This window comes from Phlebotomus papatasi, chromosome 1, assembly GCF_024763615.1.
Source record: "Phlebotomus papatasi isolate M1 chromosome 1, Ppap_2.1, whole genome shotgun sequence".
Classification (NCBI taxonomy): domain Eukaryota; kingdom Metazoa; phylum Arthropoda; class Insecta; order Diptera; family Psychodidae; genus Phlebotomus; species Phlebotomus papatasi.
Genome location: NC_077222.1, coordinates 85,823,081 through 86,355,173, shown reverse-complemented (window position 1 = coordinate 86,355,173; position 532,093 = coordinate 85,823,081). Strand labels below are relative to the sequence as shown.

The 532,093-nt window shown below is 33.7% G+C and overlaps 23 protein-coding genes and 1 non-coding gene across 32 annotated transcripts; 12 read left to right on the top strand and 12 right to left on the bottom strand.

Moving 5' to 3' along the window:
- The first annotated feature begins 43,339 nt into the window (after positions 1 to 43,339).
- Positions 43,340 to 55,767, top strand: LOC129797929 (cuticle protein 19.8-like). Its single transcript, XM_055840812.1, has 2 exons — positions 43,340 to 43,999; positions 55,191 to 55,767. Exons 1-2 carry the CDS (start codon positions 43,617 to 43,619, stop codon positions 55,660 to 55,662), a joined length of 855 nt encoding a protein of 284 aa, XP_055696787.1. The 5' UTR covers positions 43,340 to 43,616; the 3' UTR covers positions 55,663 to 55,767.
- Positions 55,737 to 56,741, bottom strand: LOC129797933 (nuclear receptor-binding factor 2-like). The gene is made up of 2 exons (XM_055840816.1): positions 56,634 to 56,741; positions 55,737 to 56,561 (listed from the first exon to the last, which is right to left on the bottom strand). Exons 1-2 carry the CDS (start codon positions 56,655 to 56,657, stop codon positions 55,842 to 55,844), a joined length of 744 nt encoding a protein of 247 aa, XP_055696791.1. The 5' UTR covers positions 56,658 to 56,741; the 3' UTR covers positions 55,737 to 55,841.
- Positions 56,742 to 60,242: 3,501 nt separating this feature from the next.
- Positions 60,243 to 61,139, bottom strand: LOC129797939 (uncharacterized). Its single transcript, XM_055840826.1, has one exon. The coding sequence runs from the start codon at positions 61,000 to 61,002 to the stop codon at positions 60,541 to 60,543; it is 462 nt and encodes a 153-aa protein (XP_055696801.1). The 5' UTR covers positions 61,003 to 61,139; the 3' UTR covers positions 60,243 to 60,540.
- A 98-nt stretch (positions 61,140 to 61,237) lies between these two features.
- LOC129797938 (zinc finger BED domain-containing protein 3-like) lies at positions 61,238 to 61,988 on the bottom strand. Its single transcript, XM_055840825.1, has 2 exons — positions 61,682 to 61,988; positions 61,238 to 61,618 (listed from the first exon to the last, which is right to left on the bottom strand). The coding sequence occupies exons 1-2, from the start codon at positions 61,899 to 61,901 to the stop codon at positions 61,302 to 61,304; spliced, it is 537 nt and encodes a 178-aa protein (XP_055696800.1). The 5' UTR covers positions 61,902 to 61,988; the 3' UTR covers positions 61,238 to 61,301.
- Positions 61,989 to 66,739: 4,751 nt separating this feature from the next.
- On the bottom strand, positions 66,740 to 77,205 carry LOC129797910 (uncharacterized). 2 transcript variants are annotated; one of them, XM_055840788.1, is made up of 5 exons: positions 76,929 to 77,205; positions 75,619 to 76,862; positions 70,630 to 71,781; positions 67,311 to 67,807; positions 66,740 to 67,244 (listed from the first exon to the last, which is right to left on the bottom strand). In XM_055840788.1, exons 1-5 carry the CDS (start codon positions 77,044 to 77,046, stop codon positions 67,172 to 67,174), a joined length of 3,084 nt encoding a protein of 1,027 aa, XP_055696763.1. In that variant the 5' UTR covers positions 77,047 to 77,205; the 3' UTR covers positions 66,740 to 67,171. The 2 variants fall into 2 exon arrangements, with proteins under 2 accessions (XP_055696763.1, XP_055696764.1); XM_055840789.1 differs by lacking the exons at positions 66,740 to 67,244; positions 67,311 to 67,807 and adding an exon at positions 70,174 to 70,560.
- A 4,616-nt stretch (positions 77,206 to 81,821) lies between these two features.
- Positions 81,822 to 94,082, top strand: LOC129797934 (DCN1-like protein 4). 4 transcript variants are annotated; one of them, XM_055840818.1, is made up of 5 exons: positions 81,822 to 82,096; positions 82,323 to 82,476; positions 87,282 to 87,636; positions 92,676 to 92,883; positions 92,951 to 94,082. In XM_055840818.1, the coding sequence occupies exons 2-5, from the start codon at positions 82,379 to 82,381 to the stop codon at positions 93,016 to 93,018; spliced, it is 729 nt and encodes a 242-aa protein (XP_055696793.1). In that variant the 5' UTR covers positions 81,822 to 82,096; positions 82,323 to 82,378; the 3' UTR covers positions 93,019 to 94,082. The 4 variants fall into 4 exon arrangements, with proteins under 4 accessions (XP_055696793.1, XP_055696792.1, XP_055696794.1 ...); XM_055840817.1 differs by having other exon boundaries at positions 87,279 to 87,636; XM_055840819.1 differs by lacking the exons at positions 81,822 to 82,096; positions 82,323 to 82,476 and adding an exon at positions 86,579 to 87,019 and having other exon boundaries at positions 87,279 to 87,636.
- LOC129797930 (protein FRG1 homolog) lies at positions 94,023 to 99,558 on the bottom strand. Its single transcript, XM_055840813.1, has 3 exons — positions 99,425 to 99,558; positions 98,775 to 99,359; positions 94,023 to 94,265 (listed from the first exon to the last, which is right to left on the bottom strand). The coding sequence occupies exons 1-3, from the start codon at positions 99,481 to 99,483 to the stop codon at positions 94,118 to 94,120; spliced, it is 792 nt and encodes a 263-aa protein (XP_055696788.1). The 5' UTR covers positions 99,484 to 99,558; the 3' UTR covers positions 94,023 to 94,117.
- LOC129800118 (U5 spliceosomal RNA) lies at positions 98,517 to 98,638 on the bottom strand. The gene has a single exon (XR_008751593.1). It is a non-coding gene; the product is annotated as a U5 spliceosomal RNA (small nuclear RNA).
- Positions 99,559 to 121,727: 22,169 nt separating the features above from the next.
- Positions 121,728 to 391,398, top strand: LOC129797908 (uncharacterized). Of its 2 annotated transcripts, XM_055840785.1 has the most exons (12): positions 121,728 to 123,307; positions 197,269 to 197,358; positions 281,009 to 281,248; positions 323,066 to 323,772; positions 328,088 to 328,442; positions 363,910 to 364,040; positions 375,672 to 376,161; positions 381,641 to 381,784; positions 381,861 to 382,167; positions 386,584 to 386,977; positions 387,122 to 387,595; positions 388,026 to 388,124. In XM_055840785.1, the coding sequence occupies exons 3-12, from the start codon at positions 281,161 to 281,163 to the stop codon at positions 388,056 to 388,058; spliced, it is 3,123 nt and encodes a 1,040-aa protein (XP_055696760.1). In that variant the 5' UTR covers positions 121,728 to 123,307; positions 197,269 to 197,358; positions 281,009 to 281,160; the 3' UTR covers positions 388,059 to 388,124. The 2 variants fall into 2 exon arrangements, with proteins under 2 accessions (XP_055696760.1, XP_055696759.1); XM_055840784.1 differs by having other exon boundaries at positions 387,122 to 391,398.
- On the top strand, positions 219,858 to 221,483 carry LOC129808066 (putative uncharacterized protein DDB_G0286901). The gene is made up of 2 exons (XM_055857789.1): positions 219,858 to 219,908; positions 220,752 to 221,483. Exons 1-2 carry the CDS (start codon positions 219,858 to 219,860, stop codon positions 221,481 to 221,483), a joined length of 783 nt encoding a protein of 260 aa, XP_055713764.1.
- On the top strand, positions 369,710 to 371,602 carry LOC129797914 (cilia- and flagella-associated protein 157). The gene has a single exon (XM_055840794.1). It carries the CDS (start codon positions 369,846 to 369,848, stop codon positions 371,481 to 371,483), a length of 1,638 nt encoding a protein of 545 aa, XP_055696769.1. The 5' UTR covers positions 369,710 to 369,845; the 3' UTR covers positions 371,484 to 371,602.
- Positions 391,399 to 394,272: 2,874 nt separating the features above from the next.
- Positions 394,273 to 402,377, top strand: LOC129797906 (probable DNA mismatch repair protein Msh6). Its single transcript, XM_055840783.1, has 3 exons — positions 394,273 to 394,528; positions 394,590 to 397,720; positions 402,138 to 402,377. The coding sequence occupies exons 1-3, from the start codon at positions 394,366 to 394,368 to the stop codon at positions 402,252 to 402,254; spliced, it is 3,411 nt and encodes a 1,136-aa protein (XP_055696758.1). The 5' UTR covers positions 394,273 to 394,365; the 3' UTR covers positions 402,255 to 402,377.
- Positions 402,360 to 420,602, bottom strand: LOC129797919 (glycoprotein 3-alpha-L-fucosyltransferase A). 2 transcript variants are annotated; one of them, XM_055840801.1, is made up of 6 exons: positions 419,990 to 420,602; positions 414,323 to 414,452; positions 413,615 to 414,253; positions 409,157 to 409,340; positions 408,873 to 409,070; positions 402,360 to 403,495 (listed from the first exon to the last, which is right to left on the bottom strand). In XM_055840801.1, exons 2-6 carry the CDS (start codon positions 414,433 to 414,435, stop codon positions 403,184 to 403,186), a joined length of 1,446 nt encoding a protein of 481 aa, XP_055696776.1. In that variant the 5' UTR covers positions 414,436 to 414,452; positions 419,990 to 420,602; the 3' UTR covers positions 402,360 to 403,183. The 2 variants fall into 2 exon arrangements, with proteins under 2 accessions (XP_055696776.1, XP_055696775.1); XM_055840800.1 differs by having other exon boundaries at positions 419,994 to 420,602.
- Positions 420,603 to 424,961: 4,359 nt separating this feature from the next.
- On the bottom strand, positions 424,962 to 436,187 carry LOC129797924 (peroxisomal biogenesis factor 3). The gene is made up of 3 exons (XM_055840807.1): positions 436,085 to 436,187; positions 430,330 to 431,061; positions 424,962 to 425,791 (listed from the first exon to the last, which is right to left on the bottom strand). Exons 2-3 carry the CDS (start codon positions 431,007 to 431,009, stop codon positions 425,353 to 425,355), a joined length of 1,119 nt encoding a protein of 372 aa, XP_055696782.1. The 5' UTR covers positions 431,010 to 431,061; positions 436,085 to 436,187; the 3' UTR covers positions 424,962 to 425,352.
- A 224-nt stretch (positions 436,188 to 436,411) lies between these two features.
- On the top strand, positions 436,412 to 445,041 carry LOC129797928 (alpha-soluble NSF attachment protein). Its single transcript, XM_055840810.1, has 4 exons — positions 436,412 to 436,500; positions 436,785 to 437,103; positions 439,968 to 440,288; positions 443,299 to 445,041. The coding sequence occupies exons 1-4, from the start codon at positions 436,412 to 436,414 to the stop codon at positions 443,446 to 443,448; spliced, it is 879 nt and encodes a 292-aa protein (XP_055696785.1). The 3' UTR covers positions 443,449 to 445,041.
- A 4,424-nt stretch (positions 445,042 to 449,465) lies between these two features.
- Positions 449,466 to 461,271, top strand: LOC129797915 (serine protease inhibitor 77Ba). The gene is made up of 8 exons (XM_055840795.1): positions 449,466 to 450,369; positions 457,547 to 457,881; positions 459,636 to 459,779; positions 459,842 to 460,032; positions 460,093 to 460,369; positions 460,429 to 460,791; positions 460,854 to 460,992; positions 461,063 to 461,271. The coding sequence occupies exons 1-8, from the start codon at positions 450,354 to 450,356 to the stop codon at positions 461,197 to 461,199; spliced, it is 1,602 nt and encodes a 533-aa protein (XP_055696770.1). The 5' UTR covers positions 449,466 to 450,353; the 3' UTR covers positions 461,200 to 461,271.
- Positions 461,272 to 463,902: 2,631 nt separating this feature from the next.
- LOC129797927 (GPN-loop GTPase 2) lies at positions 463,903 to 464,920 on the top strand. The gene has a single exon (XM_055840809.1). It carries the CDS (start codon positions 463,990 to 463,992, stop codon positions 464,896 to 464,898), a length of 909 nt encoding a protein of 302 aa, XP_055696784.1. The 5' UTR covers positions 463,903 to 463,989; the 3' UTR covers positions 464,899 to 464,920.
- Positions 464,921 to 467,372: 2,452 nt separating this feature from the next.
- LOC129797940 (general odorant-binding protein 69a-like) lies at positions 467,373 to 468,010 on the top strand. Its single transcript, XM_055840827.1, has 2 exons — positions 467,373 to 467,744; positions 467,806 to 468,010. Exons 1-2 carry the CDS (start codon positions 467,402 to 467,404, stop codon positions 467,886 to 467,888), a joined length of 426 nt encoding a protein of 141 aa, XP_055696802.1. The 5' UTR covers positions 467,373 to 467,401; the 3' UTR covers positions 467,889 to 468,010.
- Positions 468,011 to 470,285: 2,275 nt separating this feature from the next.
- LOC129797913 (actin-interacting protein 1) lies at positions 470,286 to 482,948 on the top strand. Its single transcript, XM_055840793.1, has 6 exons — positions 470,286 to 470,451; positions 470,901 to 471,022; positions 471,127 to 471,217; positions 477,113 to 478,431; positions 481,954 to 482,104; positions 482,169 to 482,948. Exons 1-6 carry the CDS (start codon positions 470,436 to 470,438, stop codon positions 482,276 to 482,278), a joined length of 1,809 nt encoding a protein of 602 aa, XP_055696768.1. The 5' UTR covers positions 470,286 to 470,435; the 3' UTR covers positions 482,279 to 482,948.
- Positions 482,949 to 486,788: 3,840 nt separating this feature from the next.
- On the bottom strand, positions 486,789 to 498,019 carry LOC129797917 (uncharacterized). 2 transcript variants are annotated; one of them, XM_055840796.1, is made up of 5 exons: positions 497,216 to 498,019; positions 496,271 to 496,357; positions 495,847 to 496,164; positions 491,664 to 492,418; positions 486,789 to 487,372 (listed from the first exon to the last, which is right to left on the bottom strand). In XM_055840796.1, exons 2-5 carry the CDS (start codon positions 496,331 to 496,333, stop codon positions 487,006 to 487,008), a joined length of 1,503 nt encoding a protein of 500 aa, XP_055696771.1. In that variant the 5' UTR covers positions 496,334 to 496,357; positions 497,216 to 498,019; the 3' UTR covers positions 486,789 to 487,005. The 2 variants fall into 2 exon arrangements, with proteins under 2 accessions (XP_055696771.1, XP_055696772.1); XM_055840797.1 differs by lacking the exon at positions 497,216 to 498,019 and adding an exon at positions 496,487 to 496,820.
- Positions 498,020 to 504,397: 6,378 nt separating this feature from the next.
- On the bottom strand, positions 504,398 to 516,499 carry LOC129797912 (serine/threonine-protein kinase dst2-like). Of its 2 annotated transcripts, none has more exons than XM_055840791.1 (4): positions 516,121 to 516,499; positions 515,913 to 516,056; positions 507,950 to 509,009; positions 504,398 to 505,198 (listed from the first exon to the last, which is right to left on the bottom strand). In XM_055840791.1, the coding sequence occupies exons 1-4, from the start codon at positions 516,409 to 516,411 to the stop codon at positions 504,582 to 504,584; spliced, it is 2,112 nt and encodes a 703-aa protein (XP_055696766.1). In that variant the 5' UTR covers positions 516,412 to 516,499; the 3' UTR covers positions 504,398 to 504,581. The 2 variants fall into 2 exon arrangements, with proteins under 2 accessions (XP_055696766.1, XP_055696767.1); XM_055840792.1 differs by having other exon boundaries at positions 504,398 to 505,141; positions 516,121 to 516,474.
- Positions 516,500 to 522,851: 6,352 nt separating this feature from the next.
- On the bottom strand, positions 522,852 to 524,098 carry LOC129797936 (uncharacterized). Its single transcript, XM_055840821.1, has 2 exons — positions 523,696 to 524,098; positions 522,852 to 523,629 (listed from the first exon to the last, which is right to left on the bottom strand). Exons 1-2 carry the CDS (start codon positions 523,909 to 523,911, stop codon positions 523,249 to 523,251), a joined length of 597 nt encoding a protein of 198 aa, XP_055696796.1. The 5' UTR covers positions 523,912 to 524,098; the 3' UTR covers positions 522,852 to 523,248.
- Positions 524,099 to 527,647: 3,549 nt separating this feature from the next.
- Positions 527,648 to 528,279, bottom strand: LOC129797941 (uncharacterized). Its single transcript, XM_055840828.1, has 2 exons — positions 527,996 to 528,279; positions 527,648 to 527,932 (listed from the first exon to the last, which is right to left on the bottom strand). The coding sequence occupies exons 1-2, from the start codon at positions 528,170 to 528,172 to the stop codon at positions 527,795 to 527,797; spliced, it is 315 nt and encodes a 104-aa protein (XP_055696803.1). The 5' UTR covers positions 528,173 to 528,279; the 3' UTR covers positions 527,648 to 527,794.
- A 283-nt stretch (positions 528,280 to 528,562) lies between these two features.
- Positions 528,563 to 530,240, top strand: LOC129797926 (WD repeat-containing protein 5). Its single transcript, XM_055840808.1, has 4 exons — positions 528,563 to 528,961; positions 529,045 to 529,141; positions 529,210 to 529,835; positions 529,902 to 530,240. Exons 1-4 carry the CDS (start codon positions 528,815 to 528,817, stop codon positions 530,088 to 530,090), a joined length of 1,059 nt encoding a protein of 352 aa, XP_055696783.1. The 5' UTR covers positions 528,563 to 528,814; the 3' UTR covers positions 530,091 to 530,240.
- The last annotated feature ends 1,853 nt before the right edge of the window (positions 530,241 to 532,093 follow it).

Genomic DNA, 532,093 nt, shown 5'->3' with positions numbered 1-532,093 from the left:
ATAAATTCAACTTAAAGTTGTAATTTCTAGCTCAGATTCTGACAAATAATTTTTTGATATCAAAAATAGTTTTTTCCACAACTTTTAACGAAAATAAATCTGACTAATGTCGTGAAATTTTGTCGAAGACACAAATCATGTAGATTTCGAAATTTCTAATTCTGGAACCAATATTTGCAGTTTTCAAGACGTCATATGTCTTGTTTTCTTCAAAAAATCCAAGCACTTGGAATTTTTATCATACTAACAATTTGAATAGTTTCAAATGAAAATCGCTCTTGATGAGGAATACTTCTATAAAAAAGGGTTATAAGAGAGAGAAATAGTACGAAAATTATTGCGTTTGATCTTGTAATTTAATCCAAATGATACGTATATTTGTAAACGTACAGTACTAAAGTACAAAATTCTGAGAATGCTTGTACAAGAATCACACCTTACGCAACAATTTCAGGGTTTATCACGGGTCACAAGTTCTTGTTTGTACTTTTTGTATTTACGATTGTGACTTATCAATTTAATACGACCTATGATTTATTTCCCTAATTTATAACGCAAATTTCCAAGAAATTCAACAGGAAGTGAAGACATTTACCAGAAGTGACGTTTCGTTAAGTGTGAAAAATCTTAATAACTAAGACATTTTAAAGGTTCCACAAATGTATCTGAACAGAATATGAAATCTTCATCTTGGAAATATTTAACAGCTTAAAATTTTGATCTTGATCTTGGTTTAAGAATTGAAGCCATTTATTTCATATCATATAAAGAGAATCGAATTTCGCTTTTCATTAAAATGATCATAAATTGTTAAAACCGATAAAACACTTACAAACTGTCCTAGTGTTCATGATTATCTAACAAAAGTCGCGACTGATATCGAGAAACGAATCGATAGACTTATCCGATTTTCCAGATTTCATACCTGGTTTAAGTTTTATAGTTTCTTAAAATGCAAAATTCTTTAAATAATTTTTATTTAAGATGACATATTTAAGGCAATTGATCTATAAGATTTTAAAAATTTCTACTAGTGTTTCTAGTTCCGAAATTTGACATTTTCGGGAACTAAAGATGGTTTCATACTCTTCACAATATTTTATTTACAAAAATAAAATTTACAATTATAAGTAATAATATTAGAAAAATCTTCTTTAAAATATGAAATGAAATTCTTAAAAATACGTAAAATATCTGTTTTCAATCTAAAAAAGCAATCTCTAAAAGCAAAAACGGGTTAAGTGGAATTAAAAATTTCGGTGTCATCTAAGCTATCCCAGTGGTCAATACACAACTGTCTTTGTCATGCCAGACAAATTGTAAGGCGTAGTCCACACTAATATGTAATGCATTTGTAAGGTATACAAGTAATGGATGACATTTGGACTGACTAGTCGGCGGTCTAGTCGGGTGTGACATTAACATTTTAACATCCCCATGTGTTGTGGGAGTTTAAAATGTATATCAATATTTCCTTTATTTATTTATAACCTTTCATGAATGCATTTCTGAGGGCGAACAAGTGTAAGGTTTATGTATAAATTTCCCATAAGAGATAGTGATATACTGTAATGTATGGATTGACCACTGGAATGGATTATTCAAGATTTATAAAATTCAAAACAAAAATATGAAATGAATGCAGCTAAAAAAATTTGATGAAAATTATTTCTGGTTTATTAAGCTTCCCAAGAATTAATTCCTGACATTCTGCTGATGCATGCTTCAAGCATAAATAAATAATAAAAATCTCTGTATGATAAAATATAACTAATAGTTGAATATCTCGTTCATTTCACTAAATGAGACAAAAGTTTGATATTATAAGGAATTTTCCCAGCATTCCCTTTGAACCACAAAAATTCTTCATCAGAGTTTTGGACTTTCTCATTTAAATCTATAGAGCAAATGCTTGACATTATTTGTTTGCAATGAACATTTTGTATATATTTTCCATTCTCGATCTTGTGGGAAATATAATATATAGACACTTTCTATAATTAGTTTAGAAGAAAAATAAAGGCGACTTGTTGCAAGCAGACGGCACTATACTTATGCAAGAATGGAATCTTGTCAGACAACTCACAGATGCGATATTCTAAAAGTCGTAAGATGAAACCAAGCTCCATCAATTGGAAGTGACAAGGCTTGAATGGGAATGATCGACAACATGTGAGACTGAGAGGTAAGTTTATGTAACAGTTTTTTTTTAAATTTTCCGAAGGCACCCAGCAAGCACCAAATGCTAATCGATTTCAATTCAACTGAAAAACGTAGAGTGTCCGCTCTCTAATCCGGATCATCGCAATCCGGACGATTTATCGACGGTTACATTTAAAACCTTTGAAATTGGGATTTTTTACCAATTTTTAAATAAAATTGAGCCTTATCGTGATATAATTTAGCTACACAAACAGATTGAGAAGCTAAATCACACTATGATATAGGTTACTTCTACTTAAACATAGGTGAAAAATCCCAATTTCAAAGGTGCCCCACTTCCCCCTATCATTTTAAGTTTTCAGAATCGACAGTTGATGCTATCGAAAATAAGTTATCATGTCACCTCAGCTTTCTTTTGGTGAAATTCTTGTTAAAAAATATTGATTTTTGACTGAGTAATTACAAAAAGATAGAGATCATGCACAAATTAAAAGTTGACAATAATCTCAAAAATCCAAATGCAAGTTATGCTGAAATCCCGAAATTGACCGGGAAATGCCGCTCTACGGTCCGGAAGATTATTATTCGGTTCAAAGATCTCAAGACTGTTGCTCAGAAGCCACGAGGAAGTGACCAAAAGCCTGGAATTCAGAACAAGAGGAGAAAAAAGAAAGTGCTTGAGCTTTTCGAGAAGCAACTCAAATCTTTTCGTGCGTGATGTTGGCAAAAAGATGGGAATACATTGCAGCTTGGTCCATAAAATCAAGAAGAGGAATGATTTGATAACCTACAAAGCTCAGGCTGCTTCCCATCGGACCAACAAACATCGTCAAAATGCTAAAACAAGGTCGCGGACACTCAACGATCATTTTTTCAAAGGATTCGAAGCATTCCAAGGCTATATTTAACCCGTCATGCACTCTGGAAGATTGAAAAATTCTGGGCAATTTTGAAGGCAAATCTCAGGAAGAATAGTCAGACAGCCAAAAACTTTCCGGATTTCTAGAGAAAGTGGAAGAAAACCCTTCCGATATCGCGGAGATGGGTTTGTCAAGTTCCTAATGAAGGGAATTAATAAGAAGGTGGTGCAAGAATTCGGCGAGAAGCCATTGGAGTGGAAAAAATCAAAATCATAGAAAAATCTCAATAAAATTGTCTTTCAGAAAATACATTTTTTTATTAAATAAATTAATAGCTTTATATTTTAATAGCTGTCCTAAGTCACATATTTCTTGAAAAAAAAAACAGGTTAAGGCCTTGACAGACCTGAGGATTATCCGAGAGACGGCTTAGCGTAATAGAAATAATGGCTAAACTATTTCCATCATTTTCCACTAAGTCGCCTCTCAGCTTAAGGGCAGAAACACATTGACAGTAAAATGCTTACCGTATTTCGTTAATTTACGCAATTTCATTAAAATTCTTACGCAAATTTTCCATTACCGTATTACCTTATCACATACTCGGTGACACTAGGTATAAATAATATTTATAAGAAAAATGAAGAAATAAAACGAAACTACGATAAACGGTGAGCAAAAAAACTGTACGAAAAATTAATCGTACAGTTTTTTTGCTCACCGTTTATCGTATTTTCGTTTTATTACTTCAATTTTCTTATACTATTTTCACCTAGTACTACAGAGTATGAGATAAGGTAATACGGTAATCGAGAATTTGGGCAAGAATTGCAATGAAAATGCGTCAATTAACAAAATACGGTGAAGCTTTGATGGTGACGGTGAGAATTTTACTGTCAGTGTGATTCTGCTCTAAATCGTAAATGTATCTAGGGTATTAGATTCATTAAGAGAACCTAAAGAGTATATGCGAAGCCTCAAAGCTTTCGCCTATGTTGCATTTTTGGAGTAAAAAATCGCGTCGAATTGTAACCACAAGCTCAACCATAAGCTTATCTGTGCTTATCACTGATGAAACGCAGAAAATTTAAAAAAAAAACACATGAAATTGACATGTTGAAATTCTTTAAATAATTTAAATTTTGTTGTGATTATTAAAATTTTTTAAGCTTCTTTTATCTCATAATTGGTGAATCAAATTGCAATAGAATAGTTTGGTTTGGTATTGATTTTTTTTAATTAACATTTCAAACACTGATTAAACACACCATTCCTAGAAATCATATTAAAATATTTCACAAATTTTGAACCTCAAATTACGTGATATTTGATCCTCTTTGCTAGATAATTAGACAAAATTGAGGCCGCAGAAATTCATTTCATACCCAATATGTTCCTAATTAAATTTTGCACTGAAAATAGCTTGACAATTAAATAGAGAATAAATGACTTTTGTCGAACTACCATATATCACTGGTTAATATGGAAAATTTTGAAATTCGCACCATTTGAAATGTGAAAAATGATATTTGCTTTACAATTTACACAGCACATTATTTTAATTAGTTATAAATATTCAAATTGAATAATTGGCCTTATCTAAAAATTAAAATAAATCACTGGATTTATTCAAAATATTAGTGGACTTCATGTATTTAGCTAATGGGTAAGCAAAATACGAATTGTTGCCCTTCAATAAATTATCATTGTGACATTTTGGTGAAATTAGTTAAACACTAACAATAAGCCATTGCAAAATGCGGTAAAACTGTGGTAGAACATTGGATGGTGAGAAAGTTGAAAGTTCATTAGTTCTCTATATAATTTAAAGAGTAACATCAAACCATGTTTGATCGAGGTATAATTATTTTAACACCAATTACCCTCCAATTGAATCTACCAATTGCAGGAAATTCAAATAAGTTTCACTTTGTCGGTAATGATCATTTGCGGAAAGTCTTTTTAGTGCAAAAGTGCTTAAAAGTTTATGACTCACTTCGTGCAATTTCAGCATTTGCCTTCTTCATGTTCTTCATCGTAAAGAAACTTTCTTTTTTAGTTCTCGGTTACTGTTTTTTCTTTCTCTTGAATAAACAGGAATTAACGTATAGAAAAGTCTAATTTTTCCTAAGGACCTGCTAAATACTAATTACTTCCTTTTCCTCAATCCTAATAATTACATAGTAAGTTGAGTAAACTTTAACATGACTTAATACCATAAAAATGTCCAATTAATTTTTATGAGAGTAATCCGACACGAAGGATATACCTGCACCCGCAGAAAATGGGCTTAGGAAATTGATTGTGGGGAAAGAAAATGCAAAGACTTTCACCTTTTTCGGCAAGTGAAACACAAATGTATATATATAAGACTAAAAAAGAGCTCAAGAAAGTGAGTTCTTTAGCCTTTCAAACTTCAATTTGGTTCAATGTAGACTTTTCGATATAGGGTTACGCTCCTACGATAGTTTACTCTTCGCCTCCATCACTTTGCAATATTATCAAGGAGGGGTTATAAAGGCGTCTGAATCCATGTGACTCTGGTCTTTTCCCATGCTTTTGCAAAAATCAATACGATTTTACGATTCTGAAATACCGGATTTAACTTACACGCGACAACATACCACATTCCCAATATTCAGTCTCACTTATGTACACCCGCATACTCATATAAGACCACAAGTAGCATCGAGTGTTTAATCAAAATAAGGATTGTATGGAATTTCCAAACATCTGCATTATATAGACAATCGCGTAAATTGGTATAATCGAAATATAAGGAAGTTCAGACGAAAAAAAAACTTATGAAAACGCAAACTGAGCATTTTTATCACAGAATCTGGACTAGCAATCTCAAAAGACAACTATTTCTACCTGATGTGAATATTCATAGGTAGAAAATCACGTAAAGAATTAATGATGAGGATTACAATGAGCTTTTTGATGGTATATACACCCCAAAAATGTGACCTGTTTAATGGCACTTTTTGCCCATTATCCTTCACAGTTTAGTCAATGAGATTGTCATCATTTTTGTCCCCTTATTATTTCCGTTAAAGTTACACTTTTATTAAATCCCCATGACCTTCTTCCATGCAATATTAAATTTCTGAGTTTCTAACGAACTTTCTGTATTGTTGAGTTTTAGACGAAAGAAACACACATACAAATTTTAAAACACAAGGCGAAATATGTTTGCCAAACATTACACGAAAACACCTTTACCTGAAACTCAATTGTCGAACAAATTTTAATTATGTTGAGTCTAACAAATTCAAAAAACAAAAAATAAAATCTATAGAACTTTCAGAGCAGAATAATTTTACAGAAAGAGCAGGTCCTCAAAGAATTATGTGTTGAAATAACTCTGCACGGTATATGATTTTTATTTGGCAGAATTTATATGAAAAATATCTAATAGATATGTGCTTGAAAATATTTTGTGAAAACGTGAACACCATATTCAAAGACCTCATAATTAAGCAGCTCGAACTTAAAGAATATAAATAAGAAAAAATACAGGATATTAAAGATAATAAAAAAATAAGTTGAATAAAAAATAAAAACAAAAAATATGGTAACTGAAGCATGTATCGACCATGAAGGTTGGATCGTCACCCCCACCGCCCCCACCCAAAATTAAATGATTTTTGAAAATTATTCGTCACTTGTAACGAATTATGTTTTCCAACATATATGTTCCGGACATTTTCAAAAAAGTAATTAGTAAAAAGCAACGAATAATTTACTTTTAAAAATCATTTTATTTGGAACGACGATCCAACCCTTAATTTATTTCTCCTTTTGATGTAAATTTATGTAAATTAGAAAATAATTGTAATATATAATCAGGAAACCGACGTAAAATTAACTTTTGAACACAGTTCTGACGGAGCCCAAACCCAGATTTTTTTTGCAGGTTTTAAAGTTTGAATTTCCTATTCAGTGCTAATTAAATAATAAACAAGGATGTAGCAAACGTAGGGCAAGAAGGGACCTTTAACTGCCTTTTAGTTTTGGGGGCAGCCAAAATCCCGAAAGCCAAAACCCCGAATGGGTCAAAATCCCGAAAGCCAAAATCCCGAATGTTTAAAATCCTAAAAGGGATGAAATTTTATGGAGGATAATGTGTAGAATAATTTCCCAAGACACAGAAAATTTCCCTTTGCCTCTAGCAAGTGCGGGTGCAATCGTAGGAGCAGCTATGACATTTTTAAGAATTCCAGGATTTTGCCTTTCGGGATTTCGGCCCATTCGAGATTTTGGCCCATTCGGGATTTTAGCTTTCGGGATTTTGGCGTTCGGGATTTTGGCTTTCGGGATATTAGCTTTCGGAATTTTTACCAAGACCCCTCCTGCATATCTGTTAGATCAGAAAAGTGTCATGAACTTAATTTATTCTCTTTAAATTTCGCAATTCGGGCAATATCAAGATGTTTTCGTACAAAAAATTTATTCCTATCGGATGAGGTCGGGTAGTACTTCGAACCATAAATAGTGTGATTATAAGGATACCATATAATTGAAATAGCACTGACGTAAGACTTGTCTTGAGAATCAAGGAGATAAACTCCCTCCGGGTGCGTCAGGGGTGGTTATCCTTTCAGGACAGGAAAACACGAATATTTTTGCCAAAGCTTTCGACGCTACAACGCGCCTTCATCAGTGGTGAAAATCGTGAAATGTCTCTGAAACTTGTCTCTCTCAATTGCTCTACTCCTAATGAGGATGCACCGGGGAAACTTGGGATTTTGCTGGTGGAACACTTCTCTGGACATCGGATTGAGGCCAACTGATTCCCATGTCCAGAGAAGTGTTCCACCAGCAAAATCCCAAGTTTCCCCGGTGCATCCTCATTATGAGTACAGCAATTGAGAGAGACAACTTTCAGAGACATTTCACGATTTTCACCACTGATGAAGGCGCGTTGTAGCGTCGAAATCTTTGGCAGAAATATTCGTGTTTTCCTGTCCTGAAAAGATAACCACCCCTGACGCACCCGGAGGCAGTTTATCTCCTTGATTATCAAAATACCATATAAATCTCAGCAAAAAAGACTTAAAATACTACTGTGAAAAATACTTTTAAAATATGCTCATGGGGATGTTTTAATAATTAAAACAACTTTAAATTTTAATACAACTATCATAAGACCAAGATGACTTATACATTAATACAACAAAATCTCGGCTAACTCATTACTGATTCATAACAAATGAAATATTGTAATTGAATTTCTGTGTTTGATGCTGGTGAAAATTGAAATTGTCCCCTTTGGAAAATTTAAATTTCCCAGACAAATAATAATGGCACAAACATAAAAGCCACTTTGGAAGGAAGATCTAAGGGAAACGCCAAAGGAGTTTTACACACAACATTTATATAGTGCAATTGACAAAATTTTGAAATTGTGCCAATTAGTGAAAATTGCTGGAAGACTTGCAAAATACACAATTCCTAATCTTCCCACAACTTAACAGTTGCGAATTGCTATTACTTGCCTCAAGGATTTCATCATAACTAAATAATTCATGAGTCTTCTATTGGAAGTAAATTTGATTAAATAAAGAAAATTGATGTTGAGATATTTGAAAGTCATTCTTGTGTAATTTCATTATAATACTTAAAAACAAAATACTTTTTCACCAAATTGATTACCAAATCAATAGTGGTTCCAATTTTACTTTATCATTTCTTTTTTCGTGAAATGGGGGATGATTGCTCTCTTCAATAGAATACATATTGAATATTGATGAGGGAGTTTTTGGTGAAATTTGAATTCACAAGAATTTTTAGTGATGATTTCTCAACTTGGGGGAGAAATATTGAGATCTTCCGTTTCTTTACTTACAGACTTTTCAAACGACAATTCAATATGAAAAGCTATTCAAATGAACATTAGAGTCATGAAAGTCAAGTGAAAACATAATTGTGAGATGAAAGGCTAACAGTGAAAATCTGGGAAAGTTTTTTGGTTCATTTCAGGGATTTGTTGGCAAATCAAATAATATTTTTGGTAAGTATACGCGAGAATAAACTTTAAGAGTTTTACATATTTTTCTGCGAATCTCAACAGATTGATGTCGTAAATATTGATCCATAGCCGATATGAATTTCAATGTATAACATGCCTGACACCCGTACAAATTGCTCCTCTTCTCACCCATGAGATGTTATTGTTGGCAAAAGATTTCTCGGCCTTGGGGCTTCTAACTTTCACTTTGGATACTTTCCCAATAAAATTACCAAACACCATAAGGAATCGTCTGCCTGTGCAATATTTTCCATTTCACACCAATATACGTTTTTCTGACGCCTTCTGCATACATATTCCAAGAAGAATATATTTAATCGATTGAGTTAGTTAGGGAAGACTGGGTTCTATCACTAACCCTACAGCGTGAAAAAAATTGAAGGATTCGGACAATTTAGTCGCAACAGAAACTTTATCCAAAATTCTTGATGATTGATAACAAGTTTTTGTTCCTTGTCTAAACTCTTTATCATTTCTCAAAATCACAAGGATTTTGACCTAGTAATAGACATTGTCGATTGGATCAAAAATTGTCGTAAATTGCTCGGTCCCTAAAACAGTAATTCTCGTAATGTAAGGAGTCACGTAGGTCAAGAAGACTGAAAAAAAAATATTTTCTCAGACTGCATTTTTAAAAATTTTGAAAAGAAAACGGCAAAAAAATAGTTTAAAAGTGTACTGCTTTATGCCTAAGAGCTTGAATTATTTTTTTTATTATATTGAAAAAAGAAATAGAGAAAAATATGCTGTTTTTGTCTTTTTGACCAACGTAACCACTTAACAGAGAAATACACAGCTTAAATGAGCTGCTGATTTAGATGACGAGGAAGTTACGACAATTGTTGATGTAAGCGTCGATATAGTAAACTGTCAAAAATGTATACTTCAGAAAACTTTAACGAATCTGAATTTTGAAAAAAACTATACATTTTATATTCAGTTTTCCAGTCTTACCGTAGTATCACACTAGAGAATTTCACATTAAAATTTTAATGTGATTCAGATTAATTGTTGCTGATATGTGTCCTAATGTGCAATTTTCGTCAAGAGCTTTTAAAAATCGATTCATTTAGTGATAAAAAAAGTGGACTCGAGTCACAAAAATTGGTTCAAATAGATTAAAATAGCATAAACACGATTGATAATTAATGAGCAAATTAATGAGAAGTGAGCAAATTTATGAGCAAAATTTGCTAATTAAATTTTCATCAGGTACTACTTTATTGCAATCATTCGGGTAGTTTCTGCGCCACAATTTTCTCACCAGTTTATTCGTGATTAAATTGTGATAAAAAGTAGTGCTAATACATTAGCACTACTTTTTATCGCGCACGAGATGGAAAAAGGACAAAAGACATTGAAAAAGATCGGTGTAGTGTAGAGGATATGTAAGAAAAAAGCTAAACAAAAAAGTGTTCGATCTACATTTTATATTCCTTCATAAACTTCTAGGATTTCGTGATCAAATGATGATGGCCGAGTTAATTGAGGCTGTGCATTAGGAAAGCGTCATTTGGGACTACAACCTGCCGGGAATACAAAAATAGAGGCAACCGATCTGATGGTTTTCAGGCCGTTTGCGACAAATTGAGTCACCAATCGCCGGAACTCACACCTCAGTCGGGATTTAGGTGATATTGGCTCCCTCATTTTCGTAGTCTTCTTTTGAAAATAAAGCCCTACGATTTGAAGCAGATCTTTAAATTGCTCCGGAGTCGTCCAGAAAAAATTATTATGTCCAAAAAAATCGCCCCAGAGAATTTCAACGACACCATGTGAAGGTTGCGTTAGAAGCCAATCTCTCGCCCACAACCTCGTTCTCCTCGCTTAGCGGGTCCTTTTGCATGACATAAAAGTAGTGTACAGGAGGAAAACTTCCTCTTCTTCACTAAAATCGCGCATTTTCGCTAAAAGGACTGAAACGCTTCAAAAACAAAAACACTCGTCTGGCAACCCGTGTTCTATCGTGACATTAAGCAATTCTAGCAATGTGTCCTGACTAAATCAGCGATTTCAAGTGGTTCTAGAAGTTTTAATGAGCAACTTTTCACTTTAGCTTTAATGTGAAATTTTCTAGTGTGATAACTCAGTTAGAAGTGAAACGGAGAGAGATAGAAACCTAGGATTTTCGATAACCCTCCCTTATGGCCTCTACACACTGTAGAAATGTATGTACATATTGAAATTTTACCCACACAAGCGTAGGGAATTTGCTTCAATATGGACATAAATTTCTCTAGCGTGTAGAGGCCATTGGAGAACTTTCTTGCCAAAAATTACATTAGGAAAATAACTTAAAAAGTACATTCACATCTTGAAAAAACTCTCTTCTCGTCACATTCGTCATCATTCAACACGCATTTTCATTCATTCGCAAGAAATCATACATTATCTTGACCACCAGAAAATTTACAATTCAATTTTATTTAAAATTTTGTTAACCCAGTGATTATTTAAAAGTGAAATAAAATATTTGGACGGAGAAACCTAAAAATCGGTCTTTTTCGTCGAATATTAATTCACTATAACTCTGTCACAGGTTTGTCCCAGGACTTCCATTGGTATTATCACAGACACTCATCGCAGAAACATATCATTCATTATCACAAGTTTGCATACACATTCCATCATCAGAGCATATCACAGATTCATTTACCACATCCCTCACTATCACACGTAACATTCTTTACCAATCACGACCCGCTAATTATTTAATTTTCAAATTAATGACTTGCCACAGCACTTAATTCACTCAAATTACTTTTTAATTAATAATTTTATTTTGTATGAGACGTAACGTAAATAATTCTAATTTATTGGTTTATTATTTTACCAGAATAAATTAAATGTATTAAATCGGTTAGATAATAAACAAAAAAAACACGTAGCAGAACGAAGTGCTAGAGGAGCTTGTCAATCGAAAACTTTCTTGATTTTTTTTTGTTTAATACTTCCCGACAGCACAAGGATTGATGTCGTCTTCATGAGTTTTATAGAGCATAAACAAAACAATGTTAGAAGATTCACGTACTACATATTCGGTTTTGTAAGCTTTTCAGTTCCGATGAAGAGGACATCAATCCAATACGTCGTAAAGAATAAATAGAAAAAAAACAGAAGCTGTATTATTCCACTCTTTTCCTAGTATATTTCATCACCCCGAAATCCTTCCAATAAAAAACATTGTAATTCGCAAGAATCTGGGATCAAGAGCACAGTTTTCAAGGATAAAAAATATGTAATCTTAAACATTTTAAAATTTTTATCATTCAGAAAAGTTTTCTTGAAATTTTCTGGATTAAAGATTAAGATAAATTATATCACACTTGACTCATAACAATATTTTTATTAACAGTTGGTTTGTTTCAAGTTTCAAATATCTCTTTTCCTGAACGATGGGTATTGTAATTACGAAAATTTCTCAATATAAATAGATTTATAGGAAATATTCTTTACCACTACCCATCTCTGAAATAACTCAGCCTTTCCCTATGAGAAAGGAATATATAATATTTTGACAATATTTTCGACACGATGGCAAACATTGACCTAAAAAATTGAACCCCAAAAGATGTTAAAAGGGAAAGTTGACTTTTTTTTAAAGCATATTCTTAAGTTTGAAATAAGAATTGGTATTTAGACCCTTTTATGCCTACACGATTTTCTAAAAAGAATTATTGTTTCTGGTGAATGCTCAGTCTTTCTAAGCTTTTAAAAGCCTTTGAAAATGATGAAAAGTTTCAGTTTCCTGGAAAATCGGTAAGAATCTATAGAAAAAAAAATGATATGGACCATTTGGGAGGAGTAATGCTCTTTTGAAGATAGCAAATAGTATAGTCAATCAAAGTTAAAAGGTACAAAATGTTTCCAGATTTTCTTATGGGTGAAATCTGTAATGGCAAAAGATGTTCCACAATTACTTTTGCTCACAAAGATCTGCTGGTAGCAAATTGTTTTTGTGTAATGATCCAAATATTTCAGTCGACAATCTCCCTTTAAATCGCCATCAGAGAGAGAGAATCTATCAACTGACTCTTAATGGAAACTAAATCGTTAATTGGTTAGAAATCGTTAGGGAATGAGATAGTCAATTGATAACGAAGTCTAAATAGGTGTTTTGGCGGTTTCTTTGTGTTGAACAAAAGCATGAGAACCAATTTGCGGTGGCTCTCCGGTTAGTCCTGATTATAGGTATGTTCTATGATGGATTACGGTGTCAATTGATGAAGTCAGAAGGGAATACTTGTGGCCAAAGGTGTCGTTTCTCATCGAAATTACTCCACATTTCTCATGCATTGCTATAATTCTGATATAAATGCATTAAAATTGTAATTCATTCCAGACCAAAATTCGAAGCGGCATATGCACAACTTTCGCCGCATTTCCGCACTTTAATGCATATAATAACACAGTACTGTGGTTGTCGCAACAATCCAATATTGGTCTAGCGGTGTTTATTCTGGGGCAAAATACGATAAAGGGCGGAAAATTTTATCGTATATCACTTTTAATTTCATTTCAATGTTTGTTATTCACCACTCTAGTTTTTTTTTCACAAAACCACAATGTAATATAAATCTTTTTTTTAGTTTTTGTGAGTGCAACTTTAGTCATTCATGAGGTATTCTATTTAAGTAGTATTAGTATCATTTTTGACTAGTTCTCCATCTCTAAAGAAGCAGATCGTATAAAGATGTATCAAACATCATAATACTTTGCTAGAACAATATTATGAAGCATTATTTAAGATAGCAATTTTCTGTCAATTTATACTGAACATCGAACAGGGGAGAGTGGGGCAGTTTTGGATATTACCTGACTTTTAAATGTGTGTTTTGTTTTGTTTTTTTTTGCACTGTATATATGTATTCTCTAGAGTGAAAAAAAATAAAAATTCAAGGAATTTTGAGGAACAAAGGAAATGGCCGAAATTTCAAACGCAAACTGGCCGATATATGATTCAGTTCCCTCATATTCTTCGATAATTCTAAGAAAAAATATTTTCGAAGGTCTTGTGAGTCTAAACCGCCCTACTCTCTTCTATCCTGTGGGCTACAATTGTGCTCATAATTAATTAAAATTAATAAAAATAGATCAATAGGAGAAAACTTTTAGGTTACGCACACACTCGGGCTTCCAATACTTCACATTTTTTTTCATTTTACTGCTCGAACTCTACGGAGAGAGCAGTATATATAATCTCTCGATTTTTTCACTCCCCAAAATTCCCACCTTCCACCCCCCGGAGACTACTTTTGTCAACAAATCTTCACGTTTCAGACGATTTCTGAGAAATGTCGTTACGCTGTTTGCCCGTCCGGCTGTCGCCAGCTCTAGAGGCCAAACGGTTAGAGATAGAGACTTGGAACCTTCGGGGGACCCCTCTATAAGTCGACCCAAGGACCGTGAACATGCCCCTCATTTTCCCCTCACCCCTACCCTTCTCCACCAAAACTATATTTTTTTGGAATTGCTCGAAAACGCGTCGTGCAATTTTTTTCATTTTTGGATATATTTTAGAAATTATCCAGGCGGACATCTCGTCCATATACGAAAATCCCTTTGAATCACTCCTAATAACGATTTTTCAAGGTCCCAAGTTAAAAATACACTAGGGAGTGCATTTATCAAGCGAATGGGGTCATGTTTGGGGTTGTTGGAAAGGTCTTGGAATTTCCGACAAAACTAAACCAGTTCCAATCGGTTTTGAACCGGTATTCAACAGGTTCATAACCGATAACTAATTTTCATGCGAAAATTATTTCTATTACTTTTAAAACTGTTTTGGGGGATCTTTTGAGTGATTTAGGAATCAGTTCAAATCGGTTGAGAACCGGTAAACGGTAAATAATGCGAAAGTACTTTTGCGATATAGCAACTAAGTCACGAGTTCGAGAATTTCGCAAAGCCTGGGACGCTTTGCCACCCTTTTGGACATGTTTTAAAGATTATCCAGGTGGACATTTCGTCTGTATACAAAAAACCATTGCATCATTCCTAATGGCTCCGGCACACCTATCAGGAAAATTTCATGAAGTCGAAATTCCAATCCTTTTCTTTTTCACATGCTTTGCATATGACTATCTCATTCCCTCACACTCTTCTTCTTCTTTTACACATCACTCCAAATTTAATTTAGCTCAATCGAATTTGGTATGCGAAAGAATGAGATAGTCATATGCAAAATACGTGAGAATGAAAGGGATTTGAATTTCGACTTCATGAAATTTTCCTGATCTAAAAAGTGTGCCAAAGCCATAATAACAGGTTTTCAAGGTCAAAATTTAAAAAGGCGATAAAAAGTGCGTTTCTCAATCGAACCGGTAATGTATCGTTTATAAACCGATAAGTAATTTTTGTCCGAAATTCAATTATATTAATCCTAAGTTTTGGGCAATGTTTTGAATGATTAATGAACTTGTAAATCGGTTGAGAGCCGGTCAACGGTAAATGATGCGAAAGTACTTTTAAAGTATAGTATCTAAGTCACGAGTTCGAGCACTTCGCAAAGCCTGGGACGCTTTGCCACTCCTTTTATTCTTACTTGTCATATATTGCTGGACTTTAATCATTTCAAATGCAAATAAAAGGTCTTTTGTAATGCTAAAGCTCATTTAAATATTAAGAGATTATAAAATGTCTCTGTAACTTTTTTTCATTATTCAATATTGATTTATCCAATCTTTTTAAAATATAAAATATTCAAAACTAAGAAGAAAACACAAATTTTTGAGCTTCAATTACTCTAGAAAATAACTTTGGTGAGAGTGAGTTTATTTAGGTAGACATTTTTACTTTATTTAACCTTAGGGCACTTCTATCTGATTTAGGTATTCCTTTGTGTGTTAACTTTCACAATTACCTGCTTATGATTCGCAAAATAAATGTCTTTTCCAGGAAAATGGAAAAGCTGTAAAGTAGTACTTTGACTTTAGTAATACGTTTCCAGAGTAGGTTGAGAGAAAAATGAGTAATTCGAGATATAAAAAATATCACATTAAATTATAATTTTACGGCATTTTATTTAAATGATTAAACTTTCAGTGTAATTCTTTTTATCACTATTCCGTCAATAAAGTCTAGGTGTAAAGAATTAAAGAGAACTTGTTGCGTGTGCAACATTTTCTCGGAGTGTATTGGTGGTGATTTTATGACGAGGCGACGAGGTCGCCCAAAGCGGAGAGAATTGGAGGACTTGCGGAGTGCTAAGAGAAAAATTTGCCCAGCTCCATCTCTTCCACCACGGACCTTCGAGGAGAAAACATCTCCGTCCGTGGGCTACTCCACCGCCAGCACCACAGCCACCCATTTGAGCCACCCAGGGGTCTCCGGATACACCAGAGCTGCCTGGATCATCCTTCAAACTTGGAAGCCTCCCCCAATCCCATGCACCCAACCACCGATGGAGTGCCCTCACCGGAGGGCACAGGGGAGCGTGGGACATAGTCCCTGCCCCCGACGGAAGGACCATGGAAGGAAGGAAGGATTGGGAATAGGGAGAGGAATTGATATGAGGAATGTTTAGGATTTAGAAGGAAGATGTGGAAAATAAAAATGATTTTCGTATCAAACTACACTCTTGACAAACAGCGTGCACGAGATCTTATTCGATTTGATTTTAGGACCAAACGTTCTGAGGCTCTAAGAATCAGGAAAACAGCTAAAAATGTTATTCATCTAAACATCGAATGCTTACCTAATTTCCAGGATATTGAAGTTAAGTCACCAAAGTCCGTACAAAATATTTTGCATTTCATTTCATTTACCTATTTTCATTTTTACTGACTATTTTTATCTAAATACTAAAATACAGTCCGATATGCTGCACCTTTTCAAATATTTTCAGTTCGAATAATTAAAATTTTGTATGTGCAAAGTTTATCAAAACAAAAAAGAGATCTACTATTATATCCATTATATCCTTTTTTAATTATTCGTATGTTTGAATACGTTTATTCAACTTTTCATTAAAACTAGGTAAACGTGAAAACAAAAACCGCTGCGATTTTATATAAATACCCAAAAAATAAAAGTTTGTTGAAATCTCACAAAAGAGTCTAACAGTAGCAAATTTGATTTTTTGCTAGCTTAGGAAGGATCAAGAGTAAGGTATGAGGGTATTAATTTTAAAGCTTTCAGCAAATAGAAAAGTATTAGTGTAATCAATACTTTGTTAAAATTTTATCTACCATTCGCAACAGCTATAATATGCAGGTATTGATAGCTGCATTTGCAAGACAGAAAAGCGATCACAAACTCTATTCCTTACCCCAACACAGCCCCTAGTGTTGAAGCGTGAAAAATGATTCCCCCATCCCGAATTGCTATTTCAACCACACGAAAATGAATGTGGAAACCCTCTTATGCGGTTTCCAACATCCTCCAGTGTGACTTCGCACAGTAACACACCCATCAAACATGGATTCCTTCCCTCACATCCTCTCCTCTCACCAACATATGAAAAGCAATCCTTCTTGGGGGCTTTTTCATCTCATGCCAATATAAAAGACGAAGTCATCCATAAGATAATGCATATTAAGAATCGATTTCCGTTTTCGTAGAACGTTCCCAGGGAAGTAGCACACAAAGAACACTTATCATAGATATAAACGTTTGGATATGATATCTCGCCTCAAGACGTTCCAAAACGTGCCATTAAATTTTGAAAATAAACGCTCTATGTCACAATGAAAAAACCTATTTTTTCACAAAATTAATACCCATATCACATCTATCCCACCATCCCATTTGGTGTAAAAGAGAGAACGAAGTGAAAGATGCTTCCAATTTACCATTAACCATATTCAACTCTGTTAACCCATCATCGTAATGCCTGGCATAAAGTACAAAATAAGCCTCTCTATGGTGACAGAGAATAAATAAAGTTTCAATTTCATATCGCCCATCGTCATCGTATCTACTTAATGGCTAAGCTATCAATTTCGTACGTTAAGCCTCCACTTTTCACTGTCCAGTAGCTGAGAATGCAGAGAATCAGGGAAAACTCTTATCCAAAGTCGTTGGGGATGCTAGAATATCGTGAAAATCCGTGCTTAAAGTCTCATTAAATATTTGGTTGTACTGAAGAAAATGTCCCAAAATTTTGTCCTAAAAAGATAATTTATAGCACAGATTCTGGTGAACAGAAACATAAAAAATACACTCTTAAAACATTTGGCACGAGTTCATCCCCTTTTTGAACTGTTTACATAATTGATACAGATGAATGTTGTGTTAAAATCTTCTCCAAGATGGTCTGGTAAAAGCATCATAAAGATATCATTTTCGAACTGAAAACAACTTTGTAAATGATATAAGTAAAAAGTGACTTTGAGAAAGTGATTAAGGGTGACATTTGAATTTGAACATCTCTACTTTTATTTTAATTATTCTATGCGATTTTGCCCGATTTTTCCAAAGATAAAAATTAATAAAGACCTATCCTATACCTCTGCTTGTGTATTCAGGAATTACCAGAATTTTGAAGGCTTAAAAAAACTAAACTTTCATTATAACTTTTCGACTAGATTTTTTTTAATTTCTAAATCGAGATTTTGGGATATGGGTTTTGGAGACCCCTATGAAAAAATCATTATTTCAAAACTCATGAAATATATTTAAAAGAAAAACATTAAAAAAACCAAATATTTTCTATTAGCTGATTTGGATGATTCAGCATTAACAGGCAAAATATTGAAAAATTCTAAATATGAATTTTTTGGCAGATTTCAAATATATTACAAAAATATAAATTTTTAGAAAAGGACACCGAGAAAAATTTGGATGGTATTTTCTACAAATCGTGTCTTTAAATTCTACTGCCTCAAAAGATAGTAGAAAATGCCATCCTCCATAGAAACTTTCCTTTAGAATCTACCATCTTGACATTTTAAAATTTACTATCCTATGGATAGTAAATTCTAACAGCCGGATGGTAAAATCTATCCTCATTTAGATTTTACCTTGACCTCTCTTAGATTCTAATATCCGGGAAGTAAATTTTACTAGCCGCATATTAGAAGTTAGAATTTAACTGGAAGATAGTAAAATTTAACGGAGGATAGTAATTCGGATTGAAATTACTATCCAAGCCAGTAAAATTTACCATCCTGCTGTTAGAATGTCATTTTGGAATATCGTGGGTGCCGATGCAACGGTTCCCGATATGCTTTGAATACATTATAGGAGTTCGTGGCGCAGGTGGAAGATGCTGGACTGTCATCACAAAGGTCGCGTGGTCAAATCTCGGCTCAGTCGTCAATGTTGGAAAAAGATTTTCACGCATCAAAATGGCTTGAAATACAGAGAATGTCATCCAGGAAGGGCCCCAAGCCCTCAAACAATGGCCAAAAATTAATGAAAATAAGGAAAAATAATATTTTCCGACATTTTTCATTCTAATATCCGGCTAGTAAAATTTACTATCCTGCCAGTAAAATTTACCATCCGGCTAGTAAAATCTAATATCCAGGATATTAGAATTTACCATCCGGCTATTAGAATTTAATATCCATGCAATAGATTCTACAATTTTTGACAGTCCAATTTAATATCGCGTTTGCTGGGTGACTTTTCTACTATCCGGCCATTAGAATTTTGTATGGAGGACGGTAAATTTTACCATCCACATTTTTCTCGGTGGAATTTAAGTGTTCACACTTCTGTCCGGATTAGACGCACCTATTTACAATAATTTCCAAAGCCTCTATCTCTTATAAATCCCAGAATAAATAAACTCTTTAGAAACTCAGAACTTGGGTTTAGAAGTCTATGTAAGCAAGACCCCGAAAACTATTATAGTCTAGTGTTGAAATAGAAATTACATAATGTATGTAATAACTATATCAAACTTTGTTCACCGCAACTTTTCTAAGAATTTTCTGGTTACGACAAAAGTTTGGGACATTTTAATCGCACCAACCTACTTTTACACACCTTTAGAATTTTATCGACTCACAAGGGATGGTGAAAAACGTCAAGTTCTTTTATCATCGTTAGAGCCCTCTCTGAATACTATATTAAGTGTATAATCTTCATCTTGAGATTCAAGCGCAAAAGTGTGAGTCCATTGGCATTTAAGTAAGTTCGGCGTAAAACCTTGATCTTGTAGAAAAGCGTTGGTGGATTGACATTTTTCCTCTTCTTTTTTAAATCCACTCAGCATCAACCCGTTCTAAATCCCCCAAAAAAGGGGTAATCATAAGGAAATACAAAAGGAGCTAGGGTAAAGTGATATTATTTGGAATCAGTGTTACAAGTTGGACAATTCGCCGGTACAAGTTGGACATGGCTTTTTTATTGATAAATACAGTACAAAATTTGTTTTTAAGCACAAGCAACCAAATTATAAAACTAAAGCATTAAAAATATACAAAAAAAATGAAGTACTAAATTTATCAAGACAAAAAGCCATGTCCAAATTGTACCATTGTCCAACTTGTACCACTGTCCAACTTGTACCACTTTACCCTATTTGTTAATGATAAAAAAGAATATTTTTGTATAAAACATAATTTCAAAATAAATTATAAAGCACGAACTTACTTCTGCCACATGTTTCTTATTCATGATATCAGTACATAATTTCAACCCTGAATACGGAATAAAATCGCAGTCATAGATTTGGTTACAATCCTACGATTTTAGCATGAGAAAAGTTGTTGGCCTTATGGCCTCTACACATTGGGAGAAATTTTTGTCAAAAATTGCCTTTTGAAGGAAATTCCCTACAGCATTGTAGGGGGAAACGTCAAATTTCTGTCAAAAACGCAATTTTTGACGAAAATTGCTCCCAATGTGTAGACGCCTTTAAACGAAATATACTTTTTTTTTTCATTTGGACGGAAGGAATATGAACAAGCCACTGGATACTGCCAACAATTGCCCCATCAAGAAAACCTCTACAAGAAATCTATCATCCGCTTATGGCCGGTGCTTTTGGCGTGTTATATTTATCTAAGAAATTGGTCATTTCAGCCGTTGATTGGCTTAACAAATGTCTAACAGACCGCACTCTATATTACGAGTAAATATCAGGTCAAGTAAAAAGTGGGAACTCAATGGGTCAAGTGATAAAGCATTCGCTCTCCAATGCAAGTGTCCCGGGTTCGAACCCCTTTAGGTGACCAGGGTAGGAATTCTGTAACTCTGTGAACGTTTCACTAGTGAACGATTCACTAGTGAAAGGTTCACGAGCATCCCTTCACGACTGCTAGAAAAGTTATTCTGTAACTTTACGTGAAGCAGAGAGGGAAAGTGTTTTGAAATTTTCATTAAATTTAAGATTTTCATGAGTATTTGAACTAAATAACTCTGAAAAATACTAGATTTGGGTATTAAAAATGATGTAGTGTTGTTTTTCAAGCTGAGTATGGAAAAAAATTTCACTGACTTCACCGAGTGACAACATTACTTTACCGAAAAATTGACAAGTGAGACACATAACCTCAAAGTGACCCTTTTACGTGAAGCTATCGTAAGCTATAGAATCTCTTTTGCTATCACTTTAGTGAAGTGTTCGCCAATTTTGACAGATGATCACTTCACAGAGTTACAGAATTCCCCCCCCAGGATTTTTTCTGACGTTAAAAGTTTTCGAATTGCATCCAGTAAGCTTCACTGTACTTAATTTCACAGGGCATAGGACTGACAAGCCCCATCCCTGTATAAAAAAATAATAATAATGGATGTTCCTAAATCCCCTTGCGGAAAGGTCTAAGTTCCTCTATGGAACGTTGTGCCACCATTATTATTATTATTATCTCTGATAGAAAAGAGATGGCAAAGCGTCCCAGCTTTGCAGTATGCTCGAACACGAGAAAGTCCTCTCCGTTATTTTTTGTATGCACATTTGTACATAGTTCTACTGCCGTGCCAATTTAATCTTGTTTATGAACAATGTGAAAGCCATTAAAAAAAATCATTTAAAAAAACCGAAAAAATGGTTTTGAAGGGTCTGGTAGAAAGTGGAAAAAAGAAAAAAAGACCATCCGAGATAATGTCCACTTATGAGGGCATCATCGAAGACAGGAAGTCAATATCTCTTACCGTTTGACCTCTAGCTCGGGAACAAGTTTAAAGTAAAAAAAATAATTTGCGAAAAAAAAATTATTCAAAAATCGGTACTTAGCCGATTCATTACCGATGAAGACCGATGCAGCCGGATTTGAAATTTCAATACCTTTCCAAAAAAGTCCAAATTAACCAAATCGGTTGAAAAATTTTCCCTCCAAAGTGGTTGACCTTTTATCTTTAATAATTCAAAATGGAAAATTTTCAGATCATAGATATGTTTGGACGAAATGTTCGCCTGGACTATGTCTAAAACATATCCGGAAATCATTGAAATAGCTTGGGCCAATTTTGAGAAAACCAAAAAGACATGGTTTTGGAGGGGATGGAGGAGGGATGCGGGAAAAATAAAAGCTTCTGAAGATATTGTTTTTTATTGGGGGTCACTGAAGACTGCAACTTGATATCTTTTGCCGTTTAAGCTCCAGGAAGGTGACAAGTTCAAAAAAAAGACGATTATATAACTGCAGTCTCTTTAAGTTCGAGCAGTAAAATATTCATTTTCCCCGATTATGTTCGTTTCATGACTTTACAGACCTCAAGCCACTTTTTTTAAAATGTATTTTAATTAAATAGGTTAATCACACTTACGATGTTACACTTTTGGTCATAAAAATGTCTTGAATTTGTTGTTTTACTTTAGGTGGCCACAAGTGCTTACTTTACCATAAGGGTATTCATCATCATCATTATTATCATTTTCAACCGCTTATCCCTATTGGGGTCACGGATATTCTCCACCCTAAATAAAAAATTTAATAAAATAAAAATTTAATTTTACATAGTGTACCGTATGAAGGCATCATGATTTTTTGTACAAAAGTAAAAGTGCCATAATAGATGAAACATGTTAATGAACGTGAATGGAATTTATTAAATGTAGTTTTTTACACGGATACACATTTTCCAAATGACAATCCCCTTCCTAAATATCTGTGAGTGTTCTCACCTAAGAAAAATCTCCTGACACACGGATGCTGACAACATTTCTCTGTGATATTTCTAATTTTGACCGTGCATGCTGAAAAATTACAATAGCTCACGACATATTTATTAAATTTATCTAGATTAATCCAAAAATACACATAATTTGAATTTTCTGCCTGAATGCGTCATACCCAATGAAAATTTATGTACATGTGATTTTTATATTCAGTGGAAAACACCTTTTATGCGAATTATTAGATAATCTAAATATGATATTTATGGAAATTCAATATAATATAATCATTTTTTTTAATATTTTATATTTTCTGGCATAGAGCCAGACATAAGTATCTACTATTGGGGATTATTTTCAGTCTAATGGCAGTTCCAATCTAGTCCAGCCGAGTTTAATAGCTCCAAGAGGCCTTATTGAGATCTTGTCTATTTCAGAGTTTATTGGTTCACTTTTTTTTGGAAAATGTGAGTGTGGTATTTTGTCGTATATAAAGTGGAATTTAACAAACAGGCGATATTTGATATTGCAGCTAGTGCTTTAAAATACTTTCTTCAGGAGCAACACATGCGTCTCACCTGTCGACTTTTCGTCCTTTTCACATTTATTGAGACACCTTTATGCCATAGAGAATACAGTAAGGAGGGAAAATGCCTAAGCAATTTATCAAGAGAGGTTGTAATATGAATAAGAGGAAGTAATGTACTAAAGTCGATATAGTGGAGAAATGAGGACAGGAAGGACAAGTCCTTTTATAACATTTTGAGCCTCATGATCACCCATTTACTCATGCCATCAAAAGGCAAAATTGATGCTACAATAAGTCCATAGAGAATATCACAACTGATTCAACCTCAATTGTCTCTGTGGTACCATACGCGTTCAGTGGCAAACTTGGCAATTATATGGGGCTACACGTTTGGTGCTAATTAATAATTCGCCACCCACAGCATCAGTCGGCACATACTCTAACAATATTACCACGCTTAATACACTGCTTCTCTTTTTCCACTGATTCCGTCATTTATTGCCTCATTTTTCTCTATGCTTTTTGCCCATCTCACTCTTTCCACCGAACACCGAAATTTTCAGAAGAGACTCTTTTGTACCGGGCGTGAGAATTGTCGAGTCACAGAGCATGTAATAAAAGTCTACAAGTAACAGGTTGATAGTAAATTTATTAATTTTCAATAACATCTATTGTTTTCGTGAATGCCACTCTTTACATTCGACTGAATTAACACAAAAATTGGATTATTTCAACAGAAAGTGATTCCAAAATATTTCAAAACCATGAGAATTTTTCCAACCATCAATAATATTAAGAAAAGGCAAAAAATACGATGAATCTTCTGATATTTTTGGATGGAAAATAAATATTTCCCAGAAAAGCAATTCAGCAGTTTCTTATATTTTGAAGCATATTGATTTGCTGGAAAAAAAACTCCATAAATGCTCTAAATTCACAATATATTGCAGTTTTTCTTATCTGATTCCAATTTCCGCTGTGAGGGATTCCTGTTGTTTCTGTAAAAATATTTTTAACCCTTATTTCTACCTTTCAGAAGAATCTTTGCCGCTAGCGTGTTATACTTAAATAAATTATCATTCGAATGAAGGAAATTTATTTAATGCGAGAGCTTAGCGATTTAATTTCAATGAATTTATTTAAATTAAATTAAAAGCCTGAGAATAGCAAAATGAAAACAGATGGCAGCGCCACTCGCGGGAGATAACAGTGCCCTCAAGCGGAAAAAATAGTTTTTTGTTAATTTTTTTTTATTTGTTTTATATTCAAAGTAACAGTATTTTTTTCCATGGAAATAAGAGTATTTAGCTCTCACGAAGTGAAAATGGCCAAAATTTATTGAACGTTTAGGGATAAAGGAAAAACTAAGGCACAACCGAAAACACGGGGCAGTACCGAACACTGAGATTTTTTAATCAGATATTAGACTATTAGACCTATAAGAATTAATAAGCACTATATGGATTTTTGTCCACTGAAGAATTGTTAGAGATAGTCCAAGTAGTTTGTAAATAAAAATTAATGTTCCTTGCTCCTAATGTTCAGTGGTGCCCCAGTTTTGCCTAAAATTGTATTCATTTTTCTCAAATTACTTTGCAGAGCAAAAGGAAAGTTTTCAGTAATTGAAAGAGAAAATTGAATTTTAGGATTTTTTTTTCGAAATTAGAAATAGAAATAAAGCTTATGAGATATCCCGGAGACAGGAAGCATGAGCGTTGGACGGCGGAACGAATTCTGGGAACATTAAGGTTAGTTGTCTCTTCAAGAGCAGCTAAAAAGAGAATTTGCTTGCACTGTGGGTTCTCAGAATCCGTGGAAGATTATTATACAGGATTGGTAACTAAAGCATCTCCTAAACAATTCACTCCTTGGGATAGGTTGGGTCGTCTTGAGACCTAAACGAGTCTCCTGACTCCCTCTCATACTCAAGTATCCACTTCTCCCAAAAACACTTTCAGAATTTTAACAGTGTAAAGATATGAAAGAGGGAGTATTGAGAAGTATAGCTCTTTCGCGAAACCCATGCCACAGTGAGTCGCTTCTTTTTTTTTGGAGAATGGTGCGAAGACCACATTTCTGTGCGCAGGGGACAGGTGCAAGGGTATTTGCATATATGCCTCTCCAGTATGGCAGCGCATATTGCAATTTGGACTCTTTGCAAGAAAAATACATGGCTTTCAATATATTATGTGGACATAGCCTGGCAATTCGATGAGTCCGGCATATCCAGGATAGGAGGAAGCTTGCAAATCTCTCTTTTTGTACTTTCCATGACAACATCTCGTATATATTACATTCTCAGGCAAGTGTATCTAAAAAACAAAAAGTATTGGGATGCAAGGGATATGCAGGTGCCTAAACAACAGGCACTGGTGCATGAGATAGAGTTACTAATCATATTTTCACGAACAAGATTATCGGATTTATGTGACAGAAAGCGAACAGCTCTGGATTTTTTCTTTAAATTTTGTAAAGTTTTAGTTTTTGTGATTACTTTGCAATGCGTGAAGAAATAAAGGATCTGAAGATGCATTGCAGAAAGCCTTAAAAGAGTTCCGGAAAAGCACCGGGAATGCGTGAATCCGCGCGTACTTGGAGTACCGTAGTCAACTCATTTTAATAAATGATATTGAAAGTTTCCCTGCTCCTAGTGACAATGTACAGTTCCTTTTCATATACAGGAAGAAGATTTGGTAAGATAGGCTCTTGAAATGGAGAACAAAGAGCATCCTATTGAGGAGAATTAGCTGTCCAAAATTACAAACAGTGTCCGAAATTACAAGCAAGGTGTCCAAAATTACAATCAAATTCCTCTCTATATATTTATTCATTTTTAATCGTATTAAGATAAATTTCCGAAAGAATAGTGTTCCGGAAAACACTTCTGAAAAGGGAGCATAAAAAACTTTCAATTTCTTTGAAAATTATTACATGCACTTTCGGTTAAATTCAAATTAATATTGAGAACAGTCGAAAAAGTATTTATTGGTCAGTCGGGATCGCGGGCATTCTGTGTTTGTGTTTGTATCTGTGTGTGTGGTGCACTGGATATCGCCGAAGGCGATATAATCGGTTACCTTCCGTTGGAAGGGGCAGTCGGGGTTGGTTCACGAAAGAGGGTGCATCATACTATAAGATTAATTTACTCCTTAGGAGAAGTGGTGTAGTGGAGTGTTAGTGGAGGAGTCGGGAAGAAGCCCTAGGACTCGGAGGGACACCCGTTGGCCCGTAGCCATGGAGCTCAGTTTCCCACGGAGGGAATTGATGTATCAGCCAGGTGGATGGACGGAGAGAGACGATGGGCAACTTCAGGAGGACACCTCGGATAACTTCGGAAACGCCCCTGAGATTTATCAGAATATCGGAGAGTGGCTCTTGGAGGTTATGACCCTTGACCTCGTTTTCCGGATCATTTGGAGGTTCCCTGACACTCTCTGGAAAAGCTCTACACTTATGCAGAGGATTTGCATCTCTTTGTCGGGGTTTCTCTATCCTCTGGCAACTTAGATGGAGGAACCGTGTCATCGGAGGCATGCATCGATCTACAGCATGTCTGCAAAGATTCCCGGGACTCAATCATGAACCACTAAAACCATAAGTACCACTGTTATATGTTTGTCTTACAGATCTGTAGTTTAAAGATAATATAGAAGTGATCTTATATGGGCCCTACGCGATAGCTTTTCCTCAATTGGGGTTAGGTTAATTGTCTTGGGGTAGTCTCTGGGCGACATGAGACAGGAGAAGAAATAAATGGAATTATCTGCAATATGGAATGATGTCTCTTGTGTGAATCGGGAGGTGAGAAATGGTGAGAATTCGGAAGGATAGGAGAAGGTAAGGATCGGGTGGTCGGGAAGGAGAAAAGATCTTCGGATTTCGGAAAAGTTCTTTAATTTTTTTACCGGTCGGGAAACCCAACCATTATATTTGGCGCCCAACTCGCGGCTTTATAACCCTATTTACAGTAACTTAATCTATTTATTTGCAGTCTCATTCTCTATTTTCTTTCCCACGGATAAAGTCTTTTTTCTTTTTCATCATTTTCTTTTTTTTTTGTAAGTGGGAAGAGGGTTGGTATCATGATAATCATCCTCAAATTTTCAGGTTTAAGTCTAATATTTGCATTTATCAGAACTTTTCTTTGGGACGAATGAGAGGAGCTAATGGTTAATTTCGGATTGATCATTTCCTTTCCCCAAAGACGTTCTTTTAGGGTATTTCATCCGTATAAATTTGGTTTCATCGGGAATCGTCTCTGGGACGAATGAGGAGGGTTAATGTCTAGTTAGTACGTGGGCATTCCTTCTCCCCAAAGACTTCCGGCAGTAATTTAATTAATTTTTCTTTAACCGTATAAACCCAACATAGCTTTGAAATAAATCCGTGATTTTCATTGAGCCTCAACCAGACTGAGTTTGTTCAATAATTTTTACTCTAGTTTTGTCCGGCCCATATGATACTTTTATGCTATTTTAGATTGCCTTAGTTTATCTAATCATCCACAAAGGGAATTGGGGTGGTAATTGAAATGCACTCAATGCAATAATTTTAATTCTTTGGAGCAATCTTCGCTATCCGGGCATTGGGGTGGTAAATTTTAGAATATTTCGGATATTTTAGAGGGATTAGGGCAAATCTATATGTGAGTGTTGTGTACTCTTTATGTTATTTCCGTGATTTAATGTCCTGGTGATGAGTGATCTTTAAAAAGGGCTGTATTAAAAATAATTTTAAAAAATTGTTCACAATTTATTCGATAAATTGGTACATTGGGCATGTGTCTCGGATTGACTTGGATTATTTCAGTGGGGTACAGTTAGGATAATCCGATTATCCAATAGGCCATTTCTTTTTGTCTTCGCATTATCCGAGAGTATGGAATATAAAATTTCTATACCTATTATTTAAAAAAAAAAACAGCTACTGATAATTGTCGGATTAAATTTGATTTTTGTGCCTTTTTACATTTTACTTGAAAGTGTGCCCTGAACAAAGACTCTTTTTGCCACGTTTAGCAGTACTTTGTTTTATTGTCGACTTTTGGTGAACTTTGAATATCCATGCGATCCCAACTTTTTTCTCGAATTTTTTTTAGATTTTGATTGTCCCATAACCCATGGTATTTGGCTGTGAATTTTATATTGGCTATTTTCCATCATCGGGAAATTATACATGGGGTGGGGGCAATATGATCTTATGAACCCAACCGATGCGTATGCTCTCCTAATATTGATGAAAGGGTGCTTCGGGTCAAGAAGCCTAATGGGAGTTTGATGCATGGGATCATCGTCTTTATGAGGAAGCTTTGGGATTGTGGGGATCCAGATATGAAACCAAATTTGTTTCGTGTTGAAGGATATAGTATAACCGTCTATGATTCGGAAAGCCCAAAAATCTACCCTTGAGATAGCTTCGGTCTTCGGAAATAAGCTGAGCTATACAATATTTTGTCGGACATATTGAAATCTAAAATGAATCTTTCGGCTAAAAACCCATCCTCTGGAAGATGCCCTTACGTTTGGCACGGTTATTCGCCGCAGGGATATTATACCAGATTTTTCTTTTTCTATTCTATTTCGGTCCTATTTTTTCGGTTCAGAATTCGGACTCCGTTCCGGCCCCTAATTATATCTTTCCTTTGCGTTCTTCCTTCCGCATCTTGGACAGCTTCTTTAGAAAGCGTAGGCGTTCGCCTTTCAAGATGCCCCAGTTTATTATCCCTTTGCTTCGGTTTTTAAAAGCTTCATTGGGAAGTATTGACGTCGGCCTTTCTTGGGGCTAAAAATCGGTTTCGGTTTTTCGGGTTTTTGGCTCCTTGGACAGCTTCCTGTCGAAGCATTGGCGTCTGCCTTTCAGGGTGCCTAAAGCCATTTTCTTTCGGTCTGACTACTCCTTGGACGGCCTCTTTCGGAGGTTCGGCGTATGCCATTCAGGGATACTGTCGGAGTCGTTGATATCAATGGATATCTCCTGTTCGGAAAACCATCCAATGTGGTTTGTGGCCACGACTACTTGGATGTCTTCGGTTAACTTTCGGAATATTCGGTCGGTGCCGGTCATGATTGCCCTAAAGTTGCAAATCCTTCTCTGGAGCCATTATCTATTCCGCAAGGGAAGTGCTCTAGTGAGGATTGTAGCTCAGGCTTTTGCGTTCGGTAAATTATTGACAAGGGATGTTTCGGATAGTCCTGATATTTACTTTTCGTTTTTCGGTTCACCCATTCATTCGGTTTTCTATTTAATCTTTTTCAGTACTTTCAACGATACACGGTGTAAGTCTCAAAAATGGATATTTTTATTTCCACATTCTTATGATAGTTTAATTCAAGTTCCTTGCCGTTGACCTAGGCATTCTGAAATGCAAACATGCCGGTCGGATATCAGAATTTGCCGATATTTGAGGTTGTGAAGAGCTTTCCGTGCCTTCCGAGTGGCGAACGTTGAATTGGTTCTGAGAACTGCATATAGTACCCCGGGAAATCGGTGTCCATTCCGGTATACGAGGGGGTCAATGTAGCTCCAATAATAAAGCCAAATTTAGGTTATTCCACTTTTCGCACTCCAGTCTGAAATTCGGGGACGGAAGATCCGACCGCTAGGCATTCCGGTCATTGCCTTTTTCAAGGCAACCTTCACAGAAAGTAGCACCAACCCTTCCCAAGACATCCACCCAAGCAAACACATGGAGAACACCTAAAACCTATGTCAAAGAGGAATAAATCACCGCTCAAAGAAACGTCAAATCTATGAGGACGTCTGAATAAGGCCTCATAGTAGCTCATGCGGTAGAATTGCTAACACAGCAGCTCCACACACATATACAATGGAGGTGGTTCCCGGGATGTCTTGAAGCTCGGAGAAATCGGCTAGTTGATATGGCGGTTCCGATATTGGTGCAAAGTCGTAATGATCTCCAACAGCGACAAAACCGTTCCTGTGTCCTGTATTTCAGCCATAGACCAAAAAGTAATCAACCGGAATGGTCTAAGAATTTACCGGATTCCTGAAATAATTGCAGCTGATCATGCCGAGTGAGCAAGCCAAAAGCTCAAAGGTTATATTGATTCGGACCGGATGGCTGACTAGTTAAGGAGACATGCCGAAGACAACAACGGCGCAGTCAGGACAGAAGGTGCCGTGGTTGGGTGCATCGAGGCGAGGGGGTGCTGTCCCTTGAATGGATCCTGGAAGCGAGTAGTGGATTAGCAGTCCCAATAACGCTTCCCCTGTTTGCCTTGCGAATTGATTCCCTTCTCTACCGGTGTGCATCCTTTGTCGGAGGACTTATGGGAGTTGAGTAGGGATTCAGTGGGGGTCCGAGTGGAAGGTTTGGGAACTCATAAATTCAATACATATATCTAATTATGGCAAGGTTCTTGTAATTTGTGCTGTCTGATTTTCTTCGTTCGTATTCACCTGGGCTACGGAATGTCCAGAGGGGTGATGAGGGGGGAAATCTAAGATGAGTGTAGAGAACTCATGGAATTGTGGTTGAGTTTCGACTTAGGAACTTTGAGCATCCGGTGTATTGTTGAGTGCGCTCAATTTTGAGGTTGGGTCCGTGGATTCGGTGAGAGGCTTTCCTTACCCCTTTTTCTAACCTATTTGAGGATTCTCTCAGAGAGACTTGTAAGTTTTTCATCGAATGGGTGAAGGAGTGGGGGGAATACTTCTGGATATTTCACTTCTCCATGCAATTTTTTTTCTTTGTCCTCTTAATTTTTATTCTCTATTTCCTAAACATTTCTCGGAAATATCTTCTGGTGTTCCTGCGGTGGATGATCGTTGCGTTAGTCGGAGCATTGACAGATTGTTATCCTACCTTTTCTTATACGAATTGTTTTTTTTTAATAATTTTAATTCAGTTTAATAGCTTAAATATTTTTATTTAATTTCTTTTCTTATCTTCGACTGTTTCTTTCCTCATAGTAAGTTAGAGCATTTTTTTCTTTTTCTTTTTTTCTTTTTTTCTTAAGAAAGAGGAGATATTACATGCACTTTCGGTTAAATTCAAATTAATATTGAGAACAGTCGAAAAAGTATTTATTGGTCAGTCGGGATCGCGGGCATTCTGTGTTTGTGTTTGTATCTGTGTGTGTGGTGCACTGGATATCGCCGAAGGCGATATAATCGGTTACCTTCCGTTGGAAGGGGCAGTCGGGGTTGGTTCACGAAAGAGGGTGCATCATACTATAAGATTAATTTACTCCTTAGGAGAAGTGGTGTAGTGGAGTGTTAGTGGAGGAGTCGGGAAGAAGCCCTAGGACTCGGAGGGACACCCGTTGGCCCGTAGCCATGGAGCTCAGTTTCCCACGGAGGGAATTGATGTATCAGCCAGGTGGATGGACGGAGAGAGACGATGGGCAACTTCAGGAGGACACCTCGGATAACTTCGGAAACGCCCCTGAGATTTATCAGAATATCGGAGAGTGGCTCTTGGAGGTTATGACCCTTGACCTCGTTTTCCGGATCATTTGGAGGTTCCCTGACACTCTCTGGAAAAGCTCTACACTTATGCAGAGGATTTGCATCTCTTTGTCGGGGTTTCTCTATCCTCTGGCAACTTAGATGGAGGAACCGTGTCATCGGAGGCATGCATCGATCTACAGCATGTCTGCAAAGATTCCCGGGACTCAATCATGAACCACTAAAACCATAAGTACCACTGTTATATGTTTGTCTTACAGATCTGTAGTTTAAAGATAATATAGAAGTGATCTTATATGGGCCCTACGCGATAGCTTTTCCTCAATTGGGGTTAGGTTAATTGTCTTGGGGTAGTCTCTGGGCGACATGAGACAGGAGAAGAAATAAATGGAATTATCTGCAATATGGAATGATGTCTCTTGTGTGAATCGGGAGGTGAGAAATGGTGAGAATTCGGAAGGATAGGAGAAGGTAAGGATCGGGTGGTCGGGAAGGAGAAAAGATCTTCGGATTTCGGAAAAGTTCTTTAATTTTTTTACCGGTCGGGAAACCCAACCATTATAAAATATTGTACTTCATTGATGCTTATAAGCACCCTGTACCAAATTATGAGCACTTCCCCTATTCTTATTCCCATTATTTGCTTTGAAGTTGGAAGTAATTATAGGAAAAAAGAGAATTTTTACGAAACAGAGTCCATAAGGGTTATTTGAGCAGCAAACACAAAAACATTGTGTTTCTTTTTCGGACATTTATCAAATCAAACAATTTCCATGAAAATGGGATTATATTTGTCAAAAGAAAAACATGCATCATTTCAATTTTCTCCTGTCTCTGTGCATCTAACTGTGACAAAAATTGTTATTGATTTATTTTGGTATTTTGTACTTTAAAAAGAAGTTAAATTTCTGACTCGGAAAATCGAAAATCTACGGTGACCTCTCGTCTGATTTATTTACATTCACCACACATTGCCCCATGCGTTGTCCCTTCCAATGGGACAGAATAATGAAATAACAAATATATCCTTCGGGCAGGATATCTCAACACAAAGTATTAGCTGCAAAAAAAGCATTTATCAACACTCAATAGGTGTGGTAATTTTATTACAAGCTCACAAAATTAAACAACAACCATTTAAAATTTGTCTGCTATGGGTGTCCGTCGAGACGCTTGTAAAGGTATAAGATTTATTTTCATCTCTCCAAAATTTACCTTTATGGAATTTCAAGTATTTTTAATATTCATTTTCTCCAGCATATCTGAACACCTTAATACACGGTGTAAAATTTTTCGCTGAGGAAAAAAGTTTAATTACAACGCTCGTGCGTTCAACTTTTCCACTTACACCCACCAATTGAAATTATATCTCGTGGAATAATAATGATGAGGTTGAAAAAAAAGGACCGCTTTTAATGAAGAGCTTCTATTTCTCCAGAATTTCTGACTCTATTTTATGGCTCCATCAAGAATGTCGATTGTTTAAGCTTTTTAGAACTTTCACGTGGGAAAATTGTTATTTCTTTTTTATTGGAACTGAATCACTCGTAAATTTCTTTGTATATTACGAGAAACAAAAAGCATTAAATTTGTATTTGGTCATATTTAAAAAAAAAATTAAAGTCGCGAATTTCAAAGCATCACTGAGAGAAATCCGAAGAAGTCAAAATGACATTCCGGAAATGTTAATTTTACCATGCAGTATTGATCCGAAATCGGTGTAAATATTATCCTTTTCAAGTGTATTAGGGGTTAAAATTACCCTTTTTCATGTTAATTTTACCCTAAAAAAGGTGTAAAATTAACATTAAAAATGTTGATATATTTTTACACTTAAAAGTGTTAAAGTTATAAGGAAAAAAAGTTAATCGCACCCTCTTTTTTTTTCTCAGTGATAGGGGAGATTGGGACAACAATTAAAAGATTTTTCATGGTATTTCTTTCATACAAAATATTCTATATAAAATTGGATTATCTTTTTTTTTCAAATCAATGGAAACTGAATTGAAAAAATATTTTTGAAATAGAGAATCAAATTTAATTTTATTCCGATGCACACAAAACATTTTTATGAATGATTCTGAAATGAAGCGTAAATTAATTTTCAAACTTTTAAAATTGATTTTGTGTTGGATGAATCAGTAATGCAAAATCCAATATCCCATGTTTATTTCCAGGAAAACAGTCAAATACAGAATTCTAAATTTTTAAAACGACATTTTTATCATACATAGCAATTCTAAACTAAAATTCATATTCACAAGTTTAAAATGAAATTATTTGAGTATTTTGGAGTAGTACATTGTGCTGCAATCAGAGGTTTTTTCCATCATTTATGCGCTTTTTTTTAAATTCACTCACTTTAAAACGAAGTAGTTTTTCAGTTTTTATGTTATATTTGCATTTCAATGATTTTTCAGAAATACTACACCAGTGCAACCATAAAACAAGTCACAAGCCTTAATAAGCTTTTAGAAGCTATGATTCATTTGAGGCAAAACATTGGAATGCATTTGAGCTATATATTCCAAATAACTATTATTTTGTAAATAACTCCTGGACATCATGGAATTCCTACTGGCCAGCAAACACTATTCCTCAATCATCTTTTCATTAGGTGCCTTTCTCGTGAATTGTTGAAAGTAAATATACAACTTGACCAACAAACAACTAATAACTGTCCACAATTCCGACGAATCTGAAATCCAAATGAAATACAAATCGAATGCGGTTTGTGAATCAGAAGTGTTTCATGATAGCTTTTGGAAGACGTTCAAAAGCAAAAAGCCTATATTGAGCTCTTTGAACCATTCTGATGGAGATTTCCTTGTGAATAGTACTAGTTATTAACTGGGGCCTAGTTAGTCTACTTCATCTTCAAATAAGAATGACGAAACGTATTGCAATTCGACATGGGATTTTCTAATAAAGTTTTCGACAAACACACTGAGAGAAATCCGAGAAACTTAAAATAACATTCCGGAAATGTTAATTTTACCCTGTAGTATTGATCCAAAATCGGAGTAATTATAATGCTTTTTAGGTGCATTAAGGGTCAAAGTTACCCTTTTTCATGGTAATTTTACCCTTAAAAAGGTGTAAAATTAACATTAAAAAGTGTTGATATATTTTTACACCTGAAAAATGTTAAAGTTCTGAGAAAAAAATGTTAATCGCACACTCTTTTTTCTCACTGCAGTGATTTGATTTGATCTGAGAATTTTTTTTCGCGAACATACAAAAATTATGAATTTTAAAATTTTCAAAGAAAAGATCTTGCAAAATAAAAAATATAAAAAGTTAAATTTCTTTTTTTACGCGTCAAAAAATGTATTTCCTAGGAGAATTTATTATGAATAAATAATAAACAATATTCTGTTAAATTTTGAATCTCAATTAACCTAAAATCAACATAAACCTTAAACAAAATTTCGAAAAAATTATTAGGTTTAAGGACAATTTTGTTGTTTTGCTTTCCTTACAACAAATAAAAATATTGATTTCTTCATTAATACATTTCATAAAACCGGTTAAATGGTAAATGATGCGAAAGTAGTTATGAGTTATAACTTATAACTCATAACTACTTTCGCATCATTTATCATTTAACCGGTTTACAACCGATTTGAATCAATTTGAAAATCATTCAGAAGATTGATTAATATAGCAGGAGTAAAACAACTGATTTCGGATAAAATGCTTATCGGTTTATAACCGGCTAATTACCGGTAATTAACCTTTACATTTTTCTGTAAACATTAATTTTTTGAAATTGCCCTTCTTGCTCTGTACCTCAAATGATTGATATACTTGTCTCTTTGTATCAAATTGAAATTGTAATCCGTGAAATCCTGCAGATGTTCTGTGGCCAGCCTAATTAATGAATTGTGCTTCAACACATACGGAACAAAACCTAACTCATAAAAAGATAGCAAAAAAAAAGTATTTTTATACAAATTCCTACTCCATAATGATTGACTCACTAATTTACCCGTTTTTTTCTCTTTTATAAGAAAACCTGGTTCTAAATGAATTTTTGAGCAAGAAAATTTTGATACTGAAATTGACATCCATCCAATAAGTTTAAAATTTGAATTAGCGTGAAAATTAATAAGGGAAAGTGAGCACCATAAGAATAGAATTTTTCATTTTACGATTTTTAGAAAAATTAAAAAAGAATCATTTATTATTCTCTAATAGTATAAAATCGTTTAAATGAAATTCCATAATAATAAAAGAAATGCAGATTATTATCAGGATTTAAATAAAATGTTGCACAATAATTACAATAAAATAATAATATAATAAAAAGCAATAAAAAATATTATTCTCACCAACTTTATTTAAAAAATATTATTGTTTTGACTCAAATCAAAGAAATCTGAATGATCAAAATGACCTTTCTTTAAAGAAGCATCGTAATTCAAAAAAACAAAACAATAAAAATTCAAAAAATCAGACATCTAATAAATTCAATTTTAAAGTCTGAAAACCGAATATAGTATACGATTCCGATAGTCAATCCCTAAAAATTTTATTAATCACTGTGAAAAAAAAATGTAAAATTCCAAGTTTAATATCAAATTTCTAAACTACTTTTTGTTATGTAAAAACCTGACACAATTTTTAACAAGAAAAATAGTAACTACAACAAATAATAACTTAGTTAGATATTACAGATATATAGGGAAAAGTGCCCATGCTTGATACCATTGGCAGCTTCGGAATGACTAAATTTTTCCCATGTTTCTTAATAAACATGACTCCGCAATATATTTTAAAAACTGGCCATTTTCCCAAAGCACTTTCCCACGAAGCTTCCAATGGTATCAAGCATGGGCACTTTCCCCTAAGAATCAAATGCATAGATTTTATTGGAGTCGTACTGTATATCAATTAGAAAAAAATACCTGTACGCGATTGAGAATATTAGAACTCTTGTAGAAGTTCAAGAGAAATTTCGCTTCCGCTTAGCAAGCAAAAATCAAGCAAAATCGTTAAAAAGAATCAATTGTAATGGTTTTTAAAAAACTTTTTGAATGTCTTTTTGAATTGAAGGTTAATTGGTCAAAAACTATCTTAAGTTTGAGCCCGGTCATCTTGCGGCATCCGTAACGGGAATTATCTCGTGAAATTATGTCTCTATCCAAGAAGTTGGAGATTTCATCTTAAATTACACAAGCTGTGATTGTAAAGTATCTCACAGCTAACTCAAGTGAAAGCTATGGAAATATCCTGAAAAAGTGCTGCATGCGATTCAAAGCATGATACAAAGGGAGCCTTAAGCATTCTGTCTTTAGTCCAGAAATTGAAATTCATGCGCTTTTCATTGAAACAACAATTCGACGGATGGATATTTTTCCAGCAGTAATTTACAATTTCTGCAGATTGCTTTTACAGGCTTGTTCTATAGTATTTTTTTGAGAGTTCTAAGATAAATTTAGAGAGGAAAAGCGCAATGGTTTTCTGTCTTCTAGCGTTCTCCAACAAAATTTTAATCAATAAGTCTGAGGGCATAAATCCACAGGGAATTAAGTGTATAAACTTTTCCTCTTTAATTTCCTTGAAACATTGTTCATGAAATTACAGCATCGTTCCGAAAATTCCATTCCAAAATTATGTTCTCATTTAAATCATTTTTCAAGCTTATAATTTATTTTATTAAATGGACTGTATTAAATTTAATATTTTTTTAAACTTTTATGAAAATTTTAGAGAATTTTAAATCATTTAAATAATTTTTCAAGCTCACAATTTATTTTATTAAATGAACTGTATTAAATTTAATTTTTTTTTTAAACTTTTATGAAAACTTTAGAGAATTTTTTTGAATAAATCAGGAATAATATAATCAATGTAACTCAATAATAATAAATAATAAATAGGTAATAATTCAGCCTAGCATGTTTTAAACTTTAAACCTTTTTCAGAGAACTTTTCGCAAGTGGGAAATCTAGACATTTGGCTCCTTTACATCAAAATTAAAGAACTGATAAAGAAAATGAACCCGATTGAGTAAAATTCTTATAAATGCGAAAATTTGAAAAAAGGCAATTAAGTATAAAACGAAAAAAACGGAAAAATTTAAAGAACAATGTGATTATTCCATAAAATATACCTAAAGTCGGAGGCAGCCAAAATCCTGAATGTTTAAAATTCTGAAATGAATGAAATTGTATGGAGGATAATGTGTAGAATAATTTCCCAAGAGACAGAAAATCCCGGAAGCGCAGGTGCAATAGTGGGAGTAGCTATGACAGTTTTAAGAATTCGGGATTTTGACTTTCGGGATTTTGGCTTTCGGGATTTTGACTTTCGGGATTTTGGCTTTCGGGATTTTGGACCATTCGTGATTTTGGCTTTCCGGATTTTGACTAGGACCCACCTAAAGTCCTTGTATTCCACCCTTCTGGAAAAGTTTAGGGATTAAGAAATGATATCTAGGGAGTCTTTTGCTATTGGTAAAAATCTTAAATACATGCATCCATGAGTCCTTTACATATTAAGCATTTACCTTGAAAGGATCCTCATTATTAATGATTTTAACCGAAGGAAACAACTTTTTCACAATAAAAAATTTTCTCAAACGTACAACTTTTCTTCAGAACGGAGAGAGTACCGTCAAATCATACAACTTTGTGCCAACGGGTGCAACTTTGTTTATATAAAATAGGTGTCACTCTATTTTTAGACATGAAACCCTCTCTAGCGGAATTAGTAATTGCGGGAGAACTCTCCAAAAATTCTGCAAGATAGCTCTAATATACACAAAGTGATTATAAGTATTCCTTTTTATATGCTTGTTACCCAAAGGTTAGTAAAAATTCCATCATTATCTATGCTGTTTCTTCATATTTCCAAATTTGCAGAAAAGTGTACTCTAGAAAACACCTTTCAGAAAGTTTCTAATTTATTCCGTGTGTCTTGTTGGATTCCTTAACTATTGAGGATAAAATAGCTGAATCGGCGATTTCATAGGTTGTTCTCCCTTCTTGTAGTGACGTGTTAACTTCAAAATGGGGAAAAGGCAGTACAACTTTGTGCCATTAGTTTTCTCGATAATTTGACCCCTATGTAACGGATATAGTTTAAATTTCAGTGTTAAGTAATATCTGGGATTCAGATCTTTCGAACAAGGAAAAATTGACCCCCTCCAACCTCCTTGACCAGAGATATTGGTCATAAAAGAGTAAATTTTGCGACTTCTTATAATAGCCGTTCTAGTTGTCAGAATTTGATCATTTAGGGTAAGTGTGCCAAATTTCGGCATAGTTGCATGCAAGCGTCAAAGTGTCAAGTTTGAAATGTAATATTTTAAATACAAATTGATTTTTTTTATTCTTTCTTTTGTAAGAGTGTTGCTTGGAAACTTGTAAAGAGTTTACCGTCTTTATTTACTCTAAAATCAGTCTTAATACATTTTAAAATGAATAAGAATATAGACATAACTTTGGTGCCCTATTTCGGCCACCTTCATTCTCATAGTTCCTTGCTCTTCAGGAATTCTTTTAATATCTTTTTCACGTCATTCGTTTGTCGAAGCTACATTTTTTGTTATTCTTTTGCATTGTATAATCTGTAGAGTACGTAAAATCTAAAAGTTCATGGAAATTCGAGGAACAAAAGGTGGCCGAAATTGCAAGCTGGCCGGAATTTGGCACACTTACCCTATGGTGTAAATTAAAGATCTTATGAAAATACACAATTCCTGGGAGCATTACAACTTCAGGCGACCACCACCGGGGGCGCTATAATCGAAAAATTGGTTTTCGTAATTTCGATATCGAATATTTCGAAATCCACGTTTCCAATTTCGACGAAAATTTAGTATGTTGTAGCCAAAGGCTGAGACCTTTCAAACGATGGGTCGTACTAGCCTCTCGATGTTAGTTAAAGCGACTTATAAAAAATAAACAATAAATTAATTGAATAAAATTCAAGGAAAATGAAAATAAAACTTGTTTTATGTATTGTTTAATTGTAAATATATATAGTGATGATTTGAAGCCAAAATTGTGAGTAAGGTGGCACAAAGTTGCAGAGCTTTCGCTTACAACTTTGTGCACATACAAGAAATTTTCCTCCTTGTCCAAAGATGCCTGTAATATTTTCTACCATGGGGCTATATTCTAGAGATGTGTAGTTATGTTGAATAAAAATATCATTCAAATATCTCAACTAATTTGGAAAATATTCAAGAAAAACTTGAAAAAGTGGCACAAAGTTGTATGATTTGCCGATATGTCTAAAGCAATTATTCTTCCGCTATACTATTTGTATCACTAAACTGTCCTTTACCACAAAATGCTATGAATTTAAGGAAATTTCTAAAAGCTTTTCACAATATTGCGAACTTCAATTTTACTTGTGAAGCAAAATAGAATTTATTGAAGTCATTCTAAACCGCATATTTGTCAAAGCCCGTTTATTTGCGGGTGGAGACGTCTGTGACTAATCCTCTGGTCCAAAAAAGATCTCTTTTGTGTGAAAATTTCACTTTCGAGCGCCTTGGAATATCTTAAACTTGACATTTAAACTCTGTGGATGGACAAATCCCAAATATAACACAAGAATGCTCCTCAGTGGCCACTATATACCAAATTTCCTCCCATGCCCAAAATGACCATAAAATGAAAAACAAAACTAAATAATTGCTTTGTGAGACTTTACGTATTCTTGTATTTGATATTTTGCGATTGTCTCACCACATTGTAACAATACATCGATGATCGTTTGAGTGAGAAATGGGAGATTTTTGAGATTCTCATATTTTTTCTTCTTTATTTATTTCCAAAATTCCTATGTATGCAAATTACGGCTGATTTGCTCCACATATAAAAGTATGATGCTGAGAATTTTCAAGATCAGTTTTTTGCTAATTCTTCAGGAGATCACATTGTGTGTTTTTTGTGGTATAGCAGCACCAAAAAAAACAGTGAACATTTGAGGAAATAAGGGAACTTTAATTATAAAATCAATTATTAATTCCACCTGGCAGTTTATTGCAATTTTTTGACAAAAGGAGGAAAAATAAACAAAAAAAATTAACATGAAAGTGGTAAGCTTTTTCCATAAAAATAACAATCATTCCACAAATTACAACAAAAAAAATCTTAAAATTCAATAGATGACACATAAAAGGCCATAAAATGTGTTTTACCCTTTTGCAGTTATTATGCCCGCATTCATTAATAAACATATTTTCAATAAAAGTGAAGTTGCAAAAAAATTCGGTGAAAAAAATGAGAGGAATTTTCACAAAAAAAATTATCAAACAAGCTCATTTGTTGCTGATTGCTGATCTAGTGAATAATTTAAAAAAAAAATGTTTCATAACTGAATCTCATTAGTACGAAATTAATTCATTATTATGCTGATTGACTTTTTTTGTCACCGACAAATTAAATTTCAAGCAATAATGTAAGAGTTTCAATAATTAATTTCAATAATGAATAATTTCAGCAATACTAAGTAACTTTTAATAATTAACAAGTGCAATTGAACAATCAATTTTAAGAAGATAATTTTTTAGAGCTTAAAAATTGTTATTAAAGAAATTTTTTTCATAAATTCGAGTCTATGTTTTACATTAAAAATAGCAACATTTTATTCAACTCTTTAATAAATTGCAATCTGAGGACAGATGGTGATTTTTTTTTAATAGAACAGCCTGCATTTTGGAGACCTTGAAAATAATGATTTTTGAATTCCAAATTAGTGATGTTACACAAAAATGTTATTTTGAATACAGTGAATTATTATGCTAATTCGTGGACTAACATACGGAAAAAAGTGAAATAAATTATAAATAAACCTATTGAAAATTCGGAAAAGGCCGCTTAATCCATTCATGTTTGAAGTTTGTACGGAGGCGTAAGACAATTTGTTGGCAATTTATCACATAAATTCTTTAAAATTAACTGGAACTATATTTTTTTCTTGCTAAGTTATAGATGCTATTGAGAGTATTTTTTTAGTTGTATTGTGGAATAAGAAAAACCGATAAATTTTCCTAATATTTTAAAACCAGTTTTAATATGAAAGATGAAATTTTTTAATACTGAATTAAGAGGTAATCTTATTTCCTGGATGTGTGTTGTACAAGTATCGATGGCTCCATTTTACGCTATTAACGAGATTCAATGAACATGAATTTTGGCTTTCGGCATTAGTTCTTTTTCATTTCATAATTTTTGCGTTTACCAGTTTCAAACCGATTAAAATTAAATTATAGAATATTCAATCGTGTAGAATTAATTTCAGTAACTTATTCTGTTATAGGTTATTTTAAGTGGTATTTAAACTGAATTTAGCCTAGTTCCTGAAGATCATTTCTATGCAATAAACAAGTGTTTTTTTATTTTAATAATTTTACATTTTAATTGCTCTTTATTCGATATAATCTTAGATGGGAATTTTCATAAGAATTTTGCGGTTAATGATGTTAAAAGAATTAGGGAAAAGTGTCCTACCATCGGACGACTCAAGCTTCGGACAACTTATTTTTTTCTATGCTTCTTTATGGATTGGATCCATGGCTCTTTGCAGAAAATTTGAAGCTTTGATCTAGCTTAAAAAATTAAAAAGAAATAGTTGTTCAAAGCTTGAGTCGTCCGAAGGTAGCGTGCTCTCACCTAAGCCATATGGTTAAACCTCAGATCTAAAAACTAGTATTTCTCTTATTAATTTATTCCCTATTAAAATAAAACTAAAAGTCATAAATTTGTCAAATATTCTGAACCATTATAATAGTTCTAATCAAAAAGAATAAAGTATTTTGCAATTATTGGCTTGTCAGTTCCTTTGAAGTTTTCAAAGGTTTCACTTGGGATTTTCATACGGATTATTATAAATATTATATTTCTCAAGCATTTTTATTGACAATTTTAAAGTTCCATAATTTTTGTTGAAAAATTACGCAAAATTAAATTGTAAGAAAAGTTACTTTTCACATTCACAGAAGGTATCTTAAGCAGGTTACTCAGTATCTGTTAAACCAATCACCGGTACACAAAGTCCTTCAGGAAGTGTAGAATGAAGAACCCTTAAACTCTTCCTTATCTTAAGGAGCAATTCAAGCTTTAACAGTGAACATTTTCAGATTGAGTTACAAATTAGCTTTGCGTTGAGTTTCAAAAATTGGAAGACATTAATTTTAACATTATTTTTTTTTTACAAAAACCGTAAGGGTTTTCCTAATTTAAATTTCCTTTACAAATTAAAAATCTCAATTTATTTATTTCGATATTAGTCTTTAATTGAAGATTACTTAAGTTATTATTATTAAAGTCTTCAATGAGACGAATTCTTATACTAAATTTCATTAATTATTCCAGACCTCTGTTTCTAATATTCCTTTTCTGTGTCCTTAAAGACCGTCCTTTAGCAAATATTATTGTGATTTTCCCATAAATTCCTACCAAACGCACATTATGGATACTTGAGATGGTACACTGGAAGTAACTGAAGTAAAGTCATCTCCTGCTCGTGAAATTTCCGCATAGCCATCATAAATCATCTTGAGTGGATACATAATGTGTTACTTTGGCGGTCAATAACTCTTTTTATTGGTGTAATATTTCCCGTATAATGCCTTTAACCACTACTGAGGAAATAAAATCAAATTATCCTTTTTATGAAACAAAAATAAAATACCCGTATAGAAAGTTTAAAGTTATGGATGATGCTTTGCAGGTAATTGCAATTCTGTTGTTGGCACTTTGCTCTGTTGCATTTGCTGAAGATGCCAAGGAGGAGAAAGTTCGTGACTCTCGCGATGTTCGCCATGTTCTTAGGAGTCCATTCACAAGCAACTACTACCACCCTTTCCAATACCGTCATCCCAGCGCTTATTCAACACCAAATTATAACTACAATCCCACTCTGAACTATGCCTACAGAACGGCTGAAGCCTCGGCTCCCATTCTCAAGATGAACACCGAATCCCATCCGGATGGCAGTTACAATTACGAGTGAGTAGATAAGGGCTTCCTTTTCAAATTCAATGAAATATAATTTCCATCTTTATGGGAAACCTCTATTCCGAGGCGTAATTCGCGTAACGATAGCCAAAAAGGGGCACCTAAATAAATCCGGGAAAATTATTATATTTTATGTGCCTTTTTTCGGACTATAAATTTTTTATTCCTGAACAAATACTAAGAGTTAAAGAAAAACTTTTTTAATTTAGTTTTTCTAAATGTTATCATTTGATGTTTGCTACGTTGACTAACATTTAAAATAATTTTACCTGAATTTTCTAACTGTGTGTGTATTCTCAAGAGAATTTCAATATGAAAACAGTTTTAACTTTCATTATTTTAAACAATTCAAAAAAGTTATTTTTGAAAATAGTTTTATTTTTCTGAAAAGATATAATTTTGTAGTATTATTTCACTATATTCTAGTGATACAAGAAGAGAACTTGATGAAGACTACAGGGTTTATTTGTTTTATTGAATTTTAAATTATTTTCATTCAAGTTTTCTTGATAAAATATCCAAATGAAGACTTTGTGGATAATTTTTATATCAAACCTTACATTATCTGGATTTTCCGGAATTTCTGACAATTTTATGCGCAAGTAGCAACATTTTACTATATTGTATATGTTAGGTCATGATAACGTCGTTCGCACGTCATTGAAATGACTCACGTAACCTGGACCTCTAGCCATGCTCTTATCTCAATATTACTACTCTAGATAATTAAATTAGAACTGATCAAAAGAATAACGACAGCCTTTCGAAAATTGTGTTCCAAGTATATGTACTTAGGGTGATTCAAAGAGAAAAAAATTCTTTTGGCACTAATCTCAGGATGTTCTACACGATGAGACAAGAAAATTTTTCTTCGACGACCATATGATCAGACGCTGTTCAGAGGTGGTTCAACGACCCTCTACGTAGAACAAAAGATTACGAAATTGAAATTAAAAAAACTGAGATTAATGCCAAAAGCAGGGGCCTATCAAGCCTAATCAAAAGTGAAGCTGTTTTTCACTTTTCCTTGTAAAAACTTTTCAGATATTGCACCGCGACTTAAACAAATTTGCGTGTAGTTCTTGTATTATTTCGGCGAACGATATGAAATATATATTTTTAGATAGCTTTTAATGCACGATTTCGAAATATATCAGACTGATAAGTCAATTTTCTTTAGAAAAAAACTTGCCAATAATCTTCAGTACCTCTGCTCAAAAACGTATGGAAAAATGAAATGTCGAGAGGCCCCTGGCCAAAAGAGTTTTTTCACTTTGAGTCACCCTAAGTACATTTTTTTTCGAGGTAAGACTTACGTTACTAAAACGTAAGTTTTCGCATTTTGCGATTTTCACACTATTTGTTTCTAGCTAGAATGCAAATTCTACCTAGAACAAATTGGATAAAGGAGCCCGGGACAGAATTAGCCAGCAAATGAAATTTTTCAGTGAGTAATATTTGTAAAAAGAAACTATAACAGGTTGATAAATATTTCGATGAAGTAGAAGGGAAATATTTACTTCGAATAAACAGTCTTTTCCTTAATATTCCTTCCAAAGCAAGCTATTACATTTAATCATAAACACTATCCTAATTCTATCCGTTACTAATTCTGCCTAGGTCTCCTCTGCTTAGAAAATTTTCACGCGTGAGTTCGAAACCTGACAATGCCATTCGAGCTTTTTTTGTCATATCATATCAGTTCGAAAATGCAATTCATTGAACTTTTAATGAAATCCCTTTACTTGATGATTTTATGAAAATACAGTACGTCTTGATTAATTTGTTCAACAAAATTGATTGCCATTGAATTTCCAGAAATCTCAAATATGTAACTTCTGACAATGCCACGTGAGCTGAAATGGCAATGTCACGGCTACAGAATCGCATTTTCGAAAAAGCTCTCCTAAGAATCGAACACAATTTGTCATATGGCATTGCCAGAGCGTTACAGAATTTCCCTCCTGGAATGAAATGATAATGTCACCGATTAAAAGCCGAAATATTGATATTCAAAATTGCAAAAAGTGGCGTTTTACTGACGGAAGCCTTACCTCGAAAAAATCACCTCAGTAAATTCCTTGTGTACGAATTTCATAGTTAAAAAAAGATGTCATTTAGTATTTTATCATCTTCATATGAGATCAGGGATATTTTGTAAAAAATTAAATATTAAAGGAGATTGGGGCAAAAAGTCACGAAACGAATATTTGATTTTTTTACAAGCTACCTGAACGCCCCAGAAATTTCTAATTAGCGCAGTTTTATGCAAAATTTACCGCTCTACAACTTTGTGAAAATCATTTTCCTTTATTTTGTAAAGAAATATATTTATAGAACCGCTTTCTTAAAAGTAATTTTGTAACCATTCTCAAAAATGCTGGGGCAAATACTACCAATAATGGTATATTATTATTATTATATTCATTGCGGGCTTTCGAAAATTAAAAAAAAATACCTAGATGACATATTTTCATAGGAAATTATTCCTCTACACCTTTGTAAAACACAACTTTCTTTATATAAACGAGAAAAGCGCTTTTCAAACTATTTAAAAAGACACACACAAGAGACTGTAAATCGTTTGACCAATGCAAACAACAAGCGGAGACACATGGCAATGACGTTTCTTTTCGCCGTGAGACATCACAAATTGCTTCGGTTTTCGTTACTTATTGCTCCATACCTTTTGTTACTTTTTACCCCAAGTGGTCGTTTTTGGCAAATTTGTTTGAATCGAGGTAAAAAACCAAGTTGCTTTGACCATTTAATATGAATAATAATATACTGATATCATTTTGCTACTTGGGTATTTGTGGTACTGAAATTTGAAATATTTAGTATCATAAAAAATTTGAGCCGCATCGCATTATAGCCAATCAGAGAATCTGATGCGAATAAAATTTTGATTATTATGATACTTTATTGTTAAAAAAAAGTTTTTTTTAGAAAAAAGTTATAAGATGATGTATGACCTATTTTTAAGTCTTGCACGTGAATTACTCAATTCGCGGAATTACTAAGCTATATTGAAAGACTATGATCTTCAAGAAAATTTCAGAATAGGTATTCAAAAGTAAAATCATTACTATATGCCATTAACCAATGCAGCCTTTATTGCAAATCGTTGCTCTACCTACCCTCCTCTAAATCCTTATTTTTGACAAAATATTTCTACAAAACCTATTCACATTTTTCAAAATATTTTTGGTTAAGCTTTTAGCGAACCATATAACTAAAGTTTTCCTTCAGTGTAGCTGCGGCCTTGGCTCAATTTTCCAAGTGTCTCGAAAATTTCCCAAAAAAAAAAATCAGATGAAAATCCTAACATCATACTCATGTTACTTCTATCCTGAACAGAATTTTGAGCAATACTCTACTTGAAATTTCCACTTGACATAATTCAGTGGGGGAATCTTTGTCTCTTATTCCCTCCACGGAGGCCAACGTGCACAAAAAAGGGGTTAGAAATTCCAAAATAAGAGGAAGTTCTGGGATGGCATGTTGAGTCTGAAGAAGACAAGGCTCAAAGAAACTCCTTCACTGGCTCTCTTAACAATTTAATTCCATGATGTCAATTTTTTCCCACTCGTCTCTCATAACATGTCTTCACACAAACCAAAAAGAACTCTCTTCCATCCCAAAATACCCCCATTTTCTCCATTCCTATTCCTCAGACAACAGTCTCTCTCACTCTGGTATGAATTTTCCACCAACTAGGGAGATTAACTTGTAGCGACTTTAGGGAATTTTTGGTCCAAGCAACTATGCAAAAGAATTCAATGTTCATTTTAATTAAATTTTCCCACACTCTGTCAAATTGGGAAGGACTCCAATGAAAAGGTTCTCTAAAACTACAATGTTCTCAAGTGAGGAAATTGATTGTCTGCTTGCCTGGGAATTACCCAAAATTTAATGAGAAGGAAAATTTAAAAATTGTATTTTGAACATTCCAAAAACTTATCCTTCACCATTTCTGCCAATAAATTGAAATTGTTTAAAATAAATTCTGCTGATAAAGGTATTTCAATTTTCGCATTTTCCGTTTGTCCTTTCCATTCTGGAAATTGATAGAGAAACACCAAAACCCATAAACTTGAAAAAAAAAATTTAAACTGACATGGGGAGAGAAAAGCATAAAATCGACAGAAAATTTTATGGCCAATCACACTTTCAGAAAAATGACCACAAATAAAAAATGTTGCAAATCGGCTAAAGTTTGTGGCTATATAACAGAATATTGCATAACGTTTTGCTTCGTGTAATTGGAAAAATCCATTTTAAAAACCTAAATTATGCCAATTGCGGAAGTTTTCTGTTTTTTTTTACTGTTATGTAAATGTGAAATATGTGTAAAATGTTAGTAATAGAGTTATAGGCTCAGCACGGATATATGTTTAACACAAAAATCCTGTATTTCACATACACTCTTGTAGTTTGCAGAGAGCATTTTCACCATTATCCAAATGTAATCAAATAAATTAATCCCAAAAAAATATTTGAGTTCCGTCACGCTCAGTGATTGGCTAGGTTGGCTAGAGTTAAAAGCTTTCAAAGCTTTGAATGCTTCAGCCAATTAGAGGACGCATTGAGACTACAATATTTTGTAGGCTGAAATATTTAACTCCTTGTGTATCATTCTTATTTTAAAAAATATAATCCGACTGTGAGAATTTAGATAGATCTAAATCTAGTCTAGACCAATCTTTTGTAAGTTTTGAAATTTTCCTTAACTTTTCCACGCATAAATCCTTATAGGGGAAAGTACCCTCCCTTTAAACGTTCATGCCTTCGAATAGTGTGAATTTTCTTTTATTTTTCCTAAGAGACTTACGCATTTCTATTTAATATTAGCTTTATTATCAATTATTGATAATTATGTGTAGAGGTCTTAGGAAAAATAAAGGAAAAGTTACATTATTCGAAAGCATGAACGTTCGAAGGAAGAGTACTTTCCCCTATAGCAATCATTTTATTTTATTTTTGTTAAACTTCCAATAAAATGCCTCGTGTTTGCGATTATTGCCGACTTACAAATAATTGGCCCCCTCAAGAAAAATCATAAGAAGCATAAGAACGTTTGAGTTTAACGTTTTTGAATTTTCAGTTATTTCAAGAATTTCCTAAATTTAAAAATTTGGAATAAATATCGCATTTTTTTTAATTTGTCAGTTTTCCCTCCTTTGAAACTTAGAAGTTAAACATTTATACACTTTCAATCTTCGATGACCTCCATATAATCCATATTCGATAAAATATAGCCTGTCCTGAAATTAAGCTCATTAGAATTAGTAGTGTAACACGATTAATATCACACAATTAAACATTTTTGCCTACCAATGATAGCTAATTTGTTTAAAAAAGAAACATTTTTAAAATACTCTTTCGATCATAGATACACCGAGAAAAATTTGGATGGTATTTTCTACAAATCGTGTCTTTAAATTCTACTGCCTCAAAAGATAGTAGAAAATACCATCCTCCATAGATACTTTCCTTTAGAATCTACCATCTTGACATTTTAAATTTTACTATCCTATGAATAGTAAATTCTAACAGCCGGATGGTAAAATCTACTATCCTCCTTTGGATTTTACATTGACCTCTCTTAGATTCTAATATCCGGGAAGTAAATTTTACTGGCCGCATATTTGATGTTAAAATTTAACTGCAAGACAGTAAATTTTAACGGAGGATAGTAATTTGGATTGGAATTACTATCCAAGCCAATAAAATTTGCCATCCTGCTGTTAGAATGTCATTTTGGAATATCGTGGGTGCTGATGCAACGGTTCCCGATATGCTTTGAATACATTATAGCAATTCGTGGCGCAGCTGGAAGATGCTGGACTGTCATCACAAAGGTCGCGTGTTCAAATCTCGGCTGAGTCGTCAATGTTGGAAAAAGATTTTCACGCATCAAAATGGCTTGAAATACAGAGAATGTCATCCAGGAAGGGCCCCAAGCCCTCAAACAATGGCCAAAAATCAATGAAAATAAGGAAAAATAAATTTTTCCGACATTTTTCATTCTAATATCCGGCTAGTAAAATTTACTATCCTGCCAGTAAAATTTACCATCCGGATAGTAAAATCTAATATCCGGGGATATTAGAATTTACCATCCGGCTATTAGAATTTACTATCCATGCAATAGATTCTACAATTTTTGACAGTCCAATTTAATATCGCGTTTGCTGGGTGACTTTTTTACTATCCGGCCATTAGAATTTTGTATGGAGGATGGTAAATTTTACCATCCACATTTTTCTCGGTGTATGTATGGGCGAAATATTTGCCTAGGCTACCTCTAAAACGGGTCCCGGTCAAAATCCCGAACGCCAAAATCCCGAAAGCCAAAATCCCGAACGCCAAAATCCCGAAAGTCAAAATCCCGAATGGGCCAAAATCCCGAAAGCCAAAATCTCGAATTCTTAAAAGTGTCACAGCTACTCCCACGATTGTATCCACGCTTGCTGAAGGCAAAGGAAAATCTTCTGAGTCTTAGGAAATTATTCTAAACATTTTCCTCCATATAATTTCATCAATTTCAGGATTTTTAAAATTAGGGATTTTGGCATTCGGGATTTTGGCTTTCGGGATTTTGGCCTTTTCGGGATTTTGGCGTTCGGGATTTTGGCTTTCGGGATTTTGACTTTCGGGATTTTGGCTGCCACCGCTCTAAAACATATCCGAAAATAAAAGAAATCGATAGAGCCGTTTTCGATATAAACCAAAAAACCTAGTTTTGAAGGGAATGGAAGAGGATGAGGTGAAAAATGAAAAAACGTCTGAAGATAATGTTGTTTAATGGGGGGTCACCGAAGACCGGAACTTGATATCTTGTACCGTTTAAACTCCAGAGCGGTAACAAGTTGGAAAAGAAGCTGATTATATACTATAACTGCTCTCTCTTTGAATTAGGCAGTGAAAAACATTTTAAAACATTCCTTTTGATGTGTTTTTTTATATTTTAAAAATTTATTGATGAATTTCAGAGCAAAATACGTCAATGTCGGGAAAGCGGAAAATATCTTCACAAATGTCATTTTTTCTGGCATTTTCACTGGGAAATTCAATGTCAAAAATGTGATTTTTTTAATGGAATTTTGTCAATTTTATGAATCAAAATGAACATAGTATGAAATTTTCGTATCAGACACGAGCATTGCTTAAACCCTTTCACTCAACGTACTTATAAATACTTGAAATAGAATCTTGAATAGAATTATCATATTTTGGAACTAGTTCCTTACAAATTAATATAATAGATGATTATATTAATTATAATAATTTGCTTAATTTTGAATCAGTATTTACTAGAAAAGTAAATCAAACTAAAAACAGAGCCACATCATCTCAAAACCTATACAAAATAATATTGTTTCAACGTATAACTCCCTAACTAAAGTTTTGAAAAGCATTTGCCACTTCAATGAGAGTTTTTCTATGGCTATTAAAATGGGTTGTCTTTAAGAAGTTTAAGGACATCATCCAGAAAAAATATCCTACAATTATCTTTAAATACAAGGAAAAATTCCTAAAATTCACTGAAGACATTGCACTAAGAAATAAAGATAATCAAAAGCATTTTCTTCATAGTAAAACTTCTTTTCGCTTAACTGAAAGATTGAATAGGATTTTTCTCACTTACCTCGGGCCTGGTTGATCATCTGCCATTACCACTGGAGTCTGTAAGAAAGAAAAAGAGCATTAAGTTTCCCTTCCAAAATGATCAAAGGAATTCTCCAAGAGAGCACAATTATTTTTCAGGGATAAACAGAATTTCGTGGGACTTACCAGGCCTTCAGGAGATCCTCGCTGGAGATTCTGGGGAATTCCCACCAACAGCTCCCAGTGTTCCTGGTTCTGCTCTTCAAATACACTTTTTATGCACTTTACGCTACACTTATTTAAATCCCCTCTCGCCTTTAAGACACTTGGCTTCCGGAGACCACAGAATATTACTCTGGAGCCTTTAACTGGCAAATGGAGGTCTACTCTAGAGGATATCTCTTTTACTTCCTTCGCGCCGAGCTTCCCTATCCTCACTTTGATTTTTCACTCCCGGAAAGCCCGCAAAGGTGCTTGCTTTTCTTTTTTGGGAACAGTTAACGGTACTTGGGATGGTTTTGTAACCACGGATACACTACACTTTTCCCTGTGCTCCCCACAAACCCATCCATTACAGAATTTCCCGGGAAAAACTGCAATTTATTCACAGAAACACTTTTCACTCTTTTCACTGAAATACTTTACTTCTTGCTATTTTTCACCACTTCCCCTGGAGAAAACACTAAACCCCCACATCAATGAAATGTCCAAGGATCCCCACTCTAAAATGTCACTGAAAAAATTAGGAAAATCTCGTGGAAAAATACCAAAAAGTGGGAAAATGCAAGATCCTCGAAAAAGCTGCCAAGCTTCCCACGTAGCGGAACTGCAGTGAAAATATGAAGATTATTGGGAAAAATCTTTTATTCCTCCAATTATTCCCTCCGTTCCTTCCTTCCTTCAGTTCCCACGTTCGGGGCAAGGACTATGTCCCACACTCCCCTGTGTTCTCCGGTGAGAACACTCCCACGGAGGTTGAGATGGGAATTTGTGAGAGGTGGATGTAGCAGAGGTTACTCCGGAAAGCTCAGCACTGGGCTTGGTGTTCTTGGGGGCTCCCGGTGGCTTCAGTAGCTTCAATGCTTGGTGGTGATGATGGTGTTGCTGCTGGGGATTGGGCTGGTGGAGATGGGCGAGGTGATTGATGTTGCCTCCTCGGCGGTCAGTGGTGAAAGAGACCGATTGGCGCTCTTTTTCTTATCAGCTGCTACTGATTTTTCTACCTCCTCTCCTCGTCGCTAGCGCCCTCGTCGCCTCAGCAGGGCAACACACTCCACAGTTTTAAATTTAAATATGTTGCGCTCGCAACAAGATGGCGCATCGGAAGGGAAAGAGCACCGTTACCATTGTGCTTCCTCGATCTTGAAACCGTTCAAATCCAACTTGCGGTCACTTTCAAAAATGAATAACAAAAATTTCATAAAAATTTTATTTCTACACGGGATAAATCGATTTCATATTGCGATTTACATATTCACAAGCCTTTTGAGTGCATTTTCGCGGAACACAAAAGCAAAAAAATCTATGAAACTTGTAAAATATTTGAGAACGACATTTATAAGGTTTTAAGTAACTTCCACCCTTGAGAAAAGGAGTCTGCAAGGGCAGAAATATCTACTGAATTTCCTACTCCAGAAGAAATTGTAATAAATTAAGGTAAAGTGCCCTCACTCGACCGGGTTCCTCGACTCGACCGGTGGGTCAATTTTTGATTGTTTGATCGGTTTAATTGTCAATATCTATGAAATTGTAAAATATAAATAAATTGAATAAATAACTCTACCGGTCAAGACGAGGAACTGATCGAGCGAGGGCACTTTACCTTACAAAAACAAGTAGAAATAACTCGGAATGCGGGAGAATTTGCTTGTGAATTGAATTTTATGTGTAAAAAATCGCGTTGAGCCAATTTTATTCATTTCGGCCGCCAAGAACAGTTTGCTCGACGCGATGCTTTACCCCCAAAATTCAATTCACAATCGAATTTCCACGTATTCCGAGTTATAGGAGAAACTGAGGCACCACCGCATCAACTGATGCACCGGGGTAGAATCGAACACTATTTGGATTTCAGAGGACAATACCTGTATTAATTCATAGGGATACTTGTCCACTGAAAAAATGGTCGACATAAGTTCGAATAGTTTAGAAATAAAAATCAGTATTCGGTGCTGCCTCGTGTTTTGTAGTGCCCAGTTTCTCCTAAGCACTTCGATGTCGCCTGTAGAAAATTTTCAGCTACCATAAGCTTATCTAGGTTTATCAGTGGCTATTTTCTATTTTAAATAGTTTGAGTACAGAAGGCCAACGAAAGAAAAATAAGTTCATTGAAATCTGTTAATAATGGCTCCGGCACACCTTTTAGATCAGGAAAATTTCATGAAGTCGAAATTGCAAACCCTTTCTTTCTCACATTTTTGCATTTGACTATCTCATTCTTTCACATACCAAATTCGATTGAGCTAAATTGAATTTGGAGTGATGTTTAATAGAAGAAGAAGAGTGCGAGAGAATGAGATAGACATATGCAAAACATGTGAGAAAGAAATGGATCCGAAATTCGACTTCATGAAATTTTCTTGATCTAAATGGTGTGCCGGAGAAATAAATATTAAAGATAAAGTCCGGTCAATTTCGGTCAAAAGCCCTAGACACACTTACGACGTAGGCAGAGAGGCCGCATAACGTAATTAAATCAAACTAATGATCAGATTACATTTCCATCAGTTTTTGGCTAATCTGTCTTTTGGATTAAACCGAGAAGCGGTTTAGTATAGTTGGTAAACTGATAGGAATTTAGTCAAATCATTATTTAATTACTTAATTATTAATTATAAATACGTTAAGCAGTCTCGCGGCTTAAGTCGTAAGTGCGTCTGGGGCATAAACGTGTGGTCGGGGACGGGTACAGTGGGGTGGAGTACGGACGAATGCGAATTATGATCAGAAACATCTCGATCTTAGATGCAAAATTCTAAAATTTTATCGATTATTATTATTAATCGTATCGAGATATATTCATTACAAAGATATTTTTACAATGTCCATATCCCGTGTTAGAAGAATCTGCTAATCCGTTTGTAGACTCGCCCAGGAGTGCCTTCCCCGCATTGTGGATGCTTCTTCCATGTTCCCGAGAGTTACGTTATTAACATATGAAAATTGCCTAAATTAGACATTCAGATCTTTGCACCGGGCGGGACTCAAACTCACATCACAACAGTAAATCGAGCCATTGAATCGATCCGCCCAAGAGCCAACGGTCTTGCCTATTGCGCCACTGATTCCACTTATCGATAATTGCCCATAGAACAGGTTTAAATCTATGATCCAGCTCGAAGAGTAATTTCATTTTATTTTAGAAATCTTTATGAAGTTAAATTCAATACAACAAAGGACCTGAGATACTCAGAAATCCTTCTTAAATCCTTAAAATCGGTAAAATCTTGCGATTAGAATAATAGATTCAGTTTTAGCGAGTTAGCGAGTCTTGTTTTTCAGTATTTTTCAAAAAATCTTTTTAATCTTCTTTTAATTGATTACTTATTCCTTCCAATCCTTCCAACAGATACGAGACTGGAAATGGAATCAGAGCTGATGAACACAGCCTCCAAAATGGTCTTGAACACGTTGTCCGTGGATCTTACTCCTATGTAGCGCCTGATGGAAAGACCTACACCGTTCACTACATCGCCGACCGAAATGGCTACCGTGCATACGGAGATCATCTGCCCCAGCAGCCCGATCAAGTTGCTCCTCTTCCAGCTTCACGAGTCGTTTCGCCCTCTCTCGTGACTCCAGCTGCCTCTGTGGTTGTGCCAGTTGAAACTAGTACAGTCCACCCTGTTGTCACAGTCACCTCTACACCCGTAGTGACTCCTAAGTCTGTGGTTGTCCCTCCCAGGACATCCTACTATTCCCAGCCACGCTACTACAATCCCTACAATCCTTACTTCGTGCCTTCTTACCAGCAGCACTACGTCAACCCTTACAATCCCTACTACGTCTCAACGGTCGCCCCACCCTTCCTGAAGAAGTGACCTGAAGGACCTCCAAACGGAGCCCCTTCCACAGCTCCCAATTTTATTTTTTTTATAAATTAAAAGACGCTGTGTGAAGTGTAATAAAGTCCTTTACTGTGCACATTTAACGGGCTTTTATTTCCCCTCTTTAAACATTTGAACAGTTTCCTATCTCCGGATGTAGTCTGAATATTTTTCTAATTGGATTTTGTCGTAGTTCCAGAATCACTGAATGTCGCATAGTCAAAATTGGGCAGCTGCAGAGGCGGAAGATTCGGAAGTTCCTGGATATCATTGAGATCCTGTAGGATATTGTCCAGGGACTCTGCAGCCTTGTATTCTTGCTTCTCGGGAGACATGGATTTCACACTTGACACCTCCTTGTCGTCAGAATCATCCTCCTTGGGCACCATTTCTGCCCGAATCTTCTCCCTAAGGACATCAGCATCAATTATACATCCATCGAGTTGCTCTGCCAGGGAATGGCTCATTATGTGAATCTGTTTGCTGAGGGATTGTAGCTCTTTGAGAGTCTCAGTCAGATTTTCCGGACGTTGGTCCCCGGAATGCTGTGCTTTTGCCAGAAGACCTGCCAATAGACTGTCTGAATTTTCTATAGCTCTGAAGAGTTCTGTCTGCAGGGAACGTGTCTTTTCTTTCTGCTCCCAGAATTCCGCGCCTTTTTCCTGTTCAATTGCCTTGCGATACTTTTCAAACTGGACCTTTCTCATTGTCAGGAATTCTATCTGTTTTGTGTGGTACTCTCGCTGAAGCTGCAGGGACACCACGCTCTTGTCCACTGTGGCCAGACGGATGGCATTGTGGAGTTGTTCAGCCACTTGTTTATGACATTCAATTGCTTCATCGAAGCGTTTGTATCTGAAGTGAGCCTCTGCCCTTCTGGCATATCTATGAGCCTGGTCACAGAGCAGGAAGCAATGGCATTTTTATTGGAACAAGGAAGGTTTAGGCCTCTTATTAATACTCACGGTGTTTAGGGCTGAATTATCCATTTTCGAGAGATTTTACCAATTTTTCTGGAGACAATGGAATAACAGAAATTCATCAACAATAACCCAGCTGACCTGGTTTTATAATGTCCTAATTGGTAAGGCGTACCATACTCATTATACGTAAGTGAATAAATGTAATTTTGTAGGGGAAAGTATATTCTTCCTTCGACCGTTCATGCCTTCGAATAATCTGAATTTTCTTGTATTTTTCCTAAGAGACTTACGCATTTCTATTATTAGTTTGGTTATTATCAATTACACTATGCAACAGCAAAAAAAAATGGTTTTTCAAATAACCGGTATTTTCGGGTTCCTTGGTGTCTCCCGAGTACATACAGAGACTCTCTCTCTTAATCGGGAATATGGGGCAAAATGTCATCCGGTTTAGCGATAGAATTGAGCGTCAAAGCCTTTGTAAATTCCACAAAAAGTGCTCAATTATAAAGAATCACGATAAAATAGGAAGAACTACAGCGAATTTGAGCGAATTAGCTTCATAATTAAACGTGAAAATTGTCAACAAAATTTGTCGCCCGATTGAAAAAGAGCCGATTGAGTGAGAGTCTACTGTATCCCGAAGAAAGTTATGATCCATAACGTCTGGTTTCTGAGCTAGATTAAGATGAAAATCTTTAAGAAATTGGTTAGAAATATTTTGTGAAATTTACTTTATCTCAAAAATGGTACACCCTAGGATGTTGGTGTCAAAGAATGACTCAAGGATGTGTAGAGCAGGATTCAAAGAAAATATTCCAGGAACGAACCATATCCCTATCTCCTCATTTTCCTTGAAATGTTCCAGATTTTCCCCATAAATCCCTAAATATCCTTCAAATCCATTAAAAGGATGCACAGGACGACTTGCATCGTTTACAAAAATATTCTCCTGAATATCATAGGATCATAAAATTTATCGTTATCCAAAAACTATGCATTTGAATTACTTATGAACAACAGACTTTTCTCACAAAATTTAATATTTTATCTCATATCATAAAATTATAATAACTAAGATAAAGTGCCCTCGAGTCGACCGGTTCCTCGACTCGACCGGTGGTCAATATTTGAATGTTTGAAAGGTGAATTTCTATAAAATTGTCCCTGATTCGTATTTATTTATGGAATAATTGACCTATCAATGTTAAATCATACGCCAAATATTAGTGCAAATATAAATAAATTGAATAAAAAACTCTACCGGTCGAATTGAGGAACCGGTTGACTTGGGGGCACTTTACCTTAATAGTTTACCTTTCTTTGTAATGAACTATCTAACACATTTCAAACATATGGAAATCTAAGTTCTTACATGGTTGCTTGGTAGCCGAAATAAAGCAAATTTCACAAAATATTTCTAATCAATTTCTTAATCTAGCTCAGAAACCAGACGTTATGGACCATAACTTTCTTCGGGATATGTACTCGGGAGACACCATGGGCACTAAGGAACCCGAAAATACAGGTTATTTGAAATCACACGGAAAAAGTTTTCATTTTATTGCACCGTGTTATTGATAATTGTGTAAGTTTCTTAAGAAAAATAAAATAAATTCCCATTATTTCAAGGCATGAACGTGCGAAGGGAGAGTACTTTCCCCTACATGGACCTTTTAGTTTTATCATAAAGTTTTATATTTACGAGAATTCCTTAATAGTGTGTTTAGTTCTACTTATATTACATGATTTTCTTCAAAAGGATAGCATTTCCTCGAATGGCCTCTACACACTATGAGAAATTTCTTTTAAAAAATGCCTTTTTTAAAGAAAATTTCCCCTATCCTTATAGGAAGAAACGTCAGAATTTAAAAAAAAGGCAATTTTTGACGAAAATTGCTTGTAGTGTGTAGACACCATAATGGAAAGCATTCGAAAAATCAACAAGTTTAAGCACAAATTGACGCTAGAGAAAGATCTCCGCGTATCAAAGTATTGCGAAGCCTACATCAGGCAGGGCATCGAATCTCAAGGTCGAGCAGAATTTTTCTTAAGAATGAAAATTGATAAAATGGTCAATCACGTCCTAATTAAGTTTAAAGCGTTTAAAGATTATGCTTTTGAGCAGAATCTTTCACATTTTATGGAGACCGTTGATCATTATAGTATTCCACTTGCTGCCAAAGTGAGAATACGCCAAGGGGAGCGCAAGATAAATGAAAAGCAAGTGAGCAATAAAGGTAGAGGAAAATGCCCATGCTTTTCACGGTCCCAAGCTTCATAATGACTAAATTTGTCCTGTGTTTTTCAATAAATGTGACCAATCGCACCCATATTTTAAAACTAAGTGAAAGTGTACTGTGTTTAAAATATGTTGCTTAGTCACATAATTGAACGTGAAAATTGTAAGCAAAATTTTTCACCCGATTGAAAAAGAGCCGATTGAGCGAGAGTCTACTGTAATTTTATCGTATTTTTTTATTATTAAGGATTTTTGTGGAATTCATAGCGATTGCGAGTATGTAAATTTGATATGGGTTATGCAGGCGAACGGAAAATTCTTGAAACAGTTTTTCGTCCGAATTTCTCAATACAGTAGACTCTCGCTCAATCGGCTCTTTTTCAATCGGGCGAAAAATTTTGCTGACAATTTTCACATTCAATTTATGAAGCTAATTTACTCAAATTCGCTGTAGTTCTTCCTATTTTATCGTGATTCTTTATTTAATTAAGCGCTTTTTGTGGAATTTACAAAGGCTTTGACGCCCAAATCTATCGATAAACCGGATGACATTTTGCCCCAAATGCCCAATTGAGATAGAGTCTACTGTAACGGTGTTATCACACTTGCACATTAAAATTTTAATGTGATTCACATTAATTGTCGCTTCTGATCGTCCAAATATCTTATTTGTGTCTTTGAGTCACTTAATATTTGGGGTTTTTATATTTATTGATAAAGAAGTGGACTTGGCCTGCAAAAATAAGTTTAAATTTACCTAAAGCATAAATATTTTTCACATTAAATTAAAGAGAAAATCGCATTAATTTTTCGCATAATTGCTATAAATCAATTTATATAACATTTTGCGGACCAAGTCTACCTTTTTATCAACAAATAGGTCAAATTTTGAATGTAAAATGTTTCAAACACACAAATAACACATCTCACCAGCGACAATTAATGTGAATTATATTAAAATTTTAATGTGCAAGTGTGATAACACAGTAAGTCGGATAACATTTTGCCCTAAGTGCTAATCGAGTCTTCTGTAAACAAATACAGTGCCCGCTTTCTAATCCGGATCGCTGTAATCCGGACGAGTTCTCGACGGTTACATTTAAAATACCTTTGAGGTTATGTATGCATGCATGTTCAGCAATGAAAATGAATTATTCTGAGATATTAGATAAATGAAGTATAATAGAATACACTTCTCTAATTATGTCTTTTTAATCTTCTTTAAAAGTTTTATTCTAATATCTAATTCTATAAAAAAATCTTGTATTATATTTTTGAGACGTTGAACAAATTCAAAAAATCCATCCGGATTACGAAGCGGACATCTGTCATATTGTCTCCCAATCATCCGAATTACAAAGCGGGCACTCTATCTAAAAATGAGCGATGTAGTAATCAGAACAATTTGCTGAAATAGTAAAAGTCTTTATTTCGTTAATGGCACTCAAATCTAAATTCAACGCATTTTTGATTTTTATATCCAAAACTAAAATTACATTCTCTTAAAAATTTAATATGAGTATCAATATTTAATGCAGTACGATGCCAGCCGGGTTGGGGAATTCAATATTTTTGAGGTTATGTTCTTTGTTTTCAAACAAAAAGGGAAATTTATTATTTCTGGCCACAGTGCCTGATTATTTATCAAATCACATTGACAATGATCCCTATCGTTGCTCAGTAGAAAGTCCTGGTTGATCAGGAAGCCTACTTGTCCTTTAGTCTCTTCCTGAGAGGCGATCCTGTAGGTGAATCTGGAGTTAGACTGCAGAATCCCTCCGGGCTGTGTTCTACAAACTTCCTGTGCACTACTTTGCGTATGAGGGATGTATGGGATTGCTTTCTTGGCGGTGTGTCCAGGAGAATGTCCTCAAAAATTGTCTCAAGGCTCTCTCGACGCTGTTCGCATTGTTGCGGAGATATGCACGCATCTACGTTCTCAATTGAGACAAAACTCGTATCACAGTCTGTCTGGTAATCGGGTTTGGCCTCTGATGTGTCCAAAGAGAGATCCTGGAGATTCAGGGGGCTGTCCAAAGAATCGTTGGGTGTGATATTTATTGGAGATGGAGATCTGTCGCCTCCGGAAAGTTCACGCATCGAGAACGGTGCCAATTCGTCTGCCAGGTAGCTATCGATGCTCCTGTTACCCAATTCTGTCTCACACATTTTCCTAGTTGCAGCAAAATTAAAGGAAATCGTGGGAAAACACAAGAAAATTGCTTGTTTTCCCGGTAAAACGGTCTCACTTGTTGCTAGCTGTCACTTTTGGAAAACTCACAGCATTCCCGGCTGACCAACAGTGCTCATAAATTTATAGCAACATTCGAATAGTAAAAAACGTTAAAACCTTTCAAAGTAGTTTAACAAATTCGACATGTGTTTTTTTATCAAAAGTCCCCCAGAATTTGCATGATACTCTATTTCACATTATATATTGATAGTTTAGCTTACACTGTAATACACTTTTACATTATATCATGCTCCTCTTTGAATATATACTTGTAGAGAAGATGCTGAAATTCCATCTTAAATTGCATTTTTTCTTGAAGAGTCAAACGTCTAATTGTGGGTAGAAAACTTTCAAAGAACAAAGCGTCTTCATCCTTTTCCTTATGCGTATCAATAAGTTTTACTAAAACATCTCGTTTACTTTTATCTTCTTTGTCTGGCGATTGTAGAGTATCGAGTGGATATTGTTCTTGTATTGAAAAGTTGAATGACTCGGTAGAAATCACTCGTTCACGAGCAATTTTATTATTTAATATATTTGTTGTTGAAGCAACTGAAAAATTCAAACGAAATTGTCAACATGCTATAAAACAAAAGCAACACGGAGAGCATTTACCAAGTTTCTTATTTTCCTCGACATTTGATGGGCTTTCCGAACCCGGCTCAATCTTCATACTTTTATGGTTGAAATTGTGAATACTCAAGAGATGCCGTCGAAGTCCTGTTGTGGAAGATCCTTTGCATTTTAACTCTTTCTTGCACAACTTGCACGTAGCCGTCTCACGAGAGTCTCTCACAAAGTGTTTCCACACAACTGAAGTCTCTAAATTTGCCATTTTTTAGGGTAAAATTGAAGGAAAAACACAGAGCAAGAGGTAAACAAAAATATGACAACTCGAAAACCCTTCAACTGTCAAACGATGGCATGCTAGCACAAGAGGACTGCAGGATCTCGAAGTCGAGAAAGAAGAATAGAGTGCAGTAAGTACTTTTCGCCACTTTTAGAGTGGATGTCCCTGTTAATTCTTATAATTCTTGTTCTAATCATGTTTTCCACATTGAATACAAAATACTTTTAAGATTTTTATTGACCATTTCGCTGAAATATCCACCAGATAGGGGAAGGTTGACATAGTTCGTACGCGAGAGCCTTCGAACAATCCGGGTTTTCTCTTTGGAAAAAGCTGGTTCCTCGTTTCTTAGCCATAAGACAGGTAATCATAAATCTCATCTCCACTGCAAAAATAGGTAGCCTATTGAGAGGGAGATGATAAATGAGATCATGGAAGCCAAGAACAGGAGAAGAGGTTTAAGGGACATATGGACGTGCTCCTCCTCTCCGGATTCGCTGAGAATCCTCTGCTTATTCTTAAATTTGAACGTATCCTTGTCATATTCCTTCTGCCGCAATTTGACACATCGAAGTCCTTACCGTAGAATTTCAAGGCGCAACAAATCTCTAGCAAGTTCCGAATCCAAGCCTTCGTGAGTGGAAGAGTTAAAGTCGGAATTTCTCCACAGAATTTATCTGGGTTTTGCACGAGTAAGACATTACAAAGGATGTAAGGATACATTAATAATTCCCTACAAAAAACAAGACAAGACAAATTCAATGACAAGAACTCTAGGAAACGAGCCGAAAGCTCTGAAAGTTGTTGTTTTTCTTAATGACTACGTGATTTCCCACATTGACAGAAGACTGACGTGGAGAAGTCATTTATGGACTAACGGCAAACAATTAACTTAAGGTGGAGAAATTTGTATTGGCTTCTTGGCCGGAAATCCAAAATGTCAATGGAGAACAAGTTATTCATTTAATGCAACTCTGGAGTCTGGAGTGCTGCCGCCAAAACCAATATAGATATTTTGCAGAGATTCCAAAATAAAGCAATGAGGCAAATCGCGGACGCTCCCTGGTATGTGACGAATGACCAACTCCATAAGGATCTCAATGTAACGACAGTTCAAGAGGAAATTATGGCTGCCAGCAAAAGATATAAGAGCAAACTTATTGGGCATCCGAATGATCTCGCTGGTCGGTTGGCAATAGACGAGGGATCGAATAGAAGGCTCACGAGGGTGAGACCTTCAGACATATTCCTGCTTTTATAGATTCTGGAATGAATTTAGATTGATACCTGAGATCAACCAGCAAGTCGCCTGTTTTTGTTTTATCCCTCATAAAGTTCATTGCACTCCCTTTTATATTTATGTGCAGATTGCTTTAATAAAATAAATATTGCAAAAAAAACGTGACTTCCAATGAGCACTAATAAATTCATCTCAATTTGGGGGCCCTTATGATACTGTGAGATTAAAATAACCTAGGTCTTGGAAAGCGGGCACAGTAGCACTAATGGTGTTGGTTGCCCAACAAGGATTCTCTTGTTAAGGGTGCGTTTGTACTCAGAGCTGAAGAACAACTGATTGTATACGAGAGCGTTATGCCAAAGAAAGGCATGAGTTCTCCCTGCCAATAGTCTTATGCTCATTGGAAGGCAAGAGCTCACTCTATGGCGATAAAGATGCACACCCTTCACCTCCCACTCAGAGGGCTAACCCTAGGTACAAGGTACCTTGTGTACCCAATCAGTCTTTAGGTATTCAAGATAACGACAGGGCGTTTAGACGCGGAACCGATACACATCTTACAATACTACTCTTTTTATGTATAACTCATCAATTCCCTAGGATTCACAGGATGTTGATTGGAATTTTCAGCAATCGATTTTGAAAAACAAGACCTTTATATCAAACACGTATATATACTTAGAAATTAAAGCACACCTTCTGGAACATATTTCGACACTTGCGAGAATATGGAAGACAAGAAAAACCTATACCACACCTATTCAGCAGCCAGATGTGTGAAGAGTTTTTCCGGACTCTGCGATCAATGTCTTCGACTAACAGCACTCTAGTCAATTTGAATGTGTTAGACATAATACACAGAATAAAGAGAATAGATCTGCAAGTGGAAATTACTATAAAACTATCAAAGGAAGCATATAGATTTCCGTCGATCTAACATCAAACGCCCATATGTGCATAGAAGACATTATTGCACACAATCTCTTGAAGATGTTGTCGATTGGATCAGCAACTGTGCTAACTGCATTTGTTTTGTGTATGCATTCATTGAAAACTACCTATCGATGCGTGGTGTTTACCACGAATATAGACACAATGCAAATGCAGTTAGCACAGTTGCTGATCTAACAGATGATATTTCGACAATTCCGTGAATATGGAAGACAAGAAAAACCTATACCACACCTATTCAGCAGCCAGATGTGTGAAGAGTTTTTCCGGACTCTGCGATCAATGTCTTCGACTAACAGCACTCTAGTCAATTTGAATGTGTTAGACATAATACACAGAATAAAGAGAATAGATCTGCAAGTGGAAATTACTATAAAACTATCAAAGGAAGCATATAGATTTCCGTCGATCTAACATCAAACGCCCATATGTGCATAGAAGACATTATTGCACACAATCTCTTGAAGATGTTGTCGATTGGATCAGCAACTGTGCTAACTGCATTTGTTTTGTGTATGCATTCATTGAAAACTACCTATCGATGCGTGGTGTTTACCACGAATATAGACACAATGCAAATGCAGTTAGCACAGTTGCTGATCTAACAGATGATATTTCGACAATTCCGTGAATATGGAAGACAAGAAAAATTATTGCCACACCTTTTCAGCAGCCAGATGTGTGAAGAGTTTTTCCGGACTCTGCGATCAATGTCTTCGACTAACAGCACTCTAGTCAATTTGAATGTGTTAGACATAATACACAGAATAAAGAGAATAGATCTGCAAGAGGAAATTACAATAAAACTATCAAAGGAAGCACATAGATTTCCGTCGATCTAACATCAAATGCCCATATTTGCATAGAAGAGATTATTGCACACAATCTCTTGAACATATCGACGGCTCCATCCCATACTATGCTTAGTAGACTTAGCTTTTTCTTACTCCGAGAGATATGTTGTTCCTAGGACCGACTACAACTGGTGAAAATTAGGTGGTCATCCGACGTTCGGGTAACGAGATATTCAACTTTTTCGATAAAAAATTACACGAGCAGCATAGGAAATCGCCAACTTCAAATGGCTCTCCTGAAAAGTTGTCATTCTGAGATAGCATAGTATGGAATGGAATCGTCGACATTGTCGATTAGATCAGCAACTGTACTAACTGCATTTGTTTTGTGTATGCATTCATTGAAAACTACCTATCGATGCGTAGTGTTTGCCACGAATATAGACACAATGCAAATGCAGTTAGCACAGTTTCTGATCTAACAGATTATATTTCGACACTTCCGTTGTGAGTATGGAAGACAAGAAAAATTATCGCTGCGCCTATTTAGCAGCCGAACGTGTGAAGAATTTTTCCGGACCCTCATGACAATCTCTTCGACTAACAGCACAGTAGTTAATTTCAGTTTGTTGGACGTAAATCACAAAATATAAAGAATAGGTCTTCAAGAGGAAATTACAATAAAACTATCAAAGGAAGAATATAGATTTCCGTCGATCTGATATCAAACGCCCATATATCGTCGGTTGCCTCAGCAACTGTACTAACTGCATCTGCTTTGTGTCTGCATTCATTGCAAACGCCGCGCAGCGGTGCGTTGCTTACAACAAATGCTGACACAAAGCAAATGCAGTGAGCACAGTTGCTGAGGCAACCGTCGATATGCATAGAAGTGAGTATTGCACACAATCTCTTAAACATATTGTCAATGGATCAGAAACTGTGCTAACTGAATTTCCTTTGTGTTTCTATTCGTTGTAAATTACCCATCGTTGCATAGGGTTTTTGCAACGAATGTACACACAAAGCAAATGCAGTTAGCATAGTTGCTGATCTAACAGACGATATTTCGACACTTGCGAGAATATCGAAATAGAAGAAAAAAATTGCCGCATCCATTCAGCAGCCAGATGTGTGAAGGATTCTTTCGGACTCTCAGATCATTTTTTTAGACTAACAGCACTGTGTTATTTCAGTGTTTTGAAGATCACTCATAGAATAATTAGAATACTTCTACAGGAGGAAATTAAAAGAAGCCATCAAAGGAGGCATATAGCTTTCCGTCTAATTCTGTGACTTTTCGCTCTTCATGAAATTTATCCATGCCTTCAACAGATCTTCCAACGGATACAGAAATTAGACTTATTGTTAAAGTTGACAGATACAGAGCGAAAAGCTCGAATGAGAAAATTGAGCATCAAAAATCCAAATTTTCAAGAGATAACGATAGAGAAGAATGTTGTATAATGAACTGATGCGGTGTAGACTGTAGAAAACAAAACATGAAAAGATAATGAAGAATTCTATGAACATATCAGCATTAATTCGCAGATACGAATCTCACTTAGTCATTTAAACATTATGATAAATTTTATTATGTGGCATACTAAAGAAATTTTGACTGTTTTCCCTACACGCGTGTGGTTCAATCATATATTGACGAAAATTACTTATAGAGTGTAGAGGCCATTAGTCAAGAAGAAGATATTAACTCGGAAATAGTGTACACCAAGATAGAAGTACTGCGGAAGTAGAAGTGTCATAAAAAACTAAGTTCCGTTTTATATCATTTCTATGATTAATGCTTTTGTACATCTACCCTTCAAAAAAAAACTGCATTTCTCTTATTACAGAGCCAGTGTAAAAATTTATTTGAAAATAAAAGGGTCTGCATCTTACAACACGATTTATGTCCGAAAACATATCACTTGCTTACTCGATATATAATTCCAACAAGATATTAAAAATATTCGTCATTTTCCAATTATTGAACTTAAATAGTAGTCTTTGTTGCTTTTATCAATGCTTAATCATAATTCAGGTACGTTCACTTAATATCTAAGTATCTTAAATTTCCACTTATCTAAGTGACCTGAAAATGATTTAAAGAAAAAACAATAAAAAAAACTTTTGGTCGTTTGTCCTTAAGCCTAAACTTCTAAATTAAAATCCCTTCATGAGGCGCTAAAATCGAATGATTCTTTGTCAACTTCTCCAAAAAAAGCTGAAAAAGAGGGTGAGAGGTCGTTGTTGTAGGGATTTGGTGTTGGTCAGGCTTCCTCGGACATTCTTGAAGTGTAGAACACTTTAACTTTTAGCAGTCCCGGATTGACTTCTGTACATCTGCGAAAGCCATACAATAAACTCGTCAACTAGAGAAGGGACAAGAGGACTCAACATTGAACTTACTTAAGCCTACGTTGCTGCAAACGATGCTTAGCATTGTGCTTGATCTGAGGTACTCCCTTTGCACTATGCAGACCCCTTCCAGTAATCACAAAGACAAACTTGTATGGTTTCTTTTGTGTCCTCAAGTAATCAATATGCCTATCCAGAAAGACATCCAGGCATACAAGGGCTTCCGAAACATGCAAATAGTGCAAATCTAGCATCTCAGAATTATGCTGTTTTATATTGTGCGCTTCAACAATGCAATTAGCTGCTCTGTGATTGTATTCATCGATTTTTTTCTTATGCAAATTAGCTACTTGGGTATAGTAGCCAGCAACTCCTGGCATATTCTTCCGAATAGCCTCCTGAGCCTTCTGGTAACACTCAGTTTTCAGCTGAGTGTGGTAACTCGCTTTATTCCTGTTCTCCTCAAAATCTTTAAGCACCACATTTCGCTTTCTAGCATCAGACTTTGGATCATCTCTACTCATTGGCTGTCTCTCAATCACTTCAATCTGCAAAGTAATCCATCAAAATCGAAAACGATTTTGAGATATTGAAGATCTCTAACCCATTTATTTCCTACTATCCAATTTGCTTCTGATACTAAAAGTATAAAGCACTGTCTTTGTAATGGTAATACTAAAATTTTGAGGTCGACTCCCTATCTACTCGCATTTCTTTACAATCTCAGCTTTTGTGGTCCCAGATGAAACCTCTCTCCTTTACCCGACTCTTCTGGAGAGAAGGTTTCGGTAAAGGTTTAGAATCGATGAACACCCAGAAGTTGGTAATATTTGATTCATTCCCCTACACCCTCTTCCCACTTTGGAATACCATCAACATTTGTTTCCTCAATAGCTTATCGTTTATAGCATGATTAATGCTTAAAATTTAGAATCACTGGATTTTAGAGTTTCCGAATGAAAAAAAACCTTGATCTCTTCGATTTTTCTGACTTGAGATACGAAAAGCTCGAAAACCTGGTTCACTTGTCGGAATTCGATCATGGATGTGGAAATAATGGTTCCATTCTATAATAGCGTTTCGAAGAGATAAAGCCACTCCAAAGCTAAGCCAAACACTTCAATCGTCAAAAGCAACCCAGCAACGATAGAGTTCCTTGTTTGACTTGTCGCGACGGTGGCGACCTCCCAAATGTTCAAAAATGGTGGCCATCAAAGAGAACTATTGCTTCAACCGCGTTCGCTTTTTCCCAACCCGTAAGGATTTAATCTAACGCGTTTGCTGAACGGTGTTTAAACAGGGAACTTTCGTTGCTGAGAATGTGTAAACGTTTGCTGCGAAAAGTAAATCTTTGTGGAATTTTGTGGAATTTCAGGATGGCAGAACGTTAAAATAAATGTCCTTTTCATGATCTTGTTCACTTTTGTGTAACTCGTCGGTTTAAACGTTCGAACTTCCAACGAATTTTTAGGCAAGTTCTCTCTAATATATCTTCGAATCGGTACAAAAAAACCCATCCAGAGAGAGCTCTCAAATCGAGAAGGTTTATTTACTGAACGAGACGAATTGGTCTTCTGAATCATAAATTCGAAAAATATTCTTTTCGAAATGTCGAAACCGGGCAGTGTAGCGAACTGGTGGTGGTGTCCGGGCAAGATTACTATTTTTAGGGTTTTGTTGATGTACTCGTATCAGGATCAACTGACGGTCTGTTAAGAGCACACCACCTAAGGTGTATTGGCACTCTGCCTGAAGTCTTATGGTCACCGGAAGGCATATTCATTAATAGGCTTTCTTAAAGATGCACGCTGCACACCTTTTACCTCCTATTTAGAGGACTAACCCTGCGGACAAGGCAAATTGCGTGCATACCCAATCAGTCTTTGGGAATTCATAATAACGGCTGGGACTTTAGCCGCGGAAACGATTAGTCCTACACTTTAAATCCCATTTTTGATTTCGATGAAATTATAGCATCTTGTAGCTGAACTCTTCGTAACTTTCTTAACAATAGGTTGCCCTCCCTTGATCTCAACTCGACCAGACTTCAGGTTAAAACTTGACCGGACTTTTCGGTATTTTATAATCAATTTCGATGATACTCTTTACGATCTTACGATCTTTACAATTTCTGTGGTCAAAGTTGAAATCTGATCCCATCAGATCTCGTCCGATATAGATTAATTTTCGAAATTGAATTTGGTGTTACCCCGACAATCTTCCGGAGAGATGATGCTAAGAGATATCAACTTACGGTTTTCGGTAACGGTTAAATGGCGATAGGTGGTTATAAGTTGATGCTATAAAATAAAAACCCAATCGTCCCATCTACAAGTTGAGTACACTACCAAATTTTATAAATCAAACAAAAAAGAAATTAGCCCATTGCGACTAACCGGGCCAGAAGAAGTGTTCAAAAATAAATTTTAAAATGACTACCATTCCAGTCTAAATGATCAGAATTGGACTATTGTTAGCGCAAATTAAAGGTCTTGTGGAATGCTTCAATTCTTCAGAAGATTACCACTGTAAGGGCATCGACAGACTTGAGGATTAGCCGAGAGACGACTTAGCTTAATTAGATCCGAAATCTCCGAAAATGGTTAAACCGCGTTTCTATCATTTTCTACTAAGCCATCTCTCGGCTTAAGTCGTAAGTGTGTCAAGTCTAAGGCATAAAGGGTCGCTAAAGTAAAAAATCTATTTTCGAAATTTCAACGTCGAACACATCGAAATAGCCATTTGCAATTTCGATGAAAATTTTGAATATTTTATCTAAACTCGAGTCGAAACTTTGCCATCAATAAGATCACACTTAATTCCCCTAATTCTAGATCAACCAAACCTGATATTCATAAGAAAAAGCTTAGCTAAATTTCGTTATTCATATTTTCTGTAAAATAAATTAAATAAATATGTTAAATTCAAAAGTTTATTGTAAAAGTTTTATAAACTTTGAGGTTATAGTATGGCTAGAAGATGAATTCTGTTCTTACAGCCTGGTACTACTGGTAATGATAAGATTTTACAACACTTTCGAAAATAATGCTCTTCAGAATTACAAATTTCAAATTGATCGAAATTTTGTAAGGTTAGAACTCAATATCTTATGAAAAAAAAATAATAACCTAATTCAATAATTCACAGCCTTCTATTCTCTTGTCTCATGGATAATTTCGGAGATTTCTTAACTTCGTTCAATAAGATTAAACAGTTTTTGAAGGTTATGTTCATTCTGTATCAGAATCCTAACCTCATTTTCTTAAAATTCAATGTTAATTCATGAATTTATAAAATATTTCTGAAATTCAAGTTTTCGAGTTATCCAATAAAAAAGGTTTAAAGCTTAAGAAAGGTATTTTGCACATACCTTATCATTTTCTTGCTTAATCTCCTCGATGATCTTCAAGCTATTATCCTTTACATTCTTCTTATCAGTTCCCAGGGATTGCATCAAAAGTTCAACAGTCGGAACAAATTTGTAATTGTTTGATGCCAAGATCTCATCCAGAATTCCTTTATCGGCCTCCGGAAAGGTCTCATAGAGTTTGGCTCTCGTGAGCTGAGAAGCCAAATCCTTTGGCGTTGTATCCTTCCACTGTTCTCTCTTGTATGCCTCCCAGGTAAATTCCATGTCAGCTCTGTCACCCAAACCCATTCCATCCTGCAGAAATGAATCCGGATTTTTGGCATAGTCCTGCATTTGAAGTGTTCTAGCATATGCTTCATCTTCCTTGAGATCTTTCAGCCTCTGTTCCTCCAACTGATTGAACAGAGACTCTAGCCAGAGAGCATGAAGTTGCCTCAGCAGAGATACTGGCATGAATACTGCAGTTTTGACATCTTTGGGCTTCTCATAGACCCCCGAATCGGTCACGAAGATATTCTCCATTTGATTGATCAGAGTATCCCCCAAATCCACCTCAATAACTTCTTCTGCCTCCGGATCAGACCCCTCCGACGACGGAGAATCCTCCCTCGCCAATCCACAAGCTCCCATCTCAGCAATCTCTGGTGATTCAACTGTCATCTCGGAAGTCGTTGAAGGAGACGGAAAAATACCCCTTCGAATATCCCGAATCTTCCTCACGTGATCCGAATAGTGCTCATCCTTGATGCTAATCAACTCCTCAATATGCCTCTTGGCAGCTGCCAAATCCTCATTCTCCACATTCTTTGTCCTTTGGTTCCTTTGACGTTGAGGCGTTGGAATGTTAACTTCATCCTTGGATTTTTTTGGCTCAGAAGGAATTTCACTCGTTGTACTGTCCCATGGAATCTCCTTGTACTCAATTCCATCGCAACAGCAAGAGAAATCATTGTTGGAAGAGGATTCATTCAATTGTGGCAAGATTGTCTCTTCCTGCAGTATTAAATCCACCGTCCACTCGCTATCACCTTTACAATTGACAAAAATATCCCAAAGATATTGAATGGGAGTTGTTGGATAAATTTGTCGAACTTGGACAAAGGACTCATTCTCATTCTTGCATCCTTTGCGATGTTTCTCCAAAGTTATGACCTGTTAATAAATTCGGGTATTTATGTTACAGAGGGCTGAGGAGTATTAGGCCCAAGTAAGCTCTGTCCATTAATGTTTCCAAAATTAACGATCAAAATTTAACAAAACTTCAACCAAACATCTTTTGATTAAATTAGAAAGTAGGAATTATAGCAGAAGAACTTCAAATTTTCCTGATGAAATTTAGGCCACGCCCACTAAAAACGTTTCAAATAATCTTTCGGAATTATAGAGAATCTGAGACAACTTGACAAATTGAAAGTTTTTTAATGGATGACAGAGTTTCCCATTCTTTGTGAAATGCTTGGACTTATGAGTTTACTTTAAAACTGGTTTGCCTCATTTACATATCGTCGGTTGCCTCAGCAACTGTGCTAACTGCATTTGCTTTTTGTCAGCATTCGTTGTAAGCAACGCATCGCTGCGCGATGTTTGCAATGAATGCAGACGCAAAGCAGATGCAGTTAGCACAGTTGCTGAGGCAACCGACGATATTAATAAATAAACAATCTCAGCTAACTTCTGTAGTGGTCAGGGCTTTGCAATAAAGGCTTCGGAGTGGTAGTGGTCCAATTCAAGGGCAACAACGTAAGACCGGCTTCAGATCTAAGGTTTAGTCCTGATGATCTCGAAATTCGAAATAGCAACCAATTTTATTGATTTTTCAAATTTGAATGGATTACTTGCCCATGTTGTCCAACATTAAGTGATAATTTTCCAAAAAATCTTGATTAAGAAGAAATTAAGCCATATGGCTAAGCCTTAACCCCTTAACGACGAGACAGTTTTCGCGGACCGAAAATCAGCAATAAAAATGAAATCGATATACAAAATCAGTTAAAGGTCTTACATTTAGCCTTAGAAAATCCAATAAAGTCTGATTAGGTGTATTTTTTACATCTATGAGCGATAGGAACAAAAATAGCCCAAAAATTTAAGTATTTTTTTCTAAAAATACTAATGAATGATAATTTTCACTTTAATGAAAAATATTATGTTTGAGTATTGTAGTTTCTTTTTCCAAAACGGTTTCACACAAAAAAAATTGGAAGTATAAAAAACAATTAAAATTAATTTTCATTATGACAATTTAAAAATTCGTAATTTTTAAGCTTAAAAAATTACTATTTAGCAAATAGCTGGAGACTTGCAAAAAATATCCTAGATTCCTTCAACCTTCTACTTTACAATTATGTATATAGAAATAAAAGAACTCTAGGTAGTCAGGAAAAATTATTTTCTTAATGGGACACCGGTGTTCCAATCGTCCTTAACTCTTTCCGGACCACAACATATCCACTGAACGAATTTCAGTAAAACTCGCTTTATTGTAGTAAATCTTAGTGGTCAAATATGATACTTTTGTAGAGAAAGATTTTTTTCCGCCTCTGGGAAATTGGAAAACTCATGGGTACTCTCGTCCCCAAAAGAACGAAAAGGAGACAAACTTCAATTTTCCAAAAGCTAATAATATCAATTTTGTGAATTATTTTTGAGTGTCAAATGACTCCTTTACAATGTTGATTACTAAAACAAGAAGAATTATTGACCAGTATCTTGTGGGATGTCCAGGAAGTAGTCAAGAAGATACCAAATTCCTTCTTGCCAACAGATTCCTCAAAATATTTCACACAAAACACTTTAAAACACATTTCAACACGATGTTATTGCAGACACATTAAGCTTTCTCAAGAGCCAAAAAAACACTTCCTGGACAATCAGAATTCACCAAAATCAGGAAGAATAGGAAAAACTTCCCCGAAAGCAATCTCCCTCGCTGCCAAATGTCAAAACTATCGGCTATTGGCAAAAATGTCGCTCCCGCTAGGAATTTTCTTACAAGGTTGGTGTCAAAAAGCAAATGGCAGGCATTGGCGGGATAACCTTACATTTGACCTCTAGATTTTTGGGGACGAGAGTACCCATAAAATTTGAACAAGTTTTTTGAAAATTTATGAAAAAATTGTTTTTCGAATTTATGTAATCTGTAATTGTTAGTTATCATACTTATTGACCCCGAGAGGTTTTTCCTTATTCTAGTCTAAAAATATGAAAAAAAAAATATCACAATATCTGCAAGGAAGCAGAAAATCGAAAATTCACGATTTTTGGCCAAAAATATCTAAGCTCAGGAGTTAATTAGGATCCTGCAAAAAATATCCTAGATTTGGACATCTTTATAGTTTGTAATCATCCACAAGAATCGGATTTTTATCGATTCTAAATAGTCCAAAAAAATTATTTTTTCCATGGGTACCCAGAGTCCCAAAGGAGACGAAAGAGTTAAGTTCCATAAATGCTTTGCGTCAGAATATGAAATCTTGATCTTGGAAATATTTGACAGCTTGAAATTTTGACAAGGGGTAACTCATTTCCATTTTTTCTGACAAGGGTTTCTGGTTTCTCGGGCTTCGCGATGCAATTTTTGGGTTTCTCGGGTTTCGCGATGCAGAAATTCGGTTTCTCGGGTTTCGCGATGTAGACACTGGGTTTCTCGAGTTTCGCGATGCAATTTTTGGGTTTCTCGAGTTTCGCGATGCAATTTTTGGGTTTCTCAAGTTTCGCGATGCAATTTTTGGGTTTCTCGAGTTTCGCGATGCAATTTTTGGGTTTCTCGAGTTTCGCGATGCAATTTTTGGGTTTCTCGTGTTTCTCGATGCAATTTTTGGGTTTCTCGGGTTTCGCGATGCAAAAAGTGGGTTTCGCGATGCAATTTTTGGGTTTCTCGGGTTTCGCGATACAATTCTTGGGTTTCTCGTGTTTCGCGATGCAAAAAGTGGGTTTCTCGGGTTTCGCGATGCAATTTTTGGGTTTCTCGGGTTTCGCGATGCAGAAATTGGGCTTCTCGGGTTTCGCGATGCAATTTTTGGGTTTCTCGGGTTTCGCGATGCAAAAAGTGGGTTTCTCGTGTTTCGCGATGCAAAAAGTGGGTTTCTCGGGTTTCGCGATGCAATTCATGGGTTTCTCGGGTTTCGCGATGCAATTTTTGGGTTTCTCGGGTTTCGCGATGCAGAAATTGGGTTTCTCGGGTTTCGCGATGCAAATTTTGGGTTTCTCGGGTTTCGCGATGCAATTTTTGGGTTTCTCGGGTTTCGCGATGCAGAAATTGGGTTTCTCGGGTTTCGCGAAGCGTTTCTCGGACAATTGACGAGGGTTTCTCAATATGAGTTACCCCTTGAATTTTGATCTCGATCTTGGTCTCAGAATTTAGGCCAAAGTTTACTTTATAAACCTTATGCACAATTTTATTCAGACAAGATTCAAAAATCAACAAAAATTATTTGTATTTCAAATCGTTCCCTTGTGTTCGCTGATACTCACAAAATCTTTCAAGTGCCTCTTAATATATAAAAACTAAATATATACCGCCCAGTGTAAACAAAATCATTCCAATGCTGATAAAGCAAAATTCCAATGGCGTCTCCTATTAAAAAACAAAATGCACTGCAACATAATACCCTTGGAAAAATGTACCATGCGAATTCTTAATTTATCGTTAGAAAGGTCTTGGAATTTCCGATAAAACTGAACCGGTTCCAATCGGTTATGAATCGGTAATGAAGCAGTTATGAACCAATATGTATGTAATTTTTATCCGAAAGTCAATATTTTTTGCGAGATTTTTTGAGTGATTTATGAATCGGTTCAAATCGGTAAACGGTAAAAGATGTGAAAGTACTTTTTAACTAGCATCTAAGTAAGTCACGAGTTCGAGCACTTCGCAAAAATTGGGACACTTGCCACTCTCTTTTTTTCATCAAAAAAAGTGCGAAAGAATTTTTGAACGCACCCACCAAATCACTTGAGATAAGCTTGATAAAACAATAAATTGCTTACCTTTTCAGTCGTCGTGTTCTCCTTCTTCGGCATAATGGACTCCTTGAGTATCTGCAGCAGAGAATTTTCCGGCAAACTGTTCTTCCTTGGTGTTCTCTGTTCTTTCACTTCGGCGGTCGTTTTAGCACTATCAGGCTCTGCCTTTGGACCTGTGCGCCAGAATTCATTGATCTCTTCTTCGTGCGTTGGCCAATCGATGGCCATGCGCTCGGGACTGATGATTGGGCTATCATCACTCGAAGCCTCGGACTTTTCTGCACTCTGACTCTGCGGAGTCTCTGTGAAATCGGACGGAAGGGGATTGTTCAGGTCATTGTGGATCTCCCTGATGGGTTGAGGGTCTTCCTCGGGGATACTTTGATCCTCGTAGGCTCTGAAGGGGGGATTGTGCCTGAATTGGGGAATGGGAACTCGGTAGGAGAGCTGAAAAGTGGCCAGAAGTTCCTGTTCCCCATTGAGTTTTTCGTATTTGAGCAACATCCTCTCGATGGATTCCCTGGGCACCGAGTGCTCATTCATCTGACTCAGTCGGGTCAGATTCCAAGCCCAGGGAGTCGTAGGCTCCAGAACACGGACAATGTAGCCAAATTGAACGGCATACTTGCAGTAAATCTGCATCTCCCAGAGTTTCATGTTGGTATTGTCCACAATTATGGGACTCCATCCGTCGTAGGCTCTCTTGAAGACACAATTCTGGTTGAAGGCATGAGCCTCGGACAGTTTTTCTATGTCATACTTATACACTCCGTTGACGTCATAGAAAAAATTGTCCGAGCTGAAAATATGACGTCGATAATCCCCACCAACGGTCTCATCCACAATCTTCCTGCCCAAGTAGGTCTTCCCACTTCCCGGAAGTCCTCGCATGATGATCATCACCTTAATCCCGGCATTTATCTCCTTGCAAATTTCCTCCATCAAAGGATGCACCATTGGCTTTGGTGCTGGCACCTTCTTTGGGGCCTCCTGAAAGACATTTGGCCCGTTCTTCAGGAAATCCGAGAAATGAGGAAGTTTCTGTGAACTCTCCCGTGGTTGCTTCTTAATGGCACCCGTTGATCTACCCCTAAAATCACTCCTCTGCATAGGCACTGAACTCTCTGACTCAATCAACACGTCCAAATCCCTGTCATTCTCCTGACTCTCCGAAACCTTGTACTGAATCTTCACATTCTCAGCAGCAGCAGCTTTTCCCTCATTTTGCGCCTCAATGTATTTAATCAGCTGATCTACGGTGCTCGTGACTGCAAAGAAAAACACCATCCAAGGGAGTTCAACACGTGCAATTGACTTGTCAGGAAGTTATTTACCGTCCCAGGACATTCTGTTGCCGATCTCATTGATCACATTGCGTGGCACGCACGCTCCAAACATTTCATGAAGATCTGCAAACACGCTGCTGCTCCCTCCACTGTTTTCCTGCTCCATTGCTACTGTGATTAGGCGCTCGGAATCCGTTTCTCACTTTTCCCTCCAGAAATTATCACGTATACACCAGAGATCACTGTCTAAACGCGAAACTACTTGCACTAAACATTTTTGCGTGCAGAAACAATGGCACCATATTGACATTCACACATTTCCCCTCTTGTACCCTATAAATATCACGTCCGGAATTTTTGTGCGGATTATAAAGAAGAAAATTAGCGGACACGTCCTTGGAAAAAGAAGTAGATGTGATATGCATATCGCACGGGCTGTGTGGATGTCAAGAGACGTCCGGCCCCTACAAAAACTTTAAAGAAGAGAAGAGAAGAAGAGCATATCGCACATTGAATATTACAACGGCGGATCTTGGTTTTTGTCAATTTTGAGATAGGGTAGAGTCAGTACTTTTTCGCCAGTAAGCCCTTTTTCGCCACCTAAATTAAAATCACATTTTAAGAAAATTATGAGTTCGTGGAACTACGAAATGAGTGTTATTTCGTTACCTATAGCCAAATGAATCAGAAAACCGTATAAGATGCTCCACCGACTAGATTATTTGCAAGTTAATTAAAGAAATTGTCGACAAGATGAACAGTCACCAAAAAAATATGGAGTTCTTAATGAACTTGTCAACGCTCAGACAAATTGTCTTGCATTATTTTATGTTTTTGCTTTACAGCATTTGATATTTTTTCACTGAAAGTCAATTTGTTATTAACTAAGCTTTATTCTAATATCATTTTTTAATAATGTTTTCCAAAAAAATAGAGAAATACGGATGTGGTGAAATAGGGCTTACTTTTTTCGGTTGTGTAGTACTTTTCGCCACTCATTTTTCCAAGCATTTTACAAGTGGCGCTCCTCGCGGAATTTAGTTGAAACAGGCGTAATTTTCAATTGATTTTTGTCCCAAATAAAAAATGTGCAAAAAATCATTCGAAATACTCTAATAATTGTATAATATTGGTGTTAAATAAGAAAAGTACTGTGCCGTGTACTTTTGGGGGTTTTCGAAAGCAGCTGTTTCTTAAAAATGACTTGAAAACAAGTGGCGAAAAAGTGATTACACAGTGGCGAAAAAGTGATTACACAGTGGCGAAAAAGTGTTTTCAAAGTGGCGAAAAGTACTGAAACATGCATTGTTGCAGGAAATGTATTTTTTCAACTAGATGCCCAAAAATTCCCGGAAAGTCTTCTGGTTCATTAGATAGACAATGCTTCAAAGCACTTGTACACAAAAATTTAATTTTATTTCGACAAAAAGTGTAAGAATTATAAGGGTGTCAAACCTTAAGGTGGCGAAAAGTACTTACTCTACCCTATATTTAATAATCTCAACAACTTTGTTAGAAATATTTTTCATTATTTTGAGTATTTGTCAAGCTTGCAGAACAAAAATAGCATAAAAGTGGCGTATAATTATTTCCCTGAGTGTTTTTAGTGTTACAATGGCGTTATCTGAGGAATCATACGCCACTATTCCACTGACCGTAAATCCTACGCCACTGTATCACTTAACGGTAATCATTTTTTGACATTTCGAGACAGTGACAACATAACCTAGTTCGCTCGTGCAGTGCAGTGGATTGTTTTTTAGAAAGAAATTGCAAGAGCATCACACATTTTATCAATATCTTGACTAAATTGTAATTCGAATCTTGACTTTTTTACAGTGCTGTCTCGCTATATGCACAGTTTGGGTACTTTTTTTTACAGTTCTCTCTCTGAATATGCACACCTTTTTTTTTTGAAGTTCCCAACGGTTTTTCTCCTTCTTTTAATAAATTATTATTTTTTTATTGTTCTAGAATTTCCCGTGTCATTTTAACTATAATATAAGACAGAAAAAATAAAATTAAGATAATTGAAAACGAGAAAAATTAGTTACCAAGAAAATAATTTTCTTTATTACTTTGTCAAAATGTAAACAAATTGATTTTGAATGCAACCGACACAAAAGCTGTGCATATAGAGAGTGTGCATATAGAGAGACAGAACTGTATATAAAAAATGTCAATTGTGTATATAGTACAAAGAGATCTGGAGAAATGAAATAGATTCATGGACAAATAAAATGAAATATAAATAAAATACACAACTTTTCATTATTTATTTTTAATTTCAATGGGTCTATGATTTTTAAAATTAATTTATGGTCGAACAACAAAAGAAATATTGTTGAAATACAATAAAAAATAATTCTATTAAAATTTAAATGACTAAACAAGAGGCGTATCTTAAAATCTTTGTCTGGATTTTTAGTATTACAGTGACGTATAATTTTGGCAATTTTGCCGCATAAGTGTAAAAGTGACGGATCATTTTTTTAATTTTTTTAATAACTATATTTTTGGGTAATGTAATAAAAGTCCAACATTTTGAGTTCCACATATGTGCTCTATCCAGTGGAATCATATACAAACAATCTTTAAAATTTGTAAATGAAAATAAGAAAATATTATGAAATTTAGTTTTTGAAGCCGTCTCCTAAAAAATTCTGAAATCTGACATCCGCCACTGTAATATTCAATGTGCGATATGAATGACCGATATAACCAATCTCATAACTTTTGTAATTTCTTATTTTTTATTACAAAACTTAAGAATTGTTATTTATCCTGATTAAATAAAAAATAGTTCAATATATTAAACATTTTCTAAAACTTTTTCTTAAAACTTAAGTGATACATTTCAATTTTCAATTCAATTCAATTTATTTTCATCTCATTTTGTCTTTTTACCCCCCTTCATTTCATTGTGTTCACTAATCTCCGGAGATTGTTCAAAATGAGCGGTGCGAAGTAGTTGAAGGATCTCCTAAATGATTCAGAGCGCGGTCTAGGCAACGTTAGCATACCAGCTCTTCTGGGATTTCCTTCTCTTACGAAATAGAAGTGGTATCCACAATTTTTAAAGTAAAATGAGGACACTCTATATACAAACAGGCATTTGAGCGGTAAGAGGTTCCATTGTCTAAAAAGAGGACCCGAAGAGTGCCGCCTGTTGACAAACGACATAGTTCTAACTAATGACTTCTGAGAAATGAATATCGGGTGTAGATTGACCTCAGCTGCACCACCCCAACACAGCAATCCATACCTCAATCTGGACTCTCCAAAAGCACAGTAAAAAGCTCGTAGCAGCTCAGGCGAGCAGAAGGAACGCAGCCTGTGAGGTTGCCTGTTTAAACATCTGAGATCCTTACGCAGCATAGTCGTATGTTTACTCCAATTTAACTCCTTGTCCAGGAATACACCCAAATATTTGTAATTTCGTACAAAATAAAGCTTCATACACATTGGCGTACAACCAGAGTTAGAAATTCCCTCACAATTCCATGAATGAGCAATAACATGGTCACCATCTTCAGGACCTTTTCCTCCAAAGCTCATAGCTACCGATTTTTGACTCACAATTCTGTGGTAACTCAGCCGTCCACTCATGCGATTCAGATCAGACGCCAATAATTTTCATAGACGCCAATTTATTTTCAAATCCGTTTATTTTGATTTAATGCTTTATTGATATCACTGTGCAACGATGATCTTGTCCATGGGTTCTCATGCTATTTTTTCTATTGCTAGGGTCAAGTGATTTACGAAAATACTTATCATTTTGATTTCATTTGGATTTTGCGCCTGGTATTTAGGCAAAACCGTTTTTGCCATTTTTTGATACTTGGGTGCCTATATCTCCGATTCTGCTGAATCGATTTATTTCTCACTATGGAATAATTTGGTCTCCTTTACAGCCTTTACATACCCGATAAATCCTCTGAACAGATGAAGTTCGCACAACTGACACCAGGGGCGCTGTAGTCTCAAATATGTCAGAAGCGAGAGTCTACGAGTCTACTGTATAATGATACTTTCGTTTATGCCCAACGCACAAAAGCTTTTGTTTTGTAATCAGTTTTTGACTACAGTAGACTCTCGCTAATTCGGCTCTTTTAAGATCGGTCTACTTTTAAATTCGGGCAGCAGTTAAATTTGAAAAAAGTTTGATTATGATTATCAAATGAAGCAAATAATTCACAAATTTGCCATGGTTTGTTTTAGTTTTGTTATGATTTTGCATTATTAGGGTTTTTATTAAATTTCCAATATATATGAGCTTGTATATGAGTATGTAAACTCAACATGAGCATGCAGATGAATAAAAAATCGTTGCATTTCAAGAAGTTTCTCGCCCGAATGTTACTTTAACCCAGCAACGAAAGTTCCCTGTTTGAACATCGTTCGGCAAACGCGTTCGGAACAGGGTTCGGTCCAATGTAAATCCTTACGGGCTGGGAAAAAGCGAACGCGGTTGAAGCATTAGTTCTCTTTAATGGCCACCACTTTCTGAACATTTGGGAGGCCGCCACCGTCGCGACAGGTCGAACAGGGAACTCTTTCGTTGCTGGGAATTCGGGTGACATTTTGGTCCCAAATGCCCGAATTTGAGAGAGTCTACTGTACTCAGTGAGAGTGAATGGTTGTGCCATTTTTGTGCCTTGGTGACAAATAGAAAAGATATTTTGAAAGTCGAAAATTGCACAATTTTTTGTAAGTAAACATGTTTTTAAAATTTCCTATACGACTGAATGAAATCAAGATATAGTCATTCCGTTCTTTTTCTTAGAAAAATTTGAAAATGTGTTTACAAACGAAAATTATTGTGGGCATTCATTGAAAAAAAATATTAAATAATAAATTATTCTGTGGTGATATTGGATTAATCTTTGGAATTTCCGATGTAAGTCCTTTGCAGAGTATTTATTGGGTTTTTTAATCGGGGGATGCTGTCAGTTCTGTCAGTCATCACGCCAATTTTTCTATATCAAGCTGTCACAATTATTTAGTGCAAAAATTGCATTTTCCAGCTTAAAATTCTCAATAAAAAATCCCCAAAACAGCCCCAAGTAATTTTCCAAGTAAAAGATCAAAGGGTGATACTGCAATACAATTGATTCAGCTGGCTGTGCAAAATTTCCAGCAGCGGAAAATCCGTGAGAAAACAAAAGACACACTCCCTAGCAGCAAATTTATTATTTATGCAAATTTATTTGGTAAGTATATCCTCTGAATACCAATTCCTGCTTTTTGGGCATCTCTTTGGCATTTTCGGCTTTTGGGGCGGAAAATGGTGGTTTTTCTAGGCATTTTCTCATTGATCGAACATGCCATAACCTCAAATTTAGTTAATTTGCATATTTTCTCATATTGCGACTGATGGACCATTAAAATTCTCCATTTACCCCAGCAGATGGGATAATTAGTCATATCTAATTCCAGTGAATTCAGTCAGAGGCACAAACGGTCTTTGGTTGAGGGATATCGTGAGGTTGGCCATGCCCCGTGCGAAACGACGTGCTGACGTCCTGCCAATGCCTCCCGCAGACGAAGGACACCGGCAACCATCCAAAAGACAGCGTCATAGTTACACCAGGTATCCCAGAATCTTTGCATGTATCTTATACTTCCCTTAAACGAGCTCTTCACTGGCAAAATGAGGCAGTGTTGTAGGGATTTTTCTTTCCGGGAAGCTTTGAGACTCTTCCCGGAAACCCTTCCTCTTTTTGATTACCACGACAGACTCCCGATGAGAAAGCTTGCTTCCGCGAGTATCTCTATTGGTAGAACAATCACTTTTATTTTTAACCCAATCATGCATGAATCTTTTGAGAATACAATTTTTCGCGCATCCCCTTCAAAAGTGTTACATCGCCAATTTTGGCCGCTTGCAAAAAGAAATGCGAAATTAAAAAAAAAAGCTTCTGAAATCTCCCAGGATCCACAGAACCGATGAATGTTAAAAGAAATAATTTACGGACCTTGTTTTTTCTTTTTTTTTTTAATTTAATTTTCGAACTGTTAATTTTGAAAGCCTGAGGCAGAAGACTATTCGCAGAATGCTCGAACTTTTGTAATGTCAAGTGATTCGTAATTCGTAATTGATTCGTGATTCGTGAACAATTCGTGATTCGTAATTGAATTGAAATTTTAATTGAAGAACTCAATTGGCGACTTACTACTAGTGGTTCAAACTTAAGGAATTTCAAGACCTATCAAATCGATCGCTCAGAATAAGAAACGAATAACTCGCAGTAGTCAAATTTTACAGGAGAGCGATTTGAAGCTGCGATTTTACATGCAGAGTATAGTCAATTGTGCTAATCCGGGCGCTTCGCTATCTGGATCGTTTATGACTAATCCACTTAAAATAATATTTTTAATTTTATTTCAGTAATATAGTCACTACAGTAACATAATATAACTATTCAAGTTTGAGAAAATGCAAAAATAATATTTTTGTTTTTATCCATTAAATAAGTGAGTGTAATCGACTCATTTCAATCTTGTGCCAGCTGGGTTCTTCACTAAAAATTTTCTAGCAGTGATATTTTCGCTAATGTCAGCTGATTGATTGAAAACATTTATTGTTTTTTCCTTGTGAAAAAAGTATTTTAAAATCCAAAAGTTTAAATAAAAGTGAATTAGCGAAAAGGCGACCCAGTTAGTGCATGCTGACTTATTTCAGTATTATCATTATTTTATAAATTTTCTTTAATATTTTTGATATTTTTTTATATTATGTTTCTGAATGAAACAGTGAATAATTCTATGGAATTAAAAGAAGTAAAAAAGAATTTCATCAGTGCAAAAGCAAGCGTTTAAGTAGCACTCTTCGGAAAACGGTTCAGTTACCCCACCTTACTATATGGGATTTTTGAAATTTAAAATCTATATAACTTTGAAAAAAAGTTTCTTTTAAGTATAATATCCACAGGGAAGGTAAAGGGTATAAAGAAGTATACAAAAAGCCACTAAAACGATTTTTGTAAAAAATTGAGTTGTTCGACTTATAATCTGATTCATCGAAATAAATTAAATCGTAATCAAAATCGGTTGACGATTACTATTTTTCAGACGATTTTAGCTATTTGCTGTTAAAAAATGGAGATAAGCATGTTAAAGCTTGTAAAAAGTTTGATTCTTTCATAAAAACATTTGATTTGTGAGTAAGGCTCTTCATAATGGTTCCGTAATATATTTTAGATCAGAAAAAAATTAGAAAATTAAGATTAGCATATCCCATTGTTTCTCAAATGTATGAGCATAATTCCTACTCTTTCGCAATCTTCTTCTTTTGAACATCATTACAAATTTTACTTAGTTCATTCATGGATATGTGGATGTTGGCAGAATGTCCGGCCTAAAACTTTAAATGGAAGAAGAATAAGAAGAAGTCCATTCTTATTTTGAATCTGAAAGTAAGAAGAATATATCCAAAACGTTTAAGAAACTGATATGAACTTTGATTTCATGAAATGTTCCTGATGAAAAACGTGTGCCAGAATAATTTCGTAATTTATGAGAAGAAAAATGTGTTTTTCAAATTCCGAAAACATAAAAAATTGTTCAGGAGCAAAATGTAGCTTGTTAAAGAAGAACATCGAGATGTGCTTTTGTGCGTTTACAAAACCTCTTCGAAGTACAATTTTATTAGACCGCTATCTGGAGAACGGTTAATTGTTATCCAATCAGTTTCTGAATTTTGCAAAGATTTGGTGTCGTTTAATATCTAAATTAAAAGAATTTATTTTTCAATAGGGAATTTCTACTTGGTTTTACCGTGTAGCGCAGTATATACTTCTAAAAGAACATTTAACACGTTCTCCAAGCAGTATGAAAACCGGCTTTAGACCGGTTTTAAATCGGTTTACACTCAATTCCGGTATTATGCACATTTTCGGGATCGAAAAAACGCGTGAAATAGCATTACGCATCGGAAAATTTACATAAACGTAGGGGCTTTCTTTTCAATAATACGGCCGTAGAACGAATTTCGCGCGGAGTAAAAGTAGTTCAAACAAAAAGATTCAACTGTTTAATAGAAATGCATTAACAAACAGTACTTTTTGGCCAGAGTTCTTCAGTAAATGGTAAGAATATTTAAAAAAAAAATCTTAATAAAAGAAATTGAAGTTTTATTTCTGAAAAAGAAGCACAGTGTTTTCAAATTTCAAAATGGACTCCCAATTGTAGGCAAACTTGCATAATTGTATGTGCATAATTCCGTCAGGTGCATAATCCCGAAGTAATTAATGCCGGCACTGAGTGTATAAAAAAGAAAATCGGAGATATCTTGAAGGAGTGGGTCTTAAAAGTTGGTAATTTTTTGGAGTGAGGGGTGTTCAAAACATCCATCTAGCTAATTTGAGACCGACCTGAATTAGTCCTCCGGATACCGGATCACAGTATTACAAAAATTTTGATTATAAAAATACGAAATAGGCATTTTTAGCGTTTTTTCAGTAAAATGTCTGACAGGATTGTCGAAATATATTTCCGAAAATGTTAAATATTGTAGAAGTCGTTTTCTTTGCAAATCACTGACTCAATTGAGTCAATCTTCCACAGGCGATGGGTGAACATCATAAAGTGAAACATTTCAGTAGTGATTTGTACAAAATAAACAATTGTTCTCCCAAATTTTGATGCCCTGAAGAAGGTCCCAACCAAAGGACCGAAACGTCGGCAAAAATAAAATAAAGAGAAGAACAAGAGAAAGAAGACTGAAATTCCATTCCTGACATCGTCTACATCTACACGGTCGAAACAAATTATCGCTTATCCACATATTTATTCACACACAATACAATTGCACAATATTGGACGTTTGCAGAATACTCTAAAATATTGCAAAATATGTTATAATTCATCAGATATAAGATGAAATGTCCAGGAACAAGACGTCCCACCTGAATTTCACAAAGAAAAACAATGTCCCAACTGCATTTCGCTATAGGTTTGGGACGAAAACACTGTTACCCTTGGGGACAATTGGGTCATATATGACCCGGAAAATTCTACACGCTTTTCTGGAAAATTGAGAGTAGTTTATTATATCAAAATATGCAATATACAATCTTTGGATATTCTATTTTGTGTTTCTAAAGAACTTTTTGCTGAAAAAAATAAATTAATATAAAAAAATTTGAAAAAGAAAAGTCATTTCACAAAGTTCGAAATTAGTGATTTTTGATCTCAAATATTTTCTTTTCCTGAATATCTGGAGTCTTGAGAAAATTAGCCAAGAATCTTACATCCTTCTATTATGATATCGTGCACAAACCGATAGATTTCAATTAATGTAAATAGTCAAAAAAATTGTTTTTTCCCCGGGTCATATATGACCCTAATGACGCGAAAGAGTTAAACGTGCCGTCCTAATTCCCTTTAAAATAATTTATTTGCTCCCAACTTTCAGGACAGAATAATTAAATCACGAATGCGAGCATTCTGCCAATTTCACTTGATTATACTCCCATTTCTATGCAGAGCCAATAATTTGTCAATTAAATCCTGGATAATTTGCTCATTTCCTCGAAAGTCCAATTAAAAAGTAATCTAATGGCTATTTTTAGTGGTTTGTCTTGAGTAAAAATTTCCCATTGAAAAATTTGCGCTCATGCTTTGTTTGCGGAAAGTATTTCTCATCGATTCGTCAATTAGAAAGACAGAGAGAGGAAAAAAAAGAAAAATTCCTGGCATGTGACAGTATCGGATGGGATGAGCGCGCTTTTTACTCGTGGGCAATGTCGAAAGTCTTATTTTCGGGGTCTATTATTAAAATGTTGTGGTGGTGTGTTGGTGACGGGAGTGAGGAGGGCTAGAATTAGTTCATTGCCAGCTGAAGAGTACAAAAATTGCTGAATTGCAAAATTTTCAGTGCAAAATACACGACAAATCATTTTTTGCTATCATTTCTCTCAATCAAAAATCTCTCTATACGTGTTGTGCCAATATTTTCCACGACGAAAGTAGAAGGAGGAGGAGGAGGAGGAGGAGGAGGAGGGAAGAGTGTGTGAGATTTGAAGACGAAAGAGTCTCTCCGGTTAAGAAGCTGGTGTGTGTGACTTAATAGAAAAATTGGGGTGAAAAATTGGGAAACTCAGGAGATTCTTGTGTTGCATGGATGAAGAAATGTGAGTGATGGTGTGTTGAAGATTTTTCCACTGCAATCATTTATCCCATCCATCTCATGGTTATTCCACTTTGGTATAATAACCTTCATCCTTGGATAGTTTTCATGTGGTTTTCTGTGGAACAAAAAAAAAAGTTGAGGGGGGAATGAGGATTGATGTGTTGTCTCCCTAATAGGTCAGTGTTTGTGTGGTTTTATCAGTGCCTTATCATATTTTTTTTCTTGTTCTCTACGTCGTTGTCGTTTGGACGCTCTATCAGTAGTAGTTCACGACGAAACAGTAAGGCTGATGATGGCTTCAGCTCAAAGAGATGTATCCTGTGGTTCAAGAGGTATACCACAATGGATGATCCAGATACCCTGGGACCCGATGGCATGGAGAGATTCTGTCAGGAAATTGGTGTAGAACCTGAAAATGTGGTGATGCTGGTGCTGGCGTACAAAATGGGAGCCAGGCAGATGGGCTTTTTCACACAGAGCGAATGGCTCAAGGGATTGACGGATCTTCAGTGTGACACAATTGCCAAAGTGCAGTCCAAGTTAGACTATCTCAGGAGTTTGCTCAATGACTCCAACACCTTCAAGAGCATCTACAGATATGCCTATGATTTTGCCAGGGTAAGTCTCTCTCCTTCAATTACTTATGGTGCTAGGGTAGATGTCCTAATTCAAAACCGTTTCCAGATGCTTTAACTTTGACAGAAGATTCAACACATTAAATTCATATTTTTTCTGAAGAAAATTACATAAATTTGCTCCTTGACTCTTCTAGAATGCTACAATTTAGTGAAAATGCATTAAATATAATTTGAAAACTTCTTAAATGCAAGAAAAATACACGAGTGCAAAATGCTTCTATTGGAAACAAATTAATCCAAATGGAGACAAGGAAATTTTCTAATTGGAGACAAACAGTCTAAGTGAAACCGCGACGAAAAGCTTCTAAAACCTTGTTGAGTTGCTCTTGAGTGTAGAATTTGTTCTTATTCCTGTAGGGGAATTCTGTAATTTTCTTGGCATTGTCACGCGTGAGTTCGAAACGTGACAATGCCATTTGAGCTTTTTAGTCATATCATATGAGTTCGAAAATGCAATTCATTGAATTTTTAATGAAATCCCTTTACTTGATGATTTTATGAAAATACAGTACGTCTTGGTTGATTTGTTTAATAAAATTCATTGTCATTTGAATTGCCAGAAATCTCAAATATGTGACTTTTGACAATGCCACGTGAGCTGAAATGGCAATGTTACGGCTACAGAATCGCATTTTCGAAAAAGCTCTTCTAAGATTCGAACAAAATTTGTCATATGGCATTGCCAGAGCGTTACGGAATTCTCCTCCTGGAGGGGAATTCTATAATTTTCGTGGCATTGTCACGCGTGAGTTCGAAACCTGACAATGCCAATCGAGCTTTTTTTGTCATATCATATGAGTTCGAAAATGTAATTCACTGATTTTTTAATGAAATGCCTTTGCTTAGTGATATTATGCAAATACCGTCTGTCTTGGTTGATTTGTTTAACAACATTCATTGTCATTTGAATTGCCAGAAATCTCAAATAGATGACTTCTGACAAAGCCACGTGAGCAGAAATGGCAATGTCACGGCTACAGAATCGCATTTTCGAAAAAGCTCTCCTGAGATTCGAACCCAAATTGTCATATGGCATTGCCAGAACGTTACAGAATTCCCCTCCTGGTCTTTTCTCTTTCCCCATTTAAAACAATGAGAAAATCTCTAAAAAAAAAATCATATTTCCGGTGTTTCCTATTGAAGAATTTGCAGACACTTCACAAAAATCTTTTTTGTTCACGAAATAACTAATTATTTCATTTGAAAACTTCACTTACCGTTGACAATAAAGATTAACACTTAATTTCACATGATTTTGCCAGAAATATTACGTAAATGTAAAAAAACGAATAAAGAACAATCACCCTCTTGTGTTTTTCATTAGAAAACATGGTTAATTGGTGAAAAGGTACACTTTTAATTTCTCTGAGAAATTTAATAAATAAAAATTAATATGAATGGATTTTCGCTTTATTTGGAGCAAAATTAACTAAATAATTGAACCTGGGGGCGGATTCAGTAGAAAAAGTGAGAATGTCAGTGAATTCCTCAGTAAGATTCTCACTTGAGCTGCTAAATCTACTCCCTTGAGATATAGAAAATATATAAATAAAAATTTAATACTGTAATCATAGAAAAAAAATTATGTTTCCATTTAGAGTAGCGAAAAGTTTCCATTTGGAACAGGTTTTGAATTAGCTTAATTTACCCTATTCCAGTGAAAAAATGATTTTTTTTTACCACTTTACTGTTCTCAAGTGCTTCTGCATTATCGACTTTTCTTTGTTTTGGTTCCTGTCTCGACTGTTTGGTGTTTTAGAAATACGGCGAGGACTGCGGAAAACAGTCAAAACATGCACCAACATTAAAAAAACGAAAATTCAGGAGCACTTGAGAGCAGTAAAGAGCTAAAAAAACATTTCTGCGAAAGATTTCTCCTTTTCTTTCCAAATGGGTATAAAAAACTCATAATAATGATGGCACAAAGTTTCATAGAGGAACTAGGTCTTCTCGCAAACAAGATTTTTGGGACATCCATTATTATTTCAGAATTGGTTTTCATAGGGATAGGCTTGTTTTTTCAATGTTTCGTGAAATCAAGTGCAATGACGCTCACTGGATGCAATTTAAAAAATTCCTGGTGATCTCAAGGGGATTTGAACCCGTGTCACTTGCATCAGAGCAAGTACTCTACCGCTTGGCACATTCAATGCCCATACAAAAGAATCATGAGTAGCAAAATCGCAACAGATCGCGCGATTTTTGCATAAAAAATTGCCAAATCGCAATTTAAGTGAACCGTGAATATCGCGCTCAATAAACTTTTGCAATAGGTTCAGTGAATAAAGAGCTTGCTTTGTCAGTCAGAGGGCCCTGGGTTCGATTCTCAGTCGAGGAAAAGTTTTTAAAAGATTTTTTTTACTGGTATTAAGGGGATTCTCTCAATTACAAGATCAAAAATCGTTTTTTTTTATTGCTTAAATCGATGGACTAAAGGCCTTTACGCATTAAGACCTTTCCGTTAGAAATTGCATTGACAGGATTTTGACGTTTTCACTTATTAAAGCGCTTTAAATGTGTTTAAAATGCATTACAAATTTAAAGAAGTTTAGTTGTTTCTTCTTCTAAAACAAATCGTGAAAACGAAAACAACTAATTTTTGGCCTCTTAATTTAGGCAACCCCCTTTAAAGTAATTTAAGGCAACAAATATTGTAAAAAAAAGTATAATATTGAGTCTGGAAAGTAACTAAAAATAAAGCAACAAAAAGAAAAATACACCGAATGTTTACGTGCATCCCTTCCCTTTGGAAAACAAGCAATTTTATTTATTTGAACCCAATTTTGTCAACAATAAAAAAAAGTAGGAAAGAATGTTACTGGCACAATTGTTGATTAACAATAAATTTATTTCAGTGTGCTTTATCAATAACTTTTATTCTATTTTTGTGTTTCGAAATGCGTGATTTATATTTCTATATGATTTTTTTTATTGTTTTACCGCGGCCTATTAGGGAATCTGCCAATGCATTATTGTGCATTGCCAATGCATTAGTGATGTGCCATTGAGAAGGAAATAAGATAGGGGGAAGTGGGGCACCTTTGAAATTGGGATTTTTCACCGTTTTTTAAAATAAAAGTGAGCCTTATTGTGATATAATTTAGCTGCACAAACATATTGAGAAGCTAAGTTATATCTCGATAAGGCTCAATTTTATTTAAAAATAGGTAAAAAATCTCAATTCCAAAGGTCCCCGACTTTCAAATGTGCCCCACTTCCCCTAACGCCTTCTTTTAAATTTTGTTCTAAAATAAAAAAATGGGGTCAAATTGAAACTCACATTTTAAAAAGTTTTCTAGAAGAAAACCGTTTCTTCAAGACCAATACGCTTTAACTTTGACAGAAGATTCAACACTTTAAGCTCATTTTCTTCTGAAGAAAATTACATAAATTTGTTCCTTGACTCTTCTAGAACGTTACTCTTTAGTGAAAATCCAATAAATATAATTTGAAAACTTCTTAAATACAAGAAAAATACGCGAGTGTAAAATGCGGCTATTGGAAACAAATTAATCCAAATGGAGACAAGGGAAATTTTCTAATTGGAGATAAATAGTGTGTGTGAAATCGCGACGAAAGGCTTCTAAAACCTTGTTAAGTTGCTCTTGAGTGTAGGATTTGTTCTTATTCCCGCTTTTTTTATCCTTTCCCATCTGAGATAATAAGAAAACCTCTTATTAATCAATCAATAATCATATTTCCGGTGTTTCCTATTGAAGCATTTGCAGACCAAAATTAGCTAGAAATATCTCTATATAGCCAGAGTAATTTAACCAAAACTAGCCAGAAATATGACATAAATGTTAAACAAAACGAATAAACAACAGTCACCTTATTGTGTTTTTCATTGGAAAACATGGTCGGTCTATGAAAAATTCTATGGTGAAAAGGTACACTTTTAATTTTTCTGAGAAATTAACAAATTAAAATTTGTGAATATGAATGGATTTTCGCTTTATTTAGAGCAAAATTAACTAAATAATGAAACTGTGGTATAGAAAATATATAAATATAGTAATTTAGTACTGTATTTATCATGAAAACAATGACGTTTCCATTTAGAGTAGCGAAAAATTTCCATTTGGAGCAGGTTTTGAATTAGCTTAATTTACTCTATGTCGAAATTTGGTATAATTACCCTATTTCTGGAAGCTGTATTCCTATTTGGAAGGGGCGTCTCGACGTTCATTTTTCCATGCGTTTTTGCATAGAGGCACTGAAGACTACTGGCAAGTTTTTTCCTAAAGGGAATTGACTTATCAGTCCAACGGCGTTATCACACTTGCATATTAAAATTTTACTGTGATTCACATTAATTGTCGCTTTTAAGCGTCCCCAAATATGTTATTTGTGTCTTTGAGTCACTTAATATTTAGGGTTTTTCTATTTATTCATAAAGAAGTGGACTTGGCCTGCAAAAATAAGTTTAAATTTACCTAAAGCATAAATATTTTTCACATTAAAAAATTAAAGAGAAAATCGCATTAATTTTTCGCATTAATGCTATAAATCAATTTATATCAAATTTTGCGGGTCAAGTCTACCTTTTTATCAACAAATAGATCAAATTTTGAATATAAAATGATTCAAACACACAAATTACACATTTGGACTCTCACCAGCGACAATTAATGTGAATCATATTAAAATTTTAATGTGCAAATGTGATAACACAGTAATATATTTCGAAATTGTGCATTAGAAGCTATCTAAAAATACATTTTTGATAATGTTCGCCGAAATAATACAAGAACTACGAGCAAAATTGTTCATGTCGCGGTGTAATATCTGCAAAAGTTTTACAAGAAAAAGTCAAAAACAGCTTGACTTTTTATTAGGCTTGATGGGTCCCTGCTATTTGGAATAGTAGAAAGTGTCTCGGATAAAGGGAAAATGGTGTATTGTATGAGATAATCGGTTTTGTTCGGTACTGAATTTTAAACTGAGATTTTTTGCGTTTTGTTTGTTTGCCAAGGTTATCCTTTAACTGAATTGTCTATCGTTAATCTTGCTTTAAAGGATAAAGATCAACGTAGTATGGATATTGATACGGCGAAGGCGATGCTTCAGTTGTTGTTGGGCAAACATTGGATACTCTATTCGCATTTTGCACAATTTGTGGAGCAATCAAAGTACAAAGTAATCAACAAAGACCAATGGTCTAATATACTAGAATTCTCCCGCACTATCAACACCGACTTGTCCAACTACGATGTGGATGGGGCATGTGAGCAAAACTTAATAATTTTTCTTAGGGATTCAGGATTTTCAATTAATATTTTTGGTTTTAATAGGGCCAGTAATGCTAGATGAATTCGTGGAATGGTTAAGACATCAACGAAATGGTGGAGCAACTAGCTGAAATCTATCGTCCTCACAATGCCTATAAAATTAAACAAAAAAAAAAGAACTATTACACCTAAAAAAAAAATCAACCTTAATAGACTCGAACAAGTTACTCAGAAGAAAAGGGGAATGAAAGAGATTTTTAAGGAAACAAATTATTCAGTGAGATACCAGATAAAGAAAATACAATTAGAAATCAACTTTCTCTCTTGTTAGAACAGTGTAGAGGACTTTCATTGACCTGAGTTATAGGCTGGAAGGAGAAAATTAAAGAGTAAATTCAGGAGTAAATTTATACAATATTGTAAAGAAGAGCCTTTTTGTGGAGGAAAACTTGTTCAGTGAATAAATGAAATTTAAAAAGAAAATAACAAGGATTACAATTAATTACTTAAAAATGATTTTGAATAGAATTACAAACATCATAAGTCTGTAAAACAAATAAATAATATTTAAAGAATAAAAGAAAAAAGAATGTACCCAAAATCCAATTTTATCTTGGATTGAGACTTTATTTAAGAGTGTGTGAAAATTAAAGGAGAAAACACGTAAAAAAAAGATAAAACAGACAACCAATTGCTTTACACAATAATTTTGTCAGTCTAAATGTAATATTTTTAATTATTTAAGTCATTTTAATTTTTTTTTCTAATGAAAATCTTTGTTGTCACAATGCCGTGGAATTTTCTTTCAGTTGAAATGAAAGAGGATTTCTAAAAGAGCTGCTTAAAGAAAAACTACAACCCAGCAAAGAAAAAAAACCTCACTATTGATTGTTTTTTTTTTAATGTGTAAATAACAGCAAATTTTTCCGGACATCTCGTCAAAATAGTTTAAAAGAACAAAAAAAGATGGATATTTTTTTAAGTGTACATTTTTGTAACAAGTTGACTGCCTACACTTTGTTGGGAAAGATTATAAATAAAGAAAAAGGAAAAAATTGACGAAGAGGAGTGTAATAACGAGAAGGGTAGGTTTAGAGATGAGATATTTAGCTGAAGAAAAAAAAATACACATTCGAACTTTCATTAAACTCAATGCTATGCCTGTTTCGCAATAAAAAAAATTACAGATTCACGAGTAGCAAGGAATTTATTTTGTCTATTTGTACCTCTTCACTTGCAGTATCGATCAGCTTTCATTTTAGATCTCCTGTCCAGAAGAGCTTCATGGAGGTATCCTTCGTTCTTGGCCCTCTCCAACTCCGTGCGATCCTCTGAGTTGATTTTGAGCTTTTTGTCTTGGAACTTTTGGAATTTCTTCCTGCAAATTTCATTTGGAGAGAAGATTTCAGTTTAATATTCCTGATGATTATATTCTTTTTAATAATGTTATTATCGTTATTATTGTTTCCTAAATATAATTTGAGAGACAAGAAATCTTTTAATTCAATTGCTAAAAAACACTCTTAATCACCCTAAACCCTTTAAGGACGATCGGATCACTAGTGTCCCATAAAAGTAAGTAAATTTTCCTGACTACTTAATATGGCTGTAAGAGTCTACGTTGTTATCACACTAGAAAATTTCACATTGAAAAGTTGCTCATTAAAACTACTAGAACCACTCGAAATCGCTGATTTAGTCAGGACACATTGCTAGAATTGCTTAATGTCACGATGGCATACGGGTTGTTAGATGAGTGTTTTTGTTTTTGAAGCATTTCAGTCGTTTGAGCGAAAATGTGAGATTTTAGTGACGAAGAGGAAGTTATCCTCCTGTACACTGCTTTTGTGTCGTGCAAAAGGACCTGCCAAGCGAAAAGAAGGAGGGTGTGGGCGAGAGATTGGCTTTTAACACGACCTTCACATGGTTTCGTTAAAAATCTTTATGACAACATCGCAAGTGGAGATTTTTTTGAAGACAATGATTTTCTCCGGATGACTTCGGAGGAATTTGAAGAGCATCTTCAAATCGTTCGTAGGGCCTTATCTACAAAAGAAGGCGATTTGTGACTTAATTTGTCGCAAACGGATTGAAAACCATCAGATCGGCTGCCTCTATTTTTGTATTCTCGACATATTTGTAGTCCCAAATGACGGATTCTTGATGTATAGCCTCAATCAATTCCGCCACCATCTCATTTGACCAAGAAATCCTAGAAGTTTATGAAGGAATATAAAATGTAGATCGAACACATTTTTGTTTAGCTTTTTTCTTACTTATCCTCTTCACCGATCTTTTTCAATGCCTTTTGCCCTTTCTTCTCCATCTCGTTTACGATAAATTGGCACTTTTAATCACAATTTCATCACTAATAAACTGGTGGGAGAGTGTGGTGCAGAAACTACCCGAATGACTGCAATAAAGTAGTACCAGATGCAAATGTAATGAGCAAATTTTGCTCATTATTTGCTCATTAGTTATCAATCGTATTTATGCTATTTTAATCTATTTAAATCAATTTTTGTGACTCGAGTCTACTTTTTTATCACTAAATGAATCGATTTCTAAAAGTTCTTGAAGAAAATTGCACAATAGGGCATATATCAGCAACAATTGATGTGAATCACATGAAAATTTTCATGTGAAATTCTCTAGTGTGATACCACGGTTACTCGCACCCGTGAGTTTTTCAGTGGCCGAGACCGAGAGAAATTGACTCGCACACCCCGCAGATTCTCGAGTACCTACAACGAGTACTTTATTTATGTTATAAAGAAGTCGTTGCAGAAGTATTTGAATCTACGGGGTGTGCGTGTGCGAGTGGATTTCTCTCCGCCACTAAAGATCTCGCGGGTGCGAGTGAGAGTTTCAAAAATTGACCCCCAGGTTTCAGCTTCTCATTTTATATTCTAATCATTTAGTCACGAGATCCCCAAAATCAACAAATATTGAATAACTCCATTTTAAAGAGAAAAGAAGATTTCACTATTTAATTCAGAATGTTCCATTCAATTTCATTCCACCCATTACAATTTTTTCTGAAACATTGCGAATATCTTGAATATTATTTGTCGAGGTTTTGAGTATTTGCAAAAGTGTTACAAAAATAGGGGAAGGTTTTGCACCTTCGTAATGTTGCAGCTTCGTAAAAGTTGATTTTTTCCCAAGTTACTAAATGAATTTCAACCATGGACATATAATCTAAAAGCTAGTGCTACATCTCACATTTCCTGACAAACTTGGAAGCCTAGGCCTTTTTTCCTGGGTCCAAAAGGCAAAAATAAAAAATGGGCCTAAAATCGTAATTCTGATGTGTAATATTTTATGCATTTTTGCACACCGCAAGTGTCTTTTCGAAAAAGCAACTATTCCAAATTATAAAGCGTTTGGTTAATATTTACCGTGAATATCTTTTGCTTGAAGGGGGTCGTTTATGTGGGTGGAGGAAAATTCATAAAAATTACCACTCTTTCAGCTCAGGAAAATTGAATTTTACAGATTCGTAAAAACATCTGTCAAAATTACTAACCACCGAATTTGAGAATTCCTCACTGTTTTGGGTCACACTGTGCACGCCGCTCGGGATATTTGTCTCATCAGAGATTCCACTGAATAAATTCACAAGAAATTCGGGATATTAAACAATTTTCACTAAAATTTCGAAGGAAAACATCAAAATCAAAACATCAAAATCATCAAAATGAGACTTCATCAGATGTTTTTATTTCACTTCTGTCAAATCAAACATTAAGCCTGAATCTACTTATGGTAGGTGTGATTCTTTCATTGCCCATGCGGTGCGTTTTGAGAATTTTTCATTCAACTTTCCTTGTTTTAAAGTGGAACTTCCCACATTTCACTTTAAATTGGTAGCTGGTCATTTTTGAAATCAGTTATGTCCGAAATATGTTCTGTAATACCCATTGGAGGTGTTAGAGAAAATCCGAGGATTACATTAGGTGTGATTATGAGAGAATCATACCTAACTAAGCTCTTAACTGACTGTCAGAATGCAGGGAAAAACTGGTTTTCCGAGTGTCAAAAAACATGTGTTAGAAAAATAGCTTAAAATTGATTTTTAATGCGTGATATCTCCTACAAATGGTGAAAACAAGTAGATGAAAGTTCCATCTAAGTAGTGATGCCCAAATTTTTGTGTCCGGTGTAATGTTTTCGGGGAAAATGAGGCCTATAGAGGTGGGAAAAAGTGGTACGAAGCTGAGTTAATCAGGGCACCTTCGTAAAAAATGCCGCTACATTTTGATTTTCCTGTAGAGGAAAATCCAAGGACTTCCAGGAATTTTGTGAGGCAGAATTATGAACCCAATAAGTAAGAGATTTTTTTTCATATAGTGATATAATTGATTCGGTGTGTGTGGCATTCAGTAAAAAATCTTAAATCTTGGAATCCTTTTTTAATACGAACCTTCAAAACCTTCCCCTACTTGCCAAAAACAAAGAAAATTTGAGATTTTAAAATTAAGAACGTTATCAGAGAATAAAAAAAAAATTTTAAATCTTGATTTATTTCAGAATTAAAAGTTTGGTCAGGACAAACTCAAAATAAATTGGTATCCAATATAGAACTTGTTAGAAATCAGTGGAATTTATCATAGTTTCGGAAAAGAGTAATTAAGAGTTTTTATTATACTTTCAATCGTAAATGAATTATATCATTTTTTTTTTTTAATATTTTGATTAGCAGTATTTAATATTGGCTTCTAGGACTTGGCATAATTCACAACTTTTACAATTTCTGTGCCATTAAGTTTCAATGGTTCAAGCAGCTGGACTATATTCGTGAATGAACGAAGTATTTCGGGCCTTCTGGATCCTGTTTCAACGCTGAAATCTTAGACTACCCTTTCTACCCTTGCATTATTTTGTGTATTTTTATATTTTGATTAGAAAATTAATATTTTATTGATCATTTGCATGTTGCCTTGCTTTTTTATGATATTCACGTGACCTTTTTCGATAATCTTCTTAATTGGAAACGCAAATTTATATCAAAATTACCCCGTTCTTCCCTAAATATTTAAAATTGTTTTGTTAATTTAATAAATAATGTTAGAAATTACATTAACGTAAATTAATTAAATTAAGTGTCTTCAATATTTTATTTAAACTACTTTGACTAATTTGTTTTTGTTCTTCCTTTAAGCACTTTTATTGCTATTGAAGTTCTTACGCAATCTTTGAGATCTATGACTTTACTATAAAAACTACTAAACTCCCACCCAATCTAGTTGAGAGATCACAACTTCGATGGTAATGATCATGTTCAATGCATGAATTAAGATTCCTCAAAAGAGCTATGAAAGACATTTCTCAAGGGCTCAGGACAAGGGTCACTGAACAAATTCAGGATCTTGCCCTGAAATCCCTGCAATGTCTCGAAATTGACCAAGATCAGCTTCCTAAAGTGGTTATCAATTACGGAGGGAGTTACGGAGATTGGAATTTGGTACTCAAATCGCACAACCAAGATAAGCCATTGAAAATGAATGAAACTCCTTCAGGGCTATACGTGGGCCTCAAAGCCCAAATTGGCACAGGAGATGGTACTTTTCCAAGGCCTTTTTCTCCCCTTTACTCCAGAAAAGGGGTCATTTTGTGATTAATAAAAGGCCCAACTTTCGTCGGGCACAACAAAAAATTCAGTTTAGACTCATTAAAATGCTACTCTCCACAGAAATCTTTAGTAAAAGGCGAAAGATTTATTTGACATTTGAAGAGAAGCCAGAGTACCAGTACGATGTATAGACCAATCATGTCTATCATTTCTATGTGTGGCGTTCTCCCGAAGTATACGTTAATATAAAATTTCAATAAATTCCCAAAAAATACCTCCAAAATTAAGGATAAATTAGTTTTTAATACTTACACATAGTTGATTTCGACTTGAGACAGATCTCCCATTTCCTCAGTGGGTTTCACCTCCACGTCCTCATCCTCCCGGACAGCACAACTCCTCACGACTGCAATCTCTGCATCTCCAACTTTTCTTCTAAGCGCCACAACTGCATCATCTTCGGGATCTATGGCCATGAAGCAGTTGTTGGCACCCAGGAGGGCCATTTTACCATCCTCAAAGACAGGTTCCCACTGCTCCATGGCCCCCACAGCATCTGAGCGTCCAGTTACCACGCCATCCTTGTCCACTTTGAGATACTTCCCATAGCCTGATTTAAAGGACACCTTAGTGTCATTGATGGCAAAGGCCGTCAAGATCTCCTCTGGAGCTGGAGGATCACCCTCATTGTGGGGCGCTCCCAGAGTGAAAAGCCCATTGTCCAGGGCTTTCACGTAAGTTCTCTCTCCAAACTGAATCGCAACTGAACCTGTGATGTCTTCGACTTTCCGACATCGCCACCAACCACCGTGCTTCAGGGCATCTTCATCAATCTTGGGCTTCCGGCGCTTTTCCTGCTTTTCCTTCTTGTCTTTCTTGTGCTTCCGTTTCTTGGTTCTGAAAAACATAAACAATTCGAAATTTGTGAATTCAGAGATATTTCATTAGGATTATGCACTAACTTTGAACTTTCGCCCTTTAAAATCAATTTTCCACCACGAACACCATCATACTCGGACATTTTCTTTCAGGAAAAACCAGAGAAAATCACGAAAAACACACTTCAATAAAACCAAAACATAAAACTACTTTGAAGAAATTACCCAAAAAATTGACAGCTTTTACCTAAATATTGAGCAACTCTGAGCAAAAGTTACACAAAAAACTGTGAGACGAGAGAGTGGGGGATATTGTGAGATTTGAAACTCACAGCATTTTAACGGTTATTCAAGATGACTGATTTTGCTCCCTAAGTAACATTAATTCTTCTTGTTGTAAAGTTCATAAAATGTGATATATTCGATATAATGAATTTTATTATTTTTAAAATTCTAAATATTTTTTGTAAATTTCCTAGAATAGTCACTATAGTGGCATACTTTTAAAATACAGCAGATACTGACACAAAAAAACAAGATGTTAAATTAAAAATCTTTTTGCAGTACCTTAAAAGAAATTAAGAAGAAGAAGAGAAATTTAGATAATTTTCTAAGCTATGTTCTAGCTGATGTTAAGACCTTTCCAACGGTGTGTCACACTCGTCACACTCCTCCCTCGATGTTCCCTTATCTGAGTTATAATCAAAAATGTCTTGACCGGATCATATTTTCAGTGTTTGTGAAGCGATTTCGATGAAATTTTAGTATATATTGTATCTGAGATCGAGATTTTTCTAACGATGGGGCACATCCGTCTTTACATTTTTTAATACTCTGGAAAAAATATAAACAAACAGGACGATAACTAACAACTTTTGAAAACTCCAATTTAAAATTACTATGCGCAAGAAGATGAAAAATTGGAAATTTTCAATAGATTCTGAAATATCTCTGTATATCACTTCTAATCAAAGGGACAGATAATCCTAACCGGCTTATGTAGGTGAGATTCTTAACGTGAGCTAACTCGGAGTGCATGCAAATTCGATTTAGAGCTGAAGTTGGGAGACGCCATTCAGTTATCTTGTATCTAATTCGTGAAATTATACAAATTTTGTATTTAAACCAAAATATCAAGGATTTGGATGAACTGGCAGAAAAGTAATATATGGGTGAAATGTAGGTCAGAATGATCTCTATAATTTTGCTGTAGAACTTGATCTCATCGATTAATCGGAAGCCGAGATAATCGAGGTTGTTTGTTTCTGAACTGGTTTTTCGACCAGAGCGCCCCAAGTGTTCATTTGATGAACTTCAACTATATCAAAGAATTGTTGTATTTTGTGAGACTTTCCTTTTAAAACCCCATTTTAAGTGTCTTGGTCGAGTAAAAGCAGTCAAATTGGCATCTGAGTGGTTTCAAAGCCTTATTATGGGAATAGTCAATTTTCTCACAGTTAAACGGTAAAATCGGACAGATCGCATTATCTGATCGAAAAATGATGTATGCACGAAATGTAGACCAGAATATTCTCTATAATTATGTCGAAGTAATCATCAAAATCGGCTCAGTGGCAGTCGAGATAATTGAGGTTATGTGATATTGAAATTGGTTTTTCGACTGTAGCGCCCCTGGTGTTGGTCCCACAAAGTTAAAATGTTCTAGAAAGTTGTAGCATTTGGTGAAATCTTTCGTCTAAGCCCTCATTCATCAAAATCGGTCAAATGGAACCAGAGATATGATTTTTTTAATTTCTTGAACTTTGACCCCTCATATCTCCGGTTCTATTGAAACCACAGCTCACTTACGCCCCATTTTGGAAACGTCCTTGACTGGACTATAACACTCTAAAATTTCATTAACTTGCACAAAGTAATTTTTGAGAAAAATGAGTTTGAATTTCGATAAATTTTGACGCTATCGCAGCGCCACCTGTGGTGACTATTTGAACTTCCATCTGAAAGTGCTCATCGAGACGAAACCAAAAACCCAAAATTTAACTCAAAATGTTAATTAGAACCGGAGATAGAGGCCGATCAATATTCGAAGTTTGACCCCTTATAGCTCGGGTCAGAGATTATGGATCGACTTAAGTATTCTTTTGTTTGATAGGTATAATCAGCGGCTACAACATACTAAAATTTCAGTCCGATTGCATAAAGGAATTTTGATTTATGTAACTTAGAAAATTGAAAAATCTTCATTTTAAAAATAACGCCCCTAGCGGTAGTTTTACGAACTTGCGAAGTTAGAACGGGAAGTGTAATTTCACGAGAGCTTTCCAAAAAGCCCTCACTTTTTAAATTCTGACAATTAGAACCGGAGTTATGGCAATTTAAAAAAAAATTTGTGGCCCCTATAGCTTGGGTCAGGGGGTCGGGGGGCCTTAAATTTGGTATTGATCGAAAGCCCTAAGACCTAGCTATAACATACTAAAATTTGAGCCCGGTTGATGCCATAGGGGCTGAGCTATTGAGAAAAAAAATGATGGTATTCAAAATGGCGGAAGTAGGGGTGGGGGGTGGGGGAACAATGCACCATGTTGCAATTTTCATACGATATATAACCTTTGCCGAAAACCGCAAGTTCATATCTCTTTTAGTTTAGGAGCTATTAAGCTCCAAAGAGCGGCCGGACGGACGGACGGACGGGAACGGTTTTTAGCCATCCATATATTCGTGATCAGGAAGTGTCAAAACACATTCTGGCAAAGTTTGGGGCCGATCGGAGGACATAAGATTTTGTTAGGATTATAGTAGGTGAGATTGTTAAGAATCTCACCTAATATCGGACTCTGTCTAACGAAATGTGGTTTATGATTTGATCCTCAAAAACCATCATTATCATTTATCGCAGAATTTTCTACACTCACAACCTACACTTGCTTCACAGAACGATCTTTCAACAGAAATCACAATTTCTTCTGGAGTAGGAAATCTCAGTGGACATTTTCAGTGTTTTCTGCCCATGCAAACTCCTTTTCTCAAGGGTGGAAGTTACTCTTCTTGAAGTTACTTAAAACTTTATAAATGTCGTTCTCAAATATTTCACAAGTTTCATCGATTTTTTTTTGAAATCGAATTATCCTGTGTAAAAATAAAATTTTGATGAAATTTTTGTTATTCATTTTTGAAAGTGACCGCAAGTTGGATTTGAACGGTTTCAAGATCGAGGAAGCACAATGGTAACGGTGCTCTTTCCCTTCCGATGCGCCATCTTCATATTTTCACTGCAGTTCCGCTGTGGGAAGCTTGGAAGCTTTTTTGAGGCTCTTGCATTTTCCCACTTTTTGGTATTTTCCCGCGAGGTTTTCCTAATTTTTTTCAGTGACATTCTTGAGTGGAGATCCTTGGACATCTCATTGATGTGGGGGTTTAGTGTTTTCTACAGGGGAAGTGGTGATAAATAGCCAGAAGTAAAGTATTTCAGTGAAAAGAGTGAAAAGTGTTTCTGTGAATAAATTGCAGTTTTTCTCAGGAAATTCTGTAATGGATGGGTTTGTGGGGAGCACAGGGAAAAGTGTAGTGTATCCGTGATTACAAAAGCATCCCAAATGCCGTTAAATGTTCCCAAATAAGAAGAACAAGCACCTTTGCGGGCCTTCCGGGAGTGAAAAATCAAAGTGAGGTTAGGGAAGATCGGCGCGAAGGAAGTAAAAGAGATGTCCTCTACACCTCCCTTTGCCAGTTAGAGGCTTCAGGGTAGTATTCTGTGGTCTCCGGAAGCCAAGTGTCTTAAAGTCGAGAGAGGGTTCAATAAAGTGTAACTTAAAGTGCATAAAAAAGCGTCTTTGGAGATCACAGTTGAGCCCAATCAAGGAGGAGCCGAACCAAGGACACCGGGAGCTGTTGGTAGGAATTCCCCAGCATCTCCAGCGAGGATCTTCAGAAAGCCTGGTGAGTACCACGAAATTCTGTTTATCCCTGAAAAATAATTGTGGTCTGCTGGAGAATCCCTTTCATAATTGTGGATCCATTTATTCCAGAAAACTTTAATGCTCTTTTTCTTCTTTACAGACTCCATTGGCCATAGCGGCCATAGCAGATGATCAACCAGGCCCGAGGTAAGTGAAAAAAATCTTATTCAACCTTCCATTCAAGCGGAAAGTACTTTCACTGTGAAGAAAATGATTTTGATCAAAAGTTTTCTTCATTTTTTGGTACAGTGTCTTTAGTGATAGAAATTCACTTAGATAATGAATAATATTTTTCAAATTTGGTTAAGAATTTTAGCAATTATACTTCTCTTACATAGGGAGCATAGAGATAGTTTTAGGCTGCGAATGTTAAAGTCCACTGGTGAAAATTAAAGAATCAAATTGGATTATATTTGATCATATTTGATCCTTTGAAAGGATGACTAGTGTCTCTTGAAATTTTGTAAGCACATTTATCACGTTAGATTTATGTTTTATCGTAAACTTATCACTCGTATCATATTTCTGAGCGTACACCAAAGATGAATTTTTCATTGTTTTTATTTAAACGTTTCCGGAGTTAAATAAGTGTCAAAACGGGGATACTTTCAAATTGACGGAGTTGAACAATGCCCTTAAAACAAAAATGCGTGCAACAAGTAAACTTTATAAAAAGTTTAATGCTTTTTATTATTATACTTTTTATAGAAAATTATTTTATGCTTAGTCAGAAAAAAATATTTTCGTTTTTGGGACACCGACCGGTGTCAAACTCGTCCTTAAAGGGTTAAAAAATTACTTCAAAACTGTAAAATTAAAATCGATTTGGAATGGTAAAATTCAAAGCGAACTGGTTTTTACGGAATCTATGACCCAGATTATATGAAGTTCTGCATAGTGAAATTCCTATGAATTTCCATGAATACATACAATTAGCTCTATTTAGTAGTTTTATTTTGGGTTTCTATGTTCATTGTTTGTTATAGGATAGCCAAGGTTATAGCTTTTAAAATTTAATCTAATTAATTTTATAAACTTTATTATTGTTTGCTGTATTATTCAAGTTCCAAAGGTATATAATTATATTGTTGAAACACAAATATGCAAAGGAAATAATGGGTTGATATTTGTTTACCCACAACTTGATTGCGAATCATAGAACCAGGGAGTTTATATAAAAATAATTTTACAAATAGGAATTTTTGCAAAAAAAAGTCTAGTTTTTAATTTTGCTACTCGGTGTTTATTTCCTCTATCTGTTTTAATATAGTTTTCAAATTAGTCATTTCATTTGTCTGTATAGAGCTAATTTTCAACTTTGCAAATATAGAATAAAAATATATAATAATACAATAATTCAAAAAATAAATATATTTGTAAATTCCTAATCTGCAGTCTACATGTACTCAAATCAAAATATAATTGAATATTCTTCATTTCTAAATTAATATTATTTTTATGAATAGATTATGATTCGTTTGTAAGTCAGTAGAATACCATTAAATTTAAAAAGAAGTGGAAATTAGAGGACATTGTAAGGTAAATGAAGCATGTATCGACCGTGAAGGTTAGATCGTCGCCCCAAAGTATTTTTTTTGAATATTATTCATTGATTTATAATAATTGTTTTTTTTTTCAAATTTTTTGGCATTAGGGTAAGATGGGGTCATTTGAAATCATGTCTATTTTGGTATTTTTAGATTTTCTTACTATTTCAGATGGTCAAAAAGAAAAAGGTAACTACAAAACAACGCTTCACATTCGAGAGTACTTTGTTTTTTCCCTTTGCCATCTAAAATTGTTAAGACATCTCATAGTCCCAAATTAGACATGAATCCAAATTACCTCATCCTACCCTACTAATAAAGCGCATGTTGCACGAGATATTTCTTTAAAAACGATGAATAATTTTCAAAAAAAAAAAAAAAAAGAATTAGTTCCCAGCGAGCACAGTTAGGAGAAAGTGACCATGCTTGATACTGTAAAATGATGTCCAAAGTTTGTGATTTTTTTTCTGATTAACACACAAACCGAAGCGATTCTTCCACTATGACAAAAAAATGTCTCACTTATTAGGTTCATAGTCCTACCTCACATAGTTCCTGGAAATCCTTAGATTTTCCTCAAGAAGAAAATGAAAATTCAGTGGCGACTTTTATACAAGTCGGGTCCGGGACTTTCCTGTATAACAATTGATTCGACAAATCGGAGGCCTATTTTCACTGCAAAAATTTCACCGGATACAAAAAATTGCACATCAATATTTAGACGGAACTCTAATCTATCTGCTTAAATCGTTTGTACGACTGGTTATTAGTTTTAAAATCACTTTTATGTAATTTTTCTAAGCCGTGTTTTTATGACATTAGGGCACTAGCGAAAACCATTTTTTCACTTTGAGTCCATGAAAATGTCACTCTGCAACCTTAAAATTCAGGCAACAGGGTTGAAGGCTATGCCAATTGTCGATAAAATTGGCGGATTACAATAGGTGTAATTATGAAAGAATCACATCTAATGATAGAGTTGCCACAATTGAATTATCATTCATGGACCCTTTTTAAAATATAGGATGGACACAGGTAGGATTTATGAATTTGTCGCCACCCTCAAAAACAGTGTCCCCAAGTAAAAATATTTTTACATAAATATTAATACTGATGAAACCTCTATGTGCCTATGATAGTAGTTTTCCTGAACAGCGACATTAATTAAGAAATACTTATAAAATATCATGTATCAAAATTACAGTTTTGGACCTATTTTTGATTTTTGCTTAGTGAAACTAGGAAAAAAGAGATAGGATCCTAATTTTTTTTTTAGGAAATGTGAGGCTTAGCACCAGCTATTGAAATATATTACGATAAGTCATAACTATTGATTAACATAGAAAATAAATAGACATAGAAATAAATGTCACAATCAAGATGAAGAATAAATACAATACAAATACAATACAAATAGTTATTATTAAGCTTGGATCGTATCAAGCATGGGCACTTTCCCCTATAGCTAAAAAAAAAGCAACGTTTAGCTAAAAACTCAATTTAGAACTTTAAGCACTAAGCACACAATTTGGTCAGGAAAAGCTCATGAAATTGAAATTCACATTGCTATCTTTTTCTCAAACATTTTACATACATTCCACTGTTCCGCAATCGTTAACTATATAGAATTCGTGTTTTAAAAAAAGTTTAAAAGAAGAAGAAAATTGCGAAGAACAGGGATATTTATATTCAAAACGTTTGAGAAAGAAAAGAATATGAATTTCGATTCCACGAAATTTTCCTGATCTAAAAGTTGTGCCAGAGTCATTATTGAACTAATTTGAATAAATTTTATTTTTTATTGGCCACAATCTGTGGAATATTCATACAAGTTTTAGCAAAGAGAAAATAATGAGGTTTTCATTTAAGCTTAGCTTTACTTTTGTTGTAAAGCTTTGATTTTTTACTAAGCAATTTTATATTTTACTGTTTATTTGCTTTTTTGCCTTTTAAGATTAATGCTGTCTACACGCTAGAAGCAATTTTCGTAAAAAATTGCCTTTATTAAAAAATTCTGATTTTTCTGCCTACAAGGATAGAGGAAATTTTTTTTAAAAAGGCATTTTTTTTTAAAGAAATATCTACTAGTGCGTAGAGGCCATAATGGAACTGTTTTTTTTTGTTAAAAGATTGCAAGTTTGCAAATTTTTCTTAAGAAAATTCTCTTTTATATTAGCAATAAAAATTATTCAGTCTCATTAACAATACCTCTGCATACAAGAATTGATAGGTTAAGCAAATGTATTGTTTGACCAAATAAAAGAGCCATTTCGACTTAATATACAATGATTTTCATAAATTCATTGATGTTTAATGAAGGCCCTATTGCAAACACTTTGAAATTAATGAAGGGGTTTGCCCCCTTTTTCCTTAATACCCCTTATAGCTTTCTTTTGTGTGGCCTGAGTCCTCCTTCCGCAAAAACATTAATTATTCTATATGTTTGGTGGATTATATTTTACATAAAATGTATACGATAGAACAGTCGAGCAGCAATTAAGAAAAGCTGATGAGATTCAATAAAACAATAACCACATGATGCTGCTGGATGGAGGAATATGAGAGAGAGTAAAATTCACCGGAGGCAGCGCTCCTCCAGTTAACCCTTGACGCTTTCTTTTGTTCTAGATTATGAATACTTGAGCACATACAACATTCATGTTTTTCTACATACTCATCCATTGTCTCCAACTGTATTAAGCACAAATACATGGCTTTTTAGTCCATCTCACCCCTTATTCTTTAATCTCTCCACAATGGATTAGTTATGGTTTCGACTTCTACGCACGACAAAATTACAAAACACGGAGGTTGTTTTTCAAACAGACCCATTTTTGCCAACTTGTACGTTAAAAGACTGAGATGATGTTTCATAAAATTCATGAAATTTTCCACGGGGGTTCCCTTCTAGTCTATTATTTCCTAGTGCATGATTTTAAGGAATAAATCGTGCACTGTTACCGAAATTTTCTCAAAAAGCTGTACACTCAATCCCGGTATTACCCATCAACTCATCGATCCTCATCGAAAATTTTATCGGCATCGCATCGATTTTTCGATTTATTTTTGCCTCACTTTTTAACGGGTTTTCTCGATGAACTGTTATGCACATTATTCAGTACCGAAAAAACCGCCCGAAATGGCATTTCGCAACGAGAAAATTTGCATAGGGGAAAGTGACCATGCTTGATACTGTAAAATGATGTCCAAGGTTTGTGATTTTTTTCTGATTAACACACAAACCGAAGCGATTCTTCCACTGTGACAAAAAAATGCCTCACTTATTAGGTTCATAATTCCACCTCAAATTGTTCCTGGAAATCCTTAGATTTTCCTCAAGAAGAAAATGAAAATTCAGAGACGACTTTTATACAGGTCGGGTAATGGGCCTTCCTGTATAATGATTGTTTCCATGATTCGGAGGCCCATTTTCACTGTAAAAATTTCACCGGATACAAAAAATTGCGCATCAATGATTAGACAGAACTCTAATCTATCTGCTAAAATTGTTTGTACGACTAGTTATTAGTTTTAAAATCATTTTTATGTAGTTTTTCTAAGCCGTGTTTTTATGACATTAGGTCACTAGCGAATTCCATTTTTCCACTTTGAGTTCATGAAAATGTCACTCTGGCAATCCTAAAATTCTGGCAACAGGAATTGAAGGTTATGTTAATTGACATAGGAAAACAAAAACATCTGGTGAATAACTTCGCGGAAATTCCTGATTTCTACAAATTTTCCTGAGTTATAAAGTTTTTAAGTTAATATGTGACTGGAAACAAATGGAATAGGTAGACCACATCAGCTCCGCGTTCCGCCGTTCCTCAGCAAAACCGGTAATCCTCGAGGTCCTCGAGAAACTTCTTTGGAGACATATCACTGAAAATTCCCCATCCGGACAGATTAAGGTCTATCACATGAACAGGATCCCGAGTAAGGATGTTGTGAGATCATGAGGGGCAATTAAGCGTCTTAATTGCTTTTCAATTGGTCTAGAAGAAATCGTGTCTGCTAAGACATCCGAACATTGTGGGCTTCAGGAGGGCATATAAGAGCCCAGATGAGCAAAATATCCTTGCCCTGGAGATCTGTGATTCTTCTATAGATGACTTTCTGGAGAAGAGATTGTAGATTAGATGGAACACGTGCTATCTTGAAAGAAATCAACAGAACCCTGAAACCATTGAGCTCTCCGTGGAATATAATGACTTCGTTGGAATTTCCTGCATGCACTGTTGACCCTCTGTAAGATCACCCAACAACACAGTTTATCCAAAAAAAATGCATTATAGTACATTTTTTTAGTTTATTGAATTATTAAAACAATTCTAATAATTGCACTTCTTTTCTTACATGTGGTTATTTCCTCTCCATATCTTCCTTCCTGTGAAATTCTGGGGTCCTGTGCCTAGTGTCGATTCCAAACTTCTGCTCTGTTTTGAGGAACTTGGGGGGCTCGGTACCAGTTTGAGGATTCTTTGAGTCTGAATATGAATAAATTTGTCGAGAAACCGATAAGTCAAGAACTTTATCAGCATCTCTATTATCTTCATCCTTGTCTCCTGTGACACCTCATCTTCTTCATTGCTCTCTTGGACCACTACTTCATCTTGTCGACAAACCATGACATAGCATCATTTTGGGATTGGTTTTCGAATCATCGCATCTTGCGGAAGGATTTTTGGTGCTATGATCCCTTGTGAAATAGCGGCTGTGGAATTCACTGTCATTGAAAGTAGTCGAGGCAACTGGTGGTTCCGGGTTATCCCCCAATGCCTCCAACACTGTGGAAGAGACTGACGAGGAAGCGGTATTCCAAAGGCTGAAGCGTCCTTAATTCTCAGCCTGCCTTGGAGAATTTCCTAGAGCTGCCTGCATGGCTGCCTCATGGGTAGTGCTGCGTCTTCTGCCTTTTATTTGTTTTTCTCCATTTCTGCATAAATTAATGAAATAGAATGTTTTTTTTATCTCGTAAACTAATTACAATAAACTTACCTTACTTTGTAGCACTATATTTTACAACTTTTTACGGACAATCTTTTTTCTTTGACGCGAAAAACAATAACATAAAAGTGAGGTTATGTAGACAATACTCAAAAATCAGTTGTATGCTGTAGGAGTTTATGAACGATGTGATTCTTTCAGTGCATATGCGGTTTGTACACACAAAAGAATTGTTTTTATGCAAAAATTATGCGAATTTGCTTTCATAATTACTCAACTGATGTCTAATAGAATCAGATTACTTTTGTTAATCGACTTTAAGTGTTTTACTTAGTAGTTTCTAGTTGTCGATAAAATTGAAGGATTACAATAGATGTGATTATTAAAGAATCACATCTAATGATAGAGTTGCCACATATAAATTATCATTCATGGACCTTTCTTAAAATACAGGATGGACAAAGATAGAATTTATGAATTTGACATCACCCACAAAACAGTGTCCACCAAGTAAAAATATTTTTACATAAATATCAATACTGATGAACCCTCTATGTGCCTATGATAGTAGATTTCCTGAACAGCGACATTAATTAAGAAAAAACTTATGAAATATCATGTATCGAAATTACAGTTTTGGGCCTATTTTTGATTTTTGTTTCCTGAAGCTAGAAAAAAAGAGCTAGGATCCTAATTTTTTAAGCAAATGTGTGGCTTAGGACCAGCTACTCAAATATATTGCCATAAGTCACAATTATTGATTAACGTAGGAAAGAATTAGTTATTATCAAGCTTGGATCGTATCAAGCATGGTCACTTTCCCCTACTCGCAGGGGCTTTCTTTTGAATAAATCGACCGTAGAACGAATTTCGCGTGGAGTAAAAGCAGTTCAAACAAAAAGATTCAACTTTTTAATAGAAATATATTACCCAACAGTACTTTTTGACCACATAAATCAATAAATGGTTAGGATATTCAAAAAATTTACCCTAATAAAAGAAATTAAAGTTTTATTCTGAAAAAGAATAAAACTTTAATTCGCGCAACATAGTATACATTCAGGCGAATTTCAAAAATGATTTCATAAATTGACTCTCAATGGTAGGCAAACTTGCATAATTGTATGTGCATAATTCCGTCAGGTGCATAATCCTGAAGATCCTGAAGTACTTGATGCCGGGACTGAGTATACATAACCTCCGATCTAATATCCCCTCCTTGATGATTTCAATAAATAACCTAATAAATTCATGAATAGTTATTCCTAATCTTTAAATTAGAACTTTGACTATTTGTTTTTAAATTTTCATTTGTAGAAAAAAACGTTTTTGGTTAGTAAGTAGGGTAATATTTGAAAAGACGGACACTTGAAAAACAGCTTAATTTTAAATTAATTTGTGTGCTATGAAGCGATCTTTCAAAGTTAAACTTTCGTTATGTTTTCGTCCTACTTTAAGCACTGTCCGGCTTTTAGCAAATTACCCCGAAGGAAAATTGATCAGAAATCGCGTTAAATATCTTAAGGATGTCAAGATGGTTCATAATTTTTTATATAATATATTTATATAATAATAAATTTATATAATAATAAAAAAAAAATTCTTCATTTTCCTCTTTCCAAGAGTATTTCAATATTTTTGAGCATTTATTATTTATAAATTATTTTTCATCAAAATTTATCAAATAATTTAGATCCGGCAAATTTCATGAAATCAAAATTTGAGAAAAGTCGAATATTTTGTTCATTTGACATAAACATATGACCGAAGAAATTCTACCGATCTAAAAGGTTGGAAATATTACCTAGCATTTTTCATTTTTGCTTACGAATTTTACCAAAAACCTTATCAATCTGCTGCAGCCTTTTTGAAAGCCAAAGTTAAACAACTTTGGAGAGCCCATGTCTCAACCGATTAGTTTAAATTTGGACTTTTTTGAAAGGTCTTGAAATTTCTAACAAAGTTGTACTAGTCCTACTCGGTAATGGATCAGTACAGTACTCGTAATCGATTTATCTTTTTCGAATATCGTGATATTAACTTTCAATTTTCGATAACCCCTCATCAATTGATAATATTTACTTTTTTCCAATTTTTTGACTTCGTAAATAAGAAAATTTGCAATATTCAGGGACTGGTGTATTCGGAAGCTAACCACCTTCACCTACATAGCCTCTGCATAAGGAAAGGTATATTTTAAGCATTTTAAAATTCAAAATTAATAAAGACCATTATCTTTTGAATTTGTTTTTCTTATTAAGATCAAACCAATATGTCGTATTACAACAATGCTTATTATAAATTCGAAATGTTTAGCCATATTTTTTAAGTATAGATGTTATAAAAGAATATTTATATTAAATATCATTTTTCTCGGTATAGCTATTGATTTATAACAAATAGTGCTTAATGGGTTAAGAAAGCATTTAGTAAAGCTTAAGCATTAGCTTATATAAGTAATCCAAATCGATTTATTAACATCAAAGACCGATATATTCATAATAATTACTGATCTGAATATAATTTTTCTCATTAAAATTATTATTAGCAAATATCCGCAAAATTTCCTATTTTTCCAAGAATATTTCATGGCTTATATTTCATAATTATTATCCGAGTAAAAGAAACCGGAAAAGTATTTCCGGGAAATGGTAGTTGTAAATAAATTTATCTCTGAATTTAATTATCATAAAAGGGAAAGAAGAATTTTAAATTCACTGATTCGATTTTTTTCTCGTAGAATCACCCTCATAAACAAATAAATCTTTTCAAAATACTATTCCTTGGAGTGCAAATTTTCTGGGGCTGAGTAAAAGAAGTGAAGATGGAAGTAACAACAGTGTCCTCTGAGATAGTTCACCCCTCCTTCGGTGCCACGCAGTGAATGACTTTTTGAGGGTGCCGATGAGAAACCCTACATCAATAAATCTGTTTATCACTACAAATCGATTGCGTTTTCGGTGATTTAGAACGAAAACAACTTAAGAATCCTCACAGATATTCACCCTCAGATGATACTTTTTCTTAGAGATTGGGAATTTATTAAAATATTTCACAGTAAATTTATATCTTTTATCTGCTACAAGCTTCTTTTTAATTAATTTTGTTGAACCACAGAAAGGAAGTATTTTATTTAAAACTTTTAGGTTACCACAATAAAGTTTAGTGAAAAAGCTTTATTTAATCATTATGGTGTTTGGATGTGTTTTCAATACAATTTAATATCAAAAGCAGAGCATTTTATAAACAACACAAAAGCCATCAATATTTTCTATATATACGCATCAAAACAAAATAAATAAAACATTGATGAGAGGATATAAAATAAACATTGCGAAAACGTAAATTATTGCATTTATTTAACTTTGAAAGAAAAATTTAATCATTCCACTGTGGATATTATCGTTTGTACTCAAATAGAGAGCAAAATAAACAATTTTTCTTTTTTTTTCAATACTTACTTACATGTGAACATGTAATATTGGTAAAAATTAAATAAAACTAAAATTAAATGAGAATTTAATTGATAATCAATTTTACCAATATGGGAAATTCATTAAATAGTCTCGTTTGTCTATTGCCGGCATTATTCTATTACAATGATATTTGTGGGATTAATATCGGTTAGAAATGGAATATGAATTAGATGATAAAATTTTAAATTAGGATATATAATATTTGGGAGTATAGGAAGAAAATTCAAATATATTATACTTTTAAAATCAATTTTATGATATTTTTGCAATTGAATTTTGAGGGTTGTTGAGGATCAGTAAAATTATATTTGTTATTGATAGCGTGAAAGCAAAAACCGAAGATAGGTAATATTATTTGTTAGGGTTTTCTGGATTACATTTAAATTAAAATTCAGAAATAAACGCCGAAATATTCAATGACTTTTTCAATGGGAAAAACTTCCTCCAGGAAAAAGTTTATGAATAGCGATAAAATTTACTTTTCACATACCTATACATTCTGATGAATATTTGAACAACTTCTCATGAATCGGGTACAATAAAATGAAAATCGCAAAAAAAATACTCAGTATTCATGAGAAAAAGTTATTATTATGAAAATTCTGTTTCTTCAAATCAATAGAAACTTTCAAGTAACACACATATACTTATTTAAATACATCCCTTAAAATTATAAGTGTTAGAAAAATTTTAAAGTAGGGAATTTCTACAACCTATAATTATCTCAAATTTTACAGCCTCTTTAGGACTAATGCAGGTTTAAATTGTGCGGAATATATAACTTGAAAATAATGAAAATTGAGAAAATATTTCTATATAATTTGTGAAAACACGCTTGTAGTAGACTGATAAAAATATTTCAATTAATAAAAAGGGACCAAATTACTCTGAATATTGTAGTTTGCTTAGTATTCTTTCTAAGTATGGGGATCTCAGTAGCGCAATAGGCAAGACCATTGGGTCTTAGGCGGATAAGATCTTTGACTCGATTCTGAAAGTTGTGAGTTCGAGTCTCTTCCGTTAAACGTAATAAAATTGCACTGCCTCTGCCCAACAATTCCGGGAACATGGAAAAAGCATCCACACTGCGGGAAAGGCGCTCCTGGACGGTCTATAATAGACTTAGCAGATTCTTCCAACACGGGATAGCACAATAATAAAACATGATTACATTGTGCAAATTTCAGCCCCGGTCTCCCTTATCAAAGAATCTTTTTGGAATAAATTCAGTTCAATTTGAAATAAAATTCAATTTGACACATTTTTCTGACAAACATCAATTTTCACGACAAACATTTTCTAAAAAAGCAATTTCTAAGGAAATTGTTTTTTCTTAAATAATTTCCTTAGAAGAGACATCAATTTTAACCAATTTATTTATATTAGTATTTTTTAGAATAATTTGGATTCGTTAAATGCAAACTTATCGTCTGTTTTGGGAATTTCAAAAATGATTTCGCTCCAGAAATTATTTTATTTAAAATGACCACAAAGGGTAAAATTTTTTAGAAGTGCACTGAGGACGTAAATCAGTAAATTAACTAGCGAAAGGTGTTTTCTCGCCAAAAACAGCTGTTATAAAATGACTTGTACAGCACATTTCTCATTTTAGGCAAAGAGAACAGAAATAAAAAATTGTAGAGGAATACATATTTTAAAAACGTATTTTAATAAAAAATGTACTACTCTACAATTTTTTATTTCTGTTATCTTTGCCTAAAATGAGAAATGTGCTGTACAAGTCATTTTATAACAGCTGTTTTTGGTGAGAAAACACCTTTCGCTGGTATTACTGATTTACGTGCTAACTGCACTTCTAAAAATTTTACCCTTTGTGGTCACTTTAAATAAATTAATTTCTGGAGGGAAATCATATGTATTTGAAATTCCCAAAACAGACGATAAGTTTGCGTATTTCTCCGTTTTACTGCATATTTCTTGTAAATCAAAATGTTACAAATACAAATTACTCAATGACTCTCAATATTTTACACAGCATTTTTGAAAATTTTAACAAAATACTCATTTCCTTAAAGGTCATATGGCCATGGCAAAGTGTTAAATGCTTTACGAAATTGCTCGAACTCGTGAAAAGTTTTTAGAAACATTTATCGATTTTTTGAGCAGATTAATAAATCGCACAAAGGGTCTCCCAAATTTAGATGAAGAGCAATACAATAGAAATCGGTTCTTAACTGGTTAATTACCGGTTCAAAACCGATTGCAATCGGTTTAGAATTATGATAAATTCCAAGACCTTTCTAACAAGCCCAAAAATTACACCATTCGGTTGGCAAATACGTTCAATAAAGCCTCTTTAACCTTTGACCTTGGAAAGCATTATTAGAAATGATTTAAAGGTATTTTCGTATGTGGACGAAATATCCGCTTAAACAACTTCTAAAACATAACCAAAAATTAAAAGGCAAAAGAAATGAAAGGGAATAGGTTGGGGGCAAATAAGGGATATTTTAATTGCCATTTTGTAATTGTTCAGTTTATAATTTTTTATTCGGTTTACAATGTGTGTGAGAAAAACATATGTTCATTCAGACGCTTTAATCATTTGCACCGGACGGGACTCGAACTCAGAACTGTGATAGTCGAGTTGTGGGTCACACCGCCCAAGAGCCGAACGTTCTAATTGCATTACATAAATTGAAATTGAAATTGAAAATTACGGACCCCCTAGGAGTTAATAAATATCATTCATTTTTGAAATACCTTTGAAAATTTTACTTTTTAAAATTTAGTTGAAGTTCCAGTTTGCCGGATAAGTAAGTTAGTTTATTCATAAACGACATTAAGTATACTGATGCAAGGGAAGCTTTTAAGACGTGGTTCTATAGTACCTACAAGATTTATGCATTACAATACAGAAAATAAAATATGCCTTGCGGCGGGAGGCCTATAATCATAATCCCTATAATGTAAATTGCAGTTAAAGCTTTTAATACACCGCACTTAAGTTAAAAATTATTATATGTTATGTAAAGGCTTTATATACAATATCTAAAAAAAAGGACAAAAGTTAATGTCCTGAGGGGGAAACTATAACCGTTCTTTCTTCCACGCTATAAAACCTGTAACCGTAAATTTGTCTAACCTTGCTGTGAAGGTGCCAAATCTAAGATACTTGCCTAAAATCACATGCGGAACAAGCTCCTTTGGGACAGATTTACCCAAAAAAATGAGTGTACCAACACATTAAGAAATTCGGTGATGAACACAAAACATTATCCCTCAATGCAGTTCAACTGCTGACTTGGAAGATTCGCAGCTCAATTGGCTGTTAATGTTGATTTCTGAGGGTGGCTTTATTGCACCAAAAATATTTCAGCTGAAACACTCCCTCAAGACTGCATTTATATGCCTGCATTAGTCACACGGGCCAGGGGGTGACTTTCTCACATGAATTCTTACATGGTTTCACATACTAAATTGACTCCTGGGTTACAATGCTGGAACAAAATTACGATCAAATGATTTCCAATCGATAATTTGTTGTATTTCTGGGGAATGATCCCATTGTTCATGGGATGAGACGTGCGAGCACTCATATTTCACTTCCACAATCGGATTTATATTCCTATCGTACCCTAGTCGTTGGATTGAATATCACTAATCTCATTAGTTAAGTTTTCAGAATGGGAAAAAGAGGAGGTGTGCCTATATGAATAAGAGTCGCTTTTGTCATTCGGGCCCTAAAAAAAGAGAGGGAAAACATCGTTTTCAGACGACACATTAAAGTAACATCAAAGACAAATTAATTGGGAAAAAAGTCTTATGACAAGAAAGTGATGTGCTAATATTTCCTACCCTGGGTAATAAATTAATTTTATGGTATGAAGTGGAAAAAAAGAACGTATAATTAATTGGAAATATTAGAAGAAGAGACTCTGTGTTCCTATAGTAAAATATTCACACTTTATTGAATAAGAAAGATTCCTTTTGAGGGAAAAAGGTACATATATTGTCGATAGCATATTTTAGATCATATTCCCTTGCATTCTGTGTGCGTGAATTGATGGTATGTGGTATGATAGAGTTGGGGAATTGATGAAAATTTTCTCTGTACGGTGCTTTCTAAGAAAAGAACGCGACGTCGTCAATCAAGTTCGTACAACTTTCTTATTGCTCCAAAGCATCACTATGTGCTTTCCCACTTTATTTTTCCCCATTCATGCAAATGTGCACAGCTCTACTCTATTTGTGAAATTTTCCACAATTTCACCCTACATAAAATCTCTACATGGAAGCATACACACATACATTTCACCCTCCTTGCATTGTATTTTTTTTCCTTCATTCTTGCAATCGACGACCTAGGATTGCTAGCTATATATGTATACAGAGAAAATATCGAGGGGACCGACAATGCACAAAATGTTCGGCATTGAGAATGCGGAACTATTGCACAATTTACATTTACTCCGCAATAAATGTAAGACTCTTTTAAACTTAGGGGAAAGTGCCCATGCTTTACACGGTCCCTAACTTCATAATGGCTAAAGTTTTCCTATGTTTCTGAATAAATAGGACTCTGTAATATATTTTAAAAACAAGACACTGTCCCCTTGTTTTTAAAATATGGGTACGATGAGTAATATTTATAGAAAAACATAAGAAAAATTTAGTCATTATGAAGCTTGGGACCGTGTAAAGCATGGGCACTTTCCCCTACTTACTTTAAGCCCAAAAATCAAAATGGTTTACAAAATTGAGTTAGTTGATTTCGCTCCAATTTCTATACAAGGGTACCAGGTACCAGAAAGTAAGTCGACGGATGACGCACTGAAGACAAATATTTATCCTATAATTAGAACAGAATTACGAGTAAATTGGGCTGTTTGTGCTAGGGTTCATTGGCTTGCATATCCTCAGCCAGGCCTTATGGCTTCCCTGATTCTCCAATTAAAATGTTTATTAGTGGTATAATATTGGTATTTAATATTAGTATTTTATTTTAGTATTGGATTTAAATATAAATATTTAAAATTCCTATCTGTAGAACTTTTATGAAAATGTTTGAAATAAAATAAAATAAAATACAATGTAAAGAATCTTACCTAATTTGGTTCATTAAAGATCTCAAATTCTAAATCTGTTTATTAAAGTTTTGTCTAGATTTTGTTCTACATATTTAAAATTTGGAAATTTATATAGAGTCGAAGAAACACCTATTAGCACTTTAAGAAATTGGACCTTTACCTATTGGTATCCTATTTTGCACCATTTAGAATATGAAATTTGAACACATATGCTTATAAGAAAAGGTAGATTAATGAAAAAACATTGTAGTATTTCTTACATTTAATTAGATACATTAAATAAATTTCAATATTTTGACGAAATTACCAATCGATGTTCTCTGCTGAACAGATGTTCCTTTGACACTATACGACTTTCATTATTCAGTTTTAAACATGTTGAGTTAAATTCTTTTGGTACTGGTAGATCATCCATTAATATTAAACCAATTTTTTAAGCATATTATAAAGATAAAAAGCAGGGAGTAATTTTTATTTACTTCAATTTTTTGATTCATTTTTTTACTGATCATATTTTGTTTGTCTTTGAAAGAATGAGTAAAAAATTATTATTTTTTTTATTTTTGGATGACATTCTCGTCCCCAAATGGTTAAAAGATACGTAATTGTATCTCTTTAAATTGTTTTTAGAATCGAGTTTTTACTGTCGCAATTGATTTTTTAATTTTTTTCTTTTGATAAAATTTTATTTTTTCTGATCTTTTTTTTACTAAAAAAATTGAAGAAATTTTACTTTTTTATTGATCTAAATTCACCTGAATTAGATTGTTTACTAAGCAAATCGAGTTTTGTACTACCAAAATCGATAATATAATATTTCTGCTGACTAAACTTAATTTTTTCCGACAATTATTTATTTATTTATTTATGGTTCCGGAACACCTTTTAGATCCGGAAAATTTCATTAGAACAAAATCTCCAGTTCTTTGTTTTTCAAATATACTGCACAATGTTTATCCCGCTCTTTTTTAGGTACTCTTCTTCGGGGATAAAATATGCCTGTAGAGGTCAAAATTCCAAAAGCCAAATCCTGAAAGTCCAAAACCCGAAAGCCAAAATCCCAAAAAACCAAAATTCAGAAGTGCGGAGAAACCGAATGGGAATTTTCCCTTTGACTGAAAAATAGGGTGAAAGAAAAAATCTATTGACACTTTAAGAACTCGTCAGGATCTATTGACACTTTACTCTGTACTATTTGGAATACGAAATTTGAACACATATCCTTATCGAAAAAACGTAGATTAATGAAAAAGTGTCATATTACTTCAATTTTATTAGATACAATTTATAAATTTTAATATTTTGACAAAAGTGCCAATAGGGGTTCCCTGCCGAAAAGGTGTTCCTTCGACCCTACTAAAAATGTTTAGGGAAAATAAAAAGAATTGAGGGAATTCTGGTTTCGGGATTTAGTCTATAGAACCCGAATATGCAATAAGTTTGAGAAAGTCAGGGATGCAAATTTTGATTTCATGAAATTTTTTGATGCGTAATGCGTTCCAGAGCCATACATTTTATTAAATTGGATTTTTTCTTGACAAAAATTCACTAAAATTGATTTATTTACTGACAAAAAATCAAGGCTTTGACTAATAAAATCGATAGTATTTTGATTTATTGAGTGATCAAGTGATCTAAACAAGATTATTTACGGATTGAATTGATTTAGTCTCAAATGGCTGACTTTCCAGGAGAACGATTTAAACCTGAGATTCTACATGCTGAGTACAAGATTTTTAAAATTTGAAACCCCTATAACCTTCGAAATAATTAACTTTGCTGTATAATATGGTGTCCAGGAGTACCCGAAAAGCGAAAAAAGACGAATTTTTCAAGATATCGACTTATGCGACTTATATCCTGACAAGTCAATATTTGCTTATATATTACTTAGAATATTTTGTTGATACATTTATTAATTTCTATTTTTTCGAAAAATGAATCACATTGAAAGAAATACCAATTGCCAAGCTCAGCTTACGAGAAGGCTTCTAAAGATCCTAATAAGGGAAATGAATTATGTTAAGGACTTTCAGTATAAAGCAATATAATTTGAACTTTTATTGTACTTATTTATTTAATTTTACGAAGAATGTTTAGCCCAATATCAATTTAGTCCCAAAATAGAAGAATAGAGATATTAAATATTATAGATTATATTTTACCGTGACTGTCTGATTTCATTATTCTTCGAACTTATTATATGAGTAGGTATACAAATATACTTGTCCGTTGGAATAGAGTGTCTGAATCTGATATTCTCTTGGTACAATTTGATTAATTAATAGGTACGTCTTCTAGTAGCGGGAGGGCACCAAATAAACAAGAAAACCCTCCGGAAGGTGAAGGAAAATTGTAGGCAATAAGAAGAAATTTTCGATAAAAGTAGACCCTCGAAAGTCTACGGGTATTTCCCTGGGTTTTCATCTAGAAGATTGCATGCTAAGGTGTAATTGTTATTAATTGCCCGAGACTATTGACCCCTCGGCGTCTCCCCTATATACTGAATTTTCCACCTAAGTCACACATCAATGGGAGACATGGCTACGAAGGGTGGTTAGTTAGGATTTGATGTGGATATACAAGTGCCCTTGTCTGGCCAACAAGGAGACAGAGGACCTGAAGGGGGTGTCTTTTCGCCACTTAATATCCCCACATCCTTGTGACTTTTCGTATATTGGTTGGAAACCCAAAAAGGTATATAAGGTAGGGGGAATTGGATTTAATTATCCAGTACCTCTATCGAAAATTGTGTCACAAGTCACAAGAGAAGATTTATCCAAGATCCATAGTTTGTGTCAGTTAATTCTATTCCGGAATATAGTAAGGGTGAGTGGGGTTTTCGGGGGTAGGAAATTGGTAATGTTGATTGTTTTTGAAGAAGTGAAACAGAAACAAGCAAAGAGGGTTAAAGGTATATATATATATATATTTGGTAGAAAATATTAGATGGAAAGGTGTTGCCAAAAAATGGCAAAGTTACAATTTGCAATAAATTCTTTAGAGACACTCCAAGTGTAAAAAGTTAAAGTGAAGAAGACATCCCTGTATATTAGCAGTTCTGTACATAGGGAAGATGCCCCTGTGTAGTCATTTCGGGTTGTGTTGAGAGCTCAAACTCACCCTTCAACCAGACATATAGACACGGGCAGTGGTTTCAACATTGCAGAGGGGTTGATTGCCGGCACATGCGCTCAAATGGGTATTTTGGCGGTGTCTTGCTATCACCCCCAATTTTCCATGTAAAATTGAGAATGAGAGAGAGCACATTGAGCACATGAAAATCCTCTCACCAATACCAAATGTAAACCCTCCGTTCATTGGAAAAATCATGTACAACCACCAACCTACACACAATTCACTGTGTTAAGGTCTATCGGTGAGACTTCGTCTCGTTGAAATTTTCATTCTGTGAGCCTCCAGAGTACCATGGATTTCTCTTTAGAGTTCAGTCTCAACTAAGGGTAGGCACCGTGTCTGTTGGCTTTCTCCAGTCAGTCCGAGACAAGTGTCTGTCCGGTGTGCAGTCATTCAGTGGACACGACATACAGCAGACGCTATTCTTCTCGTTAGTTGGTCCTTCGACCATCACCAGAGTGACATACTCTCTAACATAAACCGTGACTTTACCAAAAGTATTTGAGTGCATGTCTTGGGGGCAATTGTGACTATAAACAGTGGTAAACATTGCTGCCGAAATTTAACTTGTGAGCCATTTTCATATTTGATTGGAACTGTGCATAGCAATTTGTGAAAATATGGAAATCTGAATTGATTCATCTCCATCATCCCCCGTCTCTCCTTATCAGCAACGCGCTCTCTGGTTGCAAAATTTATTATTTATGCAAATGCAATTAAGTCTGTTGGCAGTTTATTTTCAAAAACAGACAACCTAGACTCAGGCAAACGAACATCATATACAACAGGAGGACGTATTTAAAATTTATCCAAATGAATATTCCTCATTGAAACATCCCGGGTAAATGTTTCGTTCTTCTGCATTTTTCATACCATAGTGTCAGTTTTGAGTGTACACTGTGGAGGAGTCTCCCTCGAACCATCAGGTCAACCCTCTGACCCACGAGAACCCCTATGGTAATAGTATACCTATTGATTAATTTATAATACTCAAAATATTTCGAATGGATACCAAAATTTTTCCACCCTCTTGAAGTTGCATTAAATTAGAACGAATCTCAGAAATCTTCGCCAGCCCCTATATACTTGAGGTATATGGAATGTGAAACATTTTCCGACAAAATTAATCCAGAGTATTTTAATGCATCTACTCAACAAGACACTCACTCAGTGGTAGATTTACGTGCTCTCAAAACTAATGGAAATAATAACCCAGTGGTGTAAATAAAATTAATTAGAAAGCGCCTACGAGGGTGTTCTTGAAAGTTTCACATTTTATGTGCAGCCAAAGGAACTTTTCACACCCCACTGTATACAACCCCCATAAGCATTCACTCCCTACCCCAAGAGACCTTAGATAACTCGTATATTGTGACAGTGGTAAATGCAAGAAATTGTATCTATTTCCTCAAACCTCAAAAGATTCTCACTCAAAGAAAACTGATATTAGAATAAGAGAATGTGTTGAACGATATTTCTATTTTATCAAAAAAAGAAACTTCAATTGTACTCAAAGTAAAAGTATTTTTCAGTGTTGTAAAATTAAATGTGAATGTTGAACATTTTATGTCAGAAGTGAACACAAGTGAATCTATAAGAGATCATATATCGGTGCAATAGGGAACAAGAGTACACACAATTTTGTGAAAGAACTAGGAAAAGTGTTGTGAAGAGGGGCAAAAAAAAGTCAAAGACAGGAAAGAGAGTAAACTTATCCATTTCTTATATTACTTCTTCAACCGATACTTTGTTCTTGGCAAGAAAGATATAGTGCTTCTGTGATGGGACACGAAGAAGAAGCATCTACTGTTTGAGTTAAGAATCACCAAAGGGCATCTACCGGAATCGCACCCAAAGACCATTGTACTGTCGCTTCTTTTGTAGTTATAAGGTAAGGTGAGACAAATTTAATTAATCTTTTCATTTTAAATGCATTCTTTTATTAATCATTTCTTTATACCAGTGGTATTAAATCTGAGATATATTGTACAGTCCTTCATCAAAGGCTACATTAACATAAAACTTCCATAAAAAACTTGATAGTACATTAATTTTTTTTATATAAAAATAATGAAAAAAACAATGAAAAGCATTTTTGATGGGCGAAAAAGGGATATTCAGAGCAAATCTGCCCTAGGGAGTGTTTCTATTTACCCCAGATATTCGGTGGCAGTACAAAATGCAGTGACACGATTTTTATTTTTCCCGGAAAACTAAGTTATTTACCAGTAGCCTGATTAGTCTTGGTGTATTAACTGTACCCAAGAGTAATGCCCAACGCACAATAACTTTTGTTTAGTAAACATGTTTTTGACATTGCAATGAGAGTGAGTGAGATCTAGATCTAGTCATCTCGCTCATTCTCATGTGAAATTTTAAAAACATATTTACAAAGATAAGTTATTATGCACTGCTCATAATACATGAACTAGAAATAAATAAACTGGTATCAATTTAAAATTGTTGAGTTTGGGGTTGGTGAATCCTTGTGCGAAACTGAAAAATTGAAGAATTTTTTATTCAGGCAATATTAATAAGATAAATTTTGATTTAATTTGGATATTATTATTTATTGCCAGTTTTGATATTTCTGAATTTTTTATATTTCGTTTTCAATGTTTTACTGCTCGAACTCAAGGAGAGAGCAGTTATATCACCCACTTTTTTTCAACTTGTGACGCGGCCAGAGGCCAAATGGTAAGAGATGTCGACTTCCGGTCTTCGACGAACCCTCTATAAGTCAACATTATCTAGGACAGACTTTTTCCCCTTTTTGGTTTAGAAAACGGCTCCTACGATTTCTTTCATTTTCGAATATGTTTTAGAGGTATTCAAGGCGAATATTTCGTCCTTGGACACGTATGTTCGAAAATAATTTTGATATCTTTATCAATGGGGTCCGGAAATTGTCGAAAGTGGAAAATATCTCAGGAAAAATGCATCAACTTTTTCCAGAGCTTTCGGTTCAGTCTCCAAGCCTTCATCAGTGGTCAAGTCTTTAAATTTTTCTCTGAGTTTCATTCGACTTGGTCAAACTTATTTGGACCGGGCATATAAAGAGAATGGTGGCACTTCCTTACTAATTTAACAGTTTTCACTCCCAATTTCAGAGAAATGAAATATAAAATTTGTTATTGTCCAGATTAGTGAAAATTTTTAAATTAGTAAGGAAGTGTCACCATTCTCTACATATGCCCGATCCAAATAAGTCTGACAAAGTTAAACGAAACTCAGAGAAGAACTTAAAGACTTGACCACTGGTGAAGGCTTGGAGACTGAGCCGAAGACTCTAGAAAAATTGATGCATTATTCCTGAGTGATTTTCTACTTCCGAGGATTTCCGAACCGCCAATGATAAAATTAGTTTACGTCGGTTTTTCTTTACAATTTTGATATAGAATATTCAAAGATCAAATTTTAACAACTTTGGAGGGCCTATTTTACAACCGATTTGCTTAAGTTTGGATAAAAAAAATCCAAATCTTTCAAAAAAGAAAGATCTTGGAATTTTCAACCGGACTGCATAGGAACTAATCGGTCATGAGTCGGTATAATACCCGTAAATGATTTGCCTCTCTCGGATTTACTTTTTATTTGCTCGTATGCTTGTTACTCATGCTAAAATATTCTAAAATTAAATTAAATTCTAAGCAATTTCTTATTTTAGAATGGTTTTTAATTTATCAATCAATTTATTTGGTAATGGTGCAGTATCTACCCAAAAAGCATGCTAAAAGATAATACATGGATAGTTGTTTCTCATGAGTTTGAGCACTCTGCAAAGCTGAGATGTTTTGCCGTCTCTTTTCTCTGAACTCGGGATTCCTTCTAATGTTAACCCTTTAACGACGAGACACTTTTTACGAACTGAAAATCAACTATAAAAGTTAAACTGAGAAACATAATCAATGATAAGTCTTACATCTAACCTTGGAAAGTCCAAAAGAGTTTGATTTGGTGTATTTTTTGCCTCTATGAACGACAGGGACACAAATAGCCCAAAAATTTAAGTAATTTTTCTGACAATACCAATGAATAATATTTTCCGCGTTAATAAAAAATATTACGTATGAGTATTTTAGTTTTTATTCCCAAAAGAGTTCTGCTTAAAAAAAATTGGAAGTATAAAAAATAAATAAAATCAATTATGAATTTGAGAATTTAAAAATTCGGCATTTTTGTGCTTAAATATTTATTACATAACAAATAGCTAGACACTTACAAAAAATATTCTAGATTCCGTCAACCTTCTACTTTACAATTTTGTACAGATAAGAGAAAAAAATAACTTTACGTAGTCAGGAAAAATTATTTTTTTTTAAGGGACACCGGTGTTCCAATTGTCTTTAAAGGGTTAAACGCTCGCATATGATGCTCAGGTCCTCATGAAGCACTTATTATTGCATGCATATTATTTTCAAGATTTTCAAGTTTTGAAGATATGAACAACGGGAAGATTTTCATAACAAATTCGCTTTTTAGCAGGAATATTTTTACAAAAATAGGTTCAGAGGGCAAACAGTATTAAAAATACTTACATTTTAACTTGTGATTTAATCGAACTGGTACAGGGGTCCTAGGAATAAGCACACTTTTGTAGCTGAAAAGAAAAATGCACAAAAGAGCTCTAATGCACCATGAAAAGTTGCATAGAGGAATCCGGGCAGTAATAATCACGGGGTAATAGAATTTATGACAGCTCCATTGATCGAAAGTTTTGGTTTTGTCCAGAGCTTTTGATCTTGTTGGGGATGCGGAACGGCATGAAATACACGATTTCTAAGAATATATTTCAAAAAGAATATATTTATAATTTTAGAGAAAATTTCATTTTTGGAATACCGACCGGTGATCCAATCGTTCTTAAAGGCTAATACGGCTAAATTTTAATTCAATAAAAGTTTTTAATATTTTTTTTGTACGTTGCAGATAAGTAGTAGTATGCTCCACCTATAAATTCTTTGGTTGAAGAGCCACATCCAAAATAATTTTATTATTTGTTGTTGATTTTATAATTAATTGTGGAGATACTATCTTTTTGTCCCAATGCAATCTGTAGAAAAGTTTCTATATTAATAAATAGGTCACGCCCAAGATCACGTCTCTTATAATACGTATACGATTTGAATCAATATTTCAATCAAAAGATCAGGATAATAAATTAAACTGGTGAACAGATGCAAAACTGGGTTTGGTTTTCAAGTTGGTGTTGTATCACGTTGATAAATATGACGGGCTTCGGGTTAGAACAAAAGATACAATAAGTAGGCGTGATCATCCAAGGGGGTGTAATTTACAACTGGGCGTGACATAACAACATATTTCCTTTGTCCAAAACTTTCAACAATATTTCAAAACGATTGATAAAAATAATGAAAATAATTCTACGCTTTAGAACAAGAACAACATATAAAAAGTAAACGTTGTCTTAAAATAAGTGAATGGGCGTAGGTACTCTTTTAAAGTGATTGTAAATCACTTTCTTTTCACTTTATTCCGCATACCTCGGAAGAATATTGAAAATATTAAGGTGAATTACAAATTTAAATATTGTAGTATATTTTTAAAGTTTTACATAGGTTATAGTCTATTTTTCATCTGTGTACCTTACCTTGTTGGTATGATCCGAAGACTGTAATGTTGCGGTAGGTTATTTAAAATATGTTATAGTAATAACCACAGAATTCTATGTAATAACCTTATCATAAATATTTAAAATGAAATAAATATCAACTTTACACAGCTCTTATTTTTTACAGCAGTGTAAAATGTGGGCAGAGTTTCCTTAAACGCTAAACGCAATAAGGTATACTGGGTATACTACTTCTTTGCACAATACAAAAATAGAAGAATGATAAATAAATGTTAGGTACGCCCGTAACAATAAAAGCTCTGATTGAATTGTTTACTTTTTACATTATTCCAGAAATTATTTTATACACAAATATTATTTTCGTTTATATTGATTTTTTTTTAATTTGTAAAATGAATTCGTCGTATTCGTAACTTTGTGTGATAGTGAATAAAGTGAGTGGAAATTGATATTATTAACTATTTTTAATAAAATAAAGCTTTCTACAGTGGACTGCCATATTGTAAAGGCCATAGGCTGTTGAGATATTTGTATATTTAGAACTTTTAAAGTTAATTTTAGTCATTGCATTACCTCAGGAGTATATTATGATCCATCTCCAAATTAAAGCTCAAACTTAATTCTGTTCAGAGTCTTTGATAGCGGAATTTTAATAAAAAAAATATTTATATTCATTTTAAATATCGATAATATTTCCATACTAATATCTGATTTATCCTTTCCATCAAATCACTTTTGAACGCAACCTGATGCGGAGTTTCATATTAATGAAACCCGATTCGACAATTCATTTTTTTTTTTTTTCAAATAAATCTGATTTCTGATATTATAAATTTAGCCTTTGGAAATGCATTTTGTATACCTTTCAACTGCAAATAAAAATTTGATTGGATTTTTGCTTTTAACACACTTCTATTTGTGCATCAAGTGTAAATTTGAGATTTGAATTTGGAGATTGCAAAAACCGATTATACCAGTTCATCCTCGTATTAAAAACATTATTTGATGATAGCATTGTGAGGAAGAATTCAAAATATGCCACCAATCGCGCGCGTGTGTAATTACAAAAATCCTTTTATATTTTTTGGCCTTTCACAATCAACATACTTTGTCGGTGAGCGGCATATCGAATGCATGTGACATAATAAAAAGGACAAATCACTATAATTATATATTGTTGAAGAGATGGATTTTCATTTAAACTGTTATTGACATCGTCATTTCAATAGGACGTAATTGTTAAAACGATGGAAAAATACAAATAATTATAATTAAGTAGAGGAACCTAGGGCAGAATGTGGCAAGCTGAGAATTTTTATATTTCTTTTGTTTTTTTTAATAAAAAAATATGGGTTATAAAATTCATTAAAAAAATCTGTGAGACAGTTAAATTTTAAAAATTTTCTTGACATATTGTCCCCATTGTGTTTTTTTAAGCAAATTTGCTCTATTTACTGTAATTATTTCTCACTGTGACGTTTTTGGACAGTACGCATGTTTAGAGAAAATGTCGATTCAGTCAGGTCAGGATTCATTACAAATTTCCAATTAAAACAAAAAATCGTTGAATTTTACACAATTTGATGTGTAACAATCTCAAAATCCGTGTGACATTTTAGTCCCACTCTAACGGATAAGCGAGAGTCTATTGTAGATAAAAGTATACAAACGTTGTTTTAAGAAAATCAAGAAAGTAATATGGAAAAATATTTTCAAAAATATACGCATTAAGGTGGCAGCATTAGGGGAATGTTGGCATGGTTCGCACAGAGTGAACCTTCAAACAACGCGAATTTTCTCTTTGCTTGCAAAGAGCTAGTTCGTCATTTCTTAGCCATAAGATAGATAATTATTAAGTTCATGAGAAGAGATGAGAATTGGTAAGTCAGGTCTTCGCAAACAAAGAAAAAATTCGCATCGTTTGAAGGTTCACTCTGTGCGAATCATGCCTACATTCCCCTACTTGTAGTCTGTCTTGACTTATGGTTTCTTTGAAAAAAAAACTTCCCCTTTTGTCACAAAACGATTTCGAATCATCTCAAAATTAAAAATATTTGACGTGTTATGATAACGCATCACTTTTTTTTTGGTTTGCGGAAACATTTTCTGACAAAAATTTATTTATTTATTTATTACTTATTTCGACCGGTGGCAGCCGAAATCCCGAAAGCCAAAATCCTCGAAAGCCAAAATCCCGAACGCCAAAATCCCGAAAAGGACAAAATCCCGAAAGCCAAAATCCCAAATTTTCAAAATCTTGAAAGGGATGAAATTATGTGGAGGCTTTCGGAATTTTGGCATTCGGGATTATGACCGGGATCCATTTCGACATGTTAAAATCATTTCGATATTGAAAATGGTTTAAGAAGAGGGTATTTTAAAAAATTATAAATATTTTACTTAATTATTTGACCAAATCGAGTCAATAGAGGCCCTTTACCTTTAAATAATTTAGGATAGCGATTTAACCGGTGAAAAGTGTCTAAGGACGAAATGTTCAACTGGACTAACAACAAAATATATCCGAAAATTATTGAAAAAATTTAGAAAAACTTTATTCTTGACAGATTTCAGCAGGTTAACAAACAAATGAAGGGGGACGGGGGAAATAAAAGGACTAGTCTCGATATAGTGTCATTTTAGGAGAGTCATCGAAGACCGTAAGTTGATTTATCTTACTGTTTGAATTTTAGGCGGGCCAGAATACAGAAAAAAACACGAAAAAAGTTTTTTTTTAAATAGCCTAATACCGTTACTTTGCCGATCCATCACCAGTTGTGACTAATTCAGTCGGGTTCAGAATTTCAAGATCTTTACAAAAATCCAAATTTAATACTAAACCTATTAATACCCGGTCAAATTAACCGGTTTAAAAACTACGAAGTTTTTAAACCGATCACTATTAACACTTATTAAATTAATTAACATCTTATTTAAACGGTACAATGTCGCTATAAAGCTTTATGAATTTCTTTAAATATGCATGTAATATATAATAATAATAATAATGTAATATTTTTATTACATTATAATTGATACAAAATCCATAAAGCAATAAGGCATTAATCTTCTTTCGTCCGCCGCCGTCTTAGCGTTGATGACCAGCCTCCAAAGCCAAACGGCAGAAATGCTTCTTCATATTTTTCAGTGTTTAAATTTTATTTTTTTCCTTTTTCCAAAAAAATGTGTTGAGTATTCTACTCTACTGGGGTCTGTCATTTGACCGAGCGCGCTAGGAAAAACGACCAAAAACGGTCGTTAGGTTTAATGTTAACCAAATCCGTTTAAAATTAAGCCCCTCAGGGTGGTTGAACTTTAACTTTGAATAATGCAAGATGGTGATTTTTCTGGCGATAGGTGTCAACGTCGACATGTTCAGCTGAACTACCTGGAAAACATATCCAAAAATGAACGAAATCGAATACGATGAAAGGGGTGGGGGTGATTTGGGTAGATTAGTTCGCTAGAGAATGCTGACTTATGGGGGGTCACCGAAAACCGCAAGTCAATATTTCTTCCCGTTTGGCAGTCAGGATGGTGAGAAATTGAAAAAAAAAATGGATTGTGGAAACCACTCTCTCGTGGAGTTCGATCAGTTAAAATAGTGCATTTATTAGGGAAAGAATGAATTGATCAGTAATTAATTCAAAATTGATTTAAAAAAATTATGAAATGTTCGAAGCCACAATGTGTGTGAATCCAGAAAGCCTTCCCCTACATTAAACTGAATTTAATTTTCTGAACGAAGCGTGGACGTGATGTTTTCGAGTATTTAGCAAAGTATTTTCCACTTGCTCACCTCTTTTGAAAGAGAAAAGTATGTTTTCGTTTGATATGTCATGGAAAGTGATTTAAAGGGATATAATTTATGATTAATTTTATTTATTGTATAGATTTTACCAAATGGTTAATTGAACGCAAACGTTTTATCAAGTTAACAATTAGTAATTGTTTCCACTCATATTTCGTCCCAATTGAAATACTCCCCTAAGAGTTAATAGTATTTTAATTAATTTGCAATAATCATTTGTTGAAAATTAAATGTTCACTAGTGACATACACACAATGGATCGAGATGAATGAAAGTTCAATATCGGGAAATGCAACTATTTTGGGATGGTATTTGGTTGGAACGTATGTACACAACATATCGACCTTTTAATTAACGAAATAGCGAATGAGATTGGCAAAACGGGCGAGGATAGCGGGAATGAGGTGGCAGAGTTAACAATTTTGTATCCTCTACGTCATTCTACGCCAAAATGTTTATGTTTACACGCTCGCAACATTCCCAGAGATTTTCCACTATTGACTTTTCTGTGATTTCATGAACATTGGATTTGGTCTGCACAATATCATTTACATGAGCTGCGTAACAAAACATCCAAACAGCCATATGATACAATTTTGCATGTGAATGCATTAAAGAAGAGAGAAAAGAATGGTTCTTATACGAATGAGATCATATCACTTCTTTTTCATGTGCTCCAACCTTAACACTTGGCGTAATTTTGGTTTACTGGGGTGTGAGAAGTGTCTAGTTAAGATGTGTAATATAAGAAGATTCGCGCTCTAATTATGTTCCTATGTTACTAGAGAATTAATTACAGCAGCAATGCGCAAAACATATCTTTGGCATTGAGCATCTTTTGGGGGTCTTTTTTCCACAGCTTTTCCTTTTTGGCTATTATGCCTGTGTCCCTTAATTCGCAACCTCCTTATGCTTTCTGGAGCTCCATCCCCAACATCTTTTTCATCCCCCCAAAAATTCTCACGGTGTAACCTGTTCCCTTATACCGACAAATTTATACTCTGTTGCAGGAATTGGATGTTACTTATACAGCACAAAACCATTATAAACTTTCGCTTTGGTTAGCTTGTGTCGCGCGACAATTGCATTTTCATCCATAAATTTTCCGGCCAATTTTCTTCTCTACAGGGTAAGTTTCCTTTTGATGTTTTCCGGTGCACACTGCAGTGTTGCTTTTACCGACGGTGTTTTGCCAGAGGGTGGGTTGCCATGAGGGTGTGAGCCAGAGAAAGAAAAGGGATTCACCAAGTGACAAAGAATCGTAATGCAATTTTGAGACACTACATAAGTATGTTCTAGTGGGTAAACATACTCGTCTCTTCAACTTTATACTTCGTCATTCATGACTTCTTATGGTCCATGATGCGAAGACGGTAAACGATGCTTACAAACGAATTCAATTGTGGTTTGATTTTGAAGAAAAAAAAACTGAATGACATCAATTTAAATGCAAACTGAATTATTCTCTAATAATCTAAATCCATATTGACTTAAAAGGTTTGGTGTGGCTAAAAAACCCATTTTCTACGCTTTTGTTGAATAAACTTAAGGTTGTCATAATTTAAAAGTAACTTCGTTATTCGTCTTATGTCGATTTCAGGAAATTTTCAAAACAAAACCTGGGATAAGAGCTTTTTACATTATTTTTTATCCGAAAAGGGATAGTAATCCTAAGCAATGTCAGGAATATACTGCAGATGAAATTAAAGATCCAAATAATGCTCTTAACCCTTTAACTACGAGACAGTTTTCGCTGACCGAAAATCAGCAATAAAAGTGAAACCGATAAACAGAACTTGTAAAACGTCTTACATCTAAACTTAGAAAAGCAAATAGAGTCTGATTTGGTGTATTTTTTGTCTGTATGAACGATAGGGACAAAAGTAGCCCAAAAATTCAAGTAATTTTTCTGACGATATCAATAATTGATAATTTTCACTCTAATGAGAAATTTTATGTTTGAATATTATAGTTTCCTTTTCCAAAACGATTTTGCTTAAAAAAACTGGAAGTATAAAAAATAATTAAAATTAATTTTCAATATGAGAATTTAAAATTTCGTAATTTTATAGCTTAAATATTTATCATATAGCAAATAGGAGGAGACTTGCAAAAAATATCGTAGATTCGTTCAACCTTCTACTTTGCAATTACGTAGAAACATAAGGAAAAAATAACTTTAGGTAGTCGGGAAAAATTATATTCTTTATGAGACACCGGTGTTCCAATCGTCCTTAAAGGGTTAAAGCTCTGGTCGATCGCCAAAGATGTGTTTGGCCTGGCGTTGTTCTGACAGCTCCCATTTAATCGGCTAAATCTCACGGTTTTTCCTAAATGAATTCCTTCAAATTTTTGAATTTCATATATTTGAACTCAGAAAACAACGTTGCAAAAGTTGCATATGATAGGAACAACTCATAGTACACTGAGAAAAAAAGGGGGTGCGATTAACTTTTTTTCCTCGTACCTTTAATACTTTTTAGGTGTTAAAATATATCAACATTTTTTAATGTTAATTTTACACCTTTTTAAGTGTAAAATTAACAAGAAAAGGGTAAGTTTAACCCCTAATACACCTAAAAAGGGTAATATTTACACCGATTTCTGATCAATAATGCAAGATAAAATTAACATTTCCGGAATGTTATATTGACGATTTCTCTCAGTGTTATGTAAAATAAGCCATTCAAATGTTCATTTTAGTGCCATCTCTGAATAAAAAAGGTAGCATTTTACGCCAATTTGGTATTCTACGCCTTTTTTTTGATTTTTTCCCTATTTTTTAAATAATAAAAAAAATTATCAACTAAATCCAGGGGCATGACGTTTCCTATGATTCTCATATGTTTCTAGCGTGCCGAAAAAACTTTTGAGTTTATCAGCTGTTTTCTGTCATTGTAGAATGAATTAGCAAAAATTACAAATACAAAATAAAAGCCAATTTGGGGGTTAAAGTTACCTTTTTTCTTGTTAATTTTATCCTTAAAAAGTTGTAAAATTAACACTAAAAAATGTTGATATATTTTTCACCTAAAAAGTGCTAAAGGTTCGAGGAAAAACAGTTAATCGCACCCTCTTTTTTTCTCAGTGAGATGATTCCCTTCGAATCACACCAAACACAGAACAACATTTGTCTATAGAGGAGTTCTGTAATTTACCTGGCATTGTCAGACACGTGAGTTCGAAAATGCAATTCATTGATTTTTTAACGAAATCTCTTTAATTAGTTATATTTATACAAATACAGTCCGTCTTGGTTGGTTTGTTTATAAGATTCATTGTCATTTGAATTGCCAGAAGTCTCGAATAATGTAAAATCTGACAATGTCGAATGGCAATGTCACGGTTACAGAATCACTTTTAAAAAAAAGCTCTCGTGCGATTTGAACGAAATTTGCCATTCCATTGCCAGGATATTACCGTAAGTCTCCTTGGTCGGCACTCATTGTTTTCATTTTTTAATGATTCCAATCGATTTAAGTCAAATCATAAATTACTTCAAAATCTACTTAAAATCTGTATATCTGTAAAACTGTAAGGGCCCAAGTAGACTCAGGCTGATCCTCGAGAATATTTAGCAAGTAAACTTTGGCAGTAAAGATGTATCCTAAAGTGTCATACACTGAGAGTTTAAGATCACCGATTTAGAGGTCCCTTACATAATTTTCTTTTACGTAATCGTTTACTGCTAAATTTTACAGGCTAAATATTTTTTAAGATCAATCTGAGTCTATTTGGGCCTTACGGTAAGATGGGGCAGCTTCAGGTAGCAAATTTTTTTCAAACGTTTTTTAATTAAATATTTTGAGGCTGACTAAATCCGGCTAGTTGTTCTGAGTATTGGCTACAGCACATATCCGATATTAATTTATTGTTCCAAAATTTTATATTTTCGAAAGTCATACATTTTCGAAAGACAACAGCGCTAATTAACTTTTCACTTTTTTTCTAAATAACGATTTCTTGGAAGGAGTTGTATATAGTGTGTATATAGTGAATTAGGTAGGGTTCTAACCAAACAAAAAATATCGACTTAACATTACCATTTTCATTAAATTTAATATTCCATTGACGCAACATTGTGACAATATTTTTATATCTAATACAGGAAATGTTACATTTTTGCGCTAACTAAAATAAAAACTTTATGACTTCAATCTTGACCAATTTGCAGTGCTTAAGATACCATTACACAGCATTTGTGAACACCCTTTTCTCAACTGTATACTGCAGAAATTTAATGATAAATTCAAGACGGGAGTGTAGTAATATTTAATGCCCTGTAAAATCGTACAATTTTCGAATTTAATTTATGATTTCACTGCATTTTTCTTGGATAAACTTTTGAGTTGCAATTTGAAAAATGGAAAATGACATTTTCGAATGTGACACTGGACAAAAGAATGCAAAATTTAAATATTTAGATAGCAAAATCATTGGGAATAGAGTTTATGTGACAGGTACACCTTCTGCATTTCCATCCATGAATTCATGAATAATGTTTAGCAAAGTATGGCACCCCCTTGTGACTCCCTGGGACCACTCATATAGCACAAATTTGAATAAACATCGAATAAATAAATTGACAGAATGGAGTATTGGCTGCAGAGCAAGATGTGCTCAGAGAAGAGATTAAAAGGGTGAATTTGGCATGCGACATCGCATGACAATTTCAACATGGAATGCTCTCCTCAATTGATGATGACGGATTTCCAGGGATTTCCCTTGACAGTCACACGGCGGGTACAAAAACCGATGGCTCGGTATAAGAGTTTGCGGAGGAGAAAACAGGAAGAAAAGAACTCGAATTGTCAAGAGACTCAAGACGCTTATGGGATCATTGATTCGTAAAAAGAATTGAATGCAAAGTTTTTATGGTCCATGTTTCAAGAGAAAAGAGTTTTATTATATCAATAACCATAATAAAATTTTATACATCAATTTTTTTAAAAAATCACTCCCTTAAAAAAAGCAAATTTGAAATTTTCTTTAAACTTTTAATAATTTGGTATTAAGTAGTCATTTGGACTAACTTTTTATTATCATTTAAAAGTACATTCTAAAAGAGGCTGCATGAAACTGTCCTTACGTGCTTTCAAAACTTAAGGAAAAATTTTCTGAACCATCTTGAAAGTCATTATAGATACCACTATCATGGAACGTCTAACAAATTAAATTTACTTCTTATTACTGAAAATAAGAAATTCAAGCAAGTTTCATTTAAATTAAGATTGTATTATTGGAAAGAGCGCTACTTTCGGATGACTTAAGCTTCGGACAACTCATTTTTTTTTATGTTCTTAATGGATTTGATCTATGTTCTTTTCGGAAAATTTAAGACATTGGACTAGCTATTGGAACATAATATTATAGTGAGTCAAATTCATTAAAAACGTATTGAATAAATGAGCTGTTCGAAACTTGAGTCGTTCGAAGATAGCGCGCTTTCCCCTATTTATTAAGAATGAAGATCAATTATACTTTTTAAGATTTGAGCTTTTTGAAAAATATGTAATGAAAAATTTCAATTTGTTTTAAAAGGAATGGTAAAGCTTCCCATATTTTACAAAATGCTTGAATTTGTGGTTTATAGACGGTATACTTCAATAGTGCTTTCGTATCATTTACTGTTTGCGGCTCACAACCGATTTCAACTGATTCATAAATCGCTAAAAAGATCATCCAATAACAGCAATATAATTGATTTTTGGATAAATATAAAACGTATTTATTTTCTTATAATCAGCTCATTACCGGTTAAAAAAACAATTGAAATCGGATGCGGAGATCGACTTATAGGGAGTTCCCCGAAGGTTCCAATTCACTATCTCTAACCGTTAGGCTTGGATAAACGGACAAACAGCGTGACGAAGACCAGGGGATTATAATATACTGCACTTTCTGTGGAGTTCAAGCAGTAAAATGTTATATTTTAAAGATAGGACTTTGGTGCATATATGCAACATGTCCGAAATTTGGCACAGATCCCCCATGAGTTTTTCTTAAAGACTACAATATATTCTGGACTTCGGTGTCTACTATTTTTATTCATGTTAGCTGCAGTTCAAAATGTTGTTTTCCCAATTCCTCTTTGCAATATCTGTGTCATTTCTAATCGTGCTGCCACAAAAAAAATCTCAGAAATTCAAAGAAGTGATTCGTAATACATATAAAGTCACATACGGAAAAGCATCAGTTTATGCACCTTTTCTGCCAATGATGACGCGAGTAGAAAGATTGATTTCTCTTGCTCGTTCTCCATGGAAAAAGTATACACATCATGTATTTTATAGCGTTGTCGTCAGATATGGAAGAGGTGGTATGGTAACGTAAAGTGAATGCGGATGTGTCTCAACTCAACGATGTAGAATTAAGAATCAAAGTGCGAATGAATTTTACACAACGTTTTTCTTTTTTTTTCTTTTTTTTTTCACTCTTGCTGATAGTACATGGCATTTCGACGCTTTAACCATTCTCTTTTCATATGGCATGAGGGATGAATTTGTTGCCGTGTGATGGTGAAAATGGGGGAGAATGTTGGACGGAATGGGCGAGATACGTGCCAAGCATGGTGGCAAAATGAGCATACCATTTAATACATTTTGCACACAAAAGAATATATTGGAATTCGTATTGTAATTTCTATGTTCGATTTTCTTTCTTCCAATTCCGATCAATGGAAATATTTCCCATATCGAATCATATCGTTGTTATCCACACCTTGAAATGCTATGATGAAAATATGTGTGGAATCAATACGGAGGAATGGGTTTTGATAATATCAATTGGAAGCAAAAATGTGGGAGAAATGCACAGAGTCCTTTTTCCGGCAAATATCGTATATATTATTCAAACCACACGAAATGACAGCAAATTCCAAAACCAAATCTGTTCTATATCACTATTTAAAATATTTAAAAAAAAATTTAAGATAAGCTTTCGGTAAAATGGTCAAATGCAATCTTTAGGAATTAATCAACTTAAATGGAAACATGTAAATTTCAAAGTTGGGAAGTTTTGTCCGGTAAAATATAAACCACGTCCACTATAAGATTTAGCATCGCTCAAGATTGAATTCAGAATTATAGTTTTACAAAGGAGTGCAATAATATTCAAATGATTCAAAATATTAAAGATAAAGTACTAAAAAACAGTAATATTTAGTAAGTGCAGTAGAGTTCCTCAAATTTGAACAATATTTTCAAAAAAGTTAACGGAATTGATTTGAAATGCCCTTTCCCTAAATTAAGAAAAATAACTTTAGGGTAATATTATTATCAGTGTAATTTATTGTGAATTAAATGGAATTTGTTGCGGAAGTTAATATAATACGATAATATTGAGGAAACACCAGAGAAAATGGTTATAATTCAGATTCCACGCAAATCTTTCTTCGCATAACCTCAAATTTTACATATTGAAATCAACCGCCGTTCAAATTTGAGGAACTCTACCGTATTAATTTTTTAAAGGGGCTTAATCTAAACCCCACTGGTCACGTTACTATTTCACTCAAGTATAGATCTATTGATTTTTTTTTTGTAAAAATAATGATGATCTGCCGATCTTAGAAGGATCGCGACGATCTTATGTAAAGATACAGCTCATCTGCCAAATCATAGCAAATCTTATGCTGATTTATCTATAATTTGCAGAGATCGCGACGATCTGACGATCTTTTATAAAGGTTTGTGCATATCTTACGGTAACACGCAAAAAAGTATGCTATACGTCAACTTTAAACACAAAGTTATCGTTAATTTGTTGTTTTGATGATCACGCTTGGTGAAAATTTGAAAAAACTGGATTGTGGAAGTTCTTTCTTGGAGTTCGAGAAGTTATTATGAATTTGTAAAATCTAATTTAATTTTTTTGTGATATATGATAGTACAAAATGTACTGTACATTAGTTGTGATTCTTTCAGTGTGATGCCCCCATTACTTGATTATATTCATATTTTTTTAGCATTCCATTTTAGAGTACAAAAGGGGCTCTGAATTATAAGATCAAACGAATCAATTTTTTATTAGGGTAAGTGTGCCAAATTTCGGCATAGTTGCATGCAAGCGTCAAAATCACAAGTTTGAAATGTAATATTTTAAATGCAAATTGATTTTTTTATTCTTTCTTCTGAAAGAGTGTTGCTTGGAACCTTGTAAAGAATTTACCGTTTTTATGTACTCTAAAATCATTCTTAATACATTTTAAAATGAATAAAAATATAGACACTTTATTATAATAGTACCCTATTTCGGCCACCTTCATTCTCATAGTTCCTTGCCCTTCCGGAATTCTTCCAATATCGTTTTCACGTCATCTCGTTTGTCGAAGCTACATTTTTTGTTATTCTTTTGCATTGTATAATCTCTAGAGTACATAAAATCCAAAAGTTCATGGAAATTCGAGGAACAGGAAAGGTGACCGAAATTGCAAGCTGGCCGGAATTTGGCACACTTACCCTATTGCTTAATTCGACAGAGAAACTATCTGAGAATACACCATCAAATATTGAGAAGCTAATTCGGAGTATTTTTGAAGATCTTAGCGAGCTCAGATAGCTGAAAACGTAGCGTTTTCAGTATAGTTTTGCTAAGTAGATCAGTTAATCGGTCAGCAGTGCTCGAACAAAAAGTGCTAACCAAATGTATGGAAGTGGCACTGCCCCGCGAGTGTCGGTTTAAGGTTAGCAGAATTCAACTGAAAATACATAACCTATGTTTTCAGCTGAATTGAAAACAGATAGCATTTGGTGCTCGTTGGAATTACAGAGGCGAAAGCAAAGGAGCGCCTAGCAGATTTTTAAACGTTCGTTGGAACATCCTCTTTTCTCTTTTTTCTCCTCTTTCATTTTCCTGTTATCATATTTACGATTTTGTCGAATTGACGAGAAAGATAGCGAAAAGCTTATAGATCGATTGAAATGAATAAATGCTTATTCTCTTCAGAATTAAATTCTCTTTTATTTTAATTTAAATGGGCTTTGAATTTTTTCAAAATATTTTTTACGGCATGTTAAAGTCATTTTTTTAAAGTATGAAATACATTTATAAAAATTAAATTTTTTTAACATATTGTTTTTAATTACTTTATTTTGAAAAAAAGTACTTATATAAAGTACTGGTTTGATCTTTTACTCCTCCTCAAAAAAAATCGTGAAAAACAATTAAATTTTATCCTGGAAATTAAGGCTCCCCCCTTAATTAGTAAATTAGCAAGTTGTAAAATGAATTAAATTTTTTAATAATACAATATTTATAGACATATTAACTTTTAAATAAAATTATTACCAAGTATTGTTAATATATTACATATAAATAAACGTGAATAATAATCTTTTTGTTGTACTTTCAAATAAATAAAACAAACTTTTCAACAACCATTTTAATATAATTTTGTGATAATGCCTCGATTCATTTTGAGTAAATCGTTTTAGTATACATCCTGATAAAAAAAAGACAGTTGAATGTAGAAATAGCAGGCAAAGTTTTGACGCCAATTTATATAAAATTTCATGCTATGAATTTATATTTTATTAACAATACTCCCAATAAATGACTAAAGGCAAGAGAAAAATATGATTTTCCATAGTACAGGCTGATATAAAAACTTTAATTGATTCCTATTGGGGGTGGATAGCGTGTTGTTAGACTATGTCTTCCGAGGGAGTTCATACTTTTCTCGTGATCCACATCCTTTTTTTTCTTACTTTTCATTTTCTTTTAGAACATGGAGCGGAAATTGAAGTATTTTTCATGGAAGTAAATCAAATCAATGATGTTATTTATCTCTTCTCTGACAATTTTCACATAAATCCACGAATCGTTATTGCTCCGTCAAATATAGAGATGAGAAAATTCTTTCCTATGATACTGATTCAATATTATATCCTACTTTTACCTTAACGCCTTCGAATTTTTCACTCAAATTCATCATCGAAAACGTGAATTGAATTGCCGTTTTCCTTCCTTGATCTCCTTTTCATTTCCTGCCACTCCGCAAATAAACGGAAAAAAGGGTATACCACCCTCTGGCTCCATTTGGGTGAGAAATGGTGCATATATCAGGGCATGTTACGCCTGATAGTAACACATGTACCGCTCCATGTTTGTACCAATAATGTGAGCTTATAAATCGGTTTGGTAGTTCCGACAAATAACCATGCATTTATCATAAAATTCGCTCAAGAGTACAGGAGAGGGAAGAAAATCGGAAAATATGTAGGACACAGGAAAAGGAAGAGTATTTTTTTTAATTCACTCCATCCAAGAAAAAGCTTGCAAATGGAATTGGTAAAAGATGGTACATGAAATTTCATTGAGGTCATACGAAGAACTGTTTAGAGAGGGTATAAAAAAAAGTTGGCAGAAGATTCGGATTTCGCAATTTTAGCAATTACAAATCATAAATGCAATTTCAGCCGTTTTTTTGCAAGTTAATTATTATACTAGTTACAATGAAATGCATATAAAAAGAGACTTTCTACTGGCAGTAGGGGGAAGTGGGGAACGTTTGAAATAGGGTACCTTTGAATTCTCCTATTATAAAAAGAAATTACGTCTTATCGTAATGTAATTTAGCTTCATATTTGTTTTATGAAGCTAAATTATATCATGGTAAGTTTCAGTTTTATTTAAAAACAGGAGAAAAACGCCCAATTTCAAAGGTGCCCCACTTCCCCCTATTACAGTTCCAAATAATTAAGTATTTTTTTTTACTTATAATACTTTCAGAATCACAGCTATTATGATGTAATAAGGTAGCTATAAGTAAATTCGCTGCGTCCTTATATTCATTGGGTAAGTTTTTTAAACATCTTACCTAGATATCAGATGTATAATAACTCTTGAACTTTAATTTTGTTAGTGATAAAAAATCTAAACTTGACCCATAAAAATAGTTTAAATAGACTTTGGTATGACAAAAAATATGGTTTCTCATATATAGTTATAATATTATATAATATGCATAATTGACAGCTTAAGATTATAGAGATAATTACTTTAAAATTGTCATAAAATTTTAATGTACTGTGATAGTGCAGTTACGATAGGTATCTTCTGGATCCGAATTATAAATGAGCGATAAATTTAATCGGATCATAATTTTAATGATTAATAACTGGAATGACTTTCTCATGGGTCTTCTGTATGACAATAACTTAAAGCAATTATCTTGTGAGTTCTAAGTATACTCCAAGGTTGCACTGTAAGAAAATTGGGTCATTACGGGAATGAAGGTATGTTTCGCACAGACGAGATCTAAAACGATCCAAATTTTCTATTTGTTCGTAAGCTGGTTTGTATTTCTTAACATTCAGATACTTTCATGGGTTTCAGACAGGCTTAGTTTTATAATTTAGTTTTCACGTAATTCTTATAAATCAAGATTTTTTGCAAAATTTTGACTTAGGATTGGCTATTAAAAGTAAGCGATATAGATCTACGGCCACAATAAATGCTAGTAACCTAGCCACATTGTTTCTGATAGTCTCTCGCTCCCCCATATTACCCAGTGAGATCCACTTATCTAATTGTAAAGAAAAAGATCGTTTAACATGACAAAAGACTATACAGCCTGAGAAGAAGCATTTCCGCCGTTTGGTTTTAGAGGCTGGTCATCAACGCTAAGTCGGCGGCGGACGCATGTTATGGAGAAGCTATTGTAAAAACACATGTTGGAAAAATAAATACAGATTGTTAAAAATCTAGAAAAAGCAAGACAAAACTTCTAGTTTGAAGAGTACTTTATAGCTAAGAAGTGAGGAACTAGCTCTTTGCAAACGAGAAATTGCACATTTTTTAAAGGCTTACCCAAGGCTAAGTCTGCTTCTGTTTTAAAAATTCTTTAAAAAGTATTATCAGTTTGATCTAATTGGAACAAATCAGTTATTCTTTGAAAGAATCACCAGCAAATTTATAATCTTAGTCACATTTAGTATATTTGTACATTTCCAAATATTTTAAAATATCAATACTTTTTTTTCATTTATACGAGCAAATGTATAACATATCGCATGCTTGATACCCTTATTGCCCCAATAATACTGTAAATCTTAGTAAGATCAGCGGGGAATCAGTGGCGCAATAGGTAAGACGGGTAAGACCGTTGGCTCTTGGGCGGATCGATTCCCCGGCTCGATTCACTGTTGTGAGTTCGAGTCCCGCCCGGTGCAAAGATCTGAATGTTTAGAAAAAGACATTTTCACTGTGATATAACGTAATAAAAATGCACCGCCTCGCCCAACAACTCCGGGAGCATGGAAGAAGCACTCGCCACACTACGGGAAGGCGCTCCTGGGCGGTCTACAATGGACTTCGCAGATTCTTCTAATACGGGATATGACATTGTAAAAATGATTACCTTGTAATAAAATATCTCGATACGATTAATAATAGTAAGATCAGCTTATCGAAAATAGTTCAAAAAGTACATTTTTGACTTACAAAAGACACTGAAAAAATATTCGGTTTGTTACATTTTGCCCCAATGATCTTTTATCCACTTTATCTAATAGTTAAGCGCTAAGAGATATCGACTGCAGGTTTGTGATGATTCCTCGAAGTCTTTCGACAAGCTTTGGAGTATAATGTTCGGATATGTGAATCTACCAAAAGTATTAGAAAAGTCCTGTTAAATTAGCAAGAATACTTTATTTTTAAATCAAAATTTATTTATATATCCCTGGTAAATTCTCTTAGATTATAAATAGAACAGAAAAAAGGCTTTGATTGTTCTGACAAGGGAATTTTGGGATCGCTTGATTTTTTTACGTTCCTTAATGAATTCGTCCAATAATGGTTCTTTTCAAAGATGAAGACTTATACATTATTTATTAATCTGATTTTCATTAATGATTACACAGAAAAGCAATTAGTGCCCCAAGAAGAAAAGTAGTTGTCTAATAGAACTATCATAATCATTTTCAACCGCTTATCTCTATTGAGGTCGCGAGCCCCTGATATCCAGTTTAGCAGCCCACGCTTGTCGATCCTGCGCCACACCCAGAAGATGTTAGGGGTCGATTAAGGCAATCTAAGGCAAGATTCTGAATTTGATTCAGACACCTTGTTCTAGGTCTACCTCGAGGTCGACTCTCTCTCATAATGGCATGCAAAGCTGGGGCTAGTTGAACTATGACTTTGATAATGCAAATTTGGGTTGAAAGCCTTGTAGAAGCTATTTAAGCTCCAAGAGCACGAAACTTTATTTTTAGTAGTCTCAACGACGGAACGAAGTGCGCTATAAACAGACTACCATAATTTTAACACACTTTCAAAATTTTCTAAGACAATTATTAAGAATAAAATGCTTCTTTGCGTACGAAACCGCTATCATTCAAACTGATAATCTAATTTTTGTTACTTTGTGATCTAAAGGGAATATTTTTAGGCTTTATAAACACTGGCTTCGAACACTTCATATTTTCCTTATATTCTTTTAGTGAATCTGACCTAGAGGCAATATATTTTAATAACTAGTCTTGAGTTACTCATTTCATGATCAAATTATATCATATTGATTAAAGGAACATGGAAAAAGTAAGAAATGATCGAAGCCAGAGTGTGCGAAGCCTGAAAACCTCGCCTACTCTGAAAAAAATGTTTTGTCAAATTAACAAGACAAGTTTGTAAAAAGGATGTTCTTCCATACAGAATATGGAAAAGTTTTGTCAAATCGGCGGCCAATTGGATCTTGTTAAAAGTTTGTCAAAAGGGTGTTTTTCCATGTAAAATGCAAGAAAAAGTTTTGTCAAATTGGTAAATAACATCCCTTTGACAAAATTTCAACAAAATCCATTTGTTCGTTTAACAAGACATTTTTTTAGAGTACTCACTTGTATCAGAAGAGTCAAATAAAGTGTATTTTTTGAAGAATAAAATTGGCTCAACTCATTTATTTTATTTGAAATTGCAATACTAAATCTATCAGTGAGACATTTTATGCCATTCTAAAGAAAATTTAACAATTTTTTTTTATTGCAGCCATAAGAATAATGGTTATTTTATGTACTAGTTTCAAGCATTTATCATTTGTCAAGAATGGGCAAAAATAAAGTCATGAGTAGTATAGCTCTTTTATTTTTAACATGAGTTTTATTTACGCAAACTATTTTATTAATGTGAAGTGTGAATATAGAAAAAAATACAAATTGAAGATAAAACTTAAAATAAAATGGAGCTAAAAACTGTATAAGAAGTTGTAAATAAATTCACAATTTCAAATTGCTTTTGAATTAAATGTCAAGTGTGTACTTCCTATAGGGCCACCTGTTTTGGATTTAAAGTCCCATTAAATTGAGAGTTTCCTAAAGAGAAATTGAACTGCATCAGACATTTTAGTTTCTCTCTAGCAAACAAGGAAATAAAGTTAGGAATAAAAGTGATTCTGTGTATAGCAGGAAATTGTTCTTCATTCGTGTTTTAGAAACAAAAATTCAGTTCTTACTTCTAAATTGAATATCGATCCACAACAAAGAGAATAAACTACTTTTTAGCCAGATATAGTAAATATTACTGTATTTTCGGGAAATTCACCACAGCTGGTTTTATAAGCAAAAAATTATGCTGTTCATATTAATTCGTAATTTTGTAATTTATTGGTCAGTGAGGTTTTAAAATTTGCATTACATTTTTTTGTTTCATTTTATGCGGCTGTATGGATGGACACATTAGGGATTAAATGCCAGATTTTAATTAATCACGATATACTAAAGACTGCAATTAATCGTGTTAAATTTTATCCAGCTAAATAAATAGTTTATTTTAATGAAAAACTTTTCAATGTGACATCAAATAAGTTCTCCAAATGTTAATTTATTATGCAAATGTTGAATGAAACTTATTTATATTGAATGTTGTATTGGCAAAATAGCAAATAAATCATAAAAAAAACTATTCATTTTATAAATATTATATATCCAATATTCCAAATGTTTAAGGTAAATAAAATTCAATTGATGCTCTATTGTGTATTGTTGTATATATTTTTGTATCAACTATAAATTGTTATGAATGAACGAAATTCGTGATATTGAAACAATATTTTTTCCACAAACACATGTTCATTTCATAGTCTAAAACCCATTTTAAAATAGTGATAGAAAAAAAAACAGAAAAAAATGGTTAAAGCACCTAGATATATTTTTATTGCGCGGTTTTGAATGGAAACACGATAATAATTTGATTTACAATTCAAATGGACAGTGTTTGGAAAATGATATAATTTTCTCGATTTAATATACAAAACACACAATACATACATATGTATGCATATAGAGTGTATGAGATAGATATGTTTGCATTAATTTATTGATTTCATTCTTTTTGCATATTTATGAGATCATTTTTGGACTAAACAACTACATTCACCAAGCACACTGAATAATCTACTATTTTTTTAGTGCATAAAATTATTATTTTAAATAGAAAGCAATAATTATCATTTCTTATTTCTTATTATATTTCTTATATTATTATTATATTTTTATATTATTTTATATTATTATATTATATTATTATTATTATTATATTTCTAATAAACTTATTTCTAATTAATACTACGCTTAATTTTTTTTAATATTTGGAGCCAACTTATCCTCAGAAACCAATGAACTCTGAAATTAAGGAACAGATATCATTGGGGTCACTATCTGAGATACTTACAATACAGTTACCAACCCTCTAAGTCGAAACCCTGGGTCTGCCAATAGCGTTTTTTTTTTGAGATGTACTCGTGCCTTGTCACTATAATTTTGACGATTTTATTATTAAACAACTGACGATGCAGTTTCACTCCGGTAACCCAAAGCACAAGTTTGCAAGGGTTAAATAAATTATTATTTCACTCCGGTAGTATATTTGGATGATTTCTCTTTTTTTCATTTCTTTGCAACTTGCCATTTTAACCTAAATTATAAATTAACAAAAAATATCATATATAATATCATAGCTTTTATATGCATATATTGACCACTGAAAACCTTGGAAATGTGCAAATCGACAATTTGTCTCTCAAATAACATTACTTCATAATATAACTGGTAACAGGATATTGATTGCACGTATTTGACCATTTTGAGCCACATTTTCAAATTTGTCAAGAAACTTTTGGGCGATGAAAAACGATTAAGTTTTAGAAAAGAATTATTTTTTATATGAAATAAAATTAATTAATTTGTTTTGAAATACATAAATAACTTCTATGGATTACAAGCAACTAATTTGCAAAAAGAAAAATTTAAAATCGGTTTTTCTCTATAATTTTTTTCATCTAATTTCTCGAACATACCTTTGTCAAGAAACTTATGGCTGATACTGTACAGTACATCCTTTGAAAGAATAATGAATTGAATAATTGAAAGAATAAGAAAGATGATCCTATGACCGGAGTTCAAAATCTCTTACCAGTTGGTCTGTACGAAGATAATGAGAACTATTTATGTAGGGGAACTGTGGTAAATTTCGAACATGCCGCGAATAATGGCATCGACACACTAGATCAATTTATGTCCATACACTGAGAAAAAAGAGGATGCGATTAACTTTGTTTCCTCAGAACTTTAACATTTTTTAGGTGTAAAAATATTATATATCAATATTTTTTAAAGTTAATTTTAAATCTTTTTAAGGGTAAAATTATCATAAAAAAGGGGTAACTTTAACCCATAATACACTTAAAAAGGTTTATATTTACACCGATTTTAGATCAATACTGCATGGTATAATTAACATTTCCGGAATGTTATTTTAACTTTTTCGTATTTCTCTCAGTCAGTGTATTGATGAGTTTTTCCTACACAAGCGTAGGGAATTGGCTTCAATATGGACATTAATTTCTCTAGTATATAGACGCCCATAAGACTCAAAGTTCTCACCTTGAAATGTGATATACGAATTGAACTTTTCTGACAAAACTTTTTCAAGAGTGTAGTTTGGTACTTTGAAATACAATTTATCAATTATATAAATTATCAATAATTATCAATTCAAATTAATTTATTAATAGTGTCCGGTGATTCATTAAAAGTGTCCAATGCTGCAAACTGTGGCGTTATATTTGAGTTCAAACAAAAACAGAATTTGTAAAATAGGAGTATATTGTAATTTATCTAATGCAAATATTCAATGATAAAATAATTCAATAAATGAAATAATTTTGTTTATACACAAAAATTAGTCAAAAATTTAATTTTAAATGGAATAACACAGAAAAAGTTTCACAATACTCCATCACACTAATGTAAATTAAATTTTAATGTTTGGAATAAGATTTATTAAATTACTCTTTCCATACAATTCGCCTTTATATGCCCGACATTTTATTATTCCATAATTGAGCTTGTCATTTAGCACAATCCATTATAAGATATTTACCTAAGGGTGCCCTCGATGACCCGTTTTGTAATTTCTCTGCCACCCAAAATGGGGTTATTTCACTCGCATTTTCTTCGTGATGGATGCCACTTGCCGTGGAAAATAATTAGACCAGCGAGTGGCTCTATCTTTTTATGAACCACAAAATTTTGAAGTACAGTAAAATGTTTCCCGGGGAACTTTTCTCGAGTTGAGAATGTTGGAAAAGTGTTGAATTGTTATCAGAGACGTGAAATCAAGTCGTAAAGTTTAGCTAATATATTTTTTGCCATAAATTGACAAATAGACAGACGTCTGATGTAGAGGAAAGAAAGATAGGGTTGAATGGCACTGACTTTGATTACATTCATATTGATTTTTCCTTATGTTAGCACACTTATTTTCTTCCCATCTAACGTGCCATGCGATAAAATGTCAGAAATTTCATTATCATTCACACGTTGCTAAGAAAACTATTTCAGAATGTATTAAAATGAGTTATTATTGTACATATAACATATATGTATATAAGAAAAGGAACCTTTTAATGGATATCACGTGTCAATGGAAAAATTATGCTACATTAACTTGTTCTTGTTGCGTGATGCCTTATCGTTAAAATCTCTTCTACGAAACTGTTTTCTCAGAACTACAATGGAGTTTATATATATATATATATATATATATATATATATATATATATTTATTTAATCACATGCTTTAGGGTTTTAGGATGAAATTTGTCTGAGACCTGAAAAAAAATCATTTTATCGTGACTTCATTTTACCTCCGAAGAGTTTATTTTGAGAAATAAACACAGTGCTATACTATGCTTATGTTAAGCACGAATAATGACAATTATAGAGATACGAAAAGCTATGGGGTAACTTCAATCAGAAATTTCTAATCTGACTTGATTGTTGTTCAGGTTGTTCAGATAAAGCGGGTCAGTTACACAAAAGTTTTTTTTTTAATTTGGGATTTCGAAAATAATTTTTTTAGGAAAATTAATTTATTATTAAAAAAATTTGTTATAGTTTTGAACTGTAGATCTGCCTTGAGGTCGAGAACTCCTTGCAATGGCTTGTATAGCTTGAATTAAGGTTTATCCTCTCCAGAATTAAATTCTCTTCTGTTTTAACTTGAATGATCCCTGATTTTTTTTAAATGATTTACAGCACTTTTTGCATCAAAGTTTTGCCCCAAAATATGTATTTTTTAAGAGTTAGAGTTCCGATTTGATTTTCTTCGGTTTTCCTTGGTGTAAGGTTTTTCGTCAATTAGGGAATACTGTAACAAAGTGCTCAAGTAAACTACTCATTAGTCCGCCATTTTGTAATTGTTTTTTGAAAAAAATGTGAATATTCTAAATTTCTTAAGGTATTAGTATCGGTGGCAGCCAAAATCCTGAAAGCCAAAATCCCGAACGCCAAAGTCCCGAAAAGGCCAAAATCCCGAAAGCCAAAATTTCGAAAGCCAAAATCTCGAATGTTCAAAATCCTGAAAGGGATGAAATTTTGTGGAGAAAAATACTTCGAATAATTTTCCAAGACACAGAAGATTTTCCTTTTCCTCCAGCAAGCGCGGGTGCAATCGTGGGAGTAGCTATGATACATTTAAGAATTCGGGATTTTGGCTTTCGGGACCCATTAGTATATACAAAAAATTTCAAGACGTTTGGCCTTTTCTTTATTTACCTAAAAATCGAGAAAAACCACTAGGTTTTGGCCTACTGATTCGAGAAACCCCCTGGGGTAATGTATTACAACAATTCTTTTAGTTCAAATAGAAGAGCATGTAATAATTGTAAAGATAATAAGCCTTATTCATTTTAATAAATAATAATAAATATTTTTAATTATCAATAATATTTTTAATTATCTTTCACGCCAGGGGCATGACATTTCCTATGTTTCCCATATGTTTCTAGCGCGCCGAAAACTTTTGGATTTATTAGCTGTTTTCTGCCACTGTAGAATGAATTAGCAAAAAATATAAATGCAAAATAAAAGCCAATTTAGTAGCGAAAAGGCAACCGAAAACCCCAAATTGGCAACCTACGTAGTTTTAGAGATATCTCGTGAAATGTGTGTACGAAATCAGAGAAAAATTTACACTAAAATCGGTCGCATTTTTCAGAGCTAATGTCACCCCCCTGTTTCACGCCAATTCGACAAAATTGTGAAGATAGAAAAAGGAGAAAGCACGTTTCGAAATTTCGGATATTGCACTTGCAAATCTACTCGGCGTTCCTTTGCTTTCGTATTTGCATTTTCGGAAAAACTTCAAATTGGCTTCTGAAATTTTTATTGTGTATTTTTAGATAGTTTATATCGATTTAAATAATAAAAAATATATAAATTACTTTTGATCTTGTAATTTAGGGAATCTCCTTAATTATTGTTTTGGCTATAATTAAGCCATAAGTGTTTCTAGCAAATAAGGAGCTAATTCCAAAAATATGAATATTCTACCTCGAGTGTTTCTAGTGTAATGTTTCAGTGCGTTAAATAAGCATTAAGAAGTTAATTATTTCAATGCAATGTGGGGCTAGTAGAACTAGTACCTTGCTGAACTAATGATTACAACAGTGACAATTTAATTAAATTGTTAAGCCAATAAAAGTTAAACCACAATCCAAACGTTTTTACACTTGTCTCTTGGCTGATCTACAGGCCCGTTACAGTTTTCAGGTAGGGGAAGTATTTCAGGCTTCGCACACACTCTGACTTCTAACACTTCATATTTTTCCCACATTCCTTTAATAAATATTGCCTAGTGGCAATATTTAACATGTGTAACTTAAGTTACACATGTCCTGGAAAAATTAGGTTAGATTTATTAAAGGAATATGGGAAAAATATGAAGTGTTTGAAGCCAGAGTATGTGCAAATCCTGAAATACTTTCTCTATTGCTTTAGTAAAATGGTGATTTTACCTCATCCTTCTCAAAAATTACCTTACTTAATTTATCATTACACACTTGACATTACTACTTTTATTCACTGCAACACATCTCATGTAACAACAATACAGATTGCAGTCAACATGATTACCCAGAAAATTATGATGTTACCAGAGAAAAATCCAAATTGCAAATTTGCCAAGAACGTGACAGCGTTATTTTACATCATGGTATAAAGTGTTTTGTATGATGCATAGCATCTAGGAAAATATTACCCAATTTTCATTATGTGGTGATTTTGCAAAACTGAGTTACTGCACAGATCATCATTTTTGACGCAGAGATTTACGACATCTGTTGAGTAACTTATTAAATATTCACGCATATATACTATAAACTTTGTGAAGAGGTTCCTGAATTCCCTCTTCGCGTGAAATATGTAAAGACTAGGGGAAATGCTTCTAATTTTGTCCAGTTTCTTATTTTGGACACTTTGAGGATAACATTGGACACTAAAAATAAATTGATTAAAATGATGGATTTAATTCCAATATTTGATGAATAATGAATTCTATTTAAATATTTGTTCTTTTTGGAATATTGTAACACTAAATACGTTAAAATTTGAATATGATTTCAGTTGAAATTGCTTTGTTGAAAATTCAGTGTGAGCAATTGCTTACGAGAAATATGACAGAACTTCGTGGCTTACTTCAGTCTTATTTAGTTTTGGTGAAGTACTAACAAAGTTTGTTCGCTGTTTTTGAGTGCTATTATTGAATATTCATTGAATATTGTGTTGATTCACGTTACTGATGATTTGTACATTTGACCTGAAGTGAGATTTGCCTTGTGAATTATATTTTTCGTGTGAAAAATGGGAAATTTTTTAAGACATTCACCAGTGAGGTGATGATTCTTATTTTGGACAGGTGTTTTTCTCACGAAATTTCGTGAAGTTTTAACTTTTGTGATGACTAGGTTGGACAAATGCCTGGAGAAATGAAGGAGCATCATCTCTACGAAAGAGATGCAGTGAGAAATGCCTTGAAAGGCTCCCGGAAAGGGCAGGGAATGAGCGAATCCGCACGTACTTGGAGTACCGAAGTCAACTCACTTTAATGAATGATATGGAAAGTTTCTGGGCGTCTTGTGACATTCCACGTTTCCCTTACATGACCAGGAAGAGGACTTGGTAAGATTGGTTCATCAAATGAAGAACAATGGGCATCCTGTTGAGGCGGATTATCTGTCCAAATTTACAGACAAGTTGTAAAAATTAATAATCAAGTTGTCCAAAATAAGAGTCAAATTCACCTCTACATATCAATTCATTTTTAAACGTATTAAAACTAATTTTAGTAAAAATGAGATGATAAATAGCTTGCCAAGTTTCTAAACAATCCTTCTGAAAAGAGAGTAACAAGAAAAGTCAATTAGTATTGAAAATATCGCACTTTAAACTTAGGATATCGATGCTTATATGCAGACTGTCCAAAATTATAAGCACTTCCCCTATGTCACATATTTTAGATGTCAGTGTCCTTTAACATTTATTCAACTCCCAATCCATCTATTAAAACCCTATCTTTGGGGGGTGGGGGTGGGTTTCAGTGATGTTTTTGAAAAGTTCCACTTGTGGTAAATCCTTCCACAAATCCACAAGTTTGAAGTATAATTTGTTGATTGCTAAATGGAAAAATCTTCTCAAACTACAAACTGACAACAACGGCAACAATCATCAAATTGTTTTTCCACCCGTCTCCTTACACATTCAAATGAGATTTGTGTCGAAAATCTAGAGTAGAAGTCTGTATTTTGTGAGATGGTAAACTTTTTGACTGGAAAGTAGAGAGCTATAAAAGCAAACCATGGAGCTTGATGCAATTAGTGTCGTCTTCTTAGCACAAGGATACTTTTATGTGTATGCTTGTTAGAGGGCGCTCGAGCGAACCAATTAACGTATTTTAAATTGTAACGAATGGTGACTTACGTAATTAAGTGCCAATATAAACAAAAATTAAATTGCTTTCTATCGTATGATGGGTAGGATCTGGGGATGTTGGTATAACATAATCCTGTATAGTAATAAACTTTGTGGGGTAGTTGCATTTTAAGTAAATTTTCACTCTTCATACCCAAAATGCCGTATTTCGTGTATTGCGAGCTCTTTAGCTCCTGCTGAGTGTTGCATCTTTGAGATATATATTTTATAGTAATTGCGAGACAATTCACTTTGCCTCTTAAGAGTCTGAAATTGCTCAACTCGAATGGAATAGAGGTACTTATGCTTGCAGAATCCAAAATGTGTATTAAGAGTATGGATTTCCTCCTAGTGTGATCCTTACAGTATTGTTCTTACATATTGTGCTGCTCTATTTGCCACCACAATATTATCTCTTGTTATATTCATTGCTATACAGGGTTTTCGGGACTTTTCCTTGCGTGTGTGCTAACGATAATAAATAGTATGTTAGCGAGACATTATTATTATGTATATGTTTTATTCTTTGTAAAAGCTCGCATATGGAATTTCACCTCAATATACTGCTCAACTTGGGTCTTTATGTATGCTCCTTAAGTGGTGGACTATGTGATGGAAGTTTTTTTTGCTCCTTAGACGCATAGGGGAGGAGAATGAACATATCCTGAGTGTTTGTATAATTGATGATTATATGCGTGCTCAAGCCTAGATGTTCATTTATCATTTTTCAACTTGAGCTCTTTTTCTATTCAGAGGAGGTTTCTTGGAGGATGTCTCAGTAAATGCATTTATATATAGTCCCAATCTCAACAATATATATGCTCATTTAGTTAAGAAAAATCTCTATGCTTTCTCCTCCTGGGGGGAAATTTGAAGAGAAGAAAAAAAGTTAAGTGCAACTTCCTGTTTACAGTCAATGGTGTGCGCTTACAATTTCATTGCTTATTTCGTTGTAAATAATCTCTATACTTAAGAAGAAGCTTATGAAATGGACTTTGCACTTCATACAACAACTTTACTAAAAACAGTGACCCAGGACAATTTTTCATGTTGCACACAGATTCGATCGATATTTGCTGTTCTTATTAGTCGAGGCTTGCATTAAAGTCCATTCAGGTTCTCCAAATAAAAAAAAACTAAGAACAATAAAAAAGTAAACAGCAGCTTCTGTAATACCAAGTAAAGAAAAAGGTGCTAAAGTTGGAAAGGGACTAAAAGTACAAACAGGGAAAAAATAAGAAAGATGAAAGGATAACATTGCTGTTTTTTATACCTATTTTTCTTCACCATTTCCATACAAGCACGTAATTTAAGCTGTAAACACGCAAACTTCCTTTCCTGGGGTACTTACACAATGTTTCTATATCGATAATTTCTCCACAGGCTTTTCCTTGGCGTCACCTTTTCTCGAAACCCTCCAATTGACTACCCAGAAGTCAACATCGAGGGGTGTAAATTAAAAGACCACCTACTGACAATAGCAGGGCATAAAGGAGTCACAGCAGTAGAGAAATCAATCAGATTCACAGGATGACTTTTATAGAAAACCTATTAAAGAGTTACCGTTTTTGTAAAATACTTATAGGGATTTGCAATTCTAACTACAAGGTAAATAAATTTTACATAAGAGTGGCGCAGTTTTGCGAACCATTGAAAACTGTCAATTTAAGTGAGATCGGAAGAAAAGTCTTAGGTAAATGTAAATTCGATGGTAAAATTTTCATAGATTCCAAAATCTTTACTACCAACCCAAACTTTACTCAATCGTTTGAGAAATTATGGTCTTTAAAGTCTTTTTTTTAAGCATTTGACCTTGATAAACCATTTTTGGAAATGATTCAAGGTCAATTTCATACACGGATGAAAAATTCGCATATTATAATTTATTAAATATAGGAAATGAACAATATAGGGGAAAGTACTCTCCCTTCGAACGTTCATGCCTTCGAATAATGTGAATTTCTTTTTTTTTTCGTAAAAGATTTACACTAAATTATCACAGAATTATCAACAATTGATGATAAGCCAACTAATATTTAATAGAAATGTGTAAATCTCTTGGGAAAACTAAAAGAGAATTTACATTATTCGAAGGCATGAACGTTCGAAGGGAGAGTACTTTCCCCTATAGGACGTCTTTCTTAGATTTTCCGGCCTTCATAGAAAGAATTCGTTTTGTTTTGTTAAGGTAAAAATCGGAAATAACATTAGGGGAATCTGGGGCAGTAGTGGACATGGAGTAGTTGTAAACACTGATTTTTCTGTCTTACTACTTGGACTTAGCAGGTCATTTAATAATTCCATAGAGTGACACATAGATGGTACCATTGGCAGCAATCGGACCATTGGTTCTCATGTTACAGCCCAGCAACGAAAGTTCCCTGTTTGACCACTGTTCAACGAACGTGTTCGGAACACCTCCATGGCAAGTTCTCCTTTTTATATGGAGCTATTTGAAGCCATCTCCTTTACTCAGCTCACAGAGCCGATCGGGAAAAGTTATTTGGTCCGAAATCTAGTATATTTATCCCTCCATAGGGATCAGCAACTTCCAAAAGGGGAACAGGCCCTACTTTTAAGTTATTTCGCGTAACAGTTGCAAAAGCAGAGAAATTCCCAAACGTGTTTGGACGTAAAAGTGCGATTTGGCTTTAACTCTATAGGCGATAGGCCTTGCAGCATGTCAAACAGGGAACTTTGTCGTTGCTGGGAGTTGCTGTAATCCGTCTGACTTGTAACCCGTCTAACCGTGGATTACAGCCTGAATTAACCCTTATTTTTCATACCCTACTTTTAAGAAGCTCCTATAGAAAATACCCCTTACAAAATATACGTGAAAGACACTGTTTTGCGTTTGTAGTGGCGAGCAACGGGACTACGAAAATTATGTTGTCGGCCGTGTTGCTCAGCTGTCTATGATAAGATGGCATATTTTCCAAAACATTTTATTTGTTTTTAAATTTATTCAAAGATTCTTAGTGATTTTATGCGATTTGAGTAATTTTATTAATGATAATAAATATGTGACACTGTGTTTCGTGTAGGGAAAAGTGTAGTGATAACATTGAACAAATTGCAATCCTAAAATACGTGCTTTTATTTCTTTTCGTGGGTATTTTTAGAAGCAATTTTTTATGCAATGATTTTTCCTTCTTTAAAGTGTTAAATCGTTAATACCAGTTAAATAAAACATACCATTATTCTTCTGCCATTGAGTACGTAGCAAAGTCCAGTCGTTAATTCGGGCCTACCACTCAGATCTTGCCGATGAGGGCTAAAATGGTACCTAAAGCTGTGTGTTAATTATTAGCTCAACGCTGGGTCCCCTTACCCTATGTCAGACGGGAAGTAACCTATCTAAATGCTTTTCAAAATCGCAAATTCTGAATTTCGTTTTCTTAATTGAACACAATTATTTCCATACGAAAATGTTAACCACCATTAATTAGGATTATTGAGATTTGATTTTGAATCTTTAAGTTTAAAAATGGCGGCGAATGATTTAGTCTCCGAAAAGATATTATTATCTAAAATTGTTGAAAAATCAACTAAATTCTATTGAACGAACCAAAAGTGATATTAAGTGTGTCAGTTAAGATTGTGAGGATGTTATACATACAACCTTATTTAATCTCTTTGGATGTCAAAAAGCTCTTATCGCTGTGGTTGCCGCATTTTCTCATTTTGGACCAAAATCGAAAACCAAAAATGACCAAAATTACAGGAAATTGGGTTTGTACTGGTTCTTCAGCTACTGTACAAGGGAGTTCTACCCGAACGGATGATGCACTAGTTAGCGATTTTACTCATATCAACTAAAATCTGGAATTACGGAAAATTTTGAACAATTTTCGAAAAACTTCTTTTTGAACGGGATAAAAAGGTTGGATAATTGTTAAAAATGGTATATCGATTTTTATCTGTTTTCTCTTGATAACCAAAATTTAATTTTACCAAAAATATTTCTTTATCCACTTACGAACTTATTAAATGTATTGTTATGTCGACTATTTCTACTGTGGACAAGGATACTTCTCTAAATATAAAAATGAGCAGCAAAAAATAAATTTGGTTAGCAAAAACTCAAATTTGAACAATAACAGAATTATTGCTGAAAATAAGAGAAGAGATAGATAGATAGATAACTTATTTCATCAACAATGTCTTAATAGCGCGTTGCAATAAAATTTTTGTTAGATGTTTGTGACTTTGCGTCCACCGCCGTCTTAGCGTTGGTGCCCAACCTCCAAAGCAAATCGGTGGAAAAGCTCTTTCGTAGGTTGTATATGCCATGGTAAATTATTCATCAGATGTATGATAAACACCTTGTAATAAAATCTTTTCACATAAATTCATAAAAAAAAGAAACAGGAAAAATACTGCTCTGTTCAACTTGCGCGGTTCAACTTGCGAGAGTAAAATAAAGAATTTTCATTTTATCCTAAACCATCCTTGATTTCATCCTTTTCACTCTTCTTTTTTCAGAAAGGTTTAGTTTTGAATTTAATTGAGTTGCGGAGTTTTTTTACTGACCAATTTGTACTTTTATAGGGGAGACTAGGGCAGAATTAGCCAGCAATTGTAATTTTTCTTCGCGTATAATTTGTAAAAAATAATGTTTGTATCAGGATTTTAAATATAATATTTCATTGAAAAGAAAGAAAGCTGTTTACTTTGTATAAATAAAGATTTTCTCAATGTCCCTGCTAAAGTAAACTGTAACATCCCATAATACTATGCCTGACTAATTCTGCCACGGTCTCCCCTATTTTTTTTTTAATTTGTATTAAATCAAAAATCTCTTAATCCTTTCGGATAAAACAAACACAAAAGACTTGTATAAATAGAAGTTACAATTGGAATATTGTTCTTAAAATTTAAGCACAATGAATTAATTGGTATGATTTGATTTATAAAACTCATTAATTTGTGCAATTTTGTAATTTATGATGTTACCATGTTGTATCTCACAGTGTTTCAACGGAAATTGTGCACGTCTATAAACAATACCTTAGTTGATATATTTCCTGACAATGTGAAATTATGGTCAATTAGTGGGATATTTTGGTAAATGGTCTGTTTGGCAATGTTTATTAAAGCAAAATTCATAGAACAAATATTACGGGGCTTTAGGGGAGATGTAGCTAGTAACCGCATAGTCTGATAGGCTTCTGTGGTTTTTGTTTGCCAACAGTTGAGCTGAGGTTGATTGCGACTCAACAACAATCACTTATTGATTGCACCACTTGCCTTGTTGGTTCCCATATTTACCTAGAGGTACCTAGTATTGGTTCAGGATATCCCAAACATAGTATTTTGATGACAAATCATATCCATCACATTTTTTATGGGATTCCAATGCCTCCATAGAGTCCCATAGAAGCTCCTTCTATATCACTCATAATGTATGTTTATTATGTGCTTTGTGGTGGGATAGCACTCATGAAGGTTCCACAACAATGCCAAGCGTGAATTTCATGCATAAATCCAAGATTTATTGTTTTTCTTTTGAGAAGCGGTCGAGATGGTGGGTTCCTGTGGCATGTTAGGAATGTAAGTGTAATAAACACTTATATACTGACAGGGGTGTATGGAGCAGGTTGGAGGAGTGATAGAGTTAATGTTCCTGGATAGATACACATATTGGGTCTGGCCCCGGCAACCCCAGCTGGAGGGAGCGTACATAAGGAAGTAGAGCTCACATGGGACGACCTTTTAGGGGGGGGGGGGGGGTGTTAGCTCAAAATGGGTGGGTTTATTTTATATGGGGATGTAGCAGGATAGAATAAAAGGGCTCTTTGAAAAATGCCTACAGGGCTTGTGCTTGACACCATAAATCCGATCACACCACAACCTTTCCCACCGCAAGAGCGGGCAATATCCACGAAAGCTTATATAGCTTTTCTCAGCGTAGTTGGAGGTGTGCAAAAAAAATATAAGAAGAAGCGTATAATGAAACTGAATTGCCATGTGATGGTATTTCTTTCAGTAGGAAAAATAGATTTTTTTTGAGTGGAAATATCTCCTGAAACTCAATAAATTGTAGAAAAGCTAGAAGTTGTAGAAAGAAGAAAAAGTGATTAAAATTTACCAAAGTGGAAAACACATCTGATTGGAAATTGTTCTTTGTCACCAACTGCAATGTCATCATGCCATATACTCTCAACTACAGCAGATGGTACCCCCAGCATTCCGTCCAACTTGCTCAGGCCATTAGTCAAAATTAAATCTCGATAGTCAGCTAATGGGGCAAAAATTGCTTCAGAATTGCCGAAAGCAATCACATGAAATACTCACTGTATTGCCATTACGGTGAACTGCGAGTTTTTAATTTGCAAAAATTTGTAAAATATACGTTTACAAAAGGTAGAGTGTATGGCGATTAAATAGAATTTAATATTAACGTAAATTTGCCGACTCTCCTATGTTATTCAACAGTGTGATAATATATTGCTTCATTCTGAGCACAAAGTATATGAGATTCACTGCACCATTCTAATATGGATGAAAATTTAATTTTCATACACAGTCACTCACCCATTCTAAATTCCATAGAGTTATAAACTATTTTTATTTAATTTCACAATGCAGCTATCAGTGTGATTTAGTGTATTACTATAGAGGGAAATTAAGACTGGTTAAATTTATTCAATTTCGGAAATGAAAAAAATAGAGGTAGGAAAGGTTTCAAATTCTCTGAAATAAAATATCGAAATTCTATTTTAATGTAACATTTTTTTAAAGCTGTTTTAAGACCTGTATACATTGGGAGAAATTTTCGTCAATAATTGCATTTTTGACAGAATTGTGGAATTTTTTCCTGCAGCAGCGCAGTCGATTTTCTTAAAAAAAAAGCAATTTTTAACGAAAATTGCTGCCAATGTGTTGAAAAGTAGGTAATTGAAAACTTTTTTCTCATTTTTTCAATTTATTTAAAACTCGTGTATAAATTATTTAATTAAATTTCGGATAAAAATAAAATTATTGGTTATCGCCAATTTAAAATACCTTACAACTAGTTCAGAAATGTTCGGGATTCCAAAACCATTTCAATAAATCCTGACTTACTCAATTCGATTAAGAAATACGCTCACGCGAGCTGACGTTTTCGAACAATTTGTTCACTTTAGGTGCTAAAAAATCTTACGGCTTAAGCCAAGAAACGGCTCAAAACGATTCATTTACAGAAATTATGATCAAAATAATGATTAGCCGTCTCTCGGCTTAAGCCGCAAGTCTGTCTAGGAAGGGGGGTTACACTGATACTGCTTACAGGGACTACAATAAACCTACTTTGCGGAGATACACTGCGTTTTTTTTGTTTGTTTTGTGGCCCTGCGTGAGGTAACTTTGCAAAATAGAAAGTTTCCAATTCTACCTTCAGGGGCCTCTCGACATTTCATTTTTCGATACGTTTTTGCATAGAGGCACTGAAGACTATTTGCAAGTTTTTTCCTAAAGAGAATTGACTTATCAGTCTGATATATTTCGAAATCGTCCATTAAAAGCTATCTAAAAATACATGTTTCATAATATTCGCCGAAATAATACAAGAACTATAAGTATATTTGTTTAAGTCGCGGTGCAATATCTGCAACATTTTTACAAGGAAAAGTAAAAAATAGCTTCACTTTTTATTATGCTTGATGGGCCCCTACCTACCGTAGATGCAGGCGACTTTGCTACCTTGCAGTTCGTAAGCTTTTCTTTAATTCTATAACATAAGGATGACATTTACCGATCGGATTTGGTAGATTGAATCAATGAAGACCATCTTTACATGCTAGAATTAAATAAAAGCTTACGAATAGCAGGGTGGCAAAGTCACCCCTAGAAGGTAAAGTCACCTGCGTATATGGTATTTACGTGTCAAGGGGCAAGTTTTGCTTATAAAACCTTAGATGAACGACACATTTTCATGGCATTTTAAAACTATCACACAAGTTTTTAGAAACAAGGGTCCTTTAAGGATCAGCTGAGTACCTCAAAAAATTTATACCTAACTGATTAGGTTATAGATCAGGTAACGGACAGAGGGCCAGACAGATAAATCAGTGTGATAAAATATTTAAGAAATCATCCGATTCTCAAAAATAATGCTTTTTTATCGAGGGTAATCGTAGATCGGAAGTAAATTTCTCTTATAGTTTGACCTCCAACCCGGTAACATGTTTGAAAAAGCAGATTATTATTTACTGCACTCTTTTTGAATTCCAGCAGTTAGATAACAAATCAGTTCACTTAACCCACTGTACCTGTACCATCCGTTCGCAAACTTCTTAGCGTTGGTGACCATGTGTATAGGGGAAATTAAGGCCGTTGTAAACATAGGGTAGGGAAAACTGGGGCACCAGCGAACATGGGATAGTACCGATCATTGATATTTATTTCTAAACTATTTGGATTATGATGATCATATCTTCAGTAGGCAAGCATCCCTATATAGGACCTATGGATACATATAGGTCTCGTCATATGAAGTTTAATATCTAATTAAAAATCGCAGTGTTTGGCTGTGTCCCAGGTTCCCCCAAATATAAATATTGACTTTTATATATACACCACTTGGGCTATATGTCGACTATTTCTTCAGTGGATAATGATCCCTAGGATCTATAAAACCGTAGGTTTCGTCCATTTAAGTCTAATATCTAATTAAAATTCGCAGTGTTTAAAACTACCCTTATGTTTATTTCCCAGTTTCCGCTAATTAGTTAATTAAAATCTTCTAGGGTATTTGATAGGGTGAGTTTTTAAAAGTGCTATAAAATTGTTTTAAATTAGTTAATTTAGTTGAGTAAATCATGACGGGGTGGAACAAAAACTGTTCTATAAGATACCTATACCACTAATTTAACTTTATTAACATAAACAAACCAATAATGCGAAATCTTTTGGCACCTCTCTTTTGTGAAACTGCATGGTATTAATCAACCATAAAAATCAAAAGGTTCAAATTTTTCATTCAAGATTTCTTCTATAAATTTCAATTTCAACTTTGTTTGTCTGATTCCGGTACTACCCCAGCTTGCCCTATATTGTACACGTAACGTTAATCCAACAATCAGCCTCAATTCCGCTTTTAATTTTTTTCCAACAATTATTTCCTTTATTCCTTTTATTCCTATCAGGTCATTTACTAATTCCATGGGGATTCATTTTATAAAAGGGAATTAATGTGAAATATAAAATCAAGTTGAATGGACCAGTGGGAGTGACAGTTTTCATTTGTGTCACGTCATGCATATTATTATAATTTCTGAAAATATTAAAGTAAATTAAATTTTTTATATATCTGGCTCTCATTCGAGAATATTGAATTTACCATTACATATTGCGAATGCATATGTGTCCCTGTTGGGGATATTTTTTTTCTCTCTTTGCCATTTTCGAGCTTATCGCAAAACATATGAATTTTTTACGTGATTGTTTGTGGATAGAAAAGTTGTCATGCTCTTTCAATGGGTTTTCTTGTGTTTCTGACAGTTTCTTTAATCCCCACCCTTCGTCACTGGTGTATTATGCTTCAAATTGTCGCTCGTGAAATCGTAAAAAAAAGCGCATATATAGAAATCCAATCATAAACAACCAAGAGATTTTATATATATTCTCATACAATTTTCGTATAGTAAATGGATAAAGAATACAATCGTTTTATTTTCGCAGCAATCAAAATTTATTTATTACACTGTCTATGGATTTGTCATTGTTATATCGGAGATGGTACATTTGGTGAAAGTGTCTCGAGAAACGGGTCAACATTTCGAAAACTTTTCTGACTGGCCTAAGCGTCTGTTAGGTCCATTTGCTCCACCAAACGTGCTCCAAGGGGTTGATAAATACTTAAAATGACAAATATCTCTTGAGAATTTATTTCTCAGGCAATCAGTGTTCCGACAGAGGTTAACTTCTATTCAAATTATCCCAAGAACCAACAGCATCTTAGATAATATACCTGAGTGGTCCATGCTCTGTGTTGTTATCCACCCAAGTGTGTCTCGACTAAAATAGAAAGCCATGTAGGCTTTCCGTTTTATTTGGGTACATTAAACTTTTTTTGGCAAAGACTTTCAATAACATAAATTTTATAATTTAAAAAATATATATTCAAGTTATTCAATGAAAATATAAGGATATAAAATATTGACCGCGGTGTCACATATAAGATTAATATTAATATTAAGAAAAGCCGGAGAGAGATGTAGGGGAAGTGCTCATAATTTTGGACAGTCTGCATATAAGCATCGATATCCCAAATTTGAAGTGCGATATTTTTAATACAAATCGATTTTTTTTGATACTCGCTTTTCAGAAGGGTTGTTTAGAAGCTCAACATCAAGCTATTTATCGTCTTATTTTTATTAAAATTAGTTTTAATACGTTTAAAAATGAATTGATAAGTAGAGGTGACTTTGGCTCTTATTTTGGACAACTTGTTTATTAATTTGTCCAACTTGACTGTAAATTTGGACAGCTAATCCGCCTCAATAGGATGCCCATTGTTCTTTATTTCATGAACCAATCTTACCAAGTCCTCTTCCTGTTCATGTAAGGGAAACGTAGAATGTCACAGAAGCCCGGAAACTTTCCATATCATTCATTAAAGTGAGTTGATTTCGATACTCCAAGTACGTGCGGATTCGCTCATTTCCTGGCCTTTCCGGGAACTTTTCAAGGCATTTCTCGCTACATCTCTTTCGTAGAGATGATGCTCCTTTGTTCCTCCAGGCATTTGTCCAACCTAGTCATCACAAAAGCTAAAACTTCACGAAATTTCGTGAGAAAAACACCTGTCCAAAATAAGAGCCATCACCTCACTGGTAAATGTCTTAAAACATTTCCCATTTTTCACACGAAAAATCTAATTCACAAGGCAAATCTCACTTCAGATCAAATGTACAAATCACCAGTAACGAGAATCAACACAATATTCAATGAGTATTCAATAATATCACTCAAAAAACCGAAGAAACATTGTTAGTACTTCACTATAGCTAAATAAGAACTGAAGTAAACACGAAGTTCTGTCATATTTCTCGTAAGCAATTGCTCACACTGAATTTTCAACAAAGCAATTTCAACTCAAATCATATTCAAAATTTAACGTATTTAGTGTCAAAATCTTCCAAAAAGAACAAATATTTAGATAGAATTCATTATTCATCAAATATTGGAATAAAAATCCATCATTTTAATCAATTTATTTTTAGTGTCCAATGTTATCCTCAAAGTGTCCAAAATAAGAAACTGGACAAAATTATGAGCATTTCCCCTATATAGTATTCAAAATTTCAAATGGAATATCACGTGTGTTAGAAAGAGTACACTCTAGTGAAGTAATACCATGAACAAGATATTACTGTTCGTATTAATTGCTTTCTGAATCGTATTACAGGCAATTCGAGCAATTTTCCATGAGTGTCAACTATGATTCGGTCAGTTTTCGAGCGAAACACGAGAGAGAGGCAAGATAAAACACTTGCTATGTTTTTTGGCATTCTCGCAGTTCAGAAAGTATTAAACTTAATATTAATCTTTTATGTGACATGGTCATGAGGTGGATACCTAATTACCTATCTTAAAAATTTGTGTCATTAGTAAAAATATAGATCCCTTGTACGAAAAGTCTCATAGAAGGATTTTGCATTAGAGTGGTTACTAATTTAAGGAAATATTTTAAGATTCAATTTTCGGGTATAATGAGGTGATTTGTAGTCGGATCTAAATTCAAATTTTAAGATTTACTCACTATTTAGATAGGCAAATAGAGAAAGAAGATCACGATAAATTATAAGCTCTGCACTGAAGTACACTTCTTCATGGTATTTTTCTTTTATTTTCGTTTTCGAACCAGTCTGGGAATCTCAAAACTTCGATTTAGGTACACAGTAAAAAATTGTGTGAGAAATAAAGTTGTGTATTTGAAAAGTTGTGTAAATTCACAAGCAATATGGTTGTAAATTGTAAAATTACTATCATAGTGGTGGTACGATACTAACATAATGCTAGTAAAATTATGTATTGTGTAAGGAAATTTGTGTATTGGAATATTTGTGTGAGAACTGTCAAAATTCCATTGTTTACTATTGCAATTTTTCTAAGATTTCAGATAGATTTTGCATTTTTAACTGCCTAATTGTCTTCTGGAATCATTCATTGGATTCTTAAAATGTGCCTCAGTCGTGAAAAATTAGGAATAATTATGTAATAACAGAAAACAGAGGAAGCATCATGTAAATTAGAAAAATTAACGATGCAACTCTTGGCCATTTGCTGAAGAGAAGTAAGCAAGTCGGTAGCGCAGGCAGACAACACGAGACCATCAACGCAAAGATTATGGGTTCAAGTCTTAGACTCTCTCTTATTTTTTTTCCTTTTTTTATTCTTTTTTTCTTAGTTTAATACCGAGGCATATCACAGATAATACAAATAAACCGAACAAAATTGCTCTACAATCAAAATTATAGACAGGAAGCCATTTTATAAAATTGAAAATACACAACTTTGCCAATACACAACATTTCCAATACACAAAATTTACAACCATAGCGCTCGTGCAAAAATTACCAATCGTAGTGGTTGTAAATTTTTTTACTGTGTACGATTCTACATTATCCCATTGAATTCTACTTCTTTGTATTAGTAATCAAAAGTTGATTTTATATCTTCTGTTTTCTCACAAAAAGAAAATAGAAGATACGAGAAAAAATCAGATTTGCCGGAGATCCGATATAGGGGGATGTAGGGCACCTTTGAATTGGGGCAGCTTTGAAATGAGGTTTTTTTCTCCAGTTTTTAAATGAAATTGGATTTTATTATGATGTAATTTAGCTCCACAAACCAATTGTGAAACTAATACATTATGATAAGGCTCAATTCTATTTGAAAATTAGTTTTAAATTTTGGAATTGAGCCTTATCATAATGTATTAGTTTCGCAATTGGTTTGTGAAGCTAAATTATATTAATAATAAGATCCAATTTCATTTAAAAATAGCAGAAAAGCGTAATTTCAAAGCTGCCTCAATTCAAAGATACCCCACTTCCCTCTGACGTATCATTAAATATAATCTTGATTTTCATCCTAAAAGTTGGTCAGTTTATTTTTGCATTTCATCAGAGGTCGCTAGTGAAAATGGAAATTACGGTCTTCTGGGAATCATCTTACGGAAGTTCTATAAATTGCAGTTAAGAGTATTTTACCCTAGCTCCCTACGGTTAACATTATGACTATAATTTGTCAACCGTAAGTTTCGGAATACGTACAGGGGTGTTTGTTAACCCCTTGGTTATGTGGCTTTAGCCTAATCTCGAATGTCATCACAACTTCCTGGAGAGAGAGCTTTAGGCCTCATATACGTCTCCTCATGGATTGTCGAATTGGTGGTCGGAAAACAGGCAGCCTGTTATCCATCCCTGGTGACCGTCACGCCTGGTCAAACCCTTACTCTGTTTTCTTTAGTTAAGGTGTGGGTGAGTGGGTACAGAGAGACAGATAGACCCTTGAGGCATTTGATTTACAATACATCATGATGAGTTTCTCCGCCATGAGACGTGGTTGGAGTGCTTGGAGATCATGTGGAAGAAATTTCGGACTATATATGAGTGTTACAGAATGGAGATAGATAAATAATAAAATGGCACTAAACGTGCCATTTATTTAATATCTTGGCGACAGGAAGTAAGAAAACGAGGAATAACAGATATGTTTTTCCTTTGGCACAAATAGTGTCACTTTCAAATGCAATTCCCTTTATGATATTTATCCATAATATTTATTCAATATACACAAACAAGGCTAAATATTTTTATATGTAATCTTTAGCATGGGGGCTGTCTATGGACGAAAAATCGGGTATACATAGCAATGTTGATACATTATGTATCACACCAGATCGTATAATATGGAATGTATTTTTTATGAGCAGAATAGAGTGGGTGGCAATTGGTCCGAAGGGATACGTCTTGTAGAATGAAAACATTACATTTTGAGGGTGTTTTCGCAATATAAAAGTATAAAACTGCTGGTGCATATCATCACTTTATTTGATTATGGCATGGATCAGTTTACTCTATGTGCTTTTCTGTGTACCATCTCAAACCAATGACTGCTTCACTTCTTTCAAATCATTCTGTAACTAGTTCGCAACATCTCTATGCAGCGACTACATAAAATTTTCATGAGGCTTTACTTGCCGTCAACGCGTCAAACTTGAAAACTAATAATCTTTCTTATATAAGATTTTCCGTTTCATACACGATATTGACGATTACTATGGAACAGTGTATCATATACGTATTGAGAGCTATATTTTCAACTCAAATTTTCATTTGCAATAAGCAATAAAAATTCTATTAGTTTTATTGGTACATGTTCTAACAAATACTCTACTAAAATGCAACTTATGATCTAGATTGAACTTGATGTGAAGAATTTCATTACAAATCCATGATTTTCATTCTAAATCATTATGGCCTCTGCACTCTACGAGACATTTTTCACAAACATTGTTCGTAACATTATCACTTGACGAGCATTTATTGTTTCGCAAAAATATCTTCGTATATTTTTGCTCGTCTGGTGAAACTTTACGAACGACAAAATTTTACGAATATTTTTCTGTGTTTTTACGAACATTTACGAAAAAATGTTTATAAAAGAATAAAAAATAATTGTATAGCGATCATGTTACTTACAATGTTTGTGAAAAGGGTACAAAATTTGACGAACTTTTTAGTGGGTTATAGGGTAAAGGCTCATAATTTTGTCCAGTCTGCTTATAAGCATCGATGTTCCAAGTTTGAAGTGCGATATTTTCAATACTAATTGACTTTTTTTGTTACTCTCTTTTCAGAAGGGTTATTTAGAAACTTAACAAGCTATTTATCGTCTTATTTTTATTAAAATTAGTTTTAATACGTTTAAAAATGAATTGATATGTAGAGGTGAATTTGATTCTTATTTTGGACAACTTGGTCATTAATTTGGACAACTTGGCTGTAAATTTGGACAGCTAATCCGCTTCAAGAAGATGCCCATTGGTCTTCACTTCATGAACCAATCTTACCAAGTTCTCTTTTTGTTCATGTAAGGGAAACGTAGAATGTCACAAGAAGCCCGGAAACTTTCCATATCATTCATTAAAGGGAGTTGACTTCGGTACTCCATGTACGTGTGGATTCGCTCATTTCCTGGGCTTTCCGGGAGCCTTTCAAAACATTTCTTGCTACATCTCTTTCGTAGAGATGATGCTCCTTTGATTCTCCAGGCATTTGTCCAACCTAGTCATCACAAAAGCTAAAACTTCACGAAATTTTGTGAGAAAAACACCTGTCCAAAATAAGGGCTATCACCTCACTGGTGAATTTTTTAGAAAAATTCCCATTTTTCACACGAAAAATCTAATTCACAAGGCAAATCTCACTTCAGGTCAAATTTACAAAACACCACTAACGTGAATCAACACAATATTCAATGAATATTCAATAATATCACTAAAAAAAAGCGAAGAAACATTGTTAGTACTTCACCACATCTGAATAAGATTGAAGTAAACACGAAGTTCTGTCATATTTCTCGTAAGCAATTACTCGCACTGAATTTTCAACGAAGCAATTTTAACTCAAATCATGTTCAAAATTTAACGTATTTAGTGTTAAAATCTTCCAAAAAGAACAAATATTTAGATAGAATTCATTATTCATCAAATATTGGAATAAAAATCCATCATTTTAATCAATTTATTTTTAGTGTCCAATGTTATCCTCAAAGTGTCCAAAATAAGAAACCGGACAAAATTATGAGCATTTCCCCTACGATTTACGAACATTTTGTTAGGTAGATCATCCCCTTCCAATCCCACCAAACGCACGACAATACTTTTCTGGCCGACAATCATGTATTGGCATGATAACTAATTTATATTGTCGACTTCAGAGAACTATCAAAATCATATAAGACGGATGAATGTCGGATCTTTATGCATTAGAATATGATACTAAGAACTTTCCGTTTTATCCTGGATTGGCTACCGTAAGATAACAAAATTGACAATTTTTATTGCCCTATTTCTCACTGTGTATCTAGCAGAAACTGTGAAACATAAAGGCCCTTATAAAGAGTCTATAGAAATGGTAATATATAGCCCCCAAGGGCTATTACAAAAGGAAATGTTATCATTATTTGATTATGATCGACAGGTAAATTTTCAAATCATTTTCCAATTTAACGACAATACCCCTTAATCCATACATATCTCCGGTGATCCCGAAGGTATAAAACAATTTTTGATAGGGTTTGGGTTGGAGTATTATATACTAACACTCCAACTATGACATAACATAAAACAAAGCCCCCAAGGGGTGAGAAGGTTAAACCCGTAAAACGCATAACAAATCGTTGATGTCAGATTCAATACTCCGTTCCAAAACCTAAATGTGCTGATTTACCACAGAGTGGATAAATTGGAATAAAATCCCATTTCAATGGGGGAGGGATGGGTCATACAATAAAACCCAGAAAATCCAGAAAATGCCAGGTGCATAATACACCCCCAGCAAATTGATTTATAGTCATCCATTTTCGGATTAATTTTAGTTTACTTACCGATATAGTGTTAGGAAGAATTCTATACATCTATTGATTTCACCATCATACATAAAACTGATTATAATCCTACCAAAAAGCCCTATTGTAAATAATACTCCATAGAACATTTTATTAATCTACTCAAGAGTCACTAAATGATATCTTTGAGAACCATTTCGATTTAATTTCCGTGCTATTAAGGACTATTGTGAAACTCTCAAAAGATATATCTTTTAGAGTTTGCAATTCATTATTATGAGCTGCAGTGGTAAATAGTAATCAGGGGCTTGAGCTAAATTGTGGTCAATCTCATGAAATATCTTCTCAAATACAAGGGACTTTGATTTATTTGAGCAATCCTCCTAATTAGTATGCATTTGATGTTGCAATTAAATTCTACGAACATTAATTGTAACATTACTGTATAAATGAGTATATGTGAATATCATCATGTTTAGCACTAATATAAGTACCTTTATATCTGAAATTATATTACAACTATAATGAATATTTGATTGAAGATAAATTCCAACGATCAATATTATAAAATTAACTGTCTCAACGTACAAGAAGTATTTATAGTGGAAGTGTTTATACGTTAAAGACAATGCCCTTGTTATAACGATTATAACATTTAGAATCAGGTGTGGGTTGTATTTCATGAACAACTTATATAATTCTTCAGATAACTTGCATTTTCCGTTTTTATCAGAGGTGTTAGCTGCCTTAATATGATATGATGTTCCACTATTTCATATGTACAAAGTATGAACATGTGAAATGTTATTAAAACATTGCACGTAAACGTATCTTGTCTGGCGTTTTCCTTTTTGTGGTAAATTTGTTTATACAACATGAAACAATTAATTCTCACTGAGATGAGAAAATTTTGTATAGGGGGAACTGGGGCAGTAGTAAACTGGGGTAGATGTAAACACTGTAATTTTTTTCATTAATTTTAAGACTCCAGAGGATAAAACCCATAAGCATTCATAGACACCACGGGGATGTATGTCCACAGAAGAATTGGTCAATAAAATCCTAATACTTTAAAAATAAAAATCATTTTTCCCGAAAATTTTGATATTTCAATTATTTTGGTCATTTGGATTTCTACCTGGAAATTAAAAACTGTGTAAAATAATCGAAATGTAGCAATACCAGTTCTTTCCTACATCTTTTAGGATTATATTTATGGATTTACTAGACAAATTGAGATTCTCATTATTTCAAAAGAATTAATAATTGGTCAGAAAACAGCATTTGGGGTAGATGTAATCAGGCAATTTCAATTTCACAAAATGAGTAGGTAAAAGAGCGGGAAATTGACCTTCATGCGAAATATCTATAATTCATAGATTACGAAAAAAATTGGTGGCGCTGTGTTAAATAAAAAGTCACATGATGTCAAAATATGGGGAAAATCCATTGAAAAATGTCTTTGATATGCATGCTTTTAGTTTTTTTGCTATTTTAATTATTCTTTGTAAAAAGTGTCATGATTTTTTGAATAATATACAGTCTTTATATATCTCTTAAGTAATTAAAATAATCGAGAGTGGTGCAAAGTTAATTTCAAGGGTGGGAAAAAAGGTGTTTACATCCTCCCCAGAAAGTGGTTACTTCTACCCCAGGTATTTTGTGAAAAGAGAAAAATGCACAGGGACACAAATTTTATTTTTATGGAAAACTCAATTGTTTTCCAGCATCCGCATTACCTTCGATATATTGCCTATACCCAAGGGTAAAACATGAGCTAAGAAATATTTTCCAAAAAATCACGGTGTCCTTGGAAAATCACCTCAAATTCGCATCTATCGAAAATGGTTACATGTGCCCCAGTCTCCCCTACTGGCAAGAGCAAAATACAATCCAATCTACTTTTAGTGTCGTAGTTCTTTTTAACCATTTGTGATGGAGCTTAACTAGATGATAATTACAAGTTCTAAAGGGGAATGGTAAACTGAAAGTGCAATCCTTCTTAGAACTTCCTTGAAGTGAACTGTTCATGGCAATTGAGTTAACAATTGTCGAATAGGCTGTGCGCTCTGCATAGTTAAGGATTAACAGGATTAGCTGAAAAAATTAATGGCTTAATGAAAATTACTCGTCATATTGAAATTTATATCATACTAATTTGCAATAATTTTCAAGTAGGACATTATAGAGCCGTGAACTATATATTCATATAAGCTCCTCTATGAACTTTTTAATTAAAGTGAACAGAAAGAGATTGGAAACTTCTAAAAGTATTTCAAATCCGAAATTATTGTTGTAAATCACCAAAAAATTAAAAAAAAATTGTTCAACAGGATATCAGTTTAATTTATGTGTAATTAAACCTTTCATATTTCTTAAAGACAAAAATATGTGGTCAGTAAGATAGTCTATTTTAGGCTGTGACAAAAAGTAAAATTGGTCAGAAATAACTTTAAAGACTAACTAAATTCAATATAATTCATAACTTTTTAATACTTTAGCCTTATTACCTCTACAGAAAACAGTTTGGAACCATTTCCATAAGGCTTGTCTCAGAAAGAAGCTACATGTATGGGTAATACACGATTGTCCCAAAAGAATTTTTCAGACCTGATTAATTTATGTGATTCTTTGCTGAAATGCAAAGAAAACTACCTATTTTTGAAACGGATGGTGACTGGTGATGAACAATGGATCACATACGAGAACGATATAGATCATCTCCCAAAGAAAAACACTTTATCAATCTTGTCCAGAGCTATCGGTTCTGGATACGGACTTTCTTTAGTGGTCGACTAAACTTTATTTTTTGTACCAGGACCGAAAGCTCTGGGCAAGACCGAAAAAGTATTTTTATTTGTGAGGTGATTTGTATTCCACTGGCCGATACCGGAGAGTCTCAAATCTATATGTATAACGCTAGGCCTTCATCCAATTAATACGAGAACAGTAGTAAAAACAACGTGATACAAGCGTGATTAGCTGATCCAAACGATCGCCAAACGCCAAACCTAGATTAACTGCAAAAAAAATTTTGCTGTGTACTTAGTGGGATTTGAAGATACTACTACTCAAAAATACTTTCGCATCATTTATCATTTACCGGTTCGTAACCGATTGGAACCAGTTCAGTTTTGTCGGAAATTCCAAGAACTTTCCAACGAGCCCAAACGTGACCTCATTCTATTGATAAATACACTCTCTAGATTTTTTTTAACTTTTAACCTTGAAGAAACATTATTAGGAATAATATAACTGTATTTTCAAATAAGGACGAATGTCGGTCTAGGTGATCTCTAAAACATATTCAAAAATTCAAGAAATTGCGCGAAACGTCTCCAAGAAACATGGTTTATAACTAATAGGTTTATAAGTAAATGGACTAAAAGCAATTTTAAATGAATAGATACTTTGTAATCGCAGTAAATGTGATTTTTGTGATGACTGTCCTGAGTCGGTTTTACCTGATAGAGGGTTAATAGTCCCAGGGTCAACTTATGGGGGGGGGTCCCCGAAGGTCCCAAGCCTCTACCTCTAACCATTTGGGTTCTAGACGAGGTAACGGCCGAACGGACGCATAGACGGACAAATAGCGTGTCGTCAAAAAACACGAAACTTCAGATTTTCAAAATTCTACCAAAATACGACTCCTTAGGTGGTAAGGTGTCAAAATATAGGGGAATGTAGGCATGGTTCACACAGAGCGAACCTTCAAATGATGTGAATTTTCTCTTCGTTTGCAAAGAGCTGACTTACCATTTTTTATCTCGTCTCATGAGCTTCATAATTATCTATCTTATAGCTAAGAAAAGACGAACTAGCTCTTTGTAAACAAAGAGAAAATATGCGTTGTAAGAAGGGATCACTCTATTCGAACCATGCCAACATTCCCCTATATTGTGTACTCAAAATCGATAAAACATATTGCTTTCTCTGTGGAGTTCGAACAGTAAAAACTGAGAAAAAATTAAGCTAAGATTTAGTTCCCGGTAACTTACAAAGCCTCCTCTTAGAGATTTAGCTATTAGATGATAGAACATTTAAAAAAGCTGGTTTCCTTTTAAACAATAGAAGAAATATAGTATTTTTTTTTATTTTAAAAACATATTTGACTAAAATTATGGAAATGATGGAAAATCAATTAATTAGAAAATTTAAATAAATTGTCAAATTAGAAATTCAAACTTTATAATTAAATTAATTGGGAAATTCTGGTTTATTCACCTTTATCGATACAACTTGTTTTGTTCAAACTAGGTGAATATCTGATCAATATCCTAATTGCTGCCTATTGTTTGTGCTTGATTTGTGTAGGATAAATTGAGAGGTAATTCAATGGACTGAAAATTTTGTACATAAATTTCTAGGTGTAATGAGGATTGACGCGCATTATAATAGGACTATGGATTCTTGCTGAAAACTATCCTATAAGATATTCACATTGCAAAATGCCCTTTTGTAAGTGTATCGTATTATATCTTTGGTCCTATTGTTTATCCTGGTTATAAAATCCATTATTAATTGTCTAAGGCAGAAATTCGATACAATAGGTGTACTGTATTGAATTCTACCCAGTATTACACGTTCATATTCAACACCATATTGTTTGGGGGTGATACTTTCTGTTCACGTAGAATTCTATTAATATTTTATCACGTAACTTTCCTAGAAAAATAAATATTATGTGACTACAACAATATTTATTGGAGCACGATAGCTCGCCTTTCGGGGAGGATTAATAACCAAATTGATATTTTTATTTTCATGATATTGCCCAACAGATTTATATTTCAGCAATATATTGCATGATTCTCCATTAATTGATTTTTTCGATTGGACCATCCGATCGTTATGGAGTTCTTTATGTATCAGAATTGGACTGGAAGAATTTCCAAAATCAATTATAAAAGAGATTTTCGTAGGATATTCAGAGTTTTTTTTTGGCAAATTAAAATAAAGTGATAGAAAATACATATACATAATTTATTTAACTAAACTCACTCACTTTTTTGTGAATTCTCCGTTAAAGCCACATACATCATTAACACGAGAGCTACACTTGTCCAATTTGACATGGGCAATAATCAAAATGTTAAAATACCTAATTAAATCCATTAAAATATCAAGTGATTGGATTAAGTACTCGGATTTCGGAGATTTGATTAGTATTTAGCCATCACGTGATTCTGGAAAATTCTCCCTAGTGATTAGGTGGCATATTCGTGACTTGATGCCGCAAAATGTATATCCAAAGCAACACATTGCTTTTATATCCTTGGCGTAATTCAAAGTCGTCTGAATAGGGCAATAATTATTTTAGAGGTACTACGGAGAATGCTGGCAATGTTGAGTTGCTTTCCCTGGGTATAGAAAATGTATCCCAACCGGTGATGTTGGGGAAGACAAATCTCTAAACCTAATGACTATGTACAAGTTAGAGCACCTTCGCGACTGTATAACCGAAAATTCTGCCAATTTATCACACCAAATGGATTGTAATTATACATAAACACACTCTCTACCAACACTCACACTTTTACGTTTGTTTGAAATAAATTCTTAATGATTAAAGAATTTCTATGTGTATATGTTTCTTTGAAAAAGGACTCAGGTGTGAGACGAATGGAAGGTAGACACTTATTATTTTAAGGCACAAATTGCCACCATTAAGTTTCTTCGTTGACTGTGGTGGTTTTTTCTTTGTGGAATTAGAAGGCTCATGCCAAGATATTGATTTTAAATTTAAAATGGCTCAAATATAAAACTTTTCCCTATAGAAGTAGCAGCTATTGTTTTTAGGCGGAAAAGATTTTAAATTATGTAAGTTTTAATAGCAATTCTTTTCTTCATTAAAAAAAAGTTCAAAAAATAGGAAAAAAACTCATTGATATTTCACTGCAAATAATATGGTCAGGGAGGATATTATAAATTCATCATTTAATATAAATTTCAGAAGATTTTCTAATTTTCTGTGCTCATTCTGAGATTTTTTTTGGAAATTTCAAGACCTTTCGAAAAAATCCAAATATGACAACATCAATTGAGAAATAAACCTCTAAAAGTGTTTACACTTCGACTTATAATAATAGAGATGCTTTAGAGCAAGAGTGGTCTCCTTTGTATGCATTTCCCTATTAAAACGGTCCATTTTTGTAGAAAAAAAATGTCGAATTTTCCGGGCATAGGCCTCTATGTACAAAATGTTGCTGTGGACTAGACAAAATATCCGAAAATCAATGAAATCGCTAGGGTCAATTTTGAGATAATACCAAAAAATATGATTTTAGAAAGGATGAGGTAATATGACTTGTTAAAGGATGCTCCTTATAAGAGAGGGAGGGGGTTACCGAAGATCTGTAGTCACCGTAAGTATCGTAAGTGCGGGTGACTTTGTCCTCTGTGGGTGACTTTGACCCTCTCTTGTTCGTAAGCTAGGTTTTTCAGGACAATCTGTCCTTCCGGTGAGTGTCGGAATTTGTTGATTAAATCCTATGAATCAAACTAACAGTTTTACCAGCGCTTTCGACACTTATCGTGTCTTCCTCAGTGGTTCTTGGTTGGTCTTTTCTTTAGGATTTTTATTTTTTTATTTTATTTTATTTATTAATAACAATGCTTTTGAGCTAGTGCTCTTGAAAGCAGAAGAAAAAGGATACATATATTAAGCGGTGGCAGCCAAAATCCCGAAAGCCAAAATCCCGAAAGCCAAAATCCCGAAAGCCAAAATCCCGAACGCCAAAATCTCGAATGTTCAAAATCGTGAAAGGGATAAAATTATATGGAGGAAAATGTTCAGAATAATTTCCCAAAACACAGAAGATTTCCCTTTGCTTCCAGCAAGCGCGGGTGCAATCGCGGGAGTAGCTATGACACTTTTAAGAATTTGGGATTTTGGCTTTCGGGATTTTGGCCTATTCGGGATTTTGGTTTTCGGGAATTTGACCGGGACCCATATTAAGATATGTATAAAGATTTGTCAGAAAGCAATGCTCGCGTCCACCGCCGTCTTAGCGTTGGTGACCAACCTCCAGATCCAAACGGTGGAAATGCTCTTTCTCAGGTTGTAGGTTTTATCACTAATTCCTCTACTTTCTTGTGCATCAGTTTTGAATTTTTTTAGGAGCTATAATTTTCTTCTTTTTTTACACAGCGAACGGACTAGTACTTGGAAGAACCTGTTCGTAAGCTTTTCCTTACTTCTAGAACTTAAGGATTAAACTTATGAACGAATCTCAGAGAACATTTGAAAGACTTGACCACTGATGCGGTCTTGGAGACCGAGCCGAAAGCTCTGGACGAATTCCGGAATCCCCACCTGGTTTACTGAAAATTTCGTAAAATCACAACTTCAATCTTTTTCTTTCTCAACTGTGTTTCGCATATGTCACATTTTCGCAATGGGCTTCATGGGCTTCTTTTTATGTGAAACATTCGTAAAATAAAATTTGAGCGAGTGGCATATTTTACAAAAAGAAAAACCAAATTTCATTGCTAGATTGCGAGGAGGTCTGAAGGAAAGGACGTGTATGGAAATAGACCACGTCCCTTGAGAATTCACTATTAATGTGTTTTTTTTAATCAAATATGATTTCAAAATCCAAAAATGACATCAATCTCACACGAGAATGGTTAAATTGGTTAAATTATAAGAAAATCTCTAACCTAGTAAAAAATAGGAAAATAAAAGGTTCTTATATAAAATGACTGTGTCAATTTTAGAATACCAACCACGCTATGTACTAACAAATTACATGTATACAGCAAATTTTCCTAATTTTCCCTCCGACAGAAAGATCAATCTAATGGTGTTAGCACTAATCGACAAGAATGATTTGTACTTTTATTTTTCATGTGATATCCTAAAACCGCAAATAGGGCAATTTTCCGCCAAGTATGCACTTTACCATGGTATTCAATCACCGAAACTCCTGCTGGGTCTAGCACAGAATGGTGCGTGTGAGGTAAAATATGTAGAAGTTTGTGAGAAATTTCTGCAATACACGTTTCACAAAGTTATTCAGAGTTAATGGTTTTCTATGTTAGTCATACTCTAGCCATCATTAACATCCCCATTTTCAAAACCACGCAAAATTCCCTTGTTCCCACAGTGGTCTTGCGAAAATTTTCCAAATCTACTTCACACCTATTTTCCTCTGGGTATTGTACTATTTCGGTAACTGAATCCAATTAAAATTTTTGGCAAATCCTCACGAAAAATCGCAAAATCTCATTTAAGCATTGACACAGTTTTCCATTAAATGAAATCAGGACGTGGGAGAAAAATTGTCACATGCCCTTATCCATGTAATTTATTATTCGTGAATTTGCCAAATAATCAATTAGTTGGTGGAAGAAACTTAATTAGCAGCATACATAACTTTTCAAACCTTAATATAGTGCGAGGGTATGTGGAAGTTGTACGAAATTTCAACGGAATGACTATGGAGAAAATGTAATATTAAAATATCAAAACTTCCGTATAACGTATAACACACAACAGCAAGCCGAGAACTTTTCGTCTGAGCTTACACTACTTATGATAGACATATTCATGCCATTGTTATGTAGTGGCGAAAAGCAATCTTGTGTAGCAAATCTGCTATGTATGTCACTGAGCGACAACTAATTCCATGAGAGAATACATACAAGTTGAAACAATTTTCTCTGCTACTTGCAGTGAATTTTGGGGCAGAATCATACTATATGCCACTGTTTAATTGCTTCCACTCAAGGACTTGATGAAATTGTTAATAGACAGACTTTAAATTTAATATTATACCAATTGAAAGTGAGAACAAAAGGATTCTTCGTTAAATATTTATGTCTGGATTAAATTTTCTTGCCACAATAAGAAGTATGAAACTTCAGAAATAACTTTACTGACTTTTGAGAATTTTGAATAATAGCACATATGGATACCAAAATATTTTACATTCTAAAAAGTCTAGTCAAGTTTACATATTTATTTGTAGGACGTTTTTACTAACTTTGTGTAATAGTTTTGTTATCAAGTGCTAAAACCACATACCTCAGTATTAGAAATAAATTAAAATGTGCCAAATAGGTCCCATTTATGTGTGTTTAATCTCCTTAGAAACGTATACAGTGGCTGCTGAAATAATAGAGTCAGTCTTAAAAGCTACATTATGCACATTGCGATTCTAATTCCATGAATACCTAAAAATTCCAAATTATATTTAGAACAGTTACAAGATATCCTAACTTTGCAGAAAATTGGAATTCAGGAAATCGAGCACAACAGAGCTTTGTTGCAAGTGGAAGATTTTCAGACATTATTTTACGAACTAAAAATTAATAACAAAACTAACCGATACTTGACACTAACAAAAGAGTATGAATGTTTATGAAACCAAATCTTAATAGACGAAAAGCTACGATAAGCATAAAATCCTTCTAACAATCTAATATTCCATTGTGCTGCTAATTCTACAATTATCAAAGAATCATTTTATAATTTATTTCACTGTAAATTTGTTAAATATTCCAAATGATACTGATACCGCATAGATGACTGGCTAGCCTTAGTATTAAGATTACAGATTAGCTGACAAATAATTTTAGAGTAAACTAAAATTACACATTGCAAAATCGGAAGAAAGAATGTTTAGAGATCATTAACATATACCGACGTAAAATTTACTGAAATACTCTTTAGAACATATTCAAAAATGGAAAAAATTGATGAACCCGATTTAAATGAAATAAACAAAAAAACATGTTATGTTGGAGATATAAGAGGGTTAGAAGAAAAGGAAGAAAGGTCCTTAACAATATCCAGTAATGAGGGTTATAGAAAATTTTATGAGGAGGTCAGAGAGGTCTGCACAATTTGCTAACCTACACGGTAAAAACTTTTGGACACTGACCAAAATATTGGAATAAGTTTTCCTTGGGACAATTTTTTTTGGAATCGATTTGCACCTATAAAAGATATTTTTTTGTTTAAAAAAAGTTTTCTTTATAGTTTATTTATGAAATGCATTTACAATTTTGTAGAGTTTTCTTTTGGAACAGTTTTGATACAGTGGAATGTCTACAAATTTGAGTTGATTTCGTTTCATACAAATTTGTTCCTGAAATTTGGAACAGAATTTGTTGCATTCGGCTGGTTTGTTCCCACTATCAGGAACAAATTGGTACACATTTTTTATAACAATATTATTCCTACATCTATAACATATTTGTTCCAAAAATTTCCGTGTCCATGGACGAGCTACATTTTGAAACAAATTCGTTACTAATATTGGGTATCTTTTTGAGTCTCGTAAAATGAACAAGATTGTGCCAAAAATTATGGTGTCCGTGGACGAGCTAATTTTTGGAACAAATATGTGCCGAATTTTTTTACCGTGTATAGAAATTGTTAGATTCGTATAGTCAAAGAACAATAGTTACAGGAGAGATCGATAAACCATAAACGATCCGTATTATGCCCCGGCAAAGAAGAAAATGAAGCGATAGTCTTTGGAATTATTTCACAAAGATTTAGCAGTGTCTACCGCATCTTGCAATCCGTTACTATAAAATGTCCAATAGGGGGTGAATGGCTATGAAGGTAGTTAATATTGTTTATAAATATTACAATAAACTATCCGTAGTCGAAGATAAATTAGGTGACGCGATACAACCAATAGTAAAGTGACGAATATCAAAATTTGATTTAAAAATGATTAATTATTTCTGAAAGCTTCACTAGCTTTTCCTTCTATGCCAAGCCTTCAGCTGGATTGTATATGGTTAATCGCTCTCTCCTAAAGCTGTTATTCCTTTAACTATTATTTTCGGTCAATTTTATTGCTTTGTATAAACCACTCTGAAAGTAAATTTTAAACCAAATCCATTAAATTGTAAGCCCTGATGGGGCTCTCCGGGCTCACCTAAATAAAATTAAAACTTATGGAGGGAAAAAGAGGAACTGAGGCTGCCACCCTTATTACAACATCCTGAGAGTGAATCGTCCACGGCGACTGATGCTCACTCATTGTAGTTCTGGTGTTAATTGCACCATATGAAAAAGATAATATGCACAAGAGCACCATATAACAACCTTCAGCATCCACCTTGGGTTGATAGGGGGTGGGGCATGTCAAAGGAATGAAGGATTTGTGTTGATGGGATACAGCCGTCTACAGGGTTATCATGTGTCGAATAGGCCGTACGCTATATATAATTGATTTTGTTTATTTATCCCGATTTGTTAATTTAATCAAAGACTGGGAACCCAAATAAAAAGTCTAATCACTTTTAAATGACCTACTCCATATTTGTCAGTTATTTTGTCGAAAAAAAATTTATTAGTTGAATATGGATGTACGAGGGGTTTCAAAAAGTAAGGTGAATTTTTATTTTTCTCGAAAAATATTTATTTATTCATTGAAATTCATTTTGTTCCATTTAAAGTCTCAGATGTAATATTCTTGTACTTGAGCTTTTATCAATCATTGAAGTCTTTCTGATATTGCTCTTTATAAAATGGCTTTTAGCTCTTCCGACAATGTAATCTTTCTCTACTAAACCGTGATAAAATGTTATATTTTAACGTGTGTTTTTAGTTCTGGGAACAGGGAAAAGTTCTAAAGTACCGATTCTTTTAAAAACAGTGGCTAAAGCATTACGGTATTATTTTTGATAAAAACTGACTAACAAACAAGGATGTGTGAATAAACTTTTGGAAGTAAACTTCTAAGGGCTCTGAAAAAAAGTTACTTTCTCAAAAATCCTAATAGGGTAGGTTTAGTAGTTTTGTAATAGGACTGTCTAAGAAAAAAAAAGTTGAAGTATGAATTAGATCATGAGATATAGTTTCTTTTATAGAAAATGTCGAAACATTGACACAATTTTGTGCAGTACTTTATATACAGACACATAAATATGATAAATCTTATAAATCTAACTAATAATTTGGTTTTGACTTTATTTCATGATAAAAGCTCTGCAAGGAGTAAAGCGATTTAATTCTTTTATCGGCCACTGTATATATCTACTTCCTAGACTTTCTATTGTTATATTTATTGCACGAAATAACCATCCTTATGTGATATGTATATACAATTACTAAGTTTATTAGGAAAAGAGCTATCACTGTAAGTTATGACAATAAATGCAAGTGAATAATAGAGGGTAATATTTCAATGGGAACAAAATGAGAAATGGAAATATTGAATTAAATCACTGGCACTCAGGATAAGTGCAAACTCAGCAAGAAGTTTGGTTTTGCAGCCAAGTAATGCTTTCTTAATTGTCAAACTTGAGGAAAAACAATAAAGCATTTCCTTTGCTTTAATTAAAGTCCCCAATCTCACACTGAAATATCTACCTAATGACCATTTTAATGACTGCAAGTTCATGGTGTTGCAAAGTCACTGATATGGTCTCTTCTTTAATTACTCTTGAGGCGCCGGAACCCTAGACTAAATGCGATAGAATCCAATTTGCCGAGAAATTGATGAAATTTTGAATTGGATACGTGAAAGGTATATGACCAGTATTGGAAAATTATCAGAAAGTTGGTCATATAGGGGGATAATTTTTACGGCTAGAGTTATCTCTCGCTCAAGTAAAACCATCTCTAAAGTGTCCGAACAGAAAGAACAAACTCTACCCAGGGTAGGAGAAATTTTGTTTCTCATCGTCAGAAGTTCACATTTTCTGTCCTCAAATGCGATGCGACGGAGTCTTGGGAACAGATTAAGAAGTGAGATTTCTCACCACACGTAATATGAGGCTTTCGCACAATCTGCCGTCCCTTGGGACATCACACCATGTTTGCGAATGAGGTCAAGAATAATTGTAATTCTAGTAGGTGTGGCTTCTGGGTGAGTGGCAAGAGAGCATCCAACACTTTGTCTCCAACACTGGCTCATGCTCACTGCAACTGACTTTTGCTAATTAGTTCCCGCTTTTTTAATTTCCATAATAGCACTATTTTGTGCCAATTTAGCAAAAGCACCATGGTAGCTATTATGTACATTGGGGGCCAATAATAGGTTGAATTCTATATCCGACAGTGAATTAGACAAATGAACCCAATGTGTTACGAGCTTTCAATCTGCCAATTACACTCTGTCCAACTAAATGCAGTTTTAATCAATAAAATCACAAAGCCAAAAAAAAACAATTTTACAGATTAATAATCACATTACGGAAACTATGATAATTCACATTACTTTAAAATTTCCGCAGCACTTAATATTCTTCTCGTAATCTTATATACTTTCTCTGGAATTTTCTCTGTTTGATGATTGTCAATGAAAATTCCAGAAAACCATTTAAATTTTCGCAGTAAAACCATTTCATTTTAATTTTATTTTCTCATATAATTTAGAACTCATTACACTGCAGAGATTGTAATACATAAGTTCTAAACTATGGAATTCAAAATTGATGAATTACACATTTATATTGCTCTCTTTTTAAGTATGAACAATAAAAATAGAGATAGCAAAGGTTGCCAGTTTTGTAGAATGCTCAAACTCGCGGCATCGAACACACCGCGAATTTTAATTAAATTTCGACTTGAAATGGTTCTCAATCTAAAAACCATAAAAAAATTAAATAGATGTCATTAGATTTGAAATTTTTTCAAAGATTACACAGCCAATGAAGAAGCATTTCTGCCGTTTGGCTTCGGAGGCTAGTCAACAACGCTAAGACGGCGGCAGACGCATGGTAAGGGGGGAAATGTAGATCTTGAATAAATTTATTATTATTATAATTTACTAAAAAATCAATTACCGGTACTTTATCAAATACTAGGCTTGGTTGAGATTAGCACTGACGTTATCGGGTTGTAAATTTTGGTTTTGGCCTTAGGGGATACTGGAGTACCATTTAAAAGTCCACATACCTTCAGGGTGATCCTCGAGAATATTTAACCATTTGCAAATAAAGGATTTGGTAAAGGAAATTTCTGCAAAGGACCTTTAATCAACTGACCAATATTGATCAGTAAAAATAAAACTAAAAGGATATTAAATCGTTGCCATGATAAAATTGTCCACTAGAATTGTCCGCTAGATGTCCACTATGTTTACTCTGGATGTTGGTAACCAACGCTAAGACGGCGGTGGCCGCTATCATACAAAAATTGAATTCCTTGAACACCTATATTTGGTAAAATTTTGCTTAAATAAATTATCAATGTCAAAAATATTATCCAAAAAAGTGATATCCGAAGGTAATGGTATGTGTGAAACTACCCTACTCATCCGTATAAATATTTTATCATCATATCGATCAGTCGTCTTTACCTTTTCTAATGTGCATTAAATCATTTTAATTACGTATTTTGTCCTTGATGCATTTTATAGTGCATCAACATAAAATTCGACAGTAAAGGTCGATTCCATTGAAAATCAACTATTTAATTACATGACAAAAGCTTTATATCGAATGGCAAATCTATAAAATCTCCATGAGATTGCAAAATATATGATTTCCTCTCAGAATGAAATTTCAGATATAAATTCGTACAATATGAATCTTTCGCTTTTGGAAGAAACATTTTCAGTGCTCCAATTCAAATTATCTCTACATAACTATTTCATATATGCAAGGCACTAAAAATCTCCATAGAAGTAGAGCACGGTTTAATTAAAAGTACTAAAGAGAACAGTAAAATGTTTTCGCAGAGAAACATAAAATGTTTGATATGTTGCAAAAATATTACCCTTGTGATAATAGTGCCCATGTGATTTAATGTTTATCTTTTACAATGGGCATATTTAAATGTTCGAAAATTGTATGATGATTTCAATACATTGTGAAATTTCTATAATTTTTTTTGTTCTGTGTCGTTTTTTTTATACGTGATAAGTTTACCGAGTTTACCCAAAAAGTACTCATAGATTTTACGATTTAACCTTAAAATGATGCGAATGAATTTTCAGTTAAAAGAATTTAACTGATCCAGGAAACCCTTTTTTTCCCAAATTGAAAAATGAATTACCCCATCATATGCACAATCATAAACATTTAATTAAAATTTTATACCCCAAGTTAATGGATTCTCTGTGCTCCCGTGCACTAAATATAAAACACATTAGAACCAAATGTATTTGAGGACAGTATTCAAGCATCTTCTGAAGAGCTTTTACTTTTCATTTCTCTGTCCTTTGCGCGTTTTTTTTCTGCACTCAACTTTTCTACATATAAATCGCATGTATTTTCCAGTGGAAGTGAAGTGCGAAATTGGAAAAGCACTTCCGTGTGCTTTTTCGCCACTGCTCGTTCAAGTTCCTCATTCTCAGCAATAAAAATGTAATGTTTTAAAGTTTTTACACACTCGAAAGGCAAAAGATTTGTGTATGGTTGTGGAGTGAAAAGCCCCTTTGGTAAATTAATGCCAACAGTTTGAAGGGGAAGAGAGACTTAAAAGAGAAATTTGAACAGCTATTAACATTTTCAGTGAATTTATCTGTGCTAAAACCCTTAATGGGCTATGTTGCTCATCAAAAGTTGAATTATCTGCTCTCTTTTTTTTTCAGGAAAATATCACTACATGCATTTCCCATTATGTAATTGCTCTTCGTATGAAAAAAATTTCAGGATTGTTTCACATTTTATGCTTAATTAGCGACTGTAATAGATCCTTTGCAAAATTGTCTAACGTTTCACTGCATCTGTACGCCCGATTCACTTCATTAATTCTATTCCCATACATTTTGTGGAAGACAACTACCTAACCGAGAGTATGTGTTCATTTCATAGACTTTGTTACAATTGTTGACACAATTAAATGTCCCTGAAATTTAATCAATGAAAAAATTTACATTTTTGATCTGTAAATATGTACATTCCATTTTGATCAGTGAAACATTTTATTTTTATTAATAGACAAGGTAAATTTGACCAAAAATGATATTAAATTTGAGATATGAAGTTTTTACTTTTGTCAAAATTTATTTCACAACTTTTATAAATTAAAAATTAATGATTCGAAATTTTTAGTGTCCAATTTTATCCTCAAAGTGTCCAAATTTAGAAACTGTCCAAAATTATTTGCCTTTCCCCTAGTAGCACCAAGAACGCTATAAGTAGATAGCGATGGATAGATTCTGTACAAGACAATATAGATAAGAAAATGTTGCTTGGGTAGAGACATCCATTGTCCCAATACCAATCCCCGAGGATTCGGCAAATTCAACAATTTGCAATTTATCACAAAATCACTTCAAAATTCCTTAAATTTACCATCCTTGCCACTTTCTGGAATAACCAAACTTTTGGTCTGGGAATTTAGATCCTCAGAAAAATGCCTTAATGAAACATTTATTTCTTGTTCGATGAAACTGAAGTATTTCGGTTTTGAAGTATTTCCTGAAACTACAATTGTTCACTGTTTCCCAGGAAAATTGTCCATTTAGATTTAGTTTTAGAGTTCCAAATTATTGCATATTTGCACAAGTTTCACAAAAGCACTTTTTGTTTACGGAATAGGTTATTATATTAATTAGAAACTTTACGCGCCATTAACAATAAAGATAGCACTTCTTTTCATAGAAAATTTGCAAGGAAAACCGATGAAATATCAACAATTTTGAATAAACAATTTTGACTTAAAAAAACTAGTTTCTGGTGGAAAATAGTACTTAAAATTAAAATTAAAAACGATATCTTAAAATGTTAGATATTTTCCAATGAAGTTTTATACAAACTATCGTGCAAAAAATTTTGAAATATTATATTTATTTGTAGAAATAAGTTTCTTTTTGGATCGAACGGACTATGGACATTTGACAGCAGGCTTATTCTTTAAAGTTATTAGGTCCATATATATAGAATCAAACTAATATTTACTAGAGAATGTTTAGTTTAGCCTGAAAAATTGTGCAGTAAAGATCTCAAACTGCCATATACACTGTCGACTTAGTATCATTGTTATAGGTCTTTTGCATAAAGGAGAATCTTAATTGGTTAAGACTTTTGTCGTCCACAGACGAGATTAGGTGCATTTTATAACTAATCGTGTAGGATGAAAAACAGCCGAGACCCAGAACGATATTCGCCGGGAGTCCCTATAAAAATGCCTTTATTCCTTAGAAAAAATACTATTTTAACATCGAATTACTCAAGATCAGCGGAAGTTCATGAAAGTTGGCATGGGGATGATGTACCGCATAAACATTTAATCCATACATACTACCCCTTTCCCTCATCCATTATTCCAGTAGTCTTCATACAAAATGAAGACTTTTTTCCACTTTAACTCCTCTCTGAAGTGAAATAGAAATCAGAAACTAGGCATGGGATCAACGTTTATGGAAAGCTTTTAAACCATGTATAGGAGAAACTGGGGCACCGCCGAACATGAGGTAGCACCAAACACTGATTTTTATTTCTAAAATATACTTGGACTTTGACGATCATTTCTTCAGTGGACTAGCATAGACATACAAACGTATTATAAAATCATTAAAATCGGATGAACAATTTCGAAACCTAACATTTTTATTATTATTTGAAAACTGTACTGACTTGGAGTGCCCCTTGCGGCTGACTTGCGAACCTATCTATTCGATTATTTTGTAGGATTTTTCGAGACCTTTCGATTGAGTATTCAGTGATTAAATTCGGTTAGATCTCTGAGATATAATGATTAATGTTTTGATCTAGAACCCTCACATTCCTATGCCCTCCACCACATGTTATGCAGTGTAAAGACATATGTTTTTCTGTCCAGACTCTTTGGTTCTAGAACAAAAGGTTTTACTCATTCCAATGCCCATTCAATGATGTAGATCTCATTGGTGGACGTACCTGACTACCTTTGCCCATTTTCCTTTTCTTTACCTTGTTATTGACTGTAAAATGTTACGATATTTTTTAGGATCAGTGTAAGTCTATCTGAATCCATACACTGAGAAAAAAAAGAGGGTGCGATTAACTGTTTTTCCTCGTAACTTTAACACTTTTTAGGTGTAAAAATATATCAACATTTTTTAATGTTAATTTTACACCTTTTTAAGGGTAAAATTAACATGAAAAAGGGTTAATTTAACCCCTAACACACCTAAAAAGGGTAATATTTACACCGATTTCGGGTCAATAATGCAGGGTAAAATTAACATTTCCGGAATGTTATTTTAACTTTTTCGGATTTCTCGGAATTTAACATTTCCGGAACTTTTTCGGAGAGTGTAGGGAAGCCTCTTATTAATATATAAAAAATATGATAAACATAAGAAATTCTTGTTGTAAAGATCAGACAGTTTAAAATTTCGTAATTAGACAGTTGTTCAATTTCTTAATATAGAAAGATGTCTCGACTTTCTAATAACATAACTTTCCCACTAAATTCTTTGTCGATTGTTTAATGTGCAGAACATTGTATAAAGTGTCATATGTGAAAGTGATGGGTCGTAATTGAAAAAAAAAAAACAATTTACGAATTGCAATTTGCAATTAAATGTGACTTGCAATTTTCTCGAGAGAGACAGCTATCTCTAAATTGCTTCTAATTGTCTACTTTAACAAGTATTTTGTAGAAAATTCAACCCATGTCTTTTCCCACATTTCCTATTGGGTTTCTGTCCTCCCATGCACAAAACCATAAAGTGATGTAGATTATTTTGGGTCTTTTGGGCCTATTTGCAGAAGTAATTGTATAGTTTGTCATGGTCAGTAGAATTTCTTTGGTGTTTTCGCCGTAATTGGCAAATTAAATTAACCCATTGAAATGGTTTCTAACCATTCAAATTATTTCTTGGACAAACACATCGTGCAGAATATAAGATTTCTTGGGTGAGATAATTCAATGAGCGGCACTTTATGATGGAAATTAGAGATAAGGAAATTTCCATTTCTACCTTAATCACGGGACTTCATCTTCTACCGTCGAATAAATTGCATGTGTATAGAGGGGAGATGAAAAAAAAATTATGCCCTGTGGAAAACTCATTTAGAAAGTGTGAATGAATTGGGAAATGTGGGAGCTTTCGTGAGGAAATTTGAGCTTTTAAATTAACTACAGCGAACTCGAGTTTGCATTTCAATTATCACTTTATGGAACGTCCATAGTGTGATCTCTATTCATAGCACATTCTAAGTTATTTCTTTCACACCGTTCCACCTATTTTTTTTTATGCTTTTGCTTTAAAAAAAAGGCTTTTTATGGTGAGATGAAAAGCATGACGAAAATCATTTAGTATCACTAGTGAGATGAGGTATAAAACAGAGACTCAAGGATATTGCGACTGGTAAAATCCCATGCGATGAATACAAAAAAGTTTTGCTCTCTAGCTCAAGGCAAATATCAATTTAAAAGTTTAATCTATCCTCATCCATTAATTTATAAAGAACAAAATTACTCGAAACTATTTTGCAACAACATGCGACAATTTCTGTCTGCGATATAAACCCTAGTCTTTTCCCATTTCATCAGCTCAATGGATAGGCCAATGAAGGTCTGATGCTACGAGTTGAAGAAGAGCTTTCTTGGGCGCTTGTGTCATGGAGAAAAAGAGTATCCACCCACTGAAAGTTACCAGGCTCAAAACTGACAACTTTGTTAGAAATTAATCTCTACATAATGAAGCAGAAATTGAAAATCTCAACTCTCGAGTACTTTTTTTTTACTCTCCTGCATTTCCATCATGATGAGTTTACAGACACTTTTTCTCAGCATTTCCACTACGAACTTCTTTGTGAAGTTCCTCAAAAAGAAACCTAATTTTCTATTCTAAATTTAAACATAACGAGACTTTCTCGAAATTGTGATTCTAATAGCTGAAACGATTTATGTCTGATTAAAACTTTAATTTTATTATAGAGAAATCTGAAAATGAATTAGGAAAGGGTGGGGCAGTTTCACAAAAGCTTAAACTTCAAAAATATAAAGTCTTAAGCGAATAAAAAATATGGGAAATGTGCTTTAAATTATCAAAACAATTCTTCTTAAAAAGATAATCTAAAGCTTTAAACTTTTGGTAAATGAATTTTATTGAAAACTTCCAGGTGCGTAGAATTGCCCCTTTTTCCCTGTGTAAAATTCTATTTAATTTCTTGAACTCAAAGATAGACCAAAATAATAAATCCACCAAGAAATTATATTTTTGACAATTTATTGTCAATTTATTGACAAATAGACGTCTATAACCAACCAAACGCTATGAGATATCAGCTCAGACATTTTGATGACCCTCTTATAAATCGACATTCTTTTCAAGTCTTTTCACTGATAGGGAGCAAATGGATAATTTCATTGAGTAGTTAACTTAGCAATAAAGTTGTATTTATAATTTCTCTTTCATTACTATTAAAAAGAATAATACTACGAAGAATAAAATGCCATAAAAAGCTCCAAGAGACCTCCATCTGGATTAATCTCTATATGGTATGGTTGTACATAAAAGTGCCTGGAAGACCCATGTACAGAGTCCTTTCCCTATTGCAGACGGAGGATTTTATGATCCAGTGTTTCATTCTACGGTTAATCCTAAGTGTTGATTTTGCGATTTAGCCTCTCACGGTTTACTCAAATATTCACTAGCCACTTATTGACTAGTCCTATTTTAAACACTGTGGGAACTTTCTGTGATTGCAATACTTCTTTTAATGAAACCCAGGCAGGAGAACGAAGCAATATTTCGGACAGGTTTACATACACAAAAGCATTAACGTGATGACTTTGAAGTGTAATGCAAATTTTTTGGTCACTTCTTTTGCAGGGGTCGTTTGGATACTTAGTAGAGTAGTTTATCATCTTTGTTTTCTCTTAAATAATTTTTTTTAAAATTGCTTTGAGTAATATTATATATCAGATAGGGGAGAACCTACGTGATTGACACGCGGTGGGTTATTCTTTGATTTCAAATAAACGTGACAAAAACACTAATCGAGTTATTTTAATAACGTCTATATACTAATTAGTATACTAAGGTATAATTTCAGGATAATTTTCTGAGTTTTGGAGATACTGTTTTAAAGTCAAAACATATTAAAGTGTCTCAAACATGCCTGTTCTCCCTTACCTTGTCATAGATAAAATCAACCTTGTGTGGAATATCGTACAGAAAGCTTTTCAGCTTCCGGAACTTTTCAAGGCTTCTTCCACAGCAGATACTGTTTTATTGCTATGGACATTGCACAACTTAGTAATTAAAAGCATTAAGAGTTTGTGAAATTTTGAGGAAGAAAACAAAGTGGACGATATTGAAAACCTAACCTATCGTTAACAAATGTATTTTTGCACGAAAAACGTAATCTTCCTAAGAAATTTCCCGAATTAAATCCGCAGAACAAACACTAAACATAAATAATAATAATAATAATATTTATTAATCACAAAAATAGGGTCATCCCTCTTACAATTGTGATAAGATAAATTAAAAAAAATTCAAAAGAAAAAAAAACAAAAGCAACAAAAGTTAAGAAAATAGAAAAAAAGCAAAATAGAAAAAAGAATAAAGAGTTTCTAGGAATCAGCCTGAAAATAACCACGAATGGCAGCCGCAGAAACACGGCTGTCATACGGAAGTGAATTAAATAAAATAACACCCGTCACAAAAAGAGACCGATAGAGACAGTCCCCATGAACCTTCGGCACTAAGAGTCCTCGAACCCTGGTCGAACCCCCCCTAACCAGAAGACTCGATAGGTACACAGGGCACCCAGAAATCAGCAGATGAAACAGGAATAACACAGCTCTCATTCTTAGCAGTGAAGGCAAATCACAGCCAATAAATTGATTTCTGTAGGGAGAGATATGATCTCGGCGACTCAATCCGCAAATGTACCTAACACAATCATTAAAAGAAACTGTTAGCGACGGATTGTGTCACTATCCGCGGCAAAAAAAAGCTCTGCACCATAATTAAAGAAAGGAAGAAGAAGCGCTCGCGCGAGAATCAGACGAGTATCATAGGGTGTGATTTCCCGGAAGCGTCGCAGGGTATAGAGAGAATAATTAACCTTACGGCAAATGGATGTAACATGATCAGACCATGAGAGAGTAGAATTGAAAAAGATACCAAGGTTTTTAACCTGATCAACAAAGGGAATAATCTCACCATGAAGGTATAAAGGATAGAAAGCAGGAGAGACTGTTTTTTTGGAGATGATTATGGCCTGGGACTTTTTAGGATTCAGAACCAGCCCATTTGAAGAAGACCAGTGCTCGATATGAGAGAGATTGGAATTCATGAGATCATAAGCAAGTAGAGGATTGGAGGGATCACCCTCAATATAAATTTGTAGGTCATCTGCATAAAGATGAAACGAACAATTTTGCAAGACAGAGGGGAGATCATTAATGAAAAGGGAGAACAGCAGAGGACCAAGAATAGAACCTTGACCAATGCCCTTGCTCAAGATAGAAGGTGGCGAGATATCATCACCAAACTTAACAATTTGTGATCTGCCAGAAAAGTAAGATCGAATGAGGGCAACTGCTGAAGAAGAGAACTGAAACAGAGTGCACAATTTATAGCAAAGGAGATCATGAGGGAGACTGTCGAAGGCCTTGGTGAAATCCAGAAGAACCAGAATAACAAAGCGGCCTTGATCAATGGCTGACGAGATGTCATAATTTACTCTGAGAAGGGCAGAAGTAGTACTGTGACCCTTACGGAAACCCGACTGAAAGTCACAGAGTAATCCATTATCATTCAAATGTTGGGAAACTTGTTCATGAAGAAGGAATTCAAATGCTTTCGAGAGAACAGGAAGAAGGCTAATAGGCCTAAAATCGGAAGGTACTTTAGGATTAGATATTTTGGGAATCGGCACTACTAAAGCCCGTTTCCAAGAATCAGGATAGGTTGAGGTGACAATAATGTGATTGAAGAGATCAGTGAGCACTGGAATAATAACCGGGAGTAGAATTTTAATGAAATCAAGGGAGACTCCATCACACTCCATGGCACTTGATCTGACACGGGAGATAGCATAGATTACATTTTCTTGCGAAATGCAGCAGAAGCTAAAACCCTCCCAGGGCGCAGGGGGCAAAGAGGGAAAATTCAAAGGATCACCAGAAGAAGAAGCAAAATATAAACAAAGTTCACTAGCAGAAATAAAAACAATAATTAATTAATATTTAAGAGTATATTATTATTTTAAAAATTTAAGAAAAATTTTTTTGCTTAAATTCAATGAATTTATTTTAATATTTTAGTTTTAAAAAAAAAGAATTGATATTTAGAGGATAAGCATTAAATATTTGAACATATTTCCATAATTTTAATCAATTTAGTCACATGGTCTTATTTCGTTCACTGTGGACGATATTACAAACTGTCCGAAATATTTCTCCATTCCAGAAGCTTTTTTACAGCATTATTTATAAAAAAAGTACTTCATATTAATAGTCTCTAGCTGATATTCCGCACTTTTCCCCGAAACTAGTTTTATTATGTTTTGTAAATCAAAATTATTTTTTAATTACTTTTTTTTTATAGTGTTACTTGAGTAGCAATGACAGTATTCACAGTTAATGATACGTTCCCAATCCCAAATATCTCACATTCTGAAAAGAAGTAATAAAAAAAAAAACGGGAAAAATCTAAGAATGAGACTCTAAGAAACTTTTATTAGATTGTATTTTAAAGCAAAGAGTCACTCAATGTCAAATACTGTGATCTTCTGTGTGAGCAGAAAGTTACTACTCTATTGCAGATGTTTTTATTTATATACATAAAGGATGATGGTATACAATATAATTTCATGTGGCATAAATAAACTTTTTTCACGTGTAAATAGATTATTTTATGCAACAACACGGGAAAAGGTGTAACCGAAACATGCCGGAGATATTACTAAGATAGAGAAGAACAAAATGGAAATTTTAATTTCATACCCAACTTTTCTATCCAATACCCAGTTAAGACGCTATCTGATGTGAATGGTGGTATCCAGGGTAGGGTATAAATCCATTCACCTCTCTTTGCATACCAGTACTCTCAGTATGGATTTAATACTTATTTAGCTTACACCACTAGGATACACAGCACCTCCAGCCGGTATTCACTGTGTATAGTGCATGTGTATATCTAATCGAAATCCCGTGAAACTATCATTTCGTACTACCAACACCGTACATCTTTCCAATTTTATTTTGCACTATTCCACCCTCGCGCGCCCCCTTTTATATCTCTCAGCCTTTTGTTTATACATTCGATGTCGATGCGACGATAATAAAATACAAGCCCCGACGGGCAGTATATGAAGGGCCTTCCCTATGTACGAAAAAAAGAGTCGTATAATGCAGAAAGAACTAATCGTATATCGATTCCCCATCATTGTGCCACCACATCAAGTGTCATTGATGGATAGTGGCGCACGAATGTGGAAAATGTACAAACCAAACGACAGTTCCGACATCCTTTTGGGTACCAGAGACGCGGTGGACGAAAAAAAAAGAGAGTAATGGACTGGTAAATGCAATGTTCTACTTCGATAGTTTATCGGGCCTCAATTTTCAAACTGGCTGTTTGTTTTTTATTTCACTCATTTGTTGTTTATAGAAATTGGAATGCTATAACCAGTACATGCAAGAGATCCGCATGAAAACACTCGTGTTGTGTACTCTCAATTAAGTTGCCAATTGGTGAGATGCATCTGCAACATTACATTTTGATTCGAGACCATTTAGTTTTGCATTCGAACTAGTTCAAGTTAATTGATAATAACTTTGCATATTAGACTGTTGAATACTATTAGTGGAATTATTCTTTCTTTAAAGTTAGAGGTCTATACATATTGGGAGCACTTTTGGCAGAATTTTGATATTTCCTCTAGGAGTAGGACAAGTAATTTCTTTAAAAATTAAAAAAAAATTTTTTTTGACCAAAATGACTCCTAGAGCGGTTATGTGGCCTTAAAGATTAATCCACTTAAAAAAATTAGTGCCTTTAAAGGATGTAACTTATTCGACAATTGATAACCCCAATGTCGAACTAAGGTTCATCTTTTATTCGTGTCATGTTTTGGGGTGTTCCTAAATTAAGAAACTAAGAATTAGCTCTTTTCGCATTTTTTTTTGGAAGAAGAACAAAATGCTAAGTTTCTAGATATTTTTGGTATATTTATATTAAGTGGCAGCTAAAATCCGAAAAATCGAAATCCCTAACGCCAAAATGTCGGAAGACAAAATCACGATTGCGTCAAATTCCTGAATGGGTCAAAATCCTGAAAAGCCAAAATCCTGAAAGACAAAATTGTGAAAGCTAAAATCCCGAAAACCAAAACCCCGAAAGCCAAAATCTCGAAAGTGAAAATCCTGAACGTCAAAATCTCAAAAAGCCCCGAAAGCCAAAATTCGGAAAACCGAAATCCCGAAAGCCAAAATCTCGAAAAGGTCAAAATTGTTAAGTCTAAATACTGAAAACCAAAATCCGGAAAGTCAAAATCCCCAAAAGGCCAAAATCGCGAATGCCAATATACCGAAAACCAAAATCCCGAAAGCCGAAATTCCTAAATCCAATATCCCAATATGTCAAAATTCCAAAAAAAGCCAACATTCTGAACGTCAAAATCTTTGAAAGGGTAAAATTATACAGAAGATAATTTGTAGAATAAAACACAGATAATTTCAGATGCAATCAGGAAATTTTGCCTTTCGGGATTTTGGCGTTCAGGACTTTGACGTTCGGGATTTCGACCGGGACCCATTTAAATGTGTATAAATTAAAGCAACAAAATTTTTTTTTCGCAAAAAATATACAACAGCTCACTTATTATAAGAATTACCTGGAGCACTGTCTTTTATAAATCCTATCCCTGAAAAAAAAAATGCTTTAAAAAAAAATTATTTTCGTGACTGTTTTTAATTCTGAAGAGAGTAAGTCTTAACTTTCCTGTCAATTCAAAGAATTTGTAAGAATGAGAAATGGAGATAAAGTCTCTCAAAGTTTCTGATGTTCACACGAACGTTAGCAAATCTAGGGTCTCTTTTGCTTTCGTCTCTGTATATTCGACAATACTTTGAATCTGGGTTTTGAAAGCTTTGTAATACATTCTTAAGCGGTGTTCAAACTAAAGGTTTAACACAATTCCCGAATGTTTTAAAATCTTAAATAGCAACCAACTTTATTTTTTTAGGATCTAATTCTAAGTTAAATTTTTCCAAAATATCTTGATTGATACGAAATTAGAGCAGTTAAGCCATATGGTGAAGCCTTAGGGTCTTGACAGACCTGAGGATTAGCCGAGCGACGGCTTAGCGTAATTATATTCGACATAATGGTTAAACTTCATTTCCATAATTTTCCACTAAGTCATCTCTCGGCTTAAGTCGTAAGTGTGTCTAGGGTATTAGGGCCTTGACGGACCTGAGGATTAGCCAAGAGCCAGCTTAGCGTAATTATATTTGACATAATGGTTAAATTTATTTTCTATCATTTTCCACTAAGTCGTTTCTCGGCTTAAGTCGTAAGAGTGTCTAGGGCATTAGATCTTAAGTTCGTATTAAAGAAAGTAAGATTGTTAAGAATCTTAGTTAATTTTAGTTTATATGATGGTTTTAGCAAAAAAAAGTATTTCTTGACGTTGAAATTCAGGAAACCTCCTAAAAGCCTCGGAAGTACATCAGTGCTGAAGGGTAATTTATTTAACGTTTCATTAATAAGAATAGAGTTATTATTAATAGCCACCAAAAGTAAGATAGAAATGTAAATAAATAAATTATTTTTTATGAGACCCATGTATCGCGTTTAAAATTTCAATACCTATCAATTAAACCCAATCTTATTTTTAAATCAATAGAGAAATACTTTTATTTTATTTCTTTTAATGTACCGGGTCATGTTGACTATTTTGTATACAATTTAGTTTTCAAATGTTTATTCATTTTACTGTGATACGTGAAAATTGTCCCTTCAAACGTTTTAATTTTTTTGCACCGGGCGGAACTCGAATTCACAACTGAGACAGTTAAGTCAGGTCACGGGTCTTATTGATCAAAAGTTTAACGATCTTATCAATTTCACCACGAGTCCCCTGATTAAGAAATGAGCCCTCTGTGATCTGGACTTTGACCCTAAAAAACAGTAAACAGACCTAAAATTAAATCATTAAGCTAAACTTTGCATACTTTAGTATGAAAAACTTTGCTGAATATCACCTAAGGTTGTTGATTTTTATTTAGTAGACATACAACATGGAACACATAAAATATCCACTCCAAATTAGTACCGTGTTTGTTATGAATTCATAAACATCGAGAGTCACACAGCAATTTACAATGATATTCATTCAATTTCAGGCAAGGCACGCAAAATTTGCTGTACATCGTGCGTAAATAATGCCTTGAATTGAATTCGTGCTCTACACGAATTCGACCTTAATATAATTTTTGAAAATGAAAATATTTTGATTTAAGAGAAATTTGATTTTTTTCCTCTGAAAGCTGTTTTGGGTGAAATATTATATCAAATGGGATATTGCTGAAATGATGTAAAAAAAAACAGCAATATTATATTTTTGTTCATTCATCCACTTAAAAGTATTTCATGGCATTATCTGAAATCAGAAGAGCAATTTCATGAATTTGTACGTAATTTTGTTCAAAGTGCAGAGGCAACATTCAAATTGACTCACGTTTGAATGAAAAATAATATTTAGCAATTAGTGTGAATTGAAAAGCGGATAAACAATTTTATGCTTTATTGTCGTTATCTTTTCAGAACTGAAAATAAACTGGGAAATTTCACCAAAGCGAAAAGACATTTTCAGCTGGAATAGACGGAAACTGGTCTCTCAGTCGATGACTCTACGTGAGTATTCAAAATCTATATAGAGATATCTTTTGAGTAGATAAATCGTAAAAGATCAGTCGGAATTGTGGGTGGGAGATGCATTTACTAGTATACAATGAGTCCATTTCATTTACATTGTGTGGAGAATGAGGGAATCGTCATGACTCTCTATAATGCAGTCAGATGTAAAGAATATCCCCTTCTAAACCCTCAATCACATGCCATTGGAAAATGTCTCGAATAGAAAAAGCTCGTAGCGTGATTTCCTGAGGGAGCAATAAAATTTCCCTTTCAGTGTCTTTCCAACATCCTCGTTCCCCCTCGAAACATGCTCCACGTCGTAAATTTACTCTCATCAATAATGGGGAAGATGTACACCACAAAATATACATGACGTAGCAAGAGAATCAAATACACCAAATTCATAAAGTATTTTCTACAAATATTGAAGGGTAGAGATTCATTTATGAATGTACAAATACGTGAGAAATGCATTAGATCTAAAGCTTATAAAAGTTCATGGTGACGTCAAATGCGAAAATTCAATGTGAGCTTTTAGGTTTACCTCAAAGTGAACTTTTTACTGAACCAACAGCAAGAGGCACAAATTGCAAAAATATCCGGAAACTACGCTATATTTAATTGGATTCAGATGGTTTTAAAAAAAGAGAATAAAAACACACAGCTTGGCGCATTTAGATTCGTATTATCCTTTCAAATTTTAAATACATAGCACTATGTATGGTATTTTCAAGAATATTTTTGAAAAGTCACTTACATTAGTCGAATTCAAAAAGATGGCAATATATAATGTACGTACATTGATTTTGAGTTTACTTTTCGATTTTCAAGATCTTAGTTATTGCTATGTTTAATTCTTGAATTCTAGACTTTCTTCAAAACAAAGTTTAGGCGAGACTGGGGCAAAAAGTCACAAAATACCTACCCTAGCGCCCCACAAATTTCTAATTAGTGCAGTTTTATAGGAAATTTATTGCTCTACAACTTTGTCAAAGTCATTTTCCTCTATTTTGTAAGGACATACATTTATCGAGCTGTTTTCTGAAAGGTAATTTTGTGAACATTCTAAAAAATGCTGGGGCAAATAGTATCAGGTATCAGGATATTATCACATTTTGATTTACTTTATTACGGGCTTTCGTCAATTTAAAAAAATAGCTAGTTGACATATTTTCATAGGAAATTTATTCCTCTAAACCTTTTTAAAACACCGTTTTCTTTATCTGAACGAGAAAGCGCTTTTCAAGCTATTTAAAAAAAGACACAAGAGACTGCAAATCGTTTGATCAATACAAACAAAAAGCGGCAAGACATGGAAATGACTTTTCTTCTCGCCGTGAGACATCAAAAATTGCTTCAGTCTTTGTTACTTTTTGCTCCATACCATTTGTTACTTTTTACCCCAAGTGGTCTTTTTTAATAAAAGGATTTCTGGAGGAAACAATCTTTGTAAAATTCCAAAATAGATAGTGGTTTCGTAATAAAAGAATCCAAATCATTTAGGAAATATTTACCAGTGCATCAATTTTGGAAAATAAGTAGGTCAGAATTGATATTTGCTGTAAGAAAAACATTTAAAAAAATAGGGCTAAAAATTTCAATATTTTTTATTTTCTGACTTCCTTGTTCGAATTCTAAGAAACTTACGACATGGAAGAAGGTCTTTGGAGGCTATCTATAGAAAAAAATTGAGCCGCTATCTTTTTTACCTTGGAAAATATTGAATTTTCAAATTTTCAATTTGTGACTTTTTGCCCCAATCTCCCCTATGCTTTCATCTTTTACCGTTTATACTGTTACCGGTCTTCAAAACAAATGGTACAAAAGACATTGACTTATAATTATTAATTAATACTTTAATTCGTAATCCACCAAATCCTACTTTGTCTAATTTATTTCGAAAACTGCTGTGATCAAAAGAAATTGTCAAGATGTCTTTTTAAATAACATATTTGAACCCAGTGAGCACAGTTAACTAAAAAGAGGCAGCGTTTTCAGCATATTTTTGGTGAAAACGCTCCCTTTTTTTAGCTAACTGTGCTCGCTGGGAAAGATGCCACTACCCCAATTGATGCCACTTTGAATAAAGGAGTATTTTTTCAATATTACAATATTTTCGAATTACGAATTATAAAATAATGATTGTTGCATATATTTCATAATTCGAAAATATCGTAATATATTTAAAAAATACCTTTTTAGTCAAAGTGGCATCAAATGGAGTACTGGCATCATTCGGGGTATCCACACTAGTGGATTTATTCAAACCACTCAACCGATACGGTCAAAGCTGGATTTATTTCAAAGGTGATGTTTGACATTTTGGTTTTCGAAATTTTAAACAAAGGGCCCCTTCAAAATTTATAGTTTCTTGCTTTATTTCGAAGTCAGAGCTTTATTCATTTCATCTAGCAAATCATTTCTTTTAAAAATGTATCAGTATTAAATGTTAAAGTCAAGGTTAAAGTCCTTAAAAATTATTTTGATCTAACATATAGGAAAAGTCTTTCGGGTTTCGTACATACTCTGAGCATTTCACATTTTTTTCATATTCATTTAACGACTTTGACATAATTAAAATTATATTAATTCCCACTAGGACAGATTCACTAAAGGAATATGAGAATAATATGAAGTGTTTGAAGCCAGGGTTAATACGAAGCCTGAAACATTTCCCCTATTAAGAATGTTCTCAGTTGTAAGATCAAAATTTTCTAAAATGTTCCACAGCATAATACTAAATCAGAAAATTAATCTGGAAGAATTAACGAATATTTATCATACGGGTTCGAGCATTTCGTAAAGGAGAATGGTCAAATCCGGTCCCGGAATCGCCACGAACGGGACCTATGTCATTGGATAGACATTAGTATACGTAACAACTTTTGTTCTGGGATCAATGTTCTAAACCATGGAGGAACAGTTCTAGAGCATAAAAACTATTTTTCACAATGATGAAGAATGATCAAAAGTATATGGGCGCTGGTTCATCTTCATACAAACATTAGAGTAGACGCATTTTAAAGATATTGATATAAGGTTGAGAAAAATGCCGGGACCCAGGACGATAAACGTTGGAAGTCCTTGTAAAAGAGGCCCTTATCCTTCCGAAAAATCGCTGTTTTGACAACAAATTACGCAAGAACTGCTAAAGCGATCTTGATGAAATTCGGTATAGGGTCAGTGTATGACTTAAAGTTTTTATCTATGCATACCACCCCCTCCCTCCACCCTCCGTTCTGGTAGCCCTCATACAAAATGGGGTCACTTTACCTTATAACTCCTTTCTAAGACGATGTAGAAAGCTGATATTCAACAAGGGAACAAAACTTATGGACGACTTTTCAACTTTGCATGTTAACCCGCTCCTCCACCACCCCTTCTAGTAATCCCATACAAAATGAGAACATTTTGACCTCCTTTCTGAGAAGAAGTAGTTGGTTTGTAAAAGAATGAAAAAAATGAATAACTAATAACGTTAACAATAATTTTCTAGATTTTATATGCATTTATAGACATCTAGTCGAATTACAGCTTTCTGCCTCCTCTTAGAAAGGAGTTATAAGGTGAAATGCTCTCATTTTGTATGGGGGTTATCAGAAGGGGTGATGGACGAAGAGTTTGGGCAGTATGGTTAAAAAGTCTTCTTTAAGACTTGTTCCCAAGCTGTATTTCAACTTTCTATCTTTTCTCAGAAAGGAGTTATAAGGTGAAATGCTCTCATTTTGTATGAGGGCTACCAGAAAGGGGGACAGAGGAGGGAGATATTATACATGGTTTAAAAGTCTTCCCTAAGCTTTGTTCCCTTGTCGAATTTCAGCTTTCTACATCGTCTTAGAAAGGAGTTATAAGGTAAAGTACCCCCATTTTGTATGGGGGCTATCAGAACGGAGGGTGGAGGGAGGGGGTGGTATGCATAGATAAAAACTTTAAGTCATACACTGACCCTATACCGAATTTCATCAAGATCGCTTTAGCAGTTCTTGCGTAATTTGTTGTCAAAACAGCGATTTTTCGGAAGGATAAAGGCCATTTTAGAAGGACTCCCAGCGTTTATCGTCCTGGGTCCCGGCAGTTTTTCAATCTTATATCAGTACCTATAAAATGCGCCTACTCTCGTTTGTGGCGATTCCGGGACCAGCGCCCATATAGTTTTGACCATTCTCCTTTGAAATGCTTTGGTACTATTTTTCTCTGAATATCACAATACACAGGGTCCCAAGATTATGCACATTTTAGAAATCGAAAAAAAAACCGCACGAAATAGTTTTATGCACTCAGAAAATTTGCATGACTGCATGAGATTTCTTTCAAACAATTTATAGAAACTCCGTAATATATGCAAGTTATATTCTGTGCCAATTTTTTGTGCTATTTTCAGCGCCAAAAATTTATAAGAAATGCAATACGAAGCGAAGCAAAAAATATTTGCATAAATTTAGGCATACTTATTGAAATATTATTTCACAAATTAGTTTCTAAATAGCAGGAAAATATGAATAATTGCGATTGCGTTAGTCAGGTGCAAAAGCAGCATAATTTTGCGAATTTGCGGATTCATGGAAAGTATGTTTTCTGTGATAGTAAATTTTCAATTTTCTTTAAGAATTAACACAGAAAAAAATATTTTGTAAAATTATACATAAATGTTTGTGAATTCCTATTGGGAGCTTACAAAATCTTCGTAAATAGCCCACAAAAATCACTTGATGAACATTTTTTGTTCTTTTACAAACATTTATTTGTAAATTTTTGTTTGTCTACAAAACTTTATGAATATTTTCGAACAAGTTTTCGTAAAAAAAATGCTCGTTGAGTGATCGTGTTACGAACAATGTTTGTGAAGAAACTCTCTTAGTGGATTACACAGTTCGTAAGTTGCTATTAGGAATTCACAAACATTTGCCAACAATTTTACGAAATATTCTTTTCCGTGAAAGAGATAGAGATATCAACATAGGGTTTTTAACAACCCTTTCGAAATTGATATATCCTGAGTTCTTTGTATATTATACAACGAATTTGGGAGTGAAGTAATTGATTCACTAGCATTTTGAATTGATCACTTGTGAAATCTTGTTAAATATATACAAATTTTATTATTAAATCAAATTAATTACAATTACAATCATTTTCTTATTTTATACAATATTTCCAAAATATATCCAATGTTGTATATGTTTGATATGTTTCCTTTTTAATAATTATATTAATTTTATTTTTGATAGCTTATATTTATAGTTTGATACAGTGTGCTATTTACGTATATGGTCTTTTCTTCTAGATTTTTGATTGTATAATTTTCTGATAATTTTAGTTTGTTTGTGAAATTCTTATTTATATTTTTTGCGAATTCTTCTATTGCTTCTATATTACAAATTCTATGAAGTTCAGTTGTTTTAATGTGTGTTTTAGTTTCATTATTAAATTTGTTGTTTGCATTCGTAAGCATATATTTTGTACAATTTTAAGTTTTCGTTGATTAGTTTTCGATGTAAATATTTTTCCAAATGATACTGGAATAGCACAGTATTTACTAATTTACTATCATAATTTAGTATTACTAATTTATTATCATATTTTAATAATGGAAAAAGTGTCTTCAAACTGGTTTTTTTCTCTTTTAACTGAATTTTCTATATGTTTGTTGTATTTAAGTTTAGAATCTAGCTGTATTCCTAAATATTGTATTGTCTTTAACTTCTTCAATTTCATTATAATTTTAATTTCAAATTTCTGTCATATTTAAGTTTTGTTGTACTGACATTAACATTCATTCTCCATTTTTATAATATTCACCGAGCTTCTTCAGATACTTTTGAAATCTTGTTAAATACAAATAAAAGATAGTACTACTTTTAACGCATTTTCAGAGATATTCTTATAGCTTATCCGGTTAAGTAATACTTCGTACTATTTTGGTCTTTTGCCAACTTAGTGAATCGTTTACATTCCTGGTGAATCGATCACTTCACTTACAGAATCACAGCTCTGAAAGAAATAATTTGCAAAAGGGTGTAAAAGGGTGCAAAAATCGATTAATTTTGAAGATGAATTTCGAATTAAACGAAAAATTTGCAATTGGGTGCAAAAATTTGCAATTTGGCAAATATTTGCCAATTATTGCCTCCATTGCCTCCCTTTGCAATTTTTTGCAAATTTTTACCTCCGAATGAGCACTATAGTAGCGCCATCTGTGGTGAAACACCATAAATATGATTTGGCATTCTTGTCTGCCGCATTAACACAAAATCGACGTACACATACTCTCAATGAAAATGTTAATTGCACTTTTCAATTTTTACTCCACTACCACCGTAGACACTTTTTTTTCAAAAACTTTTCACTTTATCTATTATTTACCTAATTTCTTAGCAAATTTTGCCCATTTTTCTGCATTTAAACACTGACATTTGCAAGAATTTTTGTCGTCGGACTATTACTGAATGAACCATCCAACATGTCAAAAATTTTTGCATTGGGATGCAACCTCGCGAACACATCTTTCAAAAATCTCACTATTTAGGTCTTTTCGTCAGAAAATATTTGTCACAAAACACTCCAAAGACCTGAGCAAACTTCTGAACCACAAAATTTCTTTTTCCCAAAAAAATGTTTGTCAATTTTCCTACAAAACACTGCTCAATTTTCACCTTATTTCTGTCGGCACCGTGTTTTTGTGAATCGTAACACAATTCTCTACCGTAGCAGCTTTTCTTCCCATTTTCCACTATTATAATAGTTATTGAGAAAACACGCGAAAACTATCACCACTTTGCGAATTAACTGCACTGTGAATTAATATTTTGTCTGCCATTTGACAATTCTGAGCGACACTGGAACTGGAAGCCATTGGAAATTGCTTATTTTGTCGCGTGCAAAATGGCAAACTTTTGCATCCTTTTGCATCTTTTTGCAAAACAAAGTTGATTGAATTCGAATTGACCAAAAAATCGATTGAAATTAATCGATTTTTGCAAAAAAGTCGATTGGAGCCAGGGTTACTACCCTTTTTGGTTAATTATATGGAGTGGGTGTTCTCCTTTTGCATCCTTTTGCAAATTATTTTTTTCAGAGAGGTAGATTTATCATAAAACGAGGTTTTAGTGCAAAATCTTAGATTTTCATTACAAAATTGAAATTTTTTCATATTTTATTAGTACAAAGAGTAGATAATGTGGAATTGACCTATAGGGGAGACCGGGGCAGAAGTAGCCAGTAAATGAAATTTTTCATTCCGTATAATTTTTATTAAAATGTTTGCATTGTGCTAACAAATACTTCAATAAATAGGAAGGGAAGTGTAATTTTGGAATAAATAGTGGTTTCTTTAATATTCCTTCTATATGACAAGCTATAACATCCCACTGTCTAATACCATGCGTGGCTAATTCTACCCCGGTCTCCTCTATATATGCATAAAATATTAAAATGATTTATTTTAAATTTGGAATTACCAAAAATTTCAAAACATTTTTAATTGGTAATGAGTCGATAAAATTAATTTTGTTTGTATGAAAAATACATTTGTATTATTTTAGTGCTATTTTGGGTTGTTTTCGAGCTGAATTATTAATCAGAATTAATTGACTTATATCAAAAACCCACGGGGATAGGATATTCGTGGAGTTCTCGAATTGTTGTTTCGTGTATTCTGTGAGTTTGCCTTCGGCATTGTTTGCAACTTTTATTTCACCAACTTATTGAATAATCTGTCTGAGAGGGTTTATATATATATTTTTTTATAAATAAATCGTAAATTCAATCAAGGGGTGTTTTACTGAGAAATTGAATTAGGAACAGGAGATTCAACACATGGCATAAAGCTCTCGTATTGAGTATAAACTTTTGTGACGGGTGAGCTTTAAACAATCAATGTTCAAATCCAATTACAATGTTAGTGGAAAAAAATAATATTGATTTTGTTGCATTTTCGTTAGAAGAATCAAAAAGCACTCTTGCGGAAATCAATTAATATATTGGTATTTGACGTTAAAGGGACACTCAATAACATGTTGAGTTCAATTGTAAGCTTATTTCACATGGTAGGATGGCATTGTTGCTGTCTATTGTAGAGCCTTGTTCCTTTCAATTTCACCCCTAAGCTGAAATGGATCGTTTTAAAAAAGATTATAATTGTTATTCGCGGGCATTTTAAAAGAATGGGGGGGGGGGGCAGGGTTGTAGAAAACTATAACGATGAGCACTGAAAAATTTTCAGACATTGCAGTATACTGTTCTCAGCGTATAGAATGTGAATTCAATAGAGACAATATGGGCAATAAAAAAGAACCACGCAGTCATTTCTGATTTAATAGAAAGCTCTCGAGCTGAGCTGTGAGCAATATAGGGGGGACTTTTAAATAGCCTCTGTGATGGATATATTCGTGCAAAAAGCATTCAACATGTGGAGTGTGATAAGGAGACTGTCATTGTGGGTGGATTACTCTTGGAATAGCCATTCAGCATTCATCAAGGAGACCCTCAAATTGGCGTGACAAAAAAGAGCACTGTATGCTAACAGAGAAAAAGACACTCTGTGTTTATATGTGATTCCCCTTCTGTGCTTAAATACCACCTTTTTTGCCCGCAATAAAACACACGACCATCCCACTTGAATTTTAATTTTCTACAGCATGCAGCAGGAGCTTTTGCAAAGGCTCAGACGTCCTTATCCCCAAAAGCCTCAATGGCAAAAGACATCAGGGCTGTCATATAGAAAATCTCTGTCATTTATGTATGAACCATAGTCACATAACACATTTGCATATGAACATCATGTGATGCGACATAAAGTTATGAATGCATCAAATTACTTTTCATAGAGACAATAGGGATTCCGCATTGCTTTGACGTGAAAGACATCCGTGAACCTGGTGAAAAATACTCACTGTCACCTCATTGTCAAACATAAAGTGAAATAATATATTTTTTATAGTTGTATATGTACGAGGTACATTCACAAAAATTGCACATTGAATTATTTTAGTAATATATTCTCATCCCTGGGTGAACATTTCAACGAATTTTCAATTAGATGTGGCAGAGATGATACCCCTTTTAAATTATTCAAAACTCTATCAATATTAATGAAAATCTTAAATAAACATGAAAATTGTATTGATACCGTAATAAAGAGTATTTTCCGTTCAACCAATCGAAGAAAATTCACAGAATTTGCAATAAATGTGCTTCATTTCGACATTCAATATATTCAACGATGTTAATCCAATGCATTATTCTCCAAGACAATACTAATTCAATTCTCATAAATATCTGTTAAGTAGCACGAGCAAAGGATTTGCAAAATAGAAAAATTGCTCGGGGTGATATCATTAAAAGATTTCTTTTATCTATGTCAATTTAAAAATAGAATATAGGATTTGTGCAAATTCCCCTAAGCAACAATGATATACATTCTGATTCCAAGAAAATTCTCTTGCTTTGTATAAGAAAAAAAGTATCAATGAAGCGCGTTTCAATACTGCCTGGAATTATATCAAAGTTTTCAGTTGCTTCATTAATAATATCATACATAGAAAAAGTTCATCTTATTTATTTGATCATTCTCGTTTGAGCTAGCGAATGAAATGAAGTGTTTATATAGGAATAAAGAATATAATAAAGATGAGAATTTTGCAATACTATTTAGTGTTTGGATATTAATAGTTCAATGATTTACGAACACTTTTTATCATTTTGATTTTAATTTATTCTTCCGATTGCTTGAGGAGAAATGGGGCACCTTTTTGAATTGGAACATCTTTGAAACTGAGCTTTTTTTTCCTACTTTTAAATGGAAAGCCTTATCAATAGTTTAGCTTCACATTTGATTTATGTAGCTAAATTATGGGAGAGCCGGCATATTTGAGACACTGATTTATGTTTTGACTTTATTCCAAATCTGAGAAAATGATCTTGAAATTTTGTATGACGTTTAGTATACTTACTAATGTAGACTTTATTAAAATAAATCGATTAGTGTTTTGATCACATTTGATTAAATAATCAAAGAATAATCCACCGCGTCTCAAACATGCAGGCCCTCTCCTATGTCATGATAAGGTCCAGTTTATTTAAAATAGGAAAAAAAGACCATATCCAAAAGGTAACCAAATTCAAAGGGGCCCCACTTCGACCTAGCCACGACTATTTGTGTTGTTTTTGTACTTAAGAGACCATATTTCCACTTCTTTAAACCGATTTAATTCTTCACTTAAAAAAAATTGAACACCTTTTCTTTTTTTTAAATAAGGGGTTACATGGGTCTCTCAGGTCAAAAAATAGGCCTTTTTTCTGATAATAATTTATTGTGTATAGAATATATTTTAGAAATTCCAACTTTTGGGATATGAAAGAGTAACATTAGAACAAAATTAAAGTAAATGAAAAATTTTGAAAATTGGACCGTTGTTGGTAGCTGATTTTCGGAACCATTCCTCAAAAAACAGACCTTGCGGTAGGCAGGATTTCTCCCAGTAGGTTCATCTGAAATCAAAAAAACCGCATATACTCTGTTAGAGGATTAGTTGGACCCGTGGATGAACGAAGGATTTTTCAAAACACAAAATTTGTATTTTTCGCAAAAGCTTTTGTAAAAAAGTGTCGATTTTATCCTATTTTTCAACACATTTTGTATTGTAAAAATGGTTCTGATTAAAGGAAGTGCAAATCCTTCGTTCAAACACTAGATAATACTTCTCTAAACAAGTATGCAAAATTTCAGAAAGATCGGTTCGGTAGACTCTGAGTAATATTGACTACCGTATTGTAAAACGGTGTTTTGAGAAAAACGCGTTTAAGTTTTACAATAATATGCACACGCGGGCGGAATGCATAACTAAAACTGCTCTACTTCCGAGAGTTTTACTTCGATTGACTTGAAATTTTCAGAAAATATTTTTCAAATGTTATACTATAAAATAAAAAAAAAATAAATTGATTTTCTTGACCTGTGAGACCCATATAACCCTTTAATTAAGGCTACAATTTATAGCAGAAGGCGACTAGAAATCTATTATCTTTTTTAGCTCTAGGGCACAATTTTAATAAGTCAAGAAATTAGATTAGAGTTCTATACGTCTCGTACTTTTAAGCACCAAATTGGTTTATAAAAAAGCCTCTATGAAGTTCATGAAACATGTAATATTTCTTGGCGAACGGAAAATATTTCATATCATAAATTTATCCCAAACAGCTCCATTCTGAAGCACAGTTCACGATAATTCGGATGTGTTTTTTCTTGCAGTATTCAGTATTCAGGACTGGTAGGAACTTTAGCATTATATGAAGTATACTTAACTTTTGAGATAAATCTCTAAATTTTTAATATTCCCTTTTAATTTATAGTTCTACAATTTAGGCTCTAAATTATAGCATAGCAAGCTTCAAAGTAACCAAGTTAAAATTAAAATATCAATGTTCTTCGATTTCATTTAATTTTGAAACTAATTGTGATGACCTTTAAAATATTTAAATAGTCCAAAAAATAGGTTAACCTGTAGTGTAGGAAGTGCCGGGATTTTGGCTTTCGGAATTTTGGCTTTCGAGATTTTGGCTGCCACCGATTACAAATTACATACAATTACATTTTTCTATCGATTTTAATAAATTATTGTTACTATTTTTTAGCCTTGAATTCGACTAAATCACAATTTCCGTTTAGCAACTTTTTATAAATCAATAACAAAATTAAATTTAAAATTTGTGTCTGAGACTGCCTCTGCTTCCCCTATTAAAATGAAGACCTAGAATATCTTCACAGTCTGCCGAGAGGTCTATCATAAATTGATTTATCTATGTAAAGTCAACTGATCCCTGGCTGTGTTGATTATTTAAAAGGTCGTAGGTCAGGTAACATTATTACCTCAATATTAATCGGATATGGAGGGTAAGAGTGCAGTATTCACAATATTGAAGCTACAGGGAAATCCTGAGGCAAATTGAGAGTTCATTTAAATTATTATGATACTTGTGGGATTGTGGGAGCCTCAGTAGAAATTTCTGAATTTCTCAAAAGCCATCATGAGTGGGAATTCAGTGCAATTATCCGAGATACTTTGTGAGAACGTTGATAGATGGAATGCAGATGAAAGGGATAATTCTGAATGATTTTGATCAATTTCTTTTTCCATCTTTATGTGTTCTTTGACACCGACTTGGTATTTTTCTGTACATAAACGAAAAATGATTGGAAAATCGTAACAAATTTGTGTTTGTGAAGAAATGTACAGATAAGATTTATTGGTGGATTCTCAATATTGTGAATAATGCATACCATACGAATCAATCAATAAGATGAACTTTTTCCTCTTCTGCCCAGACACTCATATATATATCTCAGAAAAGGGGATTTCTTATAAATGTCTTCACTCTGCCTTGTGTATTTTATTCAGAGATGAAATATTGCAAATAACCCCAACTATCAAAAAGTGACGCTCAATATCTGTGGAGAATTTTTTTCTACTACGGCATCGTAAGAAAAAGTCCCTAAAAATTGAGTTATACTGCTCATTTTATGAGTATACTATTCCACCAACACTCCAACTGAAATGTTCAATTTACCGAAGAAATTTCTACAAAGTTCGCAATTCAATTGATCGACCCCTGCTGCTGGGAGTTTTTGCTAACATTTTCAAACCAATAATTCTACAAATTTGTAAAAAAATGTGTTGCAAAATGTATGAAATACTCAATATCTTATCGGGGACTCTGGACACACAGAAGTACAATTTTATCAGTAAAATAACTTTTTTCATGACTTTGCTTGTGTTTTTAGCTATTTTCTCCTTGTTGTTTTTTTTCTGATCTTTGATATTTTATAGCCCATTCATACATGTGAGAAACTTGGGGGCTCACAATTAACCGAATAAAGAGTATCATGCACAAAATCGGTATTTAATTTCAAATTATTTTGAAAGGTCATTTCATTTATATATTATTTAAATATATTTCTTTAAATATATTTTATCGTATTGCATTATATTTATTATTAATCGTGAATTAGATAATTTCCATCCCCCTTGTGCCATAGACACACTTACGACTTAAGCCGAGAGACGGCCTAATGTAATTATAATCAAAGTAATGATCAAATCACATTACTATCTGTTTTTTGACTAACCTGTCTTATAATCCGTTTAGTTCGTGGACAACTGATAGGAATTTAGTCAAATCAATTTTTTATAATTAAGTTAAGCCATCTCTCGGCTTAAGTCGTAGGGGAAACTGGGGCACCACCAAACACGGGCTAGCACCAAACACTAATTTTTATTCCTAAATTACTTGGACTATCTCGACCATCTCGACCATTTCTTCATTGGACAAGCATCCCTATAATGCCTATAAATTTATATAAGTCTTATCTTCTTAAGTCAAATATCTGATTAAAAAAACGCAGTATTTGGTACTACTCCGTGTTTGGTGGTGCCCCAATTTCCCCTAAGTGTGCCTAAGGTATTAAGGTCATCGCCGTCTTAGTGTTGCTGATCAATCCTTAGAGCAAAACTATGGAAAACGCTTTCACAGCTTGTCCACTGGATCAAGAGACAACGGTCAAACTCTGACAGCTGTTTGCCGTATAAAGAAAAAAAAAATGAAATTGTAATGGACAAACCGACAATCCGTTATAATATCTATAATATTTGGGAATGGCCTGCTTATGCATCGACTGGTGTGGGCTCCAGACTGTTGCGAGCTTTCGCACTACGTCCTAACACTTTTTCGTCTTACTAAGTACTCACGTCCGCGTACTGACTGAGATCGTAAGATCGACTAACTTTAACACAGTCGTCTTCTCCACTAACAGAGGCGCTGGCCAAGAAAGGAGACATTGCGTCTCGAATATTCAGGTTGCCTTAGCAGAGTATTTACTGCTATTAGGCGGGAAATTTGACTACTGCAAAATAATTAATATTAGGCGAATACATAATGTAATAAATAAGTTGTATTTAAATCTAATAAGGAAAAAACCTTTGACACAACCTACCGACCGTTTTTGTTTGGTTATCCTAGCACACTCGGTCAAAAGACAGATCGCGGTAGGGTAGAATACTCAACAAGTTTTTCTTGGAAAAGCGGAAAAAATTAAAATTTAAACACTGTAAAATATATTACATGCATATTTAAGGAAATTCATAAATTTTGATAGTGATATTGTACTGTTTCAATATGTGTTAATTTAAAAAAAAAATTTAAACCGGTCAATTTGACCGGGTCTTGATACGTTTAGTGTTAATAGCGTTAATCTCATCATGTTCTATAATAACTCTTTTCGAATTGTATTCTTAAAAATTGAATTGAATAACCTTCTTTATCAGTAGCTTTGATAAAATTAATAAAATTTGTTAGAGGGTCGCTCGATGACTCCAAACATAAAAACCATAAGCCTTAGTCATGAATAGACTTTTTAGTGAATTTGATTTTTTTTATAAATATTTTCTAAAATAAAAAATAATTATTATATACCATTTTAATTATTATTTTTTAATTATCTGGAACCTAACGCAAAGAATTTACAATGTCGTTCGATGGCTCCAAACATAAAAACCATAAGCCTTAGTCATGAATAGACTTTATAGTGAATTTGATTTTTTGTTAAAAATGTTTTCTAAAATTAAAAAATTGTTATCTCCAATTTTAATAATTATTTTTTGATTATCTAGAACCTAATGCCAAAAATTTACGATTGAATTAAGGGGACACTCCTAGAGATATTTTTGAAAAGATTCAATCTGAAATGTATAATTTCTAGATGACTAAAATTGATCTTTTAGACAGCACATTTTATGTGTTTTCTTTTGTTTTTAATATTTTATTCTTTCATTTTTTTTTTAAACTAAGTAACAGTTATTTTTCAAAAATTCAGTGCTTTGAAAAGGATTTCTAAACCGAAGCTTTTCAGAGGTGATAGTATTCGCTGATAGGGTAAGGCTCAGTGAGGAATTTTCATTGAAAGAGATGATTTCAAATCAAAATACCCTAATTTAAATGAACCTAATACGGGATTCAGACCTAAGGCTTAGTCATTTAGCTTAAATCTTCTAATTGCTTATCAGGCAAAATTTTTAAGGAAATTGTTGCTCCGGATTGGATATTAGGGGCAAATTACCCATTCGATTTTGAAAAATCAACAAAATTGTGTGTTATTTAGTTTTCTGACGCTTTCGAGAACTGGGCTAAATCTCCAGTCTGAAGCCGGTACAACGAGAGCTTATCTAAACTGAATTACAAATGCTCAGCTTATAGTGAAAACTTTATTCTGTTGGTTAGGTTCCCCTTGCAAGAAGTCATGGGGGTTTTCTGCCTTTCAAATATACCGTATAGGCTGGAGAAAGACATTTTCTGTCTCTAAATGGGCGACAAAAAGGCGCTGAATTTTATATGTTGAACAAAAAAAATGTATCCTGTCAAAACTTATTTTCTCAAAAGGCAAAATTTCACTGACGTAACATAAATATGCATGGAGGGTGTTTTACACTTCGCTTTGATAATTCATACACACTAAATTTTTCCACATGAATGTGTATATACTAGGGTCCTTTCTCTTTTTTTTTTTGTTTCTCGAAGGGAAAAACCTCTTTCGTTCTCTAACTTCATCCACATCTTTTTTTTTCCTATCCAACCATCTCTCTAAATGGGCCAAAATGTTTCATTTCGTGGTGGTAGCAGTGTCTTTTCTGCCTTTCACTCTTCGACCTTTAAATAAATTTTCTTGCAATCCTTGCCTAGAGCTCTCCGAGACAAAAGGTCTCTTTCATTTCAGGAAGGAAAAATAAAATTGTTATCAAGTATCTACAGCATATTTTATCTTTTCGACTCTTGTGTGGAATTTACCCAACATTGTGGCTATGGGGAGATGAAAAGCAAAAAAAAAAACAGGAGAGATGCTACTCTCAATGTCTTGTGCTTCACTCCCTCACAGTCTTTTTTATATTTCGGCACCCCCCACAGTACATATGCATTTTGAAGCACCCCACAAACATCCACAGTCAGGAAAATATGGGGCTCTTGTGCTGTATGGGAAAAACACATCAAGCGGTCATTGCCCAGCTGCTTTCGACACCATGGCCAACATGCACAATTCCACGTATGATTGCTGGAAAGAGTGAGACCTCCCTTTTCACATGAACGCCACACATGTACCAATCCATGGTAATACACACAATAATCGTCCTTTAATGTGTTGCTCTAGTCTACAACATTTCACGTGATGTTTCTAGACACATGAGTTGTAAAATTTTTATCAAAGTTTTTCTAGATTAAAGATCAGTGAAGAATTTTGAATTTTAAAATATCATAGTTAAAACATTCACTAGATTGAATATTACAGGAATGTTACAGGAGCAAGTGTCACGGATGTGATTCTTCTTTAGGAACATAGAATAATGCACACGTAGATATTTCTAGTTTCTCTTTGGATTGTTAATTGTAAATTTAAAGCGTAAATATGAATCTCTCCAATTCGAACGACGACGTCACGACGTTTGAATTCATAATGATAAATGTGAGGTTATGTTAAAATATTCATATTACGGATCATTGTAAACGAAAACTATATTTCTCAGCCACTTCTTGAACACATAATTCGTCGGTTGCGTCTAGCTCTATCGTATCTGCATTTCTTTTGTGTCAGCATTTCACGCAAGAGGGGACGTCTGTATTGTAGCTTGCACCGAATGCAGATACAAAACAAATGCAGATACGACAGAGGTAGACGCAACCGACGAATTGTATAAATTGAAACAGTATGGACAGTTTATTCAAACCACAATTTTATCTTACAAAAATCTCGTTTTTTTAAAGTATCGTTAGACTTTGGGAACTGAGAAATGTCATTTATACTCCCAAGCGTTTGAATTTTTCAATACTGTGCTGTACTGTCAGGGGATCGTGGGGAAAAATGTTCCAAATTTAGATCTTATTATTTCAGTATTTCCTAGTGGATTTAACCCTTTAAGGACGGGAAGGTCAAAAAATGAGGGTCTGAAAATATCACTTTTTGGACTTTTTAGACCAAAACATAGCTTGAGAAGGCCGTAGGAAATATTCCATATTTGGGTCACCGGTGACCCAATCGTCCTTAAAGGGTTAAAATATTCTTAATTAAAAATTTTTATGCAAAATTTATTCCTCTACAGTAGTACAGTTTTTTCTCTATCTAGAAGGAAAATAAACATTCCGAACCATTTTCTGAAATAATTTGGGGTGCTCACTGCACGGAACTTGATAACTATACTCAAAAATATTTACTTACCGTAGGAGCGGATGACTCTGGCCTTCCGTGGCGACTTTACTTCTCTGCTGTTCGTAATATTTTATTTAATTCTAAGCATTTAAGAATGGTGTTCACGGATCTGATCAGTGAGGACCATGGTGTTCACCGATACGATCGGTTAGGACCATGGTGTTCACTGATCCGATCGGTGAGGACCATGGTGTTCACAGATCCGATCAGTGAAGACCATCCTTAAGTGCGAGAATAAAAGAAAAGTTTACGAACAAGAGGGGGAAATTCATCTTCTACTTCTCGTACTCCTCTTCTCCAATCCTCCTCAACAGTCTTCAACGTCTCAGGACACTTAGCTATTTAACGAAACTATCCACTACTTTTTTTCATCTTTTCCTCGTGTGTTCTCTCATACTTGATACTTTCAGCTCTCCGTTTAATAGCCTTCTGGGCATTCTCTCAGGTGACATTCAATGGATGTTATATCCATCTAGCTTGGCGTAATTCGATGGCCTCAGGGCTGTGATGAAGAATAGATAGATAGATAGATAGATAGACAGACAGATAGATAGATAGATAGATAGATAGATAGATAGATAGATAGATAGATAGATAGATAGATAGATAGATAGATAGATAGATAGATAGATAGATAGATTATGGAAGGGTCGTAATGGTGTGGATACACTACTCCTCGTTAGCAGATTTTCTCATTACGTCGTTGATCTCTTTCATAATTTGCGGTTCATAAATAAGTAGTGGTTACTTTTTTGCTTAGGTTGGTACTGCTTCCAAACCTTCCAAACCATGAGCAATAATGGGTTTTGTTATTGTTTTACATACTATTGTCGAGATTTTCCACTTGATAGCGAAATACAGCCCTGTTCGCGGGAAAGTAATATTTCCTGCCTCTCGCTCCAATAAAGGTTTTTTGCTGGCAATATAGTTTTATTACCCGCCGTGTGAAGGATTGACTGGCAGGGGAAACTGTCAGTCAGTCGGTAACATGGCCTAGAATTATTCGGATGGCGTCACAGAGCTGGATCGTTGCTGGAAAATTGGCTGTGATAAGCCTTGGTTTCCATTATGAATCTTTCAGGGCAAAAGCCCGGCTACAATATTTTAATTTTTGATAGCTCAGTGACATTTCGAAAGCGGAGTATTGATACTTGATACTTGGGCCCACTAAGCATTTCCATTTGTCCGTTTTACCTTAACCTCCTTCTTCAAAGTGTGTAGAATCTGCACTATATCACGGCATTTGTGTATCAGAATACATCCACAATGCTGTTTTTTTATTACGGCAGAACTGCCTCAGATATTGGATCAGTGGCAGCTAATAATTTATCAAATTTGCTATCAAAAATCTTTATCTATATTTCACAACTCTGAGCAAAGTCATCATGGGTAAATATTACCTATAGTGTAATATATAGGCTACAATATATCCTGACATTAAATAAATAATTGAATCGATAATTCATTGTGTCTATTATATGTCTTTAGCATAAGAGGGAAAAAGTTTTATGTAAGCGTTAATGACCGTGGAGTTTGTGCAAAAGCATAACACTCTCACTCATCGTTCTCATTTCGATGGTTGAGAGGACTTTTGTGCAAAAGTCCTTGATTAATTGCTATGATAAATAAAATCACTAGGGAAACGATGGCAGCGGAATATAATGCTTGAGAATTCTCAAAATTGATAAATTTCTGCTTTGAATTACAAAATTTAATTAACAACAATGTATTGTCATCGTTAAATTGGATTAATGACATTGGGGCTTTAGATTCAAAAACTTTTCATTCTCTGCCACTGTAACCCGGATTGTGGATGTGGTGGAGATATTTTTGCGGGAAAAGTGGGAAAAGTAAACATATTGACGGGATGATATTGGTCACAGACAATAAATCATAATATCAGCGGTGTTTGGGTGAAGAAGACGAGTCATGATGGCATCTTATGCTATCGTCAGGGAAACGCGCTGTGAATAATTAATGTATGGAATTTTCAACTGGGCGCCATATCGATTGGAGGGAACAATCGACAAAAGATTCACTTTTCGGAGGGGCCCAACAATCCGATGGAGCAATGTGAGAAAAAATCGGCCAATGTCGCATAGGCCATAAGTACCAAAAAAAAAAGTGCGGTAAGAGCCTTGCAATTGAGACATCTATTGAATGTCAATCACATGTGAATTGGTCGGTAATCGGTATATAAACAATCGACTTTCTGCTGATCACTATCAGTTCCTCCAATTGTATCCCATCAAGCATAGCGAAGCATCACTGTGAAAGATGAATGGTTTTAGTGCTTTAATTCTTGTGTTGGCTGTGGGAGCAGTTTGTGCAGAACCACCAAGATTCCGCCGAGTGCAGCGCTTCCGCAGTGGAAATTCCCAATTCGCCCGGCAGGAAGTCGAAAGCACCACAAGTACTGAAGATGCCACAGAAACTTCTGATGCACCCTACCCCGCTGCTGGAGCACCCTACCAACCATCGGGGTGGAAGCCATCGGGGCGCCTCTTGACTCTGCCCACGGAGCGACAGCAGCAACCACCAGCCACATCCTATGGCACCCCTGACAGCGCATATGGACCGCCTCAGGAGTCAACCACTCCAGCTGACGAAGACCAAGACACCCCAACACCCAATCCCGAGGCTGAGAATTTGAGCGAAGTAGAGCAAGTAGCAGTTCGTGGTCAGCAACCCAACACAGGATACTATTTTGTGCAATTTGCCGCGCCACCTCAAGCTGTGGCTCCGGCAAATCTTCGAGTTCGTCCTGTGCCGGTGACTGAACAAGTTTACTTCACCAGTCCCATAGTGGTGCCATCTAGGTATGTGACCTACAATTCCGCCTTTACCCAGACATGGTAGAGAGCGTCAATTTTTTACTTCATAACACACACGGACCACTCTTCACCGAAACCAAATATTTGCTAATAGTCAATGGTTATTGAATTATACTGAATGAATCAATAAATTGTTGTGAATTAAATTATTGCTCATGATTTATGTGTTTTAATCAAAAGCGAACTATTTTTTATTTAACTCTTTACTTTGTTTGTATCCGTCAAATGCAGATAATTATTCGTTCATTTAATGGACATTTTTATAGTACACAGAAAAAAATATTTTTGTAAAAATGTTCGTGAATGTTTGTGAATTCCTATGGGGGAGTTACGGAATGCTCGTGAATCGTATAACCCACAAACAAGTTGGTAAAAGTTTGTACTTTTACACAAACATTGTTCGTGATGAATTGTTCGCATGATCACTTGACGAGCATTTGTTGTACTTTTACAAACATTTGTTTGTAAATGTTCGTAAACATACAAAAAATGTTCGTAAAATTTTATGTGTTTTCGAACATTTACGAACAAATGTTTGTAAAAGTACAAAAAAATGCTCGTCAAGTAATCATGTTACGAATAAGGTTTGTGAAAAAATACAAACTTTTACCAACTTGTTTGTGGGTTATACGATTTACGAGCATTCCGTAACTCCCCCATAGGAATTCACAAACATTTACGAACATTTTTACAAAATATTTTTTTTCTGTGTAATTGGACAATTTTTAGTTTAATAAAATAAAATAATCATAAACAAGAAATTCTCTCTAAAATAATCAGCAAATATTTCAAGAATTTAATTAATTTAAATTCTTACAGTGACTTACAGTGATTTTCGAAATTAGTTGAATTAAGTAAGTTCATATTTTTAAAAAAAAAATGTCTGTTAAAGTATTAATGAAATGTAACAATTGGAATAAACTTTGGGTTTGAAAATCGTTTAAGAATTGTAAAAGAAAATTTCACCGTAAAAAAATAGAACTTCAGAATTCAATTCGAACTAAATTCATTTGAAGAGAACAGTAGGGGAATTATATAACAGTGTGACAATGTCATATGACAAAATTAAAAATTCTTATGTTCAAAATTCAGAAAAATTAATTGAAAATCAAATACATATCACTTACAAAGAGCTTCATAGAGTCCTTTTTAATGGCCATTCGCTTGCCTTGTTGTCCTTTCCCGGAATTTATTACGAAAATTTGTCATATGACATTGTCATATTGTTACAGAATTCCTCTACAGGGCAAGATTAGATGAAAAATTATATTTTTTCTTAATGTATTTAAATTTGGAATGGATTCACTTAATAAATAACACATAGGCAATAGTTATATGTCCCTTATGTTCAGTAATAACCTTCCTGATTTGAAAGCTTTCTCTGGTTGAGGTTTTTTCCTGTATTGATTTGAAGGTAAACCAGAGAGAACTTACCTAAAAACCCGTTGAAAGTTCGGACGTTTAAACCGACGAGTTACATAAAAGTGAGCAAGTTCTTAAACACAAAATTTAATAAAACTGCAATTCAAAGTTCTGTCATCTGGAAATTCCACAAAACTACACAAAAATTTACTTTTTGCAGAAAACGTATACACAGACTGTTGTTGACATTGTGGCATAAACATAATATATGAATGTATATGCATGTCAAGTATATGTATATTAAGCATAAGTACTCAATAAACGACCAGTCGATCAACGAACATCAAGCTTATTGGATCAACCTTCCACATGGCGATCGTGACTCGGTCACAAAATGCCACATCCTAAAAAAATTAAAAATCTAATTGTGTCCCAAAAGTTAATCGGTGGTGAAAATGTGCAATAATCGATACCATTATCGTCGAGTGTATAAGCATCAAGATGAAGTGGATGCTGAGATAGTGCCACAGAATGATAAGATGGGATGCGAAAAAGACATATTACAGGAGCTCGCGAAGCTACAGCGAGTGGAAATAATATTATTTGTGATATTATCAGTGATCACTACTATCATCCTGTATGCAATCTACAGAAAATGGAAAGCCCGTATTAAGGCAAGAGCATCTCAACAAGCAGCAGTTTTAGCATTGAGAAGATCCGCAGAGAACGTTTTAGAATCTGGACAATAAACACGAAAGTGGAAAAAAAGTGATTTAAAAACTATAACATCCAGAATAGTGATTAAAATGAACTATAGTGAGAAAAATGCATTGAATAAAAAAAAAAAAACCGAGTCCAGAAAATCAGCTGCACATCAATAGAATCAGCGAGATAAATCATCAAAAAAAGGAGAATGCTGAAAGAAGGTGTCATAGGATAAACTACAAGATTGCCACATCTCCGAAAATTCATCATGAATAATTTTTCACGTAGAGGTATGATCCCACAGAGTTCAAATTTCTAAAGTCCTGCGTACGTTGCATATAGTCTGGCTGATGACGTCTGGGAGCATCCGGTTGCTGAGTCGACAGGCAATTGCACCTAAGGTGAGCGACCAACGATGGACTTTGGCGAGAGAGTGGATCGTATGAAGTCAACGATTCATCATTGCTGAGTTGCCGATTGAAGACAGCGTGTGCAAAGTTGCAGAGTTCACCGAACAACAACTAGCAGCTGATGAAGCAAAGTCGGATCAAGTAGCAAAACAATGAATTGCAAGTATTGTCAACACTTAGTAAACAATAACATAGAAAGTAGGTCAATCATATAGGTCAAATTATATTATCTAAGATATGGGTAAATTTTAAGTTTTTATTAACTAAATGGGTGACTTTTCAATTTTAAATAAAGTAATTGAGGATTTAAAGAAACTCCTACAGAATTTTAAGAAGCACAATGCTGATCGACAGTATGCTGTTGATTATGTAGAAATAAAAAGAGAAGTTACCAATGATTGGCATAATAGTTTTGTCATTGCCTATAGAAGATTACTTACTCAATTAGAACCTCAAGAATTAGAAACTTTGAAAAAGAAAGGTCAAGAAGAAAAGAATTTGGTTGATGAAATTGAAAAATTTTATAAAAGTATACAGGAGAAGATAAATAAAGCTAAAATTGAAGAAAATTTAGTACTTGAAGATCGGACAGAAACAGAACAGACATCAATAGAAAACATGGGTCAATTCGATATAAAAACGGCTTCTCAAATTATTCCTGATTTCAGTGGAGAAAGTGATAAGATGTTAGACTTTCTTTCGGCTGTAGAATTTTATTGGAACACCCTGAATGAACAGAGCAAGACTTTGTTAATCAATTTTGTAATTAGCATAAAGGTCAAGGGTAAAGCCAAAAATTCTATTAGTTTTTCTAACATTACAACTTATGCTCAGTTGAAAAAAGCTGTTTCTGAACGCTTCGAATCTAAGAAGACAGTCAGTACCTTAACTCACGAATTAGCACAAGCTCGACAAGGTCAAAGTTCAGTTACCGAATTTGCTGATAAAATAGAAAAGATTTCCCATGAATTATCAAAGATTCAGATTCTTGCTCAAGATGGTAATAATGCAGAAGTAATTCGGGCACTGAATGATGCGACAGCAGCAAGTGCATTCAAGAATGGCCTCAAGAATGATCTTAAGGTAGTTGTTTTAGCGTCACGCACTCAAACTTTTTCTGAAGCAGTTTCTGTAGCTCATGAAGCTGAAGCTTCTCTCCCTAAAGATATAAAGCAAGTTAACTTTGTAAAATCATATGGTCAGAAAAAACATTCCAATAGTAACGGTCAAAGAGGATATTCCAAGCGCGGAGGATACCAAGGACGCGGCAATTCCAGTAGTCGAGGACACTCTTCTGGTAGTGGAAATAATTCGAATAATAACAGCCGAAATAATAGAGGAAATTACAATAATAGAGGGAACTACCGCGGTCATGGTAATCGAGCAAATTATCGCGGACGGGGTAATTTTCATAACAGCAATAACTATCGTGTTTGTATGATGCAAGAAAGTCCTGGTGCGTACCAAACGTACGGCTGTTGCCAACATTTGGGAAACGCTGTGGCCCCTGGTCCAGCGGAGCAACAGCCGGGGGCAATGATGCAAAACCATCGATTTACTCAGTAAACGTTTCTTTATCCAACTTTATCAAAATTTTTGTACCAGATACACAATCTATCTGCACCCTTTTGGTTGACTCTGGTGCAGATATATCACTTTTTAAAATTGAAAAACTAGTACACTCAACTTTTCAAAATAGAAATGACTCCGTAAATTTTACAGGAGTTGGTACAGAAAATTTTAAATCTCTTGGAACATGTAATATTATTTTAAATTTGCTTTCGAGTCATTCCGTTCAACATAAATTTCATTTAATTGATGATAGTTTCACAATTCCATTTGATGGTATTTTAGGAAGAGACTTCTTAAAATTATATAAATGTAATATTGACTATTATAGTTACTTATTACATTTATCCGTACAAGATGAAGTCATTTCAATTCCTCTCTATGACAGAGCTGAGGAAGGTACCTTAATTTTACCACCTCGAAGCCAAGTCGTAAGAAGGGTTGATGCAATTATAACCGAAGATTCAGTTGTCATTGGAGAAGAAATTGCTCCTGGAGTGTATTCGTCAAGTTCAATTGTCAGTAATGTACCGTTAGTATCATTTTTAAATACAACGGATAAGAAATTAATATTGAAAAACTTTAAACCGAAAGTTATGCCTTTAAATTCATTTTACACTGTTGATTCTTTAAAGAAGGATAAGGAATATGATGAGCGAAGATTAAAACAACTTTTTAATGAAATAGATTTATCCAACGTTCCAGAATTTGCTCAAGATTCAATTCAAAAAATTTGCAGCAGTTTTAATGATATTTTCTGTTTAAAAGATGACAAAGTAACGTGTAATAATTTTTATCAACAGTCAATTAAATGTGCGAATTCTGAACCAGTCTATATTAAAAATTACCGTATTCCTCAATCTCAAGCTACTGAAATTCAAACGCAAGTAACTAATATGCTTAAGGATGGCATAATTGAACCTTCAACTTCACCATACAATTCTCCCATTCTCTTAGTACCAAAGAAATCCAACGGTGTGGAAAAGAAGTGGCGATTGGTCATTGATTACCGAAAGGTTAACAAATCTATAGTAGCAGACAAATTCCCACTTCCGAGAATAGAAGAGATTTTAGATCAATTAGGAAGAGCAAAGTTCTTCACCGTTTTAGATCTTCAATCAGGATTTCATCAGGTTGAGATTAACCCTACAGACAATTCACGCGAAATTACAGCCTTCACGGCTTGCCAAGGACACTTCCAATTTAAACGACTTCCATTTGGCTTGAAAATTAGCCCCAATAGCTTCCAACGAATGATGTCCTTAGCTATGTCCGGTTTATCTCCCGAAGCAACATTCTTATATATTGATGACCTGGTAGTGTTTGGTGCTAGTCTAGCCCACCACAATTCAAATTTAATTAAAGTTTTTACTAGATTGCGGAAATTCAATTTGAAACTTAACCCTAATAAATGCAAATTCTTGCAAAATGAAGTTACTTATCTCGGTCATCGACTGACACCTGAAGGTGTACTACCAGATCCCTCAAAATTTCACGTCGTCCAAAATTATCCAGTCCCAAAATCTGCAGACGATGTCCGCAGATTTGTTGCCTTCTGCAACTACTATCGTAAATTTATTGCTAACTTTGCTGAAAAGGCAGCACCCCTTAATAAACTTCTTCGAAAGAATATTAAATTTTCCTGGGACAATGATTGTGCTAAGTCTTTTGATACTCTCAAACGAGATCTGATAAGTCCGAAAGTATTACAATATCCAGATTTCGATAAGCACTTTCTTTTAACAACTGATGCCTCCAATATTGCAGCCTCTGCTATCTTGTCTCAAGGACAAATTGGTGAAGACTTACCAATTGCGTATGCAAGTAAATCTTTCACAAAAGGCGAAAAGAATAAATCTACGATAGAAAAAGAGTTAACTGCAATCCATTGGGGCATTCAACATTTTCGTCCTTACCTCTATGGTCGTAAATTCACAATAATCACTGACCATAAGCCTTTGGTATATTTGTTTAACTTGAAGAATCCGTCTTCGAAACTTATGCGTATGCGTTTAGATTTGGAGGAATATGACTTCGATATAATACATAGATCTGGTAAAGAAAACGCGAATGCAGATGCACTTAGTCGAATTGATATTGATTCAGAATTTCTTAAAAATCTTCTAGTTCTTCCTGTTCAAACTAGAAGTATGGCTCAAAATGAAAGAAAATTGAAAGATCAGAAAAAATTAGAAAGTTTAATGACTCCTAGCTGTGCTAAGCCTGATCACCTTGGTATAGTCGAGGTTTCTAAGCTTTCTGAGATTTCCAATATGCCTGAACTCATTTTCTACACAGACACAGATTTAATTCCATCAAATTGCTCAGGTGGCTCAAGCGCGCTTAAAAAGAAAAATAATTCGAAATATACAGTAAAGATGACGGCAAATTATAATGATCTGGCACTAGAGCAAGATCTACAAATTATTGAAAGCACGTGCATAAATTTAAAAGTAAAAGAGATATCTTTATCCTTACAAAATGCTGTCTTTCGCTTTATTAACTTTGAAAGTTTTAAAGCAATCGCTAATAAAACGCTGCAGCGTATTAGAATATTACTGTATAAGCCGCCAAAACTAATTTCTGATAAACAAGAAGTTAAAGCAATTTTAGACCAACACCATCTAAGTCCCATGGGAGGTCACGTTGGCCAAAATCGACTCTATAAAAAATTAAGAGAGATATATCGATGGAAGGGAATGTCTAAGGATATTTCTAATTACGTAAAATCGTGTCAATCTTGCCAAATTGCAAAAAGTAGTTTGAATAAGAAGGAGCCAATGATGTTAACGCATACTCCGCAAAGTGCATTTGATATTGTATCGGTCGATACGATTGGTCCTTTTATTAGAACAAGTCGTGGAAATCGTTACGCAGTAACTTTGCAATGCGATTTAACAAAATTTCTTTGCATAGTGCCAATAGCAGATAAAGAAGCGAATACACTTGCCAGAGCAATCACAGAACATTTTATCTTGAAATACGGACTAATGAAAACCTTAAAATCGGATATGGGCACAGAATACATTAATAATGTTTTTGAAAAGTTATGTGAGACACTTCACATCGACCAAGTTCATTCGACCCCATATCACCATGAATCTCTTGGTAGTATTGAGAGGAGTCATAAGACTCTAAATGAATTTTTAAGGTCCTATATTAATGAGCAAAAGGACGATTGGGACAATTGGTTAGGATATTTTGAATTTTGTTTCAATACAACACCAACTGTCCATGATTACAGTCCATTCCAACTGGTATACGGTAAAATAGCGAATTTTCCGTCAACATTACAAACAGAGTGTGTACAGCCTGTTTATAATATAGATTTGTACTCAGCAGAGCTAAAGTATAAATTACAAAGATGTTGGAAATTCGTTAAAGAAAAATTAGATAAAGAAAAATTAAAATATAAGTACTATTACGATAAAAATATAAGGAAATCGAATTTTAATGTTAATGATACTGTATGGTTAAAGAAATTTAATAATAAGAAACTAGATGTATTGTACGAGGGTCCCTACGTAATTACAGAAAGATTAGGTGTTAACAGTAAAATTAGAAATATAGAAACAAATAAGGAAAAAATAGTTCATAACAATATTCTTAAACATTTTCATAATTAAGTTTTACACTGGGATTACATATTAAAGAACATATATAAAAAAAAATTAAATAAAAAAAAAATAGAAAATACAAAATGTAAAAAAAAAATCATGTTAGATTATAATTTTTTTTTTCCTTTTTGGGGGGAGGTGTGGCATAAACATAATATATGAATGTATATGCATGTCAAGTATATGTATATTAAGCATAAGTACTCAATAAACGACCAGTCGATCAACGAACATCAAGCTTATTGGATCAACCTTCCACAACATTATTGAAGATTGAAGTGTCAAAAATACCGAAATTTAAAACGGCAGAACATTCAACGTTAAAGCGGCGAGTACGCGAACTTGTATTTTAGACTTCCGGAAGATTTTCGAATACGTTTGGCTTGGCTTTCGAGTGGTTTTGTCTTTTCGAAGTTATTACTGAACGGAACCATTTTGTGTTTGGGTTTTCAGGTATTATTTGGTGTGACTCATGATTGACGGTAATTCCTATAATTTTAATTTCAATTTCCTTTCATGACTTCCATTCTACTGAACTGTTTTAATTTTCAATTAGAAAAGGTTGAAGACCTTTAATTGGCCGACTATTCTCTAAAACTGACAAATTTCCTAAAACCGACACCAGTGGCGCTGTAATTTCAGATATGTCGGAAAACACGTTAAATCGTACAGTAGACTCTCTCAAATTCAGGCATTTGAAACCGAAACATAAACCAAATTGTAGAGAAATCAGTCGTGAAACTGTTTAAAACCCAACAACTTTTTGTCAATTTTTTGGCAATCATAACCAAATGCGAAAACAACCAATAGACCTTTGTTCAAATGTAATGCCCGACGCACAATAACTTTTGTTTGTACACATGTTTTTGAAATTTCAGTGAGAGTGAATGAAATCTAGATCTAGTCATCTCGCTCTCTCTCTCTCTTTCAAAAAATTTTGAAAGCATGTTTATAAACAAAAGTTATTGTGCGTTGGGCATAATTGGAACACCAAGGATTAAAATGTGTTTATGAGAGAATCACACCTGATTGACCATCATTAATCCAGTGAAGAAAAATGATTTTTCAAAAGTCATAGTAACATGTATGAGAAAGATAGCATAAAACTCATTTTCAAACTCATAATTGGGGGAAAGTGCCCATGCTTTGCACGGTCCCAAGCTTTACAATGACTATTTTTTTTCCTATGTTTCTGAATAAATGCGGCTCCGCGATATATTTTAAACACAAGACACTTTCCCCTAGTTTTTAAAATATGGATCAGATGAGTCACATTTATTGAAAAACTTACGAAAAATTTAGTCACTGTAAAGCTTGGGACCCTGTAAAGCATGGACACTTTCCCCTACCTCCTACATACGGTTAACGTAAGTAGATGAAAGTTCTATCTAAACAATCATGTGCAAATTTTCGTGTTTGGTGTAATGCTTATGGTGAAAATGAGGTGTACATAAGTGGAAAAATTTTGTAGGAAGCTGAGCAAACTGGAGAGGCTCCGTAAAAATGGAAAATCTAAGGATTTCCAGGGATTTTCTGAAGGGAGATTACGAATCTAATAAGTAAGAGATTTTTTTTTAACAAAGTGGTGTAATTGATTCGGCTTTGCGGCATTCAGTAAATAATCATCTTTTGGGCATATCATTTTTTGTACGAAGCTGCACAAGCTTCCCCTATTATATTTGACGTAGATTTTTAAGGGAAAAATATAATTGCTCAAAATGGTTTTTTAACGGTTTTTGTGAGTTTTTCTGTTGTATATTAATCGTTTAAAATATGTTTCTTATGTCAGAAATATGAAATTTATAACTATAACATTTGCAGTTATGAAATTTCCCTGTACAAAGGTTAATGAAAGAACACCAAAAAATTATTAAATTAATTCATATTATAATTAATAGGTATATAAAAAAATAAAAATTCATATTTTCCTCTATTCTCTCCATAAACTTTAATAACAAAAAGATGTGTCCATAAAGATTTTATGTGCCATAGCTTGCATTTTTATTTCATTGAAATAACTGGACTTACTAAATACGATGCAGGTGAAGTTTGTTGAAAGGAATACCGAGTAAAACGAAAAAAAAACGTGTATGATTTAGATGGAAATTTAAAGAGTCGTTTCCTTTTGCTCTATTTCACATTACAGTGAGTGTCAATAGTTTGTTGCCTAATGGATGTTTGAGAAATCAAGTGAAAAAAATGATAGAAAAAAACACTTTTCCAAATTTTTCTTTTTGCCGATGAGTTCCTTGTAATCCGTAGATATTATTTATAGTTTTCAAAAAAAAAATTAATTTTATTTCATATCAAAAATAATTGTTTTCCAAAAGTTGGTCATTTTTGAAAAATCAAAAGTTTGTTGCCTCATTAAAAAAACTAATTCAAAATGGTGAAAACGTGCAACCAACTTTATGTAAACCGGTTACATTTTGAGCTTATGTCATTTGATAGGCAAATGGTGGATTTGTACATTTTTAAGGCTGTCAATGGTAAATATATAGGTGTAAAAGTGATGATAAATAACAAGAAATAATCAGTTTTTTGATAATTCATAATTTAGGTTATAATGGCAAATTACAAAAAGTTGAAAGGTGGGATATTGTCCAGAGATACTGCTGGAAGGAATCGGTGTCGCTTAATTGCCAAATTTTATGGAAATTCATGAAAAGTTATACATAAAATGGTCAAATATTATAGTTATGAGGCACGAGTACATCTGAAAAACGCTACTGGTAGACCCAGGGTTTCGACTCAGAAAGTCGATAACCGCATTCTAGGTATCTCTGATAGTAACCCCATGATGTTTGCTTCAAAAATTCAAAGTCGGCTGGTTACAGAAGGCATACAGGCTTCAAATGCTTCGAAAATCAAACTCAAAATGAAAGAAAATATTAGAATAGGTACTTGGCTCGCAAGATTCCATTGGTAAGCAAAACCAAACTGCGTAAGAGGTTGTATTTTTACGTTTTTAGCATGCTCCAAGTGAATTTACAACCTTTTAACCAGATCGGTTTTGTTTACCAATGGAAACCTGCAAACCAAGTAATTATTCTTACCACTTTCATTAAATTGCGGTTGGTTTTGAAGCCTGTATGCCTTCTGTAACCAGCCGACTCTGAATTTTTGAAGCAAACATCATGGGGTTACTATCAGAGATACCTAGAATGCGGTTATCGACTTTCTGAGTCGAAACCCTGGGTCTACCAGTAGCGTTTTTCAGATGTACTCGTGCCTCATAACTATAATATTTGACCATTTTATGTATAACTTTTCATGAATTTCCATAAAATTTGGCAATTAAGCGACGCCGATTCCTTCCAGCAGTATCTCTGGACAATATCGCACCTTTCAACTTTTTGTAATTTGCCATTATAACCTAAATTATGAATTATCAAAAAACTGATTATTTCTTGTTATTTATCATCACTTTTACACCTATATATTTACCATTGACAGCCTTAAAAATGTACAAATCCACCATTTGCCTATCAAATGACATAAGCTCAAAATGTAACCGGTTTACATAAAGTTGGTTGCACGTTTTCACCATTTTGAATTAGTTTTTTTAATGAGGCAACAAACTTTTGATTTTTCAAAAATGACCAACTTTTGGAAAACAATTATTTTTGATATGAAATAAAATTAATTATTTTTTTTGAAAACTATAAATAATATCTACGGATTACAAGGAACTCATCTGCAAAAAGAAAAATTTGGAAAAGTATTTTTTTCTATCATTTTTTTCACTTGATTTCTCAAACATCCATTAGGCAACAAACTATTGACACTCACTGTATTTTTCAGTGAAATACTTCCTTCTATAAAATCTTACATCCTTTTCACAAGGGAATCTTCAACTTGGTGTATTCAACAGTAAGGACTATTAGTGGGATAGTAAGCAGTTAGTTGATTTTTTTTTTATTTCCTAAAGAAAACTTTTAGACATAAACTAGCTTCTTCGTCTGATATTTTATTACTCTTGCTCTATGCTGTTGAAAACTTTATATGGCTCTATATTTATCCACCGCAATGTTTTCAGCAAAAATATTTTGATGATGATCTATAAGTAAAATTTGTGAAATTGTTTAACTTTTTCTTCTTCAAATCTCAAGCAAAAATTTGCAGAAAGCAGAGCAATATGATGGTGGTTGGTTAGAGGCATGTTACTTAAAGGGAAAACTTTTTCAAGTACAAATGTATAATATTTTTGTAAGTAATCTCCATGGGCAATAAACTACAAATTTATGTTGATTTTTTAGGGATTTTTTTTCACAATTCGAAAAATCGCGAAAAAATTCACTGGTGGTACAGGAAAGAAAAGCACAAGAGATTCCATTGAATTCCTCAATTGAAAATTTTTCTTAACGATTCTGTGCATTTACATGACAATGGCAACAAGTAACGCATTTTTATTAAATTTAAAAAGTTGAAAAGAAGAATATGTATTCGCCAACAATATAAAATCATTTAGGACTCTCTCTCACATAAATGTTTTCATGTAAATCAGTTTTATATACCAGCAAAAATTGTCTGCTACATTTTGTTGAATGAAAAAAAAAGATATTGACTTTTTCATCACAGAAAAAAAACAACTCACAATTTATCTCCCAGTTGATTTTTGTACAGGGGAACATCTTTTTTGTGGGTGAAAGTGTGGTGGAAGTTTTTGAATTTTGGTCTTGGCGTGAAATAACTTTGTTGAAGGGTTGAATTTGGTCAACGTTCCGCCACAACATATGAGACCTTTGACTTTGGCGTGCGAGATGTCCAAAGAAAGGTATACCCATAAACCATGATATATATACACGCAACTTGAAAATTCTCTCTATAGAATGAGAATTGGTAAGGAAAATTTGAAAAGTTACCCAGGAAATCGAGTTTGTGAAAATGTCGTACAAAACTTCTTCTTTAATAGCACAGCACTATAGCCATAATACGTTGTCACCTTCTACCCAAAAGCTCCCTCAAGTCCATCCCAAAGCATCCCAATCTCCCCAACGTTCACCATTACCCACCAAAAAGATGTGTATATTGTGTTATTTATAGCCATTGTACATATTTATTCTTGTCAAGCTTTCTGACAAACTTCCTGGACTTCAGCACCAACTAGACGTATTCATTTGTTGTATGGATAAAATATGAAAACAATGTGGGAAATTGCATTTTACGTTTTTATTTGCATATCAAAAGGTTATTTTTTTTCGGTGTAGCGAACAATGTTGAGAAAAGACATTTTATTGTGTCACTCAGATTTCCACAAGAAATATTGCATGAATATTTAAACGCGAAAGCTCACAAGGATATACACAGTCTAAAAGAAAAATATTTGCTTTCTATTTCATGTGAAAATATTTTGTGGTTGGTGTTTAGTTTAGATTTTATGAGATATGTGAAACTTAAGTTTTTTTTTGTCAAAGTAATTTTAAAGTAGGGGGTGATACAATTTCAGAAAGGGACAATTTCAACTTTTTCAATTTTTCCTTGTTTGACAAGAATAAGCTAAAACGTTCATGTATGCAATACTTAAGCACCATGTTTATTAAAATTTTCAACTTTGTAGAGCTTATAAGTTAAATTTTCAAATAGATTTTATAAAAATTGATTTTACTAAATCGAACATTGAATAAGAATTAATTATTGGGTTGTAACCGGTTGGATACCAATTTAGAACTTATTAGTAAAAGTTCAGACTTAGGAGATGTGCCTGTCATTTTGTACAGAGTATAAGCACTAATGTCCTAAGTTTGAAGTGCAATAATTTTAATTCAAATTCAAGTTTTTTGTTTTCTACCTTTTCAGAAAAGTTTTTTGGAGCTTTTACAAGCGGTTTATCGTCCTTACTTTTTATATTTTATAAAATTAATACGTTTAAAATGAATAAATATGTAGAGATGAATTTGACTATAATTCCGGACATCTTGCTTGTAATTTTGGACACAGCCTATAATTTTGGGCAGCGAATCTGTCGAAATAGGGTGCCCATTGTTCTCCATTTCAAGAGCCTATCTTACCAAGTCCTCTTCCTGTCTATGAGAAGGAACCGTACAATGTCATAAAGAGCCCCGGAACTTTCCATATAAACGATGAAAAAGACACGGATACCTTACTGCTTTTCTCTCAGTAAGGTCAATCCGTGTCTTTTTCATCGTGTGACCGAATTTCCCAATTAAAACTTTCCATATAATTCATTAAAGAGAGTTGATTTCGGTATTCCAAGTGCGCGCGGATTCATGCATTCCCTGGCCTTTCCGAGACCATTTTAATGCTTTTCTCGTAGATTCATAGAGATGATTCTCCATTGTTTCTTCAAGCATTTAGACAACCCAGTCACGACAAAATCTAAAACTTTGCTAAATTTCGAGAAAGAAAATACTTGCTCAAAATAACAAGTATCTTAACCAGTCTTTCCTCCTGTCTGAAAACGCTATTTCACGATCGATGTCACGTTAATGCTTACCATATGTAGAGCGTGCAGCCTATTCGACACATGTCAACCCTCGTCGACAGCTGCAACCCACCAATCCCAATTCCTTATTCCTTTAACACGCCCAACCCCTACCATCCCAAGGCGGGTGCTGAAGGTTGCTATATGGTGCTCTTGTTGCTTATGGCAATTAACATCAGTACTTCAGTGAGTGAGCATCAGTCGCCGTGGACAGTCACTCTCAGGAAGTTGAAATAAGGGTGGCAAACCTCAGTTCCCCATTTTCCCTCTATAAGTTGTTCTAAGTTTGTATTTTATTTTGGTGAGCCCCTTTTGGGCTTACACATAAGTGTTTAATGATGGTCCAATAGAGAAATAGAAAATATTTAATGATGGTCTTTATCGATCCGATCTACCATGTCTAATCGGTAGTGATCGTTCTCAAACATTAAAAGACCAGTTGATGAACAGTAGGGGTCAAAGTAACCCACGGAGGACAAAGTCACCCGCATCTATGGTATCTCAGTAAGCACCTCTGTGTTATGTGTGCTGCTGTTAGACGCTCGTTGTACTTCTCCAATCCTGGAACAATCTTAATTTTTAGGCTTCTGATTTCGCGAGAGAGTATGGAGAGATACCTTTGGGATTCCAATGTTCACTCTTGAAGGCTTTCAAAACAACTGATCTGTGGTGATTCGGAAAGTTGTCGTTAAATACTTCAACTCTTCTGGATACCCCAACTTCATACTATTTAAATGAAGGACTGATTAATGGAAAAATCGTTTATCGAAATTTCGATATCGATTATTTAGAAAACTAGACGATGCTTTTTCTTCAAATTTTAGTATGTTGTTGCTGAAGTCAAGGCCTTTCCAATGATTGGTCGTACTTTTTCCTCGATGTTACCTGATTAAGTTATAACTAGAAATGTCTTGACCGGACCGTATTTTCCGTGTCCTCTGTCTGGTGAATCTCTGAGAAAATTGCCCACTTTTCACACGAAAAACGTAATTGACAAGACAAATTGCACTCCAGATCTAATAAACAATTCACTATTAACGTGAATAAACACAATTTTCATTTAATATTTGATAAATAATCAATTTATTTAGGTAGCTCTAACGTGTCTTTAAGGGACCGGGCTTCTCGCACTAATCTCCTCCAGCTCCCTCTAGGACCTTAGCACACCCAGCTGTTTAAGGACATTTCCGTGTACTTCTTTCCAAAGTTTTCTCGGGAGCCCTGGTCCTCGTTCCTTCAGGCTCACTGTTTAGCTTTCGTTGAATGTGTCCTAGTCAGATAATTTGGCGTGCCCTTATGGTGGCCATAATGTCTGGCTCCTCATAGAAGACTTCCAGTTCGTCAGAATACGATACTCTCCGCTAACTGATTCCCTCACTGGGTTAAGAATTCGTCTCAGTATTCTTCTTTCGAAGATCAGTAGCGATTGCTCTTCAGCTTGGGTCATCGGTACTACTCTAAACCATAAATGACAATGGGTCTCACTATGGTCTTATGTATTTATGATCTTCGATGACCGGGAGACGTTTAGAGAACGAAATATTGATGATTGAGGAAAGGAACCACCTATTCCCTGCTGGAATTCGCTCACTGACTTCTGTCTTCACACTGTTAGAGCTCACCGTGGATTTGAAGTTTTCGACGGCCTCAAAGTTACACGAATCGACTGTGAAGTTCTGCTGGTATCTTGGCGCTATGCGGATTAGATTACCATGTACCTTGTCTTTCTATCGTTGACTTTAACATAAATTTGAAGAAAATTCCATAATTTTAATAAATTTATTTATAATGTCCAACTTTACCCTTAATGTGTCCAAAATTACAAGCGGTCCCCTATCAAAGAATCGAAGACCTTTCCAACGGGTAGTAGACCTTTGTATAGCGGATGATAAAAAATTTACTACTCTAGGTCTATGGTATTTCTTGTTAGGTTGTATTTAAGTGTAATCTAATTGATTTTTAGTGGTTAAGGCATAAAATCAAACTCCGAAATTTGAGAATATAATTCAATTTTGGTTTTAAATTTTTTTTGAGTATTTTAATTCCACAAATTTAAAGTATAAATGCTAATTTTAGAGGACATTACTTTTTTTTTAATATTATTCTATAACCCCCCAAAATTAAACGCCGATAAATGGAAAAACTTATTTCTAGTCCTTATTTACATGAAAATTCATGTCAACGAACAAACCTAGTCCCAAAATAGTTGAAAAAGCCATATGGTATGGAATTTTGAAAGTTCTCAACTGGATTTGGAGCTTCCTACCCAAACTCCTGTTCTCAATTAGGGCTTGTAGAGCATCATCGAGAGTGGTGACAAACCACTGGCAAATATGGAAAATTCTATTGCAACAATATTGGACAGTTTCAGTGAGATAAAATTTATTGTATGGTGGCGTAATTGCTGTTCTGAGGTAACAATCTAAATGCAAATTGAAAATTTAATTGTTTGCCCATCCACCATACTAACGCATAATATATAATCGGTGTGTGATTGAGCATAATGACAATTTAGGGGAATTTATGCTTCATACCGTAGTGTAATATACGTTGAAATTATTTGTGCTTCGACAAATCTATTTTCCAATTTGAGCATGTGGCTAAGAATAATTAGAAACTATGATACAATCGTTTGCATATTTCAGTATTAAAGGGATTACTGACTGGAAGTTTACCTGAGCTTCTGAAGGTTTCGAAATCCTAAAATAAAAGCTATTTTGTGATTTTTAAGATCTAGTCGATCATTTGCCACTATCTAGTCAGTCCTAAAGTAAAAATTTGGCCAGATAAGCCAAATTGCTAAACTTTCAGGTATGATGCTCGCATTACGTGAAGATATGGCCATTAAAAAGTACAGCAAAAGCAATGGATAAAATTTTCAATAAATAATTCATGAGGAATTAACGAGTGATGGTCAATAGCAAATGCTTAAGCAATGAAAAGTTATTTCATATTTACCAAGATAAATTAAAATTAATTTTCCAACTTTTTGACTTTCGACAATCAATTTTAAATAGATCAAAATCTCATGAATTTTAATTTTGCCACCAACTTTTCCTAAATACCACCTATACACCAGTCGAGAAACATTTTCTTCCCTTTTCATTCTATTTTTTTCATTATTTTGTATGCTAATGCTGAACTTGCAAAGAAAATATTCAAGTCATCGAGCGCTCATATTTTTTTCCTATTGGGGCAAAATTTCTCCACAGGATCATGTTCTTTACATTTTAATTTTTAATTAATTTACATTAACAGACACCCCTCATCATCATTAGAATCAACCTTTATAAGTACTCATATAGGTATTTCTCTTATGATCTTTTCTCTCAAGCTGGGAAATATAATTTTATGGAAAATTCATTAATATTGTCAAATGCATTGTGATATTCTTTTTGCTCCACCTCAAAGACACAGTAATAGTAACAATCTATATCTTTATATTTTCACTATTCGTTCCGTTTGAATGTTTAATCAAATGCTTTAACGTTGGTAATTTTATAACAGGCATTAGGGGTACGTGGGGCTACATTGACATATGATTTTTTCGCATATTTTTTAAATGAAGCTGGTCATTACAATTATTTTATTTTGATCTACAATTGTTTTGTCTGTCCAAATTATATCATGTTATAACCCAGTTTTTTTTAGAAATATGTGAAAAATCGTATAACAATGTAGCCCGACCTCCCCCAATTCTTGGGGAAATTTTGACTATGAATAGTAATAGTAATTCAGCCTTATCATAATGTTTAGCTTCGCAATTGTTTTGTAGAGCCATTTTAGGAGAAAGTGGTCTGCCTTTGAATGCGACAGCCTTTGAATGTTTCAATTTTTCCCTTATTTCTCAAAGCAAAAATTCTATTTTAAGAACTGTAGTTAATACTATTAACTATTTTCTATTAACTTTGATTAATAAAATTGAATTTTAGTTTTGGGAAATAAGAGAAAAATCAAAGCATTCAAAGGCAGTCCACTTTCCCCTATATCATAATAAAGTTCATTTTCATTAGAAATAGGAGAAAAAAGCCCAATTTCAAAGCTGGCCCAATTCAAAAGCACCCCACTTCCCCCTAATTAAAAAAAAATCACAGTGTTTATACTGCGACCATTGTATTGGTTAAATGGAACTTTGTCGGATTTCCTCAGTAAATCCTGAGTAACCTCACACCGTCACACGCCTGCTTTCCTCCGGTCATTTATATAGAATTATCACTGAGCTCAACTCAGTCCCCTAAGTCTTGTCTCTCCCAGAGCTTAAATGGTCAGTGGATAAGGAATAAACTGCACCATGCTTAATACTGCCCCAGTTCCCCCTATATATACTTGCTTACTTCACTTCTTCACTGACGCTACAACCAGGTTCTCCAAGAGGAAGATATTTGAGTGAAAATGTGTACACCACTTCCAGGCACTTCCACGATTTTTATGGAAGAGGCCTTCGCATTTCCAAAACTTCGCAACACTCTCGAAAATGTGGCAATACTTCCAGCACTTCTTGCACTTCATGCACTTCTTATACTTACAAATTAGTAATTTATTTAATCTGATGAACAATCTAATTAGGAAAACTTTTAAAAAAATCTAAAAAAAAAGAAATTTTACACTAATTTTTAAAATTTTTCTTATATTCTGATTTTTTAGTGCCAGCTGAAGGGATCTATGAAGGGGTATCAACATATATATTGAATTTTCCTAAGAGACTAGTGAAGCTACTTTATTGAAGTGCTGAAATGTCTGCAAGAGTCTAAAAGTACGAGTGCAACAACTAATTCAGCACTTCACACGTATCTTCACTTTTTATTAAGCTTGAATCTCACTGTGGTTCCAAAATCCTTTAACCCTTTAAGGACGAGAGGGTCAAAAACTGTGGGTCGGAAAAAATATTTTTTTTCTGATTTTTTAGTGCAAGATACAACTTTGACAGCTGTAGGAAGAATTTCATTTTTGGGTCGCCGGTGACCCAATCGTCCTTAAAGAGTTAAAATTAGAAGAAATGGTTTTTGATGATTAACTAATCCATTTTTGCAACAAGCTTAGCTTTATTTCTGGATCTTTTCGCTATTATTATATTAGATCAATTTCTTATAACCTGTCAACAATCGATCCAGAAAAGGTTCTTCATCGCAACATAAGGGAAGTGTACCACGGATCGGAATGTTAAGAGACATGCTCTATATTTAGCCGAGAATATGAGACCCAAAATACTATTTGGTAGTTTACGATACTTTAGAAAAAGAATTATATCAAATTTATTCAAAATCAACTGCAATAGCCTAGGGGAAACTGGGGCACCACCAAACACGGGGTACCACCAAACACTAATTTTTATTTCTTAACTACTTGGACTATCTCGACCATTACTTCAGTGGACAAGCATCACTATATTTGTCTGTCTATAAATTCCTATCGGTCTTATCCTCTGATATCCAATATCTGATTAAAAAATCGCAGTGTTTGGTGGTACCCCGTGTTTGGTGGTGCCCCAGTTTCCATTACATGAATTTGAAATTCCTGTTAAAATTAAAGAAAATTATTATTTAACTGAGTATTTCCTAGGAAAAATTACAAAACAATTAATCTATATTAAATTTGAGTGTATTTGCTCCATTTATTGTCATAATCGAACTTAAAAAATTCAACAAAATTTTAGTTTGCCGCCCGAATTAAAAATCTTAACTAAAAGTAACGTAGTCTGAAAAATACGTAATTAGACAAAAAAAAACTTTATATTTGAGCACTCCCACTTCCAAAGACTTCCAAGTACTTCATTTTCACATGAACACCACTTCCGACCCTTGAGGTTCTCGTTTTAACCAGACTCAGGACCCGTCGGTACTCGAACATGTTGCACTTTACTGTTCTCTAATTGCGCACAAAAATGAGCTGACGTTCTGGTCCACGTCATCAGTCAATTGGAGACTTGGGTATGAATTCTGAGATGCGTGAATTATTCTAATGACAAATTCACGGCTTTTAGATTGCCATTTGCGAAGAATTTACGAAGCTTTTACAAAAAGTTTCATGTGGAACACTCACAGAAAATTAGAATTCATATGACATTTTTTGCGAAAGCTTCACAAGGTCCTTACAAAAGGAGATCACAGAGTGGTCGGCCTCTAAAGAACTTCCAGATTAGGTCGTCCTTACCCTTCGAGCGATTAATAGAATAAACATATTTAATTCTTCAGACTCTTTTTGAATGCTTCTTTACTCTTCAGAAATTAAGGACCATATCAGGAACTAGGTCAAACCATAATGGCATCTACACACTAGAGACATTTATGTATATATTGAAGAGTTTTTCCTGTGTAGGGAATTTGCTTCAATATGGACATAAAGTTTTCTAGTATGTAGAGGCCATAAGTCGATTTGAAATTAATGAATTAATTACACTGTGCAACAATTTCAAACTTTTTTTTTGTCGCCGGGTTCTCATGCTACTTTTTCTATTGCTAGGGTCAAATGATTTACGAAAATACTTATCATTTTGATTTCATTTGGATTTTGCGACTGGTATTTACGAAAAACGGTTTTTTCCGTTTTTTGATACTTGGGTGCCTATATCTCCGAATCTACTGAACCGATTTATTTCTCACTAAGGAATAATTTGTTCTCCTTTAGATGCCCGATAAATCCTCTGAACAGATGAAGTTCGTACAACCGACACCAGGGGCGCTGTAGTCCCATAAATGTCAGAAAACATGTAAAAATCGAAATTTGTAGCAACTTTGATCAAGAATATCTCGAAAACTAAAACTGTTCTTAACAATCTTATTTATGGGTTTGATAGAGAATTTTATTAGCTACATTTTTGTTCATATACAACTTTTTGCTCAGATTATTTTTTAGCCTCGAAATAGAGGTTCAAACGAAAAATGAGCACCCAGCCAACTAGAGAAAACCCTCATTATTTCACACATTTTGACTTTTTCTTTTCAAGTTGAGGTAAATCCAGGATATTTTCATACTTTTTCTAAATTGCATAAGTTTAATAAATATATACATATTTTTTCTTTTACATCGGAAAATTTCTTAGCCCAAGATATACACAGTCTCAAAGATGGCGTGACGCGCTTCATATTTCACTTGTGATTTTTGACAAAAATTTTAAAGTGCTCTATTTCGGGAAGAGGCCAAGATATTTTTTGCTATTTTTTTTTTAAATCTGACATGTAATTTTATTCTCTTTAAAGGCGTCTCCAAACTTTCCCCTATCATTGTAGGAAGCAACGTCAAAATAAAAAAAAGGCAATTTGTTTATGAAAATTGATTCTAGTGTATAGACACCATAAATCGACATACTTTTGATTTTTTTTAAATTAAAAAGTATATTATTAACATAAAAAACTACATTCCCTCAAAGAAAGAGGGTCCACTTTTTTGTTGAACTACTTAATTTTTTTTTTTGGAAATTCCCCAAAACAATTGAGTAGTTAAACTCAAAAATGGATAGACTTCTTTTCAGGGAGTATAGCACCACAATAGTATTTACCAAAAGGAAAAATATTGAAACTTTTGGATTTGGTATTTAAAAAAAAGAGTCCAAAAAAATTTTTTTTTGTCAAAAACAAAACTTTAACATATATTTGGCACATATACTCTATTTTGAAAATGTTTTAGACTTTTATTGCGAAATATATAAATAAAAAGTCCAGTACGACTCTGATAGTATTAATTCCTAAAAATTTCAAACACAGTGAAAAATATGTAAAAATATGTAAAATTTCAAATTTAATGTCAAACTTTTAAACTACTTTTGTCGAGTAACAATCTGAGTCAATTTTGAATGAGTGAAATAGTAACTTCAACAAGAAAAATAACTTAGAATATTGCAGACATGACATGTGTTGACTCTATTGGAGTCGTACTGTATTTTTTTCGAAAAGTAAAGTGATCAAAGTCTAAAACATTTTAAAAAAAAATAGCGTATATGTACTAAAAATGTGAAAAACTTTTGTTTTTACCAAAAAAAAAAATTTGAACTTTTTTTTCTTTTAAATACCAAATCCAAAAGTTTCAATATTTTTCCTTTTGGTAAATACTATTGTGGTGCTATACTCCCTGAAAAGAAGTCTATCCATTTTTGAGTTTAACTACTCAATTGTTTTGGGGAATTTCCAAAAAAAAAAAATTAAGTAGTTCAACAAAAAAGTGGACCCTCTTTCTTTGAGGGAATGTAGTTTTTTATGTTAATAATATACTTTTTAATTTAAAAAAAATCAAAAGTATGTCGATTTATGGTGTCTATACACTAGAATCAATTTTCATAAACAAATTGCCTTTTTTTTATTTTGACGTTGCTTCCTACAATGATAGGGGAAAGTTTGGAGACGCCTTTAAAGAGAATAAAATTACATGTCAGATTTTAAAAAAAAATAGCAAAAAATATCTTGGCCTCTTCCCGAAATAGAGCACTTTAAAATTTTTGTCAAAAATCACAAGTGAAATATGAAGCGCGTCACGCCATCTTTGAGACTGTGTATCTTGGGCTAAGAAATTTTCCGATGTAAAAGAAAAAATATGTATATATTTATTAAACTTATGCAATTTAGAAAAAGTATGAAAATATCCTGGATTTACCTCAACTTGAAAAGAAAAAGTCAAAATGTGTGAAATAATGAGGGTTTTCTCTAGTTGGCTGGGTGCTCATTTTTCGTTTGAACCTCTATTTCGAGGCTAAAAAATAATCTGAGCAAAAAGTTGTATATGAACAAAAATGTAGCTAATAAAATTCTCTATCAAACCCATAAATAAGATTGTTAAGAACAGTTTTAGTTTTCGAGATATTCTTGATCAAAGTTGCTACAAATTTCGATTTTTACATGTTTTCTGACATTTATGGGACTACAGCGCCCCTGGTGTCGGTTGTACGAACTTCATCTGTTCAGAGGATTTATCGGGCATCTAAAGGAGAACAAATTATTCCTGAGTGAGAAATAAATCGGTTCAGTAGATTCGGAGATATAGGCACCCAAGTATCAAAAAACGGAAAAAACCGTTTTTCGTAAATACCAGTCGCAAAATCCAAATGAAATCAAAATGATAAGTATTTTCGTAAATCATTTGACCCTAGCAATAGAAAAAGTAGCATGAGAACCCGGCGACAAAATCATCGTTGCACAGTGTTATGAATTAATAATCTACTTAAAAGATGTTAAACTCAGGGCAGAGCATTCTCATACATTTTCCGTACAAAGATGTTGTATATTTTTTCTTAAGTGGTTTTTTAATTTTGGTATAAAACCAAATGCAATCATTTTAAAACTTTTACCAAATGAAAGAGTATCTTATGTTATGCTATTGACACAAAATTTATAATGATTGCACGAGAATAATAGTTCCTAAAACCTTTATGAAAAATACGTAAAATTCGCATTTTTTAAAATTTTTTTCTGAAAAATTTTCTATCTGTAACACTAGTAAAATTTTAAATTCAATTATTTTTGTGGGATCTAAAGCTTAAAAATTATAAAGAATTTAAGAAAAATATACTATTTGTGAATTAAAATGGTCCATCCGTTAGTTAATCTGGTTAAACCTGTCTTACTTATACCGCTTAAAATTTCCATAAAGCCTGATTTCGTTCCAACCGTTTTTTCGCTTTTATTGAAAATATATTTAATCGTATTACTTCTATGAATATTTAGGATTATTATGATGACATGATTTATAAATCGTGTTAAATATTGCAAGATTGTACGAAACCTTTAGAACGAGTGCTCTACGAATTGTGCTTCACCATTGTTTTTCAAACAAAAGATCATCATAATAGAAAACCGTGTTGTTGTTTGGTAAAATTTAATTTTTGCTATCTTTATGAATATTATTAAAGAAAGCATAATTAAAGAATAACATAACCTTTCATATTATGAATATAGCAGAAGGATTTACATTTTATGAAGCAATTGTCTTCAAAATTAATGATACAAATATTCATTTCTCAAACAAGACAGTCAATTATATATTTAAGATCTTGAAAAACTTTAACTCTGCGCTAGTATTTTCAATTGATAACAGTTCCCAACCTATCTAACATTCCATATTGACCCAATTCTATCTGATAACTCTACAACTTTCTAACTAAATTCCAATTAAAATTATGGTTCTATTTATGAATCTCCTGTGACTTTTCCCGTCTGAGTGACAACCCAAAAATGTTTCTCTTGAGACACGAGAGCAAGCGATAATACTATTTGGGGAGAAAAAAAATGGAAAGTTTTGTATCCTCGACAAATAAAGACTTATCCCAATCGAGGCATTACCCTGTATCCCTGTATACACAGCACGCAGCCAATTTATAAAACTCCATCATGTCTGTGGGACTTTTGAGGAGATTCAAAGTGAAACAGATGGGACTTTGACTTGGGTTGTCATGCTTCTCCTTAGTCTTGTACTCTTCCAATGTGGTATAGGAAAAAGAAAACTTTTTTTTAAGTATTTAAATAGAGGCCACACACTTTAGTATGCCATAGAAGAATTCTCGAAGATAAAATTCTTGCCGACAAACTTCAATATTGGAGCACTTTATGAGATACTTTTCCTGACTTGGATATTAATTTATATCACATTGAAACTTAATTAATTTCACAAAGTTATTTTTAAAACCACGCGCATACAAAGTATTGTGGAGAGTTTTGCACTTTATATGCAAATATCGGGCATGGATTTAATCCGCTTGGCGTAGGTGGGAATCGATATTGCGCTGGGGGAAGACAACAAACAACTATTATTCACAAGAGTCTTTGAGGGATTATGCTAGTCAGTGCTATAATCTACCCGGACTTAGGCTCCATACCAATGCGGTTCAGGCAAATATTACAAGTCATGACTTACCTCAAAACTGTAAATTGGGTAATGAAATGTTATTGAGAAATTGAGACTGTTGCTCAATAAGTCTATAATCTTATTTGCAGACACCCTATGCATAAATTGCTGATAATCTATTGTACAAGAGAACTGCAGGAAGATTATGAATAATGTATTCTCTGTATTCTCTAATCTTGTGCAATAATTTGAACTGCAAAAATTGTGATAAATTATATTTATGTATCTTACCCGAAAATACTACTCCATGTTTTGCAAACATCGTACCAAAATTCTAAGCTCTTGACCATTTAACGTTTTTTGTAACATTGGTATGCAAATAGTCCTGGGAAATCTATATCAGCAGCAGTATTCCATTGACCGAACGACACAATTTTAGAATCCTTTTTTATTAATGAAAATATATAAAATTCAAAATCTGCAATCTAAGTATTCAAAAATAAAATAGAATAGTTTTATTTATTAAAATATTAACGGTATTGTCACACTCACTCACTAAAATTTTAAAACGATGTGTATTAATAATTTATAGCTAATGGGTGTTCAAATTTGTGATTTTTGTCTTTAAATTGTTAGATAATTCCAATTATTTATTGTTAAAAAAGTAAATATGTCTTGTAAAAATAAGTCAAAATTCTTTTAAAACTTTAATGGGCAAAATTTATTATATTTTTACACTAGTTTTTTAATGTGAAGACATTTGAACTTTATTTATTTAATACTTTATACGTTATGCTTACGTCTACGTTTACGTTTTGGGTAACTTTCAAAAATCTTAAGTTCTTATCTAAAACAGACCTTGAAAAATCAAAAAAGTGTTAATCACGTCATAAACTAATAATTTTATAATTTTTGGAAATCTTGGGTGGAATGATAACTTTTTGACACTGTCGAATCGATAGAATTGATAAATCTATATCTGTTAGATTAAGTGAATATGGACTTTTTGCGCATTGTTGGGCTATTCATCGTGAGATTCTTAAAATAATGAGACTGTTGATAAACATCTATATTAGTTACAAGTACCAAGACGTTTGCTGTGCAGAAAGGTAAGAAAATAATTCGCTCCTAACCAATTTTAAATAACGGATGAAGCAGAAAATAGACAACATCTTGACTAAAATCCAAAGAAAAGACTAACCAAGAATCACTGAAGAAGACACGATAGGTTTCGAAAGTTTTGGTAAATTGTGTGTTTAATTTTTGGATTACAATCAACATACCGACGCTCACCGGAAGGACATTCTGTCCTAAAGCAATAAAAGTATATTAGTTACAGGTAGTGCATCTATCTTTTAAATTTTTCAGAATCGACAATCGATAGTATCGAAAATAAGTTATAATGTTATCCCTGTTTTATGACCTCTACACACTAGAGAAATTTATGTTCATATTGAAGAGCTTCTCCTACACAAGCGTAGGGAATTCGCTACAATATGGACATAAATTTCTCTAGTGTGTAGAGGCCATTAGGTAAGAACTTAAGATTTTTGCAGGCTGTCCATAAGCGTATAACATCCATAAGTGACGATTCCACCCTATAATTCAAAATATTAAGTGATTTAGAGACACAAATCACGCTCTTGGATGTTTATTAAATGCATTTAGTGCGAATCTCATTAAAGTTTTAAAGAGAAAGTGGGATACCAGTGTAAAATGGTCAAACGAAGCATTAAAATTTCACCTTATGCAGCAAAATCAATCCATTTTATGCCAAATTAATAGCGTAACTATCTTTTGTTATAAAATGTTCTATCACTATTTCAGGTATTAAAGGTCATTTTAATATAGTATTAAAATTATTTAACTTAATTGTTAATAATTTAATTATCATTTTTGATTAAATTTTGATATTGATTTAATTCGAAATTGTTATAACTATCTCCCTAATTGTGATAAAACTACAGGGACTTTTCATATAAAATAGTACAGTTAATGGAAAGTTCTTAAAATATAATGTATGACTTTAAAGGGATATACGTGGGTCAAAAAGACTGGAAAACACCATATTTTTTCAAATTTTCTTTCAAAATAATAAATTTTTATTTCAATTTCACTTTTGAATTATATATAAGTACAACATTTAAACAATATTTTCTGAAATTTTCATTTGAACATCTTAAAAAAAAATCTGGTTTTCGAGGGAAAGTTAGGTCCTGAGAAATACATACTTTTCTGTGGACAAGATTTCTCAGGGTATATTCATCTCACATTAAAAAACTTAATATTTCCTATTAGCTGATGAGTTAAAATCGTACTTTAATGGTATTTTTTTTAATGAAATTTGAATTTTCGAACGAAAAATGCAATTTTCGTTGTATTTTACATCACGTTTTGTCTTGTAGAATCAATCGTTATCAAGAAAAAAATTCTAAAGTTCAAGTACGAGTTTAACTCATCAGGATAGGAAATATTAACTTTTTTTGACGTCACACTACTCTTAGAAATCTTGTCCACCGAAAAGTATGTTTTTCAAAGAACCATCTTCAAAAATCAGGCCACAATGGTTCAATTTATAAAATCTTGAAATGAAAATTTTAGAACATATAATTAACATATTAATCTTTTATATGTTTAAGAGTCCGAATTAAATAAATATTTTATTTTGTCGAAAAAAAAAAATAAAAAACCAGTAATAGGGTAAGTGTGCCAAATTTCGGCATAGTTGCATGCAAGCGTCAAAGTTTCAAGTTTGAAATGCAATATTTTAAATACAAATTGATTTTTTTTATTCTTTCTTCTGAAACAGTGTTGCTGGGAACCTTGTAAAGAGTTTACCGTCTTTATTTACTCTAAAATCATTCTTAATACATTTTAAAATGAATAAAAATATAGACATAGCTTTGGTGCCCTATTTTGGCCACCTTCATTCTCATAGTACCTTGCCCTACGGAAATCCTTCCAATATCTTTTTCACGTCATTTCGTTTGTCGAAACTGCATTTTTTGTTATTCTTTTGCATTGTATAATCTCTAGAGTACGTAAAATATAAAAGTTCATAAAAATTCGAGGAACAAAAATGGTGGCCGAAATTGCAAGCTGGCCGGAATTTGGCACACTTACCCTAAGCCTAGATAAGCTTAGTAATAAAAGCTGAATTGGAGACTAAATTGGTTTGAATAAAAGTTTTAAGTATTTCTTGCAATTTTTTGTTAGTTTTTAATTCTGAGTGATCATATGAAGAGAACAATCTTCACAAAATTCACAAAATTGAAAATGGTCTTGTGTTTTAAATTTCTAATTTATTTATGTATAAAAACAATAAAAAAAGTTTTTCGTGTTACTGTCACATGTGCCATGTGCCTATTAATGTTACCCTTAATTTTCCAACCTTAAAATATTTGGCATTAAATTCGTAAATGTTTAATAAATAATTGTAATATGGAAAGTATGGGAGGATATTGATTTTATTTATTTCATGAAAACGGCCATCGGTCAAACTCATTAAGGAGCATGAAGGAAAATAGAATATGAAACTTTCGTCACCCGAAACTTAAAAGATTTCCCCATACCACTTTTCTCTTGGAGCTGTTTTACTCAAATTTCTAAAAGAGCACACAAAATACGTATTTTCAAACTGATCTGATAACAGGATGTGATGTTATATAGAATTATCGTATCAAACGTTTTTCATACCCTGGAATTACGGATAACACTAGAAAACACAGGTCCAGTACACTTAACATTTTTATACGATCTTACCCATTCAAAGGACACAATGCCGGAAACTGCTGGTTCTTTCTCATTTTTAATGAGGCATAAAGAGTTAGAGAATATAAATCCACGTTGATTTTCTATGAATAATCCATAAGTAGAATTACAGCATTTGAGGATTCACCATGGCTTTGGTAAGGGAAATGTGCAGAGAATTTCGTGGATTGCTAAACAAAGAAATAGAAAATTATATATATTTTATGTAGTATCCCCCAACATTTGTGGTCACCTCCTGCTGGTGTGGCTAATAATAAATTTCATCGCATTGCGACTGGTATTGCAATTATATTTTATAAATAATCCTTATTATTGCATTTAAAACTGGTCTACTGAATACAGAATTGCTTATTCAACATTATTGTATTTATAAAGTTCATGCTGCGAGATACAATTTTTCACTTTATGAAAAAGTTCATAAATAGAAGACTGAAGACTTAGATTCATGTGAAATGCAATACAATTTCAGAAATACAAACCCATTAGGACTTATGTGAGTTATCTGAAAATGTTGCAATTCTTATAGGTATCAAATTCTATCTATATCATACAAAAAATAAATTGTGCTGCGGAATATGATATGTTTCTGAAGTGTAAATTCACAAAAAGGAAGAAATAAAATTATATACCATCCATATATCTTGTTGATGGTAAATTTATGTAGAAAATGTTCAGTGAAGTTGAAATAAATTAGTGCATGTCTTCCATATCTGAGAGCAGATTATCCCAGATAAGCTTATGATAGCTGAGATTCTTTACAAGTAATTGTAGGTGTGACTGCAACTCGGAATGCGTAAAAATTCGATTGTGAGTTGAATTCTGGGGGTAAAGAATCCAGTCGAGCAAACCGATCTTGGCAGCTCAAATGTTGGTTCGACCGACGTGATTGTTTTTCAAATTAAAAATTATTTAAAAAAATACAAATTAGTAATAAAATGGGGCTTTTTAACGTTGAATGAATTTTTGAAATCCTATTTTTCGATTAAATTGCAGAAGAACAATCGTATGTTCTAAAGAGTTGTAGCAGTAACGCAACCTCCATGTCATATGATGTAATCTAAAGTTTGACAATCATAAGCGGTGCTATTACCATCTTAATGTGACCACTGTGCTTAATTCAGAGGAATTACGAATATCGATCTCTTGGACTGAGCTATAACACCCTAAAATGTAAGACCGATCTATGCCACAGGGGCTGAATTAAAGAAATCAAATCTTGAGAGTGTTTCAAAACTACGGAGGGAGTTGGGTGTATGATAATGAATTTGACATCACCATCCTTTGTTTTTCATAGGATATTGTTCCTCTACCGAAAACCGGTTATCGATATCTCTATCCGTTTGCTGTCCGTTTGTACTACGAGGCAACGACTGAATAGATTGGACAGCCGGATAAATATACAGTAGACTCTCTCAAATTCGGGCATATAGGACCGAAATGTCAGCCGAATCAGACAGAAATTCGGGCGACAAAGTTTTTGAAATGCAACGATTTTTTATTCATGTGCATATATATATTGAGTTTACGCACTCATATATATCGTAAATTGCATGAAAATCCCTCAATAATGCAAAATCACTTCAAACTAAGACAAACCATGCCAAATTTGAGCATATTTGATTCATTTGATAATGATAATCAAACTTGAAAAATGACAACAAACTTTTTTCAAATGTAACCGTTGCCCGAATTAAAAAGTAGCCCGATCTTAAAAGAGCCGAATTCGCTAGAGTCTACTGTATCTTCAACGAATTTCATATTAGGTGAGATTCTTAACAATCTCACCTACTATAATCCTAACAAAATTTCATGTCCTCCGATCGCGCTCAAACTTGGCCAAAATGTGTTTCGCCACTTCCTGATCACGAATATATGGGGGGCTAAGTTACGTTCCCGGCCGGCCGGCCGGCCGGCCGCTCTTTGGAGCTTCATAGCTCCTAAACTAAAAAAGATATCGACTTGCGGTTTTCGGCAAAGGTTAAATATCGTATGAAAATTGCAACATGGTGCATTGACCCCCCACCCCCCACCCCTCCTTCCGCCATTTTGAATACCCCCCTTTTTTTGTTTTCTCAATAGCTCCGCCCCTATGGCATCGAGCGGGCTCAAATTTTAGTATGTTATAGCTGGGCCTTAGAGCTTTCCATCAATACCAAACTTAAGGTCCCCCGACCCCCCTGACCTGAGCTATAAGGGTCCAAAAAAAAATTCTTAAAATGGCCATAACTCCTGTTCTAATTGTCAGAATTTAAAAAATGAGAACTTTTTGGAAAGCTCTCGTGAAATGCCACTTCCCCTTCTAACATCGCAAGTTCATAAAACCACCGCTAGGGGCGCTATTATTAAAAAGAAAATTTTTAAATCTTATAAGTTAAATAACTCAAAAATTCCTTATGCAATCGGGCTGAAATTTTAGTATGTTGTAGCCGTTGATTATACCTATCAAACAAAAAAAACCTTAAGTCGATCCATAACCCCTGACCCGAGCTATAAGGGGTCAAAGTTCGAACATTGACCGGCCTCTATCTCCGGTTCTAATTAACATAGCGACATAAATTTTACCTTTTTGGTTTCGTCTCGATGAGCACTTTCAGATGGAAGTTCAAAAAGTCACCACAGGTGGCGCTGTGATAGCGTCAAAATTCATCGAAATTCAAAGTCACTTTTCTCAAAAACGGCATTGTGCAAGTTAATGAAATTTTAGTATGTTGTAGTCCAGTCTAGGACGTTTCCAAAATGGTGCGTATGTGCGCTGTGGTTAAAACAGAACCGGAGATATGAGGGGTCAAAGTTCACAAAATTAAAAAAATCATATCTCCGGTTCTATGTGACCAATTTTGATTAATGAGGGCTTAAACGAAAGATCTCACCAAATGCTACAACTTTCTAGAACACTTAAACTTCGTGGGACCAACACCAGGGGCGCCACAGTCGAAAAACCAATTTCAATATCACATAACCTCAATTATCTCGACACGTGCTAAACCGATTTTGATGATTACTTCGACATAATTGTAGAACACATTTGTCTCTACATTTCGTCCATACATCATTTTCCGCTCAGACTACGCTATCACTCCGATTTTGCCGTTTAAGTGTGAAAAAATTGATTTTTCCCATAATAACGCTTTGAAATCCCTCAGATGCCAATTTGACTGCCTCTACTCCACCAAGACACTTAAAATAGGGTTTTAAATGGAAAGTCCCACAAAATAAAACAATTCTTTGATATAGTTGAAGTTCAACAAATGACTACTTGGGGCACTCTGGATGAAAAAACGAGTTAAGAAACAAAAAACCTCGCTTATCTTGGCTTCTGAGTAATCGATGAGATCATGTTCTATGGGAAAATTATAGAGAACATTCTGGTCTACATTTCACCCATATATCACTTTTCTGTCAGTTCATCCAAATCCTTGATATTTTGGTTTAAATACAAAATTTGTATAATTTCACGAATTTGATTCAAGATAACTGAATGGCGACTCACAATTTCAGCTCTAAATCGAATTTGCATGCATTTCGAGTTAGCTCACGTTAAGAATCTCACCTACATAAGCCGGTTAGGATTATCTGTCCCTTTACATTCTATGAGTGTCAAAACGAATACATACAAAATCTGGATCCGATCTAACACGATTAGATTTTTCTTTCAACTCCAAAGGTGAAATTCTATAGAATCTCAATAAATTTTCGTGACTAATGTGACTTATAATCTACTCACTAATTCAGTAACTTTTATCCTTCACAAGATATCTGAAAAAAATCTTTTAAGCGAATATTGTCTGTTTTTGGGAAGTACAATATGTTTTTGCTCAAAAGAGTCCCAATAAATATTTCAAAATTATATTCCACAATAAATAAAGATATGACATAATCAAACAATCACACGTGAATGCAAAAATTTATTTATGTTAATGTGTTATCTCTTTAAACCGTATCCATTCAGCTCGATAATCCAATTGGATTTTCGGAATTAAGTGCTCTTGACCTTTAACATCTTGTGTAAATATATATGTCTGCTAAGAATACCGACCCCATCCTAAACATGATTTATGTGATTTATGTAACAACAGAGCTTTTCATAAAATTTTGAAATCAAGATAATAACATTCATTAATGCGAATCTACAATATGACCTTTAAAGAAGCATCTGAAAGATATTTAAATGTAAATTATTATATAGGCGCCGTGCGCCTAGGGCTGTAGTCAATTGGTAACCTTGCATATTAAATTTATTAAAATAAAAAAAAAACTGTCTATTGCCAAATACGGGAGTTTAAAATTTTAAAAATGTGACATTTTATAAGTTTACTATCAACCCTCTAACAGTGTTTTTTTTAATATACGAAAAAAGTTCTAAAACAATGTTTTCTAGGATAAGTATGATCCAATAAAGTCAAAAAAAACCATCCATTCTTCATTATCTCTTTCAGTTTAGGAGCTAGGTGAGAAAATATAAAAAAAAATTGAAACTTTTTGCTTCTAAAAATTACATTTTTTAAAATAAAATATACAAAGTAGAATGACATATCGTCGGTTCCGGATAAGACTATTGTAAGTCCAAAATGTAAACTTTACGGGAATGAGGTATAAAGTTTGACAGCTAAAATTTATTTTCATTAATTTCACTGCAATTAGCATACTTTCAGCTTTTGAAACTATTTTATCATATTTACGCATTGAATATCTTCTAGTTAACACTACTTTTAAATTAATTATAGCAAAATTGTGGGCAAAAAACTCAATAATTGGGCACGCTGATTTTAAGTTTTTTTCTTGTAACTTTTGCAGGAATATCTTAATCAACATAAAATTTTGTGGGGATATAGATATAAGGTTTCTGCATTCAATGATACCATCTTTTTATACTATTGTAAGTAGACTTACAATAGTCTTCTTCGGAACCGACGATATAGGGGGAGGCTTTGATGTTTCGCATACAAAAATGATGTTCAAGTTCAGTGATTTTTTCTGACTAACATGCAAACCGTACAGATTCTCCAACTATGCCAAAAAAAAAATGTCTTACTTATAAGGTTCATAATCCCACCCCACAAAATCCCAGGAAATCTTTAGATTTTCCTCTAGAGGAAAATGAAAATTTAATGGCGATTTGTGCGATAGATCAATCAAGTTTCCATCTTCGCACACTATTCACGCCATCATTGAACACCCCATTTTCACCGTAAATTTTGCACCGGACACTAAAAGTTGCACATCATTGTTTAAAGGGAACTCTAATCTACTTGATTAAACCATTTTTATAAGGAATAAAACATTTTAATATCACTTTTTTGGAACTTTTCTGAGAGATGTTTTATTGACACTAAAAACCATTTTTTTGCTTGATTCTGTGATTCTTTCATTGCATATTCAGTTTGTGCAAGCTTGAAAAATATTTTTATATCAACGAAATGCAAAATTGCTTTAAAATTACTCAACTGCGGCCTATTTGAGTCAAATTACTTCCTGTTTATCAACTTTAAGATTTTAAGGTTTACTTTTTAGTAGTGGATCAAATCGGTAGATTACAATAGATGTGAATATGAGGGATCGCATCTAAAATGAAGTTTCCTGGAAAATGTGCGAGAAGCCATGTCTTCTATGTGCGATCGATGAATGTGAATCAAGTTTGTGAATTTTCTACCATCCACAAAAAGTGTCTCTTCAGCCTAAAAGATTTTTACATAAAACTGAATCCTAATACCCCCCTCTACCCACTGAGTAGTTTTTCAGAAAAGTGATATTAATTGTGCACAATCATCTGAAGTATTGCACAGCAAAATTTCAGTTTTGGTCCTGTTTTTATTTTTTGCTTCCTGAAACTAGGAAAAAAGGATTAGACTCTCAATTTTTTCAGGAAAGATGGGATTTAAGGCTAGCTATTACAATATATAGCCATATGTAAGATTCATAAAGGAATATGCGAGAAATATGAAGTGTTTGAAGGTAGCGTATATGCGAACGATCAAAGCCTCCCCCTATTTAAGTAAAAAATAAATTTATTTCAGTCAGATAACTTTAAATCGGTATTTTTATGACAATTGGAACTGATTTTTTCCACAAATATTTTTTGTTGCTTTTTCTCTGACATGTGACAAAAAAATAAGGATAGCAACTAAACGAAGAGTCAAAATGAGCTCAAACTTTTAAAAGATGTTAGTAAGACTATTACCGAGGACACTATAGCACTTTTAAATAAATAAAACTTTGTAATAGCAGTAAATGTAATTTTTGTGAAGACCGTCTTGAGACGGTCTTATCTGTTAGTGGGTTAATTCAAAGGCAAGAGTAGATCTTACAAATATATGTAAGTCTAAATAATTTCGAATTATTTCCGGTGAAGCTTTGAATGTTTGAGTTTAATGACCACGACCTCTGCACACTAGAGAAATTTATGTCCATATTGAAGCTAATTGCCGACGCTTGTGAGGGAAAAATTATAAAATATAAACATAAATTTCTCTAGTGTGTAGAAGCCATAAAACACCTAGTTCAGAAGAAAAACACTCACCTTTAAATACATACTCATATATTTAAAATGTACACACGTAAAAAGCTTTTATTAGAAATTATTCATTTAAGTGTGTTGCCTGTAATATTCTTGATTTTCTTGGAAAAATACATTATTCCAAATTATAATATACACAAATCCAATATTGTGTAGCGCTTTTACATTTATTTTCCTTAGAATAATTTTCTCAAATGTTATTCATATTTTCAAGTTATGTATTTACATTATATTTATATACATGTTTCGTGAGGGTATTGAAAATTTATTTATTTTTGTGCATTTTCTTTGCTTCGCAATTTGTATTAATCTTTTTCAAACATGATAAAATTGATAATCGCAGAGACTTTATCAATTAAAAAAATTGTCGGAAGAAATATTAGCTTAAACATAGATGAAGAAATGTCATGACGGACAATATGAAATACTATAGGAAAGCTGAAGTAGATTCATGCATATATCATATACATACGTACCTGTATTTATGAATATTGTACTTAAATTTTTGAAAACTGTGTCAATAACTTTCGAATTATTAATAACCCAAGAGAAGCTCTGAGAACTGCTACCTTAAAAGTTTATACTCGTTTGGCTAGGACTCATAAAAAGCTCAGTTTCATTATCTTTCACTTTATAATTCGCAGATATTTTACAATCTCACTTTAAAATAGTTTCATGATGATTCACGACGAGGTATGGCTACTAAATACTTTTACCAACTACCTTGGATGAAAGACTACGGAAAGGGAAAGTACAAAATTTCTCGAAGTATTTAGTGAAAAGAGTCCACCACTGGAAAAGAAACTGAGTTTCTATAATCACTTTATTTGTTTATTCTTTTACGATATGTAGGGAAGACTGGGGCAAAATTTGTAAAAACGAAAATTTCAATATTCACTATTTTCTAATTTTTTTTTGAAATTTTTATTATAGATAGCCTTCATGAACTTTCTTAAACTTACAAAGTTTCAAGGGATTCAAGGAAGGATTATGTAAAATAAAAAATAATGAAATTTTGAGCCCTATTTTTGGAATATTTGGCTTACAGAAAATATCAATACTGATTAGCTCAATTTAAGCACATTTCTCGTTAAGATAGAGAAAAATTATCTTCGATTAATAAATTTCCTATAAAAATATGTCGATTTGATATTTTTAACGTCTGCATGAGTAAAACGTCACAAATTATAAGAAGACTGACAAAATTTGACCCAGAAATTTTGAGAATCTCCACAAAACCGTCTTTTAGAAAATGATTCGAAAATCATATGTGGAGCTCAGAGGCAAAATGACACATATCCTATGCTTTAGCCATAGGATATGTGTCATTTTGCCTCTGAGCTCCACATATTTCTTTCGAGATAGAGGAAAATAGTCTTCTTCAATATTGTAGAGCAGTAAATTTCCTATAAGAATATGCTCATTATAAAACGTTTAAGTTTTCTCAGAGTTCGTGAAAGAATTAAATATGCGTTTTGACAAGTTTTGCCCCAGCCTCCCATAAAGAAAATGTTATTAAGAAGTAACTAATTTTTATTCTAATTGATCAATTTTGCCGTTTTTTAATTTAAAAGCCTCTTCCAGAGTATTCTTCCAAGTCTACAACCCTCATTTTACCCGTCATGTTATGGATGTGAAAGGTTAGATGCATCTGCAAAATATACAAACATAACTTTTACACTCGTCTTTCATTTAAGTGGTTTAATTGCAATCTACTTGAAGATTTGGGTGTATTTGTTCAAGGAACTTTTGCATTCTCGCTAGATTTTCACGAAACAAGAAGTCAGATGATAATGCAAATATACTTGAAATTAAGCAAACAATTTAGAAAATGTTTTAAGATCTAATTAAATGCACACATGACAGGGATATGGATTCTCTAAAGAGAAGCATCAGAATTCATTTAACAGGATATTTATTTTATTTTTGCTTTTGAGTGTATCAGCCTAAAAGCATTAAGTAGCATAAGATGGAACAATATGGCATACATTTATCGATGACCATGCTTCGGTACTTCAATGATCCATGCCGGCTGATGCAAATTTTAATTGAAGCTGCTATCGGATCCCAATCAAATAATGTATGCATACATCTATGCCTGTGAAAGATGAAGTTTGAAATTGCGATTCATGTGCAGTATACGACTGAATACAATTCAATTTAAAGTTCATACCTGTGAAAATCGATGATATCAATTGATATGGACTGTAAGTTTGGAAATTTTCTATACAGAACAATGATTAAATTTCAGGATTATTGTGTACTTCATTTCTTTGAAAATTTGTTGAAAGTTATCAAACAATTACAAGAATCCTTTTTAAAAATCTGAGTTTAAAGTGAATTATCTAAGGACGCGATTTTTGATTACCATATCAAATTGCACCGTGGAAATTTTGGTGATTAACACCTTGTGCAAAACTCGAAAAATTTGCGGAACCTCACTAAAATGCCTATAGGGAGATATGTAATAAACTAATTATGTCACGATATGATTCGGGTTTATCCCGTTTTCCTGTTCGATTATATCGAACATGGTAGTTCTACGGCAGTCGAAACTAAACTTTAATAGATAAAAGATTTGCTTTTAATTGATAAAACTAATTACAAACGGGTAATTTGTTTTACAACCATTTGTAATATTGCTGATAATTTCGTAATATAAAGAACTAGATAGAACAAGTAAGGTATCAAAACAAATGTTATAGTTTTTAGAATACTATAAATTATATATATTACCATACGTTTATGGAAAATGAAGAAATACATTAAAGAAATTCAAGTGTACATATACTTTATTGCCTGAATTTCTCGAACTCAATTAAGTATTAATTGTTAATAAATCGATTTATTTAAAGAATACTCAATTATATGAACTAGAAAAGATTAAAAGATTTTAATTTATTTTACTGCCTTAATTAATTTCTCAGTCTAAATTAAAAAGCAAAATAAAACTTAATTTTTCGCACAGTTTACGACTTTATGCTTCATGTTTAACTTAATGGTATTCATTCAAAGCTCTACAGAAATGATTAAATTGCTCCCTTGTAGTGTCCAAATGCAACAAATTGAACATAAGTTCTCTTTTGAAGAAAAAGTTTTCTTCCAAAGAACTTCCTATATTCAATTCACCACGTCTTTCATTTGCTATTGAATGGAGTGATAGAGATGAGGATAAATAAAAAGCATCAACATCCGATCGGATGGATATTTGGTTATCACTGTGGAAAATTTTATTATCAATCGATACTGGGAAAGAATAGCTTTTGTGAAGAGGAAGGATAAAATAGTGGAAAATTGATTGTGTAGAAAATGTTTCAACTTTTACTGCAGATACATGTGAGAGGGTACAAAACTATTTATGGATGGGAGATCTTCCCAATGGCTGGTCGAGGAAAAGAAATTGTTTTAGATGAATTCTCTCGTTCATCCTTCCGATCATTTTGATTTTCTGGTCTATTGGGACTTTCATATAAAGCTCCAGGATGCGACACTACTCCACTACATATGTAATATCGTTAATGTGTTTTTGGAAATGTGAAAGTTACATCTATACCATCTTATAGTCATTCTATATCAATAAACATTCTTGACGAATATGTTGCCTTGCTCCTTGTGCTCAACCATTCACGATTGATGTAAATAAAGCAGATTGACGTTTCCGTCATATAGGGGAAAGCGCGCTACCTTTGGTCGACTCAAGCTTCGGACAACTCAATTTTTTTTTCTATGTTCCTTATGGATTTCATGTGAAGTTCCTTTTTGGAAATTTGAGGCATTGGAATTGGACAAGCTATAAAAATTTAATATTTATAATAGGCTAAATTCATTTAACACATATTGAAAAAAAAATTTCGAAGCTTGAGTCGTCTAAAGTCTAAAGGTAGCGCGCTTTCCCCCTACTTCTGTATAAGGCTTTTTTTTAATATTTGTTTTACTTTGATTTTTCCAGATTTAATTGACTATATCTTGCCAGGAAATCTGTCTTAAAATTTTCGTAAATAAAAGGAATAAAAATAAACTATTATTGGATGCGATGTTGCGGGAAGTGGAATATCTTTGAATGTGGGGCAGCTTTGAAATTGAGATTTTTATCCTATGTTTAAATGGATCTGAGGCATATCATAATGTAATTTAGCTTCAAAGTCTGTTTGTGCAACTGAATTATTTTATGATTAGGCTCGAGTTTACTTATAAAATAGGTGAAAAATCCCAATTTCAACACTGCCCCACATTTAAAGGTACCCCACTTCCCCCTACAGCTAATTGGAGTTGAATGAACACTGAGAGAAATCCGAAATAGTTAAAATAGCATTCCGGAAATGTTAATTTTACCCTGCAGTATTGATCCAAAATCGGTGTAAATATTACCCTTTTTAGGTATATTAGGTGTTAAAGGTGCCCTTTTTCATGTTAATTTTACCCTTAATAAGGTGTAAAATTAACATTAAAAATGTTGATATATTTTTACACCTAAAAAGTGTTAAATTTCTGAGGAAAAAATTTTAATCGCACCCTCTTTTTTTCTCAGTGAAGAAAAAGTCTTCGGAATTGGTAGTATGGGAGTTTTGGAAAATAAAACGATAACGTTTTTAGAGTGTTCCGTTATTTTAAGATAACTGGTGTAATAAGCCATTGGAATGGGTTCAGTACTGGAATTTAGGAACAGGGATTCCAAAACCTTTCCAAAGTATCTAAAATCGTTTACATCGGTTGAGAAATGAGCTCTAGAAACCCTTTTTAACCGATGACCTTGGAAAAACATTAGAAATTATTCAATGGTTTTATTCGGTTCACACAATCTTTTATTCAGTTTAGATTGTTTGTGAGGAATATGGCCTTTCAGACGCTTTAATCATTTGTACCGGACCAAGTCGGGGGTCACACATCCCATGGGGAATGGGTCCCAAACATCCCCTTTTTTGTCCCACTGTGCCCCAGATCGGACTTATTATGAAAAAACGACCGACTATTTTCTCTTTTCCAATAAAGCTCATTTAATTTCTAGGGTCCATCGAATCCTTTTATAAAAGTCAATACTTATTGGTTTACTATAGGCTATATTGAATTCTTAAACAGTATCTTGGCTCTTTGGAAGAATGCATTAAAATTGAAACACGAAAAGTGTCCCAAAAATCCCAGACTCCCCTATATCTTCAATAAATTATGAAGTATTTTTCTTATCCTGGCACCCGTAGTTATTTTTTTCTTTATTCCAAAGGATACGTTTGAGGAAAAGCTGAGATCAGAGGGAAAGTGAAGGTCATGTTTATGGTCATTGAGGCGATTTATGAGGCCTAGGGAGATTCTCCAAAGACCCCAAATTAAACATTTGTGTCTGTTTGACCTCTAGCTATGGTAATTTTATGCTTCAGACCTAAGGTTTAGCCATATGGCTTAACGTCTCTAATTTCTGATCAGCCATAATTTATTGAAAAAAATTGACTCAGGGTTGGAGTATTAAAGACAAATGGTCCAATAGATTTTGATAATCCGAAAAGTGGCTGCCATTTAGGATTATGATACGTTCGGGAACTATGTTAACCCATTCAGTCAATGTACCAGAAATACTTGAGATAGAATGTTCATATTTTGGGATTAGTTTCCTAAAGAATAATAGAAGAATTTTTTGAAAAGAAAAAAATTTTATCCATTAAGAGGTCCCGGGGAGTCTCCCTCAAACACGCGTTTTAACGGTCACTGAATTTATTTCTGTGCATTAATTCATTACAAAGTCCATTGATTTAGATAGAGTAAATATCCAAGAAAACAAATTGGCAACGGGAATTCATATCAGGAAAGAGGATAAAGGCCAATTTTAATAAATTCGACAGGATGTCGAATTTTCCATCCGCCATTTTGAGCAAAAATTTTGCATGACTTCACGCGAAGCGACAAAAGAACAACAAAATGTATTCCTATCTCTGTCGGACTATTTTTCTCAAGAAAATGAAGGACTAAAGTAACTAAAAATCCATTCCCGACAGAAATTCGAATATTAATTACCCTGGAATAAATCATCTAATATCACTCAATTTGCGTATGATGTATAATACCATGGTAAGGAATGAGTTAAAACTCTAGTTTAAAGATCGCTTAACGGTCCGACATATGAACGGGTAGATGTGTAACAGTGCAGTGTAGATTTTCCAATTATATTATTCAAAACTTCAGTGTAGTAACCTAATATTCTATCAAATATGACTCTCTCTCTCTTTGTTGAATTCGTAAACTTTTGATATATTTCGTATAATAGATGAAATATTTCCATTTTATAAAACTTCATCCCTTTTTTAAAGTATAGAAAGTGCAAGAATTTTCGTAAGTGTTAATTGATTTTTTGAACACTTTCGTAGTTCCGGAAGTTTGAGGGTTTCTCTATACAAAGTGGAAGTTCTGTAAATAATGAGGAGGTTTTTAATCACATTATCGTCCAACTTTACAACGAAATTTAATAACTTATTTAGTAGTCAGTTGGTGCCAAAAAAGCCTTTGAACTAAAAACTGATCTATCTGAGAAGCTTTCAATATACTCATACGATATTGAATGATGCAAGCGACGACAGGAAGTGGATAGAACTGTATGCTTATATGTTATATACATGCTCTTGAATATGGCATGTTGTATCTCAATTGGGTGACATATATGACCATAGATATTTATACTAAAGTCTTTCTTATCAGTATCTCCCCTCTAGATGCTCCCCCGAGACTGTATACACTTTTATAGTAACTTTTCTCTTGGTTGCTTGCCAGATTTATTTCAAATTGTGTCAAGCGGCAAAACTTTTCACATATTACCAAGCGATAAAATATCCCTTCTGGAACGTGTACCTCTCTGTACCCTAATGCGATACTCACTCTAAATAAAACATCCCTACCCACTCGTCTGCTAAATGACCAAAATTTCACCCTTATTCCATCCTACATCGTCTTTCTCCCATAACACTTCCCATATTCTTGAAATATTGCTCAAGTACCAATTAAGAGTTCCATTGTCGAGCCAAACATAACTTTACAAGAATAGTGTTGAAATATTTGTAAATTTGTACCCAAATTGCAAAGTTTTAAATGTTTGCATAAAATCTTGTTTTTAATATTCTGTTGATACAGTTGTTAAAAGAGAAGTAATAATTTTATATGGAGTAGTTTTGGGAAAAGTTGCCAAAAGCATCAAGGATTTGTCGGTGGATCACGAAAACTCAGAGTAATCAGACCAAATTGGAAGCACACACTCTTGTTACATACACATAAATTCAGTGTACATAGTCGTAAATACGAAGTTTTCACCGGGATCACGTTTAATATTTATGAGTTTACGAGTTGAAGTCTGCCAAGATGATTAAATTGGTATAACGTTGGAGGATTAAAATTAGCTTTCTACATTAGTTGGCAGAAAATTAGCTATTGAATAAAATAAAAGATCAACTAATTTTAATGTTGTTTCACCTAGACAATTTTCGCATTTAAATTGTTCTTGTTTTTGACGTAATTATAAATGGAATCTTGGGCATATAAAACGAATAACTTATGATATAATATTACAGTGAAAGGATTTAATACAGTTTTCATTCCATTTTGATTAAGTTGCTTTTAACATCAATATTTTACCGAAGAGTTATGTATTATTTCTTTTGAAATTAATTTTATTTAATTTGGTAAAAATAAAAGAAAATTTTGACCTTCAAGGTAGAAGATATAATTTTAAATATGTTAAAACTTCATAAAATGATTTAGTAAGCAAATTTACAATAGTTTCTCCAAACTAAAATAATTCATAAATAGCGTTAAGTAATTTTTTCGATTTAGTTTCTCACTGTCCATCCATCCACCCGACCTTTCAATCATGGGCTGACTCAGATTCCAAAGAGACTTAGTCTCTTCAAGAAACTCCTTAGAAGTTGTTTGAAGGACCATTTACAAGATCTTTTATTTTTTGGAATGTAACAGGAACGTTTGTGTGACTTTTTGTATTTCTAGATACGGAAACTGTGCCAAATTGCAGATAGATTGCAATATCAGACACTTGTTTTGGCTCTCCAAATAATATTTGTTAACTTTTTTCAATTTTAAAAAGTTGTACAATGCCAAAGAACCAAAAAATTCGCCTTAACGAAGACATGCTGTAGAAAAATCTCTAAAATAGTTCCGAGAGAAAAACTTTAATAACTTGGTGGTGTCCGTTAGAGCACATAAAGAAATATCTATATTTTTTTCTATTTTAAATTCGTTAAGTATATTTCTAGAGGAAATAAATAGGGGAAGTGCATGTATTTTTGGACACTTTGAGGGTAAATGTTGACAATACAAATAAACTGAGTAAAATTTGGGATCATCTTCCAATATAATGTATTCAATGGCTGTGGTGAAGTCTTAATATTTTTTCTTCGATATTTTTAAGTGAAATTATCAAAAATATTCAATAAATATTGATGATACGATGTATTCATTTGAGCTAGAGTGAGATTTGCCTTGTGAATTATGTGTATCATGTGAAAAATGGACAATTTTGTCAGAGATTCATCAGTCAGTTGATGCTTGATTTTTCGGACAGGTGTTTTCTTTTCTCAAAATTTTGTAAATTTTTAGCTTTTGTGATAACTAGGTTATATACATTTCAAATAACACAACAATTTCAAATTGTAGTAAAAAATTGGATTTCAAACATAAGACTTTCAGGCATACAAAACAGGCGGACACAACATGTCCGAAATTTGGCACAGGTTGTTTATGCTTAAATGGCCTTAAGTCATTCCAAATGACGGTTTATAAATTTCAAAAGTGAAATAGCTCATTAGAAAGCGTATTTCTCAATCGATTTGGGACAAGTTTTGAATTATTGTGAAGCTTTGGAAGGCGATAACTTATTTTATCCTAAATTCTGTAATAGGGGAAAGCGCGCTACCTATTGGACGACTGAACCTTCGAACAACTCAGTTTTTCCAATATGTTTTTCATAAATTTGATCCATTACAATAGCTAGTCCAATGACTTAAATTCCCTAAAAAAAGTCATAGGCCAAATCCATTAAGAACATAGAAAAAATTGATTTGTCCGAAGCTTGTGTCGTTCGAAAGTAGCGAGCTTTCCCCTATAACTTATTTGCAATTTTTTGGTAATTTTGATGTGATTCATTAAATGATTTAAATGAGTTGGAAATCGATAAAAAAGATTTTTATAAATGAAGCTTTACAACTTTGTTAGAACTCTAATGTATTTTCTTATGATATTGCAAAATAATTTTGTTTAGTCAAACAAATAAAGGGAAACTACTTTTGGTGTATATCATCTAAGTCACTCTTTCAAGCATTCCGCAAATCCTGAAGCCTCTCCATCATTTTCTTTATAGATTGTCTAGACATTTGTGAATCAGGTGAACCATCCTGAAACACACAAGCAACGCTTTGTATATAAATAGCATAAATCAATGTCGAAGTATTAATATTTATATATATTTCCATTAATTACACGGTACTTTGGAAGTATATTCTTTGATAGTATTTTAGTCTTTATAGTCGTCCTTAAATTAATTTCTTCATTGAAGAACAAAATTTCTTTCTTTGGGGTATGTTGATATCTTTTTTTTTTATACAATATTTGTCAGAGACTACATTTTTGTCCCAACTTTGAATATATAATATATCAGATGGTTATATAGCATTTTTTCATTAATTTTCGTCAAAAGAATGCGGTGCGTCTTGAAATAATTTCAAGTATACAATACTTTTCCATGAAAGGTAGAACAATATGTTGAAGTTTTTGCCTCAGTATTGACAATATTCTATATTCATTGAATTTTTCCTCTTTTTGGGCTCATCTTTAAATTATCCTTTCACTTAAATGCCACATGAAAGGGAAAAAAAACTTTATAGCCATAAAATATAGCTCATCCGGTCGACAAAAGTAGAATACAACATTGGGAGGCTTAACAATGTGAAGGAGAAAGTAGGATATTGGTGCGTGGGTATATAGTGAAAGTGCCTGAAAAAATTTCAATTGAGAAAAAAATTTAATTAAGATTTTGTGTAAGGCCGTTCCGGCTAGCACAGAAGTGATTATTGCATTAATATAATCCTTTTTGTCATTAAGCCGTGTCATCATTTTGAGAATTTTCAGCACCAAAAAGGAACAAGGCATCCCAAAAAAGGCCAACTTAAAGCTCTGTGGCAGTAGATGTCAGCTCCTTGTAAGATGGTAATGCCTCTGAAAGGGAAACTGTGGAATTTTTCACACATTTACTGAGGGTTGGCGCCCTTGTCACTTCGCATCAACACGGTAATTGTGGTAATCACCCGTCGTGATCATAAAGGCTTGCGGAATGCAATGTGACATCTTTTTAATTAAAAGAGATTACATTGTGTGTGAATATTTAAAGTGGATGTGTGTGTCAGCTTTAATGAAAAAGGGGTTGAAAATTACGTGAAGAGCTTTTGTAGACTTTTATGGTGCCGCACGGCTTTTTTACCCTAAACGACAATGCGTACATAAAGCTCTACATTAGAGGATTTGTCTCTGAAATACCCCTATTCACACCGCAATCCTTTCAGCGATTTTCTCTTGATATTTGCACAAAAAGGTTGCACGAAAGGATGATAAAAATCTGAATTTCTCCCAAGAAGGAGAAACTTTCCATTGCTTTTCAAGAATAAAAGCTTTTGATCAAAATCTTACGATCAAAATCTTATATGCAAAATTTCGGACAGCTTATAATATCATCCACTTTGAGTGAAACATCGGACATTGCAACTAAATTGATTAAAAATATGGAATTGTCTTGAATCATTTAATTCATGGTGTTTTTTTCTAAATATTCTTTTTTTTAGAATATAATAGCATGAAATTTTGACAATAGATATATTTAAAGATATTTTTAAAATTTAATAATATTTTATTTGAACTTTGGTTTTCCGAACAATGTGAAAGATCACTACCTGCTAGTAGATGCCTAAAATTGTTAAAGTTTTCATTAAAATTATTTTAATTTATGTTAGTTTTTGGTTTTTGGTGGTGGCAGCTGGCAAATTCATTTCAACTGTAATTTTTAGGTGAGATTTTTGACAATAAAAATAATCATTTCCCCTGAAAGTCAGATTTAATGCGTGCAGAATTTATCTCACTATTTTGTCGCATATATAATTCCAGATAATAATTAAATTTTCATGGAAAATATCGCAAAAACAAAAACAAATCACTCGGATAGACGAAGCGGCAGTTGCTTCAATTTGTATTTTATACGGGAGTTTGACTTTCAGATGCAATTTTCTTGATTATTCATGTTTAAAAGGTGTGAATGCGTAAAAATAACAGTCTTATTAATATATCAGTATAAATTATTGAAGAGAAAAAATATTTGAACATTTGTGAACTATCCTGATTCTGAAATGCTTGATGAGAAAGTATTTTTCTGTGATTTGAGGACTAAAGCATGGAATGATAAAAAATCTTTAGGTTCTGATTCAGATAGCAGAGACGAATCTGTGATTCCGAACGTTAAAAAAATATAATTAAAATAGTTTCGAAAATTTGAGCAATTGCAGTGGCTGCTACTTGATTCATTACACTTTTAGCTATGGCTCTTTTAGTGTCCGAAATAGTAGGGTCGGAGGAACGTCTGTTCGACAGGAAACCCCTATTAACACTTTTGTCAAAATATTGAAAATTATTTAATGTATCTAGTAAAATATAAGAAATATAACGTTTTTTCTGTAAGATACCTTTTACTATAAACAGGGATGTTCAAATTTCGTATCCCAAATGGTACAGAGTATACTCTGTATACCCTATACTCTGTATACTCTGTATACCCTATAGGGTGTCAATAGGTGCTGACACGATCCGAGTTCTTAAAGTGTCAATAGACGTTCCTTTCACCCTATACAAGGAAATGTTTATATTTTTATTCATTTTTATATATACCAGAAATAACTTTAAAGAAGCAAAAATATTGTACTAAACAATTTTCTGAAAAACTATCCTAAAAAGAATGTAATATAGGGGGCAAGCAATATCTATTCTTAAATCTTATATACTTAAGAGGTGACCTGCTTACGCAATCGACTGGTGTGGGCTCCAGATTGTCGCGATCTCTCTGCAATATGTCCTCTCACTTGAACGACTCAAGACGAACTCACGTCCGTACTCACTGAGATCATACGATCGACTAATCGGACTAAACTAATACAGTCGTCTCCACCATCACCAGAGGCGCTGGCCTAGAAGGGAGACATTGCGTCTGGAATATTTAGGGTTGCCTCAGCAGAGCATTTATTGCTATAAAGCGGGAAATTTAAGCTCTACCTACAGTAAGAAATTTGAATTAAAAATATGACGCTTCCAAACTAAGAACTTTAGTGGTTATACTCAAGCTGTCCGATATTTGTAGCAGCTCTTTTATCGTAAAATACAATGCAAGCATTGTATTTCTTTAAGGTATTCGTCGTTTTATCATTAAATTTTTTCTCTCTTGTATAGTTTAACACTTCAAGATCTTGAAGCTACACACTTCAAGATATAAAGATAAATCTTGAAGTTTAATACTTTAACTACCTTTAGGGGAAATCCGGATAGAATTAGTCAGGGTTAGAATTTGAGAGTGGAATGTTATAGTTTGTCAACATATGAAACTGTGTGCGCATATGACATTACCTTACTCTATTTAAGTTTATTTTAATTAGTTAATATTTTTATTTTTTGATAAACGCAAATATAAATAGTTTTAGTTTTATATATAGTATAAATCAAATGGTTGCACTATACGTCTCGTATTGTTTTCTTTTTATAAAAAATATTTGATATCTTCCAATTTTATGCACTAAAGCAAATTTTATATGAAAAAATTTTTAACCGATCATGATATTTTAACCCTTGTTAGGGAGAATGGGTTACCTTAATGTAAAAAATATTTTTTACTTAAACTTTTGCAGAAAAAGAACATGAGCAAAAAAAATAAATTTGGTCAGTGAAACTAAATTTAGTTTTTTATGGCTCCGGCGGCTCCGGCACACCTTTTACATCAGGAAAATTTCGTAAAGTTAAAATTCGCTTTTCTTTCTTTCTCAAAAGAGTTGCATAAGTTTATCCTACTTTCCTACTCTTAAAGTTGGATTAAACTAAATTAATTTGGGGTGATGTTTAAAAACAAAAAAAGAAGAAGAGTGCGAAGGAATGAAATAGACATATGCAAAGCTTTTAAGAAAGAAGAGATGTGCATCTTATCTTTACTTCATGAAATTTTACCGATCTAAAATATGTACGTACAGTATTACTATGATCATCTATTTTTTGTCATACAAGTAATTTTGTTAGCTTTTCCCTAAAAAGACATTATTTGTATTATTTCTATATTAAATATTTAAAATTCAGGAAAATAAAATTTTGCTTGTCGTGAAAGTTACTTTTGGACAAAAAATTGAATAGTAACCCAAGTAGGGGAGAGTTGGGCAATTTTACATAGCCCCAGTTTTACTAAAAGTCCTTTAACCAAAGGAATATAGTGAATATATTTTAAATAAACATGGTTTCTCTCAGCAATAGGCTATTTGAAAACATGAAGCAGAATTTTTAAATATTTCACAATTTTATAAATAAAATTTATAAATTTTGAAAATTATCTTTTGAAAAATGAAACCAATTGAAAAAATATTTAAAACGATTTTGCTAGACATAGCGAATGAGAATAAAGTTCGAGGAATCCACAAAAACTGAGTTGGTCACCCTTAATACGGAAATATACGGCTATAACTCACTCAGAGAATATAAAGAATTGCTTACAGTCTATCTATATCGGAGGGTAAATACATAAAGGGGAAGGAACTTGTATATCATCTGATTAAAATGCTTAATTTACTTTCAAGTTTCAGACATGATTATTTATAATGCTTTGTACATGAGATCCTTATTGTGTTCCAAGAGCACTTCCAAGCTCTATCTGATGGACCAATTCGGACACGTGGCTGTATACCAAGTGCTCCAATATTCCCAGTATATATCACAAAAGAGGAAAAGGGCTCGGGCGTGCCATTGAATATTATCATGAACTGTAAAACATACAATTTGGCATCATAAATTATGATTTTTAATCTTAAGATGGTAGACAGAAAATTTTCCACAAATTCCCATTTCACCCGGAAGAGACGAGGCACAAGTGGGGGACGCAGAACCGGATATTACAATCATGTCTGATGTGTTTCTAGGGTAGCTTTTTGGGGGCTTGAAAGGAAGCATCTGATGAGAAATCTGGAGTGTAGGATGTGACGATGAAGATGGGTGTGGACGTGCATGGTATATAGCAATTTCGATTAGCAGCGAGTTTGATTTACGTGATGAAAAAGGCTGTTTGCTTTGTGATTGCACAGCAATCCACAACGCCTGTCCATCCTCTCATTCTCACCAATTGTGGTGTCTGTTTGCATTCCAAAGCTCAATCCATCCCCCTAAAATAGTGTATAACCCTCTATCGGACTGGGGTCTACCATGTACACAAACAAGAGGTTGATATTTCATTAACCTAATGTATTTACAGCATTAATGGAATTAAATTACATGCACTGCATACATTGTCTGTGAGAGGACTATCTCTTCTCAATGCTAATTTATATGTATGAAATGGTTTGACCACGGACAAAAAGGTGTGTCCTTCCGCATTGTTCATCGTGATATCCCTTCTCATGGCAACATATACACAAAATAATCATTCTTCAGCTGACCCTGCCACCCACAACTTCTCTTGCCCACACAAGAATAATTTGGCAGTCTTCTAGAAAAGCTTCCATTGTTCAACATTCGCAAAGCGAAAGCTCCTATTCAGGGTGGACCCTTCGTGTATCATAATCAAGGGGCAAATCAATTTAAATCTGATTGATCTTAAAACTATTGTTCTGCCCTGAAAAATTCCTTAGGGAGACCAAGGCTTATCGCGGCCAATTGCCCGGCAGTGACTTAGCTCTGTGCCCCCATCCGTACTCTTCCAGGCCATATTAGCGACTGACTTACAGTGCCTCTTGTCAGTCAAACTTCCACACGGCAGGCAACAGAACTTTGCCACCAGTAAAGGACCTTACTTGGAGTGAGAGGCGGGAAATATGAATTTCCCGCGAACAGGGAAGGAAATCCACCAGCTGGGCTCTGTTTCGCTATCATGTGGAAAATCTCGAATATATAACTTTAGCGAATATATCGACCACTCAGAATAAGAAACGAATAACTCGCAGTAGGTAAATTTTACAGGAGAGCGATTTGAAGCTGAGATTTTACATGCAGAGTATAGAATTTTTTAGATTTAAAATCACTGTAACTTTGAAAATAATTATCGTTCAAGTATTAATATTCACAGGAAAGGTAGAGGAGGGTATAAAGAAGTATACAAAAAGCAAATAAAATGATTTTTGTAAAAAAGTGAGTTGTTCGTCGAAATTTAAATTTAAATTATTTATTTTTATTTTGTTTATTCAATTAGAAAAAGTAGGGTATTTGTGATTTTAAACACTTGACTTATTTTCTGAGTGGTCGATATAAAAATTCATTCATTGGCAAATGCATCAGAAACTTAACATTTTAGAAATTTGTTTGAACTATTTTGCTTGTTGTGTCCATCTCTGTCTTAAATGGAGAGCAGGGAAGACTGGGGAACAACCTGATATTTGATATCTCCTGAAGGGAAAATATTTTAACAATAGGGCTAAACATTTAAACGTTTTTTATTTTCTATATTTTTCCTCAAATTCTTTCAAATCTTTGAGTTTAACTCTTTCCGGACCGCAGCATATGCTGCAAGCCAATTTCACAATTTTTAATCAAAAATATCTAAGCTCAGGAATTAATTGAGGTCCTGCAAAAAATATCTTACATTTGGACATCCTTATAGTTTGTAATCATCCACAAGAATCGGATTTTTATCAACTCTGAATAATTAAAAAACATTGTTTTTCATAGAAAATGCATATGCTTCTTTGGGTACTAGAGTCCCAAAAGAGACGAAAGAGTTAAAGAAATTCTAGAAAGCTAAAAATTGTAAAAATTTGAAGCATCGGATTCTTTTCTCTGGGAAGATATTGAATTTTAAAATTTTCGATTTGACAAATTTTGTCCCAGTCTTCCTTACTTAAGTGAGAACGCCCGGTTCCATCCACCGTTGACATATCATCTCTTTGGCAACTTTTGTAATGCTTTTTTCACTTCAACAATTTTATTCACAAAAATGAGCGCTGAAATCTGATGGTTATGAAATTTCATGTGTTACTTACAACAAATAATCATATGATTAAAAGTCATCGAATCAGATCCTGTGAGCTTGCTTTGAGGTAGGAGAAAGCTTTCAACCTTCGCACTCACTCCGATTTCAAACACTTCGTATTTCTCTCGTTGAGTAATAACCTTCCCGATATGAAAACTCTCTCTGGTTGAGGTTTTTCTGTATCGATTTGATGGTATATCAGAGAGAACTTACATAAGAACCCGTTGGAAGTTCGAACGTTTAAACGGATAAATTTCACAAAAGTGAGCAAGTTCACGAAAAGAACATTTATTTTAATGAAATTGCAATTTAAACGTTCTGCCATCCTGAAATTCCACAAAACTACACAAATATTTACTTTTTGTAGTAAATGTTTACACACTGTTGTTGACATTGGCCTCAATTCTGAGACCAAGATCAAGATCAAGAAAATTTCAAGATTTTGGTATTCTGAAATCAAAAAATCAAGATCAAGATGTCAAATCTGTCAAATGTTTTGGAATCTTGGAATCTAAGATACTTTCAAGATTTCAAGACGTCAAATTTCTTGTTTTCTTAAGATAATTCCAAGAACTTCTCGGAGGTGCTTAGAATTTTCAAGATAGTAACAATTTGAAGAGTTTCATATGGAAATGACTATTGATGAGGAATATTTCTATAAGAGATGGTACAAAAAGAGAATTACTTTAAAAATACTGTATTTGACCTTGTAATTTAATCGAAATGGTACGTATTTATAGATATACATGGGTGGTCTGATACTTCAGCGTTGAAACGGGATATAGAAGGCCCGAAATACTTCTGATTCATTCAGGAATATAGTCCATTGCTGGTTGCACCATTGCAGCTTAATGGCACAGAATTTGTGAACTATGCCACGTCCTAGAAGCCAAGATTATAGATGTACATGTCGAAGTACACTACCCTGAGGATACCTGCAAAATAATCACATCTTGCATAAGCATTTCTTGGTTTATCACAGGCCACAAGTTTGGTTTTAACTTCCTGTATTCCCGTTTATGGCCTCTCATTTATTCTTTAATACGTCCTATAATTAATTTTCCTATTTTATATAACGAAATTTCCACAAATTCACCAAAGAAATGAAGATATTTGTCAGAAGTAGCGTTTTGTTAAGTGTGGAAAATCTTGAAATCTTGGTTCTTAGCTAAGACATTTAAAGTTCCATAAATACTTCGCGCCAGAATACGAAATCTTGATTTTGGAAATATTTGACAGCTTGAAATTTTGATCTTGATTTTGTTCTCAGAATTGAGGCCATTGTTGGCGATTGAAGTATCAAGAATACCGAGATTCGAAATCGCAGAACAATCAGCGCCAAAGCGGCGAGTACGTGAACTTGCACTCTAAGCTTCCGGTCGATTTTCGAATAGGTTTGGCTTGGTTTTGGAGTGGCTTTGTCTCTTCGAAAGGTTATTACTGAACGGAGCCTTTAATAAATCTAACCGCTATGACCTAATTCTTTTAGAAAATGAGTGATTTAATATTAGCTATTAAAATATATTGCCTTAGATAAATTAATATTCATTAAAGAATATGAGAAAAATATGAAATATCCGAAGCCAGAGTGTATGCGAAGCCAAAAAACCTCCCGTATTTATGAATCAATCGCACGTTGGAAGAAAAAATAATAAAATATGTCAAAAATATTATTTACAAGAACGCCTATGAAAAAGTATATGGTACACCATTTCATCCTTATGAATACCCCCTGACTATATGATTAACAATGAACTAGTTTTTTGCTCAGTGTCACGTTCTTCTACACAATTTTTAGCATTTGCCTGATATCTCATGATGTTTGCCACAGTCCCCTTTAATTTTTTTTGTTATCTGGTGCCTTCATTTTATACCATAAGCAAACCCACACGTAATTCAAATTATTCTGTATTCCATTTGTGGCTAGGAAAAATAATTATACACGGTTAAATGTTAAAATTTCAATTTTCCACAGCTCTTGTTTTTGGAGATGAAACCACTACATTCCATTAAAATTGAAATGTGGCTTCAGGCTAATTAATTTAAGTAGTTTCCGCTCACGTTTCATTGTCAGCATTGTGTGGTGTGCATTAATTTATTGCATATCGGAAACATTGAAATGCAACAAAACACTTTTAATAAATCGATTTCCTATTGAATTGGTAAGGTGCACTTTGCACATTAGTATTGTAAGGTAGTTGGAGGATATTTGCTATGAGACACTTAAGAGGTACTATAAAATGAGATGTACACACAATAATATGAATTTCACATAAATTCATTTTCTAAGCCATTTCAACAATTTTAATGCTCCATTTGTGATACGGCTTCACAAACAATTTCTGAACAAAAATATGCCACTTTAAAATATATTTTAAAGTGACAATTTTCTGAACTATATATATGTAGAAATGATATAAATTTATAATATTTCTAATAACATTAGGAAATAAAATATTCCTGGTATTCCTTTTTTAGGAAATGTAATGAGTATTTTTCTGTCATTACCCTAAATTTTTCTTATAAAAACTTTTATAGATAATAGTGCTACATATAGTTTTATAGTACCCTCCAGAGTTACTAAAAAAAAATCATAATAGTTTTTCTTGAATAAGTTCTTCTTATATATCTCTATATAGAGAGAAAAAAAATAATATTTAAATATTTCAAAGCAAGTAATACAGCAAAGATTACTTATTGAGACTCAATCTACTTTAAGGTTAATGCATGTGATATTCTCAACTTACCCATACACATATTCTTAGTCTCAAAGAGATAAGGACTCATATGAAACGTGCTTAATTTAAAAGTTCTTATGTATTTGCGTATTATAGGTATATAACTTTGATTTGCTTGACGATTACATATGTAAAAACATGTGTGTCGTTTGCAAGCTCCGTATTAGGTGAGATTCTTAATACTCTCATCTGTTATAATCCTCACAAAATTTCATGTCTTGAGATCAAGCTCGAAAATTGGCAAAATATTAAAATTACAGTTTTATACTTACCTCACCCGTATAATAGGCGATATAAGGAATTAAGGTTTAAAAATTACGACCTATATCCTCCGGTTTGATTAACATTTTGCCTCGAACGGTTGCTTTCAATTAGACTTCTGAGTGATTTTTATAATGCAATCATCATCATCATCATCCTTTTCAGCCGCTTATTCCTATTGGGGTCGCGGACCCATGTCATCCAGTTTATTAGCCCACGCCTGTCCATCTTCCGGCACTTCAGGAAGATGTTCGGGTTCGATCTCAAGGCCCTCCAATTTGATTTAGCCACCTTAGCTTAAGTCTGATCCGAGGTCGACGCCTCCTCACAATGGCTTGCATAGCTTTTCTGGAGAATCTATGACCAAATCATTAACAAAATTATACAGGGAATTCAAATTTATTATTTAACCATTATGATCATGATTTTGCTAGTTTATTTAAATCTCAGATATTACTGCTCGAACTCCACGGAGAGTGCAATATAAATAATCCCTCGATTTTGAGTTATATATATATATTTCGACTTCTTATCCCTCAAGGACTCGTATTATGGTAGAATTTTGGAAATCTGAAGTTTCGAGTTTTTGGCGTCACGCTGTTTGTCCGTCTGTCCGTCCGGCTGACATTGTCATCAGCTCTAGAGGCCAAACGGTTAGAAATAGCGACTTGGGCCCTAAGGGAGACCCCCATAAATCGACCGAAGGATCGTTAAAATGCCCCTCATTTTTCCCCACCCCTTCCCTTTCCCTCCAAAACCATGTTGTTTTTGGGATTGCTCAAAAACGCGTCGTGTGATTTTTTTTCACTTTTTGATATGTTTTAGAGATTACCCAGGCGCACATTTCGTCCTTAGACGAAAATAGCGTTGAATCATTCCTAATAACGGTTTTTCAAGATTAAAGATTAAAAAGACACTAGAGAGCGCATTTATCAAGTCTTGGAATTTCCGAGCCTGAACCGGTTCCAATCGTTTTTGAATCGGTAATGAACCGGTTCATAACCGATAAATAATTTTTATATGAAATTCAATTAAATTACTCCTGAGGTGTATTTTGGGAAATATTTTGAGTGATTTATAAGTCAGTTCAAATCGATTGTGCACCGATTATTTACCAATAAGTAATTGTTGTTCGAATATAATTTTTATTACTCTTTAAACTATTTTGTGGAATCTATTGAGTGATTTATGAATCGATTCAAATCGGTTGAGTACCTGTAAACGGTAAATGATGCGAAAGTACTTTTGAGGTATAGCATCTAAGTCACGAGTTCGAGCATTTCGCAAAGCCTGGGACGCTTTGCCACCCCTTTTAGTTTAAATGAAAAAAAATATAAAATATATTTTCAGAGTTTGCTGGAATACGAAGTTAATTTACTAGATCTTAAACTTGAAATCCGCCTTTTTTATCAAATAATTATGAAAAAATTCAGAAGAAAATCGTAAAATATTTAATTCAAAATATCGATCCGCGCTAGTTACACATTTTGCCATCTCTTTAGCAATAAATGGTTACCCCGGATACCCCAAAAACATAATGAGACTTTCTTGGATTAAAATCACACAAAGGTGGACAAAGACGAAATTTCGCAAGTGCATTTTTGAATTTTTGCCTGTCTTTTTGTCAATTCATTCGGTATATATTTGGCTTCATTTTGTAGTAGGACTGTTCAGCCTATAGGAGTTGAAGGGAAAAAGCCCGTCCTGAAGAAGACTTTTCTAAACCAATATGGCACCAATCACTGTTCAGTTAGGGTGGTGACTCTGAAGGGTGCTATAACGGCTAATTTCAGAGAGTAATATATCACCGATAGATGAAGTGGAGAGCGCTCGATGGACTCCCAAAGGTGCATACGATTCGGTTCCTCAGTCGGCCTTCAACCGTGAAGCTGAGAAGAACTCTGATTCGTAGGTCCCCGGGAATGAGCAACCCTCCCCCCCCCCCCCGGGAATAGCGGTACCATCCAAAAAAAACTCTCCATTATTTCCTCTTCCTATTTAAGAGTAGATAGAGCTCATAGATCTCCCTATCCTTCTCTATTCTGTCTGTATCGAGTGGCTGTGCTACTGTGGAAACTGGTTACCACAGGTGGGTTGCCTCTGTGAGACCGGTCAGAGTGGAACCGATCGTTGCGGAGATCGGTGGTATTCCACAGAAGTTCCGGTGATGAAGGGCACCCCAGCATGTTCCGGTGTGGGTCAGTAGCATATATTGCTACAATTTTGACATTTTCAATGGCATGCACACGTTTGAACATTTTCCACCTAGGCCTATTTAATGTCCCCAAAAGCTAATTTATAATCTTCAACCAGAAATATTTATAGATCGGCGCCATTAGTTGTTTTTGGTCTTTTGGTTATTTGTGTTGAAATCATAATTTATGAAGAATTTAACCAATTTTTCTGAGTTGTTCTCGATGGTACATTCGCAACAGATATCTTTAATCAAATGACGTGCTTTACTGGTTTCTTTTTTCAAGTTATAGCAATAAAGTTACATTTTCCGCATATGTTGCTTTTTTGGCACAAAACTCGATATTTTCTTAGTTAGATTTTTTTGAGGTGTGATAATCTGTCGGTATTGTAACTGGATATTTATGGTAGATGACTAGTCTCTGAAATAAACACAACTTTACACATAATGGGTGAGCTATATGTGTAGATAGTGCAATTCACGAACGGCGAATTTAAAATTGAGGACCTAGTATTGTTCCAACATTTCTCAATCTACCCATCACATTGTTCTTCATTCCTTATGTTTAGGAAAGGGCGTGGAAAGAATAACTTTAAACAAATTCTGGCAAGTTTTTTAATCCCGGAGAGTTTTACACCGGATTTGATTCAGTATGGGTTGTAAACTTATTTTCAGATTAATCGTTTGTAATTCTCTTTACTAGAAGAAAATATTACGTTCTATTAGAAACCTTGCAAACTGCTCGAAGATTGTTAGTACGATATTCCATGAGTCTTGAACCACTGCCCAATTTTGTTCATCCTCATCCAGACATTTAATAACCAGATTAATTTTCATAGCATATCATGCTTATCATCAAAGTTTCAAGTTCGAACATATCGCAAAGCTAAGATGCCTTGTCACCCTTTATTTTGTTATTTCTTACCATGTATATAAGTTCATTATAGGGTTCATATCTAATAAGAATATCAATCGACAAAATATTATATTTTCACTTAGAATGTATATACAGTGAATTCAAAATGCAAAAAGCAAAGAACGAAACAGGACGAGAAAACTTAAATAGCATTTAGCACGTTTCTTACGTATTTCCACCAAGTGCTTCAACTTATGCAATAGTAAATAAAATGTGTGAATTATTTGGTAAATTATGAGTCTGAAAGTCATTTGCAGACGGTAGAGTTGCACTTTCTTTATTAAAAATTCACCCGTAGATTTAGCTGAAAAAGCCAGACTTGAGGAGAAAATTGGTAGAAAGCGCGAACTGGGCTCAATTGGGAGTGCAATAAATGAAAAATTTTTCTCACAGAACTACTTTCACAGAAGACAGAATATTGTGAGGATAGGGCATAATGTGTCTTCTCACCGTGGAAGGAAGTTGCCACGGAAATGGATATTTGTGCTAAAACAATGTAAGAAGTTGAGAATCAGTTTGAGAGAACATAGGGCGAATGTATAATAATGACACTGCAGAAAAAAAACGTGTTTGTTGGGTGAGCTGATAGTGCAAAAGAAGTCACCTCTATGTCCATGTAATACTCTTCAAGAGAGGAATACTTTGAAATGCGCTCTGTGTACAGAAATATGATAGCATGGTATGTGAAAGTTTTTGTCTTCTATCTCACAAATGGTTTTCCATTGTAAATTTAAATGGGGGAAATTTTAAAGTTCAAAAGTTTCCTCGATGTCGCGCTTGCTAGAGTGACGATGGAGATGGCGAAAGTTTTTGGGGAATTTTTTTTCCTTGTTCCACCCACTGGCCAAAGACGGTAAACTTGCAGGAGAATCTTATGCAGCTTTCATACCATCCCAGAACAGTATAGTCTTGGACCCGTCACCACCTCCTCATATCACGATGGATGCAGTGCAGAATGTCCAATGCACAGATACTGAGGAAGTTGCTCTACAATGTTTGACCAAGAGGATATATACCACACAAGATATTGAGCATAGGACCAGACAGAAGTCTTCCAGCATGGGACATAATCTGTGTGACAGTATTCTGGTTTTAATTAAGATACTCAGTGTGTTTGTTTGCTAGAGGGATGATAACTTTGGTAGTCTTCCACAACATGTGTATAGCTCACCTTCGTCTTAAGACGATTTAAATTGCTGGATAAATATTTGTCTAGTAAGACTATGGGTGGTGTAGCAACTAAACTCAATCAATTGCTTCTTTGTCACTAGAGCCAACCCACTTTCACGTAACTTCAGTTGTAGGACTCAAAAAAAAAATGCAAATTAGATGTCCTTAAAAGCTTCTAGATTTATTACTATTCTTCCATTTCGTTTGCACCAAAACTTTTCGAAACAACAACGACTAGATGCATAGTCACAGAGGAGAAATCCGACTTCATTAACTATTTTACTGAACTTATTATTTTTTAGTTCTTTGCGAGGGGCACATAATATTGTCAAAAACAGTATACATATATTTAAAAAATTTACATGAATTATGGAAATGCTGAGAAAGTATTACAAAGAAAGGAGGGTGTAGGTAGAGAAAGATAAGGTAGTTTCAGGAATAAATGTGTCAAATTTTGAGGTATTAAATTAATGTTTAAAATTTTAAGTATATTATAATTATTATACATAGTATAAGTCATTAACGTAAGCTGCAGGCCTTCGGATACTGAGTTAAATCGTCAAAGCGCAGTACCTTCGAACGACTCAAACTTCAAACATCTCACTTTTTCCAACACGTTTTTAATTAATTTGGTCCATTATAATGTGATATTTTAATAGCTGATCTAATGCCTCAAATTTCCTGAAAAGAACAATGGGTCCAACCCCCTGGCAAGTTGCCTGAAATTTGAAGTCACTTTTTCATACTTCGATTTAAATTTGTGGGATTTTTTTGCACTCGCTACAGTTATGCTAGTGAGAAGTTCTTCCGTATTATAAGATACCTTTCCGTATGGAGGGATAAATATACTAAATTTTTGTTTAAATAATTTTTCTCCTCGGAGCACTGTGAGCTGATTCCGAGATCAATTTAGGAATTCGCTTCAAGTAGTTCCATATAAAAAGGCCAACTTGCCAGGGGGTTGCATGGGTCAAATCCATTAAAAACATATTGAAAAAAAGAGTTGCCTAAAGCTTTAATTGACCGAGGTTAGCATACTTTCCCCTAAGTCGATATTCGTATTATTCAATACATTTATTCATTTTTAAACATTAGACTTTCGAACATTTTAAAAAATTATTTAAAAAAAACAAAGGAAAGGAAATTGCAGAAAGCTCACATAACATTTAACAACTCGGAACGAGCATTCAGCGACATGCTATACACTTCTCCATCTTATTACCAGGTTCATATATCATAATTGATTTACAATTTTGAGCACAACATTTTGTTATTACAGAATCTAAAAATCGAAAACCTTGAATAATCTCAATCGGCTGAGTTCGAGTGGCAGACAAAATTTCGAAAGCCTTAATCCTGAAAGCCAAAAACCCGAATGTTAAAAGTCCGAAAAATAAAATTCCAGGACAGACAAAATCTCAAATGGGCCTAAATCCCGATTGGTTAAAATCCTGAATGAGTCAAAATTGTAAATAATCAAAGGCCCGAATAGTCGAAATCCCGAATGGTTAAAATCCTTACTTCCTTAGACGGTGCCATGTTCCGTTGAGGGACAAGTCCTTTCATGCCACCTCCGCCATTCTCCGCGAGCGATAACCCAAAGCGATGAATTTTATTGTTTTTAAACCATAAATACCATATGAAACCATATGACTAGGCCTTACGGGCTTCAGACTTGAGACTTTATGCCCTAGACACACTTACGACTAAAGTCCAGAGACAACTAAGATAGTTCATAGCCAAGTCAGTTCCTGACACACTACAAATGAGGCTTAGTATTCACTGGTATTGACAAAACATAACTTACCTAGGTTTTTATGCAGAGATTTCTACTGAAATGCACTAACACTCCTCTGAAAATGAAACTATTTGTAATATCATGTCTCAGTACACGTCCAATAATTATTGTTAATTACAATTATTTATGAGGTGGAAGCTAACTCGCGACTTAAGACAATTTTGGCGATTCTAGTGAATAATTCTTGTTGTTATACGTGAATTGTGAAGTAAATTTAAAATTAGCTTCATTTTCAAAGGATTACTAGTTCATTTCAGTAGAAATATCTGCATAAAACCCACGAAAGTTATGTTTTGTGAGTTCCAGAAAATGTTAAGCCTCATTTGTAGTGTGTCAGGAACTGACCTGACTATGAACGAGCTTAGTCGTCTCTGGACTTTAGTCGTAAGTGTGTCCAGGACATTACCCATATGGCTTACCTGCTCTAATATTTCAACAATCAAGTTTTTTGGAAAAATTTAACTTGGATTTAATTTGGATTGGATTACTTAGGACAAATGACCTATTAAATTCTGAAAAAGCAATAAAATTGGTTGTTATTTAGGATTTTAAGACTTTCGGGAACTGGATTAAACGTCTAGTCTAGTATGAAGTCAGCATTAGGTTTGAAGTAGGGTGTTTCAACAAGAAAAAATTTTTTTGGCAGTATTCTCAGGGTATTCTATATGGTGAGACAAGAAAGTTTTTCTTCGACGACCATGATCAAATGTTGTTTAGAGGTAACTGAACGACCCTTTCTGTAGAACAATTTTCTGATTTCTGATCGTTGTGTCACATATATAAGATTAATATTAATATTAAGAAAAGCTGGAAAGAGAGCTATATAGTACGCAAAATTTCAAATGGAAAATCACTTGTGTTAGAAAGAGTACACTCTAGTGGAGTAATACGACGAGTAAGATATTACTGTTCATATTAATTGTTTTCTGAATCATATTACAAACAATTCGAGCAATTTTCCTTGAGTTCCAACTGTGATTCGGTCAGTTTTCGAGCGATTGTATTGCTGCCAATTTTGTACGTAGAGGGGAAATGTGAGAGAGTGGCAAGATAAAACAAGTGCTATCTTTTTTTCCATTCTCGCAGTTCAGAAAGTATTAATCTTAATATTAATCTTATTTGTGACATGGTCATGAGAGGGTCGTTTAGCCACCTCTAAACAGCGTTTGATTGGTCGTCGAAGAAAAACTTCCTTGTCTCATCATATTGAGCTGGGCACCCTGAGAGTAGTACCAAATTTTTTCCTCGTTAAAATAAGCCTGTATAATATCGACGGTTCCATTCCATACTATTCTATCTCAGAATGACAACATTTCAGGAGAGCCATTTGAAGTTGGCGATTTCCTATGCTGCCCGTGTAAATTTTTTTCGAAAAAATTGAATATCTCGTTACCCGAACGCCGGATGACCACCAAATTTTCACCAATTGTAGATCTCGGTCCCAGGAACAACATATCTCTCGGAGTAATATAATTCTAAGTCGACTTAGAATAGTATGGAATGGAGCCGTCGATATGATCTTCAGATCTAAGACTTAGCAATGTGGCCTAATTTCTCTAAATTCTTACCGGACAGAACGTTTTTGAAAAATTTGACTTAGAACTGGTTATTTAAAGAAAATGATCGACTTGATCTTGAAAATTCACTAAAATGCTTATTATTTGGGATTTAGACTCCTTTGGGAACTGGGTTTAACCGTCAGTCTGAAACCCGTATAGCCCTCAAAGCGATAACCATTTAACGCCTCAACACACCCAAATGTTTAAGGACCTAATCCCAAACCTCTTACCATATCCTTCGGGTGCAATCTTAAGCTGATTTTGATTCTTTGGGATTTCTTCGACCTGTTTGGAATTTTAGTCCATTCGGGATTTAGGCTTTTCAGAATTACAAATCTATTCAATAGTTCGACTTTTCATGTTTTTGACCCATTTAAGGTTTTGGCCTATTTGGAATTTTGACTTTCAGGAGTTTGATGTTTGAGATTTTGGATTTTGGAACTTTAGCTCTTAAGATTTTGACCGGGACTACAATCAACTGTACTTATAGGTAGATTGTGAATCAATTTATTTTAAATTTGCAATAAATCATAGAATACCATATACATCTCTAAAAACAATCGAGTGTGTTGTTAGCTTTGACACTGAATGTTTTATCGCGATAAGAGCTTTGAAGTAATGCTATGTAAGAAATGTATATAGCAAAGTTAAACTCAAATTCCAATTATTCCCAGAAGTCACTGAACCGAGCGTGGATTAAAAAAAAGTACATCATCTCTCTCAAGTGTTGGGGAGAGTGGTAAGACGAAATGTTGACAGAAATTTCAATAAGCAATGAGAGTCCTGAGAGCTACAGGATACAGATTCCCCCAGTGCAAAGATATGGGATAAAGGAATGCTATCTCGAATTTCACGACCTCACATCCATGTAATTTTCTTCGGGAAAACTCTTGTAACGGCACACAGCAAATGTGTAGACTTTTACAGGATACTTGGAGGGTAGAAGGGTGAATATGTATGTGTGTCTTTTTATAAATGGGTGGCATCCAGCTCGATAACAATAAGTCTTCCGGTTGTGCATAGTCCAATGGTGTGCTGGTGGCACTGCAGACGCTTGGCGAAGGATGCCATAATATAAGGATGTATACAAAGTTGGTGTACCAGTAAATCCTTCGTTCTACCCTCAGAGATAAATAAACCTGAACGCCGGAGAATATATTGTAACCATCGCAATGAATAGTTAATAGCCCCAGACACAACATATACTGCAGGAAAACTCAACAGCATCAATTGATGACTCACTGAATTTTATACCGTTTGGTGTAAAAATCCAGGATGAGGGGAGACATCGTCTTTGGTATATTGAATGCATCTCTTTCAATTTTTGCTTCCACTCTATCCACCTACTCAATCCGGAACCAACCACCGATATATCCAAAATAAGTTTCTGTATAGGGCAGGTTGTGATTTGTGATCAAACACAAAATACAACCATCTTTTCCCTCCGCAGAAGCACTTGAAGAGATTAATACGAAAAAATTGCAGAGGTGGAAATTGAAAATGTCTAACACATTTTCCGTATTCTCTCTCCATTCCTTTTTCAGGTGTTTACAATGTAGGGGAGTTTGTGGAAAAACCACCAGCAATTAATGCCACTACACCATGGATGAAGCATGCATCGGAGCTTGACAGAGACCGCCTCTTCTAGTGGTGGAATTTACCGATAATCATCGACTTAATCACTGTGCCACTCAACATGTCACGAAGCTCCAAGAAAATAAAGCCCAAAGGGCTTATTTGGACATTGTTGAGTTGCGTCATTGCATTCATCCTCTCCGGAATTGGTGAGTCCCAATCGACAAAGCAATTTTTCAGAAGAGATTACGTCCTTTCTTTCCCCCCATTCAAACGCTCAAACCATTCTAATTCCGCTTTCCAATTGCTAACTTTCATGTAAATTTTATTTGAGAGATTGCAAGTTTTTAGGTGGAATGGAACCAATTAATAAATATTCATTCTTTCATTCACAATTAGAATTTGGGAGAAAATGCTTTGGTGCCATTGTGGTTACCTCAAGACAAAGAGATTGATGATCGTGTTTTTTGTAGGAATTTTATACAATCCCTAGCTTCTTTTAGATTTGAAGATCAATCGATCGTCGATATTAAAAACGGTTTCTTTAGTAATTCATATCTCCTGTTTGTTAGTGAAGTATATGTATAGAACTTAGTTCCTCTATGAATCTTAGTGATTCCAAATAACAGGGTTTTTAGAATAGACGGTTAACCGGTTTTGGAAGGGTCTGGATCCGTTTAACCGGTTTAAAACCGGTTTAAAATTTTGGGTTAGATTATGGGATTTTGAATAATTTTTCAGAACATGAACTTTGATGTAATATTTAACACATAAATATATTGTTATTCTCAGTTAATTTAAAACTTATTTTATTTTATTGTTTTTTATATTTAAAATAGTTCAGGAAATTTAAGAGTACAGGAAAATTACTAGGAGTTTTTCCAATAATATTGTGCCGTAGAAAAGCTAATGCAATGTATATTTCCGTAAAAAATAACTATTTTTTCATACAATTTATTTTTCTAAAAATAAATTGGTTATAATTTATAAACGTTGTCATTTTTGACAATCTTTAATGAGGAAATACTTAAAAATTTTACTCTAGATCTTGGAAATGGAAAAAAATTATAGAGTTACCGAAAGAGTTTTCCTCTTTATTTTTAAAATCCTATGACTAGTTAAATCTTGTTAAACTTAAGTTTAGAAAATTTGAATCCTGGAAGAAAAATAATATTTGCAAAAATATAAAAAAATAATATTGGAAGGATAGTACCAAGATTTTTTTCTACATATATTCGTTATATATTTTTTTTGTAAAATCTTGTAAAAGTATTGTCAAAATTATTCTTTTTTCAACATAAAATTACAGATTTTTCTATCGAGAATGGTTTAAAGTGAATTTTTTCGATCATTCTTTACAGAAAATCCACTAATTTACACAAAATTAAGAAATAATTTCATAGAAAAAATTGCATAAGCATTTAGAAAAAAAAAGAATTAAAATAAAAAGAAACATTCTTGTTGTTTTTCATTCCATTGGTTGTGAAACTAATAAATACCAGATTTTGATAAAAATTTTACCAGAATATTGTGTAACAATCTTGATGAATTTAGGTCTAATAAGATATGCAGTTAAGATGGCAAGATTTAATAAAAATCTCTATGAAGTCAGGAATAGATAAACATCTTGTTACTTTTCCACATAAAATAATATTTTACAAGATTGTACTAAATAGTTTACAATTTTTTTCTCAGTATACAATTCATTTTCTCGTCTTGTAAGATAAAATAATTCAAGTGAGGAAGTCATGAAATAATTTCCGATAACCTTTAAGCAAATAATTCTTTTCCAGAGTAGAAGAAATGTACAGGAAATCCAGTACTACTATCCTTAAAACATTATTAACATACTACAATACTACAGATTACACTTAGAATCATATTGAACTTCAGGTTCCCTTCTATTTCAAAGAAATATTCTGCACTGTATCTTGATTTTCAAAAAATAAACTTAAGCTTAAGAGAAATTTTAAAATGTTTGTAAAGAGACGGTTTTAAACCGGTTAATATCTAAAAACCGATTTTGAAACCGTCTCCAGAATAGGGCGGTTAACCGGTTTTTCGAAACCGGTAAACCGTTGTTGGAATCACTAATGAATATTAAAACTCTTTATAGTTTAAAAATCGCGAAAGATTCCCCTCGCTAGAATGTGACAGTATAAACAGTCTAAAAGACTCTTGACATGATCCAATTAAGGAAGAAGGTAGCGTCAATCGTTCACTATGCCAAATAGAGTTAATAACCGGTTTTATAGAGAATATGATAACAAATATTACTAATGTTTAAAGATCCTTAATATTTTGGGCAATTCTGTTTCCAAAAGTGGGATGTATCGACATGTTAACACAAGGTTATAATGTCAGATTTATTCTTCATCTCACACGGTTTCCAGAAAAAGATTTAAACTTGTTTATAAGAATCCTTAATTTCTGAATAGAAAAGCGGAACCGCCGCATTTTGAGTTTGAAGCTTTTATTGTCCATATTCTATTATCCTAACCAAAATTTATTTAAAAACCTGATTATTTTTATTAATTTTTTTGAAGTTCAAACTTGTGACTAACAAAGTTTTGTAACCTAAGAGTATTGCAGGCTGGATATGTAGCATAATATCCGAAGGTCTGAAATTCCTAAACAATAGTCAATTTTAATGGTTTTCCGGAATCTAAGAGATCATTTGCTCTTAATATTCAGTTACGATCAAAATTTAGAGAAGCTGAGCTATGTAAAATCTTAGGCTTGAAGCCAATACAACCATCTAAAGTCTTATTAGCAAGATTTTTTTTTGAATATGTTAATATGAGACACTAAGGGCAAATTTAATAAATTTTGAAAAATCACTGAAATTTCACTGTTATCTACAATTTCAGAACTTTTACATATTAGGCTAGATTTAACTTTGAGGCCCGTTTGAGAAAGACTACCTTTTCCACTTAAAAAATTAAGATATAATTTTTGATATAAAGACATTCCAGTTTACACAGCAAAAATATTTCGTAAAACTGTTTGTAAACGTTAGTGAATTTCCACTAGGGACTTACAAAATGCTCGTAAATCGTATAAACTAAACAGTTAGTAAAAGTTCGTACATTTTTCACAAACATTGTTCGCAATGTTATAATTTGACGAACATTTTTAGTATTTTACAAACATTTGTTCGTACATTTTTGTTTATCTGGCAAAATATTACGAACAAGTGACAAAATTTTACAAACATTTTTTGTGTGTTTAAGAACATTTCGATGAAGAGACATATGTCGAACGAAAATGACTCTTACCTGATAATTTTACCCTGAGACAAAATATCAAAATTGCCCTTTAGGGTAAAGTGGTACAAGTTGGACAATGATACAATTTGGACAGGGCTTTTTTTTTGATAAATTTAGTACTTCATTTTTATTTGCATATTTTTATTGCTTTAGTTTTATAATTTGGTTTCTTGTGCTTAAAAACAAATATTGTACTGTATTTATCAAGAAAAGAGCCATGTCCAACTTGTACTGGCGAATTGTCCAACTTGTAACACTATGTCCAACTTGTATCACTTTACCCTACTGCAAATTTAGCTTTTAATGTTGAACAAAAGACTTTCAAAAAAGCGTTAAGTGTTGAATTATAAAATCGAGCATTTTGCTAAGGCTTTTCCCTTTCGTAGTATTTTCAAACAAAGTCGTAGTCCTCAATTAATCATTTTCTTGGCCTAAATTAAAATTCTGCAAATCCTAATTAGATTTTTTCCCACTGTACGAGGGGTTCTGTTCTCACCTCTACCATTTTATCATTCGTCCAAAATTTGAGCACTTCAGCAGAATATTTGCTTAAAAAAAAGTCTTCAACCGCGTACATAAATTCTAATCTGATGGAAATATTCTTCCCCATAGAAATGTTATTATACAATTTAATTTTTCCATCTGTGGAGAAATAATCCAAAAAGTTTCACAAGATTCATGCATTAGGATTTTAAAGGCGTAGAAATCTACGTCTATGAGGGGGAAAAGCTCTCAATTAAATTCTTAGCTTGACGAAAAGTCTAAGAAGATTTCATGTGAGAGATGGCACTTACGGAATTGATATACATATATTTCGTAATACTTTTAAATTGTTCAATAACTTTTTCATGATACGAATAAGAGTCTTTAAATTTTTCAATCTGGCTTTGAAGAAGAATCTTGGTTGCTTGAACTTGAAAGTTCATTGAGATTATTTAAGCAACTTTTTAATTGATATCTGTCGTTTCAATCTTAAGGAGTTATGGTGTTATGGAGCTATACAAATCACACTTGACGATATAGAGAAAGTCAGTGTTAAGTAAATTCTACTGTATGAATTGAAAATTGATGAAAAGAGCAAGTTGTTCCAACTCGATTGCACATTGCCTGTTTGTATAATATCAACATACAAATTCCTCTTTCAGAAATACGACTTGTACATTATGTGTTTTATTCGTTTGAAAATCAGTATATACAATGTAAATTCTAAACTTGAATATTATTGCACACTGTCTGCTGATTTGTGGTGTGGGAATGAGGATGAATCTTGAGAAAATGAAGAATGAAAATTGTGTTTATTTTCGTGGTATAACCTGGATTTAACGACAGCGAAAGCAACAGTGAAAATTGTCAAAAAGATCTGTTTTGTATCTAGCAAAATTTCAGATTCTTCGACAGAATAAATCACAATATAATTCTAAATTATTAATGAAAATAAATAAATCCACATTCTGCTGGGACTGTTGAGATATTCTTCTTCAGGAGTTTAAATATACGTACTTAGCTTACTGAAATAAGGATTTCTATGAAAGATTTTTTTTTTTAAATTCAATATTTTATTTTTATTACTTAAATTCAAGCACCTGCTAAACTGATATTTTATATGGAGCTATTTGTAGCTATTATTTAATTCAATGGGTCAAGTGGAAGAGCACTCGCTATATGAGGCAAGTGTCCTTGTCCTTGGTTCAAATCCCCATTTAGATCAGCAGGAATTTTTCTGGCATTAAAGGTATTCGAATTGCATCCAATGAGGCGAGCTTCATAGACAATAGCTTAATAAATGAATAAATTCTAAGACGGCGGCAGACGTATGGGGGAGTGGGAAATGTAGAGTTTGAATAAATTATTATTATTATATTATGTCTTGAACTCCCCTTTGCGGGAAGGCCTGCAGGCGTTAGAAAAGAAAAATCACGAAGATGTAATCCTACAAGTCCTACATTCCAGAGTACTTCTTCTTTGTCTTTTATTCTTTTGCCTATTTTTAATATAGTGAGAATTTCATTGTACTTAGAAGCTAGTAATTGTAATGAGATATAGATCTGAAGACGGATGCCCGGAAATTAAGCTAAACCTCAAGTTTTAGATATCCGGATACACCATGCCAACCTATCTTTTAAATAGGGACTCCAAAATAGTCTAATCCTGATAAGTTTTGTAACAACTCAAGAAAAATATTAGTTGTCAGTAAAATATTCCATCCTGCTCAGTGCAAAACCTAAAATTGATTTAACTTTATACCACATCTGAGATGTCAAAATAGTTTATAACTTCTTAATTTTTTCTTTGCTAAAAATATTTCACTACTTTTTTTATGCATTAAAAATTTATTATCTTGCATTTTAAAATTGTGTTAATAGTCTTTTGACAAATCTGCTGCAGCCAAAACAATTAAAAAAAAGGATGGCGAAGCGTCACATGCTTTGCAAATTGCTCGAACTTGTGATTTGGATGCTATGCCTTAAAAGTAACTATAGTAGTAAATTAAAAGTATTATAGTAAAGAAATTGATTTTCGACTAAAAATTATTTATCGGTACATAAACGGTTCATTACCGGTCCAATTGTCATCAAACCTAGAGGGCAACCGATTAGAGGTAGCGACTTGGGACTTACGAGGGATTTACTTACGTTGACCTAAGGAACATTAACACACCCCTCATTTTCTCCACCCCTCAACTGTCCAACCAAAACCATGTTCTTGGGATTGCTTGAAATTGTCTATATACTAAAATACCACTGAATCATACCTAATAACGGTTATTCAAGACTAAAAGTTAAAAAGGGTCTAAAGATTTTCTTTTATTTCTTAACCGTATTTCTTAAACGAATGGGGATATGTTTGAGTTTGTGGTCAAGGTTTTGAAGTTTTAGATAAGTCCGAACCGGTCATGATCCGTTGAGTAATATTTATACGAACATCAATTCTACTTCTCCTAAGCTTTTTTGGGTAATCCTTTGAGTGACTTATTAATCGTAATGAACTGACGTGATGGATATTCTACAAGGATACTTCCTGTAATCGCCAGTGGAAATATTGTTTCACCTCAAGAATAAAAACAAATTTTCTGTCTTGCCCAGAGCTTTTGATCCGAATGTGGATCTTCTTCTGTGGCTACAAAAGGGTTTTCATAAAAATACTGATTAATCGGTACAAATCCATTGAAAACCGGTAAACGATAAATGATACAAAAGTGCTTTTGGTACAGCATCAAAATCACAAGTTCGACGTTTAGCAAAGCATAGGACGCTTTTCCATCCCGTTTTCTGTTTTTGTGTAACGTTTTAGAAATTGCACGTAAGGTTTTATATGAAGATATTTCGTTTATATAAGACAATGACATTCCATCATTACGGTAAAATGTTAAACTCCGAAATATCAAATCAAACAATATAACCGTGCTATTACACTAGATTTTTTTCAATTTGTAAATTCAATTTAATTTTCAGATGAATTGTTCGTATGCGTTATTTCGCATTCAAAATCATTTGAATTAATAGATTTTCGCTTATTTATTGATACAAATTAATACTTGACCCACCAAAACATGTTTAAATATTCTAAAATAGCATAAATAATGTGGCTGCTCAAATTATTTTCAACTCAGCAAATTAAAATGTTAAAATTGCTCAACAATTCCAATTTTAGGCCATATAGGCATCCTCATTTTCGTTGTTTCGTTCTGCAAGTGAGGTCTAAGTATGTGAAGTAGTTCCCTAAATTCTTCAGTAGCTGTGAGAAGAAAATTGTGGTGTCCAAAATTTCATTTTTTCACAATCTCTTCCTTTTACCTTGAGACACATTTTTATTGAACATGTATCCTACATAAAGTAGGAAAATTTCTTCCTCTTCACTGGACTCTATAATTTTTCAAAATCACAAATGACAAAATAAAACAACTGGCAATCTGCGCGGGTTTTTTGAATTTAGCAAATTTCTTGCAAAAATGTGTCCTGGCTATGAAAAATTTCCAGTTGTTTTCGCAATTTTAAAGCTCAATTTGCTGAATTCAATTTAAAATTAAATTGTGAAAAATCCTAGTGTGATAGCACCGTAAGTCAAAATTGGATTTATTTATACGGCCTTTAGAGGTTTTCTAAGGGCCTTGACAAACCTGAGGATTACCCGAGAGACGGCTTAGCGTTATTATATTAGAAATAATATTTAAACTACATTTTCATTATTTTCCGCTAAGTCATCTCTCGGCTTAAGTCGCAAGTGTGTCTACGGCATAAGTCATAATCGGATTCAAGCGGATGAGTATAACATAAAAATATTTAAAAAAAAATTATAAAATTTTTGATAAAATTGATTTTATATTTAAAATTCAAATGTATATTTCTCATTTGGAGTATTAAAGGTAGATAAACTTACAGCTTAGGCTAAACATCCATATATAGCCTAATCCCGGCAATAAATCGTTCTTTCACTCAAAAATGTGTCTCCTTTAAAGAAGCATCATGAAATCAAATTACGCCATATAGCTGTGATTCGTATGCAAAACCAGACCAGTCAAAATATATTTGTGTATATTTGATTGGAAATGTAATTCTCTTTCCTGAATTACATATTCTAATTTGAAATTCTCCAGTATTTCACAATTTCTTTCTCAATTTCATATTTTATTCCACAATTTTCCACCGTCTAAAATGTGAAAACAAGTGTCTTGGAAATTTGTAAGCTCTATATTCTAAGAATTGAGATGGGAATAAAGAAGAAATAAATTATTCATTTTGCCATGGAGTAACTTGCAAGAATTTATCTATCTTATTTGTATACTAAGACATTCGCCCCTTTTATTTCTCAGCGAAGTTAATTTGAAGGTTAATTTCGTGAAATCTGGACCGTTTTTTTCCCCGTTCGGAATGTTCAGGAAAAGAGAATCCTGGCAGGATTTCCTGTTGAAGTTGGAATTAGGTGCCAACACTAGAATAAATTATGGTACTCTTGGGTATTGTTTTGATATCCAATTGTCTGATTTAAAAATCCATTTTACAAGATTGAACCCTAGGTTTTTTCTTTCAAATCTATTCCTTTTACTCTATTTTAAACATTCTTTCACACCCAAAACTCGGGGGAGTCTTTCACCAAAGCTATAACACTTGCCTTTGGAATTTGCAGTAATGTAAATGGACGTTCCATAATTTATATATCCATTAAGTGATTACTTTTTTTGCCAAACTCCTTTCTTGTTTCAACTTAGTGAGAATTTATTGATTTTGCGTGTACCTCCATCCACATAATTCCTGTTAAAATTCCCATCAAAACCACCTTCCCTCTCACTGCACTAATATATTTTGGTGTATCGTGTGTGGCAGGATGAAAGAGCAATATGATGGAGGCTGATGTGACTAATTAATTTCAAACCACCAGAAATTACAAATGTGACGGCTGTTTAATTAATGTCCCACTCGGCATTAATTTTAATTTCCCCACCGTTTAATCCCATGTACTTTTTTTTATCCATATCAACCCCGTGGGTAATTCTTATATTTATTTTTTTTCTGCTTTATATAATTGCCCTAGCCCTTATTTCTATGCCAAACCATTAGAATTTGTCGTGTGAAATGGTTGGCAATTTGTGAGAAATGGGCACAAACCCAAAATTTCCATGTGCATCCAGTGGTATAAATGGTTACGAGAGAGAAATGTTGAAAAGGGGTGGCTTATTTAATGGAATTCCGATCATGCAATAATCTTAAATGTAGTTTCCGTAATTTGGGAAATCCTCCACTTCAACAAATAGTTGAAATACTCCAATTCCCTCTTATTCAAACTTAAGTAATTTATGATTTTGAACCCTTAAAACCGGATAGGGCACGAATGTAGAATCAAGCAATGTAAACCAGACATGGGAAATGATTCGGTTAGAGGCTGATCAATTGTTGAAAGTAGAGAACTTTAGGATATACACATTTCACAAGACTTATGGATAATAAGATAGTTGGTAGAGTTTCAGAATTTGAAAATATTTTCAAACCGAATAAACTCTTATGAATTCTTGTAACTTTCAATTTAAGAATTTAAGTAAAACGTTTCGATATTAACGGTAAAAGGATTTGGCAATATTAATTTTCATCAAATCACTTAAACTCTTAAATGCAGTCGGTGGTGTGGAATTCAAGGTATAGGCAGGGCTACATTATACCCCTCATGGTGGAATTAGCAACATAACCCCCACACTTCACCCCAGACAGTTATCAATCCAAAATTTGAATTAGAAAAAGTTTGAAAGTTTAAATAAAGAAAAAACTTATTTTTGAACGTTATTTTATAAATAATAAGATTAGCATAATTTTGGAATGTATCGGATTTGCATTTTTATTATAGTGGAAATGTAAATTTATTCTTCAAAACTTTTAAAACATTTTATTTCACTCTTCAAAACTTTTTAGAAATTTCAATATAAATTTGATAAATTCTGAATTTAAAAATAATTTCAGTGAAAGGTAAATTTTCTTTAACAAAATTTCTACAATAAAAATTAGTATTATTCGTATTCAGTAAAATAGACGAAATTTTCTAGTTTTTAGTCAAGAAAAATTCAATTTACTTATCAATGCTAAGATTAATTTTATTTTTAAATTCTTATTTTTATCTTATCTTTTTTATGTTTCTGCTCAAATATAAAGGAATAGCACCCCGGATCGGAATGTTTTAAGAAACAAGTTGAAAAATTTTCTGCTTTACTGTGGACATAAATTCCAAGATCTTTATGAAGTCTTTTTGTAAAAGCATTATAACGAGCAACATTTTTAAGACTTTTATCAAGCATCTACGGAAATGTGTTTCCAAGTTTCCAAGTAATCCATAATAATTTATCTTCTGAACGTTGAAGGTAGTTCAAAGATTTAAAATACAAATTCAAGACCTGAAAATATGCACAGCTTCAGTAACAATATTAATATTGTTTAACACCATTAATTTTGTCTTTAAGACCTTTTATATTCTGAACATATGAATTTTAATTTAAGCCCATTGTTCACCGATTGGGTCGGTACGTTATACTGAATTGAAACAAACCCTTGTTCTTTTGTAACAAAAGCACTACATATTGATGTGATCTCTTTCCTATATTTAGGGTCTTAAGTTTATTTTCCAGCCCAATTGATTCTGACGACTTCGAAATCTCCGTCAGTGAAATGCGATTCTTGGTTGGTTATCCCCTGAAGCTTAGCAGTCAGCATCCCCTAACTAATCTCATGGTATAGTCAACGTTGCTTCAAAACTAAGTGCCATTGAGTGCCATACATCTATTTTCCATGAAAGAGGGACAATATCACGCCTCTATATACAAGTGTTGTCGCCCCTTCGCACTTTTCGCTGACTTTTCGCAACTCTGCATTTGCTATACATCCAAAAACGATAATAGCACAATAATCGGGCTAGATGGGTGATATTTATATGCTAATTCCCGTCTTATCTTTCCCTATCCTGTATCCCTATTTGCGCTCCCACACAAACATCCAAAAATGTTGCCAAAGAAGATAAAATTTCCAACCACACGAAAAGTAATAATTTGAATTCATATTTTTTGCTTGTCGCCTTAATGCATAAAATGCTGCAGAGTCGGTATTAACTTTATAAGAGTTCTCAGTGGTGGATCTTGAGCTGGAATATAATTTTTTAGTCTCCCCAATAAGCATCTTGCATGCAGCAATAAAAGCACCTCATAAGTCTTATTTATTCTAATTTCATACAATTGTACTTTATTTTTCATCTCACACCCAACATTACTAGAGTAGAATTTGTTTCGGGAGCGGTATATGCTAACAATATTACTGAATAAGGTTAGAACTACTGAAAAATTACTACTTTTTAATTTTTTAAAGGATTTTGGAATCCATTTAAGTAGTTAAATCGGATAATGTTTCAAATTCCGGTTTATGATTGATTTTCTTTTCGATTTGGCACAGAAAAAAATAAATAAATGTAGTCAGTAAAAATGGCCAAATATAAAATTTGAGCAGTAGGGTAAAGTGGTACAAGTTGGACAGGGCTTTTTTTCTTGATAAATTTAATACTTCATTTTTATTTGCATATTTTTAATGCTTTAGTTTTATAATTTGGTTCCTTGTGCTTAAATTGTCCAACTTGTAACAATATGTCCAACTATATCACTTTACCCTATACAGTTTAGAACTTCGAAAAAGCAGTAAAATTTTTCCTAAAGCTTTAAAAGTTTTTTTTTTCATTTAGCCTGAAACTATCTTATACGTTAACTAAACATATTAAACGCTTTACTCGTTTGACATTACGGGAGGGTGGGGCAGTACGCGCGACTGACCGCTTTTTCAGGACTCATTTGCTAAACGAATATGAACTATATTCAAACAAACCATATTCCGTTAGTTTCTCTTGAGTGAAAATGTACAGGACAATTCCTAAATAATTATAATTCATGCTAAGAAATGTTTACGAAAATAATGCATACGTGAAATTATTCTACATTACGCTCTACAAGCTGGAACAATCGTATAAAAAATGAATGACCGTATCCTCAGTTTCGATACCATTCTCTGAACATTATATTACATTGGATGCCCATCCTATTCAGACCTTTTGGTTTATGCTTTATAGAAAACCTTGGTACATATTCTTATTTAATCAATGCGTTAGGGATTTTACATTATCGATGAAGGCAGTTTATGTAAAACGCGGTAGCATAGTCAGCATAGTAGTAAAATACTCTCCGTACTTTCTAAAGTTTCACGTTCCTGATCTGGCATCGACGTCCTGGTCTACGCCATCCAATCGCAAACCTATTACCTATCTAACCGAAGTTATTTTTGAGGTGTATTTCTTAACAATATTTCACACAGAAAAATGGAAAATTCTTAAACAGAAACACCCATGAATTTAATTTCAAATCCCATCCAATGAATGCCAATACCCTAATTCTAAATCCTTGATTATTTAGTTTTAGTTGCAATTTGCAAATCTGTAGACATTTTTCATTTTCCAGCTAATGCTGAACTTAAGTTTCCGACCTCTTAACTTGAAAGAGCAAGGGATTCTAGCCTATTTCTTTCGCTCAGAGCTTCTAAACTTAAACGCCTCGGGGATTAACATCCAATTTAAGTTCCCAGGATCTTATAGGGGAAAGTACTCTCCCTTCGAACGTTCATGCCTTCGAATAATGTGAATTTTCTTTTAGTTTTCCTAAGAGACTTACACATTTCTTTTAAATATTACTTGGCTTATCATCAATTGTTGATATTTCCGTGATAATTTAGTGTAAATCTCTTACGAAAAACAAAAGAAATTCACATTATTCGAAGGCATGAACGTTCGAAGGGAGAGCACTTTCCCCTATATTCTTAAATTTAGAGTCAAAATTTTTCTGTGTGTTGTCACTCTGCAGTTATTGTATTAGACCATTAATTCCCAAACAGACTGGGACGACTCGGGTTCATCAGACTGATCCTTGAGAATATTTAGCCCGTATTTAGCAGTAAAGTACCGACACAAATTCCCATAACCTGAAAGTTTAGGATCAGGGATTAGAGGTGCTTTGTATAGATTTCCTTTACCGGATTCTTAAATGCCAAATTTTACGCGATGAAGATTCTCAAGAATCAACCTAATTCTTTTAAACCTTTAGGTTTCGCAATCGATATTACTCACTTTAAAAAAAAAGAAAATGTATTTTGAAATCTCAAATTATATATTGTTATTGATAAATCGTTATGCGAAAACTGCATTAAATATAAATTCAACAAAAACCAACAACAATAATCTTAAAAAACCTTATTCGTAAGATCAACTATACGAATAACTCTGTCCTGTTTAGTTATGATATCCGTTAATCTTTTAAGAGCTCCCAGCAGTTGATATATCCTAATTTCAAATACTTATTTCAACGTATTATGACTTTCGGATAATATTCAAATTCCACTCAGGTCACGACAATAATTAAGGGAGTTCAGTGAGGAATACTTTTCGGCATATAAGGGGTTGAACGTGGATGGGAATCATGGTGGAAAACTTTTGAGATATTTATTCAATAAAAGAGGCACTCTGAAGATGGGAGAATATCAGACATGGAAAAAAGGTGGAGATAATTGGGAGAGATGCCAGGGGGTGTTTGAGAACATAAATTGACGGATAATCTCTTACTCTGGGAAAACGTTGGTATCAATAACCAACTTTTGAACATAGCGAAAAGTTTCTCGCTTCGATGGTGCCCGAAAGCGCAAATTCATTTACACCTTCATCAAAGGCATTCCTTCTAATTCAATTCACATTTCTGGAAAATGTAATAATACTGGGCAAAATTTCTCTATTCGTATAATTGGCCAAATGAATCATAAATCTAAACAATTTGCTTCCCAAGTCTTGGTGTTCTGGCTCAATTTTCAATTTGTTCATTGTTATTAAGTGAACACATGTATGACATTCATTGTGTGCGCATAGTTAGTAAATTGGGTTCTCTTGTTTCAGAATTTATTATCAGTATAGTACTAAATGGTAATTTAGAGGTCATTTCCGGGTTAATGGTGCACGGTGTATTATAAAATCTTTGTGTCATTGACAAATTTTAGCAAATTCTCCCCAAAATTACTTTTATGCTCGCAGGATAAAAACGAGTATCCACAGGTTGATTAATTAACTTCCCAGCAGTTATTTGAAATTGTTTTACGGTGATTAACCACCCTCCATTGCAGAGTGTCATTTAATTTCCCACCATTTTGGATGGTCAAGTGGGTAGAACAAAATTTCGAAAATGCCACCCAAAGATTAAATAGCACCTATTTCTCATATTTGAATATGAATCTCCATCAAAGTTCGGGTGATGAATATTTAACATGAAGGAAACATCATTCGCATGTCACTCTCTCCAAAAGCAACTTAATTATAATAATTTCAGTTTAAACTTAGATTGTGTTATAATGATTTTGTCAACAAGAATTCCCGTCCTAAACATTATACTCTAGGATAATATAATTGAGTATAAGTCGTTAGAATGTTGCTCATTACAGGCTTTTGGTGACGGTCCTTAGTTTCCCGCCATTAAATTATTTATGTGGCTTCATTACACTCTTGTTCACATATGAATAGACTGTATAACAACTTAGGCAAATTACCAAAAATTACATATTCTCGAACGCAGGAAAATTGCTTATATACAAGAGCCAAAATTATTGTCACTCCAACGTTGATCAGAGATTTTGCTGTGGGAATTAAATTAGACTCCCCGAAGCTTGATTGCCTTTTCTCAACAATTCCTGCGGCTTGGCAAATTTCGCCCAATTCAAAGGAAATTTCATGTAATTACTTTCTCATTTTCATGTTAAAGTAACAAGATTGACAACCATTGATGTTCAAGAATCGAAAAAATGAAGTTCAATATAAAAAAAAACCTTAGTGATATACTTTTATAACATAAGCTTGATAACAACAATTAATAAAATCTCACAAAGTGAATAGAAAGAAGAAGTACTTTAACATTTTGAAATAATATACTGACTTTATTGCACCCCTTTCGATAGCTACAAACATTCAGTCTATCGAAAATATTTACTTAATAATAGATAATAGTAACACTTTTCTAACATAGGGTATCCCGGGATCAACAACATTTCCAGAACTTATTATTATTAATCAAGTCGAGAGCCTCGTGGTGGAAGGATTAGTCAATCCCAAAGGATTGTCCAGGAGCACCGATTTAGTTTTAAATATTAGCCCTAAATATGCGTGGAGGTTCCTTACCATGCTCCCTCCAGAACTTATAAGAAGCCCGAATTTGCAATTATCAAATAGATTAGTTGCATACGTACTGTAGATATCCTTCAAAATGCAAAACGTTTTCGCCATAAAATTCAAAAACATTATTTTTGCCTTAAATTTCTCAATAAATTTAAAATATTCAAACAAATAGCTTAAAAAAGAAATGTTTTCAATTTTTATTCAATAAATATTATTAATATTAAAAGAACGTGACAAAGCGACCTAGAAGAAGTACTTGAACTCGTGACTTTGTTGCTATACCTTAAAAGGATTTTCGCATCATTTTCCGTTTACTTACCGGTTCTCAAACGATTTATTGAACAAATTGAACCACTCAAAAGATTACTTAAAATATTGTAAGTATTTAAATTGATTTTTGGATAAAAATTACTCATGAGTTATGAATTTGTTTATTACCAGTTCAGAACCAATTGGATCCGGTTTAGTCTTGCCAGAAATTCCAAGAGCTTTCTAACAAACCAAACATGACCCTATTCGGTTGATAAATGCGCCATTTAGAGGCTTTTTAACCTTTAACATTGTAAAACCGTTATAAGTAACAATTCATCGATATTTCCGTATATGGAAGAATTGTCCGAGTAATCCAAAAATGAAAAAAAAAACGCAAGATGTGTTTTCGACCGATCCCAATAAAAAGACATAGTTTTGGTGTGTAGGGGAGAGTGGCGGGAAAATGAAGGATATGTTTATGTTCCCAGAATCGACTTAATAGAGGTCCCCCGAAGGTTCTAAGTCTCTATCTCTCACCGTCTGGGCTCTAGGTGTGGTAACGGTCGCACGAACAGACGGACATACGAACAGAGTGACATTGTTTGTTGTGCGAGGTGAACCATTTGAGGAATGAAAGAAATCGTGGGATTATATCCTGCTCTCTCTGTAGAGTTCGAGCAGGAAAATTACTTTACGAATAAATTCCCACTAAAAGTCTTGGTTGTATGTTGCTTAGGCACATTATGTTGCTACACTGAGAGAAATCCGAAAAAGTTAAAATAACATTCCGGAAATGTTAATTTTACCCTGCAGTATTGATCCAAAATCGGTATAAATATTTATTGTATTGGGTGTATTGGGGGTTAATGTTATCCTTTTTCATGTTAATTTTACCCTCAAAAAGGTGTAAAATTAACATTAAAAAATGTTTATATATTTTTACACCTAAAAAGTGTTAAAGTTATAAGGAAAAAATGTTAATTGCACCCTTTTTTCTCACAGTGTAATACCGATTGATAATACCAGTACTTCCTCTATGACCAAATTTGTCTAAATCGGAACTTAAATAAGCTGATTTTCCATAAACATGGTAGCTTAATCGTAGCACCTTCTGATGGCAGATTTTTGAAAATAAAACACAATTTTAATACTGTCATTTCTTATCTTTTTTTCATAATTTTGAAAGTTGGAACATTAATTTTTATCTTCGTTTATTATATTGGTAGCATTCTTTATAATACGCTATTTTATACTAATATATTGCTTAGAAACCATCTACTCACCGGTTTCAAATTTTCAAAAGGAATACTATCAGTTTTTATTAGCTTAAGCAAGCTTACTCACAACTTATTTCTGTTTTCATTTTATATATATATATATATTTGATCTTTTTCTTTTGAGAAATTTCGTAATTTGAGTATATTCAGTTAACTAAATAATTTCAATACCTTTGAAAAATTGTTTTGGCAAATTGTCACAGGAAATTAAACTTTTATTTAATGTGCTACACAATTTTGACCAATAGTTTAATTCTATTTATATGAATGATAATTTTGTATTAAGCACGTACAGCATAAATGTGTGAAGCGAATATCTGTAGAATTTTTCGGTCTGCATTTTTTTTTTTTTGCAATCAAATGTCTCGAAAATGTGAGATGTGAAGCTACCAAGAAAAATTTCTCGCTCGAAAAAGGACGTGCTGAGATGAAATTCGCATCCGCAAAAGCTCAAAAATATCATAGAAGCAAAAGAGTGTAGATGGTGAAGAAGTTCATTGGGTATCCTCGAGAAAATAATTATTTTTAACCCTAGAGCACTTTGTGTTATATATAGATAGAGAGCTATGCTAAAAGAGCTTTGTATGGTAGATTTTTATATAACATCCTCAGTATTTATCTGGCTGTTAAAGCAAACAAAGTGAATTGTACACAGTCTCACAGGAGGTGCTTACTGACTCGTTTTCATCGGGCTCACCAGCCGTAATTCAATATCCTCTCTTGTCTACTATACCGGGATGTAAGTTGGGAAACGTATCAAGTGTAGTTTCCTGGCAAAATGCTGCGACGCCTTTGTTCCACCAGGAATATTTTCCACCTCCCACTGATGCAGGACAAATACAAAACAACATGAAGGAATTGAGCCAAAGAACTTTAACAAATATCTGTCTCTGGTGCTGGCAAAACTAAGTTTTTAAATTGAAAGCGGATTACGAGCCCAGCAGTGGCTGGGATGTTAGAAAAAAAATTCAACAAAAGCAACCACAAAAGAAAGGACTCTCTGAACTTCCCCAGAAATCATCGCGACATAAAATCAGTGATAAGCCCAGATAAACTTATGGTAGCTGAGATTTCTTACAGATTGTGTCTTTATCATTGATTTGTACTTTTTAAATAGTTTGTGTGAATATTTACCAAAATTTGTCTATAAATCCAATCTAAATTGATTGAATTACAGTAAGGGGAAAGAGTATTAGTCTAGTATAAAGGGTATTATGAATTATAGTAAAAGAAATTATATTAATTTTTTGATTACTTATAGGCCACCACATATCACGAGTCAGCTTATTCTAGGGGGGAGTCTATCTTTTTTATTGTAAGATACAAGACTCAAATGCAGCTGAGTTTTGTGTATTCCAAAATGACGGAACAAGACCTAGGTAGGGATTTTGTTACGTTGGCAAAAATAGGTTTGTGTATTATTAACCCTTTAACGGCGAAACAGTTTTCGTTAACCAAAAGTTAGCAATAAAAAAGAAACTGATAAACTTTTTTTTTTCTGACGATACCAATGACCGATAATTTCCACTCTAATGAAAATTATTATGTTTGAGTATTGCATTTTCTTTTAACAAAACGATTTTGCTTAAAAAAAACCAGAAATATAAAAAATAATTAAAATCAATTTTCATTATGAGAAATTAAAAATTCGTTATTTTCGAACCTTAAAATTTACTATATAGCAAACAGCTAGAGACTTGCAAAAGATATCCTAAATTCCTTCAAAATTTCTACTTTGCAATTACGTACAAATATAAGAAAAAATAACTTTCGGTTGCTTTCGGTAGTCCGGAAAAAAATTTCTTTATGGGACACCGGTGTTCCAACCGTCCTTAAAGGGTTAAACTGAAAAAAATCAGCTAATATGTTACAATAGCTCTGAAAATACATTAAAAATTCATATTTTTATTAGTTTTCAACAAAGTCTCACTCTTAATCAATTCAAAATACAAGTGAATCGATCTGTTCACTTATATAGAATCCCTATCCTGATATCACTGCATTAGGTCGTTCACTCTCTACTTAACCTTTACTGAAAACCACAAGTTAATACTCCTTACTGCTCACTCTTCAGAAGAGTAGAAGAAACTCGGGTAATTTTTAGGAACTTGGCAATGTTTTTAATTGGATAAAAAATTTCAGAGAAAGAGATCTATATGAATTTATAGGTCGTCGATATAAGTTCAAGAGTGTAGAAATGAAAATCAGTGTTTACAGCTACTCTGCGTTTACTACTGCCTCAGTTTCCCCTGTATGTATAGACCGTCGGACTGACAAACAAATGGTCGTAAAGTACCGATTTTAGCAGATATCATATTCATGATTAATATTTGCAAACTTGTGTTCTAAAAATGTTGAGCATGATCGGGTGGTAAGCCGTTTTTGCATTTCCTTAAAAAACAAATTATTACAGACAACATTAATCAAATTACAAAAAAAAAGATTACTTAAAGTGTCAATAGACGTTCCTTTCACCCTATACGGATCTCAAGTGATTCTACTTAATCGACTTTTTATTTTGTATCGGTTGCTGTCAAGGCTGTTTGGTGGTCTTAGAACACGGCAAGGAATAGCGAAAACAGTCGAGACAGGAACCAACAGAAAGAAAAGTCAATAATGCAGAAGCATTTCAGAAGAATAAAGTACTAAAGAAAGATGTTAAGTGTTCGTTGGAATAGCACTATTACTCATTTTTGCACATACTTAATTCTTATTTTTTTATTAGACAAGTTATGGTTGTAATTACATCGGTTGCGGCTACCTCTGTCGTATCTGCATTTCTTTTGTGTCAGCATTTCACGCAAGAGGGGACGTCTGTATTGTAGCTTGCATCGAATGCAGATACAAAACAAATGCAGATACGACAGAGGTAGCCGCAACCGACGATTTGTCTAACCCGAGATGAACCATTGAAAAAAATTTTGACGGTTTGTAATTTTCAAAATCAAGAAAGTATCTTGCGGATAACTTTGCCCATGCTGTCTGTAAGCTTTTCTTTAATTCTATCACTTAAGGATGATCTTGATTAATACGATCTACCATCTTCGATTGATGAAGACTATCCTTTAATTTAAATGCTAATTAAAGAAAATCTTACAAATTGCAAGGTTACAAAGTCAGCCGTGTCTATGGTACTCGTACCTTCACGGTGAAGAAGTATTTATCACCGTTCAAAATTGCGTACAGAATGGAGTCTTATGTGACACAGTATTAATCATCGACTCTTATTAATTCGTATTTATTAACCGTCAAATTTGCAATAATCAAGTAAAAATATATTTCTTCTGCTTAGGGACTAGGAATGAAAATTTCTAGGCATCAATACATCAAAGTTTGTAATATACAGTGGCGGCCAAAATAATAGGATCAACTCCGCAAAGACCACTATTTTCCCTTAAGCATTTTTGTTTATTCCAATTAGTTGTAATAATTTTGATATAGAAATATTCAAATAATTATCTTACGTCAAGTAAGTATTATTTTGGCCTCTAGAGGTCTCTCTTTTTCACAGAATACATCAATAGTGAAATTTGGTTTGAACAACACGATAGGACCACTTTCATTTAAATTAAAGAATGTGGTCTATAATTCAAATAAGTTTAAATAAAGCCATATTTAGGAATCATAAACGACAGTTTTCCAATTTTTTGGCCGAATTGAATTTCACTATTGTCGTTTTCTGCGTAAAATAGAGACCTCTAGCATCCAAAACAACCCTTATTCTACGATTCTAATAATTTGAAGATTTCTACTTCAGAATTATATCAACAAATTGGGGAAAAATACAAAAGTTTAAAAAAATGTAAGCTTTCCAAAGTGACTCTATTGTTTTGGCTGCCACTGTAGATCTCTTTCTTCAAAATCAAGCAATAAAATACTCAAATTATGGAAAATAGATTGATAACTAAATTGTGTACTATGAAGCTTCCACAGTCTTTCTCTTGGTCTTTCTACTAAAACATTTTTTCACTAATACTTATCATATAGGAAATCTTATTGTGCATTGGATTAAAAGTTTTATCGCCTCTCAACTTACGAAATATTGGCCCTGCGAAAATCCTGTAGGATTATCCCACTGTCCTACTACAAAATATTGAAATTTTAATTATGGAGCATTGCAAAAAAAAAGAAGAATAGGTGTTCAACTTTTTGAAATTTTAATAAAACTATGAACTCTGAAAATAGGAATCTGAGAACTATATTACATCATTTAAAGTTTAGTTAAAGAGAAAATATGACTAGTTGTTTTACTAACTAAATAAATTTTTATATCAGTAGAAAAGGAATGACCTGTAAAAAAAATATATAGCAAATAAAGGGTAATAAATCTCTATTTTGCATTGTCTCATGATACTTTTTTGCCCACTTGTGGTACTCTAAATAACGGAAAAAAAACATATGAAAGTTGTGCAAAATGGAGAGAAAGAATGTAAATATATTCAGGGCAAAATTCTACAGTTCGCAATCGACAAACATAAATATCAATATGAGGAAAAGTTTGGTGAATACCAGGCACTCATACAAAATGTAGCAATATGGCCAACACTATTAATAATATTAACTACATTTTAGCCACCATGGGCCACAGTCAAAGAGCAACTTTGGGCTTGAAGTAAAAACAGAAAATTTTCCCGACAAGGCAAACACAATATAGTTACTCCCTGCATATACATATAAATGTATTTATAAATTTAGCCTGTTTTAGTCTCTTTCTCTGAAAATGTGAATGTATTAAGCAATCAGGAGTGTGATTCCATCAAATTAATTAAATCCTTGTGGGGACGAAAACTCTTTCAGTTGGATGCCCCACGATGGAGCTAGGGGGGAATGTGCGGACCCTTTGTAAAGAAAGTTTTCGCAGTGAATGTGTTTGGTTGGGGCGGCACTTTTGAAAAATTTTATCGGGAAATTTCACTCTATCCGTTTTAACTTTTCTATGGGGATCCATCCCCACCTTACACATTCAGATCCCCCGTTTGTAGTAGAGGAAATTGCCACTGGGCATTAGAGCGTGTTTGGTAATGTGTAAAGGCCCTTCAGATCCACCCTCACGCCTCTTTGAGCAAAAAGAGATGGCATCGCCCACCATTTACTGATGTGGCGAAGAAAGTGTGAATATAAAATTCAATAACGGAGAAGAAGTTGCTTTCTCCCAATCCCAATACACCCCCACAACCCATCTTACGAATGAATAAACGAAGAAAGTAAACGCATAAAAAAACGACAAACAATTTCATTACTTCATTCTCTCCTCTTCAATATCATTGCGTATTATCTCTTCTTTCACCAATACGAATATTTAACCATTTTAATCCCTATTACACTATAATGAGCATTCTTGCTTCAGTCTGACATATCTTGAATGCAGATTATACTGGTGGTTTACCGCGGATAGATAAATATTTTATTGGAAATTCAATAAAATTCTGCTTCATTACACTTATGAAAAGTCCCATAGAAAACAAACACTTGCTATTGATCTTTAGATTTTGCAAACACAAGCCACGAAAAATTTAAGATATTAGATTTTAAAATTACAATTTATTTAGATCGATCGAATCAATCTATAAAATGAAATTTGATATAAAAAAGAAATCGTAAATTAAGACCCAGTAATGAAATATTCTAAATGAAATGTGTGAAGCTAGATTGTGTGCGAAGCCTGAAAGCTTTCCCCTATATTGTAGAATAAACTTTTCAAAACCGAAGCCAAATAGGAATATTTTTTTTAAACTAAATCTTATTAACCTAATTAATTTATATTTAATTAAAAATTAAAAATATGAATGGGATTCGATTTATCTGGACCTTTACCGCAAACACCGCAAAGAATCAGATAAAAACGCTTAAGAAAAATCCTGTATTCCCATATGGAATTGAGAAAAATTCCAATTTGAATTATAATTATTATTATATTATTTAGCTCTGAATACCCTAAATGACCTACGATATGCTCGTAAATCGTATAATCCACTAAAAGTTTGTACATGTTTCTACTTTTTTAACCAAACATTGTTCGTAAAATGACCACTTAACTACCATTTTTTGTTCTTTCACAAACATTTGTTTGTAAATGTTCGTAAGCACACAAAAAATGTACGTAAAATTTTGCAACTTGTTCGTAAAGTTTTGCCAGAAAAACAAAAATGTACAAATAAATGTTTATAAGTGAACAAAAAATGCGCGTCAAGTGATCTGATCATGTTACGAACAATGTTTGTGAAAAATGTACAAACTTTTACGAACAATGTAGTGGGTTATACGATTTACGAGCATTAAGTCACCAGAAGTAATTCACAAACTTTTACGAACAATTTTATGAAATTATTTTTTTCCCATTAGGGTAAATGTTCATAATTTTTGGACAATCGGCTCCTCTGAAAAAAATATCTCGTAAATAATCTCGTAAAAAATTTGTAAAATAAGTCAATTTATATGGAAAAGTAACAAGATGTTTGGCTACCCCTGTCGCCATAGGGATTCTCGTAAAATCTTTTCCATTATCAACAAGATTTCTTGTTAAAACCGAATCCAACAAAATTAATTAACAAAATTCTTGTAAAAGTTTTCTCAAAATCTGGTTTTCTTGGAAATTTCTCAATAGATGGCGTTGCAAAATATATCGTTTTCTCTTTCATTTTTATCCCTTTCTCTCAAAATGGTCTTGGAATATTTTCTGTCAAATTGTTTATCAATTTGGTGGATATAACCACGATTTTCATGCTTTTTGTTATATATAGCAATTATACGCCGGTATGTTGTCTACAGGAAATGGTTAAATAGGACTTTAGAAACCATTTCCGACTACAAAATCGTCTTTTTTTGGTGAATAAAAAAAAAAATATTGACAAAACTTTTACAAGATTTTGTATATTATTAGTAAAATATGTGCAGTATCCGGTATCAACAAGATATCTTGTTGAAAATGAAAAGATTTTACAAAAATCCCTATGGCGACAGGGGTAGCCAAACATCTCGTTACTTTTCTATATGGGGCAACGAGATTTTACAAAATTTTTATGAGCGATTTTTATCAGAGAAGCATCGATACTCCAAGTTTGAAGTGCGATCTTTTCAATATTAATTGATTTCTTTTGTTACTCTCTTTTCAGAAGGGTTGTTTAGAAACTTGACAAGCTATTTATCGTCTTTTTTTTTAATAGAATTAGTTTGAATACCTTTGAAAATGAATTAATATGTAGAGGAGAATTTTACCATTATTTGGACAACTTGGTTGTATATTTGAACCGCTAATTCGCTTCAATAGGATGCTCATTTGTTCTCCATTTAAAAAACCTATCTTACCAAGTGGGCACTCAGTGGGTCAAGTGGTAGAGCACTCGCTCTATGATGCAAGTGTCCCGGGTTCGAATCCCCTTTAGGTCACCAGGAATTTTTCTGGCGTTAAAGGTGTTCGGATTGCATCCAGTGAGCTTCACTGCACTTGATTCCACGGGCATGGGACTGACAACCTCATCCCGTACAAGAAAAAAATAATAATGCATGTCTAGAAATCCCATTGGGGGAAGGCCTTGTTCCTTCATGGAATGTTGTGCCAGCATTATTATTATTATTATTATTATATCTTACCAAGTCCTCTTCCTGTTTACCTAAGGGAACCGTAGAATGTCACAAGAAGACCAGAAATTTGCTATATCATTCATTAAAGTGAGTTGACTTCAGTAATTCAAGTACTCGCGGATTCGCTCATTTCCTGGCCTTTCCGGGATTTTTTTAAAGCATTTCTCACTACATCTCGTTCATAGAGATGATGCTCCTTTGTATCTCGAGGCATTTATAGAACCTAGTCATCACAAAAGCTAAAACTTTACAAAGTTTCGAAAGAAAAACACCTGTCCAAAATAAGGAGTATCACTTCACTGGTGAACCTCGTAGAAAATTTCCAATTTTTCACACGAAAAACATAATTCACAAGGTAAATCTCACTTCAGGTGAAATGAACAAATCACCATTAATGTGAAGCAACACAATATTCAATGAATATTTAATATCTAAAATATTTAATATTTAAAAGAAGTAAGGAAAGATTGTTAGTAGTTCACCACAGCTAAATAAGACAGAAGTAAACACGTATAGTTCTGTCATTATTTCTCGTAAGCAATTGTTCACACTGAATTATCGGAATTATCAATAAAGCAATTTTAACTCAAATCATATTCAAAATTTAACGTATTTAGTGTTAAAATCTTCCAAAAAGAACAAATATTTAGATAGAATACATTATTCATCAAATATTGGAATTAAAATCCATAATTTTAATCAATTTTTTTTATTGTCCAATTTTATCTTCAGTGTCCAAATTTAGAAACTGTCCAAAATTATGAGCCTTTCCCCTATAACTAACTATTTTAACCAAAATCTGACCCTTTTTGCCCAATATCCCGTGTCGAAATACAAAATTAAATTAGTTATTGTTGACTTTAAAAAATTGGTAATGTCTTGTAATATCCTTATCATTCTTTAAGGATATTTTTGACACATTTATCGACAACTAAACTGAGAATTAAATTTACTATTTCTACAGAAATACAATATGAATTTAATTATTCAATTTTAGATAGCTTAGTGGCAGGATTAAATACAACGGCAAATTTATGCAATTAAAAAACATCTTGAATGGCCGTTTTAAGCAATGTTTCGCCATCTGTGCATGTGCTCAGTGCATTTAGTCGTTTCTACATAATCTAATGCCGTATAAAAGTTTTAGAGACTTTTTTTTATAATTCAAATTGAAAAAAAAACATAATTTTCTCTAAAGTCTTCCGGATTTAAAATTTTCAAACGTATCTAGAAGTAGAATCGTAAAAAGTCAAATTATAAACCGTACACCTAAAATTCATTCAAAGCTGTACAAATTCGTCTACGATACTGGGTGAGGCCAGCGAAATTTATTACCTTACAATAAAATTCCTATCGCAATCGTAATACTATTTAGTTTACCTCTCTTTACCGTTGTATGCACTTCAGAAACTCTTTGAAATATTATTTTTCACAAAATGAAAAAAAAACAATAGTCAGAACCAATAATTCCTATATCCATCACGTTGTAGCAAACGTGATATTTTTGCCAAAAAGAAATGTTTCTTTGACAATCGAATAATGTGTTTCGTGGAAAAACGACATGAATGCAGTCCTAGAGTGAAACAATGCCATCAGTCGCCTTTATGGACAAAGCTATGAGACAACCACGAAAAAAAACCGTGGCAAAGGATACTTAGAAGAGTGCTCGAACCTTGGCTATAGATCCAAAAGCATTCTGTGAAATTTATTAATCAGTGTTCACTTTTTAGAGACGGAAAAGAACCTAGCTCACAAAATTCTGGAAAGTATTACTTCCTTCCACGAAATGAAATTACATTCAAGTAATACCAATTTCTACATTAAAAATCCTTAAAGTAAATAATGAAATTAAGTTTACGGTTTTTAACAAATAATTTTCTATATGAAAGTATGTTAAATCGACTTATTATGGAAAGCAATTATCATTTTTAATATTAAAAAATAAAGCAAGAGATTATTTATCTGATACTCCTTTGAGAGTGTGAGCAATAAAAATATGCTGGTAGAGATGCTATAAGCTTTAATATTTAGATCGTATTTTCTGTATTTATAGCCATGCACAGTGGCATAGAAATTTATGCGCTTCATCAGCACAAAGTACCACCCTAGCACAATGTATCTGGTATAGGACTTTTCCAAAGACAGTGTTTTATTTGTCCCACGAAGGTTATTTGTGCAGAACATTAACAATGCTTTATGCCATGGTGGCCTCTACAACCAGCAGATTTCTTTGCTTAATGTTTTGCAAGAGAATTTATCAATAGAGAAAATTCGGATATCATAGCATAACATTTCACATTTTGTCAGTCAGATATTGAAAAAAAATGAGGGGCTTTCAACTAACTGTTTTGCTTTTCAAGTTTAATTGAAATGGTTGACATTCAATTTTTTTTTTAAGATACAGTGGGTAGACTCTCGCTCAATCGGCTCTTTTTCAATCGGACACAAAATTTTGTTGACAATTTTTACGTTTAATTTTATGAAGCTAATTTGCTCAAATTCGCTGTAGTTCTTCCTATTTTATCGTGATTCTTTATAATTGAACACTTTTTGTGGAATTAACAAAGGCTTTGACGCCCAAATCTATCGATAAACCGGATGACATTTTGCCCCAAATGCCCAATTGAGAGAGAGTCTACTGTAGTATATATAATTAGGGAGAAGTTTGTCAGAAATTTTTCATGTTTTTTTTAATCAGAAAATGGCGGATTTCAAGTTGAGGACTTATTAGATGCTACTTCAAATGTAATTTCGGATCATTTACTGTTTACTGGATCTTAACCGATTTAAACCGATTTATAAATTATTCAAAAGATTTCACAAAACATTTTTGAGTGTAATTTAATTGATTTTCTGACAGAAATTACTTATCGGTCCGTAATCAGTTCATTACCGATTCACAAGTGATTTGAACCGATTTATAAATCGCTTAAAACATTGCCCAAAATACACCTCAGGAATAATAGGGGAAAGTACCCATATGCTTTGCATGATCCCAAGCTTTATAATGACTAAATTTTCCCTATGTTCTCAATAAATGTGACTCTCCAATATATTTTAAAAACCAGATACTTTGTCCTAGTTTTCAAAATTTGGGTGCGATGGGTGCGATGAGTCATACTTATTGAAAATCATAGGAAAAATTTTGTCATTATAAAGCTTGGGACCGTTTAAAGCATGGGCACTTTCCCCTAACATAGAACTGAATTTCGGATAAAAATTAGTTATCGGTTATGAACCGGTTCATTGCTGATTTAGAACCGATTAGAACAGATTCAATCTTGTCAAAAATTCCAAGACCTTTCCAACGTTCCCAACCAGTTTTTTGATCTTGGAAAACCGTTATTAGAAATGATACAACAGTATTTTTGAATTTGGACGAAAAATCCGCTTAGGTAATCACGCGTCGCGTTTTCGAGCAATCCTAAAAAAATATGGTTTTGGAGAGGAATAGGTGAGATGGGGCAAAATGATAGGATGTTAATGGCCCTAGGATCGACTTATGCAAGGAGGTTCCCTCGAAAGTCCAAAGTCTCTATCTCTGACTGTTTGGGATCTAGGAGAGACAAGGACTGGGCAATCGGACAAACAGCGTGACGTCAAAAAAAACTAGAAACGTCAGATTTCTAATACAACCCTCTGTGGAGTTCTAGCAGTAATAAAATTTTAATCTTCTTTAATGAAAGAAAATATATTTTTTACAAAATTAAAAAAAAAAGTTGAAGTGAAAAATTTTTAAGGTTTTATGAGGACTTTAATAGTTAGTTGGGTTGTTTCAAATGAGGTTAAAGGATATAGAGAATATATTCTTTATTAGGCCGGGCGTAGCAGGGGGTAAGCAATTATAGTCCATGAGTGGCAGCCCTCACTCTTAGAAAAATTTAGTCCCAACTACCTCATATACAGTTATGGAAACTATAAAATATAGTAAGCATAGACCCATCCATATATTTAGCTAGGGTAACTAAATGAAATAGTTGACCAATATTATAGTTAAAGTATCTTTTTCATTTCGTTATCATAACTAAATTGGATTAGTAACGGGTACATATTAGTTCCAATCACTAAGTAAATGTGGGTTATACCCATCTTATTGGATGTAATAAATATATCATATTAGTTGTGGTTACTGTATAGCTCGAAAAAAGCTTCAACACATAAGTAAAAAGCCACTCTTTACTATTGAAAAAGTTGTTAGAACTTTATGAAAATATAGGCCCATTTTTTTGCATTAGTTGTGAGAACTAAAAGGAATTAGTGACCAATATTAGTTTGGATACCGATTTCATTTAATTAGCATAAGCAAATATATTTATATGAAACCATTATGAAATAATTGCCACAACTTATCCACGTAAATATTGCCTTATATTCTCACTACTAATAAATTTATTATGAGAAAAATGTTTTAAGATTATGAGAACCATTTTAAATAGATTTGATAATAATCACACGATCAACTAATTTTCATTAGTAATGATGTCTCTAAACTTTTCTAAGAGTGCTTTTAGCCTCTGTTCTGTTGTAAACTGCTTTTCGTTTACTTTCAGAAATTAATAACTATGTTACTTCGTTAGAGGATTGCAATAGTTCAGAAATAGGCTAAAAGTCTAAGTCCTGAAAGTATCATTTTCGTGTCTCTTTTTTCTAAATCAATTTGAAGACTCCAAGGTTAGCTAAATCGGCTAAATCAATGCATTGGTGATATCAAGGTTTTATCCGTTTAACCCCGATTTTTTAAGGTAGAAACAATCTTGAAAGATAAAACCATCCTTTTCTGAAACTACCTAGTATTTTCATGTTTAGGTGAGATATTCTACTCTATATCTTCTTCACTTGTTTTTTACCCATTCACTCTAAAAGTTCATACACTGAGAGAAAAGGGGGTGCGATTAACTTTTTTTCTTCGTAACTTTAACATTTTTTAGGTGTAAAAATATATCAACATTTTTTAATGTTAATTTTACACCTTTTTAAGTGTAAAATTAACATGGAAAAGGGTGACTTTAACCCATAATACACCTAAAAAGCATAATATTTACACCGATTTCGGATCAATAATGCAAGGTAAAATTAACATTTCCGGGACGTTATTTTAACTTTTTCAGATTTCTCTCAGTATAAAGCGAAACTCCACCGATATTTAACGTACATTAAAGATGGTTTATTGTTGGAGGATTGTACTCAGGATTATCTATGAGAATTTCTTACAATCTTGATGAATTTTGGACATCTAATGCCACTTTCACGTTTTATTTTAAATCATTTTTAGCTCAGAATTCTTTTTCTGTAGCTTCTTAGTCATTTATTTATCATCTAAAAACCATTCAAATCTCGTTTACAAAAAGAGGGATTTCGACTTGAATGAAAAATCACTGATTCTCAATCATTTCTATAGGAAGTTTCCATAAATATAAGGAAAAAAACCCGAGAGAATAAATCGAATCAATGAATTTCATTGGTATTCAACTCCCTTGTTATTTGCATACTTCATTGATGTAATATTTCATGGCATATCGCGTAATAACAGTATGTAAAACAAAACCGACAAATCCTGAGAAATCGCTCTAGCAGAATTTCCAAGTTCCTCTACGACACATTGGCACTATTTTCTGTGCCATGTCAAGCAAAAAAGCCAAGTACGAAGCCATGTTGAGTAATTTCATGGAGTCAAACTGTTGCATTTTTCTCAGATGGCAGAAAATTCCATTCTCTTTCACTGAGGCTTCTTTTTAATAAAAATATTATCCATTCTATTCTATTACAGCGTGGTCTCTTGTCAGTGTATGCCCTTTTGGAAGCAAAGCTCCTTGAAGATAGGAATTCCGTCCAAGAGATACATTGGCATTGTTGGATAGGCATAAAAGACTATACATAGTGTAGGGGTATATTGGGTTGAAATTTGGAGAATGTGAGGAGAGATTCCAGATTGGAAGAAAGAATTTTTTCCTACAACTTGTACAGTATTTAAATAGGAGTCGTTTTCTGGGGAAGTTGAGAGAGGAAGGGTTTTTTTCCATATCTCCTTGACTTAGATAAAAAGTGCCGAAACCTATTGAAATGATATGAGAAATGTGAGTTGAACATGGAGATGGAATTTTAGTAGTGAGAGAGAAAAAGGATCTGCTAGAAAGGATGTCTGACTGAACCTATTGCTTTCAACACGATATCTCAATTTCATTTCACTAATATGCTTTCAGTATTGTATGTTATGCTAAGGGAGAGCAAAATATCTGTATCCGCAAGAGCTATCAAATTTAAAGGACTTCTCCTTTTGAATATTCGAAGAAAACATGTGAAGAATTTCAAAGAAATTGAAAATAGATGCTCCAAGCTTGAAAGTATTTACTATGAATATTTTTTTACGTTTCACTGAATCACTTGAAATATTGTTGGTTCACTTTCTCACGACCCATTCTCAGTGATGGGGTTTTCTTCAACAAAGAAAGCATGGAGTTGATGATCTTATTTAAGGGTACTTGAATCAAGTTCGGAAACCGTATTCCAATGGGAAAAATTACATGGGATTGATGTACTGTTCCAAGACAAATTACATCTTTCCGTGAAATATTCTTTAAAATCATTAACAGTTGGTTTAAAGCCATTTTTTAATTCAGGACAATACTTTAAAAACAGTGGTAAAATGTATCAGCTTTGCGAAATTCTTTAATTTATAAATCCCAAAATGCTATGCCTACAGAATTGGTTTCAAATAATCTTTTTTGTAAATTTCCCGGTACATAATATATCTGAACCAATTAAAAGATCTACAAAATGAGCCCAAAGTTGTTCGAATCAGATTTAGTAATACAGCTCATAAGTCTAAGCATTTTATCTTGGGAGAAGCCTGAGATGTAAAAGCATTAAAAACGACCACGCCTCCAGTGGGACTTGCTTAAGGGGTTATGTGGTTAGCGCAAACTAAAAAACAGCATATTTCCTTGACATATCTTTTCAACATAATAAAAAAAAAATTAATTCGAGCTCTTAAAGCATTATGAAGATACAACATTTTAACTATATTTTCTTAAATTTGCATTTTAAAATTTTAAAAATTAATACTTTTGATCCTGATCCTGACTTTTGGAGACGGTTTTTGAAAAAAAAACCTACTTTTTGATGGACAAGATTTCTTGGAGTAGGTTTATTTGTAATCCAAAATTCAAATATTTTCTGATAGCTAATTTTATACTACCCAAAAAACAAAATAGCTGCCTTTTAGAACCAAGTATTAAGACAAGTCTTTTAGTGCACTTTTAAAAGACTTAAAGTGAGAATTTTCTGTTTAAATTCCTATAGGCGCTCTTAAGATTCTTAAGAGTGCGCCACTTTACTTATAGTAATCTTAGTGATGGAACCAAGAGCGTTATATGCAAATAAAACGATTTTTGATTCTACAATGCCTTACTTAGGGAATTCTACAAGACTATATTAAGAAAAAAATTGCTTCTTGGGTAGGCCTTGGACGAAAGATTTTTGGAAAACATGAATTTTGAATTTTTGGGAGAATTTTATACAAAAAATATTATTTTAACGTATTTTACACCACATTTAGTCTTGTAGAATAAGTTGTGATCAAGGTAACACAAAATCATTCGTTCAAGGAAGACATTCAAGGAGTTTAACTCATCAGCTAACAGGAAATACTTGCGTTTTTAATATCAGATAACGCTATCTGAAAAATCTTGTGGATCGAAAAATAAGTTTTTTTTTTCAAAAATCTTTTTCAAAACTCCTAAAATCACGTCTTAATATCTGAATTTTGAAAATTTTGTAATGAAAATTTCAAAAAATATAGTTCAAGTATTCTACTTTTATATGCTTTAAAGCCTAAATTAGGTAATTTTTTTATTATGCTAATTTTGAGAATATATCCTGGTTCCTTTTTTTAATTTTGTTGACCCACCTGACCCCTTAAAGAATAAATGCATTGTGAGTATTAAACAATACCTTTCAAGTCTTTCGTATTTTTTCGTACTAGAAACTATCTTAAATTTTCAAGGACGAGAGAAAATATAATTTTTGAGAAAAATGTTTTTTCTAACTATTCAGAAGAAAACATAACTTCAAAAGGACGTAGAAAAAAAATCGGGTCACCAGTGCTAATCGTTCTTATACACGGTAAAAACTTTTGGACACTGACCAAAATATTGGAACAAGTTTTCCTTGGAACAAATTTTTTTGGAATCAATTCGTACCTAGAGAAGATATTTGTTTGTTCCAAAAAGTTTTCTTTACAGTTTCGTTACAAAATACAGTTACAATTTTGTTAGAGTTGTTTTTGGAACCGTTTTGATACAGTGCAGTGGAATGTCTACAAATTTGAGTTGATTTCGTTTTACACTAATTTGTTCTCGAAATTTGGAACAGAATTTGTTGCACTCGGCTGTTTTGTTCCCACTGTCAGGAACAAATTAGTACATATTTTTTATAACAATATTATTCCTACATCTGTAACATATTTGTTCCAAAAATTTTCGATGTCCGCGGACGAGGTAAATTTTGGAACAAAATTGTTACTCATATGGGGAATCTTTTTGTTCCCATTGTCGGGAACAAATCCGTGTAAGTGATTTCGTCTTACAGTTAAGGCCTATACTTCAGTCGAGATGGATTTCGGTGGCGAAAGTTCATAAGGAACATCAAATAAGAATCAATTGAAGAGTGTTTTATACAGACGCGTGCATGACGAAATCATATGCGAGTGCTGGCAGGAGGAGGGAAAGGGAATCTCGAATCAAAAAAGTGAAACCATGTAGCACGAAAATTACCACAGATGTGGCGTCCTCCTCGCTTCGTTGGTGACGGGTGATTGAGTGTGAGAGGAGGAAAGATACGATTTTATACTGGACGAGCTATTTATTGGAACAAATTCGTTACTAATATTGGGTATCTTTTTGAGTCTCACAAAATGAACAAGATTATGCCAAAAATTATGGTGTGTGTGGACGAGCTAATTTTTGGAACAAATACGTGCCGACATTTTTTACCGTGTAGGTTTAAGTCCCAAATAAGAACAGGCTGATCCTCTAGAACATTTAGCTCGTAAAAATTGGCGGTAAAGGATCAACCCTGACTATCATACAGTGAGAGTTTGGGGCAAGGGAATTCAGTACTTTGCATAAATTTCCTTTATCTGATTTATCACAAAATTTTTCAGTGGTTATGATTTTAAAGGAAACAAGATATAGCACTTATTTTAATATTGATCTTCCATTTACAAAGACATAATCTAACAGGGGCTATGGCCCCTTAATGTAGAATAATAAGAGCTAATGAATGATGATTGCAACCCTCGATCTTTCTGACTTTGGTAACAAAAGATACTCTAATATAACCTCTCCTCATGACCCAGTAGTTCGTTCTTCATTCTGGGTTTTTTAGTTATAGGGAAGATTAAAATATACAACAGTACAACCTAAAATGATAGTGGACGAAGTTTATGGCGTAGATATACTTATAATTATAACTTAAGCTGAGAGACAGCTTAACGTAATTATAATCAGATCATCATCAGATTATATCTCCATCAGTTTCTGTCTAATCTGTCTCTCGGTTTAACTCGTAAGTGTGCCTAGGGCATTACTTAACAAGTTAAATAGTAAGATTTTAAAAGTGCGATAATAAAAATTTAAAAAGAAAGCTTCTGTCAAGTTGTTACTCTTTTCTCAGTAGAGTTCGAGCAATAAAAATTAGAAGAGCCCTTCATAAATGATTGAGAAATGAATGTGACAATGGTACAGAAGACTTAAAGCACCTACAACACAACCAATCAAAACATTCCATTGATTGACGTGAAGTCTTCGTTTATTTTGTAAAAATCTTTTTCCCTTGCGTTGATTCCTTGGCATTCAACTTGGCAACTTCCACAGAAGCTTTCAATTGAGATTGCGAGTCGTCGGAAATAGAAAATGGTTTTGCTTCTTTTTATGCCTTTTTTTGTACTGCAAATTGCACAACATGAATGAATGTAGTCTTGGAGAATATTCCATGGTTCTGGGGGGGAAGTATAGCATTGACATTTTGATAAAATGTTTGCTTCATATCGCATCACCGCATCATCTAATTGGTACAATTTATACAAGCGTTGTACACCTGAATGATGCAACACTTGTTTAACGACCTAGAATCCCATATCAATTGCTCGGTAAAGCTATCGTAGACAATTGTACAAATCAATACACCAAATTTAATTATTCACACCTTATCGATAATTCGTATCGAGAGACATCTTAGAACATTGCCATTGTGTAATGTTTCTTCTTGATGTACCTTGGAGGCATAACATTTCATATTGATGCTATTTGGGAGACGAGGTCGAAGAGCACTAAATGAAAATTATGTATTTGTTTTGGAAAATCGTGACTTGAATTAAATTTCTTCGAAATTGTGTTATTTGATTACCTCACCTTGTGTTGCGCTGAGGCAGAAAAGAAAAGTGGAATATGTTGAGAAGCAAAATGTATCGGGCCAATTACCAATTTTGCCGAATTCAAGAGACGCAACATTGTGAAAAGTAACACCTTTCGGAAATGCTCCTTCAACCAATATTTTCTCAAAATACTCCTTCACTTTGAAAGTACAATTTGGAAGAAGGAGTGAAAAGATTATGTCTTTTGTCAGGCATGTTACAATAGCAGTAAGTTTATAAAATAAGAACATTTTCCACGTAAACTTTCAATGGAAAACGCCAAAAGATATATTTTACGTTTCCATTGATACAATTCTGCAATGGAAAATACTTTGAGCATGTAAAATACAGGATATTAAGACGTAGATTGAATACCTAATCGAATATAACAGTAAAAAGGTATCCAACAATCATCTGTCATGTACTTCTGAAATTGAATAAGATTTATAATACAAGGATTCCAAAGAGAACAAGTCGAATTGCGAATTTAAGTATTTCTACCTAAGAATAGATACTCGAAATAAGATGATAAATTTGTTATTCTCCATTAATAACTAAATCAAATCTTGTTTCCCAATTCTCTAACACTTGATAACCTAATACAAAGTATCACTCTTCTTGTTAATTCCCGTAAATACTTAAATGATATTAAACTCAATTAGCACAAAAGTCAACTCAATGTGACATTCTCATTAAGTCAGTGAGAGCCAAAGAAGATGCAAATGGAATATTTCAATCACTGTATACTTCCTATCTTTAGGGTGGAGTCATGGCTTATAGCCACCATAATCATGCTACTACCTAGAACTTTAATTTATTATCAAATTTATAATTTATTCTTGATTGAAGCAAGAAGATGGGGTATGTTCCTATCTTGAATTTTTAATTATTCTTATTTGAAACAACTTAGGAAACTCATTGATAAAGGTTAGAAAATTGTTTTACGAGATATAGGTAAAATTTTAGACAGAATTTTTAGAAAAAAATACATCTAATTTTAAAAAAATAAGTAAGCACCTGCGTATTAACAATTACAAGTATAATTGAACATCCGGATGAGTTTAAACACTTTCAAAAATCTGTCGTTTTCGTATAATAATAATTTATTCAACTTCGTATAACCCCCGCTACCATGCGTCCGCCACCGTCTTACCGTTGATAAATAGCCTTCAAAGCCATACAATTAAAAATCAATTTAAAAGATTTACTACAGAAAATAAGGCATGCAGTGAAAGAGATTAAGGTCTTCGAGCACTATATCGGGAAAATAGAAGTTTAACTTGATCAACACTCTAGCGGGCCTCAGTGGATCAGTGGATACTGGATAGAGTAGTTGACTTTAAGGCTGTGAGGTCTCGGGTTCGAGACTAGGCAGCTGAAGATTTTTCAGCTGCTGTATTAGTCTCGAATTCGTCCAGTGAATGAATGGAAAAGTAATGCTAATGCATTAAGAATGTACCGCCTAAAAACGAAAGGTTGGTATAGGAAATAAGTTTCAACGTGCAGAATTTAGTCGAATACAAATACACATTCACTGCCCAGATCCAAAAACCGAGGCTGGTCTACCGTGATATAAAGCGGTACTGTATGTATCAGAACGCACACAGAGCATTGTGATATAGCGTAGGTTTACCCGCCTTGGAGGTTAAGATAGAACAGGAGAATGGGGAGTGCATAATGGGCCCAAATAAGTGGTCTAGGTGCAGCGGTTCCAAAAGGAATATAACTGACCCATAGACAAATTTTAATATTTATCTGTTCCGCACTTTACTTGTTAGTCATAGTTAGTTCATAGTGAACTACTTTCACTGAAACCTATATCACATTATAAAAAATAGTGCTTATTTTGTAATTTTTCAATGTGATTTTTTGAGTAAAACCTAAATATTCAACTGACCATAATTTACGCCACCACTCTACTCAAATTTATATAAGTAGGAGGAATGTATACGAAGTAGAGTCATTTTGGGCAAGATACACTTTAGTATCATAATATCTCTGTTTAGTCATTAAGCTCTTCATTCCTATTAAATGGGAATTTTGTTGTGTAATGTATATTTAATAAACCACTTAACCCTCACAATCAATGAGGATTTCCCTATTTATTTACTATATCAAAGCTTTGCTATTAGAATATTCTGATGATGCAATAAAATGTTTTCAAAGGAAGCTATCAAAAGTAAATATAGGATCAGAAGATGAAAATTTATTGAGATATAAATTTGCTTTTAACCGGAATAGGTAGAAATAGTTATAGAATCATTGAGATATTTCTAAAAAATCAATATAGTATTAAAATATTCCTATTACAAGAAAATATAAAAATATTATTTTTTCAAATGAAAATAGATTTTCATTTGAAATAAATAAATATAAAATATTCCGATTGAATTTGATACTTGAAATTTTAAGACTTTATCCACTTTTTATATTTTAAAATGTGTTGAAAAATTTCGACATCGACAGATAAAATTATTTAAGACTCAATAACAGATATAGTATAATTTTTTTTGTAAATTATCCAACATTGAAAAATATTTTATTGACACAGTGTCAGAATTAAAAAGTACAGAAAAATTGCAATGACATCTGTACAAAACTTTTGCTTTGCAGAAAATGCTCTTAATTTTAGATTGAGTTTAACCATTGTATCAGATGCAAATACAAAGTCCAAAATTATTTTCATATACCCAATTTTTTTTTATGACGTAGACCAAAGCAGCTGGAAAACTTTCATTCATGGTAAATTCATAATATAATTTTGCATTCACGAAAATGACGAATAATTTGAAAAATGATTGCGAGCAATTTACAAATTGACGTTGACTTTTTAATACGCTATGTTACAAAAGGACAGAGTTCAATTTGTTTTAATAATAGCCAAAATAAATATTTTACTAATTACTGTCCGTTTGAATTAAATTTTCCGCCGGTAATTAAAAACATGAAAATGACAAAGAGATGCTAATAGGATTTATTTTTGTCGCATCGCATGATAACCTGAAATGAAAAAAAAATGTCAGTGTGGTGGTTATGTCAAAAGGGGCATAATGTGATTAAAAATAATTTAATTTTGAATAGTGTTCCTGAGCTTAATCCATATAATTTTTACCCTTGGTTTAAATGAGATAAGTAAAAGATTCCATGTTAAGCGAGGTTTGCTTTTGATGTTGGAGAATCTCTTTGATTAAATTGAAATACGGGCGTATTCAATTTTCAGGTGAACTTTTGAATCAAGTTGCAGTGGATGTCATGAAAGTTTCTCTGCAACTATTTTGTACAGCAATGTTCAAGATCTATTGATACTAAAAGAGTAAAGAAGTTTAACTTGAGCTCTTTGTTTCAATTAATAGATTATTGTGAATTTGCTAGATTGTCTGTCAATAACAATTCCTTAATAGTATTAGTAATAGTAAATGAACTACTAGAATAATTCATTTAAAAAGACAATTACTTTTTCTCGAACCTTTGATTATTTTGTTAGTTACGTTTCTTTATTATGTTGTTGTACTCTTTTCTACACAAACGTCTATAAAGCTTACAATTGATGGAAAATCAATTAGAGGAAAGGTAACTAAATAAACTGATAACTCCTGATACGTACACGTATTTTTTCCAGAAGCATCTATCTCATGTCACACAAGCTAACGCTAAAGTAATGGTCTTTGTCATAAACGTAAAAAAAAGAGATGGCAAAGCATCCCAGCTTTGCGGACTGCTCGAACTCACGAGAAAGAGCTGTCCGTGCATTATCTCTTCACGCTTTTTGGGTATATACCGCTCATACCGCTTTACATATTTTACAATATTTTAGCATGAGTAACAAGCATACGAACAAATAAAAAATTAAATCCGTGAAAACAAAATTATTTTCGCATATAAGGTAAAGTACCCTCATTCGACCGGGTTACTCGATTCGACAGGTGGGCTAATTTTTGAATGTTTGATGGTCAATTTCATCAATTTATATGAATTTATTACTGGTTCGTATAATTCATGGAATAATTGACCTATTAATGTTAGATCATACGCAAAATATTATAACACATAGGGTAAGTGTGCCAAATTCCTGCCAGCTTGCAATTCCGGCCACCTTTTTTGTTCCTCTAATTTCCATGAATTTCAAGTTTTTTCTTACTCTAAAGATTATACAATGCAAAAGAATAACAAAAATGTAGCTTCGACAAGCGAGATGACGTGAAAAAGATTTTGGAAGAATTCCCGAAGGGCAAAGAACTATGAGAATGAAGGTGGCCGAAATAGGGCAACAAAGCTATGTCTACATTTTTATTCATTTTAAAATGTATTAAGAATAATTTTAGAGTAAATAAAGACGATAAATTGTCTACAAGGTTGCAACACGCTTTAAGAAAAATGAATAAAAAAAATCAATTTGTATTAAAAATATTATATTTCAAACTTGAGACTTTGCCACTTGCATGCAACTATGCCGAAATTTGGCACACTTACCCTATAAATAAATTGAATAAATAAATCTACCGGTCGAGCAAGGGCACTTTACCTTATTACTGAATCACTGCCGATTAAGTCCAATACAGCCAGAATGTAAATTTCAATATCTTTGAAAAATCCAAATTGAAACAAATCGGTTAAAACGGTTAATCGATTAAAACAAACAAAGAAAAATAGGCCCTCCAATCTCCGAAGTAGTTAAATTCGATGACTCAACACAGAAATGTGTTTCGATCATAGTTGCCTATGTTCTAAATGGTTTTCGAATATAGGTATCCAAGGACGAAATATTCGCCTTGACTACCTCCAAAACATATTCGAAAATGAAAGAAATCGTAGGAGCCGTTTTCGAAGTAAACCAAGAAACATGATTTTGGTGGGGAAGTAGGGGAAAGCGCGCTACCTTCGGACGATTTATGCTTCGCACAAATCATTTTTTTTTTCAATGTGTTATATAAATATTTGGCCCATTATAATATCATATATTAATAGGTAGTCTAATACCTCAAATTTTCATAAAAGATGGGTGAAATCCATAAGGAACATAGAGAAAAAATTGAATTGTCCGAAGCTTGAGTCGTCCGAAGGTAGTGCGCTTTCCCCTAGTAGCTAATACGATAACGATTGACGCAATCGACGATATCATGAGTAAGACATGGACTAAAAATCGTTTTTCGTGACAGTTTTGTCCTACCATCCGTTTCTGAATATTTTAAAGGCTTGTTGAGGGAACAACAACTCAGTAATAGTTTATTATTTTATACCCGATAAAATATATCGGACCACGGATGGCTATATTCCATCGGACCCAAATTTATAATATGTTGTGATTGAACTCTAGAACTTATGACCATTTCGATCAAAAATTGTAAAAATTCTAATCTAAAAACTTGATCCTTCAGATTTCTCTGACACCAGGAAGTCGAAAAATAGTTACTATAAAATTACTATAATTCTCGCTCTGGCTAACACTGATTACTGATTGCGGAATGAAAGGTGTCGTAAAATGCTACAACTCGTATGAACTTCGAGCGAAGTACTTCGAGGTTATCTGCTGAAAGTCTGCTTCCATTCCATAAGTTTCTCTAGGCTTTTTGACCGATAATTGGACTTAGAATCATTTAAACCGTATTTTAAGTAAACTTTAAGTAGAATGGATTTTCTTATAATCAACAATAGGGAAATCCGGAAGTCGTCGGGAAGAGACAATAACTCAGGGAAACACATCAACTATCTCCAGAGCTTTCGGCTCGGTCTCCAAGCCTTCATCGCAGTGGTCAAGTCTTGCAATTTTTCTCTGAGACTCGTTCAGGGTTTTGGTCAGGATTACAACAGGGCATAAGAGGGAATGGAGGCAATATTCTTACACTGTCTTTTACAATTTTTGTATTACTTAGCACAATTTTTGGATCTTCTCCTTCGTCTTGGGTCTTGCTGGGAATAAGAGGAAGATCCGAAAATTGTGCCAAGTAATACAAAAATTGTAAAAGAGAGTGTAAGAATATTGTCCCCATTCCCTCTTATGCCCTGTTGTAATCCTGACCAAAACCCTGAACAAGTCTCAGAGAAAAATTGCAAGACTTGACCACTGATGAAGGCTTGGAGACCGAGCCGAAAGCTCCGGAGATAGTTGATGTGTTTCCCTGAGTGATTGTCTCTTCCCGACGACTTCCTGACTTCCCTATTGTTGATTGCAATTAACGTCGGCTTATTCCCACAATGGATTTTCTTATAAGTACATCAAAAATAGTATCAATTAAAAAAAAAACCTTGTAAAATGATCAAATTCACGAATACGATATTAGTTTCCCATAATTAAACTGCAAAAAAATTGATTAGTCTAAACTAAATGATGCGGGAGTCAAAAAAAAGTTTATACGGTTTAGTAGGAAGTTGATGAGAATGTGGTCTAATCAAGCACACGGCAAGTTGGCTTTTTTATATGGAGCAATTTGAAGCCAATTTCCTAAATTAATCTCGGACTCAGTTCACAGTGCTCCGAGGAAAAAAATGTATAAACAAAAATTTAGTATATTTATCTCTCGACGCGGCAAGGGATCTTATAATACGAAAAAACTTCTTAATTCTTAGATATTTAGCGTAACGGTTGCGAGTGCAAAAAAAAATCCCATATAAATTTAAATCAAAGTATGAGAAAGTGACTTCAAATTTCAGGCAACTTGCCAGGGGCTAGGGTCTAATCATTATTTTTATTATAATTGCGTTAAACCGTCTATAGGCTTAAATCGTAAGTGTGTCCATAAGTTCGAACATTCTGCTAAACTACTTCTCTTAACTGGTAACTTCTCAACAAATTTCTTTTAGTATTTTTAAAAAATTAACAATCCAACAAACTTTAAAAGTATAGTTTCATTTTGTACAGTCTAAACTATAACATTATATACAAAACAGCATACATTTTACTAAGCATTTAAGTATATAGCAATCTAAAGGTATTTTCCTCCTGACTGAATCACAAAAGATGTGAACTCTTGTACTAAAAACACTCACAGCTGAAATGTGATGAATTCTTCCCTGTTTGGTATCATCGAAGGAAAAATTGTGAAAACTACTTCCAACTGAGCCGTTGAACTTTAATGCACAACTGATGTTCACTTTTGCATCCACCCCAAGCACCGTACATATGTAGATAATTTCCGTATAGGATTCCCTCTACTGCAATGGAAAAGTATAGTTAGGAAATTGTACAACTAGCATGTCTCCCCTTTTACATAAGTAACAAATCCACGTGGGGGCATGTTTGCCAAAAATAAAGAGTAACTTTTGTTGTCATACTTTGGAGTAATTTTCAGAGCTTTTGGGGTTGACTTTTGGGGCGAATGGAGGATATGGGGGATATGGAGTTTTGGCATACATATGTTAGTTCCTTTGTTCCATCCCTTGGTGAGAATTTTTAATCTCTTTTTCTCGTTGGAAAGTTAGTCTCAGCCTCATTGGCTTCATACATTGTTCATGGCGTATTGATTTATCCTTTTTTGGGTCTGTAAATGATGGTTTAAAAAATTAATGGTATTTGTTTGCCAATTACAGACATGGTGAATGCTCTCAAGAGAGGACGATTACTGGTACCAGTGACATATACAGCACTTGAGGGCGATTTACGTGTTCAGCTGCAGAATGTCCAGTTGGATGATTTGGGTCACAAAAACCAGGATCATCGTCTGCATATAACACGCATCGAGGATTCATCCCGCACAACAGTTGGCATCATTGACATCTATCCAGATCCCTTTTCCAACGTCACCCAGATCACAGTTCCCTGCCAGTATTTCCTCCGTGGTGGACTGTATGAGTTTGAAGTTGTGGGTAGTGATGTCACCACCCAGAAGTCCAGTCGGAGTGACAATCCGCCAAAGGAGCGTCTTAGGCAGCAACTAGATGTGAGATGGCCAATGGCTAAATTAAGTGTAACACCGGAATCCATTGGAACGTATCCACAGGAGCCGGTGGATGTTATCTTGGAATTTCCTAGTGTTGAGTGTAACTTCCCAAATACAGACTCTTTGGATGTGCCCGAGTTCTGGCTTGAGCTCAACTACTGTGGCCACGAGATTTATTGTGACAGTATGAATGTAACCAAGTCGCAGATTTTATATGCTGAACAAGTTAGGGGTTTCCCACGGACTCGAATCGTTAAGCTACGGTGTGAATTATTTGGTCTTGCCGGACACTATGTGCTCAAATTACGCCCAACACCACCCACACCCAACATAGTATCCGCATCAGCATTTATTAAGGTAGGTTTAATGGGTTCCGATAAAATTTCCTATTTCAAATAACACTCACAGAAATTTTTTTGTCCTTATAAAATTTAGAGAATACAGAAAATTTTCAAAGTTCTCTTTAAGAATTCTTTTTCTGAGTTTGTGCACATCAAACTGAATTTTAATAAGGCAAAAACTAACTAATCGTCAAATCCTTGCCAACACCATTGAAAATGTCTTTCTTACTCTAATGTTTTTAGAAATAATTTGTATTTGGAAAAAGAGAGTTTTATATCAAAAAACAACAATTTATGTTGAAACATCTGCACGAAGATTGTCTTCGAAAATACCAGAATAATGGTATCTTCTAACTAAAGATTTATCACAGTTCCCGAAGGTTTCAGTATCCTAAAAAAAGACTGGAATTGTATTATATTCTTAGAATTTAATGAATTATTTGCTTTTAAAGGCCTCTACACATTGGGAGCAATTTTCGTCAAAAATTGCATTTTTGACAGAATTTTGACGTTTCCACCTACAGCAGTTCAGGCAATTTCCTTCAAAAAAGCATTTTTTGACGAAAATTGCTCCCATTATGTAGAGACCATAATACTCAAATCCCTAGTCAAAATTTTCTCCAATAGGGGAAAGTGGTCTGCCCTTGAATGCGACAGCCTTTGAATGTTTAAATTTTTCTCTTATTTCTCAAAGCAAAAATTCTATTTTGTGAACAATTTTCTATTAACTTCGATTAACAAAATGGAATTTTAGCTTTGGGAAATAAAAGAAAAATTTAAGCATTCAAAGGCAGGCCACTTTCCCTATATATTGTTTTATAATAAATAGGGTAAGCTAAGCCATTATAGGCTAAACCTTAGGCCTGAAATTCGTATAATTCCCATAATATATTGCCTTATGTTTTTTTGACAGTGATTTTTAAGGACTGATCGTATAAAATATTCCTAATTACTTAATTCAATTTTCTTAAAAGAATATAAAATAATAAATTGTCACAAAAAATGTCACGATGATCTTAGGCACAGGCTCAGCCAAATACTGAAGAACGCTATTCTACTGTTGTGAATATTTTTATTAATTTTAGAAAAACTGTATTTGTTATTAATATTCTATTGATAAACATTAGTATATATCATATAGGGGAAGTCTTTCAGGATTTGCATATACTGTGGATTCGAACATTCTATATTTCTACTATATTCTTAATGAATCTGATCTATGGCAAAATATTTTTATAACTAGTCCTAATTCACAAATTTCCTGAAAAACTTAGGTCAGATTCATTAAAGGAATATGGAAAAATATGAAGTGTTCGAAGCCTGAAAGACTTCTCTTACCATGATGATATTTCCTAATAATCTAAGTCTACAACAAATTTGAACAATCTTAAAAGAAAACGAATATTTAAGTCCCGAAATCCAAAAACCTGAATAGTCAAAGATATGAACAACTCGAAATCGCATGGAGCATATAACGTGTGAAATAATTTCCAAAAACACAGACAATTTCCATTGACTTCCAGCGATTGCGAGACTAGCAATAATAAATAATAATAATGAATATTAAATATTCCCTGTTAGCTTATGAATTAAACTCGTACTATCAAAAAATATAATTAAAATATTATACCTTTATATGCATAAGAACCTAAATTGAATTAAAAATTTATTATGTTCCAAAAAAATAGGGAAAATATGGTGATTTTCATTCCTTTTGACCCTTAACTATTCTTAGTTTCTTGATCGCGAAATTTTATGAAATATTTTCACATGACCTCGTACCCATATCAAGGACAGTACTGAAGTATAAAATTAAAAAAAAGCTCTGCAATTGCTTTTGTTAATAAAATTTATATTTTCAGTAACTAGACTATATTTTTATCCAATTTTGTTAGTGGCCGTTTTTGTATAATAATCATGACGGTCATTATTTAAAAGTTTTATGTTCTTTCACCTATATACGAGTGCTTGAGATGTGAAACCATGTGAGGAGAAGAAAAATAAGTCTTGTCGGAGAAGAGGAAAATAAAAAGAGCATCAAACTCCGTATCTAATACGGGCTATAGACCTAACTAAGGCTTAGTCAATAATTAACTGTTGTATAATTTCTTATCAATCCAGATTTTTTTGGAAAAAATTAATTTAGGATTGCATTATTAAGGACTAATATACAATTAAATTCTGAAAAACAAATAAAATGGGTTGCTATTTACGGTTTCGAGACCTTCAGGAACTGGGCCAAACCTTTAGTCTGAAGACCGGCTTAAAGTCATGTAGAGTCGATACAGTACGGTCTCTGAAATCTGTCTGAATCTCTCAAATTCGAACGACGACGGTTGAGTTCAAAATGGAAAATGTGGGGTTAAGATTAAAAAGAAACAGTGTTATAGATGATAGAGAACCATATTTCCCTGCAGCTTTCTTGAATATTTGCACACTTGATAAAATGAAAAGGAAATACGTATGCACAAAGAAAACACATGATTTTTATTCAAAATAAAATTTAATCTCACATAAATTCTGTTAATTTTGAAAATATCATTCAAATTTGAGAGGTCAGAAATGTTATTCGTACCCTTCAAGCGTTTGTTTTTGGAAGGCTCTACTGTAGTTAGTTTTTCCGGGCTCTAGGACTTTCTACTGTAAAAATACTTGTAAACTCTTAATTTCATAATTCTTTTGAATAACCATGTTGTAAGCCCCTTTTTCAAAACCCGAATCAAGTAATGCCTGAGTAAGAAATAAACTCACGTTGATTTTCCGTTTATCCAACTGTCCTTCTAGCCAATAGCAAACTCCTAGGTCAAACAATTGTAGATAAAGACCTTTAACCTTTAGCTCTATCATGTCCTAATCTTGTGAGGCATTATTGATTTATTTACGATCACATACAACGTTCAATAACTTTGGTTTTGTAAACATATTTTTAACATTTAGGGAGAGTATATGAAATTTAGAATTAATCATTTGACTTACATTCATAGATAGTTTCAAAACTCAGCTAACTGTTTACGAAAGAAGTGGTATTATCCCAAAATAAAATAAATAAATCATATTTTGCTTTTGCCTATATTTTTATTTGGCAAAAATTGTAACTTCTCACGAATTCTCTCTGTCCCTACTTAAGCGGTGCTTTGAGTAACAAATATATCTTACGAAATTCAGTTAAGATGGTAGAATCCGTAGAATCAAATGAATAGTATGGGTGCTGTATAGGATTGATCAACCTAGATTTTCTATGGGGACGCTTCCGGTAATCGCCAGTGGAAATTTATTTCACCTCAAGAAGAAAAACAAATTTTCTGTCTTGCCCAGAGCTTTCGGTCCGGATGTGGACCTTCTCCAGTTGCTACAAAAAGTTTTTAATTCAAAACCTAGATTTTTTGTAAAAAAAATAAGTATGTATAAGTACAATTTCTGTTATGCAGAGCTATTTAGTACAAGAAAAATCTAGGGCGATCGGACCTACACACCACCGACTTCATGCCACCTTCTTAATTAAATTTCGTTGGGTGTATTACTCAGTGTTGAAATTTTTTATGTAAAGGACAAATTGTGGAAAAAGGTTTTTGGACAATAATCAATAATTAATTCAGAAATTTTGTCCTTAATTGAGTTTTTATCACTGTAAATCAACCTGAACTAGATTTTGTCATGATATGAAAATGACTTTAATTTGCTTAATGAATTCTTTTATTTTGTCACAGTTCATCCAACATTCTTTTCATGTGAAATATTAAGATCCACTATGTACTAACCTCTCTGGTTATTTTCATAATTAGACAATTTCTTGGAACATGGGTAACAAGGGCAATTTTTAAACAATCCCTTCTGTTAATGTGAAAATTAAGAATAACAGCATCCAAGTACACTCTTGGAGACATTCCATCTCCCTTAGTTGTCATTAAGGGTGAAAGATGAAATAATTAACCACCAAATGTTCCTATTAGCAGCCCTTTTAGGCCTGAGAGTAAGAAATTAAATTAGGGCGCTATATTGCTGAGAAAGGGTAGAACATTAGAATGGAATACATGGTATGAATCGCGGGTATATGTTGTGCTTTTTCCTCAGTGTATTGCTGCCAAACTCTCTGTCCTCGAGGTCTTATAGGTCAGGATATGGAGAAAGAGAGCAAGAAGGAAAATATAGTTTTCCTGATGCATCCAAAGCCAAAGGGGGTGGACAGATTGGGGTGAGAGAAAGGTTTTTTGGTGGGGGACAGTAGGAGATAGATGTTCAGGAGCTCTAGAGAAATTGCATTTTTCCCCGTGGGGCTTTTCCATCTCTAATCTAGAGAGATATTGCATTAACGCCATGCCTTTGATTCACAGGCTGATTGGAGCGACCAATTTGTGTTCAACGTTCACGCCCGCAGCATATTCCCATGCGATCCAATGACTGGTGGCATTGGGGTGCTGTTTGAGTATCCGGCATGCATCCTCGATCAGGCGGATCGTGTCCGTTTATTTGCTAAATTGCGTGCAGATGTTGCCTCATTGGCGCCACCGACATCACTGCACTACGTCACGGAGCAACGTGTCGTCCGTGGGCAGCATTCTCTGCATTTCGATTGTGACCTCTTCTCTGAAAAATATGTGGAGTACTGTTTCGTGTATGTGAGTCAAGCCATCTCTGGTGCAGTAGCTGACATCCGTATGGACTGTGTACCAACGTTACCCGTCAGTGGTGAGTTTAACACATTTCTTGCTTACCAAATGCTCTCTCCCAAAGCTATTGCTTCTCCAATTTAATCCCACCCTCCCAGAAACAGACATCCCCCCCAGGAGTTTGTCCAAGTGCACCCACTCTTGAGCACTTTATACTTCTCAAGAGGAATCTGATAGTTTGATGAAAAATTCAGGAAAACTTCCTAGTGACCATACAAAAGCCAATTTAGGACGAAAGTTATCCTCTATGGGGATAAAAACATCATGCCGTCTATTAGCTTGTCGCTTCCAGACCAACAATCTTTGTACTGATACTGATAGAATGATTGAATACCATGTGAGAGAGAAAGGAAACATCTTTCCCCAATCCAACAGCCACTTCCTCAAATTATCACTAAGTGTTGCCCTTTTTGCGCTCCTCATAATTGATCCTAATTTATTGATTTTCTATACAAAACATTCCCCATTTAGTGTATCACCACCCAGAATTTCGTTAACTTCTTCCTGCCTCTTCCCCATTTTACCCAGAGCCAATGAAACTTTCTTGGCATCTCCCTTGTCTTCATCGAAATTTCCCAAAAAGTTCAACAAAGCCCAATTACAAAGGCTTCATGATTGCATATTAAAGGATTAAAATTTCTACATTCCAAATTCATAGGCGGATTATGTGAAAATTAGTTCCATTTTAATATCTGTACATGGCAATTTAATGAAGATGGAGCCTTTTGGTACAATTGCAGTTGAAAATTAAAGCAGAGATATTTCTGTTTCCATATGCCATTTAAATGTGCAGAAATCTTTCTAGAATATTTATACAATTATAACAAAGAGAAAGTACAAATATGCATCCTTGGCATTAAGAGTATTTAATTGGGGATTCCGCAAAAGTTCATTATTTATATTTATTTTAACACTCTCTCACCTTCACAAATCTACTTTTCTAACCCAAAAAGCAATGGAAAAGCTTGCCAGTTTTGCAGAATGCTCGAACTCACAATATAGAGCAATATGCGAATGTTTCTAATCTATTGCTGTTGTTGGATGATAAATGTTCTACAGTTTTAAACTATAGTTCATAGATCTTTAGAAAATCATCTCAAAGCCGAGAAATTATTTAATAAAATGAGTTAAAGAAATAATTTCAAAGGCTTTTGATAAATTGACATTAAAAATCGCTATAAGGAATTCATGGAGGGAAAAGACATTGACAAGGGGTGAGCCTGAATAACTATTTAATTTTTTTTATTAGTAAAATCGATAAACTAAGAATATGCCACACAATTTCAGAAGTCATTTTGAGGTAGTTTTTAGGATAAAAAAAGTCAAAAGCAAAGATGCTCCGAGTAGATGTGCAAGCACTCGGGCAATCATTCAAAACGGTGAAGCGCGTTTTCACCATTTTTTTACGATTTTTGAGATTTAAAAAATAACTTGTGAACCAATTAAACTGAATTATTATTTCCGGGCTTATTCTTTTTTACAATTAAATTCTCTTCTAGTTGAATTAGGTCTTATTCCTTCATATTTACAATTCTGATAGGGAAAAGTGTCTATGCTTTGCACGGCCCCGAGGTTCATAATGACTAAATTTTTCCTATGTTTATGAATGAATATAATTCCTCAATATATTTTAAAAACAAGACATTTTCTCATAGTTTTTAAAATATAGGTGCGATAAGTCACATTTATTGAACAACATAGGAAAAAATTAGTCATTATGAAGCTTGGGATCGTGCAAAGCATGGACATTTTCCGTTACTCAGATTTGTTTTTCAAATCTCAGAAAAGGATAAACCGGAATTTTCGAGTTCGGTCGTCCGTACTACACAAAATATATCCGGTTTGGAAGGAGAAATCTTCATAAATATTTTAAAAACATATCTACTCACGGGTATGATATTTTCCATAACAGTAGTTTTTTTTTGAAAAACTGTATCTTTTCCGTTACTGTGTTTTACGAGTTCTCTCGAAATTTGCTTATACAATTCGATTTTATTATTAACTATCATTATTTAGGCATACTATTTTTGTATTTTAAAGTTAGCATAAATGTTAGGTAGTTTGAGGCTGTCTTTGGATGTGTAATTTGAGTATTTTAACAGTGATAATTTCTAAAATAATCGACTTTAAAGATTTTCAGATATTTTTGTACATTTTGAAGGGTCTCAATTAAGCCCTGTGTTCACGGAAGCTATGAGAAGTACAGTTATAAGCTGATCTAAGCTTATCACTGCACTAACTTTAAATGGTATCTTTTACAGTGTGTTAAAGTCAAAAATTTATCCAAAAATAATGTTAAAATAATGTCAAAAAAAATGTTTGATAATTTTCGATTTCACGATTTCCTCAGATTTTTCTCGGTTAAACCAGGGGCATAATATTTCCTATGTTTCCCATGTGTTTCTAGCGTGCCAAAAAAACTTTGAAATTTATACTGTTGTGACGAATTTGCCCTTTTAAATGTCTAGGGGTTGTGAAATATCCAAGACAACCCCCCCCCCTATCTCCACAACACGTCTTTGGATCCCTCATAGCCCCAAACATCCATTTTGGGGCGACAATTCCAGTATGTGCGCTTAAGTACGATTTTTACACTTAAGCCTATACTTCGGGAGGGCAACGTTCATGTCTTTGCAAGACATTGAAGGCAATGTCTGTGGAGAAAACAGAAAAGGAGGGAGTTTTAAATTACCCCTTTATAACCCAGGCAATTTGCCTGTGGTATCAATCACAGCGTGGTGAGTCGCCGGCTGTGTGAATGGGGAAGCTCCTGGGGTTGCAATAGCCGTGTCAACCCTTACCAGACACGCGCATCCCCTTGTTCCTGTGAATGGAGTCTCTACGATTCCACGGTTCAGGTTGAATCCGCCTGCCGTGAGAGAATTTAGCCGGGCGAGTCGCCTTGGGGATCAGCAGAAGTTGAGATGCAGACCCTCTTCCATAAGGGGATGTAACCTGAGGACCATCCCTTAAACACTGAGGACACTGAAGATGCCCCAATGACCGCCGGCAGCAATAGAGAGAGCTCTACACGGCAGTGGAATCGTCGGAGTTTGGGAGATCGATTCGGGCAAGTCGCCTGTGGTGCTTGCCATCAACCACCCCGATGCCACATCAACCCCTAACTACGTCTACAGAGGCCCCAAGATGGGTAATTCACGGATATTATACCCAGACTGAGATTGTAAGTTGGGAAATAAATTATCACTAAGGAAAGCCACGATGTTTTTACTCACTGGAGGCCACGGATGGGTTTCTTTACCCCCTAGGGGGTAGTCGGTCCGCCAGGGTGCATTTGTTACAAGGGTGGGGGCTCCTCTACCCATATTCGTAACACTGTGTTTTCTGTCATTGTGGAATGAATTAGGAAAAAATACAAATACAAAATAAAAGCCAATGTAATATGGAATGGGTAACCGAAAACCCCAAATTGACTACCTTACCTACGCAGTTTCATAGTTATCTCCCGAAATATGTACAAAAACAGGAAAAAATACACTAATGGCCTCTACACACTATGAGAAATTTCTTTAAAAAATGCCTTTTTACAGAAAATTTCCCCTATCCTTGTAGGCAGAAACGTCAGAATTTTTTTTAAAAAAAAAGGCAATGAACTTATGTAATTTATATCACACAAATCTAAACAAAATTAAAACTTATGATGAGTTTTGTATAGCCTTAAATACGAACAGCATTGTATCTTTAGGCATGAAATAAACTTCAAATTGAATTGAATTGAATTTAAACGTGTGAACAGATCATATAACAAAAATTTCATGAAACTTGATCGTTTCCTTCTTCTTAAAAACAAATCTCGAAAAACATGCAATTTTTGGCATGATAATTCAGGCTCTCCCCTTAAATGGACTTTCGTTGGAATTGTTTACTATTTATACAGAAAAAAACATTTTTTTTTTTGGAAAATTTGGAGAGAAGGTTAAGAAAAATCTTCTAAAATCTAACTACAGGAGCTACAGGAGGGTTACCAAGAATCAAAAACCAATATCTTTCCGGTAATTGACAGATAGAATTCTGGATAACAAAGTGCTAAAAACTTAAGAATTCCAAGCTTCTGAAAAAAAATGCAGTCTTTGGAGAAGGAGAAGGAGAAGAGTAAGGAGTAAAAAGTCCTAAAATTCTGAGAGACAAAATTTTAGGATAATCATGTGAATGACGTCATACAATTTTTCTCGTTTTTCATAACTTAATTTGTAGGTAACCACGGTGTATAGAGATTTTTGTATTATTTAAAAATCTGTCCAATTATTTCAAACTCTCTCGAGAGAAATAGAAAAATATACACATCCGTCGATACCCATACCCATTAAAATTTTGTTTTCACACTCTTTCCAATGTATTTTTATTAATTTACGAAAATTCTGATATCGCCCATTTTCATAAAAATAGCTAAACTTGCTAAACAATTTTATTCATCCCATATGCGAAATTAATTTTCGTAGCACAGCTTGCAAACTACGGAGTCACTGAAAAAGAAACATTTTAATTTGGTTATGACGGTTATGCATATGACCCGATTGTTATGAAAAACAGCATTTTTACCGTTTTTTTTTCTATATTAATTTTATCATAGGTTATGCGGTAGTATTTTTGAAAAATGCATGGAAAATTTGTTAATACGACGAAATGTTCGAGCTTCGAACTGATTAAGTTAAATTCTGTATTTCCTAATAGATTATACAAAATGTTTTTCGTGGTTTTAACGGTTTTATTCAGACTCATAAATTGGAGCATTTTAAGAAGTTTTACCATCACCTTTTCGTTTTTTTCTTCATCCTAATTAGATGTATGAAAAAGTTCTCCGCAGTTTTATCCTCAAAAATTTTCAAATGCACCTCAAAGACCCAAATTATTGTTGACTTTACCCGAAATATGTACCAAGTAAAGCCCCTTTATAATGTTATTCATACGATGACGATGGCAAAGTACAAGAACAATTTCAATCAAAATTTTCACATGAATTTTCTCAAGTTTGAAAGTTTCATAAACAAGCCAGTTACACTTCCTGTTAATGACAGCGTATATGCATATGAGAGGATGGGTTATAGGATAACTTTTACTTTGAAACATTATGCTTGATAATATGTAAAAATGAAAAACCAAGAAAATTGTCTTTAGTACTTTTAAACTTTCTCTTAATGAACTATATTTCAATTCAATTTCCCACGCTAAAATGTATAACATTTCCCATTTCTTATAACATTTCTTTTTGGAAATATAACATTAATGTATTCATTTCAATAAAAGTTTTTGGAGAAAAACGGAAAGAAATTGGAAGAAACCGAGAAATAATTACAAACAATTAGGAAGTTCGTGTTTCAGCTTTTCCATGTTCATCTTCACGTACAAAATATACATTTGTTAAGTGCATTTGATACAATTTTCGGTGAAAGTTTTCCTGTGTTAATGGTAACGTGAGGATACGTCTAGCACCTTATTTCGTGGTTTGATTACTAAAACAAATAATATTATACTTGCTTTTGCCTCGGAGATACTTACAAACAAATTAGGTTAATTTTCGGTATGAACAAAATGAAATCTTACCAACATTCTCAGCACGAGTCTTCATACATACACAATGTGTTCATGTAATATTCACAATTTAACAAACCCTTTTATTTACCACCTCACCGGCTCTGAATATTTTTATCATCCCCCCATCTCATGCGATAATATCTTATATATTGTCGATTGCATCATTTATTGTCGTATAAGCGGTAAGGATTTTTTTTTAATAATTCTAATAAATTTGAAATTAGAACATTTTTTTTTTATTTTTTATGCTTTCTATATACATAATTACTTAAAAACTATTAAAAACCATTTCAAAAATAATAACATTTTAAAAGGATAAACTGAAAGAATAAAGTAAATTGGTGAATACAGATAAATCGACCGCTCAGAATAAGAAACGAATAACTCACATTAGGCAATTTTTATATGAGGGCGCTTTGAAGCTGAGAGTTTACATGCAGAGTACAGGATTTTTGAAATTTAAAAGCTCTATAACTTTGAAAATAATTATATTTCAAGTGTGATATTCACGAAGAAGGTAGAGGGTATAAAGAAGTATCCAAAAAGCGAATAAAACGATTTTTGTAAAAAAAAATCGAGTTGTTCGTCGAAATTTAAATTTAAATTATTTTTTTTTGTTATATTTAGTTTTATATTTTATTTTTTATTGAATTAGAAAAAGTAGAGTATTTGTGATTTAAAAAAGAAAAACTTGAAAAATACTAGAGACCAGAAAATTGATATGAAAAAATTAATCCGAACATTTTCCTGAAGTAACGGAAGATCGACAGGCGTGCGCTGCTAAACTGGATATCGTGGACCTGCGATGCCAATAGGGATAAGCGGTTGAAAGTGATGATGATGATGATAAACAAATTAAAAAAAAAAAACAAAATCAAAGTCATAGACCTCGTAGATTCCACTTGGTTGAACGCTCTCGTAAAATTAACAGACGAAATTGGGGCAAAATAATATTAGAACGCAGAAAATTGAAAATTCGGTATCATCCAAGATAACGTCAAGAGGCCCAGAATTCAAATTTTTACAACACAAAATAATTGAATTATCCTAATAAAATATTTTCCTTATAAAATTATTTATGAGAAACTTTTTTCCAACATTTAAGCCTGATGAAGTTCTTCTCAGAATATTTTGAATTTCCTAAACACGAATTAGTTATTCGCTGAATTGGGCTTAATGACTTCAAAGACTTTTCCATAGATTTATCAGAAAATACCTACTTGGGGTAAAAAGTGGCAAAAATTGATAATTTTTTTTTCTATGTTTTCCGCTTCGTTTCTCGAGTGTTGATTTAAACCTTTAAGACCTAACGATAGAAAAGCAGAGGCAGCCAAAATTCCGAACGCCAAAATCCCGAAAGCCGAAATCCCGAAACCCAAAATCCTGAATGAAATCCCGGATGAAATTATATGGAGGATAATGAGTTCACGAGACACAGAAAATTTCCCTTTGTCTCCAGGAACTAGCAGGTGCAATCGTGGGAATAGCTATTCGGGATTTTGACCGGGATATCCCTCACTGCCCTTTTTGAATCCAATTTATGCCATAGGAGATCCAACCTTGCCAATTTTCGCAAAACCCTCGATTTAATCTTTAGCAAAAATTCACATATCGATATCTCTTTCTGTTCTCTCTCTAGAAGCGATTATGTAATAGAGTAAAGCCGGAGGGTGCCCGGACATATAGTCATTCGAGGAGAGATGGAACACCTTTATTATATTCAATATTGCGGAAACATTTTGAATGGGAGACAAAGACGAATATCACTGGTTTATCATTTGAAGACTCTAAATTTAAGATATCAATATTAGAAATGCCTAGATGAAAATAGTTAATTCGAAAAATAGGATTTAAAAAAAGTTCCATTTTTAAGGCACTCAAAAAAAAAGTGCGGGTGAGATGGAACACCCCTAATTTTAGCAAAATATTTATAGTTTATTTTATTAATTTAGAAAAGGATGGAAGTGATTTTAGACATGAACACTATTTCATTGAATTTATTGGAGTTTATTTTATTTATTCAGTATAAATGATTTATTTTGTGGAATATGTGGCTCATATACTTCGATGGCAATTTTGCTGAGTGTATCAAGTCAGTCTTACCAGAAATTTAGGGAAAATAATATCTAAGATTTACTTGAAAAGATTTTGAAGAACATTGACCAAAATTCACACCGAAAGTGTTGCCAAACCTATTAAGATCCATCTCTCTTCAATCCCCAAATACACGAATTCTTATGGCGAAATAAAAATTTTTGGCCATTTTTCAGACATCCAAAAAATTTAATTTCAATTTTCTCGTACAATTTTAAAGGTAGAAAGTTGTAATTTGGGGGTTTTCATTAGAATGTTGAAGGGCACAAATAGACCAAATGAGGTGGAGATCGTACATAGAGTATAGGCAGGAGGCGAAGTGGTCCATCTCTCCCACTGTTCCAACTCTCCTCGAATGACTATAATAGAAAAATTAATTTTCACCGGTTATTATATTCATAAACGTGGTCTTACGGATGTCAAAACGGGTATTTTATAAAATCTGAGTCCAATCTAACACTGTGGGATTTCATCTCGGACCACAAAAGTTGATATTATAAAGAATCTTACTTAAAAAGTTACAGTAAAGTAAAGAAGTCACACTTGTCCTGAAAAGAATTCAAAATGTTCATACGATACTGAAGGATGCAATCGGTGTTATACGTATAAATATTTCTTATAAACAAGTATAAAGGGGAAATACTTTGAGAACTTTTTCGTGATACTCCACTAGCTCATAGAAAAAGCTTTCACGTGCTTTTATGGTAAGTTTTAGCCAAGAAAAACTTTGAAAACTTGCGAATAGGAAGAAAATTGATATAGAAATATAATATTGGCAAATCCCAAACTCATACGTGAATTGTATATGTTAGTAAGGCAGTTCTTGTTCAAAATATACACAAATTAATATATACCAGAACTTCTATTTATCATGTAAAAATTCACATCAGTTAAGCCTTCATCCAGGAGTCTGATGCAACTTTACTAAGGAAATTGTGGTTAAAGTCAATTTTCCAAACTTCCTCATTCGAACAAATGTCTGCACGTTTCGCAAGTGGTATAAAAAACGCAATATACTACGTTATCTGCATGGTTGAGGATAATAATATGCATTTCATAATCCATATTAATTATTCACCGACATGCGCCCTATCTTGGTGTAAAATACAAACGACGACTTTGTACGGTAACTTATAAAATTCCACCGTAACCACTTTATGTGATAAAATGGAGTTAGTGCTGTTAAAATGAATTTCCCATTTGCACCAGCTATGACTTAATCTTTAAATCAAATAGAACATTAACTTTCTTATTTGGATACATAAACTGACAACTGAAGGATAATTTTTGCAGTCTCCAGGGCATTTTCTCATAAAACGACAACTCTGCTTGCTCCATGGTTGTTAAACTAATGCCACAGAAATGGTCCACAAATCAACATTAGGCTCTGATTTTATAGGTCACCAGGCCATAAAAGTCCACGTCAATTTGGTCAGTTTGGCAAAACATAGCAAAATTTCAAAATACAAGGTACTGGTGAATACTAATTTAGAATAATATACACTGTTTAAATGTACCCACATTTGCAGACTTTGTTAGAGGGGTGGTTGTGAAATAGTGATCTAGGCATAAGCAAATTTGTTTAATTTAATGTTCTGGGATATTAAATTCAGCTCTAAATTTTCTATATAAGGTAATGTGCCTTCGAGTCGACCGATTCCTCGACTCGACCTGAAATTTATATTTGAATATTTTAATGGAGAATTTCTATAAAATTGTCACTAATTCGTATTTATTTATGGAATAATTGACCTATTAATGTTAGATCATACGCCAAATGAGGAGCTCAGAGCAAAAAAACGCTATTTTAATAGGGAAATGCATACGACTTAGAGTTTTTTTTGCTCTGAGCGCCTCAAATATTAGTGCAAATATAAATAAATTGAATAAATAACTCTACCGGTCGAATTGAGGAACCGGTCGACTCGATGGCACTTTACACTTTATTGTCACCAAATAATTTAATTTATAATGCTCGTATACTGAGGCGGAGATTGAACATTTCAGAGTGCAGAAATTTTATGACTTTATATTTTACATTTTAAATTGAAAATTAAAAAGAAATGTTCCTATAAGTTTGTTTGAATTTAAATGTAAAGTCATTGTGAATTATTCATATTTTGTTTTAATTTCTTAATGGCTCAGCGAAAGTAGCTTGCTAAAAAAAAAAGTTAGTAAAAATGAAATTTGGTCAGTATAAACACAAAATTAAAATCTCATTTTGCAATGGTGCTCCCACATCTTTTCAATTTTGGGAAATTCAATTAATTGAAATATTATCCTATTATCCTTTTAAAGAGAAATTGAACATTATAGTCTCTTTCTCTAAAATAAAAAAAATCACATTGATATTGAAAAATGAAATTCAAATTCCAATTTTCATTTAACAGGAAGAGACAATTATATCTGATTTGAATATGAACATTTTGTCCAAACAGATCCGACCTAAAAAAATAGGAATCTTGAATTTTGAAGGTCGAATTTTAACCTGTCCAGTGGGCCTACTTTCCAATCAATTTGGTTGAATTTTGGATTTTTTGGAAAGGTCTTGTTTTGGAATTTCTTACTCGGCCGCATCCAATCGGTAATGAAACGATGAAGTACCCGTGAATAACCTATATTTTTTAAACCGGTGAACGTCGGGGAAAAGGGGGTCAGCTTAGAAAATTCTGGATTTTTCCCAAAGCTTTCGGCTCAGACTCCAAGCCTTCCTCCAAGCCTTGGTGTCTGAGCCGAAAGCTTTGGGAAAAATCCAGAATTTTCTAAACTGACCCCCGTTTCCTCGACGTTCGCCGTTTCCAATAGTAGAAATCCCCTTGTGGGAAGGCCTTGTTCCTTCATGGAATGCTGTGCTAGCATTATTATTATTATTTGACAAGTTTTGCCCCAATCTCCCCTATTTTGGAGGTGGTCCAGGTGAACATTTTGTCCAAACATACCTATGGCCTAATAAAACGCAATTTAGAATTTTTGAAAATCAAAGTTTAACCAATCTAAAGGGTCTCCTTTTCAATTAATTTGGTTAGTTTTAGATTTTTTTAGAAAGGTTTTCAAATCAGTAATGAATTGGTTAAATATCCGTATATTACTTATCTTTCTTGTATATACATTTCTTGTTTGTTCGTATGCTTAAAACTCATGCTGGAATATTCTACAACAAAGAGTCAGTGATTGGCTCTTAGAGCGAACTGTGAGTGGCAAAATTGGCCAATTTTTAGATAAAAATTAACAGATCGGCACAATTTGACTAGAAATCGGCAGATAGGCACAATTTTAGCGAAGACTCAGCAGATTTAAATGACAGTTCGCTCTTATGAAGTATAACGTTCATTTAAACTCGTGTGGCTCGTTTAAACTGTGTGGTTCGTTTGAATTCGTGTCGCGGAATTTCCGCGGAAATTTTGCCGAATCGGCATAGAGGCACGAGATCGACAGGTCGATACGAAATCGCAAATCCGCGCCAAATCAGTAAATCGGCACAATTTTTACAGAAGATCGGCACATCGGTACTCGAGTAAACCGTGAGCGACACAGTTATCGACCCCTTGTTCTATAATGATCATTTCCTTACCAATTTTTGAATTTAAAGTGATTTTGTGATTTAAAAATCAATTCGATCTCTAGTAAACCAGTAAACACCAAAAGATTATGTGAAAAACTATTTCACGGAGAGCTCTATCTCGTGAGTTCGAGCATTCTTCAAAGCTGGGACGATTTTCCATATCTTTTTCTCATATTTCTTTACTGAACCTCCAAAAAAAATAGTTTAGATTCATTAAGGGAATATGGGAAAATATGAAGTGTTCGAAGCTAGAATGTGTGGTAAGCCTGAAAGCCTTCCCCTATCATTGGCCTTATTTGTGACTTTTAGGAAATAATTTACATACATTATAATGATATATTCATACTCATAATTCGATGCAAAACTATTAAAACTTATCAAATTTTAAATGAAGTTCAGGTAGGTATTTAACTTATTAAATCCCTAATCTTGTGAATTATGGGTATAATATTATTTCGCCGAATCTTAATACATGAATAATTCAATATTTATATACAGGGGCTTGATAATTTTGCAATGCAAATGCAATTTTCCATTGTTTTATTTATCACCATTGAATATTCACCTAATTAATTTTGTTCAAACAGTCAAAATTTCCGTTGAAAAGTTAAAAAAAATATATGGGAAAAATTTCCTAGATTTTTGTGCTATCTGTTTTCCTTAATATTTATTCATAAATTTCTATATGTTGCAAATTTTCATCAAAATTCGTCATTTATGAAAGTCACAATTCATATGCATTTTATGAGATATGTGAACGAATGCATGAGTGGATAATTTGGATATATTGCGCTACTCTTTCTTCATAACATCCTTCTCCAGGGTGATATGGGATTTTAGGGTAACTTCCTCTGAGCAATATTACAGGAAGAGCCACATAATGTTGTTCTAGAGGTTTCTATGCAAAAATTCTCCAATCTTATTTTGTGGGGCAAAAGAAAACTTGAGAAGTTTTTCACAGAGAAGCCATATGTTATATGAAGAAATATCGCAAAATATGGATAAAATATCATGAGAGTAAACAAAAATAAATTTTTGGGATAGCAGAGAATATGAAGCCTTTTATGTTTATTTGGTAAATAGCTATGGGAATATCTTATCATCTCTTTTTGGATGTTAGCTTGTATGGTCGGAAGTGCAGGTTGTCGCTTTTTGCTCAGGCATCTTTATATATAGGTTAAGATGTATATCTGCTTTGGGAGAAGTTTTGCGACCACTCTCATGATGCAAAACATGTTTCTCCTTCAAAAGCTCAAACTTGTGGTTATATATACGGTTAAACAATAGCAATGAAATTGTGGCTCACAGTTCTCGAGAGACATGTTCTCTTTTCTACAAATCACCTCAGTTATGAGCTCTTTATGGTGAGCAATTTTATTTACTATCTCACTGGGTGACAATCTATTAAAATTTCATAACACTATTCTATTTGCTTGCAAAAAGTATCATGTTTCAGGGATGTTTGTATATATAATAAAATTTATCTACACACTCCTATTCACAAAATATATAGCACTGTAATTTTAAACTGGACACTGCATCGTAAACACAACACCACTCAAATATTCCATCTCCCCTAAAAAAAATACATACACTCGTATTTTTTCCAAATATTTTCTTCATTATATTTTCAAATATTTGCAACAAAATATGCAAATTTAGCAGGAAATCCAAGCGAACAGCATGAAACCACACACAGTTTGATTCAAAATAAAAAGTTTTTCGAAATATTTTCGTGCATTGCTAACTCAATTTACCTTTTTTCTTCAAACTCTAAAATTCCGCAAAGTTTGACAAAGATATGAGAATATAGACTAATTTAAGGATTTCGGAGAAGGCTTTTAAACTATTCAAAAATTATTTCATAATTTCCCTCCTAATCGTAGACAAATTTGCATTAGTGTTTGCATAATCCCATATCACGTGCATAATCCCGGAATCTCCTGTAAACCTCTGGATAGGTTTGAGTTTTATTTTTTTCTGGACAGGTTTTCTGGGTTTGAGTTTTTTTTATAAATAGTTTCGAAATGATAAATCATTTAAAATAAACAAAAAGTTCGTAGTAGCTCTGCTCAAGATATAAGAGATGTAGTCAAAAAGTAAGATGACGTTTAATTTTTCTTGCGAATTTTTTTTCATTAATATATATTTTTTACTGTAAGGTAAACATTCTTAGATATAATACACTTGTGCTTGAGCTTTTTCCAATCCTGAAAACCTTCCTGATATGCGCTATTTTATATGGATTTGTTTTCTGTATCGTGCCAAAACTCCATATTGTTATATATATTTTTTAAATTATAGCAACAATGAAGGTCTCTGGATACCAATTTAATTAAAAACGGCGTATGAAGCATGATTACGACTTTCTATATAATCGAAAAGTCACGAACTAACAAGGATGTAAACTAACTTTCAGAGCACACTTCGCTGCCCCGCACGTTTCGACCGAAATATCCAAAAACATGTTTGACTTGAGCCAACCGATATGATGAGGACATCAAAAGTTCTTCAACAGTGATTCGTCAATTTTTCAAAAAAAAAAAATCTTCACTCCTTCAAGCTTCAAAATTTTGTGTTTAGACTAGTCCATAAATCCAAATTTTTATATAAATCAAGATTAAACGGATTATTAAGACATAGTATGGGAATGTGCCCATGCTTTACACGGTCCCAAGCTTTGCAATAACTAAATTTATCGTATGTTTATCAATAAATGTGACTTATCTCATCTATATTTTAAAAACTAAGAGAAAGTGTCTTGTTTTTAAAAAAGGACGAAATTTTCAGCTGGACTACCTCCGAAACATATTCAAAAATGAACGAAATCGTCAGGGCCAATTTTTTGCAAAGTCAAAAAAAACATGTTTTTGGAGGGCTTAGAAGCGTTTGGGGGTAATTTGTATAACTTAGTTCGATAGAAAATGTTAACTTGTGAGGGGGACACCGAAGTCCGGAAGTCATTATCTCTTGCCGTTTGGTGAGAAGTTGAAAAAAAAGTCGATTGTAGAAACTGCTCTCTCTCTTGGAGTTCGAGCAGTTAATATATTGCGGAGTCACATTTGTTCAGAAACAGAGAATATTTAGTCATTATAAAGCTTAAGACAGAGTAAAGCATGGGCACTTTCCCCTACTCTTACTCTCCTCAAACCGAATCATCTCGTTCAGTAATAACCTTCCCGATTTGAAAGCTCTCTCCGGTTGAGGTTTTTTCCTTAACCGATTCGAAGGTATATCAGAGAGAACTTACCTAAAAACCCGTTGGAAGTTCGAACGTTTAACCCTTTAACGACGAGATACTTTTTACGGACTGAAAATCAGTAATAAAAATTAAACTAAGAAATATAATCAATGATAAGTATTGCATCTAATCTTGGAAAGTCCAACAGAGTCTGATTTGGTGTATTTTGTGCTTCTATGAACGATAGGGACAAAAATAGCCCAAAAATTTAAGTAATTTTTCTGACAATAACAATTTTTCGCTTTAATGAAAAATATTACGTATGAGTATTGTAGTTTTTATTGGCAAAAGAGTTTTGCTTAAAAAATTTGGAAGTATAAAAAATAAATAAAATCAATTATGAATTTGAGAATTTAAAAATTCGCCATTTTTGAGCTTAAATATTTACTACATAGCAAATAGCTGGAGACTTGCAAAAAATATTCTAGATTTCTTGAACCTTCTACTTTACAATTATGTACAGACATAAGAAAAAATTAACTCAAAGTAGTCAGGAAAAATTATTTTCTTTATGGGACACCGGTGTTCCAATCGTCATTAAAGGGTTAAACAGATGAGTTTCATAAAGATAAGAAAGTTCATGAAAATTACATTTATCTTAATAAAATTGCATTTCAAACGTTCTGCCATCCTGACATTCCACAAAACTACACAAAAATTCACTTTTTACAGCAAACGTTTGCACAGTGTTGTTGACATTGTTGACGGTTAAAGTGTCAAGAATATCGAAATTCGAAATGGCAGAACAATCAGCGCTAAAACGGCGAGTACGTGAACTTACACTTTAGACTTCCGGTAGACTTTCGAAAAGGTTTGGCTTGGCTTTGGAGTGGCCTTGTCTCTTCGAAAGGTTATTACTGAACGGAACCAATTATTCATTGAGTAGAATAAATTTTAAGGAAGATTAGAAATGATTAGAAACAATCAAGGGGTAACTCATTTCCAATTTTCCTGACAATGGTTTTCCTGGTTCCTGGTTCCTCGGGTTTCGTGATGAAATGTTTAGAGTTCTAGGGTTTCTCGATGCAAGTGGATTTTTCAGCTTTCATGATGTAAAAAATGGTTTTCTAGGATTTTGCGAATCGTTTTTCGGACAATCGATGGGTTTTTCAATATGAGTTACCTCTTGGAAACCATTGACATTTATTACAGTTCGTATTACCGACCTGGGGGACCTGGGTATAAATTCTGAGATTTACCGCTTTATAATTACCGTTAGTAAACGTCTTGTGAAGATGATTAGAAGCGGTAAATGTTTCATATTCCAGTTTTTGTGAAAGCTTCACGAAGCACGTACAAAAGGTGATTTATAAAGTCGAAATTTTTCTCGAGAATAACTTATTCATCTCAGTCAGGGAATTCATACTCTGGACACTCTCTAAAGTTTGATATATAAAATAATAAAAAAACATATCATATTTAATACCCTAAAAGAAGATTCAAATCCGGAATATTTATATCATAGAACGAGAGTTTTACCACTAAATCAAAAATATAATAAAGACGTTCAGTGTATAAGGGGCCTATTGAGTACGCATTTCTCTATTAAAATAACCCACTTTTGCTTTCGGCGAACCGGTGGCAGCGAAAATCCCGAACGCCAGAATCCCAAAAAGGCTAAAATCCCAAAAGCCAAAATCCCGAAAGCCAAAATCCCGAAAGCCAAAATCTCGAATGTTCAAAATCGTGAAAGAGATGAAATTATATGGAGGAAAATGTATAGAATAATTTCCCAAGGCACAGAAGATTTCCCTTTGCCTCTAGCAAGCGCAGGTGCAATCGTGGGAGTAGCTATGATACTTTTAATAATTCGGGATTTTGGCTTTCGGGATTTTGGCGTTCGGGATTTTGGCTTTCGGGATTTTGGCCCATTCGGGATTTTGGCTTTCGAAATTTTGACCGGGACTCCAGCAAACAATAATTGGCAGAATTGAAATAAAGTTAGCACAACTTTTTCTCAATGGGAAGAATTAGTATGTCTATCCGTGTTCGCATGATTATCAACAATTTCCATATTCAAATAAAAATTCCTTTTAGTGAAAACATAATTTTAGTTTAGACTAATTGTAGTATTTATTTGTATTAAAATTATCACATTTCAAACTTTAAACATTTAGTGCTTACAATGTACCCTGTCCCAAATTACAAGCACTTCCCCGAAAACAAGAATTCTATAAATTGAGCTTACCTTTGCAGTCAAATGGTAAATGATTACTCGTTTCTAAGAGCATTTTAGAATCCATCTATTTTATTTTTAGAAAGGATTAAGGAGTGCACAATAGATTGGTAGTTCAGTTACAATACAATCAATAAATTGAAATAGTATTGTCCAAGTTTTGTACTTGAGAGTAAACTAGTGGAGCTTTTAGTTGAGGTAAAGGAAATTCTCCTTTTGTGTGATACATTTCGCTCTACTGATTTGTCCCGTAGACAAATTGATTTGTTCGACTATTGTGAAGTATAAGATAGTTGGAAGTTGCAAAGGTACACAATCTTCCTAAATATGTATATTTGTTCTCTCATGTGAGTATACAATTTGCGAAATGTGTCCTTTGCCTCAACTTTGCTTCAGAAACTTTTCACAATGAGCTTTCAATTGCTCCTCAATTACATACCTTTTTGCAATCAATCGGCTACATGTTTCGCAAAAAGCTCTCTCCCCAAAGACGAGATTTTATTCCTAAGTTCACTTTTGCAATATCAGTGACGCGAAAAGTCTAGGAGGGGGGGAATGGGGGGTGAAAAATATATTTCAGAAGGAGTGAAAAACTTTGCCATGCGAAAGACGATACTGGCTGTGATAGGTTGAATTAAAGAAAAAGTTATTTAATAAAGTGAAATTGTGTTGAGATGGAGGATAGGAAATTGTCTGAAAGTTTCAATTGAATTAATTATTTTTAACTTTTCAATTAAAACTCACATCTTTTTTCTCGATGTAATTGACTCAATATCATACTTTTATCAAATTATTATTTTATATACCCGCAGAATTTTAACTCTATCAAATAATCTTACCATTTGAAGTATGATTCACTGATAATGACAATAAATCGAAGTCCTCATAGATTTATAGACACTTTAAGTATATAATTTATTTACATTTGTAAGCAATAAACATTATATGCAATCTTCCTTTTTTTTTGCACATAATTGAAGTATAGAATTTATTTAAATTTGCATAGGACTTTAATGTCTATATGTTGCATACTAAAAGAGCACATGTGGCATGGTAAATGTTCTTTATAAACTTATCTGAGGTTTTAATAGCAACAAATCTATTCATTTATGCAATTTTTCTTAATATCTTCAACGTCTTGATATTACCTTATAAATTTTTGTGCACGGAGGTAATTTATATTTTATTCACCACAATATCAAGAGAATTTTATCAACAAGGATGTGTTGGAGCGAAAGCAAATTTTTCCAGAACTTTGCATTAAAAATGTATGCAGTATTTCAGTGAAGAAAGATGATGTATTGAAAACGTTCGCAAAAGTGTTGCTTAAAATGCACAATATTGAATCTCAATTAAAAAAAAAAACGCCCAGTGGGTATTTACAGAAACTGCATCAGAAAATAACGAATATTTGTTGAAAATCACTTGAAACAAAAGTCCAGAACTAAAATCTTCTTAATGAACATTTCTTCCTTTCATTCTCTTAAGATGCTTCCTCATCAATTTCATAGATAGCCAGTATTTTGCTCTCATTTAAAGCACTATTCTTCTCAAACTTTCTATAGCCTCCCAATATAGTGTAGTGTTGTTGCAGGAAGGGATAGTACTTTGTTTACTCATGAGACTATATTGCACACCAATTACTGAAAAAGTATTAATGATAGATATTTCTTATGGACTTCTTTATGTGGTTGAATTTATATGTCTCTCTGGAGGAATTTTTCTCCTATATCCATATACATTTTCCCCATAACATTCCCGATATCCCAACTCATAAACCTTCTTCCTATAAATGGTGTCCAATTTACGATAAGGTCGATATAATTGTGGGGTTCTCCACCAACCACTTAAAGATAAACTTGACTCTTATTTAATTAATAGTCATAAAAGGGAAAATTCCACTTTATACTCACAGAGACTTTCCATTGCTTTCCCATTTATACCCCCACGAAAGTGAGAAATGATTCTCCGGGAACATCCTGCTTGTTTCCCGAAAATACCATCATTTGATTAACCAATAAAGCGTCCCAATTTTGTGTGAAAATTCTTCTGTCTAAATTGTCTCCCTGTCGTAAAAGCCTGTGGTATGGATTCCTCATATAAAAGAAGTAATTGTTCACTAATCCTTCATCCCATAAATGGCAAATTACAATGAAAATGTGAAAATGATGACCTCATCAACGCGAAATTCACACTAAAATTGTCAAATAATTATGAGTAATAAATAAAATTAAAGAGTAAAGAAATTCTAGAGGAAGCACTAGACAATGATAAAAATAAAAGGGTCAAATTGATCGTTGTGAGAAAAAATGTAATTATATTTTACCCTTTGAAAAGTTCACTTATATCTATTGAAATTTCGAATGCACATTTATCACGACAGATTTTGTTTTATCGTAAACTTATTATTCAGATCAAGATTCAGATCATTTCCCTCATCTGAGCGAACACCAAAATTAATTTTTTCATTGTTTTTACTCGTTTATTTCGTAGTTAAATAAGTGTCAAAACAGGGACACTTTGAAAAGATGCCCGGTGACCCTTTCATTTTTACCAGGCAGTGGAAGGATTTTTGAGAACAAAAAATAGAATATGATTAAAACAAAATTATTATTTGAAAAAATACTAATGTAATATAATAACATATAAGGGGTACTTTCTTGTCACAAACTGGTAAAAATATAGTAAATAAAATTAATTTATACTATTATACATTAGGTGTTTTGGTGTTTTGTTTGTTGCCTAATATATGTTCGGAAAACCAGATGGAAAAAAGATAGAAAAAATTACTTTTTGAAATCTTGCTTTAGGCAAATGAGTTGCCTGTAATCAGTAAATCTTATACTTTATTATCCCTTTTTATTATTACTATCACTTTTATATGTATATATTGACCATTGCAAATTTAGAAATGTGCAAATCCACCATTTGTCTCTCAAATAAATTATCTTCAAGTATAACCAGATTAAAAGAAGTTAGTTGTGAGTACTTAACCATTTCGAGTAACTTTTCCAAATGAGGCAACAAACTTTTGACGCATCAAAAATAATCAACTTTTGGAAAGCAATTTTGTTTTTGTGTGGAAAAAATTAATTATATTTTTTTTAAACACATCAATAAAAGCTACGGAATACAAGTAACACAGCTACAATAAGAAAAATTGAAAAGTATTTTTTTCGATATTTTTTTTTCATTTGGTTTCCCGAGGATGGGGTAATAAACTTTTGACATCTACTGTATGCCTTTATCGAATATACTTTACTTACTTTTGTGAATTAAATGTTACTAATTGAAACCTAAAATTAATAAAAATCACTCTATAATAGCAAGATTTTATCCCATGTAATTTATCCAATATACAATGTGATTGAAAAAAACGTAACAAGATTCAGAGCTAATAACTTTCAAACCACTTTTAACAGAAAGTTTATATCTTGCATAGCTCATTATATTGGTTAAAAGTTCACGAAAGCATTCACGACAATATTCTGTTAAACTTCTTAAATCTGTAATGGAACTCAAACGTGACAATTTGATGACGCTATATTTTACTGGAATGTTGAAAGCAACTATTGTTATTGCTCTTCAAAATCTGAATGTAATTAAACTTTTCATTTTTCGAAACATATCTTGGTACAAGGATACTTGTAGCATTTTAAAATGCTTTAAAAGAGCTCTTTAGGAAAATTGCTTCATCCCTAATCATCGTCTTTAAGGTAGAGAAACAAACTGAACGAGATTTTCGTCATATCTTCTAACAAATGGTCCATGAGACGTGTAAACAATCATTAAACAAACATTGAAGAAGATCCTCCATATGAAGCCTTAATAATCCGGAAAACGACAGGATTTTAGCGATCCTCAAAAAAAAAAGCTATACTCGATAGAGCGAAATGGTAACATGGCTTGCATGTTTAAGGCCAGTTGCAGAATATCGTCTTTTTTATGAGAAACATTTTCCAGTTGACCAATTGATCAGCAAACAAAAAGATGGGGTAAATCTTACGGTAATTAAGACATTCGAATGGCCACCGGAAGTTTAAGGTCACCGTTTTGACTTCAGTTTTTGGGCCGCACCGTCAATATAAATGCCAAGGTGTATTTAGAAATTATTCCGGAAAGCCCCCCGAAGCCATGGGCATACAAAAATTTCGATACATGATTCTGGAACTTCGAACAAGACTTGGAACCGTCGCAGAAATCCCGCTCTAAAGAAGATTGGCTAAAAAACAACGTCTTGTTTTTTAATTTTGGTCACAATGACATCAACGGTTCCCCTAAACAAAACCGCTTGGAATAAGACTAAAAGGTAGCGAAGTATTGATGAACTGAAGAGAGCCCTTCATCGTAAATGGCAGGACATTTGGAAGGCTGGCATTCGTGCAAACTACGATGCATTTTCTGTCAGACTTAAGACCGAAGTTGAGTAAAACTAAGATCGTATTGAACAAAACCGATAATATTTTAAAATTTTGATGTAATTACTAGCATTTTGTTTTCATTTGAAAAAAGTTAAGCAAAAAATGAGGATAATATAGCGTCTTTTGTTGCATTTCAAACTTAGTCATATGTTAAAGTATATATTGTATAGTCCTGTTTGTTATATTATGTAACCTGGGCATCAATCACTAAATTGTTATTATTATTATTTAATTTCAGCCACCCTGTAATCTTGCATGGATATCATATATTACTTGAGTTTAAGTATTGGGATGACTCAGTCAAATTGTACTGTTGATGAGGTTGGAGACAATCTCAAAAAAAAAATTAATTCATATTTTTATTCCCTTTTTTGTTTATGTCCCTGAAAAATATTTATTCGATACAAAACTACAATTTAATCCATACGACACAACAAATTCACATAAAAACTGATAAAGAGAAGGTTTTTTGAACATAATTCTGAGCATTTCTGAGATTTAAATTTTATTTTCACTGTATTATAAAAAGGGAAAATTTATGAACGATAACGATATCAAAAGTAATAACCACTGCCTTTAGTTCTTATTCGATCTGTATACAAATCCCTTGAAGAAAAAAAAATAAGGACCAAATTGAGCAAAAAATAATAACTTCGTAAAGTCAGCGTAGTCGTAAAATAAATTTATAAAAGAAAGCTCGTATGGAATAAGAATATCTTTTTGTATCTTTTTTATAACCCATTTCCCACACAAACCATGCCTCTTTTTTACCTCATCTAGTTTTACAATGATTGGTTCATGACCCTAAATCATTGGGTGAAAATTATTGCCCGCCACAATCAAATTTTCACAAAATGTATAAAATATGAAATTAATTTATTTCAAACCATGTCATCACGAAATTTTGTTTATCATCTCATATACCAAATATTGGGACTTTATGGTGATTATTTCTGCTTATGCTAATAACGTGGTTAAAATGAATATGATTTATTGTCAATTTCCTGGCAATGTATCGATAGTGTGCATAAATAATAATGACCGTTGAGTAAGAGATATTTGTATTTACATAATTACCAATTTCTTTGCAATTTTTTTAAGAGGAACCACAGCACAATAATATTAGGGTTTAAACCACCGAATAAAAAATAGAATAAAAAGAGAATATACAGGGAATTGCAATTACATGTTAGTAGATATTTCATTTCTACCAATATCCGCTAAATCAATTTACTTATTTCATTTGCATTTACCGCACAAATAGTTTGTGGATGATGGTTGAAAAAAAAAGAGCTAGCAATACCTATATATGTTCAAAAATAAAACACAATGATGAACTCTCATAAGGGAAAACCGCCAACAATCAATCACTTTACACACAATCTAGAAATCCGATTCAATTTGAAACCGAATGAAGATTTATGGTTTTGCATGAGCTTGTTAAATGCAGTTTGCGGATCGAAAATTCCGGATGGTTGATTGAATAGTTCTATCGCTTACCACAGAGCTTTTTAGGAAATTATATAATCAAACTTGCTTGTTGTCTACTTGTAATTAGAATTTTTCATCTAAATTAATTTAAATGTAATTTGTTACAACAATTGTCGAATCATTAAAAAAAAGCAATCTAAATTTCATTATTTGTATTTCTTAATTTATATTTGCAAATCAATTCATTTCAAAATCGGTCTAGATTTTTTACTACCAGGACATGAGTGAAAACCATTAAGCACTTAACTACATTGGCTTCTTTTTTACTTATTTCCATCAATTCCATTTTATGTGAAAGATTTACATAGTTTCAATTTCACTCAATAAATATTTCATTACTGGAACTCAAAAATAAATAATATGCCCTTCTAAATATTTATATTGGTTTTAAAAGTTTCATATTTCCCGATAAACACTAAGGCGGCGGTGGACGGAAGTATTGCTTTCTGACAAATCTTTATATCTTAATACATGTATTTTTTTTGCGTTCAAGAGTACCAGCTCAAAAGCATTGGTATTATTAATAATAATAAATAAAACTAAAATAAAATAAAGATTTTTAATTTTGAAGCTTAATTTTTAAATTTTTAATATAACGCTATTGGTGCGTTCGTCCGTCTTTCCGGCCGTTACCACGCCTAGCGGACAAAAAGTTAGAGATACTGACTTCGGACCTCCGGGGGCTTCCTCCATAAATCAACCCTGGGACCATGATCATGCCCCTCATCCCCATGTTTTCTTTGGGATTGCTCCAAAACGCGTCGTGCGATTTTTTTTTCATATTTGGATACGTTTAGAGTTAGAGATTACCCAGGTGGACATTTTGTCTAGATACGAAAACACCGTTAAATAATTCCTAATAAGTTTTTGAAGGTTAAAGGTCCAAAAGGTTCTAGAGAGCATCTCTAGAGAAGGCTCTAAAAAGGTTTTGGATTTTTTGACAAGTCTGAACCGCTTCGAATTGATTATGCACTGATAAAGTAATTTTTATCCTGATCTATTTTGGGGAATATTTTGAGCGATTCAATCGATTCAATAAATCGATCAAATCGGTTGGAAACTGGTAAACGGTAAATGATATGAAAGTACTTTTGAGGTATGGTATTTAAGTCACGAGTTCGAGCATTTCGCAAAGCATGGGGCGCTTTTCTACCTCTAGTTTCTACTGACCAAAATTTATATTTCACTGATCAAACTTAATTTTTTCTGATCTTTACTTTTTTGCCTTAATTTTCAAGTTCTTCTTTCAATAGTTCAGTCAAAATTTGTTGTAATAATTTCTTTAGAAGCTCAAAATTTCAAGTATTTCAAATTTGTCAGATAAATACTAAGGACGATTTGATCGTAAAAAAAATAATTTTCCAAGCACATAACATCAAATATCTAGATTTCTGTGGAACCATACTAAAAAGATCAAGTTCTTATCGGTCATAATCCACAAAACATTATGTTTCTCTTTTACTTTTAATTGTTACACTTTTCTTTTACGAATAAAACTAAGTATTTATTTCATTAAAAAAAAAAACTATTTTGTAAAACCAAAATTGAAAGACTTTTACATCCTAAAATACAATCATTCAACTGATAAGAGCACATATCATCTTTATAATATGAACTATTTTATCAAATTTGAATGTGAATAAAATTATTTCAGCTGTAAACTATTTCTAAAAAACAACCTCAGACCGTTTTTGAGTCCAAACTGTCTGTCCCTTCCCTAAAAGATAGATACCAAACCAGATAGCGGCTTATACAGCCTTCAGACCTAAAGCTTAGCCATATAGCTTAATTTCTTTAATTTCATCAGTCAATAATTCTTCGAAAAATTGTACTTACGATTGGATTATTATGGGCATACGATCTATTAAATTTTGAAATACAAATTAAATTTGTTTGCTATTTAGGATTTTGAGACTTTCGAGAACTAGGCTAAAACTCTAGTCTGAAGACCGCTTTAAGGTCTCTAATTACTTTCTGCAACACTAAAAAGATTTTTATAGAGATTTTTTTGAATATGATTTTGAAAGACTTTCGGTCTCTGATGGGATATAACTTGCAGTTGACGGAAAAACGGAGACCTTACTTATTTTTTGCTCTTCTATGCTTACACTGAGAAAAAAAAGGGTGCGACTAACTTTTTTTCCTCAGAACTTTAACATTTTTTAGGTGTAAAAGTACATCAACATTTTTTAATGTTAATTTTACACCTTTTAAGGGCAAAATTAACATGAAAAGGGTAACTTTAACCGCAAATACACCTAAAAAGAGTAATATTTACACCGATTTAGGATCAATACTGCAGGGGAAAATTAACATTTCCGGAATGTTAATTTAACTTTTTCGGATTTTTCTCAGTGTATACAGTATTTCTTAGGATTTTCCGTCCACTGCCAGTTTTTGAATACGTTTTGGAGATTGCGTAAGCGAACCTTCCGCCCACAAAAAAGTAATTTTAAATTATTCCTAATAAGCAAATTTTAAAGATCAAAGGTTTACAAGACTCTGGGAAGCCTACATCTTTACAAAATAAAGCATGTTTGCGTTCATTTAAAAGGTCATTGAATTCATAACAAGCCCTAACTAAGTTCCAACTGAGATTGAATCGATTAAACATCAATAATTAGTTTCTGTATATATATTCAAAATCGTTAGCTTGATGCTTTTCCTCATGAGTTGGACCACTAAACAAATAATTTTATCATTCCAAATAAATATTGCGATAAATATTGCTTTTGGGATGTAGTTTTTTGGACAAGAATACGAACATTTCGCAAAGCTAGATTACTTTTCGATCACTCTTTGAGAACAAAACCTTTTCCTCTGTCTATTATGTTGCTATTTATAAGACAATTTGGAAATTTTCTTTAGTCCTTAATACACTTTGTTTTCCCTTTCCTGAAGTATACACCACCAATTCTGAGCACTTTGTCATGCTATAGACTTAAAATTAATACACTTCTCTGCTGTTTTCATCCCTTTCATCATGGTTGAGTGGAAGCTCAAATAAAAAAAGAAGAAAAGATAGCAAATGGTGCATGTAATTTTTTACCTCCTTTGCTATTTGCAATCGAAAGACGTAAGAATACCATATATATGTATATGAAATGCAGTGACAAAAGGAAAAGTCACGAAAAAGGAGTGATTGGAAAGGAGGTGAATGGGGACAAAAATGTGGCGTGTAAAAGCTTTTTTTTCCAACAAAATGAACCATCAGTGTGTTCAGTTGAATAAACATTTCCATTTTCATATTCAAATTTAATGGCAACACAAATCACCGCATCATTTTGTAAAGTGAATCTTTTGTAGGACTTGGGCTCACAATTTACCTCCATTATCGCCTTTTTCGCATCTTTTCAGCTCATATTGTACCACTGAGGGTCGTATATTTATCACCCAAGCCATTGTATTTTGGGTGTTTTAGACACGTTACTTTTCAAACACGTTTCACTATCATCATAATCATACCACAGTGAAACATACGCACAGAATGTTCCTCCAACCATTATCTTCCATTTATCGTTTAAAGAAATTCTCCTTATTGCTCTCAGATTGGAAATTCTCTACCCGGTTCATCGGCGTCTGAATCAGCAATTGTTGTACTTGATGTAATTTTACACAGTTGATAGAACAATTGCTGTTTTAAATTATAACATTCCTCCATCCCTTCATCCTCAATTTTTCTTCAAAATAATATGAGAGAAAATTGGGATCGTTATAATGTTATTACACACCAAAAAAAAAGAATATCTGCGAAATCTGTTTGAATACTTAAAAACGCGCTTTTATGCGAATTCCAGTCTTTGCTGTGTATTTTCTTTGATGGAATTCCTTCGTGGATGATACTCATTGAAGTCGACAGCTAGCAAGAAAAAATTGCCATTTAATTTTTTTCCATAGAATTTTCTTGAGTGAAACAAATATTTATGGGTTTTAAAGCTGAGAGAAAAATCTCATCATCAATTTTCGCAAACATTAGATGAAAATTGTGATGGAAAGTGATATAATGTAAATGTAATTGGTTGAGATTTCACATTTAACCCCACCTCCAATGTTATAAGAGAAAAATGCAGAGTGGAAATTTAATTATTTATCATGGTTGACATAATAACAAATAATCCGTAACAAATGATCATAAGATTTTCCCATAGGCGATAAACACTCAAAGCTTTTGATTAATAGGCCCTTGAAGATAAGTTGGAAGAGAAAAGTTTCTGGATTGCCATAAATTCATCACAAGTTGAATGTCAATGATGTCATGTTGATGGACTTGGAAGAAGGTGATAATCAATCAAAACTTTACCCCATTTTCCTTCAGATATACGCTATGAGTATTTTAATACAATATCTTCCAATCACTTTTATATGTATATATACATTTCAGTACATGCTCAGAATATAATGTTTACCATCTTAACTCTATCTCTGGACCCTTTCATATCATAAATGCACAACATCTCTGCAGATAAAGGAGGAACCCCATTGGGAAAGGGAAAAGTTTGCAAATCAACTCAAAGTACTTTAAATTTCCATACCCCCACACTTTAAAGATTTCCTCAACCACTCACAATGCTATGCAATATAAAGCCTTGATTACTGACATCCATCCCTAATAGTCATTCTGAGAGTTATCATTTCATCGTGAACACTGACTGATGAAGCATTTTCCTTGAGTAATCAGCGAAATTCACCCAGCTGCCACAGAAATCATGACTATATCAAATGCATCATTCCCTGCAGTTTTCAATTACACTCAGAAACTAATGAGGGGTTGTTAAATTAAGGTTTTTGAACTTTTAAAAATACTCCTTATGACTCAAAGTTTATTATATGGTTTATTCATTTGACTTAAATGCTACCAGGGAATTTTTTGAGATTTTTTTTATTATATAGATTACTATGAGTATTATACCGGACAACTTTTCATATGAAATTTCCCTTGTGTGTAATATCGTACAGAAGTCTAATTTTCTATAAATAAATGCAATTGCTATTGAATAAAAAGTTTACAAAATTCACAAAAGATTATATAGGAAATTATTCTTCGGAAACTTTTCTAAAGCTTCTAATTGAGATTAAAAAAAGTATATGAGATACTGAGAAACAAAACAAGTGGACGATATTACAAACATAACCTATATGGTGAATTGGATAAATATATTAATGCTCGAACTCAGAGCGACAGCAGTTTTATAATCCGCATTTTCCAATTTCTTATCGCTCTAGAGATTAAACGGTAAAAATATCAACTTGCGGTCTTCGGTGACCCAAAAAAAAAACATTATCTCCATATGTTCCTTTCCTGTTACCCCTCACCCATCTTCATCATTTCTAAAACCATGTACTTCTTGTAAGCGCTTTAAGGATCCCCTTTTAAAAGACGCTTTAAAAACCCCTTTAAACACTTTAAGGACTATTAGGTCACCGGGACTCAAAATTAAATTTTTCCTACCGCCATATAAAGTCATGTTTCGCTCTAAAAAGGCGGGAAAATGATTTTTCTGATCCTCGATTTTAAACCTTCACGTCCTTTAACGGTTAATTGGGCTTACTTAAATGATATTAAAACTTATAGTGGGAAAATGGGAAACTGAAGGTGTCACCCATCTTTCAACTTCCTCGGAGTGAACTGTCCACGGCGACTGATCTTCACTTACACAGAGGCAGCTGACTCGAACAAAAGCCCCAGCAAGAATGAAGGATTGGGATTGATGGGTTTCGCCGTCGACTGGGTTAACAATTGTCGAATGGGCCATACGCTCTACATTTTGATTTATTCTGAAAACTGCTTTATCAATATCTTTTATTTTCGGATATGTTTTGGGGGTAGCTTAGGCGAATATTTCATCCAAAATATACCCATGACCGAAAAAATCGCTATTTTGAATTATTGAAAGTCAAATGTCAATTACAGGGCTCATTTTTTAACCGATTTGGTTAAATTTGGATTTTTTGGCAAGGTATTAAAATTTCAAACCCGGCTACATCGGTCTTCATCGGTAATGAATCGATTAAGTACTGATATTTTTTTTATTTTACGAATCAATTTAATCGATAGTAAAGAAGTAAAACCCAAAAACCATGAGTAAAAATATTTCACGGAGAGCTCTTTCTTGTGATTCTCTTTAGTTTCTTCCGGTGTTCGTCAGAGGATTGCCTTCTTCTCAAATCAAAGACTAAAAGTTTTTCTCCAAAGCTTGCAACCCTCGGTATGGGTCTTCCGCAGTGGGTCAATTATAGTCTTTCTACTGATTTGGATATTATATAAGAAAGAAAAGTAAGTTTTGTGGCTATGTGTAGTGTTAAGAGGACGAAAGACGTTTCCAAATCAGTAGAAAGACTATAATTGACCCACTGAGGAAGACCCATACCGAGGGTTGAAAGCTTTGGAGAAAAACTTTTAGTCTTTGATTTGAGAAGAAGGCAATCCTCTGACGAACACCGGAAGAAACTGAAGAGAATATACAACTGCGTCAGATACAGTATTCGAAGATATCTTTCTTGTGGTTCGAGCACTCAACAAAGCTGGGTTTCTTTTCCATATCTTTATCTTCTCTCTAAATTCACGGAACCAAACAACAAAAGTATTTTAAAACGGTGAGGGAAAATTATTTGTGCTTTAATGCAGTCAAATAATATAGGAAATAACACAAAGTTATTTTTAATATTATTTCACAAAAGTTTTTCCATATTGTATTTAACTAAAGAACTTTTTATTAAACTTATTTTTTTAATTGAGCGATCTAAAGAGATTAAACAAAAGGATAAAACAATTTAGTCAATCAAGTTGGGGTCTCCTATATTTCACTGACTGACTGAGAATTGACGATATTTCAATCTGTCCGAAATATAGCCCCATTGTCCTAGATGTCTTAGATTAATTAGAAGATTATAAGGATTAATATATCATATTTTAGAAACAAAAACATGCGATTTTTTTTGTTATTTAATATATTATCGTTTATATCTGCAACTGCGCTAACGACATTTTCTACATCTGCATTTCTTGCAAACGACTTTACAGCAATGCTTCCTTTGCAACAAATACTGATTTTGTTTACTTTAGTTAGTTTTACGCAAGTTTAGTTAACCCATTTACTGATTCAAACGAGGTTATTCGGTGGTACAACCTCCTCAGTCTAATGGTATTCAACAATTGTGAACTTTCGTTGTATTTGGTTTTTCGTATTATTAAAAATATAAAATTAAATCTTATTGTAAGACACGTGCTTAGAAAATCTTAACTTATAAGAATTTTTGTACTTTCAAACCTATAAAATTCAGTACAAGAAAGCGTGCTACCTTCTGACAACTCAAGCTTCGAACAATTCATTTTTTTTTCAATATTTTTGTAATTTTAATAGATAATCCAATGCCTTAAATTTCCGGAGAAGAACCATTGGGTCAAATTTATTAAAAGCATAGATAAAAATTAGTTGTCCGAAGCTTGAGTCATCCGAAGGTAGCGTGTGTGTTACTTTCGCGAATTACTTTTACAAAAAGCAAACTAGAAATGCGAGTACTCTTATTGGAATGTAAAGAAAGCGATTTTTCTACTACAACCGTAAAAAAGAATTCCAATAGAATTTTCAAAGGATTGATGAATATATCAATAAAGAAAATAACCCAACTTAGAAAACTTAATGCATTTACTTCAGTATTGAATGATTGTACGAAAAAAATAGTTCATAGCCCCTTATATACTTCATCTTGAGAGTATAATATATTTTTGGAAGAACCAGCAAGTTCTATCTTCAATTCGAGATAATTGCGCTCTTCATCTTTAAGACTCATTTAACAATTTAACAATACCCAAAGAAAATTCTATGGGAAAAGAAAGAGCATTATTGGAAATGCAACATATTATTAATTGTTCCTATTGCAGAAATGACAATAGAATGAATGGAGAGATTTTCCAGGATTGTCTTTTATTGTTCCAATCGATTCTCCTCTTTTTTTTTTTGTGCTGCCAACATCACTGCCGAAGGAGCACTCTTGTCAGTTGCTGAAGAGCATATTGTTAATCCCTGAGTCAATTTTTCATTCCATTCAATTTTCTTTTGAGAGTGCCAGATCACTATCTCGTGTCGTACAATCTGTGTTGAAAAATCGTTGTGTTGGCATTCAAAGAAAAAAGCATACATAATATCGGTGGTGTTCATACAATCGTCACAAAGGAAATGGAAATATGAAAAGAGAATTACATCACAATTCTTAGAAATTTTTAAGTGCACATTAAATTTTATGTTGCAGAAAAGATATTGAGAATTTTCTTATTTCGATTGGTAACCAATCAATTCTTTAGCTTCAGAGATTGATTCTTCATGTCTCTGAAAGTCTTTTTACTTCGAGATTTAATTGAAAAGTTTTGATTGAACAATGAAAGCATTCACACAGAAATAATTGATTTATAATTGCAGATAGAGAACCTTCGTTGTTGCCATTTAGAAGAGTAAAAGAGAATCCAGAAAGGGCTTTTTTATCCAAATGAAATTAATTTTATGGCATAAAAGGGAAAGCCTTCCTAATCCATTGTCAATTACATTTGTAATAAACACTTAACCGGATTCACCAGTTGATATTCGGGGACTTATGCTGTGACAAATATCCAGCTAATGTTACATGTTTCGTATAATCTGTGAATTTAATTTCTCTCCTATTTTCCCACTATATCACGATGAGGCAATGTAAATGGAAAATCCTTCCCTGTACTTCTAAGGACTTCTTATATTATAAAACCATCAGCAATCGGCTTACTGCTCTACAACTAAACTGCATTGAGAAGAGCTGCATAAGCTTTCGGGTTTCAATTTCTCTCACCAACATTCTCAGTTCTACCTATATAAGAAAAGAAGTACCAACATGGTACATTTTCCAGCAATCTGCATTACATATAGTTTTTCTTTTAAGGAAAGACAGTTTTCCAAGTCTAATGTATCATGACTCTTCCTTACAATAGACAGAATAAATCTACAATATCGTAATACGAGGCGTAGAAGTGCATCTGTATTTAGGATTTCAAAAATATCAGACTATTTTAGGTGATGTTCTTAATCTTTTTAATAAACTCTTACAAAGTTCCATGATCTACCTTGTGATCTACAATCAGACTCAAATTTTTTTAGTTTGTCTAGAAATTCCTTTATTACGAAAATAGACCTGACTAAAAGTTACCCAGAAGACTTTTGAGTGTACTACAACAATGTACATAATTCAAACCAAATATTTGTAAATCAGAAAATTTGTAAAATTTGTAAAATGGAAACCGGTGAGCGTCGGGTAAGAAGAAGCACAGAAAAATTCAAATTCTTCCCAAAGCTTTTGGCTTGGAGTCCGAACCGAAAGCTTTGGGAAAAATTTGAGTTTTTCTGTGCTTCTCCTTACCCGACGCTCACCGGTTTTCCTACATATCTCAGGACCATTCTTGTTACGAACTTTTTAGACAATCAGAAAAAAAAATTTTAAAACAATCAGAAGACTTTCTGTAATGGTTCACAACATAACTGTATTCGGTATGCTTGTGATCTACGTGCTCGTAATCACATATTATTTCGCAATACTGAAATATTCTGGTAGGTTATGATCTGCCATTCCTCATCCGTTTGAGAGCTGTCTTATTCATTTTCCAACTGTAATTACTTCTCGGAGACTCACTTGGAGACTACTTAGACTCACTCCTGGTTTTAGGGACTTTCGGCCAGGCGTTCATTGCCTTTAATTTTTTTTTTGATGGATCCTAATTCCTTAAATTTTTGGAATTCTGCCCAAAATTTGCTAGATATTTTATTTATTTGCTTATGAAACTTTGTTAATTATTAGAACAAAGTTTTAAAAACTAAATTTATTTGAAAGTTTTCATTAAAAGTTTCGTGCAAAAAAACTTTAATTACTGATATGAATTATTACTTTGTTTAGAAATATTATTTTTTTAATTCTTGTGAAACCAATCGCATTCAGATTTGGCATAAGCATCAAATTTAATATTAAAAATATATTTTTCAAAGGACAATTGGCAAAATGGTTCAAACTTTCGCCACGAATGAGACCCATACATTCGAACAAGTATTGACAAACGTAACAACTCTTGTTTCGGGACCAAAAGAAAAACGCTAGAGAATAAAACAAATTTTTAAGAAATTTCATGATTTTTTTACAAAGAGACAAAAGGAGGCAGTACTTTTAATGAAATTAAAGGTCATTCGGGGATATTTCAGGAAAATTTGGATAATTAGAAAATTTAGAGATAGAGATATTGTTTCTTCTAGAAAAAAGTTCCTTAGGTCCTCAGAAATCGTTCTTTGACACCAACAATTCACAGTGTACCGCGATCGAGAAAAAAGCAAGTTTTATAAAAATAATTCTACCCATTTCTTAAGAACTTTTACTTTAGCTCAGAAAATTGACGTAATGGACTTTAAGTTTCTTTGGGAGAGATGTTGAAGACACAGCAATGACTCCCAAAATACCGGTGATATCTCATTACACGAAAAAAAAGTTTTCACTTGGTTGCCCAAGAAACATTTTTTTCTGAATAGAGTGTTGTAGAATTCCTTAAGTAAGGCACTATAGAACCAAAAATCTTTTTATTTGCTTATAACGCTCTTGGTCCCATCATTGAGATTACTATAAGTAAAGTGGCGCACTCTTAAAGATCTTAAGAGCTCCTATAGGAATTTCTACAGAAAATTCTCACTTTAAGTCTTTTAAAAGTGCACTAAAAGATTTGTTTAATACTTGGTTCTATAAGGCAGCTATTTTGCTTCTTGGGTAGTTGTCCTGTAATGCACGATAGTTTTAAAACAGACAAGTTTGTATGGGAACTAGCGGGTGGAGCAGTCAGAGAGCAAATCTGAAAATATTTATTTAACCCATTCAGTCAATGTACCAGAAATACTTGAGATAGACCGTTCATATTTTGGGATTAATTTCCTACAGATTAGTAGATGAATTTTTTGAAAACAAAATTTTTTTATCCATTATGGGGGCGCGGGGAGCCTCTGTCAAACACACGTCTTAACGGTCACTGAATTTAAATTCTGTGCATTAATTCATTACAAACTCTATTGCTTTAGATAGAGTGACTATCCAAGAACACCAATTGGGAACTAGAATTCAAATCAGGAAAGAGGAAAGAGGCCAATTTTAACAAATTCGACGAAATGTCGTATTTTCCGTCCGCCATTTTGAGCAAAAATTTTGCATGACCTTTCGCGAAGCAAGAAAATAATAACAAAATATATTTTCATCTCTGTCGGACTATTTTTCTCAAGTAATTGAATAACTAACGTTACTAAAAATCCATTCCCGACAGCAATTGAAATAAATCATCAAAAATCACTCAATTTGCGTATGATGTATAATACAATGGTAAGGAATGGGTTAAAGTTTAAGTCATACATCAACTTTGAGCCAAATTTCACTATGATCGGTTAAGCTGTTTCCGATAAATAAAATATCAAAATTGTGAATTTTCATAAGGATATTGTTAATTTCCCAAGGACTATCAACTATCAGTCCTTTTTGATTCGGGTCTTGGTAATTTTTAAGTCATACGCCAATACCTAAAAAATGGCCCTAGTCTCATCTCTGGCGAAGGGTTGGACCACTTCCCATACATTTTCGCCTATTGCCCTTTATTTATTTATTTACTTTTTTTAATCTAAAAACAATTTAAATTCCAAATTTTAAATTTTTGGATTGATTCGTGGTAAAAGAATGATTATATCAGGACCTATTACCGACTGAGGAAGATTTGATTTTGTGGAAGAAGCCAGCTCTAAACGTCTCAATCTACAAAAAAAGAAAATCCCTTTTAAATAAGTTATGCACTTTCTATTGTAAGTGTGCGACTGAATTTTGATTGTGCTTTTTTGAGATTTTATTTTAAATGTCCTAGTGTAATAGAATATTGTTCAAATGCATCTATAAATACAACAAACTCGATAAACTAAGGATAATTTTGATTTTACATGATTAAAATCAGAATGAAGTTGCAATCTTCTATTAACTGAACTGTACTACCAATAATTTAACATCAAACGGGAAATTAATTTGGAAAATAAACGTTCACGAATTATTCCAATTATTCAGATATTTTGGATATTTTTGTGTATATAATTTTAGAATTACCTTATATTGTTTGAAATTTGTAGTTCATAATGCCATCCTCATAGCACAATTTCTATGTAGTAATGTCCAAAACAGACAATGAATAAAGCTCATCTCGTGTTTCCGGTTAAAGCTCATTATATCGGTATTTTTGTTGTAAAAGTCCCGTGCATTTCAAAATGAAATTCTCTGGCTTGAGCTCAAACATTCAAATCATTTACAAAACACTAAATTATCTGCTTAGCACAGTGAAGCAGTAATAACAGATAGACAAGTGAATGTTCAGGGGAATCGCACAAATTACGGATGTGAAGTTTTCGCCACATATTCCTACACTCACTCCTATTCCCACAATTTCACATGACAATGAGGTGAGCCCATTGGATGCATGACAAAACACAAAGAGGTTCAAAAAGGGATTTAAGGGGTGAAGTCCAAAGGGAGTTGAATGGGAATTCACCTGATTTCTCTTAATATGTGGCAAACACAGGAAAAGCTCTGCAAGGCATGCAGTCGAAGAGCACAGAAGAGTCCAATTGTGTATTGGAGTCTCTCTTATGTATGAAAATAATTTATAGTTGGACAAGAATTATCTAGAAAATCACAAATAGGCTAATTGGAATCATGTCATAAAACAGGATATTTTATTTACCATCTACAACCATTTATTATGGTGAAAAAGCTATCACATTAATAATTCGGTGATTAATCAACATTTGTCAACTGACAGGATCAAATTATCATTATTCTAAGTTGCACAGGACATGCCCTCTAAACTTTATAATAATGTGAAAAGGCAACTGGAGTTTGGTGTAATTTTTCTTTCTCTATTTTTTTTTGCAGAACAAGATACTGGAGGATGGGGACCCTTCAGCGAATGGACACCATGCTCAACAACGTGTGCTGGAGGCACAAGGAATCGCTATCGATTCTGCGATTCACCACCTCCACGTTATGGAGCAAAATTCTGCGAAGTAAGTATTATTTCTGAAATTTTGTGAAAATGTGAAAATTCTTGGAAAATTTCAGAATTCTATTAAAAACTAAGACTCAAATTACAGTATATTTTATTAAAAAGCTTTTTCAGTATTCATTAAATTAATAAACAATTTAAATTTCAAGTGAAAAGAAGGAGGGAGTTACAAACCCATTAAAACTGAATCAAAATAGTTATTTTACCAAAATTCTTGGAAGAGCTAAAATATAGGAGTTATGGGAATCTGGGGCAAAATGTGAAAAGTCGAAAATTTTAAAACACGATGAATTCGATACATACCAGGATAAAAGAAACCAATTTTTAAAACATTTTCAAAATTAAATAAAAATCGTTACAGTTGTTTTGGAAATAAATGTTTTAGTTTGAAAATCGTGGGCATATTAGTATAGGGTAAGTGTGCCAAATTCCGGCCAGCTTGCAATTTCGGCCACCTTTTTTGTTCCTCGAATTTCCATGAACTTTTATATTTTACGTACTCTAGAGATTATACAATGCAAAAGAATAACAAAAAATGTAGCTTCGATAAACAAAATGACGTAAAGAAAACATTTGAAGAATTCCGGAAGGGCAAGAAACTATGAGAATGAAGGTGGCCGAAATAGGACACCAAAGTTGTGTCTATATTCTTATTCATTTTAAAATGTACTAAGAATGATTTTAGAGTAAATAAAGACGGTAAACTCTTTACAAGGTTCCCAGCAACACTCTTTCAGAAGAAAGAATAAAAAAAATCAATTTGTATTTAAAATATTACATTTCAAACTTGAGACTTTGACGCTTGCATGTAACTATGCCGAAATTTGGCACACTTACCCTAATAATTCTAAATTTAAAATCAACTTGTATAGGGGAAACCTGAATACTCAAATTTCCTAAGTATCACTACGCTTTGCTTTTAAATGTAAGTTACATTTAAATGTAAAGTTACAACGAAATGCCTCGAGCGTTAAAGAACAATTTTCCATTATATTTAAATATCGTATGACCTTAATTTTTTATATTTCATGCAACTTTACATAGTCTCTAAAGTCTAAAGAAGAAATGACATAGCACTTTCATTCTATTATCAAGGATTATGGAGGATAGATTTACAAAAAAAAACTCGTATCCCCTAAAGTTCCATCATATCCCTTAGTCTTACGTTGGTAATTCTGAGAAATAACTCCACTGTTTGCATTGTAAAAATTGAGTTTATTTTTAATTCCAATATCCACATTCATTTTTTTCCATTCCTCTTCCCACAGAGTTTTCCTTAAAAAGCCATTGGAAATAAATCCGTCAAATTATATCAACATTATACCCTGTGTACTTATTGCCTATTAAATTCTTCTTGAAAGATGATCGTTAACTATTAAAATGACGTTAAAATTAATAATTCATAATAAATAGCATCAGCACGTGTTAGTGATTAAACTGTGCTTGAATAGCTTCAACTTATCCGCTCTTCAACTATATTTACGACTATGAAAATGATTTCGTATATGGGTATTTAGTGTAGATTACAGAGCGTATAGCATCCTGTGCGAGCATATTGGATGAGATATAACCAAAATCACAATTCGTCTTGCCTTTTAGAGCAATATATAACTGGTAGACCTTATAAACTCATTTCGCATAATTTTGGTTGTGCTGTACAAATCCTTACACCGTTCATGATGCACGGGCTTTCACAGGAAAATGTATACGACTGTGTACGAGGCAAAGATTTATGGGTATGTACGCATTCAAATTCCGAAAATCGTCATTTCACCGTGACTAAAAGGGAACGCTTTTAGGATGCGCGATTTGGAATACAATACCCAGTGATGCAATGTTTAAGGGGTGGATTAATAGTTAAATCCAGTCAAATCATATAATCCAAAAACTTTTTTTTTTAAATAAGAGTACTAGTTTTTTTAAGTAAAATATCATTCATAAGGATTTTTGTGTAAATTGTACTCAGCATATTCTTTATTTGTGAGCAGTTACATCTACGAGGCATTTTGATTTTGATCTTGTAAAATAAGTTTAATCACTAAAAAATATAGCGGTACAAGCGGCTCTTTAGTCAGTATTTTATTAAATTTCTTCAACAAATTTAGAACTCAATTAGCACTGAATTAGTAATGAAAATTTTGGCAATGAAAATTTCGAGAAAACTTTTAGATTCTTACTTTTAAATTAGATTTATTTCTATAAACAATCACATTTTTTACTCAAACACATTTAAAGCTTTTTCTTATTTTTACTATGACTTTTCTTTTCGGTTCTTATTGATTTATTTATTACTGACATATTTTTAAATTATCTAACTGATAAACTTCAAATTGAATTGAAATATTCTAAACATTTATATTATACAAGTAAACCAAACACACATAAGTTACTTCATATTTTAAAAACTAAGGCCTAATATACTGCAGTTTGACTAAACCATAAATAACCTAAAATTGTACAGAAAAGAGCTAATTTCAAAATGTAACACATAATAGAATTATTTCAGCTTCATTTACTTTTTTATCGGTTAAAAAAATCTTCAAGTGAAGTACGGTACACAATATAGAGCTGTATTAAATTAGGTGATAACTATTCGACTAAACAAGTTAGTACCTTAACTTTTTCGAAACCGTAGAATGTGCAGCAATCCATTTTAACGATTTCTGATCAAAAATATCTTAACTTGAGAACCAATTGAGATCCTATAAAAAATTTTCTAAATTTGGACATACTTAAAGTAGGTAATTATCTGCAAGAATTGGATTTTTATCGGTTCTGAAGTTCTGAGTAATTCAAAAAATAAGTGTTTTTCCTAGAATATTCATACTTTCCTTTGGGTACTTAGAGTTCCAAAAAACTACTAAAGAGTTAAGGCCAAAATATACTCAGACTGATCTTTGAAAATATTTAACTGATTTACCCTGTAAAGTTTGACAGTAAAAGAAATTTATGCAAAGAACCTACAAACAAACCCTGATCTTAAGCTGTCGCAATGTTTTATAGTGTACAGACTGAACCTTAATATTTTCGAGTATCAGCCCAAGGGGTTATCCCGAGCCAACCAGATCAAAAATTTGTGTTGATATTCTGTGTTTTTTTGTTATTTCATTTTCTTTTTTTCTTATTGTAACATGTACCCTGGTACACTTAATATGTTGCTCCTGGTATATACTTAACTGGCGAAAGAACTTTTCCATAATTTTGCCCTGGTAGTTGGACACTAACGCTAAGACGGCGGTGGACGCCATTGACTTATTTTAACATCCCTATGCTACTGCGCTCTGCTTTCAATATAATAAATAATATTAATATAACAAAAATATTAATTTCAATCTTCTAAGATAAAGTATTATAAGATTTAAGCTATATTTTCTGTAATTTTCATTAAATAAATTTTTAAAAAATCAGCAGTGTGATCAGGAGTGACATGATAACTTATTTTCGATACTATCGACTGTCGAGTCTGAAAAATTTAACTGATAGCAGGACGTCCTGTAACTAATATAGATATTTATCAACAGTCATATTCTTTTAAGAATGTCATAATAAATGGCCCAACAATGCGTACAATATCGACATTCACTTAATATAACAGATATAGATTTATTGATACTGTCGATTCGATAGTGTCGAAAAGTTATCATTCCACCCCAGATTTTTATTTAGGCTTTTTTGAAAAAAATCTTACTTTCCGGGGAACAAGATTACTAAAGCTAGGTTAATCTTAGAACAAAAAACGCAAATATTTTCTATTAGCAAATGAGCAAATCGCACAATTGATTCCATTTGAGATTCTACCACAGTCTTGCGTGTTACTTTATGAATTTGATGGGCTTTTTCAATATCTTAATTTTCTCACCTTGGATAAATTTTTAGATCAGCCTTGTGCTCTAGACACACTTACGATTTAAGCCGAGAGACAGCTTAACGTAATTTTAATCAAAATAATGATCAGATTATATTTCCATCAGTTTCTGAGTAATCCGTCTCTTGGTTTAAGCCAATAAACGACTTAGTTAGTAGGAAACTGATGGGAATTTAGCCAAATGATTATTTTGATTATAATTACGTTAACCAGTATCGCGGCTTAAGTCATAAATTTGTCTAGGGAATTATTTTTAGAGCGTGAGTCGTGTAAGATGAGATAAGATAAGATTTTGCCAGGGGTCAGTTCTCCATTTTGGATTTCCGATGCATCCAGGCCACCAATTGGACCCCTTATGCTTCCCCACTCCTATTCTATCTTATCCCTCGATATGGGTAGCCGCTCTATATCACAGCTCTGTGAGCAGTCAGTGCCGTTGCTATATCACAGCATCCCTTCTCGGTGTGCGTTTGGGATCAGTGATAGCGAATATTTGTATCGACTGAAGTACCACTTTAAAGCCGAAACTCGTTCTCGTACTAGCCTTCATTGCTTAGGCGGTTCACTTTTTCTTGCCAATATGCACCATTGGCATTACTATTCATTCATTCACTGGACGAATTCAAAGTCGATAGGGTAAGTGTACCAAATTCCGGTCAGCTTGCAATTCCGGCCACCTTTTTTGTTCGTCGAATTTTCATGAATTTTTAGTTTTTATATACTCTAGAGATTATACAATGAAAAAGAATAACAAAAAATGTAGCTTCGACAAACGAGATGATGTAAAAAAGACATTTGAAGAATTCCCGAAGGGCAAGGAACTATGAGAATGAAGGTGGCCGAAATAGGGCACCAAAGTTATGTCTACATTTTTATTCATTTTAAAATGTATTAAGAATGATTTTAAAGTAAATAAAGACGATAAACTGTCTACAAGGTTCTAAGCAACACTCGTTAAGTAGAAGGAATGTAAAAATCAATTTCTATTAAATATATTACATTTCAAACTTGAGACTTTGGCGCTTGCATGCAACTATGCCGAAATTTGGCAGACTTACCCTATGGCATGAGAAATCTTTTTCTGCTGTTGCTCAGCTTTGGACCCAAGACCTCACAGTCATAGAGCCACTGCTCTTTCCCCTGATCCACTTGAGGCTCAGTCATGTAACTAAATGGTTCCAATTTTTCATAGTTGTTTGCCCCCTGCTTATATTCTTCGCTGTGAAATATGTATATATGTTATGCATGAAAGATATCTACAGGGTAACCAGCGCCAAATCAGAAAATTAATCACAATACAGGGAAGTGAGTATTTCCTAAAATGGATCCGAAATGTGGAGCAGAAGTTGAAATGCAATACAAACAGTTGGATGGTGTAAAATCTCAGGGTTGCGTGCTACAAAAGCCTTTATGCAGAAAATGTGATTTGTATCTCGACTTCCGCTATTGCCATTCTTACTATCTATAAAATGCCAATATGCAGGATAGATGAGGAGGAAATTTTCCAAGACTTAAGAGCTAAATCGTGTATAGTGATAAATTTAGGATTTATTTACATTGTGTGAATTTGGGGAGGTTTATTTGTAATATTTGAACTAGTCAGTTAAGGAATGTTTGAAATCAATATATCTCCCACATTACCTCGGAGTTGAATTTGTGGTTGAGGGAGTTATAGGTTTAGAGTTGAGTCTCGCACTTAGTTGGTTCCCATAGTGAGTTCTCAAATAAAATTTGTTTTGTCAATAGAAGGGATCCAGAAAAAAAGCCACACTTGTGTATTGTGGATGTGGCTGAGTCCTAAGTAACGCACTGGGTTTTCAACAGAGGGTTTTTGCTTCATTTCCCCCAGCTCCACTTTGGGGATGGGCTGTGAGGGTTTGTTTAGTGACAACAGCGACGTGGCTGAGACAACACTTCCCGAAGCTGGGCTAATTGTGAAAAATGCCAGGTAAGAAGAAAAAAGAGAAGAAGAAGAAGCCACCCAAGGAGAAGAAGGAGGGTGATGCTCTGCCCAGCTTAGACAAGCAATTCTATGAGCTCACCATTCAGGATTTGAACAACAAATTGGCGCGGCTCAGGAGTCACAATGCCAAGGTGGAGGAGCAGATTGAGGACCTCGAGGCGAAAATGAAGCAGTTGCAGGAGGACAAGTCCGACATTACAGCATATCTCAATCGAACCCTGATTGAGAAGGTGGATGTGATTAGGGAGTTGGAAGAGAAGCTCATTGAGTTGAATAATGTGCGAGAGGCAGAGGGCAGGGAGGCACAGAACAAGCTGAAGGAATGGGATTCCAAGTACAAGGCAATGTATGATCAGCTGACGTCGGAGATAAAGCTACTGACAGGGAAGTTGAATTCCCTGGAGGAGTTTAGAATACAGAGAGATGAGATTTTGGCTAAATTTGACGCTCAAGAGGCTCAATTGAGAGACCAACAGAGGAAACATGAGGACAAGCTATATGAGATGGAAAGGAACAATGTAATTGGCAAGGATAGGCTGAAGAAGGAGGTTGAGAGTCGTCTTCTGCAGCTGTCTAATGAGTTCACGAAGAGCACTCATCTCCGAGTAGCTGCCCACACCCAACGTCTTGTACGGGAGAATATTGCCCTGACAAATGAGCTGGATAGGATTTTGGTGACTCATGAGCGTCTGCAGGAGGAGAAACGTCGAATGCTGACCCTGATGACTGAGTACAAGAATCAGGCTCGAGTGAATGCTGCAGAAAAAGCGCGTTTAATACGAAGTAGTCAGGAGCAGATTGAGGTCATCGATCGGGTAGCGGGTCAGTTTGAGAATCTGCAGAGGAGTCATGATGTACTCATAACTAAGGCCAGAGCACACGATAGAGCAGTAGGACGGGAAATGGCAATTGAGCGTGAGCTGTCGGAAGCACATAAGAGAATTGAACACCTGGAGCGTGCTATTGAGATCATCAATACCAACAGGGAGGACTTAAGAGTGGCCTCGGTGCGCTTCAAAACAGAATCCCAACACATCCTGTGCATTTTGAAAGCTCTTCAATCCACCGTGAGAAAGGCCATTCTCACAGACATGGACACTGTGCAGGTGTATGATGTGACACAGCAGCAACGAAATATCTTGCATGAGATAATGAACATTCTCACGGGACTCAATGCAATACCAATCACTGATTCCACCGAAGCAATATCCCTGGTCAACTCTATTTACAATCACGGAGATTTGGGCATTGTTTCCAGCTCTACCGATGATATCATTCCAGCTCACCAAATTGTGCAGACAAACCCATGCGACAGGGATGTCCTAACAGTGGAAGAGTCACATCCCCGTGAACGCTCAGCCAGAGCCACCACAGGTGCTTTTGATGTGAGTGACGACAGGGATGATGATAAAGGTGTATCGAAGCGCTACTCGAGCGGCGCAATTATTGATGTTGGTTTCACGGTATTTTCGGAGCAATTCTCACGAGACGATGCGGATGACAACGGTGAGGCCAAGGATGGTGCCACTGATGACACAACAGACGATACAACTACAGGAGATGTGGAAAATAGACCATCTGACGTGCTATCGAAATTGTCAGCCGATGATGAGTAGGGAGTTTGAGGGGGGATTGAGGAAGAAATCACCAATTTCCGATTCAATTAGACGTGGTGACAAATTGTTCATCCTCCACAAATAGGAGATGCATCTGTGCACAAAGCCACTTTCATGATACGGAAATCCTTAAGACTTTTATCCTTTGTATTCTCATGGATAGATCTTTCCAATAAAATTTTTAATTTGCTATTGTCCCTCTTTTATTTTGGGTAATAAAGAACTTTCAAAGCTCCTTTTTGTACTCTAGCTAGAGGATAAAGTACTCTAGACTAGAGTATGCTTATCATCCACTGCTTTGAGATTGTGAATGAGATAGAGGAATCATTAATTCCATGCTTTATTACGGGTGGATAAATTAGTATTTTTTTAATGTTCCAACACTAAAAATAGAAGATACGACAAATACAGATAAATTATTATCATTAAGTAAGAACACTTACGATACTATTTATTTAAAATAATTTTTATTATGGTTATAATAGTTTCTTTTTCTCAAGTTAGTTTAACAAACAAAATTTCGCATACTTCTAATTTCAAAATTTCAAAATTGAAGTTACGACAAATGCTGATCTTGTTAAAACGTTTTCAAAATTATATTGAACTTAATAAATTTGCTGTGGGATAGGTTATTCAAAACGTTTGTGAAAGAAAGGGATATAAAGGACAATGAGCAAAATGGTCCAACCTTTCGCCACGAATGAGACGTATACGATCGAATAGATATTAGCAAAGGTAACATCTTTTGTTCCGGGACCAACCCCAAAAGTATGTAGGAAAAGCACTAGAGCACAAAACATATAATTAAGAAAATTGACGATTTTTTTACAAAATTCCTTTTATAAAATAACAGTTTATCTTATTTTGGTCAATTTAAAGAACAATTTGTAAAGAAGGGCTCAAAGAAGATTTTTCTAGAACAAAATATCTTCATCTCTTCATTTTCTCTACAATTCTCCAGGTTTACCTAATAAATCTTTGAATATTCTTCAAATTCAAAAAAAGGATTGTATATAGGAAAATGTCTGCTCAGTAAATATTCTCCTTGAAAGAAAAAGAGTTAGTCTCTAAAGATCACATGGTCCTATAAGTTACCGTTATTCAAAACCTTTGAATAAGTTTAGAGTAAAAATATTTTAATTTAGCCATTATACTCTGAGCCTTTTGTTAAAATTCCCTTGGTAACGGTACCTTTCCAACCATATATCTTCAGCAACCCTAGCACCTTTTTTAAGAAGAATATTTCTTTTAAGGAGACATAATGACGCAATAATTCTAATGGAATTAAAGGACATTCGATAATATTTGAGGAAAATCCGGATAACTACAAGGAAAACGGAGAGATAAGGGTATGGTTTCTTCAAGGAAAATATTCCTTGAGTTCTCCTTTAGAAATAGTTCTTTGGCACTCACAACTTACGATATACCTTTATCGAGAAAGAAAGCAAGTTTCATAAAAATAATTTTACCTATTTTTTAAGAACTTTTATTTTAAGGTATCTCAGAAACTTGACGCGATGGACTATAAGTTTCTTTGGGAGATATGTTCAAGACACACCAAGGACTCCCAAAATACCAATGGTTTCCCGTCATACGATTATTTCTTCATTTTATTGTCCTGTAATGTTCGAAGGCTTTAAAACGCGATTAGTTTGTATGAGAGCCACCAGATAGAACAGTCAAAGGTAAAATCTAAAAATATATATTTAAAGCTTAGCTCGCACATTAGCTTTGACCCGAATTTCATTAAGATCGGTTAAGCCGTTTTCGATAAATAAAATGTCAAACTTGTGAATTTTCAGAAGGATATCGCTAATTTCCCAAGGACTGACAATACTTTTTGAGTTGGGTCTCGGCAATTTTTAACTCATACACCAACACCTACAAAATGGGCCTACTCCTATCTCTGGCGAAGGGTTGGACCAATTTCCATACATTTCTGCCCATTGTCCTTTAGATTTCATTAAATTTTCTGATCTAAAATAAACACGCAAAATAATAATAATAATACATAAAATAATAAATAAAAGATCAGCTACCAAAATGTAAGTACGTGAGAAGCAGTTTCAACAATGGTCACGGGACAATTTTTCGTATCCAGTAATTTTATGAGAAATTATTCGTAATACCCATTTTAAAAAGCTCAAGAAAAATTTTTTTTTGGTAAAAAAAATAAAACTAGTTCTTTAGTGGTTTTAAAACCGTAAATGTTCTTTTAAATAATTATTTTTCTAAATGATTTTAATTCTTAAATTTATCCATTCTTTATGCTTTTCAAAAACACGTTTTTTTGGAAAATATGGATTTTAACCCTTTATGGACAATTGGAACACCGGTGTCCCATAAAGAAAATAATTTTTCCTGACTACCTAAAGTTATTCTTTTCTTATGTTTGTACGTAATTGCAAAGTAAAATGTTGAAGGAATCTAGGATATTTTTTGCAATTCTACAGCTTTTTGCTATATGGTAATTTTTTAAGCTAAAAAATAACGAATTTTTAAATTCTCATATTGAAAATTGATTTTAATTATTTTTTATACTTTCAATTTTCTTTTTTAAGCAAAACCGTTTTGGTAAGAGAAAATACAATATACAAACATGATATTTTTCATTAGAGTGAAAAATATCTATCATTGGTATCATCAGAAAAATTACTTAAATTTTTGGGTGATTTTTGTCCCTATCGTTTATAGACACAAAAATATATATCAAATCGGACTTTGTTGGCTTTTCGAAGGTTAGATGTAAGACGTTTCACAAGTTTTGTTTATTGGTTTCATTTTTATTGCTGATTTTCGGTCAGCAAAAACTGTCTCGTCGTTTAAGAGTTTAGCAATACAAATATCTTTCAATATCAAAATGCGTTTCAGCATTTACACAACTCTTTCTAATCGCATAAAAAAATTCATTATCGAGCAATGTTTAAGAATTATTTAACAAAGTCTTAAATTTTCTGAGTTATGAAAAAAACAGCATTAAAATTTTGCCAAAAAATTGATAAATAAATTTATGTAATTTGTGTTTTATATCCGAAATATCTAAATTAGTTATGTTACATAAATTCGTTCATGTATTCTAAATATCAAATAAAAGCTGACTTTTCCCTCTTGCTAATTTCTCCAACTTGAAGTCTCTTTCTCTTTCCAAAGTATGTAAGAATTGCATTGTTATTCATTTTAATTATTTCTAAACAATACTGCAACATATGAAATATACTAAATTTTTAGTTTTGTACTATCTCTTGATACTGATTCAATTTGCAATTCATACCCTATATCCTATTTGAAATATTCACTTTATAAATCTTGATAGGAAATTGAATCACTTCGTTCAGATTTTTTAGGCTATTTTTTAAAAACTGTATTTGCAAAAAAAAAAAATTCGCTAGTTAAAAAAAAAAAACAGAAAGCGGAACTGGTGACAAAATTTTCTAAAATCTCATGAAATTTCATATTTGTTAAATAATTTCAAGTTTGAGCTATTTTATGCTTATCACGATTGTTCTACAAATTAATAAAATAGAATTTTTTATTTTAATGATACAATACAAAAAGCATGTGCGAATTCATAAGCTATTGATAAATATTATAATAATATATTTTGAGTATGAAAATTCAATGAATAGCTTTCTGTAAAAACTGTAACTGCATTTTTAATTTCAGCGTGAACAAAACCGCAAATTATAATTGTTTTATAGATCATTTATTGCATTTTCCCATAAAATCAACAGGAAATACTACTGAATTCATTGAATTCATTCACCATTGAAGCTGTTGTTTTTTTTTTCCACAATACTTTATTCGTTCATTTAGCAAATGGCTTTGACGGATTAATGCTGTTGTGAAATTTTCCGATTTTTTTTTACCAAAATGAGAATGAGGCAAAACCTCAGAATGGATAAATAAATTTTCTCGGTGTTGAAAAGGAAAAAGAGCTCTGCTTATTGATTTTCTGGTGAAATTCTAAAAGTCTGTCTAGAGAAGTTATTATATACTTTTTGCCCTGTGATACTTCCTCATTTCTCCATCTACTCAGCGTTGAGCCTTTAGACACTCTGTGTCACTAATGGCTAAATTATTCTGCATAGATCCTCTGATCCTATATGCTTAAACATAAGAACATTTAAATGCATTTTTTAATTGTGGTGCATGGTTATTAATTCGAATTCATTTTCTTCTGCTCAACAGGGTCCAGCAGTGGAGACAGAACGTTGCGGTGGACCAGAGTCTGGCACATGGGAGTGCCTGTACGGATCAGGAAACTCCTTAACTGGCGAAGTGCCAGCCGATCGTCCAGAAGTGATAGCAGAGATTGGACCAGGCTGCCGTTGCGGATGCATTGTGCATTTGGGTGCTGTAAAATCTCGCCGTCTGATTGCCTCATCCTCCCGCAGTTGCCCAGGAAGGACATTCTGGCTGGTTCAAGCAGATGAAAAGTGTCACATCCTCTTCAAACTGGATTTCTTCCGCCTCCCATGTGCCACGCAATATCTCAAGATTCGCGATGGGGATTCACTATCTTCCGAGTTAATTGGTGAATTCATCGGAGGATACACACGTGTTCCAGACAGTGCAACGTCCAGTGGTTCCCAGATGCTTCTTGAGTTCCTCTCTGATGAACTCGCTTCCATGGGAGAGTCCTGCGGGGGTGGCTTCTTGGCTCACGTTCAACAAATATGTACGTATGCCCTGGAAAATTCTGTTCATTCTTTCATCTCCAAAACCTGACTTCAATACTACCGCGGAAATTATTCAAATAATTTAGATATATTTCCAAATCAGTCGAAAATTTCTATTTATTTCTTACAACATGGTCATACTATTGAGTGTTTTCAAATAATGTCCCTGTAACAAATTTTTATTAAGTGAAACGAAGCTTTTATACAATTCGACCATGCAGAAGTGAAACGTGAGAATATCAAAATTTGCATGAAAATTTTAGTAAACTACCATAAATTTCTTAATAGATGATGCAACCCTATGCAAACTGTAGAAAAGTGAGTGCAACAGATGATTTTCATATGATCTCCACGCGGAGACCATTAGAAACAAATTTTGTGAACTCCAAGGGGTGTGTAATTGCAATATCCCTATACCAAGGGGTTCTTTTTATTTTAACGTTTCTTGAGTGTCTTGAGTTTCGCAAAATCTTTCTTGAGTTTAACCCTTTAAGGACGATTGGAACACAGGTGTCCCATAAAGAAAATAATTCTTCCTGACTACCTAGAGTTATTTTTTTCCTTATGTTTGGACGTAATTGCAAAACAGAAGGTTGAAGAAATCTAGGATATTTTTTGTAAGTCTCCAGCTATTTGCTATATAGTAAATATTTAAACTCAAAAATGGCGGATTTTAAAATTCTCAAATTCATAATTGATTTTATTTATTTTTTATACTTCCAATTTTGTTTAAGCAAAACCCTTTTGGCAATAAAAACTACAATATTCATACGTAATATTTTTTATTAAAGCGAAAAATATTATTCATTGGTATTGTCAGAAAAATAACTTAAATTTTTGGGGTATTTTTGTCCCTATCGTTCATAGCAGCACAAAATACACCGAATCAGACTCTGTTGGACTTTCAAAGGTTAAATGTAAGACTTATCATTAATTATGTTTCTCAGTTTAATTTTTATTGTTGATTTTCAGTCCGTAAAAAGTGTCTCGTCGTTAAAGGAACATTTCTCAGTCATTTTTTTACGGGTTACTTTCCTACTTAATTGGTTCTATAACCAATTGCTGGTCTTTACTTGACTTAGGACCAGTCGCCACTATGATTGGTTACACGCGTTACACGCTATAATTCTTGACTTAGTATAATAATAGTTGACTTCCTGGTCAATGCCGTCGATTCATTAAAGACTGGCTCGACCTTATCTCCTCTACGTAAAGATTTCCAAGAAGCAAACCAAGTTCAGTTATAGAACCAAGATTTTGACCAATTTTTTTAATGCATTTTTTAAAAGTCTATAATGAGAATTTGTGTTGAAAACCCTTTAGAAGCCCTTCAAGCCTCTTAAGAGTAAGCCACATTACATTCTGTCCTTTTGGTTGGTTCAATAACGAATCCAAGAGCGTTATAAGCAAATTACAAGAATTTTGTTTCTATTTTTTCCTTAAAAAAAGCTAACTCCAGAGTTAGGGCAGAATCACATTGACAATAAAATGCTCGCCGTTGCCTCACCGTATTTCGTTAATTTTCTCATTTTCATTGCAATCCGTACGCAAATTCCCGATTACCGTATTACCTTATCTCATACTCGGTGGCACTAGGTGAAAATAATATAAGAAAATTGAAGAAATAAAACGAAAATACGATAAACGGTGAGCAAAAAATCTGTACGATAAATTTCTCTTACAGTTTTTTTTGCTCACCGTTTATCGAATTTTCGTTTTATTTCTTCACTTTTCTTATATTATTTTCACCTAGTGCCATCGAGTATGAGATAAGGTAATACGGCAATCGAGAATTTGCGTAATAATTGCAAGGAAAATGCGTAAATTAAAGAAATACGGTGAGCATTTTACTGTAAATGTGATGCTGCCCTTAAACTCGTTAACTAAATATTAAATTATACATAGTATTATTACTTAATATTGCTCAACTAATAAATTTATTATGTTGAAAAAAAAATAGAAAAAATGTGCAGTTTTCCAAACTTTTTGACCCACGAAACTTGCTTTGTTTTACTTAACAAATGTTGTTTAAAGTTTGACCCTGACATTACATCTGGAATTTTACTCATTTTTTCACGGTGTTTAAAATTTTTAGGGGTCCCCTCCATCGGAGGCGTACTATATATATTTTTTCGCAAATTATTTTTTATAAAATGTTTGTGAAGTAAGAATGGTTAATTTTGTTTAAAATTATGCTTTGGAAATAATTCGATTTCAATTTTATTTACATTTGAAGCTAGTTTGAATATTTAATACGTTTTATTGAGTATTTAAACGTAGAATAGAATCATTAAGAATGCAAAAATGCTACATATTTATTGTCGAGCGGTCGTGATGTGGTTTTGCTTAAAACACTTAACTGACAAATACACACTAAGTTTAATCGATTTTTAGTATGATTTTGCTCATATTCATATAGGACCGATTTAAATATTAACATAATGTACCATGATTTTAAAGTTTCATAACTTTATCACTTTTGAGAAAAGTTTTATTAAAGTGTTCATACCGATATCTAAAGTAATGCTCAGATATGAAGAGTTGTTGAAGTTTCACGAAATTTTAGGGGCATCTCATAGAGATTTATTGCGTCTAAAGGATAGGTTGATATTGGGCTGCATTTAGAATGGGCATTACTTTTTAAATGGTTTTCGTTAAAATAAAATGTGTTGCGTTTAAAATGAAACGGAAATTGTAAATGCGCAAAAATAGTGATGGAGGGACAAACGTAAAGGCATATTGGCAAAATAAATACAATACAATACGATTCTTAGTAAAGGGAAAATGTAGAAGTTGTGAATTATTACTTACTATTTTTCCAATTTCGTTTAAAAGAAATGATTATCACTTTTTAATTTTTTACTGACCGAGAAACTTTTTCTCTTGAGTTTTGTTTTTACAATTAGTTAAAAAAAACTGTCAATATATGAGGCATGTATTCAACAATTTTAGGTGTCAATTTCAGATCCTTGTTATATAGAAAAGATTCCGATTTACAAGAGGATGATACGAAAAGATAAAATATAATAATTGGTGAACTACGCAAGTAATATTTTGACTGATAGACCTGTTGCTCTATAATACAAATATTCTGAGTTTGAAATCCTTTTTGAATCACTAAAATTTTTGAAATTCGCAAGTGGTAAGCATAATTTCACATAATTTTAACAATACATAAGACTGACAACTGACAGCCTAATCTTCGTATAACAGAAAAGAGAATACATGTCTAGAAATCTTATTTGCTAAACCTATATCTCTCGATATGGGATATTGTGCCGCATTATTATTATCATTATTATTTTTATGTACTTTTAAAGAGCCGAGAAAGGTAGAGTATCAGTAAAAAATCATAAGCTGAGAGGAGAAAATTTTATATTGCACTTTTCGTTGAAAATTGTCGTGCATGTCTTTAAGATATTTCACATGCAAAAGTATCAAATTTTAAAACTTTCAATTTTTGCGTTAAAGCTCGTCACACCAGAGAATTTACTACAAATATGTTTTTATCAAGAGCGGTCTCCAAAAATCGTGTCCCAATGACAGTTTTTTTTTTATTTTGAAATAGAAATTTCAGAAAAAATATATAATATTTAAAATGTTGTACCTTTATTGTTTATATGCTTAAGAGCTCAAATTATTTTTTTTATCGTTTTGAGAAAAAAAAGTAAAAAAAATATACTGTTTTTTAATTTGAGTGACCCATGTAACAACCCCTTATTATTATTATTTATTCCACTTAGGCTCCATAAGCCCTTTAAGTTTCTAATTTATTAATATAACTGTGTTATCACACTTGCACATTAAAATTTTAATATGATTCACATTAATTGTCACTGGTGAGAGTCCAAATGTGTAATTTGTGTATTTGAATCATTTTATATTCAAAATTTGATCTATTTGTTGATAAAAAGGTAGACTAGGCCCGCAAAATTTGATATAAATTGATTTATAGCATTAATGCGAAAAATTAATGCGATTTTCTCTTTAATTTTTTAATGTGAAAAATATTTATGCTTTAGGTAAATTTTTAATCTTATTTTTGCAGGCCAACTCCACTTCTTTATCAATAAAAAGAAAAACCCCAAATATTAAGTGACTCAAAGACACAAATAACATATTTGGACGCTCACAAGCGACAATTAATGTGAATCACATTAAAATTTTAATGTGCAAGTGTTGATAACGCCGTAATGTTTCTTTTAGGAAAAAAATTGGAAATTTAATAAAATTGCTATTTAAATAACAACTCTCACAAAAAAAAATAGCAAGCTTATTTCAGTACTTAACCGTAGGATAATAACCGTAACTTTACCGATAAGAAAATTATATTACATCCAAATTTTGTATAACTTTAAATAAGATTATTGTATCTTTAGGCATGAAATATAAACTTCAAATTGAATTGAATTCCTTGCCAAGTTTCGAAATTGGTATCTTACTTCTCTAGGCATGTAAGAAAAGCCCAAAATTTATTAACGGGAAGTTTCTGGGCTTAACTTTGTATTCAAAATAACTTTGAAGAGCTAAACTTTAAAAAGAATGTTTTAAAAATCTTTATGATTAAAAAAGAAACATAGTGTCTAAGTCAAACTTTTTAAATATTGAGTAGCCTTTTCGTAAAAATCGTAGTTTTTGGAGAATACAAATATAAAACGTTTACTCTAAATAACGTAAATAACTTTCTTTTCAAATTACAAGATTTTTTTGGAAATGGAACAGACAGATTTTATTACATATTTCAACACATTTTACTCGATTAATATTAATCACTTTCATTATTTCTACGTCCAAGTTTATCTACTGTGAGAGTGAAATGAAGTTTGTCCTAACGATTGATGTTGCAAAAATCAAAGTAAAACTTAACTTTGATAATATATTTTCTAGCAAGATAAAATTCTCTCCTGCCACATGATGACCAAGACTTCAACCACGGTAATTAAACCGTTTAATTAAACGTATATAGATTCTATAGTTTGGCAAACTATCAGAAAACGGATTACAGCATATTACATATCGATTTATATATAGGTAATATTAAAGCTGTCTGAAAACTTGAGCATTTACTGCTGCTTTTAATGAGCTTAATTGAAGAATTACATTAATAATATTGCTTGTGGAGAACTTTCCTACAAAGTATTACTTGATTGTATTCATTGATTATAAATTGAATTTATAATTACACCATGAAGAAAATTAATATCTTACACAAGGTCTCGGAACCGGTATTGAAAATATGTCTTCCTTCCTTTTTGCTATCGCAAAACACCTTTTTTAAACTTTTTTTTTACTTTAAAACTGTCGGAAGAAATTCTTATCTTAGATCGAAAGAGACAGGTTTATGTGTTTAAATCAGGTCGCGGCAAGGTATCTAAGAGAAGAGACACAAAGTCACACAAAGAGCATAAAAGAATCAAAAGTGATTTCTAATTTAAACTTTTCAACTATTCCTACTAACTAACATTCTTGTTAAACTAGGTCATCAGAATGCAAGTTTTCCGGTAACTAGCAGAGCCATCATCCCAATTTCAACGATAGAATCAATTGCCATGAAATTAACCATTGCTCATGTGGCTGCCATCGCCTTTGTGAGTGTGATCATCGTCATGAGTCTCATGCTGGGTAAGCTTTATGCTTCACGTCTCCTTCACCAGGACCATTAGTCTAAGCCATTTGCTGGTGTTTTTCATTGCCACAGGCACCCAATACGTCTTTCGATATCGCAAATATCAGCTGGCCGAGAGCAAGGGTGAGCCTGATTCGCCAGCACACACCCCACGGACGTCATTGGGTTCGTTAGTGGGCCATGGACCACCATCCAGGGCTATCTCCACCAGCACCCTTCTCTCCGACGTCATATCGCTTGTTAAGTTTCGTCCAGGCTCTAGACGAGTCAAGCACTCGAGGTTGCGGGAAAATTTGGACACAGACACCCTCACCAAGAGTTGCTCTGGAGATGGACATGGCGCTGAAGTTGATGATGCCGAGGCCGATAAGTCCCACAGGTAATACAAACACCGCACATTCTCGCAAGCTTGATGGGTTACTCCGGTTACTCAATAAGTTCGAGGCGAAATTAAGCTTTTGCGAAACCATATTTATAAATTCGTCAGTTAAATCAGCATTTGTCGTAACTTCATTTTTGCGATTTTGAGATATATACATATTTAGAATTGGCGTAATTTTGTTTATTAAACGCACTTGAGAAAAAGAAACTTTTATAAGCCCATTAAAAATTATTTTAAACAAAAATTGTCGTAAGTGCTCTTAATTAATAAAAATTCATCAGAATTTGTCGTAACATCTTTTGCTTGTTTGCGTGGCTTGTAATTTGCAGCAAAAATGTAATTATTTCTCATTAAAACGTTCACATACTCTTCCAAATATCCAAAGACAGTGCGAATAATGCAACATTAAATCATTTTAATTCAATATTTGTGAGAAAAAGGTAAAAAAATACCTGCCCATCTGTCATTAATTCAAAACAAAACAAGCGACGCGACGTGGCGCACAAAATTTATTCAATAAAAGTTACGAAATAAAAGCTGTTAGTGACAGGGATAACAATTTAATTGTCTAATTCAGTCAAATAAAGGCGTTTATTATCACTAGAATAGGGGAAACTGGGGCACCACCAAACACGGGGTACCACCAAACACTGCGATTTTTTAATCGAATATTCGACTTCAGAGGATAAGACCTATATAGGAATTTATAGGCACTATAGGGATGCTTGTCCACTGAAGGAATGGTCGAGATAGTCCAAGTAGTTTAGAAATAAAAATTAGTGTTTGGTGGTACCCCCGTGTTTGGTGGTGCCCCAGTTTCCACTAATTCAAATTGATATAATGAATTTTAGAAAATTGTCGTAACTTCCAAGATTTCCATACATTGGAAGTTACGGCTTTATAAACGTTGGAAGTTACGATAAAACCTTATTGTGTTTCTTCCAACATATATATCAATATCTCAGTTTTAATATAATTTTATAAAGATTTTCTCGAGTTAACTTACAGTTTATTAGTACCACTTTTATTATTTTGACTCAAAAGTATCACATTCGGGGCTCATTTTTAAGAAAAATAAAACTGAACTGAAAATTTCGTCTCCTGAAAAGTTGTCAAAAAGAAGTTACGACAAATTCTGATTTAACTGACGAATTAGATAAAATTAAAGATTCAGTTATATATTTCATAAAATTATATACAGATTTTTTTTTGCCAATGCACCTGCACAGGTGTCATTTCTAATCCGGCTTAAAACAGTTCATATCATTTGCAAACTTGACGAAATTTTCATTAAAAGTTTAACTTCGTATAGTTTCCATATACCAATATGTATTTAAAATAAATTTGACAAATATAGTCGGTTGCATCGACCCTTGTCGTATCTGCATTTGGGAATTCACAGTGATTCGTTCTCTGACTCAAAACATATTTCTTTATAGAAGAAACGAATAATAAGAATCGTTTTCGAGCGAAATATGATTTTGCAGGAGTAACAGGGGGTATAGTCTTTTGTTATTTCGTGTAATAAAAAATATTCTAAAAACAAGGGTTCAAAATATGTATATCAATGTTTTTTTTTTATTCGCCATAGTCCCTAACTCAAATCCCTTAAATATTTTCAATACTGAGTGAGAAAAATCCGAAAAAGTTAAAATAACATTCCGGAAATGTCTATTTTACCCTGCAGTATTGATCCGAAATCGGTGTAAATATTATGCTTTTTAGGTATTAGGGGTTAGAGTTACCCTTTTTCATATTAATTTACCCTTAGAAAGATGTAAAATTAACATTAAAAAATGTTGATATATTTTTTCCAAAAAGTATTAAAGTTAATAGGTTTAATATTGATTAAAGGACAATGGGCAAAAATGTATGGGAGTTGGTCTATGTGGCGACCACAGATGGAACTAGGCGTATTTTATAGGTAATGGTGTAGGATGAAAAACTACCGAGACCCAGGATGATATTCGCCGGGAGTCCTTGTAAAAACGTCTTTATCCATTTGAAAAAATCCTATTTTGACATCGAATTACTCAAGATCGGCTGAACCAATTATGATGAAGTTCGGTATAGAGTCAATAGATAACTTGAGCTATTTATCCATAGATACTACCCCCTCCCTCCACTCCTCCTTCCAGTAGCCCCCATACAAAATGTGGACCTTTTTCATTTTAACTTCCCTCTGAGAAGAAGTAGAAAGCTGAAACTTGGTATGGAATCAAGGTTTATGAAAGGTTCCTTAACTATGTATATAGGACCCTCCCCCTCTACTCCTTCTTGTAGCGCCCATACAAAATAATTACTTTTTCCACTATAACTCCTCTGTGAAAAGAACTAGAAATCTGAAACTTGGCACACGATCAAGGGCAATGGAAGGCTTTTTAACCAGGTATATATGCGTTTCCCCCCACTACTCCTTCCAGAAGTCCCCATACAAAATGAGAACTTTTTACACTATAACTCCTCTCTGAGAAAAGGTAGAAAGCTGAAACTCGGCATGGAAACATGATTTATGAGAGGCTATTCAGTCATATAAAATCTGTTAACGATTTCAAAAGAATATAAATGAAAATCACAGTTAGAAGAATAAAACCAAATATGTAATGATTCTACTGAAATGGATGAATGCAATGATGCCATACCCCTCTAAAACACATTTAAAATATTACACATACATATTATAAGATCATTAAATATCGGTTGAATAGTTTCGAAGCTTAACCCATTTCTTGTTAATTGAAAACTTTGATAACCTGGAGCGTCCCTTGCGGTCGCCTTGTGAAGTTATCCATACCGTCATTTTGTAGGATTTTTCGAGACCTTTCGATGGAGTATTCATTGAATAAATTCGCTTGATAAATCTCTGAGATATACGGTTTCAAATTTTGACTGTGAGCCATCATGATTCAATGTTCTCCTACGCATCTTATGCATTGTAAAGACATATGCTTTTATGTCCATTTCGCGAATATGCAGTCATTTAATATATTTTATGTTACAATTTATTCTTTCCCTTAAAAAAAGAAATATAATAAATGCGCACATTTAGTATAAAAGATTATTTTTCTTCTAAGAAAATAGTTTTTTTGCTCTAGAACTTTTCCCCCAGGATTTAGAACTTTGGTCCCGGAACAAAAGTTGTTACCTATTCCATTCAATGATATAGATCTCATTGGTGGTCGCACCATAGACCACTATTGCCCATTATCCTTTGGTTTTTTTAATTTTATTCAATTTCATTTTTAATTATATTAGTGATTTAATTTATTAACTTGTTAAAAAAAAAATGTAAAGGGAGTTCCGCTTTGAAAGACATTCTCAGGACCGAAAAAAGCCTAAGAATTTCCTCCAGTAACACAGAAAATTTGCATATCAACAGGAGACATCTTTGTAATAAGATACGGAAACACCGTGATGTATGCAGAAAATTTTCCGGGCCAGTTTTTCGGCCTATTTGCAGCGCCGATAGTTCATAAGAAATGCATTTCAAATTTACCGCATACATAATTTATGCATAAATAATTTTACATAATTTATTTAATATATATTTTTTGCATACATTTAGGGGTAATTTAAATATTATTTTATAAATATGCTCCCAATTGTAGGCAATTTATATCAAATTCTTTGATCCATGTTCATTTAAGCCGGAACTCTCTGGTATATTTAAACCATTTAAACATAATTTAAAGCAACTCTGATAAAAAATATTTTTAAGCGGACAAATGGAACTTTGTCAAAAATTTGTCAAAAGGATGTTGCTTACCAATTTGACAAAGCTTTTTGTAATATTTTATATAGAAAAACATCCTTTTGACAAACTTTTAACAAGATCCAGTTTGATAGCGATTTGGCAAAACGTTTCCATGTTCCGTATAGAATAATATCTTTTTGGCACATTTTTCTTATTAATTTGACAAAAGTTTGTTCAAAAAAGACCGTATCGTAATATCTACGTAGATTCAATAAATAATAACTTTTGCCAAAAGAGAAGAAAGGGAAAACAAATCCACTCTGCACAAGCTCACCATTATTTTTGGAATTAGCCTGAAGTTTTAACCAGTATTCTCAATTACTGGAAAAGTATAATTAGTAAATTCCATTTCAATGATTTTTACATACAATTGAATTGGCAATTGTGCTGAAAATTGTATTCAAATAAGCAAAATCGATTTTCAATTGGATAAACTTGAAACTTTCCCTAGAGGGAGGCTGGTTAAATGCAAAAGCTCTCTCCTGAACTAAATGCGGAAAAAAAAGAATCATGTGTAGAACTTTGTGAGCAACCGAACCTTGTGGGTTGTGCATCCATTGGGGGATGAAGTCAGCAATTCACCCACAATAATCATCTTTTCCTCTCACACTGAACGTGCTGTAATTTGTGCTCTGGCCTTTTTTTTCTCTCCCTTGCAGCGATGATGACGCCAGTGTAATGAGTTCCCTTACCATCACCAATGAAAAAATCAATGAGGATAGTGGGAAGACGCCTGGAGAGTCAAATAGTTCCAATGGTGTATCACCCATGTCCCTGGTGAACACAAATACTCCACCATCGGATGGTTCAATTAGTAGCCTACCGCCAACGCCACTGGATACCCCAATTCCTGGTCGACGGAGCCTGGGAACACCATCGGAGGCACTTGAGACTAAAAGTGTCAACGGAGGCAAATCCACAAGATTCCGCAGGGAATTTCGCGGAGGCAGCAATGCGCCAGACACTGACACAGAGAGCATCAAGAGAATGATGATTGGAGCTCAGATAGCACGCAATAAAAAGCTAAGCGTCAGCAATGTCACACTGACGAATGTAAGTTTCTGTCCATTTGCATAGAAATTGTCCTCTTTCTCACATTGTTCTCCTTCAGAAATTGCCTTATAGTCCTCATGGTAAAGTGTAACACATTTTCCCGCCTCTTTTTCTTCACTTTTTTTCCGCCAATATGGGCACTAGGGGAGCTATTCGCCGGCACTCAGCATGACCAGTACAGCGACGATACGCACCACAAGTCAGAAAGAGAGCAAGGATAAGAGGAATCGACAGAAACTCCTCGCAGGTCCAGGATCTGAATTTTCTCTGGCCAATCCTGAAGAACTCGAGCTTGACTACTATGACTACAATGTGATTAATGCAGGAGCAGCCCCGGGATCATATCTGGGCATGGATCCTGCCTATCTGGTCTGGATACCACCTCTAGATCAGGGCAATATTATCCGGGAACTTACAGAGAAGGATGATACGCCTGATCGTGAGAGTCCTCAGTATGAGGAAATTCTACCACGGCATGAGAATATCGATCCGGGAAGTAACACAGAGACTCCAGATGAGGAGACACCATCCCTGAGTAACACCAAGACAACTCTGATGATGAGAAAAATACCTGGTGTGCCCGAAACTAGTGGGATCCAACTGCAGGACTTCACAAAGGTGAGAACAGCTAAGTATCCCCAAATGGCGGGAAGACTGATTCCCACTCGAGAAAATAGAGAAGAAGAGGAGGAAAAGGAGACTTCTGTGGTGAAGTCACCCAGCAATTACTTCGAAATGGATGATATCAAGTTTGCTGACGATGATCATGATCACGATGATGACTGCAACAAGAGAATTGATTATCACTCTGATACCAAAAAACATCCTGTTAAAACCTAAAAATATCCTTTTCTCAGAGTGCTTTTTGAGAATCTTATGAAAACATTTTTTCCAACGAAAGCTTGAAAGCTCAAGATGAAGTTTCAGGGGGTTTACAATTTAATTTTATTAAAGTTATTAAAATGAAAATAATTGAAGTAATGCTTTTTCAATTAAAATGTTTTATTTATAATTTTTTTTTAATGTTTATTGTTTGCCTCGATTGCAGCTAACTCCAATGCAGCCTGGAAACCCGATATAGCTTCGATTGTTAAAATGGATAAAATTTAAAATAAAGCAGAATATCGCATTAAAGAAAATTACGAAAGATGAAAGTAGAAGAAAATTTCCATACTCCGTAATAATTTAATTTGATTCAAAATATATGGCAAAGCGTCACAGCTTTTCGGAATGCTCGAACTCACGAGATAGGGCTCTGTGAATTAGTTTTTCGCATGATCTTTCGGTGATTTACTGGTCTACTAGAGATTAAATTGATTCAAAATTCACAAAAGCATTTGAAAATTTAAAAAAAAATCGATACTTAAACGATTAATTACCGACGAAGACCGATGCAGTCGAGTTTGAAATTTCAATACCTTTCCAAAAAAAAAATAAATTTAACTGAATCGGTTAAAAAATGAACACTTCAAAATGATTGATCTTTGATCTTCAATAATTCAAAATGGCGAACTTTCCGGTCATAAGTAGGGGAGATTGGGGCAAAAAGTCACAAATAAAAAAATTCAAAATTCAATATCTTCCAAATTAGAAAAGATAGCGGCTCAAATTTTTTTTCTATAGATAGTCTCCATAGACCTTCTTCAATGTCGTAAGTTTCTTAGAATTCGAACAAGGAATTTAGAAAATAAAAAATATTGAAATTTTTAGCCCTATTTTTGAAATATTTTCCTTACAGAAAATAACAATTATTAAACCTACTTATTTTCCAAAATTGATGCACTGGTGAATATTTTCTAAATAATTTGGATTTCTTCAATACGAATCCGCTACCTATTTTAGAATTTCACAAAAGTTCTTTTCTCCAGAAATCCTTTTATTAAAAATGGCCACTTGGGGTAAAAAGTAACAAAAGGTATAAAGCAAAATGTAGCAAAAAAACGAAGCAATTTGTAATGTCTCACGGCGAAAAGAAATGTCATTATCATGTCTCGCCGCTTGTTGTTTGCATTGGTCAAACGATTTGCAGTCTTTTGTGTTTTTTTTTCCTAAAATAGCTTGAAAAGCGCTTTTCCCGTTTTCTCACTTTTCTAGTAGAGAAAACAATGTTTTACAAAGGTGTAGATGAATAAATTTCCTATGAAAATATGTCCTCTAGGTATTTTTTTCAAATTTACGGAAGCCTGTAATGAAGCGAATCAAAATATGATAATACCCCGTGACTGGTACTATTTGCCCCAGCATTTTTGAGAATGATCACAAAATTACCTTTTAGAAATTGGCTCGATAAACGTATTTCCTTACAAAATAGAGGAAAATTACTTTCACAAAGTTGTAGAGCGGTAAATTTCATATAAAACTGCCCTAATTAGAAATTTTTGAAGCGCTCGAGTAGCTTGTAAAAAAAATAAAATATCCGTTTTGTGACTTTTTGCCCCAGTCTCCCCTATGCTTCGACGAAATTTTCGCTTGGATTACCTCTAAAATATATCAGTAAATCATTGAAAAAGCTTGGGCCAATTTTGAGAAGAACCGAAATACATGGTTTTGAAGGGGATAGAGAAGGGATAAGGGGGAAAAGGAAAAAAGACCGCCCAAGATAATGACCACTTATAAGGGGGCAGCAAAGACTGGAAGTCGATATCTCTTACCGTTTAGCCTTTAGCCTGGGAACAAACTTAAGGTCAAGTAAAAAAGTAATTTCCGAAAAAAAAATTAAAAATCGGTACTTTACCGAATCATTACCTATGAAAACCGATGCATCCGTGTTTGAAATTTCAATACCTTTCCAAAAACTCCAAATTTAACCAAAACGGTTGAAAAATGGGTCTTCCAAAGTTCAACGAAATGTTCGCCTGGACTACCTCTAAAACATATTCGAAAATCATTGAAAAAACTTGGGCCAATTTTGAGAAAAACCAAAAAATATGGTTTTGAAGAGGATGGAGAAGGTGGAAGTAAAAGATTAAAAAACGCGTGGAGATTATGTTTTTTATCGGGGGTCATCGAAAACCGAAAGTTAATATCTTCTACCGTTACAGCTCCAGGACGGTGACAATTTGAAACAAAAAAGAGGATTAACTACTCTCATTGAGTTCGAGCAGTAAAAAAATTTAAGAAAAAAACATTGAACTTATTTTGGGTTTTAGTCAAATTCAATAGTGCAAACATGCTTAGTTTTTATAAAATTTGCAAAATCAGAGTTAAAAATATATATTTTTCTCATTAAAAACCGAAAATTATTATTCTATAGCTTTTAAGGTATGACTTTTGCTTTAAAAACGTTAACTAATTATTTATTTAATAATTTTACTACTCAGCAATTGAGTTGATGTTTAAAAAGTGTATTTCTTTCTCAAAGTTGTTGCATTTCTTGTTGGAAAATTCTTTAAAATTGAGATATTTTGAGAAGTTTTAATTAGTTTTTAGATACCAAAAAAAAAAGAATAAAAGTAGACCCCCTGAAGAGTTTCCTTAATTGAAGGAAAATATCACATAAAAGTTTGGAAATTGTGTTTATCATGTACCGAGAGTGTAAGAATCATTAGCAGTCATTAATATTGTGATATGATAATTGCAGAGTCAGTGGAGAAAAGAGAGATCCTTGTGCAATATGAATAAATTTTTCAGCCACTCAAAAGGAAAATCTCATTTAGGCAGAATGTTGAGTAAAGTTTAAACGGAAAGTTTATAACGCAGAGTCTATATAATTTTCTCTGAATGAGAGACTGAAGATGACGTTTGTAAAACTACCACTCTAACTCAAATGTGCTAGAAATAAGAAAATTAATTGCTACAGCCATAATTATTACAAAATAATTTGAAATCCAAAAACTTTGTAGTTTGTTAACATGAAAGTTAAATAAATCATTTTCATCTTCTAAAGTAGCAAGTAATGCAACGTGTAATTAATCTCCAGTAATAATTAGCTTGTAATGTAACACACTTTAACAAACTATGTAAATGTGAAAATCTATTATTTGGCAAAAAAAAAAGAAATCTTTAAGGATTGCCTCTCAGAGAGGACAAGTGGTGGAATTACTCAATTTATGTTACAATATTCTCGTCAAAAAAAAATTGTCATATAGGGAAAATCACACGAATAGCTTCAATCTACTATCAAAGAAGTATATTCCAAAAAAATGGGAAAAGATACCAATAAATGTAGAATAAGAAATATTAACAAAATATAAATAATAATAAAACTTAGACATTAAACACTATACGATAAGATGCAAGATATCTAGAAGAAGAAAAAAACACTAGTCATAATTTATATTTTGTTATGTGTAGCATATGGCATTTCTAAAACTATGCCCCAAAGAAAAAAAAGACCGTAGAATGATTGTTATTTTAACAAAATTATTAATTTGGAATTTTACCACTTGAATTTTTAAATAAATCTGTACATTGTACTTGGAGCACAACTGTTTTATTTTGAATTCTAATAAATCCCTGGGTTTGGCTTCTGGATTATCCTAGGACCTAGAATGTTGGTCTCCAAAGGAAGTTAATAACTGGAGTGGTAAAGAGTACCAACTCTTCTGAATGATCTACTCCTGACTCTTGATTATTAGATTATATTCTTAAGGGGATGCGAGGATCACAAGGCCTAAAAAACAGCATATTTTCTTTAACTTTTCTCCAACATAACATACCTAACAATTATTTAATTCGAGCTTTTAACCCTTTAAGGACGAGAAGGTCAAAAATTGACGGTCCGAAAAAATCATTTTTTTTCTAATTTTTTAGTGCAAAATACAACTTTAGAAGCCCGTAGAAAAAGTTTCATTTTTGGGTCACCGGTGACCCAATCGTCCTTAAAGGGTTAAGTATATAAAGTAAGTACAACATCTGAACAATTTTTTTCAAATTCTCATTGGAAGATTCGGAGATCTTTATTTTTTGAAAAACCTGACTTTGCAGTACTCACAGTTATTTTGAAAAGCTTCATCAGAAATGAGAAAACAATTATTTTCAGTTAACAGAAGAGTAAGACTCGTAACTTGAATGAACCATTTCTTGTTTCTTTTATTACAACTTTTTTACAACACGGAACGTGATGTAAAATAAGTAATTTTTACATGAAATTCAAATTTTATTTAAAAATTTATTTATTTTTTTAATTCTTCGATGATGTACGAGTTTTCGATGATGTAAGAGTTAAAAATGCCTTTTTAAAGAAAATTTCCCCTATCCTTGTATGCAGAAACGTCAGAATTTTTTTTTAAAAGGCTATTTTTGACGAAAATTGCTTCTAGTGTAGACACCATACGTGAGGTAGAGATTTTGAGCGCATTTTCATTAATTCGCTCAGTAACTACCTCACCATCACTAAGGAGATTACTGTGGAACGAACAGCTCGTAGTCTTCTTTGGCAACATTGAACTCAACCGTCAACCAATTCTTGAACACCCACTCTTTAACTCCAAACAAAGTTAACCGCCTACAAGAGCCATCCCGTATACAAATTGTCTGATTCTTTCTAAAAGTTTTATTTTCCCTTTTTATAATTGCATTGGCAAAACTCTTTCTAATAAATTCTTCAAGTGTATAAAGTTGTTTAACTGAAATTTAAGCTTAAAAGTAACACACCATTCTCCATTGAAATAAAAGAATTTACAAGTAATTCTAAAAAAAATCATAGTTTTCTTATTTATTAAGGACCATGTACTATGTCTCACTCGTCCTTCCCTAAAGTGGAATTTTTAGTCGTTTAAGTCTTCGACAGGGTCTTGGAAGTTTTCATATGTCAGATCATTTGAAACTTTCTTTCATATTTTCCGTTGCTATTGCATTTCATAATGGGAATAGATTACAAAATCAATAAGTCTAATTGACACCGGTGGGAAAAGAAAAAAAACTAAAATTTAAAACTTGTTATCTTAATCTCATTATCATGAAGTGGCAAAGCAACAGTTATTTTATGTTAAAATTTTAATAAATTCAGGAAACCATTCTACTGTTGAATTCACTGCAATTTTAATTTGTATAACATTTCTCTTCAAAAAAAAATTGCATACAAATACTAAGAACATGTTATCTATTGATATTGAATATTATTATTATTATTATTATTGTGTTTTGAGACGTGCGACAACATAGGCCATATGCGAATATATTGAATATTAATAAGTTGTAATGGTAAAACCATGCCGATTGGGGCATATTTTATATATGCAGTTTTATTTTCATTTAAAGCTCATATACATAAATATGTAAGGCAAACACTACAATTATACTCATAATAAAATGATTATCTTTTTCGTTTTTGAATATTAATTTTTTCAAATGAAAATATAATTGAATAATTTTATCCAATAAATTTTTGAACAAGTTTGGCAACTACTACAACTACAAAGGTACTTAGCTAAAATCTCAAAGTAAGTGTTTTTTCTTATTTTGATAGAATGAATGTTGTTACTGGACTGACTATGGAAAATATAAAATGAAAGTGTTGAAAATACTTTAGATTTTTTCAAATAATGTGACGCATTTTTGGCAATATTGAAATTATGGTTTTATCACGATCGTAGGGCAAAAAGACATTTCTCTAAATTTAACTATTTAAATAATCTATATTTATTTTAATAGGTATACAAGAGAAGGCGCTTGTTTAGCAAATTATCTTAATTCGCTTGATTTCAGTTTCAGCATTAAGATGCTACGACCACAGCAGTTTTTTCTAATTCCTGTTTAATATTACAGAATATAGAAAGAAAATCCAGAAACGTAAGTACTTAAACAAAAATTAAATGATTTTAAAGGTAAGTTGGAAAAGTTACTTTTTACTTACAAAGAAACTTTCGATTTTTGTGGTGTTTTTGTTTAAATACTTAAAACTTTTGATTTTTATATATAATAATAAGATATTTTCGCCAGTTCTCAGAAGTGTTTTTTTTTGTTTGAAGAGATTCCAGTAGAGGGAAGTGGGGCACTTTTGTAAGTGGGGCACATTTGAAATTGAGATTTTTCTCCTATGTTTAAGTGGAACTGAGTCATATCATAATGTGATTTAGTTTCTCAATCTGTTTGTGCAGCTAAATTATATCACGATAAGGCTCAATTTTATTTAAAAATTAGTGAAAAATCCCAATTTCAAAGGTGCCCCACGGTCCCCACTTTTCCCTATTTGCTAAAATAACTTAAGATTAAATTTTTGAAAAATTCAATTTTATACATATTTTTACTCAGTGTATAAATATGTATTTTATTACATGAGTATTTTACATAAGATCCAGGTGTATAAAAAGCACTTGGATAAATTGGGATAAAAAAGTATGCTTGCAAAAATTGGCGCGCGCATTTGTTGACAGTTCCTTGAAGTGTGTGAATTTTAGTGTTTCAGAAAAATACTTATTTTGTGAAGAAAAATTACTTGATTGAGCATGTCTAAGCGATTGAGTGATACCCCGAAAAATACCCTCTTCAACTACTTCAGCAGAACTCCTCCGGCTGCCGGAAGTTCCCCAAAAATAGCTGCCAAAACACCTGCCCAAACAACTGCATCCCCATCGACTCCTAAATCAGCTCTGAATGCTTCTAAAAATGGTAAGTCCTTTTTATATTAATTTGATTAGGGTTCTGGGATTAAATGAGAATCCCTTGGCAGTAGGGAAACGTATCTTGAGCACAGAGAAACCAGAAAAATCCACCCCAATTTCCAAGCATGCGAATGGTGATGAAGAGATTGTGTCTCAGAAGAAGAAAAGAAGGAGGATTATCACGTCAGATTCTGAGGATTCTGACCGGGAGAATGATAATCTCCAGGTGAATTCTGATAAAAGACAATGTGATTCACCAGTTAGTAGGGCAGTTGTGGCGAAAAAGGTGAAGATGGAGGGTGTAGAAACGAGTAAATTAACCATTGAAGAGAAACTGGCCAGTTTGACAAAAACTGAGCCAAATGAAGTTCCGGATGAACTGGAGATGACGAGTATAGTTGAGGATGAGGCTACTGTGTGGTTACACAATAAGCTGGAGTTTCTCAAGCCCGAGAATATCCGGGATGCCAAGAAAAGGAGGCCTGATCATCCTGACTACGATCCGAATACTCTGTATGTTCCGGATTCGTTCATGAAGAATCTGACTCCGGGAATGTATCAGTGGTGGGTTATGAAAGCCCAGCACAATGACTGTGTGATATTGTTTAAGGTTGGGAAGTTCTATGAGCTGTATCATATGGATGCTGTTGTGGGAGTCAATGAGTTGGGATTTACGTACATGAAGGGAGAATTTGCTCATTCTGGCTTCCCAGAACAGGCTTATGATCGCATGGCCACGAGCCTGGTGGAGAAGGGCTACAAAGTGGCTCGGGTGGAGCAAACTGAGAATCCGGAGATGATGCAGGAGCGCTGCAAGAAGCAAAAATCCGTGACAAAATTCGATCGTGTGGTCAAGAGAGAAATCTGTCAGATCACAAACAGAGGAACGCGAGTTTTTGGCCAGCAAGTACAGCTCACGGGGGATTTTCAGCCACAGTACATGCTGGCAATTGCTGAAATTGCCGGAGGGATGACCAGTACCTACGGGATTTGCTTCATTGACACATCAATTGGGATGTTTCATATTGGGCAGTTTGAAGATGACAAACACAGTTCCAGGATGCTGACTCTCCTGGCACACAACACGCCCGTCCTGGTACTGTTCCAGAAAAATGGTCTGAGCGAGAGAACTCGGCAGATCTTCAAGACAATGCTGTCAAGTGCTCTCAAAGATCCTCTCAGTGAATCTCAAATGTGGGATGCCTCCACGACGCTCAAGAATCTCGCGGAAAAGTACTTCCTCACGGACGACGGCACAAATTGGCCAGAGATTTTCAAGGAAATGCAGGATGATTGTGACCACTTGGGGCTGACTCCGAAGAAAAATTACTCCCTGGCTCTCAAAGCACTCGGAGGATGCATTTTCTACCTCACCAGATGCCTCCTGGATCAACAAATCCTCTCTCTAGCTCGCTATCAATTCTACCAGCCACCCGATGTCACGGAATCCGTGAATAAGCTTGAGGAAAACATCTCTAGAGCCTCCCAAAAACTCAATAAATCCAAGAATATGGTTCTGGATTCCATAACTCTGCAGAACTTGAAGATTATCGGCGAAGAGGGCTCCCTAATGGAGACCCTGGATCACTGTTGCACGAAATTCGGGAAGAGACTCCTGCACAACTGGATTTGCTCTCCCAGCTGCGACATCTCTGTCATCCGGAAGCGTCAGGAGGCAGTTTCTGAACTCGTCGATAGGCCAATCCTGCTCCAGGATATCCGATCGCTTTTGGGATCTCTGACGGATCTTGAGCGACAACTCGCCCAAATTCATTCCTTCAGCAGCTACGGGCGCTTTAAGGATCATCCGGACAGCCGTGCGATCCTCTATGAGGAAGTTCAGTATGGAAAAAAGAAGATCCAGGACTTTATCTCGGTCCTCAAGGGCTTTAAAGCCTTGCTTAAATTACCAGGACTCACGGCGAAATGCTCAAGTGAATTCCTGATCTACCTGAGTCAGAACAGTCCTGAAGGAACCTTCCCGGATTTCTCTGCAGACCTAGACTTCTTCGAGAAGGCTTTTGACCACGAGGAAGCCCTTAAAGAGGGCATAATTGCTCCAGAACATGGAGTTGACAAGGAATTCGATGCTATTGAGGAAGAAATCAAGGACATTGAAATGGAATTCAAGGAATATGTCAAGATCCAGGAAAAATACTTCAACTGCAAGGTCACCGTAGGAACCAATCGTAATCGCTACCAATTGGAAATTCCAGAAAGTTTTGCCAAGAAAGCTGGCTCGGAATATTCCCTGGAGAGTCAGCAGGGAAAAAAGGGCGGGAAGGGCATCAAGAGGTATCACACGGATGAGACAAAAGATCTTCTAAAGAGAATCACAGTAGCTGAGAATCAGAGAAAAAAAGTTCTAAAAGATCTGTCAAGGAGGATCTTTGAGAAATTCTCCAACAATCACGATGTCTGGAAGCAGTGTGTATCAAATGTTGCCATCCTGGATGTTCTAACATCCTTCGCAGAGTACGCCAGAAATTCCCGGGAGACCTGCGTTCCGGAAATAATCGATGAAGACTGTGAGCCATTTATGGAACTCGAAGATGGATACCATCCATGCCTGACCGGCAATGAAGACTTCATCCCGAATGGCATTATCCTAGGAGCTCCTCAGACTGCCCTGACAATCCTCACGGGACCAAATATGGGCGGCAAAAGTACCCTAATGCGGCAAGTTGGCCTTCTGGCTGTGATGGCTCAAGTGGGATCACGAATCCCAGCATCACGCTGTCGCATGACCCTCATCGATCGCATTTTCACTCGTCTGGGAGCTCAGGATGACATCTTGGCAGGACATAGCACCTTCCTTGTCGAACTCAGCGAGACCTCAGCCATTCTCAAACATGCCACAATCAACAGTTTGGTCCTACTCGATGAACTTGGCCGTGGAACTGCCACTTACGATGGCACTGCAATTGCAGCGTCTGTCGTCAACTTCCTGGCCGATCTCAAGTGTCGCACCCTCTTTTCCACGCACTATCACAGTCTCGTGGACAATTTCCATCGGGATGGACGAATAACTCTGGGCCATATGGCCTGCATGGTGGAGAATGAGGATAGCGATGATCCAACTCAGGAAACAGTCACTTTCCTCTACAAATATGCCGATGGACCTTGTCCCAAATCCTATGGATTCAATGCTGCCAAATTGGCCGGAATGCCAACCACCATCATCCGGAGGGCACATGAGGTGAGTTTTTGTTCCAATTCACACTCAAATGCGATAAAAAAATTAAATAGCAATTCATTTGCACTTGATTTTTGGGTCATATTTTAAATTAAAAGTAAACTATTCATATTTCGCACATTCCATGCAAAACTGCAGTTTTCAAAATTTTGAAAATTCATAATTAGTGAAAAGTATTGATTCATAGGGTAAATTAAGCTAATTCAAAACCTGCTCCAAATGGAAACTTTTCGCTACTCCAAATGGAAACATCATTTTTTTCCGTGATAAATACAGTATTAAATTTTTATTTATATATTTTCTATTACCTCAGTTTCATTATTTAGTTAATTTTGCTCCGAATAAAGCGAAAACCCATTCATATTCACAAATATTAATTTATAAATTTCTCAGAAAAATTAAAAGTGTACGTTTTCACCATCGAATTTTTCATCAATTAACAATGTTTTCTAATGAAAAACACATTAGGGTGATTGTTCTCTATTCGTTTTTTTACATTTGTATAATAATTCTGGCAAAATTATGTGTTAATCTTTATTGATACCGGTACGTGAAATTTTCAACTGAAATAATTACCTATTTTGTGAACAAAAAGGGTTTTCTGAAGTGTCTGCAAATGCTTCAATTGGAAATACCGGAAATATGATTTTTTTTAGAGATTTTTTTATTGTCTCAGATGGGAAAAGAGAAAAGACCAGGAATAAGAACAAATCCTGCACTCAGGAGCAACTCAACAAGGTTTTGGAAGCCTCTCGTCGCGGTTTCACATACACTGTTTGTCTCCAATTAGAAATCTTCCCTTGTCTCCATTTAGATTAATTTGTTTCCAATATAAGCATTTTGCACTCGTGTATTTTTCTTGTATTTAAGAAGTTTTCATATTATATTAAAGAGTTTTCACTAAACAGTAACATTTTAGAAGAGTTAAGGAACAAATTTATGTAATTTTCTTCAGAAAAATATTAACTTAATATGATGAATCTTCTGTCAAAGTTAAAGCGTCTGGAAATGGTTTTGAATTAAGACATTTACCCAATTTTTATTTGAAAAACAATAATCAAAAGTTGGGACAATCATCTTATAGATGAACGCCTAATAAAAAATAAATAAATAATTAAGGGGTAGTTAACTGTGCCGCTCATGGTTCACTTGAGAGCCGATCTGTCGATCTTTTGTAAAAATTGTGCTGATTTGCCGATTTCGCACGAATTTCGTCGATCTCGTGACGGTCTGCCGAGTACGTCTAGAAGATCAGTGTTTCCAGTAGGGAAGACTGGGGCAAAACTTGTCAAAACGCATATTTAATTCTTTCACGAGCTCTGGGAAAAACGTTTTATAATGAGCATACTCTTATAGGAAATTTACTGCTCTACAACATTGCAGAAGACTATTTTCCTCTATCTCGAATGAAATGTGATTTTAGAATCATTTTCTAAAAGTCAATTTTGTGGAGATTCTCAAAATTGCTGGGGCAAATTTTGTCAGTCTTCGGATAATTTGTGACGTTTTATTCTCGCAAACGTTAAAAAATTAAATAGACATATTTTTATAGAAAATTTATTCCTCTCTACAACTTTGTCGAAGATAATTTTTCTCTATCTTAACGAGAAATGTGCTTAAATTAAGCTAATCAGTATTGATATTTTCTGTAAGCCAAATATTCCAAAAATTGGGCTCAAAATTTCATTATTTTTTATTTTACATAATCCTTCCTCAAATCCCTTGAAACTTTGTAAGTTTAAGAAGGTTCATGAAGGCTATCTATAATATAAATTTCAAGCCTCAGTCTCTTTTATTTTAGAAAATAGTGAATATTGAAATTTTCGTTTTGACATATTTTGCCCCAGTCTTTCCTACAGTACTTTAACATTTACCACTGGAATTGTCGGTAAGAAATTTATTATGTCACATGAATGAAATTCTTAAGCGAATGCTATACTTTATAAGTTCAAACTGATATTTGAATTTGCCCATTCTTCTCTAAAATTGTGCCGATCTGCTTTTTTTTGCTACTGAACATGCCGATCTATCGATTTCTGGCCAAATTGTACCGATCTCTTGATTTTTTAGCAAAATAATGCCGATCTGGCTATTTTTAGATTCAGATCGGCACAAATTTGCCAATCGCCGCTCACGGTGCACTTTGAGAACCACTCATTCACACCTTGGCAATAATAAACTTGATTTTGCAGCTGTCTTTAAGAAAATAAATTTAAAATAAAATTTTTACAAGGTTTTGTACGATCGAAATAAACATCAAAGCGGTGTTTTCAAGCCATCTAGGTTATTACTCTCTATGTGTGATAGTCCAAAATTTTGTTGGAACATCCACTCCCTTTCATGAATACTTTTTCACGGCTTAAAACCTTGTTAAAAGACAGGGACTGAAAAAACTGCGCGCAATGGCATTATGCATCCTCAAAATTTGCATATCCGCAGAGATTTCTTCTCTATATGGCCTATATGTATAATGTTTTCAACCGTAGAACCATTTCCGCGCGAAGTAAAAGTAGTCAGAACAAAAAAGTTCAGCTGTTTAAAAGAAATGCAATGCAATTTTGCCATGAGTTCCTCAAGAAATTGTTAGAATATTCGAAAATATTACCTCAATAAAAGAAAGTAAAGTTTATTCTGATCAATAAAACTATTATATTTTTAAGATTCCTGCGTCATAAAATAGTATTGGGCCGAAGAAAACCTCTTCGACAAGGAATCCCTATTGACACTTTTGTCGATATGTCAAAATTTATTAAATGTTATCTAACAAGTATACAAGTAATATCCATGGTTCAAAATACGCCAAATATTAAGGTCCATTACCATTACACAAGTTTAAAAAAAGAAAAATAGCAAATGCATTTGAGAGCTCGTAAAGAATACAATGTACTGCCTTTAAGTGAATTAATTTATAAGCACACTCGGTTCCAAATTTATGCCTTAAAGTTTTTTTTGATTTTTTTACCATATTATTCTTCAGTCGAAGCGATTTTATTTCACAAAGTTCGCCATTAAAGAATTATATGCATAGTATGCATATGAGTTTCACATACAGATGCTTGCACTTGCGGTCCTAGTTCCCAATCGATTTGCTTGAATTTGGTTATTTTAGGAATGTCTTGAAATTTCCAATGAATCGGTCTTCTTCTTTTATTGCTCGAACTCTACAGAGAGACAGCAGTATATAGATTCCTCGACTTTTTCACCTCCCAAAATTTTCACCAAAATGGGGTTCATATAATTGGAATTAAAGACTTATAGAGGAAAATTGAAGAACTGAAGGTGCCACCCATTTTTCACTTCATGAGAGTGATGTGATGCGTCCACGGCGACTGATGCTCACTCACTGAAAACTGGAGACAGTTATTTAACAGTAAGAGCCCTAAAGCAACCTTTCACCATCCATAAGGATGATAGGGGTTGGGTGTGTCAAAGAAATTTCGAATGGACTCCAGGGCTCACCGCGTGGAGGTGGAAGTAGAGAATAGCATAGAATTGACTAGTGCTCCTTTAAACTTTTGATGCCCAAATACACCGTGCAATACACTGATGCAGAATAAACAAAAACGAAGGTTGCAATACGCAAGGGCTGAGCATCAGTCTCCCCATGTCGTGCCAACGAGCTTTTGAATAATATTAACGCGGGAATTTGTGCTCTTGGCTGCCTTTTCCAGATAGGGCAATAAATTGGTAAAATATTCGTAAATAATTTGTTTGAATATTTTTATTTATTGTTCGTATATATATTTTTTCGATCTAGAAGCTAAACGGTAAAAGATATAGACTTTCGATCTTCAGTGATTAATTTAAAAAATTTGCATTTCATTATCAATTTCGAGTCTTGGGATGGTATTCTGATAATTTTTGAAACAGTTTTAAACGAAAGCTTAATTTTATGGACCTGAAAACAGTGTGAAAAGATAATTTACTGGCAGATCTGTCTCGTGAACATTCCTCAAAGCTGGGACGCTTCATCGATAGTTTTAGCTCCTTCCGGATCGTAACATATTAAGCAAACTAATTGCACGAGTTTTTGACTTCCTAATATTTTGCAATCATCCACATGAAACGGATTTTTATAGATTTTAATTTTTCAAAAAAAAATTTTTATGCCGGAGTTTCCATATTTTCCGTTGGGTACACAGAGTCCCAAAAGATGCAAGAGAGTTAAAAAGCTCAATTATAATAAATTTAAGTTCAATCATTTAATAGAGGACGTGAGTAAATGAATAAAAATATCACGCTACTGTTGTCAAACATGGCATGTACGAATGATTTTTCCATATAATTTTTTTTTAGATATTGCAGTTCATAATTGTGTCTGTGACATTGCGGGTTCAATTTTTTAAATAAATGAACTGGATCACGGTTGAGCTATCAGAAAAATAAACTTTCTTTTTGGAACAATTTTTACCATTTTCAGTTGTCCAAAAAGGTGGAATCCAGTGCGCTGAAAAGAAAGATTTTCTCTCGGATTCTGTCCAATGGAAATCCCGAGGAGATCCGAAATCTTCTGGCCAAACTCAAGGCATGCGGCTAAACCCACCTCAAAATGGAGATGAAAGAGATGGACTTGTTGTTCAGAGTAAGTTTGTATACGATTTGTATGATTTGATCGACAAAAATAACTCCATTCAATAAAATGTATCTTTTGTATTACAAATTTATTTTCTAAATTTGATTATCTTCCTATTTACATCATTCTACGAGCAACAATATAATTCTTTGGTGTTTCAACATTTTACACGCAAACAGCACTGAAATTGCCTAAAAGTCGTTTTTTCTTCTTTTTAGTACAATTGTTTTTCTTTTTTTTTTACTAAACAATTGGGAAAATACCTGTAGTTGGAGGCTAAAAATTAATAAGTTTAAAAAAAAGTGGGTTTGAGGAGGGAGAGAAATATCACAGATACAAATAATTCTATGTACGAGCTAAAAGAAAAAAAAAAGAGAAAATAAAATATGATAAAGAGTAGAAAAAATCACATTGGATCTTGCGCGTGAATTAATTTACTTTTAAATACACTAATTTTTGCTAAATAAATTGCGCGATAAATTTTGCCTCAATATTTTGTTTGGTAATACTTTTTCTTTAAGTAATTGGTTTAGAAGAGATTCTGAAAAAAACATTGTGAGAATTTTTTTCAACCTTTGATTTACTTTTTCACTGTTTTATCTTAAAGGTATTTCTTTTTCTTTAATTCTTTTTGTACTCGAGGCAATTCACTAAATTGAATCACAAAATTAAGTAACTTAGAGTGATATCTTTGTCTTTTTCTTCACGTTCAAACTAATGCCTAATGACTACCATACTGAGGTCTTTCATCTTGTGATGCGAAAGAAGTCACTTATTCAGTCATAATTTTTGCACATAGATGAATGGCTTGAGAAGCAGTAATTCTGAGAATTCAAGAGAATAATTCACATGGGCAATGATAAATTGTGGTCACTGTGTGAGGATTTTTGTGCTCAATCATCGCTCATAATATCGTGACGGCCGATGCGCCAGGAATTGCTGGTGCAGACACCCTTTCCGCGCCACCAATCATTAATATCAGGATACCATTTTGGCTTTTCCAGGGCAGCCTCGTCGTGTAACATTGCACAGACACGACACCAGAAATATGTATTGATAAATTCTCCTGTTCCTTTCCACTTAAAATACGAATTGTACAGTTCGTCATTTTTGTCCAGGAGATGCAAATAGGCTGCCAATTCTTTGGGTGATGCAAAATCATCCACGTGAATGTAGGATTTGTAAGGTGAACTCGCCAGATAATCCTTCAAAACAACAAAAAAAAATTAATATTACTAAGTTAAATGAGGAAAATCCAGATAGTTATTCTCGAAATTCAGGGAATAATTCTCATAAAGCATACATTTTTTAAAGAAAATTTATTGGCATTCTTACACTGTGAGAGAAATCCGAAAAAGTTAAAATAACATTCCGGAAATGTAAATTTTACCCTGCATTATTGATCCGAAATCGGTGTAAATATTACCCTTTTTAGGTGTGTTGGGGGTAAAAGTTACCCTTTTTCATGTTAATTTTACCCTTAAAAAGATGTAAAATTAACATTAAAAAATGTTGATATATTTTTACACTTAAAAAGTGTTAAAGTTACGAGGAAAAAAAGTTAATCGCACCCTTTTTTTTTCTCAATGTAAAATTTTCTTAAAGAAAATTCCGTTAGAGGTGAACTACGTAATCATTTAAAAATCTGCTGTAGCTTTCCAAAAAATAAAAAAAATCTAAAATGGAATGGTAGGGTAATTTCAGGTAGCTAAAATTTCTTCTCAAGGCCAATTTGCCAAAAGTTTTTGAATTCTTTTCAGGCTAAGTACATAAGTCCACTTAGTTTCTCTTAGGTACAGACTATTTGAAAACATTCAACACATTTTTCGTAGGATGATGTGGGGTATATATGAATAAGGACACCTTTGAAATAAGACTTTTTCTCCTATTTTTAACCCTTTAAGGACGATTGGAACACCGGTGTCCCATAAAGAAAATATTTTTTCCTGACTACCTAAATTTATTTTTTCCTTATGTTTGTACGTAATTGCAAAGTAGAAGATTGAAAAAAATCTAGGATATTTTTTACAAGTCTCTAGCTATTTGCTATATAGTAATTTTTTAAGCTAAAAATGACGAATTTTTTAATTCTCTTAATGAAAATTAATTTTAATTATTTTTTATATTTCCAATTTTTTTAAGCAAAACTGTTTTGGGAAAGAAACTACAATACTCAAACATAATATTTTTCATTAGTGTGAAAATTATCATTCGTTAGTATTTTCAGAAAAATTACTTAAATTTTTAGGCTATTTTTGTCCCTATAGCTCATATAGATTAAAAATACACCGAATCAGACTCTGTTGGATTTTCTAAGGCCAGATGTAAGACCTTTTACTGATTTTGTTTATCGGTTTTGTTTTTATTGCTGATTTTCTGTCCGCAAAAACTGTCTCGTCGTTAAAGGGTTAAATAAAACTGAATATTATCATGAGGTAACATAGCTTCACAACTGATTCATCATCATCATTTTCAATCGCTTATTTCTATTTGGGGCGCGGGCCCATGACATCCAATTTAGCAGCCCATGCTCCTTTGCCACTTCAGGAAGATGTTTGGATTCGATCTACAAACATCTTCTCGACCAAGCGGTCCAAGGCAAGTTTCTGAATTTGATTCAGTCACTTTGTCCTAGGTCTGTCTCGAGCCTCCCGACGCCTCCTCACAATGGCTTGCACAACTTTTCTGGAGAATCTTTTTCACAATTCATTCATGGAGCTAAATTGTATTACGTCAAAGTCCAGAACCATTTCAAAATAGAAGAAAAAGCCCTATTTAAAAGGTGCCACACGAAATGATTCAGTAATTCAGAACTTCTTCTGAATTCAGTAATTCAGAACTTGGTCCAGACGAAAGTTTTTCAACTCCAAATATGAACAGGGAACTTCCTTCTTAGTAAATAGGGCAAAGAAGGGCTACAGTAAGCAGGGGCTTCATTGAAAACGCAATTTGTTCCCATATTTTAAAAGAAGCTGAACTTTTACGTAATGTAATTGAGTTAGACAAAAGAATTATGGGTCTAAATCAATTTATAGCTTTAAAAATATGCGAAAAAATTGCGTTTTCACTGTAGCCCCACGTCCACATAAAGTCATCATTTTTTATTTATATTTTCAAAGTTATAACAATCTTATAGTTTGGTGTCTTAGTAAGATAAATCAAAAATCCGTTCTTTTAGATAAGATTTAAATTAAAATTTTTACCACAATAATAATGGAAATGGACAGTGTAACTTTTCATTGAAAACACGAGAACATGTTTTTAGTTTTATTCGATTTTATTGCTATTCCAGCTTTTTTCTGGCAAATTTTCAGTAAATTCTTCCCAATAGAAAATTTACCATTGCTCCCGTATGGCCCAACTCGCCCAACTACTTCCAAAAAGCAGTGTTTTTCACTCGCATTTTTTGAACTATATAACAATATTGCACTCAACAGTAACATTTTAGAAAAGTAAAATTTATATATGTTACCGCATAAAAAATATAGAGTATTATTTTATGTACAGGGGTTCCGGCTTAAGTGAAAACGGATTGAAACAATTTGATATTAATTGCCTATTATTGGAAGCTCATTTATAAAATAATTTTTGAAATGCCCCTAAATGTATGTAGTTTTTTTTCACATGGTAAATTTGAAATACATTTCTTATGACTCTGGCACACCTTTTAGATCAGGAAAATTTCATGAAGTCGAAATTCACATTCCTTTCTTTCTCACCCGTTTTGCATATGTCTATCCCACTCTTTCAAACTCTTCTTTTTCGTTTAAACATCAGACCAATTTGAATTTAGTTTAATCAAATTTGGAGTGCAAAAGAATAAGTCAGACATATGCAAAACGTGTGAGAAAGAAAGGGATGTGAATTTCGATTTCATGGAATTTTCTCGATCTAAAAGGTGTGCCGGAGCTATTATGAACCGTTGGCGCTGAAAATCGGCTGAGAAATGTTCGCCGGAAATGTTTAGCATAAATCACGGCGTTTCCGTAACTTATTCCAAAGACCTCTCCTTTGAGTATGCAATTTTTCTGTGTCACTGGAGCGAATTCACGTTTTTTTCCGGTCCCGAGAATATACTAGATAGCGAAACTCTTTGCATGTTGAATCTTGTGGTAAAGATAAGTCTTTTGAAATATTTAGTTCTGAATATACACAATCCACCTTATTAATTTAATTTCATAAAATCTTATATTTTCCGAGGTGGGGGTTCCGGAAATCGTCGGGAAAAATACTTTACTCAGGGAAAACTCATCAACTTATCGCAAAAAAAATGCGATAAGTTGATGAGTTTTCCCTGAGTGAAGTATTTTTCCCGACGATTTCCGGAACCCCCACCTCGTTAACTATATTACGTCGGTTTGTGTTTTACTTATATTTTCCATTTTCGAAAGTCATGAGCATGCTTGGAAGTGAGAAATGCCCCATTCTACCTTTCATCCTTAAACTGATTCATTTTTAAGATATTTTTCTTGCGGCGGTAGCAAAAATCCCTAAAACTAAAATCACTTATTCCAAAAGCCCAAATGGTCCAAAATCCCGGAAAGCTAAAATTGCGAGCTGTCTAAAATCGCGAATGGAGTGAATCTCGAAAAGCCAAAATCTCGGGGTTGAAATCTCGAAAAGCCAAAATTTTGAAATAGCCAAGATCCCAAATAGGCCAGAACTTCATAAGGGTCAAAATCCCAAATAAAGTGAAATCACGAAAAGCCAACATCTTGAATCAGCCACAGTACTAAATGGGTAAAAAATCTGAGTGAGTTAAAATTTGTTAAAATCCCTAAAATCTAAAGTCCCTATTGGGATGAAATCTCAAAAAGTCATAATCTTGAAAGGAACAAAATCCCAAATGGGCCAAAATCCTGAATGAGTCAAAATCTTGAAAAGCCAAAATCCCGAAAAGTCAAAATTCCGAATGAGGTGAAATCTCGAAAAGCCAACATCTTGAATGAGCCAAAAACCGAACTTTGTTAAATTCGTGAATGGGTCAAAATCCTGAAAAGTGAAAATTCCGAATGGAATGAAATCTTAAAAAGTTATAATCTGGAATGAGCCAAAATCCCAAATGGAGCATAATCCACCAAAATCCTGAATTGGTCAAAATCCAGAAAAGTTAAAATCTCGGGGATGAAATCTCGAAAAGCCTAAATTTTGAAATGGCTAAGATCCCAAATACGCCAGAACCTCGTAAAGGTCAAAATCCCAAATGAGATGAAATCACGAAAAACAAAAATCTTGAATAAGCTAAAGTATCAAATGGACCAAAATCCTGAATGAGTTAAAATTCCTAAAATCCAAAGTCCTTATTGGATAAAATCTCAAAAAACCATATTCTTGAACGGAACAAAATCCCAAATGGGCCAAAATCCTTAATGAGTCTAAATCTTGAAAAACCAAAATTCCGAAAAGTCAAAATTCCGAATGAGATGAAATCTCGAAAAGCCAACATCTTGAATGAGCCAAAATCCGAAATGAGTTAAATTTGTGAATAGATCAATATCCCGAATAGCTAAAACCTTGAATGAGCTAAAATCCTAAGTTGGCCAAATCAAGAAATATCCAAAAATTCCAAAAGGGCCAAAATCCTAAAAGCCATCTCGAGTGAACCAAAATCCTGAATGAGTCGAAATCTCGAAAAGCTACAATTTCGGATTTTATTAGTTTGGCTTGTTGGGGCAAAGGAAAGTTATCTATATTTTGGAAAAAGTTTAGAAAATTTTCCTATGGCAGAAAAAATGAAACTAATAACTTCCCAAAACATGGGAAATCTCCCCTCGTTCTATCCAACAAGGGAAACTAATAATTTTCCAAATTGTGGCTTTTTAGAATTGCGACACATTTGGAATTTTGGCCATTCGTAATTTTAACCATTCGGGATTTTGGCTATTCGGAATTTTGGCCCATTTGGGATTTTGGTCGACTTAGGATTTTGGATAATTCAAGATTTTAACTATTCGAAATTTTGACCGTTTCGGGATTTTGGCACATTCGGGATTTGGCTCATTCGGGATTTTAGCCCATCCGGAATTTTAGGTTTCGGTATTTTGGCCTTTTTGGGATTTTAGACATTTGAAATTTATGACTTCCATTTTTCTTTAACCGTGTATCCTTAAAAAATAATTTATAAGTCGAAAATTTTGTTGATTTACCAGAGTGCAAACAGAAAAATAAAGCTACCACAGATCATATCTTCGATTTTCGCACTTATAAATCGTAAAAAGCGGGACAAATATAAAATTTCTTTTATTTGTATATTTTTTAGGAGGTGTGTTCTATTTCTTGGTCGTCAGAACTATTTATGCCTTACCCTTTCAAAATAATGATAGACATGAACGGTATTACAATACCACTAAAGGTGCTTTTTAAATTTAGAAAATTCAAGTTCAAATTAGCAATGAGAACTGAAAGAGGGGTGAAATTGAATTTTGGCGGAGTTTAAAAAAACAATCATAGTCGATGTTTTATCCAAAGAAGCCTTGAAAATAACCATTTTGAAATCGGTATAAATTGTGATATTCCAATGAGAAATATACTTCCCATAAACTTCAAAGAGAATAAATAATTTGACTCATTTAAATAACTTACCTCAGGACGAGCTCCCATAACAATTGGAAGAACATTTCTGTATAGAGCATTAACGAAGAATTTCTCTGTGATGTAGTCTTTGCAGTTAGAATTCTCAAATGCCAAATAGAACTTGTAGTCGTTATCCAAAAGTTCAAAGCAGAGATCTGAAGTACTCCTAGAGCATTTAAAATTGCCACATGCTCCATATATGTCCACCTTTAAAAAGTCAAAGAAAAGAGGAAAAAGCTCATTTTGACATGGATTTTCAAACTTTAAACATTATATTCGCCTCAGGAACTCACTTGAATATGCTTTTGCAAGTCATGTGCATACTGAAGCCGTCCATTTCGAGCTCCGCAGTTGGACACGAACCAAGCCACTTTTTTGGTCTTGTTCAGTGCATAATTCTTATCTTGCTCCACTTGCTTCACTCTTGGATCGAAATATTCCCACTTTTCATACGGAGCTACAATATCGCTGTCCTTTCTGCAATAAACCCAAAAAAGTTTCCATTAGTACTTGCACTAACAATGGCCCAGATTTATCAAATTATTGCAAATGACACTAAATTCAATCGCATTAATGCGGCGTGGTGCTCTTTGTGAGATTGTCTGAATGGTACAGCTGCTTGAAACTAATTCGAGTGGGAGAAAGCTCAACCCTTTTGTCCTGAGATAAAATTTTAATTGGATTTGCTAACAAAATGCCATGCAAATGCAAAAGAAATGCAATAAAAGGGCTCCAGAATATTAAACGTGCGACACAGAAAATCTAGTAGAATTTTCATTAAGCTTTGTGGTATTGTTGAATTTATTTTAAATTCCTCAGGTGCAGTGTCATATTCAGTTATGAATTCTTGGATCGAATATAACAAGTGAATTGAAAGACATATTCTATCCTCGCGAAATGCTCGAACTTGTGGCTTTGATGCTATACATCAAAATTAACTTCTCAGGTTAAAAAAGTTGTATGAGGGAAAGTTATGTGCTCAGGAGAGCTTTATGGAAAGTTTTCTCATTTCACTGCGTTATTTTTTATGTTTACTATCTTACAAACGACTTCAAATTCATCTATAAAAAGTGCATAATTTTCTAATGAACTTAAAACTTGCTCAAATAAGGTAAAGTACCCTCTAGTCGGCCGGTTTCTCAACTCGGCCAGTTGATTTATTTAACCAATTTTTTAACGTTTTATAGTCAATTTCTATGAAATTTTCACTGATTTACGTTATATATAATATAATACACCTTCTAATGTTAAATCGGTAAGACCATATTATAACAAATCTAAGTAAATTGAATAAATAGTCGCACTGGCCGAGTTGAGAAACCGGCCGACTAGAGGATACTTTACCTTAATTCCTAAATCGACTTATGAGATTTTTCCGAAGGCCTCAAGTTACGATCTTTAACCGTTTGGTCTATAGTTTTAGTAACGAAAAAAACGGTTAGGAAAGCAAGGGTAATTTTTCAAAAATCTTCGGACTTGTCAGATATGTCAAATATTTGGGTGCAGCGAGGTTGAAAAGTATAGATAGTTCGAAAAATCTAGTGGAGTTTGATCAACAAAATTTGCGTAGAAGAAAGAAAAAAATTGGGCAAAGAATTGGATTTGAGGAATTATTACCGTGTGGATAGATTCGTCTGCCTCTGGCTTATTCACCACCCTTATCGGCAAAACGACTGAAAACACGGAAATGCACTGCCTAAAAACGTTCTTGCTATTTTTGTCTAGTTAATCAGATGATAGCTCCGATTTAATTCTCTATTAATAAATAATAATGAAGGTTTCTAAATAGTTCTCTGGGAATAGTAAACTTTATGAAATTAGCACTACAAACGCTTAATACTAAACCTACCGACCGTTTTTGGTCATTTTTCGGTCAAATGACAAACCGCGGTAGGGTAGGATACTCAAGAAATTTGTCTTGGAAAAGAGCAAAAAATTAAAATTTAAACACTGAAAAATATATTACATGCATATATTAAGAAATTCATAAAGTTTGATAGCGACATTGTACCGTTTAAATGTGTTAATTTTAAACCGGTCAATTTGACCAGATCTTGGTAGGTTTAGTGTTAAACCCTCTAAGGACGAGACAATAAACAATTCAGAGGTTACGTGGGTCAAAAAGACTGGAAAACACCATATTTTCTCTATTTTTTTTCAACATAATAAATTTTTATTTTTATTTAATATTTTAAGCACATAGAACTATATTTTAACATTTAAACTATATTTTCTGAAATTATCATTTAAAAATCTTAAAAATTCAGCCATTTTGACCTGATTTTCGAAGACCTTTTTGGAAAATACATTCTTTTCGGTGGATAAGATTCTATGTATAATCGTCTGACGTCAAAAACTTAGTATTTCCCATTTAGTTGATGAGTTAAACTCGTACTTAAACGATACATTTCTTTTAAAACTAAATTTGGATTTTTAGCAGTATTTTATTCAAAAAAAATAATTTATGGTGTATTTTACACCACGTTTTGTCGTGTAGAATAAGTCGTGATTAAGATAAAAAAAGCAATCTGCCGTTCAATTACGATTTTAACTTATCAGCTAACAGAAAACATTTAGTCTTTTGAAAGTATATTTTTTTTCCAAAAAACCGTCCCCAAAAATCAGACTCCAATGGCTTAATTTTTAAAATTTGGACATGGAAATTTCAGAATTTATATAGTTCAAATGGTTCAAATGTTGTGCTTTGATATGCTTAAGAGATAGAATAAAATGAATTTTTATTTTGTCGAGAAAAGATGTAAAAGAAATGTTTTTTTTTAGTCTGCGAGACCCACGTAACCCTTTAAACATCTAACATATAATCTTGGAAAATACAATAAATTCGGATTCTGTGTATTTTTTACCCGTATAAAAGATTGAAACCTGTAGGGTTGCAGCATTACATATAGCCTGTCTATACTCATGGCGAAAAAATCGGAGAGAATCTCCGTCCGGACGCGGCAACACGATGTATGAAGCTTTTAACCCTGTGTAGATCAAAAACTTTACTCTTCTTCAGAGCTTTAGATACGCTCCGTGTCTTCCTAGTCGAGTGATGTCAAAGACCTGTTGGTTTCATTAAAAGAGGAATTTCGCAAACTTGGTGAGAGGGCTCAAGTAGCGGAATTCTGTAACGATATGACAATGTCATATAACAAATTGTCGCGATGAATTTGAGAATAGGACAACATTAAAGGCCAGTGAGCACCAAATAACCATTGCTAGGAGCTCTGTAAAGCTCTTAGCAAATGGTATGAATCTGTTTTCAATTAATTTTTCCGAAATTCCCAAATAGAAATTTTTAAATTTGTCATATGACATTGTCATACTGTTACAGAGTTCCCCTACAGGATTCTCACACAAAGATCATAAACAACTTCCGCAAACTTCTAACTTTTGTTGCTTCCCCAAACTTCAGTTGTACCATCTGACGACTGAAAAGTGTTTGGTTCTGTGTCTCCGAGACCTTTGTGTGAGAATTCTAGAGGCCTCTCGCCATATTTGCAAAATTGACATCACTCGACTAGGAAGACACGAAGCGTGTCGAAAGCTCTGGAAATGAGTTAAGTTTTTGGTCTACATTGGGTTGAAAGTTTCACACATCGTGTTGCCGCGTCCGGACAGCGATCCTCTGTCTCAAGTATTTTATGACTTAATTATCATAACCAGAAGCTGATGTCGCTTAGGATATCGATTTTAGTTCGCTAAAAGCGAATTTTTGACCCAAAAAATTGTAGTAATAAACTTTTGTTGGAGCCCGGATTTGATCATTTTACCGCTGGATTAAGCATATAGATATGTAGGTTGATCTCTGTGACATGGTCTACACGTCATGTTTTGCAGACATTTTGTTGGAACTTAAATCCGTTTTGCACTTTTTACATCTGAGACCGTATCTTGCTAAAATCTACTATTTCTTAGGTTGTAAGCTAAAATTCCGAAAATACATTTACCTAAATACTAAGGCCATAAAATAAAATCTTAGGACAAAAGGAGTGTTTGGGTACAAGTGATAAAATTGTACTATTGTTCTTTCTTTTTAAAAAACTCTAAAAAGATAATAGTCCTTTTTCCAAAAGAAATCCTAATAACGCGCAATTCGCAGCTTTACAATAGAGCTCTCTAAGAAAAAAAATTTATACAAAATGTAAATTAGATCTTGAGATATTTAAGTGCTTTAGTTAGAGAGAACTGTGGCACATTGATACAAGAAGCTAGCTGTCTAGCTCTGTAGACAGCCTAAAAAACGTTTAAACTCACTGAATTTAATAGAAAATTTTAATTCTTATTCATTGCTAGATATAGGCTGTAAAAAGAAATTCTAACAAATAACGATTGAATCATCTTTCTAACATTTAGCACTAGAGCAGTTCTTGTTTTATCCTATATCTTGTCTCTAACCCAAGACCTCCCATCCCGTCAATTTAACTTACCAAAGAAAACCTTCCAGAAAAATTATTCAAATGAAAATATAAGTGTTTCTTATTTGACTTTCGAAACTCCAAATTAATTACCAAGCACAACCACTCTTTCCCAATAAATATTGAATTTAGAGTACAATCTTTTGGGCGTGACACTCAAGAACCTACTTTTCCCAGTTGAGACACCGCGATATGATATGATTATTATGAAGAGAAGAGGCATCGCATTTGGAGAGGGGCTTGTTGGTTAGCTCGCAGACGAAGTATCTCAATAAATTTCAAGTGTGTACTTGATAGAGTTGTAAGCAATCAATTAATATTGATATTTACCTATATGTGGCGGTCCAATTGAAGACACTGGGAAATTTGATGTTCTGCGTGTGATAGGGGCACTCGAGGAAGTAGAGCATATAGATCTGATGCGGTTGTCTCGTAACTCCGGGTGGGATGTAGTGATCTTTGAACAGGATCATATCCGCTGTGGCTGAATGTTCGCGATTTGCGGTGAGAGTACAGGTGCTTACTGGACATTTGGCATGCTGAAAGACATCCTTTCCCTGGCGCACATTCCAAGGACCTAATCCATTGTACAGCAGGATAGTTTTCAGCTTTCCCTGTTGCTTGATCTCCTCGTAATTGGGCGGTACAAACATCAATTGATTCGTTATTCGATCATTTTGGGAATCCTCATAGGGAAACAGTCTGGCGACGCGTTTCTTTGTCTTGCGATTAATACGTGCAGGTGCTGGATATCGGACCCCATTGGAAAAATACCAGGGTCTACCATTTCCTTCTGGGAACAGAGAATTATCCATATCCTGGGTTTTGTCATAATCCTCGTAGAGAGATCGTACTGTCGTTGTGGGAATATGGGTGAGCAAAGCGATATTTTGTGTCTCCTCTGGATTCTGTTGTGACTTTGGCGGCATCAACGGATGTTGAGTCCTGCTGGTCCAAATATCCTTCTCCCTGTGTAAACAATTTTATTCAAATAATGATTTATTTGTGGGAAAAAATCAGAAATTTTCTAAGCCTCACCTGAGTGTGAATCCGAAGAGGAGCAACACGGCAAAGGCCACAGTGAAGAGGAAACATTTTTTCAGTGAAACTTTTGGGAATCTCATTGTTGTAATCTTGATGCCAATCTTCATGTATTTACAAACTGAAACTGATTTACAGAAGAAAATCACTTATTGGGCAAATTAGGCAATCAAAAGTGAGCTATTTTTACTAGTTGCATTAAATGTGGTTGATTTGCTTATCGGCATATCAACGCATTTATGGAAAATGATTTTCACTCAACGTGTATAGTTCAATGCAATTTCTTCACGATAATCATTGAGCAACAGTCTACATTCATCAGCGTGTGTAGAGCGCAGTAAATGATTATTTTTTGTGACTGTCGTGACTGTTCATATTTCTGGTGTGGAATGGTACAAATGGTACATTTTGAATTCTATTGCTCAAATTCATAAAAAAGAAACATCAGTACGGTTAGTATTCCTTTGATTATTTAAAATATTTTTAAAGCATTCTTGTGGATTCAACTTGTCGGTGAAAGCAATTACATTGAATGTTTACCTATAATCTTATTTATTACATTCTTTAAAGTACCAGGGGCAACAGACAATTGTTAATTGATATTAAATCATAACGTATCGCTCGACACACTAAAGAAAAAATCATCTATCTATTGCTATTGAATTATTGGGAGAAATATCCAGGAGCATAAACTACAGATAATGTTTCAAAAATATAATAGTCCGATATTTAACTTGACACATAATAGCATTGATAAATTTTAAAGAAAAATAACTACGAGAGGTAACTGTATTAAGTATTTCATTAGCAAAGCAATAATTTCTAATTTTGAATTTAAATTCACAACTTTAATGCAATACTCTCATAGAGGTAAGTAAGGCACCTTTGCATTAGAGCTGCTTTGAAATCCGGCTTTTTTCTCCTCTTTTTAAATGAAATTGGATCTTATAATGATATAATCATTGTTTCTTTAACATTCTTAATTTTAAATTCTTGTCATTCACTATTTTTATGTTCCACTTTTTTCTGATTTTTTTAATCACAATTGTAAGAGGGATGATCCTATTCTTGTGATTAAATAAAGTAATAATAATAATAATAATTTAGCTCCTCAATTACAGTTCAAAATAGGGGAAAAAGCCCAATTTCAAAGCTACCCCAATCGAAAGGGGTCCCATTTCCCCCTAGGTTGTAATAAAATCGGTCAATTTTATTTAAATAAAAGAATTACTTTTTAAATTCCACTTTCAGTAAAGTTTTACAACCGTTTTTATTCCATAGAAGTCTTTTCTAAAACACTTTACGCTAATATGTTTAAAGTTTAATTACAATCATTGATAATCTGCAGCATTGATAACATTAACGAGCGTCAATAATGTTTGAATTTTTAACTCAGCGTTAGTGATAAGGAAAATGTGTTGCGGGTGCTGCACTATAGTGACTATAATTATTAATATCAATCACTGTAATTACACTAGAAAGGGAAACCGAAGTGAGAAATACTTCAAGCAATATTTGATATAATATTTAGTTCTCTATTCTATTTTGAAAGTTTATTTCGCGCTGTTTCTTTGGGTTTGTTGTTTTTTTTTTTTTGAACGGGTGGCAAAGCGTCCCAGGCTTTGCGAAATGCTCAAACTCGTGACTTATACGGGCTTGAGACCTAAGGCTTAGCCATAAGGCTTAACTTCTCTAATTTCTTAGCAGTCGAAATTTTTTGGGAAGTTTTGCCTAATAAATGAACTATCAAGGGGAATTAATCTATTTGAATCAGAAGAACAAATTAAATTGGTCGCTATTTAGGATTTTGAGACCTTCGGAAACTAGGCTAAACCTCTAGTCTGAAGACGGTCTGAGTTGGTATATACATATACCACAAAAGTACTTTCGCATGATTTACCGGTTCTCAATCGATTTAAACCGATTCATAAATCATTCAAAAGATTCTCCAAAATTGTCTGAAAAGCAATAGAATTGATTTTCGGATAAAAATTATTTATCAGCTATGAACCGGTTCATTATCGATTCAGAACCTTGAACCGGTTCAGTTTTAAAGGAAATTCCAAGACCTTTCCAACGAGCCCAAATATGATACCATTCGTTTGATAAATGCGCTCTCTAGTGTCTTTTTAAGCTTTGACTTTGAAAAACCGTTATTTGGAATGGTTTTGGAATTTTGGGGGAAAATGAGGGGCACGTTAACGATCCTTGGGTCGACTTATGGGGGGGGTCCCCCGAAGGTCACAAGTCGTTATCTCATACCGTTTGGCCTCTTGAACCTAGCGTCAACTGGACAGACAGACGGACAAACAGCGTGACGACATTTCTCAGAAGTCGTCGGAAACGTGAAGATTTGTTGAGAAAAGTGGTCTCCGGAGGGTAGAATGAGGAAATTTGGGGGGGGGGGGGGGGGTGAAAAAATCGAGGGATTATAATACTGCTCTGCTCTCTCTGTGGAATTCGAGCAGTAAAAATGTAAATATCAATTTTATTTGTGGAATTTAGTTTAAATGTAGTAGGTTGTACATAACTCATTTTGAAATAGAATAGTGAAAATTATTAAAATTATACTTTATTTCAAAATTATTCAAAATAATCTTACAACGTTTCAATACTTTCAAAATGGTTGCATCATAAAGACGATATTTAAATTCTTGAAATTCCCCTCTTTAACAATCTGACCTTATACATAAAGAAAAATTAATTCATCAAGAAAGAAAAACACTTCGCCACTGCTCAAAATTTGAAAATTACGAAAATCTTAGATAGAACTTTACCAAAAACTGCTTCGTTGTGTTAAAAGGATTTAAACCAATTTTTGCAGGCTAAAGGCTAAGTCTATCTTTTTATTTAATAAATTGATCAAATTCTAAATATTGATTCAGACAAATTACACATTTTAATGCTGATTAGTGACAATTAATTTAAATCACATTAAAAAGTTGAAACAAGTGTTTATATCAGAGCTGAAAGGTTTTTTTATTTTTTTTGCCAAACCTTAATGAAATAAATTAGAACGATTAGACCTAAGTAAGTCCAGCTATTTCCTCTTGGATATTAACTTATCACTAAGCTTTTAGTTGCATCGGATCATCTTATTATTTACAGCTTTGAATGCTTTTGTATTACACTATGCAACAAATTGGCAACTTTTTTTTGGCACACGGATCTCACAGGGTACGTTTGGTAGAGTCGAGTCCCCTAATCAAGAATCTGTTCTTGGTTTTTCTCCTATACGTCATAATTTTCTTTAATTAACTTTTTTTCGTTTTTGATGTTTTGTCTCATATTATCAATTATTTCTCCGGTTCTAGTCAACAGAACTTAATAAATGGGCATCAGTTGGAAAGGTAAGTAGTTGTGCTTCAACTTGAAAATTATGTGATATTTTTTCAAAAAACCCTTGGGGGCGGAAAAACAAAATCAATCTAAAATTTCTCAAAAATGACCCAAGAAAGCAACTTTTGAAAAATCATATAAACTAAACTAAACTAAATATTAATATACTCTCTTCAGCATATAATAGATTTCACTTAGGACTACATTTTTGCCATAGAAGATATTTAGCTCTGATACCTCTAAATGTCTTATTTTTTGACTACACGCAGGGATGCTTGGGCCATTTGACATATGATAAATCGTACGTAAAATTTGGACGAAATCGTAGATGACACGCATATTATTTTATAAGCGCTTTAGACCTAAGACCGAGATTCAGTCTAAAGGATTAGCCAAGTTATCAAAAGTTTCGATATCCCGAAATCCTAAATAATAATATTATCGGTTTTTCAAGATTTAGTGTATCATTTGCACTTAATATCCAATATCCTGTCGAAATTATCCGAAAAAAATATTGTTTGGCAAAATTAGTAGTTGAAATTGGTATTGTAGAGAAAAATTGGAGAGAATGAAAATGTAAGAAAAGTATTCTGTCAAAGACAAGAGTTAACCCTTTAAGGACGAGAGTGTCAAAAATTAGGAGTCGAAAAAAATAATTTTTTCTGCCTTAGAGTAGATGGCTTTAGATGGCCGTAAAAGAAATTTCATTTTTGGATCACCGGTGACCCAATCATTCTTACAGGATTAAACTCGCATTAAAGAAAGGGGGTTGAAGGCTAAAAAGCATCCAGAAGACTACCATTCCGAATTTCGAAAAACGACTCTGGAAAAAATACTCAAGGAACTAAGAAGTCAATTCGCAAATAAGATTGTTGCAGAGATATTGCTTGACCATAAATATCGGATTAGTACAGATAAAACAACAAATCGACAGATTAAATATTTTCTCTCCTTCAATAAAATGCAAGAATTTTATAAACTCCATCGAGTACTTGAACGATATAAAATTCTCGCATAGGTTTTTGGGGTTTTCGACTCTTTCGACTTTGGACAAAAACGTGTGCTAAATTACCCCGGCACCTCCTACTCTCTAGCTTATCTTTTCCGCTTTTTCTGAATGAATGACATTTTATAGAAGAATAAATGCTCTGCACAAGAGTTAACTGCATCTTTCTTATTCATTAAAGAGAACTTGCAGTAAAGTTAATCGAAATGTCACTCAATGCTAGTCAAACTTTACTTCAGAATTTTTGAACTTTCACAAAACTAACTTTTAGACAATGTATTGCAATGTTGTAAAGCATAATTCATTTCGAGATAAAAGAGAATGGTCTTTGTCAATGTTGTAGATTAAATTTCTGTTATTAGAAATCCCCTATTTATTAAAAAGGAAATAGGATCCCCCATCCCTCATTGCTTAGCTCACAGTGATTAGCATCAAAATTTATACAGACTTGAATCTATACTTTCCCTTCAAAAGCTTTTCAAGTTTTCTTTCGATAATCTATGAAGTAATCAACAATATCAAAAGCTATCGATGCACTTTTGGAGCTACTGGAAGGAGAATTTGTATTAATAATTCAACATGAGACGCATGTTTAATGCGGCCCTTTTGCCAAGTATTGACGGATCATACCCATCCCTGAGGGACTTCTAAAACCTCTTCATGCTTTCAAAGCTCTATAAATCATTCTCAAAAGTTCTGTTGCAAAACATAATTCCCTTTGGGGCAATGTTGTGGTGGGTCATTGCGATATCTGAGCTGAAGTGCAATTTCCCTCGATTAGGGCTATCAAAATTCGTGATAACGATAAGCAGAGAGTCGATTTGCGTAAAATTGCTAAGCACATTCCAGTCTCTGTCGAATTGCGTAACAATCGTGTTTGTCCGGAACCACCAAATTTGCATTTTGTCAGACAAAAATAATAGCAATGGGCAATTGTCATCAGCCATTAAACAAATTCGTTTTATTTTTCCATCATTTTTTTTCAATTTGCTTTTGGAAAGCATGTTTTTCACTTGTGGACTCTTGACTCTTCCCCGAAAATGGATATTTTTGTGCTGTTGTGAAGCGCGACGGAGAAAAATCAATACATTTCTGTTTGGGCGAATAATTCCGGTAGAGTCTTGCGTATAAATGGGGGATGAGAATCTGATGGTATTTCCATGGAAATCTTTTGAGTGAAAAAAAATAAGGTTCTTCAGCAGAAAAGCAGTAATTCAAGGTAAAACTCTCCATTTGACTGTGTCCAGAAAAATCGATATTGATGACCCGAGGGATATTTTGCACGTTTTTAGGGTGGAAATGGGTGTCCTTTTACTTACTTACATTTCAAAGGAGAAGCAAACTGCCTTGTCGTTCTTGGTCACTAAAAACTTCTACATGAGTTCGATTTCTGTAATCACTAAATTGTTTGGTTCAGGAGGCTGTAGCATTACTCCATTTTACGTAGAAAAAACCAATAGAAATACTGTGTAAGCAGGAAAAGGATTTTCCATTGATGTTTGAAATGTTTTTTGAGTACAAACACTCTGAATGTGGCCCTATTTCCAACACTTCTAGCACGAGGATTCACTGTGGCTGTGTCGGATGTTTGGAGAGAACTGAGGCAGAATTTACCACCCCTTGAACAGAAAATCCATAATGTTGATGGTTTGTGTTGCTAAAGAAGGGAGAGAGAATTGTTGCGCTCTCCTCAACTTTGAGTGTCCTTTCCCTCTCGCCAGGAGCCAAAAATACACCTTTGATGTGAGGGGAGGTTAAGTTTTCAAATTCAAACCCAACTGCTTCACAAATTTTCCCGAAATTCTCCCTATCACTGCTATTATAAAACCTTATCAACGCATTTCACTTCTCAAGTTTATAAACTCTTCATCACTCTTTAGCTTCAACGGAAATTGTTCTTCATCTGCCATTGAGAGCTGTCGATAGACTGAATTGTGCTCGTCTGATTTGATACACTGTACCCACAATTTTATAACGATATTTTTTTAGTTTACAGGTGTTATTAACAAAAAATCATATCCACAAAAAAGAATGTACATTTATTTGTTCAGTGAGCATGTTTTTGACTGATCCCAAAACACAAAACCCTCTTGAATTACTGTTCAATGTTTGTTGAGAGAATGGGTCTTTAGAATGGTTCTGTGAGAGTGATTTTTTTTTAACAGAAAGGGGCGGAATCCCCGGCAATTTTGCGCATGTGCCAGATGGCTCACCCTTATCTCCTGCTAACAGCAAGGTTTATTTATCGTCTGGCCACTGACATTGTTCGCATCTCATTACCAAAAATCCATCAGAGATTCATCAATCAGAATGGGAAAATTAAGATCATTTTTCTAAATCACTTCAATATGCTCCTAATTAAATACGATATATTGGTTTTAAATATCATGAACAGAACTCAGAACAGAAAAAAGTCATTATTAATTCTATACATAAATTATTTACTTTAAGGAATGTTGCAGAATAGCTTTAGAAAAATCTTTATCAGCTACTTAAGGAAAACTGGGGCAGAAGTAAACATGGGGTAGTAGTAAACACTGATTTTTATGTCTACACTATATGTACTTACAGTAGACTCTCGCTAATTCGGCTCTTTTAAGATCGGGCTACTTTTTAATTCGGGCGGCAGTTACATTTGAAAAAAGTTTATTGACATTTTTAAGTTTTCGAATGATGATAACATTCTCAAATTTGGCATGTTTCGTCTTAGTTATGATGTGATTTTGCATTATAAAGAGGGTTTCATGAAATTTACCATAAATATGAGTATGTAAACTTAATATTAGTAATGCGGAAGAACAAAAAATCGTTGCATTTCGAACAATTTGATGCCCGAATTTCTCTCTAATTCGGGTGACATTTCGATCCCAAATGCCTGAATTTGAGAGGGTCTACTGTATTTTAACTATTCAGTAGAGAAGAGCCCCTATGAATACTTATAGGACTCAGCCTCGGAAGTCTAATTCCTGATATCAAAAATCGCAGTGTTTGCAACTAAAGGTATCTACACATAATGAGAAATTTCTATTAAAAATGAGCTTCAAGAAGCGTTCTTCAAAAAAATTGCCTACACATTTGGTAAGAATTTTTGACAAATGTATTTTTGAAGAAAATTTGTCTAAAGGTCTCTACACATTGGGAATAATTTTCGTCAAAAAGTGCATTTTTGACAGAATTTTGACGTTTTTCACCTACAACAGTACAGACAATTTCCTTCAAAAATGCAATTTTTGACGAAAATTGCTTCCAGTGTAGAGGCCTCAACGTGTAGGCAATTTCTTCCAAAAATAATATCCAATTCAAGGTAATTTCTATCAAAAATCTTTGAAAGAAATTACGCTCTACAAATAGGAACAAAATTCATCAAAATCATTTTTGACAGAATTTTTGAGGGAAACCATCACGTTTTGAGACTATTTCTCATGAAAATTTTTTATTTTCTTCTAGAAAAAGTAAGAAAATTGCTTTGGTGAAGTTCCTTGGGATAATATTTAGTGATTTTTTGGGGAGAATCTCCCAAAAATGAAAAGAAAGATTGTTTCTCCGGAAATGTCGTTCGTGGTGGAATCCAATCCAGTCTTTGAAAGAAGGAACATTTCCTATGATTTTTCTCTAGAAATTGCCGAAAATCATTGCAACTGTGTATTTCTGAAGTGATCTTCAGTACAGTCAATGGCTTCATTCTCCAACTCAGGAATACATAGTTGCAATGATTTTCGGCAATTTCTAGAGAGAATTCAAAGGAAATATTCTTTCAAAACTAGATCAGATTTTATCAGAAACGATATCTCTAGAAAAACACTCTTTGTTCGCATTTTCAGAAAATTTACTGCAAAAATTCACTGAATACGATTCCAAGGAACTTACACATTTTTTTCTCGCTTTTTCAGCAGAGAAATAACAAATTTTCATGAAAAACAATCACAAGAGCAAGTGACTTGGGAATGATAGCAATCTGTCAAAAATTTTTGATGGAAAATAAACCAAAGGTGGAGGCATTTTTCCTCAAAAATATGAATTTTTCTTTCAACATTTTTTGAACAATATTTGATGAAATCAACTCCAATGTGTATACATCTTAAGGGGCTACGTGGGTCACGTATTCTCAGAAAAAATAGCATATTTCCTTGACATATTTTTTCAACATAACAAAAAATAATAATTCGATCTCTTATATAAAAGTACAACATTTAAACTATATTTTCTGAAATTTTCATTAAAAAATCTTTAAAATTAAATCGTTCGTTGGGACCTGAGTTTTGGAGACAATTTTTGAAAAATTACATTGTTTTCGGTGGACAAGATTTCTCAGAATATAGGTATTCATCTAACATCACAAATTTATTATACTTTGTTCATAACTTATTTTACAATACAAAACATGGTGTAAATTACGCCAAAAATTGTTTTTTTTTTTTGAAAAAATTCTGCCAAAAAACCAAATTATTTTAAATAAAATTTTACAGTTCAAGTACGAGTTTAACTCATCAGCTTGCAGGAAATATTACTTTTTTTATTTCTTATGAGTACACTCTGAAAAATATTGTCCACGGAAAAGCATATTTTCCAGCTTAATTTTAAAGATTTTTAAATGAAAATTTCAGAAAATATAGTTTAAATGTTGTACTTTTATATGCTTAACAACTTAAAATAAAATAAAAAAAATTTATGTGCCCAACGAAGCGGGCACAGTATATATTTTTTATAACTCAGTTTCATTATTTAAAGTAAAGTGCCCTCAAGTCGACCGGTTCCTCAATTCGACCGGTAGAGTTATTTATTCAATTAATTTATATTTGCAATTTGTACTAATATTTGGCATATGATCTAGCATTAATAGGTCAATTATTCCATAAATAAATACTAATCAGTGACAATTTCATAGAAATTCATCATTAAAACATTCAAACATTGACCACCGGTCGAGTCGAGAAACCGATCGACTCGAGGGCACTTTACCTTAGTTAATTTTGCTCCAAATAAAGTGAAAATCCGCTCATATTCACAAATTTTAATTTATAAATTTCTCAGAAAAATTAAAAGTGTATCTTTTAACCATCATTTTTTTCATCAATTTACCATGTTTTCTAATGAAAAACACAATAGGGTCATTGTTCTCTATATTCTCTATGTAATAATTTTGGCAAAATTATGTGAAATTAAGTGTTAATCTTTATTGTTAACAGTACGTGACGTTTTCAAATAAAATAATTACCTGTTTCATGAACAAAAAAGGGTTTTTTCTGAAGTGTCTGCAAATGCTTCAATAGGAAACACCGGAAATAAGATTTTTTGGAGAGATATTCTTATTGTCTCAGATGGAAAAGGAGAAAAGAGCAGGAATAAGAACAAATCCTACACTCAAGAGCCAAGGTTTAAGAAGCCCTTTGTCGCGGGTTTCACTTAAACTGTTTGTTTCCAATTAGAAAATTTCCCTTGTCTCCATTTGGATTAATTTGTTTCCAATAGAAGTATTTTACACTCAAAGCAAATTTATTGCAGCATTATTTATTTCTCAGAGCAAATTTATGTAATTCTCTTCAGAAAAAATATGAACTTAATGTGTTGAATCTTCTATCAAAGTTAAAGCGTCTGAAAATGGTTTTGAATTAGAACATTTACGCTAATGAAATTTGTGATCTAAAATTGACAGATCTTTTAGTAGGGGATGTAAAAACTAAAATATTCAATTCAAAATTTAAAAAAAGTGTTTTAGTAAAGTGAAATTTTTGCGAATTGCTGAATTGTCTTTACATCAGAGAATTGGAATTATTACATTTTGAACTGTTTGTTATTAGAACTTTTTACTGGATCAACATCCATCTATTTTGATTAACTTAGAACTTAACTTTATTATAACAAATTTGTAATTAATTCTTGAAAGCTCGTTTTGTGAGCCCTTGAACTTTATTTGGATGACTCAAACCTCTCAAACCGCACAGTTAGAACCAGATATCGCGGCATTATGAAGTTCATGAACTTTGACTCGCTTTTGTGATTACAGATTCGCTCCATGCTTTTAGCATGAGTAAGAATTCCGTAAAAAAAGTCAAGATCAACTCAGCAGGGAATATCTTACTCGACAGAAACGTAAACTTTTATCGAATTTCAAATAATCTTGAGATCTTTTTTATAAGTTTAACTAAGAAAAAAAACATACCTGTAATAGCAATAGCACCTTCTAAAATTAATTTTTATCACCTTTTCTCCATCAAAGACTCACCTTCCTGTAATTTGCATTCTCTGCTTCAACTCAATTTTTATAAAGCCAAATTAATAAGACAAATGTTATTTTTAAACAGCACAATTTCTCATTCTATTGATCATATTAAAATACATTTTTATCATTCACAAATGTGTTGAACAGTTTTTAAATAAAAAATATAGAAAAAAAGGAAGTGACATAACATACATACCCAGATATATTGCCAGATAACCAGAAAGAGAGAAAAGATTAATACTTAACCCTTTTAGTACAAGTAGATTGGCGATTTTTTATTTATTTATCTATATTTTTTTACCTGTAACCAAAGCCTTTCTACAAAACTTCAAATAGAAAATGTAGAATTTTTTAAGTAAAAATATTTAAAATAAAAAAAAAACACTTTTACTCTAATTACCATTTTGGTGAAAGGGTTAAGTATTGGAATGTGGAGACGCCTTGGAGATAGCGAAAGAAAGTCTACTGATTGAAAACTTCGTAGACATTGGCGCCAAGAATTTTGATCTTGTCCGAGACAAGAAATAGTATCACCAGTGATGTAGCTAAACTCTGTGGCTTGGCACTCTCACTGAAGTGCTTTGAAGCCAATCCATTGACGATGGGAATGAGCTTCGCCAGAGGACTTTCAACACTATTGATATCAAAAACCTTGTTCAGCTGCTCCTTTGACGTGGTTGGAACTTCCTCAACTGCTTGGTGGGCTTCCGACAGGACTCCATTCCTCTTTCCATTGGGCTCTGTATAATACCTCACCAGGAAGTCCACAACAATCGAGAATCCTCGACTGATATTGTTGGTACACAGATTGCTAACCTCCTCACTCTCGAGAAGGTCCAGGGTCTCCGTGAATAGCCTGATAAGGGTTTCATTCCCATTGACATCCTCGGGAAATACGTACCTACAGATTTTTTTTTAGTTAACAAAGTTACTTCACTACACTGAGAGAAATCCGAGAAAGTTAAAATAACATTCCGGAAATGTTAATTTTACCCTGCAATATTGATCCGAAATCAGTGTAAATATTACCCTTTTGAGGTGTATTGGGGGTTAAAGTTACCCCTTTTAATGTTAATTTTACTCTTAAAAAGGTGTAAAATTAACATTAAAAAATGTTGATATATATTTGCACCTAAAAAGTGTTAAAGTTCTGAGGAAAAAATGTTAATCACACCCTATTTTTTTCTCAGTGTAAGAAAAAAAAAGAGGGTGCGATATACTTTTTTTCCTCATAACTTTAACACTTTTTAGGTGTAAAAATATATCAACATTTTTTAATGTTAATTTTACACCTTTTCAAGGGTAAAATTAACATGAAAAAGGGTAACTTTAACCCCTAATAAACCTAAAAAGCATAATATTTACACCGATTTTGGATCAATACTGCAGGGTAAAATTAACATTTCCGGAATGTTATTTTAACTTTTTCGGATTTCTCTCAGTGTTGGGAATAAATCCTATTGAATATTGTGCGTAGATTCTACCCTTAACCCTTACCGGGCCTTCATACCTTTGCAATTTTCTTGAATAACCAAATTGCCAAGTTTTATTGATACACAATAAAATTTTTCACTCTTCAGGAATTCAATTTATGAAAATTGAACTTAAGCTTGCTCAAAATAATTAAATAAATTGATGAAGACATAAAAAAAACTTTAAAAAGACCAAGAAATCTGCCTCCAAATTTTATGACGGCCGCAGTTTTTATGACTCTAGACTCTGTGCCATAATTTTGATCATTTAGATTTTTTGTTTGCACATGTCTTATTTCAAAAATACTTGATAAACTTTCATATTGCTCGATATTAACAAATTACCGTAAAAAACACTAAAGAAAAATTAAATAAATAAAAAAATCTCACTTTTACGGGACGGATTTTTTTTTAATTTGTCTTATACTACAAAATTAGTTTTTTGTTTCATTGCTAGTGCCTCAGCTTAATGAGCGTATTGTGTGAACTAATTTAGAATATCTCCAAAAAGGATTTAACCCTTTAATGACGAGACACTTTTTACGGACTGAAAATCAACAATAAAAACTAAACTGATAAGTCTTACATCTAACCTTGGATAGTCCAACAGAGTCTGATTCGGTGTATTTTGTGCTTCTATGAACGATAGAGACAAAAATACCCCAAAAATTTAAGTAATTTTTCTGAATAATATTTTTCGTTTTAATGAAAAATATTATGTATGAATATTGTAGTTTTTATTGCCAAAAGGGTTTTGCATAAAAAAAATTAGAAATATAAAAAATAAATAAAATCAATTATGAGAATTTAAAAATTCGCCATTTTTGAGCTTAAATATTTACTATATAGCAAAATAGCTACAAACTTGCAAAAATATTCTAGATTCCTTCAACCTTCTACTTTACAATTATGTACAGACATATGAAAAAAAATAGCTTTAGGTAGTCAGGAAAAATTATTTTCTTTATGGGACACCAGTGTTCCAATCGTCCTTAACGGTTAAAACTGAAGTTAGCAGATATAACATAACAAACAATTTCTTCCCCTGGCATTGGATTATCGAAATTCCGCTACTAGGGTAAATGTCCTAATTCAAAACCATTTCCAGACGCTTTAACTTTGACAGAAGATTCAACACATTAAGTTTCATATTTTTTCTGAAGAGAATTACATAAATTTGCTCTTCGACTCTTCTAGAATGCTACTGTTTAGTGAAAATTCTTTAGGTATAATTCGAAAACTTCTTAAATACAAGAAAAATACGAGAGTGTAAAATGCTTCTATTGGAAACATATTAATCCAAATGGAGACAAGGGAAATTTTCTAATTGGAGACAAACAGTGTAACTGAAACCGCGACGAAAGACTTCCAAAACCTTGTTGACTTGCTGCTGAGTGCAGGATTTGTTTTTATTCTTGGTTTTTTCTCCTTTCTCATTAAAAAAAAAAAACAATAAGAAAATCTCTCCAAAAAAATCATATTTCCGGGGTTTCCTATTGAAGCATTTAGAGACACTACAGAAAAACCCTTTTCGTTCACGAAATAGGTAATTATTTCATTTGAAAACTTCACGTACCATTAACAATAAAGATTAGCATTTAATTTAACTAATATTAGTCAGAAATATGATATAAATGTTAAAAAAAAAAACGAATAACCAACAGTCACCTTATTGTGTTTTTCATTGGAAAACATGGTCGATCTATGAAAAATTCAATGGTGAAAAGGTACACTTTTAATTTGTCTGAGAAATTAACAAATTAAAATTTGTGAAAATGAATGGATTTTCGCTTAATTTAGAGCAAAATTAACTAAATAATGAAACTGTGGTATAGAAAATATATAAATATAATAATTTAGTACTGTATTTATCATGAAACAATGACGTTTCCATTTGAAGTAGCGAAACATATCCATTTGGAGCAGGTTTTGAATTAGCTCAATTTACCCTAGGAGCGTTATTTTCAAAAAGAAAATTTTCCAATTTTTTAAATTAGGGGCAAAAAGGGCACTTTTAAATTGGGGCGGTTTTGAGATTGAGTTTTTTCTCCCATTTTTGATTAAAAATGAATCTTAAAATAACATATAATTTACACTTATTCACCCCCAAAGTCGTAGAGGATGGCGGGAATGGACCATTGTCCCTCTTCCCAATCACGATGTTCAGAAAATTAAAAAAAAAATGCATAAAACCGAAAATAATTCAAGAATGTTAAGATTTTTAGTTCACCTGATGAATTTTTCAACCAAGGCGTTTTTACTGTCTTAAAATCTCTTCTGTTGACTCTTACAAGCTTTATTTGCTGGAAACACCTACGACATAAGCCAAGAGGCGGCTTAACGTAATCAAAATAATGATTAGACTACATTCTATAAGTTTCCCACTAAGCCAACTCTCGGCTTAAGCCGTAGGCCTGTCTAGCGCGTTTAAAAAATCCAAATAATTAATTTTAGAATAAAATCAAATTATGATGATTTGTTCTAAAAACGCTATACAAAATTTATGATTTTTAAAAGAGCTTTTGAGAAAACTTTGGGGAAGTTTTTGATTAACTTTTTTCAAAGAAAGTTATGGAATGCCATTTTAGAAGAGCTTCTAGGAAATATCTAATATAGAACTTTCCTCATTCGGTCTCAAAATAATTAGAATAGGGTTAGATTTGAATTTTTATCTCAATTCCCACCTTAGGGTAGAATAACATTGACAGTAAAATGCTCACCGTATTTCGTTAATTTACGCATTTTCATTACAATTCTTACGCAAATTCTCGATTACCGTATTACCTTATCTCATACTCGATGGCACTACGTTAAAATAATATAAGGAAATTGAAGAAATAAAACGAAAATTCGATAAACAGTGGGCATAAAAAACTGTACGATTAATTTCTCTTACAATTTTTTGTAAAAAGTGTAAAATATTTTTTGGTTTAAGAATATTTTTTCAAACTTAAAACGCAATATCCTCCAACAAAAAGCCACTCAGATCTTTGAGAATGTTTTTATACTCCTTTGTCTAAATCCGTCAAAATCGTAAAAATCGGTGCAGAAATCGGTTAAAGAATCAGAATTTCTATGAAAAACAGTTTCCAAATGGATCTTTTTTTTTCAAGAGTTTTAACAAGAATTTTTGTTTGTAATTGCTTTTTTTGTAAATTTTTGAGAAAACTATTGTTCTTTGAGTTCAATGGGAGGTTTCATTTAAGGACATTCTTCCAATTTGACCAATAAAATCTTGGCTACGCCTTTGCCTTACTTGCCAAATAAAAAAGAAACTCAACCACTTCTGACTTGCTTGACTTGAGCTATAAGGGGTCAAAATAAAAAAAAATTGACCGGCCTGAATTTCCCGTTTGAATTAAAATTTTCACCTATTTTATTAGGCTGAGAATGAGAATGAGTAATTTCAATATCTCTTTAAAATCCCTAAATTAATTCAAATTAGATAATTAATTTAGTCTGAATGCAAGAAAAGAGAGAAAATTGGAAAAATTATATAATAAATAAATTAAAATTTTAACATTTTTTATCAAAAACTACACGAAAAAAAAACAATTTTAAAATTTTGATATTTTGTAAAATCCTTTTTTTTATTTTAATTGAACTGAAATTCTCTATTTTCACATATCAAAATATTTAAATTTTCTTTATCTCGGATTTCGATTTTAATCCCGGAATTCAGACTTCTTTTGTAATACGGGCTTCAGACCTAAGGCTTAGCCATCTGGCTTAACTCCTCTAATTCCTTATCAGGCATGATTTTTTTAGGGAATTGTTGTTTGGGATTAAATATTAAAGACAAAAGATCCATTAGTTTTTGAAAAATCAATAAAATTGCATGTTATTTATATTTTTGAAACCTTCGGGAACTGGGCTAAACCTCCAGTCTGAAGCCGACATAAGGGCGGTAAGGGCATATCAGAGGGTTAAATAATAATTCCTTTACATTTATTGAATAATCGCTTACCTGGCCAGTTGAGTGTTGGGATTCTGGGCATCGTTATTAACTGCCATCTGAATGGACCAGAAAATCTGCTCAATATCTCCAATTGTGAGCTTCCTCTTGAGATCGTAGTCCTTCATGATGTGCCTCACTTTGCCCTCAATCAATCGACTGAGATCTTTGAGTCCGTCGCGCAGGAAATGCTGTATCAATGCCAGATACATCTGCCTCACATCCGGAGTCACGCACATTGCCGATGAAGTGGCCTTGGTGGAATCCCTGTACAAATATCCACCCACCAGACTCAACTGAATCCGTAGCGTCACCACCAAAATAGACGACGCATAAACCATTGTAGTTAAACGCGTGAAGGAGATAACTTTCATCTCCTCCCACAATTCCTTTTTGTTGTCCGGCTTCTTCCTCAATTGCTCCAGAATGTCTTCTGTACTGAGAATCTTAGTGATTTCCTCAAAGACACTCGGCGCTATGCCCATAATTGTTTGATTGCAGGTTCTCTCCGTGGATTCAAAGTGCTGCAGCCGCCGTGTCTTCTCCAGAAATTCTCGCGCCTGCTCCTCCTGGAACTCACGCAGTTTCCGTTGGGCATAACGCAGGGCAAGAACACTTCCGCCAACAATCACGCCACCAACGATAAACTTTCGCTTGTGGCGTGATAAAAAATTTCTCACACCCGCAAACATGATTGATTTTTCACCACCTGCAATCTATTTGCATGCCTTTCCACGTGGGAATCTGCAAATGCGAAGTAACACCTACTAGTAATGCTTTGATTTGGGAATACTCGGTAAAATGGTTTGTAAAATCAACTAATCAACTACTAACTTTTGTGTAAAAGTATCTGAGTATAATAATAATAATAATAAAATCAACTAATATGCCAATCTTAATAAGATTTTTCTTCATTGGCATTTAACTAATGTTTAGTTGTTTGTCATTCACTTTAGTCTGCTAACATTGTAATATTTTTAATTTATATAATTATTTTTACTAATCTTTACTTTTTTTTACTAAATATTTCAAGAAACGTTTTGCATATTTTTGTCACTCAAGTAACACTTTTACGGCATTGGTTGCACGAAAGGTACAGAAGCCTATAGACATGAAAGATGAAATTGTATTGAATAGAAGAACATAATAAATCCGTTAGAATTCGTGATATTAAAAAAAAGTAGATGTATTTTCGGAGAGGGAAACTCCGTCCGGATGCGGCAACACTGTTTGTGGAGTTTTCAACCCAGGATCAAAAACTACCTCTTCTTCAGAGCTTTCGACACGCTCCGTGTCTTCCTCAGTGATCGAGTGTTGTCAGAGATCTGTGGGTTTCGTTGGGTAGGGGACGTTTTGCATTGGTGGGAAGGTTCTAGGATGTTCACAAAAGATCTCAACGGATGCACCTGACACTCTTTGGTCATTCGGGGACAACTAAAGTTTTTCTGAAAAACTTCAGTTGTCCCCGAATGACCAAAGAGTGTCAGGTGCATCCGTTGAGATCTTTTGTGAACATCCTAGAACCTTCCCACCAATGCAAAACGTCCCCTACCCAACGAAACCCACAGATCTCTGACAACACTCGATCACTGAGGAAGACACGGAGCGTGTCGAAAGCTCTGAAGAAGAGGTAGTTTTTGATCCTGGGTTGAAAACTCCACAAACAGTGTTGCCGCATCCGGACGGAGTTTCCCTCTCCGAAAATACATCTATTATCTACACGGCAATTTTTCTACAGTAAAAAAAAGTAATTATACTTATTATAAAATTGTTATTCAGCCATATAGTTAAGGGGTGATATCCATCAGAACGGCTTAAATTTTGTTATTTTTTTGTGATTCTGCTAGTAAATCGGTCGTCAATATGAAATTTTCCGGGATTATTTACAGATGTCTTGAGGAATACAAAAATATTCTTTAATCGATTTTAAAAACAAAATGACAATATAGCAGTGCGCTGATTGAGGGTCGTTTTTTGTTTTGAGATGCTTTGCGACTAGCAGTAGTATTTCAGTAATTTTTAATCGATTGATTTGAAATTTTCAGTATAGCTACCTAGATTACGTTGTCTTTAAGAGCACATATAATTTTTAAGAAATATTGGTTTTTGGAAAAATTGCAGCAACTTGAAGAAAAAAACACGACTTATCTTAAAAAGTGGACCAGAGACAATGGTCAGGTTCAATACTTCTCGATCACAAGAAATTTTTAAAGCCAAGCGTGTTTATAGTCTATCCAATGACATTAGCTGCACTCTTCTATAAAGTTTAGAACTGAAAACCTCAATCTCGTTTAAGAAAAAACAATATTAGTTGTCTGAAAAATTTCCTTACGAGAAGGCGTAGTTCTCCTATGGAACGTTCAATCATTTTATTTAGGCCCTTGAGAAATTCTATAGCTTAGTTCCAAGACACAAGATATCAATCATGCAAATTTGTCTCTCAACCTCAAGTCATTCTCCCGCCCTTTTTTCGGGTTTTGCAAAGCCGCAAAATCTGAACAAATTAATTATTAAATTAACAAATAGAATAAACCATTAGCAGGTAATCTCCTGTGCGAAATTGATAAAACTGACCTTCTTTCACGTGAGTCGTTGTTTCTCATAAAAGAAGTACTTAAGGGATAACTATTTGGAAAATCTTAAAACGAATAACCGACTCGTGTGCAGCGGATCTAAGTCATCCTTGACCCACAGCGGTTAAAATTTTAGAAAGTAATTTGAGAAAAATAAATATGTCTTTTGAAAGAATTCTTTAAAAAAAAGTGCTCAAAATTTCAATACTTTTTATTTTACATATTTCTTGCTTAAATTTTTTAAATTAAAACGTTAAACGTATGAGGAGGTATAAAGGCTAAGTAGAGTTAAAATTTAAAGACAAGGTCCCTTTTATCAAACAAGATATCGAATTTTAAAATGTTCGTATTTTGGATAAACACAGTTCTCTCCGGCGTTATCGATCGGTGATGTCATTTATATTTTTGAACGGTTAACAGTTTATATATTTTTATGAATTTATTGCCTGTATAAGAACAACAGAACTTTCTTCGTGGTGTGTTTTCGCTTCATTTATTATCACATTTATGTAGGGGAGACCGGGGTAGAATTAGCTACCAAATGAAATTTTTCATTGCGTATAATTTGTACAAAAAAATTTTGTATGAGGCTGATAAATATTTCAATGAATAGGAAGGTTATGTATATATTTCGAATAAAGAGTGGTTTCCTCAATATTCCTTCGCAGGCAAACAATAAGATACCACTATCTAATACTGTACGTGGCCAATTCTGCCCGGTCTCCCCCAGCAAAAACTTTGATAAAATCAATATAACATTTAAATTCACAATTGAGAAACCGCGTATTTAGTTAAAAAAAAAAAGATTTTAGATACATCAACCGTCAATTTTTGGCAGCTGTCTGCCGCATAATAAGTGGCGGATATAGCAGAGAGCTGTATGGTATTTTTTATTTTATTTATTTATTAATGGATTCATGTCCCAGTACAATTTTTTAAATACAATTTTTTTTGGTAGCCAAAATTCCGAACGCTAAAATCACAAAATGGGCATAATCCCAAAAGCCAAAATCCCAAAAGCCGAAATTCCGAATGACTAAAGGCATCTACACATTGGGAGCAATTTTCATCAAAAATTGCATTTTTGACAGAATTTTGACGTTTCTGCCTACAGTACTGCAGCCAATTTCCTTCAAAAAAGCAATTTTTGACGAAAATTGTTCTCAATGCGTAGACACCTTAAAGCTCAGAAAATGTCGTAATCACATGGAGGATAATGTGTGAAATTATTCCTCTAATCTAAAAATTGAAAATTTCCCTTTGAGGGAAAAACCTTTCGGGGTTTTGGCTTTCAGGATTTTTTGGATTTCAGTATTTTTTTCTTTCGTAGTTTTGACTGAGACCCCTATTTTAACCCACTCAAACAATGCAATGTAATAGGACATTAGTACTATTGCTTATAGGAGACAGAAGGTTCATATTTTGAAATTGGTTCTTTAAATAATAATATATGATTTCTGTGAAAAGAAAAAAATCTATCAAGGGGACCATTTACTTAAACAGACTATAAAGAGTAACTATCCAAAAAAAAAATATGCGGAAAAGTAGAATTCAAAGCAGAAAAAAGTATGAAGGAAAATATTATCAAAATCGACGCGATGACAAATTTTCCCTAAAAGCCTCTACTCTACACACTAGGAGAAATTTCTTTAAAAAAATGCCTTTTTAAAGAAAATTTACCCTAGCCTTGTAGGCAGAAACGTCAGAATTTTTTAAAAAGGCAATTCTTAGAAATCTTAAAATAATTCAAATGACTAGAGAACCCCTGAATAGCCAGAGACAAAGTGGTTTTTGTTTTTTAGACATTGGTGTCCCGCTGGTTCTTAGAGGATTAAGTGTAGTATATGCATAAAATGCAAATGGATTAATAAGGGGTTGGGGTAGGGGAGACTGGGGCAAAAAGTCACAAATCGAAAATTTCAAAATTCAATATCTTCCAAGGTAAAAAAGATAGCGGCTCAAATTTTTTTCTATAGATAGCCTCCATAGACCTTCTTCAATGTCGTAAGTTTCTTAGAATTTTAACAAGGAATTTAGAAAATAAAAAATATCGAAATTTTTAGCTCTATTTTTGAAATATTTTCCTTGCAGAAGATAACAATTATTACCTACTTATTTCCCAAAATTGATGCACTGGTGAATATTTTCTAAATAATTTGGATTCTTTGAATACGAATCCGCTACCTATTTTAGAACTTCACAATAGTTCTTTTCTCCAGAAATTCTTTTACTAAAAATGGCCACTTGGGGTAAAAAGTAACAAAAACCGAAACAATTTCTGATGTCTTACGTCACGGTGAAAAGAAACGTCAATGCTATGTGTCGCCGCTTGTTGTTTGCATTGGTCAAACGATTTGCAGTCTTTTGTGTGTCTGTGCTTTTTTTTTTTGTAAAATTGCTTAAAATGCGCTTTTCTCGCTCAGATAGAGAAAACGGTGTTTTAACAAAGGTGTAAATAAATGAATAAATTTTCTATGAAATGTCCTCTAGGTATTTTTTCAAATTTACGGAAGCCTGTAATGAAGCGAATCAAAATATGATAATACCAAATGTCTGGTACTATTTGCCCAGCATTTTTGAGAATAGTTATAAAATTACCTTTTAGAAATTGGCTCGATAAACGTATTTCCTTACAAAATAGAGGAAAATGACTTTCACAAAGTTATAGAGCAGTAAATTTCCTATAAAACTGCGCTAATTAGAAATTTTTGAAGCGCTCGAGTAGCTTGTAAAAAAAATAAAATATCCGTTTTGTGACTTTTTGCCCCAGTCTCCCCTATTTACAATTTATTTGGCTAAAACCTCATTATTTCTTCGATTTTACCCATTCTTTGCTTCTCTTGTTACACAAAGTGGTTTAAGGCCTAAAAATTGCTATGACAAAATACTTAGTTAATTTTGGAAGTCAAAGGCCAAACATTTGTTAAATCTACAAATGTCTTATCTCAGGGTAAACAATAATCTCACGCAGAATATCTTTGTTTAGTACTTTGAGCCCCTTTCGAGTGATAATGGATAGAGATAGTGGACTATGAGTATCCAATGCCCAGCCGGCACATGGCCTCGAGCAAAAAGAGTGGCTTTCTGTGGAAATTATCGGCGAATTTGGGGAGAAAATAGAAACACAATTGGATTTCACCTCTTGGAAAGGTCAATTTTGTGGAAGAATTTGCACATTTTGCAGTCAAACTCACCTGAATTTTCACCCAACTCCTGATACACACTAATCTACACTTGTGACTCAACCCAAAAATCGATGATATCACTTCATTTGGTTCTATTTCCGCGCATTAATTATTAAAAATTTCTTAATTTCATTCACTTTTCCCTTTCTGTGTTTTTTTCCCTACTCTGACATTTTGAGCTGCGTTTTAGGCTGCGTATCTTTAGTTGATTTTAGCGCCACGTAGTGGGAAAATCGATTGTGTGTCAGTTCGGTGAAGAAAAAGAAGATTTGTGAAAGAAAATCAATAAAGACATTTTTGGTGGAGAGAAAAATCTGTGGAAAATTGTGGTGAAAAATGGCTGATAATGAGCAGAAAGCCCTCCAATTGATGGCGGAGGCAGAGAAGAAGCTCAATTCAAAGGGTTTCCTCGGATCGCTATTTGGGTGAGTTGGTCAGATGACAAAATTCCAGGAGATTTGTTTTTGCGGCCCAATGTCACCCTCCTCCACAAAAGAAAGCTTTGTTTCAGATGTTTTCCCCTTTTTCTCCAGTACTTTTCCACACTTCCTGACCTTTTTGTCTGCCCAGAGCTTCTCTGGACAAAAGACTTTTTGTTCTTCCTACTGAGATTGTTGGAGAAATTCCCCTTCAAAACACCAATGACTCATCCCAATTTCATCACGCATTAAAATGTCTGGGAATCAATTGCGTTGGATTTTCTTTGCAGAGGCGGTTCAAGTCGTGTTGAGGATGCTGTGGAATGCTACCAGCGTGCTGCCAACATGTTCAAGATGGCTAAGAAGTGGTCTTCGGCCGGAAAGGCCTTCTGCGAAGCTGCCAATCTTCACGCAAAAGCAGGATCACGTCACGATGCTGCCACAAATTACGTCGATGCGTCCAATTGCTACAAGAAGACTGACCCCAATGAGGCCGTCGCATGCCTTCTGAAAGCCATCGACATCTACACAGACATGGGGCGCTTCACGATGGCAGCCAAGCACCATCAGAGCATCGCTGAGTTATTTGAGAACGAAGCGAATGATTTGGTAAGTTGCAGTTCTATCGATCTATCGGGCTTCTTTTAGTAGAACTTGGGAGAAATGGGCGGGAATGGGAAAGTTACTGGATACTGAAAGTAAGACATTGTTCTTTTAAAGTGGTCTTACGGTCCTATGCTATTACTATGATTTTTCATATTTTATTTTTAAATTCCCTTGAGCATGATCTTGAAATTTCCCACAGTCAGTAGGGTGATTCTCTTTCATATGACAATGTCATAGGACAAATTTAAAATATTTTATCGTAAATTCAGACGAACTATTAATAATCTGACTCAAATCAGTTACTAAAAGCTTGTTAAAGCTGCTTACAATAAATTTCTACCCGATACTGAAGCTTCAGTTCATGCAAGTTTATCACTAACCACTATATTTATTTTATTTTTTATGGCTACAAATAATAGTTTTAATTAAGATGTTTAAAAGATTATTTTTTTAACTGCAATAAAATTAAAATTAATGAGAAATTTTAACATTTTAATTTGCTGAATTCAAATTAATTTGAACAAAAACATTTATGGTTTTTAAACCTCTTTAAAAGTGTTTTTGAGGACCAAGTATTGGTTTTTATCTATAAATTAGTGGAATTCTATCAATTTAGTTACAAAGCCACTTGATATGCAGGTCATCGCAAAAGTTCGGGGCCTAAAAAGTTTCGTTGGAATTTTTGAAGAAAAAGGGGTCTGTAATCGCAAGAAGTTATTGTCATGCAAGTCAATAAGTTATTCACAATGCTTAGTATTGAGAAAAAATATTTTCTGAATAGCTCAGCCTCTGTGGTATGAACTATGTTAATATTTCGTATCGAAAACATTATTTACAGTATTCCTGCGGCTTAAGTTATAGAGAGAATCGAAGGAATCGAGTCAAAAAAAAGTAATCTTGAAATGGTCTTAACTAGGGGAAGAGCTCATAATTTTGGATAGTTTCTAAATTTGGACACTTTGAGGGTAAAATTGGGACACTAAATTTAAATTGCTTAAAATTATGGATTTTTATTTCAATATTTGATGAATAATGAATTCTATCTAAATATTTGTTGTTTTTGGAAGATTTTAACACTAAATACGTTAAATTTTGAATATAATTTGCATAATTTGAGTTAAAATTGCTTTGTTGAAAATTCTCTGTTTGCAATTGCTTACGAGAAATATGACAGATCTTCGTGTTTACTTCAGCCTTATGCTCAACGCACAATAACTTTTGTTTACTATACATGTACACATGTGTTTATACATCCTCTATTTTTCCAAAAATAACGAACTTAAGGAAATCAAAAGACATAGTCTAGTCGACCACTGAAGAAGGTCGACATATGGACCGAAAGCTCTGGGCAAGACAGAAAATTTGTTTTTCTTGAGGCGAAATAAATTTCCACTGGAGATTACCGGAAGTGTCCCCATAGAATAAATTTGATCGTTTTTTTTTCGTGAAAACGGATGCTTTATTTTCAACAATGGATAATTAAATACACCATGGAAAGTTTTGTTTACCGCAAGACACTATTTTCTCTCGTCTTTTTGGATAAATACGAAATCCGCGTTTTAGAAAAACAAGCTTTATAATAAATCTTTTTTTATAATGAATAGATCTACTGATCATCCACATCACAAGTTAATGATAAAAATATAGAATAGGTGTGATTATGTAAGAAACACACTTAAGAATTTAAATAAAAAATATCTAGCGAAACCGGCGGTAGCACATTCAATTTTAGGGGTTTGATGGTATTCTGGACGGTGAAAGGAATGTTATCCGTTTGCAATATTCTGGAACGGTCAAATTCACCTGTTGTCATCCATAGTGATATCCATTGGCAGTTTTACTCGGTTTCAGCAACTCGTAACGCATTATTCCCTCTTTTCGTTTTTGATTTTTGATTTTCTTGGATTTCTGATTTTGCTGAAAATTCTCTAAAATAAAAGAAAAATCAATATTGTGGATGGGAAATAATTGCCTCAATTCCGAGAAAAAGATGTAGATCAAAATTTCCAGCTGTGTTTTATTTTCAAGATCAAGATTTGCTATTCTGGGCTATGCATTTGTGGGACTTAAAATAACTTTACCTAAGAACCAGGACTTCAAAATTTTCAACTCTTATCGAAACGTCTGCTGAATTATCTGCTCAATTTGCCGAGTATCTGCTGAATTTGTTGAAAATTATTTATAGGCCGTATTAAATAATGTGAGAGGTTAAAAACACGAATACAGGAAGAGCAAGCTAAATTTATGACCGATTATTATTATTAATCGTGTCGAGGCATAAACATTAAGCATGTCTTGCCCAAAAATGGGCCACGTCAATGGCAAGTGGACTTGCTGACATTAACCTGATTCACCAACCTGACGGTTTCGTAAAAACGAGTGAATTGTAATTCAGACAACCTTATCTGTGCGTACACTGAGAAAAAAACGGGGGTGCGATTAACTTTTTTTCCTCATAACTTTAACACTTTTTGGGCGTAAAAATATGTCAACATTTTTTAATGTTAATTTTACACCTTTTTAAGGGTAAAATTAAGATGAAAAAGGTTAACTTTAACCCCCAATAAACCTAAAAAGGGTAATATTTACACCGATTTTGGATCAATACTGCAGGGGAAAATAAACATTTTCGGAATGTTATTTTAACTTTTTCGGATTTCTCTCAGTGAACAAATTAAAATATAAATTAATTTTATTAATCAATTTGCTAAAAAAACGTAAACTTATTAAAATTTCTAAAATAAAGAAAAACACACGAACTTTCGCGGTGACCCTGCTGTGTTGACATCAAAGTTCAAAGTTGAATCGATACGGCGGAATGCACTTGACAGAGGAATAATGAGAATAATTTTTGCCTTTTTTATCAGCAACGATCCATTCAACATTACGAACAAGCTGCGGATTACTTCAAGGGTGAGGAGTCTACCAGTTCGGCCAACAAGTGCATGCTGAAAGTGGCGCAGTATGCAGCTCAGCTGGAGGATTACGAGAAGGCCATTCAGATTTACGAGCAAGTGGCCAGTTCGTGCCTGGAGAGCTCGTTGCTGAAGTACAGCGCAAAGGAGTACTACTTCCGTGCCGCTCTGTGCCATCTGAGTGTTGATCTGCTCAATGCACAGCACGCCATCGAGAAGTACGCCCAGCAATACCCAGCATTCCAGGACTCGCGCGAATTTAAGCTAGTTAAGGTGAGTTAATTTTATTTATTCATTTATTAATTCGATTTGGCAGCTTTTGGATTATCAAAAATTAGCTTTTTGCAACTCTCAGGAAAAATACTCTATTTTTTTTTACTTTGATCATATAAATTTCTTTTTTTTTTTAAGATTTTTAACTTTCTCAAAATTATCATTCGTTTTGTTTTTAATATTTAAAATTTTTGAGCATGAAAGATCTGAATAAAAATGAATTATAATAATAACCATTGAAAGAGCCTAATTCTGATCTGGTCAATTTAACTAAATAAAATCAATGTCGCCAAATTTCGCATCCTGATGCAAGTTGGTTGCCTCCTTTAAAGAAAAGTAATTAAATTTCATTTAGCAATTTAAAAAATATGAAGTTTGACCGTAAATATTTTTCTTCTTTCTGTACGACATAAACTATTCACAATATTTTATAAATCCCGATTGTTATATTTACAATTCAATCGCTTTTGAGTAAAAGTTTGTATTTTAGTGGCTTAAAATTATCAAATTTGGATAGCAAAACAAATTTTATCAGTAAAAAATCAAATAAGCCGGTAACCATGTATATTGCGGTTATCACAAAAATCAAACAGAAAAAAATAAATTTCTTTAGCAAAAAAATTAAATTTAATCAGTAAATAAATCAAAATTTTGTCGTCACTTAGGGAAATTTAATTTGGTTTGCAAAAATTATCTAATTTTATCAGAGAATGAATTAAATTTTGTCGCCATTAAAACATCAATTTTGGTCAGTAGAATTGAAATTTCTAAAACTAAATTTGACAAGTAAAGAAATTATATTAAGTAGCCGCTAAACAATAATATTTTGATCAGTAAAGAAATTAAATATAGTAGTCGTTAAACAAATCGATTTTGGGCACCATAAAAACCAAATTCGGTTTGAAAATATTTTAATTTTACCTGTAAATAAATCAAATTTAATTACTCTGTAAACAAACCAATTTTGATTAATACAAAAATAAAATTAGTTTAAAAAAGATTTGGTTTATAAATGTTTCAAATTTTGGTTTGTGAAAATTAGAATTTTTCCCACTAAATGAATCAAATTCAGTTGTAAGTAAACAGACAATTTTTCAGTTTTGATCAGTAAATAAATCAAATTTTCTGATCGATAAAAAATGGTTTTTGGTTGCTCAAAAAGTGAATTTGTAAAAAATAATCAAATTTTATCAGTAACTAAATTAAATTTGGTTTCCAATAATGAGACCAAATTTAGTAGCCGCTAAACAAGTGAATTTTGTTCAGAGGCACAATATAGTAGTCGGTAAACAAATTAATTTCGGTCAGCTTAAAAATCAAGTTTCATTTACTAAAATAATCAAATTTTATCAGTATAATGGCTCCGGAACACTTTTAGATCAGGAAAATTTCATAAAGTCGAAATTCGAATCCCTTTTTTTCTCATATGCTTTGCATTTGTCTATATTATTCTTTTGCACTCTTCTTCTATTAAACATAACTCTAAATTCAACTTAGCTCAATCGAATTTGGAGTGCGGAAAAATAAGATAGACAAATGCAAAGCGTGTGAGAAAGAAAGGAATGTGAATTTTTATTTCATGAAATTTTCTTGATCTAAAAGGTGTGCCAGAGACATAAATAAATTAAATTTTGTCGCCAATAAAGAAATCAATTTTGGTCAAGGCAAAATAATTTTTAAAGAATAAATAAATAAATTCGATCAGTCAGGAAATCAAATTAAATTACTCGCTAAACAAATCAATTTTTGTCAGAACAAAAATATAATCTTAGAAAAAAGTCAAATTTTGGTCTTCAAAAATCAAATTTTATCATTACACAAATCCGATTTATTTGTAAATACATAAATAAATTTCGGTCAGCACAAATATCAAATTTTTTGCATTATAAAAAAATAGTTTTGATAAGTAAGCATATCAAATTTAATACTCGATAAAAAGATCAATTTTGGTCAGCCAAAAAATCGAATTTTGTTGTTTGTTAATAAATCATTTTGTTGAGCACAAAAATCGTATTTGCTTAGATTGAAAATCAAATTTGATCAGTAATTAAAATCAAATTTAATAGTCGCTAAACAAATGAATTTTGATCAATACAAAAATCAAATATTCGTTTGTAAAAATTGAATTTTATTAATAAATAAATTCAATTCATTCATCACATCAGTTAAGTAATCAATTTTGGTCAACTCAAAACTCAAATTTTACTAGAAATAAATCAAATTTCATCATCAGTAATCAATTTTAGTCAGTATAAAAAATTAATAAAAAGTTCAAAGCTAATGGCGCTGGCACACCTTTTCAATTGAGTGAAATTCAATCGATTGAAATTTTACTTCTTACTCTTTCAAACTGAAATCAGATACAGCTGTCTCTTTCTGTCAAATGAAATTTCAAATTGAAATTGAAAATGAAATTGACATTTCAATTTTCATTTGATAGAAAGAGACAAACATATCTTATTTCAGTAAGAGGTAAAATTTCAATCGATTGAATTTCACTCAATTGAAAAGTTGTGCCAGCGCCATAAATCTTCATTCTCAATTTAAATTGCCAAATTTAAATTGGCACCTTTTAGATCCGACACACCTTTTAGATCAGTAAAATTTCACGAAATCAAAATTCACATCTCTTTCTTTCTCAAACAATTTGGATATGTCTATCCCATTCTCTTGCACTGAAAATTAGGTTGAACCAAATTGAATTTGTTATAACTTTCAAAAAAAGAAGAAGAGTGAGTGAGAGAGAGATAGACATATACAAAATGTTTGAGAAAGAAAGGGCCGTCAATTTTGACTTTGTGAAATTTTACTGATCTAAAAGGTGTGCCGGAGCCATAGTTTTGAAAAATGAGGGACAATAAAATTGATTTACTAATCATTATCAAAAATATTTTGCAATTAGCAAACGTTAAAAATAATCCAATTTAGTTCAAATCGAATTTTAGTAAATTTTGATTTATATTGGGAATCTCAAGCTAAGGAAAGACCTTGCTTTTTTCTCAATATTTAGACTCTGTGTGAGCACCTTGAGGAACAGAACATCGAGGGATTCACTGAGACAGTTAAGGACTACGACAGTATCTCCCGACTCGATCAGTGGTACACAACAATCCTCCTGAGGATTAAGAAGCAGTCTAATGATAATCCCGATTTGCGATAAATTCATTTTCAAGTGATTCTCATGGACATTACTGAGGGTTTGTTATGTTTTTTTTTTGTCCACACGAACAGTAAAGAAGAAAGAAAGTTAAAATGAGTGATTCAAAGTTGATTTTGAATCACAAAAATTTTCAACAAAACAATTCTTTAATTGAGTTTTATTTTGTTGAAATTGTTTCGATTTCTTCCAATAAAATCTTGTTAAAATTTTGTTACTCCTCAAGTTCCTGCGCACATTGAATTGTTGTTGTTTTCTGTTGATGGTTTTTTTTTGCAAAGAGGTGATCATCCTGTATTTGAAATTTCCACCGAAGTGATGCCACATTGTGCATTCTTTACACATTTCCCCTTCCCCATAAATTCCCTCAATTTTAAATGTGAAACTCCAGATGCTTGTCATCGAATGATTCAGTGAGTTTTGTGAGAAGTTGCAAGGGATTCACCATGATTCACAGTATCGTGGGATACGATTTTGATATCAGCAAGATTTATATCAAAATAAACAAATAATTTTTCACCAGCAATTTATGGATTTTATTTTTCAATGACTGTCTAAGTTAGGTTTCTCCAGACCGCAATAATTTTTCAAGATCAAAAGATACTCAGAAATTCAATCTTGCAAAATGTACTCACTTCTTTCGATGACATCCCCCTTGGAGTGTGGATGATAAAACAAAAAAAAATGTGACTTTGCAGCGGTATAAAAGAAATTAAAGAAAAAAAACGACGGTAGCGATATTTGTTATTGAAAAAATTCTCAAATGGGATTGATGTAAAAGAGTAATGTGCGTTTTTACTAAAGAATAAAAAAAAGAAAAGAAAATACATTAAAAATATTCGTCTCTAGATCGTTAAACAAAATGTCATAATTAATAAAATATCAATCTAAGGGCAGTGACAACAAACTCACCAAATGAGTCATGAAAAAAAGTGGTAAGAAAAACAATTATAATAAATTATATTATTCCATTTAAAAGATGAAAAAAAATTATATAATTAGTAAAATAATGGAAATGAAAGGCAAAAAACCAGAAAAAACACTAAATTGAGAATATCTATCAAATTTAAAAGAAAAAAAGTTCTTTATAATCTTACAAAATATCTCACTTCTCAATTAATCGAAGGGAAAAAATATATATTAGGCACACACACAAGAATATTTTATAAAATTATGTAGAATCTTTGCATTTCGGACGATAAATAAAAAATATAAGTTCAAACAGTTAGAAGGACTAGCATAATTTTTGACTTTAGAGCGGTCGTATTTAACTGAATGATAATTTAGACAAAAAAATAGCATATAGAATTTTTCAAATTTTAGGCTTTTTTTAAATTGGTTTTTGAAATTTTGAATTTAAAACATCATAATCCATACATTATGCAATATTTATAATGAGGTATTTAAAATATATTGAATGGATTACAAAAAAAAAGGATTATCACTATATGAATCAAATTTAACAATTATAATTACAAAGAAATATCTGTACATTTTAATTGTGTCTGTAGATTTAACATGAAAGGACAAGAAACTATTATTGCTTTATATGTGTTATAAATTGCAATAAATAAAAGAAGAATATTATAGTGAAAACTATTTTTTTTTACTTTGGTTTTGGAAAGTTTTCTAAGGTTTGTCAGTCAAACATCAAACAAGTGAAAATCTGAAAAGAAGCGATGAAACGTGTCAACTTTGCAGTAGGGGAAAGTACTCTCCCTTCGAACGTTCATGTTCATGCCTTCGAATAATGTGAATTTCCTTTAAATTTTCCTAAGAAACTTAAACATTTCTATTAAATATTTGTTAACTTATTGTCAATTACACTGTGCAACAAAATGAAAACTTTCTCCGTGTGATTTCAAATGACCGGTATTTTCGGATTCCTTGGTGTCTCCTGAGTGATAACTCCGAAGAAAGTTATGGTCCATCACGTCTAGTTTCTGAGCTAGATTAAGATGAAAATCTTTAAGAAATTGGTTAGAAATATTTTATGAAATTTTTTCTCTCAAAAATGGTACATCCTGGGATGTTGGCGTCAAAGGATGACTCAAGGATGTGTAGAGGAAGACTCAAGGAAAATTTTTCTGGAACAAACCATATCCCTATCTCCTCATTTTCCCTGAAGTATTGCAGATTTTCCTAATAAATCCCTAAATATCCTTCAAATCCATTAAAAGGATGCATAGGACGACTTACCTTTACAAATAGTATATTCTTCTTGAAAAAAGGGTAAGGGTCTCTGAAAATCTTAGTTCCAGTTTATCTTAGTTTGTTCCAGGAAAATTTTGCTTGAGTTCTCCTCTACACATCCTTGAGTCATCCTTTGACGCCAACATCCCAGGATGTACCATTTTTGAGATAAAACAAATTTCATAAAATATTTCTAACCAATTTCTTAAAGATTTTCATCTTAATCTAGCTCAGAAACTAGACGTGATAGACCATAACTTTCTTCGGAGTTATCACTCAGGAGACACCAAGGAATCCGAAAATACCGGTCATTTGAAATCACATTTTTTGCTGTTGCACAGTGTTATTTGCTCAAGTACAAGTTTAACTCATCTGATTCAGATCATTCAGATCGATCTGTGAGTATAATAGTGTTTTTTATTCAAAGAAGATCTCCGAAAATCAGATCCGAAACGGCTGATTTTTTCTAATTTTCGGATAAAAATTTCAAATAGGGTGGTGCCACCACTTCTCGCCAGTGACCCACTTCTCGCCACCTATAGTTAAATCAAAGAAAAATCATATAATACGAGTAATAAAAAGGATATCAGGAAGAAAAAGCAACACTGAATATATTTTTTAATAAAATTGTGGAAAAGTATTGAGTTTGGGCCTTTTCAAGTAGGTGGCGAGAAGTGGTTATTTTTGAATTTTTAATAAAAATATATTTTTTTTTAAGTAATCCACCGTTAAATTGAGGGACTATTAGTCTGATATATCTATAGACAAGATATCTAAGTAACCTTGTATCAAATCTAAGTTACTTTATAATAAGGGCTTAAAAATTATAATTAAATTAATTTCAGTTTTTCCTAAAAGTGGCGATAACTGGTTACTCCACTCTATATATTGTTTATTCTTGTACTTTTATATCCTTAAGAGCTCAAATTAAAGATTCTTTTAACTAAATTGAAAAAAAAGAGAAAATTTGCTGTTTAATTTAGTCTTCATAATTCACATAATCCCATGACACAAGCCAATAAGGGAAACCGGGGCAGAATTGGAGATTGGGGTGTTAGTTTTTCTCGAAAATATATTGAGCAAACAACTATTTTTTTAGAGTAATTAACTCTCTCTGATCCAAGCGTGTTTTTCGAAAAATTAAAAAAAGTTATTTTTCTATCACTTTTCCCACTTGGTTTCTTTAACATAGAATTCGTCAGTTAAATCAGCATTTACCGTAACTTCATTTTTGCGATTTTGAGATTATATACATATTTGGAATCAGCGTATTTTTGTTTATTAGGCGCACTTGAGAAAAAGAAACGTTTATAATCCCAATAAATATTATTTTAAACAAACATTATCGTAAATGCCCTTAATTAAGAAAAATTTATCAGAATTTTTCGTAACTAAATTACGTAAATTTACGACAAATTTTCATACAAAATTTTCAGTAATCAGCACTTGCCGTAACTTCTTTTGCTCGTTTTGCGTTGCTTGTAATTTCCAGCAAAAATGTAATATTTCCCAATAAAACGTTCACAAACTCTTCCAAATATTCAAAGACAATGCGAATAATGCAACATGAAATCATTTTAATTCAATATTTGTGAGAAAAAGGTAAGAAAAAAATACCTGCCCATCTGTCATTAATTCAAAACAAAACAAACAACATGGCGCACAAAATTTATTCAATAAAACTTATAAAATAAAAGCTTTTAGTGACAGAGATAACAGTTTAATTGACTAATTTAGTCAAATAAAGGCGCTTATTATCACTAGAATAAATCAAATTGATATAATGAATTTTAGAAAATTGTCGTAACTTCCAAGATTTCCATACATTGAAAATTACGGCTTTATAAACGATGGAAGTTACGATAAAATATTTGTGTTTCGTCTACACATTAGTAGAAATTTCTTTAAAAAATGCCTTTTTAAATAAAATTTCCCCTAACCTTGTAGGCAGAAACGTCAGAATTTTTTAAAGAACGCCATTTTTGACGAAACTTTCTACTAGTGTGTAGACACCAGGGAAGATCACCACGGATCGGAATGTTTACAGACATGCTCCATATTTAGTTGAAAATATATAAGCCCCAAAACACTTATTGATATCTTTGTTTTTGTCAATTAGTCTATTAATTATCTATTTAACTATATCTGTGAATTTCATTTTTAAATATTTATAATCAAGTATTAAAAAATAGATGTAATTGCAACCATGTACTCTGTACCTCGGATCGTCTCGAATTGAATCAGGTGTCTCACGGAAAATCGGTTTTATAAATTAAATCTGAGCTAATACAATGAATTCTTGTAAGAGTTAAATGGGAAAAAGTAGCTAATAATTTTTGAAAAATCATTTTATTTGGAGCAACGATACGGTATTAACCTGACGATCCGAGGAATACTGCCGATCGCTGGTGCTCTTCCATTATATCTCAATATTTTAGCTTTTAAATCATTTTATAAAGATTTTTTCGAGTTAATTTACAGTTTATTAGTGTCACTTTTATTTTGACTCAAAAGTATTGCATTCGCGGCTCATTTTTAAGAAAAATAAAGCTGAACTGAAAATTTCGTATCCTGAAAAGTTTTCAAAAGGAAGTTACAACAAATGCTGATTTAACTGACGATTTGTCAAGAAGTTTTTGGCCGATAATGTAATTCTAAGTATTGTTGTAGACATAAAAATTCAAGCAAAAATCAGTCTTCACAGCTCCCCTGTGTTTACTACTGCCCCAGTTTCCCCTAATCACTCACTCAGGGCTGTATTTTATTGGTCAGCAATAAAAAATTAAATTTGGTCATAAAAATTTAATATTATCAATACTCAATTTATAACTTTGAAAGCAGTGAAAGTACATCAAGATTGTGTAAAAAAATAATTTTCGATATGCTACATCTTAATGGTCTGAATAGACTTGAGTTTGGCTTAACTCTTTCGCGTCCATAGGGTCATATATGACCCGGGGAAAAATGTTTCTTTTTGGTTATTTACATTAATTGAAATCTAACTGGAGTCTTGAGAAAATGAGCCAAGACTCTTACATCCTTCTATTATGATGTCGTGCACGAACAGATAGATTTCAATTAATGTAAATACCCAAAAAAAAACTTTTTTCCCCGAGTCATGACATTACCCTATGGACGCGAAAGAGTTAAAGTTGACTTAACAAAATTATAACTGAATATTAATTAAACCTCGTTTCCAGCATTTTTACACTTAAGCTGGCTTTTGAGTATCCGCAGGCTTTAAATTAACACTAAACCTTCCAAGACCCGGGGGTCAAATTGACCGGTTTAAAATTAACACATATTTAAACGGTACAATGTCACTATAAAACTCTATGAATTTCTTAAAATATGCATGCAATATATTTTTCAGTTTTTCAATTTTAATTTTCTGCTCTTTTCCAAGACAAATTTGTTGAGTATCCTACCCTACCTCGGTTTGTCATTTCACCGAAAAACGACCAAACACGGTCGATAGGTTTAGTGCGTTTAGTGTTAAATACAATTTTGTAAAGATTTTTACTGACCAAATATTTTTCTACAGAATGAAAAGATTTATTATAACGTTCAATCATGTGATGAGTCAATGCTTAAAGTTTAAAATGATCCTCCCGTTCTATCCAGTGGCTTAGAAATCGTAGATGATTAGTGCTCGAATTCACAAAAGCTTGTTCTAAAGCTTTTTTTAAATGGAAAAAGCAGCTTTAAATTCAAATATAAAATAGGTTTTCCCACTAAAACCAGAGATCTAAAAATATTTACGTTTATGATTAATAAAATAACTTCATGCTTAACTATTTCTTATATTTGTAGAAATAGCTTAAACCGGTTCTTTAGACGTCTTTATTTGCAGAGTATTCACTTTTATTTTTGCAAAACCTGCAGGAAGTGTCTTGTCGCATTTTATAAAGAATTCTCATCTGTTGAACGGTAGAACCCTTGTCAGTAGAGTGGTCATCCATGAAAACTTTCACCTTTATCCATCTACCTGGGTTCTCTGGCAAATCGAGAATTAAAGTCTCTCAATTTTTGCGCTATTGCCTCTCTCTGTGCGGTTCAGTTGGCCAGAGAGACATGGGTGAACTGGAGGGAGATTGGGAGAGAAGTCTAGGTGTTTACCTGAGCGGCAGCAGTTGTAAAATGTAAATTTGATGAGGAGGCAGGTGAGTCCGCAATGAGCAAGTGCCTCAAGTGTTGATTGAGAACATATTAAAGTGTATGGAAGAGATAAAACTGGATTTACTGGCTTCTCATCGGCCGACCAGAGGAAGTTGTCACGCGCCAAAAGCGCGCTGCTAACTCTCGGAGAGACACTCTCTGGCCAGAGCATCAGAAAACCATTCGCCAGTTGAGCTGTGTTGTTCACTCTGGCAAGATATTTTTGGATCGGAGTGCAGGAGAGTTGTTCAACTGTGTGGTTGGGTTTTGTGGTGTATTCGTGGTTTAAATACCATAAATATACAGAAAAGTGCTGGTATTTATTTTTTGGGAATATTCCGAAGAGATTGGAAAATGGATTTTTCATTTAAATAATTTTGCAACCAGTGAATGTTGGATTGGATTATAAGAGAGGATTCAAAAAAAAAGTGATACGTTAAAAGAGGGATTGTGCACACAGAAAAAGTGATCTTGATAGTGCACAGAGTGTTCAAAAGTGAATTTCCTGGTGAATTTTTCTCAATCTCTCTGGAGGGCAGTTACAGTGTGCTCGAACAATGGATAAATTCCTATGTGAGTTTCCAATAGAGAGATATGTTTGGTTTTTCCCCTTCTCCCACAATCTCCAACTCCCAATGAGCAATTCAGAAATCGTCTCATAAGCTTGGAAATTCCTCAAGACAATACTGGATACTCGGAGACGACGTTATCTTGTGCTGAATTTAAATAAAAATCACTTATTTGCTTACTCTGACTGCACACAAACACAAGTTGACCTTGTCGCTGACCGCTTCCATGCCATCTCTATGGCCCCGAGAACTTGTTAAGGAACAGAGGAATAACAAAAAAAATTATCTAGTGAAAAATCTCTCTCCAGTTTCACCCAAAAAAGTGGCCTCAATCTCACCGGGAAAATTAATTTGATGAAATTCCGACCAAAACAACCGAAAAAAGTTACGGTTTTGGCGCGATAGTAAAATTATAGGCTGTTTTTACCGCGAGAGAAAAAAAAACCACAAAATATTGTTCGCAAAATAAAACATGACCTTTCCACGTCTCTCTGTTTCACTGATTAACCACACGGGGAGACTTCTCTAATTTCACATAAATTCATCCATTGGAAATTCCATGCTCACAGTAGTTTACCCAATAATCCTTGATTTAGAGTGGTCTACCACGTCTAGCCATTAGCAAAAGTAGCTTCTCTGGAATTTGACGTCATCAATTGATGTTATTCTAGTTTTTTTCTCCAGTTCAGGAGATCAATACACTTGCTGTATTTCCCCAAATGATCACACATAAACAGTGTTTGATCATCTTTTCAACACAAACTTGACTTTGCGGCCTTAGCAAGTCAAAGTGGAAGCTTGTGCTTTTGATTAGAATATACCGAGAATACTGTGAAAGTGTGAGGTTTCCGAGTGATAATGTCTAATTTGTAAATTAAATTATACATTAATAATATTTCATAGCTCTAATTCCGCCTTCATGCCTTTTTGCAACATCAGGTAGGGTAAGTGTGCCAAATTCCGGCCAGCTTGCAATTCCGACCACCTTTTTTGTTCCTCGAATTTTCATGAATTCTTAGTTTTTACATACTCTAGAAATTATACAATGCAAAAGAATTACAAAAAAATGTAGCTTCGACAAACGAGATGACGTGAAAAAGGCATTGGAAGAATTCCCGAAGAACAAGGATCTATGAGAATTAAGGTGGCCGAAATAGGGCACCAAAGCTATGTCTATATTTCTATTCATTTTAAAATGTATTAAGAATGATTTTAGAGTAAATAAAAACGGTAAACTCTACAAGGTTCCAAGCAACATTCTTACAAAAGAGAGAATAAAAAAAAATCAATTTGAATTTAAAATATTACATTTCAAACTTGAGACTTTGACGCTTGCATGCAACTATGCCGAAATTTGGCACACTTACCCTATGTCTAAAATGGAAATAGATATTTATTAATTTCTTTGATTGAACGGCTTTCGTTCCTTTTTATTTCGCGAAGACTGGGCATGTAGGGGAAACTGGGGCAGTAGTAAACATGGAGTAGTTGTAAAGACTGATATCTACGTCCAAACTACTTGAATTTACATATGTTCAACATTTCTCCAGTAGGCAAGGATCTATCCCATGTCCATTACTGCCCCAGTTTCCCCTATTCTGATATAGTGAGCTTTTCACGTGATAAATTCACCGCTTTGAGATTTCCTTTTTTTAACACTTGGAAGGACCCTAGTGGCAGCCGCTGCCAATTTAGTTTTCAATGTTATTTTTTATAGTGAAGAATATATCATTTCGCCTGGAGGCCTGATTGAATGCGTGCAGAATTTATCTAGCTATTTTTTCGTTATAAAATTTTTAATAAAAATTAAATATTAATGTAAATATATTGCAAAAACAAAAAACTGCACTCGGAAGGACCAAGTGGCAGTTGCTGCCATTTACATTTTATATGGGAGTTTGACGTTCTGCAGATGTAATTTTCTTGATTGTTAGTGTATAAAAGCCCTAAAAGAACAGTTTGAAAGTGTTTTTGTTAATTATTGAGATGAAATAAAGGGAAAAGTGACATACTTTTAAATGCGTCAAAATCAGAATGCTTCAATTTTTCTCTTATTTCCCAAAGCTAAAAATCCATTTTGTTAAGCGAAGTTAATAGAAAATAGTTAATAGTATTAACTATTGTTCATAAAGTAGAATTTTTCCTTTGAAAAATAAGAGAAAAATTAAAAATTCAAAGGCTGCCGTATTAAAAGGCACACCACTTTCCCTGACTCCATGATTCTGATAAAGATGAAAACATCGAATGGTTAAAAATCTTTAGGTACAGTACCCAAAGAAATGAAATTTCCGGTTCAGACACCAGAAAAGAACTGACTAAAGCTCCGAATGTTAAAATGTAATTAAAAATATCAAAATATTATGTAAAATTCGATAAGTGGCAGCGGCTGCCACTTGGTCCTTCCGTGACACTTTTAGTTAGGGTTCTACGAAGTGTTAAGGAGATTGTGAAGCTTTCGCAAAAACTTTCATGCGAATTCTTAGGTTCTATAAATGTTTCATAGGATGCTTCTTGTGAAAGCTTCACAAGTTCCTTACAAAAGGCGATCTAAAACCTGTGAATTTCTCACGTGAATAACTCACGCATCTCAGAATTCATGCCTTGTAGGGAAATTCTCTAACAAAATGACAATGTCATATGACAAATTTTCGTGGTTAAATTCGAGAGCAGGACAACATCAAGGCTCAATAAGCATCAAATGGCCATTCCAATGAGTTCTATGAAGCTCTTTGTAATTAATATTCATTGGGCTTTCGATAAATTCATCTGAATTAACTACACAAAAAAAATTGAATTTGTCATATGATATTGCTATAATGTTACAGAATTCCCCTACTGATCTCCTGGTATAATACGGGCTTCAGATCTAAGGATTATCCATATAGATAAACTGCTCTAATATCTTATCAATCACGATTTTTTGGAAAAATTTAACTTACGATTTAATTATTAAAGATGAATTACCTATTCAGTTCTCAAAAAGTAATAAAATTGCTCGCTATTTAAGATTCTAAGTCCTTCGGGAACTGGACTAAACCTTTAGTCTAAAGACCGCTTAAACGTTGGACCCTTGTGGAGGGATAAATATTATTTATTTATTTTGATGTACCGGGTTTTTTGCCATTTTGTACATTTTTAGGTTTACAAATTTTTATTCAGATTACTTTGTGTATGAGAAATATGTCCATTCAGACGCTTCAGTCATTTGCACCGGGCGGGACTCGAACTCACAACTGTGGCAGGCGAGCCGGGGGTCACACCGTCCAAGAGCTGAACGCTCTTACCAATTGCACCACGGACCCCCTGGAGGGATAAATATAACTAGACTTTTGTCGAATACTTTTTGTCTTCGAGCTCTGTGAGCTGAGTTCATGAGCTGGCTTGAAAAGGCAACTTTCTAGGGTTGGTTATCGGTTACGGTTTTGCCCGATTTCGGTCAATAATGTTTGGACATCGCCTTCTTTTATTGTTATGGGTCCTTTTGCTCACAGTGTAAAAATTACTATTTCTGAAACGTTTTATTAAAGTGTGCCAAATGTAATAATTTTAATACAAATTCATTTTTTTATTATTTCTTCTTAATGAGTGTTGCTTGGAGCCTTGTAAACAATTTATCGTCTTTATTCTCTAAAATCATTATTAATACATTTTAAAATTAATAAAAAGTAAACATAGCTTTGGTGGCCTATTACGGCCACATTCATTCTCATAGTTTCTTCCCTGCCCTTCCGGAATTCTTCTAATGTCTTTTTCACATAATCTCGTTTGTCGAAGCGACATTTTTGTTTTTTTTTTTTTTTGCATTTTAAAATCTCTGGAGTAAAGCAAAGCTTCCGGTAAATGCTATTTAATCTTTCTCACAGAGCATTTATCTTTCTAATCTTGCTTGATTGACCTTTGAAGGACGTCAAAAAAAATTGACCGGTCAACTCGTAAATTTCCTGTTTTTGTTTATATTTAAAATATAGATTGCACTTGCAGAAATGTCTTTAGAATTATACAAAAACTACGGTTTGTTATAGGGGAAAATGCTCTCCCTTCGAACGTTTATGCCTTTAAATAATGTGAATTTCTTTTGTTTTTCGTAAGATATTTACACGAAATTATCATAGAATTATCAACAATTGATGATAAGCCAACTAATATTTAACATAAATGTGTAAATTTCTTATGAAAACTAAAATAGAAAATTCACATTATTCGAATGCATGAACGTTCGAAGGGAGAGTACTTTCCCCTATTAGGGATAATTGGATAATTCTAGCTAGGTGTATCACTAAAGCAACTATATTGTCTTCAATCTTTGATCTTTGTGCAATGATCTACAGATCTACACGAATTTGTCGATTTTTCTTATTCTCAGATTTTTATTGTTCCTGAATTTATTTAAGTATATTTTATTAAAGCTGTTATTTAAAAACAAATATTTTTTATTGTATGTGCGCGAAAGATATTTAATTGCATCGGTAAAATCCGTTTAGAACGAAAAAAATAGTAAAAATATTTAATATTTGAATTAAATTATATTTGAGAAATTTTTATAATGCCTAATGATTTGACACTTGAAAATTAAAAATCTTAAAAATTCCTCTCAAACCTGCAAATTGTAAATTGTCGAATATTTTAAAATTTGAAGTAAGTTCAATATTTATACAAAATATATGAGACAGAATAGGATATCTAATTTTGACTATAAATATTGAACCAGTAAATTTCTTTTGATTCAGAATATTAGGATTATGACACTTTAAATCTTCTTCAAAACGGTCTTTGAAGGATAATTATTTCTTATAGAGATCTTAAACTTTAGTATACTTCTTTTTTTAGCATAGTTCTTTTTTAACATACTTACTTTTTAACTTTATTTTTTTTAACATACTTCTTGTAAGCTTTTAATTTTTAAACTTGAGAACTAGAATTTTTAGGATCAAGTTATAAGCAATCTCCTAAATTCTGAGATCCTTATTTATTTAATAAAAGAATAATTAAAGCTTTTAGGTTTAAATTATGTAATGTCATAATATTAGGACTTCTTATTTTATGTTGAAGAGTAAGGGCCTTGGCAGACATGAGGATTAGCCGAGTGACGGCTTAGCGTAATTATATTAGAAATAATGGTTAAACTACATTTCAATCATTTTCCACTAAGTCGTCTCTCGGCTTAAGTCGTGAGTGTGTCTACTAGGGCATAATGTCTTTACAAACTGCGAGCTTACATAATAATTTTCAGCATGTAACGAATTAGAATCGCTATTATGATGTTTGATGTGTTTTTTAGTTCAAAGGATTAAAGAAAATTCACACTTTAAATTTAAAGATTTGTATCAGAGAATAGGGAATACTTATCGTCCTTTATAAACTGCCGTTTGAAGTCCTTGTTAACGCTTCAAGACTTTTCTAAGAATATATGGGAAGATCTTAATTTTCACGCTTAAAACTGAATCAAATTTGACACATTCTATACACAAAAATGTTCGGTTTTCTAATTGGCTATAATAATTATAATAGGAGAAACCCAGGGCAGAATTAGGCAGAGGTATTAGGCAGACAGTAGGGTGATACAGTTTTCCTAAGGAAAGAATATTGAGCAAATTAATATTCATGTAGAGTGATTAACTTCCTCCCTATTTATTTAAATGTTTATCAGCCTGGTTCAAGCATGTTAAATAAAAGAGTAATTTATTGTCTAATTTTGCCCCGGTCTTCCCTAATTATAGCAACTTTAGTCCTGTAATAAGATAATTTTGCTAAACATAAAAAAAGTTTTCTTAATTTTTTCCTGTTATTTAATTATTTAATTTTAATAAATAAAATGAAAAGAAATTACTTATGCATGTTAGTTCTTGTAGTAAAATTAATTAAAATAAAAACACATTTCTGAAAATAAAACAAAAATTAGTAGAATCGGTAGAATCGAAGGAATACGTGTTCGGCAAGTAACACTTATGGCTTTTCGTCAAAATATTGAAATTTGTCATATCATAAAATTCAAGAAATGATGTTTTTTCATTAATCCATCTTTTCTCAAATTTCATATCCCCCTATTAATATCCTAATAAACTCATCGTGTTTCTTAATTACTTAATTTACCAAAAATGGCGAAGGAGGAATTAGCAAAAGTAGTGAGACCACCCCAAATGTTAACAAAATTAATTTTATTGCCTTTTTTTAAATCAATTCGTAAAACTGATTCATATTTTTTTTTACGTACCTTAACAGTTGAGAACATATTTTTCTAAGTTTATCACACAAAAAGAAACAACGACTGTTAAATGACAATTAATTTTTTTTAATGAACACTGTCTGTTAACTGTTAAAAAATACAGTATTATGTAAGGGAAAGCGCTCTACTTTCGGACGACTCAAGCTTCGGACAACTCAATTTTATTCCTATGTTCCTTATGAATTTCACTCATAGCTCTCTTATGGAACTTTTAGGCATAGGACTAGTTATTAAAACAAAATATTATAATGGCCTAAATTCATTTAAAACACATTGAAAAAAAATAATTTACAATAATTTTAAATAACATTGCAATACACATATTAATAAATTTTAGTTTTTGAACATTATATCCTCCAGTGAGAAAAAGAGGCTACGATTAACTTTTTTTCGTCATAACTTTAGCACTTTTCAGATGTAAAAATATATCAACATTTTTTAATGTTAATTTTACACCTTTTGAGGGTAAAATCAACATGAAAAAAGGGTAACTTTAATCCATAATACACCTAAAAAGAATAATATTTACACCGATTTCGGGTCAATACTGCAGGGTAAAATTAACATTTCCGGAATGTTTTTTTTTTGACTTTTTTGGATTTCTCTCACATCAGTGTCTAAACGAAAATATTGAAATATTATCCTATCAAAATCGAAAAATAAATAAACAAATTTAAGTTTCAGAATGCTGTATTTTCAAGTTTTTTCAAGAAAATACGGAAACCTTTTCTGGATTGTAAATAAATTCCGCTATTTTGGCTCACAATTTCAGTAAATTGAAAGTTCAGGAATCTCTCCTTATCTCTAATCTTTTATTGAATATGATTCAAACTAAGCTTGTGATTTTTCTTGAGCTAATTTAATGTTTTAGGAGTAGTAAAGTAACTTTTTGAATAGAAATACTTGAGACAGCGTTTAATTAATCATTCAAGTTCATCGCTAAATATAAATTTTGCAGATATCAGCTTTTTTCTGGTCATACTAGTGGAACTGAGCAAGTCTCAGGGCACGGCGGGAAATCCCACAGCATCGAATGTACAGGTGCAACAAGTGCAAGGAGCAGAAATTCCAACGATAAGTCAGACCAATAGTCAACAAAATGTGCAGACACAGCAAGTTCAGCAGCAAAATTATCAGGAATTGCAGGAGTTCCTGCTGCAGCAGGAATACCTGGAGAAGCAGAAGCAACAGCAATTGTTGCTGCAACAACAGCAGCAGCAACAGCAATTGCTGCAACAGCAGCAGCAGCAACAAATTCTTCAACAGCAAAAACCGCCGCAACAACAAATTACGGTGAGAAATTATGCAAATACTTTGTAATAATTTTTAATACTGATCAAAGACTACGATGCTGACATATTTATCACATTCAACGTCTCTTTTATTGACATTGAATCATAGGAAATTCCAGGGAAATGCTATACTTTCAGTTAAGCTTAATTTAAAATACTCAATCTCTCCGTTAAAAGAACTTTACAAATATATTTCTATAAATCTTGATATTAATAATGTTTTAAAAGAACGTTGAGCTTTTTAAGTAATTGTGGCGGGATTATTTGGCGGGAAAAGGACTTATCCAGAACCCTATAACTAAATTATCCAACAATGTAAAAAGGAGTCAATGCATGTGCTGTATGCTCGTTCAGTTGATTTTCTCTTTATAATTTTAATAAAAAGAGAGTAATTTAATTTATTGTAGTGAAAATTAAATTAAGATAAAATATCAACAGTATATATTCGTAAAAGTTTGAAAATACTTTTCATTCACTGCTTTTGGGATGATTTTAACATAAAAAGGTTTAAGATTTAGGTAACAAAAATGCTCAACGATCCTAACCCTTTAAGAACGAGTCCTTTAAGAACGAGATTAAAGATTTGAATATGTAACAAAAAAATATTGGCGACAAGAGTCTACAGGGGAAGTATTTCAAGCTTCGCACATGCTCTCGGCTTCAAATACTTCATATTTTCCCATATTCTTTTAATGAGTCTAACATATGGCAATACAGTAGACTCTCTCAAATTCGGGGAATTTGGGACAAAAATGTCAACCGAATTAGAGAGAAATTCGGGCGACAAACTTTTTGAAATGCGGCGAAATTAAATTCATCTGTCTACATATATTGAGTCTACGTACTCAAATATATTGTAAATATCATGAAAATCCCTTAATAATGCAAAATCACATCAAAACTAAGACAAACCATATCAAATTTGAGCATATTTGCTTCATTTGATAATCATAATCAAACTTGAAAAATGTCAACATATTTTTGGTAATTTCCGACGATTAATTCAATAGGTGTGGAAACAGGTGAGCGTCGGATAAGAAGAAGCAAAGAAAATTTTTCAAATGCTTCCCAAAGCTTTCGGCTCGGACTCCAAGCCTTTGACCACTGAGGAAGGCTTGGAGTCCGAGCCGAAAGCTTTGGGAAGAATTTGAAAATTTTCTTTGCTTCTTCTTGCCCGACGCTCACCGGTTTCCACACCTAATGTAAACAATTTTTTTTTCAAATTTAACTGCTGCCCAAATTAAAAAGAAGCCCGATCTTAAAAGAGTCGAATTACCATTAGTCACACATTTACTGAAAAAGTTAGTTCAGATTAATTAAAGGAATATGGGAAAAATATAAAGTGTTCGAAGCCAGAGTTTAAGAGAAACTTGAAGGGCTCCCTCTGCTAAAATTTGATGCACTGAAAACATTTCTACTTCTACTGTTTGGCACTTATTATTTCGCTCATTTGGCTTGTGAATTCCGAAATTTTTAAATTATTATTAATATATATTTTTTTATAAACTGAAGAAAATCAGAAACAATGAAAAGTTTTTATCAGAAAGTAACTGACTATGTTTATATTTAAGTGAACTGCGAATGGAAAAATCGCCAAATCCCGCTATTTTTGCACAGAAATCATAAAGTTATGCAATTTTTCTGCATAAAGCTCGTCAGATCCCAATTTAAATGAACAGTGAATGCACCATTAACCGCCATTTGTGTTTTAGAATCATGTGTTTTATAATTCTATAACAACTAAATTTCTTTCAGGTGACTCAAAGGCTTCCTTCCCTGCAAGAAATCCAGCATGATACGTCTCAAACGAATTTGCTGACAAACACATCCAATCTTGAAAGAGAAGTACTGCGTTTGATCTCAGATGGATCAGAACATTTTGCCTTGCAGCTTTTTAAAGTAAGTTCACAGGATAAATTAAAAACAAAAATATTTTTATAAGTAATTTAATTTCTCCGCAGGGAGTAATTGAGGAAAATTCAGCCCAGAATTACAATTTTATCATGTCACCTTTCTCTATATGGTCCCTGATCGTACTCCTGGTTGAGGGATCAGGTGGAAGAACACTCTCAGAGATTGAATCAGTTCTGGGCCTCCCCAAAAATATTGCCTACGTGAGAGATGGTTATAGACAAATTCGCAATGCTTTAAAGTAAGATCTTATTAAAAAATGAAAAAAAAGAATATATAACTAATTTAAAATTTATTTAAGTGTCAACACTTCCACATTGGAAATTTCGACTCTGCATGCTATGTTCTCAGACAAAAACAGACCAGTTCATCCCGACTTTGAACGGAGAATTGAACAATTCTACTATACTGAAGTAATACCAGTGAATTATCTAGAGACTCTACAGACGGCCCAGACTATTAATCGATATGTAGCAACAGCCACAGGAGGGAAAATCAACCAAATACTTAAAAGAGGTGATCTCATGGATGCTAACATGATCCTAATTTCGGCTATTTTCTTCAGAGGACAATGGAGGGTATGGATATAACATATTTATAGTTTTACTTTAAGAAATTCATATATATTTTCTTTCAGAGCCCTTTCAATGTCTCCCAAACGACAGAAGAGCCCTTCTATGATGAATTTGGAAAAACTCAAGGGAAAGTTAACATGATGTTCCAACGAGGAAGTTTTCCCTATACAGCAATTGCAGACCTCGATGCTCATATTTTAGAGCTGCCCTATGGAAATCTCAATAGACTTAGTATGATCATTCTTTTGCCACGAAAAGGCACCCCTCTTGGCCAGGTCATTGAAAAATTGGCAAACGTCCGACTCCAGCGAGTTTATGACGAACTGAAAAAGGCTGCTGATGAATATGAAGACGATGAAGTAGAAGTGTATATGCCTAGGTTTAAGATTACCGCTGATTTCGTTCTCAATCGTGTCCTCGAAAAGGTATAATAATTCTCGAGTTAATTTCATGTGTAATATGAACTAACAATATGAATATTTTACAGATGGGCTTGCTTGATATCTTCAGTCCGACAAATGCCAATCTATCGAAAATTACAAGCTCCCAAATATACCTTTCCCGGCTCATTCACAAGGCAACCATTGAGGTGAATGAGGAAGGAACTGTCGCATCAGCCGTCACAGGTATATACTTCACACAATTTAATAATATTTCACAGAATCCATTAACATGTTAAATCTCGCCTCACAATAGCTGGTGTTTTTGCGAACAAAGCCACACCGCCACGGTTCTATGCAAATCGGCCGTTTGCATATCTCATCGTGGACAAAACGACAAATATTCTATTGTTTTGCGGACAAGTCAAAAATCCAAATACTTTCTACTTCTGAATGATGTACATGTAATGAGTGATAATATGTATTTCTCACATTAAAATTTGTATTGAATTTTTTTAACATTAATTTTTCTGACTCATTTTATGAACAAGCGCGGAAAATTGTGATTCAACTTTTTCGTCGAATCGAACAGGTAAGTAAATAAAAATGTTGCAGCTTTGATTTTTGCTTTTCATGTAAGAGTATGTTTAATCAAGTGTATAGTCCTTAAAATACCAAGTGGTTTTTGAAATATGCTTCAAATTGATTTTATGGTCGTAGAACATGGGAGAATAAATACGATTAACCATTTATCCCGAAATCTCGAGTAATATTTCTTAACTTAATGTAATAAATTAGCGATAAAAATTCAATTTTTAAAGTAGCAAGTATCGGTCTGATAGAAAGCGCAGCAGATAAGGAAAGATAGACTTCATAATTTTTTCACTTTGATTCTTAAAATAATGTAGAATTCAAGAACAAGAATGAAGAATTAATCCGTCTCGTATGAGAATATTTATTATATTTATCTATTACAAAAAGAAAAATATTGTAGAATCTGATTTGAAGGAATATTAATTATTTTTCTAAAAATAATTTTCTAAGCCGTCTAAGAATTCCCGTCTAGGGGAAAGCACTCTACGTTTGGAGTTTGGACACCTCAACTTTCGAACAAGTCATTTTTTTCTATGTTGAGGCGTTGGACTAGTTATCAAAATGTAATATCGTAAAAATATGAATCGTTAAATTCATTAAAATCGTATTGAAACAAATGAGTTGTTAAGGGGGTTTGAGTCGTGCTTTCCTCTACTGTTTTTTTTAAATCTTTTCTCTATTCTTTTTATTTGTAACCTGAAAGAAAAAACACTCTAAAAGAAAATATGAAAATTTTTCCTGGGAATTTTTTTCCGGATAATTCAAAACTGATAAAAATTCAATTTTTAGGGCTGATTACAGACTTTGAGGATTTCCAAATCTAGGATATTTTATATAGGATCACGATTTAATAGCTGAGCTGAGATATTTTTGATGAAAAAATCGTGAAATTATTTTGATAAATATTGCGGCAGTCCCGAGAGAGTTAAAATAATTTTACTATACTTTTAGACTTTCTGGACTAAAATTGCTACAAAGCTATAGCATAATTAAATAACTGATAATGTATTTTAACTCACAGATGATATATTTTTTTGCTTGGTTTTTATTTCTAGACCTTAGATTAGATTCTACGAAATTAAACATATCGCGAAATGGTAGCCACAGATACAGAGTATATACTTTTATTGAATTGAAATGCTATCCTCAATCCTCAAGCGATCGTTAAAAATTTTCTGCCCAAAATATAACATTGAATTATTGTTCATTTGATGAAAGTTTGAAAATAATTGCATTTGGCTTTATACGCTAACTAAAAATTCACTTGAGGAAAAATATACCAGGCTTTAGTACGGAAAACTGTAAGTTTATTATTACACTTGAAACTTAAATTTGGTCAGCAAAAAATCAATTTTGATAAGTATCAGTATCAGTAATCAGATTCAAAGTCTAAGCAGTTAAAATTTCACAGCAGTTTTTGAAAAGAGAAAATAAAGAGAGTTTCATTTTACCGCTGCATCTGCAATCCTTTTCGATGTTTATTTAAATTAGATCCATTTTGTAAAGATTTAGTTTTTTACTGACTGAAATATTTAGTCTTCCACAAGGTTTACATTAATCAATTTAAATTTTTAGTAGCTAAATTAATTATTTTTTTAAAGTTTTTTCTCTTACGTATGGTTTACAAACAAAAAAAAAATGTTCTGTAAATTAGCGAATTTGGTAAGTAAAAAATCCATTTTGGTCACTAAAATATGAAAATTGTTCTTCAATAGCAAATGTTCTTCATAGCAATTTTTATTTTTATTTATAATTTCAGTAACATATTTCTCAATCTTTTACAGCTTTAGTTTATTGTTCTAAATCTGTAATTATTATTTTGCCCATCAATTTTTCGTTTTTTTATTGACTCCGGTATACATTTTGATCAGGAAAATTTCATAAAATCAAAATTCTCACCTCCCTTTTTTCTTAAAAGTTTATCACGTCTGTTCTTTTCCTACTCTTATACACTCTTGTTCTTTTAAACATCACACTAGATTAAATTTACTTCAGTACAATTTTGAGTCCGATAGTAGGGAGTGGCTTCTGTTTGAATTTGTTTTCGTTTACAGATTATAATTTTACACTATTTAAATAACAGTATATTGCTATTTACTTTAATTTTATTATAACACTCTTTTATAAGATTAATAATAATTAAAACATTATAAGTTCAGTAAAATTAAGGTTAAATTACTTATATTTGCAATCTAAATTATTTTTCTGACCATTTGGCATTGATTAATTGACACGATTGAGACCAATTTTTCAGTTACAAAATAAAATATTTTTACTGACTTTAATTTAGTATAAATCCACCAATAAACTATTTAAATAATTTAAATAAATGGTATAATCACAATTATTCTTAAAATTAATAAACAAAATTTAAAATATATAACAATTTCGCAGTGGTAATATTTGTTGCCTAAAGTGTTAGTACGCGAGTTTAAATTTTTTTTGTTGGAAGAATTTGGGATTCTTAGGTTGAGATCGCGATTTATCCATAGGACAATCTGTGAATTTTCCACATTATCTCTTTATTGGGTTTGGATAAAATTGAAATGTCAAAATCACACGCGTTTGTTTGTTTTGATTTTAGAATTCGCAGTTCGCTAAAAAATAATCTTTTTATTGATATTTATTTGTGAAACTAATTAAAAAAAAATGACGACAAACAGGAATCTCGATGTGAAAAATCCTCTCTTTGGACAATTGGTTGTGGGACCTCCTGGAAGTGGAAAGACAACGTATTGTGAGAAAATGTTGAAGTTCCTCCGGGATTTGGGTCGAAAGGCTGAAGTGGTTAATCTGGATCCTGCCAACGATGGGATGGAGTACCAGGCTGATATAAATGTTATGAATTTGATCACTGTGGAGGATGCAATGAGCCACTTGGGACTGGGTCCCAATGGAGCCCTAATCTACTGCATGGAGTACCTGGAGACGAACTTCGATTGGCTGCTGAAGCAAATCAAGGCTTCCAAGAGCAACTACTTTATCTTCGACTGTCCTGGCCAAGTGGAACTCTACACCCATCACGATTCAATGTCCAAGATGTTTGCGAAATTGGAAGAAATGGGATATCATTTATGTGTCGTTCATCTCGTGGATTCGCATTATTGCTCTGAGCCATGGAAATTCATCTCGACGCTTTTCCTCTCCCTCAACACCATGCTCCAAATGGCTCTGCCGCAGATCAATGTCCTCAGTAAGGCTGACCTTCTTAAGCAGTTCGAGTCTAAACTGGCTTTTGGAATGGATTTCTATACAGAAGTCTTGGATCTCCAGTATCTCCTTGAAGCTCTGGATGCTGCTCCCGGAATGGGCAAATACAAAAAGCTGAATGCAGCTATTGTATCCATGATTGAGTCCTACAGCCTGGTTTCCTTCCATCTTCTGGATTCTAACAAGACTGAGAGCCTTCTTCGGCTCAAAAATGCCATCGACAAGGCCAATGGGTTCGTTTACGGAGCAGGAGAAGAGGCCAGCATAAATTCTCTACTGGCCTGTGCAGTTGGAGCTGAAACAGAAAGTGAAAGAATGGAAAAAGGAATAAATCCGTATTTGCATTAAAATTTTATTTTTTGTTTTATTTTCCTCTGATGCCTTGATCATTTTGATAAAAATGTTTAGAATTCTAACGGTCTCAGAAAAGTTTTCTGCTTGATAATTTCAAATATTTGACCGTTGTAGGAATTGTAGAGGATGATTCCAAGGCATTCCAAAGACTTTCCTATCTAATGAGTTACAAAATTGAGCATTTTTAATTAAAAAAAGTTACCATTAGAAATTATTACTCTTGAAAAATATTCAAAAGAACTTGATGAATTAATATAAATGCCATATTTCGTAAATATTCAATTAGTTTAGGAATGAATGACTTGCATTCTAAATTTAAATTGCGTGACCATTCAAGCAGAAAATTTTCTTACTTAAAAAATGATGGCAAAGTGTACAAGCTTTGCTGAATGCTCGTACTAAAACTTGTTTTAATTTAATCAATTGAACTTTTATCCTTTTTTAACATTTGACAAGGAGTAACTCATTTCAAGAAACAGGATACACTAGATCCCGGCATTATGCACATTTTCGGGACCGAAAAAAACGCGCGAAATGGCATTATGCATCGAGAAAATTTGCATACCTACAGGGGCTTTCTTTTGAATAAATTGACCGTTGAACAAATTTCGCGCAGAGTAAAAGTCGATAAAAGTAGTTCAAACAAAAAGATTCAAATGTTTCAACTAATTCAACAATATAAATGCATTAACAAACAGTACATGGCCAGAGTTCTTCAATAAATGGTTAGAATAATAAAAAAAAAAATACCTTAAAAAAAAGAAATTAAAATTTTGTTCTGAAAAAGTAGCAAAATGTTTTCAAATTTCCCGCGTCGCAACATAGTATGCATTCAGGCGTATTTCAAAAATGATTTCATAAATTGACTCCCGATGGTAGGCAAATTTGCATAATTGTGTGTGCATAATTCCGTCAGGTGCATAATCCGAAGGACTTAATGCCGGGACTGAGTGTACAAGCGGGTCAGTGCATGGAACCCATACACTCCTCAATGTACTCGGGGAACCTGAGACCTGGGAACCTCGCTGGGAACCCATAGAATTTTTCGGTTAACCTGGCCCAACTGGCAAATTAGCTGCCTTATGGAACCAAATGTTTGAAACGATCTTATACTGATCTTCTATACAACTTGTAATGGAATTCAATAGAAATATAAAAGTCTTGAAAAGAGTGTAATAAAATTCTATGAAACACTCTTTTCAAAAAAATAATAGTCAAGAAAATATATGTATTAAATTGCAACTGATATAAGAAGCTCTAATACCTCTCCGCGAATTGCTTCTAAAGAGGCAGCAAAAACACTCTATCAACAAATGTCAATTTTGTTTTTTTTTTATTTTACTACACTGTGATTTTGTTCTCTTTGAGCGTCATACGCAGAATTTTCTGTTTAGATCCCTTAAAGTGGATAATAGAAATTAATAAATTAATAGAAATAATTAGTAGAATTAATAGAATTATTTGATAAATTAATAGAAAAATGGGGGGAAACCATCACGTTTTTTTTTCAGGGAAACTATAGAATCCTCAAATTTTCTCTCAGGGAACTTCTGTAAATGGGAAGCCCATGCATTTTTCAAGGATTATAGAAACCTATACAAATTTTCCAGAAAATCTGACGAATTCATGTATTTCTTCAGAGAACCCAGGAAACTCGTGAGATCCACACATTTTTTTCGTGAAACCGGGAAGTGAAATCATTCTGAGTGTTACGAGTTACGCCTTGCATTTGATTTGAAAACTCAAAACTCATTATTATAGGAATAATTCAAAGATATCTTCTCATAATGTCCGTCTGTAATACCCAAAATACTTAAATATTTAAGAAAAAATCACTACATTTTCGAAATACTTCGAAAAACATGGTTTTGGTTGGGATGGGGAGTAATAGAATGGATGTCTGTTACTGATTCTTCAGTTGTCTTATGAGGAGTCCATGAAGACTAAATAAATCCCTATTTCTAACCGAGTCGCCTTTAGTTGTAGTGTCCACCGAACAGATTAGATTAGACGGAAAATCAACGTGTCTCCATTTCTCAAAAATTGTCTGATTCGCAAAGATTAGACGAAAAAAGGGTCTTTGTATGTAATTTATTGGAATTATCAGGAGGTCAAAAATAATTAAAGAATTAAAAACAAATTCTCGCTACTCTCTTCAAAGTTCGAGATATAATTATTGAAAATATTGAAAATCATCTCTCAATCGTAAAATAATTTACCAAAAGCAAAAAATTACATTCTTTGTAAAACTTAAAAAAAAAAACATTTTAGTGTCTCACATAATAATAAAATTCATCTTTTCTTTATTTTTGTCATATTTCACAATTTTTCATGGACTAATGTGCATATAATTGCATGTTTCTGCGTCTGCTGGTTAATAATATGCTCTCCAGATTTTCCAAGGAATTTAAATCTCGCATTTGCATGCGAACGAGATGATAAAAAGAGTCTCTGCTGTATTTTTTCTTCATAAGTTTGTGATTTTTCAACCGCGAAAATGCTTCTCAAAGTGGTACTATTCGTTGTGGGTACGCTTTTAACTATTCCACTTGCATATGGAGGATCAAAACTGGAGCTCCCTGAGGAATTGAGGGAGCCTGCGAGACTCTTACATGAACACTGCGTGGCTGAGACTAATGTTGACGAGTCTCTAATTTTGGCTAGTGTCGGAGGATATCTCCCTGATGATCGGAATTTGCAATGCTACATCGACTGTCTCTTCCGTACGACGGGTTTGATAGATGAACATGGTCATATAATGTTCGAGGAAATTGCTCATTTACTCCCAACGGAAATTAAAGAAATCATTGAAGCTGTAACTGCGAAATGCAGAACGATTCGTGAGTTTATTTTTTAAGTGATTTTAGTGATGCATTATGCAAATGTGTTTTGGCTTTTCAGATGGAAAAGATGAGTGCGAAACTGCGTATTTAACCGTAAAGTGCTACTTCGAAGCTGATCCAGAACATTCAATGCTGATTTGAAAGGGTGAACCGTGAACCGTTTTAACATCTTCAGTGAAATAATAAATTATATGCAAATTGTGTAAATTAAAGAAAATAGTGTAATCAAAAATTTAATAAAATTCCTAAGTATTATTTTTATATATTTGTATAGAAGTTAAACTAAATGCAAAATATTTCAAACAATGAGAAAAATAATCATTAGTGGGAGTAATAATAATGGGAGTGCATAATGGGTTCAAATAAGTGGCCTGGGTGCAGCGGTTCCGCAAGGAATATAACCGACCCACAGTCAAATCTTAATTAAATCTTAAATGTTCGTAAACACACAAAAAATGTTCGTAAAATTTTGTCATTTGTTCGTAAATGTTCGTAAAATGTTCGTCAGGAAAACAAAAATTTACGAAAAAATGACAAAATTTTATGAAAAAATGACAAACATTTTTTGTGTGTTTACGAACATTTAAGATTTGATTAAGATTTGTCTGTGGGTCGGTTATATTCCTTGCGGAACCGCTGCACCCAGGCCACTTATTTGAGCCCATTATGCACTCCCCATTCTCCTGTTCTACCTTAACCCCCAAGGCGAGTAAACCTGCTCCACATCACAGTGCTCTGTGTGCGTTCTGATACACACAGTATCGCTTTACATCACGGTAAACCAACCTTGGTTTGTGGATCTGGGCAGTGAATGAGTATTTGTATTCGACTAAACTCTGCATGTCGAAACTTATTTCCTATACCAACCTCTCTTTTTAGGCGATTCGTTGTCAATGTATTGGCATTACTATTCCATTCATTCACTGGACGAACTCAAGACTATTACAGCAGCTGAAAAATCTGCAGCTGCCCAGTCTCGAACCCAAGACCTCACAGTCATAGGGCCACTGCTCTATCCACTGATCCACTGAGGCCCCTTACGAACATTTACGAACAAATGTTTGTAAAAGTACAAAAAAATGCTCGTCAAGTGATCAATTTACGAACAATGTTTGTGAAAAAATACAAGCTTTACGAACTTATTTCTAGGTTATCCGATTTAACGAGGATTTCGTAAGTCCCCAATAGGAATTCACAAACATTTACGAACATTTTGAGAAAATATTTTTTTCTGTGTAGAGCGATGGCCTATAGCGGGGTTCTAACTGTATTATCAGAACGGTTGTCCCTAGGGATCATTGTCAATTTAAAATCCATTAACCCTTTAAGGACGATTGGAACACCGGTGTCCCATAAAGAAAATCATTTTTTCTGACTATATCTAAAGTTATTTTTTTCTTATGTCTGTACATTATTGTAAAGGAGAAGGTTGAAAGAATCTAGAATATTTTTTGCAAGTCTCTAGCTATTTACTGTGTAGTAAATATTTAAGCTCAAAAATGGCGAATTTTTAAATTCTCAAATTCCTAATTGATTTTATTTATTTTTTATACTTCCAATTTTTTTAAGCAAAACCCTTTTGGCAATAAAAACTACAATACTAATACGTTTTATTTTTCATTAAAGTGAAAAATATTATTCATTGGTATTGTAGGAAAAATTACTTAAATTTTTGGGCTATTTTTGTCCCTATCGTTCATAGAAGCGATAGAAGCACAAAATGCACCGAATCAGACTCTATTGGACTTTCCAAGGTTAGATGTAAAACTTATCATTTATTATGTTTCTCAGTTTAATTTTTATTGTTGATTTTCAGTCCGAAAAAAGTGTCTCGTCGTTAAAAGGTTAAAAAATTAAAGATATTAATTTCGACTTCTTTTTAAACAGAGAGTTGTTTGCTACAAGATTTTCCTTAATAAGTATTTTTTCGATTAAGTATTAAAATTTTATCAAATTTAGTTTAGTACTTATGAAAGAAAGCCTAGTGGCAATAGTAACATAACGAACATAACATCTTGGTTTATTTTTTTTTTAATTTATTGTGAAATTTATTCCGCATCACATAAATCCCTAAGGGCCTTGACAGACATGGGGATTAGTCGAGAGACGGCTTAGCGTAATTATATTAGAAATAATGGTTAAAGTGCATTTCAATAATTTTCCACTAAGTCGCCTCTCGGCTTAAGTCGTAAGTGTGTCTAGGGCATAAGGGCCACGGCAGACCTGAGGATTAGCCGAGAGATGGCTTAGCGTAATTATATTCGAAATAATTGTTAAACCACATTTCTATCATTCTCCACTAAGCCGCCTCACGGCTTAAGTCGTAAGTGTGTCTAGGGCATAAGCAATTACAATTATCCTACTTCAGAAATAATTTATAAATTGAGTAATCCTTTTGATCAGACAAATGCAAATTTTTTAAAAAAATGTATTTCAAGTTTTATATTAAAAGAAATCGGCCGCCTTCCACGGAATTTTGTTGGAAATGGTGTTTAGAATTCCCATCTTATATCCAAGTTGGACCAGAAAATTTTGGGTTGACCACCTCTGGCTGTCAGTGCGAGCTTGGAGTTGGCGAGAGAGTGCGAGTGTTGAGAAAAGATATCAAAATAACTCCATAAATAGGCCACAAAATTACCAAGAAACCATACAGGGAATAGCAAGAGTGTGTGAATTATTCGTGAGATAATGTCTTATTCCAACAGTGAGTGTTTTTCCACGTGAAAATTGAAGTTGAAGGAGTGTCTCGACGCCGGCCAACGTCAGCCCAATTTTCCCACGAATTTACCGCTATTTGGGGCTCTTTGGGCTTTTTCCACGCTCTCCGACTCAATCAGGCGAAAAATTGGGGTCGGGCGGAACGATAAAATGACGGATTGTTGGGCATTTGCGGGATTTCTGTCGGAGACAGACAACACCCCATATATGGGCATAATCTTGTCAGTCGGCTGTGATTCATGGCCATTTTTTTGTGCTGCACAACCACCTTGCCTCCAACTCCCCTACATTGGGCTGGTGGTTGAGCAAGTGATAAGGAAAGGTGGTCCTGGGAAGTGGGATTTTGACGTTGGCAGCGTTGGGAGACACTCTGGAGGCTTTTTGCAGAGGTCACTAATCTCTCGGTTCTCTTTTTTTTTGTGCCATCCTCTGCAGAGTTCATCTATGCTACGCTGCCCAGAACCCAAAGGGGCCAACCCATTGTTCTGGGTGGAGATCCCAAGGGGAAGAATTTCCTCTACACCAATGGGAACTCTGTGATTATCAGAAATATCGAGGTGAGTGCGCCTTGTGGATTTATTTTGGAGCGGCCGGCTTGTCCGGGAATCTCCGAGAGATCACGATATAAATATACGCCAACGCCTGTTAACTTTAATTATAGAATCCTGCTATCGCCGACATTTATACGGAACACTCATGTGCTGTGAATGTGGCGAAATACTCTCCGAGTGGCTTCTACATCGCCTCGGGAGGTAAGTAACTCTCACTCTCTCATTCACATTTTTAGGATTTGTCGGAAAGAATGCCCCAAAAATCTAACAAGATTGCAAAGTCTATCCAGAAACATCCCGGAATTCATAAAGTATTCATTTTAGAGATAAAATCTGGGTCAAAGAAACATTTCACGAAATTGTGTGAAATTTTATTCAATTTGTCGTTCCACATAAAATTATTGCTATTTGCAATCTTATCTGCAAATATAATTTTATCACTTTCAGCGCAATATTCATTTTGAACTTGGTTTTCATGTTTTATCAGGCGGCAATTTTTTGGTTCCCGTTTAGGAATGAGTCACAATATTTACAATTTTAATGAGAAAACACCAATTTGTATCTATATAAATATTTTTATAAATAACAAATAGTAGTTATTTTACAAATAAACAAATAGTCCAACGGTTTTTTTTTGTTAAATCCTATGTTTTTGAAATGATAATACTGAGCTTTCTAAGTAAGCTCCGCCCCAAGAACAATTTTAATTGTGGGCGGGGCTTAAAGAGTCCTTTTATTAAAAAAATATATATATGCTACACATGCATTAATTAAGCAATTGCTGCTATTCACCTTTTTTGAACTATGCATTTTTCAGTATTCTTAAAATTTTACGGGACAGTCGAAATAATGGGGGGGGGGGCTAATAAAACTGAGTGTGGCTTCCTAAAGGCCCAAAAAGACTTCGAGTATCCTGTAAATTTTAGCAGTAAAGATTTATGCCAATCTGTCATTGAGGATTTAGGATCATCGATTAAGGGTCCTTTGCATAAATTTCTTTTACCTAATCTTTTAGTTTCAGATTTTACAGGTTAAAATTTTGTAGGGCGTGGCGTAATTATAAAGGGACAGAGGCCTTTATACGGGCTTCAGACCTAAGGCTTGGTCATATGGCTTAACTTCTCTAATATCTTATCAGTCAAGATTTTTTGGAAAATTTTGACTTAGGATTGGATTATTAAGGGCAAATGACCTATTACATTTTGAAAAATCAATAAAATCGGTTGCTGTTTGAGGTTTTGAGATCCTCGGGAACTAGGCTAAACCTTTAGTCTGAAGACGGTCTTAGGATCTGTCCAAAAAATCATTTGAATATTAAAAAAAGGAATTTAATTGCGTTTAATCGTGTTGACGGAATACTAAAAATCGCGCAAATAATACAATTAATAAAATTATAGCCAAATTTACATGATATAAACAAGAGAATAAAGCTTAGAATAAAAAAGGGTGGCAAAGAGTCTCAGACTTTGCAAAATGTTCGAACTTCTGACTCAGATGATATATCTCAGAAGTACTTTCATATAATTTACGATTTACCGGTCACAACCGATTTGAATCGATTCATAAATCACTGAAACACAAACATTAAAAAATGACTTTTTGACAGAAAATCACTTATCGGTTAATAACCGGTTAAGAACCGGTTCAAGCTTGTCAGGAATTTCAAGACCTTTCCATTGGTCCCAAATATGATCTTATTCGGTTGCGAAATAGGGGAAGGTTTTGCACCTTCGTAACGTCGCAGGTTCGTAAATGTTGATTTTTTTCCAAGTTACTAAATAAATATCATCCATGGTCATATATTCTTATAGCTAATCCCACATCTCACATTTCCGGACAACATTGGGAGCCTAGGCCTTTTTTCCTGGGTTCTAGAAGCAAAACTAAAAAATGGGCCCAAAATCGCAATTCTGATGTGTATTATTTTATGCATTTTTTCACGCTTCAAGAGTCTTTTCGAAGAAAAACAACATTCTAAGTTATAGAAGGTTTATCAGGGTTAATATTTACCGTGAAAATCTTTCGCTAGAAGGGGGTGGAATTGTGGGCGAAGAAAAGTTCACAAAGATTGCCTTCAGTGCAGGTTCGTAAAAATATCAGTCAAAATCATTGACTGTGAATTCCAGACTGTTTTGGGACACACTGTTCACGACGCTCTGGATATTTTGACCCATCCAGAGATTCCACTGAACAAGTTGACAAGAAAATTGTGATATTACAAAGATTACAACATTTTTCAAGAAAATCTCTAAGAAAAACACGCACTTTCACAGCGAAGTGAGACTTCATCAGATGTTTTTGTTTCGTTTCTGTCGAACATTAATCCTAAATCTGTTTATGGTAGGTGTGATTCTTTCATTGTCCATACGGTGCGTTTTAAGCATTTTTCCTTGCATTTTTCATACAATTTGCTTTGTTTTCAAGCGGAGTTTTCCTCATTTAACCTTAAATTAATCACTGGTAATTTTAAGAATCACTGATGTTCAAAAAATGTTCTGTAAGATAGATTCGAAGTATTAGAGAAATTACGAGGATTACAATAGGTGTGATTGCTTCTTTCTGATTTGTGCAGTGATGAAACTAGACTGTTTAAGGGAGATGTGATTCTTTTTTTGCCACTTCGATGTATTTCGAGTATTTTCCATAAAATTTTCCTTGTTTTAAAGTGAAACTTTCCACATTTCATTTTAAATTGATGGCTGGTCATTTTTGAAATTAGTTGTGTCCGAAATATGTTCTGTAAGACTGTTTGGAGGTGTCAGAGAAAATCCGAGGATTACAATAGGTGTGATTATAAGAGAATCACACCTAACCGAGCTCTGAACTGACTGTCAGAATGCAGGGAAAACATGGTTTTTCGATTGCAAAAAACATGTGTTAGAAAAATAGCTTAAAATTGATCTTTTAATGCGTGATACCTTCTACAAACAGTGAAAAGAAGTAGATGAAAGTTCCATCTAAGTAGTGACGCCCAAATTTTTGTTTCCGGTGTAACGTTTCCGGGGAAAATGAGGCCTACAGGGGTTGGAAGAAATGGTACGAAGCATTCCGGTACCGGATACATTCGTAAAAAATGCTACTACATTTTCATTTTCCTGTAGAGGAAAATCCAAGGACTTCCAGGAATTTTGTGAGGCAGAATTATGAACCCAATAAGTGAGAGATTTTTTTGACATAGTGATATAATTGATTCGCTTTGTGTGGCATTCAGTAAAAAATCTTAAATCTTGGATTCCTTTTTTAGTACGAAGGTTCAAAACCTTCCCCTACGTTCTCTAGAGCCTTTTTAACATTTGACCTTGACGGGATCGGGAATCTTTGTTTTTTTTCCATTCTGTTTTTTACACTTTTGTTTTCCCAGTTTGTCTTTGGAATCTTTGTCTTCAGTAATTTTTGTTTCTTGAAAATCTTGTCTTTCATACATTTTGCACAAGTATCGGAAATATTACACAATTATAGGGGAGACTGGGGCAAAAAGTCACAAATCGAAAAATTCAAAATTCAATATCTTCCATGGTAAAAAAGATAGCGACTCAAATTTTTTTTCCATAGATAACCTTCATAAACCTTTTTCAATGTCGTAAGTTTCTTAGAATTCGAACAAGGAATTTAGAAAATAAAAAATATCGAAATTTTTAGCCCTATTTTTGAAATATTTTCCTTGCAGAAAATAACAATTATTACATACTTATTTTCCAAAACTGATGCACTGGTGAATATTTTCTAAATAATTTGGATTCTTTCAATACAAAGCCGCTATCCGTTTTAGCATTTTTTCCGAATATTCTTTTCTCCAGAAATTAATTTATTAAAAATGACCACTTGGGGTAAAAAGTAACAAAAGGTATAGAGCAAAAAGTAACAAAAAAGTGAAACAATTTCTGATGTCTCACGGCGAAAAGAAACGTCATTATCATGTCTTGTCGCTTGTTGTTTGCATTAATCAAACGATTTGCAGTCTTTTGTGTGTTTTTTTTTTTTCTAAAATAGCTTGAAAAGCGCTTTTCTCGTTTTCTAACTTTTCTCACAGAGAAAACGGTGTTTTACAAAGGTATACATGAATAAATTGTCTATGAAAATATGTCCTCTACGTATTTTTTTTTCAAATTTACGGAAGCCTGTAATGAAGCAAATCAAAATATGATAATACCCAATGTCTGGTACTTTTAGAAATTGGCCCGATAAACGTATTTCCTTACAAAATAGAGGAAAAATACTTTCACAAAGTTGTAGAGCGGTAAATTTCCTATAAAACTGCGCTAATTATAAATTTTTAAAATGCTCGATTAGCTTGTAAAATAATAAAATATCCGTTTTGTGACTTTTTGCCCCAGTCTCCCCTACTGAAAGTTCCTCATCGTAAACTAAGGACATAATACAAATAATACTTAATCTTTTGATTTGTAGAAAAAAAATTGAAAACCACGCATTTTTATCTGAGGGATTGTGTATGCAACCCTCAATTTGGAAGTATTTGTGTCGGTCTTTAAAAGATCATTGATATTTTTGATAGAAATATGCTTAATTGATTTCTTGAAATCTTCAATTTGAGGAATGCTAGAACTCATGAGTTAGTACTCTGCGCGAATTGTCTTTTTGAGTATTTTTTGGGATGTGGGGGTTGGTCGGAATAAAGGTAAAAGAAACTTCTCTGGGGATTTTACCTGAGTTTTTATGAGGCGTCACCGAAGATCGGGAGTCAATTTCTCTTACCGTTTCATTTTCAGTCCGATAACAAATTTTCGAACAATAAAAAGTAGTAATATTTATGGCGCTGGCCATATTTATTACGCTGGAGGGCCTAATTTCAACTGATTTAGTTAAATTTGGATTTTATGGAAAGGTCTTGAAACTTCCAACCCAGCTGTATCTGTTATAGTCGGTAAAGTACCTATCTCTAATTGATTTTTCACTTCTAATGGCGCTGGCACACCTTTTCAATTGGGTGAATTTCAATCAATTGAAATTTTACCTCTTACTCTTTTAAAGTAAAATCAGATATAGGTGTCTCTTTCTGTCAAATGAAATTTAAAATTGAAATTTCAATTTTTATTTGACAGAAAGAGACACGTATATTTTATTTCGCTTTAAAAGAGTAAGAGGTAAAATTTCAATCGGTTGAAATTCACCCAATTGAAAAGGTGTGCCAGCGCCATTAGAAGTGAAAAATCAATTAGAGGTAGGTACTTTACCGACTATAATAGATACAGCTGGGTTGGAAGTTTCAAGACCTTTCCATAAAACCCAAATTTAACTAAATCAGTTGAAATTAGGCCCTCCAGACTGGTTAAATTTTAATTTTGAAAAACTCGAGATTTCGAATTTTCCGGTTATAAGGCATGTAGGGTAAGATGGGGTAATTTGGAATTATGTCTATTTGGGAATTTTGAGATTTTCTTACTATTTTAAATGGTCAAAGAGGAAAAGAAAATCACGAAGAACAACAAGACTTTACATTCGATAATACTTCTTCGTTGTATTTTCCTTTTGCTATTTAAACTGTTTTGAAATCTCACAATTTCAAATTAGACATGGCTCCAAATTACCAAAAAAGGGGTCCCGGTAGAAATCCCGAACGCCAAAATCCCGAAAGCCAAAATCCCGAAAGGGCCAAAATCCCGAAAGCCAAAATCCCGAATTCTTAAAAGTGTCATAGCTACTCCCACGATTGCACCCGAGCTTGCTGGAGGCAAAGGGAAATTTTCTGTATCTTGGGAAATTATTCTACACATTTTTCTCTATATAATGTCATCCCTTTCAGGATTTTGGCATTCGGGATTTTGGCATTCGGGATTTTGGCTTTCGGGATTTTGGCTCTTTCGGGATTTTAGCGTTCGAGATTTTGGCTGCCTCTGTTCCTTTTAGATGTTTTTCTTTTCTTTTGATGCCGAATTCCTATTCACATTCGTTCTTTATCTTATTTTTTTTTTATTAAAATTTAATTGTATTTTAATATTTTTTGTTTAATGAATCCTTAAAGTTTTCTTTTTCTGAAAGAACATGAAAAAATCGATTTTATCCTTTTAAACTTATCAAAATTTCGTGATTCAGAAAAATTTTGAAAGAGAAATAAAGTTTAAAATCCTCGGTTTGCAGATCAATCCGGGAAGATTCGTATTTGGGACACGGTCAACAAAGAGCATATCCTTAAGAATGAATTCCAACCGATTGGTGGTCCAATTAAGGATATCTCCTGGTCTCCGGACAATCAGCGAATTGTCATTGTTGGGGAGGGTCGTGAGAGATTTGGTCATGTTTTTATGGCTGAGACTGGTACGTCCGTTGGAGAAATCAGTGGTCAGTCGAAGCCGATCAATTCTTGCGACTTTCGCCCAAGTCGTCCTTTTAGGATTGTGACGGGTAGCGAAGATAATACCATTGCTATCTTCGAGGGTCCACCATTTAAGTTCAAGATGACCAAGCAAGAACACACGAGATTTGTCCAGGCTGTACGTTATTCCCCAAGTGGTAGCCACTTTGCCTCGGCTGGCTTCGATGGGAAGGTATTCCTGTACGATGGTCAGTCGTCGGACTTTGTGGCGGAATTCGGGAGTCCGGCTCACAAGGGTGGAGTTTATGCGGTGGCATGGAAGGGAGATGGAAGTCAACTGTTGACGTGTTCAGGGGATAAAACTTGCCGTTTGTGGGATGTTTCCACGCAGCAATTGGTGTCGGAATTCCCAATGGGAAATACTGTGGATGATCAACAGGTTTCTTGCCTCTGGCAGGGTGATAATCTTCTGACTGTTTCCCTGTCGGGCTTTATCAATTATCTGGATGTGAATAATCCGGCTAAGCCACTGAGGGTGATTAAGGGGCACAATAAGCCCATCACTGTACTGACTCTCAGTGAAGATCGCAGTACGATCTATACCGGAAGTCATGATGGTGCCATCACCAATTGGAATTCTGGAAATGGGATGAATGATCGCGTGGCTGGAACTGGGCATGGGAATCAGGTGAATGGAATGAAGCCTCTGGGAGAAGATGTGTACTCTTGCGGAATCGATGATTCCCTCAGGCAGATCAGTGTCGAAGGGAATACTTATACGGATGTTGTGGTTAAGTTAAATTGTCAACCGAGGGGACTGGATGTCCTCAAGGAGCAGAATATCGTAATTGTGCCCTGTGTCAAGGAGATCACAGTGGTTCAGGATAATCGCAAGGTATCCACGCTGCCCATTAAGTACGAATCCAGTTGCCTGGCCATCAATCCAGAGACACTGGAAGTTGCTGTTGGAGGAGATGATCACAAGGTGCACATTTATTCGCTAGTGGGCACAAATCTCGAACATAAGCTCGATCTGGATCACCTGGGGCCAGTGACTGATTGCTCCTATTCGCCGGACAACAAATACTTGGTGGCCTGTGACTCCAACCGAAAGGTTATCCTCTACGGTTTGCCAGAATACAAAGTAAGTACCATTTTTTGGATTTTTAATTTATTTTGGCAATTTGTGCATGAGCCTTTTCCTCCCTCTCACTGCTTATTCTCATTCTCCAAAATTCTTGTGTGACAATAATTTAATTTTGATAATCATGCTTTTTACACACTGAGAAAAAAAGGGGTACGATTAACTTTTTTTCCTCGTAACTTTAACACTTATAGGTGTAAAAATATATCAACATTTTTAATGTTAATTTTACACCTTTTTAAGGATAAAATTAACATGAAAAAGGGTAACTTTAACCCCTAATACACCTAAAAAGCATAATATTTACACCGATTTTGGATCAGTACTGCAGGGTGAAATTAATATTTCCAGAATTTTATTTCAACATTTTCGGATTTCTCTAAGTGCACTGAGAGAGAAATCCTAAAAAGTTAAAATAACATTACGGAAATGTTAATTTTACCCTGCAGTATTGATCCGAAATCAGTGTAAATATTATCCTTTTTAGGTGTATTAGGGGTTAAATTTACCCTTTTTCATGTTATTTTTACCCTTAAAAAGGTGTAAAGTTAACATTAAAAAATGTTGATATATTTTTACACCTAAAAAGTGTTAAAGTTATGAGGAAAAAAAATTAATCGCACTCCCGTTTTTTTCTCAGTGTATGATCAAAGGACTTATTCAATCACGTAATTTTTATTTATGGTAATTGTTGATGCTTTATTTCTATTTTTCCCTTAAAAAAATTTCACTCAATTAAATTTCTTGTTGTTGGTGTTGAAATTGACGAATTTTCAGGTGTTATAGGGCTTGTTAAATAATTTTAAAGTCTCAATGAATTTATTTTATGTTTATGAGAAACACATAATTACTTTTTTATTGTTCATTAAATGATAATGGTTTTTGTGTTCAATGCAGGGTTGAAGGTTACTTAAGTTGTTTTTTTCTTGAACAAGCCAAAAAAAAATATTAGAGAGGAGGATCCCAAGAAGCAAAATAGCTGTCTTATAGAACAAATACTTTGATAGCTCTTTTAATGCACCTTTAAAAGACTAATTAATGAGAATTTTGTGTTGAAAGTCCTGTGGAAGGTCTTAAGTTCCTTTATGCGCTAGACGCACTTACGACTTAAGCCCAGAGGCGGCTTAACGACATTATGATCAAAATAATTATGACTAAATTCTTATAACTAACTAACTAAGCCATTTCTCATCTCAGGCCGGGAGACGAATTAGTGAGAAACTGATGGGAATGTAATCTGATCATTAATTTGATTATAATTACGTTAAAGGTGAAACCGTCTCTAAGCTTAAGTCGTAAGTATGTCTAGGAGGTCTAGGACATTAGAGTGCGTCACATTACTTTTAGTAGACTAAGTGACGGAACAAAGAGCGCTATAAGCAGATTATGATAATTTTGGTTCTATAACGCCTTATTTAGAAAATTCTACAAAACTATATATATTAAGAAAAATTGGCTTCTTGGACGAGGTAAAACTAAATTAACCGAAACCTGTGGGCCAGTTGAAGTGGAATTTTTTAAAGGCTGTAACTATTCGCGAAATATCGGACAGTGCTAAAAGTCGGACACTCCGAAAATTGGACTATCAAAGACGGATTCCGCATACAAATGCATATAAACTAGTGCTCCTTCTTAAGTGTCCACTTGCCCACCTTTCCAAATTATACCCTACTTCTTTCTTTACAATTGAATTTTATTGATTTGAACAAGGAACAGTCAGAAAACATTCAGAATTTTCGATATGAACACTTTTGGAATGGACTATGGTCCCAAGAAGGTCGATTAAGGTCGATGGAATGCGATCCCATTCAAAACGACATGTTGTTTTCATTCATCGGCACTCCGATATTTTCTATTGGTAATTTTAAGAAGTATAGCCTACTTCTATTCGATGTCCGTGGATGGTAATGTATATATTCTCAAAATTAATAAAGGAACGTTATTGTTTCGGCTCTAAACAGCTGAACAGCCGAAGCTAGAGAAAGTGAATAATTCGAATCCCGTTAGATTATTCACTTGCTTTATTGATAACTTTCTGGGGAATTCTTCCACTGTTTGGACTGTGGACTGTGGACTAGTAACGGCTCTTTCGAGCCACCGGGCTTAAGGCGTTACATGGGTCTCTCAGGTCAAAAAATAGTGCTTTTTTCTGATAATAATTTATTGTGTCGAAAATATTTTAGAAATTCCAATTTTTGGGATATGAAAGAGTAACTTTAGAAGAAAATTTAAAAAAAAAATTTTGAAAATTCGACCGACCGTTGGTAGCTGATTTTCGGGACCATTCCTCAAAAATTTAGTGCATTCCGTTGAATAATTCTAAACCAAGTCCTGAAAGCAAGTTTTGCATTTTTATTATTATATTTTTTTCGAAAATAATTGCACAATAGATAATTCTTACATGATTGTTGATAGACTTTTAAGAGTTATACCTAATTAAATAATGTCCCCAAATTTTGTTGTGCTTTATATGCTTTTGCTTATGCTTTATATGTTTATATAGTGAAAATTTGTAAATTGCTATAGCACTTTGCAACCTGCTTTACTTGCAATCACTATTCTTTATCTCCTAATTTTATTAAAATTGATGTGAAACATTTTTATAAAATTATTGCAACTCTTCTGTGCTTAACTTTTCTGTGGTGTTTGTGTCATTTTTCACGCTAACATTCATCTATCAATGGAAATTCATAAAGATTGTAAGTATTTCACATTCATCTAAATCTAAAATCAAGGAGCATATCACTGACTATTACAAAACTGAAATCCTATGTGAATATCATAAGTATTTTGTAAATATCTTGAATATTTTGCGTATATTTTGAATATTTCGCGAATATCCGTAATATTCTGTTAATATTGTGAATATTTGACGGTTATTGCAAGTATTTTGCGAATATCGTGAATATTTCTTGAATATCATATTTTTTACGAATATCGTGAAAATTTTAGATATTTTGCGAATATTGTGAATTTTTGAGGAATATTTCAATTATTTTGGGAGTATATTTCAAATATTTCACGAATATCGTATGTTTTTTTTACAAAATCAGTAATATTTTGCGAATATTGTGAATATTTAAGGAAAATTGCAAGTATAAATCAATTCAATTTATTAATTAAAGTAATCTACAAATATCCTAAATATTTTCCGAATTTCTGAAATATTTCTCAAATATCGTTATTTTTACGAATATCGGTAACGTTTTGCGAATATCATGAATATTTTAGAAAATATTTCAGATTTTTTGCATATATCGAAAATATTTTATATATTTGGTGAATATTGCAAATATTTGGCAATATTGAGTGAATATTTTAAATATTTCATGAATATCGCCCACATTATGCGCAAGTATTTTGCGAATATTTGGAAGAAAAAAAAGAGACTTGAGAAAACTCAAAAGCTGAACAGTAATTCAGTGAAATGCTCCTTCCTTGTTTAAGATTCTTCAATTTATAAAGGATTTTTGCGTCTGAAGATGGAATATTTTGCAATTGTTATTTCCTTTTTCCTTCTAGCCACCTCATAACAAGGAATGGGGCTTCCACAATGCTCGTGTCAATTGCGTCTCTTGGTCCCCCAATTCACTTCTTGTGGCCAGTGGCTCTCTCGATACCACAATCATCATTTGGTCCGTGACCAATCCATCCAAGCATACAATTATTAAGAGTAAGACTTTGATTCACTTACGCATTCAATTGAAATGAGCTTTTAAATGAATTTTTCTCTGCAGATGCCCATCCTCAGTCACAAATTACGCGTCTGGTTTGGCTAGACAATGAAACTGTGATCTCAACTGGTCAGGATTGCAATACAAAAGTCTGGCATGTGGACGCTATTTAAAGTGGCAAATCCATATCCTTTCCATTTGAGGAAGCAATAGAAATTGAGAGAGAAAAACAATGAGAAAAAAGAGCAAAAATACGACATAGTAATTTCTAAAAAAAAAGAGAAAAAAAACAATTAATGAAAATACCAAGTTAACGATGGTAATTCTACAATGAGCTATATAATTTTTTTTTCAAGTAAGACATCAACCAAAGTTAGTTTTTTTCCGTAGTTGCCTAAACCAGAGTGTGTAGCATTTTTTAATAAAAAAAAATTAAACAATAACTATCAACGCTAATGATGGAAATAGTAACCAGTAACTTGATATTTTTGATAAATAAAAAAGAAGAAGAAAAGGTATTAGTGTAATATTTGCAAAGCATTTTTGTATGAATGAAAGGCCAATAACAATTTTTAATATAAACCATATTTATGAGAGAGAAAAAGATAAATTTTGAATTAATTTGCATTGAGTATTAAATGCTTATTTTTTTTGGAATTTCTAAAAAAAAAAACAGAAAATTTAGCGGTATTGTTTTCTTTTTGTATTTTTTCCTATAGCATCAGATGGATAATTTATAATTTAACCCAGTAAAAATTTATATTAAAAAAAAGAATTATTGTTGTGTGATTGTATACAATAAAAAATATTTATTTAAAAATACAATAAAACTATTCAGACAAATTTTATTTTAATTTTGCCTTTATTTTTGAAATAAAATCATAAATCAAAATACAACAATCCTACCATAGACTATATAATATTTAACAATAACATGAATTATATACAACATATTTAATTTTTTTTATTAAACCTTGATTTATTTTTTTTTTTGAGTTGATTTCAACTACTTAGTAAAATATAGTGAAGTTAAATATTGTCTTTTATGATCATTGTTTCGAGTTTTGTGTAGTTCTTTTTTTTTGTACACGCATTTTCAATAAATTATTAGAAATAATTGTAGGATGAAGTAAAGAAGAATTAAACTAGGTAAATAATTTATGACTAGAAATTGATTTTATTATTTGTTTTTTTTTTTAATTTGACTAAATTTACAATTTTCAATATATTGGCAAATTATTTCAACCTTTTTTTTTACTTCACATTACCTCTTTTTTGCAAAATTTTACATGAAGAAAATATTTGATATTCTTAGTGAGCTCCGCCTTCAAAATTTATCTGGTCACGCCCCATTCAGGAGATCCTATCTATTTCCAGCTGGAGCTTCAAATCAGTTATGAAGCTAGGTAAAATTCTTGATTTTTAAGCTCAATTTACAGGATATAGAAATATTTAGTCAATTTAAGTAGATTTATAAAAGAGTAGGGAAGCCTGGGGCAAAATGTGACAAGCCGGAAATTACAAAACTGGATATTTTCGAAGATAAAGAGACCGAAATATCAAATTCCTAAAGAATAATGGGATTCAATCCAAAGTATTAAACATATTTTTCAAAATTTATGCGTTAGTGATCATTTTCAGAATAATTTCGATCTGCTGAATTGTGAATTCGTTGTCAGTTTTAGGATTTTCTGAAGAGTGAAACGCCTCTGTTTCTCCAAAGCTTCATCAGTGGTGACTGATGTCGTGCAGTACACCAAAAGCTTTGAAGACCTGAGTAGGGTAAAGTGATACGAGTTGGACATAGTGTTACAAGTTGGACAATTCTCCGGTACAAGTTGGACATGGCTTTTTTCTTGATAAATAAAGTATAAAATTTGTTTTTAAGCACAAGGAACCAAATTATAAAACTAAAGCATTAAAAATATACAAATAAAAATGAAGTAATAAATTTATAAAGAAAAAAGTCCTGTCCAAATTGTACCATTGTCCAACTTCGACCACTTTACCCTAGTTTCGCTCTGAATTGATACAGTCTCACTGACGCATCTGGGAATGGACATTGCTGTCCTGTTTTCATCCTACAGTTTGCTACGTAGCGTCAGTCTAAAATGCTATTCTGACTAGCTTTCCCTCTAGAAATTCTTTTATCAAAAATCAATCGAAGTGAAAATTGACAAAAATCCGTATTAAACAAACTGCATTTCGTCTCCAGTTCGCCTTTTCTGTCTATCCTAAAAAAAACCAGCGAAGCGACTTTTCTTGCAAAAAATCACTTGTAGAAAATTTATTTTAATGGTTCCGCAAAACGTTTTAGACCAGAAAAATTTCTTGAAATCAAAATTCATTTCTTTTTTTTTTCTCAAACGATTTGCATGAATGTGCGGGATGTGCGAGTTAATTTCTCTCGGGCACTAAAGAGCTCGCGGGTGCGAGTGAGAGTTTCAAAAATTGGCCCTCTGAAAATGTATTTTTGACCTTCTTGACCTTGCTTTAGAACAGACCTGAGCTCGTTAAAAGTCGTGTAATATCGGAAATTTTGTGTTGATGCAGATAGCCGAGCTGGCAACACTAATCCCGCTTATTCACGGTGCCATGATAAATATTTTTGCGCCAAAAAGACATAAATAGAAAGAAAAACTCACATAAAAAGAAATTGTCTTCTTGACATCTTTGTCCGAAGACAGGTAGCTCTTCACTACACACTCTTTTACTTGAATCTTGCAGAAATACATAGAAATTAAATACAAATATCACTTCAAGTTGAAAGTTCTTAAATCGCGCGTAATTCAACTATGAGAGAGAGATAGAGACATAAATAACTCCTTTGACATACGTCTGGTGGCGCTGAGGTTCTAAAAAATCTCTAAAATGCGACAAAATATTTTCTTCACTAATTTATTCTTATTAACAGGTCGTGTCCCTTCTTGTAATATGTACTTTTGCATTCCTTTTTAACCAAAATAGTGTTGTATAAAAGGATTTTCCTCAAACTCATTGTGAATTTTGAGACAGCTCAAAAGAATATGAGTCTTCCAGCTCAAAATTTCATTCCAAAGTTTTTGTTGTAATATCGACAAATATTTACAATTAACCCAAAAAGCTGTATTCAACTAAATTATAAAAAAGATTTTCTTATGAAAATGACTTAACTCTAAGGAATTAAGCAATTTTCACATTAAAAAACCTCTTATTTTCTCTATGTGCATTTTCGCGGCAGTTCGAAGAATCTCAACAGTCACCACCAAATTCATTTCGGCTTTTATTTTAGCTCAACCCTGCTTTAGAAGTCGATCAACAAGTTTTCCAAATTCTTAGACTATCATCAATGAACTCCTTGCGTCCTAAGTAGAGGGCATACGAAATGTCATTAACAAATTCGTTTTCGAGTTGGTGTTCTTTCCTTCTTTCAGGACATGAAAATTTTCTAAACCTGTAAAATTACAGCAGTTTAGATGCTTATGAGAAATTTGATCAATTTTTCCCAAATGAAATAAATATAACACATAAGTTTCCAAGCCCATAAACCTAGGAACATTTTCTGTAAGTTGGAAGATTTTTGCCTAAACTTCAAAATATCAAAATTTCATGAAAATTTATAAGTTCACCGTGAATGAAAACTAAAATTTGGCGATAAATCTTTATAAACGTTAGAAATTCTTAAAAGTACTGGACTCGACGTCCATTTAGACCACGCCTGTCCAACATTTAATTTTTATGTGTTATCGTGTTTAATATAATATAAAGGTTTAACTTCGTTTTTGAAAGTATCCAATTTCTAAAGAGCAGGCAAGATTATAGAATTTAACAATCTGAAGGATCAACTGGTCTTATTTCGTTATTATTGAAATTGACCTTTGTAGCATACACTCGGGTCTGAAGAAGTCTTTTCGCTCCGTCTACTCTGAAGACAGGTCCACTTATATGTGTTATCCCCACCCAAAACCTCATTTTTTGCTGTTTTCGAATTTTTACAATATTTAAAAATATTTGGTAATAGCAATGTTTTAAAAAAGTATCCAGGGGCCCCATCAAGCCTAATAAAAAATGAAGCTATTTTTCACTTTTCCTTGCAAAAATTTAGCATCTATTGCAGCGCGTCTTAAACAAATTTGCTCGTAGTTCTTGTATAATTTCGGCGAACATTGTAAAATATGTATTTTTGGATAGCTTTTAATGCACGATTTCGAAATATATCAGACTGATAAGTCAATTCCCTTTAGGAAAAAACTTGCCAATAGTCTTCAGTGCCTCTATGGGAAAACGTATGGAAAAATGAAATTCGAGAGGCCCCTGAAGTATCATATATAAACACATATCTGGCCCTAATTTTAAAAGGGCCGTGGTTTCTTTTTGCCTTACTAAAGCTCCACCTGTAATTAAGGAAGTAACTTTAGACGAAAGCATTAAATTACCATTCATTAAAAATTAACAAGAATCACTTTTAGATCAAATTCTTAGAAAGAACGTATCCGTATTATATATTTTTCAGCGGAGCTCACTTAGAATATCAAATACATGCTCTGTGCTTTTTTTTTAAAGTACTTAATGTGAGGTATTGTTTGTCATACCTTTCATCTATTTTGAGTATTTTGACTTTTAATGGACGTAAAAACTTCAGGGATGATGTTTTCTTTTTCATTGATTCAAGACGATAAATTTATTTACGTCTTGTTTTTCGTGTTTTGTTTGTAAACTATCATAAATATTCTATCACAGCTAGGGGAGAGTTTCTTATTAAGAAAAAGAACAAAAAAAAAAGATAAGAGTGAAAGTGAAAATTAGAGAGAAATCTGTGGTATTTAGTCTTTTGCTGACTGATAATCGTTGTGCAGGTGAACTTGTTCTTTGCAACTTGGTCAGTGTCTTGGGGTTTGTCCGTCAAGTGGATGATGAACCCTTACTGCATAGTCTCGTGATTCTTGGTGTCTTTGGTTAAATTAGTCGCTCCCAGTTCAGTGCTGGGGGTGGACAGAGTGTCCGGAGGTGTGGGAATTTGGTGTGCCTGCTGTGGAGACGGGCATGGAGGTACTATTGGTGTCTGAGACGTCGAGGCGGATGTCATTTGTGCCTGTTGCTGCTGCAGTGATGTCAGCAGGGCTTGGGGATCAATTAGCTCTTGCTTTATTGGTTGTCCCATCATTTTGGCACGCTTCCGCCTTGTCTCGGATTCACATGGGCTAGGAGCTCCCGGATGTCGGTACGATACGTGCTTCCTAAGGGCATCCTTGCTGCGAGATACGTGAGAGCAAACGGTACATGCATATCTGGAATGATTTGTAGAATGGATAATGTTTAATAAAAGAAAAATTACACAAACAGAAAATCTCTTTTGAAAAGAATTTTCGTGAAGTTCTATCTGTTTAATCTGCAATCATATTACTAATTTCATCAATTCTTAAAATCATAAATAATGTGATATGATTTTCAATCATTTGAGAATATTTAACATCAATAAATGTTCGTCATGTGCCGGAACTCGACCAAGATAAATTCCCAGATGTTCGTATAGTCAATCACTATTTTGTTCCAGGGAAATTTTGTATAAACACATTGCAAAATGTTAATCTTTTTCCATGAAACATTTTGCACGAGATAGTTTGTTATCCCTTCCTACAGCGTTTCACTCATTTGGAGTATTACGTAAATAATGTTTTCATGTTTTTCGTATGCCACAACATTCGAAATGATCCCATTTCACAAGAAATTTTTCCTCATAAACTTTTTATGGATGCTGTAGAAACTTTTCTTTGGATTGATTGTGAATTTTTTTACTATTAGTCCATCTTATGAATATCTTCTTGAAAAAAATTTCCAGAATTAATCAAACAAGATTCAACGAAACACTTTTTATTTACTTTAAATTATTTTTCCTTATTTCTCGAATATAATAGTATGCCGTTTGCGTGTTATCTGTGTAATCAATATCGGTTGCATAAAATATAATGTAAATTTGCAATATTTAAAAATGCTTTAGGTATTTTTAAAATCTCTCCAGAATTACCAAAAGTCCAAATTATATCTAGAATTCAAATAAATCAAAAATAAGTTATTATTAGATTCAAAAAATATGGATTTTGTGCATTTGTAGGACTTAATTTTTTTTAATAAAAGATAGAACTGATTAGGTCAATTATGGATTCATTTGAAATGTCTTTGAATACCGGATAAATCTAAACTAGTTTCAACGACTTATGAAGTGATAGTTTGCAATTTGCTGGTAAAATCATTTCATCTGAAATTTTATTGCATGAATTATTCCGATAAAAAGTAAAATGAGCAGAAAAAAATTAAATTTGATCATGAGAAATTAGACTGCCTTAGGGCCCAAAAAGACTCAGACTGATCCTCGAGAATATTTAGCCTGTGAAATTTAACAATAAATATTTATCCCAAACTGTAATTTACTTAGGGCTTAGGATAATCAGTTAGAGGTCCTTTACATAAATTTCCTTTATCTAATTTTTATTATCGAATTTTAAAAGTGAAATACTCGCGAGGATCACCCTGGGTCTATTTGGGCCTTTAGACACACTTACGACTTAAGCTGATAGACGACTTAACGTAATTCATAATCAAAATAATGATAAGATTATAATTCTGACTAATTCATCTCGGCTTAAGCAAAGAAACGGTTCAGTTAGCTGGAAACTGATGGAAATTTAGTCAAATAGTTATTTTGATAGGGTAAATGTCCAAATTCAAAACCATTTCCAGACGCTTTAATTTTGATAGAAGATTCAACACATTAAGTTCGTATTTTTCCGGAAGAGAATTACATAAATTTGCTCCTTGACTCTTCTAGAATGCTACTGTTTAGTGAAAATTTTTTAGATACAATTTGAAAACTTCTTAAATACAAGAAAAATACGCGAGCGTAAAATGCTTCTATTGGAAACATATTAATCCAAACGGAAACAAGGGAAAGTTTCTAATTGGAGACAAACAGTGTAACTGAAACCGCGACGAAAGGCATTCAAAACCTTGTTAAGTTGCTCCTGAGTACAGGATTGGTTCTTATTCCTGGTCTTTTCTCTTTTCCCACATAAAACAATAGGAAAATCTCTCCAAAAAAATCATACTTCTGGGGTTTTTTATTGGAGCATTTGCCGACACTTCAGAAAAACCCTTTTTATTCACGAAATGGGTAATTATTTCATTTGAAAACTTCACGTACCGTTCGCAATAAAGATTAGCACTTAATTTAACCAAAATTAGCCAGAAATATGACATAAATGTTAAACAAAGCGAATAAACAACAATTACCTCATTGTGTTTTTCTTGAGTTAGCCATTCATTTTCTTGAGCTTGAGTTAGCCATTCGCGACTTATTCGTTTTATATTCTGACAGAGCCGTCGTTTCAATTGTCAGAAAACTTAAAACATTACAAACATTTGTCTAATTTATAAATTTACATCTAAAATGGTTTCAGGTTAAAAAAACTTCTATATTTTTTCTTTCAAAATTTCAATGTTTTTAAAGTACTTAATTTAGTAGGTATTGATCAAATTATATTGCTATTGCTTTTAACTATCTTATTGAAACGCAACATTATGCAGCAAGCCAATATTTTTGATAGATTACTGACGACAGCAATAGCATAAGAAAGTCAAGCAGATGGACTTGCTCCGGATGCGTCAGGGGTCAGGGGTGCAATTCTTTTAGGACAGAAGAATTTTGGCAAAGAATTTCGTGTTTTTCTGTCCTGAAAGGATTGCACCCCTGACGCATTCGGAGGGACTCCATCTCCTTGACTTTCTTATGCAAGTTAATATTATTTATCTTTTCAAAAATATCTCGAAAAATCCTAGATTTGGACATTTCTATCGTTTGGAATCATATACGTAGGATATTCACGGCGTCATTGTAATATTGATCTGTTCAAGTAATCGAGTCGTTTGTAATGTTTTTAAATCTTTTAGAACTTATCGAGTTTTTCCACTATACTTTTACGACAGAATATATACATATATAATAGAGTATTTCAAAAAGAAAAAAAATCTTTTGGCACTAATCTAAGGTGTTCTACATCGTGAGACAAGAAAGTTTTTCTTCAACGATCATATATGATCGGACGCTGTTTAGAGGTAGCTGAACGACCCTCTCTTTAGACGAATATTGAAAGAAAATGATAAGAATATTTGGGTGACTAGCAATATTCCATTGATTAGCTAGTTTAATCTGGATAAAATGTTGTAGTTTTACTTGTTTAACATGTTTCAAGTAAATCTACAACTTATGGAATATTGCGAGCCGCCCAAACATTCTTACCATATTCTTTTAATATGAGCTTGTTTTTGTAACTGTAGGGACCTGTGTTCCTTCAGTAACCAACTGTCTTTCTATTTCTGAAGCAGACATCATTGGGTTACTATCAGAGATACTTACAACGCTGTTATCAACCCTCTGAGTCGATAGCCTAGGTCTGCCAGTATCGTTTTTCAGGTGTATTCGTACCACATTACTATAACATTTGAATTTTTTTTATGTTTAACCTTTCGTAATTTTACATAAAATTTGGCGATTAACGACGCAGATTCATTCTGGCAGAATCTCTGGACGATTTTTCACCTTTTAACTCCGTCTAACATGCCATTTTAACCTAATTTATGAATTATCAAAAAACAGATTATTTCTTCTTATTTATTATCATTTTTAAACAAATGTATTTATCATATACAACTTTAGAAATGTCCAAACGCACCATTGGCCTCTCAAATGACATAAACTCAAAATATGGTGGGTTTATTTTAAATTAGTTGCATGTTTTTGACCCTTTTGAGTAACTTTTCAAATGAGGCAACAAACTTTTGACGCATGAAAAATGAACTACTTTTGGAAAACAATAATTTTTTATATGAAGTAAAATGAAATAAATTTTTCGTACATAAATAAGATCTACGGATAACAGGCTACTAATTTGCAAAAAGAAAAATTTTAAAAAGTATTTTTTTCTATCATTTTTTGCACCTGGTTTCCCGAATATACATGAGGCAACAAACTTTTGACACCTAGGCATCCTACTTCCTTAATTTTTGTACATTTAATTTTTAATGCATTTATTTTATCTTAACTCTTCAATAAACTGATCTTATAAACGATCTTGTACTGAGTTTTCAAATTTTAATGGACAAGGTGCTCCTCTTGAACACTTTAACGATATTTTAAGATGAACTCGAAGTCGATACTTTAATTATCTTTTTATTTAAATACCGTAGATGCGGGTGAATTTGCACCCCGGGGTGACATTGCGCCCCTGATTTTGGTAACCTTTTCTTTAATTCAAGCACGCAGGGATGGTCTATATTCCATAAGGGCACTTAAGAATGGTCTAAAAACTATCTTTAAGTGCTTGAATTAAAGAAAAGCTTATGAAATGTAGGGGTGCAAACGCAAAGTCACCCGCATCTACGATAAAGCAAGTTTTAGTTTTATAAGCCATAAATGTTGATAAAATCAAAATGGGCGGGATCCCTGCTTTTTTGGTGTTCAATGAAATGTTAAGCTACATATCCTTCGAGGAGAAATGTTATTTTACAAGGATAGTTCAAACTCACCGAACATTCTGATGAGTTTCCAGATGAACTCTCAGGTTGTATTGATTGCTGAGCTGCTTGTGGCAGATGAAGCACGTGGCGTAGAGCTTTGAATTGCCCGGCTTGGTGATGGCACTCGCGATGGATTTCTCCAACATTGATTCACTACTCATGGGGTCAGGGGTCATTGTGGGAGTTGAGGGTTGTGAGTGGGAAGTGTGTGGTGGTTCCATCAGGGGATTTTCGGTTTTGATCATGGTGGTGCCGGTGTCGTCTGGCATAAAGTGATGCTGGAGTGCCGGCGGGAGGGGCGGTGGTGGTTTCAGAACAACAGGGGTAGGTGGGGATTGTGGTACAAGGGCTCCTTTCTGCATTTGCTGCTGCTGCTGATCTAGATAGTTCTTGTTGGACGTTCTTAGGTTCTCAGCTATCTTATCAATTTTCTTCATGTCTGCCTTGTGCTTTCGGTGCTCATTGTACATTCTTCTGTTGTTGTTCTCCTCATCTAAGTGATCATCGTGGTTTTTCCCATCCTGCCCCAGAAGATTGAATTTTCCAGCTTGATTCTGGTACCGTGCGAATAGATCACAGGCCCGATTGGCGTTCTGGGAGAAATTAATTGGCTGAGGCAGGAGATTTGGGTAGAAGGGGAAGGGTTTGGAGAAGAGTGTCTCAAGGGGTGATGAGACTTTAGCTGAGATGGCAGCTGCCGGCATATCCAAGGTGTCTTTCAGAGCTGAAGCAGTCTCTCGCTTTGGTGATGTCTTTGGGGCATTCTAAAAAAGATACGTGGTTGACTTTTTTGTGCTTTGGCAGAGTTGTGTTTTCGGGCAAAATGGAGAAAATTTGGTATTTTAAGACTAGTGCGTGGTTTCCACAATCCAAAATTTCCGCTCTCTCTTTGACCTAAATCTCTCAATTTTGACTTGGAAATCAGATACTCAGATGTCTTCTTTCGGGACCAATTAACGTGTTGGAAGATGTTTTTTGCTGTTGGAGATTTTTCAATTCTTAGGATCAGTGTGGATTTGTGTGAAATGTGCGTTGAAAAAAAAAATTCTCAAATGACTTGAGTTGGATGTTTGAAGTTTTCCGCGAGAAGAGACTCCAAAGCAAAACCAACCAACAGGCGTATTATCAATTTATTATTTTGTGAATTTTCCTCGCAACACAGGCTTTCCACAAAACTAATTTTGGATTATGACTCTCTCTCTCTCCCTCTCTCTGGATGTTTTTGTGGTGCCAGAGAGAGGGGACTCGCACTGGCTTTGGGAAAATAAATAAGGCAAAGTGAATTAACCCTCGGGCAGGCAAATCAGAGTGTTTAGAAACCAGAAGAAGTCTATTTCTTAGGTTTAAAGTAATTTAAAAAACTTAAATAAATTTCGAACAATCACCTGGATTCTGCGAAAAAATACTAAAAAATTTAGTTTAAATTTAAAGTATTTTTCTATAAAGGTTTCTAAGGTTATATCGATCAGTTTTAACATTAAAGTAAACTTACAAATCTTTTCGGCACACTTACATTTCAATTTGAGTTTTGAAGCTCTTTTTTTTTTTAAATATCTTGACCTAGAAGCTCAAAAATTTTGACATTTTTAAATTGAAGATATTCATTGATCTACGGTAATTAACTTCTGCAGACAGAATGAAAGATTTAAAACTTTAAAAGACTAAGAGAATATCTACGATTTAAAGTTTTCAATTGGGAAATAACTAAGATTGCTTTATTTCATGCATGTGAAAAAAAATGAGCACGAACAACCAGGTTTGCTGATATCTTGAAATCCAACATTCTTCTCTTTTTATAATCTATGATTGATTACGGCGGAGATGTTTAAAACGTTGCAAAAAGATTGGCTGTTTTGAATATGTTGAATAGGATCCTTTGAATACGCTGAATGAATTGACAAAACTTATTACGGTTTTTAAATTGTTAACAAGCAGAAAAAGGGAAGTGGGCCACCTTTGAATTAGGGTACCTTTAAACTTGGGCTTTTTCCTCCTATTTTGAAATGGAACTGGACTTTACCATGATATAGTTTACCTCGACAAACCAATTGGGAAGCTCAATTACTTTGTCATTAGCCTCAATTCCCTCTCGAAAAAGGAATAAAGACCAATTAGGTGTGATTCCCTCTAATCACACCTATTTTAAAGGTATCTCAAATCAAAGCCGCTCCACTTCCCCCTATTTGACTATATTTGGTCTATACAACATTTTTCATTATTATTTTTTTAATATTACAAAAATTATTATAAATTTATAAATAAAAACATTATACAAATTAACATTAAAAAAATGCTTCGAGCTTAAGTTTTTGAAAGCACATCATGGGATATCTTTTACTATGGTTGTGGTCAGTGCCAAATTTCCGTCCATCGCCGTCTTAGTATTGGTAGGGAAATGTAGGCATGGTTCGTACACAGTAAACCTTCGAACGATGTGAATTTTCTCAATGTTTACAAAGAGCTTATTTACCATTTCTCTATCGTTTCATGAGGTTAATAATGGCTAAGAAATGACGAATTACACAGTAAAAAATAATTACTACGATTATCGTGTGTAATAGGAGAGCATCGATAATTGTAGTAAATTTGCAACGATTAACGTAGCAAGCAAAGTTGAAAAGCAAGCAAGTTGAATTTTTGTAGTTGAAAAGCAAAGTAAGTTGAATTTTCCTCCAAAAGTTCTACTGAAATTACACAAAATAAAAGAAGAAGAAGAATAAATTCAACCGATAGTAGTTGAAAGTTAAACTTTTTTCAGTGATAATCAGTTGAAATATTACTACGATAATCGTATTATTTCTATTACACACGATAATCGTAGCAATATTCAATCAGTCAATTGAACGAGTTTTACGTCATTTTGTGGCTTCATTTTATTACAATTTTTGTAATTATTACTACTATTTATTGCATTTGGGCAAACTCCGAGAATTGAATTTTACTAATTCTGCATTTTAATTGATTCATTTGCAATTGAAAGTTGATTTTTTCGAAAATTCAACTAGTTGAGTTCAAATAATAGAATTCAACTTGCGAATTTCATCTTGCTTTTACTGTGTAGCCGAAACAGCCCTTTGCAAACAACGAGAAAATTAGCATCATTTGAATGTTCAGTGTATGCTAACCATGCCTACATTCCCCAAAAGAATGACTACAGTAAAGCTCAAGAATTCTTAACAAATAAAATCCAGTGGATATCCCACTTTAAAGTTTAACTCCTAGTTTAGTTTAAAATAAAAAATAATTACAAATTCTAAAATAGGTAGCATCTCAAAATGATTATAATTTCCTTACTTAATTAAAATTGTTAGATCTAATATCGAACAATGTAAGGGTAAGGCCGGTAAGCCCTCAAGACAAATACCAAGTATTATCTCCTTGGTTGTTGTGGATCTCCTAGAAGCTTCTGTGTTCCTCCTAATAAGCCCGCTATTCCTCTCTACGATACCACTCTGAAGGGGTAAATCTTTGTTTAATAGGAACCCTAAGGACGCTTTCAGATTTGATGATGCCAATTCAAAACCAACGAATATTTCTATCTAGTCCTATACTTCAGGGGTTGTTGAATAATTTTCATAGCAAATCGCGGAAAAGCTTCTTCTTAAATTGTATAGACTCGTGTAATTTATGTTAAAACAAATTAGTAAGATAATCGTATATAATAGCAGTAAAACGATTATCCTGGCAAAAAGTTTATTTATCTATCGAAATAAGTCGAATTGATTTTGATTGATCGCAAATTGCGATTATCGTTTAATTTTTGTGAATTTAACTGAAAGATTTCGTATCGCTTTAAATCGTTTTTACTGGTTTATGGTAACCGTCGTAAAGTTCAACTTTTATGAACGATAATCGTGTTACACACGTTTATTTTTTCAGTTGAAATCTGAAAATCAGATAGCTGAAATTGCTTTCACCACAAAGTCAGAAAGAAATGAAATGCAACTTGCAGTTCTTTCAAAAAGTTCATAAAGATAGCCTCAAGTTTTATGTATCCATTCTCTAGATCTGTTGTTTATCCGCAAAAAGTTATAAATCTCGTAAGATACATATTATTTGGTCAAAACCGGTTAGAAGTTTAAGAATTGGCAATTATTTGAATTAAAAGAAGGAATTGAGAGATCATGTTTGTGTTGGAATTTTTGTCTGCCCGCACGAGGGTTAAAAAGAAATTGGCGCACATACGACATACCCCATTGAAGTCAGCCAGTCCTTTGATGCCCAGTGTTTCGGCTAGGGAGAGTAGGCTGGAGATTTGCTCCTCGAACACATTAACCTCTCCTGAGTACATGAAGGTGAGGAGGGCAACTGTGGCGCCAAATGAGGCGCCCGGAAGCACAACAACTGGATGATAGGGTGGATCGAGTGTTCGAAATAGTTCTGAGAAGAATGTACTGCATGCACTCAGTACAACTCGATGTGCCCTCACAGTTCTCCCTTCGGCTGACAATGTGACATCAGTGAGATGAGACTGATCCAGCAGGAGGGGCAACGAACTCAACAGACTGGCCTTTGGATTATTTCGGAACCATGTGAGATCATGTGATGATTCTTTCGCGCGTCAACAGGACTTATTCACCAAGAAAATTTAATTATAGCCCCTAAAATACACATACCTGATGATTGTGCCATCTCAGGCAAAACTGCTGGGTGTTGTTGGACGGCTGAGCAGCATCCATTGATGCGATCGATGATCTCTGTCTCTTTCGGGATGATCATTATTTTGGTGATGATGATGATGCCGCGCAAACAGAAAAAAAATATAGAGCAGAATATCAATCACTTTTGTGATCCATTGGGGTAACCATGTGATCCTTCAAAATGCCACACACTTTTCAGCCACGATGATCATCAAACACAAAATCAGCATAACCGTACGATTGGGGATCGAATATATAGGAGAGGATTTAGTGTTAGATCACAAAAAAAATGTCAAACACAGATCATGGCGCGCATAAATGAACATGCAAATGTGCAAGTTAATTAGCCGAATGACTGTTTTAAAACTATTCACGATTTTTCAGGACACTTGTTACAAATTCTATTTAAAATAATACGCACGTTGAATCTAAATTTAGACGCCAATAAAACTTCGTGAGACATGTGAATGTGTATGGGCGCATCTTGAAAATTTTCTTCCATTATAGCCCCAGAGAGAGTTTGAGAGGAGAAAAAAACTTATATAAACTTTTTTTTTTTTGGGGAACGATCTGCACATCCCAAAATCATGGCATTTTCAGTCCAATTGCAATCCTCTCCTTCCCCCTCATTCAGTGTGTAGGATGATTAATTACAGAAAAAGCACATACTCGTACAACGCCAAAAGATCATTGGATATGATGGTCAACACACAAACATAGGACAAAATAAATTCTCCTGCAATTTTTTTTGGCTCTATTCTTTTGGACTTGATCACAAGATCGCGAAAAGGAAAGCTGAGAAAAATTTCAAAATCGTATGTTAGTTTGAGCATCACACATAGCAAATGGTATTGAGTGAATATAAGAGAGCAAAAAAAAAGAACGAAGGCATGAAACTGCAATTAGAATTCCATTTAGTACTTTTAAATAGATTGTCTTTGAGATGAACGGGATTCTTAGTCGGAGTAGAAATTGCAAGTGATCTTTTTTTTTTCTTTTGATTTCTCGATTGAAAATTGTTCTTCAGTAACTTTCAATTTTTTCTCCAACTGCACATTGCACGTTTACAAATCCTGACCGATTATGGTGATCACAGAACAGTCTTTCACTCGATCACGCACTTGATCACTCGCGGGGCACAGAATGTGATCGCGTATTCCAGGCAAGGATGATCACTGATCAGGAGTGCGCACAGAGATATCAAAAAAAAATGTGTCTTTGAAAAAAAGAATATCATTCACTTTCAACCGTCACAGTGGTGAGAATCAAAAATTGCGACTGGGAATAATGGATCGGAGTTGAGAAGAGTATTGTGTGAAAAGTGTCTGTAGAACGGGCCGTCTTGCTGCCGATGCTGCCCAACACAAAAAGTATAATAATAATAGGTGGTCCAGATTTCCGAGCACAACACCACACTATACAACTACTACACACCATGGTGTAGTGAATGTGAATCCAGGCCGGTTAAACTATTTTTAGTATGGTCTAGCCTGGAGAACAGTGGCCCAGCAGCCGAAACGGAATTGGCTGGCTGTATCGATGACGATCCGTTTCGCGTATCTTCTATAATCCCATCCACTGTGCCTTCTCTCTTGCTCTCAGCGATACCAGGAGCTTTTTCATCAAATCCCCCCTTGTCCGCTGCCCCCCCTAGGTTTTTGGTGTATGTGTAGTGAGAAAATTCGGATCTACACCTCTATTTCTGACCTGGAGCTGACGATTTCTGTTATAAATAAACATCCAACTTCATACAAACAGATTTGAAAGAGAGAAAAGGAATGGGTTGGCCAAGAAATGGCTCGAACGACGACAACGGTGGTGGAACTATAAAATTGCGAGGTATCTCTTTACTCTCACATGCATAGGCCAAATCGTCAGAGGACTGTGGAAAATTAAGCACAAAAGCACTATTGGGCAAATAATTGTGCTCTGGCCAGATAATGCTGCTCTCTCTCCTGTACAATAATCTCAAGCATATTATAAACGATCATGTCCCTCGGTGAGATCTCTCGCGACGCGCAATACATTCGAAAAACGGCTTTGCGAGATTGCGAAATGGATCAAACGACGCCGGCGCCGGAAAATTTCTCCCTCTCGCGCGCGTGCTGAGAAAAAAAGTACATGGCGAAAATAGTTTAGGGAGAGACACAATACATCGCGCACAATTCACACACGATCACCATCATCGATCATGCTGGTGCATCATCCACTTCTGCAATCGGAGAAGTTCCTTGGATGCGCGCATACTCAAGGAAATTGCCCGCTTTTCCGCATTTTCCTTGTCAACCAGTTTTGAGCTCAAGATGATGAGGACGTGAGAGTGGCAGTATGGCATTTATGTTGGTAATTGCGATAGAGTTGCTAAAGATCGAATGAATTTAAATAGATTTCAGATTTGGGAACAGATTGAGTGATCTCTCTTTGGATTAGATCCTATATTTGGAGATTATGAAGATGGTTATTACAATTGTAAAGAATTATGGCAGAGTAAATAGAAGCGAACATCGAATTTTCATTTTGTCCCTGAGGTTAGTTAGTGTTGCGCTAAGACGGAAATGGACACATAGATCTGATCCTCGATAGAGACAGCTCTTTTGTAGTAATGTGGACGATATTTCTTTAAAGTTTATTAGTGGATAAAATAGAGGAGGTATTAGTTTCTTTTCTATAAAGGTGACAGTAACGGTGACAGTCACGCTAATACCACAGTGAACGCATAGTTTTTGTAAAAGGTGCTCTACGAAGAGTTGATCGAAGTTTATTTTTTAATGAATAAAGTAAAGTGAAAGATTTACCTATAAAACTTTTAGAGTTTAAGCTACCTTATATTCTTTAAGTTTAATTAATTTGTCCATTCTGAAGATGAAAGTCACAGAAATGCAACTGGGATGCAACTATGATTAGTGGAAGGCAAGAATTCCATGGCCAGAATACTGCCTATTACGTATATCCAATAATTTAACAAATAATTAGTCAAATCTATTGGAACCGGTTCAGTTTTGTCAGGAATTACAAGACCGTTCCAACGAGCCCAAGCATGATTCCATTCGGTTGAGAAATACGCTATCAAGAACCTTTTTAACCTGTGACCTTGAAAAACCTTTATTAAGAATGATTCAACGTTATTTTCGTATAAGGACTAAATATCATATATATAACGAATTATGTAAAATATATTGGGAAATAAATAAACAAAATAAATATCCAAAAATGAAAACAATCGCACGACGCGTTTTCTAGCGATCCCAAAAAACATGATTTTGGAGAGAAATGAGGGGCATAATGGCCCCCTTATTTGTAGAAAATAATACTTTACTACTTTACCTTAAGAAAAAAAGTCATCTAAACTAAAGCACATCGTTCGCATAAATAAACCTATAGTGAACATAGAATATCAAGAACCGCCTGTGAAAATTGTCTTAATTGCTTTAGAAGTCGCGATCTCACGGGTAAAAAGACCAAAAACAATTGATGGTGCCGATCTAAAACAGTTCCTGGATGAAGATGATAAAATTTGCCATTCGTAGGTACTAAAAGTGACCCAAAAAGATATTTTCAAGCCTTTACGCGTGTTAGAAAAAATTTTAAAATAAAAGAAAATGGGTGCCTCGAGAGTTGGCTGAAAGAGATACAAAAATTCAAAAATCCATTTCTGAAATTTTCCATTTGGGGTATGAAAGCAAGGGTTTCTAGCATCGAATTTTCACAGATGATGAAACATCGCAACTTTCATCCGATGAAGCATCGTAATTGACAGAACGGCTAAATTTCTTATGTTCAGTGTTTTGTGGGCCCAATGAAGAATGAGCTGCTGAAATCAAGCGAAACTGTAGGGTGGAATAACCGGCTATCGCCATGTTTAGGAAAAAATTAAATTCATTTAATCATAACTTTTGAATCCTTGTTACAAGATAAGTCAAATTTGACACAAAGTTACTTAGATGTATTGGCTCTAGATACGTGAAAACAATAATCCTAGAACATAACGCTGGACTACTTAAAAAACAGATTTTTATTAATAATGCAAAAATAACCATTTCGTCGCCACTTTTTACCACTTTTCGCCAGTTTTGTAAAATTTGTAACCACTTCTCGCCACCCACTTGAAAAGAACCACACTCGGTTATTTTAGGCAATGCTATGAAAAGAATACATTCACCATTTATCTTTCCTTGTGATCACTTTATTATTACTCTCTTTAAATGATTTTTCTTCACTTTTATTTGAGAAATCAAATTATGGGGCTTTTGCAGAAAGTAAACAATGCAGATTTGACAACTGACAATGTACGAAGTGAAGTTAGCGTCGCCTATTGAAAAGATATGGCGACAGGTGGTAAAATCAATTCCAGAATATTACCACTTCTCGCCATGCCTCATTTTTATACAATAATAATATAAAATGAAATAGTAAGTGACTAAATACAAATTTTATATATTCCACAAGTGCAATTAAATATTCAATAGACAAATTATTTACCCAAATAGGTATTTTTGGCCTGATGAAAATTTGACGACACTTAGTACATTTGGTAAGAGATGTTGGATTCGATGCACTTGCTTAAAATATTGCTCTAAAAAGTGATCAAAATCGTGAATCCAAAACGAATAATTATTATTTTTCGATTCTATGCGTAGAAGCAGAAACAATACAAAAAAATTGCGACTCATTTATTTCATAAATTGCGAAAAATAGCGATTTCAATGTAAGTGGCGAGAAGTGGGGCACTGGCGAGAACTGGTGATTCCACCCTAAATGTGTATCGCTGGAAATAAAAACTCATCAAATCTGGTCCATGAATTGATGAAAACGTGGGCGGAATGAGAACAAATACCCAATAGAGTGCTATTGTAACACGGGAAGGCTCTATCTATACTATACTATTGCATTTTTATGGTCCAGGTTATAGGACAACATTAAAACGGTGAATTGCGTGTGCTACCACCCCCGCTGTATTCGGAAAAGCTAGCCTCTTCAGATTATCTCTTGTTGCGAACGACGATGAATGGCCTATGAGAGCTGCGCTTAACCCAAAGTCGAAAAAATGAAAAATTGGGTGATTGTATAGGGTAAAGTGGTACAAGTTGGACAGGGCTTTTTTTTCTTAATAAATTTAGTACTTTATTTTTATTTGTATATTTTTAATGCTTTAGTTTTATAATTTGGTTCTTTGTGCTTAAAAAATCAGTACTGTAGTTATCAAGAAAAAATCCCTGTCCAACTTATATACCGGAGAATTGTCCAACTTGTAACACTATGTCCAACTTGTATCATTTTACCCTAGTTTTGGGTTGCAAAAGGACTCCTGTTATCGTCACGGTATTCATGTAATACTAAAAGGATAGTAAAAATGTGTAGCTATCGAGCAGCAATACTTTGAATTGCACGAACTTACAGAGCGATGCAACTTTATTTTCGTATCTTATAAGATAAGATGTCAAATTTTGAATTATAAGAATTTGGTATGCAAGATTAAGTTCTATGGTGAGTTTATTTGAATGAGACTGCCATACAAGCTAGGGGTGTCATTTAATTCCCGCGCTAATTTTGTTCATTGAAAAATGGAAGACGGGAAGAAAAACAGTGAAGAAGTGGAAAATATTTGGTGAAAAAATTAATTTAGATGAAACTATAGAAAATGGAAATGCAAAAGCTGAGTTTACTGGTCTGAGTAGCGATTCTTTGGAATCAAGAAATCCATACGTGTGAGAAGACAATAGATTTTTATACAGATCATTGAATTCTTTTGCAATAGGGGAGTATTAAAATTGGTAGTCAAAAGGTTCATCAGAAAGGGTTCGTTGGCTTTGCAGGGTACAACCCTGAGGATGCAAGCATCCTTGTTATCACAAATTTGGAATAGACTAATATGCTTGAATATGGTACAGGAGGACCAAAGATGTCACCGAGAGAAGAAATAGTTGCAGAACTGACACTATAATTTATCCAGCAAAAGAAGAATTGTGCGTAACTTGAATCAAGAATTGGTGAAACAAGAGAATGATGTTGGATGAATGATTCGCTTTAATGAACGATCTATCAGGGTTTGGGCAAATATTTCATTCCTAGCGAGTGGGTTGGATTAGGAAGCGGATATAAATGATCCAACGCCAAAAATTGCAGTCTTTTTTATCTCCCGGAAGTGTTTTCAAATTATTCTAGACTAGATTATGCGACCAGAAAGGGTAGAATAATCCCTTTAACCGGTAATAATGTAAGCAGAATTATCAATCTGTTCGAAAAAAAACTTGGGATTGTTAAAGTCAATTTATAAAATAATATATTTCAAAATATTTTGCTTATAATTTCGTCCAGTTTCCTATTTTGGACACTTTGAGGATAAAATTGGACACTAAAAATAAATAGATTAAAATTATGGATTTTTATTCCAATATTTGATGAATAATGAATTCTATCTAAATATTTGTTCTTTTTGGAAGATTTTAACACTAAATACGTTAAATTTTGAATATTATTTGAGTTGAAATTGCTTTGTTGAAAATTCAGTGTGAGCAATTGCTTACGAGAAATATGACAGAACTTTGTATTTACTTCAGTTTTATTTAGCTGTGATGAAGTGCTAACAATGTTTCTTCGCTTTTTTTGAGTGATATTATTAAATATTCATTGAAAATTGTGTTGATTCACGTAAGTGGTCATCTGTACATTTGACCTGAAGTGAGATTTGTCTTGTGAATTACATTTTTCGTGTGAAAAATGGGAAATTTTTGAAGACATTTACCAGTGCGGTGATACTCCTTATTTTGGACAGGTATTTTTCTCGCGAAATTTCGTGAAGTTTGAGCTTTTGTGATGACAAGGTTGGACAAATGCCTGGAGAAATAAAGGAGCATCATCTCTACGAAAGAGATGTAGCGAGAAAAGCCTTGAAAGGCTCCCGGAAAGGCCAGGGAATGAGCGAATCCGCACGTACTTGGAGTACCGTATATAAAATCTCGTTCTAAATAGACCCTGTCAATAAAATTACGAGATTTGACATCTGGTTTTTAAAGTTGCATCGCAAATCTTTTAAGTTAATAAACTAATAAGACGAGATCTGTAAAGTTGCATCGCTCTGTTAGTTTTCGTATTCTCCTTCGTGTTTCATGTTTCGTTGGTCAAAAAAAGGCTTAGTGGAGAACCTAGTACATTTCAATAAAATGAAAAGCGGATGACCTATTCGACAATTACTAACCCATTCAACGGTTGATTCGATCAATTCTGATTCTAATCAAAATTAAGTTTGTTAGTAGTTAATCTCTCATTTGCATAGTTGCAACTCTGGATACCAATTTTTGACTATAGGTTTCGCCTCATATAATCGCATTCACCCATAATCGCCGTCATAACAAATTGTATATCAGTCTATTAAAAAATGAGTGAGGGAGGAGGAGGCATAAGAAAAAAAAAATCAACTCTTTGGCAGCGCCAAAGAGCTATTTATCATGGTGAATTGTTTTCATACTCATTAATTATGACATTTATTGGATTCTACACGTTGAGTGTGAAAGAATAAACTCATTAACCCATTGATTTTGAAAACAATATTAATATGAAATATTCACTGTGATCCTCCTTCATTGATGATTCACAGATTTCTCGTATAGAGAAAATTTGTGTGGGATTTTCTCTAAAAATTAACTTGCACGATAGGTGGGAATTTTTTAATAATAAATTGCTGTTTGAGTTGAATTTGTTGTGGGGACTATATGAAAATTTTGATTTGTCGATTTGACTTGCTTGATCTTCTTCCGCTGATAAAATATTACAAAATTCTCAGGATTTAAGCAATATTTTCTTGCATGATCATTCACGGTGGAGAAAATATTGGTCACAAGTGTTCTTGACAACGTGAATCAATGTCTCAAATTGATATAAAAAGAATATGTTGGTTTTTTTTCCCGCTGTGAGAATGAATTTGTAATAGTATTTTCTTACCTTTGGTCGCTTGTTTTGGCGTCTGGTGATCCTCGTGCTGGCCTGACAAATACAATGGAAGTTTCCTTTGGGACAGTGAGCGGAGGCAAAAAGCGAGTTAAATTGGAGAGATGGCTGGGAAAATTAAAAATAATTCTTGGGACTGGCTCAAAAACTCCAGACTCATTTTCTCAGATATATATACTTTTATTTTATTTTTACTCTTTTACATCACACACGGTATTTTTTTTTATCTCATGCGTCTTGTGACTTCCTGGACACTTCAGGGTCGTTGTCAGTCACAAGGACATTCCAGTCAAAATACTTTGATGATCCTGCGGGGAATTTTTTTTTTCATTCTTGCACTTTCCTAGGATCTAAAGTAGGAATTACTGTAGCCAGATGCTCTGAGCATATAGGCCAGAATGATGAGCATTTCGATGGTTTGAGCCCTGTTGATCTCCGTCACACCATTAGTGACTTCCATCTGAACCCCACATCGACGCAGCAGCTCAAACACTTTGTCTTTGGCATTTATCGTTGAGCCACCAAAAATATCCCGTACAATCGCCAAATCGCTGTAGTCAGCAATCAACCATTCGCCTATTTTCTCTGCCAGTTCATTTGTCATCACACCACTGAACTCCTGGAGAGCATCGGCGTTTGGCGCAGGAATTCGGCCCTGATTGTACATTTTGTTCATTGCACAGAACAGTCTCAGTGCTGGTTCATCCAGCCTAATGGGATTGCCACGTCGTGTGGCTACCATTGTCCGTAGATTCGACAGCCAATTGGCCAGACGATCCACCGATCGACGCCGATTCCAAAACTCTACACTTCCACTCGTGCTATTGCTTCCTTGAGCTGGAGTGCTCTGGGAACCACTAGCTGGGGGCGTTTGGTTGATATTGTTGTAGTACAACTGCAGTCCTGTGTTGACAATTGAACGCATGCAAAATTGATGAAGGGAACTGTTTGTTGACTCAGCTATCAAAGCAAATATTGAAAGAAATTGACTATTAAATCTAGCTGCGCTTTCTGCATAGCATTTTCTTTTTTTTGAATTTTTGATACTTTTTTTTTGAAAATTCCAAATACGATTTGAAAAGTAAATTACAATAACTTCTCAAATTTTTCTAATCACTAAGAAGAAACCTAAAAAGTTAAAATAACTCTATGGCACAGTTGAATTAACTCTACGAATATCGATGTAATACTCTTTTTCGTTGTAAATTTTAGTAAATAGAGTTGAAACAACTCTTCGTGCGAGTTGAATTAATTCGTCGGATATCGATGTAATATTTCATCTCGACTGAAGTATATGCTTAAGTGTTTTCCTTTTAAGAATATACTTCAGTCAAGAAGATTTTCGTGTGACAAAGTCCATAAGAAACATCAACTAGAAATATGCCTAATAGTTTATTGTGATAATTTTACGAACTTTAATAATAATAATAACAATGCTGGCACAACATTCCATGAAGGAACAAGGCCTTCCCGCAAGGGGATTTCTAGAACTTTAGTTCAATGTTAAAAGAGGATGGAAAAGAAAGTACTAGAGCTTTTTGAGAAGAATCTCAATATTTTCGTGCGAGACGTTGGAAAAAGATGGGAATACATTGTAGATATAGATATTCAAGAAAAAGGTTGGTTTGATAACCTATAAAGCTTACGCTGCTCAAAAGCTGAATTTTGATGGACGACGAAATTATCGTTAAAGGTGTTTTTTATCAGGCCCCTGGTCTACAATTTTACTCAGCAAACACACGTACGGATGTGGCTAGTAAGTTCCGGTACAAGAAGTACGACAAATTCCCCAAGAAAGTAGATGGTGTGGACTAACATCTGTTCTTCTGCACAACGCACCACTGAATTTGTCACAACAAGCGAAATGGACAAGGAGATCTAACATTAAAAATTGTCTGCAGAAGCTAGGGCATAGTCAGAATTTTAGTAAGGTGGGGGGGGGCAAATTTTGAATTATGTCATTTTTGGTATTTGAGTAGAATATTTTTAGAAGATTATCCCTCAAAGACACGTTTTTCGAACGCTAAAAAATAAGAGTTTCCTTGAAAATTTTTTTAACACAAAAAAAAAAAACAATTTTAGTCCGATCTTAATGAATTTAAGCTTTTTGGATATTTATAATAAAATTCTATAACATCTTAAATTAAATCTTTACATAACGACTTATTCAAGAATTGTTTTTCAAGGGAAAAATGAACCATTTTGCACGGATTTTGATGATTTTGACAGATTTGGACAGTCGTAGAAAAACGTTCTTATGAATCTGAAAAGCTTTTCTTTGAGGAAATTGCGATTTTAGCTTGCCTTACCCCTCCAAAACCATGTTTTTGGATATGTTTTAGAGATTATTCAAGCCAACATATCTTTTTTATACGAAAATGCCATTGAATCATTCTTGAAAACGATTTTTCAAGGTCAAAGTGTAAAAGGCTCCAGAGAGCGTATTTCTCATCCGAATGAAATCATGTTTGACATCGTTGGAAAGGTCTTGAAATTTCCGATAAAAATGAATCGGTTCTGAATCAGTAATGAACCGGTTTATGACTAAAAATGAAAATTCATTTTTACCCGAAATTCAATAATATTATTTATGAGGTGTATTTTGGGGAATGTTTTGAGAGATTTATTATTCGGTTCAAATCGGTTATGAACCGATAAGTAATTTTTGTCCGAAACCTAATTCTATTACTGTAGTAGGACTGTTGATCCTAGAGGTGTTGGAGGGAGAAAACCCATTTGGAGGGAGACTTTTAAGTCAATGGTACCAATCGTTCTTTAGTTGGGGTGGTGACTCTGAGAAGTGATATAACGGCTAACTTCAGAGACATTATATCGCTAGGCTCCTCTGTCGGACTTCAACCCTGAATATGTAAGGACGCCTGATTCGCCGTTCTTAAAATGATGCCATGGGGGCTCTTTTACGGGAGGCTAACGAAGAAGGGTGCTCCAACATGTTCCGGTATAGGGGTTTGTAGTATTCGTGCATTCAGAGAAATCCGAAAAAGTTAAAATAACATTCCGGAAATGCTAATTTTACCCTGCAATATTGATCCAAAATCGGTGTAAATATAACCCTTATTAGGTGTATTAGGGGTTAAAGTTACCCTTTTTCATGTTAATTTTTCCCTTAAAAAGGTGTAAAATTAATATTAAAAAATGTTGATATATTTTTGCACCTAAAGTGTTAAAGTTCTGAGGAAAAAAAATAATTGCGCCCTCTTTTTTCTCAGTGTGTTACATTACTCTTAAAACTTATTTTACGGCATCTGAAGTGATTTATGAATTGGTTGAAAACCGGTAACCAGTACATGATGAATTTTTTTTAATTCTTTTTGGAAACACTTAGATATCTCTCGGAATTAAATCCAAAGTTATTAAGCAGGAATCAATTTTTTAATTTTTTTGTCATCGAGTCAATATCTCGATCATTTTGGATTATAGAGCAACAATAAACGATCTTGTATGTAATTTTTCTCATAATTCAACATTTATAAAAGTACAATTAAATTTCTTGTGTTAAAATTTAGTTAAGGGCAAATTGGAATAATATTTTTCAAGTAGCAGTACAAAGAAAAGGTTTTTAAGTTCAAATATTCTTTCCTTTGCATTTTGTTCCCAGTAAAACAATTTTAAAAACTAAAATCTTCATTTTCGCGAGAACACAATAAAACTGAAAGGGGGAAAGATATAATTTGATTGGAAGAAACTCACCTCTGTGAACTTCCTGTCGTGGAACAATGGCAATCTGTCGGTCAGTCCTATTGCGAATGGACAGATTGCTCATCTGCAGACTAATGTGCGCGGAACTTCGCCTGTTCCGTCCAATGCTATCTGTCATATTGCGAATCAGTCCCTGGAACTGTCCCAGTTCATCTGAAGTCAGTCGCCTGGCATCCCTCCCAAGACGCTGTACTGAGATATTTGGTGGTTTCAGCAGACTATTGGTCGTGCTGTTGAGAACTTTGTCCAGAAGTCCCGTGAAGGCCTTACTGGAGAGCGTGGGATCTGGCTGATTGATTTTCGGCTGTGTCTCCTCCTGATTAACACTATTTTCAGGCACAACTTGATCTACTTGAAGCACTTGTTGTCGTTTTCCATTCATGATATCCTCCAGCCTCTCTCTGATCTCCGTGGCAGTTAGTCTCTCTTCGGGATTCAGAAGTAGCATATTTTTGATCAGGAACTGTGTCTCTTCGGACACTTTGGAGTTCTTTGGGATCTTATAGTCTGCCGATTTGATCCTCTTGAACAGAGCTGCTGGAGTTGTTTCGAAGAACGGAAATTGACTGTAGAGCATTGTGAATAGAACCACTCCCAATGCCCAAATATCCGAAGGTTTTCCCTTGTAGGGAGTCTGACTTGAAGCACCCAAAACATCTGGGGAGGTATAAGCTGGGGATCCTCGTTGATCCCTCAAATAGTCATTTTCATTGAGCAAATGCTTCCCCAGGCAGAAATTTGTGATAATCACTTGCTGTGTTAGCGTATTGTACACAATATTGCTCAATTTGAGGTCTCTATGCACCACATTTTTCCTATGAAGATTCTCCACAATCTTGATGATCTCGTAGAAGATCAGAAGGGTACGGTTTTCAGATAGTGTCTTCTCTTTGATAAGGTATTGCTGCAAGTTGATAAATACTGAAGTCTTATCGCAGAATTCGTGCGCTGTCACACAATCCACAACGAGAATTATCCGCCTCTTCAACTTGCCCGTGTACACGTACTCCGATACCTTTCCCGCCATTGGTTCCTCCTCGAAGGCAATGTCCTGAAAAAGATTTTACATCAAAGGGAGTTCCTTAAAAAAGAAACTTCCACAAAACTCTCCAATTTCTTGGAAGAAAACCCATAAAAATTTACCAAAAAAAAAATCAATATTGAAAACATAAATCACTATTGTTATGAAATTCAGTGAGATAAATTAACAAAGTTCGTTCACATGACAAGATTATTTTCTTTTCGAAAAAAAAAACGTGGGAAATGTTTTTAGTCAATTAATCAGAATAAAAAAGGTGTATTGCTTCATCACAATTTGACTTTCAGATAAATAAACTGAAAACATCGTAATTTTTTATCTTTCACCAAAAATTTTTACGTATTGAGATTGTTAAAAAAAGATTGAACTTTGTCTTAACGGGAAGAAGAGCAAAAATAATTAAAGGCGTTGGTAAACTTTCACTAAATCACCATTTTTTTTGCTCCGAATTTGGATTGTCTTTCCAAAAATACAAACAGGAGAAGAAATTAATAATAGCAAGTCATTGTTATTTAATTAAACGCTATAATAGTTTTTAAGGCTGCATAAAAGTTGAATTTTCATTAATTAACTTCGCCTAATTTTTTTTTAGTGCAGTGAAGTGTCTCGGATTAAGGGGAAATGGTATGTTGTACGAGATAATTGCGGTATTGTTTATGTGCCAATTTTTATTTAAAATCACCTAGTTGCACTAATTAAATACAGTAGGTGAAAAACAGTAATCATTTATCATTCAGTAACTGAACCGATAACACAAAAATTAGTTATGCTAAAGTGGAGGAATTTTAAATCATTAATTCGAAATTTTCAGATTTCATCACTGTCTTGGCGTTATCACACTTGCACATTAAAATTTTAATGTGAATCACATTAATTGTCGCTTGTGAGCGTCTAAATACGTTATTTCTGTCTTTGAGTCACTTAATATTTGGGGTTTTTCTATTTATTGATAAAGAAGTGGACTTGGCCTGCAAAATTAAGTTTAAATTTACCTAAAGCACAAATATTTTTCACATTAAAAAATTAAAGAGAAAATCGCATTAATTTTTCGAATTATTGCTATAAATTAATTTATATCAAATTTTACGGGTCAAGTCTACCTTTTTATCAACAAATAGATCAAATTTTGAATATAAAATGATTCAAACACACAAATTACACATTTGGACTCTCACCAGCGACAATTAGTGTGAATCATATTAAAATTTTATTGTGCAAGTGTGATAACACAGTTAGATAGGCAAGGGAAAAAATCACTTTAGATCGGACTCAAAATTTGACGTTTTGACACTGATAGATCACGAATATCGAACTCGTCAAAAATCAAATTTCGTGGCCGTCCGTCCGTCCGGCCGATTCTACTTAGTACAAGCGCTTTTGGCGAGCGAACGGGAAAAGATATCGACAAGTGATTTTCGGCGAAGGTTAAATATCGGGTGGACGACATTAGATGGTGATATCGGTGATATCCTCACCCACTCCACCATTTTGGCATACACTCAAATTTTGTTTTTTTTTTTCAATTACTCAGCCTCTATGCCATTGATCGAACTCAAATTTTTGTATGTTGTAGTTGGACCTATCAGTTTCGATAAAAAATCCATAAGTCCCTTCGACCCCCTGACTTAGGTTATAAGAGGTCAAAAACTGAATGAAAATGCACAGAATGTAACCGATTTTTTCAACCAAAATTTTAAAATAAAGCCATACACTTTGCTAACGACATGGCACGTAAGATTTTCTAACTATACTTAAAAATTTAACCCAGGATACCGCCCATCAGTTCGTAGGTGTACCAAATTTCGGCCAGATTGCAATTTTGGCTACTTTTTTGTTCCTTGAATTTCCATGAATTTTTAATTTTTGCATACTTTAGAGATTATACAATGCAAAAAAATGTCGCTTCGACGAACGAGTTGATGTGAAAAAGACATCGAGAGAATTCCGGAAGGGCAAGGAACTATGAGAATGAAGGTGGCCGAAAAAAGCCACCAAAGTTATGTCTATATTTTTATAATTTATGTATTAAGAATGATTTTAGGGAAAATAGAGACGATAAACTGTCTTCAAGAAGTGTCTTAAGAAGGAGTAATAAAAAAAATCAATTTTATATAAAAAGGGACAGATAATCCTAACCGGCTTATGTAGGTGAGATTCTTAACGTGAGCTAACTCGGAGTGCATGCAAATTCGATTTGATGCTGAAGTAGGGAGACGCCATTCAGTTATCTTGAATCAAATTCGTGAAATTATACAAATTTTGTATTTAAACCAAAATATCAAGGATTTGGATGAACTGACAGAAAAGTGTTATATGGGTGAAATGTAGACCAGAATGTTCTCTATAATTTTTCCATAGAACATGATCTCATGGATTACTCAGAAGCCAAGATAATCGAGGTTTTTTGTTTCTTAACTCGTTTTTTCATCCATCAGAGTGCCCCAAGTAGTCATTTGTTGAACTTCAACTATATCAAAGAATTGTTGTATTTTGCGGGACTTTCCATTTAAACCCCTATTTTAAGTGTCTTGGTGGAGTAGAGGCAGTCAAATTGGCATCTGAGTGATTTCAAAGCGTTATTATGGGAAAAATCAATTTTTTCACACTTAAACGGCAAAATCGGAGTGATAGCGTTGTCTGACCGGAAAATGATGTATGGACGAAATGTAGAGACAAATGTCCTCTACAATTATGTCGAAGTAATCATCAAAATCCGTTCAGCGACAGTCGAGATAATTGAGGTTATGTGATATTGAAATTCGTTTTTTGACTGTGGCGCCTCTGGTGTTGGTCCCACGAAGTTCAAATGTTCTAGAAAGTTGTAGTATTTGGTGATATCTTTCGTTTAAGCCCTCATTCATCAAAATCGGTCACATAGAACCGGAGATATGATTTTTTAAATTTTGTGAACTTTGACCCCTCATATCTCCGGTTCTATTGAAACCACAGCGCACATACGCACCATTTTGGAAACGCCCTAGACTGGACTACAACATACTAAAATTTCATTAACTTGCACAATGCCGTTTTTGAGAAAAGTGACTTTGAATTTCGATGAATTTTGACGCTATCACAGCGCCACCTGTGGTGACTTTTTGAACTTCCATCTGAAAGTGCTCATCGAGACGAAACCAAAAAGGTAAAATTTATGTCGATATGTTAATTAGAACCGGAGACAGAGGCCGGTCAATGTTCGAACTTTGACCCCTTATAGCTCGGGTCAGGGGTTATGGATCAACTTAAGGTTTTTTTTGTTTGATAGGTATAATCAACGGCTACAACATACTAAAATTTCAGCCCGATTGCATAAGGAATTTTTGAGTTATTTAACTTATAAGATTTAAAAATTTTCTTTTTAATAATAGCGCCCCTAGCGGTGGTTTTATGAACTTGCGATGTTAGAAGAGGAAGTGGCATTTCACGAGAGCTTTCCAAAAAGCCCTCATTTTTTAAATTCTGACAATTAGAACCGAAGTTATGGCCATTTTAAGAAAATTTTTTTGGACCCTTATAGCTCGGGTCAGGGGGGTCGGGGGACCTTAAGTTTGGTATTGATGGAAAGCTCTAAGGCCCAGCTATAACATACTAAAATTTGAGCCCGCTCGATGCCATAGGGGCGGAGCTATTGAGAAAACAAAAAAAGGGGGGTTTTCAAAATGGCGGAAGGAGGGGTGGGGGGTGGGGGGTCAATGCACCATGTTGCAATTTTCATACGATATTTAACCTTTGCCGAAAACCGCAAGTCGATATCTTTTTTAGTTTAGGAGCTATTAAGCTCCAAAGAGCGGCCGGACGGCCGGCCGGCCGGCCGGCCGGGAACGTAACTTAGCCCCCCATATATTCGTGATCAGGAAGTGGCGAAACACATTTTGGCCAAGTTTGAGCGCGATCGGAGGACATGAAATTTTGTTAGGATTATAGTAGGTGAGATTGTTAAGAATCTCACCTAATATTACATTTCAAACTTGAAGGTTTGGCGCTTGCACGCAATTATGCCGAAATTTGGAACACTTACTCTATCATCCTAGACACATTTTCTTTTCGCATTTTGACAGAAAGGACAGAGACGCAAATTTAACTTCTCATAATGCATTGAAAGATCCAAAATTTTGTTTAGTTACATTTATTAAGTAAACCTCTGGGTACATCCTGCTATTCTGGAGTTTCTCACGTGAGTACAAAAATCGAGAAATGCGCATTATTTTAGTAAGGTTGACTCGATTTTTCCTTAGTAAACTTAGTGTGTTTCTCGATTTTCGTTCTCACGTGAGAAATTCCCGAATAGCAGAATATGCCCCTGGTCTCTTAGGGGGCTACTTTACAGACCTGACGATAACCCAGAAAAACTCTAAATGAAAGAGTATCGGAATTGTCGAATAGATATGTTTTCAAGTTATTTCCCGATAGATACCTACCTTCAGATTTGTAAAGGATAGTCCTAGAAGCCCTGAAGCATTGCTAATTAAAATAATATCAAAAGAAATTTGCCATTTTACAACATTCCCTAGAATTCAACTTTGTAGGATTTTCGGTTTTTGGAAGTCAAACGGTTAGAGATAGAGACTTGGAACCTTCGTGGGACCTCCCCCCCCCCCCATAAATCGATTAATGAACCGTTAACATACTCCTCATTTTTCCTAGATCGATCCCCTTCCTCTCTAAAACCATGGAGATTTTTCGAAAACGTATCGTACGATTTTTTTTTTCATTTTTGCTTTAGAAGTTACTTAGCCGAATATCTTGTCCATATAGGAAAACATTGTTTAATCATTTCAATAACGATTTTTCAAGATCAAAGGTTTAAAACGGTCTAGAAAGCATCCTAACCTAATGGTATTATATTTGGGCTCGTTGAAAAACTTCCCCTTGATTCCTGAGAAGTCTGAATCGATTCCAATCAGTCATGAACCGGTATTGAATCAATTATTATGATTCGACAACTAATTTTAATCCGAAATTGATTTATATTACTTCTACTTTATCTTGGACAATGTTTTGAGTGATTTATGAATTGGTTCATATCGTTTGTGAACCAGTAATTAACTGATAAGTAATTTTTGCCCGAAAATCAATTTCATTACTCTTAAAAATATTTTGGTCAATTGTTTTGAGTGATTTTTGAATCGGTTTAAATCGGTTGCGAACTGATAAACAGTAAATGATGCGAAAGTACTTTTGAGGTATAGTATCTAATGGTGTCTACACATTAGAAGCAATTTTCAACAAGAATTGTCTTTTTTAAAAAATTCTGACGTTTCTGCCTACAAGGATAGGGGAAATTTTCTTTAAAAAGGCATTTTTTAAAGAAATTTCTACTAGTGTGTAGAGGCCATAAGTCACGAGCTCAAGTATTTCGCCCAATGTATGGGACCCTTTGCCACCCTTTTTTTTAATAAAATAAATTTATGAAAGAAAAACTCCTCGGAAAATTCTAAAACCATCAACAAAACGTGTTTAGCGGATTTGAATTATAGTAAAAGCCTCGGTAATGCCCAAAATTTTGTAAAATAAGTTTGTCAAAATTGAAAGCTTCGTAAAGAACATATCATATTTTAGCAATATCGGGAAACCAACTGGATTTAAAATTTCAGATTTTAGTTTAAGATTATAGCGCCTTTAGAGAAAAATTTAATAAATTTTCAGATTACACAAATTTTGAAGCCATAATTAAATATTTGAAGACTTTAGCTTGCTTGCACAATTATTGGGAAGGAAAGTGAAAATACTCAAAAATTATTTATTTTTGAAATTCATTCGATTCGATGAACTGAATTTGAATTGAAATTAAATAGAGTTTTGAGTATGAATTGAATTTTAATTGAATTTCAATTGAACTTGAATTGAATTTGACTCGATTTTGAATTGAATTATTAGAATTACATTTAAATAGAGTTTGAATTGAATTTGAATTAAAATTGAATTAGAATTGAATTTAAATGTAATTTAAATTTAATTTGAATTGAATTATTTGAATTACATTTAAATAGAGTTTGAAATGAATTTGAATTGCATTTGAATTGAATTTGAATGGCATTTGGACTGCATTCGGATTAAATTTGAATTGCATTTGTATTGAATTTTATTTTCATCTCTGCTTTTTTGTGGTAATGTTTTTTATGTGTGATAATTTCCGAAGAACGATATTTTAAAAGACAACTTAAAATTTCAATATTTTTTTAACTATTAATATCATTACTCAAATTTAAAGCTCTGGGATTTTACGGAAGTTTATTAAGTCATCTCTTTTGTACTTTAAATTTTCAATTTATATCCATCAGTTAGGCAGACTTCTGATTGAGGTAAGATATTTCAGTATTTTTTGCTCTCTCAATAGAGACGTTGAAAAATTTATAAATATTACAAAATATTGTTAAATGAGTAATAGATTTGGGAGACATTCAATATTATGCAATTTGAAGATTGATAAGGAGATATACCTCAATCAAATATTTGTAAGATTATGAAATATTTGGTCCAATGGAAAACAAAGCATCAGCTAGCCCACTTCCAAACTTTATGATTTGCTCAAAATGATGTAACTGCTGCAACCCAAGGGTCATCATTATAAAACTTTTTACACTTTACTTTTTTTTTAAATAATTTTTCATGACTCTTCCTCTATTTAAATTACCGACTTGGCAGAAAAATACTTCTTCTCTGACTCAAGAAAAAAAAAGAAAAATAGCCACTAGAATTCCTTGCATTCCATTGCAAGAAAAAAAACTTTCTCTGTTTAACGCACAATTTTAATTCGCTCCAATTTGCTTCAAGTTATGATGCAATAGAAACAGTGTAAATAAATGGCAGAGGGAATCTCTGGCCAATTGCCCCCTGAACTTTTATCTCGGGCTTGACATTGAAGATGTTTGGAAACAATATCCGGTGGGATGAAAAAAAAACAAGAGAGATACTTACACTGAAGAGTTCGTGGGAGCGGATGATACCTTCCTCGTTCTGAAGCATCGTCAGAAGTTGATACTCTGAGTGCAGGAGAAGTTTTCCCTGTTTCTCGTCCTCCAGGGATTTGACACAGCCCGGATTGGAGTTGAGCACGAGAATCTGAAAGGGGAAAGAATTTGCTAAGTTGGGGGAGTTTGTTACAATCCGGAAGTGAATTTTTTACCTTCAACTGGTAGTAGTCTCCTGTATTTTCTTTCCTGGCCAGGTACTGTGCGATACTCTCTACTGGTCCATTGCCCAATTTGGGCCCCAGTATGTATGGTCCCGCCCGTTTCATGACCTTCCGGTTGACGGGAGTTCCGCTTCTGGGAATGTTTTTCAGGCACACCTTGCTGGCCAGTTCTGAGTCCTCTACGTTCTCACTGGCGTCCAGGCTGGGTACCACTTGGGCATCGTACCTGGGACGCTTTGCCTGGACCAGCGAATTCGCGCTGGAATTCCTCTTGGTGCGCATTTGTTGGACGTGTATTTATCACTTGAAAATTCCGATTATTTTGGGATTGACACTACAACTTTTTATGACTAAATGCACCCAGCGCTGCCTACCGGGAGAATTTTCACTAGAAACCTCTCAACAGTTAGCCAATGAGAAGCCTTCCCGCTCAAATTTTAAATATTCTCCTCCCAACGGATGATGCAACTATTTCCTGTAATTTCACCTTCCTTTTCTGACGACACTTTCAGCTTGACTTTCATTGAAGCGAGCAAAATTAATAATCTTGGATCTATTCAGAGGGGCACACCTCTCACATCTTGTCTATTTGGTAGCCCTTTGAATTCATCAAGAGCATCTCCAATAGATTCACGTATTCACCGGTTGCGTTCAGCCCCACTGCAATTGATTGGGGGTCAAAGGACATTCGATGCAGTGATGCATTATATTGTGCAATATGTATTCATCGTCACCGCAAAATTATGATGTTTCATTATCAATATGCAAGAGCGTCAATTTAACATCGTCTATTGATGAGTTAAATTGACCACCCTCAAACCAGTCATGCTGGGACTGTAATGGGCTTTCTCAAAAGGGCATATTCTCTATAACATTAAATTGCTATTTGCACTGTTATAATAATTATCGTGGAAACTTCAAGAGAAGAGGGACATTGTAAATCGTTTGATCCTATGACTGGCGTTCTATATGAGCTTCGATTATTGCAATAAGTTATTTCATTAGTAAAGAGAATAGCAGATGTGCAATTCTAAGCTTACAGACCATGTCCGAAACATCCCAGATTGTTTACAAATAACATTTTTTCCTCTGGATTAACATTTCAATCAAAAATTCAAAGCCTTTGTAGAACTGCTGAGATATTGATAAGAAATTTTGTGACTGCAATGCACTTGCAAATAAAATAATTATTAGAAAGATCTTGCTCTCAGATACAATATGCTAAAATTTCATCGAAATCCCTTTATAAACAGAAAATACAGTCGGGTCAAGACATTTTAGGTTATTATAGCTCGGGTCACGGAATATCGAGGGAGGAGTGCGACCCACCGTTGGAAAGGTCTCGACCTCAGCTAGAAAATCTTAAAATTTAAAGAAAAAGCATCGTCTAGTTTTCGAAATATTCGAAATCGAAATTTCGAAAATCGATTTTTCGATTAATCGAAACTTCGATTAAATCGGATAAAATTGGGGTGTCATGAGGGTTGTAGTACTCCACTAGAGCTTTCCAAAACAATAAAATTTTTCGAATTCCGATAATTAGAACCGGAGATATTTCCATTCGAAAATTGAATTTTTAACCCCTTCTAGCTCGGGTAGGTCGGGATACCTTAAGTTTGGTACTGATCGAAAGCTCTTAGGCCCAGCTATAACATACTAAAATTTGAGATCGATCCATGCCATAGGGGCTGAGTTATTGAGAAAACTAAAATCAGGGCTATTCCAAAATGGCCGAAGGAGGGGTGTGGGGGTGGATCTAACATCACCTACTTCTAGCCACCCATCGACATTTAAACTTTGCCGAAAACCGCTTGTCGATATCTCTTTCCGTTCTCTCACTAGAAGTGGTTTACGTAACTTTAACCCTCTAACGGGTAAGACCGCCTCCAGGCGGTCATTCTATAAATCGCATTTACTGCGATAATATTACTTATTTGAAGTTGATATATGTACAGTGTCCTCAGTTATAGTCTTACTAACTTATTTTCTGAAGCTGGACTCATTTTGACCTTTCGTTTGCTTACAATCTCCAGTTTTGTGTGACAGGTCAGAGAAAAAACAACAAAATGTCGCTCGCGACATTTTGCGTTTTCAAGTGAAAAAAAAATTGTTTTAAAGTAATCTAACTGTAGTAAGAATCTTATTTCCTGAAAGATATGTTCTTCTAGTTTGTATATTTCAATTGATAAGTGTGAAAAAATTAGAAGTAAGAGTTTTAGAAGAAAAAAAGGAAGACCGCCTGTGGGCGGTCTTATCGGTTCAAGGGTAAAATTTTCAAAAAATACCGATTTTTTATTTAATTATTTTGGTTGTTCTAGTAAAATATATTATTATTTTGCAACAAATTTAAACATGGAAAAGAATTAAGATTACACGAAGACTGTCCAGAATGAGTAAAATGGTCGATTTTTGCTAATTAACCGAAATTGATAAAGAAGCAGACTTCAACAGTGATGATGAATTCTCTAATTCGTCCTTTAATGCCCCAGATCGTGAAATAAAACCATAAGATGAGCAATGTATTTCAAATGACCTTCAAATTATACAAGAAGATGACGTTTTCATAGCTGATCTGTGACCTATTCGGTAAAAATCAGTTTTATTGAAACACTTTGAGCTTCATTAACGTCTAATTATAAAAATTATAAACGTTTTTTTTCTAAAAATTATCATTTCCTAAATAATCATACAGCATTCATCCATAAAAAACGTTTAAAATTAATTTATTTTAATATTTGTTCACTATTTTTCAATTAAAATATTTCAGTCTTTTTATGCCTTAAACCGATATGACCGCCTGGAGGCGGTCTTTACCTTTTCTCACCTGACGTCCAAACGGAAAGAGATAATGAAGAATGGATGGTATTTTTGAGTTCAGTGGACCATTAATTACCCTAGACAAAATTATTTAATTACTTTTTTTGGATATTAAAGAAAACACCGTTAGAGGGTTAAGTAGATTAGAATAGATTAGATTAGATTACAGTAGGGGCGGTTCCTTGCAGGAACCGTTGCACCGAGGCTTCCTTTTGAGCCTATTATGCAGATTATGCATCCCCAATTAAATTAACCACTGTTAAGGGCAAGATGGTTCAAGCCAGTCCGTTTTTCAGATAAACTCCATTAAACAGGGCGGATTTAATAAGAGATTAGCAATCTGCCGGGCTCTCCGGCGAGTGCCTCCTAGCAGTAGAGGAATTCTGTAATGATATGACAATGTCATATGACAAATTTTCGTGATAAATTCGGGAACAGGACCATATTAAAGGCCAGTGAGCTTCGAATGACCATCTGAAGCTTTTAGTAAGTCATCTGATTTTCAATTAATTTTTCCGAACTTTCCACATAAAAAAATCAAATTTGTCATAATGACATTGTCATACTGCTACAGAATTCCTCACACTGTTACATAATGTTACTGTTACAGAATTAGGACACACGACAATACTTAGTCTCATTCCGTTTGAGGAAGTTTTAATAAATCCCGCTGGATTTCCTCATTTGCAAGCTTTGCAAGCAAATTCCTACAGAAGGTTCGGGACCAATGAAGGTGGTCCTTGCCTCCGTGATCCGCTTTTTCATTTCCCACCCACTATACCCCTGTGTTGATCTTTAAGTATCCCGGGGTGATATTCACGAGTAAATTATAGGATCGACACAAAACAGAACTCTTGTCGCGCGGCTCGATCAAGCTTCTCTAGTAATGAGGGAGCTTGGCAGAAATGTGATGAATGAGGAAGGCCGAGCTTAGTCGTTCGGTTAAATGATCGGTTTTGAAAGTTGTGTTCATTCCTATTCTCATACATATTGTTATGAAGAGATGAGTGAAGAACAATAATGTTTATAAGCAGAAGGGATAAGGAAAGGAGCTACTGAAGCTACTCGAGCTACTTCTTCGTGTTGAGAGATTAAGACCTCAGTGGTATGGCGCTTAATGAAAAAAGACTCCCCAGAAACGCTATGCAAGCGATTGTGAAGGGGTTGACCTCGGGGCAAACCTAGGACCCTAGGACAACGTGACTGAATTAAATTCAGGATATTGTCTTAGAGCGCCTTGAGATCAAACTTAAACATTTTCCTGAAGTGATATGGGATGATCCAGGCATGAGCTGCTAAACTGGATGTCCTGGACCCGCGAACCCAATAGGGATAAGTGGTTGAAAATAATGAGGATGTTAATAATATTTGGTCAAAACGGATTATTTTCGTAAAAATATTGGAGCTTTTTATAAAGGAACCAAGGGACAAAATGTAACAAGTAACAAAACGAATATTTAATGTTACCATGAGCTTGTAGAAGACCTAGAGAAAGATAAAGTTTTCAAATAGGGATAGGATGGAGTAGTTTCATTTCATTCGTACATTTGTTTTGAAAACACATGCTCTTGAGATAATAAATACTCCCTCCGTTCCGAAATAAGTCGTACGTTTGGGAAAAATTCTTGTTCCGAAATAAGTCATACGTTTGGGAAAAATTGGGATTAAAGGAAAATTTGTTGGTAAATGCATTGTGTATCAACAATTATCTCTTGTAAAGAACTATTGCTAATATCCAGTACTAAAATTGGGGTACAGTCTTCATGGTAAGTTGAAGAACGAATGTCTTAAAAATGTCTTATTTTTTGCGTTTTATTTTCAATCTAAAATAGGTGCAGAATGGTGAGAGATACAGACTTGAGACCTTCGGGGGACCCCCCCCCCCATAAGTTGACCCTGGGACCATTAATATGTCCTTTATTTTGCCCCCACCCCTCCTCTTCCCCTCCAAAATCATGTTTTTTGGGATTCCTCGAAAACACGTCGTGCGATTTTTTTTTTAATTCTGGATATGTTTTAGAGAAACATATAAATGACCCCAGGGTCAACTTATGGGGGATCCGCCGAAGGTCCCAAGTCCCTATCTCTAACTATTTAGCACCCAGATATTCGACAACATAAAAAAGGATGTGTTTTTTATTGCTCATTCTGCAAAATTTGAGCAATAAAAAATGTCATATCGGTAATAACTGTTGAGTTTTACTTGTACATACTAAAAATTTAGAACAAATTCTAGCCTGTGATGTTAATCACAGTCCAATTATTAGTAATTAACTATCTACCGGAGCTCTTTGAAAAAACGCGAAAAAATGGACAACTTCAACATATCAATTCCTCAACTTACCATCGTGATAGGATCCCCATATTATCCCTGAACATTGAGGATAGTTCATACACAAGATATTTGCAAATAACAAAAACATTCTCTGAAACCATTCCTTAATCTCTAATTTTTCGCCAAACGTACGACTTATTTCGGAACGGAGGGAGTAATTGTCTAAAAAACCATAAGGCTCTAAATTTTAATGGGAAATAGTGGAAAGTACTCTCTCTTCGAACGTTTATGCCTTCGAATAATGTGAATTTCTTTTACGTTTCCTAAGAGATTTCCACATGATTGTCACATAGTTATCAATAATTGATAATAAGCTAACTAATATTTAATAGAAACGTTTAAGTCTCTTAGGAAAACTTAAAGAAAATTCACATTATTCGAAGGTATTACCGTTCGAAGGGAGAGTACTTCCCCTAGAAGATATAACCGAACTGGTGAAGAGCCCCGTCAAATCATTGCTCTACCTGCCGATTTTACTCGGAGGTTTTTTGAATTTTAACGGTATATTCTAGTACATTCAGAGAAAATCTGCAGATTCTCGGCAGAATTTCTCCCTAGAAAATCTGCATAACCTCCATTACTTCACAAAAATATTGTTGATTTATGAAGAAACTGTAGAAGTTATAAAGAAAATTGTATGCTCTGCTTAACAAGCATTACCGAGTACACATTTTAGATAAGTAAAAAAACTGCGAGCAAAAATACTAATTTCTTAAAAATCGCCAATCGAATGATACAAAAACACGAAATTTTGGTCGACACTCTGTTTAAAGTTTTCACTTCACTTTTCTCTACTTGTAACACGGCGTCGCAGAATTCTTTATTTTATATAAACACCGTGATATCACTAAGAATAACTCTATAGAATTTTGCAAACTTCAGTGAAAAATTTTTCCATCTCTTCTGACACATCTTGTCTGGAAAGTCTGGAATGTAGAAAAAATCTACAGAATATCTACAGAAATTCATCAGAGATTCGTCATAAATCTGCCGAAATATTCTGACGAATTTTGTCCCAAGCCCAAATAAAATTCGTAAGAATATCTACAGAATTTATCTGCAGATATTCTGTAGAGGTGTAGATTTTCTCTACAGAAATCTTAAAGATATCTGCAGATATTATTTGACGGGGCTCTTTGATACTTTTCTAGTTCGAATGGTCATTAAAAAAAAAATGGTCGATATAATTCAGTAATCTCCAGTAAGAAAATATTTTAAATATGCATTTGTAATCTAATAATTCGATATTCAAATAACTTTCGAATAAAATTATATTTGCTAAAATCGGTTGAGTAATGCACCCTTTCAGGTATTTAACCTTTGATTCTAAAAATAAAACGTTATGATGAATAACGTAAGAGCCGTGAGAGACCCCAAGATTGTGTAGACATAAGAGATCCCAAAAAAAAACCGTTTTTGATGATTTTAAATCATTTAAAACTTTTTGCTTTAACCCAGGAAGACTGTAATTTTTGGGTCATGTTTGTTAAAGTGTTAAGTGTTAACCCAATATAGAAATAGAAATCGTTGGGACCTAACTTCCATCACAGCAAAAATTTATTCTTAGGAGTTTGCTTTTTATTTTGTTTATTTATTTTTTTTACTTATTTTAATCCAGTATTATTGGCTATTTAACCTCTAAGTCAAGTCACCCGTACGACTTAGGGGGGATTCATTGACCGAAATATGACTTGAAGATGTTTACAAGACGATTCCACGAGTTGCAATTTTAAAATTTTCCCGAGTGATAAGATTTTATAATCATTATCACTTTTAATTGAATCTTAGTAACCTTGCAATAATAACAGTTTTCATTTTTTTTAAATAGTTTTATTATCACTTCCCAGAATTTCTTGTATTTTTATTGAAAATTTTTTTTAGTTTCTTGTGGGATTCTATTTCCGACAGAATTAAATTTGGTAATGAATCCGATTGGAGGAAGTGTTTGCTTTTGTAATATTTACTACTTAGTATTTGTTGTAGTCGTTGTAGTAGTTTCCAGCATCATACTGGTTTCCCTGCTGTGGGAAGTTGTCGTAGTTGTGAGCGTCATCGAACTGTTGAGTGGGATAGAAGAAGTGGGGTTGACGGTTTCCACGGAAATTGTGGTGGTAGTCCTGACCCTGGGAGCCCTGGGATCCCTGGTAACCCTGATTCTGGTATCCTTGGTTCTGGTATCCTTGGGAAGATTGAGATCCAGTGTGTCCTTGGTATCCCTGGAAGCCCTGGAATCCCATGTTACCCTTGCACTCATTCTTGGGCACACAACGATCGTTGTTGTTGCGAACGTATCCACTGACGCACTTGCACCTGGGTACGCAGTTGCGCAGGCTGCACTCATCCTTGTTCTGAAAGGTTCAAGATCGGAACTTGAGTATTCGATGATCAGTTGGAAATGTTCATTTGGTACTCACCTTCAGTTCATAGTAATTCTGGGTGTTGTAGCAGGTTTCTTCACAGGGACTGGCGCACTTGTCGTAGTACTCAAATTCCTTGTTGCACTGCAGATTGGAGTTTGATCCGTAGGAGGAAGAATAGGAATTGTATGGGACTCCAGCGGTTGGGAAAGAATTGAATTCAGCACTGGCAAGGGTGCCGAAGAGAGCCAAAAAGACTACAGCAGCGTACATTTTGCTTGTACTTTCCGTAATGCAATCACAAATATGATGCTCTATCAAACTGGGAGTCCACTATTTATAAGTCCAGAGAACTTACATACGTCGGCATAAAATTAATCTACATAATTTTTCTCAATCTAATATGCTGATGAAATTAATTTGTCAATAAGAGATTCATGACTTGTCCCCGTGAATCTTTTAATTTTCCTTTAATAAAATCTCCCGTTTAAAGGATAAAATACTGGACTAGGATGCTCACAGGTGTTTCTTCTCCTCGTTGATAATTAAATGCCAGTCAGTTTTATTCAATTAAAATCCCATTTCTTGCCGAAGGAATCGATTGTTAGTGAGACCCAGGAGGAATTTTCATCACCCCATTCCAGTCGATGATGAAATTCTTTTTTTTATTTTCACGTAATTTTCTGAAATTGGGTATATAATGCATTTTCTTAACTCATTCATGATTATGCTGCATGTTATCACATTATTTTGATTAACTCTGTTTATATTTGCACGCGCAATTGATTTTTTCCACAAAAGGGTAATGAAATGATAGAGATTGTTTGTTTTGAATTGTATTTAGTCAAGCAATTTAATTGATTTTCTAAACATTCGGCCTATAAAGCCAGATATAAATATCTGGCTAATGCATCCAAAAATACATTTTTCGGATAAATCGGTTGAGAAAGTAAGTTATGTGAGTTTTAAAGAGTGTGCCAGAGGCATTATGAATGAATTTAAAATAGCAAAAATTTAGTTTTTTACTTACGAAATTTACTGACCATTTTGAGTTTATTTTATTGACAAAAAATATTTTTCCCATTGAAATACATTATTTGCGTAAAACCTGAAAGAATAAGATCTTGGCTTCAAGTTGTTTAGATGCTGTTCCTTCACGTGGTTTAGTGAATTTTCGCTACGGGTCAGTCAATAACATGGGTCAAGAAATATCACTCAAAAAATCTTTGCAATCTAATTTAAAAAAGCGTTAACCTCATGGCTGATCTACAGATGAATGACATGGCTAAATTAAATTCAGAATTTCAGTTCATAATGTATCAGAACGTTCACCTCTCTGAGATAGTGAATGATTGCGAGATGTGAAGGGTTCCTGGACGTTTTAAATAAAATAATGTAAGGAATCTCAGCTTACTGGAAGAGGAGACATCATTGAGAACCTTGCCTATCAACAGAAAGTAGAACAGTTAAAGATGGAAGTCATATAAAATTCAAATAAGGAGTTCTTAACTCTTTCGCGTTATTAGGGGAAAAACAATTTTTTTTACTATTTACATTAATTGAAATCTATCGATTTGTGCACGACATCATAATAGAAGGATGTAAGATTCTTGGCTAATTTTCTCACGACTCCAGATATTCAGGAAAAGAAAATATTTGAGATCAAAAATCACGAATTTCGAACTTTGTGAAATGATTTTTCTTTTTCAAAATTTTATATATACATTTATTTTTTCAGCAAAAAGTTCTTGAGAAACACAAAATAGAATATCCAAAAATTGTATATTGCATATTTTGATATAATAAACTACTCTCAATTTTCCACAAAACCGCGTAGAATTTTCCGGGTCATATATGACCCTATTGTCCCCAAGGGTAACAGTGTTTTCGTCACAAACCTATAGCGAAATGTAGTTGGAACATTGTTTTTCTTTGTGAAATGCAGATGGGACATCTTGCTCCTGGACATTTCATCTTATATCTGATGAATTATAACATATTTTGCAATATTTTAGAGTATTCTGCAAGCGTCTCATATTGTGCAATTGTATTGTGTGTGAATAAATATATGGATAAGTTTATTTTTGTCAAATACCAATCAAAATATTGTGACAGTGACTGTTCAAGGGATTACAAGGCAGATTCCTTGAACACCAGGAGTACAGTGTTCATCAAGACAATCCAGTTTGCCATGGTTTTGGCCAAATTAATAACTTCAAGCAAAAAAAAACTCTTAGAATGCCCGTAATATAGATTTTGAAAATGGTATGTACACTTCCCTTGAGGACAATAGGGTCATATATGACCCGGAGTTTTTCCGAGTTTTCACGCAATGGAAATTTTTTTTCCTCTCTGAACTATTATTTGATCATAAAGCATTAGGAAAAACTCAATTTTACATGAATTCATCTGCTGAATAAGAGTGTGACGCGAAAGAGTTAAAGGATGAATTGATAATACTGCAACAGTGATTTTGTCCCTGAATTTTTATGGTATTTTTTCTATTGCTAGGGTCAAATAATTTACGAAAATACTTATCATTTTGATTTAATTTCGTTTTTGCGCCTGGAATCTAGGCAAAACCGTTTTTGACGTTTTTTTGATAGTTTGGGTGCCTATATCTCCGATGCTGTTGAACCTGTTGAACTGATTTATTTCTTAATATGGGAACATTTGTTTTCCTTCATATGCCCGATAATCCTTAGGAATTAGGACAGATGGAGTTCGTATTATTGACACCAGGGGCGTTGTAGTTTCAAATATGTTCGAAAACATGGTAATAGCGAACTTTTTTTAGCAACTTTAATCAAAAAAATCTCAAACTAGGACTGCCCCTAACAATCTGTTTTATGGGTCTGCTAGAGAATTTTGTGCAATTTATCTCTCAGATTGTTTTTTAACCTCAAAATTGAGGTTCAAACGAAAATCGAGCACTTAGCCAATTAGAGAAAATCTTTACTATTTCACACATTTCGACTTTTTCTTTTTTTCTTTTTTTATAACAACTGTAAGACTTAAATCATTTTTACTGTTTTATAAAATGTGTTTAGATATACATTACGATGTCCCTCATTTTCCCCTTCCCCTCCTCTTTCCCTCCAACGACATGTTTTTTTTGGGATTCCTCGAAATGCATTGTGCGAATTTCTTTTTTACTTTTTGATATGTTTTAAAGGTTGTCCAGGCGGATATTTCGTTCAGATATGAAAATACCGTTGAATCACTCATAAAGGATTTTCAAGGTGAAAGGTTTATAAGGTTCTAACGAGGGTATTATTCAAGCAAATTGGGCCATGTTTGGCCTCGTTGGACAGGTTTTGGAATTCTTGACAAGTTTGAATTGATTAAAAACGTTTATGAACGGTTATTTTATCCGAAATTCAGTTAAGGTAATGTACCCTATATCGACCACTTAAAGATAGATTTTGTGAAAAACTTATGAAAAAACTGTTATAATTTGTTTTTTTTTAATAGGATTTTTAACTAAAACTGGAATAGATGGATAGATAGATAGATGCTAAATATTATTGCAAATATAAATAAATTGAATAAATATTTCCACCAGTCGACTTGAGGAACCCAGGGTGGTCGACTCGAGGATACTTTACCTTACGTGATAATTATGTGTAAGTTTCTAAGGAAAAATAAAAAAAATTCACATATTATTCGAAGGTATGAATGCTCGAAAGGAGAGTGCTTTCCCCTATCTACAATTAAATTGTAGAAGTAACAAAAAATATAATTTGACTTACTTGAGTTTTTTTCTCTGCAAGAATGCAAATTTTTAATTAATTTGAACAGTGAATTGAAAATTTTAAAAGACTTTCCAAGAAAAATTCGTAATAATTGCGACAAGTGAATCATACCTGAAAGTTTAAGCAAGTGTTTCCCAAGAATTGTATGAGCACGAGTTCATTCAATATCTTTCTGCAAATCACGTGAAATGTTCATTTCAAGTTTATCATTATGATCATCTGGGACTTCCAAAGAAAAGAATAGTAGAGCAAGGTTTTCTGTTGTTTTTGAAGATAAATGTTTATTTTGTCGCCAAATATTCTATTTAATAAATTAGCAGAGGAAACAATTTTCTGAAATTTAGTGTTTCACAGTTTGATGTTATCAGTCTTCCTGAATCCTTGACTCTGTGTGTTGTTCTTCATTCGCATTCTGAAGGCTCCACGCACCTTGTTCTGTCCCCATTCCAGAGGTATCCTTCGAAACAGACACATTGGACACATTCTTCTCCTTCACAAGGATCTTGGTCTCCTTGGTCTCCTTCGGCTTCTACTTGGTTCTGCGGAAGGAAAATAGGATTTTTGAAATATCATTGATTTTATTCTTAAGTCAAAGGTCTTACCTCTTCCTGGGCTTGCTGGGTATCACCACAGGATGCCTGATTCTTTGGGGCATTCTCGACAGGGCGGGAATTTGGTGGACATCCCGCAGGTGAGAACATATTCTCATTCCTCTGAGCAGTGGCTAAACTGAAAGTCACAAGGAGAGCGATACAAATTAACAGACTTTTGGTGTTCATGGTTGAAGATTGAGACTAATGTGGTGCTGTAGCATTAAATTTTCTCGCTTTTATATGCTCAAAAGCCGGTGAAAAGTTGAAGAAGAAAGAGGCGACTCTGAAAGTGAAACCATGGGCCCATTGTTTTTGCGTGTTTAATGTAAATATTTGATAACACTTGATTGACATAAGAATGCAAATTTTTTTCAGTGGTTTTCTGGATTTTCAAAAGGGTATTATCATTTTTTCAGAGGTGTTTTTTTTGCATTTTATTTGTGATAATGGGAAATGTGGGAAATGCAAGTAGCGGTTAAGATTTGAATATTCAGTTTGGAGAATCCCTTCAAAGGCAATTTTGCGCCTAAAAACAGGCAGTTTGGGTTAGGAGTGTCTAGGATAAGACGCCGTAAAAACGCGAGATTTTGCCACGAGAGGTGCTTTTTTCTGTTGTTTGACAACACGGTTGTCTGTTTTTCTTTTGGCTAATTTTTCGCGAAAAATCTGTGTTTTCTTGCTAAAAATACAGTTATAAGATAGAGGAGGAAACGCAGAGTATTGTGGTGAATGTGAAAAAGTAGCTGGAAGAAAGGAAATAGGTGAAAAAGTTCTTAGAAAGTGTGACATTGTGTGAAAGTGAGGTTAGAGTTTGCGCGGTCGGCAAAAATGGTTCCTATGGGGCCTCTGGGGGGCTCCGGACCACACAATCCACATTCCGTACATGGGGTACCACCGCCCATACAGAGTACACCATCCGGACCCAATACACTCTCAACAAACAGCCAGTCAAATAAAACATCTTCCGCATCTGTGGTAAGTTCTTTTTTTGTTCTTTCTTAAGATTTCAGGGCTTTTGGGGGATTTTTCTTAAGATATCCGGGAATTTTCTGTCACAGAAGCCAAACTACACACTCAAATTCACCCTGGCGGGTCACACAAAGGCCGTCTCGGCAGTTAAATTCAGTCCAAATGGTGAATGGCTTGCGAGTTCATGTAAGTTCTCCTTGGGCCATTGGCTTCCGGAATGACATAACCTCAATGTGGGATGTTTTTGTTTACAGCTGCTGATAAATTGATTAAGATTTGGGGGGCTTACGATGGGAAATTTGAGAAGACAATTGCTGGGCATAAATTGGGAATCAGTGATGTGGCATGGTCGAGTGATAGTCGACTCCTGGTGAGTGCCAGTGATGACAAGACACTGAAAATCTGGGAATTGAGCTCGGGGAAGTGCCTGAAGACCCTAAAGGGGCACACAAACTACGTCTTTTGCTGCAACTTCAATCCCCAGAGTAATCTCATTGTGTCCGGAAGTTTTGATGAATCCGTACGTATTTGGGATGTGCGCACAGGGAAGTGCCTCAAGACACTTCCAGCACACTCCGATCCAGTATCTGCGGTGCATTTCAACCGTGATGGCTCCCTCATTGTCTCATCCAGTTACGATGGATTGTGTCGTATCTGGGATACGGCTAGTGGACAGTGTCTCAAAACCCTCATTGACGATGACAATCCACCGGTTTCTTTTGTCAAATTCTCTCCCAATGGCAAGTACATTCTGGCCGCCACTCTCGATAATACACTCAAGCTCTGGGACTACTCCAAAGGGAAGTGCCTCAAGACCTATACAGGACACAAAAACGAAAAATACTGCGTCTTTGCTAATTTCTCAGTGACCGGAGGAAAGGTAGGTGTCCATGCTAAATAGCCTTCTTCCTTTAGCTATTTCCTGAACGCTGCCCCCATATTTCAGTGGATAGTTTCTGGAAGCGAGGACAATATGGTGTACATTTGGAATTTGCAGAGCAAGGAGGTTGTGCAGCGTCTTCAGGGTCATACTGATACAGTTCTCTGCACAGCCTGCCATCCCACGGAGAATATCATAGCATCTGCAGCCCTGGAAAATGACAAGACCATCAAATTGTGGAAGAGTGACACTTAATTTATCAGCAATACTTCGCGCCAACTGACACACTCTTTTCTGATTAAATTGTCTCCTTTTGGGTGCTCTGGATGTTCAGAGCATGAGGGACGAGATGCTTTTGTCAAAAGTGAGCCATTCTTTGAAATACACTTCCTTTTCAATTATGGATATATTCGTTTTGTTTTACTTTTGGGAAGAAAGAGGAAAGTTTTTAAATAAAAAAGTTTAAGGGATACCTTCCAGGCTGCGCACACACCGGCTTCGAACACTTCATATTTTCGCCATATAAAAAATAGGTCAGATTTATTGAAGAAATACAGGAAAAATATGAAGATGTACGCAGCCAGAGTGTGTGCGAAGTCTCAAAGCCTTCTCCAACAAGAAATTGGTTTTTTTGATGGGTTGTTTTCATATCAGCACTTAAAGGTCAGTTTAAAGGAGGATATTTCGAAACCAGCATTGCTATGCACCGATGAGTCTTAGAAAATTCGTCACAGTGGTTCGGTTCCCAGCTAAAATTCGTCCGTCTGAAATAAAGGTAAAGTATTTGTGGACAGTAGGTACTTTGGCAAAAAACTCAGTAGGGAAAAGCGCGCTACCTTCAAACAATTAAAGCTTCGGACAATTCAATTTTTTCTCTATGTTTCTTATTCTTACCGTCCACAAGTGGGTGTAGTGTAAACCGTGTAAACACAAGTAGATTTTGATTCTCCAATAGTGTCTTGGATATGAGATAAATGGAACTCTATTTGCACAAAAAGTCGTTGATATTCGAAGAATTCAAATTCAATTTCGAATTTTCATACTAAATTTTTGAACAAGGTGGGAAAAATTTTATTAAATATCACACTAAAAAGGTGGCAAAAGAGTTACTCAGTGATTAAATAATGGGACAAGAACAGTAACAATGTGAAAACCGTCGCATTTTGACACTTGAGCACTTCGAAATTCGAACAGGATGTACCTCAGCCACCTTGCGGAATTATCAAGAAGTAAGAAAGTCTCTTTTTTGGATCTTCAAATAGATTTTCGAATTTATCAAGATCTACTTCTGTACGAAAAGACTCAGTGATTATGCAGTGATTCTTAGCATCCACAAGTAGATCTTGAAAAATTAAAAAATCTATTTGAAAAACCAAAGAGACTTTCTTACTTCTTGATAATTCCGCAAGGTCTCTGGCTGAGATACATCCTGTTCTAATTTCGAAGTGCTCAAGTATTAAAATGTGACGGTCTTCACATTTTTGTTAGGAAAAAAAAACAGAACAGCGATGCTTACTGTTTTTGTCCCATTTAAATCACTCCATAATCACTGAGTAACTCTTTTGCCAGCTTTCTAGTGTGATATTTGATAAATTTTCCCCACCTTGTTCGAAAATTTAGTATGAAAATTCGAAATTGAATTTGAATTCTTCTAACATAGACGACTTTTTGTGCAAATAGAGTTCCATCAGTTCCATTTACCTTTTATTCAAGACACTATTAGAGAATCAAAATCTACTTCTGTTTGAGCCCATTCTTTCCGTACAGAAGTAGACTTTGAAAAATTCGAAAATTTATTTGAAGATCCAAAAAAGAGACTTTCTTACTTCTTAATTATTTCGCAAAGTGGCTGAAGTACATCCTGTTCGAATTTCGAAGTGCTCAAGTGTCAAAATGTGATGGTCTTCATATTGTTGTGAGGAAAATAAAAAAAAAACAGAACAACGACGTTTACTGTTCTTGCCCTAGTATTTAATCAATCCATAATCACTGAGTAACTCTTGTGCCAGCTTTTTAGTGTGATATTTGATAAATTTTCCCCACCTTGTTCGAAAATTTAGTATATAAAAATTCGAAATTGAATTTGAATTATTCGAACTTCAACGACTTTTTGTGCAAATAGAGTTCCATTTACCTTTTATCCAAGACACTATTGGAGAATTAAAATCTACTTCTGTTTTGGGCTCATTATGGATTTCACCCAGAGCTCTCTTCTGAAAATTTGAGGCATTGGATTGGACTAGCTATTAAAATATTAT

Bases quoted from the DNA above. Each gene is read 5' to 3' on its own strand.
- LOC129797934 (XM_055840817.1), top strand. From the start codon at position 82,379: ATGCCCCGTGCGAAACGACGTGCTGACGTCCTGCCAATGCCTCCCGCA. The intron at 87,637-92,675 runs GTAAGTCTCTCT...CTTGCTTTAAAG, and splicing joins ATGCCTATGATTTTGCCAGG to GATAAAGATCAACGTAGTAT. The intron at 92,884-92,950 runs GTGAGCAAAACT...TGGTTTTAATAG, and splicing joins CTACGATGTGGATGGGGCAT to GGCCAGTAATGCTAGATGAA.
- LOC129797941 (XM_055840828.1), bottom strand. From the start codon at position 528,172: ATGAACACCAAAAGTCTGTTAATTTGTATCGCTCTCCTTGTGACTTTC. The intron at 527,933-527,995 runs GTAAGACCTTTG...TTCCTTCCGCAG, and splicing joins CCCAGCAAGCCCAGGAAGAG to AACCAAGTAGAAGCCGAAGG.
- LOC129797913 (XM_055840793.1), top strand. The intron at 478,432-481,953 runs GTAAGTACCATT...TTTTCCTTCTAG, and splicing joins ACGGTTTGCCAGAATACAAA to CCACCTCATAACAAGGAATG. The intron at 482,105-482,168 runs GTAAGACTTTGA...TTTTCTCTGCAG, and splicing joins CAAGCATACAATTATTAAGA to ATGCCCATCCTCAGTCACAA.
- LOC129797917 (XM_055840796.1), bottom strand. From the start codon at position 496,333: ATGGATGCTGCTCAGCCGTCCAACAACACCCAGCAGTTTTGCCTGAGA. The intron at 492,419-495,846 runs GTATGTCGTATG...TATCTTTTTTAG, and splicing joins GACTGGCTGACTTCAATGGG to AATGCCCCAAAGACATCACC. The intron at 487,373-491,663 runs GTGAGTTTGAAC...AAATCATTCCAG, and splicing joins GAAACTCATCAGAATGTTCG to ATATGCATGTACCGTTTGCT.
- LOC129797914 (XM_055840794.1), top strand. From the start codon at position 369,846: ATGCCAGGTAAGAAGAAAAAAGAGAAGAAGAAGAAGCCACCCAAGGAG.
- LOC129797933 (XM_055840816.1), bottom strand. From the start codon at position 56,657: ATGGATAATTCAGCCCTAAACACC. The intron at 56,562-56,633 runs GTGAGTATTAAT...CTCTGTGACCAG, and splicing joins ATAATTCAGCCCTAAACACC to GCTCATAGATATGCCAGAAG.
- LOC129797906 (XM_055840783.1), top strand. From the start codon at position 394,366: ATGTCTAAGCGATTGAGTGATACCCCGAAAAATACCCTCTTCAACTAC. The intron at 394,529-394,589 runs GTAAGTCCTTTT...ATCCCTTGGCAG, and splicing joins TCTGAATGCTTCTAAAAATG to TAGGGAAACGTATCTTGAGC. The intron at 397,721-402,137 runs GTGAGTTTTTGT...TACCATTTTCAG, and splicing joins TCATCCGGAGGGCACATGAG to TTGTCCAAAAAGGTGGAATC.
- LOC129797928 (XM_055840810.1), top strand. From the start codon at position 436,412: ATGGCTGATAATGAGCAGAAAGCCCTCCAATTGATGGCGGAGGCAGAG. The intron at 436,501-436,784 runs GTGAGTTGGTCA...TTTTCTTTGCAG, and splicing joins TTCCTCGGATCGCTATTTGG to AGGCGGTTCAAGTCGTGTTG. The intron at 440,289-443,298 runs GTGAGTTAATTT...CTCAATATTTAG, and splicing joins GCGAATTTAAGCTAGTTAAG to ACTCTGTGTGAGCACCTTGA.
- LOC129797915 (XM_055840795.1), top strand. The intron at 457,882-459,635 runs GTGAGAAATTAT...AATTTCTTTCAG, and splicing joins CGCCGCAACAACAAATTACG to GTGACTCAAAGGCTTCCTTC. The intron at 459,780-459,841 runs GTAAGTTCACAG...ATTTCTCCGCAG, and splicing joins TTGCCTTGCAGCTTTTTAAA to GGAGTAATTGAGGAAAATTC.
- LOC129797919 (XM_055840801.1), bottom strand. From the start codon at position 414,435: ATGAAGATTGGCATCAAGATTACAACAATGAGATTCCCAAAAGTTTCA. The intron at 409,341-413,614 runs GTAAATATCAAT...GGTTTATTGCAG, and splicing joins AATTGGACCGCCACATATAG to AAAGGACAGCGATATTGTAG. The intron at 403,496-408,872 runs GTAAGTTATTTA...GTTGTTTTGAAG, and splicing joins TTATGGGAGCTCGTCCTGAG to GATTATCTGGCGAGTTCACC.
- LOC129797924 (XM_055840807.1), bottom strand. From the start codon at position 431,009: ATGTTTGCGGGTGTGAGAAATTTTTTATCACGCCACAAGCGAAAGTTT. The intron at 425,792-430,329 runs GTAAGCGATTAT...AAAAATCTGTAG, and splicing joins CCCAACACTCAACTGGCCAG to GTACGTATTTCCCGAGGATG.
- LOC129797912 (XM_055840791.1), bottom strand. From the start codon at position 516,411: ATGCGCACCAAGAGGAATTCCAGCGCGAATTCGCTGGTCCAGGCAAAG. The intron at 509,010-515,912 runs GTAAGTATCTCT...AATCTTTTTCAG, and splicing joins GCTCCCACGAACTCTTCAGT to GACATTGCCTTCGAGGAGGA. The intron at 505,199-507,949 runs GTGAGTTTCTTC...TTGCTTTGATAG, and splicing joins ACGACAGGAAGTTCACAGAG to CTGAGTCAACAAACAGTTCC.
- LOC129797940 (XM_055840827.1), top strand. From the start codon at position 467,402: ATGCTTCTCAAAGTGGTACTATTCGTTGTGGGTACGCTTTTAACTATT. The intron at 467,745-467,805 runs GTGAGTTTATTT...TTGGCTTTTCAG, and splicing joins TGCGAAATGCAGAACGATTC to ATGGAAAAGATGAGTGCGAA.
- LOC129808066 (XM_055857789.1), top strand. From the start codon at position 219,858: ATGACGTCTGGGAGCATCCGGTTGCTGAGTCGACAGGCAATTGCACCT. The intron at 219,909-220,751 runs GTGAGCGACCAA...ACTTATGCTCAG, and splicing joins GACAGGCAATTGCACCTAAG to TTGAAAAAAGCTGTTTCTGA.
- LOC129797929 (XM_055840812.1), top strand. From the start codon at position 43,617: ATGCCTTTAACCACTACTGAGGAAATAAAATCAAATTATCCTTTTTAT. The intron at 44,000-55,190 runs GTGAGTAGATAA...TCCTTCCAACAG, and splicing joins GATGGCAGTTACAATTACGA to ATACGAGACTGGAAATGGAA.
- LOC129797908 (XM_055840784.1), top strand. From the start codon at position 281,161: ATGTCACGAAGCTCCAAGAAAATAAAGCCCAAAGGGCTTATTTGGACA. The intron at 328,443-363,909 runs GTGAGTTTAACA...TTTTTTTTGCAG, and splicing joins ACCAACGTTACCCGTCAGTG to AACAAGATACTGGAGGATGG. The intron at 382,168-386,583 runs GTAATACAAACA...TCTCCCTTGCAG, and splicing joins GAGGCCGATAAGTCCCACAG to CGATGATGACGCCAGTGTAA.
- LOC129797927 (XM_055840809.1), top strand. From the start codon at position 463,990: ATGACGACAAACAGGAATCTCGATGTGAAAAATCCTCTCTTTGGACAA.
- LOC129797930 (XM_055840813.1), bottom strand. From the start codon at position 99,483: ATGTCCGAGTATGATGGTGTTCGTGGTGGAAAATTGATTTTAAAGGGC. The intron at 99,360-99,424 runs GTTAGTGCATAA...TATGTTTTTCAG, and splicing joins TTAAAGGGCGAAAGTTCAAA to AACCAAGAAACGGAAGCACA. The intron at 94,266-98,774 runs GTAAGTATTAAA...TGAAATTTGCAG, and splicing joins CAAGTCGAAATCAACTATGT to GAAGAAATTCCAAAAGTTCC.
- LOC129797938 (XM_055840825.1), bottom strand. From the start codon at position 61,901: ATGGCAAATTTAGAGACTTCAGTTGTGTGGAAACACTTTGTGAGAGAC. The intron at 61,619-61,681 runs GTAAATGCTCTC...TGAATTTTTCAG, and splicing joins CGAGGAAAATAAGAAACTTG to TTGCTTCAACAACAAATATA.
- LOC129797910 (XM_055840788.1), bottom strand. From the start codon at position 77,046: ATGGAGCAGGAAAACAGTGGAGGGAGCAGCAGCGTGTTTGCAGATCTT. The intron at 71,782-75,618 runs GTAAGCAATTTA...ATTTATTAACAG, and splicing joins AGAACACGACGACTGAAAAG to GTCATAACTTTGGAGAAACA. The intron at 67,245-67,310 runs GTAAGTTCAATG...TGGCTTTCGCAG, and splicing joins TTGCAGCAACGTAGGCTTAA to ATGTACAGAAGTCAATCCGG.
- LOC129797939 (XM_055840826.1), bottom strand. From the start codon at position 61,002: ATGTGTGAGACAGAATTGGGTAACAGGAGCATCGATAGCTACCTGGCA.
- LOC129797926 (XM_055840808.1), top strand. From the start codon at position 528,815: ATGGTTCCTATGGGGCCTCTGGGGGGCTCCGGACCACACAATCCACAT. The intron at 528,962-529,044 runs GTAAGTTCTTTT...TTTCTGTCACAG, and splicing joins AAACATCTTCCGCATCTGTG to AAGCCAAACTACACACTCAA. The intron at 529,142-529,209 runs GTAAGTTCTCCT...TTTTGTTTACAG, and splicing joins TGAATGGCTTGCGAGTTCAT to CTGCTGATAAATTGATTAAG.
- LOC129797936 (XM_055840821.1), bottom strand. From the start codon at position 523,911: ATGTACGCTGCTGTAGTCTTTTTGGCTCTCTTCGGCACCCTTGCCAGT. The intron at 523,630-523,695 runs GTGAGTACCAAA...TGAACCTTTCAG, and splicing joins AGAATTACTATGAACTGAAG to AACAAGGATGAGTGCAGCCT.